Source organism: Melospiza melodia, chromosome 15, assembly GCF_035770615.1.
Source record: "Melospiza melodia melodia isolate bMelMel2 chromosome 15, bMelMel2.pri, whole genome shotgun sequence".
Taxonomy (NCBI): Eukaryota; Metazoa; Chordata; class Aves; order Passeriformes; family Passerellidae; genus Melospiza; species Melospiza melodia.
In genome coordinates this window covers 13628839-14089186 of record NC_086208.1, presented here as the reverse complement: position 1 = coordinate 14089186, position 460348 = coordinate 13628839, and the positions used below count along the sequence as shown (strand labels likewise).

The following is a 460348-nucleotide window of genomic DNA, read 5'->3' as shown; positions in this document are numbered from 1 at the left end:
CACACATTGCTGGGATGAACTGGGGAGGATTAGTCTTACCATTTGCATAAAGCACTTATCAATGAAGGTTCATCATCTGAAAACAGTCCTTGGCCAAGACTGGAGTGTTTTATTCTTCATTTGACTGCTTCTTAGAAGATTAGGGTTTTATACTGACATCAGCAAAGGAAAGTGCGTGCACATTGCGTGTCTGCCATGTCTTTGTGTGGCACTGAGTTCTGTATGCATCTGCCTGGTGCCCAGCGACCCAGGTTTATGTTACTGCTCCAAAAATCCTTATTCTTTCAAAAGGGATGAATTAAAAAGAACTCCACCAGAATAAAGTTATTCTAGAGGTGAAAAGACTGAAGTTAGTGCCCCAAAATTGTAAAGATAAGAGTTAACCTTTGTCTTCTTCATATCCAGTAATTATCCCAACTGACAGACTTCTAACCATCCTGGAGTGTTATATCTCAAGACCAAAAATTTCATTCTGATGTTGAGAAAGCAGGAAAAAATACCTGTTGTGGGACCAACTGACCTTTTCACATTGAAAATATTTTGCTGGAAAATCCTCATCTAACTCTCCACTCAACTTCTTTATCTGCTCCTTCTTGTTTACCAAGCCCTTTGATATCGCTGGGCCGAAGCTAAAAGTGGACTCGGTGCCCTCCTAGGAATTCAAGCTACAACTACAACTGTACTACAGCGTGCCTTGTGCACCAGGGAGCCAACCAGGCTCTGCGGTGCTGTGTTTATAGGCAGATATAGGTATGTGTGGATCAATCTAGGGGCCCTTGGAGCAAACTCTCCCCCAAACCATGTCTTGGAGATGTGGCTTTCCATGAGATGTCCCTCTGCGGTCACTCCCTGCCCTGCAGGGCACTGCCTGTGGCCGCAGCAGCTGCCACTTGGGACAATCATCAGGCTTGGAAGCCAGGAGCCCTGCCGAGCCCCGCTCCACCTGTCCCTCATGCCGGGTGTATCTTCCGTTCGTTGTCAGCGCTCGTTAAGAGCGAGGGCATCTCTCCCGCTCGCTCTGCCTTCCCCGGGGCTCCGGTTTCACTGGAACGGAGTCAAACGGAGAGCAGGCCACAGGCAGGGTCTGGAACGGATCAGCAGGTCAGCTGGGAATGCCTGTCAGGCAGCCAGCGCTGCTCCCTCCCTTCTCCCTGGCTTTCTTTGAGGTTTGTAGCTCTTCTGCTTTCTTGTTGCTATTGCCACCCTCCCCACGCTCCCCCTAGCACACACCAAGCACCCAGACCTTTCCTGGGCACTTTACTTAATCCCCGGGATTCTTTATATAGGAATTAATCTTCTCGTCACAGAGGGAGAGCTGGGAGGGAGAGGGTACATTTATCTCTCCTGCTGAGGTCTAGAGTTGCATTGCTGTGATTATTGGTGGTAGCAGTGTGCGTGTGCCTGGGGATCTGTGTTTAGTCCTTCGTTTCTTAAACGACGCAGGGGCAGCAGCAAGGCAAGTTGGCAGCTTGGCTTTCGAGCTGCTTTGTGTCTGCTGCCACAAGGAGGGAGTGTGAGTGGGGAGCAGCATGGCAGAACAAGAAGCCAGTGGCTTGCAAGTCCTTCTCTCCACCCTCCAGGTAAGAACAGCTTGAACTAACAAGAGAGGCGCTGGGGCTTGTTTTCCTCTTTAATCCCCCATCAGGGACCTGTTGGGCTGAGGCTGCTGGTACGAGCTCCTGGCTGGCTTGGCTCTGGAAGCATCAGCGTGCGGGAGCCCTGACCTGCACCTCCCACCCTGAAAAGCCTTTATGCATTGAAGTTTCACTGCTCAGTGATGAGTGCTGGCGATTACTGCTGTGCCTCAGTCTCAGGGCCCAGCTGAGGGCAGAGGCTGCTCTGCTGAGCTCTCGCTGTGTTCAGCAGGGCAGCGGGGAGGTGTGAGCCACGGGCTGCTGTGAAATGAATGGGACCTGACAGCGCTGTCAGCCTGAGCTCGGTGTGTCCGAGGGCTGAGGGGCATGAGGAAACAGATCTGCCTGTGAGGAGCAAGTTCCTCCCTGTCAAATTGTCTGCCCAGGACCCTCAAGCACTCTGGGGAAGTGACAAAAACTCTTGAGACTGGTGAGGTGCTGCTGTTGGGTGTGCCCTGTGACAGGTCCCAAGGACCAGAGGGAAGTGTCCCAGACCAGGATCATACCTGGCGGACAAGATTGGCCATAGGATGAAGGAGAGGCATCTCTGGCTCTCTTTTCCCACTGCAAGGATGTGTTCCTCCTGGCAGGGGAAGATGCCCGGGTTGTGGCATGAGCTACCCTGTGAAAGAGGGAGCGTGTTTTGGGAGGGAATCCGTGCTTTTATAAGCCTCATTTTGTCCTGAGGGATGGGTGGGAACTGCTCTGCCTAGACAAGCTACTTGCATATAAAGCAGCTTTTAGAGAGTCACGGTGAAGTGCCACTTGTGTGCACTCCTCAGGTGCCCTGAGCCCTCCTTGTGTGCAGCTGTGCTGACGTGGCCCAGAGCCCTGTGGGGACAGGAGTTTTGTGCCTGAGGCAGCAGCAGCATCCTCTGACTGCTCCACGTGCCATCAAAGCCTCACACACTGCAGGCACAGAAAATGAGGGAGAGGGTGTGCAAAAACACTGACCCGCCTGGGTCAGCCCAAGGATTCATGTGTCCCAGCCCTGTGTCTCAGGAGGTCTCTGTGACCGGCTCCAACATGCAGAGGAGGTTATAAAACCCGATGATAGCAATTGGCTTTAAAACTATAATTGTGGGGGCTGATCAACCCTGATGTATTTATCCAAGCTTATGTAACTGTCAACAACTTTTACTTCTCATTTCAAACACTGGTTTGCCCTCTGTAGTCCCTTGTGTCAGTGAGTTCTGCAGGTAAACTGGCATGCTGAAGAAAATTATCCTGCTGTCCTTTCATGTTTTGGCAGTGTAACTTGTTTGCCCTATGTTGTTACAGCCTATTTAATTCGTATTTTGTAGTAGATCATGTTTGTGCTGCATCCAGGCTATAGTCCTCTCCCTCTTTGGCTAATTGAGAGCTGAGTGCACATCTGTTTTTCTTATGCTCTCTAACATAACAGTCCTGGTGTTTGCATAACCTGGGAACAGAACTGAAGATCCAGACCTAAACTGGAACCTATAGTTTAAAATCACAAGTGCAGTTCATTGACAAAGCTATATGTGGAGGTCTAAGCTAGAAATAGTTAGGAATACTGCAAGCATGGAATTGGTAAAACCACAAGGCAGCACAGCATTCATCCCTGGTGCCACAAAATCCCACCTTGGTACAAGATTTATTCCCAAAAATTCTATATTCACTTGAAGGATATAAAAAATATTTCTTGTTATATCTTCAATTTGATGTGAGGGTTTGAGTGCCGAAGGGCAGAAAGTGAGGGGTTGATGACAATTATTTGTTCTGATTCACCTCTTTCCTCTGCCTTCAGCCAAAAAATTACCAGCTTAACTTTGTAATACCATTACCTATCTCTGCTAAAAAATCAGGTGATAAAAAAGACCTTTACTTGACACAATTGGAAAGTATTGGCCTGGGAAATAATAACTTTGGATGATGTTTGCCTTTGCTGATAACATCTCTCCACACTTTTTTATTTTCTGCAACAGCTGTCCAAAACATGGTTGCTTTGTTTTTGTGCCCTGCTGGACTGTCAGTGCTGGTTCATATTCTTTTATTGGGCATGAAGAACATATCTGCTGCTTACAACAGGCTATTCTGCAGGGTATTACTGGGCATTATCCATTTCTGTTAGCACATAATATTGCTTTGAATGCAGAAAGCTTTCAGGTGAAGAATGAGGGAACGTTTATAAACTGAGAATAAAATCATCCGTTCTCCATCAGTCACTCACACAGGACTAAATTTCTACCTCCCTTCCAAGCACTGGGACAGATTTTTATTCCAGCTGGAGGAACGTCCAGGCTTGAGACAGAGTCTGTCACCTTCTCCCCCATTTCTTCCTGGCACAGACACTTTCACTCCTAGACCCACAGCCTGGCTTTGGTAAGGGCAGTATCAAGCAGAACAAATCCAGAACACAGTGCACTTTGTAACTGAGCAGTCAAGGAAAGAAACACATTTTTTAGTTCTTCAAAACTGTTCCCAGTGCTATGAGGGAACGTGATCCTCCAAAGACAGCTCAAACCCCTGGAAGTGCAACGTGCTATGGATGTTCTGCAAAGTGACAAGGTGAATAGCAAAAACTCCTTTCAAAGTGCAGCTGCATTTTGTCACCAAAATGTCACTGCAGGGAAGACGTGACATTTCAGATCTCTAGGTAAAAAGTGCTTCGCTGCTTACAGTGTGCAGCTTTAAAAATGTGAAATTCAGATTTAAGAAAACCTTCTCCCCATCTCACAGGTTTTGTGTCAGCATGGCAGAGCCAAGCTCTGAGGATTTTGCTGTCATTTCTCATTTTCTTTCTAACCCTGGTATGTTCCTCCTTGCCCTCTCTTCTTGACTGTCCCTCTCCAGTGATCCTGCAGTTAGCACCTCCATCCCTCTGGCCTGGATAGTGTTACCTGGTTCTGTTCACACCTCTCACTGCATGACATTGAGCTCCTCAGCCCCTGCCCAGCCCCACTCTGTCTCTCACACACAGATAATGCAGTTCCTCAGTCAAGGCTGGGCTGGTTGCCACTCTCACAGCGTGGCAGAAGTAAACACCCTCCCCATGTATGGCTTTTGACCAGGATGAAAAGTCTGACGTCCCATCTTTACAGGCAGCCTCCTCAATGCAAAATCCCAGGAGATTTGGGATTAGATCTCTTGGTTATTTTAGTGCTAGGAGGAGGTATCTGGGTGTTAGTTAAAAACAGGTGGTACTTGCTAAGATGGGCAATAGAAAACTGGAGCCAACATCTTGCCTTGTGACCCTGAATCCCTTGAGACTGTAGCGTATTTTAGTTCCTCCTCCTCATTGCCCTGGCCTTCATCTCACCCCACCCTCTGATCATTTAGACAAATAAGAAACATTTTTATTTTTCCCTTTCCTTCTCCCTGCTCTCCTCCTCACTGCCCATGCCTTGGTTGCCCCTGAGAACATCTTATTCCATGGCAGGATACATCGTGTTGCCTGAGGAGTCCCAGATTTCCTGTTGGCTCTCAGAGTGGTTTTCACATGTTTCCCAAAGCCACAGTCCCTGCTCACATACTCTGCAAAGCTGGCAGCCCCTGGGGCCGTTGGCAGATCTTTGGCTCAAACTCTGTCTTGCTGTGTTGGACTTCACAGGTTCCCAAATGCTACGGTTTGACAGGGAAAAGATGCGAATCTTATGGATCAGTGGTGGGTGTTGGTTTTGCAGAGGGATTTATCTGTGAGTGGCTGCAGTGTCCAGCAGAACAGACACAGGACCTGCTGTTTGCTAACTTGGAGCTCTCAGTTTTTTGTGCTGCCCCTTCTGAGCTGTCATGCTGGCTGGCTGACAAGGCACAGCTATTGTTATCCTAAGGACAAGCGGGAAGGTATCTGTGCTGCTCCACTGACAATGAATAGAAATGCATTTTGCAAAATGCTTTTCTCTGCTCTGCATCCTTGCATTTACTCTGTCAGCAGAACTGCTGAGATTCCTGGCTTTGAGAGAAATAGATGCAAAAAAAATCCCAGGAACTGCTCAGGTAGCAGAATGGCTGCTCATTTGGGGATGGAGCAGCTCAGAGTTTGGATCTGTGTTTTTGGGAGCCAGCCTGGCAGGCTGGGTTTAGTGGAATAGCCTTAGAGGGAACAAAAATCAACTCAAAACCAGATGGCCATTTTTATGTGGTTCATTAACTGAGTTTTACTGTGATTGTTGTACTTAAAGTGAGCAGCAGTGGACTTACTTGTGCTATTCCTTGTAGAAACTGTTTTAGCTTTGGAACAGCAGAAGAGCAGTTAGGGAAACACTTGGCTTGTAGGGTTCAAAGAGAAACAGTGGGTGCAACTTTTTCATGTCTCTACTGCCAATGCCACTTGGGCTGCATGAGCCTGGTTTGGCTTTAACCATGGAAGAAAAGGCATAATCCTCCATAAAAAATCCTACAGAGATAGTGCAGGTCTCAACGTCAGCTTTCAGGGTTGCTGCTTTTCCTTCCCTCCTCCACTGTCATCTCCTCCCTGCCCAAGGAGAACCTGAAGGTAACCCAGAGCTTTTCCCTACACCCCTTGGCTCACCACCATGGGGCACTGCTATGCAACAAAGAAGAAAGGAGGCTGATATCCATACATTAATCTCAAATTCCTGCCAGGCCACAGAAGAAACAATGAGGTTTTTCACTCCTGTGAACCTGCACAGAGCACTAAAAGCCCTCAGAGGAAGCTGTGACAGGTCTTGGACTCTGCTGAAATCCTTCCACAGCCTGAGCTGGGACCAGAATTGCTCTCTGTCCCTGGGCTGGTCACAGCTGTTTCTCTGAGCACACTGCCAGCTCCTCTAAAAATGCCCACAGATGGGCTATCCAGAATTTTCTGTGGCTGAATTAATGGGAATTGAGGACCTCAGGGTGCAAAATGTACCCAGAGAGTGATTGGAGACGCAGCAGCGGTGGCTGAGCTGAGCACAGGAGTGTGTCACAGTGTGAGCTCAGCAGAACTTCGTGTGTCAGATGAGGAAAGTGGAGCTCTGCTCATCTTCTGCTGTCCCTCATCCTCATCTAGGAGGGTTTGTGCTTTGGGGCTGTGTCATGAATGGTTGAGGAGAGCCCTTTCTCTTCTCCTGCAGCAATGAAAATGTGACAGGATGCCCATGTTGCTGGATCAGCTTTTCCAGCCTGGAAAAATGGTGTATAAACCTCTGCTTCTGAGTTAATCATGTGTAACATGGCAAATAATCCCACCATGCCTCACATCAGCGTTTGAGAAACCAGGTGATGAGCATTGGGGGGAAAAAAAAAAAGCCCTGGAGTTTGGTAACAACACACTTAAAAAAAAAAATTGAGAAGCAAATTAATAATTTGTTTTCATGCAGGGCTTGGATCCTGCACAATAAATAATGCACAGAACCACATGCTAAATGATGAAGACAAAATGCTGCATGGGGTGATTTTTCCAGGCAACAGGCACTGCTCATCCTGAAGCAGAGGTTTTGTGAAATAAAACAAGTTGTCATGTGGAAATTAAAAAATGCAGTTACTCCAGGGGACCAAATTAAATATCAGGAATGCTTTAAAACTGATGCTTTTTAGCCATTGAGGGGCTGACTTTATGCTTATGGCCAAGCTGTTTAACTTAGACTATTTGGATGTAATATAATGGTACATTATGCCATGTCATGCAACTCAATATTGTGTATTTTGGTACTGCATTATAGACACAAAAAATTAATAGAATAAACCACATTATGGAAGGAGGTATATGGATTTGTTTAAACTATTTATCTTTCACATACAGTATGCAAATATATTTTAAAAACACCTGTTCATCTATCTCTAAGTTGAGGATAATTATTGGTAGTTTTCTAGCCTCCCTAGCTGTTTTTTATGCCTACAGATGTGTTTATACATTACATCAATATTTTTATGACAATGGAAAATTTCCACCCTGTCTTTTTCTCAGGTTTCAATAATTTCCCTCTTTGAAATAGAAGAAGAGATGTTTTCATACAGAGAAATGTTTGCCTGAATAGGTCTTGCTAGTGTTCCTTTGTGTAGCATAATCTTATTTTCAGTATATTATGCTGCATTTGTTGTGATGGCTTAGACACATTTTTCTGTCCTATGCATTGGTCCAGTCCTCTTGGTTTTATCTATAATAGGAAAAAGTGTCTGTAGTAGAAAATGTGTTCATGGGCATTTTGAATTAAAGTTTATTATATTGTGTTCAGCAAATCAGGCACAAAACATTGCTTGTATTGAAAAACATATGGGCTAATAATGGTTGGCTCCAGCAGTGTCTACTGGCACCAGCAGAGATTTTACTGATGTGTGTTAACAGAAAGAAAATAATTTCATAATACACATACTGGGAGTTTAAGAGATGGGGAGGGATTTTTGTGTTGCTTGGTCTGGGACAGCAGGGCTGGAAATTGCTCCTGGAGTTGTTGTTATCATGGACATGCTGCCTCTGTGTGATCACTCCTGTTTGTGCCAGGATAGATGACACAACTCGTACCATCATTACTTGTGACCGTGTTCACAGGGGTCTGAGGATGAGGGAAGAGACGAGGATCTGACTCCATGTTTCAGAAGGCTTGATTTATTATTTTATGATATATATTACGTTAAAACTATACTAAAAGAATAGAAGAAAGGATTTCATCAGAAGGCTGGCTAAGAATAGAATAGGAAAGAATGATCACAAAGGCTTGTGGCTCGGGCTCTCTGTCTGAGCCAGCTGTGATTGGCCATTAATTAGAAACAACCAACATGGGCCAATCACAGATGCACCTGTTGCATTCCACAGCAGCAGATAATCAATGTATACATTTTGTTCCTGAGGCCTTTCAGCTTCTCAGGAGGAAAAATCCTAAGGAAAGGATTTTTCATAAAAGATGTCTGTGACAATTACTCTTGCAGTGAAATCTGGGGGGATTTAAGCCTCTGGCAGTGCAGGTGAAAGCCTCTCATTCCTCAGGGCTCCAAGAGCAGTCAGTGGGCATGCAGAATAAGGCAGTGTGTGGCAGCAGCTGCTCATGACCTGGCTGTGATGCTGGGCAGAGGTGTCCCTCTCCTGTGCCTGTTGGATTGGTGTGTGCACACCTGGATCCTCAGGCTCTGAGATCCCAAATCCACTCACAGTGCCCACAGGTGCCACTGGGCTCTCCTGACTCCCATCTCCTGACTATGCTCTTCTCACCAGATCAGCACAGAAATAACTCCCTCCTGCCTTCCCTAGTTCTTTTAATAAGCTATTGTCTCACAGACAGTGTATTTGCACCTGTTTGCCCCCGAGGACAGAGGCGCTGATCCAGCACTGGGAATCTCTGCAGGGAAGGATGGGGAGCTGGGATTCCCAGGAAAAGCTGGCTGATCGCTGTCCCCAGGGAACTGGGAGGTCAGAATGCTCCTGGGAGTTGGGGAGACATTCTGTGAGAGAGAGTAACAACCTTCTCCAAAGAGACCAGGAGCAGTAGCTCAGCTCCCCTTCTGCCCTGGACAAACCCAGGTGTGATGCAGGAGGTGAGGAGGCAGTGTTAGGGGTAAGCAGTGTGATAGGTTCTTGAAAAAATGCATTAATCCAAATCAATAAAATATTTGTAGACATTTTCTGTTATTAAAAATCTGGGTTTATTCCCCTGATTGTTCCATTTTATGAAAAGCTGACCTAAATATAATCTAGGTGGATTCTTTGGGTGGAGATTCGAATCTCCAAGAACTGGATGAACTTTTTCCTTTTCATACAGGCAAAACAATTTATCTTAGTACAGTTTTGGGAAGAAAAGTCTAATGCGATGAAGATCATCTCTTAAAATAAGGGAAACTTGGTCATTCTCCTCCAGAGGCTGATGGAGACAAAGTCCATTCATATCCATGACTTAGCATTTCCTTTTGATGTGTGTGCTGTTATGACTTTTGTTTTACTGAGTGGGGACCAAACACATACAGAAATCAAGGTCTCAGAAATCAAGAATTCATCATTGATTTCATAAGATGTCTTCTAGAGAGGACAAAGATAACATAGCAGACATTCTTCTGCCTGCAGGCACTACTAAGGTACAAAAAAGAGAATTTGTGCTTTAGACCAACTATTGATTAATAGAATAACATTTGCTTGATAAGAAATTACACGAGCAAAGCTGAATCTCCTTTCCTTTGGGGGTTTAGAGAACAAGGATGGGTTTTTCTTCTCATGGTCTCTTCTCATGGAAGAACACAGCCTTATTTTCAAAAGGTTGAGGTGGAATTAATGACAACTGCAAAGCTTTCATGATGATTCTTATTAGAAAATTGAGTAATTCTGACACAGAATTCCTGTGGGAGAAATCACTACTCTACCAAAGAAATCTTGGCTTTTTTCCCCTCTGCCTTTCAACAAGGGATTCTTTGAAAACAAAACATATGGGGTTTTTTTTCTGACATGGAAACACCACAGCATTGTGTTTTACTGCAATCAACTTCTGAGAAGCCCTTTATGCACATTAATTTTTGGTGTAATTTACAGGCAAAGGCTTTCCCAGTGGGTCTAATGGGAATTTGATCCCTGTAGTAAACTGAGACAGACTCTTCTCCCCATGGCCCATCATCTCAGTGCACCCTCTGGTACTTATTCCTTTCCTTTCAAAGGAGGGAGTAATGCTGTATTGATGGATCAAGCAGGAGTGCTGGGCTTTATTTCAGAACTGTTACAAACCCCATCAAACTCATTCAATGTCTGTCCCTTCTGCTTTCTTCATTTGGACAGTAGATGGAGATAAGACTCATCTGTCAAGTTAGGGCAAAGGGAATCTTAGCCCACATTGTTTCCCAAATCAAAGGATGGAACAACTCACAGCCTGAGCACATGACACTCATGCAGCCTGGGTGAAATCAGTGCAGTGCCTGTCATCCTCTGCCGTCTTCTGTGGTTTTTATGGGATTCCTGATGAAAGGCCAAAGCTGCAGATTTACAGTGAAGATAAAGCTGACCCTCCGTTTCATTCAGGATTAACCTGGCAAGCAGGAGATTGACAGGGAGAGAGATATCCTCCCATAAGCAGTTTACTTGGCATGGTGAATGCCCACCTGTCTCACATCAAAGGAGGGGAGGAGGGAGAATGGACCACCTGACCTTTCCCTATGATTAAAATGCTGATCTGATGAAGTCAGAGGAACAAACTGAACTGCCTCTTTCAACCCTCAATTCTTCCAGGAATAAACCAGCACCATCCATATGGAGAGAGTTTCTGGAGAGGCTGGGGGAAAGCAGCATTATTGATCTTCTCTTTGGGACAATCTTCTGCAATTTGAACTACCTCTGGCTCCATGTTGAAGTTCTGCAAGTGAGGGAGAGAGCTAGAGGTGACAAAGGAGAATGAGAATGTGTGCCTGGCTCTGTTTCTTTGACAATTTCTCTTCCCATATGGCTAAGGTCATTTGATCTCCCCGCGATGCACAGGGACTTCAAGGGGACAGCTGGATGCAGAGATGCATTAAAACGACTTCTCTTTGAGATGAAAACCATGATTATTAACAGCTTGGTTCAAAAGCTCTCACAGCAGCAGCTGTACCTCGCTGACTGAAAACTCTGGAGGGTTTGTCTGAAAGGTCTGCATGGCTGGGTGATCAAACAGTTGGAAATCTCCCTAGCTGAGAGGCCCCTGCTATGTCTACAAAGCCTGTGAGCACTATTACACCAGTAGGGCTCCTTGGGAACATGCAAAAACAAAACAGGACACAATAGCAACTTTTTGGTGATCTCTCCTTGCTGGCAATGGATGCAGAGGTAGATTTTGACATAGATAAAATATCCTGCTGGGTATTCACTGAAGAATTCACCATTCTCTGAGAGATCAGCCCACTGTGCCATGGCATGTTCAGCTCATTCTCATGTGAGAGAGTCTCAGAAGACAGCCCAAGGGGTTTGGTTGGGTGAATTCCACAGGACATCCTAGCAGAATGTGTAGAGATGGGTATTTTTAAATATAACTCCTGTCCCTTTTCCTGGAGCAGTAACACAGACATGGGCTCATTCATGGAGCTAATAAAATGCCTTTTAGCTGGACTGACCAAATCAAAACACCTTTTAACTTTACTTAGTTTTCAGGTGCTTCTGAGCTACTGGATGAAGTAACAAGGGTGGAATAAGCCCCAAACATGCCTGGTTTTGGTATTGTGGCATTGGCTTGCTGCTGTTGGGTGTTTAGCATGGGGTATAGACTGAAGATAAAGGAGATAAAAGTCTTTGTTACCTTCTAGATGGAAAATGACATACCCCTATCATGCCTCTTAAAAACTTGGCAACCTTTTCAGAGAACTGAGGGCTTTGCTGCTGAGAGATTGCTGTTTAAATCTAGACGGATGGGTCTCAGCAATGCAGTTACACTGAAGTTCTCCTTTATATTACTGGCAATATTACTTTAAATCATTAGAATTTCAAAGCACAGTTTGCTATTCATTACGGATGCCGAGTTTCGTTTGTTGTTTGATTTTTCACTTAGACTAGATGGCAAAAATAGGTTCATCATTTTCACTTTCAGGTTCCATCTCTGAAGAAAATAAGCTGTGACTAACAATAGTTATTAGTGGCTTGTCTCCACTGCCCATGCCTCAATCATTGTTATTAAATGTGATTGATTAAAAGCATTTGCATGGCTGTTCCAGAAGGTGCTTTTGGAAGTGGGGCAGATTGACACATAAGGACACTTGGCAAGAGAAAGGACTGGTGTTTTTCTAAACCAGAGTGTACCTTATAGTGATCCTCATCTTCAGCCTGTACAAGAATAATGTGCAAAAAGTGGGATTGTTGGCACAGGAATACAGAGAGAAGCCTGCACTGAACACAGGCAAGTGTTAGGGCAGACTGAGATGAGACCCAGGGGTTCTTGGGCTTTATCATTATTTTCTTGGGCTTTATTTTTGTTCCAAGCAGGAACATCCCAGAGAAGGCAAGCATAGAAGCACCTTCATTATGGCCATTTATTTCCACATCCACATACTCGCATTTGCTGCAGCATTCAAAAATCTGTGGTTTCATTAAAAAGCGAGTACATCTGGAAATTTTCCAAGATTCTCCAGACTCATTTGTACTTTGTGAAATGCCATTGCTTGTAAAACAAAGTTTGTCAACTCCCAAATGTGCCTCATCTTTGAAAGACAAAGTGTTCTCTGGACTGACACCCATCAAATCTCACAGAAAAGAAAGGGAGTAGCATGTTGGATGCTGCTTTTTCATCGTTGGTGGGGAAAATAAAACTAAAACTGAATGGAGAAAACAGATCCCTCCCTATAAAATTTGGGTGGCAGTGGTGTTAAATATCTGTAACAGAATGGCATTTGAATGAAACATTAATATTTTGAATTAGTTCAGTAACAGCAAAAGTAATATAAAATATAGGAATAAATCCAAGAAACAGCAATAAACAGTAGGTGCTGGCATGCATATAGAATTCATTGTACAAGAATGGTTAATGCCTTACAGAAACTTAATAAGAGAGTGTGAAAGGCATATGCTAGGATAATCTTGGCATTAAAATAAAAATAGATTAAAAAGAGCAAAAAGGAGAATAATATAACATTAAATCCAGTCAAAATCTTTAGGTGTCATAGGTAACTTATTGTGAAATAAGAGATAAAACCTGGGAGAATTTATCTGCAGTAGAAATTACAGAAAGAACATTAGAAATATTCAAAAGAAAGTCTAAAAGCCTTTTGCAGAGTGTCACGTGTTTTGATTTATCTCAAAGTTTCCTCATTCTTTTAACACTTCCAATTTGACAGAAGCATTTGAGGGTTATATAATAATGTTTTACCACCGTTTCTGCATAATAAAGTAATTGCTCTATTAGAGAAGCATTAGTGAGAGGAACAAGTGACACAAAGGAACTTTGTATCAGGAGGAACTTCTGCACAAGGACAAGCTTTTTTTGAGAAAACTGAGAGAACTTTGGTGCGGAAAAAGAAAGAGAGAAAAAAAAAGCAGTTTACTTTGCCAAGAGTATCCAAGATATTGCAGTCTGTCAGGGCACAATTCCTGCAGATATCTGGGCGTGAATATATTTTATTGGAGTGACACACTAATAGCGTGGCACTGACATGAACAACCTTGCTCTGAAGTTAGGGGAAACACCTTTGAGTCCTTTGGACACAGCAGGTAAAACATCCTTTGGAAAAAGATCAGGCCATGCTCTATGTGCTTCCTGATTCCTGCATGGATTTATTATTTATCCTCCTCATCCCTTGGCACAAGGATGAATCTCTCTTCAAACAGCTCTGAGACCCACTGGTGGGGAATTTTTCTTTCTTCTCCCAGTCTGGCATCAGTATTCCTTGCAGGGCATAGAGTTTTCTGCTGCATTTACTTCTGGGAGGTTGGGAGGAGAAGACTGATCTCAGGGAAGGGAAATTTTGAACTCCTCACAAATAGATGGAAGTCAGTGTGTGATTGAGGGCTACAGTACTCCTGTGCATGCAGTGTTTCTGCTTCATTTTGTTGTCATAGCTATCCTGGCTCTGCCAGCTGTCCTCTTAGGTATTGGCTAAGTGAATTTCCCACAACAGGGTGGTATTTCCCACCAGGAAAATAAGAAACAATCTGATCTTGATGAGGATGCTATTAGGCAGGTGTTAGCTAATATTTATGTAGAGGTCTGTGATCCTCTGATACAAGGTGTTATGTTAGTGCAATTTATTGCATTAAATTTTGTAAGATTCCTTGGCACTGACAATTTTCACCATGCTACTCACCAAGTTATTTTGGCTAGAGATCAGCTTAAGCCAAGCTGTTTCATCTCAACACCTTCAGTGTTTTGAAGACATTACGATGCAAGTTTGGAATTTTCCTATCCCTACCTTGAGGCAGTTCAGTCCTGCAGAGTGTAGCCTGTATCCTTTGAGAAGAAATCCTGAAGCTCAATGAAGAGGAGCAAAGCCCTGTCCATTTGCATGTCAGAAATTTGCTTTGAGGCACTATTCCTGCTCACCTGGATGAGCTGCCACTCACTGTGAAGGGTTGGAATCATAGCATCCAGCCATGATGGGTGTTTTCATGTGTTACTGAAAAAGATGGTGCAGGTTATCACACCCAAGTGCAAACCAGAAGAAAACCAGACCTTCAGGTCATTGCAAGCCATGAAGAAAGCCACCACACCTGTTGCTATAGGACACGAAAAAACACAAGCTCACACTGCTGTTCTCAAGGTGAAGGAAAAAAGGGAAGTTTATTTTCTGACTCCAACATTTATAGTTTTCCAAGAGTGACAGTGGATTGGAGGGTGACAGTGACACCTCTCCAGTGACACTGGTCAAAGTAACAGCTTATCAACTTTCTCCTCCTCCATAAAGGAATGCGAAACAATGAGTTACTTACAGAAAGCGTGTGAGAAAGTTCACTACAAGAATGTCAACATCAGAAGGCTTAGAAAATCTTAAAAAAACAGGGTGACACCCACCTGATTGCAGCAGGCCAGGAGGGAAGAACATTTTTAATGAGTCTTTGCCATATTTTCTGATCTAAACCCCCATAATTTCTGCTTTGGGCTTGGTGTGGTGTGAAGCATCAGCAGGAAAAGAAATGCCTGGCGCTTGGCTCAGTGGGGTGCTTGCCATGCCTCACAGGGCCAGCAAGAGGGACCTGTCCCAAGGCTTGGGAACAGGAGCAAGAGGTGGCCTGGCCACGTGTGCTGTCCCTGGAGGCCCCTTGGCTGCCCCGGGTACAGTTTGAGGGCTACGTGATCCCCCACAGCTGCGGACGCCTTTCTCCCAGGATTAAAGAGGTCACTTAGGACACTCCCAGAGCAGCAGGGTCCTCCTTTCTGAGGCTTTAAATAGCCCCTTCTCCTTCCATGTCTCCTCTGAGCTCCCTGCCTTGCTCAGGCCTATCTGGCTCTTCAGAGGAGGAAATGCACATTTGGACAAAGAAATGCACGTACGGTTTACCATAGAGGATGGTGGCTCCTGTGGTGATGCTGAGGATGTTTGGATGGTTATTTTGGGAGCAGGGGCCACTTGACCTTAATTTCTTGGGATCCTTCTAAACCTGGATAATGGTACTATTGTTAAGAAGGTGCTCCACTTATGCCAAAATTCGAGCTACGATCACTTTAATTGCAATCTTCCCTTACTCTGTGGTTGCCTACTGATATTTCAAAGGTCTCTGAACCCCTTTTTACCCCCCTCAGAAATAATGATTTTTAAACCTCCATGTAACAAATACTGTGGACCTTCCAACAAGAAGAAATCACGCTTTGCTGGCTGAATATTGAGGCTGAGGATGGGAGCATTCAGACAAGAAACTCTCCAGGGTATTTTGCTCTCTTAGTTAAGTGCGAATTTTTAGCTCCTCTTAAATTAGAAAAAGCAATTTACTCTGACAAAGCACAGAACATAAGGCACCAAACCTGGCTTCACAGTTACTCTAAGGCTGGATAGTCAGCTGTGGGAAGGAGATATCCAGCTGGCAAATCCATAATGCCAGTGGTGAGTGGCTGTGCCCAGCACTTTGGGCTGGTAGGCACCTCTGCCTTGCTGGCCAAGAACTCTCTGATTTAAGCATTGAGAGAGTAATTAGAACCCAATATTTTCTCGAGGTCTCAGGAGACAGTGAGGACTAATGCTGCTCAACCTCTAACCTGCTCTTGATTTTAGCCACTATTAATTTTGCACCAGAATTTCTCTTCAATAGGCTTCAAGCACAGAGAGTGAGAAATCTGACTTGCAGATGTAAGTCTCATTACACAGGCAGTTGGGCTGCTGACTGCTATTTGTGTGAGCAAATTTATTAAGGGAAAGAGAAGAGGATATATTTTGGACAGGTCAAACCCTGCTTCCGTATTTAGAAACAGGCTATTTTAAAACAAACAAACAAACAAATAAACAAACAAACCCTGGAGCTGGATATCCTATTCCTTAGTCTCACTAAAAAAGACCCAAACAAACAGGTCTGGAAGTTTTTTAGCCCAGTGAAGCAGTGCCTTTTCTTTAAAATTAGACTGTTTTGTTTTGTTGTTTGTTTGGGAGATTTTTCCTAAGCAGTCACACAGCTTTGTGAGACAATTCTACAGTTAATTTAAAAGATGTATTGGTAGGACCCATGTTATGCATTGTCTTGCAAGAGCGACTTCTTTCATTTTGCATTCATTATTTTTGTGATTGGAATAACTGCTTTGTATTTCTTCCCTCAAATAAAATATTTATTAGTAAATCTTGCACTGCACAAATTAATGCTGTTTGATTTCTTTCTGGGCGCTCTCCTTTTTCAGTATTAATGTTTAGACTCCCAACAAACCCTCTCAGTAGGTTGTGTGTCTCACTCAGGGAAATACCTGCTTTGGGCAAAAGAGAAAAAGCCCAAAAGACTGAGCTTGTGGGAGGTTTTTGTTTGAATGCAGTGCTGGGAGGGGATGCACTGATGGCTGCTATCCTGCAGGTGGTACAAGAAAAATCCCTCCTCTGCTGGGTTTCTGAGTCTTGTGGGAAACATCCCCAGAGACTTCCCTGAGGTTACCTGGTACAGTGGCTTAGTGGCAATTTTATAATCTTGTCTTGAGTAAATAACAGCTGGTCTTGGCATGTTCCCAGGAGCAGAACAAGGAGACAGGAGCTGTTGCCTGCCTGACTGTGGGTCAGTGCAATAACCCCAGCTGCCAGTCAGAAATGCTGGGATCGAGCTGCTGTCCTCCAAGCCCAATGTCACCAATTAATCACTTGCTGCCTGTAACCTATCAATGACGATGTGCTGGGGTATTTTTTTATTCCTGGCTTTCTCCATCCTTCTGCTGTTTATCTCTGAGGAGCTTCTGCCAAGCTAACCCCAGTGTTTCAGGGATTAATTCTCAGGAAAAGCTCAGAGAGGAGCTCTCAGCCAGGAGCTGATTAAATGCATCTGAGCTCAGCCCTGTGATACTCCTGGCTGGGTGAGGAAGACAGGATGCTTTGCTGGAGTAAGGCTAAGAAAGATGAGGGGCTCTGACCAGAAAGAACAGCCATGCTTGATATTTAAAGTGATGTTTTTGCTGCTTTAGCCTTCGTCCAGCCACAAGCTGTGAAAGGCAACTACAGGCTGTTGTTAACAGGTAACAATTTGGCTCTAACTTTAAATCCTTTTAGTGAAATTCTGCAGGAGGTCAGTAATTTTGTAATCTAATTTGAGCTTCTGGGAACTTTTCTGTCCTCTTATTCCACCCATATACAACAAATGCATCTTCATTAGTCTGTGCACATGTGGATGCTGTATCTAACATTTGTAAGTACTGGCAGGAATGGAAAATACTTAGCAAGAGGAGTTTTACTTTTCTCGTTTCTTTGGTTATGGTTTGTTCTTTAACCATCAAACATCTCTTTCAATAAAAATAACTAATGTGTTTATTTTTACCAGAGCAGGGTAAGAAATTTGCATTAAAGAAATTACTCTATTCATCTTTTTTAGATCAGGCACAACTTGTGATTTTCTCATTTGTATTTACTGTTGAAAAAGATTTACTGAATATTTTTTATGAATGAATATGTTGGCAATTCATCCACAAGGAGTTTGTTATGTGTATTAATTTAAACAATCAATTCTAATGGATTTCAATGTCCAAATATCGTTGATGGCTTTTAAAACCTGAAGCTAATTAGTCAAAACTGAGCTGTTTCTTTTCAAGAGGCAAGTTGTCATCTAGCAAGACAATAGCAGCTTTAGGGTGTTTTTTTCTGTGTTGTCTTGCTATTATAAATGGGAGCTGTGCTCTTCTGCAGAAGTCTCTGTTATTCAGTGTTATTTGCCACTAAAGTTAGTAGGAAATTGTAATGGGACTGGGGTTTTATCCATTGTTTCAGCCAACACATGAATCATCCAACTCCTTCAGTGGTGTGCAGCAGGAAGGGGAGCAATGAGGCACCAACACAGAATTTCAGTGTTAAAACATCAAGAGTAAACACTCAGGTAAAATATTTGGCAATATCACCCAGCTTTAATTTTCACATTTTAAAGGTTGATCTTTCACATTCCCTCAAGTTCTTTGTTTGCCTGAGTCCCTGGATAAAGTGCATGGAAAGTCAGAGGATATCTTATGTCATCACTATTTGTGTTAATGGCTTAGGAACCCACAATCCAATCAGTTAAAATAAACAACCCAGTGTAATAGGAGCATAAATCAATGAAGACTTCATTACTGAAACCTTAATGTGTAATCCATCCACCTACAGAGGAAAGGGATACTGAGAGGCAGCAAGACAAAACCAGAGGACAGTCTGATTTAGGCAACCCTGGTATTTAAAAAGGTGTTGAGAACAGTAAGTCTTCCTGGAGTCAGTAAATTTGATGGATACTCATCACTCCTGACAGCCTGCCCCTGGCTATTAAGTCCTCATGCTAAAAATGCCAAGAAACTCTTGGGAGGAGAGCTCTGAATGTTCTTTGTTTAGTCTGGGAGACTTGAGCCAGCTCAAATGAACAAAGACATGAATTAGGAAGATTAACACAGGACTAAAATGGTATATTTTACCCAAGAGTAATGCTGCTCAGAACTGCTCTGACCCTGCTTGAGCCAGTGGCACAAATCTGGACTCCTCTAAGGTGAGGGTGGCAATACTTGGTGAAAAATGAGTTACTGGATTTCATTAAAGCCACATCTTCTGTTTGTCTTGGCTCTGAAAGGAGCAGCAATCCCATCACACTGAGCCTTTTGATTTCAACAGGGATCATAAAAGGGCTGAACTTTTATGTTCAGCGCTGAGATCTCTGCTTGTTGGGTTAACAACAAAGAGAAACAGCAGGCTCTCCCTCTGGGCATGGGCCAGCTCTGATGGGATGAGACAGGCACTTTGCCTGTGGATTTTAGCTAACAGCAAAAGCAAGTTGAGCCTTGGGAAAGCCATCAGTGCTCACAGACCCTCTCCACTGAGTCCCCATTTCAGAAGCGATTCTCCAATCTCATCCTCATCTGACTCCTCTTTCTTTCCTTCCTTCCCCTTCCCTGACCTCATCTTGCTCTTTTCTCTCATTCCCCTGCTGATACTTCTTGTCCCTGTGGCTCACTTGGAATGTATATTGAGCAGGGAATGGTTGGTAGCTCTGCTAACTGACCAAAACGAGTATGATGGGAAACCTCATTTTTCAGAGATTTGGAGTTTGTTTTTGTTAATAATTATGACCAAAAAAAAAAAAAAAAGAAATCTAGGAACACGCTCCCAGGTTTAGAATACAGAAGCTAGGAAACATTGGCATTAATGTAGTTATTCCATGCAGAAAAAGGCATGTACAGTTTGCCAGTACAGAAGGAGATTTGGTTGCAGGGAGCTGCCAAGCATCCTACAGGACTTCTGTGATGGGTGGAAATCTGTTTCTGCAGGCTGGCAGTCACCTGCTCTGGCTGCAGACTGATCACTTTCCTGCTTCATCCCAGGTCTCACCCAGTGCATACCCTCCCCAGTTGTAACTAAGGAGGAGATATGGGCTGCAGTTCCCTAATTAGCTAAATAATCCCCAGCACCCTGTCAGCCTGTGCTGTGACTTTCTCAGGGATCCATTGGGAAAAAAGGATCCATTTGTATTAACAGTCATTATGACAGATCTGAATTAGACTTTCCCTAATATTCTTTCTAGAGTTACCTTTTGATAGGTGTTACTTTTCGACTCCTTGTCTTAAATATACAGTTGCATAATGTTAAATATGTCAGAGAATGGTTGAATCAATTTGGCTGGTAAAATGATCACATATACCTTGAATAAATACCAGGTTAATTTAAGTTACAAGGTAGGTTAAGTTTCTGAAGCAGTTCAACATTCAGAAATATAGGAGCCATATATTTGTGAGTTTTTATCTTATTGTCATCATCTAATTGAAAATAAAGTGATTCCATTATAGTTTGTGTGATCCTAAGGTTCTTTGGGATCAAGGCTATTCAAATGCAAGTTTTGTATTATATTAGAAATTTGTGTGGTGTTGTATCTGTTCAGAAATAAAGACATCCAAATCTTAACCCAAGTCCCTCTAATTGGAATACAGACCAATGATTAATTCTTGAATCAGAGCAGTGAAATCTGTTTGGAGCAGGATTAAAGAAGGGGTCTAGCGTATCACACAGATGGATGGTAGATATCATGTGTTTCCTTCTCCTCAAGTGCATTATATCTTATTTCCTCTAAAGCAAAATTTAAAGTGACTCTGAAGCAGAATGTGTCATGTCAAAGCGTGGTGGTAACTTGGTCTTAAAATTAAAATATATTAGTTTAAAAATAACCTTAGGAATTTTTCTTCTCAAATTCAAGGCTTCCACGTGGTTGTGGCTGCAAAGACAGGGGGATTTTCTTGTAGATGGGATTAATATAATTTAAATATATTGTTCTTCAACACCAGTAATCAGAGATGCTGTCATGGAAAAGCACCTCACATTTAGCATTTCTGTGTGATACAGAATTTCCTCAACTTTGAGGTAGCCAAATCAAATCAAAAAAGAGAGCTTTAGTTTAGAATTTAGATGTCAGTTCTACAGAAATTCTACTGTGTATTAATACTGTGTAGTATGATATGTTAAAGGCTTTTAAAATGTGTCATCAATATGTTTCCACATATTCACTGTCCAGATGAGACAGAAGTGCTCAGTATCCAAACCAGGATCTCAGTGCCCCTGCACTGCATGATGCACTGCAGCCCAGTGCAGCACAAAGTGTCCTGCTCTGAACTGATCTGTAAATTTGGTGTGTTTCCATTCCAGAGCTCCTGTGACAAGGATGTCATCCTGAACATTCTCAGTGTCCTCACTGATTTGCTGTCTTTGGGTAAGGAAGCAAAGATTTGGGGCTGTGGGCTAGGACAGAAAGGGGGTCCAAAAGTAAATCAGGGGATTCATACTTACATTTAAACTTGATCAGGTGTTTGCAAGGTGAAAAAAATGTATCTATAGATCAGCAGTCCTTACTCCTGTGTTTGGAAAACTGAACTTATTCAATGTGTTAAAGAAAAGAAAAAGAGACTCAGAGATAAGTTTCAATTTTTTCTTTTTAGTTTCGAAGATGATAATGGATTGCAAAGTATTTCATAATCCCTGGCAGTCAACCCCTGGAAATGTTCACCAGTGCCATTGGAGAGAGGACTGTGAGACAGGGAAAGGAACCTGGCTTTTTAGAGCCCAGGGACCCTCTAAAGCAGAGGGCTCAGCCTCTCTCCAAAAGGCACTTCTGCCTTGGGGCTGCAGGGAATGGATGTCACTTTATGTGCTCAAAGCTGCAAGAAAAAATAAGTGTATTGCCAAAAGAACTAAAAAAAACAGTCAAGTTCCTTTTTCTTTCTGCTCCACCACAAAAATATAATCTACTAAACAATTCCCAACCCAGCTAAGCTGCCAGGCTGTGGGGGCTGCATTGGTGAGTGCTGGATCCTCCTGGGTCCCCCAGTCCTGAAGCCCCACCAGAGACATCACCTGTCCACCTGGGCCTCTCTTTTGGAGCCCTGTTCCTCAGCTGGGTGCAAGGATGGCCTCCATGGGGAACAGGGGATCCTGCTCTCCCCTAGGAACTGAAGGAGCAGCATCCCCCAACCACAGAGCTGGATCAATGTTTGTTAACACAGTAAGGCTCCCAGGGTTAGAGCGTGGTTCCTTTGGAGACCCACATTTATTTGAAAGCTGTCCCCAAGGCTTCCCTAGGATTCCTTTTCATTTGGCAGAAGCCCAGTGCAGCTTTAGTTCTTTCCTTGTTTAATTTCCAGTATCTAAGAAAAGATCACTGAGCCTTTTGCTGCTTTGAAACCTGTCGGTGTCTAGGCTCGTTCCTCCCTGCCACATTTCAGTGCACACTGAAAAACTTCTGCAGCACGTGGGTTTGGGGAGACAAGGACTGTTGTGGTAACAGCTTGTCGCTCTTGTGCTGAGACTGAGGCAGGATTGTAGAAAAGGGAAAGAAGGCTTTATTCAAAAGAACCACGCAGTTTTAAAGAATGGTACAATAGATTCTATTCTACTGGCTAACTAACAAAAACATCTTCCTCACACACTGTCCTTGAGAGGAACAGAAAAACAAAGTAAAAAAACACCACCTGCAAATTATTTATACTCAACGAGTTATAACATCCTTACAACTCCCTAAAATTTCTCACAGGCCGCTGTGAGAAACGCTTGCTGTTCCTCTCCCTCTGTCCCACGGCATCCACAACAGGTAGCAGAGCACAGAGGTGTACCATGCAGCTCCATCCATGTCCCCAGGCTGGGGACACCAGGGATTCATGGCCAGTTCTCCAAACACTCATGGCACTCAAATATTGCCTGAAGGCCACAGAAGCTCCACGTGCTCCTTGCAGACTGAGGCCTTGTGACAGCTGTTGTGGGGGGATATAGTATGGGCAAATGAAGGTGGTACAGAATGTAATCTTATCCCCTAAAGAGTTGCAGCTGAACCAATTATCAAAGATTAGGAGCAGGCCTGATGTTAATAGGCCACACCTGTACCAAATAAGAATGGTGTTATAAAAGAGTGGATTGGTGGGAACTGGAGTTAGATGACTATTGCAAGGACCAGGAAGAGTTAGTGCTTAGAGGAGCTGCCTACGAGAAACATCAAGGAGGTATGAAACTCTGGTGATATGGAATCCTTGCACTATAATGGTACTAGAACTCTTGATAAATGAGACAACAAGCTGTGGCTCAGGGAAGGGATGCTCTGAGTTGTCTCTGCTCTCTTCCCCAGGCACTGGACGGAGGATTCACTACGTGGTCAGCAAAGGGGGCAGTGAGGCTCTGCTGCAGGCCCTGGCCACGGCTGCCCAGACAGAACCACCCGACCATGGCACCCTCCTGCCCCTGCTGCGCCTGCTGGCCAGGGTGGGCCAACGAGGTACTGCTGGGGGGCTTCTGCAGGGGGTTAGAAAGGAGGTACTGAGGGTGCTGGGGGGCTTCTGGAGGGGAGTCAAATATCAGGATCATCTCATTGTAGCCTTCCAGCAGCTCGAGGAGGCAGATATTGTAGTAGGGCCTGTTGGTAGGACAAGGACTGATGGTTTTAAAGTGAAAGAGGATAGGTTTAGGTAAGAGGTAAGGAAGAAATGTTTCATGATAAGGATGGTGAGGCACTGGCATGGGTTGCCCAGAGAGGTGGTGGATGTTCCATCCCTGGAAACATTCAGGGTCAGGTTGGACAGGGCTCTGAGCAACCTTCTCTAGCACAATTCATTGCAGAGGCTTTGGACTAGGTGGCCTTTAAAGATCTTTTTCAATCCAGGCTATTCTATGTTTCATATATGGTGCCTCAAAGTGAAACCCATGTTTTTCCATTTTCAGTGAGATTATTATTGGTTTAACTCATTGATACATTTGAATGCCTTTCTTATTAGATTTTGAGTTAGAAGGCTTAACAAACACATGTTTAGCAGCACAGCTGCAATGACCTGGCCTTTGCAGTGGTTTAATTCTCATTTTCTTTTCACAGATAGGAAGTTCGGGCTTAAAGTGCAGAAGGCAGAAGCCACTGATATAATACTGAGCTTGACAAGAAGACACCTGGGCCACCACCTGCACCTCACCCACTGCCTCTGGGTCCTGAGGGTTTGTGCTTCTAATGGTGAGTGCCAGGATTTTCCTCTTTTCTTCTGTGTGACAGCCACCAGGGTTCTTTGCGACTCATTTCAATGCAAAGAAACATTATTCCTGGTAGGGTTAGTGCCTGCATGCACCATTAATATATAGAAAAACACAAAAGCCAGAACAACCTTAGAAAAAGGTGTTCCTCAAGGGACCTATGCAGCCTTTACAGTGCATTTCATCTGTGAGCTATGGAAATAAAAGTGCTGTAGTGAAAAATATTCATGGCAAAGATCTCCTATTCTTGAATATAGGCAGTCAATTCTTTTGCTCTGAGACTTGTACCTGAAGTCTCTATACAGTTGCCATTACCATAACAGCCAAATGTCTCACTATTGTTGATTGTATTGGTCCTTAGAGCAGCTCCACGAGGGTGAGAGAAATCTGTTACTTATTCAAGGTCCCCCAGGAAGCAGATATTAGATCCTCATCTTCTGGGTAGTATCCCCTCAGATGTTCCCTCTCCCAGCTTTTCTTGCTTGACAATGCCCTCATGTTAAATGATTCAAGCAGAGGGATTTCCAATATTCTCTCTCGGGATCATTACAGATTCATACAGACTATAAAGCACTGAGCTCGTCAGCACAAATTTCCCTTTGCTCACTCTAACCCTTTCCTCTCCTTCCCTACATCCCTCACCCAGCAGATAATTCTTGATGGCCATCCTGTCTGCAGTCTGCATCCTGAGATTTAGCTCTCCTGGCAGCCAGCCCTGCAGGTCCCCTCTGCCTGCACAGGAGCTGGCTTCATGCTTTGGGCTTCCTCAGGCAAGCAGCCAAGCCTCAACACTCAACCCCTCTCCCCGTGATAAGCAGTGTTTGAAAGTCTCTGAGTGTGGCTGAAAATGCAGCCAAAGCCAGAAGATGAAATGTGCCTTTATTAGGGTTTCACAGCTGTGCAGTGACCCTGTGCTGCCTCTCACTCAAAATTGATTTGCCTCCTTCCCTGCTCCCTGCTTCAGTGCACCTGCACTCAGCTCAGCTGCTGTTTCTGCAGAGGTTTTAGGATGCACACTGCAGCCTGCCCTCCTTTCTGTTAGTGTCAGAGCCCAGAACCCCAGCTCTGCACCTTTGCTGGAGCATCTCTGTTACTCTCCAGTATCTCCAGCACTCTCCATTAAAAATTTTGAATTTGTGGCTTCTGTGGCCCAGCTGGGAAGCCTCAGGGGAGGTTAGGTGAAAATCTGTATGGGTGTGATATTAAACCAGGGGATTACATGATCCCAGCCTTAAAAATTATGGAGTGGAACTTAAGGGAAGCCAGAACCATACAAAACTCTTGAGAGTGCTTAGGTATGAAAACAATGAAGATGAATCCTTGCCTCACCTCATGCCCTGCTCTGGGCTGCTCACTCCACTGCCACCAGATGTTTGTGGCTGCTCCGGAGCAGATGAGTTTGAGCAGCCTTGTCCACCACCCTGGCTCTAATGAATTGCCAGCCAGTGTGAGTGTAGCTGGCAGGCCTGGGAGGCTTTCCATCACAGGACAGCTTGGCAGGGACACCATAGGACAGCAGGGGATGATGATGAGCCCTCTGGCAGCTCTCTGATGACCACTGGGAGATATCTACAAAACAGCCAAAACCCAGCGGTGGGCAGGCAGCCAGGGCTCCTTCTGGCTGCTGTTGATTTACTGATCCTTTCACCTTGGTCGCATCCATTTAATATTGCAGGGCTGGATTTCTTCCTTCATTACACAGAGATATCCTGTCTCATAGTGGGGAGGTCTGGCTAAACACCTAGGCTATGCATTAGGTATTGAAACTGATGGAAAAAATCTATCTAAAAAAGTTACTAGCCTGTTAAAAAGGATTAAAGGGAAAATTGGCCTAGATGAAATTAAACTGCGTTCAGAAGCCTCCCAAACCCACTTCCACTCTGCTGAATAACAGCACAGAAAGCAAACCCTGCCCTTTAAGCCCCTATGAAATGAACTGTCCTCACTGAGTTGCATGTAGGAAATGTGGGATGAATTTGAGCTCTGTCACTTTTTTCTGGGAGAAGACCCTTTTTTAATTATAATCTGTTTTCTGGAGAAGACAATGTCTACAGGAGAAGGGGCTTTGGGGAAGTTGAGAAAGAACTGCTGGACTGGTTTTGCACCTGATTTTAGCTCAGGTTGTGTCCACAGACAGCTTTGTGCTTCACTTCCAGTGTTTGTAAGGGGACCTGTAGAGTCCAGATGGGAGCCCAGAGATCTCATAGCCCCAGGGGCAGCTACTCTTCCCCACATCTCTTCTAAGCAATGTTTGCCAGCTGCCTCCTTCAGAGCTGACTGCTTTTTTCCTTTTATTGCCATAGTTACCACAGGAACTATGCTGGGCATCAATGGAGCCATGGAGCTGCTTTTCAAAGTCATCACTCCCTACAGCAAGAGACACGTCAGGACGGTCAGGTAGGCAGTAGCCCCAAGGGAACTCATCTTTCCAGGCCAGCAAGAAATAAAATTCTGGTTCCAGTTGAAGAGGCAAAGAAATCAGAAGTGTATGCAGTTTCCACTCACTTTAAACCTGCAGGGTTTTTTAAGAGGCAGAAATAGTTCCCTGAAGGACACGTTAATGCTGTGATTCATCATATGATTCATGCTGGTGGCCCTTTATTTGTAGTGTGCCCCAGACAGCGATGGCAGTTTGATTGCAAGGTACCCTCCTTCATTTCCCAGACACAACTGGCTTTGGAGAAGCATGTGCTGGCAGCAGACAAGCCTCTCCTGCCTCCCACTCAGCCAGAACTGCCTGCCACCATCAGCCTGGGGGGAGATGGAGTGGAATGGAGGCAGTGCTGCCTCATCCTCCATTTGCAGAGGGTCATGACCTGGTCATCATGATATTTTTGAAGTATGACAGTTCCTACTAGTATTAATTTGTATCTGCTTTCAAGCCATGCCACATATTTCAAGTAGTTCTTTTATGAAGACATCAAGTCCATTTTGTATCTTCATCTCAGTGCTGAATGTTAGTCCCCAAGCTGTCTGTCCTGACCACTTCCTCAGATGCCTTTCAAGGCAAACTTTATGAGAGCAAAACACATATCTCTGGCTTGCTCTTTAAAAGCAGGAGGGAGAATTTGCTGCTGTGAGTTGTGCCCACACAATCCCATTTGCCTAAGCCATGCAGAACCTGCCAGTTCTCCTGCTGGGACATGCAATGGCTTGTGGGACACAGTCCCTACTTGCTCAGGCACGTGTCTGCAAGGACAGGGCAGCATTCAGCCAGCTCTGGCTTCTGCATGGACCTGACATGGGTGAGGTCTGTGGCTGGTGATTACTGAGGAAGCAGCTTCAGGTAGAGCACGAGGTGGGAAGGATGGACAGACACAGCACAACAGTTTGCTTAGCTGTGATTGAAATGGGGGCCAGTCACCCTGAATGTGTTAAATAATGTCCATCCTGCTGTTACCATCAAAGACTGATACCAGCTCTCTCAATACCATGACTTGCACAATAACTGGGAAGGAATTTGAATTAATTTCCACCAGCCACCAGTGCTGAAGCTGCACATCAACACACAGCACTGTTGTTTGCTAAGTGCACCTTTCTTCTCGTTCCTCTGCCTACATGTCTGGAGATACACAACTTTTTGGACAGTTTGCTTTTCTAAATAAGATACTGAGGGGGCCCAGCTGATGCACAACTTCCTGCAGCTGCCTTGTTGGTGGGAGCCAACTCACTTTTGCCTGTGCTTTTGGATTTCTAGCACAGTGCCAAGTACCTGGAACTGCTCCACAGCTTCAGTTCTCTCTTAGACAAAGTACCTGAGATTCCTCTACATGGGGATACCAGGATGTTTCTTACACAGATGTTTGGATGCTACCCAATCCAAAGAATATTACCACTAAGATATTATCCCTAGGATATCTGAGCATCCTTCAACATTCCCATCAGGCCTCATGTAATAGCTTTAAGATTTAGGCAGCCTGTGGACATGTTCTGGGTATGATAGGGGTGTCCAGAATGAGTTAGACACTGGGCTTGGCTTCTGAGGCAACCAAAAGTGATTGATGGGTCCAAGTCCATGCTTAACTAAACAAATTCCACTCAGTTCCCTGTTTTCCTTCCTGTGGAAGTGTTGGCTGTGATTAGACCAGTTTATGTGATAGGCCAGGATCTGTTTGTGATGGGATTTGGGTCTGTATCAGTTTTCTGTTGAGCAATGGGACTGGCTGACTAAAGGCTTTTAAAATGAATTTTGTGCAGAAGTGCTTTATTTTCCATTGACTGTTTCCCATAGAGGAAGTGGAAACCTTGGTATCTGTCACACCTTTCTAGCCTGGCTTCTTGCTGAGATACATTTGGAGATGCAGGGAGTGTTGCTGAGGGTTGCTGTAAATGTAGTCTGTAAAGTGCTCTAAAATACTTACTTTTAAGGGAAACAATCAGAGAAACATGCTGCTTTTGATTTAAATGATTCCACATTGTCAATATGCAATATTTAGCTTTAACTTCCTTTTGTTCTGGTGTACAAGGATTCTTTTGAATTCTTCTGTGGACATTTTTTTTTCCATTTGGAACACAAACACCAGAGAAGCAAATTCAAAATTGCCCTCAGTAAATCCCATTTTATAGATAATAAGCCTTTTTTACTATTACTGAAAATCTTTAATTTATTTTTCATTTGGAAAAAGGTGTCTTGTGCATTATTTTTGTCTACCTGAGCTTTCTCACTGCTAGTTCAGTTTCCTACTTTTATTTTTATTTCCTAAAATATTAGTTCTCTTCTTAAAACATATTTTTCATGAGTGTGCAAACAGTGCATACAATCTTTACACAATCTTTTCACATGAAAAGATGATTTGGCTCCCACCTGCTCTTGGTCTAATGAACAAGAACCATGAATCAGCTGAAGCCTGGTGGCCACTCAGCTGGCCTGCCCAGGGCTCAGAGCTGAGCCTTTTGTTTCATAACTAGGGGCAGCTGAGAAACTCAGTGTCACAGTGGAGACAGCCTGTTTCACATCAGAAGAACCACACAAGCCTGTTCTGTGTTAAAACACAATTGCAACCCATTAAAAGGCACTAGTTTCTCATTAGTCAGTTGAGGCTCTGTTTGTTTGCAGTTGACTTGGAAGTGCTGCTTTCATTGTGGAAAGTGGCTTTAGGAGATATTTTTGGCAAGAATTTAGGTCTTGAGGCCAGAAGAACAGACTGTAGAGTGGGTTCTCTCCCAGCATTAGCAAATGCCTGGAATAGCTGCAGTCTGAAAGCCCATCTGAAAACATCTTGCAGCTCATCAGAAAATGGAGGTAGGTACATGTGGAGAAAATGTCCTTCCATGATTTGACTTGCTCTAGCTAAAGCTCTGTGAGGTGAGGAGCTCATGGATGGGTTTTCTGAGCTGGGAGAAAGAACATTTTATCCTTTGTCTAGCTCAGCATGTGCTCCCATCTGTCTGACCCTGGTCCAGCTCTTCCCAAAGTGGCTGTGGCTATGCTGAAATTGGGACTGTGGTATTTTGGTGTGGCTCTTGGTCACAAAAGCATCTGTTTCTTTTTGCCTATAAGTTGTAGAGAGCACCAACCTCCAGCCTACTGACAGAGGAAAACTCCAATGTTGTCTCAGCAATCCTTTGCCCCTCGCTTTGTATTTGCTCTTGATACCTTCTCTCCACCTCATAACTATGTGCCACCATGGCTTGCCTTTTTGCTGTGAAGGAACAGCCGGCAACTGTGGGAGCTGAGATTAGCCTGGCCCTCTGATCAGCTGCCAGGAATGCAGCACTGAAAATGCACCACTGCTCTGGTGGGTGCACCCGCCTTCCCCTGCCCTGGGCAGCAGCAGGGCCAAGGTCACTTTAAGAATCTGCCCTGGAGAGTGCCCTATAGTGAGAGCTATTTATTTAGCCCGCTAAGATGTGGAAACAAGATCCATAGTTCTATTTATTTTTCCCAGTGGCAAAGCTCTGGGGTATTTAGAAATAGTCTCCCCATGCTCCAATTGACCTTCTCTGGGTATGTGCCAAGTAGCTCTGATTCCCCTGAGACTGTGACTCATGGGCTTTATTGGCTTTAGTTAGGCATTTGAGGTCTTCAGCTTGCTGGTGCCATGGCTGTGGATCTCTCCAGAACTATCCATAACTGAGGTAAAAGGTACATGTAAAAACATGGAACTCTGCTTTGTTGAGGTCTCTTGAGTTAACCACTGTGAAATCCAAGACTTAAGGCTGTCTTTCCCATCTCTCATGATGCTGTGCTGCAGAGAAGGCTTTCTGATACCTTTTACAGGGACTGTTTAAAATAAAGCCAGATGATGTTCTGCTTTTCTCAGCTCTGTTTATGTCGGTAGCTGGGATATCTGATAGGAGTCTGTGTGGGATGCTCAAATCTTCACTCCATCAACACCTTCTCTAATGTAGCATCTCTGATGCCTCACACAGTGCAATGATCACTGCTCTTTTCACCTTTCATCCTTATTATTCCCTTTATGTTCCACAGCTTCCACCCTGCTCCTACTTTCCAGTGTCCCTTTCAACACTGTTGCTTGTTTTCCCGTATTGTTCTCTGTTTGGATGTCTTGTGGGATGTGACAGTGGGAGATGTTTGCTCTCTGGCCAGCCAGGAGCTGCTCCCTTCTGCATGAATCTGTCCAGGTTGTCAGGTATCCTCACCAGTGCTTTGGAGGCCATGAGTTATCTGTGGCTGCATGTTGTGCAGGCTCTTCTAAGACTCCTCATGTTGAAAATAGAGTATCAAAGAGGCCGAAACCAAAACCCTCAGAGTTCATTCTCCTTTCAGAAGAGGAAGACCTGTGTCATTTAGAAAATGGCAAATGGACTGGTGCATTGGTCGTTCCCTCCATTATGTTTTCCTTTTCTGCTGTTAAAAGGCTGGTGCACAGTTTTATTGAAGCAATTTGGATAGTCTGTTAAAATGTCTTTGTTTTTCAAACCTCTATGAGTACATCTATTTATCATACTGAGCAGAGCTGGCTCGTGCTAAGTGTTCGCATAAACCTCGTATGAAAGATTACAACAAGAGTGAGTATTCATCAGAAATAAAAACTTTCTCTGGGTATTCAGAGTACTTGGCTTTCTACATTGGGCTATTCCAGTAAAGTTTGACTACTTAATTAAAAGTGGAAAGTGAATAAAAAGGGTCTGGGAATGGTGCCAAATTAATTCACTAGAAAATGTGATATGCAGAAATTATCTGCCTTTGCTCATGTCCAGCATTACCCACTTCTGACATTTGATCACAATTCTTCTCATGTTTGGTGCTTATTGGATAGTTCCAGAGCCTCAAATGCTTGCTGATAATCTCCCTTTTCATTAAAGGGAGGAAATCCTCCCATGTAACTCTATTTCAGCTGAGGTGGATATCTGGATTCCTCACATATTGAAGGGAAAAAGAAGCAAGTTCTCTTCACCTGTGGCAAATATTTGCCTCTAGAAACTTGGGGTCTTGCAAATGTTTATTTCTCTCTGTGCAGTGGAAGATGAGTCTGCAGTGGGCAACCTGGAAGTGGCATAATGGACATTTAAAGCTGGGTCAGGTAGGAGTTGTTGAAAGAGATTTGTCAAGTGGAGTCAGAGCCGTCTGGTGTCAGGGCTCAAAACCCAGGAGGAGTGAGAATACCACAGGTGTCTTTTCTTTGCTGATAAGTGCTCAGGGGTGATTTGAGATGGGGAGGGATGAGCTTGAAACATGCAGCAATATTGATGGCACTGTTGCCATGGCCGTGAAGTGATTCCTGTATCACATATTTCTCTCGTAGTGGGAGCTGAGGAGATTTTTACTGGCTATGGGAAGCAGAGCTCATGCAAGTGAAAAGAGAAATGCCGAGGTGATCAAAGAGCACGTGTAAAGCTTAAAGCTATATTTAATATATTTAATCAGATATTATGTCAGATTGACCAAGGAGAATATGAAGACCCTGGAAATGCTGAAGACATGAGGCTGTACATTACATAACTTCAAATTAGGCTTTGCTGATAGGGTTATATATATATATGCATTACTCTGCTGTTTAGACAAAAAGAGGAGATGTATTCAGGTCATCCCCAGTACTGGACTTGCCTCTTGTGCTGACAATGATGGACAGGCATATGGAAGAGATACAACTGCAAATGTGCCCTAGACCCCAGTGCAGGCAGTTTGATTGCTTTTTCCCTATCCCTAATCCTGGATATTGTCTTCCTGGTAGGACCACCATAAACATTTACTGCAATTCCCTCTCCTGGGTTGGTCTAAACTTCCAGCTGCTCTCTTCTTGAACAGAATATGTGGTATATCTGGCCACTGAAGACTGTATTTTGAGAAAGAGCAGAAACTCAAGGCACTTGAGTTTCACAAACTTGGTGATTAGTTCAGGTTCTCAGGTTCTTCTTCAACCTGATGGAGAAGCTGTTGTGATGGGTTCTTTTTGAGGAATGCTCTATGTACAGGTTTATGCCTTTGTTTATTTGGCAATGGTTCCTGATAGAAGATCAAAAGCAAATCATTCTTAATTCATCTTGTTAGTCTGTGTTTTGTCATTAATCATGTTGAGCAGTCTGGATATTTAATTGGAAAGTAACACATGATTCTATTGGAATGTGGTCAGAATTAATCAATGCTTAGCATTTTGAGAATAAACAGAGACTATTTGGTTCACTTCATTCGCGTAGAAAATTCATAGGAAGGGAAAAACCATTTCTGTTGAGCTATATCACAGCTAAATGACTTTCTTCCCATCTGGCCTTGATCTACATGGGGTTTATCCTAGAAGTCCTGTTAAATAAAACTAGAAAATACTGTTCTGAATGAGACTATGCCAGCAACAAAGGAACGAGTGTTGTCTTGAAAAATTTTCTTTTTAGTCAATTTGTAGATACACTTTATATAATCTCAGATAACATGAAGCAGGGATGGTTGCATCACTAAGATAAGTAAACAAACCCTACTGTGCAAATTTATTGCAATGAGCTATTGTAATAAAGGTAATGATCTTGGAGCCAGAGGTGTCCCAGTTTCATGCAGTTCCTTCTCTTTCATTATTTTTACGGTCTGTGTGGTTTCTCTCAAAGAATGACCTGTTCTAATATCAATAATCAGTTACAAAATCTCATTTCAGACTGGTGGTATGTCAGTGCTGCTTTGCAGAACAAATAGAGTTGCATTTCAGAGTTACACTTTACTGGCATTGTGCTGTTAATAGCAGTAGATGAGAGAAATTGAAAAATTAAAAGGTAGAGACAAGGGAAAAAGAGATGTTTTCTGCTGAGATTTGAAAATAGATGAGGAATTGATGAGGCGGAGAGGAGCAGCATCTCCCAAGGTTGTTCCAGAGGTCCGGGCGAACACGGGGCACTCAGAAATCCTGGTGCCATCTCTTGGTAGCCTTTGGAATGGCACGTTTCACCACAGATGCCCCCACCTCCGAGGCATTAAAAATTGGTGAATGAGCATTATATGGAAAGAAATTTATGTCTGAACTATGTCGTGGGAAGGGAGGAACTGATTTATAAATGGAGCAAGTTGGTGAGACTGTTATTTTGAAAGAGATGCTTGCCTTTCTCTTTTAGGTCTAGCTTATGTTGTACATCTATTTCAGGGCAGAATTTGAAAGAGAAACAATGCCTTCAGCTGAAGGCATTTTCTTTGTCTGCCCATTATTTCTCCCCTTTGGTGAGCTAGAGTTCTATATTTGGAAAGATGCTGTGAGGGCAAGTCCCTGCTGTTCTCAAGCTGGCTTTTCACAGCCGTGAAAATGGCCGTGGCAATGCAGTTCATGGCTGGGCTCATGGGATGGCTTTGGGTATGTCCATACTGCAGGCAGCTCTGGGTCTGTTGGGCAGGAGATTCCCTGAGCTTTAATCTTCCTCCTTCTCCTAACAAATGCTCAGGGCCTCCAGTGTGGGCTGCCTAAGCTTCTTAGGACAAGTTATCCTGTCTGGAAGTATTGCTCATGTTGGTGTGTCTGTCTTGCTGTTGGTCTTTGTTCTAACTGGATTATAACTAACACCTGAATGCAATCCCTCTGCCTCCTAGGACCTCTCTGAGGTGTAAATCCCACGTAACCATCCCATGGAATACATCCCATGGAATCTACTGCTACTCCCATCCAAATGGGAGGTGTGACTTGATTTCATATATCAGTTGCACCTCTGAGTGTTCCCCAAAGTTAGATGAATTGTTAATATTAGTAATGCTGTCTTGCAGCTAAATATGATAGTCCCCCCACAGGAAGTTAGGTCCAGACTAGTGTGAAAATGCCAAGCATTTTGTAAGTAGCATGTCAAAATCAGAGTGGAATTATTATTTTTTTTTTTTTTTAATTAGAACAGCTAGAAGGATTATAAAAGATTTCACAATTTAGGAAGAAATGAGGGGTTGGGATGACTTCTGGAAGTTGGTGGGTTATCTGTGAGATGTGGAGTGTGCAGGGAGGTCTTTCACCAGCGGTGGTGGGGCTATAAGAGTAAAGAAGGCAAAAAGTCTAATATTAGGAGACAAAGGATCTCTCATGTCTGAGGTGTTAAACTGAAACACTCTGTTGCTGTGGGCAAATCACTTGAGATCAGACTTTTCATATGCTTAAACCCTTTTTAACCTTTCCCATGCCTTACTAAGGCTAGTGAGAGTACTCTCAGCTCTGTCTGAGGCATTCAGTGAGATTATAGATAGGGGAAATGAGAAAGGGGAGAGAAGAACAGTAGTGAATTAGTGAGAGGTTTTATGTTCAGGTGGGATGTGGCTGAAGTGGACTGTGGATGGAGTGAATGTGGAGCTGGTACAGAGAGGAGAGGGTTGAGCAATGTGCTTGTGTGACCTTGTAATCATGTTTGGGGTGGTTGTGACGTGCCAAGCCTTCAGAAAACCTCAGCCAGGCAGCCCTGGAGGGAAGGGATTTCCAAACAAAGCCTATCTGAATGTGCATGTAGAGATGATGAAGGGGTGCCCACTCTGCCAGTTTGCCTACATTGGTTTTCCTGTGTCAAGGAGACAAAGAAAGAATTCCCCTCGGGAATCACTGGGCTGGGTAATGACGTGAATCCCTGACAGAGGCCAGAGAGGGAGCAGATAAAGCTGAGGGCACTCACTTGTGTGTCAGCACATGTGAGAACCCAGCAATCTCCTCTTCTTTGCCTTTCCCTTGATTTATTGCCATTTCTCCTCCCACCCAGAAGCCTCTTGCCCTTATGAAGAGGGTAGAAAGCAGCTGTGAAATCCTCCCCACAAAAGCTTTCAGTCCAAAGATAGACAAAGGAAATTTGGAAGAAACAGTGAAAATAAGTCTCAATGCAGAACTTCTACAAAATCAATTTGCACAATGCTGTCCCTACAAGGAAATCAGCCCCAAGAATTTCTTGTGGTTGCTGAGGCTTTTCCCCAGCTCCAGCAGTGCTGGCAATGCTGGCAGGCGGAGTGTGAGCCAGTCTCTAGAATTATCAGTGGTTTTAAAGCACAGCAGTGATTAGACCTGCCCTGAGCAGAGTTCTATGACACACTGTCAAAGCCTTAGCAACAGCCTTTCTGCTGCAGGGTTCCCTGTCCTGATAGCCTTGCTGGAGCCTCACCAGCTGTAGCAGCAGCAGGGCAACTGGATTTAGAGATGGAGGCAACACAGGGGACTCATTTCCAGTGGGTGAAAAAGAGCTCCAAAATCTTCAGTCTTTCAGGCTCTTTTGAATGGTTACTAAACAATTATAACAGAGGATGAAATAGAGAGAATAAATAATAGAGTGTTTGCCAATGAAGGTGAAATGAGTTTTTAGGGAGAGAAAGTTCTGTAACAGCAGTGGCACAGATTCAGCACAGGGCTCTGGCTCGCTAAGGCTGGCACAGCTCTTCTCAATCTCTTTATTTGCAGGGCAACACTTGGAATTGCAGCAATGCCAGTAAAATCTGTAAATAAACCCAGGGCTGAGCTGCTGTGGGGGGTGTTTGGAGGCAGGGCTTGAATGTGGAGGGGAGAACCTGAAGACTTGAGGAAGAACAGGGCTGCTGATTGCCAGCACGGATGGCTGCAGCTCTGGGGATGGGAACGGGAACTCCCCCTGAAGTGCAAACCTTGGAAAGGTCGTGGCTCTGAGACAGCAAAGGACAGATTATTGCAGAATAGAAAAGAGAGCATCATCCTATAACTTCAGCACACCAAACCCATGTGTTTCTTTCCTGTGTTGGAGGGATACAGTTCAGGCTTTGTGAGGACCAGAGGGCATATGCTGCAATGGCACAACAGCTGTCACTGTCTAGTCAAAAGCTTAATTTCCTCCTTGTTTTTCATTATTTAAAATTGCACTTTAAATTTTGTGGTCATCCCAGTTTTAATCACCTTCCAAATTTTACATGTGGAAAAAAACAGGCATGTGGAAGAACCATCCCAATAATGCTCAGAATTTTTCCTATTAATTTTAATTCTTTATCCCTGTTGCTTCATTATTATATTTACACCTTAAGTTCTACCAGCCTTGGCTTTGATATGGGGTCTGTTTTCAGATCCCAGAGTTTGGCTGAATAATATAAAATGGAACATTTCCAATGGAGAGGAAGGGGGAAAAAAACCCAAACCCAACACTTACCTTTCATTATTTAGGGTTCTACAAATTACTGCTTCAAAAAGCCCCTGCAGTTATGCCAGTGTGACACTGAAGCTTTCAAACAGCAAATATCAAGAGAATTTGACCCAGACCATGCTGCATTTTGACATTTACTGCCTTTATCTTCCTTTTAAACATTCTAGCTACATGTTGTGAAGAACAGGCATTATGAGGTGACGAGGTTATTGCTTAATAAGGAGGTAGACATGTGCAACTGAAAAAAATTAAGTAGCCTAGATCAGGGTTAGGGTTAGGCTGGGTCTAACCTCAGCAGCCAGATGTTGCCTTAGCACCAGCCTCAAGTGCTCCATGGTGCTGGAGAACTGAGGGTGGTGTGAGCTGCCTGCTCTCAAATCCCCTCATTTGTAGATGAGGAAGAGAAGCTGAGGCTGCCCCTGGCAGTCTTCCTGCCCATCCTCTCAGTGTCTGACTCAAAGTCTTTTCCTGCATGCTGAACCTCAGGCACCAGCTGGGCCAAGCGCTGTGTGGATGATCTAGCAGTTTTTCTAAACCCATTTCTCTGGCTCTTGTGCATTCTAGGGAAATGAATAAACCAACATCTCATTCCTTCTCAGGACCCTACCTCTGCTGTTGCCACTGCTGTCTCATGCAGGCTGCTCTTTGAGGAGCTGTGGATGCAGAGAGCCTCATCTCTGACCTGCAGCCTGCCTTCCCTGCAGTCAGATGTCCTGCTTGTGTCCTGCAGAGCCGTGGGGAGGAGGACAGGACAAGGACAGGGTCACAGCAGGCGTTGGGGTGCTGCTGTTGGTGGTGGTGGCTCAGCCTGCTTGCAGGGACAGCTTCTGCAGAAAATGCATCCTCACTTGCAGCATCTGCCCTGTTTTGGGTGAGCCTGATCAGTTCTCGGGTGATTCTGTCTCCCCTATCACAGCCTGGCAGTCTTAGGTGCAAAAAGCTGCTGCAGGGCAGTGGGAAAGCTGTCTGCTTTCCACACCTTGGCTGCTTTTCCTGCAGATCCATCTCTGGATATACTGCACGATACAGCAGCATCCCCACCCTCACTATCCAGCAACACAAACCACAGAATGACAGAGAGGTGAGGAGCAGGATGGCTTTTTATGCTAAATCCTTATTGAAAATCCCGGGCAAATTAATAAGCTTTTCTCCCTGCTCTGCATTTGCAACATGTTTTCCCCCTGAAACTTCATGCTTACCTGTGGCAAAACTAGTCAGTGTTATACATTTCTAGCAGCATTCTGCACATGTTTTGCAGCCCTCTGTTTTGGCGCACATGGTGGGTAAAATGAGCATTTTTCACAGCGCAAAGATATATTTGAAAAATTTCTTAAAACTGGCTATTGGCACTGACTGAAGGTACCTAGGTGAGATCTAATTTTTTGAATGAATGTCCAGATTTTCAGAGATATTTAAATGTGTGATGATGAAAGGGAATGCAACCTTTAAAGAAAGCCTCTCAGCAGGTTAATGGATTAACTTGTACAGTTAAAAGGTAGTTCTGACCTTAGTATACAAAGGAGCTTTGAAAAACCCTGCTGAGTGCTACCTGCATGTTTAGCCATAGAAATGCCTTTTAAATTCAGGTCAAGATGCCTATTGTGAATCTGTAGGAGAATGTTACTTTGTGATTCTCGAGCATGTTTATGAATTGTTCCCAATTTGAGGCTGATTTAATAATGCCAATTAAGCTCAGTATTGTGTGCACGTGTGGCATACAAATGAATACCCTAGTATTTCCAAGCATGTTCCTTTTTGGCAGCATCAATTAGGACCAACAAATTGTAAAGTCCCCAGTTCAAACTGCATTTGTGCTGGGGGGATGTACTTAGGGACCACAATCATCAGAGAGGTTGAAAAGTGGGAATAGCTGGATAACAGGAAAGATTTGGTGACCTATTCTGCACATTTTTTTCTGCATATTTTTGTTGATATTCCACTTGCATATGAGCTTTTCAGGCAGGTCTAGCTCTCTCCACCATCCTTTGGTGTTTGGTAATGGATAGAAACAGCCTGACCTGTGTGCACAACAGGGGAAGTGATACCTCCTTGGGAAGCCCATGGGGATTGATAAATGCATTGCATGCAAGGAGATTCATTTCATAGGTTTCTTTTTGCACTTGCACCTGCTGCATGAAACAGCTTCCAGCTTTGGCACATTCAAAAAAACCTTTGCAATCCAGCCCCCTTCCCTAGAGATTTTAAGCTTTGAGTTTCCTTTGGCTGGACCTTATGGATGTGCTTCATCTGAATAGGGCCAGAGGGGTGAAGTGCAATATAAAAGTCAAACTGATGGATCTATTTCTAGGGCTTTGTAACATTGAAACACCACCATCAGATTAAAAAGAACAGAGTTTTTTATCTTGTGTTCAAAATAAGTCATTCCTTCTTTTATTCCTAAACATCTGACTTTTGCGTAAAGAGAAGGCTTCTGTACAAGTCAGCCCCCTTTCTTGGAAGAGATCAAGGAAGATGATGCTTTCTCAGTCCTTCAGCTTCATAATTCATGTCCTTTTCAAGTCTCTTATGTTGTACACATTTTTTTTTTTTTAAATTGGCTTCTCTGAAAGGTGTTTGTTTCTTTGGTTAAAAAGACCAACTAACCAAAAACCCTCAGACAAAACAGACCTCAAAACTCTGAAAACCATGGGAAAAGTTGAAATGAGAACTCAGGTTTCCCATCCATTGCAGCAGCCCAGCGCCATGCAGGAAAGGTGACTCTTTAAAACACAGCTCAAGGGAACCTTTCACTACAAAGTGCTTTTTAAAGATGTTGTACCCTGAGATTACTGTTGCCTTAGAGATGGTTTGAACTAACCAGCAGGCAGGAAGAGCTATGGCTCTTAGCCTTGATTGCATTGAAGCCAGCCTCCCTTTTATGCCCTCAAAGAGCTCTGGGCACAAGCAGTGACATGTTAGATACTTCTCTACCTGGGCTGTCAGCAGCACAAGCTGCCCTTGGATATTTCACTGCCAGTAATTGAGAGTATTCATAAAATGAAAATCTTGCAGTGGTTTGCCAGCAATATGGTGTGTGTGCAGCCTTATTTTCGGGCATCATAAACCCCTGGGTATCCCTAAACTCTCCCTCAATCATTCACCATCAGAGACAAAGCACCTGCAATTCAATTTCTCTTAAAGAAAGAAGTTCCAGTTGTCCTGCTGAGATTTGAGCCAAGGGTTCCTGGGTATGTCACCAAGAAGTGTCATTTGACTTCACCATGCCCCAAGCAGGGTGCAGAGGTTGTGTCCCTCTCCCTGCCCTTACTCTGGGTGTACACAGCACTCAGAACAGTTTAAGGCTGAATGATCCAGAAGTAAAAAAAAAAAAATAAAAAAAATGAGGCTGGGTGTCTTCCCCCATGTGTGGAGCACACACTCTCCTGTCAGCAGAGTCTTCATGTCAATCCCTGTGGTTTCCAGAGCAGAAAGCTGCTGGGAATGGAAGAGATACAAATGAAATGACAGCCCAGGAGTGAGCCAAGAGAACACCAGGCTCTTTTGAACTGAGTAGTGACTGGATGGGGAATGGAGACAGCTGCCTTGGAGGAAGGAGGGGGATTTAACCACATTCCCTGACACACTTTAACTGTGTATGAGATGTTCTAAAGGGCTCTGCTGGTGCTTGTTAGCAGATGTGGCCTCGATGAGTGTCCTCATCACTCCTCTTAATCAATCAAGGGTATATTGACCCCCTTTCCCAGTCCCCTTCCTTGTGTCCCTGGGGTGGGAGAGCTGGGTTCTCACACTGTCAGCCTGGAACTGCCTGGGTGATGAATTTGTTAAGAATTCTGTCTGATTGTGAACCTTCCAGCCTCTTTATCTTGATGTGAATGACAAGCTGTCACAGCCTCAGCCATGTTGGTGACATCTGACCCTGGGGAGGGAGCTGGCACCATCTTCTGAGGTATGGCTTCTGCCTGGAGAGGCAGTGCCAGCCCTGCACTGCACTGGGAGGAATGCCTGGGCATTCTTTTGGCAAGCTTTTAAGTGCATTTCATGTACCTTGTTCTTCTTTGTTACTACTTTGAAGCTAATTTAATTTAGAGCTGTAAGGACTAGCTTGACTTTCTAGGATACAGCTGTCTCCACTTCTGTACCTGTACACAAGAAAAAGTAGGATACTTGTAAGGATGCCTGGAGGATAAGCCTGGAGTCACTCTTCTTTCTGAGAGGCAGAGATGAAACAGGCAGGAAGGCTGTGCCTTTTCTCTGATTTTAACCTGACAGAGCAGGCAGAGATGTTTGGAAGGTGCTGCAGTGAAGGCTTTGAGCTGAACCTGGGACATGCTGGCCACTGGAATGGATGTATTCATTAGAACATGATTGTGTGGGTTTTTTTGCTCTCATCTTTTAGCATTACACTGAAAGCACATCTGTACACAACAGCTGGATCTCCCAACTCCACCTGTTGGCAGGGTGTGGGACATTGCAGACTGTAAGCAAACTTTGCCTTCAGTGTAAGTTTTAGTGCCTTGCTAACAAGCTGGAATTAAAGAGCACAAGATGATGGGTGCTTTTGCATAAATCCTAGACTAGCACTGCTATGAAAATATCAGCAGCATAAGCAGCTTTTCCCCACCCATATTCCCAAGACTTGTGAAACTGCTGGTTTTAAGTCTTTAAAACAAATCACTGTGCAAGTGCCTGAATATTTCAGATCTGTGTTCTGGGCCATGGGGAAATGACTTTCAAGGCATCTGCTTCAGATGAGATCTTCCTTCTGGTGGGATTTATAAAGCACCTATTGCTATGGTGCCTGTGTGTTGTTCCTGAATGTCTTAGTTGTCAAATGTGCAATCATCTTTACAGTCAGTGGTTCTGTGACTGGATAAATTCCAGTAGTTGAGTACAAGTCCCAGGGGTTTGAGGGAAAATGCACCCAGGTTGTGTGTACACTTCAGGACACTTAATTCTGCCTGGTGAGAGGGGCTGTAGAAGCTTAGAGGTTTTGAGCTCTGAGTCAGGGGTCCATGGGTGCTGTACAAATACATTCTGCAGGGTTCCTTCCCCATACTGCTTGTGGTATAGAGAATCATGACAGCAATAAGGGAGTATATGAAAATAGCAGGGTGAAGGACAGGAGTTGACCAACATGGGTTCAGCCAGGGCAGAACTTTTTTTTTCATTTCTATAAAAATAGTGCTTTATGTGTTTGTCATCCAGGTGTGATTGCTGTAAGGTATTAGGCATCAGGTTGGAGAAGTTAATAATAAAGCACCAAGTCATTAGCTTTCAGTCAATAATTTGAAGAGGGTGTTCTGTGTTTTAGCATGTAGAAAGCACAATTTCACAGAAGAAAGGATGGTTAAGCTGATCTGCAGAGCCCTTTTGGTTAATTTCTTTGTCCAGTCTTTGGCTTCTGTGCTGTCCCCTGTCCATAGTTCCAGGCTAGTCCTGGGTGGTTGTGCCCCATCAATGTGTGAGTATTTAAATCCTTCCATGCAGTCAACCCTGCATCTATTCTGGAGAGGGGTTTTGTATTTTCAGGAGTCCTTCTGTTTGCTTCAAGAGACAGAAACAGGCCCAGGATTGTCCACAATGCTGCCTTGTGCTGTGAGCTAAGATTAGAGTGCAGAAGAAAACAGAAGGGATCTTGGTTTTCAGACTCCTCTGCCTGCAGTGATTTCCAGCAAAAAATATCCTGGCAGCTCAGATCTGAGAGGGTGACCTAGGCACAGGGCTCCTTTGTCCAGCTCTTTAACAGCCTGGTTTTACTGGCTAATCCAATTGTGCCTTGGCTTGGGACATGGAGTTTTTCTTTGTTGTTGCTCCTGGTTCCTAAGCAAAGGATCTGGAAGTTGCATTTGTCTATCTGTCTGCTAGTTGTACTCTTGCCCAGATATCCAAGCTGCTGACTTGGAAACACTTCAAAGTTTTCCATTCTGCAGAGTGGCTGTCTCGACTGCTACTACAGGGAGTTTTTAATGTTTTCTGATTATGGAGCAGCATTTATTATTATGCTTTATAAGACAGTGCAACTTTATTTATGCCTCTTTTTTGGTTAATATATAAATGAGTCTCCTTTGGGATACACTGGACATGATGAAACAGCTAAAACTTTGCTAATGTATTACCACAGAAATCAGACAATCAGAGGAAGGCATCTGGACAGATTTGGCAAGTTTTTAAAATGATTTAATCCCTTTTTCCTCTCCTCATCTCCCCTCCATCCCTTCTTGAGACAAATACAGAGATTTGCTCTGGGCACGCTATCAATTTCTCTGGTCTGGCATATGGCTCATCAAGTCATCTTTCTTGTGCTCTCAAACTTTTCCTCCTGTTCTCATCTCCCTCCTGCCCTGTCCTTGCTCTTGTACACAATTTATGAACTCCTTTCTCAGCTTTCCTGTCCCAGGCTTACTCATCTTATTATATCTCCTGATGCCAGCAAAAATGCTGTTGGTTTTCCATGTGGTAGTAAGAGGTGCTAGTATTATCACAAACACCATTACCTGGCTTGCTGTAGCCTCACTGATGCTTCAGTGGTCTTGCTGCTGCTTTCAATGAAAGCCTATTCTGCTTCTATTCCTCTTCTATGATTTATTGTTCTGCATAAGGTGTTTTGTTTGTTTGGCTTTGTTCAGCATCAAAGACAGGTAATATTCTGGAGGTGGCTAACACCTGACTTAATGTGCAAATTACAATGCTGATTGAAAGTCTAAACTTAAAACAAATGTAGGTGTGAAGTCCTTTTCCAGGATAATTATGACTGCTAAGAGTTTACACAAGTTCAAAAGTTCTCAGGCAAATATGTGGAAGCAAAATCAGCTGAGAGCTGAAACCTCTCCCAAAGGCACTATTTATGAGATCTCTGGGCTGAAAACTGCTGGAGTTTGAATCTGTTCTGCAAGTCCTAGCCCTGTGTGTCTGCTGTGGCCTTGCATGCTTTCCTTGGCACTGCTGGCCACAGGACACTGGACTCTTTGGACTTCCATCTTAAGCTGATGCAGCTGCTCTTCTCTGGGCTGTCTGATTAACTCTGCACTTAGAATACATATTTCTCATTTCATTCCCATTATATCTATGTTTAAAACGTAAGGCTATAGGGGTACAGTCATTCCTGGGTCACTTTTCTTAGACCCCTTCCTCATTGGCAACTGGTGGCAGTCTCATTATAAGCAATCCATGCTGCCTTTTCAAAGTCATTAGGTTGTTTGTCCCACTGCTGCCAAGAGGATGTTTCATGCCTTCATTTTTCAGTGCTTAAAACCCATCCTTTCAATTCCAGCTAAATTTATTCATGGCCATTTTATATCCATTTGTCCTGGGGCCAAATTTTTTCCTCAGCTCTAAGTATCTCTCTGCCTTCCTCAGTGTTTACTTCTCTGCCACCCAGTGTGTCTGAGGGGAACAATCCAGTCATCTCTTGGCTATCATTTTGTTAAGGTGACTAAACTCTGATCTTTAAGACTCCTAATGAGTTATGTCTCTGGTACCATAATGATTTCCTTGGCAGGTTTCTGCACGGCTCCTTCTGAGTTCTGCACACAGCTGTTCAGGTGAAGCCTTCTATGAGAATGTCCATGCTCCCTTCTCCACTGGTTTTCTGAGACCTGATCTGTCCTTTTCATGGTTGTCACCCTGCTGGTTATGCTTGTCCTTATCCCTTAATGGGCTCATATATCCAGGGTGTCCTTCTACTCATTTCCAAATTATGAGCCCCTGGTCATAACAGTAATCCTTATTAAACCCTAAATGCTTAACCTTGCACTCTGACTATTATATTTCATCACATTTCTATTCCTTCAGAACTCAAGAACATCTTGTTACTCCTGAAAGATATTCTGAACTCCCTGCTATTGGCAGCAGTTCCTGACTTCACACGGTCAGCAGATTTTGTTAGTATACTCTGACTTTTTGTGCCAAGGTCATTAATGAAAATCTGAAATAAGATCAGTCTGAAAAGATCCTTCAGGACTTCCACACATAAGTTCCCTCTAGACTAATAATTCCTTCTCCAGCACAACTCCTGTCATTGAGTCTTTAACCTATTCCTTTCCCACCTTGTAATTCTTACACTAATTCCATGTTCTCCAGCTTGGCTGATAATTTTCCTTGTGGCATCATATCAAATGTTTTACTGAAGTACAGATAAATTGATCTACCATGCTTCCCTTGTATAGAAGAAGTTGGTTTTCTTATCAAAGAAAAATACCAAGTTAGGCTGGCTTGACCTGCTCTTGGTAAGTCTGTTTAATCCCTTAAAATTATTTTACCTGTTTTGCAGTTTATCCTCATGTCTTTTGTGTTTTTTTTCTCTCAAAATCTATTCCAAAGCAATGCATATCATTGGAGTCTAGGCCTGTCCAGGCCTAGTCCCAGGCCTGGACAGTTGGGACTGGAGATTAGACTGAGAACATGCTCTGGGAATTCTGGGATCCTTTGAGGATGAATGAAGTTGTCTGTGTACAATGTGGTTCACAGACTTCCCCCAAAAGTATTGGAAGATCCAGATTTGCTGATTTATTGTCTGAAGGGAGGTTTGCTGGCAGTGTTTTCTTCTTTATGACAGCAGTGCAGCTCTGCTGGAACTCTTAGCAATGCTCATAAGCACCTACAACATAAAACAGATGCCTGGAGGAAATACTGAGAACTCTTCTGCTTGGAGCCAGAGATATTCTGGTCATTTCTCCATTGCTCTGCTGCTCCAGCAGGTGATTGAGACATCACATTAGGCCTGTAAAATATAGTTATGCAGAGCAGTCCCTCTTTAAAGACATAGTGGAGTGTGAGCTTTGGGAGATGCTCTGGGTGGAATTTTTAAAGACATACTCGAGTGTGAGCTTTGGGAGATGCTCTGGGTGGAATTTTAACTTGCTTAGAGTTGTTTACTCTGTCCCAGGCTTAGAACTTCTGGAGAGGCTGAGTGATCAGTGGCTGTGGAGTGTTCCTTTTCTGAGCAGGCTGAATAGCTGGGGGATGACATTACTCCTCCACCATCTGAATGATTGCTGTTTAGTTGGTGCTAAAGAAGTAATGAAAGCATGGCTGTGCTTCCACTGGTGAGATTTTTAGCTACTGATTCCCTGTCCTATCTGTATTTGAGTGTGTTTTCTTTGCAGTTTGTAAAGCTGTTGTTGAGCTCTGACAGATTCATTATGAAAAAATTACTTTAGATGGAGATGTTGACCCAGCATCAGCAAGAACCAGCTCTTGAATCTTAGTCTGAGCTGCTGTTAGGACACACAAAAAAAAACCAAAAAAAAAACCCCAAAAAAACAGGAGTTGGTGACAAAAAAATATTTATTTGCTGCAAGATGATAATTGGCTCAGTATGGAATTTAATAAAATTTTATTTGGGGATTGGTTTGTAAAGAGATTACATTTTAAGGAATCCTTGCACACGGAGGTTTTTGTAGCTGTACTTATTTAAGCAGCTCTGGGCTTCACAGCAGTAAGCCATGTTAGAACAGGGATCTTGCTCCAGCAGAACATGACTGGAAAAGAAGATTTCCTGTGAGAGAAGTGGGATGGAGATTTTACCACATGAGGAAGAAACTTGCTTTCACAAGTTGGGGAGAAATGACACAGAAGGTCCTCAGAAATGTCTGTCCCTGCCCTTACTCACTGCAAGCCACTTTACTACAGATCTTTAGCACATTTTCTACCAGTCCTCCTCTGAGTGGGGCCCTCTACACACAATGCAAGGTGTGGTTTCAATTAAAAGAAATTCAGTTTTGTTTTTTGTTAAAACTGGGAAGGAGGATAGGGGTGAAGCTTGTTTTGGGAAAACAGAAAAAGGAGTTGGATTTTGCTGGAAATATTGACATTGATGTCCCAGCTTGTATCTGCTGATGCAGATAGAAGTACTTGTGTCTGGAATGGGCAAGTGCTACAAAGAAAAAGTTATGGGGCAGCAGTTTAAAGACTTGTTAGATCACTTTGTGGGTGTTGCTTTAAATTTTAATGGTCACTACAAATCAGTGTAACAGTAAAGCTAGAGGGCTAATGGTCTTTTAGAATAACCAAGTCAGCTGCAGAGGCTGGAACCTCTGTTGGTGTAAAACATTGCAGTTCTGTCAAAGTCCATCATAAACTGTCAGTTCAGACCATCTGGGAAGCCTGGCCCAGAAGACTGTGAAGATGAAGGTTACAAAAATTATTGAAGAAAATTGACATTATTTCTCCATCTCTCTTCTTTCCCCAGGGCAGCCATTGGGGCTCTGGCAGCTCTGCTGAAATCAAGTAAGCTTTTTTCCTTCATATTCTTTCTGACTTTCCTTTCTGTGCTGTGCTGCTGGACAGAGTGATCCTGTTAAACCTCATTCTCCCTTGGTGTTCCCTCATCCCTTGGTCCCAAAGAGCAATGCACTGGAAAGAGGCAGTACTGCAGCAGTTTCCTATACCAGCTCTGATCCTTGGAGTGCTCCAGCCCTGTGAGTGCCCAGGGAGCCAGGCTGGACCCTTATTTTGAGTAGTTAGAGTGCATTGCTTGTTCTGGGCTTGGTATAATGGGAGAAATGGGGAATTTCTCCAGCCAGTGACAAGTAAGTATTTCCCTTCCCAATTTGTTGTTTCTCCCATGGAAGGGGAGAGAAAATGATGTAAATAATAGCAATGTTGTTTGGGTGTGAATGGTAAAATGATCTTAGGAAAAGACATTGTCTATTTTCTTTTTTTTTTTTTTTTAGAGGTACTGGAGATGTAGTTTAAGAAATGGTGCTGATACTGCAAAATCAAATAGAGCATCACACACCAGAAGTCAGCCTGACTGGTGTTTTTTGGATGATTTCTGCTGTTCTGAGTGGCCAAGAATGTATTCTGGTTTTCTCCTTGTCCTGTGGTTCAGGGCATGAGAAGCTCCAGGCTTTTGGAGCAGTCTGCTCTGGCAGCTGCATACAAATGAGCAGGTTGTGTCTTTTGGGAAGTGTGGGTCAGGAGATGTGAGAAACATCTCTGGTTCCTTGAGATAAATTCACCATGCTTGGTAGAGCGATGATTTCTTTTCCAGGATTGCACCAGGACATCTTTCTTTGTCACAGTTAACATATTTGTGACCCTGGCCTCAGTGCAGGGGTTCTTGGAAAGGTAGGAATCAAATCTGGTGAATGCTATAGCACTTGAAAATTGCTTATGAAAACAGGGGCTAAAGCTGCACACAGCAAAGCACCCAAAGGGACCTGAGCATGCTTTAGTTGGGATGCAAACTAAACAGAAGGCAGGAATCCTGGAAAGTGCTACAGCAGTGGAGTGATTATTGTGAGGTTTTTTAGAGAAAACCTTGGTGGAAAATGATGGGGAGATTGTGTTTTGATGTTGCTGAAGGCTGTAAGAAAGACAGGACAAGAACATGGCCATTCTGGGGTGCCCCTTTAGGCCAGTCCTTGAGTGTTCCAGCCCAAAGAGATCCAGGGGATTGTGGTTATACACGGGGCTGTGCTGGAGGTTGCGTTCCTCTTGCTTTTTTATTTTCTCTGCACTGAGACAGCAGTTTTAAAGGGAGCAGGCAGATGGCAGTGTGTCTCCCTGATGGAGCCAGGAACATCCATCTTCATCTCAGGCTTCCACCTGAGACTCTGTCCACCTGCAGAGCCATGGGCTGGCTGGAAACTGTTTGGCTTCTGTCTCCTTCCTAACAGAAGCTGATGCTAAATGCTCACTTATCAGGTGCATAACTGCAAGAAGCAAGATATGCCTGGGAAAGAGACATCAGTGCAAGAAAGAATTACCAACCCAGATGGACATGGGGAATTGTTGCTGTTGTGTTTCAGAGGGGGAAGTACAAGATGGCCTGAAGAAATAAGTGATGGAGCACAACAAACTTGTGCTTCATCCACAGCAGGGAATAAATGCTTGGGAATCCAGTGAGAGATGAGACACCTTGGTTATGCTGTGTTCCTGTGCTCAGTGATTGCCACGTGGTGATAATCAAAGAGATGGTGAATAATGGAGGGGTTGAAGTCCTTTCTGATGGCAGTGCTGCTCCTTCCTATCAGTGGAAACTCAGATTACTGATATGGAGAAGGCATTTCTTGTCTGATCATCAGCTAGTCTCTCACTCCTGACTTATCTCTTTGCACACATCCCAGCCCTTGCATGCTGCTCACCACCTGCCATGGCCACATGCATTCAAACAGCACACAGCAAATTCTTCCTCCATTGCCTGGCTGCCTTTTAAAAATCTGCTGTCTCTCCACTATGTGAACTCTGACTTTATAATAAGGCTGGACATTCTGATTGGTAAATATCTATAGTGCTCAATTGCTGTGTGAACATCAGGACATTTTTTTGTTTTTCTCTTTGATGTTACAGTCAAACTTTCCAGTATTGCTCATGTCCATTCTTCCTAGATGCTCACTCCAGGCCAGGGTGGGAAGGACTAGGCTGATCCTGATATAGATAAACTGAAATGGAATGAGGCACAGAAACTTTCCCAAAGTCTCTTGTCTCTGTCCCAGAGTGAACATGGTAATTTTTCCAGCCTACTTTGGCTTTGCTCTACTTCTTCTCTGTACCTGTGTCTTCATATCTTGATCCAGCTGTATTAAGGCCTGAGGAGCTCATTGTGGAGCACTCCTGTGTCCTCAAGATCAAGGTGTGGAGGGGCTGGAGCCTGTTTGAGCAGATATGGGCTGCCCTCCAGGGCACTCCTAGCCATGGGGTCTATTGCTTTTAGTGACCCCAAACCCTGGAATAAACCAGGCAAACCATTCCCAGTTTGGGGGCAGTGGAATTAAACTGGGCACCTGCTACCCAAGCACAGAGAAACCCAAGCCAGGGGTGCTGAGGCTGGAGGGGATGTGAGGGAGCAGGAGCCACACGGTGGCGATGTGATTATAGGGATCCCCACCGTGCCTAATCCAATGTGTATTTTGGGTGAGTAATTTGTTTATCAGCAGGTTATTTTAATCTAATTTTGGTCGTGTTTGTTATTCCCGACTATCTGTGCTTCCCAGAATCGCTGGCTTGCATGTCTGTGAGGAAATTAGCTGGAGCTGCTCTCGGAGGCATTGGCTGAGCGGATATTGAGGGAGAGGGCTGGGGAAACGGGCAGGGCCCTCGGCGCAAGGCTTGCCTGGGAAAATTGTAATGAGCAATTTAAAAAGACAGATTGTGGTGACCTCCTGATGGCGTTGATTTCATCAAGACTATTCTGTGTGCTAACAGCAGTTACTGCTGATGCCTTTCCCTTCTCTCTTTCTAAATCTCCCTTCTTTTACTATCTTGATCTTCTTGCACAGCTTTTCACCTCTCATTTTCTACTCTTTCCTCCCCATCTTCCATCAACTAACCTTTATTTAACCTTTTACCCACTTTTTTAAAAAATCAAACCATAAAAATACTTTGTGTCTGCTGGGATAAGATAATCATTGTCATTATTTTCCTTTTATGTTGGCATCAAGGAGGGGCAAGTAACTCTGAGGAGGAGAAAGTGATGTTCTAGCACAGAAGCAGATTAGGGAGTGTGAAAGGCCTGCTACTGAATTCATAATGCTTGACAAAGATCTAGTGAGGCAGCTCTTTGATCTCGAGTGGAAAGACCCCATTGTTAAACCATCCCAACAGCACAATGTCTGGGATTTGCCTCATACTGCACCAGGTACCCATCTCTCATCATCCATTGAAATCCTTATTATCCACCTCTGGATTTGAGCTCCAGTGTCAGCCTGGCTCCAAATCCATGATCACGTCTTGTTGGGTATTGTGATCAGAGTTGAATTTTGCAGTTCCTTTCATGATAACATAAACCAAGCACTGTGTCTGTCTTTTTTTTCTTCCTGAATTTCAGAATGCAAACAATCTTGATTCTATACTTTTATCTCTTTGAGAAGAGCCACTTTGTGGGAAAGAAAATAATTTTTCTATGTCCTTTATATTCCTTTGCCCAAGACTCTTCATTCATAGACATATTCCAAACTGATGTAACTCAGTGCTCCAGAGAAAAGTGTTGGCTTTTTCTCCTAGGGCATGGCAACTTCCTGATGTTTTGCCTCTCAGGGTAGGTGTAATAAAAACTAAGTACTGAGGAGCTGCATTATTCCCTGTTGACATCCTTAATGATGCTTGTTTACCTCCTTGTCTTGGCATGGGCAGTGTTTGTCCCTCCAGTGATGATCTGGCTTCTGTAAATTCAGTGCCTGAATTTGAGGAAGTCTTCCAAATTCTGGTGTCCTTATTAAAAAAAACTCTTTCAAACCACTTCAGTCAGAAAAAAAAATCAAACTGTAGATTTTGTGCTACTGTATTTTTATTTTTAATTTTATTTCTGGTTTTCTGAAAAGCAAAGAAGGAAAGGGAAACTGTTTAGGGCAAAACTACAGGGCAGTTTTCTGGCTTCCAACACAAGTTGAGTTAATGCCACCTTCTTGCTAAGAGCCCACTGGGTCAGAAGTGATCCCAGCACTTCATGTGTGACTTTGTTTCTTCATGGGGACAATTAACTTTATGTCTATAGAGAGCCCTTGTGTTTTTCTCTGCAAAAAATGACCTCTCAATGACCAAATAAAACAGCTGTGTTCTCTTTGCTCTAGGAGATATCTTGTATTTTTTATTCCTAAGAGGCAATCACTAGACCAGAGTGGGGAAGTTGGAGTTTTTCTTATTCCTTTCACTGCTTTAGGGGCCATAGGGTTAATTTAGCAGAGTATTCTTATCTCCACGCTGTAGCGATGTATGTTCTTGGCATAATGAATCAGCTGAGTGGCATCAACAAAGAGATTTAAGCAGATAGACAGTAAGATAAATATCTCTTTGTTCTGCCTGGTAAGCAGTGCATTGCTCATCATATTTCAGGTTGACTGTAATTCAGTTTTTGATTAAATGCGCTGCATGTTTTCCAGTGGTACCCGTGTTCTTGGCAAACACTTCAAAGCAGACAGGATTGCAAGGAGGGCTTCAGAAGTGTCCACAGCAGCCCTGGTGCTCATGAGGCTTTCATCTCCTAGACTGAAAACCTGAATTTAGGCCCCCACCACAGAATGAGAATTCTGTCAACACTGGGAATGTCTTTCTAGTGAGATCCCCTTGGTAATTTAGGTGTAACTTTAACCTTTTGAGGCTTCTGCCTGTTGGCTGGAGACTCGTGTCAGAGGTTTCTTGTGAGCTGCATAGGTGATTCAGGTCCCATGTTTTGAGCTGCAGAGCTCAAACTTTCCCTGGTGAGCAGCACTGCCCTGGAAGCCACAAACAGAGGGGCAGGTCTTGAAATGTGAGAAACTAAGAAAGCATTGGATGTTTTCCTTTCACCCCAGTCTCATCAGGGAGAAGTGAAACTCCTGCAAAGAAAAGGGACATGTTTGGGGTGGTGTGAAGGCAATGCTCCCCTGTCAGAGATGGCAGAATAAGATTAGGAAGACTGTCACAGGGGAGGAGTCAGAGATGGTTCAGACAGATCTGATCTAGTAGTTAGTTTAATCAATAGATTTGGATATGTAAAATATTTAATGAGTACAGATGGATTGAAGGGCAATACTCTATTTACTATATTTAAGGTTAGAATGGGATACAAAGATGAGCACATAAAGTCACTCTATGTCTTGAATGTCATATGCATGCAAAGAAATGTCATTTACCAACATATCTCTGTCTGGTGTCAAGCAAGGGATCCCTCAGCCTTGAGGGGTAACCCTGGGAGCTGTTCCTATCAGTGCCACACATCCAGCTGCTGCAGAGGGAGAGTCCATCCAATGGCTGCAGATATGAATAGCTTAAAGTGTTTGATGGATATCACATTTTTGCTGTTAGTGCAGCTTTGGCTACTGATCAGCCCAGTCTTTAGCCAAAACAGTTTTTTTTTTTGTGTGTGTGTTTGGTGCTGAATTCCCAATGATGGCCTCACAAGAAAGGAATCCCTTCAGTTCACTCAAAACAAGAGGAACCATCCCTGGGCACCTCTGAAAGTTGCATGGCAGGAAAACTTCCATTGCCACTGGCCACTGACCATACCCAGGGGGAGGGAAAGGGCCTAACTAAAGAATGTCAGGAAGAGGGTCAAAAGACAGGACATGTTGCCATTTACCACACAGATTGTATGCACTCGCTCCAGGAGGGGTGGTTCTTGCTGCCTACAAATCTGTGCAGAGCTGCTTGTACCTGTATGATTCATTTCCACCATCTGTATTTGTGCCAAAATATACATAGATACCCATGCTGGTGCATCCCTAGATGGAGAGACCAACAGACACAGACAGGTGGGGAGGCCTCCTTTTTCCATTCTGCCTTCTGGAGATCTTGGCATACTTCCTCTTTCATTTATTCACTGCTTTATTGACTATAGAACTGAAAAAATGGAAAAAAAATAAAGAAAAAACACTGACAGCACAGGAGAGCAGAGGAGAATCAATGAAATCAGACAGGAGAAACAAAATTAATGTGTTTTTTGCCCCTTCAGCAATTAATTCTCATTGCTTCTGATCAAAGGGTTCAGGGAAATCTAGTCCTGCCTCTCCATCTCTTTCTCACAGAACAGAATATCTCAGCTTCATTTTGAAAAGGGACTATTTTGATCCTGAAGGGGGTGAGTACTACAGAAAACATGTGAGGAAAAAGCAAAATTATTCTGCTCACCTTCCTCCATGCTTTTCAATGAGTATGAAAACTAAAGCATAGGACAGTTGTGTGCTTTGGTCCCTGTGGAACTGAGATTCAAATGTGGAAATCTGTCTTAAAAGATCACAGACACACTTTGAGAGAGAATTTTGTTTTTCAACAAATTCCCCAAGAAGCTCTACACACAGTGCTTCCCAGTTTTTCCCTTCTTCCTATTGACATTGACACAGACAGCTTAGACTTCAAGCTCTGTGTGCTAGAGGCTATAAAAGCCTAGATCTAGTCCAATTTCATCTGTCCCTGAACAGCTCAGGGAAGCTCTGAGTCTGATCTAAATTGTCCCTACCTTATGCTCTCCAACTCTGTTCTTCTTGTCATGTTTTATACACTTATTGACTTTTACAGAGCTTCCTGAGTCATTCTTCAAGGAAGATTGACTGATTTAAGGGGTTAGTCATCCTGCAGGTTAGTAAACATGACAGCTGGTTGAGGATTAACAGGAAATCATGAATAAAATCATTGGGATTGATAAGGGATTCTCAAGCAATTAAAGTTTTCTCACAGAGAGTCATATAGAAATACAGAGTGAAGGTCAGAGGAGGAGGGTGACCTTCTCCTTGCTGACAGCCACTGAGGCTCAGAATGCAGAGTTAATGTGGGTGGTTACCAGCAAAGGGAGGCAATGCTGGAGAGCTGTGTGGGATCCTGGGCAGAGCTGTGTGGGACTGGAATTGCTGTGGGACCAGCAGGTCAGTGCGGGGCTATGACACCAGGGTGCTGTGAAGGTGCAGAACAGCATTAAAATAAATTGGCAGCCTGGGATGGGGATGCTGGTTGGTGCCAATGGTAGAGAAAATTGCAAGACCAGGCCAGGTAGCAGGAAAACCCTCCAATCCCTTCTTCAGGTAAGGGTTTGCTCATCTACTGCAGAGACGAGACTGAGAGAATGTCGCAGACAACTTTTATAAAAAATCCTTTCCTTAGGACTTTTTCCTCCTGAGAAGCTGAGAGGCCTCAGGAACAAAATGTAAACATTGATTATCTGCTGCTGTGGAATGAACAGGTAGATCTGTGATTGGTCTCATGTTGGATATTTGTAATTAATGGCCAATCACAGCCCAGCTAACTCGGCTCTCTGTCTGAGCCACAAACCTTTGTTACTCATTCCTTTCTATTCTATTCTTAGCCAGCCTTCTGAGATGAAACTTTTTCTTCTATTCTTTTAGTATAGTTTTGATGTAATATATATCATAAAATAATAAATCACACCTTCTGAAATATGGAGTCAAATCCTCATCTCTTCCCTCATTCTGGGACCCCAGTGAACACTGTCACAACAGAAGACTTCAATTTAGGTGACTTCTTTCACCTTTCCAATGTCTCCATCTTCTTCATCACTGGGATTAAGGTTTGCTGCTCCTTCCTGTTTATTCCTTCCATGGCTTCTCTTCTTGCTGATTTTCTTCAGGCAGCATCTTCCCATTCTCTCACTTAACCTCTAGCTGCTTCTTCTGTCCTGTGAATCCCCACTGATGGATTTAAAGCTCCAGGTGTGAGAGGCTCTGGCACTTTGTTCAATGAAGTGGAAATGGATTGGAGCCCACCAGCTCTGGTACCAGGAGCCATCTGCTGTGAGCTGCAAGTGCTGATTGCTATTCAGAGAGCTGAGCTCCTGCCTTGCATATGCTACCTGCCCCCCAGTTGATTACTGAGCTCCTGACAGCTTTTAATGCCTGTCACAGCAAGGAATGTCAGGACCAGTCAGGAAAATTTAGGCTGGGTTGGTTTAAAGGGAGGGAGCCTGGGGTCTGGTGTGCCTTCATGTTTGCCCTGAGGGCCAGGGCAAGGAATGCAGGAGGTGAAGGGATGTGTTTTAGAAACTCAGCAGACTTTGTATTATATCACAAGCTCTCATAAACCTTACTTTTTTAAAATATTTTTTGTAATTTTCTTCCCCATGCAGTAAAGCCTTTAAACATTACCTGAATGTGACCTTTAAAATCTTGGAGCAACAGAAAAGAAGCCCCAACTGCTATTGCTCATGTTGGTGTTTTGCTAATTTTTAAATACTGTGGGTTTCCAGAATCACTTGATTCATGGCTTTCATTATACAGGTGTTTGTGGGAATACATTTAGAATTTAAAAGTAATTTCTCTGGCTGTGGCAGGACTGTACAGCCACAAGGTTTTGAGTTGGTTGATCTCAGCAAGGTGTTCTCTCAGGACTGAAGTGCAGCACTGTGGTGAAGATTTTATGCTGTTGACTACTCTTACTTTATTCATCTTTTCTCATTCCTCAGGAGCTTTGGTAGTTTCAGGAAATCTTGTGGTGCTGCAACTGGAATTAGGTTTATTAGCACTTGGAAGGAGATACAGGCTTATGGTTTGGTTCATCTGGAGGGTTCCTGTTTCCAGACAGGACACTGTTGTGGGTTTTGTTTTGTTGTTTTTTTTTTTTTTTTTTTTTTTTTTCAGATATTGTTTCAAGAACATAAGTCATGTTTAGCAAATAACATTTTAAATAATAAAAAAAGGAAAAAATTTATATTTTTTGAAACTGAGACCGTTAAGCCAGAATGAGCAGGTGTTGAAATCTGAGCTCAATCACTGAGTAGCCCCAGTTACCAAACAGAAGGACTTTAATTGAGCATTTCTCTCCTTTTCAGAGTCCAACAGCCGCCGGGCAGTGAACAGAGGCTACCTGGGGGAATTGCTGAGGCTCTACCAGGACTGGCACCGCAATGATGTCTCCAACAACTACATTTACATCCGTAGGGGTCTCCTGCTCTGCCTGAAGTACATCACCAACATCCAGCTGGGCAGGGAGACTTTCCTTGGTTCCCGGGGAATGGAGATTCTCTTTACAAGTGTGCAGGTAAATGGTGCTTTTTGTGTTTAAATGAGGTGATTTAGTGGTTAGGGCTGGGTTCTGCATCCCACTGCAGGAAATTCCATTGTTATATAAATTCAGGATAGGACATATAAATGAAAAAAATGATTACATGAAGAACTATTGACTTTTACACAGTTAGTACTTTAGAAAAGCTGAAATGTTTCAGTTTTAAACAAATCTTAATTCCTATGGGAATTCTAGTTCATGCTTTTAGTGCTTCTTTTCTCTTTCCCTGTGCATCCTGCTGCCTGCTTGGACTTCTCCTGAAGAATAATGCAATATCTCTATAGAGGAATTGCTTAGGTCTTTTGTGAGATTTTCCTTTACAATAACCAGATAATTCCACTCAATTAGCCTTTTAAACAAAATGCTCATTTAGCCAAGCCTTTCCTAATGAGAAACATCCATCAACAGTTTTTCGGGAGGTTAAATTTTAATCTTGTGAAACGTTATTGAGAGAGAAAGATGCCCATGGTCCTGTGGATGGGATGCCTATAAGGTACAGAAAAGGCAGGCAAAAAACAGTGAGAGTTTCCTCAGTCTCTCAGCTTCTTTTGCTTGCTTTAAACTTAGAGAAAATCACCTGTGTGATTCCCTAGGAGTGTTTCCATTGTCATTCTTACTGGCTATGCATTATCTCACTCTAGAACCATCAGAAAGAAAACCTGTCTCCATCCCCCTTAAAAAAAACATCCATTGCCTTATGATTCAGTGTGTTTTTCTTCCCCTTCTCCATCACTGTCACGAAGGATCCTTCTGTGAGTCATTTCTTGCCAGCAGCCTATGGGAGAATTCTGGAATTTTCCCTTCACTTTCTTCATGAAGAATTGACCTTTTCCTCTAGGTAGGGTGAGGTGGCCAGAGCCAGCAGACCTCCCAAGGGATTGGCCTCAGTCAATGAGAAGTCCCTGCTCTGAAGAAACATGAATAGGGTGGATGGAAAGAGCTGCTGAGGGTGGATGCTCCCTCTCAAGAGCCTCCCACAGCCCATGAAGCTTTCTGAGCTAACACCTCCTGATAGCTCAGCCTGGAGCAGCTCCATGGCAAATGCAACCGTGGGGTCACCTTGGGTGCACAAACAGGACATGGCATCCTAAGGCTCCAGTAAACGCTGAAAATGCTAATCCTTCCAAAGGTCAGAAGTGGAGCAGAAATGACAGCTTCAGGGGCCTCCAGTTTGCTTTTTTTTTCCCAGTGTGTGCTATTAGGGAGACCTTGGACAAGAAATAACCAAGGTTAATAGATTCAAAGCTCAATATTCTCTCACTGCTTCTTTGGGATATTGTCAGTCTTGCAGTGTCTCTCCAAGACATGAAGTGTTGGCAGGAGTCTGGCAGCCCTAGGAGATCTCACTCATGCTCCTCCCTATCTAACCTGAGGTAGAGGCTGCTGCTGCCACAAAAATCTTCATAATTTTCATGAGAGAAAGATGGGAAATCTTGTCTCCTGAGACAGACAACAGGCTGTAGCAAGAGGGAAAGAGACAGGACAAGACAACTCCTGATTTGGGAAGCAATGACTCTGTGTATGGACACTATTTTAGTGCCTTTAGGGAATGCACTGGCTCTGGTGATTAACCTGGACCAGACTCTGAGCAGCTAATGAGATTTTTAAGGTGTTAAAATCTGGGTAGAAAAGTTCTGCTGAAACTTGTTAAGTTTTGTTTGTTTGGTTGGTTTTTTGTTTTTCTTATATGCACACATCTGTTGAAATGAAAATAATTTTGCCAAGATGGGTTTGTTTTAAACTCCAGTGGAAATTCTATTTACAAGGCTAGTTTTCAATTGAAACCTCTCTGGCTGTCTATTGTCCGGGCTGATGGACAGATGAAATACCTGAGCTTTTAATAGCCCTTAAGCTTATTTCTTTACAGGAGGAGCCAATAGTTCAAAAACTGTCACCTCACATAGATTAGAAGTGACTGCTACTCAATTTGCAGAGAGTTTAGAGATATTTTAGGGGAATTTAGAGGTATTTTGAATTCTACTCCTACCCGGAATAAAAAATAATTATAGATAATGAAATCATTCATGGAAAGGAAGTACTTTCTGTTCCCATTCCCTTTTCCTAGCTGCACTTTGATTTTCCTGACAGTTAAATGGTATATTCACATTAGCATTGTCTGGTTTTGTGTGCAGTGACAGAGCTGCCTACTCTGAGACAAGAAAACAGGTTTCTGTGTGCTTTAGGAGATACTGCTGCATGGAACGTTATCTTGATAGTTTATCACTTTTCCATCTGGTTTTTAAGCTTGCCTTGTTCCTCTTCAGCCTCCCCTACTACTGTAGGATAATATTATCCTATATTCCACTCTGTTTGCCAGTAGGAGGATCAATCAGCATCACTATCTTTTGTCTTACTGTCATATTGAAACCTCCTTTTTTTTCCCCCCTATATATCACATGCCATAATATCTGTGCTATTTCAGATTCAGTGGAGAAAAGATTGTGTGGAGATTAAAAAGCAGATCTGAATCCAGGTTAGCCTCACATGAGTTTTTCTGAGCTAAGGATTTACTCTTCCCTCATTCACATTATCCCACCACAAAACAAATGGGATAGCTTACAGAGCAGTCTCCTGTCTGCCTCCCAGGTGTCAGCAAAAAGGGCTTTTCCAATACACTGATGTAATCATTTCCAGCCATTTGTAAACAGTGTTACCTCAGAATCTGAGAGCACTTTATGAGCAGTAATGAAAACAGTCCCACAAATTCCCTCTAAGGTATCTGAAGGCTTGTTTGCACTTGTGAGCTAATTTGCTGCACAGAAAAATGACTTCCAAATAGCATCGCTGAGCAACTCCATCACTGAGTAACTCCACGTGTTGAAGTTCATTGTCTGGATGAACATGCCTTGGTCTTGACTATTTAAATTCACTTGGCAATGAATTAAGGAGGTTGTCCCAAGGCAGGCAATTAAACAGTCCTGCATTCACTGTTTGAGCAAAAACAGATCAGTTTTAGTAAACTAAACTAGTAGACTGTTGAGAATATTAGCTTGTTCCCACATGTAGACAAACTTTCCTAATCTTTCCCTTAATAACAAGCAAACAAAGGCAACTATATGAAGGAGTGAATAAATTGAAACAGAAATAGAAACCAGTTCTCCTTGGTGTTTGCTCTACCCATAATAAAACTTTCCTCGGAGATGCTTTCATAATTTTCTTTTCTCTCCCCCTAGTTCCAAACAGCCAGAGAACCAGAAATACATATTAAAATTCTTGTAGTGAGTCTTGTAAGCATGTCAGCTTTAGATGATTTTTTCTAGCCTCCCTACAGGAATCCTGGTTAATCCCACTGAATCTTATAATGCCATTCAATCATACATGAGAAAACAGTAAAATCCTCCCCAACCAAAAGAACCCCAGTACAGCCATTTTCCTATTCCTGGTTATAATAAAGTACTTTATCACAGAATCATTTAGATTGGAAAAGGCCTTTAAGATTGGATCCAGTCATTAACCCCGCATTCTCAAGTCCACCACTAAACAGTGTCACCTTTTGCTAGAAGGAGATGAGGTTAGTCAGGCAGAACCTGTGATCCAATGGTCATTTTATGGGTTTTTTTTTTACATTGTTTTGGCCCTCTGCTTGGTTCTGCTGAATGCTTGGATTGTCTGTTAGGTTTTTTTTTTTTTGTCCAGCCCAAATGCTGACTATGGGCTGTCAGGCAATGACATGAAGCATCTGTTCTCCCCTCTTGGATGTTCCATTTTATCTCTACCTCAGGGATGAGAAATCATGAAATGGTAGTAGAAGGTATTGCAATAGTTCTCTTTTGCCTTGTAGCATATTCATGATGCTTATTTAAGTTGCATTCCCGTTCTGATGAGCTCAGTCTTAGTTCCAAACCACTGAAGAAAACATGCTGAGAGGCAGAGTGAAAATTGTGAATTTGGGTAGAATTCTGCACTTATGACTCACTCTGATGGAGGCTGTGCTTTGGGTGTGCTGCATTTGGGCAAATCCAAGGGCTGGGTTTTCTGAGAATCGCACCCATTGGTTTTAATCAACTTTACCTTTGTGCAGCATTATAATTCCTTTATCCAAACTCCCTAACTCTGTTCTACTGAAGACATACACTGTGGTGTATGAAGACATACATCATTTCTATGATGTCTCAGGGGGTCTTTCTTTAGTTCTGTGGGGATTTTGGTTTGTTTTCTTTGCAACAAAAGTCTGAGGAGCTCACTTGCACAACAGTACAACAAAAATACAAACTATTCTGTGTCTTCGAAGTCCACCTGGGCTCTAAAAATTCTTTACATGTCTATTTCCTCCTCTGGATTATAGCAAAAGAAATTCTGGCATACTGCAGTTGTTAATCATTTTATGATTAGGTAATAAATAGTGATCTTTCAGAATAGCTCTCGGGCCTAGTGATTTAACCACAGAGAACAGAGTACAGTGAGGGAGTGTATTCTCTCTGAGAAGACATTGTGTACCCTGAATACACTGAAATAGTGGTGTTAACTCTGTTAGTTTATCTCTGTGAGTTTTGGCATGATTCTGGGTGTAGTTGTGCTGAAGCTGCAGACGCACAGATTTTGGCATGTTTTGGCAGCCAAGACATACACATGACAAGACTTTTTCAAGAGTAAACCTGTAAGTTTTATAGGACTGGAAAACCAAGATTATGATGTTTTGTTGCAGTTTATGGGTGTGAATCCTGGGTGGTGAAGGGAATTATGTTCACACCAGAAGAGGGGCTGTTGTAAAAGACTATTCTTAATGTAATTCTCCTTTGTTTCCTAGGACTGTTTATCTTGTAAAAATTTGGATCCTATCATAACTACTGCGACTCACATTCTGAGGAAGTGCTATCCCAAGGAGCATCTGCCTGTGGTGACTGTAAGGAGTTCCTATTCCTTCCCTCTTCCTGGGAATGCCAGTGCTGAACCTCCATGTGAGGGATTTGAAGGTAAATAACTAAAGGGTGGAGTTCAGAAGGAGGAAGAGGAGCACGACATGAGAATTAAGTGTGGGATCTGGGAAAGGGAGACTTGGCATAATCCTGAGGTTTACAGTTAAAATTAATGTGATAACCTACGGTGTCACTCAGTAGGGAAAAAATACTCCTAGATCTTCTTGAAGCTGCAGGGGTCTGTTTGGAGAATAAATGAGAGAAGATGTAAAAGAGCAAAGAAAAGGGAAAAAATTATTCTATTATTCAAAAAATAAAGGAGCAGAGTGGGTATAGCAGAGGCTGGAATGCCATTGCTCCTCAGTAGCAGATAGAGATGTAATTGTGCCTGTGCATTGGCTGCTTGGGGGGTAAAAACTGCGCTGCAGCTTTTTCAGTAAAGAATGGCAAGAATTATTATCCTTTTCCCTTTCTAAAGTAAAAGCGGGCAGCAGTCAGGCTGCATGAGTAAAAGATGGGAGCTCTTGCTGGAAAGCAGCGCTCAAGCACAGGCAGCACAGCCACTCTGCAGAAAAGGCTCCATGACACACAGAAGCAATTTTTGCTACGTTCAATTTTGTGTGGAAGATGCTGAAATACTGTAACAATCATAGCAGTAAAACACCCTAATCTAGATAATACAGATTAAGAGCATCCTGTAATATCATTGCAGCCAAGCAGAAAATCTCTGTATTGCTTTGTAAAATGAGTTGGATCCATATCATGGGGACATTTGTCATGGTTTTGAAAGGCAGCGCTTGAGTCCAAGAGAACAGAGCTTTAAAACCTGGGTGAATTAGTGCCAAATTCATTTATATGAGATTAACAAATGGGATTTGCTTTAATCAGGGTTGTGGTGGGTTGTGGACTGTGTGGCACACATAGAAGAATTTACATGTATTTCTCTTTGGGGTATGGGAGGGATATTGGGTTGAACACCTTTGTCTCCTTCCTACTTCTGCAGGTGACAGTGAAAGTGAAGGAGAGGAAGAGGATGAAAAAGACTGGGATAATGAGGATGTGGAGAGTAAAGAGGAAGTAGGTATACAAGCCATAGCTCCCATAATTATCTGCATACTGGAAAATAAAACTTATTGTTGTCACCCTTTGACACCCTGAAAGACTGTCTAAGCAGAGAATGTAGATGTTCATGTGGTCCCACGTGAACCCACTACATGGATAATGGGAGGATACTTGAAAAAAGGAAAGGAGAATGCACTGACTTTCACTGAAAAGTGCCCTGCATTTATTCTATTCATCGTCATGCTTGTCACCCAGGGTGGAGGGGGTTTGATGACTCCTCTGCACAGACTCTGCCCAGAATCACATCCACAGTCAGGGATAAATGGTGGATCTTTGATCCGCCCGGCATATGCCAGGAAAATAGCACTTAGGGGAAATTGATTTATCATCCAGGAAAGGCTAACCCTCTCTTTATTCCCATATCAGAGCATATTTGGGCTGTGCAGCTACCCTGAGGAAAAGGCTAGTTCTTTTAAGCCACAGCTGGTGCATTTGAACCTATATTCCTTCTTTATTTGCTGCTGCACACAGACAAATAATACAATGAATTATTCAATACTTCTCTGAATTCTCCCTTAGCACTCTCCCTTCAGTGGCCTAACTGGCAAAAAAAAAAAACCCTTCTACCAGCTGATGATGAGGGTGCAAACTTTTCTGTTGTGAAAATACAAACTAGCTCATATGCAAATGTGAAGTAGTGGATGCTGCTAATAAGTCTTATCCACATAAAGTAGCTTGGGAAAGCAAATTAAAGAAATGAAGTTGCAAATATGGTCTAATTAGAAATGATTGAGACTTCTGTGAAAGGGAGTTCTCATTTCTTGCCCTGTCTTTTTCTCCTCAAATATTAAACTGATGTCACCCAGTAAAAAAAGGAAGTTAAACCCCCCACACATTATCTGAGTGTCCTAACTTGCCCCTGTCTGGATGTTTTTATCTGACTATTAGAGCTCGTCAAGATGCTCATTAGGAATAAGGCTCATAATGGATTTATCTCCTTCTTTAATTAGTTATTCATTCAGTAACAGCTCCTCTATGCTTCTGAACTATTTCATTATTCATAAGGATTTACCAAGTAGATGTAAGCAGTTTTGGGGTTGCCTTTTTTTTTTTTTTTTGCCCAAGAGCTTATTCTGCATATGAGTTTTAAATACTGTTTGTCTGGTTTGCTGGTCATATATCTCCTGTAAAAAACCTTGCTAAAGGGAAAGCAAGCAGGGAATGGATAATGAACTTTCAGCTTATCCTTTTTTTTTTTTTTTTTGGTTTAAGATCTTTTGCACAATGTTTGCTGGTATTGATGTGACTTGTAAACATTTTCACAGCAACATAACACATATCCATGCATGCTAGCAGCACCAACCAAACTGAAACTTGGCTCTACCCTTCCATCAGGAGCTGTTTAGAGCTCTGTGAAAATAAAAATCACCACATCAACCATCTATTCTTTTCCATCCAAAATTTGAAGCTTCTTATGCATCAGTATGCTCTCAGTGGCAAATCCTTTTCAACTGAGCTCATGTTTCTGGCAGGTCCTCACTGCCTTTTCATCTCTGCCCAAAAACTCTTCAGAGTCTGCTTTGTGACCCAAGTGTGGCTCAGGGTTTGAAACGCCATGGGCACTGGTGCATTCAGGCAATTTTACATTTTTTTTCTTTTTATAACAGCTTTGGAAATGAATCTATTTGTCAGGAGCAAATAATTTCTTTGATGGCATTTGGTGGGACACAGACTTGTTGAATTATTTGAATAATGCTGTAATGTAATGCCCAGTCATCAAGGCCATGTCTCCATCCTTTCCTCTTGCTCCAACTTTTCCTGGTGTTTTTGTTTGTTTGTTTGTTTGCTTGTTTTATTTTGGAGGGTTTTGGGGTTTTTATAATGTAATAGCTGAATGCTTGACACAGTTTGGCTTTGGTTCTCACCTCTGATATGGGTGAGGCTGCACATTAATGCACAGCAGCCTTTGACTGTGAAAGTTCCAGACACTGTTTTTATCCTCAATTCACTGATGGCTGAGATCATCTCATGGGGCAGGTGTAATACACGTGCTTTTCTAATTCTGCTTTTGTAGGATTGTGACTTGGAGACAGATGTGAATAAATTGAGGTCAAGGCCTGTCCTTGACAGGCCAGAACAAGAGCTTGAAAAATATGAAGCTCTGTGTGCAGAACTTTTCCAGAATTTTCAGGTATGGTTGTAGTGCAGTTTTCTTTATTTGTGAATATTCCATAATTTAAGAAATACTTGAAAGGGACCATTGACAAGAGCTAGACAAGGCTATTTCAAAAGTGAACCTGTAAGTCTTACAGGACTAGAAAGCCAAAGATTATGACTTTTTGCAGGAGTTCATTGGTGTGAATCATGAGTGAAAAAGGAATGATGTTTGATGCACATTTGTCTGGGTGTAGATTAAGTAAGCACTGTTGAATCAATTGCCACATGAGAAATCTGTCAGATAATTTGTATCCTTGCTGGCAATTTCAACAGCAATATCAAAATCAGAATGAGATGTGAAAAGTAAATACTGTCAACTAGTGGTTTGAAGGAAGAGGAGATTGCACTGCCACTGAATGAAATGAACAGTTCAAATAATTTTTTTTCCAGTGATGCTTGGGACAAAAAAAAAAAAAAAAAGGAATATTGCACTTATTACAAGCTTTGGAATTTAGAAGATTTGAAAACCCTGTTTCAAATATGAATCTGAAAAAGATCTCTGTGTTAATCTCTGTATCTCCTGTACACAGAGTATTGTGATACTGATTGTGACCATAAGTAGCCAAATGGGATTAAATCATACTCCTGCATGAAGGTGGGGGTGGAATTTTGCATGACAGATTGGCCACCTTAACCCTCCTGTAATATTTATAGTTTAAAAAAATGCCTTGCAAAATATCTTCCCTCCTTTGTTTGAATGATTTTTTTTGGTTGAGTCATCTGGGCAAATCATTTCCAATCAGATCCTTTTGGTTTCTGAGGATTTCTGTAGAAACAGCTTTGTGGATAGAGAAATGCTGGCAGGTGGTCCATGCACTGATTTTGCTCTGGCTGTTTTATTGGTTGAGTACAGTTTTGGGAGATGTGTAAATATTTCCTCTTTTCCCCCTTGAAAGGTTTCCTCTGGAAGGAGGCACAATCTGTCTGTAGTTTCTTTCAATTTCTTCTGCTTTTTAAATTTAAAGGAGCTTGAATTTGAGTCTGAGGAAAAGAAGAGCTTGGAGGACAGGACTGAGAGTCTTCCCTCTGCTCCCTCTCATTTCATTCCAAGTGCTACTTCTGTGAAGCATCCAAACTGCAGATGGAGAAACCAAAGTGTCACAGAGATGGGACCAGATCCAGGAGAACAGGATTTCAAAGTCCCATTGCAGAGCTGGAGAAAGAAGGAGGAATGCATATGGGATAAGAACGATGAAAACAGAGACATTGCTGAAAAAGCCCGGGATAAAGAATTCTGTGAGGAGGGAGATCCAGCCAGGAGTCATGTGTTTGCTTTGTGCTCTCTCCTAGAAGATTCTGCTTGGTACAAAAAGGTGTTTTACCCTCACTGTGAGGCCTCGCTCGATCCTAGTCCTGAAGGGAGGCTGGAGAGCTCCGATCTGGTTAGAAACCTTCTGGAGAAACACCGAATGGATATCCCACTCCACAGCCCTTGTTTCTATGCAGCCAGGGCCCAATGTGTGAAGTCCATCCCAGGCTACAGAGAGCTGGCATTCCCGGATTTCTGGGGTCACCAGCCACCTCCTTACAGCAAGCCCGTGCTGGAGCGCAAGCATGGGCTCCAAAGGTGATGGTGCTTTAAAGTGGGGACCAAGCTTGAGAGCTCCTGGGCTCAAAACTGGCTTATGTAGGTTCTGAACAGCTCTGAATGCCTTAGGAATTTATTGAACTAATTATTTTGCTACTCAATTATGTGCCTCAACTGATAGATAAATTCATCAATAATGGGAAGCTTAGATGGGAATCTAAGCTGGGTTGTGAATCTATGACCTTGTTAGGACACAAATGAGAACAAGTCCATTTTAGAGATGGAGAAGCCTCTGTGTCCTTGTGAGATATGTTTTTACCTTCAATCTTACTCTTTATTCAGCCACTTTACTGCTTGCACCCTGATTCTTCCAGGGAAAGTCCTATCTGTCCTTTCAGAAAGGATGTTTCATTATTTAGGTGCTCAGATGAGTGGGGAGCTGTGTTTTGAAAATGTGCTGAGAGATAAAGCTCTTAATTACAGTTTTTTGCCTTGACCTAGGCCTATATGCAATGACTTTATATTTCTTTTTAGTGGTGTAGGGGATTATTAACAGGCAGCAAAGATGGTGGGTTCTATGCTAAACTTTAGAGTTGATCAACTAATGTAATTTGTTAAAATCACTGATTTCTGACTGCTAGGAGAATTACTCTTTCTGCAGTAAATATATGAGCTAGAAATCTTTTTTAGAGCGAAAATCACTCTACCATCTTCTTGCACTGTTGCTCGAAATGCTCTGCTTTTATGGCTACAACAACATGTGTAACTGTATGGCTGAAGTGGGACTAATCATATCATGCTTCAAGGCACAACATGATTGCTTCAAAGGTTAGGAAGAAAATCTGGTATTCTACATTTGATCATCTTCAGGGATCAGAGAAGCTCTGTTTAATAATGAGTAGAAATCAGCTTGACTTGCAGTCAATATTCACTTTGAGTCAGACTAGTAGGTTTGTAAGTAATGGTAGATATTTCCTCACAGGGTAAGACTGGCTGCTTGGGGGTTGGCATTGACTGGGAAGAACTGAGGATAAATCAAATTTGACACAATCCAGTAGTGAATAAATAATCTTCCAGAATCAGTCATTTAACCCAAAAGGCAACTGGTAATGGGGATGGAGCAGAAGTGTTCTCACGATGGGAAAAAAAAAGTTCACCTGGAATTACCACATGGAAGCCCTTTCCAGTCCTTAAAAAGAATTTCCTATAAGAAATTCTCTATATTTCTTCTTTCTCTATATTGATACTCTATATCAATATTTCTCACACTGTCACTACAATTTTCTGATTTGCTGCTTTCTTTTTCCCAGAGACAAAGTCCTTGATGATGTTCGCCGCCTAATCCAGCCAGGGGATGTGATAAGAAGAACTGTGTTTGATTTAGATGATCCCAGGTGGGTCCCTTAAATTGAGTGCTGTAACCAGGGGCACTGTCAGTGCTGTCACTGAGCTCAGTTTACTTGATCAGCTCTGATAAAGGCAAAGTAGCAGGAGGTAAAGGCTTAACAGAGAAAATATCAGGAGGGGTAGATTGTTTCGAGGTGACTCCAGGGAAAGGATTTGTTGTGGAAACCACTGGAGCAGGAAATCATCAGAACTTTTAGACAGAACAAGAAAATCCATACATCAAAGGGACTGTGGGTTGTCCCTGGATCTGTCTGCATTGCATGCAGTGATTTGGAACAGAGGTGAAGATCAGTGCTGAGAACTGTAGTGACAAATCCATCTTCTCCACCCCCTGTGGCAGAATTTCCCATGGAGTGTCTGCACAGCCAGTGCCACAGGCTGTAGATGTACCCTATTTCATGAGTGTGACACACACACACAGCACTTCAAAAGCACCCCTCAAACATCTGGCCTTGTGAAAGCTTTAAGCACTCAGCTATGGTCTGTGAGAAGGTGTAGCACTGGGCAGTGGAGAGGGTCCCAAATTTAAAGAAATTGCATTCAGAGGAAGGATAGGTGACTTGGAGAACATTCTTTGGAGCAGTAAAGAGGTGAGAGTTTGAGGTAGGAGAAAGTTATGAAGTTGCTTAGGATTAATTTAAGGGTTTCTAAGCAGTTGGAGAAAGAAACTCTACAGATGGAGGAGCAAATATAGAATAATTGTATAAAGTGGCCTTCTGCAATTAATTAAATAATAGGAATAGTCCAGTGGGAAAGTAACTGGAATAAAGAAAGCAAACAGGAACAGTGACAAAAGAGAGTATTGGGAAAAGGGAAGATATGATTTAGAATTACTAAGCAAGAGTAGAGGAAAGCTGCATTGGATAGGAAGGTTATGGATTTGCTCACCTCCTCTCTCTTTGCAGGGTCTTGCTTATTAAAACAATATTAAAGCAAATTTTAGCATATAGAAGGTGCTGGGGCAGGCTTGTCTTTGAAGCAATCAGCTACAGGTGTCCTTGCTCTGCTTTCCAGCAGTCTGTCAAGCCCAGCTGCTCCTGGCTGTCTGACGTTTTTCTCCAAGTTTGAGTCGGGAAACCTTCGGAAGGCGATCCAAGTGCGTGAGTAAGTAGCCCTGCACAGAGTGTCCCAGCGCAGGATGGTGGCCTTCTCCTGGCTCTGCAAAGGGTCAGCCAGGGAAGCAGGCTAGAATGATGTGGAGCTTGTTATGCCTTCTAACACTTGGATGTCACAGAAGGAACATGATTAAGAAAACAGAGCTCAAAATGTTTTGACTATTATACTGTGAGTATTTAATGGTGTTTGATGGTGGTGCTCACAAGGTATCAATCAATTTGACTGCATAGCCTGCTGTCAGCGTGTTCAGTGGCAGACAGGGGGTGTTCACGGCCACTGCTTTTATTATTTTCCTTCACAGGTTTGAGTATGACCTCATGATGAATGCAGATGTGAACAGCAGCCAGCACCACCAGTGGTTCTACTTCGAGGTCCGTGACATGAAGCCGGCGGTTCCCTATCGCTTCAACATCATCAATTGTGAGAAGCTCAACAGCCAGTTTAATTATGGTATGAGCCTTTGGGGAATTGGGGCAGCCTTCTCTTCACAAGAATATCTTTTTAGTGCCATAAAGGTTTCAGACTCTCTGTGTCTATAAGGGAGACTGTAAATTCAATCTGCCCAGAAGTCCACTGAAAAAGTCACTTTAGATTTGTCAAGGAGACTTTGTCTATCCTCAGGAGGTCTGAGGAGGAAACTGAATATTGAGACCTGGGAGAGGATTTGCTGGGGAAAATAAACATCACTGTTGTGTTTATAGACCAGAACTGAAGAAGAATGGCACTAGGGTTGGGAGAGCTGGGGGGGAAAGGCAATCTGTTGGAACTGAATGAGCAGCACAGGATTCAAAAGTACTTCTAAGATTTAAATAAATGTGATAATCCTCAAACAAACATTCACAATTCTTTGGTTTTATCTAGTAAGACATCTTTGGACCTACTGAAATTTCTGTTAATATTAATGATGATAAAAAATTCTGCTCCTTGCTGTCCTGTCATGGTTCAGGAGGAAGGCAGAATTGTTCAGAAACAGGCTGGGCAAATCCCATCTTTCAATGCCCATTTTAGAAAGAAATTATTTCTTGTGCAAGGAGACTGTGGATTGAATTCTTAGCTGGCATGGGCTGGGGGTTTTCTTCTTTCTTGGTTTGTTTCCATGGAGCTCTGTTAATTTACACCAGCTCAAGACCTGGCTCAGAATGTTTAATAAGTTCATAACATTAGACTTTGCATTCCTCTGAAGCCCTGTGGCTACAGCCTCTAGCATCACCAGGACAACTCTCTGAGGATCAATGTACCTATAACAAACAGCCTGAGGAGCTGGGATCACTTGTGTGTGTGAAACTGGCTGGGTGAGTGCCATGATAAATTAAAAGGCATTCACTCTTTAACCCAAAGGGCTGAAGTTCAAGTATTCATACAGACCCCAATTGAATGTTTTTGGTCATCTTATACTGCTTACCCGAATTATCAGACAATTCAGTGTGGTCTGTGTGGTAGGAGCCTGAAAATGAAGGATGTTGATGTCCTATTTTAAACCACAATGCAATTGTTGATGTAGCCCCTATCCCTTCACTCCTGTAGCCAGAGATTCTGGCTATTATTGGTGGAAGGTTGTCATCTGCTCGTTTGGCTGTTGTCAGCATTTATAATCTAATTTTGTGTACCTGAAACTGCACATGACTCACATGTTCAAGCATGCAATGAATAATATATTTGGAAGAGAAATGTGAAAATACCATCTGGACTAAGGAGGGAGGCTAAGCCATGGCTTGCTTTTGGATGGCTTGTTTGTGGGGTTGGCTATCAGCAATTCCTCTGTGGGTTCTTTCTGCTGCTCCGAGCAGGCAGTGAAACTCCAGCTTTTCTGGCTTGGCTGAGCAAGGCTCACTGCCCCAGCCAGCACATGCAGAGCATTTGCACAGAGCAGTGGTAAGAGATGCTGTTTATTTGTCACATTCCCTCTGCACCTTCCTGGGCTAATGCCCGCACTCTGAGACAAAAAGCCTGCAGTTGTGATGTAGTGCCAAAGTGCCCTGGGTGGCAACTCTTTGCAGCTCCTGGTTACTTGTCTGGTTTGATTTTTCCCATTTGCTCTTGGTTAGATGGCACTGTGTGACTTTCAAATCAGCAGAAAGGATTTTTTAATGAAATAGTTGTGGCCAGGAGCAGAGCGAGACAGGAGGCACAACCTCCACCTCTCTCCTTCCCCCTCTTTCACTAACTCACTCTGCTTTGGGAGATTTCATCAGAACCCTGATTTCAGTTTGTTTTCTAAAACTGAACATTTCCACAGGGGAAGTAAAAAGGAAAAACTGATTTTTTTTTTTTTTTCCATTAGAATGAGATGGCAGATTAGTAGCAGCCATTGCTCTGAGACAGTTTTGTGTGTGAGTCTGTGACGGTGTTCACAGGGGTCTTAGGATGAGAGAAGAGATGTAGATCTGACTCCATATTTCAGAAGGCTTGATTTATTGTTCAAAGATATATATTACATTAAAACTACACTAAAAGAATAGGAGAAAAGGTTTCATCTTATAAGGCTAGCTAAGCTAAGAATAGAAAAGAATGATTCAACAAAGGTTTGTGGCTCGGACAGAGAGAGAGCCAGCTGACTGTGATTGGCCATTAATTCCAAACATCCACATGAGACCAATCACAGATGCACCTGTTGCATTCCACAGCAGCAGATAACCATGATTTACATTTTGTCCCTGAGGCTTCTCAAGTTCTCAGGAAGAAAAAATCCTAAGGAAAGATTTTTAATGAAAATATGTCTGCGACATGAGTCCTTTGGACTCAGAAGGGCAGGAGAGGAGCTGGCATTCAGGATATCAAGAGCCCTGCAGACACTGAGCCCCACATCCCTTCCCTGATCACCTGGACAGGGCTGTGTCTCTCAGAATTTGTGGTGACCATGTCCTGGTACCAAATACAGAATTGCCTCTTGTACATAACTCACAGCACTGGTTCAGAAAACATCATTATAGAGGCTGCTCCAGGCTGTGGTGAATTAGTGCTGCCCCACAGCACAGCCCAAGGGGAGCTGGAAAGGCATTGCTGATGATACTTCTGGGCTCCAACAGTGCTGGAGAATTTAACAGAGAAACCCAAAGCAAGAAGGGAACTGAATAGCTGTTAATGGAAATGTGTCATCAGTATTAATGATTTTCAAGCATCACCTCCCCTCAGCACAAGAACAGCCAAGAGAAGGCTCAGGGGGCAACTTATCAACATGCAAAAATACTGGGGGGGGGGGGGGGCATTTTTCTCTTTTTTAAATGTGCTGTCGCAGAAGTGGTGCCAGCATCATTGCTGGGCTCAGCTGTGGCTGTGCTGGGTCCTCTGGAGCTGCTGACAGGAGCCTCCCCTGCAGCCCCTGGCCAGGGACCCCTGTGCAGAGAGCTCTGCTGGCGAGGGCAGCATCCTCACCCTGCCCTAAAGAGCAGGCAGGTGTGTGCAGCCAAGGAAATTGATACCAAAACTCCCTGCAGGTGGGCTGGCTTCATGGAGCTGTGAGTAATGGATGTGCAACTCAGATCAGAGAAAGCCTTGCCCCTCAGGGCATGGTAATATTTGGGAGGTCAGGAAGATGTCATCATCTGGGGTAATGCAAAATAAAGATGGGTGCTATTGTTATCAGCATTTATGATGCTTAGGTGTTATTTAGCACTAACAGTAAGTTTAAAACCTTGTAGTTTTGCTTGCTGATTTTGGAGGGCAGGGTTCCTGATGCACCACAGATCTCTGATGCTATGGTAGGATTAAGAGTTCAATAATAGTGCAGCCAAGCATAAAATATTAGACTAACCAAATTACTGATCTTGTTGATGCCTTGATTCATATTATTTTCTTTCCCTTCCTCTGTTTGTAAACAAAATGGTTTGCAAAGGCCAGAAGAATAATTTATTTTTTAATAAACTCCATTCAGCTCATTTCTTCTGGAGGGACTTTTTGTACAGACATGGCTGTCTCCGAACAACACACAGGGCTTTGGGGGAATGTATTTACTGTGCATAAACTATCAGCAGAGAGAGCACAGACAAAATAATGATGCTGCTTCTTTAGCTTTTTCCTTCCCACTCCTGTGTTTTCCAGCCAGGGATGTCACATCACCTGAACCTGTCCTGTTTTTCTGTAGGTATGCAGCTGGTCATGTACTCTGTGAGGGAAGCTCTCCAGGGCAGGCCCCGCTGGACTCGGGCAGGCCAGGAGATCTGCTACTACAAGTAAGTGCACCTTTGGTGGGTCATTTGTGCCTTCCTTTTGGTGCATCATTTGTACCTTCCTTTCCCTGCTGTTTGGCTCCTGTTAACTGCACTGATGCCATGAGCCTCTTGCCACCAGTGCCCCCTGTTTCAGATGTCTGTAAATTGGTGCTGGCTCAATGTGTTGTGTGCTTCCACCCTCAGACAACAGCCACGAGTTTTTTTTTTTGCTATTTTTTTTTGCTATTTGCTATTAGATGCCAGGGAATGCTATTAGATGCCAGGGAATGTGCAGAATTCCCTTGTCCAGAAGGAAAGGAGAAGTGGAATAGTTGTTTTTTCCCCAGGCTGGGAAGGGAAGAGCTGGATAGGATCCTTGTTTTTCTGTTGCACACTCAGACTTGTGTAAGAGATGTAGGAGCTGAGGAGACAAAGAATGGGTCAAATATACAACAGTGTAAAGAAATCCTGACTAGCTCAGAGCTGATATTTGTTCAAGTTGCCCATTTCAGGCTGCTTTTGCAGTGTGCCAGAGCCTCAGAAGTTGTCCCAATTTCTCTTGGAATTTTTTTTTTCAGGGGAGGACATTATCACAGATTATCCTCTCTCAGCCTAGCATCTGCCTACAGCAATTTGAGTAGCTATTTTCTTTTGTTTCAAGTACTCTTTGCTGGCCTTCATGCACCTGACCTTAATCTTTTCTACCTCAAGAGCTCACATATGTGGTTCAGTGGTTTCCCTTTCCATGCCTGTAATCTCTGGCTGCTCTGAGTATGGGCAGACTTTTCATGCTGGATACCATTGCAGTGGCTTCCCATATCATTAGCAAGGCAGCTATTGTGCAGTGATTAAACAGCAGCTGACTTCCAAGATTAAGCCATGATTGTGCAATTAAGCCTGTAATCAGATTCTTGTTCAGAATATATGAGAGAATTGTTTTATTGATTTGGAATATTCTGTGTTTTCTAGCTGTACATTGAATTATATGTCAACATAATCATCTAGGATAAGTACTTGTTGTCTCCCATTTACTTTGTGTTCCTGGTTCTCTCATATTTTCGTACACACAAGAATGTGCGTCCACACATAAATACATTTTCACCTCTACTGAAACGTTAATCTTTTCTTTCAGTGATTATAAAAGAGATTCTCAGTCATTAGAAGTCATAGGAGGGAGGGAATGTGAAACTAGTGTAGTTGGGGCTGCTCAGGCTTTGTCTCAGAAGCGGAGTTGGGATTGCTACAGTGCTATCACACTGGCAGTATTCTGGGGAAAGAGCTCACTTCAGTTCCATTCAGGATATCCTAAGGTGGGGCTGCATATTTTGAAGGGAATCTCATCCAATTATTTTTACCAGGAGTTTTAAATAAATATGGGAAAATAGTGATACACTTTCAAAAATACAGAGGAACCCAGGCATGCCTTTAACAGCAAGGCCTTTACAGAGAGGCACCTCTGAGCTGAAGGACAGGGGGAGGAAAAGCTCGTTGGTGAGATGTCTCTGTGAAGCAGGTTGGCTGATCTTTGGCATTCATCTTCCCCGTGGATGGGGTAGTTTACTCATAAAGATGAATGTTGTGGCACTGCTGTGTCACTGTGTTCCTTCCTCACAGGTCTCACAAGAGTTTTTATGTTGTGGGGAATATTAGTGCAGAGCTCTTGTCAGAAAATAGCTGAGTGACGCTTCTGCTCTATTTTATTGTCTCTCTGTGAAGTGACAGGATACACCCATGATAAACAGTTGCAGTTACAATAAGATCATCTAATTCTCTTGCTGTCGTGGCAGCTTTTGTGCACTGAATAATATTCCTTTCTGGCAAATTATTTAAGGAATAATGGCAGCTGAGTGTTGAATTGGTGACAATGTGCTTGTGCCTTTGGTTTCATGGCTCATTCTAAGCATATTATCTAACCTCCAGCTTTTTCAGACAGTAGCCAGGTCAGATAGTTATGAGGTACATGGAGTGTTTTGTTCTCACATCAGCACTAAAAACTTGGCTGTTTAGTGATTACAGCAATGTCAGAATTAGGTCTTCTCTTTTCAGCATCTTTATAATCACATTAGATGAAATAAACACCATAACATTAGCAGGTCACTTCTCTGCTCTAATGATGTCTGTGAGAGGGTGAGACATCAGCCTCTCTCTGAGAGCACCTGGCCTTTGCAGTGTGACTGAACACCTCAATGGCACAATGGGAATATTCTATTTCAGCTGGGATTCTGCCTGAAATATTGGCAACAAAAATACCTTATCGTGGTTTTGCCCTTTGGAAAGGAAACTGTGTTGTGCATTTTCTGCTTTCCAGTGCAGCAGACCCCAAAATAACAGCCATGCCCAGTAAATTGTTGGATACTGCTTTTTATGGTGTGGATCAGGGTGTTACTAAAGTGCCTTGCACTTAATAACGACACTCAGAGATGTAAAGAAGTCCAGATATCAAAAATGAGGACACCAAACTCCAGGTGGGGGAGTATTTTGGACCAAGGAAGTACATCAACAGATTAGAAGGGAGAAACGTTTTACTTTCCATTTGAGCTCTGTTTTGAAGTGGCCCAGAAGTCTGATATGTTGATACTTTCTTTGGTGATTTTAGTCTAAGCTGAAAATGGCATATTCCATCATCCAACAGTACTAAAATACATTTAGTATTCTACAGTACTAAATGCTGCAGACAGGAAGCCTAAAGATCAGATGTCCAAGAGATATTGTTCCTGAATCACTTGCTGCTTTTGAATTACAGCCCAGCTCCTTTCCTGCCTGCATCTTTGTCCAGGCTGCTTCACCTGTCTGTTTCCCCGCTTACAAAGGGTGGAAAATTAGAGTTACTTATCTGCCACCTAAAGAATGGAATAGATAAATGGGGAAGCATGTTTTAATCAGATAGTGTTTGCAAAGATTTTTTTTTAAGCTCAAAAAATTATCTTGCAGAGTAAGAGATAAGTAGTATTATAATTATTATTAATTAACTCTTCATCACTGCTGTGCTGGAAATGCAATACTTGTGCATTTTTTTCTGAAGGAGAGCAGCAAACAAAGCGATTTCACTACTATAAAGTGACTGAAAGGCACAGTAGATACAGCTTACATGTTCATTGAGAAAACTACACTTGGGTCTCTTTTTTTCTCTCCAATAACCAGTGTGTTGGCTTCTAGAAAGCATGAGAGACTTTCAACATGTTTTTGAAAGAGAAGACAAATAAGTTAGTGGGGACCAGATGTTGCCAGAGCCCTTTATTCCTTTCCTTTTCCTTGCTTGTTACTTTAGGCTCCATGCTGATATTGTAGGGTGTTGTGATGAAAAAGTGGTGAGGAACTAAAAGGCATCAATCTGGTGGAAGAGAAAGGAAGCAATAGAGTTATTTTGGCTTGACAGCAGTAGGAGGAGAGGGAGGCACAGAGGAAAATGTTATTTTTTAGGTCTCTTTCAAAAATATTCAGAGCTATACTGCTTTGTATGATGGATTGTGAGGAGATCAGATTATATACAGCAAAAGTACATGATCATTTACACTGCTTACACACAGGGGCTTTTCTTTTCAGTGCAAGACTGAAGAATACTGAAGCCAAAGCCACCTGTAAACTTGCTGTTACTGCCAGATAGCTTGCTATGGATTGAAGCAGGTGTCAGCAAGTGATTCAAAAGTCTGGAAATGTCTTTTCTGGGTGGGTAGTTGGGTGGAACAGCAGATAAACTGGGGACAAGGATGAAATGTGCTGCTGAGCAGTGCTGTGAGAGCATCCCTGCCCTGGGCATCGTGTCTGAGCAGGCAGGAGTGAACAATACTGAGCTATCAGTGTGGCATCAAGGCCAGAGGTGTCTCTTGCTGCAAAACCCCTGGGTTAAAGTGGCTGTTTGAGGTAGGAGAGGACACTTGTCTGCAGAATTACAGACTACAGAGGGAGAAGCCTTTACTCAGGACTGTTAGGGACAGGTGGGAATAATGTCTAGGTCAGATATTCAGGCAGTATCTGCCTGCAAAGACCTGCTTCCTCCCACACCTCTAACTACAAGTGTCAACTTGGAGGGGAGGAATTGGAAGAATTCAGCACTTTTGTGACCACACTTTATGAATAAGGTGATCTAACCTTCCAAGTGGCCTCGAGTATAATAGAGGCTATGAAGGTGAGCATTTTCCTTCTGCATCATGCAGGAAATGGTTCTTAATTATCCTTCATTGTCAAAATTAACAGGAATTATATTAAATGTCATTATTCTGACTTCAAAAAGACACCAGACTTTAACCCTTGGTCCAGTGAAATACATATATAAATGCTAAGTTCATGTTTCTACGTTTGTGGGTTTATTGGATTTTTTTTTTTCTCTTTTAGTCTTTGTCCAATATTAAGGTGCTTTATTTTCAAAAGAAATGTTGGGGTAAAGGGTTCAACTGAGAATAAAATCATAGCCTTTTCAGGTTGCCACTGTGACTCAGTGTTCCTGCACTATCTATTGATCCAGTTGGTATCACTCACCCCACATGTTCCTAACTATTGAATTCAAGTGAAAACCCAGCAGCATTGTATTGTCTCTCCCTTATGAAAAAGAGCTGATTATTTTGGAGAATTTGACAAGAGTAATTATCTTTTCTCTCCACCCCTTTGAATAAAAATGAACAGCAACAAAATAAACTAGTATTGTAAAATTCAGGAGTTGAAATTGCATCTTTTGGTTGCCTCTTCTATTTTGCATTTTAATGCAACATTGATGATAACATTTGTCAAAGAAACCTCACAGTCCTTCAGAATCAGAAGGTTTGGCAACAGCATAATTGGTGCAATGTGGGAAAAATATTGTTTGAAATGTACTTATGGATGCAATTTGCTCTGAGGCTTCTCCCGAAAGTGCATGATTTGTCACTTCATCTCTGCTGAAAGAAAACTTTCCTGCTCAGCCTGAAGTCATCTCTTCATCAGAGTAAGTCAGCAAGAGATCAGCCCCTGACACTAGACTGAGGAGCTTGTTAGGAGATTTGCAGTTTTACTGAAGGCAGTGTCAGGGATTTGTGTGCTCTCTCAGACCCTGTTAGTGCTGACCAGCCTTGCCCAGAGCTCTGCTGTGGCGAGGCTCCAGCTCAGTCACTGCCGTGTCCCTGCTTTGCTGCACATCCTGATCTGGGTCCTGACCCACGAAGGGACCTGATGGATGGTCCCAGACCTGCCTCGCCACCACAACCCTGTCTGATGATCTGAATTTGTGGTTGAGCTCCTCTGCGGTCCCAAGCATGCCCTGATCAGGAGCTGTGGGAGATGACCCTGCCTCAAGAGTTCTCTTCTCTTCTGGCTTCCATGTCAAGCTCATCTCCCTGTTTTTTAGGGAGCAGCTAGTCCTCACTGTTGCCTGAGAGGGAGAGGGTCAAATCTTCAAAAAAAGAAGATTGTAAAGAAGAATTTTTGGGTTGGTCACAACTGGAAAATCTGCATGAAGTTGCTTCTCTTTCATGCCCAGTCTCTACCCAAACCCACTCTGTTCTTTCTTCTCAGCCTTTGATGGCATTTGAAACATATTTATGCATGTCCTATTTATTATTTATTTTTATTCCTGAAATATCATTTTTTTTCCTGTGGTGGAGCTGAATAGTTGGTTTGGTAGGGCATTCATATTTTCTAAATCTCCAGGCTTTTTGCAGAGTATTTTCTTATGGCATTGTTCAGGGCTGTGAATAGGAACCTGCCTCTCTGAGCAAGATAATGTGGATATCTGAAGAAATACAGCAATTTTAGCTGAATGCATAGTTTAAATATGTCTGGACTCTGCTATATGAGCTACTATTAGCTGACTGCTTCTTTATTTGCATCTTAACAAAATGAAGCATTAATGGATTTTATTTGCCGAGGAGAATGCTCCCATCCCTCAGCAGCACGTGACTGGCAGTGCCCTGCACTTCCACGTGCAGTTCTGCCTCCCAACTCCCTGCTGGGCTTTGTGTCCTGTTGTGTGGATGCTTCTCTGAATGCTTATTTTTCCCATGGCTGCTTCAAATGCATATCTAGAGGTGAAAAGCATTTACTTTCCTCTTCTTTCTCTCCTTGCAGAAACCATTACCGCTGCAGGAGTGCAGCTGCAGGAGGAGGAGGTGTGAGAAGAAGGTTCTACTACACCCTCACCTTCAGCATCAAGTTCCCTCACAAAGATGATGTCTGCTACCTGGCCTACCACTACCCCTACACCTACTCCACCATGATGGTAATGTGGCACTCCCACCAGTGCTGTCAGTACAGAAATTAAAAGAATACAACTCCACAGTATAAATTTAGTTTTTGAGTTGTACCAAGTTTTTTTGCTGGGCACAGGTTTGTTTTCCACAGCCTCTTCTGTGAAAAGGGGTGGATGGTAAGGGAATTTTCTGGGAAATGCATGCAATGTGCTTCCTCTATAATTGATGTTGGGGAGACAGGATGAAAGAAGTGAAATGAATAGTTCTGGGAGTAGCTTTGCTTCGATGCTAAAGATGAGAATAATGCTACTGCAAATGAAACCACACAGTTCCAGTAAATCAGTTTCCCTCCCTTCTCACTTCAGTTTCCATTGTCAACACATTTTGGGCAATACGTGCTGGTGTGGGCTGGTGGAGTTTGAGGTCACTGTGGTTTTATAATGACATCAGTTTGCCATAAGCAGATTTTGGAGGCTGTGTTTCCCAGGGGACAGTGTCCTCCCCAGGACTCACTGTGCTGCCTGTCACCAGCAGAGTGGGGCTTGGATTGATTCCCACTCAAGAAAGCCTCTTGTCAACTGTTTTGCATCCCATTATACACATTCAAAGAAACTGCTTCCAATATCTGGGGGAAGGCCAGTCCAGCCTTCAGTCCAAAATATGTCTGTCAGCTTAAACTTCTCATCAGTTCCTCGCCAGTTGCTCCTAAAGTTCCTCACCAGTTTTTCCTAAAGTTCCATGGGGAAGAGTGTATTCTCCAGTGGTGGGGTCTGACCTTTAGCCCTGAAGGCACAAATATCTACAGTCTGCAGGGTAAAAAAAGAGATGCAATACTGAAGAATTGGTTGGGCTTATTCACCACCACACATTTCACATAAATGCAGTGCTTCATCATTATTTTACTGTTATTGATTTCTATCTTTTGCTGGCACAAAGCAAGAGAGACTTGGAGAGTTTGTGTGCTCTGGAATGACTGAATATCTCACCTGCTCCTGAATGAATAGACTAGAGATGAAAAAGATGTTATTCCTGGGCTTCCAGGACCAGGTCTTTAAGTATTTCACTTTCTCTTCAAATAAAATGCTCATTGAAGTTAAAGGGAATTTTGCCCCAGGAAAAGTTTAAATGAACTCGGACACAATAAAGACCATAAAGTTTGGTAAATGGGAATTATGGGTGGAAGAGGCTGATAGATTGTCATGTCCAGCTCTAGCTAAAGCAAAATCACTACTTCTAATAATTCTGAAAGGCTTTTTTGCTTGGGCTAATTTAAAATGTCAAGTGGCCCACTATACACATCTTCATTTTACTTTTATTTCCACAGTAAATAAACTAAATCAGGTTTGTGCATCAGTAGATTGCATTTTAAAGCATTTGTCCACTGGTGAAATGTGTTGGTTTTACATATCAATAATAAATTAAAACTGTTATAAACCCAAGGGCTCAATTAAAGACATAGTGCTTTGGGGGAGAAGATAAACTTGTATATAGAGTTCGTAATTTGAAGATGTTTTTAAATATCATATATATTTAATGGTTATAGGAATATTTGCAGGAAATATTACAGAATGCTATTTGAACTGGATGCACTCTGCAGTTCATTACTTCTTGTCCATTAGTAATTACATTTCTTTTATGAACAGTAATTTATCTATTTTTACATCACAGTATTAATTGTTTTGATATCTAGCCGAAATCTCTGTGGTAGCTATACCCAATTAAGTTTCACTGGTTACCAGGAACATAAGTAAATGATGATATTGAGTTCTCAGTATCTACGTGAGACTGTAAAATGCATTTAATAATTGAATTTACTTTATAGAGCAGTATTTTAATTGTTTCATAACATAGCTAACTATAAATTTCAGTTCTGCGTTTACATGGCTCTATTTGAATGCTGAGAAAGCAGTCTGAAACATGGTGAGCTCCAAGATTTGATAAAACAGGAACGTGGTGTCCCGTAAACGTAGATTAAAATTGAACCCTGACTCCTAGGGACAAACCCTCACCCTGTGAGCGTCGCTGAGTGAAATGAAATGTTTTAATTATTGTTAGCACAAGTGTGCTCACTGCACCTATTCCCACCAACTGGGGGACAACTGGTGTTGCCCAGCACTCAGCAGCAGCCCACAGGGGCAGAGCTGACCCTCCTCAGCTGCACTGCAGACAGACAGACAGACAGACAGAGCCACACTGCATCTGCTGTGTGGGTGACAAGTGGCTCCGTGTCTAATGAGCCGATCGGAATTTGTTCCAAAAACTCTTTCTTCTCAGCTGCCAGTTCTTTTCCTCGAATTTCTCAAGAAGCTGTTGGTCTTTAGAATTACTTAGAGCTGTCATAAACTTTGGGGGGGGGGGGGGGGGGGGTGGTGAGGAGAAAAATCTCCCTTTTTTAAATAACTTCTTGGAAAGGCACTCTTCAAATTTCCCACTACTGATTGTACAAAATGTTGTTTCGATAGAAACTTTTTGGCTGCCTCTGATATGGATTTGTCACTGAGTTTCACTGGCATGTGCTTGACAGCTAGGCAATCAATTCTGTAAATGTTCAAAAGTGGTGAGTTTTCTCACATTTCTACAAAACCCTTATTAAAATATAAAGAGTAAATGCTTCTCTTTTGGATTTCATGCATGCACAGAAATTTCATTATGCTAACAAAAGCACCTAGGAACTGTTCAGGCAAAATCACAGGATAGTTTGGGCTGGAAGGGACATTTAAAGGTCATTTGGTCCAACCTCTCTTCAATAAAAAGAGACTTCCTCAAGTAGATAATGATATAAGAATAAATATTCTGTGCAGCTTCAGTGATGCATTGTGAATGGCTTGTGCATATTTGTGGGATGTAAAAGGTGCTGATATTAACTGGCAAAAGAGAGCAGCTGGGAAGTTAGCAAGATATGAAATTAGTATCAAAAATAATATACAGCTACTGGAATAAAATCAGGTTTTATAGACTGTGAACTCCTTTATAAATCTGCCTCCTTGCTTCTTTTTCAGTCCCATCTTGATATCCTGGAACAAAATAGGAACCCTAGGAAGGTTTACTGGAGGCAGCAGACACTCTGCCAGACTCTGGGAGGAAATCCATGCCCACTGCTCACAATCACTGCCATGCCTGAGTCTAAAAACAGAGATGACCTGGAGCAGTTCTGTAAGTAGCCCAATGAAGCATTAAAAAAGATGCTGGTGAATTGTGCTCATGTCAGCAGTGACAATAACAACCTCTTTTGTGAGCATGCTGATTTTCTTGTCTTTCTCATTTTGGAAAAAGGGTATATAAATATGAGGAATAGCCAATTGTGATGCTCTTTAAAAATTACAGGTTTGCATGGAAGAGGGAGGAGAACTGATACCATTTTGTACTTCTAATTTCTCTTCAATGATGTAAAACATTTGAAAAGTTCAAAATAAAATATTTCCTAGAGCAAAAGAACCTGTGAAATAGCTAATTCAACAAGATTTTAAAAACATTTTATGTTTTCAACTAAAATTTTTATGTATTTTGAAGTCTTAAATTAAGAAAAAGTAAAACCAAGATAACTCATTCCAAGCTGGACCAGCAATTGAAGTCTTCTGGTGAGATTCCAGTTCCTGCAGTGTGCCCAGTACATCCATCTGGACACAATATATCTCTTTGCATTCTGTCTGAGACCATACTGATTATATTCTGTTTAATAGTAAATATTATAATTGCCATTTTATATCTACAGCTGATTATTTCTCATTGTGAGAGCCAAAGATTTAGACCTTCAGTGGCCGTGATGAACAAGATTAAGATTTGCATGTTTCTGTAACTCAACAGCAAGTGTTAAGATTTTGATTAGCATTGCATTAGGTTAGCTTTGATTTTAGAGCCCAAATCATTAACTATTTATATGTAGGTTGATTTTTCTTTTCTAAAAGCAGAAACAAGGTGTACAGTGATTTATTTATTTTTTTTTTATCTCTTCAAACATAACACAGGTTGAGACCTTTGAGGCTTGTGGATATTTAAATTATCTTAAAATCTTTTTAGATATTAGCTGAATACTTTTCATTGCCTCACTTAAGTACTAGGCTAGAAGATTCCAAAGGGATTCTGTGACATGAACCACAGTTCTCATTGCAGATTTCTTCTAAGCTAAAAGGGAGCTGAAATATGAGTTGGTGAAAGTTATTGCTACCTTTTTGTTCAAGTTTTAGAGCAGAGTGACTGCAGCTATGCTGATATTACAGTGTAATCATCCACAGCTCTTACCTTTTTACTGTAATAACTTGATTGTGAATTCAGCTTTTACCTTGGATTAGCAAATTTGTATCATGAACATGCTTTTCTTGGTTGAAATACTAAAGCAAAATAGCCAAGTACAGGCTACATGGGGAGTTTATAATCTGCATGCACAGCTTTAATTGGGGCTGTCCATGCCTGGCTTGAAGAGAGAATTCCTGCCCTTAAGCCCTTTTTTTCCATGATAATGATGACACAGAAAACCAGTGGGTGGGAATTGGGGAGGGGTAGGTTGGTGACCTAAAGCAGCCTTTGGCACACGGCAGTGATCACCTGGTCAGGTGTTATTTGCTGACACCTCATGGCTGAAGGTCTCAAGGGGGCACCTGAGAGTAAGTTGGAATATTCTATTTGATGATTGGAGCCATCTGGAAGAGGCATGCAGTGAACAAGATTTTCTGCCCAAGTGAGAAGCCCTTTCCAATGGTGGTACAAAGCAAAAACTGAGCTAACATTTGGGTTTATCTAAGCAAGGGCTTGTAGTGAGTCAGTCACATGAGGAGTTAATATCCTAAACACTGGATTTTTGCTCTTTTGGTTTTGAAAGGACTTTCTGAAAGGAGTGTTTTGTGGTAGGAAAGCAAAAAAAGGAAAAAAACATCAAGAAAGTGTTGAGATATAAATGTGACCATGTTGGAAGGCAAGGCCATTTTCTGTAGCACTGTATTCTCAGAGTATATTAGATTCCTTCTTGCGGTGTTAGAAGAGAGCCTGGCAGGTTTTCAAAGGTTGTTAACCTGTCTGCATAGACAAGGCTTGGCTTGCTTATTCAGCCCAGGTTTGCTGAAAGATTCATAAGGCATCAATGAATAATTTGGACAGATTCTTTTTCCAAATGTTTCAGTCTGTTTAATATACTGCACCTAGGTTCAAATCCCAATTATGTGGCTGAAGTCCTCTTTATTTTCAATAGAAATAAATATCTCATGCCTTGTGGTAGTACCTGAAGCCAGTGGGAGCTTGTAGCTCTCCCTGAAATGCCATGAAAATCATGTGCCACTAAACCCTTCCTCTGAAGCCTTGCAAAACAAAAAGATTGCAGACTTCCTATCCATGAGCCCATGGAAATCAAAACAGAACATGGAGAAACCCCAGTTGTCCAACTGAAAGAGAAGTTTTTCAGGAGGAAAGACATTGTCAAGGCAACGCAGTTTCACTCAAGTTTTCAAGACGGAAAAAGTAAACACCAATACTCTTAAGTGATGAAAATATTTATTGTTTTATCAAGTGAAAGAACAGCAAGGCAGCACACCATGTTTTATGCTGTGGGGATGCCTGTGGGCAAATCTGAATAATCGTGTATGTGCTTATTTTGTTTGAGTAGCTTGGATAATTATGGCTTTTGGGGATGCACTTAGTCTAATTTGTGCTGCTTTGTGTTGCTTTGATCAGCAGTTACTTCTCAGTTTCCTCATTTTGTATGACATACCCATCTTTCTGTGAAGTGTTTTGGCTGATGGAAGGACCTGTTTGTCAATGTTTTCCATGCTAAAAACATAACTCAAGAGCAACAACTTAGAGCTAAATATGAAGAGACCAAAGGGTGGAGGATTTCCCTGCAATAAATCCCATGGCTATGTACAGTCTCCATGGGTATTTCAGCTTGAGAAGGAATGTGGAGCTCCAGCACTGGGGAACTTGGCTCATAGATAATGAATAAAAATGGATAACTCTTGCTTTTCCTTCTGGTTCAGGCCAATGCAGAGTTTTCATGAGCTATAGTAATTTTGATTTCCTATCAAACTTATGTTGCCTTTGTTACATGTGTTAATCTGTACCTTGAGAGTTTCTTCTCAGCAATGCCAGTGGCACAAGTCTCACCAGGACTTTGTAGTTCCTGCACATGGATCATACTGAAATAGTCTAAATCTTTCTCAAGTATAGACACGTATGGATAATGAAACATCAGATAAAGAGGCACAGGGTGGATGAGGAGCACTGGAAAGAGAGCAGGATCTGCCTGGTGGGAGTGCAATGGAAATATTTTGTATTGGAAGTGCTCAGGGAGAGTGAGGGCACGGCATCCTCTGTGTCAGCTGTGCTTTGCTTCCCTTCCTCAACTCTTTCAGATTGCTCTTGTCAGGCTTTTGATTAATGTGGTCCTAGGACGGTTAAATTTGTCTGAGTTAAATTTATTAACGTACACCTTGTTAATAGGAAGCACAAGCCATGCTGCAGGGAAGAAAAATGGGCTACTTCTCTCTTTCATTATGCCTTGTTTGTGTGAGGCTTTGAAATTCACTTTAGGCTCCTTTCTCCTTCCACTCTTTATATCTGCCCTTTATATGATGGTGGTGTACTGAATAATTTTTATTAAATGTTCAGTTCTGAAATTGATATGAAGACAGAAAGGAGTGAGGTGAGAACTCTTTGGCTTCCTGTGCTTTTACTCTGGTTCATGCAACCACTCAGTTACAATCACACAACCTCCACTCAGACTTGATCCATGCCTGTAGGTACCTGGGCTGGTCAGTGGTCCCTGCTGGGCTTTGCAGCTCCATAGACTTGAACAAATAGAGACTGAGAGGCTCTATTTTGTTTTTTGTGGTTGCTTTTTAACTTTAAACTTGCCCTTCCTGCCATCAGATGGAGAAGACTCAGCATCCAGCTAGTAGAGATATCTTTAATACCCTTTCTAAGTGCAAAATCCTCCACGGTCTTGTGATAAATGTAAAATTATTCTGACTTTATTTCTGGCTATGTTAGGTCTGCCTGATGAGAGTTAAAGTGACTTTTGAAGGGAGAGCAATTCTCAATGTCTTTCAGAGCATTCTCAAATGAATGCAGAAACAAAAAGCTTCCAGATCTTGGTGCCAGCTCCTTGCTTGATGAATTAATAGGTGTTTGCAGAGCTCTGATTTTCTTGTTTGCCACATACACAGAGCCCAGTGAAGGCAGTGTTAGCAGCATGTATGTGTACTCAGTAATAGTTTGCAAACTCTTAATTCACAGTATTATTTATGCCCGTGTGCAGTGTGTAACTCCACTAAACTCCCTGGCAGACAGCTGAGCAGACCCTGAAAGCAGTAGGATACTGTTGTGACAGAGCAAATGGACAGATTAACTCTTCAAAGAAGTGTAAGGAAAATATCTAAACACTGACACACAGGCAAAGATAAAATTGTATTCTTGTTAAGAAATAAAGGACACTGATATGTTGCTAATGTTAACAGAGTGGTGGAATTTAAACCACCAAAAGCAAAATGTTTGGTCAGAAGAGAATAGTGTACACTCTACATTGCTCTGTTAGTGTTTTTTCAGGAGGTGTTTCCTGGCTGTAACCTGAGTTGGGGTGGATTTGCTCTCACCTTTGGTCAGAGGAGGGAAGGGGCAGGACACCTCTGAGAGGTGATGTAGTGTAGGTGCCATTCTGGTTAGTGCTAACACAGAGTAATGACTCAAACAGCCCCAAAGGAATTGCACAACTCTCTTCATGGCCGGTTGTACTGTTGTCATCCCCATTAATAATAGTGATTATTCAGTGTGTTATGTGTGTTCCAGAGTCAACACACCTAATGAGTATTCTTTTAGCTGTGGGTAGCATTATAGATCTGAATTTTGTGGTTTAAAGTTAACCCAAATTGTCCCAGATAATTAGCAGCAGAGGTGAGGGAAATTAAACAAAAATGACACTAGAAAAAAATGCATTTACATCTGTAATATCTGTCATTTTGAGTTGCTCTTCTGTCATCATATGTCCTCTTTATGCATGGCTGAGGAAACCATTATGAATACTGTCAAAAAGAGATAATGACACCTGCTTATCTTAAATATAGTCTCCTGGGGATTTGAAGCACATTTTTTGTCTAGGCATATTTCTGAAGAAGGATAGAGTATTGTTTTTGGGATAGATATGGTAGAATGCTCATACCATTGAATCTGCAGATGCTCCTGGAGCTGGAATGAGGGATAAAGTGAGACTAATGAGGTGGTTTTACCTGGTCTCATCTTAAGCCTACAGAATAAAAAAGACACAGTTGCTGGGAAAACTATTCTAACATTTCTCAATTTGCTTGTATAAGCTATTTAGATGGTTGTTTTGCAACTTTGATCTTTTCTTAGGAAGAAACAAGCCCTTTACCTTTAAATATAAATTGCAGCAAAGAGCAATTCCTGAGCAAAGAACAGCAGAGGATGTGAATTGCAGGGGCCACTTATGCAGGATACTGGGAAATAATGATCATGTGGAAAATGTACACAGTTTAATTAAGCACATTGATTAAATCAATATGACTCAAACAGCTTAGTGCTCCAATCAGCTTAATCTCATTAAATGTAATTCAGGCCTCAATAATTGATTAATAATGCATTATAGTTTATGAATTATTGACTCAGAGTTATTATAACTGTGCCTGCTCCCCGTGTGGCAACCAGTGTTGCATGTTAATTATGAAAGGCTCAAGCTCTCTTGAATAACTTTTTCAGACCTGGAGATGACACATCTCCTAGTGAAACAGGGACCAAATTAGTTCAACACCTTATTGGAGTCAGTCGGCCCCAAAGGAAGATGCACTCCTTAAAGGAAGCTCTCATCTAATAGTGTTAAAATAAGGAGGTAGAACGACCTGCTTTGATTGGTAATGATCTTTTCAGCAGGCAGAAGGGCTGCCTGTAGCAATTCATCTGGAGTGCTAACCTGGCATGGTGCTGGCTGGAGCACGTCTGCTCCTCGCTGTTAGCGCGTGTGGCAAACAGCACAGCCACTGCTCACGGACCCCCAGGTCACACATGTCTGCCAAAGGGGGAACAATCCACCTCCCCAGAGCTGTCTGGCTGCTGACTGCTTTCTGTGGGAAGGTCTGAAAGGCTTTTATAATGACAACTCCACATTGGTACGTCATACGAGAAGAAAGAGCCACTTCTGCTGTTGGTGGTAACCTCAGGAGAGAAAGCAAGAACTTAAGAAAGCACCTGCTCCTTGGGGGCTCCCCCATTAGGTGGCATTTCCACTGAATGGGAACAGAAGATGTTATCTCTGACAGACTGTTTTTGTAGCTTTCTAGGTACTTAATGTGGACCAAATTGCAATCTTATGCAGAAAGTGTCCACCAACATTACATTTCCTTCAAGTATTCCATTTACAGACCTGTTCTGCTTTTTTGCTTTCATCAGTTCTCTATCTCTTCTCTTTATTTGTGATTATAGTTAAAAGTGAACAGATTTTACTGTGTATAGAAATTGATTGAGATGATTATGGAACACTGGAGAAAAACATTTTTTCTTTAGGCTTGCATCTACAATAATGAGGTTTGTGTCTTTGTATTTTTTTTATTTGAAGATTTTCTCCTAATTTGCAGGGTTGCCAGACAGAGGTGCTGATTTCTCTCTCACTTTGTACCAAACACTTTGTTTTTGGTGACAGGAAGAGTCAGCTGTTGTGAAAACTGTTATCCTGTTTTAATGCAGCAGTGAAGAAAGGCTGAATAAAATTGTCATGTGTTCTACAGTGCTAAATAATTGCAGAATTGAGAATATGTGTTTTTTTCCACTTGAATAGACAGTTTCTCAAGTTTCTGAAGCCAAAGCAAAGCTGTCCAGTCATGCAACACTGATGGTCTGTGCTGAAATTTTTCTCAAGATTGCCTTTCAATTTCAATCATCTCTTCTACTTTTTCTTTCTGGTATCCCAGTCACAACAGCGTTGGCAGCTCCTTGCAAAAAGAGCAGACAAATTTCTGCAAAACTATGCTCCTGTTTGAGTTATCCAGCTTGCTGCCATAAAGATGGAAGCTGGTTGAATGGAATATGAAATTTGAGAGACAGACACATGGTTGTCTGCAGGCTGAGGCCAGTATTTTTCATGGTGTATCAAATGCTCTTTGAATCCCAGCGTTTGGTGGAGCCTGCACAGTTTTGACACTGTGGTCAGCCTTCTGTGAGCTTGGCAAAATACATATTAATATATTGAATTCCAGTAGTCAAGGCAGCAAGGAATGGACAGAAAACACTGAACGAGGATGCTGAAACTGGGCTTTGAAGCAGAGGCAATCACAGTGTTTTTAGCGAAGAGTAAATATTAGGGTAATCTCTCATTCTGTCCCACCCTCTGCCTAATGCAGCATGATGGCAGAATATGCACCTCAAATGAGATTATTTGTAGTGTTCTTCATTCAGCTGCCATGTTCTGCATTTTTTAAATATGAAATTCCTTCTGAAATTTGGATTTTTTTCCTAAGCCGTCCTCTGCTTAGGGGATAGAGCAGAAAATTCTGTAGCACTTTTTTCAGCACTTGTTCAGCTGCCTTTCCATCTTTGATTTAGAACAGTCTTATTTCTGCCCCAAGAGATATATAACCTTTATAACATTTGCATGTCCTTTCTAGAGAAAAAAAAAAATCTGATTAAAGGCAGAACTTTCTGGAACATAAGTTATCAATATCTTCTTGGTTGGTATGGACTTGGGCTTGAATATCAGGAGTTGGACTTGATGATCCTTGTGGGTCCCTTCCTTCCAACCCAAGATATTCTATGATTCTCTCAGTAGAGCTTAAGGCTGGCAATCCTCCAGACTTCCAAAACATAACAGCCTTTTCTGATATACTAATGAATTAAACATCTTGAAAATCTAAGTTAGCATATCTTAGTCATAATTATTTTATTTCTTGATTGGTTTGTCAAGTGCCTCAGAAGAGTCTTCTCACAGGAGTGTGGTAGTGTGGTACTAGTATTTTTGCTACAAGGCATTGAAAATTATCAATGAAACTGAAAATGGTTTGGTTGTAAGTATTTCTTATATAGCTTTGGAAATTTATAGGCAGCTGCTTGGAACTTGCCTGTCTTCCAACACCCCAGGACCATTTCTCGTTGCAGTTGACATGCAAGCTTCTACAGGAGTTCTAGGTTGCCCAAATTCTTGCCTTAACAGAAAGGCAAAAAAATAATCTTCTCTCCCTTAGGTGGAAATAGTTTGTGAGAATCCTGCAGGTGTTTCCAATGGCCAATCAAGATATTGAAACACAGCCCAGGAGAGCCCCCAGGCAGCTCTTTCTGCCTAAAATGGTGAAAAAGCATTAAATTGCTACTGGGTTTCTATTATTAGCTCCAAATTATGGCGTGGCAAAAAAAACCCCAAATCAGCGTGTTCCTGTGAGTGGCACACTTCCCATGCCTGGCCATAAATTCTAGTCCTGTGGGCCATGGGCTGAAAGCTCACTGTGGTACTGTGTAAGTCAGCCAGAGAAGCTTTTGAATTGAGGTAAATCTCTCCTCAATGTGGCAGAGATAGGCTGTGAGAGGCAGGACATAATTTTAGGGTCAGACTGTCACTGGAGATTGAACGTTGATAGGAGCAATGTGCTTACCAGGGTGGGAAAAGTCAATGCTTGCGTCTCAAGATAAAAACCAAAGTCAGGAAGGGGTTCCTTCATCTGGCCACAATATTGCCCAGCTGGTCAGGTGTCATATTACACAGGGTGGCTGTTTTTGCTCAGATCAGAAGGGCTGGAGCACCTGCTGATGTGTGAAGTGGGTTGTCTTGAAGGCAGTTGGGTTTGGACCCCTGTGTTAAATAAAGCAGGTGTTTCTGGTCAGTAGTGATGAAGGTGTGGCTAGCGGGGCAGTCTGTGAATCACTCTTGCTCACAGAATTAAAAGGTCAGTAAGAAGCTCCTCACGTTCAAGCCTTCTGTAAGGTAAGAAATTATCATTTTCTAGCAGTAGAAATGTGACCAGTTGTTCTCCTTTCTGTTTGGTTGTACCTCCTCATTGATAACTGCTAGGCAAGCTGTGATCAGAGAGTTGGGAGCTGGACAGCTGGCAGGGTGGCCTTGTGGAAGAGTAATGTGTGGCTGGAAATCCCAGGGGGTGTAGCACATGTACCAGCTGCTGTCAGACCCACACAACCGCTCCTGCCATCTCAGAGAGCAGTTTTTGTTTCTGGTTCAACATTTTTTTTCCTTTTCTGTTCCAGAAAAGCTGTGCTGGTACACAGATTGAGGTAGATACACATTGCTTTCTGATGCCTGACGATCTTGTGGGAACAAAACTATTTTGGATGGCAAGATTGGGCATGGTTGGCAAAAAATGGGGTCTGCCACTCTTGTAGCAAACCCTTGCTTTCAGTTTGGGAACTCAGCTCGGGGACAGTTTGTCAAGTCTTGCACAGTTTGTGTTAAAGAACTGCTAGGCTGTGACAGAACCCAGAGTGTGTCCTGCTAACGGGGAACTCTGCTACTCTGAGGTAGATTTTTCACGCTCCTGCGACTCTTGAATTTCTCACTCTAACAATAGGCTTCAGCTTGCACAGGCAAACCCTTCCTCAACACCCAGAACTAACAGACTGTTGGGAAACAGTGTGGGTGGTGTTATAACTTTCATGTTGCTTTCACCTTTATCCTTCTAAACTGGGAATTTACTTGGTGCTTTCAAATCTTGGCTGGCTGGTTGGAGAGGCTGTCTGCTGCCTCTGACTTGAAAATACAAAAGTCATTCAGCTGATACCTCAAGGCTTTGAAAACTTTCTGGAAAACAACAATCTAATTTCTGGATTTAATGTTCCAAGCTATGCATTTCTGCCTGATAAAGGCTGACCTAGCTAGCCGTGCATTACGAATGCCTGGAGTTGTTTGGATTGTATGGAATAGCTTTAGTGCATGTTTGCCAGAGCTGCAAGCAGATAGTTTGTTCAGCTACTCTGCCCACATCCATGTGAGGGGCTCCACACTCTTGTGAAATGTGGCAAACACTATTTCTATGTGCTGATCTTAATCAAATGCTATTTCTATGTGCTGATTTTAATATTAATCTATCCAAGAGCGTAACTGAGTGAGGAGGCGTATTTGCAATACATGGTGTGCATTTGTTTTTCTCCTGGTTTTGTATCTGGAATTCTGAACACCTGCTATTTCTAATTCCCACCTGTAAGTTGATTTTGCTGGGAGGGTCTATGCAGATTTCTGCCTGACCTGTTTAACTGAGTTTAATTTCTGTAATTGGAGAATGAGTTCCATTCCTGTGTGACTGATGCAGCCAATCTTATCCCAGTAAAATAATCAGCAATATGTTGAAAGTAGTAGTTTGCAGATGCCACACGCTGCAACTACTTGTTGCCTATAACTGACAGATTCTAGAAACAAGCATTTGTGATTAATGGGCTGCAATTATACAGAAATACTGAAATGAAATGGGGCTAAAAATACCCCATAATGATTTTTAAAAGGCCATTCTGTTAATGAGAGGATTTGTCCATCTCTACATCAAAAAGAAACTTGTTAGCTCTCTGAGCTTGCCCACCTGTTTCTAATGCAGAAATAGAAATAAAAACCAAGTGGGGACAGCTGCTCTGCTCAGACTGCAAATGTGCTGATAAGATCAACGAGCTGACGAGTGACATGGTGGATACTGCAAAGTGCACCAGTGTTCCCAGACAGCTAAACTTGGACTTCTGTATCATTTCAGGGCACTTATTATGTGGCTCTAACACTTAGAAAATGATATCTATCAAATCACCAATGCACTTAGAATTTAATTTGCTCTATCAGTTTTAATTGTTGGGCTTCTTAGCTGGGGGGGTGGGGGGGGGAAAGAAAGTTATTTTCCTTGCCACTTGGCAATTCTTATTTAAAAGCTTTTATTCTTTTTTTTTTTAATTGGATTTGTTTAACAAACTCTTTTGAAAATATTTCTAGCTTAACCTGGGTGCTTTGAAATAGTTAGGTTAAATTAAATATGTTGTAATTTTTATTAAAACATGATGAGGGCATGAGGTGACGAGTAAATGAAGAAGTCAGAATGGGGTTGGAGATATGTCTTGGCCCACAGATAAGGAAGGACTTCTGGACAACTTAGAAACTTTATTTTTTTATTTTACTTTTTTAAGAACCAACATTCTATTTTAGTTCCTTATTCTTCCCTTATCACCTTCCTATAATCTTTTGCTTTTTCCCCTAGTCTGAAAACATGACATGATAATGATGGATAAAGGAATACCATAGCACTCTGCGAATGTGCGTGTGCTTGATAATTTTGGGAAGGATGGGTGGGTTCCAGAATGAAGATGACAGCTGATCTTGATATAGGACAAATAACATGACTGAGAGGGCTCTATTGATTATGTCTAAGTGCCCAATTCAATTCATTTTCATAGCTAATGTAAAGAGGAGGAAGTGATTTGAAGTAATGGATTATGTAGAAAATCACTTCTAGGGTGAATGTGGATGGCACAGAACTCTTTGACTGGAGTTGGGAAACAGCTGTTGAGCTTCCAGCTCTGATTAATTTGTATTTTATCCTTGATCAACTTACTTGATTTTTCTGTAAATCCTTACCTTCATAACTTGGAACACACTTGAAACATGTAATTTTCAGTCTATGAAGTGCTTCAAGACAAGATGAGTGAGATGGAATTTATTATCACTGGCATCAAAGTGACTTTGACAGGTCTCCCAGAGGATGTTTAGGTCCCATGGTGAGCACCTAACAGAAGGCTGTAACTAGTGATTGAAGTAGAGATGAAGAAAATAGGTAGATGGATGGGAGGACAGAAAGTCCTTAAATTCCTTGCTGATCAGGCTGTGCCTGCTGGAAATAAAAATGCAGAGAGGCTTTTATTGTAAAAATGAGGTTGTAGTGGATAATGCAGCAGAAACTATCTCTTGCTTAATTTTTTTTTTTTCCTTTGTGCTTGCTGTGCTGAGGAAATTCTGAAAAAATTTCTGAAAAAAAAAAAAAACTTTTAAATTTTTTTTCTTTAAGTCCTTCCTACCCCTACAGCCATGTGCAAAAGGTGCAGCCAGAGCTGAGGTCATTCCTTTCCTGTCCTGAGTAGCAGTGGACAGCGCAGGCTGTAACCAGATTAGTGTCTTGTCTGCTTTGTTGCTTTGCAGTGTTCAGGTCACCCTCACAACTTGGGAATTGTTTTGTGTGCAGCAGGGAAGTGCATTTAGCAGAGCAGGCGTTGAAGGCCGTTTTTAAGCTCAGTCCTGCAAATCCTGGCCTCTGGCAGGCCAAGCTGTTTAGCTGTGTTTTATGAATCAGGTCATACCGTGCCTGCCACAGCCTCCAGATGCCAAGCTCCTTCTGTGACAGTTCTGTCAAGCGTTTTGAAAGGGCACAAAAACAACAGCCAGAGGGTTACCATGAGGCACAGCTCAGCTCGTGGGAATTGTGCTTCAAAAAGAGCTGCTGGCCAGAGGCTGAAAGAGCAAGCAAGAGACAGATGAAGGCCCCTGGGCATGTCATTAAGGGCTGTGGTGTCCCCATTATCCCTATTTTTCCCCATTTTTAGCCATTACTAACTATTGAATGAGCAATAAACATGTAGTGAGGTGCTTATAGTCTCTGTGTTGGCACAGGTGATGGCCTTGCCAGCTATGGAGAATGCTGTCAATAGACTTGAAACAGCTCATCACTGATGGCATGCTCCTTAATTTTGTATCCTAGATCATACTCTTTAAATCACAACACTCCCAGGATCCTCCTTCTTGCTTATCAAAAGTCTCCCCCACCAGCTAAAAGGCATCATTTACCACACAGACATCATGGCCATGACCTTGTTTTCCAGACTGTCAAAATGTAATGTGAAATTAGGCTCAGCCCTGATAAAATGGATGCTTGCACAAAGGGTAGTGCTCCCCAAGAGGCCATATAACCTGCATCAAATGTAATTTAATAAGCAGAAATCAAAATATATCAAATTTAAACATGCAGGTAATGCATGCAAACCCTGAAATGAATTTGGATTATAGGCAGGCAGTGAGACTGAATGGTTGGTTTCTTCATCCATGAGGGAATCACCCTAAGCAATACAGAGGAAGGAAATAATTCAAGGAGATCCTTTGATTTTGAGAGTTGATGGGAGTGTTAGGTGGCAGGGGAAGGTTATTTTCTGATGTAAGGTGTTTTTCATTAGCCGCAGTTAGAAAGCATCAGTTAGAAGTCTCTTCATATTTTGAAAACAAGGTATTAACATAAGAAGCTTTGTTAGATACAGCAAGAAGATAAATCATCTTTGCAATGCTAGCCATTAGCTTGTCATGACCATGATTTACAGGGATTTTCTTTTATATAAATAAGTGTTTCTTTTAAAAGCACTCAGAGTTTACAGAGCAGGAGATGAAGTGGCTGTGAATGCTCTGCAATATAATGGTTTTGATATGAGTGTTTCTTATGGCACGTTGAGAGAGGAGCTCATGCTGTGGATTTTACAGGCTGTATAGAGAGAATCAGCTATAAGTGGAAGGATTCTGGGGCAGGATGAGTTGGAAAAGTTCAGAGTTCTGCTGTGAAAGTGTTGGGGTGAAAGTGCAGGAAGGCACTGGGATTGAGGAAATATCACAGTTATCAGCTTTATGAAGTCAGAAACTACACATCAGAAATTCAAACTGATTAAGAACTACCAATTGTGCTCTTAAATTATTTGCCTGAAAGAACCTTCTGGAGAATGCTTTTTAAATAAATTTAATATTACTTAGGAAACTATGAAGAACTAAAAGCTCTCCTGTGTGAAAGCTCCCACTTTTGCAGGGATACACGGAGTGCCAAGGAAGGACATCTCATCTTCCACTTCTGTTTCTTCTGAGGATGCCAGGACTGGTCTGCAGCCTGACTCCTTTACTCATGAGAACCTTTTTCTGTGCTTTGTAGCAACTTGTGGGGATAAAAAGAACCTTTTTCCTCACCCTAACCTCCCTACCATCTTATTTCCTCGAACAGATGACTCTTCCTAACTTGAACTCTGCTCCCTGCAGTGATTGATGCAGAAAGACATCATCCATTAGCCATCACTTTGCTGGCATCTGAAGGGAAGAACTTACTGACCTGAGACAGGGACTGCTTAGTGTGCTTTTCCACAGACTGAAATTTCTGCATGTTATCTGCTTTATGCAGTGGCAAATTTTGTTCCTCCTAGTTTTGTCAAGTACTCTGGGGCTCAGATTGTGCCATGTGAGCCTGATTCCTTCTTCATCTTTAGGATATCTCAATAGTAGAACTGCTTGGAAAAAAACACAGTATGAACTTGGTTGGGAGCTTCAGGGCTCATCTGTGCTGTTTCTTCTGGAAAACTCATGTTCTGCTCATGGTCTGTCACACAACACATTGTACAGTTTTGGAGATGGTGCTGCTTATGTCATGATACAAGATCTTGGGGCCAGCATCAGTTTTTCTCTCTTGATGATCTGACTGAAAGACCTTTTACGTTGACCCCTTATTTGTGTTCTTTTGCTCAGGTATTTGGGGAGTTCGTCTGAGACCTTGCCATGAAGACAAGAATCATTATTCAAAATTTGGAGACAGTTTAACCTCATTGATCTTTTGTTTGTGGAAAGCAAGAATTTCCTTTGGGATCAGCTATGGACAGTGCAGTTCCAAGATTTAGGATAGACTTAGACAGCAATAATGTAAAAGTCAATTTAGTGATGCCACAAATGAGGTTAACCTGCAGAAGGTCCTTTACTGTGAAGCTGTTGACATAGTGAAGTGGTAGAAGGTTTTTTGTAGACTTTCTGTTTATTTTCTCCTTCTTATGAGTTTTTTAAATGTCAGAAAACACACAATTTAAAATTCTTACAGTTTGCTTACTCCAGGAGAAATACAAAATTATATTATTTTTAAAAAACATTCCCTGCTTGACTGATTCTGGAGCAATGAGCAATAAATACCAAATCAAGTGAAGACCAAGAATTTAATTTTTACCATCAGAGGTAATCTGTGATGCTTTTTATCTTAACAAAAAATGATATTTTATCAATTTGACAATGAGAGGCTCTGATTGTACTTTCTTTTAATATATTTTGCTACTTTCAAGCCATTCCCTGAGGAAGACTTCAAGTCAGGGAGAGATGGATCTGTGCCACTTAAAAGCACAACACATATTTAAGAATAAACATTACTTTACGCTGTAGGTGGTAATAGGTGGGTTTTAAATATGTACTGCATAAAGAGTAAAGAGCTTTTTTAGAATAAACTATAGAGTTTGTCTTCTGTAGAGCAGAACAGCTTGAAGTACTACACAACTTAAATTTTGTTAAACTGTTGAACTTGGCTGTTATTTCCAGCAGTGAAAAAAACACAGGCAGGTGTTTTTCATGCCCATTTTAGGGCTCACAGGCAGGTTCTAAGTTCATCTCAGAATGGGCAAAATACTGAGATCATCACCCAATTTTTTACCACTTCTTTCATGCTTGGATTTCCCAGAAGGAGAAATTAGGAAAACTTGGGCTTCTTAGCTGGATCCATTGAAGTTAGCAAAGAAAACAAATTCCTGTTGGGTTATTTCTGTCCCCAGCCACTTCAGGATTGTTGTATACAAAATGACTTGTGCTCTGGGCAATGTGGTTTTAATGTTAACTTCCACCTCTCCACAGGGGAGACTTTTTAGTGTAACTCTCTGATATTCAGCCTAAATGTTCCTTAGTGGAGTTTCATGCCATTAGCCCCGGATTCACCCGGGTCTGGCTCTCTGAGCAATTCCTCCTGCCCTGGGAGCCGTGGCAGTGAAGGGCACGGGGTGTTGTGCTGGGGGTGGAGGCTGTGTCCCCCACAGGCAGGAGATGGGGGCTGAGGCTTTACTCACTGGGTGTGAAAGCCATTTATTTATTCCTGCAGCGTGTTCCGCGGGCGTCCCCTCTGCCAGCAGCTCCTGCTCCATCTGCTGCCCTTAAATTCCACACAGAAGCTGTTAGTGCCATGCACAGAGCAGGGGACGTGGCCAGAGGGCAGCTCATGCCTCAGAGTTCACAGCTCAGTGATGCTCTGCCCTGTAGGTGCAAAGGCAGCTTGATCCCTGTAGGGATCAGATGCTCAGAAGCCTCTCTGGCAGGGGATCCAACCAGAAAGAGCAGTTGTTGCTCCTGCAGTGTTGAAATGTGCCTTGCAAATGGCAAAGATGAGCTGTGAGTGAGCAGTGGGTATGTAGAATGAAATGTAAAAGCAAGGGGGGAAAATATTGCTGGTTCGGAGCTGAAGCCTTATTAAAGTCCTGTCTGTCCTATTTGGGCAAATTCTTTCTAAAGTATCCAATGTCACCAAAATCCCATTAAACTGTCACATAAATTATCAGGGTTTCCTTTTTCCATCACTGTGGATTACCCAGGGAGATATTTTTATGACAATGGAAGCTTTTTCAGTCTGCTCCTCCTGCCTGATTTCATTTCAGATGAAATCCTTCTCTCGGAAAAGAGCCCACGGATTTTATAGCTCCATGGATCTCTGCACTCTGCCTGTTACTGCAGCTGTCCTTCAGGTCTCTGTGCACTCATCTCCTGCCTTCACCTTCTTTTAGGCATGGGACAGTTTAGGGCAATGTTCTAGTTCTTCTCTCAGTTCAGCTCTTTTGTCTTTGTGCAGAAACCCCAGAAGGTGAAAGTCACATATATGCCTAACTTGAAAATACTGCTTTTTACTGCTTGCCAGTTCTCAGAAGCCTTGCATCTCTGCAAGACAGTCTACATTTCTCCCATGCCGACTGAAAAACGCATGGATTGATGGCCTGGCCATGGCAGTACAAAATACTTGAGTATCTGAAATTGCCTGCTGCCACAGAACAAATTAAAGCCATAATGTGTGTGTTATAGAAGCAGGGGGTGATAGATCCTTGCCTGCCTTCTGACAGATAATCTGGAGCTCCCTACATCAGCTACCTAGATCATGTGTTGGACCTCATCTTAGCGAGTGCTCACATCTTGCAAGGCATACATAAGCAGAACCTGAGAAATGGTAATATTACGGGTAATAGAGAGGCTTTGGAAGATCAGTAGTAATGAGAGAAATCCCAGAAATTATATTACTCCAATTTTGAAGTGGCAAGACTGTCACTAAATGAGCAGGTAAGACAGAATTTTCCATAAATAATTCTGTTCTGTATGTGCAAAGAAGCCCTAATGATGTCAAAATACGACGATGTAATATTTCTGAAATTTCTGATTAGCCACTAATTAGTGGCTAATGGCTAACATGGCTTAACATGGCTAACACTAAGTAGTAAAGCAGACACCTTGCATCAAAGAGAACACAGGAGGTGGCGGAGTGGACTGGAATAGTAATTCCAGCAGAACACAGAGCTAGTTCCAGAGGAATAGCTGGAACTATGGACAAGTTTCTAAAGCAGCTATTATGACTTATGTGGCTGCAGGCCTCTGCTGGCTCTGTTTTGGGTACTGTAGAGGAGGCACAGGACTTTATGAGCAAGGACCCATCAGGAGGGAGGGCCAACATTCAGGTCACCACAGGTTGGCTTAGCTGATAGTAACTTGTGTTTCTCCTTATGCAGCCTAGTCCCAGTGGACAGTGAGGACAAGTGATTGCAATCTTTTTATAGCAGCCTTTTGCAATTTAAAGATTCCTTCTCCTTCCTCTCTGTTCACCTTTCCTTTCCGTGTCTGAAACCCATTCTCTCCAATTTTTCAGCCTAAGACTTCTAAACATTTGATGATTTTCAATGACCTCTTCAGTTTTCATCAGTTTTTTTTTTAACCTGTGGTGGGCAGCAGTGGGCACAGCACTGCAGCTCTTTGGTTTTGCTCACTGGGTTGAGCAGAGGGAAGTAGCAGAGTGTTCCCTGCCTGGTGTGGATCCCATGAGAGCTGCCATTTTTGCAACTGCTTTGCATCACTATCTCACCTGCTGTAATCTCCTGATCCTTCTTAGCAGAACTTTTTCCTAGCTGTCCCCCATGTTGGTGTCATGCCCTGGGAATGTGGCTGAGGGGAGCAGAGATGGATGGCAGCACTGAGCACAGGTGTGGGAGCTGCGCCCAGGCAGAGGAATTCCTCTGCTAGCCCTAGGAGGAGATACATGCAGGTTACTTGCTTGACAGCAGCTTAATACAGTGCTGCATGGTTTCTCTTTTGAAGTCTGATGATATCTGAGCAGCTCAGAGGGTGTGCAGAGCTGGATATGCCAGTGAATGCTGAGTGGGTGTACCCAGGACTGGAAATTTCTGCCACACTAATGCAGGTGCACACACTTGGGATGAGATGTTCCTCATCATCTGAGGCACTTTGCAAAGGGTTACAGTAGGCTTTCCATGGGTGTTAGTCCTGGAAATAAGGTTCAGTTGTTCCCCAGCTTTCCACAAAAGGGAATGCTTGGATTTGAACTGGAATTAGTTTGTGTGGGTTTCCTTTGCCTTCAGTCACACTGAAGGTGCTGCTAAATAATGATGGTGGTTCCTGCTGCTTTAAGAGCTTGGGGTTTTGGAAACTTCTCCAAAACAGCCTTGACAACTTGCTTACCAATTTCCTGGAGTTCAAACCCAGGATTGGTGGGAGGTCAAGCTGAGGCTGAGCAGTCTGTGCCCATATTCAGCTCCTGATCATCTCTGATTCAGAGGTGAATGAATTCATAAAGCATGTACACAAAAGAAGGTTGCCAAGCAACTTGGAGGCTGAAACTCTCCCATCAAGCTGTGAAGGTAGGGAACAGGCAGCTGAGATTATTTGTTATGTTCACTTCTTTGCCATAGGTAACAGTAATAATACATATAATAAAGAAATATTTAAGAAAGGAATAGCTCATTGATAATTCTGGAAAACAGCAGCTGATCCTGCTAGACTGTGTTTTACCTCTGTATTAAGATGTATCTGCTTTTGGAGCATCTAGCCAAAAACAGGCACAGCAAGGAGACGGCAGTCTGGTGTAGGGGGAGATGGGCAGGGAAGAATTATTCTGTCTTAAGGCAACTGAAAGTCTGACAACTGGTGGAAAAGTTTTAGGAGAGGAGAAAAGTATCTGACACAGATTCTGCCTCAGATCAGGCTCATTGTTTTCTGTGATTTCAGTATTTGATGTTTTTTACAAATATACTTTAATATATTCATTGTACATCACACCATATCCCCTCTTCTCTCTGGCTTTGCATAACTCTGCAGCCTTAGGCATGTCAGGAGGACCCAGGACATGAAGCAGCTCTGACATGCATGGAAGAGCTATGTGATGGTTCTCCTGTTTACCCATCATTTACTCACAGAACAGCCCGTAGTGGGAACAGCTAATTAAGTTGGAAGGAAAAGTTTTGCTTTCTTGGTTTTTCTCTGCTATATCCTGGGGTAAACTTGGCCCTTTGATCTGTGTAATGCTCATGGTAGACGTGCTGTACTTAGACATAAAGCAGAAAAACAAGCCTGTGTCTTAATGGCCCTGGGCTTGTGCAAAGGAAAGAGAAGTTTGCAGAGGCACAGCCAGAAAGTTCCAGCCCAAGACCCAGATCTAGACTGAATTTTTCACATGCTGTGTACATAATTCCCTTTGGCTCCTTAAAAAATCCCACCCCTGCATCATTTCAATGCCCTGTCCCTTTACAAATGGCATGGCTCAAACCTCAGCTTGAAATAATTTAGAGCAGCAGCCCAGGTCAGGGCATCTGGAGCTGCTTTTCATTTCCTTTCTGTGCTCCCCTTGATGAGGGACACTGCTGTGTTAATGGGGTTTTGTTCTTTTCTTTCAGGCTTCTCTTTCCCCAGTTGATGTCACGATTAGTGACATCAAAGTCACCTCTTAGTGAACCCTGGTGATGACACCACTAGGGGAGGACCCTTAGAGGCAGGAGATTAAGCAGCAAGTTAGCACTACTGGAAGAACAAAGCTCTCATTTTCATTCATATATACACAATCAAAAATGAGTGAAGAGAAGGAGAGATGGGAATTAGGTGATGCATTAGTAAAATTATCATTCAAAGGTTCTTTGCTCGAAGTTTTGCAAGAGGAATCAGTGGTTCTTTAATCTCCCACCTTGGGTATTGTTGATGCCATGTTATATTCTGGGCATGTTGAAATGTAGCACAGTGTAAGGAGACATGATTTGTTGGATAAGGCTTTACGTGGCACAAAAAGTCTCCCCTGCTTTCCCTTTTTATTATTTACATTCCCAGAGAAAGTTATGTGTCATGTGGGCTTTGCAGAGATAAATGGCCAACCTGAGCTTTCTGGCAGCTTCCTCTGAACCTGGAAAGGAGCTGCCTAGGAGTTGGCCTGAGGATTCTGAAGACTTAAACTCAGTTCCGGTCCTGGGAGGAGATATTTGAGAGAACCTGAGGTTGTGAGTCCTTAAGAGAGGTTTAGCAGGGAAATTGTACCGTGGAGCTCTGAAAGAGCAGAGAGAGAAGGGCAGCTGGGCATCAGTATAAACCAGTAAGCTGGTCTGGTCAGGACTGTAGTTATGGGGGTGCTGGAAGTCAGGAATGAAGGGAATCAGCTGAACTGAGTGCAGAGATCTCCCCTGGTGCTGCCAGCTGAGTGTAGAGCATGGCTGGCCAGTGCTCTGTCTGCTCCTTTCATGAGCTCTGTTAATAGCAGTCAGCGCAGCAATTCCAAAGTAACTGGATATGCTGAAAACCATAGGTTTGGGCCACTCCTGCTGTTTTCCAGGTGTTTCAAGAGTAGCAAGTTTTATGGCCATGTCATCAGCTCTTTGCTCTATTTGCTGCTTCATTAGTTTTCATGCTGGGAGCACTCTGGGGGAGCAGCATTTGGAGGTGGGATTTGGCTCCTGTGAAGGGAACAGGCAGTTAACAAGCTCTGTGGTTTCCTTGCTTGTACAAACCTCCTTTATGACTCTCCTGTGGGTGGGATGTCAGAGCTGAGGATGTGCTTGGCAGGAGGGGATCTTTCAAAGGAAACTTTCCCTGGAATACAGAGATTTCCTTGGCTGGACCTGCAGGCAGTGGGGCCCTCCTGTTGTCGCCCACATGAGAACAGTGTAGGTGATCTCTGGTCTCTTTCCCTTCCCTCATCTTTCCTGGGGTTTAAGATCTGGAGACTCCAGGAGCTTTTACACCACTGAGTCTAAGACAAGCTTGACTTTGATGAGCCTTGAGAGAAACAGCAGAAATCAGATCTCTGCCAGCCCCATGCAATTGCAATTATGAATTATGGCAAATTGTCCTGGGTTTCTGACATGAGAAAGCTGTTGCTTAGAGGTTTTTTTATTTTTCTTAATTTGATTGAGGAATGAACCTCTCATTTAAGAAGCTGAACTCTGTATCAATATCCAGAAGGGGTAAGAGTTGTTAAAGCTGTATTCATCAATTGCAAAAGAGAGCACATTTTATTTTGCTCTGTGCTATTTACAGCTGTTGTCCATTACAAGTCCTCAGGAGCCTCATTCCCAGCTATAACTGCACAGCCCCATAAGTTTAGCTCAGCAATGAGCCTGCAAAACAGCAGTAAATCATGGTGATGGGAGAAAGGAGAAAATGTTTGAAAATGGCAAAATGCAGCTGATGTCTTTGTGAAATCTGGCTTTTGTTTGTTGCTATTATAAGGCATTACTAAAGTAGATAGTAATGTACAATTAACTGGAAAAGAAGAGAAATAGTGTCTTCTAATTTTGGGGGAAAAAATCAGAATGGCTGGTTCTGCAGGAGCTAAAGGAGTCTTTGACAATCCATAAGTGCCTAAGTACATGTTGATGAAAATGTACCAACCCCCCCAGTATGATGAGGTGTATAAATGACAAAAATCTAATATGTGGCTATTGAGAAACAGAGCCCCAGTTGCTTTACTGGACCAGAACATGATTGCTGTGTATGAGCTCTTTGAGCTGGCAGTGCAGTTCACTCTTCTAGTGCTCAAGAGGGAAGTGTGGATGTGGGGTTATTTCCAAATCTGAGTGTGTCCCTGTATGATGTAAATAAATTGTGCTGTGAAGGATATACTGTGCAGAATATATAGGTAAGGAGACAAATTAATGCTTATTCCTTGTTTGAATGTGAAATGAGAAATTTCACATGTATTCCCAGCTCTGGTACAGCCTTTTCTTGGTCAGACAAACAGCTGAACATCCTTTATTACCCTCTGTATTTTTGGGGATGGTGTTCTACCTCCCTGTTTTACTATGATGGATTAATGATTTGTAACACATTTGGAAAAGAAGGATGGCTTTGGGAGCTAAGGACAGAGGCTTGTAAGGTGCTAATTCAGCACTTGTTTACAAGGGCACTCAGCTGATGCCTTCTGCATTCTGTCCTGTTGCCTCTCCCAGTCCATGAAGGGAACAGAGCCTGAGCTCTGTCTGTCCTGATGGAGCAGGGCAAACCTGCCCTGGCATGGCTGTGATGCCCTGAGAGATAAAGCTTTCCACTGAATAAATCTGTCAGCTTGACTTGTGATAGTGAATGCTCACAAAAGGATCGTTTGAAGACAGATAATTGCTTTCTCCTTTCCTTTCATTTTCTGTGCCTGGCAGGTGTCTCCTTCTGCCTTCTCCTGTTTCCTTGGCCCATCCCTGAAGTGTGCTCAGCACAGATGGGATCTTCAAAGAGTCTGCTGTCAAACTTGGTCTTTTCTAAGCATATGTATGCTGAGAGTTTTTGGAGGCTTGTACCCAGACCAAATGTGTTTAGCGGCTTTTTCACAGGAACAGCAAATAACAGATCTGATAACAAGGAAACTTTTGCTGTTAAGTTGCAAGTCTGTTTTGAAATAGGTTCAGTAGAGATTATCAATGAACTGTTCAGTAAAAATTTAATCTACTCTTTGGGTTTTTTTTAAAAAAAGCAACCCCCCCAAATCCCCTCCCCTACCTCAAATTGCCACAGCTTATGTTTGCCATGCATGAAAGTAGTGCCACAAACAGATGAACTCTTCTAGTTGCAACTTCTGAAAATCAGTCTTTCTAATCTGAGTGAGCATTTATTTTATATAAAACTGGAGAAGTCTTTCCACCAAAAGCAACAGCTTGCCTTAGCCATGTGCATTGTTATTTCTAGCTTTTGTTGTATTGTTATGAAATAATGGTTAGGTTTGTGTACTCAACCTCTGCAGCTCTGGTGAACATATTGGTGCATTTTCTTTAATTATATCAATTTAGTCCAATTAATTATGATTTTGACCTTACAACACAAATTATTTCCAGAGATCAGGCATCTTTCATGTCTTTGGAGCCCCTTATGGGTGGGGAAAATCTGCTTAGATATTTAGAAAGTTCTGAATTGTTAATGGTGAAATACTGAAAGTGGAGCAGGACTTCAGACAATTAAATAACTTCTTGCTGCCTTTTAAACCTTAATGAAATTTGATGGGATCAAATTTCAATAATTGCTAGAAAGTATGGTAAAGCTGTTTGGAGGCAGTAACCTGCACCTGCAGAATGCTTTCTAATGGTACATGTAAATATCTAAAAATTATCACAGAATAAAAAGGGAGATTGGCTCTGTGCTGGTTCTGAGGACCAAATCTGTGATCAGTTTATAAATAGCACCTTGAGAAAATATCTGGAATGTACAGAGATGTGTTTTCCTTAGAATTCATTTTGGGTTGTTATCTAAATTCAAAATAAAATCCACTTGCAAAGATCTCGTTCCAAGAAAAGCCCTGTTTAGTTTGGGGTGTTTTTGCTTTGCTTTTTGCAGGCAGCCGCCCTTACGTGTTCCTGACAGCCCGTGTTCACCCAGGGGAGAGCAACGCCAGCTGGGTGATGAAGGGCACCCTGGAGTTCCTGGTGAGCAGCGATCCCATTGCTGAGCTCCTCAGGAAGTGTTTCATCTTCAAGATTGTGCCCATGCTCAATCCTGATGGAGTCATCAATGGCAAGTGAGTTGTGACGTGTGATTACCCTGGGTTTTGTCTGTGCACCCAGCAGATCTCATCTTCAGTGTTTGTGCTGAGAATTCACTTTTTCCCTGTGTTTTATTCATCCTGTTATCAGTCCTGTATGGAAAACGTGAATCTGAGACATGGCCTGGGTGCTGTCCTGCCTTTGTGAGGTGCATGTGGCTCTGTACTGTCTGTGCTCAGGAGATCTCTCAGTTCCCTGGAAGGAGTGTAAGTGGTGCTGGAGAAACAGAACCTTTACTGACAAATGGAGGTTTATCCATTCTGCTAAAGCAGCAGGGCAGAATACAGCTACAAAGCAGATATGCTTGGGAAAAACTGGCTGTAATTAATGCTTTGTATAACCTGGTGGGGGAGAATGAATAAGGATTTCTTAAATTTTCACCGAAATATTTCTGTATAGTGAACCTTCCTCCTTCTCCCACCTTCTTTTCAATCTTCCTTCCCACATGTTTCCTAAGAGATGCTGAATCTGATCTTGGAAAAATATTGATTCCTTTTTGCATTCTTTGCCTTATACCCTCCCTATCCACCCACACTAACTTCCCTCTCCCTGTACATGACTAGAAAAGGTACAACTCTGCTCCTAATATTTTGAGCTGAAATAAATACTGGTGTGTGACACCTTGAAGAGGGCACTAAGCTAAGGTAGGCTTGTCCTTTCCTGGAAAACAAATCTTCTCTCTCCAGTTTGCAGAGGAATTTGATGGAATTTGTTAACTTTGGGTGTTTGTGGAGTGGCAGTGAGTTAATAATTGTTGGTCCTGCCCAATGCAAGGGCAGGACATCATGATCACATCCCACCAGTGGCTGCTGTCTTGACCTGCTGATGGTGATGGGGTCTTGTAGGGTTTGCAGCAACTGTACCCCCGGGCTTATTGAAGAGGAGCACACAAATATCAAAGCAGAAAGATGGGCTTAAATAAGCACTGGAACACAGCAAAGTGTAGAGGAATAACTTTTCTTAAGCTACAGTCCCACACCTGCTTTGGGGTTGGTTTGTGATGATCGGGTGTTACAGGAACAGAAAAGCAAATCCTGAGCAACAACTACATTGAGCTGGGTTTAAAACTCAAATGAGTTTGGGGTGAGTGGCTCACCAGGGAGCACCTTGGGCTTTTCTGACAGTCTCTAGCATGTGCAGTCACAGATTTTGGGCTGCTGTGCTCCCCAGGGCCTGGGTCTGCCAGAAGTCTGGGAGCACAGTTCAGAATAGCTGGGTACTGCCCCAGGGTATTTGAGGCCTCTGCTGGCACCAAATGCTTTCTAGATCCTCACAGACAGAAGGAACAAGAAAAACAATTGTGGCGTTTCCCCTTTATTTTTTTCCTCTCGCTACACTTAAACTTTCCATCAGAGGTAGGACTGGAGGGAATGGCTGACCTTTTCCTCCAGCTGTCAGGAACCAGCACAGCAGGGAAGGGACCTTCAGGAGAGAGAATGTGGCTCTTGGTGACACCAGAATGAAGGGTATGTGTCACACAGGAGATGTGTGTTTTGTGTTCCATGGTGCAGGTGAGCTTGAACTGTAATTAAATCTGGTGATGAAGAAGAGTTTAGTAAACCTTCAATGGATAGGACCAGGAGAACAGGGACTTGGCCACGTCTCCTTTATTGATCATGAGGCCTGGGGAGGGGAATAAAAAATTTCTTTATGCTTTAAATTAAATACATCTGTCTTGTGAATCCTCCTGTGGATTCTCTCTCCTCCCCTATTCTTCTTGTTTCTTTATATGTATGCTTTTTAGTAGCCATGGTTCCTCCTATATTAAGTGCAATATTTTTGTGCTGGGGCTCAGGTCTACTGGTAGCATGTAAGAGTGTGTGTGGGTGTGTAAGAGTTGGCATCAACTTCTTCTTCCTTTACCTGATTTTAATGTTTCCTTTTTATTTTAATCTGCTTCCCTTTTCTCACTCTTCCCTCCTGTTGAATCAAGGAGGCTTTTCATTGAAAAGAACTTGATGAATTTTGTAAAATAATGAACCAATGAGTGGAGATGGGAGCTGGGGAGTCTTTTTTAGATGAAGGAAATTTATTGGAAGCCACATCATTTCTTCAAAGGCGTGGGGTAACCATAGTAGCAGCTAGGTAAGGAAATCCTGGTTTTTCTTTTGGAATATAGCCATGGACTATTCTTTATCTGTTTTAAAAACATCTTGTTTTCTCTGGCACCTGCCCTCCCCCAGCACAGGCTGAGTAAGCTCTGCATCTCCAGGGTAAGGCAGGTGAAGTGCTGGGATTTCTGTCTCTCCCTTGATGCTCCCTCCCCTTTAATTAACTCTCTGTTCCTTGTTTACTCAGGGGCTTTGTTCATTACCTCCTCAAGCCTATCAGAGAAAAGCTTCAGTTATTTGATAATTACTGACATAAAGAGAGAGAAATGCCCACTAAAATCCCTCCTAGAACAGCTTTCCTCTGCACGGTCTCAAAAAGAACAAAGGGAAAAAAAGGAGTGTGGTCCCACTTAACCTTAGGAGCCATCTGTTTGGAAGGACAGTCGTAGGAGGGGGAGAAGCATCACATTTGTCTCTATACCCAAAGACACTATTTGTATAAATAACCTTTTTCTGCCTTGTATGAATGCTTACTCTCCTGAATGGACACATTGTGTTCTCTGGGCAATAAGAGGCAGAAAGGATCAGGGATAGGGGAAAAAAGCTAATGGCTGGTCTGAGGAGTCAGTTTATGATGCAGAACTGCATCCTTAAGGACTCAGTCTCGAGGTGATGTCACACAAAGCTGTACAAGTGCAGACATCCCTCCTTCTCTTTATTGCTTCTCTGTGGTCAGAGGGTTGAAGGAGAAGTTTAGTTCTAAATTGGTGCCATGCACTCTGCAAACACACTCCAAAGGCTCTCCCCAGACTGGTTAATCTATGATGTGTTTGTTTCTCCAAGGACAGAGCAGAGATGTGAGAAGGCTTGGAAAAGAATGGTATTGAATTAATGGAGTTTCTCTCTAGGAGAGAGTTGCTACAGGAGTTGTGTGCCGCTCTTTGACAGATGCTCTATGAGTCTGTCCCCGTGTTTTCTTCAGAAATTCCGCGTCCAAATTGTCACCGGCTTGCCAAAAGTAGTTGGGAAGGCATATGTGGAAGGCAAAGCATACCTGGAAAAAAGAGCATTTTTAAATTGCTAAACACTCAACCCTCACATATCCTGGCTGTGCTCTGAGATGCACATTGTGAGGTGGCAAGAGCATGTGCACTGGTTCTTTCCTTAAGACCTCAGAGGTGACAAAGATGCAAATTCTGTGACTATCTGTACTGGGATACTTGGTGGCTCTGGGACGTGCATGTGAAGTGTGCGTCAATTTTCCTCAAGTGTAGCAGAAATTTTTACAGCTCTTTGCTGCTTTGGTGCCTCAGGTGCTGCTTCTGTTGCCTTTCACTGAGAGGGCAGTGATGGATTTGAGAGCTTAGGGTACCAAACGTGGCTAGTGCCTGCACGGCGCGAGATAAAATATGAGCTGCAGTATTCCTTAGCTCTCACTTCTGTGAATTGTTCCTTGGTGGAACAACCAGAAATGGTGTCTGGCCCTGCACCACACACTCGTCTGAGTTTCCTCTCTGCTGTGGGAGGTGCCCCAGTTTCATCCAAGGCCCTTATTGTGCTGTGCTGATGTGACAGCCCATCCTTGGCTCTCCTTCTGTGATAAACATCCCCCTGCAGACAGCTGCACCCCAGGACTCTCCCTTCTGACAGCACTTCCAGTGCAGAGTTGTTTATTCCTTCCTTTATCAGCCAGGGCTGCTGGGCCCCCTGAGTTATTAGCTCTATTCACTCATTGTCAGTGTTTCCTCCTTCGTAAATATGCCCCCATATGTCTCTGCTCCCAAGGAATATGCTTTCTTTTCTATTTACTGCTTTTCCCAGGCCCCCACCTCCTCATTGCTCTCTCCACCCAATGGCCCAATAACAGCCAAGGAGATAAATAAGCTCCATAACTCTTCCCAGCTATTATTTTTTGTTGTTGTTGTTGTTGCCCTGCATGGTAATATATATAATAACAAGGAAACAAATCTTATTACTAAAGTAATTACAATAAATAAAAAGCTGAGAGGGGAGATGAAGGAAGGGTCTGTCAGGGGAGTGATTGCAGTAGGATTTTTTAAAATTTAATTTACTTGAGATGTTCTCTGCCACTTTGCTGATACCCTGCTGAGGGGGGCTGTGACTAATTAGCAGCCAGCTGTTGTTTTAACACCCTCACCTAATTTATAGTGTGCCTGAGCCTCTAAAACAGGAGCCTGTGTGTGATATCATTGTTTGTGGGACTCGGCACCAGCCTTGTGTCAGTAGTTGGCTTTATTGCTTGGTGCTTTTGTTTCTCAGGAGCTGTGTAGCTGAAATTTTGGGTGCTTTGCTGCAATTCCTTTTATCTTCAGCATATCTCATGTGTTTTCAGGAGTTTGACCCAGTGAGCGAACACAATTTGCTGCTTATAACTGCTTGTCCCAGCGTCCACCCTAATAACTGAGCATCACAACTAAAAAGTGTGGTGTGGACAGGACCTAGGGTTCCTTTAAATTCTGGGCCCTCATTCTCCTGTTGGCAGGTAAATTTTTGTTTAAATTCTGAGGTCTCATTCTCCTGTTGGCAGGTTTCTCATGGAGGTACCATATTGTTCTTGCTAATAGAATGGAGATTGCGATATCATCCGTCTTCTAAATGGTCGTGAAATCTAATTAGTTAATGGCCATATTAAAACCTGGAAGGATCCAAGGCATTGTTCCATGTTTCATCAGTCTCCTAGCTGCCAACTGCCAAAGCATGTGCAGTCTTTGTGGGCTCTGACACGCTGAAGGTGCCCAGTGAGTTGTGTGTGTGTCCCTGTGCTCTTCCCTGTATAATTTATACTGGCCATGCAAGGTCACCTGGAAATTTTACGACAAAAATCACTGGGTGTGGGCTCAGAGATGTTACAGCCTTGGACTACTAACATTTCAGCTTCTAGCCTTGGGAATTATTTCATTTTGGATAGGTTCTACCTTGCGTTTTCAAGTTAGCACGAATATTAGATGTGAGCAGGTTGTTCCACAGGCTCAGAAAGGAATCCCTTTGTTCTGCATTCGTGTCTGTTTTCCTAACTGATGATGTGAGTTGGTAATCAGATGTGTGCACTCCTTTGAAGACATTTTCAGGAGCCAGGAGACTGGTGTACAAAGCTGGCTTTTAGTAAAGTTAATGAGATGATTGAATTATATTATAATTCTTGTTAGCTTGATTGTGTGTCATTATCCCTTTTGTTTGTTATTATGCTTATTTGAGTCCCATTTGTGGGACGTTATTCCCATCACAATTGTGCCCGTGCTGGGCTCTGTAGAGAGACAGGAAAGGAGCAGCTGGTGCCTTGTTAGGGCCTGGTGCATTAGTGCCACAGGCTGTGCAGTGGGGTTGGAGGGAATGAAAAGGATGCTGAGCGCTTGGCTGCCATGCAGCCTGATCAGCATCTCAGCCCTGGCTGCACGAGGCATTTCATGGAGCTCTGAGCTTTGTAGAGGCAGCTCTTCCTCAGGATTACACCCTGGCACAGGGAAATCATCCTGCTGCAATGACTGCCACAACCACCTGATGAGAGTTTGTGGAGGATACCTCACTATCACCAGCGCAGGAATTGGGGAAATGTATTAAAAATCAGGAATCTATACCTTCTTAGGATTTGTAGACATATATGCAAACCCTGGCCCAACTGGCTGCATAAGCAAATTTACACTGAGATGTAATTGCTGCTGAGCTTGGATGGTACCTTGTGGGTGATTGTGGTAGATATCAAACACTGATTCAAAGCTGAATATTTGGGAGTTGAGCTAATACCACAAGTAAAGGGGCTCTTTTGGCCACCCATCTCAAGATCTAGTCTGTTTACATGAGTTAAAGCCTGTTGGAAGCTACAGATGCAGAGATGGAGTTGTTATTCATAGGATGGGAAAATAGAAGTCCACAAAATGAAATTGTAAAAACTTCACTTTTATAGATGCAATGAAGAATGTCCGGTACTTTACTGCAATATCCACACTACCTGGAAAGCTGAAATTGCCTGGGAATGAAGGTTATTGTCTCTTGTAATATACCTTCATATATTACCCTGTGTAATAAATCAGGCAGTATTTCTTTCACCATGAAAACTGGACATCCCTGGAGTTCCAAGTGACATTTCTCATTTTATGTTGCTATTTGGCCCTTTTAAGTATTAAAAACCATAATTTTTTGTGAAATATGCACTGAAATTTTTGAAAGCTTATGGACAAAAAAAAACAGGAGGTTAGTTTCGCAAGTGTAAAGCTTATTTTCCATAAGTTTGCTTTTTAAAAATTCTATGCTGGGTTAGCTTTGTGTTTTGGCTAATGTTGTTCTTTAACATTTTTATTTATTTATGTATTTCTCTCTCACTTTTTCCCTTCCCTCTCTTTGGAATCTGTTATTCAAATGTAGCATTAAAAGCTGGTGAAGTACTGTGATGGGAGAGGGGATGTAAAATGACCTTGGGGTGGGGAAACAGACTGGCAAGTGGAAATGGTGTTTGTAGAAAAGCGATGAAGAGCCTTATCTACAAAAATAAGCTTCATTTGAGAGCTTATGTTTTCAAAATTGCTGTGCAAAAACGTACCTACAGAGGTCCAGCTGAAGTTGAATTGTTTACCTGTGCACATGGCTCGTGTGATTGCACATGCAATTGGGTAATTACACGGGCAAAATTTGCTCCAGTGCTTTCAGCAAATTGCCATCCTAATTTCATAAACCCAGCTGAATGTCCCACGGAAGCATCAAGAAAATAAAGACCAGAAAATTGAGTCAATATTGCAATGAGAGGGTGAGAAATCAAAACCTTTTCTGCAGCTAAATGGGCAGCACTGCTGGGAAAGGTGCAGGGAAAGGTGCAGCACAGTTTTAATGCTGCAAAGCAGCTCTGAGTGTTGAAGGGGTAGAAAACTGAAAGGCTCTTGGTGTTGTGTAGCTCAGGTTTGAGCTGAGGGGAGGAAATAGAGAAGCAGGGGTGACGCTGGCAGGGAAAAGGCTCCAGTGATGTCTGTGCACACTGCATGCCTCTGAAGGCAGTGTTGAATACATCCTACCTCCACGATGCCATAACCTTGATGTGGTTGGGACTCCCAGGTAACTGTGCTGGTGTTTTTCTGCATGGAAATAGGGGTGATTTATGATGTGAAATTCTTAGGAAATCATGCTACATTCAGAGCTGTGCAAAAGTGAGAAACTTTGCCATAGTGTTTTAGAACTGGCTTATTGCATTTCACCGGTGGATGTGTCTTATGTAAAATTGTTACATATTGCATTATATCTCATAGGATTCTTCAGTGTCTGGGGAAGCAGAACACAGAGGAGAAGTGGTAGTGAGCAATGTATTCTAGGTTCTAATTCACCTTTTTGATTGCTTTTGTTTGCCACAAATAGCAAAGACTTAAGGACTCATCAGTTGGAGAAGAGCTGTCATATTCTACTCTGCATGAATATATGCGTATTTCATGGAATGACAATAGGAAAAAGGATTTATTGCAAAACATTACACACATAACAATCCACAATCAAGTCGGTATCTTCATGTAATGCTGTTTATTTGTTTTAATTTTTTTACATTACCAGGCAGTAACAAGGTGTGAGTGCATAAATTCTTTCCAGGTGCATCCCATGACAGCATCTCTAATAGTAGTTTTCTTCTCTGTTTGTTTATGCCCCATTTTTCTCCTAAAATGCTCATAAGCTCAGTTTTTGAAGGAGAGAGAAGCATCAGTCCTCCCAGGGACCCTGGCTCTCATGGAGCACTGCCTAAAGCAGAAGTTTGGTTCTCAGTTCTAGCTCTGGTCTGTGGTGTCTTCTGCCAGCAGTAAGAGGAATGATATTAATGAAGACTTACTTTTTGAGGAATATTTCCTGTATTCATTGTTTGTTAGATAACAAAAGGCCATTAGCATAAAAACAAAAGGCAAAGATTAAAAAAGTGATGATTTTTCTATCTTCCCTCTAACAGTTATGGCACATAAGAGAGTGTAAAGTGCAAAGCAGCTGAACACTCAAACTATTTTAATACCATTCAGAAATGAGAAGAACCAGTGGAAGAGGCTTTATGTAGCCATGTAGTTTATTGCACTAATCAGTCACTTCTACAGTGCTCTATCATGGCTTGAAGTCCTTGCTCCAGTGATGTGAAAAAAAAATTGGTGATCTCCCATCCAATTTTCTAATAGATCTTGGTCTACATAATTGAAATCTCTAGCTCCTCGTTTGAGTAGCAGTGAATTCTGTATTTAGATGGATAAAATGTTGGCCAAAGCAGGTCTGGATTATATCTGTGACAGCAGAGAGGTGACACAAGGTCTGAACACTAAGTAGAAGCAGCTGTGGGGAGATTAGGCTCTATTTCTCATTGATATTTTTAGATGACAAAAATAGCATCTTTGGGGTTAGATTGAAACCTCTGGAAAAGCAACTGACACTTTGTGGGTTGAACCATCTGCATGGAATAGCCAAACCAAAGGCTGCAAATTTACCTGTCAAGTGTCCTATGGTAAACCCATGTAGGGGCTGAATGTGGCAATCCAAAGACAGGGGGAGAGCAGTTGTTTTCCCTTCCAGAACATGCATGTTACACAACTGAGAGTTTGCTTTTGAATAGCTTTGTTGTCTGGTCTTGTATACATGCTGGATTTCAGGTGGAGAACAGCTAAGTGTTTGAAGTCACAATAATTTCTGTTGCTATCCCTGACATGCAGGTGAGGGCACCCTTGAACTGTGCTACTTCTCTGTCTATCTTTAGACAGCTTTGAATGGGATGTAATCCCATCCAGTATGTTTCCTGTTCAAAAATCAAATAGTGTCCATATCAATGGCTGTGAGCTTTCAGGCTCATAACAGTAATACAGCTGGGAATGTAAATAAAGAGGAGAATATTAAGAAAAAGGTTCTGTTGCTGTAAACACTAGAAATACTTCACATCAAGTGTATCTTTTCATTACACAATTTCTTATCAAAACAAAAGCCCAGCTCAGGGTTGTTTTTTATCACAGAATAACAGAATATGCCAAGTACAAAGGGACCCATAAGGATCATCAAGTCCAGCTCCTGTCCCTGCACAGGTCACCTCAAGAGTCACAGCATGTGCCAGAGAATATTGTCCAAATGCTTCTTGAACTCTGTCAGGCTGGTGCTGTGACCACTGCCCTGGGGAGCCTGTTCTGGTCCCCAGCAACTCTCTGGGTGAAGAACTTTTTCCTAATATCTGACCCAAACCTGTGACACTGATAGATCTGTAGTTTCTGGGGTCCTCCTTGAAAACTGGGACAATGCTTGCCAGCTTCCAGTCATCTGGAATCTCTCTGGACTCCCAAGACTGCTCAAAAATCATTAACAAAGGGTTTCCAATATCAGTAGCTCTTTGAAGATCTTTGGATGAATCTCATCAAGTCCCATAGATTGTAGGGATCCAGCTGGAGCAGCAGATCCCACACAATTTTGGATTCCACCTGGAGTGGATCATTCTCTGATGAACTGGCTTTGCCAGTGTTCACAGCTCTTCCTGTGTTTCAACTGATTTCTGTTCTGACAGTGTGGACTGATGAAAGAAGTTTATTTGTTATATCTTTGGTCTCAAAGTGCCATAACAAAGTACCTGCTTTACAGGCATTGCTTACTGTCCCTCTTTTGGACTTTTTTCCTTTCATAACCAATGGCCCCATTGCTTTGTGAATGTTGTGGGTTTCTGCTTTCAGGCCATTGGGTAGAAATTGTGGCAACCAGCTCTGCAGCAGATGTTGCAAAGCACAGAAAAGAAATCACTTAGGTGCAATCAACCCCCTTCTGTTTTTTGTTTTTCCCTGAGTATTTTATTAATCTCTGAGAAACATGTGGCAGCTCTGAAACCATTATTTTACATTCAGTCTCAGATGGATTGGTCCCCGAAGAGCACATATCTAATTCTCCACAAACTAGCTATGGTGCAGGTATGACTCTGTCATTGCTAATTCTTGCTTAAACCTCATGGAAACCTAAATAAGGAGTAAGCTTTGAGGTTTGCCAAAAACTCTGAGGTCCAAATGATACAGTATTCTATGCATGTAAATGCAGATATAATGTTAATAGAAACCATTTTGATCTAGATTGCCAGGACTGAAAGGATGCAGTTGTGCTTGAAAAACAGATATGTGTGTGCATGCAAAATTACTCAAGCTGTAGTTTAGGCATTTAAGTGGCCATTTGTGCTCTCATTTTCAATTATGATGTTCATCCTAGGGGAATGGGTTTGTGCAAATCAGCAACACAAATATGCATATGTTTTGGTGTGTGCTACCCTAAAAACATGTTGCATTACTTGGACATAAACTTGGATTGATTTATCTTCTTTTCCCTTTGAAATTTCTCTTTTAATCTGAGGAATGTGAGCTGTGGTGGCTGAATGGCAGTTCTTCAGCAGCATGATTTCCTTTTCCAAATGGTTAACTCTTGTAATTGTTTCTGTAATGTAAGATAATATTTCCTGCTAACAGTTATTTAGGATACTGTCATGGCAAGCCATAATTCAACCCCATTGCCTAGTGGCCCAAATAATGACCAAGGCTTGCCCCTAGCTGAATTATCATTCTTGTGCTTCCTACTTTCCCTACATGCACATAAACAAGTCTGTCTTTATGCCAAACTCTGAAAGACAAAGGATAGGAGACTCAATATTGTTGATTCAGAGCTCCATCCTGCAGCTTCAGGGAGAGAGCTGCCTACAGGACTACAAAGGCCTTTAAAGGGGCTTTTAGTGACTTAGTTCATAGGCTTTCTGAAAGCTCAATAGGCTCTTATTTTTTCCCATTTTAAATATATCTATATAGAGCATCTACTGCAAATATTCAAGAGAGGATGAAGATGTCCAATCTGACACAGAAATGGAAGGCTGTTTGGGCTGAAGCTAAACTGCTCAAAGATTTTCAGCACACTGAAATTTGCACCAAAAATAGGAACTTTTGAGTCATCTGACTTATGACTGGTAGAAATACTGCTTTGAAAGAAGATTGAGTTTATTATCCCTTCTGTGATTCTTTAATAAAGAGTAGATGTTGGGAAAGGACAGTAGCAATGTGAATGTCACAGAAGGATGAGGTTTTGTCAGTAAACAGTTCCTGGGGAAAAAATTGTGCTTAAGTTCCTTCATATTAGTAATGCTATTAAGATTTAGCATAATAAAGGTTCATTGATTAATTTTCAAGCTGTAGCTTGCCTGTGATCCTTTTGGAAGGAAACTATATCAAATGGAAATATGTTAGGACTATATGAAAATGACCCAAGGAAGTGGGAAACCATATATTTTAAGTCACTTATTGTGATCCAAAATAACATCTTAATTCTTGGAGCTTAACACCATTCATGCTGGGGGAGTCTATGAATCACTGGAAGTAAAATGCAAATTTATCTAACCTGGGAAATGGGTCTATGATTCATATCAGTTTGGGCCAGGAATGTTAGCTTTGTAAGCCGCTACAAGAATGCGAAAAGGAAGTTTGTAACTTAGGTTTTCTAAATGGTGATTCACAGACAGGGGTGGGTGGTAGAACAATTTGCCTGGCTCGATGTGGGAGCTGTGCTCAGTCATGGGTCACTCAAGGAACTAAAACTGAGCCTGTTCTGGACTCATCTGGAGAGCCATGGATGCCCTGGGTGTGCTGGGGGTGCTGTGCAGAGACCGGGCTATGAGCAGGGCAGGAGGAGGGAGGTTTCTTAGAGCAAGCTGAGAAAAGGGATCTTGCCCTGTTGCAGGAGCGTTTTTGGATTAGAAATGAAGAATGATGGCCTTGACAATTTCACACTGGAGAGGGGAAGATAGCTCCATATGTTATATGCACATTTATATGTTATATGGTGTGAGTGCTCCAGGCAGCCCAAACTCGATATTACACTTAATTAACCTGAGCCAGGCTGCATCCCTTCAGGCTCCTGGAGAAGTGTGGGTGGCTCATGTTTCCTCTGCCATCTGTGCTAAAGCTCACGAGTCTGCACAGAGACTCCTGGGTTTGTGTCAGGACAGAGAGGAGCAGAGGCTCCAGCCTCCTCTTGTTTGTGTTCTCAGGTGTCCCCTGGGAACTGACTTGCTGAAATCTTGCACTGCTGGGTGAGCTCTGATTAATTGAGGTATCCCAATTCAGGACCTGCTGGATAACCTCAAGGTGCTTTCCTGGAAGCCTTCAGTGCATTTTGTACCCTTCAAGTGGCAGAAGATATGAGATGGATGTCCATTAGGCAGCCAAGTTCAGGAACTTATCTGCATTGCTTTAAGCTTGCTACATTCACACCAGCCCATTAGAGAACCTCTCAGCCCCTTAGAGAACTTCTTTCCTTGAGTGGGAAGAAGGAAGAATTCTTACTAATTCCCTAATACATATTGGACATAGGCTGCCTTTTTCCACTTCAAAATGTCACGTTGGATTCCTGATGGAATTAGAGATCTTTATCTTCCTTCCCTCTGCTAGACCTTTGACTTTTTCTGGTTTTCTTCCACACTGAAGACTTAATTTCTCACATATGTGAGACAGTGAAAATTAAACAAACAAGCTGGCAGATAGACAGAATGGTTCTTCATGTCTGGAAAGCTGCAATGAGCTGTGACTTAGGAATTACAGTGCTTCATATTCAAACTTTTCTTTTTGATGCATTGAGGTGGCACAGAAGCTGACAGTGACATATGGAGAAGGCCACCTTAGCAGGATTGAGGCTGTTATGTGATAAATGACATGGTATGTCAAAGGACTCCTGTTATCCATCATGCTGGCTTCCTCTCAGCACACCCTCCAAAACAAGAGGCAGCTACACAAACAGCTGGGGGAAGCTGCAGGTAGGGTCAATGGTGTGCTCAAAAGAGGAAATAAGAAAGCTGGAAGTGCATGTTCTCGTGGGCATAATAGCCTCTGAGTCTTGTGCTGAGAATTTTAAAGTCTTTTTCTGTTGAAACTTCCGAAGTACCCCAGTTTTACATCTTTGTCAAGATTAAACCTTTTTCAACAGTTGTCTCACAAATCATGAAGACAAAAGGTTTCAAAAAGCCACCAAGTTTTGTTCTAAACATCTAAGCTTTCTCTAAAGGAAGCCTGTTTAGCACCATGTTTTGCACTTGGAAGCATGGTTCTGTGCACTGTTACGTCCCCAGACTTTCCCTCTTTCCTCAGATTTCCTCTCTTTCTCCCTTTCATCTCTGTTTGATAGTTTGAGCCCGAAATGCGGTGGAATGAAAGTCCTGATCTGTAATTTCCTACATGTATGAGACATGGGAAGCACAGGCAAAGTGGTACAAGTGTTCTTTTAAAGGTAAGGGTGATAAAAGAGTCTTGAGGAAAGGAGCAGGGCTTTGACCCTCAACTCACCTGACACAGGAACCTGGTCTGTAGGACACCTCCTACTTATTTTGACCACTCAATTTAAACAGTAATGGGGCAAGCTTTCTCAGCTCTGTCTCCCACTGTTGGAAAGTGTGTGACTTGATCTCAGACTTCTTTTCTCTGTGTCGCATTTGACTCAACAGTAGCTCCTTATTTTTTAAAATTCATTTCAGATTGATACATGCACCAGTGGCTGTTCAGGAGCATCAACGATTGTGTGGCACAACTGGCACCTGTCCATTTCAACCTCCTTGAGTCCATCTCTCTTTTTCATTAGCCATAATGTCTTTCTTTCCTCTACATGATAAATGGACTCTCAATAGCTATGCAGTCTATAAACCTAGACAAGACAAGTAGTCTGTCTCTCTTGATCCCTGAGCTCCTAAAAGCCTGAGTCTGACTCTGCTTAAATGGTGCTAATGTGCCCACATGCACAGCAGTAATTGGTGCAAAATATCAAATGTCACTATGCGGCGTTTCATTCATAACAGTCACATTCAAAGTAAAGGCTTTAATTTGATGATTCACCAATGGCCAGAGTCAAATTATCTGGGATGGTTTTCATGTTGCAAGTGTCAATCAACAAATTAATTAGCCTGGAGATAATTTAATCAGAGCCCATCAGTGAGCTGGCTTAAGGAAATCCCTTTGTTTCCAGATTATTCCTGCAGCCTGATTGCAGGAATGAGTGTGCAGCCTTGGAGAAGGATGGGTGCTTACAGCTTCTCTTGCCCCTGTGGCAAATCCATTTCTGGGAGGATGGAGCTGCCGGTCCCTCAGGTGCATCTGTTCTGCAGTTCAGTGCAGGACTTCAGGTTCTGCAGTTCCTGGAAGCTCCTTCCTAGAATAAAATTTGCCAAACACAAACCAACCCAAATATACAGATAAATCAGGACCCTGCAGCTCCCAGTGCTGCTGTGCTCCACTTCATTTGACAGTGCAGATTTTCTTCACAAACTCCTCATGTGATGAGACACTTATTTCAGCTGTTGACCCCTGTCCATGACCCCTCACTGGGAGATCAGGTGTAAAGAACCAGGCTATTATCTGCCTTCCACTCACACATTTCTAATCAAAGCAGCCAATTTTGCTAACTCCTACGGCTGAAGTCACAGTGAGGCAGACCTGGCTGAGTACAGAGAAAAGAAGTGCTTGGAATGGCATAGCCAGGGGTAAGAAATCCTGAGGGTAAGGCTGAAAAAGAAAGGTTAAGCTGGGGGAATAGATGAACAAGCAAAGCAGGGAGGAATTCTAAATTCCAGTTTCATTTAATGTAAGAGGTCATAAGAAACAATAGAGTGAAGAAAAGCATCTCTATACCCTCCATGCATCTCTCCATGATCCTTTAGCTCTCTGCAGTGAGCTCTGGTAGAATGCTGTAGTGTATTCTGCTTTCAGTGTGCATTCTTAACACATAATAGGTGAAAAAAAAAAACCCAAACCACAACAATTAAATAATATCCAGAGCAGCTATGACAAGAAGATATCTTTTCAGATATTTTAAAGGTTAATGTTTACTCCAGTTATGACACCTTTTAAATAATTCTGTTCTGTATGTTGAATTCTCTCTAAACTCGGACAGCCCTTGCAAGTGTGAGCCCTGTGTACTGCCTTCAGAGGAGGAGCAAGGCCATGTGGCATCTTCTGCTTTGGTCTGCAAAATCTATAGCCCAGGCTATGAGCCATCACTTTTTGTCATTAACTGTCATCAGAGGAATCTTGTTAAATAGGGCAGTAATCCTTGATGATGTGTCAAACACTTGCGCTGTTCCCTCCCTTGGAGCACTAATTTTGGTTGATAGCTGTTTCTTGCGTACCTTCCAACATGATGTGGAGGTGTCACTTTATTATATTTGAATGTTTTAGCTGCGTTTCAGTAACAGACAAATGATGTCAGTATCTTGTAACCTGATGGAGCAATCTGTCAATAGCTTAGAGGCACAAATGATGGACTGGCAGCTCATGCTGGATAGTGAAACTCAGCCTTTGACTTTGATTTTTACTTTTTTTTTTTTTCTGTTTTAAAGGTCCTGTAGGCTGTAATTGCTTTTTGGGACTGATAATATATTCTTAGCTCTGCATTGGAGAACAGCTGTTGTCTTCAGTGTCTTCATGTTTCACTGTCTGGTTTATAATTGTCTATAAATTGTGTTAGGATTTTTGGTAACAAGGAGTGTACTGAAAATTAGATTCTTTCCAGTATTTGCAGGAAACAGGGAAGGAAAAGCAACATTGTCAAATGGTAAGAGTGTTGTTTTTCTCATCTTTCTGGGTTTTTGATGCAAGAGTTTGGCATTTTTTCCAGGAATCCAATCCGATGTTTGCCCAGTGCTATTTGGATTTGCAGCATGAACTTTCAGCCAAAACCTCCACAGTGCAGAAGCTTATTAACCATGGGAGACTGATAGTAGCATCATTTCCAGAGAATGATCTGGTTTCTCATTTGTAATTCTGCTCTGTAGAGCTAATGGAAGATGCTCTAAGCAAAGTCCTGGGTTTCTGTGTATAAACAAAACAATACTGAGAAACCCCCAGAGTACCAAGCTGGTTTTTCTTATGATTTATACCTTTTCAGTTATGTGAAAAGAAATGTAAATATTTTGCTTGCTTTTCCTTGTTATCCCAACATATGGTGTTTTTTTCCCTTGCTTTACTCCCACAGGGAGTTATATCCCAACTTCTTCTCGGTTCAGAATCTGTCTCTCTCCGTCTTAAACTTTTGCCCTTTCCTTCTCTGTGAATGTCTCTCTCCCCATGCAGTTCTCCTTCTGGCTTTTGCCTCCCAGCCTTCCACTTTTCATCTTTATTTATTTTTGCTTTGGTAATCCACTAGGATTTTTTTCAGTTCCTCTTTAACATGATGTGGACCAAGGACCTTTGAAGCTCCATGGTCTTTGCTTATCATTACTGGTGGAGACTGCTCAGAGAAATGTTTGCTGCTGTTTGCTGATAGTAGAGAGACTCTTTGAAGATAGTTCATTATGGTCAGGTGGGTTCAAAGGAGGACATTGACCAGGGCAAGCTTGAGCAGTGGCCCATGGAAAATCAATGAGGTTTAACAAGAACAAGTGCTGGTGGCTGAGAGGCTGGACATGACCCAGCCATGTGCTCTGGCAGCCCCAAACACATCCTGGCCTGCATCCAGAGGAGCGTGGGCAGCAGGAAAAGGGAGGGAATTCTGCCCCTCTGCTCCACTCAGGTGAAACCTTACATGCAGAGCTGTGACCGTGTTCAGAGGGGTTTTCGGATTGGGAAAGAGATGAGGATCTGACTCCATGTTTCAGAAGGCTTGATTTATTATTTTATGATAGATATTACATTAAAACTATACTAAAAGAATAGAAGAAAAAAGTTTTCATCAGAAGGCTGGCTAAGAATAGAATAGAAAAGAATGATAGCAAAGGTTTGTGGCTTGGGCTCTGTGTCTGAGCCAGCTGACTGTGATTGGCAATTAATTACAAATATCCAATATGAGCCAATCACAGATGCACCTGTTGCATTCCACAGCAGCAGATAACCATTGTTTACATTCTGTTCCTGAAGCCTCTCAGTTTCTCAGGAGGAAAAATCCTAAAAAAAAGATTTTTCATGAAAGATGTCTGCGACACAAAGCTGCCCCCTTCCCCAGCCCAGGAAGATCAGCCTGCTGGAGCAAGCCCAGAGGAGCCCACCAAGATGTTTAGAGGGTTGGAACACCTCTGCTATGAGGAAAGGTTGTGAGAAATGGGAAAGAAAAGGCTTTGGGATGACCTAATTGTGGCCTTTCAGTACTTGAAGGAAGCCAACAGGAAAGAGACTATTTACAAGGCCTGGAGTGACAGGACAAAAGGGAATGGCTTCAAACTAAAAGAAAGTAAGTTTAGATTAGATGTTACGGGAAAAAAAATCTATATTTTGAGGGTGCTGAGATGCTGGAACACACAGCATATAGAAACTGTGGATGCTCCATCCCTGGAAATGTTCAAGGCCAGGTTGGATGGGGCTTGGAGCAACCTGGTCCAGTGGAATGTGTCCCTGTCCATGGCAGAGGGATTGAGCAAGATGACCTTGAAGGTGCCTTCCAACCCAAACCTCTCTGTGATCACAAAATACTGTAGTTCAGAGAGGGCGCCTTTCATACAGCATATAGGAAGGTTTATCCAGCTGTTCTCAAGCAGACTAATTATTACCTAGATTTGGTACCCAAGATTCCAGGAGTTATTGAGGGTACTATGTATTTAGTAATTGTTGGAAAAGTGTGTGCTTTATGTCAAATATTCTCAATTTACCCTGTTCTGATGGGTGTTATGCCTTGTTCCCCTTTCTGGCCTCCCTCTGCTGCTCTGAAAATATTCTTCAATCTGGGGAAACTCTGGCCTAGTAGTTCTCCTGCATTTGTAAAATAATTCTTCCTTTTCGTTTCATTAGGTAGCTTTGCTCCCTGTTGGCCTGTGCTATTACAATATTTCCCCCTATTACGTATATAGACTGTCTTATATTAAATAAGAGAGAGTGTTATATGGTCCAATTAATAGCATTCAGAATCTTTAGTGTACATTAAACTTTCCTCAGATCTGGAACAAGCTCAAATGCCAGGAAAAAGATTCCTGGGCTTATATCTTCCAAACCATAGCTTTCATTTCTATGGCATTTTCCCTTAATCTCCAAGAAATAATAGGTGGTGCTTGTAAATTCTCTGAGTAGCAATTCAGTAATTATGATATTAATGACAAGTATGAAACAGGTGGTGGTGGGGAAGAATTTACAAGAGAAGAGCAGCCATCAAACCTGAAAATGGCAGCAGATTTCTTTCTTTCTCCTCCTTGAAATTCTTTTGGCTAAGTGAAAGGAAATTGTCTTTGACTTGTTTTAAAAACTGTGTTAGGAATAATCCATTTATCTTAGTATCTATTGAAAGGCCCCAGGATTCCATGACCTACTGTAAACATCTCTGGGGTTTCCCTCTCTGAATCTGCATTTGGTGTCACTCATCCCAAACAATTAAAAAATGCCTCAGCAGGTTGAGAAAAGAATTTTAAATAATTTCAAAGCTGCATTGTGATTTTTATTTAGATAAAATTAGCTAGCGTGTATATATATTTTTTTTTGTTGTTGTGAGGTAAGAATAAAACATTTGTCTGTGTGGAGCTGATCATAATGTAATATTCCTTTTGCTTCCAGTAGGGATTTGGGAAAGGTGTTGCTTTTATAAGCTGTCTTACCTGGAGGTAAAAAAAGATAAGTGTCTAGAGGAAACAAATGAATATTGTGTGTTATTTCTGGATTTTTTAAAAAATATTTTGTTGGACTTGCTAGTGGTACATTTGGAAGGAAGATCACCTTATTTATTCAAAATGATCTGTGAGATATCTGCAGTGCATCTGCATACAGAAAGGTCATGTTAAAATATATATATTGATGCATCAATTCACTAAAGAGAAGGGTTCACTTTTTCCTCTTTTTATTTGTTTTCAGCAATATTTTTCATCATTTGTAATTATTTCCCCCCTGCTACTTTGAAGTGCAATGAAGAGTTTATAGGCAAAAGAAAAAAAACATCTTTTCTTCTTCACCATGCGATGTAGTAGCAGATGAAAGGAAGGTAAAAAAGCATAGTAAAGAAGTGGCAGGCATCAGATGGCAGCCTGGTCCAAGAGGACAAAGCCTGACATTTGTAGTCCTCATCAGATTAAATAGGGGACACCAAGTGTCAATACTGAATCCTGAGCAGGCCATTCTAATGGTGATAGGATGGGAAGGAAAAACTTTCTGTTTGCTGAGGTGATCTTATGCCCAAGAGCAGAAGGAATAAGAATTGTTATTGTCTATTCTAAAGAGCTTATTTTCATGTGTAGCATAATGCCCTGCATTCTAACAGGGATATCTTTGGCATTGGTGAATGTTCTGAAAATACATATTCTGCTGGCCAGTCATACAAAATAGGTGAACAGTGGTTTGATTAATTTTCTTGTTTCAGGAAATGGTAAATAGCTGTCTGGATGGTCTTCTGAGTAACTTTGTGTGAAGCATTTCTGTAGCCTTTAGCTTGAAGGGCATGCAGGTCAACATAGGTACCTTATGACTGGATCTTGTTTTCCTGCACCCCACTGGAAATTCACAATTGCTCTGCTGGTCACTGCAAGTGTAACCCAATTGTGCTGTGTAAATGTCTCCTGTTGGTTTTTTTGGGTTCTTTTGTTTTTGTTTTTTTTCTTTTTTAAATCCTGTTTTAAGAACAAACTGTCTGCTCTGAACCAATCAGAAGCTGTCAGTGAAACATCTGGCTTGAACATCTGCTGGCAGATGGGATGTAACAAGCAGCAAACACTGTGTGTAAGGATTGTGACGGCAAGGAAACCTCTCTTTTGGGAACAGCAAAAGGAAGATATGTGCTGGTGCTCCCTTGCCATTGCAACTCTTGCCGGGATGTTAGATGTGCACACACAATCTCTTGGAGAATATCTATTTACTGTGTAGGAAACCTGGACAGCTTCTCATTAAGAATGGAACCCACGATTTAGCCATAAAATGCAGGACGTGGCCTCCCCAAGTGTTGCAGAGATATTTCCTGTGTGGACATTCTGGGCCGAGTTTGAAACACAGATATGTGATCAGGTTAATGGAGCAGCAAAGACTTACTTGCAGTTGGAAGCAGACAGCTAAATAATAATAATAAATCAGTAAGTAAATAAATAAAATTCAAGCAGCTCTCTTTTCTGAATGCAATTAAGGAGCTGTGTCCATTCAATCAGCATAGTCACTTTGCATTTGATGAAATCCTGAGAAGTGGATGTAAATAATACTTTGAGAACATAGTTGACTCAAATGTCCCTTTGTAATGATGGGAAACATGTTTTGGAATGATTTTCAACTTAGCTCACTGAATCAGAATACCCAAGGAAGTGATTCTTTCCTTCAAGGCTCTTGAGTTACTTTACACATATGAAAGCAAAAAAATATATCCAGCCATTTGTCCTAAGCTTTATTCTTGACACTTCCCCTGCTTCAGGAGGATTTAATAGCCTGTAAGAAAAGGGATTTTTCTGAGTTTATTCCTATCATTATTTTATTCAAGTGGTATCTCCCAAACTGCTGCTGCAGCAAGATTACTTTGGCTTCTTAAGGGAGAGATTAGGTCAATAATAAACCACTGGGGTCTTTGAGCCTCCACTCTCTTTAAAAGTTTTCTATCCCAGAGATTTTTTTGTGGGATGCAAGCATAGTTTATAGCAGAATTTGTAACAGATGCAAACTAATTTACCTTGGAACCTGTTCCAAAAACTTTGTCATTGCTTCAAATAACATCGCTGCTGAGATGGTAGATGTGAGTGGAAGCTGGCAAAGGGGAAAGCAAGGAGGAGGAGACCCCCTGAGGCACTCCAGGAGAAACAATGATGTAACCTGTCACTGAATTATGTGAGGAACTGTTAGGCAACTTGCTGTGGGCTGTGACAAATCATCCCTGGAGGACCCCACAGCATGAGCAGCAGTAGCTGTGAAGGAGCACCATGAAAGCCCAAAGCTGCTGCTGTCTGCAAGGCTGAGTGGCTTTGGGCATTCATCTTCCTGACCCTGTTAGAGGAGGAGGACCTGGTGATTATTCGTCCTCTGGAGTAAGGCAAGAGCATAAGGATTTATTAGAGTAAACAAGGTTCTTGGAATAAATGGTGACAGTAAATCAGTCTCTGACTACTGAATGATCCTGTTCCTTTTGTAGGCCAACAGCAGAGATCTTTAAATTAGGTTAAGTCCTGCTTGTACCATTTCTCTTCCAAAGGGGAAATTTAAACTCTATATTGGAGAATCTCCATAGCACAGGTAAAAAAAATAAATCACCTATTTCCTTTCAATGTCCATTAGTTGTTCTTTGTGACAGATTGAAGAATCATTTGGGGAGAGAAGGATTGAGCTCTGAGGTGTTTCTGCCAATCCAAGGTAGTGAGCTCTACCCAAGGAGCAGTGCCAGTAGCATCAGTTAGGACAGCCCTGTGGCATCCCTTTTCCTTCCCACTGCCAGCCCAAACATCCCCTTTTGGCAGTGCTGGCCCCAAGTCCTCCCATTCCAGCAGCTTTCTGGTGTCAGTGATAAACAGTCTGCTCCCAGTGATGGGGCTGGCATTGCTTCCCAACTACTGCAGCACTGCCAGCACTGTCAGAACAGGAAAACCCTTTCCAAGGGGAATTTTCCTTGGTGCTTTGCCCATTCGGCAGGTAAAGGGACAGACCTGTAAGAGGCAGGAAGGGATCTGGCAGCTCCTCAGCTACATCTCCTCATCTTTATCTACAAAAGACCTCCTGGCCTAGTTAATGTCTTTATGTTATTTAGACAACAGTTTATAGTAGAGCAGCTCCTCTTCTTCTGGAGCTCTACACTTGGAACAAACTGAAAGAGAGGAGGTGTGTTTGCAGAGGATGGTTGGTAGAATATTTTTTGTCTTGTCTTTGATGTGACAGCTCTCAACATTTTGGGTACTGTTGGTTTGTTTTTTTCTTTTCTTTCAAGGCTTGCTTAGCTCTTTGAGAGGTGAAGAGATGGTTTTCTCTACATAAGAATGAAATGTGAAATTTCTGAGCAGCATTGAAAGCTTGAAATGAAGATCTGCAGTAGAGAGATATGTGCTGTGTCAGTGTGTTGCTGCTCATGAGATCTATTTTGAATCTCTACATCTTTTTCATCTCTAAAAGAAAGAGAAGAGAAAGAATTAAGGGGATCCTTCCTGGATCCCTTTATTGGGGGAAGCAACAAAAACGAAAGAATCGAAACGGAAGAAACAAAAATGAAGCAATAAATGATTGTTGGAGTGGATGTTACTTTTAATTTTGTCAGTGTCTTCTACTGGTGCAATTCTCTTAGGTTTGCACCAGTTAAATGAGAGATTAACTTGTACCCTTTAGAGGCTGGGCTCAGAAGGATTCACCAAAATGGATCATTTGGGGTCAACTTGAATATTGAGGGAGGAATGAATATGTGGGTTTGGATGTAAACTATCATTCTGTTAATTCATCCCTAGCATCTGTGAACCATTTGATGCAGTATTTTTTCTTAAGAGTTGCAGAAGACACGAGAATCCTCTCAGACAAATGTGAGAACAGGGCACCATCCTAATCTTTAATCTTTGGAGAATGGCTCACAACTGGAATGATGAGGTTTTTTGGTTTTTTTTTTTTTTTTTTTGGCTCTAAAGTGATTTTACTTTGAAATTCAGTGATTATGTATTTGGCTGTTTGAGCACTTCGCACTCACTTCATCCCCCTCCCTCTGATGGTGTAAAACCCCGTTCTGTGACTTCTCCCAGGGAAGTCGTATTCACCTGCCTGAAGTGCTGGGCTGAAACCACCCTCAGCCCATTCCCACACCTGTGAAATTGATGTTTTACTGCTGTTTACACACAACTGCAGTCGCTGCCTGGCTGCTGAGCAGCAGCTGGGGCTGGTGGCAGGCCAGCTGCAGGAGAGGAGCAGTGATGGAAGATCCAGCCCTACAGCTCCCTAATTGCAGCTGGGATTTTGCAGCTGTGCAGGCGCACCACGAGAAATACATTCAAAGCTGCAATTCAGTGAGCATGGCTTTTCAGGCCAACAAATTTGCCTTGTGAGCTGGAGAGAAATGAGCTCTATAGACCAAATTCTTTTTTTTTTTTTCCCCACTTTTTTTTTATTATTATTTTCCTGGTTGCAATCCCTTTTTGCTGTCACTGGTAATTTTCAGTGCTCAGGAATAGAGATAAGCATCCTTCATGGCATCCTTTGAGGACCACTAAGTAATTGCTTTTCAGGCTGTGAACAGCTTTAAAAAAACCTATGAATGTTTTGCACTCTTTGAATCATCATTTTTTCATTTTTCTCAAATGTTTACTGTGCAATCTCAGGCAAGTCATTAAACTGTTTTGTAGTTACTTTAGCCATCTATACAGTGATGGCAGTAATACCTTAAAGAAGCTTTTTGGGCTTAATTTAATGATTATATAATTGTTTGAAATGTCCCAGTGTTAGTCTGAAAAGAGATGGTCCTATTGAAATGGAGATTTCACACTGAAAGTGCATTCACTGCACTCTGAGAGAGGATAGAGATGCTTAATTTTTTTTAAAGAGGGTAGATGTTTATTTTGGCCATTCAAAACTGGCAAAAATATTACTGGTTTGGTGTACTTTTCTCCCCTTTTTTCAGTAGCAAATTTTGTGATCAAACTTGCCAACTGCTCAGAAAAATCAACTTTTTGGAAAACTATTTATATTTTTCTCTGGTTGTACACATTGTTACAACTTAATATAAATTACAAGTATTAAAATTATTAAAAATTGTCAATTGCTGTGCAAAAGCAGCTTAAATTTTTTTGCTCCCATGAGTATATATGAATCACTTCCATGCATTTGTTCCTATCAACTGTATGGCATTATTAATTGCACAATGTGGTTGGAATGAAGCTCGTCAAAAAGGGTAGAAGAGTGGTCAAAGTTTTAGCTAGATCCTTTCTTGTAGGCAGCAAGTGAATTCCCTTGCTGACAAATATTCCAGAAATACAAGAGAAGCCAAAATAATTGGCAACCTTGTACAACCTTTATTCCACCTGATCAGAATGGCCTGCTTGAATTTGCACATTGATTTTTGCAGGGGATATTTCTGTGAGCTTATCTGTATTGACTAAATGTTATGCAGCTGAGTCTTTATTCTCTCTTGGGTCTGAGTGGTAGAATTAGCTCAAAGAACAAGGAATGCTGAAGAAATTAAAAAAGGAAAAGCACTATTGGGTGTAATCAGAATTATTCTAGGGACTTTATTAGCATTTTGTTGTTATTTTAAGCAAGCACCACGCTTGTTTCTCTTTCAACTCCATCTTGAAATTGAGAAAATTTTATTCCTCTGCTTTTTTAATGTGATTCTACTGAGAGAGACACTATAGTTGCATCTGCATGGAAAACAGTATCTTGAAGTTATCTAGCAGTGACAGAATATTGTCTTTTTTGGCAGAGAATTTTGAAAGCCTCTTGGTTCCAAGTTGGATCTTAGCATTGTTTCTCCTTAGGGGCAAATGTTGTGCTGCCCTGTAAATGCAGTATATCAGTGCTGTCATCCACCTGTTGGGCCTAAATCTGTATTAACAGTGAAGATGGGTTCAGCTCTTCTACACAGTTATGCAAAATATTTTTTTCTCTATGAGAAGGTTAAAATGAGTTTTCTTATATACGCAGAGAAAAGCTGTAGCTCTTGGTTGTTGATTTCCATAAAGGTAAACAAAGTGGATCTATTCTTTGGTTGCTATTTGAGTGTGCTGAGTTGGACCAGCCAGGAGATATGAATTGCTTTTAGTGACATTGTGTCAATTTTTATCCATGGACCTTCTAACTAGGAGAGCTATAGCTGTAGATTACCCTTCTCTGTGTCTTATAATAAGTGATATAGAGGTTGCATTACAGCTCTCTTCTCTTTTCTCGCTGTCTAAATAAGGGGCTCTGTCAGCCTGGTACTTTGTCATCTATTTTCCAATGAAATATTTCAATTTTTGATCAGGACCTGATATTCTTAACTCACTGAAAAAGGGCAGTGCCACTTATCTGAAAGATTTTTAAACATTTTGCTACCAAAATGGGAGGCTGATCATCTGTTTTCTTCATGGGTGTCTTCATTATTATCCATCCATCCCCATATATTCACATCCACACAATTTGTACCCCTTTAAAAGATGATTCTTCTATTATGTTACATTAAAAACAAGTGTGTAGAGAGGTTGGCAGGGAAGAGCTAAGGGAAAAAAGCCCAAAATGTTTAGATAAGCACTGTATCCTCCATTCTAGAAAATTCTGCTGATATCTTCTGATGCTTTGAGCTTCCTGATTCATATTAAGGAAAGAGTTAAAAATGAATGCTAAGGACCATAAATTAATTGACCCAAGCTATTTATTTATTTTTTTCAGGAAGCTAGTTAAGAATTTCCTGACTTTGGAAGATGTTGTGTGCTTGCAACTCTATTGAACTTCAATAGGCTATGATGAATAGCTCCATATTTTGAAAAATCAGGTCATTTATTTCAGTATTCAAGTAACTTCACTTTACAAATCTGTTTCAAGAGGGAATTTTTTGATCGTACCAGTCCCCAATTAAAATTTGTCAATTGCTATGCAAAAGCAGCTTAGATTTTTTTTCTCACATGAGTATATATGAACCACTTCCATGCATTTGTTCCTATCTAGTGCCCTAGTTTTTCTTTGCTAGAAACTTCCAGCAAGACTGGGACTGTTGATATGTTCAGCAAGGTACCCATTGCAAGTCTCCCAGCTCCCCTGAGATTGTGATAGCACCTCTTAGGAATTTTAAATCTTTCTGTGCATCCTGAATTCTCAGTGCCAGCTTTTCTTGGCACTTGAATGAGCTATCTTAAAACTTTGTCCAAGTCTTGCTAGGGTTTTTGAAGCTTTCTGGAGAATTTGGTTGGTTTTTTTCCCCCTCTCTGACAGGAATTCTATCTGCTGCTGCTTGTTATATGTGTACATTAAATTATTTTTTTTTCCTGACTGTTTTGCAGTGCTCTGCAAGCCCATCAGGTTTCTCTAGTGGATACTTTATTTTAATAAGTGTATTGAATGCTTCGTTTAACTTTACTGTTTTGAAGTGCCCAGAGACACCATGGTTGGATGAGCAGTTATGTAAGTGCAATTTGTTGTGGTTTTTTTAGCATCAGAATTAGGATTCAGCAGAGGTTTGAAGGCTCACAGTGCATGTGTGTGGGGGAAAGTAAACAAATAAAGGAGAGTTTAGTGCATCCACACACAGAACCCTGAACTGCTTTTCCTCCCTGTGACTGCTCTGCTCGCTGCTGATCAGAGCCCCAAATGCCCTCCCAGCTCTGCTGCCTGGTGTCTGAGGATGCACTGGAGGATGAGATTGATGCTAGCAGAGGGCTGGATTTGTTTTGCAGAGAATTCCAGATGCAGAACTGTTATCTCGCTGTGTCTCCTCGCCGTTATCATTATTCAGTGATTATTGCTGGTGTGCCCACCCTGGTGAATGGATGTTTCATTAGTGACACTTTGTTGTCTCCCGGCTGGATGTGTGGCCCTTGTGGCTGCCAGATTTCATACAGGGGCAGTTTAAATTCATCATTTATCTGGCATTCCTAAAATACATTATTTCATTGCCTGGCCACTGGAGGAGCTCAATCGTTCTTCTGTTACTCTTTACTCAAGACACTTACAGAAGGAGGGGAGATGGTGCACACATTGTTGAGGAGGAAACTCCACAAAGCAATGAGCTTTACTTGGTGATTTTCTTTATTGTTATTATTATTTTAATTTTTTTATTTTAATTTTTTTTATTTTAATTTTTTTCCAGTAGCTGCAATGACTTATCAAGCCATTTTCTATGCATCACTTTCCAGCTCCTGCATGAAGCAGTCTCCAGTTATGGTTGTGATGGTATTTTTAACTCACAGCTCAAGTCCCTCAAAGCCTTAATGGTCTCCAGGAATATGTGAGGGAATCAGGCGCAGTGTTAGCCAAGAGTTCACAACACTGGAGAGAAGTATTATATAGGAGTAGAACATCAACAAGGAAGATGCAATGTGCTGGCAAAGAAAGAATTTGATGATATATATGCCAGGTAAAATGGAAAATAAACACATCCTTTCAAGGGCAGGTGGAATGTATAACAAAAAAAAATAGGAGAGGGTGTTTCCATTAGGTTTTTAGGAGGTTGATTTTTTTTCCTGGTGGTGTGATGTATGTTGGTTGTTTTGGATTTTTTTCTGTTTTCATAGAATGGCTTATGTTGGAAGGGACCTTAAAGATCATCTATTTCCAGCTTGCCTTTTCTGAAATGGAACTTGGATTGCAAATGGGTCTGATCCATAAATATTGTTCATCTGCACAGAGGGGAACATTTATTGCAAAGAAAGCAAACAGTGTTTTATAGGAGCTCCTGGCTCCTCAAGGGAATTCACAGGCAGAGTTAGAAATCCCACGTCACAAAGGAGATATATAAAAAGCCTGGCTTCATGTGTATCATTGCTGAGTAACCTGTGAGGAAATATTATTATATTGCAGAGAGATGATATTTGCTGTGCAAGTAGTCTGTGAGGTTGGTAGAGGTCAAGTCCCAAAATGCTGTAGCCCTATAGTGGGAATTTCCAGTGATGATGAAGATATAGCTGTAATGTCTTCATAATCATATAGAGTTTAAAACAACTGGAAAAAGATGGGGTGGAGGTGGGAAAAAGAGGGGGAGTCCTTCTAGGATGAGCAACAAACACAAGTGTTATCTTCCTGGTCTCACTGCCTTGCAAAGGAAAGAGTTAGCAAAATTTGTACTTGGGTTTGTGTTATTTTGTAAGCTACAAATCAGCACATTTCAGTTAATTCTGCTTTTCCAGAACTATAATTTACTAATGGAGGAATTATGTCAGCCTGTGGCCAATTCACCATAAATCACAGGAGATTCTTGTGCTTTGAAGTCCCTTTTTGTGCTCCTACACTGACATGAGTGACTGGGTGACACAGGAAACCCATCCTGTGCCAGATCTTTCTTAGACAAGAGAAACAATCTTTTTTTGACCAATGGAGTTTAATACTGAAGGGTTAATATGTGATCCTACTTAGCAATACAGGGCACAACCAACACAGCCTAATAATCTAGATCAGCCACATTTTAAACACTTTTTTGTAAAGTTTATTATTAACCTCTCTTCAGAAATCAACAGAACAAATTTGGCAAAACAACTTTTCAGCCTCCTACGGGGCCAAAAATATATGTGCTCAAAAGCATCTTCTTTTGGAACACCACCACCTCATTGTCATGCAGGTGTGACTTGCAGAGATTTATCCTGCTGCTTGTTTTTATTGGAGGTGACGGAGAATGGGACATAATGCACCTCAGCTGGGGAGGAGTGGCTTCAGTCTTCCTCACCTTCATCTCTCTGAGGTCTTCTTGGCTTCTTTCTCTTTTTTCCTTTTTTCTTTCTTCCTTGCCAGCTGACAGGCCACTGTCCTGCTTTGCTGGGAAGTGTCAGGTGGCTGAAACAAGCCTGATCCCATACAAAGCTTTGCAGGTGCCAGGGTTCCACCTCCTGGACTACTTGGTTAAGGATGGATTGTAGAAAAAAATATTGAACATCTGAAGTCACTGGAGTACATTCTTTTTCATTATTTTTTCTTTTTCTGGGCCTCCACATACCTAGCTTGTGATTATCACTTAATTCTGTGATGTCACACTTTGCCCTTCTGCATTGTTTATTTTTGTTTAAGTTTTACAACAATCATCTGCAAATTGCAATTCTTAGTGCTCATTTATATGCAGAGATTGCACTGATTTAACTAACAGATTTTTAAATCCACTCAGTTAATTCTATGCAACCCATATGTGTGCAATTAGCTGAAGTCAGTTAAGAATCCTCCCCAGCTCTATGGATACAAGCCACATTTAAAATAGGAAAGGATATAAGAATTAGAAACAGGCTAAAGGACATAAATTTAAAAGCAAAGTTTTAGTTAATGTGATGTGCTTTCATCAGCTGTCAGGTTCTATTCCTAGTTTTTCATTGATTTACTGCTTTGCTGCATGAGTGGCTCCACTTCTCAATGTCCCTGCCTGCAAAATTAGGATTTGCTGACAATGCTCGTAGGAGGATATAAGTGGGGCTGTTTGGGAAAATATTTTTCAGGATTATTTTTTTGCTTATTTTTTTTCACCCCATGGAAACCTTAAGCTTTTCTATGAATAATGGATAATCAAACCTGGAGACAAATCTTCCTATTTAAAAACAGAACTTGAATTTGGAACTGTCATCGCTGTGCCATTTGGGAGTTGTTTGGCTGTTTTTGTACAGGCTCCTCCAGCCAAACTACAACTCCCATGCTGCATCATGATTCTGCATCTCACTGAGTTGCTGTCACAGTGTCCTGATGCTGCATTTAGGGAAAATGTGCCCCCCTCAAGGAGATGCTCTGAAAGAGAGGAAGAGGTTCCTAAGAAACATCAAGTTCATATTTTCTGAGACATGTCCTTAACCAGTTCTGATGTTTTGGGTAGTAAAATTTGGAGTTTTGACAGAAAATTCAGAGTTTTCTGGGGAATTGGTGTTGGATGGGTGAGGAAAAGTCAACATTTCTGCAAAAAGTCAATGTTTATAAGAGCTGAAAAGTGAAATTTCCACCCAAAACCAATGTCTTAAGAATGCTGTTCTAAGGCTTTTGTATTGAATAAAGTATTTGAAGAGCCTCACAACAGACTCTTGAGATGACTCTATGTTGTGGATGAGAACTCAGTTTTTATTTGTTCCCTGAATCCTTATTTGCTCCTTCATGAAATAGCACAAAACTTTTATTACTTGAACTTTTCTCATAGATGACAGTGCAAGTGTGGGCAACCGCAGGTGAATTAACTATCTAAATATTATTTAATGATTACTGCTGTTATAAACAGAAGTAAAATAGAAATTATTTGGGCATCCTTTGGAACTGGGAGGGAGGTTGGCCCACCCCTGACAGTGCTGTTTGCTCACCTTTCCAGCAGATCAGGTGAACCCCTTGTCTTTTTTTGATTATGACATTGGCAGCATTAGCTGGGGTGAGGCAGGTCTTGTTCTGCATCTCCAAGTGATTTGTGACCAAGTGTGGCTTAATGAAATGTGTCCACAGAGAGGAAAGGAGCCCTTCCATCAGAGGCAGAGGATAGAGATACAGTACATGCACGGACCAGGGAGAGCACAGATTGCATCATTTATCTTGGGAAGCAAGGAATTGTCCATTGTGACAAAACCAGTCAGACACAGCGAGTAAAACGCCGAAGGTTCATTACCCTAATTAGTATCAGTGCTCAGCTGAAGGGAGGCAGGAAAAAACTGGCAGAGTGATGGCTCAGGGTAGCGTTTGTCCAAGAGGAAGAATTGTGCATCATGGATTTAGCAGTGCTGGGAGGGGAGGGTGGTGCGGCAGAAATGAGACAGGTGATTTCATTGGCACCCAGGTAGCACAAAGTGTCACTCAGGACGTGAGTCTGGCATTGTGTGTGGGTAAGGTGCCACAAAAAAAAAAAAAAAAAAAAGAGAGAAGAGAGTAATAAAAAATTTCCTCTTAAAGGCTTGATGATAAAATAAATAGGCAGCATTTCACAGCGCAGTTGGAAAAACACCATTGTTTGGTACTATATGGGGATCTCTTAGGAGAAGCTGACTTTTTGGCCTTGTTTTTTATCATCTGGCCAGTTAAACAGGGCCAGCCTGCTTTGGTGCTCCAATGCTCTAATCCTGATAAAAACCTGTTTGTTTTTTTAAAAACCAGATGTGGTACAAATCTGTTTGAGGACAATCAGCATGACAGTAGGTCACGCATAAGTAAGGATGGGAGTGTGATTAGGACATAAGAATGAAATACACACTTGAAGAAAAGAGATAAAGAATAGGGATTGCAGCTCCTGGGCTCCCAGCTGTTTTGGTTATGTTGGGAAGGTAAAGTGCTCTTGAGCCTGGTTCTATTGTACACACTTTAGCATTCATGTAACAGTGAGAAGGAAAGAGAAGGATGGGAAATAAATTAACTGCAGTAATGCTGATGACAACTGTTTCATTGTAAAGCCTCCAAAATTTACATTGTTCTGGTGATGTTCCATTTCTGGAATAATCATTGGCATCACAGGGCCATGCCAGGATGCAATGTAGCCATTATGATTTCAGCCCATGGGCTTGAGCAAAGCCAGAGTCCAAGCCAGAAAATAATGGTTATATTTCGGACCCTCTTCATTACAATATGAAGGAGAGCTTTACTGCTGCTACTGCTTCCTCCCATCACCAGCCTTGATCTCTGGAAAGATTTCAAATTAAGAGAAACAAAAGATTTTCTATCCATTTTATATTTTTTTCCCCTCCATGTTGCTCTCAGTTTTCTGAATGGCAGGACCATAACATCTTAATAAAAACATTTCAGTTATCATCCTAGGCTGCTGTTATTTATAAAGTCCAGCATGGTGTGTCTGGTTGAAGCTGCCTCATGCTGCTCAATGGCATCTTGATGTTTACTTGTGCCTGCTGCCTTTTATACAGACACTCTCATCCTACTCTGGTACTGCTGTCTGCTTTTAAGATGCACAGTGAATGGTGATGCTTCTCTCTACATATCAAACATGATGCATCCCTTTAGATTTTATATTTCCCTGTGCCCCAGGTGCTGTTATTATCAGTCCTGACATCATTCATTCAATATGATGGCTCCTGTCTTTGCTTTTATCTGTTATGGACAGGAGACTGGGAAGTATTTTATCTTCCAAGCACAGCAACATATTTTCTTTCAAAAGTGACTTTTCTCTCTCTCTATTTCACCCTTTCTTGTCTAATATCTTGCGTATTATTCTTATCCCCAATCTCTTTGCTACACAACCCTGTTCAGTTTTGTTTTTCCTGTGTTTCTCATCCCCTGCCATTTTTGTATCTGTGTGGGACACAGGCTTATTGCAGTACACTGAAATGTTCCACTGACCTTATCAAGGCTCATGTTAGGACCAGGTAGGATCTCTCCATCCATACACGTGGCTTGTGCAGAGTTTTGTGCAATTTCTGAGGTTACTTTGCCCTCAAAGCCAAAATGTCTTGGCAATATAAAAGTAGAGGGGGAGGGAGTACTGTAACAAACAGATCAGGCTTTTGAACAAGAGAATCACAGTTTAATTATTTGAGATATCTCTGGGTAGTACTCTTGAAAATTAGAAGAATTTCAGGTACTTTATATAGAGCCACTGAAGTGGTGTTTTTTACTGGAATTTTTTCTGGCAATTGTTTTGTAAGCTGCCACCAGTCCCATCCAAGGTGGCATGTAGTCTTCCATGTGCTTTAAAAGAGAAAAGACATGTAAAGCATTTAAAGCAAATATAATAGCTTGGAAGTGTGTTGTAGGAAAGGCCTTTGATTTGAGTAGTGAATTTCATTAAATCCTGCCAAACATTCAAAGCCAGTCTCAGCTCTCCAGTCCCTTTATTTGCCATCAGCATTTGAAATCAGCTTAATATTTTACCTTCACCCTTGGCTGCAGAGCATAACGGGCAAACCCATTATCTGTGCATGTCATCACTATTAGGAAAGAGAGAGAAGGAATGAAGGGATAAGGAGAAACAGGACTGGCAGGGAATTGGCATGTTCAAAAGTAAACAGATTTTAGCAGAATGAAGGAAGGACAGAGCAGGGTGGGAAAAATCAGCCTCTTGTAATTAAATTTGAGTTCTGCATGTTCCTAAGAGCTGTGGATACAGCCAAGCTGATGGCTAATATTTAAAGCTTTAAATGAGCAGAAATGTTAATCTTTGAAGGGACAAAGCTGAACTTTGTCTCTAAGCTCTTGGCTTTATGTAGAGATGATACCTCCTTTCCAAACAGCTCATAAGAACTTCCAAATTATTGTTTTAGAGTTGGATTACACTTCTTAAACTAATACTAAGCACAGCAGCACCTGTGAACTGCAGAGCTGGGGATTGTCTTGTCATAGTCACCTCTGAAAAAAGTCACATTTTGTGTCAGAGCAACAGAATTGGTAGACTGTATTATGGACTTAATTAGGAGTTTTTCTTATGTGACATATCCTGGGATTTCTTTATAATTGCTGAAGGAATAATCAGCATTTTTAGGAGCTTTTAGTTTAGTCTAAAAAATGAAAATTGAGTTTGGCAGTGGCTTAAAATTAATCTCTGTATTTACTGAATCCTTTCAGCAGTTTCTATTTCCCTGCTTTTTTCCTCCCTTTATGTTGGACTCATCCAGTGGGTACCAAGGCATTTTAGCAGAGGGAAGTGTGGATGGTTTGAGGAGGGACAAACTAATGTCAATTCCCACAGGAAAGGGGGATATAGTAGGTTTGGGGTGTGACCAATGACAATGATGAGAAACTCTTTCTGTAGGTCTGAAACAACAAGACTCCCTTCTGGTTTTTTTCCTTGATATTCAACTAAAACACGGGAATACAAGTCCAACTATCATTTCCCCCTTCAGAATAAAAATTCTGCTGTTATTCTCACTTAGTTTTGCTCTCTGTGTAACTGTGATGGAGGAAGATGTCACAACTTTATGCCAAGGAAGTTATTTGCTTTTTTTTGGGTTTTTTGCTGGTCGCATTGGAGAAAGAGGTGTTTTTTATGCAGCCCAGTGACTCTCTCTGTGGCATTGTACCTATAAAAGGGAAGCTCTGTAGCCACACAAATCCTTGGCAGAAATACAGCTGCTAATCTCAGCTGAGCAGCTGCTGTCCTGAAGATCAGGAGAGGTGAGCCTAAAGGTAACTTTATCCGAAGAGCCCTTAGAAAACACAACGGAAGCTGTCATGTTTTCATGCAGAATTTTTGGCAGAAGCCTCGCAGCAACGTTTGCTGACTTCCCAAGTGTTAGCTATTGCTAGCGTTTTCTGATTTGCTGAGTGAGTAACATGGGAAGTATGGATTGTGAGGAAATAAGGGAATTCAGATAACTAAAAGTGGAGTAAATTCGGAATGGATATTGTGGTGTTGCCAGAAACTCCAAGACGTCATTAAAGATATATGAAATATCCTTAGTGACTCATTATTTCTTTGTCTTCCATTTTTAACCAGTTCTCCATTATTCCTACTTACTAAAAATTAAAAAAAAAAAACAAACAAATCATTCCTGCTTTACAACCCTTTTTTTCCAAGCATTTTGCAAGGCATTGATGATGCCCAAGATGCCACATGCAGCACACCCTGACCTCTATCGATACCCCAGCAGAACCCATTTCTATTAGTACATTTATATTTTAATTTCAGCAAAGCTGGATGCTACTCCATAGCTAGAAATTCATCCAACATTTAGGATATTGTAGCTTTTTTGAACAAGAAGCACCCCAATTTTGCAGTGCAAATGGAAGCATTCTAGAGGATAGTTTGGAGATGATGAGGACCTACCACAATATCTCATATGCTGGAGGGTGGATTCCTGAATTTTATCACTGCACTGTGATTTGGAAATTATCAACCAAATTACAGCAAATCCTTTGAAGAGTGTTAGGCTCTGATCTACACAGTCACTAACAAGGGAGATGAGTTGAATTTTTCAGAATTGCACAGTGCTGTACTGCTCCACATGGTCAAGTATCCTGACAATCTTCCACTGATCATTGAGTCAGAAACAGAATATGTTGTAACTAACTAAGGGAAATGCTTCCTCAGTGCAAATCTGGGATTCTTATTTAGCTTTTTATCCAGCCTTTGCAGTGAACCTGGGTAATTGTTCTACATAATGCTCTAGCAGGTATCATGATCTCCTTGACGGGCTTTAGATAGAGACATCTCTTGTGAGAAGAGAAGCTTAAATGAGACACCCAGCTCATCTCATTGAAGTACATTCATGTTTCAGACTGGTCAATGAGATTTGAGTACCTGTCTTCAATTAGAATGAGTAGAAGTTGGATGTGCTTGTTTGCTCTGGGGGTTTTGAGAAGCCTGTGCTCTATGCAAGCAGCATGAATTTCATAGCACAGAATTTAGAATGTTTCAGAAGGCTTCTTTCTAAATGGCCTTTTGATTTGTGCCTTCTTAGGTAAGTGAAAAACTGCATGTATTTGCAGGATGTCAATTAAGTGAACCTTAAAAGGAAAGGAAATTAAATTAGTAAAATTTAACTAGTAAAATTAGTACACTATAAGAAGCTGAAAAATAGAATATGGATTATTGAGTCATTCCAGCCCAATGTTCAAAACCATTATATCTATGTTCTATTGACATTCCTTGTGCCATGGCTTGCCAGGATTGGAAATGCTTTGGAACCAGCTTTTGTTTTGCCAGTTTGTGATGTGCTGCTTCCTGATTTCAGCCTTCGTTGTTCACTGAGTGGAGATGATCTCAACAGGCAGTGGCTGACACCCAGCTCCCAGCTGCATCCCACAATTTACCACGCCAAAGGTCTCCTCTACTACCTGAGCAGCATTGGCCGGGCTCCTCTGGTGAGTCTCTTCCAGTTCTCTTGTGTGATTCTGCCAATGGATTGATTATTGTGCTTGTGTGAACAGCTCTGTTAGGGAGCTGGAGTGATTTGGGAGCATCATGTCCTGTTGCACTTTCATCTTGTGGGATTGTTTTGGAAGTTTTGAATATTTATCACTTATTGAATCTTCTAACAAGCATCTCTCTTGTAGCAAGCACCTTCTAACAAGAATCTCTATATACCTGGAATAAAAATGAGAAAATTAATTTCTGAAAGCTCTTTATATCCTCAAAGTGCTCCAACTAAGCTCAATATTATGAGCAAGTTATTGCTATCTTCATGAAAGCATTAGGAGAAATTCCAAAAAGATTTCGTCTAAATGGACTGTGCTAAACCCCATGCAATCACAACCCTCAAAGTGTGTGAGCCTCCCTGCTTGCTTTGGAAATGGGGAAAGGATTGTGTTTGGGGGCTGCCAGAAATTCATGAGATGGGTCTGGGATCCATCCCATCTGCTCAGTTGCCCAGTAGAAGGAAAAAGTGGTTCTGAGACTCCAGGAGGAAAACCACAAGGAGCTTCAAATGTTGATAAACAGATGTGGATCCAGGGACTGGCAGGTTTGTTGGTGATAGCTACGGCCAGGCAGGAAATGTCCAAGTGCACCAGAGTCCCTCTGGGTTTGCTGAGAAAAGCCCCAAACAAGGTGAAAATGTCTATGATCTTCTCTATGAGAATTCTTGTATAATTTAGTTTTTGTCTAAGCTGACAGCCCTGAAATATATCTCTGTAGGCTGAGGAGTATTGTTGAAACTCAGAGTTGCAAACTGAGTCACCAACGTTTTCCTTTGGTTCAGAGCAGTGTGGGATGAGTCTTGTTTTACCCCGTAATTTGCTGTCTGGCCTCTTTTAGTACATGACCCTCCTTCTTGTCATATTCAGGTGCATAAAGTTGAATACTCAGTACAAGTTTTCATCATTGTTGAGTGAAGGGAGGCTATTGATCCTACCATCTCCCTCACTCACAGACTGCATGTCAGATTTCATAAACTGATTTTTCTTTGCCTTTGAAGAATGCATTGATTTTAGTTTATACATCCTCAAAAATGCCTTTTCCCTCCTTCAAAAGAGAGTTTGGGGGTGGGGTTTTTTTTGGTTTGTTTTTATTGGGTTTTCTTTTAACCTATAAGATCTCATGGAGCTAAGTTCACTGGTAGCCAAATGATTTCTGTGAGCTGATTTGGTTTAATTTATCCTAGGGATGTGCAAGCAGTTTCTTCAAAGCAAAGCAAAGCTGCTTGAAGGAGAAAAGCAAAGAACTTTAGCAGCCCTTCAAACCAAGGCCACTTTAATTCTTTAGTTAACAAGAAAACAGCCTGTTAAATGTTTTTTTTTTTTTATTTACCTTGTTGCCTGTGGGAACCCTAATGGGACCAAGAGACTGAGTGCACTGGGACATTGCAGAGTCTCATTTCTAGTGAAGAGCAGGATGCTCTAAAAGGGAAAAGGAATTTCCAGTGGACCAGAAGGCTCTGAGCAGAGTTTGCTGCCTCTCAAAGTCATTATATGAAGCTTGGAAACAAGCACAGCCTGCAATAATGTACTCATTGGGAGGAAAAAAACCTCTAAGCATGCCTGCCTCAAAACTGGCATTTAATGTTCTGTCACAATGTTATTAAGAAAGAGACTTGACACAAAAAAAGAGAAGTCATTTCAAAAAGTTCAGTTTTCCAACAGCTTTTTTTACTTTCCACTTTATACACTGCTTTTCTTTTATTTTAAAAGGTACCTGGTTCTGTGACTCATAAGGAGTGTTGTTTTTGAGCTAGAAGGCAGTCCTTACCTTTAGGATGATCAGTATGATCAGTGCTGGCAAATAACTTCAAATAGATTAAAAAATTGTGCATGTCTTTGAGTCATATCCCAGTGAGTGCAGGCTTGGGAGCCTGACTGGTTTGTGTGTCTCAGTGTCCCAGCCATATGGAAGGACAGGCTGAAGAAAAAGCACTGGGAGGTGCCAAATCTGCTCAGTGCTTGCCCAGACATATCCCACGAAAATTTCTGTGTTGGGCGCTCAGACTCCAAAATATCTCTTAGCCTTGGCTGAATGGTGAGACATAAGCTACCCTGTGGTGTGAAAATCAGGCAGAAGGATGTGCTGTAGAGAATAATTGAGTACAAACATTGGGACTGGCTGCAGTATCCAGTCAAATTAATTAAAATGTTGTGCTATGCAAGTATTTTCAGTGTTTTCAGTGGCACTGACGCTTCTCCTGTGGAAGCTGGTGACACTCAGGGAAAGATTCCATGGCCTGAACCAGCTGCCATATTACAGAACCTGGCTTTAGTACACTTTCACCAGCAAAGAAGTCTCAATCCAGATCTGTCACTATAAGGACCTGCCTGCAGGCTTCTTGAGGTGCAGAATTATAGACCTGCTACTTATCAGGCAGCTCCACTCTCTGATCATCCCTGCATGGCTTCTGATAAATAATATTTTAAGCAGATAATATATTGTCTTTTTGTGTGCTGTAATTCTGTAAATTGTCAGGTAATTGATAGGCAATTGAGCTGAGTTTTTCTACCTTGAAATCAGACAAAAGCTGTAAAATTCTCTTTGATATTCATAGAAGTACATTCTAGGTGGTAACTGTGGTTAACCTAAGCTATGACTGTGCATTGCTGGTAGCTTAGATGAAGCACTAGCTGGAAAAATGTCTGTCATTAAGAGAATTAATAAATGCAGCTCTTTGGAAGGAGGCAGTCCAGGATAATTGTGTGTGGATCAGAGCTGTTGCTGGGTAGGTGGCTGTTCACATGCTCCAGGTGTGGAACCTGCAGGCCCTCAGCCCCACAAAAAGATCTGGAGGTGATGATGGTGTGGGAAGGAAGGTTGACAGGATAGAAACCAAAGGAAACAGCAGCCTGTAAGTTATGGGACGTGTATAATTGTCCATCTGACTGGTTATTATGTGTGCCTCAGCACCTCCAGTGTCAGTGTCAGAAAGAATGTACGTGCTCAATTTCCAGATAAGTAAACTGACATGCTTTAGCTAAACTTAGTCGCTGTGGGGCTGGTAAATAAGCAAATGAGGGTAAGTCTTGCCCTAGCAGTTGGTGGAAGAATCTCATGTTCTCCATCTGTTTCTCCCCTCTTGAGCATGTATTTAGGTAGGAATATGGGTGGGAGTGTTGATGTGCTGGAGGGTGGGGAGGCTCTGCAGAGGGACCTGGACAGGCTGACAGTGAGTGCGTGTCACCCTCTCCTCCCAAGCTGACAGGACAAGAGGAAAATGGCCTCAAGTTGTGCCAGGGGAGGTTTGGGTTGGATATGAGAAAGAAATTCCTTCTCTGAAGGGTTATCAAGCATTAGAAAGGGCTGCCCAGAGCAGTGGTGGAGCCACCATCCTGGAGGTATTGGATGGATGTGCAGTTGGCACTTGGGGATTGAGTTTAGTGGTGGATTTGGCAGTGCTGGGTTAATGATTGGACCTGATGATTTTTGAGATATTTTCCAACATAAGCAATTCTAGTTTTTGCACCCCATATTTCTCCCCCATCTCCCTGTGGGTCCAGAATTTTTCTCTGCCTTCCTACACACCTTTGTTTGTCTCCAACATAAGTCCTGGGAAACTGTTTCAATGAAATCTTGAAGCTCCTTTCTACTCTACAGTGAATGCTGTTGGTTTGAAATGAAATAATTCCTTCTCTTTAGAGATTCTTATATTTTCATTGACAGATTTCTGAATATTCCTGATTAAGACATGGAGAATATATGTAACAGCCATGTGTACATCGACTTCATATCTCAGAGGGCACTGAGATTGATTATTCTTTAAGACCTGGGTCAATATTTACCTCTTGGGTCATTAAATTGTGATTTTCATTTCCATGGGAATCAATATCTGCCTATACAGGCAATCAAAACTTCCGCTAAATTGGGAATGTGCCTTGTGCCTCGTTTATATGACAGCTGACATGAGAGATGGATTGGACAGACAGATAAATTAGTGTGGAATGAGATTATTTGCCTTGAACATGGGTCATTTTCTGTGCTTGACTTGCAGGAATCCATGCAAAGGTCTGGCAATACAATTGCACAATTATATTTTCCTGAAAATTATGTAGCATGGGTTTTTAATTTAAAGAAGACAAAGCAATGATTAATCATTTGGGGAGGCATGGATTTCAAGTCCCGTGAGGATAAAGCCGGAGTTTAGGAGTTTAGAAGTAGAAAGAGCCTGACAAATTGCTCCGTTGTGGTATCAGGAGTTCTCATGAACCCTCAGGTTCCTGAGTTGCCATGGATTCTCGCCCAGGTGTCATGTTTATTTCTGCTGCAGACAGAAGTGCACTAGGCTTGACTCCGGACCCCTGAGATCATGTCAGATCAAATAAATAAAGCAAGATACAAGTGACTAATGAAGTCTGACACAGGTCAAAGGCACGCCCAGAGTCCAAGCTACTCTGAAGAGACCTTAAAAAAAAAATTAACACCTCCCTGCCATAGTCTAGCAGTGAATATTATGAAGAACCAAGAAACCTTTCCAATGTTCAACATTTCGCCTTATTTTTTCCTCTCTCTAGGTCTTCTGTGACTACCATGGGCACTCCCAGAAAAAGAATGTGTTTCTCTATGGCTGCAGCATTAAAGAGACCTTGTGGCAAGCAGGCTGCATGGTTGACACAGCAGTTGTCACAGAGGATGTTGGCTACAGGGTAGGTCCTCTTGGTTCCTTCCTTAATTACCAGCCTGCATGTGCTTCCATATTTAAAATATTTAAGATAAGGCCACCTCAGAAATTTTAGCAATAGGTTGCAAACTTTCCTTGCTCCAGAGGAATAATAGTCCAGAGAATTTTGAGTCACATATTATATCTTCATTCACCAGATATTAGGGACACATTTACTGATGGTGTATTTGCTATTTATTTTATTTCAGTAAAATGATGCACTATAACATTTGGCTACATGCTAATAGAACGGAGATATTTTTGTGTGTTTTATAATTTCTAAATATACATACAGTTTTGTCCTCACCATCCTACCCATTATATGAAAATAAATCGGAATTATGTAATTTTAACTGAGAAGATCATGGTGTCCCACAGTCCTCCTAAACTGAATTTCTTCATCACAAAATGCTGCTAGTCCCACTGAAAACATGAGATAATTCAATGCATGCCAAACAAATCTATCATAGTGAAGCTATTTCCAGAACAAATGTTTGGTGTCACACCCAAGATTTTTTTTTTCCTTTTGGAATCAGAAAAAATTCTAAAATCTATTTTATTTCTGCTTCATGGGAGTGTTGTGTTCATCAAACTCTCCTTTGAATTTCCTGCCCATCTCTCTCTTCTTTTTTCTTTCTTTTTATTTTTTCTTTTTTTATTACCCTTTTTTTTTGTATCTATTATAATGATATTTTCCTATTCAATAAGTTTTTTCAGGAAAAAGAAATATAAAGTCCAATTCTGGTCTTAAAAAATGTTAATTTCACAAAACATTAATTGTGGCCTTAAACTGATTACAGCTAGAGCTTGGATCACTAAAATCTGAAAGCGGTTGAAGAGTCTTTGTCAGTTTATACCTCTGTATAATTTTTGCTACTTCAGCATAAATACTCAACATCCTTCCATGAGATTTTCATGTTTTCCATGCTTATCTTATGGAGTTGCATGTAAAAAAGCTGCAACTTTACTGGTGGAAAGTACCCCAGTGCTGGCTGTGAGGGGTCCCTGTGGCAAACATTGATTCCTGAGGAACGCAGGGAGGATTCCCACATCCAGGGCATTTTTGGCTGTGTTTGAATTCTGGGGGCTTGCAAAGAGCTGAAGAGGGCTCGCTGCTGCACAGACAGAATTCAAATGTTACTGTCAGCATGTGGAGCCTGACCTGAATCTGCAATGAGCCCAGGGCTGTCCAAGAGCACTCTGCAGTGGCCCATGAGAAGGTTTTTATGGCTCAAATCTTTGTTTTTGGATGAAATGGGAGCTGGGTGCCTGCTGCAGACCCAGCCTATGGATCACCCTCTCCAGCTTAGGCTGGGGGAGCTGGGTCTGTACAGGGACACATCTGCAATTCCAGCTGGCCTCAGAGCTGCTGCCTTGCCCTGTTTGCACAGCCTTCTTCCCTGCCTCCTCTGGGTAATGGGAATTAATCTGGCCTCCGTGATTGATTTTCCTCCACAGGAACAGAAACCAAATACCTCAAGAAAGTTATGGGTTTTGGGAGAGCCTTTGCCTCATACGTTATAGATTCAGCTGTAGCCCTTGGCAATGTACAGTCAGAGTCCTCCCTGCCTTTAATATTTGGTGGCCTTGGGTGACTTGCACAGCATTGGCACCATAATCCCAACCTTTTGATAAACATTCCAGGCCCCTTTGACAGCAATCTCTGCTGGGACATTAGTAAAGAAATATAGCTGGATTTTTTTTGGAATGGGATTGGAGGTTTATGGACAGGGTCCAGTGTTAGTGGAGCAGCTTCCTTTGCTGCCACACATGATAAATCCAGCTGCTGAGAGACAAGGAGCACAGTCACACTGCTGCACTATCATAAAAGCATCCTTTAAAGGAATGTGTTTTCACACAACATATATTATTGAAAGATAATTAATGAGAAGAATCAATGGAGAAGAAAGAGCCATTAGTGTGAAATCCAGCGAATGCTGGTAAAATGAAAAGAATATTAAATTTAGGTTTGCTAATGCTTCTAAATGAGTCCTGTGTACAGAGACATTACTGTTACCTGCCAGTATTTTTATTTAATTAAAAGTAAAAGATTGATTATGCATATAATTTGAATTGGTCTAAAAAACTAAACTGGATTAGGGTTCTGATTATTGCATTTGATGTGATAAGTTTACAAAATTTTGTGTGTGGGTTCAGATAAGGGCACATAAAATTCACATACAGTTTAACTGGGTCTCATGGTTGTGCTATGCTTCTGCTGCATATTTTTGATTCCTTCTCAGTCAAAATCCAGGAAAACCTGGAAGCTGTGCATGAAGCCATACCATTTTGTGATCTCTGTGCAGCAAGTAGCAGGCTAAAGGCAGTGCAGAAATGTTGGATGCTTTATCAAAGGCAAGAAGTGAATTTTCAAGGTTTCTCTGTTCAGTCACAGGAAAGAGAGTGCTGCAGCTCTTAGTAACTCACTGGAGATCTTGACTCAAGATTGAGGCTTGAGGTGGTCTCAGACTTAAAGTGAAGTTTCTTGCTTTGTTCTAGTTTTCTCTGCCGCAGTTTTTTGTGTGAAAAATGGACTTAATGGAACTGGAGGAGACCAGTGATAGCTGCAGCCAAAATACACTGAAAAATGATAAATGTATAAATGAAAGATATGTATGGTTAAGTAGTTTGCAAGAGATTTTGTAAAGCAGTTTAGACCAAATATGTATCACTCGTATCAAGCATGTTTTAGGAAAGAGCATTGTTCAGTCACTTTCAAATCAAATATTTCCATACAGTGATGTGAAGTAAAGCCCAAAAGAACAGAACTACAATTCCTCAGAATTAATTGGGGAAGCTGAAGGTTACTGGAAAGTGAAATTAGCTGGTTAGTTTTCACTATCCAACCTGAAAGAAATTCAAGAGTAAATGCCACTAGCAATATGTGGGAACTCCTTCTGTAGGATTCCTTACAGTTCAGGTGTTTGAGAAAACTGTCATAAAAGAAAGAATGAACATTCTAATTTTGCTTGGTCTCCTCTAGGTGGATCAAATGGTGTTTTGCACATGTTGTGGTTGGTGTAGCAGCACTGAAGTTCAGACACACGTAGACATAACCCACAGGCATGTGTGTGTATCTAATGGTCCAGTCTATTCATTAGCACTAGGTGTGCTCCATGTAGCTGTTATCTATTTTTATGAAGTATAAAAATAACACATTTAGCCCTCTGTAATGACTAAGTAATTGTTGCCACTTCACTGATGGAATATTTGATACTTCAGGTGTGTTTATAGACTTTGTTGAGAAATATGATTTTAAGAGTAAGAAAATCACTCAGGGCTAAAATGTAATTTTCTGGCTTTATTATTACTTTTTATTGTGATTCTTTAAGTGAACTGTATGCAATGCATTGTTTGGACCTGGAAGAGAATATTTTGGTTTGTTTCACAATGCAAGTTATTTAAACGCCGAGCTTTATTTTCACATTATTATGTGTGATGTTCTATGAGGAAACAGATCCCCTTTCTCTGCTCTGTACCAGCTTCAGACAAAATTCCTCCCATGGCTCAATCCCTTGTCTGACCCTGGAATTATGGTGGGAGGAGATATAATAGAGCTGTAGAGGGGAGAATAGGGATGTCAGGTACTGAGCTGTGACTCTTGGCAGCTCAACAAGAAGGTGTGGGTTGGTTGAAACAGCTTGAGAACAAAACTGACTTCAGCACTTCACCCAAAGTGTTTGGTGCACAAATGTTTGATTTGGAGTGAGATATGTTAAGTCTACAGAAATTTTAGTCTTTGGAATGAAACAAATGTTATAATCTGGGGGTTTGACATGAGATGGAGGTAATGCACCGGTTGGAGCTCTCGGTACCTATGGCTAGATTTGATTATGGACACACTGAAAGACAGTCTCAGTATGTCTCTCTGTATGTGTGTGTGTATAATATCAACACGTGCGCATCTGTACAATTCATTTTCTCACAGACTCTTCCCAAAATCCTGGACAAAGTGGCCCCTGCATTTGTCATGAACAGCTGCAGCTTCCTGGTGGAGAAATCGCGAGCATCGACGGCCCGTGTGGTGGTGTGGAAGGAAATGGGGGTGCTCAGGAGCTACACCATGGAAAGCACCTACTGCAGCTGCAGCCACGGGCTCTACAGAGTGAGTAAACCTTTCAAAAAAACCCTCTGCCACTGTAAGAGCCTAAATGAGGGATGCGGGACTCCAGGGGCTCTCCAAAATGCAGTTTATTGCATCCAATACATTACAGCAGCCCAGGGTGGTGGGTGACAGAGCCTGAGCCTACAGCTGTCAGCTCCAGCTGCAGGCTGGCCTGGAGACCCTTTAGTTTAGGTTACATTGCATTATATACTTTTCTTTGCTGAGCATCTTAATACAGTAGAACCAATCTATACCTTAACTTTTATCTATAGCCTATCATAACTACTGTAATTACCATATTCATGTTACTGTTCTCCAATCACTAAAAGTTAGTACATTACAGTTTAAGCTAGAAGTTGTTATTCAGTTTTCTTGCTGTGGAAAATTCTGAGACCTTTTTTCTACTTGCCACATTTGCTGATTTGTTTGCCTGTGCTCTCTTTCTGCTTGGTAAAAACATCTTCTTGTTTGAGTTGGGTTTATCCTTTGCTCTAAGTCATAAAAACCCGTTCTAACTAACTCACCCTTTGCTTCCTTGGTTATCCAGTAAGACTGGCTCAGCAGTTCTTTTCTTCTGTATCAAAACTTGCTACCAACTCTATTCCTTCATCAGACTCTACATTTAAAAATCTTTCTGCCAAGCATACATATCTGTGAGACTTTCTTGTCAAACTTTCATCCTTCCCAACATGCCACCCTCCTAATGCGCATCTCATGAGTTTGGATGGAGGAGATGGCCATTGTGCTGATCTCTCTCCAGATCCCATGTAGCCAGAATTTCTTTTCTGGGATATCTCGTTCTTTTACCTCTCATTCTTTTACCTTCTGTGCCAAGAAAGTAGAGGTTTGAATGAAACCTCTCTGAGGTTTCATTCAGCAGGGAAATAAAAGGAAACTCCAGTCTGCAGCCAAAAGCACTGAGCTGAAGAAAGGAGTGTTTTAGGGATGATATAGGGACTTATCCTTTACAAGGGCTTTCACAGTCTTGTAATAAAAGTTCTGGCAGATCATATGGACATTTTTGAGCCTAATTCTAAGGTAATTAACTGGAACATTTGTTGGTGCATGCTCACTGCCTGAGCATTCTCCTAAATGGCTAAATTTAAGTGCCTCCATGAAAATCCTACCTGTTCCTGGCAGGCAGAGCTAGCCAGTCTAAGGCTACTTTTGACAGAAGCCAATGAATTCAAGTTATGCCTGAGACTGTCATCTAGGCAGACCAGAATTCCACATTAAATGAGGTTGGTAGGACGGGCTGTACTTGTACCAAATGCATCAGGCATCAGTCTGGGAGATCTCCTGGCAGTTTTTAAGCATACAGGATAAAGTCGGGTAATTGTATTTGAGTGATCATAATTCTCCATTCCTTCAAATGATTTTTTTTTTGCTTTTTCTTATTCCAAACCTGTTGCTTTCATTTGAAAGGCTTCTACATTTCACCTCATTTCTTCCACTAGGGAGCAATCCTTATCTGTACAACATTAATAAGCAGTTAAGGATCCTGATAGACCCTTAAGGAAAGAGCCATTATTACAAATAACAATTAATTAATAAGACATTCAAATTATTATCTTTGTAAGCTCTATACTAATCCTTTTACCTCTCTGTAGAATGTAGCAGGAAGTATTCAGCTGCTGTTTTAACTATGCTCTACTATACACACATCAATTCCAGGAGAGGAAATGCAGAATTAAAAAATGGCAGACAGTTAAAATCAAGAGAGTGCAATGCCCAGGGCAATTATATCTAACACTCCCTGCTCCTGAGAAGTGCTAATGGCTTTTTAATAGGCACCACAGGTCAAGAGAGTGGGTTTGACTCTTTTTAGACAGTGGGGGAAATCTACTTTGACTGAAATCAATGACAAAGCTCCAAATGATCTCTGTAAAGTAGGATTTCACTGATTTCTTAGATAACCACAGTAAGATCTAAAACCAGTGACACGTCAGATTTTATCAATATCTAGTGACTTGTTCTCCATCAGCATCTGTGAGGCCTTTAACCAAAGTTGCTTCATGTGTGTAATTAAATGCTTAAAATAGTAGGAAGAGAAATCTCTTAAAATGTATGAAATTATTTTTTATGTTCCTTCTTGTCCTCTTTGTTGACACTGATCAGGGCCACAACCAACCACTGAGGACAAGAGTAAGTTCACATATGAGGGTTGTGACTGGTGAGAGAATCCAGTGTTCCCATGGCTCTCAAGGAAGTCTGAAAGCTGTAAAGCAGTTCTGAAATTTCCATTATGAATGCCTTGAAAAGCTGAATCCTAATTGAATCACTGGGTTGTGCTTATGAGGTCACATATTCGTTTCTGATTTATAGAGTTGGTGGGGTTTTTTTTGTTTGGGTTTTGTTTGTTTGTTTAGGGTTGTGATTTATCTCAAAGATGGAGGATACATCAATATTTCCATTATGAATAATTCCTTCACCATTTCTCTATTATAAGGAAAATACAAACACTTATTGCAGCTTCTATGATTCAGGCAGATTTCCACGATTTTTTCCTAATGCATTAAGTAGCCAACTTGTTAGTATCAAAATAGAATATAATTTCTTATGTTGATTATACTGGAGCTGCATATAAATACATACAGTATTTCTTCCAGAAAGTGGATACTTATAAGCTATTTCCTCTTCTTTTTAGTGGTCTTTAGAGTTGGTCCTATTTACTTGCTCTTACAAATGGATTAGTAAGAGTGTGGAATTGACAGACTGAACTGAAGATTTTGTTGCATAAATACCATTTAATCCTCAGCTTCCATCTGTCAAGCCAAAGCTACTTCATCAGTATCTTGGAGCCCTAAAATCATTCTTGTAAACTGGAAATTAATTACATAAGAGGTCATGCTTTTCTAGTGGCTAGAACACAAGTTTCTCACTCTTGGACCATGAAGCTGGATGTGCGTCCGAGCAATAGAATGACACTAATTCTCAGGCAGAAGATGTCAACATCCTATACTTAAGGCTTTCTGACATTTGGTTTGGAAGATCTGTTTAACTGTGGATCATTGAGTCAGTTTTCCAATGGCATATGACTGATCTCCCTGTAGGGATATATCCAGAATTTCCACTGGACAAGCACACCCCTATGTTTTGTTACTTTTACACCTCGAAGTACAAACAGCAGGTAGGATTTAAAAAATCTTGTTAAATGCAGCAGAGGCTCCCAAGTCCAGCATCATTCAGTGAATCAGTGGTCAGACTTCTATTAGAGAGCACCAGACCTGGTCTTTAGTTTTTTTTTCCATCTTTCAAGCTCTTTTTCTCTTTTCAATTCAAGAAATGAATTCATTGAAACAGCTGCTTTGCGGGCTGTGAGCATAGGTTCAGCACTTGGAGCTGTACAGACATCTGATGGGGATGGCCCAAAGGATTTAGGAAGAACAAGAAAGCTGTAGAGAGGCTTCAAGAGGTTAAAATATTAATTGCACAAGGGTGGTGAGTGTACCTCACTCATCTCAGGTCAAGGAAGGGCTAAGGTAAACCAGAACTTAGTTTTCCTCATAAAAAAGCTGTGAGTTTTTCCCCTGGAATGTGTGTCCCCTCTCTTGGACTGAAATTTTAAAATACTTTAGTGACAGAGAGGCAGGAATTGGGTACTATTGATATGTAAATGAGAAACAATACTGACCCCAGCTTTCTTTAAAAGTCATTTGATTTCAAATGGAGAGGAAAATGGAAATGAAAGGAGAAAAGAGATGGTTTGTCTGACGAATCTCCCTGTCTGTGTGATCAATGGAAATGCAATAAGCCAACTACCCTTAAGGAACCGAAACATAAAACTAAAGAAACTATTGATCTTATCTAAGGTTTTGTTCAACCTAGGAACAAGAAAAGAAGATGGTAAAATATCCAAACTCTTTTTCATCTTGTCTGCATTGCCCAAATCAATCTTCGAGGAGCCCTATCTCCATTTGAAAGTTGCTAAAAACAAAGTAACAAAGTTTCACAGGGAATTTTGCCTCCTTTTTCTGCAAACCAGAAAATATTAATAATAGAATGATAAACCCCTTATCATTTCTTTGCTCACGTGATGACTGTCTGCACAGGTCCCTCATTGGAGGTTTTACCCCTCCAGCTTACCTTGATTTCAATTTCTGCCTCCATTTTATGGGATACAGAGCCCCCTTCTCATCTTTGGTTCTGAAAAGTCTGAATGCAAGGCTGTGAGGAGCTCTGAGTGCAGGTACAGCCATGACCCAGGAAGATTTGCTGTTCTGTCATGTCACACTCCTTCACCATTCTTCCTGATTCCTCGTTACCTCACCTGCTAATTAGGGCCCTTCCATAGCATATTCCGCTGTGCTGTTCCATTCATTATTGCATCCGTCATCCTCCAAGTTAATGCCTTTAGTGCCAGGGTGTACAGCTGAGTTCCAAACCATATGTCTTGGTCATAGAGCTAATCTAAAAAATCGAGTTTCATGCTCTTTGTGTACATGTTATGTTGGAAAAGTGGTTTCCTTGGCACGGTGTGCCTGATGGAGGAGTTGGGGAACTAATGGAAATAGATTTTAGCTTTTTGCTTCAAATGGATTATAAACAACAAGGGGTAACAAATTAGTTTTAAAATTATTGCAGGTATCTTGACAGTATCCTGTAAAGGAGATTTTACTGTTGGTATGGGGCTCTCTTTGAAGAAAGCTTTTGGGAGAGCTGAGAAATAAGATATTTTTTGTTTTTTCCTGTCCATTTTAATTCTTCTGAGAGGAATTGAATAAACCCAAATTTTCTCATAGGACTTGATTAGAGGAAGAAGCCATCCCTTTGGATGGAACTGGAGATTCAGCACTGAGCAGTGTGGTCATAAGTTCATAAGACACTCTTGATATTAATTCAAAAAATCTTTGCTGGACAGAAGTGGTGAGAGTTAAGTTTAATTAGAAGATCTAATATTATCCAGCCCCTTTAGCCTGACCAGCATGGGCTGACATATTTAAATGAGTGATGAAGTATTTGCCATGGAAGATTGGCTGAACTAAAGGAATATGCCAAGATGAAAGCCTCCCCTCTTTCTCATCCTTCTCATCCTGGTTTATCTCTTTCTGCCCACATGAGCCAAATTGTTACCCATGTATGATGGACCACTGAATTGCAGCACTATTTTTTCATAATTATCAGTACACAATTAAATATTTTCTTTATCTCTCTTTACTTTTGAAGATTACTTACCAAATTTCTGTGAGGAATTTTTACGTATCTTTTATTCATAAGCAGTTTATTACAGTTAATAGTCAGAAATTGAGTTGTTTTGATGGAGTTTGCAGGTCACATGGTGCTGCTTCTGTTCTCCAATAAGATGTATATTGTTGTTGTAATTGAAAGTCTGGTACAGAAACTTGCAAATAATTTTAATTTGGCCTGTTGCCAGTATTCAGCCACAAACAAAAATTATTTCAGCAATATTCTTGCCATAAATCATGTTTGATAAGTAGCTGTAGACAGAAAAAATAAAGAAATGGGATGGATATATTCTATGCTTTCTGGTGTACATTTCTGGAAAATGATTACATCATCTTTAGAAGTTTTACAGGCTCTTTGCCATTTCTGATTTCTTTTGTGCCCCAGAGCTTATACTTTTCCTGAGTATGAGTAAGTCTCAAAAGCATTCAAAAGCTTCTTTTATAAAAAAAAATAATCTCTAAAACGTGTGTTTTTTAGCTGACCCTCAGTGCTCTAGAGATCTCATTCTAAAGCAGATGCTGAGAAAAAGAAAGAATAATTTTTCTTTCTGATAAGTCTGCTTCCAGTTCTGGTCCAAAGTGGCTCAAATTGGGAGCAGCTGTAACAGCAAGAAAAGTATAGAAAAAAACAGTTATCTAATATTAATCTAAGGACTGATGTTTCCAATTAGGTGTGTTGTTTTTCCCTTTTCTTAAGTTGTTACCCAAGGCAAAACTTTGCATCCTATTTGATTTATCTTCCTGCCTCTGTTATTTCCGCCCACCCTTTGCACTAATTGATTGCTGATTCATTTTGTGAGATATTCTAATTGTACCTTTTAGGCACTTCGTGGAGCTTTGTAGAGACTAATGGTATTTAAGAAGTGGGGGAAGAAGAGAGAAGAGGGTTCTGAGCAAACAAATCAGGGGATGGTGGGTGTTTGTCCTTCCTGTAGACACTTAAATCTATAAAGTTCTTATATGAAATTCTTACATGAACTGCAGGCGTATTTCCCCTTGTTAAGTGCTTTTTATTGGTTTGTTTGTTTTATTATTTGTCAGGATGCTAAGTAAGAAATCACAACTGCACTCAGACGTGTTTGGAGATGTGTTGATTTTAGCTCTCTGTTTGGAAAAACAAATTACAGAACATTGTAAGGATTCTTTGGGCCTTATATCTACATGAAAACATGTCTCTAGGAACAACCACCCCAACAGTTCTCATCTTTCTTGATGGGGAATGAGACAGTTGTATTAAGGCAGGTGTGACCAATACTACATGAGGTGTAAATACCATCTTTGTTTCCAAAAGTCATGGATGATTTTGCCATCTGCTAATTTTTGTTGAGGGTGCTCAATGTTGGCATATGGGAGAGCTATTTATATGCATTTAAGTTAGTCTGTAAAGTTTGCAAGAAGGTAATGCTGGTCTCCATACTCTGTTTTCCCATTTCCTTATCCATCCCAGAGTCAGTTTAACCTGGCTGTTTTGGAAAAGATCAGTTATTGAGCTGGGTCATTTTTCTTATAATTACATCTGAAGAAAGCTTAATTCTGTTTGTTTGTTTTCTGTGAGGATTTTTTTTGTTGTTGTTGTTTTTGTTTGTTTGCTTGTGGTTTTTGTTTGGTTTTGTTTTTTCTGACAGAGGAATTGTTTTGGGGATTTCCAACCCTATACAGAGTTAAAACCCATTTTCTGGCATTAGTATAACTGCATTACAGTTTTTGCTGAGAACACTCAGCCCCTCTTTCCACATTTGCCAAGTGTTGGTGCTTTGTGAATGATTCTGGAAAAGCCCTGGGCCCTCAGTCCAGCAGCAGGCAGAGTTTGCTGCTGTACAAACAAACAAATGTTTTCCTTGCACGACTGAACGATTCGTTAACTCTTTCAAGAAGGCACTACAGGGGTGGCTGCCTGCTCTGGCCCATCTGCTGAGGTGTCCCACGGATGCTGCATTGAAAGACATTTTGGAAAAAGTCCTTCCCAGCACCTGCTGCAGTGGGTTTCAGCTGCTGCTCAGGCCATCTGCTTTGCTGCTGCTGGGCTGCAAGATCTGAGTGTTGGGAAATGGAGGAATGTTCCATTGTGCCTGAACTCACACTGCTGCTCGAAACAGGGGAGAAAGACTCTGGAGAAGAACAACACAGGATTTTCTTTAGCCTCCCTGTCCCCGAAGCACTAAAGCCCAATGAAAGAATTATCAGGAACACTGGGAAATAGTATTTTATCTCTTCTCAGTATTGCTGAGCACCCAAGGAAGGATATATTGGAATTAATTTATTTTTGTATATATGACACATGATGGTCACCAGTGATAACTGGATCATTAATGAAGATACTTAATTAATTTTTCACATCTTATTTTGATAATTGTTCCTCCTGAGATGTTGAGCCAGCTGTATTCCTAATTTGCTATGACCTTGAGAAGACGTCCCATGCCATATGGTTAAATTACAGCACAATAAAGTATGACAACAGAGGTGAGATCATAATAGATTTGACTCTGCAAAGCTGGGAGGTGTCCAGCCCTGTTGAGATTCAGTGGACATGGCCGGCATGTAGAATAGCAAAGCAGAGCTGTCATGCACCTCTTTTTTGGCCCACCCTTTTCCACTGTCATGCACTTGTATTAGCTCTGCTGTTTACCCCTTCTGCTTGTGACTCACCCTTGGAGGGCTTATTCCAACAAATCCTGGAAATCTCCTGCATTCCTTTCACTTCCCTATGATGTTTGCAATGTTATTGGTGTGTCCTAGCTGGTAGTTGGCTTTTTGTTAAACCTAGGGACAAAGCAAGCTCCATGGGGCTGGGGAGTGAAAAACAGGCATCATCTTGCATAATGCTTGTCTTGAATGTTGATCTTTAGATTTCTTTTTTTTTCCCCCAAGTGTGTTGTAAACAACTGATGTTTCTGGGGTTTTTATGGGATTTTTCCCCCTCGGCTGCTTTTGCACTTCCCCAGATACTTGGTTGCAAGCCAGTCCTCCCAGATTCCAAAGCTGTACTCCAGAAAGGTTGATAGGTACTGACAGGGGCTATCAAACTGTTTCTTTATAAAGTGGATGAGCAACAAGACTGCACAGAATCAGAAGTGCAAGTGTCCTGTCATATCCATCTTCCAGAATTTGAGAGAACAGGACTTGATGGAAAAATCCCAGGTTTTGACATTACCAATCTGGGCAGCCCAGGCACTTGAAGCAAAAAAAAAAAAGCTATTTGCTATTGCGGTTGGGGTTGCATGGAGAAGAAATTGCATTTTGTGAGGGAACAGGACATGAATCAATGGCTCACCTCCATATTTTCACCCTGCTGTCAAGTGACTGCTATTGTGTCCCCATTTGAAAATGAACAAAACCAGTGTACTCATGTGGAGACATAAAAACAACAAATGCTGTCACCTTGTGATTGAGGGAGTAGGTTTGGCCATGTGCTGCAAGGAGGAACAAGCTCTCCTGGTATTAAAATCAGTGCTGTCATGCTCAGAAGTCAAACAGTCTTTTGTAGTGCCAGAAGGCTGAAAAATGCCTAGCAATTTATGGTCAGGCTAATCTCTGAATTGTGTTTATTCAGTTTATGGGCATAGCTGAGGACCTGGTTTGACTTCAGATGTCAGAGCCTTAACTACATTCACAGTAAAAATTATTACAGCAAACAGAAAAAGTATGAAAATAAAGCAAACTCAATGTTTAAAGATTATTTTTCATTTTCTATTTAAAATATTATTCTGACAAATCAGACAGCTGCAGTCCCACACACACATGTGATTTTTCAGGATGAAATGTTACTGTCTTATTTGAAGTCCACTAAGAAATCAGGAATGGCATGACCTTGAATGTCCATGGGATCTCACTCTTCTAAAGACAAACCTCTTGGGAAGGATAAGGAATAGGAAAGCAACATTCCTAATGAAAACTAACTGCAGCATTTCAATGGTGCCCCTTTAAAAGCCCAAATATCATTGCACATCATCCTTTCATGTTTTCTGGGGAATTACAGCAGCTAGCTTTTTGATTTCTGATGTCTCTGTTGCTTGTTAATCTGGCCCCGTGTGGATTTATTGTACAAATCTATTTGGCAGCTGAAAATTGCCCTTTGATGAAGCTCCTAGTCTAATCATGAACTCCTCAGGCATGGAAAATAAGAATGGGTAGGTGGAAAAGCACAGGCTAAAAGAGCCATGTATGCCTTTGACTATGCATGGAATTTTAGAGGCATCTAAAGTTCAAAGTTTTTGATTACAGGATTTTCTGTAAAGATGAATTTCTTTCCTCTTAGGATCATAACATTTGCCATGCTGGATCAGATCACTGGTCCACATAATCAGGTATCCTGCCTTATGCAGACACTGTTTCCTCATGGCTCTGAAGAAAACAAAACCTGCCTGTAAGGCAACTGATTCAATTGCACTAAGACACAGAAAGGAAATAATCCTGCCAGCCTGACCTGCCTCTCCTCTGCTTCACACACTACAACATGAGCCCTGATTATCATTTTCAAAACCTGGAATAATGAGCTACAGTCTCTGTAAATAATTATGTGACTTTTTCATTCTCTTCTGTAATCTTTTATCAGACAGGGCTTCCTGCAGCAGTGCATTCTACCAGTTGATGCCCATAATGTGTACATGCCCTCTGTAGTTAAGCATAAACTATATTTTGAAATCTAATCTTCCTTTTGCTGGGTCCTGTATCCTTGTAAAATGTGCTTCCCACAGCTGCAGGAGTTCCCAGTTTGCTTGTCTGTCAGCTCTGTATCCACACTCACTGCCATCCTTGTGCCTCTGATATCTTCTGTGTTATCCAGGTCCCCTGCTCTGGTTTCTCCTAAAATCACACTGGATTTCATTCTCTTTGCTCTCCAAATCTGCAGATACAGCCTGGTTCCATCCAGCTCTTGTCTGTTTGGTTCATTTCCTTGTTTTGTTTCCAATTCAGATTTATTTATTTTTCAGGTGTGCTGAACTCTTTAACTAATTATTATCTTTTCTCTGTTTTTCTTGTACCACAAAAATGGTTTCCATTTTCCCAGTATAGCAGATCTGATTATTATTTCTCTGCATCGACAGTACTAAATTCCTTCCTTACTGACCAAGTGCTGATATATTTTTTTTGTTTAAATTAGAGCATGTGCCCTTGCCTGGTACTTGAAACATCATACATAAATAATACCTGTGTGCAAACTGTGCTGGGTGGTGGGCTTGTCCTTGATTAAGAGTCAGCTCTGCCAGCTAGAGAAGGTGGGAATTGCAGGAGTCCACATCTGGAAATTCTGCTCCTACTGCAGCTCCTGGGGTATAATAACAGTGTTCTCTGCAGCACAGCTCCACAGCCTCTCTGCTTTTCTGTAATTCTGTCTCAAAGTTGGACTGAACACTTCAAAAATATTCCAGTTGTAGCAAGAGCAAAGGGAGCTCTGTGCTCCTGCCCTCCTTTGCCATATCCAGGTGCAGCCTGTCCTGTAGCAGGCTGCTGGGAAGGGTATTAAGCGCTGAAAACAGAATTTTATTAACAAATTCATGAAGCTTTGATGCTTAGATGAGACTGTTAGTTCTTCTGGTTTGACCTCTTGTACATGATAAGCCTTTGGGCTTCACCCAGGCGGCTTTGTACAAAGCCTGTTAACTTGTGTTTGTGTAAACAGAAAAATATCCAGGCTGGATTTGAGAATATCACAGGATTGGAAATCTATCTGGTCCCTTGGCACTTTCTAGGTGTCAGTAACTGTTAAATATGATTGCCTTATTCTCATTTGAATTCATCTGCCTGATGTTTTAGCTGCATTTGTGCTGTTTTTCTCTGCTAGTTTAGAGAGACCTTTAGTAACTTAGAGTTTGTTCTCTTGAAGGTATTTACACAATGCAACCTAAGCGACCTTTCAGTCTTTTGTGATAATTAATTAAACATGCTTAATTCTTTAATAGTTTGTCTATATCAGAGCATGCAGGAAAGTGCCTCTGAATTAGCTAAAGGTGCAAGTGGAAATTCTTGTGCTAAACCACATTAAGCTCCATGTCAACACTCTGAAGCAGAATTAAGGTGGCCTTAATTAAATTTGGCTTAACTCATTTCTAAAGTAAATTAAGCCAAACTAAATTGTAAACACTTTAGTTTTGAATACCAGAGTAGAAATGTGTTCTTCTGTGTGTGATAAACTTGTAAAGTGGGGGTGTGCTTATGCCAGATGAACTCTGAGACAGAAATTGATAAGCCTAGCAGGAGAGTTTGGGATGGAATTTGAAGTTTTATGGCTTATCTTTGGGTAAGACCCTGCATTGCATACTGCATATGCATGATGAAATAAAACCCCAAAAACCTGCTGTGATCTGCCTTGGATGTGTTATATTCTAATTTTCGTCTGAGGAATACGTGTGCTGCCAGATGGTGGGAGATCCACAAGTGAAGATATGTGGTCTAGAAAGAGACATTTTGGCACAGCATGCAACGTGCAGGGATGCAGATATTGGGGACAATTCAGAAATCATTTGCATACTTGTCATAAGCAGGGAAGGCTCAGACAAGGCTGAAGATAGTAGAAATAATAATAATAATAAAAAAAATTGATTACTGGCAACCAACAGAAGAAAGAGAATTTAGAGACGTTCAGTGCTGATGTTGTGTGATACTCTTCCCTATAGAGAATTAGAAAGATATCTCTGAATGTCTTTTGCTGCAAAACAACCAACCACTGGGATATTTTCAGCCAAGTGGTTGTCATAAATGAGCCTCACTTAGCAAGAATGGACAGAGGAATAAACACAGGCACAATGTGACACTGCATTGTCTGTCTAGACCAGAAGTGTGAGATGCAAAGGCATGTTTGGATGATGCATTTTGGGAGCATATGGCAGAGAAATAGGTGGAGTTCTATATGATAGGATTCTTCAGAGCTTTTGGTGAAAAGGGAAGACAAAAATCTTGGTGATTTTACCAGAGAGCTTTTAAGAGGTTTTTTAATCAAGGGAGGAATGAAAGATGATTGTTGGTTGCATAAACTGATCTGAAGCAGAACACCTTTTTGGAGAGGTGAGCCATGTTCCAGTGCTCAAGGAGATCATTTGGATGAGGGTCCCTTGCATTCTGGAGGAAGAGAACCAACCTTTCATAAAGTTGTAGGGGGGCAAGCCATATGAAAACGAATGCAGCTCAAACTCTTTGTCATAAGTAAAATGAACCAGTGCAGGAAAAACTGCAGATGCAATAATTGTTTAAATGTCTCCACACTACTGCTAAAAAATAATGAGCAAGACTAATGGAAATATCATCTCTGTTGATAAGCTGTAATTTAACTGGCTGCTCTGGAACCTGCTAGGAAAAGTTTTGGAAATTCTTGAATTGAAACACCTCAAGTTTCTGGTGTGTTCCATGCTTGGGGACGACAGAAGAGGCAGCAGCATGTCTGGCTGGGATGAAGGGAGTGGCATCTTCATTTACTGATAATTTAGGTCTACAAACTGCAGGTAGGATGGCAAAGGCTAGGAAATGATCCTCCTTGGCACACTGAATTAAACCAGAAAATGGGATAAGCTACCTCAGAAGCACTTTTATTCCATGCAGAAAAAGTAAATGTGTAGCCATGGGTTTCAGTTTGGGTGAGATCTACTTGAGATTTCTTGTGGCAGCAGTAAATACTATTAAAGATTCCAAACATTACAGATGACTAATTTGTACCACAAAAGATGTAGTATCTACTGCAGTTCTATTTTGGACTACTTTGTAACAGGAAATGATGAATTAATCTTTGTTGTGGGAGTTTGTGGTTACCTAGACACCAGTGATCATGACCCAATTACATTTAATGTGGGCAGGGGACAGTGTTCCTATTAACACGTTTTCTTGTATATTTTTTTTCTTAATAAGGGTGATTTTTCAGAGCTGAAGATATATTAGAGTTAAAGCAGACCACAAGAGGAAAAAAAATTGAAGTATTATGAATAGAAATTTAGTCCTTTTCTAAAAAAGCATTTTGTTACATATCCAAACAGGCACAGTTCTCTATATAGAGAATTAAGGATATGTTTGGTTAAAAATGATGCTGGTTGAGTAGCAAAAAGAAAGTATTAATTAGTGTAGAGGACAGTGACTCATAATACTGGTGAAAAATCTACATGATTGATTGTAGTGAGGCACATTTCTGTTATTTCAGTCTCAGTTTCTTGTTTGTTAGCACTAATTTGCTAGTATTTCTGAATGTAATGAGTAAACAAGAGTAGAGGTCATTTCCCTAAATGTGGCTCATGAAAATAATCTTGTGAAAAATGATAGCATAGATTTATTGTCCCTGAACAAAGAGAATGGGGAAAATAGACGCAAGCCATCGTAATGTTGGAAATGGATATAAGAATATAAAGAATAAAAATTCATGGCAGTCCTTAGAACAATATTTGAGACCATCACCAGAAAATAAGTTGTGGAACATTACCATAGAAACTATTGCATGGATAAGATTTTTTAAACAGATGCCTTTATTAAAGAAGTGCCTATCATTTGTAAGAGGCATTTCTTTTTCCACCCATTACCATGTTAATCTTTTCAAAGGTTATGGTTCTTGTCCGGGTGTTTTCAATAATGATGATACTAAATGCTGATTATCTTTGTCCTCAGCATTTCTTCCTCTGGGATTTACTAGGTCACTGGACCGAGAGCAAAGGGAACAAACTGTTTCTTCTCACAGCCTTTTCTATCTTCCACGGATTGGCATTTATAAGACAGTTATTCAGTTTGTTTTTTCTGACCCAGAAATAGGAAACTTTCTACTCTGCTGGCTGTATACTTAGTCCTAGTACATAATTTTTGTTTTAGGTATTGGATTTAAAGAAACCAAATTCGTACTAGGCTGGTGCTAGGACTTACACCTCTGAAGATGCTTTGCCTTTTTTTCCATTGTCGTCATCATCACCGCAGTCAACACTTTCTCAGCACCTTTTGCCACAGAAGATAAAAATATTGATATGTACTTGGGGAAAGCAGGTGTTGTCTTTGAAATCTTCTGATATTTCAAGCCAATGTTCCCATTTTGCACTGGGGTGAAAACACAGCCTTTTAAAATAACTTGCAAAAATTGAAAACAGCTGATCACACAGCAGGTCACTACCCTCTTTTGGCTGGAGAAAACTCAGATTCCAGTCTGCCTGCTTCAAAGCAAGGATTTAGATTGCTAGAAGGTCTTTTGTTGAACTCGTCCCTGCTCCTCATGTAAGAGTTGTAATATTTTGTGTAAATAATGAGATGTTCCTTGAGCCAGAAAGAGACTTAATTGCACAACCCAGGAGCAGTGGTACTCACCTAAAATAGAACAGCCTTCATCCCTTGTAGGGAAGGAGGGATCTCAGCTTGCAAGGATATTTTTCTTGTGGGGTCTGATCAAAAATATCCCCCAAGAGCTGAGCAGCCCTTCCTGAAAAAAAGGTCACCTGTATCCTGTCATACTCCCATGAAGAAGTTTTGTCTTAGACAAAGCATCTTTCTCAAAACATTTCTCACCAAATCTCTTTCTGTTTCCCCACCTCTTAGCTTTATGGATAAAGCAGAAAATTTTCCTTTGGGGGTGCTGGAAGTAATGACTGAATTCCACAATGAAATTGAATCAGAGATTCATACAAAGCAACAATGAAAAAGATGTTTTATAATGAGTTCGAGGAAGATACTGTAAATGATTTTGGGAGAGAAATACAGCTGTGTACTACCAGGGCTAAAAAAGGCCTAGAAATTTTGTCCAGATTACAGTAGCTTAGTCCTGCTGGAGATCACTTATTTGATAAAATACAATTTAGAACAGATGTATAGATTTTCTTTTGCCACAGGATCCATGAGGCAGTTTGCATTTGTTCATAGGTACTTTTTTTAAAAAAAAATTAATAATTTGTTTAAAAGATACTGCTCAGCAGATTGTGCAGAGACTTGTTCTGGTTTGGAGGGGAAGCTGCTAGTTGATCAAATGATTTTATCTTGCAAGATAATTGAAAGTCAAGTGAGATTATTTGGTTTGAATTGCTATCTCTACATGAAAACAATGGAGTATGAATCTAGCATTTCTGATGGTGTTTACTTTAGCCCTCTCTTTTTTTTACATTACATTATACTTCCAGTTCTATTTTTACTGCCTTTCTCATATTTTTCTTTCTAGCCTTGAGGAGGAGCAGGCTTGGATCTGTTGTGTGAGTTAGGGAGAAGGGCTGCACAACCCTGATGGCCCAGAGCATGTTGTATGCCTGGCTGGCTGGCAGTGATGGGAGGAAGGGAGACAACCCTGGAACACAACACAACACAAACAAACAATACCAAGTTACTTGGTGACTCCTTCCCAACCTTCAGCTCTGCTACTCCAGGTGAATTGGCACCTGGAGTCACCCCTGTGGCCTGTGCCACCAGACAGAGCCACTGCACCCAAGATGAGAGCTGTGAGTGTGCAGCAGGCAGCTGGACACCAATTTTGTAATGACCTTTTAAGAGCAGCCCTTCTGTCTCTTCCAGTGAGGGAGAATGAAATAAATGGGATCTGAAAGTGGAGCTCAGGCTGGCTTGGAAAGAGCGACAGAAAGGTCACTTTTCTGATCAAGCCAGTGTGTTCAGTGATTGGAAGGACTCTCAGGGGTCAGAGCATTGAAGATTTTTCTGGGTCAGGAACGGCCCTGCTAACCTCCACGTAGACAGAAATGACTTGGATTTCTCATCTGATTGATCAGCTCTAGGTAAAGGTGTTGCACAGGCTGGGTACCTGCAACAAGCCACCAAAACTGCTTCTGTGGTTCACACATTTGCTTCTCACCAAATCCATTGATTTTTTTACCCTGAAGTATAATTTGTACTGGGGGCTGGTATTAAATGTCAGCTTTGAAAATAGGCCTTGTCAGGACTAATGCAAAATTCACTCTCGTGGCTAATTTAACGAGATACATCGGCAGACATTGTACATTTATTAAACAACCATAATTCTATTTATATTAATGCCAGTCTCTGCCCAGGAGAGATTCAGGCCTGGCATAATAGGATTTGTTTTTAATGCAGAATTGAGATCTCTGAATATAGGTAGTGGCAAACTCAGGGCTATGTTGTGGGCTGACTTTGACTAGCTCAGAGATGTCTGAGTGCTGGTTCTGCAGGTGAGGCTGTGGCAGAGGTGCTTGGTTAGAGCTCATGTCAGACTCTGGGAATACTGTCAGATTTTTGGTTATTCTGTATATCTATATATAGATTATGGTTATTCTGTATATCTATTCTGGATGCTCCAAAGTTGGTTGAAATCCATTGGTGGAGGTATTGACTGCTTTCAGGTGCACTGCATTAGCATGTTCATTCTCTTTAAAAGGTCAGCAAAGCGTCCTGACAGTTCTGAGTGTGGCCTGCTGTGCCTGAAGTGTGTTTAGTTTCACTCTGTCTCCTCTGTATGATATGGCATCAAATCATTTTGGTATGATATTGATAATGTAGCACATTTTTATGTGGGTAAGGTCATTGGAAACCTTTGGAAAATTCTTTCTGAATTTTCCTATGTACAGCTATGTTATTTCTGGAAAATGGCCTGTGGTTATTGTCCTGTTATGTTCTGCATTGATGTCCTGGGAATAAAGCAGGAGATTTCTGGGACAGTGGCAGCTCTGCTCAGTTGCTTGCAGAAGGCAAGAGCAACCTCAGCTGGATTCAGCAGTGTCCTCCTGCTTTTTATGCTGACACAGTGCCCACCTCCCCTCCTCTGCATACTGATGTCCTGCATCTTTACTCTGCTTGTCTGTCACTGCAAACAGGGGAGAACAAACTTGACAGTGGTGGATTGAAGGGCTGTAAATGGTTATTGATTCCCAGACCTCTTGCATTCCTAGAGGTGGGGGTCAGGCAGGGTGTGTGCTTGGGGACAGAGCATGCAGGTTTGTAGGGATTGCAGCATGGCTGAGTGACAGGAGGTACATAATTATGATTTTCCTGTATATTTTCTTGTTCTGACTGTGTGCAAATGAGAGATTGTGCTTGGAAGAAGGTGTGCACAAGGTTGTGTGCACATGTGTGAGTGCACATTTACCTCTGCTTATAGGCAGAACATGAACCACAGGTAATTGGCATCAGCATTGCCTGAACCTAACACAAAGATTGAGCCTGACCTTGGAGGTCTTCCCCAGCCTAAATGATTTTATGATTCTGCTACATGAGTGCAGGTACTTTGTGTGGGTATGTGGAATGCACATAGATGTTCCCTGTGGGTCTATACTGGGAAAGGTGCTACAACTAAACTAAAATGATGATGGACTCCGTGTCATTCTGCTGCCAGGTGACACTGAGTGCAGGTAGGGTAGGAAGAAGGCAGAGGTGCATAACCTCAGCCTTCCTGTTAAATCTTGCCTGCCATAGCACATTTGGGAGTCTGTAGTAACTTGTGAAAGGGAAAGGAAGCTCAGTTCTAAAGGAAGACTGAAAAGAAGCTGCATGCAGCAGTGACTGAGTTCAGATTTCATTAGCTTCTGATATCTGTTCGCAGGAAAAAAAAAAATCACATTTCCTTGGTGACCTTTTAATAAATGCAAAGCTGGGGGGAATTCTGTCTCTCAGTTCCTTTCCATTTGTAACTAATTGGAGTGGAGGTGTGCAGAGCACAGGGCTGCAGCAGAGCTCTGAAGGACACAATGCTCACAACACTGCCATTGGTGCAGTTCTTGCTTGCCTGTGGGAGCAAGGGCAGCAAAGGAGAGGAATGCCCTGTGAGGTTCTGTCCCATCCCTTCCTCCAGCTAGGATGGGAGAAGAAGGCTGCTGGGACAGCTCCTCACACTGAGCACTTCTGTGTTCAATGACAACTTTATTGATGTGAGGGGTGGTGGAAAGCAAACCAGCACAGGCAGTGCCTGTCACAGCTGCTGCTTTGAGTTGTTTCCTGCTGATTGTGGGGCCAGGGAGAACAGCTCATCCCTTGTAATGTTTCCTCCTTGCTGCTCATATGCTGTTTATTAAAAGGTGGAAAGGAGCTTTCATATCTTCTTAACTCTCCTTACCTTTCTTTAGGGTCTTCTACAGCTTTTCAGGCATGTCTTTCTCAGCACAAACATTTTGGATTTAAAATTAGGTGGATGGATTTAATGGCAGAGGAGCAAAGCAAGACCATTTCAGCTGGAGATGGAGATGTGGAGTCAGAGCCTATTGAAGAGCCCTCAGCCTGCTGATAGAGAGATGCTCAGCATCCCACAGATGTGTAAATGGTGCCTGGTTCATGCTCTTGATCCTAATTACAAGGCTAGACCTTGCTTTCAGGGAATCGAGGTAACAGTTGAGTGAGTGTGCTGTTGACTCAGTGCTGTCACTGGTGGAGCATGAATGGCTCCATTGCTAGAAAGGAGAAATCTTGTCAGGATTTCTCACATATTTTTTTGAAAAAATCTTTTGTTGCATTCTCTGGGAAAGAAAAAGCTTTGGTAGATTTATGAATTCACGCGAAAATGTTCTTAAAAGTGGCACAGCCTGAAGAGGAATCAAATTATTGTGGTAGAGATTTGGCTTATTATCTTCTCATATAGCCCAAGAATGAGAAGGATGTGGCTCTTCTCGGTGTGTTTGGAATACATAAGTACAGTCCAGATGGCATTTAAGGTCAGGCTGGCTTTGCTGGAGATCCTGACTGGTTGAAATAAGGGAATGTAAAATTCTGAAGAGAGGTTTATTTCATGAAGACTGAATAACAGATATTTCAAGCCCCAAGGTGCTTCATTAAATATCCTCTCTTTCCAGTCAGTTCCACTGATTTCGTTTGAGAGTGTACAGCTATGATAAACTGAATTAAACGTGAGCTCTCATAACTCCTCACCCAGAATCTAAACCTTAAAGAGATTCCAAAAAGGCAGAATCAGTAATTGAAGGCCTTCTCCTTTAAGACAGCCAGAATGCTCCCAAGACAACCAGAAATGTTTTACCCATATTTGTGTGTCAATACTACTGAGGCTTGGCATAATCCCAAAATACATCTCATTCAAGTATATGTTCTTGAATTTAAAAGGAAAGGAGAAAAAAATAAAAAGAAAAAATAAAACCTTAAGATTTTTTTCCTCTGTTGCCCGTAGCATGTAATTTTGTATAGGAGCACAAAATTATTTGTTATGTATACAGAGCTCAGTCTCTCTATATAGGGATTGTTGAGAATTTGCTTTCCACTTGAAGGAAAAATCAGTAGTAGGGTACATGGAGAGAATAATTCCATGTGTAACCCATGTAATGAGCTGATGATTTTTGTGTGAGTGGGTGATTAGTCCCTGTGAATGACTGTGCCCACAGCAAACCTGGTACAAGAACACTCAGGGACTGAATAAAGACTTTGTCTTCGCTGATTGCACGTTATCCTAAGTGGGTTTGGACGCACAGCAAGGTTAGTGGCACCAGACACAGCACAAGTTTATGATTATGCATGATAAAAGCTGCATCATCCATTGCTTGCTGACAAATGTACTGTCTCCACACCCAGACAAAGAAGTGAAAAAGAACAGGTTATATTTTTCCTAAATCATTTGCCAATCATTTTTGATTTTCATTAGGAGTCTGGAAGAGTCTGGGTAATTGTACTGCTCAGCATGGCTTTGTGGGAAAGGGCTTAATTTTTATGTTTCCTTTAAGTGAATTTTATTGTCTTGTTTCTTAGCTCATTGATGAATAAATCCTAGTTACACTGAAGCAAATGCCTGGGAAATAGAAAAACAAGTCTGTGTTACTCCTTTGTATGTATTGGGGGTGACAGGTATTGCTGAGTGTAATTAATTCACTTGTAAAGGACCGAGATCTGCATTATCGTGTTTTCCCATTTTAACACTAATTAACAGAAATTATTAGCATGGTGTTAATAAATGAGTGAAGACTTTCTGCACAATTTACAAGAGAAATAGATATGAATCTCTGAGTGCTTCTATTTAGCTCCTGCCTGTATTTTCCTGACTCACAAGAGGTGAGTGTTTGTACTGGTGGAGTGTTTGTGTGCAGGAAATATTTTTGAGCGCAAATCATCTTTGCTGAAGACTATGACTGAATGTGGGCACATACATGAGTGAACTAGTTCAAAACACTTTCTGTCACACCTCCAAGTATGCAAATGTGCACTGGTGTGTCTGTACATGGTGAACATGTTACTTTAATTGTGTAGTTGTGCATGGGTGTGTTTGCTATGGTACCTGTGTCTCAGAGATGTGTCCTTGAACATTGGTGATTGCCAGTCTGAGACAGAGCTTTCCATATGTGCCCTTTTCTCTCATTCATCCTCACAGATGTGTCCTCTAGTAGTAGCAGTTAATAAAGCCTTTTGGTTTTCTGTTGTTTTGGGGTTTGGTGCTGGGGTTTTTTTCCCAGTGAAATAGTGCATAAAGAGCTTGGCAGAAAGTGGTGTTTTCTTGAAAACCATGTCTAGCGCTTTTTCCCCCACTGTCAGCCAATTACTTCCTTTAGTGTCTGAACATAAGACTTGCCAATAAAAGTCCCAAAATAGCTTCTCTCACTATTACTAATGTTTGCCAACAATAGCTAGGGAAGAGCAAAGGAAATCTATTTTTGTAGCTGGGTTCTAACATGAGGTAACCCTGCAGGCTTTAATGAAAATTAATTCGGCACCTGAAGTTAAAGGCTTACTTGTACTAGAAAATTTTTTTTGACCAAATTCAAATATGACAGTTGAGAGGTGACAGGTGTTGGCTCCTTGTGGACAAGAAGGTGCCAGACAAGTGAGTGCAGTGTAATGCAGTGAAGTTTGTGTGTTGTTTGGGATGTTGTAACCTCTAAATGGAGGAGCATGGAACAAAGCTGAGTATGTGCCAGTCTAGGCTCCATCCATACCAGACATCTTTTTGTTTGAGCTTTCTGCAGCATCAGGACTAAATGTGAAGGACTGTAGAGCTGATATGGAAGGGACAGGAAGGTTCAGCTCAGTTAGGGATGGACTGACATGTTGAAGGAACAATTTTTCTTGTCTAAGCTGTACCCTCTGCACTATTGCTCATCTGGAGAGGAGAGAATTTGGAGCCTGTACTGAGTTAAGTGCAGTGCAAGCAATGGGAGAAATCGAGTTAATTCCAGATGTCTCTCCTTGCCAGCCAAGCCTGCAGCAGGGCAGGCCTGTGAAGGATGGGCAGATCTCACCCAGAGCACTGAGCAGGTCCATGGTGATGGAGCAGAACCACATCAATCCAGGAGCACAAGCAAGTGAATCAGGATCAGGTCCAGTGGTGGTGACTGGGGTCAGCCTAGGAATCACTGGAGGATCTGCAGTGACAAGGAGGGCCCAAGTGAAGCCAGGAATTCAGTCTGGACTGATGCAGTCTGTGGGCAAGATCAGTGGGCTGATGTGGCTGCTGCTTTTGCTTGGGAAGCAAAACAAATCCAGGCTCCCAGTCACTGTAAAAACATCTGTTCTGATAGCAGGAGGCACCTTCCAATTCTGCATCCATCCTTGAGCATCACCACTCTCTCCTCAACTCATGTGGCTTTTTGGTCCCCTGATTGCCTCTGATAAACTGTGGTTGCTTATTGTCTTCTTGAGCCTTGACAGATTCCACTCCTGTCCATCCCTGCTGTGTGGGACAGCCCCAGCTCTTTATCCTGCCTGGTGTCCTGCCATCCAGCTGCACCTGTGGGCTCTGGAGATGCTTTGTCAGGGTGGCAGGAGCTCAGGGGATGGGCAGCTCACCTGCCTGAGGGAAGGACTTGGTCTCAGTGGGAAGGGGAGAAGTAGGATGTGACTGAAGACCAGCCTGCTGTCCTGGTCTCAGTAGTATCTCTCATTTTGTCCAGGTTTCATGTATTGCTGACAATTTATTACAGAATATAAACGATACAAGTTCTTTTTAAACCAGACTCTTTACTGTGGTTTTGCAGTGGGTTTTTTTTTTTTGAAACCTAATCTTTATTTCTTGTTAGTCTCTGATTTATTTTTTTAATAATGTATGGCAGAATTCCAGATTAATACCTTCAAAGAGCTTTGTTCCTGTGGTGAAGTGTGAGAGGTAAAGAGAATTGTGGGTTCTCTCCCTAGCTCTGCCAATGCCCTTGATGAGGTGCCTTTGGCTGGGTTGCTCCTCCTCTGATTCAGCATCCCTGCTTGAATCTCACAGTGCTGCTCTCCAGTGTCCCAGAGGGTATCCTGAGATTAATTGAGGGATGTATCTAAATGGCTTCAGCATGCAGGCTGGAAGCCACCAGGGACAAAGCTCTTACTAGGGCAGGAATAAAGGTCAGGCCCTTGCTGACATCGTTGTCTCAATTAATTAATACACTAATCTCTATAACTCCTCTTCAGCAAATATAATTTGCCCTCAACCCTTATTTTGTTCATTTTTCTCTGACTTAGCTTTGAGAGAACTAATGAAGAGACCTTGATGGAAAAACCCTGCTTTTCACCATATACCTTCCCCTTGACCAGCCCTATAAGTTGTTCCCTCCTTGTTGCCTTTTGCTCTTGTTTGTCTGAGGGCTTTGCAGGAAAGTCTCCTGGCCAGTTAAATTGCATAGCAAAAGAGACTTAGCCCTCAGTTCAGGTTTTGAGGAGTGATAGCTGATTGCTTCAATTACTAGGAAAACAGTGTGTGGAATTGATTGAAGGGGGACAGTTGATATTTGATTCTATTTTCTATGGATATTTCCTATGGGGAAGTGCAAGACCAATTCTGGAAAGCATCAGAAGGAAGTGTTTGTTCCCCAGCTGAAAGGCTGAGTTGAGTGCAGGAAGGAGGTGTCAGCAGTTTGGATTCTGTGACCCCATAGCCCCCAGGCTCAGCATTCTGGGACAGCTGCTTTTGAGCACAGAATCTGCCCAGGATCTCTTAGGGATCGCTATCAGTGGTGAAGTGATAGCGAACTGAGCCATCCTTGGATGGGCAGGAAGGAATGTTCCCTCCAGTGCTACCCACTGGGAAATCAAAGAAATGAAGAAAATCTCTCCTTGTCTTCTGCACATCTCTTAGTTCTGGTTTGTTGTACTTTCCACTCCTTGGTGATTACATCCATGTCTCAGTCAGGTATTGTTTTCTGCTTGAGTTGGGAACATTCCCTAAAGCTGTTCTGAGTGCACAACAGTCTTGTTCTCTTTCTTAGGCCAGTTTTAGACTGAAATTTGGCAGATTACACAAGTGTGGCATGTTTGCTGTCCTGTCTTACATCATCATTTATCCTGTATCATTTATTTTTCCTTTAACAGATTCTTAGCACTGTCAGTCTAATATGCATCAGAGGCTGAAATGTATTACCATAATGCAGTGCATTGTGGGTAATCCCATGCAAATTATTCTGTGGAAAGTCGTGCTAAATTATGTTCTTGAGAAAAAAAAAAGGCTGAAAAACAATGGCTTTTTTTTTTTTTTTCCCCTTTTTCTTAACTGTTTGTTCTGTGGATTTCTGAGCAGCTGCCAGAGGCACAGGTTTAAGTGAGTTGTTTGACATTCAGCACCATGTGCAGTGATGCTCCTCCCCACAGGACACTGCTGAAAGGATGGAGTTGAAAACTGCTCTGGGTTTTCTATATGTCTCTGTGATGTTGAGTTTTAAAACATTAATAGCTTGTCAAAGGAAAAACCTGAGAGAATGTTGGAATAGCACAGTACAGAGGAATGTCTTGATGCTTTTTTTTGTCTCCATTGTCTCCATCTCCTCATCTGTAGGAATATCAGGTTTTGTGGACTCAAAGAGCTTCAGATGCCTCTTGGAAGAGGAAGTTCTGATCATATGTAGTGTTGTTTTTAAATCTTTGTCTTCTTTGTTCTCTATTACCAAGGTCATTTTCTTGGGAAAATTTCCTTAGCTCCTCTGAAAGTCCCTACACTTTCCAAACTGAAGCAGTAATCCTCCTTTAGGACAGAACACTTGATTGTAATAGAAATGATTGCAATGTCACAAACAGAGGATTATCATTTTCAGTAGAAATCATAAAAGGGCTCCTAAGAAAAAGGCAGTGTGTTCTTATGCAAATTTTCTCAGGTGGTACATCTGCAAGATGAAAAATCCTGAGAGCCTGTAATCTGGAGCCAGCCTCTCCTCTGCTGATAAATGTTTGTCTGCTTTGCTGGGCAGTAGATTTTCAAAGACTCAGAAACTTGTTTTTACAAGTCCTGTGTGTTTCTCATCTGATGCTCTCTCTGGGTGAAACATTTGTCAGCTGCCCTCCATTTGCTTGTTTCTGGTGTCCATCTCTGGAAAAGTCAATGTGGACATGTTAATGGCAGAATGAGGGGAAACATGTGCTTTTGTTGGTGAGGGTCACATCAGTTACCCCACTTGAGAGAGCTGCCTCTCCTCACCATAGCTCTGTGTCTCTGAACTTGTCTGCCTTTCTTCAGTCTGTTCCTCACAGTCTTCAAAGACTTTTTGTCTTTGTCTCTCCTAAAACACAGAGTATGCAGGCATTAAACTGACCCTGTGCTGGTAGGATTATAGAAGGGAAAATACTGGTTTGCAAAAGTTTGCATCCAGCTGCCGATTCTGACCCATGTTCTCCTTGGTAAATGTGTCCAAATGTCTAAAATCATCTGCATGCTCCAGGTCAGCTCCTCATGGACAAGCGCCACAAGTTCCTATCTCCTGTAATAAAATTAGAAGCTTTTTTTTGGTCCTCATTTTTTGCTTTCCTTCTAGTCATATTTTTTTCTGACGAAATTTAAGGTATAAATATCCAACATATGTATCTTAATGGCTCTCAGTTTAGTTTGTGCCACTGGACAAGTGGGCTCTGATGAAATGAACCTTTGGATGAACCTTTGGGCTCTGCAGGCCTGCAAACCCTTGTTAGTGGTTAATGGCAGCTGGTTCACCTGAAAGGACCTCCTTGATCTCTGATTTCTGACTGTGGATATCACATCCCTGGGACTCATTGCAGGATGTCCTTCCTAACCCAGCCTCTGAATTAAATGATTAGTAGCTTGCCCTTGGGCTGTCTGGTGAAATCTGCCTCTGACCCAGCTTTCTCATGTATTCTGTAACTTTCTGTGGTGTTATTGTATTCCATGTTCATTTTGTGAGCCTATATTAAATCAGAGCCGACCTCACAGAGGGTCCTGCAGTATTTTTGCCTGAATTACCCTCAGTGTTATCAGCCATTCTCCAGGTGACTCATATAGAGTATTCAAAAGAAAGAAAGAAAAAAAAAAAGGGTCATATTTTCCCTGTTATTGTCCATTTCTGTGTTAAATGTGACAAGCAGCAAGAAGGGTCCTGTGTCAGAATGATTACACTGACACCTGTAAGAGAACAGCCAGCCAGCTCCTTGCTTGTACTTCCATCCTCCCTCTTCAAAGGGAGCAGGCACCAGGCTGAGGGAAGCCCTCTCCTCTGCAGTGTCTCTTTCCTCTGATCTGAGCTGGGCAGAGAGGCTTTTTGTGCTTTCCCATGTGCCTTTGGCTTGGGAAAATCAATGCCTCCTTTGTTGTTTTAGAAGTGCTAATACAATAAATTGTAGAATCATAGTTGCTTCCTGTCACTGATGCTGAGGTTGTAGGGAGGGATAGGTGGGAAGGCTGGCTTTGATGGTGTTTGCTGAAGTTGACCAAAGAGAATTTGTGATATGGAAAAAAGAAATTAGCCTGGGGGAGCCATTTATAATTTAGGAAAAAAGTCTCAGGTAGCTCTTGACATGTATCAGAATAAGGGGATGGATATAGAAGGCATGAAAGGTTACAGTAATGAAAGCTGAAATGGGAGAGGAAGGTGCAGGGCTGTGGATTGCTCTGTGTCCTTACCTTTCACCTGTGAAGGCCTATTTAAAGCAAGTTTTTAAGGAGACCAACACACAGAGGGCCTCAAGATAATCTCTTCTGGACATGTGCATGTAATTATCCCACCATGGAAGCTGCTGAGTGCCATCTGATGTGCCCAGAAAAGCCACCCCCAGGTGGAAGCTCTGCTCTGAGGCCATTGGCAGAAGGATTTGAGAGATTTTGTGGAAAGCAGACTTTGGGAAACAATAAGGATCTGGAACAATAAGAGTTTGTGTAGGCTGAGATTTGGATGCATTCTGGAGCCACAATTCCCTGGCAGAATTTGCAGGCAGCCAGGATGGGAACAGAGCAGGATGCTGAGGGACCATGCTGGCTGCTTTGTACACATATCAGTGCTTGCACATTGTCTGCTCTGTTATTTGATATTTGATTAAGGTTGTAACTCACAGAATTAAGTGAAGCCCAGGTTTTTTTCCTGTAGGAGTTGTAAGGAAATTAAGAAATTGAACTACTAAAAAGAAATCTTTAAAACTGGCCAGCAGACTCAGCAGTTGACTGTCTAAACCAGGTTCAACAAGATAAATAATCATAATTATGATTCCTTATGTTTAAAACTTTATCTGATGTCATGGGAGAACCACCATTAACACAACCACAGGATCTGGACTAACACCAGGATAAGGAAACCCAATGATTGAGAGTATCAATAGAATGGATAGGGCCTTGATTATATGATTTTTATTTTTTCAAAGAAGTACAGGAGCTAGAGGACAAATGAGAAATTAGTACATAAAATTTCATTCATGGCCTTCAAGGGTGAACCTAGGCTAATTTTCATGCAATGGTATCAGTGGGCATCCCAGCTGAGTCACAGCTGATGAAAGGAGAGCCTCCCACAAAAAGAAAAAAAAATCAAGAAATTTTGGGAGTTGTGGAGTGAGAAATAAAAGGGTCTGTGTTTGGTCAAAACCTAGTTAAAAGGCTGGGAAAAGTGGGTAGGATAAGGCAACTCTGGGATGGAAAGAAATGTAAGGTGAATCCATTTACCTCTCTGTGAATTGGTGCTGGTCAGTATTTCTAATTTGAACGACTGGAAGGCAAGGAGATAATAAGATAATAAGATCTGCTGCTAGCAGCTGATGCAAATTATACCGTGGGAAGAAGGGCTGAAAGATTGTGGGTACTAGAATGGAAGATGAAACATAGGCAGTGGCAGGGTGCAGCATATTTGAAGGAATAGTTTAAAGCATTCAGACACATGGCTGGGCTCTGAATTAGCTCTCACCATTCAGGAAAACATAAGTAGCTATTACAAAAGACAGCTTGATAAAGATGTCTGTGCCATGTGAAGCAGCGGCAATAAAAAAAAAAAAAAAAAGTGAGTAAGATGCCTGTGTGTGTTCAGAAACAGGGAGCCTTGTTCTAATATCCCTGTAGAGCAGCGTGGTAACACCTCCTGTGGAGTAGTGCTTGTGTTATGGGTCATTCCTTTGTGAGAGGCAAAGCAGTGATACACACAGGCTGGAGGGAGCAGATGAAAGTGTGTTTAGTGGCCTGGAAGGCAGCGAGGCAGAGTGGAAATTTTCCAGGATAGAAATCCATTTTGATTTAGGTGAAATGTACATTTTTGGGTTGAGTCTGTGGTTAGAAACCATAGTTATTTAGCCTGACTGCAAGGCCTAGGCTCAGTGAAGTTACTTCAGTGAAGGACAGAGATAAGGTGAGGGAGACAGAGGATGATAGAGACAGACAGGGACTGCTGTAAGGGCAAGTCAACCTGACCTAGGAATTCTTTCGGATAAAGAAGAATTGTGGCAAATGTCACACGAAATTCGTAAAAATGAATATGTATGAACCTATTGTGAAACTGTGTGCAAATGTATTTGAGAGGGAGATAAAAAGGGACCTGAAGTTCCCAGAGGTACGCATGCCTTTTAAGGAGAATAATCTCCGCATGCGTCCAGCGCTGTAATAAACATACCAGCTTTGCGACTTTCACAAAGTTGTGGAGTTTTTGCCTCTCTCCGCAGAACAGCAGCTTCAGCACAGGGAAAGCTTTGGGGATCCTGGAGATGCTGGATTACAGAGGGAAGGAGCAAAGCTCAGCGGTGCAGAGAGCTCAGGCTGGGGTTTCTGCTGTGCTGGGGATGTTTGGAGGCAGCAAACAGGGAGCAGAACCCACCTCTCAGGGCTCTCCTCCACCTGACATTGCCAGGCCAAGACACAGTTTCAGTGATGTGTTAGACTCTAGTGTGGCAGCAGAGGGATGGAGATAATGTGGGGTGTCACACTGAGCAGCTGGGCTGTTGCCTGAGTCGTGCTGTGAATTTCACTAAACCTGTCCTAGTGCCCCTGTCCCTGTGTTGGTGCAAAGGTGAAAGGTTCCATGGTCCTGATGTCTTGTTTTGGATGGGGAATTAAAGCACACTAACCTTGCTGGGTCGTTTTGGTCAAGAAATATTTTTATCTGGGAAAGAACAGAATGCGCTATAGAAAACCATGTGGATAAACAACAAAGTGTTGTGTAGTATAATAAAAAAGTGCATCACCATTCCATGAAATTAAGATGCAAAAATTGACTCTTTGTATAACACATAATTAACCTGGGGATCCCCACTGTGAATGGCATTATGAAGACAAATACCTTACTGAGATTTTTTAAAGTGGGTTTGACACTTGCAGTAGCATCTACATTTACATTAGCCAGGATAAGTATCATAAATCATTTTTTCCAAGGCATGTGATGATCACCAGCCAGGATTAGAAAATTATTTTACACCCATGGTAAAATATGGCCAAACTGGGTAAATTCATAGCTGATGAAAAGGATTGGGTGGGCCAAGAGTCTGCTTACTTTTCTGTACATCAGAATTATTTATAGAGGCAAACTTTTAAGTGGAATAAGAGGGGAAGAAAAGTCAGCCAGGGATTAGGCTGCCAATTTAGGACTTGAAAAATTTCAGCTTCCTGCTTTCCTGAACTGCTTTTAACAGCTAATTCATTTGACACAGATTCTGAGACAGAGCCCCACCTCACATTTAATCTCCAGATACCTCAGGCTATAACCTGTCTGTGACTTGTTCCATGCTCCACAGATAGCAGGGAAAGGAACATATGTGAGAGGAGTTCATGGTGAGACTACTGATGAATTTTCAAGGCACCATGAGATACCAGTTAGCCTGTTGGAAATACTGGGGCATGGGGAAGAAATGTGCTTTCTGGAACAAAGCTCTTGATAGCCTCCAGCAACTGGTAATTGCTTTATTTCCTTACATTGCCTCAGAATTCCTATGTGACTTGAACAGTCTCTAGTTCTGTTTCTTGGCAGCTTAAGTGTTATGGAGCAGAAATTATTTTTCTTTAGAAATTAGTATGTTGGGGTGTTTGGCTTTTTTTTGTGGTTTATTTTTTTTGGGTTTTCTTGGTTTTTTGTTTTTTTTTTGTTTGTGGGGTTTATGTTTTTTGTTTTTGTTTGTTTTTTTTGGTGTTTTTTTTTTTTTGTTTGTTTGGTTTTTTGTTTGGTTTTTTCTTTTAATTATTATTCTTATTTAAAATAATGGCATCGCCTATGGCATTGGTTAGGTATGCAGTCAAAATATTGCTCTCTGGACTGTCACATCTTCATTGGATGGTACAGGGAGACTTCTCCTCCCCAAAACTGTCTGCAGCCCTCAGAGAGGAACTTGAGGCACTCCTGATCCTGTTACTGTGAAACAGTGCAGATTCCACTAAAATGTGCAGCTCTGACCTGGCCTTCACTCAGCCTCTTCAGCTCCGTTTGAAAAGACATTGTGGGACAAGGAGAAAGATTGGTCAGTGTCTGCAGAGAGGGATAAGCTTAGTCCAGGCTCATCCAGGGCCTAAAATAGGTCCCCAGCATGTCACAAGGAAATGAATGAGACAGAAAACCGATGTACCACTCAATTTTATTGGAAAGCAAGAACTCTGCAAAAAATAGCATCTTTCTACATGGTTTGTCTGCATAGGTGGAAAATATCCTCATTTGTCATTCTCTTTTTTGTTCCTGACATGACCACCTGTCACAATTATGGCCGACATAAAAAAACAAACAAAAAACAAACCAGAAAAACAACCAAGCGAAATAACACCTAAATGAACAAACAAAACCCCAAACCAAAAAAGTTATTGTGCTATTCCCTGTCCAACTACTACCTCTGTGTGTATGCAGTCTTTGAGGAGATGGGAAGTTAAATCCACCCATCTCCATCCTGTGTCGTTTGCAAATTGTTGGCTTAAAACATTAGTAGCAGTGTTGCAGCAGAGTGGGCAAGAAAAAAGAGAGCTCAGGTGCAACACTAATAAAATTTGGCTCCTCCAACACATGATGAACTTGCCATATACTGAGTCATTCATGGGAGATGGTTAAGGAAGGGACAAAGGAGGCTGAGGAAGGAACAGAGAAGGAGAAGAAATTTGGAAGGGAGAAAAGAGTGGAGGGAAACAGCTGTGGAAATACTGTGAGGGAAAGGTGGAAATGTATGGAAATGCCAGACAAATAGCTAGTCAATGGAAAGAAGGAAAGTACCTTTCCCCACAATGGAACTGGAGACTTCATAACCTAAATAACTGTTTTTCTAGAGGAATTGGCAACAAGTTCTGTTTGCTAAATCCCCAGTTCTTCTATGAGCAGCTTGTCCAGGACTCTTTCTCCAGCAGATTGGAAGGAGAAGATATTTCATCTTACCTTTCAGTCTGGTCCTTGAGCAGTGCTGCCTGTGACATATATATTATTTTAATAGTAAAAGAGCCCATTTGAATGATTAAAACAATAATTACTTCTGTGCTGTTGAAGTTTGCTCAGCTGAAACACCAGCTGAGATCAGCAGAAGTTTTGTGAGGAGGTTCAAAGCAAGTCAGGACTTTTCTCCTCACCGTGTGGGCAGAGCACCAGATGTAATGAGGACAGATGTGCAGAGCAAGGCGACTTCCCCAAGGGTGCCAAGGTGGTCAAGGTTGCCATCAGCTTTTTTCTTGTTACCTTTCCTCTGTATCAGCATCCATTGACCTCAACAACCCTTTCTTCTTTCTCATCCTTTTATCTCCCCCACCCTTTTATCTGTCTCTAACTCCAGTCCCTCTCATCTTTCTAGAAATTCTTGCTAGCCTGTTTTATTTTTTTCCCTTGCATCTTCAGCCTTTTCCACTTGCTTAATCCTCTTGATATGTTTTGGCCCAAATTCCCATCCCCTCCACTTCCTCTGTTTTGCATACCATTCCTGCTGCTGAGGGATCTCTGGGGTATGAGAAAACCTGGGTTATTCCCTGCTGTCCTGGCTGTCCAAATAGCCAGGTCCCCAGCAGGTGTCTGTGTATTTTCATTCACAGGGGTTGAAAGTACAGTAACCTTCAGGGCTGGCTCGAGCTAAAATTAAGGCTGCAGACACCAGGCACCAAATGCTTCATTCAGCTCCCTCAGTTTGTCCTCTAGAGCTTCCAAATTGTTTTGATTAGTATTCCGAGGGAGAGCTCACTGATGGAATTAGTGAGAAACCAGACTGTCAATTTATTTATACCCGGCCTGAGGGCATAGCCATTGTGCATGTGTAAAGCTGTTGAGATGCAGGGAATATTCTGTAAGTGTGTGTGTATATGTGTTGACTGGAAGTGGGTTTGCAGGGAAAAGCTGATGCCCCGAGGACTGAGCAGTGACCTAAAGCAGGAGAGGCCACTGATGTGGCTGTGCTGAATGTCAAAAATCCCTTTTAGGAAAAAATCGATCCCTCTGAAATTTTCTGTGCACTTGTATTTATTAGAATCTCCCAGCTCTAATTTTACTGTAATTCTCATTACCCTTGTGGAGAAATCTCTGATTTAACTCCTGGAGTCTTTCCACCTCCTTCAACAATATCTGTGATACAAAACTCTCACTGTCTTTGTCTCCTGGAGTATTTAAAGCACATGAGTAATGAATAATAAAGTTTTTCCATTACATTGTCATTTAGCCTGGGAAGAATTTTGAGGGCAAGCTGAGAGATATTGGAAACATTCAGTTGTGGGTATTCATTTGATGCATCAGTGCTGAGCATGAATGAACTGCTTTTCCAATACAATTTGATCCATTTTGTTTAGGAAAATTTGTATTGACAGTGTTGAGGCCAAATGATAAGTCTTTTATTTTTGTTCCCCTGTTTTGTATTACAGTGGAAAATAAATATAATCTGAACTTGGGCTGTTATTTGGCATCACCTCCTCCCATTCTGTCTGTTGCAGTGAAAAGGGTTTAAGAAAAGTTTTTCAGCTCCATTACTCTCAATAATAGCCAGGAAACAATTAACCTGTTATCCCTTAACATGATGTCTGCAGAAGATTATTGCATGACAGAGCCCAAGGGACCAATTTGCATTGTGCGGAGGAATCTGGTGCATCAAGCTGACGCTGGTCCAGACTGGTGCTTTGATGTAATGGAGAGCAAAACCTGTGTGGAGCTTTGAGCTGATCATTAAAGTAGGGTGGATTAGTTAGCATGTTTCTGAGGCTGCACTAATTAGGACTGATGAGCTTGTCTGCAGCTTTCTGGTGCAGGGGTGCTGCTTCCTCCTTCAGAATTCACCTGGACCCTTCTGGCATGGGAGGCTTTGCACCATGCTCCGCTGGCCACACAGATGTGACCAGAGGAGGGGACAGAGCCCTGTGCCCGAGAGGAAGATGGGGTCAGTGAGAATCCAGGCTGGCAGGACACTGCAGGGGAGGTGCTGGCAGGCAGAGCAGCTTCCTCCTGTACAGCTGTGACAAACAGACCGTGTCTTGTCACTTGGTAACAGCCAGACAGCTTCCCTGCCATGGAGCTGTGCTTCCTACCAGCTCCTCGACCCAACCAGACCGCATCATTTCTACCTTTCTACCTTCTTTCTTTTAGGATGTTTTTATAAGTCTGAGTTGTAAGCACAATCTCAAAATTTTTGCAGCTGGCTGTGCCCCATGGCTGCAAGGGAAATGCCTGGAGGTCAGGCTTCCCTTTCAGTACTGCAGGTGGGACTGATTATTAACCACTACACCAGGTCCTGGCATTGCTGGCAGATGCCATCAATAACATTAGCTCAACATGTCAGCTCTGTCCCCAGCTTCAGTTTAATGGCAGTGCTGCTCTGCACCTCCAGCTCCTTCCTCCCTCTGCTGAGGGAGGGAGAAAGGAGACAGAAAATTGGCTGAGTTAAAACAAATAGATGTCCATGTTTGAGGTGAATAAAGTATGCTAACAGGCAATTCTCTGCCTGAGTCTCTAGCTGCTACTCCTGAGCTGTCTAACATCAAAGCAATATGGGTGCATCATCCAGCAGCTGACTTCAGTGCATGAACAGCTACTGTCTTAGGCTTCTGAGGTGTGTTATAGTGTTAATATCATTATTATTATTGTTTTGCTCATAGTTTCCTAAGGCCTTTCCATATCTTGAGTAAAGCTCTAGGGAGTCATAAAGCCACAGGCTGAGTTTCAGCTCAGGCACTGTTTGCATCTCCTTGATAGCTGTTTTGTATGTTGCCTTAATCTTGGAAGCAAGACCCTGAGATGCACCCCAGGGAAAGCCTCGAGATTTTCTTTGTATTTTTTGCCCCTGAGAAAATAACTCCCTTGCTGTGGAAATGACATCTTTTTTTCTCTGAAATGTCACCACTTGTGCCTGCTGGTTGTAACTCTGCCACACTACAATATCTTCAGTCTTTTAAAGTAAAATAATAAAACATTTAGGAATCTGTTTAGAGCTGCTGAGCGTTCTTATTGTTTTGTGTTAATGACCCTCAGTTCCCATAAACTTCTCCCTACATTTTTGTTTTTCTTATAAATTATTACTAAACTTTTTTATACCCATATCTTGCTTGGCAAAACTTGCAGTAGAGGTGAATAAGAGGAGAGTAGAAATTATGTTAGACATTTAACCACTGTGATAAACATGCTTAAGAGAATAAAAGTCAGTTTTCTGGGGCCCTAGACCTTGCCTAGCACTGAGGCTGTTCCCTCAGATTGAGTGCTCTTCTGAGCAGGTCCTTCCTTGTCCAGCCACTCAGAACATATTTGAGTTCTGCATTATGTTCATCATAACTATGGATTTCATGCTTTGCCCATAGGGCCTCAGAAAAGAAACTGAATTAGAATATTTTGTCCATAGGGCAATGTGATCAGAGAGGGAGGTTTTTATGCCAGATGATATTTGCATGTGCTGGACCTGCTAGAGAGGAAGTTGTGGTGGTGCTGTGCAAATGGTTTCTGTCCTCTAACAAAAATGCACTGAAAAACTCCTCAGGAGAGCTGCAGACATTTATGTGTGAAATCTCTTCTTTCTTCCATCCACCTATGTGTTTTTGGCTCAGAAATCATCTTCTAGCTATGCAGAGGTGCTCAGACCCCAGGATCCCAAAGCATTTTACAAAAAATAACTTTATCTAGGAAAAGAGCAGAGCTCTGTCCCCTGTCACGGATTACTGAACACATTCTGTTTTATAATATAAATTATAATATGTTCAGTACCCATGAGGTGCTCACTAACAAATATCTGCTGGAGAGTGATGTGCAGCTCACACCATGCTTAGGGCCAGGGCTTATTCTGGACTCCTGAGAGTTGCTAAGGAAACAGCCTGGGATGGAGCTGGAGGTCTCTCAGAAGCTTGGCTGCAGAGATGCTTTTTGCTGCAGCACCACACAGGGCTGTTGTTGGCAGAGGCAGCAGCTGGTCCAGCCCCTGGTGGGTGATGCAGTCTCTGAGTGCCAAAGATGAGGGACTCTGCAGTTTTAGTTCCTTTCTGGTTTATCTGAGCTCTGTTTGTCTCCTGCCCTCCTCTCACCAGAAGCATGAAACTGCCATCAATTACACTGACTTACTCAGATGCAGGCCCTTGGTGTAAAACCAAACACAGACTATTCACAACCAGCAAGGATCCACAGCTTGGAGAATTCCTCTTGTGAAAGATGAACTTGATGGAGTTGATAATACAAATCCTGTTTGTGCCACCAGCTTTTAACAGACTGAGAAATTCCTTGGAGGTGTCTGTTATTTTGCAATTACTTTGCAATTGATTTTCTTAGAAAAACAATTCATAACTTGTTAAAGATCTCTTCCCCTCTTTTCTCCCCTTGTCCAGTTCCCTTTTCCATCTTTGCCACTGCCTAATGTTTATAATCACAGGATTTATTTTTTCCCGCATTACTTAGATAGACAACTCCTCTAGAGAGAAAAAGAAAAACTGGATGATTTCTAAAAGTGGATTTACAGTCAGATTCTCCTGGGGTCCAATTCTTAAGTCTAATTCTTACAACGACTTCTGAGAATTTATTTGAGACATTTAAACTATTTGCCTCTGTTTTCCCCTGCTGTAAAACAGAGGCTATTTTAGGATAGCTTCTGTAGACCATGTGCTGTTAATTAATTTACAAATGATTCTGTAGGGGAAACTTCCATATGTAGGAATCATGAAACCTGTGCTTCTCTCCACAGGGCCTGCAGCTGGGAACACAGGAGCTGGAGGAGATGGGAAGCAAGTTCTGCCTTGGTTTGCTGATTCTGCACCTCAAATCCCTGCCCTGCAGCAAGGAGCTGATGGCTCAGGCAGCACTCCTGCTGGATCTGGAGGAGGAGATCACAGACAGGGCACAAAGGTCAGTGACTGTCGTATCCACAGGGCTCTGCTGTGGGAATGGAGTTGGTGGGGCATGTTCTGGGTTTAAATCTGCAGAAATGGGCTCTCCTTGTGGCTGAGATTTGTATCTTGGAAGCTGCAGTTTATGGAGAGCAATTAGAATTGAGATGTAATTGACTCCCAAAGAAACTACTGAAACAGTGGGTCCATGCCCTGCAGCCATTCATGGGGAGAAGAAAAGGTGAAAGAGAAGCGCCTGTTCTCTGTTTTCCAGTGATTTTCCATTTTCCTCTCAAAACTGCTCGCTGGCACATGGGGATGGTACTGCCCCAGAAAAATTCATCAGCAGGAAACATTTTCCTGCTCACTGTCACATGGGGTTCTGTCCAGCTCAGAGCCTCCATGGAGAGGATCTCTTATCAGAAAGGCATTATCTAAGTGCTGCGCTGTAGGGAACAAGTATTGCAGATTATAAAAGGACATTGATAGCAAGATTTAGAAATTGTGGACCTCATACTGCAAGAATATTCCTATAAATTCTTTTCCTCACTGCATGGAGTCCTTTAGTCATTTAGAGCATAGATTTGTGACTTTTTGATGGACAGAAAGAAGTTTTTATCCTGCTGCTTATTTAGGACATGTTTTTTCCAAATTGCAAAATTAATTTACTTGCTTCCTATGTTCAGTGGTAGGTATTTAAGTGAGTTTGCCCCATTACAAATACAAGAGGAATTTGACCTGGAAAAGTGTCTGAGTATGAGACTATTCAGCTTGAATTTGTGATGAAGCAGAAACACATAATTTGTCTAGGCCATCATCACTTGTTAGTGCTATGTGCATCACATATGTTTGCAAGAATGTTTTTCCAAGACACATGGAGAAAGAAGACTTAGTGATGTGACATGATTTGAAGCTCCCCGATGGCTTTGTCATCAAAGAGTTCTCTCAGCTTCATCAATGAACATCAAGTTTTTCAGTTGCAGAAATACCCCTGTAATTTATAGCAGACTTCCAGTCTCTCCCCTGCAGGAACATTTACCCAACATTAGCACCACCTGTTCCTCATGCCAAAACCCATTCTTGCAAGCTTGTTCACAGTTTTAAATGTTTATGAGGGACGGTTTAAAAAGAGGGATAAAACGTGGAGACATTCCTTTGGATTAGATGTGCTCACTTGTGGTGTGAACATATAAATGAAGCAGTTAAGGTGGGTGCTAAACACCATCCATGTTGTGGACAGCCGTCCAAAAATTCATTGCTATGTCATTAGAGGGAGCTGCTGGAGCCTGGCTGGGTGGATGGTTTTGGGATATAAATCAAACTTTTGAACTGGAGCTAGAAGAGCCTTTGCATGAAAATAATGTAGGGGAAGGAAAACATCAAACCCTGACTTCTCTCAAACATTGACAAAAAGCCATCTGGTCACAGTAACTCAGTGAGCATTTTCTCTGATCTTTGTAGCCTTCTGTTACTTTTTTCCTTTAGCTGACTTTATATTAATTGGAATTCATTCTGTTTATCCAATGCTGTGTGGTAGTTGATCAGTACAGAAGGAAGGAGTGACAAATATTTTTAAAGAAGTTAGCAAAAAATAAAAGTTCTCTTACTTTGTAAAACTCCCATGAGTCCTCAGCAGCTGAAAGCAAAGTCTTCTACCTCTTCAAGTTTGCCCAGCAGTAGTGAGAACCTCCGTGGCCTCCAGGAATGAATGTCATTGCTAACAGGCAATTGATAGGCAGGTGTTAATTTTCACTTCACTGGGTGCAATTGCAAGTTTGTGAAATTTTACTAGCTTGGATGTAATTTGTTACCATTTGCAGACCAGGTAAGCAGCTGAATTGATAATCCCACCCAGAGGTGTCACATTGCAGGAGCTGGTTGCAAAAGGCTTTGTGAAGGAAGATGCAGGGACCGAAGTGTCTGCTAGCATATTCTCTTTAAGAATAAATAATTCATGAAAAATGATTGTGCAGCATATTGATTCTGATTCAGAAAATTAGTACTTCCCTCCCATGTTTCTCTGAGCCTAGCCAAGAGAATTCCATGGTTTGATTTTATTGGGAATATTGGAACCAATGGAAGAATGCAAAATACAGAGGGCTCACTGATACAGACAGGAGGGCAACTATTTCTACACCCTCTCTCTACTCACAGGTTTGGAAAAAGAAAAATTATTCTTTATCAAAACATTTCTCTGGAGGAAGCTGAGGGGTGACACTCAGTCTAATACTAATCTGTAAATATTAAGTCTAATCTAGTTCTTCGAGGTAGCACCAAAACCTTGCAGCTTTACTGCTGGTATATCATGACATCAATGGAAATTATACCCTGCTGCTTCCTAGGATAGACCCTCCTCTGTGGGTTTGAGTGAAATGTTTGTAGTTTAAAATTAGCTCTGTTTTCCTGTGTGCTTTCCAGAAAAATGCGCAGTATCCTTACATGCTTTCTATACTTTGCCTCGGAAAGTGTGAGTAGGTGTGAATAAAAATACCCACATTTCTGTGTACCTTTGCCAAAGCAAAATCAGATTTAGGGATCCTTCAGGTATAACACAGGAGAAGTTCTGAGTGGTCACTTGGTGATTTTATTTTCTTAAATGCTTTAAATAGTTAACAGCAGTGTGTTTTGAACAGCTTACAAGCTATCCCTGTTCCAGAAGTCTGCAGTGTCCTGGTCCCAGGAAATGATATGCATGACAGATATTTAAGTGGGAGGCAATAGCTTTTACTGTAGCTAATGTTTTCTGGCAAAGGAAAATGTATCCCAAAGACTGTCCTGCTGATGAGTCTAGAAAGAGATAAAATATGGGTGAGGCTTCCCATAGCAGTATTCACCAAAATCAAAAGAAAAGATTAGTATTGTTCAGCCTGGATGAAAACACGAGCTTTTCTTAGTTGTTACGGTTTTGTTTTGTGGAAATCAAGCTGAAATTAAGCTGTGAGCAGTGTGATGTATTGCACAGTGCTGATGTTAAATACATCTATCTCAATCTAATGTGTTTTCTGTGTATGGGCTTCTGAGTGCCCATCTCTGTAATACTCTGGGTGACAGGTCAAGCTGTGGAACAAGAAGTTAATCCAGCACTGGATAAAGCTGACTCCCAGATGAAATGTCTCATTGCAAAGGTACAGAGATCAAAAGCTGTGGAGCCAGAGATCTCTTCTGTTGTGAAATCCCTGCAGTTCATGTCCTGCATTTGTCTCTCTTTGCCCTGGTGTCTGCTGTGCGTGGCATTGACTTGGCATCTCAGCATCTCCCTCCGACAGCAAACATTTTCACCTGTCAAGGTTCATAACTGTTTGTGTCCTTTAATTTTCCTCTCCAGGCTCTGTGTGCTCTGGGTGTGCTACAGCCTGATTCTCTCACCACTGCTGTGAGGGGGATAAAGGAGCAGGCTGGACCCTGCTTCCCTGGGATAAACTATTTGCTGTGCACTTTATAGAGCTCTGTCAGAGCCATGGTCAGTAAATTGGAGGCAGGTAATAGCTGTCAGGGAAGTGCCTGCTCTGAAGGAGGCACCCTGTGAGAATGGGGATTTCTCACACCACATCAAGTCCATTGTGCTCAGTGTGCTGTCTCTAATGAGCCAAAGAAAGGTGGAAGAAGCCTTTAGCAGACCTAACTAAGCACAGTTGGGTGCACAGACAAGAATTTCTTCCTGTCCCCACTTCACAGTCTCTCTTTCCTCTAAATTGTCAACTGCAAAAGATATCATTCACAAGCATGAGTGGGGCCACACTTGGAATAAATTCCCAGCAGAGGCAGTGAATTTATTTATTACTCTTTATTCTCAGGTAGCTCTGAGAATAACAAAGAGGGGCTGAACTTCCACCAGTGGGGCTGTGTGGCTAATGGGACAGTGGAATATTTCCCCTAAACACATGGTGTCCCAGGATACCATGAAGTTGGTCTAACAGCTCTGTTCTCAACACGTGGCAGCTGTCTCAGGAACATGCCAAAAATGGAGGAAGTACAAGATGCAGCACAGGAGATGCATTAGAGCTACAATGTGTGATGTGAGGAAGAAAGGTTAAATTGCTCCAGGCATTAGTTGGTCTTTTAATTATCAATCTGTGCTTCTGGGACAGATATTGACTCTCATATTCAGGCACCCTCATGTTACACAAGAACTCTGTAGGGACTTAGTTGTTGTGGTTTTTCTTTTCCCTAATGATATTTCCACCAGGTTTGATCTTATGGACCCCTCTGACAAAATCAAAGGCCAAAAATGTGGAGAATTTTCTGAGCTTTGCAACCACTTTCAACAAACAAAGCCATGTGCCAGGTGCTCATACAAGCAATTTATTCTGCTCTTTCTCAAACTTGGCCTCATAAGGCAGTATTGCCATGCCCTAGGAAGAATTGCTGATGTTTCCAGCATCCCACCATGCTTTACAGTCAATTCTGGCATTCAGAACCTTTCTGTGGGGAAATGCAGCTTGTACTTTGGACGTCGTGGTTGTTTTATAATAGTTTTCATGCCTCGTTTCCTATAAAAGTAAATAAGTTTACTGTCCAGGTAGCTTCACATTTTTCATGACCGCACGGAGGATGGGAAGTGGCTGTTCACATAAAGCTGGTTGGAGAGAGACAAGGAGGGATCCCCTCTCTCTCCAATATCATCCCCTTCTTCTGGCTTAAACTGATGGCACATTCCTTAATTTTCCTTTTTTCCCAGCTCTCCAGGTTGTGCTAGGAAATGTTTTGCATACACTGCAGCAATTGCAGCCATTTGTTCATGAGACACCTCAGGTATTGAGATAGACTTTTGTGAAGTCATTTTCTGCTGACTCAGACATTATTTATCTCCTGTGTTTCTTAATCATTTCTTACCTTTCTTGAACACAGCCAAATCTCTTTCCACCCCAGATGGTAAATACATCTAGCTCTGCTATTAATCAAAAAAACAGAAGGCTTAATAATTTCTCTGTTTCTTTGTCCAGATGTAATCTCTTCATCTTCCATGCAGTGAGCAGAGTTAGACTGGTCAGTGCATGGATGGCAAAGCCAGAACTGACAAGAGGGATTTGCAGGTCATTTGGAAATGTGTGTGCTGTTCCTCTATACCACATTGATGCACCATCATGATCCTGGATAGTATTGAACTGTTGAATCTCCCATCTTTTCACTATAATGCACCTTCCCCTGATTATAGCTGTGCAAGCAATTTCACTCCTCTTTTAAACTGTGTGGCCAAAAGGTGATTCAGATCAAATGAAAGTGATTTTGTGGAAATGAAGCAAACAAAAAAAAGGAAAGTTCAAACAACAAGAAATCCAGCTGGAGCAAAGCATGCTCACTTCATTTGAGGCATCCTTAGTGCATCTTTGAATAGCAGAAATGTTGTGTTTTATCTGCATGCAGTAATGGGAAATGGTTGTGATAGGTCTTCCTATTCTTACAGGTGAATGTGGGTGTCAGTGTTACATTGTTTTGGTTTTACATCCTGAAGCAAATTGCAACTGAAAGGTTTAGGTGCAAGACAGGAGTTCACCCGGCACAGCACCCCATCCCCTCCCAGCTCCTGAAGATGAGAGTGCTCCTTCATCCCTTAGAGAATCCAACCACAGCGGGAATTACTTGACCAGATTTGATTCAGGTTTTTATTTGACTGGAGTTCCATTTTTCTCTAAGTAAAGATTTGGTGCATTTTTAACCTTGATCATCTGTAGACATTAAATACCTTGTGGCAGCTTTCAGAAGAGGAGGGTGTTTATTGATTCTATTTTTTCGCTTAGTCACAAACTTTATTGCTGGTAAAGGAATCTGAAATTTCTGCTGTTATATGAGCATCTCTGCATGAGGTATTTCTGTATTTGGATGCTGGAGAGAAAAGTGCTGTGGGAATGCCTTTACCTAAGTAAGCCACACCACTTTGTCACTTTGGTGCAGAGCATGGGGCAAAAGGGGTTTCTATAATGCATTTCATAAAACACTTGTGAGAGCACAGTCTAACATTAATTCAGTGTGACAGGTGTGAGAGTGGCTGAAGCTGGGCTTTGGCTTCAGAGCAGTCTTATGTTGCTGTAACCATTTAGGATCAGTTCAGGAACTGCTTTAACTCCCGACTCTTTTATAACATTCTCCAGCAATCTTTCACACTGATCTTGCAATAGAGTGGTACCTGCTTGCACCCCCAGGGTCTGACCTAAAGAGTTGCTGCCTCTGCTATTGAGAGGAAAAACACCTCAGATTTTCAAGTTTGAATCTATTACAGATTTTAGATTTTATTGATTTTATATGCCTCGATAATCTTATTTTCAAAATAAAAATGTGAACCTTCTTCTGTCCACCCCTCCATCTCTCTTATCCTGCTCTCTTCTGTGCCTCTCCTTTGTTATTGTGAGAATACAAACCCAGAGAATCCTTTGGAGGCTCAGCCAAGCAATGCAGCCTATAATGAGTATATTTGGTATTCAGAAGGCTTTCATGTAGCTGTTCACAGGTGAGCCGCTGAAATTCAGCAACTTTTCATTAACACTTTCTAGAGCTGTCCTTATTTTCCTCCTATTGATTTTTATTATTGCTCTGAAATGCCTTGCAAGCTGCTCAGCTTCTGTTGACTGCTATCAAATGCCAGCTCCAGCTATGCCAGGCTGGGTATAAGTATTCATGCTCATTTCAGAGGTAATTAATTTATCCTTTTTTAGCTAATAATAGCAATTTAAATAGATGCAGAAAGAAAGGAGAGGAAAAGAGCAAATGGGAAGAGAAAGAGATCATAGGAGGAACTTCAAACATGCACAGAAGCAGTGCTTGCTATTGTGTCTGTCTGAGGTTATTCAAATTACCATACTCACGCAGATCTGACTGGACTACAGATAATGAACTTGTATATACCCAGCAGAACAAATGGGCTCTGCAGTGCCCTTTCTGTGAGGCATATTGCTATGGTGCTGTCTGCCATTAGACATTTTGGTATTGATTAGGAGCATCTGTATTTCTGTGCTGCAGTCTTTCTCCCTGAAGATCTAACTTGAAATATGAAAGCCACTGGGGCCCTTCACATGCTGAGATAGAAAAATAAAGCAGAGAGCCATCAGGGGTTCAGAAGTTCCCATTTATGGAGCATTCCCCAAAGCAATGCATTGTGAGGGGTGCACTCTTTTCTCTGAAGTGGCCTTTATACAGGCCAGGACACTGCTGCCACCAGAACAGAACAAATGCTTGGATTTTTTTTTTCCTGAGAGGATGCAAAGGGTAATGGGAGAGTCAGTCTGTTTGGACTATTGATCATTTTGAATGCAGGCAGAGGTGGGATTTCAGATTGAACCTGTCACAGGTCTGGTGCTGAAGAGGCAGGTTCAGAGCACTATGTATAGCCCTATGCAGGCTATATCCATGCTGCAGCAGCAGCTGAACACCTGTTGCATTAGATTTAGATCAGGAGGAGAAGACTTTGTCAGTGCAACTCTGCTGGTGATCCCTGTTCCTTGTTTTCAGTTGTTTGACATTATTCAGAGGATATGGATGCACAAATGTATCCCTGTGCACTCCCTGTAGTGGGAGTCCTTGTGTGGGGGGGAACCATAAATAAACACAAAGGTTGTTTCAAGGATCTTGGCTGTTTAGTGTTTCCTTGTGGAACTTTTCCAAATGGTATTCCCAGAGTCCCAAAAATAACTTGAGATTTATGGAAACCAGAGAACAGTCAGATATTTCATACCATACCAGTAGATGCTACAGTAGCTTCTTTCAGGCAGGCAAAGCAATGGAAGGAGTGAGTAGGATGGTACTTAGATGAAATGTCCAACCTTTAGAAGTAAACATGTTTTTTGCAATGTTGTGTATTTTTCCCCTCTTCATTGCAGTTGTCACTTCAGTTGACCTCTAAATCTGTCTAAATCTAGAGCTTTTTGAAGAACACAATCATGCAGGTGAAAATTGGACTGGCTGAGGATCAAAATAGACCTTTCTATCCCATGTGTTGGGGAGTTAATCATGTGGCACAGAACACAGGAACAAGAGACTTAGATCTGGATTACCTGGATTATCAAAGGCTTCACCATGTGGCATTCCACACCCCCTGAATCCAGCACAGAGGCTCAGATGTCCAAGAATCACAGAACTCAGAGGCAAAGCAGAATGAGTGCCAGTACTCTGTGAGCTTCTAGAGAGCAGAATGTCTCCCCACCTACCCAGCATCAGAGGCTCCAGTCCTGCAGAGCAGGATGTGGTGCTGAGAGTAGTAGTGCATATATTGCCACTGTCTGAAATAGGTTTTGCTGTCATGGGTGAAATATGGGGCTAGAAGGAACAAAATCCCCTGTAAAACCACCAGCGGGGATCCAGTTTTTCACCAGAAGTTTGTACCTGTATAAAATATTCAAACAATAAGAGGTAAAGAGTCCCAAATGGATTTAGTTTAACAACCCTAATGGTCTCATTGTGTCCCCATTGCTGCCTCCTCTCTCTGCAAAGAGAAAACAAGAGCAGGGATTTCTGCTTTTGAGGTAAATGCAGTGTTGTGAGTCCTTTTGGTCTGGTGCCAGGTCTGAAAATGAGAGTCTGACCAGCTCTCCTCTGCTGTGTGAGCTGCTGTCTTTGGATCATATCAAAAACTTAGCCAGACAAATCAGAGACTCAATGGTTAAGGGGGTAGAGAAGGCAGAGAAATTTATAATTAAAGCTGTCAAGTTGCGGTTAGAGGAGCACATAGCCTGGAAGGAAAGCGGGTGGGCGAGCAAAGTGTCATATTTGCAGGTGAAAGTTGGCACTTGAACAGCATTTTAAAGCACTCCAAAGCCACCTCCACTGACATCTCAGCTGCATTGTATATTCTGTCAGGGGCTCTGGCTGTTCAGTGTATTGTGGCTGTGACTCACACACAGACCCTGCCTCTTGCTGCCTCACTGGGTGCTGCACAGGGAGACAGGCAGAGGAGCTGTGTGACACAGGAGATAAACCCGTGCAGGTTGCGGTTCAGGCCCCAGCACGCACACGCGCACCAGAGTGGATGAGTGCTCATGCACAGAGGTGCAAACGTGAAAGGCAATCCCTGCAGCCCCTGAGAATTCATTGTATTCTCTCAGAAACCATATGGATTTATTGGGATGTGTATGCTTAATGTGCTGTAAAAAAATGTACTTATGGGAATTAGGCTGGAGTTGAGAGTAGAAGGATGTGAGGGGGAAGATGCAAATGAAATTAATACTTAGCTTTTTTCTTTTTTTTTTGTCTGCAGAGCAAAAATGTACTCAAGCTTAACATCCCAGATCCTACTCTTATGAATGTAGGGAGAATTCTCTTTCAAGTACAGCAATTCTCTTTCAATGCTGGTGGAGCCCCATCTGTCTCTGGCCCTGGCCACTCTGTAGCACTTAGCAATGCAGCCCAGGTGAAGGGATCTTCTCCACCAGTCCAGAACAGAGCGCTGCCACTTTCTTACTGATGGCACAGTGTAATGTGAGAGGTGTGGGGCTGATTCCAGGCTGGAACAGTGCAGATGGAGCTGTGATGTGCTGGAAGGGCTCAGTGTGCCCAGGGGATGGGGATAGTGGGAAAAGAAGCAAAGATTCACCAGCGGAACTCTATGGAAAATTGTGGCTCTGCTAGAATTGGATTGGGATACAAATGGACACAAAAATGGCCAAAACAAATGGAAAACCACACGTGTTTCTTGTGAGCTTTCCTTCCCCAAGGAAAGATTGTCTCTTCCTGCTGCTCTTGTGTCTCTGGGAAGATGCTGAAGGTGGAGGCTGCTGATGCTGCCTGGACCATTAGTGCTAAAGGCAGTCATCATGCCAGGGCAAGGGCTGCTGTCAGAGCAGCAAGGAGAGGGAGTCTCAGAACAGTGTAAGAGGAAAGAAAACACATTCTCTTTGTCTCCGTTTCAGGGTATTTTTCTCCATTTCCTCCCCCTGGGCCATCTCCCATTCCTATTTCTATTTGTTCTTGTTAAAACTTGTTTTTAACTGGAGGAAAATTTAAATTTCTGGAAGGTCAGATTTCATTTTTAAGGCAACAATAGCATGCTTTCTGGTTAGACTTTCAAATATACCTCTAACCATTTAAAAATACTTAATCAGCAGCTTTATCTATGGCCCATTATTCACCATTTAATCTATAATGGCTTCCTTTTAAGCTTTAACAGTTACTTACTACCTTAAATCCCTATTTAAACATGAATTTGAGGATTTGGACTTGTAAGGGAGAATAAGCAATAAAAGCAGCTGAATGCCTGAACAAGATTCTGCTATCAGGCCAGTATGATCAGAAATTAGGAATAACTTGAAGAATAGAAAGCATCTGTTCCCTATTTCTCTGTCTAATCTGTTTGTTCTGTCTAGCCTACCCAACACGCTTTTACATCACACTCTGTACTTGAGAATTATTTTCTGAAGATGCCATTTTACAGCACCCTCCAAAAAGCACCAGCGTCTCGTTAGAAGATAAAAGTCCCATGCAATTCAAAGAGAAAGCAAATACCCATTCCAAGGAATAAAGCTGCGCCTCATCTTCCATTGAACTGCAGGGGGCAGCCAAGAATTTGGGGAAAGTGTTGCTGCCCGGATTTAGCTCGTCAGGCTTTTCCTGGAATTAATAATTATTTTTTTTGTTCTAGCACACAACTTGTGTTTTCATCTGTGAGAAAGTGAATCATGAGAGAGGATGTGCTGTAGTGCTTTAGTACAGTCAAGTGTCCTTCCTGGCAATGGAGATTTCATAGAGGGTTGCAACCACTTGCCATAGTGGGCGACTGCAGAATGCCCCTATCCCCTGGGGAAATGATTTTCTATCTTCAGAAAGTGATTTATTTATACCTGGGAACACGAGAATTTGTAACATTTCTGAATAATTATAATAACAATAATTCAGTCTAATGAAATGTTCCAGTGCTCTCATTTTCTGTATAACTTACTAGTGCTTTTTGAGTCTTGCGTTGCTCCTCACTGCACCCTGCTATCTTGTGAGTTTTATAGATTAGCTGCATGTTGTGAGGAATGAAAATATTTCCTTTCATCCACTGCTCTTTCACCTTTGCAAATGCATCTTTATCCTCCACTGTAACAGAATAATTGAGAGTGCCTAAATTGCCAGGCATTTTGTAAACAGCTATCACCTCCCTTCTCATGCATCTAGTCATGAAAGAGGAGAATTTTTTTAAATTTCATGCCTCTAACTACTTTTGTCACCTACTTTGGACCCTGCTTATTTATGTGGTATATTTGAGATACAGGAAACCGAGAATTCAGAATGGGTTTTCTAGGGAAAGTGTGGCATATTTTAAAGTAAGTTTTGTAGTATTTTTAGTGTTGTTGGTGGCCTTGCAATTGAGGTTTATTATTTTCAAGAAGGGTGGCGTTTTCCTGGATTAATCAGCTCTATCCTCATCTGGTTTGATGAACTATATTGGAGAAACCCTTTTACCTTGAAGCAGTTTTCTTGGAGGATTACTGGCCACAAATGGGGTTGGTGAAGGACACCAGAGTCTCTCGTGTGCATGCCCATAAAAATTGATGCCTTTTTTAGACCTTTTAGATTTCAGTGTTAATGTGTCTGTCCTGGAGAAAGTGCTTATTCTTACCTAAATATCCCAGAAAGGACTGAGCGGAAAATAGAGAAACAAGTGGATGAGGATGTGATGCTGGTAGTTTGTGAGAGGTACAGAACAGAGAGAAAAAGATGGACAGGCCCTGTCAGAGGTGGATTTGGAAGGGTAAGGGCAGGACAAGACTTAAACCCTCTCCCTGCCTTCCCCTCAGCTCATGGGAGTGATTCTCAATATTACAGAACCTAATTTCAAGAACTCAGGATTAAAAAAAGGGTTGAGTGGAAATATAAATAATGGATTAGGCTGAAAAATTGGTTTAGGCACTTTGACAGTGTCTCTGAGGTGTCTTTGCCCCTTTCAAGGAGAAACAGATTGGAGACATGAGATGCAGAAACATGGCTTTTGTTCACTTTGCTCCCTCACGTTTTAAAATCATATCCAAGCTCTTTTTGTGCAAATGTGCTGCTCATGATCAAAGACTTAGAGCAGAGAAGGTCCCTGGAGAGCAAGGCCTGAAGGCTAAGCCTGCAGTGCATCTGGCTCTATCCCAGTCTGTTTGGGAAGTCTGGTGGTGCATGACCCAGCATTTACTGATGCACTGAAGTGGGGAGCAGTGCACCCCATGCCCTTCCCTGATTTTTGGTCCTTGCTCCCTTTGCCAGCCCAGCTCCCTGTGTAGGCCATGGTCCATCAGGAGTTTGCCCTCACCAGTGTCAGGTTGTCTGTAAGGCTCTTCTGTAACACAGCATCCACTAATTTCCTGAATTTTCTCAGGAATTGAATACTCTGGCTTGGAGGCTGGAATTTACCTGAGAAGGGATAATGGCCAGGAACAGCTGAGCTCTTTGCCCTTTTCAGTATATTTTTCCTTGTATCTCCTTTGTGGCCTTTCCATCCCCTCTCAGAGTTGACTCTAACAGCAGCCAGCTATTGGGGAAGGAGCAGCAGAAAAAATGTTCAGTGAAACTTCAGAGCTGGTGCCCTGCAGGTGTGACAGGAACAGCCATGGAAGCAGCATTGCTGTTTGCATGGAGATCTCTCCTGCCTTGTGATGCCTTCCTGCCCTTAGTGCCTCCCTTGTGGGACCCTGGATTTGTGTGCCAGGAAGGCTGCTGTTAACACAGCCCAAACACCTCACAGAGAGCAGTGCCCTTGGTCTGTCATTAAAAACGTCCTTGACACGCTGTGGCATCAGGAGGGAGGCTTGTGATGCTAATTGCTGGCAGCACTGTTCTACCATGGATGTCACACAGAAAGCCCTAGTACATTTTGTTTTAATTTTGAGAGAGGGAGGCTGGCTTGGTTTTGCTACCATTTTTTTTTTTTTTTTTTTAAAGAAAAAATATGCCCCAAAGGCATATGACAGCTTGATCCCAGGAAGGTGACCTTTCCATCCCTGTAGTTTCTGGTGGGCTTTTTTATTATTTTGTTTGGGGTTTTTTGTTGTTTAGTTTGGGGGAGTTTTGTCACTGAATGTGCACAAATGATGTTCCTGTGCACTCTGCAGCCTTGCAGGACTCAGATTTGTGGGTAATGTAATCAGGCAGGGTTTTCAACTACTTCACAGCCTTTACACCTTCTGAATGCCCAGACTACCTCCATCTTCTCTATAGTAGTTGCAAAAACTGGAGAGTTTCCCTTGTCTGCACCTTCTTTTTCTAGAACTTACCTGTGCTCTGTAATGATTAAGAAAATCAAGACGTGGGGAGATATGCCCTTGTTTAGTCCCTGATGATGGGTCAAAAGTGGAAATTAATAAGACAGGAAATTTGTTTCTACTCTGCAGTCAGTAAAGGAAATTCACTGGAACAAAATTAATCATGAAACAGGCACAAAGAAGAGAACAGATTATCAGGGAATTAACTCATTAATGAGGTTCATACCAAAATTCAGAAAAGGGTTTTCTTCAAGATAACCACCGACTTCAAAGTTCAGCAAGAGCTGGTCTTGGGGTACAGAAAATTTTATACCAGAACTCTGGCAAGTTTTATTTTAGCCCAGCATTTGGCTGGTTATAATGGTGTATCAGAAAAGCTGCAGGAAGACATTCAGCAGCTGGCATCATCTAACCACAAAGTGCGAGGACAGAAGCTATTATCAGCCCGTTCACATCACTAAACTCTGGTTCCTGGTGTTAACAGCAGTGTGGGAGCCCTCTCTGTTATGGCACCTTGCTAAATTTAGAGCTTGATTGCAAATCCTCCAGTCAATAGCAGCTGCTTGCTGGTGAGATTTTTCTCCCTAGCATGAGGGTGAGCAGAAACCACATGCAGATTTAAGTGAGGTAAAGTGCTAAAACACCATCCTCCATGTGGCACTTCTCAGGACCCCCAGCACGCCCTCTGTGTTCCAGTTCTCAGCAGCAGGGGAGGATGGAGGTAAATTCCAGTGTGTTTCCAAGTAGATGGGCTTTGGCTGGAGTCTAATGGGAAGCTTCTCTCCATGAATCTTTCTTAGGCTGTAGCTTGAACTCGGGGTTAATTTAGGACCCACACAGCCCTATTCTTGTTAAATCAAGATTTATGCTGCCTGTCTTGCTCGCTGCACTTCAGCACGAGCCTGCTTGTAGTGCAGGTGAAATGTCTCCTTTAGTGCTGCCAAGTAGGGATACCCTGGTGAGGGGAATGGAGGAGGAAGGAAAAGAAAAGAACTCTGTTGTTTCTCTTTGTTCTGAGCTGTAAAATCCTGCCAGGTCCCTGCACAGCCTTGGTGGTGAGTCCTGCTGCTGCCAGGTGCCACAAGATCCCTGTCCCTGGGCCAGGCTGGAACAGCAGATTAGTGCTGAGCTTGGTTTCTGTAGCACCATCTTAATGAACTAACAAAGCAGAGCTAAACACTGGTTGGAATGAGAGTGGATCCATGTGAGAAAGGCCCCCTGCTTCCTCACTTACCCTTTCCTGGCTCCTGCTTTCGCTGAGTCTCAGCAGGAACGCAATCAAACCACGCTGGGGAACATCTGAGCTGCCTATTTGCCACTTAGGACTTCCTGGGTAGTGAAGTTTCCACGTTGTTTATTTAGAGCTAAGTGTTCTGCTGGGTCTCTTCTCACCTTCTGTAAATAACAACTGTCCTCAAAATTCTTCGGGCTGGTTACTGAGGCTGGCAATCTGTTTGTTGTGAGTTGCTGAGCCGTATTAATCTATAATATACTCTGGCCTATGGATGGGAAAAGTAATGCACTGAGGATGTCACCAGAGGTAAAAGCCAAAGGACATAGTCTTCCTGGACACCTGAAATAAAGTACTCTGCTTGGGATGTGAATAAATCTCCCAGCAGCAGCAGCAGTGCATAAAGTGTTAGAGGAGTTTGCCTTTGAAATCAACATGATGGAGATTTTATAGCACCAAAACAAATTCAATTTTGGAAGACATGAGGCACAGGTTTGTTTTTTATTTTGCCTACCTATAGCTTGTCATGGTAAAGTTTATTCCACTTAATACAGGAATTGATGGCAGAGGGGCAAACACATATACAAAAAGAAAAATTATACCCAAGTCCTTCCCAAGGCCCACCAAATGCATTCACCAACTTTATTACCATCTAAAAGTTTTGTATCTGGCAATGCCATTTTTCAAGCACTTTCTTTACAGTCATTGAGAGCAATTCATCCCATCTGTTTTACACACCCTTCATAGGTTCCACTAGTCGTAGGGTAAGTAACTGGGGAGGACAGGAAAAAAACATAAAAGGAGAACAGAAGGCATAGTCTAGGGCTGAAATCTCTTCTCTTTCTCTTTTGGAGTTTAAACCTCTTCATATCAGAGTGTGAAAGCTGGAAATGCATCTCCTCAGACCCAATCTAAAAACTCTCAAGCAGCCTTTGCTAAAATGCCGATGGGAAAGTAAATATAAGGTTCATGGATTATACAGTTATACAGAATTCAATCCAGAGTTTACACTGTGATAATTCGGTCCTGTGTAATCCACACCTGGCTGATAAAATATCAGCTTGTCCTGTGGATGTGACACAAGGCAATTGAAGACTTCTCTGTGCTTTGGAACAGAGCAGTTGAGAATGCAGAGTTTACATTCAAGGAGGAAAATATTTCTTCTTTGTGCTTTTAATACAGCAAAATGCTTTGCTGCTTCTTTGGTTTCCTTCTTTCAGTCACAACAAAGGAATGTTGGAAGTGGCTCCAGAGAAACAAAGCCTAGAAAAGAAAAGGGATTTAGAGAGAAGAGATTAGATGAGATTTGTAAGAAAAAGAATTCCCAGTGCCATGTTCCCATCTCAGCCTTCTGAAGGGGAGCCCTTTGCTCATGATTCACTTGGCAGCTCTGCCCAGAGTGGCCTCTCTCCTTCATCTCTGCTGCTGTAAATTAATACCCAGCCAGAACAGCCCTGCCAAGCTTGCTTGCTGCTGATGTATTGTACACAGCTTTCATTAAAGCATTTGTGCCCAGCAGCTCATCAGTGAAAGCTCCTGCTAATTCCCTTCCTTCTGATCAGCTGTGGACTTCTAAAGAGCAGGAGTGAGTTTGCAAGAGTGAAATGACTTGTGATGCTGTCATGGTGTAGCTTGAACAAGTTTTATTCAAGCTTTCCTTTAACACTGCACAGTTTAATCAGGACATGTTGATATAGACCTGTACCTCCTCATCTCCCTGTCTTTTGACCTTACAGTGATTGGCTTTTAATGCTGTTGTCTCCAGCAGAGACTGATTTTTGTACTTTGGGAGCCATGTGCAGGCTTTTTCCTGCCTCTGATTTGTGATATGCAGCAATTCCTGCTATGGTTGGTGGGAAAGGATGGCAGCCACCCTGCAGTGCTCTGGCCAGCCTGAGCTCTTACAGCCCTGCTCTGACAGTTGGTATGGAAATTATTCCTCCTCTGTTATCACTGTGGGGAATGAACTTTAAACTTCATTTGTGTTTGCATAAAATTGGAGGAGTTAAGGGCTGGCAGGGATCTCCAGAGGTCATCAGCTTCCTGCAGTGAGGATCAACTTCACCTGTACCACTCTTGCTATGTTAATCTAATCTTTTCTAGGAGAGCTTTAATAATGGAATTACCAGACTTTCTCCAAATAATCTATTTTAGTTCCTACTAGCTTTATATTTTCCAGGTATCTGTCTTGCTACAGGAAGTCCTGGACAGTCATTTTCTTACCTATCCAGCCTAGATATAGAATTAATTACTTCAATGTGTCTTCTGCACTTTTTTCAGTTGAACCAAGTCCTCCCTGAATTGCTTTTCCAAAGCTGGAAACAGATCTGTAGCAGAGATCATAATAATACTGGATCAAGAAAGAACAGATTAATTTATATGTCATCTTAAATTCTCTATACCCACACAGTGTTGTATTTGCATTTTTGTAAAAGAAAGGAATGGGTGGCTCATGTTCAGCTTGCAGTTTTCAATAAGGCAAATCAGTATATTTTCCCAGTAGAAATACTATCTTGTCATTGCTCCTCATTTTCTGTGTTTGTACCATTGATTATTCCTGTCCTGTCTAATTGAAGTAACTTGTACTTGACCCTATTGAATTGCAACTTTTTTTTTCAGGTTACATCTCTAGTTTGTCAAAATTATTTTGAATTCTAATGCAATTTTTGTCTTACTTTGGTTTCATCTGCAAATTGAATTAACATACTTTGCATTTTGTCTAAATCTTTAATGAAAATATTGAATTGTACCAAATCCACGTCCAAGTCCTGCAGAAGCTCATTCAACACATTTGTTTTGACAGTGAAATGCTGAGAACTGCTCTGGGTACAATTTTCTAAACAGTTTATATAATTACTCTGCTATGGTTCACCTAGATGCTGCTGCTTATTTGCTGCAAGAACTTGAAATGGCTTCAAAAAACTTTCCTGTATAACATCTTGTCCACGGGGTATTCCCCTGGTACCTTCTCAGAGAAGCAAATTAGAACGGGCCATTGTAATTTGTTCCTGACAATGCTGTGTTGACTGATTCCCACTTCTTTCCTCCTAAGTGCTTCCAAATTGTTTCTTTGCTCTGAGGAACTGGAGTTAACCTGACAGGTCTATCCTTGGCTGTCTTCTCCTTTCTCCTGTCTTCAAAAGACAGTCACTCTATTGTGTCACTTATCTGGTTCATCACCAGTCCTTCCTAAGCTCAAAAAAAAAATAATCATTAACAGCTTTGAGTTTGATTGAGTCGGAGCTGCAGAAGGAATACAGTAGATTCGGAACGTTTGGAAAATCTGAGCAATTTAACTTCTCTAACCAATCCCTTTTGTCTTCTGGGCCTCCTTTGTTAGTTCTTAACAACGTTAATTCATCACAGCTGACCTTTTATGAAAACTTATGCAAAAATCACTCTTCTCAGTCTTGTTGTCAATAAGTTTTCCTTCTATGAAAAGTAGACTGACAAATTATGCTGCATTTTATTAGTAATAAACTTAAAGAATGATATCATTTGCTGTGGGATATTTTTGCCAGTCTCACCTCACTTTGTACTTTGGTTTTTCATGCTTTCCTTAGCTGTTCTTTTTGTACATTTGCACTCATTAGGCTATTCTAATTTTTATTTTTTTTATTCCTTTGTACTTTCACCATATATTTGAAGTCAGTTAAGACCTTTTGGTATGACCAAGCTGGTCTGGCTACATTATTTTGTAGTAAAATAGCTCAACTTTGCCATTTTTCTCAGAAATGCAGCAGCTTTTTTTAAAAGTCTCTTATAGAAAGAAAATTCTCAAGGATCCTCCCCCCCACTTCCACCCACCTCCATTGAATTCTTGGCTGTGGAAGATTTACATAAAACCTTGGCTGCTTGATCTTACTCTTTCACTAAGCTTTGGTGGAGTTCTTTCATGGAAGCACCTTTCATGGTTCTGGGGCTTTTGTTGTCTTTCTCTTATGGCACTGCTTGCAAGGAAAATCAGAGTTTGTGCTTTAATGCTAGAGAAGTTCATGTTTTATGCTGGGTTGACAAGGCCTTTAAGAGTGAGAAAATCTGCTCAATATCAGGGTTCATTGCTTATGAAGGAAACTGTTCAGGGGCACCTTTGCTTGGAAACCATATTTGTAGTCAGACAAAGTTACAAGATGAATAAAGCCACATTATTCTGTTAAAGTGTGTCTCAAACAAAGATTGCAAATTTCATCACACGCTTGTTGCTGCAAAATGACACACAAAACCTTTGCTCATTTTATCTAAAGACCTTGGCTTTATCTCCTATTCTGCAAGTTCTGTTTCCCAAAGTCTCTCCATTCTTTGAAGGGATTGTCAGGGGTTTTTGATCGATTGAAGATGTTAAAAGTAGATTGGAGTTAGACTCCAGTGTATTGCTGCTCCTTTAGTCTGGGTGATGCTCTATAATAGCTCAGAACTGGCCTACAAATCATCTGATTATATTGGCTGGGTGCCTGATGAATTTAAACCCAGGGAGATTTGCTTTCAGCTCTCTTGCTGGGTACCCTTGGGCTACCTTGTGGAATGAGGGGAAAACCAGTAAATTTAATAGCCTTGACACTGGTCAGGGTCAGCATTTTTAATTTTTTTTCCTTTCTGACTTAAGTGTATGTAATTGTGTATTTAATTTGTTACTGGCCATCCTGTGCCTTGTGCTGGAGTGAGGTTTCTGGGAGGCCACAATTAAGTTTCCCTGAACCCTTTTCCCTGAACATCCCCAACCATCTCAGCCTGTTTTGATAGGACAGTCTTCATGTCCATGAAGCAGGTTTGTTCTCTCCAGTAAAGGCTCCTTGACTCCCTGTGATAATTCCCTGTTTCACAGAGCACTCCAGAATATTAAACTTTTACAACTTCTTTTACAAAGGCTGTAGTCTTTCTGGGATAGAACAGACAGCATTTCTGAGTGGACATACAGGGGTGGGTGGGTTTGGGTGCTGGAATGTGCTTCCCTCAGTGTTTTAGAGTGTATTATCAATTTTCCCCAGTGCTTATTATCTGAAGATTGAAATATGTGGCTGCACTCTGTTGGGTTTGTGTCCCCTCTAATTGCAGTGTCTTCTAGCTCATCCTGATTTATAGCTTGCTGAAAAGCATGTATCCCATAGGATGGAAAGCATGATGTGCAGTTTTATACGGCAGGACAGATACCAATGAAAAATGAAGACCAACTTTATCTGAGCTGGAAAAAATACTGAGGAACCAAAGGGAGAAATTGAAAAGAAAAGGAAATGTGACAATAAATGTTGACCATACCCCTTTCCCTTTGCTCTGAAGCCTTTTGGCCTTTTAGACCACAGGTTTTCAGAGGAGGATTTAAAGGACCAACTGCTTGTCAAATGACCTTCATTTAGAGGGTATGGAGTGTTGGCACTCAGGGAATTGTGAGTTTACCTGTGTTCAGTGGAACTGTATCTCACCTGCAGTGGTGAAAGGAAGGAAAACATGAGCTTCCATCATTTCTAAATGCCATTATGCTTCTGAAGAGATGAAAACTGTTCTCTGAGTATGGCCTTAGTCTGATGTGGACCTGAGGTGAAAGAGGCTGAATCAGAGCTCCATGCATATAGTATGAGTTTTTCTATGTATGAGAATTCAGTGCGCTTTAAATTAGACCCCAAATTCACAGTGTATGAGAGAATGCAGTCTTCAGCAAGAAAATTTCAATACTTTCATTTCTTTTTTCATCACATTTGTTTCTAATAATGTTTTTGTTTGTTTGTTTGTTTTGGGGTATTTTTAGTGAAAGATGCTCTGGTGTCCTGCCTGCAATCTTGAGAATAATAATTATTCTTGATATGCAGTCTTTTAGCTGAATGTTAAAAGGGGAGAAAAGATAAAAAAAAGAGGGGAAAAGAAGACAAAAAAATTTCTTGGGTTCTTATTCTTTACACCTTCAGGGAAGGAGTAGACACATTTGCAAGTTCAGTGTTATGAAAGAAAGAACAAATCCAGCACTGCTGAGAGACAAGGCATTAATTGTGCTGAATTACTGTGTACGTGAGAACCTGCCTTTGCCCAGCACATGTGTTTTTGGAGGGTGACAACTTTGAAAAACTCTGAAACAAAAATTTTTTTTAAACCCTGGAGAATGTTGCTTAGAAATTCCTAGACCATTTGTTTCTGTTTTCCCTTGCTTGCTTTATCCCATATCAACAACTTCGTATTTCTAATGGTTTCTTCATTTCTGGTTTTGGCCTTTGCTTTTCTCTCTGTTCCAGCCACATTATGTGAAGCCAAGGCTTCCTAATCTGCATTTGTAACACATATCCAAGAGGAGATTAGTTTCAAAATGAGGCTAGAAAATAGTACCTGGCTCCCTCAGATAAGCCTGAGACGGAGCCAGAACAGTGCTGAACTCTTTGGAGTCCTGGTTATTCCATTGACTTCTGCTTCCCTTTCACTCCAGCACTGAAATGCAGTTGTAGTTCAGAAAAGTGGCAGCAAGGAGTAGCTTGTGGGGTGTCATATTCAGTCTCTGTCAGTGATGTCCAAGTCCAATCAAAGGACATTTTCTCCCCACCCCCATCACTCTGGCACCAGATTTACTACCTGAGATCTCTCAGACCCTCTGGCTGCTGCACTGACACAGAACAGGGAAACAAAAACCTCTTAAGCAGAATTGTCTGTTTTTGTGAAGTAGCTGTTTTATTTATATAACAATATTGTGGTAGCTCCAACAAAATTCAATGTTTAATTAGCTTTTTCCTTCTTCTGTACTGCATGACACAAAGGAAACAGAATATGCCTTCGAGCTTTTGGTGTAAAGAACTACAACCAAAGAATATTTTCCACAGAATATAAATATTTCCAAAGAATATTTTGATGCTGTTAATGTCATCATGCCTGGTATTTATTTGCCCAGTGTCCAGGGCTTTGTGTCATGAGAGAAAAGACAATAATAATAATAACAAAAAATGTCTCCAGCAAATTTGAGGTTTTGCGCTTGTTTTGATCACAGTTGCATTCCTTCTGTGCTGTTTTCTGCCAGCATCCTGGGGCTAGGGGTGATCTGGGACAGGGGGAGGTGGAAGAACAGATTATAAAACAGTCATAGAAAGGACATGCAGAATTTGCAATGGTGCACATTGCTGATTTGAAAGCTGAGCTTTTCCAGCAACAAAACAGAAACACAGTCCATGACTTTAGTGCATATGGCAAAACACTGGAGAAAAATCATAGTCTTATAATCATAGTCTTCTGTCCAGATTTTCACAAATGGAAGAGAGGCAAAGGTTGCAAAATAAACTTACTCATTGTAATTTTTCCAGGTATAGAAATAATTGTTTCAGAAGGAATGATTTAAGTGTTGAATGATGATGGGACTTGATAGCAGCCTGCGCCCAATAGCCTGAGAAGTGGTGTATTAATGCCTTGTTCCCATTTCTGAGTCACAAAGGAAACTATTATGTTCTTCCTTTTCCGAGGTTCTGAAAGTGCTATTTAATGACCTAAAATTATTTTATTTATCTTAACCTGTCATAAAGTTTAGTTACATCTTTGTAGGAGTATTACATCTTTGTAGGAGTATGTCTATGCTGTAAGTCAGAAGTTTAAAAAAAAACCCAAAAAAAGAGACCCTTGGTTTATAGCCCTTTTGGGGATTTTGGCACAATTTAGATTCTTCAATAGCAATAATGCAAATTAAATTAGCTAAAATTTATTGATTCTCCAATTTAGCTGAATCAGATTTTAGTCCAATAGAGTGTTTTCACATACAAGTGCACTGAAATAACTCAGCACATCTTAGGCAGCAGACTCGGTTGTGTTTTCATGGCTGGGCTTGACATCTCTCCTGGAGAATGCCAGGGAGGGACATCCTCTCTTGTGCAGATGGGCTGGGAGGAATGAAGATCAGCAATGTTTCTAGCCTGATCTTCACAGGTGAAAGATTAGTGCAATTGGGAGGAGCAGACTAATGAGAAGGGAACTTCCCCTACATCCATCTGCCATCATCTTTATTGTCTTTTCTTTCAGCAAAGAATTAGATCCAGAAGCATTAAAAATGTGTATTTTTCTAGGAAAAGACTGTGGAGGGAAATAATTTCTAAAGATATTCTGAATACCTCTCTGAAGTGGCAAGCACTTGACACCTCCTAGTCAGCCGTCCTAGAGCTGTCTTGTTCCCACCACGTGGAACTTCACTGAAGTAAAATCCAAGTACAGTAAAAAGCCTTTTTTTTCCCCCTTACTGCCATTCTTTTTCACTGATGGTGGAGGGGGGAGGCATTTGCTGCTCTGAGATAACCAAACTGTGAAAACAGAAACAAAGACATGGGAACTGCTTGCCTTCACCCTGCACAGCATTGCCCTGCACTGATGGAGGCTTTCTCTGGCTCTGCATTTTGCCCTCACTCTGAGCACCCTGATGTGAGATGTGGTCATGGTAGCTTGGCTTCTAACTAGATGCAAGCTGGAATGCAAAACACCTCCTTTGGAGTCCTCTTAGGAGAAGAAAAAAGGAAAGCATCACATCAGAGAAGGGAAGAGATAATCAGGGAGTTCAGAGAAGGATGGCTGCAGAAAAGCAGGAGTGAAGTCTGGCCCTTCCAGGAATATGTTCTTCTTCCTGCAGTGTTTTTCCAACTTCTGATTCTTCCAGGCTGTCAAGGAGAAAGGACAACTATCCATTTTCAGGAACACATCAAAATCTGATGATTCCTGTATTTTATCACCGTCGAGGGCAATTTTCCAATCATGCTGCTGCTATATTTACTCACGATGGCTGAATCTAGAGAGCAGAGAAATAGTGCAGCACTCATCCACAATTTGAACCAAGCTCAATTCAATGCCTGGGAACTTTATTTTATGGAGGCAGTTGGGATTTATTACTTCAGTGTCAAAGGTAATGATTTGACCAAGTACATAAGTGGAATAATGCCCTTTGTGGAATGAGAATTTGGTCCTGTTTGCATCCCACTCTATATGGATATGTCTGAATTTCGGGACCCTGGCAAAGTACCAGTTCAGTGCTTGCATGTACCACAGTCTTTTGTTTCCATAAATCCAGGAGGCCAGAAAGGAGCCATGTCCCTGAAATGTGATGGATGGACTACAGGCAGTGCACCAGCCATGCAGCTCCCTACTACTTATGCTGTTAAGGCTTGAAGGAGAATCTCAATAATCTGAACTGATTTTAGTTCTGCTTTTGGGATAGCTGCTTTATTGTGCATGGCAAAGACATGACTGAGTGTGGGAAGTCATCTTTCCAAGTGCCAGGGAGCTCTTTTGTCACATAGCCTGTAAAAATGAATGATTTGGCCACCAAGAATGTAGCTTAGACAAGATTTTGGAAGTGGGAAAATAACCACTGAAAAGACACAAATATTTTTATTTCCATTTGAAAATTTTATGACTGTAAACTCTGCTTCTTTGTCCCTTCTGCAAGAGGAAACAGAGTCAGCCACATGGCAAAGCTGAGACATTTCCTTATGCAGTAACACAGAGCTTTTGATTGGGGCCATAAAAGTTCTCACTCTTTTAACCCTACAGTTTCCCCATCCTAGAAAGGATGTGCACTATAAAGACTGATGCAAAAAATCTGCTTGTCAGAGGAAAAGTTGACACACTTGTGGCTTTTAGTGCAGTTGTGTCAAAGTGGAAGTAGGGATGGTGGAAATAGCCTTGACAAAGAAGGAGTACCAGGCAAAGTGCAGGTGACAGTGCAATTTATCACATGGCTGTGAAATGTATTAGCTGCCTATCACCCTCAGTTATGTAAAACAAAAAGAGGGAGAATTGATTAAACTATGACCTCTTCCATCTACTGGCTGTCATTTTAGTACCTGCGATAGAAGCTGGTGTCTAGTCATTAAATGCACAGACTTCTCCATTTCAGTTCTGAGCAGTAGATTAATAGTTCATATTGTGTGATTTTTTTCCCTCTGTCTGGCTCAGTACACACAGAGGAAGCTTCTCTCTGTGTACATCACCCCTCTGGGGCCAGCTGCCCACCCACCACAGAATCATCTTTGTGCCAAGGCTCCCTTCTCTTTCTCTTTGAGCCCACATTCTCTTACTCTTTTGTCTGGATCTAGATCTCCACCTAATCCTGGCAGCACAACTCCTGATTTCTCCAGAACAGCTTTATATAAATCCTACAGGGAAGAGGGATGCAATGGGCCCTTCTTGCCTCCCAGTCTTAAGGGAAGATATCTTCAAAAATTTAGTTATACAAAGAATTATGGTTGACTCTATGACAAAAGGAATTTAAGCAGCAAATAATTTATCACCACACTTAAGGGAAAGTTTTACACAGGTCTTTTAGAGTCTGTTTCCACCTGGTTGGTCCAGATAAGGTTTTAAAAGATCCCCTATTCCATAGAAGCTTGATACCTCCACCTCTCATTATCTGTTTAGGGAGATGCATAGCCATAAAGTTAAACTTTAAAAAGGTAGCTGCTAATTATGAAAATTAATTAGTGAACTTGCACAGACTCTTTAATCAATATGGGTAACTACCTGAGCTGAGTCAGTAACTGAGCTGCAGGCAGACTCTGCAGAGTAAGAGCTGCAATATGAGTGTTCTGCTTCTGTGGCAGGGATTTATGAAACACTATAAGCCTTTTTAGTGCAGGGGGCTACCAGGCCTTTGAGAATCATTCTGGCATTTCAGTGGTCCAAAGTGTGCTCATAATGAATACACAAGGGCATCTCCATCCATCCCCATGCCAGGTAACCTAAGCATCTAACACAGAAGGGCAGGGCATCCATGGATTATTAACATGCACCTTTGGATTACCAAAAGATGCTAGAAGGAGTCTCTGCAGACCCAGGATCAGTCAGCAAGGATTTTTATTCAGGAATTAGGAATGTGTTTATTGAATTATCATTTAATGGAAAGATTATTTTCATTAGAAGTTCACCTTGTGACTGTGCCACAGGTACCCTGATGTGAGAGCATCTCTCCTGAGCAGCTGCTCTTAGATCCTTTCCCATTGGGTTAGAATATACTTCCTCCTGCCTGGAAGAGTCCAAGTTCCCTGTTATTGTAGTTCAGTTACATCCTGCTGCATCAGTGAAAGGAGTATAGTGGGGATATGAAAGAGTGTGGGAAGGTGATTACCCAGGGCTGGCAGCAGGCCAGTGTTGAATCTCCAAAAATCTGATCCTGCTACATAAATTCCTTCTGGTTCTGGTTTTAGAATGCTCCTATTGTAGGCTTTTCTAGGACGAGGTGTGAGAAATGGTGTGAACATGCGTGAGTTGTGCTGCTGTCAGATCCCCTCCTGAAGTATTAAGCAGGAGGATTGTGTTCATTTGCCTCTGGATGATGTCAAAGATCGAAACTTCTGCAGCTAGACCTGGGCCATTTGTGCTTTCATTTTGCACTGGCTTTCATTTGAGTAATAGAGCCAGGGAGAGGGGTAAGCCCAGTAAAATATAAATAAAACACCAGCAGAATGAATAATGGATCCAGCAAGTTCCCAGTGTAAAGAAAAGCAGCGTCAAGCTGCTCATATTTGTGCCAGCTCAGTAGCCATGTAGGACCTTTCTGGTAGCTAAGCAACAGAGGCCATAAAGACATCCAGGCCACATCAGCTATATCTTCAGGCTTTTTTCCCTATGGGAAAGCTGTGAGAGTGGGCAGACAGGTAGGAGAGAATCCAGCAGTGGATGGTTTCTTCCTGTATTTCAAAGTAAGGACTAGGATCTAGTTCTGTGGATGTGTTACAGAAGAAGAAAAGTTTCATGAATTCATATAAGTCCGGGGAACCTTACAAAAGCCCAGTATGCATTTTTGGAAAGTTCACAGAACCTTTGTGTCCCTGGGACTCACCAGTCACCACCTAATAAATACAAGTCTCCTTATGTTGATTATGGAGTTCTGCCTGCTTTAGTTGCCTGGGTCTATTAGTCACCAAATTAAATTTTGTATAAGTAATAGTGAACCACTTTCAGGTAGTTCTGTTCAGGAAATAATGAAGAGCAGCCTGAAAATCAACTTACCTATCCATTTATTCCATGGATAAATGCTGGAGAAAGTCATAATAGCAATAACTGAGATTTATTTAACTCCTTTCATTTGAAAGAATCCCGGAGGGCTTTTCTCACAGCATACAAAGAGATTGCTCACTCCCTGCTGAAATGCAACACTTCTGGGGTGGAACACAGCAACTGCTCTACTCCATCAAGAACTACATAAAATTTGTTAACAGGTAAAGAGAGGAACAATGGTAGTATTTTTTGCAGACAGAATGTAATCTTCTTAACTGGAATTTGTCCAGAATCTTGATTTTAAAATTTTGTGCTTGCAAAAAAAAAAAAAAAAGGATGGGTTATCTGGACCTTGATTTTTGTATCTTATCCAAAAGACAGCTATATTTTGGGCACTAGTTCAATACAGAAAAACAAGAAAGGCCATCTTGTATTAATTACTAGATCTTTACAGCATCTGGGTTTTCCTTTGAGGCCATTCCATCATCCAGGTTCAGACTTTCCTGATTAATAAGCAATCATGAAATCATGCTCTTAAGGAGTTCCAGGTACTCTTAATGGCATCTGGATTACCTTTGCCTTTTTTTTCCCTTGCCAAAAACGGAACTTGGTGCATGGAGCTCAGAAGATGTCTTTGGGAGCTTGAGGAGAGAACCCGTGGTGTGTTATTACTTGACAAGAGCCCAGCACAGATGGCTGCAGCACACCTGCTGTTCCAGGATCACCTCAGTGTCATGTTAGTGCAGGTGAGATCATGTGAGAACCTGCTGGAGGGTGAAAGGGGCTGTATCCTGTTGGTACCATCGAGTGGAAATCGTGTGCATGTACACAGAACACAGGAGTATTTCCCTACAGAATGCTGCTCTTGAGTCAAGCTCTGCAGGTTTGCGCATGATTTACCCTAGGGGTCTTCATTGCTTTCTCAGGCTGCTAAGAATTACAAAATAATACGAAAAATGCTATTACTTATCTGTCTATCTGTGTGTGTCTCTACCCAGAAAAAAGTAACTGAGATTTAGGTTGGCTTTCCCTTTGAGCAGTAGGAGAACTGAGAGCTGATACACAGCGAAAGCCAGTAGAAAAATTCCCTTTCTAAGTGACCTTCCTGACTAATGAGCAGTTCAGGGTCACAATCACAGAACAAATAAATGAGAAAAACTAAGCTGTAAATTATGGTAGAACACAAGAACATCAATCATTCTGCTTTGGCTTTAATATCTCAAACTGTAAATGTGGGCTGGATTGAGACAGGAAAACCAAGTACAAGATCTAAAAGCAGTAAGGCCTTGGGCTGGCTGTGTGGTGGTAAGAAGGTAGCTGTAAGCATCAGGTCATCATCTTCATTCCACTTCATCCTGTGTTTTTTATTGTGTTTTTCTCAGGATCTCTTTTCTTGCCATATTTAATCAGACATATTCTCCTGCATAAATGAAGCAGTGATTTGGAGATGTGTGTTTCTGTAAACTAAAGGAATTGTTGATAAATTTATGGTTGAACAAGTGTTAACCAAAGCAGAGGTTGAAGACAGCAAAACCTAATTTCCTGATGCATAAAAGAGGCACATCAGGACAGCACCATCTTTTTTATCTTTAGATCAGATTCCTATTACCCAGCTTCAGAAATCAGAATGCAGCTGGACCTTTGTTATACATTGACTCTCCAGTAGCCAGCAGGGCTACTGGTGAGCAAATGCCAGCAGTATTGCTGATGGTTTGCTTAAAAAATATCTTAATTATGGTTTGTCTTCTCTGATAACATTTGAATGTGTTACTCAATTGCAAACAAATATGGAAGAGGGAGTAAAAATCTTAGCAAGGGTATAAATGTAGATTGAAAATGGGTTAAAATGGAGCAGAGAGAGCCCTGGTTGCACCCCCACTGGTGAGGGCAGGCAGAATTTGACTGGTAGAACTTCCTGGCCACAGAAGACAGCCTGGCTAGTTGGCATATCCAGTATTATGGATATCCTGTATTATTATCACCCTGTTAATTGACACGGACTTGTTCCAGTGCTTTGGTGTTCATGGAGGACTTTGCTGGGGAACTTGAGATGCTGCAGACTGGAGGAGTGGTTTGGTTGAATCAATAGGAACTTGGGCTTCTTTGGAAACTTCTTTTTTAAATCTTATCCATTCTGAAAATGCTGCTGAAACCACTCAACAAGGACCATTTGTGAAAGTAATGGGCTGTTCTGGGCTGAATGTCCCCCACATCCAGTGGCTGGGAGCCAGCTGCTCCAGCATTTTTCATAAAGTGCCCAAAGTACTGTCTCTTACACTTTGTGCTCTGGTTTTGTTGTCTGTGGAAATGGGAGCAATAAATCCTGGTCTCCACAGCGAAGTCTTTTAAAACTTCCCTCCAAAGTGATAGCAGCACAGTGCCCAGTTTGCATCTGCTCAGCTCCTGCCACACCTGGCTTTGCTCCCTGCTGCACAGAGCTGCTCTGACACATTCCCAGGAGCCAAGTGATTCAGGAGTGCTGTGCTGAGATAAAGGAGGAGAGAGGGGAGAAGAAAGAGCTGTTCCACAGGTAATGGTTGTGAGAGAAATAGGCCACACAGAGTGACTGTGCTGGAGAGCCTGGCTGTCAGAGCATCACTCACCAGGCCAGCAGCAGCCTGCTGACTGCTAAAAAGATATTTCATACCCTTGGAAGGCACACACAGATGGAAAGGCAGCGGCCACTTGTGAATATGGTGTTTGCTGAAACCTTGGTAATTGGCATTATCACAGAGTTTTGTGGAAATCTTGACCAATAATCTGCAATCTGGATGTTTTGCAGGCTTTTATCTGTATAACCCTGGGCTGCAAGAGCACCTGGTACACAGGCAAACAGCTCTGCATATTCTGTAAACTGACATCCATGAACAATTTATGAGAACAATAGCACAATCTTTCTTTTTCTACGATGTGAAGGATATATGACTATAAAATACTTTCCAAGGACATGTTGGAAATCTTAGATCAGAATTTACATCGAGCCTGTTACTTTTTCTTTTCCCTTTAATAGAATTGATATTTGTCATCTTTGTCAAGGGAGATTTCCTGGTTTACAAATTAGCCCTGTGGTTTTAGTGATTACTGCCAACCCTGTGCATCAGGTCAGGGAAGCAATGCAGCCAGGTGATTGAAATGCATCCTAGAAAGATGCTGGGTGTGAGCACAGAGTAGCTCTCATTTGTCATTTGTCAGCTGTCTAGGCCCCATCACTCTGTATCTAGAGAATGAAATCAAAATATTTCTCACCATAATGGAGTAGCTATAAATGATGCCATAAATATCTAAGCAAACATGGGAATCACTACTGCTCAGCTGTAACTTGCATATGGGATGTGACATATTGCTGTTCAGGAAAACTTAATTGAAGCCATTTTCCATGAGAAAACACAGCTTTAGCAAAATGGATCTTTTTCAGAAATCAACGTTTCCAAGAATCTGCCTGTAGCATATTTTCTTGACATAAATCCTTTTTGAAATTGCCTCTTTTTTTTTTGTTTTGCTTTGTCTTTTGGGGAAAAAAGAGTTAATTTCATTATCTATTACTTTTAGTATTTGTCTCAATTTTTCATACTATTTTAGTATTACTAATACAAAATATGCCATTTGTTATAAAATACGTTTTTTTAAGGGGAAAAAAAATCATAGTAGTTGTATGTTCCAGTTTGGTGCAATTCTATAAATTTGGAGTTTTCACTGACTCTCTTAAGCCTTCCCATAATTATACATGCCAAAGTATAGTTTCCTTACTTGCTTTCCCTGTGACATTTTTCTGGTGCAAATCATTCTCCTGCTATTTGACCTGTCACTTGTAAATAATCTGAATTGTGGGCTTGTGCCATTCTGTGTCAGAACTGTTTCACCTGTCTTGTACAGACTGTAAATCCAAAAATTGCATTTTCTGGGCAACAGGGTAAAAAGCACAGAAGAGAATACAAACCCTATATTTATGGCATTGCCCAAAGACTGAACTGTCAACAGGGAAATAATACTTCTTTCTTATAAACACTGTTATGCTGTAAGTGAAGTCAACAAGAGCTCTGCTGCTGGCCTCAGTGAGACCAAGACTGGGTCCAGGCAAGTAGATCATGCATTTCCCCATTTTACCTTTGCACACAGCCTGGTGGCAGAGAGCTGAGGAGACTTTTGAATGACTTGCACTGATGTATGTTATTTGCAGCAACTTAAATAGCTGCTTTTATTATTATGATGATGATGATAGGGCCTGCAGACCCCAATTAAGACTTGGGGACATCATAGCTTGACATTGTGTAATTACAAAGGGAAATGTGTTTCTCTGAACTCACGATTCCCTGAAGCTGTGTGCGTACTCTGTAGGAAGCACGAGCCTTTTTGTTAAAGAGCAGTTTTGCACCTTTTATTCCAGTGCATAATTACTAATGGAATTAGTATCTTCATGCAAAACAGTTTCTTTGTTGCCTTCCTTCTAGAAATTTTCAGCTCTCCTTCAATGCCAAGATGACCTCTTGGTCAATGTGAATTTTTGATCTCCAGGGAAATCTATCTGTGTCCTTTCTTTTGTTTAAACCATCCTCCCTCCTCCACACTTATCCACTCTTTTCTCTCGGATTTCAATCTGCTGTAGCATATTCTCAGTGCACAAGTCAGGGAGAATGAGATGGACAAACGCCTTTGAGATCTTTGATTTATCAAAATATTTTCATTCCAAAATGATGGCAGGGGAAATTGCATCATCCGTATATCTGTCTGGGGAAGAGGAAGCAGCAGAATGATGAACTCTGGTGTCAGTGTCTGTTCCAGGGAAATAAAAAATGTGTGTGTGGAGAGTTAGAAGAAATAAAAAACGTATGTAGGTATAGATGACTACTCATTGGCATCCATAATTGAGGAGATAGCCTGGCCAAATTTGTTTCTCTTGCTTTTGAAAACCCAAATCGACAATCTCCAGAGGGAAATCAGAAGAAGAGTTGAACTCTTGTCTTCTTGAATCTTGGTTTTCAATTACAGCTCTGTATTGATCTTATGAAATTATTGGTCTCATGTCTGGTTTGAATAGATGCAGCTCCATGGGTTTTCATGGAATTCCCCGATTCCTTCCTGTTGATGATCTGCTTCATTGCTGTAGCTGTGGTAGCTGAAGCCCTGTCCAAGATGAAGTCATTGTGCTGGCTGTAATCCAGATACAAAGGCTTTCTCCAAGAGACCAGGAGGCTTAGGAGAAAAGTCCTCAGCTGGCACAGTCCTCACTGTTGTTGGGCTTCTGGTCAAATCTAACAGAGACTCAGCTTGATCCTGGAGCTTTGCTTGTGTGTGAGCGCTGATTTTTTTTTTTTTTTTTTTTTTGTTATACTGGAATGCAACAAAAAGCTTGATTGGTTTCTGAAGACTTTTTGCTTTCAGATCCTACAGGGTGAAAAATCCATCTCTTTAAATGAGTGTCAGGAAATCAGAGTCCAGCTTTGGGCACAGCAGTTTCTTGGGACAGGAGGTTGCTGGGGAAAAGCTGGCTCAGCCTTTGTGCTCCTTGCAGTGTGAGGGAAGCTGAGATTTCAGCAGCCAAGGAAGGACTTGGGATGTGCCTTGCCCTCACAGAAGCCAGGAAAAGCCTGTCCCTTGTGTCTTCTTGGCACCAATGAGTGCAGCCAGCACAACTTTGCAGTCCATGCTGTCACCAGCTCTGCCTCTGATCCCTCCTCAGGTACTGCAGTTGAATTTTACACCAATTTCTGAGGACCCTGCCATCAGCTCTTGTCAGAAGCCCATCATACCAATAACGTAGTACAGAGTCCAAACCAACTTGACTGCAGTAGCAATAGAGGGTCCTAAGCAAAATGCATCTTTCACTTTTGGGGAATACTTTTTCACTATCAATTATGCAGCAACGCCTTTAAAATTTTCACATAGTGAACAGAAAGATTTGCATAAGAATTCTCAGGCTGCACATATAACTTCTATCATTTGTATGAAAATTGCACTGATTTAGGAAGGAGTTTAAATAATCCCTTTTATTTTTAGTGCAAACCAAGCCTGCCAGTGATGGAAGTAGAGGGAAAAAAATCAGCAAGACAGGATAAATAATCTTTTACTAAAGGCACTATCTTGTATTTCCCTCTAAAATGCTTGTCTGATTGGTGTCAGAGATAGGAAATGTATGGGTTTGATCTGGTATGTCATTTCCTGCATTCCTGAGACATTATAACTCCTACCTAGATACTTTCCAATCTAAACTGCAGCCCAATCCTGGCTGCACATCTCCGACTCTGCTCCTTTGCTGCCTCTGGATTTTGTCTTGCTGTCACAACCACTTCAGCTTGTCAGGCCAGCAGAAAACCCACCCAGACAAAGGAAGGAGAAAAGTCATCTACCAGCTGAGTGCACTGACATGTCCAAGTGCTGGATTCACTGAGGCCAGCAGGAGGACCCAGTCTGGGATGGGATCAAGCTTCCTGTTTAAAATACGGGATGCCAAACTGGCTAGCTTAGATTAAACATCTGGCTTTTAGGTGCCAAATGGAGCAAATAGCATCTGGACTGCTGCACCCTCTTTGCTAATGCATTGATAGTTTCTCCCAGAGGGTTGAAACTCATTCATGGCTTCTTTTTTAAGAATTCTCGTCCCCCAGCCTGGAATTGCAGGGTGATTCCAGTGTTGGTTGGCTGCAGCTTTTCCCCCACTTGCTCATAAACAATGATACAGCCTCCTGTGCAAAGGGTATCTCACATTTCTTCACCTCCTCCTCTTCCAAAGATCACAGCTAACTAGGTAGAGTGTCCTGCCCTTGCACTTCTTGTTCTAGAATTGAGCCTACTGGTGAAAAATACGAATGAAAAATACGAATAATACATAATATTATGTCAGAATCATAAGAATAAATAAGGCAAATTCCCCCTTTCCTCTCTGCTTAGTTTTTCACGAAATGTTGTGAATCTTTTACTGGAAAGGACCTAGCAGCAGGCAGGGCTGTATTAGAGAAAAATGAGGTGAAGAACTATTTTTAAACCCACTAAAATAGTACCAGACAAATTCCATTTATAGGAACTTGTACTTGTCTTCTTCTGTGCCTTGAAAAGGATAATTATTTCTGTGAAGTAATGATCTTCATCATAAACAGGAACCTGAGTGCTGAACCTGGTGCCCTCCTTGATATTTCTATTAGGTTTGTTGGACTAACTTTCCTCACTTCCTTTCCCCTCACCTTTAAGCAAAGACACTGCAATATTGTTTTTTTCTTTTATTCATCCCGTTTCCTTCTTCATTATAAGAAAATTAGAAGCTTGGGAAAGCCTCTCATGGTGCTAAATTGTTACTGGCTAATAAAACTGCAGGAGCCATAGATGGTGGGGCTTTTTCCATAAATCAGCAGTGGAGGGAATTAGGTGGCAAGAGATGGAAGTGCAATGTTTAATCAGCTCTTGTAGGAAATCATTAGCTGCACACCCTCATTCCTTCTCTGGCTCATTCTTCATTCCCAATGGCTGCTTTGCCACCAGACCATTAACATTTTTCAATGACTTTCTAAATGCAGTGAAAACCCACAGAAGTGGTGAAATACCAGTGGATGCTATGAAAACAAAAGGCTGAAGAATGTGCCTGTCTTTTGTTTGTTTTCTTTTTTTCCCCTTTCCTTTCTTCATGCCTGTACTCTTTTTTTTCCTCACAATTAGAAATGAACCAAGGTAAATGACAAGTGACCTCTAGCTTGGAAGACTTCTGTACCCTCCACCAAATAAACACAGGCAGAAGATTTAGAGGTAACATGGACAAGAATAAGATTTTTTAATTTGATTTCCTGTATGTTCCCATTTATGGTTTTGTCGATTTCATGGCCTTTCACACAATCTTCCATTGTGATCCAATTTCTGCAAAACTGATCAGAGATTAGGCTTTTCACTTAAGTGGCACAGGAAAAAAAAAATGGGTCACATTTATTTGCTAAAAATTCAGGTCAAACAAAGCTGGTGCTGCTCAGCCTCATAGAATGGCTCATAAGGGTCCCATAACTCAAGTGAGTGTCTCACTGGCAAAGGCTAAGGCAAAATTTCATCTTCCTCTGCCAGTCCTTTATTTGATCTGAAAGAAACTCGCTCACAGCCTCAAGTGAGAGGAAAACCTCACCCTAAGGAGTCAGTGGGATTTTAATTTTTTTTTTCCTTCCCTGAGACTGCAGAGATGCCACATTTTCTGCTCTGGGTTACTAATCCATTTGCATTAATTGATGTATTGGTGTGGTCTCCTTCACAGACTCACAGCCAGGGAGATTGGGCACTTCTGTGGATGTGTGCTGTCCATGTGATAACCTGCAGAGCTCTGTGATGATGAACCTCCCAGCATTTCTCACCTCATCAGTTGTCCCTTGCCCACCAGCCCACAGAGGCTCTGTATAATCCAAGCTCCTGCACAGATTCCCACTGTTGCTATGGCTTGAAAAGCAAGAGCAAACTTCAAAAATTAGTTCCAGTGCATTTGCCAGAATTATATGTAATGTCTTTTTAATTAATTTTGGGGTTTATTATTTTTATGTAACTTCTGGGGTAACTGTAGAACAAGTTATAGGTCAGTGGGGTATTTTTTATTTCTCTTATACTCACAGGAGCTGCTCACAAGTGTATTTGCAGCTTGTAAGAGATGTTCCCATGCCAAGCTTCTGTTGATTTTTAGACATAACATCTGTCACTTGCTGCCTGTACAGTTAATCACATTAACTGGTGGTCAGCATGACTACCTCTGGCATGGGATTTCCCACAGAAAACTGTAGTAGGGGAAAGAAGTGTCTGTAAAATTGTGAGCTATGCTCTGATCAAGGTGGAAGTGATGTGGGTTTCCGTGAAATAACATAGGTTTAGCTCAAGATAAAATCATATGTTCTCGAAAGACAGCAAGTCCCAGTTCTGTGTTTTGCTGGAAATGTCCTTGAGCACTCTGATCCCATGTAGAGGGACCAGCTCAGTCCCTGCTCTGTCCTTCTGAAAACCTGGAAGCATCATTAGTTCAAACTGCTGGATAATGGGTCCAGTCCACATTTGACAAGAAGAGTGTGTCCAGCTCCTTGTCATCCATCCTTGTGAGTTTTCTTTGCCACTTTCCGATCCTGATCTGGGATGGTTTCAACAAGGGATGGTTTAAGGGAGCCTCTGCAGGGAGAAGGCAGTGAAAATGTGGAGAGTTGGCTCAAAGTACCAACTTTGAGAGTTGGCTCAAAGTTGGCACAAATTTCCCTTGTTTCCGTGTATGTGACCCAATGCCTGTAGAGAAAAGATGGAGCAGCAACTCCTTCCTCTTGTGAGGAGCACGGATTGAAGATTTGTTCAAATGGATTCTGGCTGCTTCCCAGAAGGAAGTGTGCCACTTTGAGAATAAAGTTAGACATATCTCTACAAGACATATCTTTCTTTCTCTCCATTTCATCTTTACAATTCAGAAACTGTTTTATTCAGGCCTTAGCTGGCACTCCATCATACTCTGACTCCTTAGGTACAGTGTCTGCAAAACCCAGTGTGAAACAAGAGCCCAGGCTGATAAGTAGAGAATATACTTGAAGTAACAACTCATTTGTCAGACAGTGAAAGAAATACAGAAGTGAATGATCAAAATGTGTCTCTGTGTTAGTCCTGGTGCTATTTTGCTTTGGTGAACTGAAAAGAGTTTTTTGAGCAAGAGAAGGTAATGACAGCCTACACCTGACTTTTATCAGCTGTTGCAAGAATTGCTTCTGTCCTCAGGAACCTCTTGCCCAATTATCCATGTCCTGGTCCTGTGCTGGAAATGTGGGATTCTGGAGTAAAAGTGGCTGTAAGTCCCTGCTGCACTTTTGGGTCTCCAACAGACCAGTTTACCTCAAGATTTGCCCTATTTTTTTTTACCTATCTTGAGCTGTAGGAAGCAAAGCACTGATCTTGTGCATCAGGGTCTGTATGAGACTTTTAACCTTCTGCCCCTTTCTCCTGACAGGGCCATATGGGGCCATGCAAAGAAGAGCAGAAATGCTTCTTACAGGTTTAGAATTCCTGGGGAATGCTAGAGAGGGTGCCAGAATGAGAAATAGAGGCAGAAAGAGTCTTGAGGAAATCTGTGTGAGGCTGTGCACTCTACAGCTTGCTCTGCATTGTTCTGTTGGTTCTGTTCTGGCCCTTAATGTGCTCTCACCAAATTGTGAATATGAGGTCATTTATGTGCTGGAAGAATGGGATGTGACATTATTTTTGAGTATAGTACAAACCTCCCATTTCATAGGATTTAGTTTCTTTGGCTAAACTACACCTTGGCAGACGTGCTCTTGAAAATGTGCTGGGTGGATGGGAAATGATGGAAAGTACAGAAGAACTGGTGTTTATAAAATTAAGGTAGCAGTGTAATCTGTGCAGAGATAACAGGAGAATGAAAGTGTCTCTAGCCAGACATTGTTTGCAGAGATGGTCCTGGCGGGTATGTGGGGTCATGTAGAAAAATTCTTCTGTTGCAATTTACAGATCATAAATGACAGGCAGAAAAGCCCCATGGTGTGAATTTAAATGTTGCTCCATTGAGCAAAATACAAAGGAGGAAATCATTGGTGTACCATTGATTAAAAAGCTGGTGGTAACAAAGACTTGGAGAGCTCCAGGCTATAGCACATAAATGAGGAAATCATAAATGGGAGAGTAAAAAGTCATTCTAAGACAAGAAGATTTAAGTGCTTTTGTAAGAAGAAATTACTTTGCCAACCCAAATCTGGCCAGGAGAACAGGAGATATACCTGCAAAAATCCAAATTCAGAGACATTAATTAAGATAGAACATTAAATATTACAAAATTTTGCTCAGCAGCAATACTCCAGACAATAAGTTTATTTGGAGGATCAGAAGAAAATTAAAGCAACAACATTCTTAATAATTGATGAAAGTGAATTGGGGTTTCTACTCTGCAACATGTAACTCGTATGTGTTTGAAAGTGAAATGTAACTGATGTCAGATCTGTGCTGCCACAGCAAGAGCTATAGTGCTGTGCATGGAAATGGGTCTGGATAAAAACAGAGAGTCTAAAACACCTAATTCTGAAGGCAGATTGGTACAGGAGTTTAGGCATGTGGTATAATGATTTCTTCTTTTAGGCCATTGCTTTAAATTCAGCCCCTGTCATCTGTGACTGGGACGTGTTCTCCTGCAGTGGCTCTTTGACCTACTTGAGGTTAATTGGTGGTTTCAATCCATCCCTCTTTATGTGATTGCTCATATTCCAACTGCCCTATTTCTAGCTGGCCCCAGAGAATCACTGTTGTCTTAACCTGGCTTTTTTTAGTGCCCTTATTTTACAGAGGCATTATAGTTGCCAGCTGGCATCAGACCAGGGGCACATCTGGTGAGGAGCAGCTGGGGTCTGCTGCTGTGGGGAAATGGGCAGGGAGCAGAGAGATCTCATGTCTGCAGATGAGATGTGACTCTTGCCCTAGGATTCCTGTGAAATGAGATTTAGACAAACATGCCAGCTATGTGCTCAGTCCAGATTCAAGTGGGCAGGGGCAGAGATGGGTGGTGTTTGCTGTTGCTGTTGTTTGCAGTTGCATCTGCAGCATCTTGGAGCTGTGAACTGGGGCCCTGCTGTGTTAGGCAATGTGCAAACTTGAAACAGAAGGGCTGTTTCTTCCCCAAGGAGCTCACAACTTATGGGTACAGCACAAGAGCCCAGATGGGGGGGGTGCATCCAAAGAGAAGAGAGAGGAGATTTGCCAATACTAATCAGTAAAATTCTCATAAACTATGGCCTGTCATTTCCATATTCTTACAGGCATCAGACAAAAGAGAAGGTTAATGAGGAATTTGAAGGATATCTGTAATATCCTTGTGAGTCTGAGATGAGTCTCAGAGAGGTTTGCTTGAAAATCCAGCAAGCCTGTGACGGAGCTGGTGTTGTGTGAGAAAACAACTGACCTATAACCTCTAAATAAGAAATGTCTGATTGTACAGAGGCAGATAATAAAATGCCCTGGGATAAATGGGAAGAACTGGAAGCCATAAAGAGATGGTTGCTTTGACGCCTAAAACATAATAGATCAGTCTGATAAAGATGTTAGGTCTGTGTTGTTGGCATGTGAACTTATAGCAGCATGTTGATAGGTGCTATACCATTTTTAAAAAATGTATTTAAAGATGGCTATTCTGACGATTTGTTATTATTTGGGGTTTTTTCCCTGCAGTGAGACCTTGCTGAGGGCACTCCCCAGGCCATCAAGGGGTGTGACCAGCACTGTGCACAGGGTGTCCCTTTCCATGTCAGCCTGCACTGTGTGTGCTGCAGCGCCCAAGCCCCCTGCCTGTTAATATTCACATTCAGTTGATTCTCACTTGAAGCCTTGAGTTGTTTGAAATGTCCTGCTTGGGAAAAGAGAGGCTCTGAGCTCTGCTCGGTGGAGGCATCTGAGCTTCTGTGGGAAGCCTTGTCTGCTCAGGGTGCAGGAATTCCCACCGTGGCCCAGAGTAGCTGGGATCATGGCGCAGGGAAAGGCACAGAGCACATCTGCTTGCGTGGATGGACAGAGTTTGCTCACACAACAACTCTCGTGTTTTGCTTGGAGGACCCTTCTGGCTCTTGGGATATGCTGCTGTTCTATTTTTGTTATGATAACTGGAGTCAAGGGCAACCAGGGTCTGTTTTTTTTGTTTGCTGTTTTTTTTTTTTAATTGGAGAAATCCAAATAAAACTCAATAAATGAACCCCAGATGTGGGCTACATTGTAGAAAGTCTAAAGAAGGGGAAGAGGCCACTGAGAGGATGAACATGGTTTCTGGGAATTTTCTACATGACTCAGGGCAAGGAATCAGAACACTTGAGATTTGTAAAGCCTAAATCTGATAACGCTTGAAATGACTGTCACTGACAAGAATTTTCACCTTTGTTTTGGTGAGCCCAAAGTCTTTTTTAAACCCAGATTTGCCCTGACTTGCCTTGTCATGGAGGTCATTGCAGCTTATAGAAGCCAGATATTTCTACTGTCCTAAAAAAACCCAATGTTTTTAGACTCAAAAAAATCCCATTTGTTCAGGCTGATGGAGAGATGACCATGGAACAGATTATAATAAGTACTGAGATCTGTTGAAACTGCACTCAACAGCATTAAAGGCAATGTTCTGCTCCCACTGGAGGTCAGTAGTGAAATGTTTTATCTGTTAAAGACAGTGGGGACATCTCTGCTGAATGTGACAAGCAGCTGAGCTTACCATTTTCCTGTCAGCTTCTGATTAAAGTTAAATTAGCTCAAAGTTGAATTAACAAAATAATTTTGTCTTCCCTCTCCCTATCTCTTTCATTTTAAATTTTGAGTTTTATTTTATTCAAAGCCGTATTATATTTCTTCACTAGCATGTATAATTAATTAGGAGTCTCAGGAAAGCAACCAACTCCCAAGGGAATTGCTGTGAAATTGCTTGGTGTTTCCTCTGTAGAAATCTCAGATTTTCTGTTTGGCTTCTTGGGGGGTTTTCTGTGTTTTTATTTTTTTCCTAAAAAATACGTTCCTCTATATGAAATAATTTTTTTTTATTACTCCTTCTTTCCCTTCTTGCAATTCTTTAGGTGCATGTTCCACTTCATCTCAGCAGGACTTTCATGATTCCAATCACAATGTATTTTTAATAGTTATGGGGTTTTTTTTAATGGCAGCCTTAAAATACCTGCTCACTTCATCTTTCTCGTCACCTTAGTCAGCCACCTCCAGCAGACAAGTACAGAGTTTTAAAAGAATAAAATCCAACAGTTTTATGGAAAAAAAAAAAAAAAAAAAAAAACCAAACCAAAACAAAACCAAAACAAGTTGTACGTAAAACTCAATCAACCACTAACCAAGCAATCAAAATTTTAAGAAAATCCAAAACCAAACCAGCCAAAAAACCCCAAAGGCTAAACCCAAGCTCTTACTCTAAATTCAAAAGTCCTTTTTGCCCCTTTTTGTAACTGCTGGAGCATATCTGCTTGCTGGATATGCTCACCAGGGACAGAGACTTTGTTATTGCCAAGGCTGCAGGACCAGGCAGCTGCCAGCTCCTGCTCACCTCTAATCACCCCAGAGAGGATTTAAAGTGCTCACTGAATTTACAAACAATCACAAAATTTGGGGCTTTTCCTTCTCTGCTGATGGGAACACAGATTTTTCTCTAGCAAATGTAAGGTATTGTGTGTGCATGTGAAATCCCCTGGCTCAGGGTAATTAGTGCACCTTTTTAATTGACAGCTGTAGATCTCAGCCTACTCCTCACGGCCAATGAGAGTTTTCTTTTATTTGGTGCAGTAGTTTTCCTGATGGCCTGACTGTGGATATGTTTAAGCCTTGAGGACTTTTTAGGTCTGTTGCTGCCTGATCAAGGTCTCTGACAGTAGTGAATGAAAGAAGGGACTCAGGGATTAGAAAAACAAGAATATGAACAACAACATGACAGAGGCTGGCAGAAAAAAAGAAAGTGATGCTGTCAAGAGTGGGTGTTGTTTGGCACTGGAATGTGGAAGCTAGCCAGAATAAAAATTGTCTCTCTTAAACAAGAGCTGCACCAGTAGAAACATAAAGCAGACACCTCAAGCCACCCCAAGGCCTCATCACAACCTGGTGAAGAATTGCGTTTTCAAGGCAAAAGCCAAATCTTTCCTTGCTTCATGACATATTGCTGAAGTAAAGGTTCTGCTGGCTGACACACGTGGAAACTGAGAAAGTCTAAATCAGCGTTGAGCTCTTTAGCTGGGTCAGAGCAGAGGCAGCCCCTGAGTTACCAGGACAAACATGCTCTGGGGCTGAGTGCTGTGGCTGGATGGGAGGGAGAGAGCAGAGCCAGAAACAAAGGTCACTATGGAAAGAAAAGCTGCTTCTTCCCAGCCTCTGTCACTCCGTGGCAGAAGGTGACACTCATTTTCCTACACCAGCTCTTGGTTTATAGAGGTCCTGTATTGCAAGACATGAGTGCACCAGCAGGAGCTTTACAGGGCAAAAAATAAATGGCATGAGGAAAAGCGTAAGAAAATAGCTTTTTCTCTTCAGGAAAGTGAGAGTAATGAAATGGAGGCTTCCTACTTCAAGGGAGTTACAAAAAGCAAATATCAGGGAATGTTTCAGCAATTCCAGCTCTACTTTTCAATTGCTGGCTGATCACTTTGAAGCAATTCAGAGGGAGCCAAGCATTTTCCCTGCTTAGTATTTAATGAGATTTTGTAGAGTATTCCATAGTAGAACACAAACAGGTGATTTCAAATCGACCAGACTCGGGCAGTTTTTCCTTCTTGCACAATTCTGGGTAGGAAGCAAGCAATGAGCCATTAAATTACACATCTTCAGATGTGCCTTTACACTATGCAAAACTGTAATCAGACCTCAGTCGGTCTTAATGGCTCCTGTGCCTGTGTTGGCAGCCTCCAACAATCCATCACCCCACAGTTCCCTCTCAAAAATGTGTGTTTTAGGCATTCTCCTGATAACCTCACCATGTCTGCCTAGGAGCAGGAAGCGCTGGTGTGACAAGATAATCACCACTCAGCGATGAGCAGCTGCTGTTATGCTAAAGCACTGCTCTGCAGAGCCTGTGGTGAGCCTCTTGCAGTCATTAGTTACAGGACTGGGTCTGTGGACGTGGGTGAAGAGCCTGTAATGAAGGCAGAAGCTGTTCTCAAACTCGGGGGTACTTTGTCCCTATTAAGCTGAGGTTCTGCCCAGCAAATCACAATGACTTTTCAGCAGAGATCATCTGCTATTCTGAGAGCAATGAAGGAGCAGGACTCATTCACAGCATCTCTTGGTGCTAATGTCTCAGACCTGCCACATGCCAGTGAGAGCACTTTAGCCTGCATTTTGTCATTGAAAGTAATTTCAAATCTCAGTGTACACCGACAGTAGATAAAGAGTTTTTATTGCTTCCAGAAGCCTGGTTGATAGTGTAATTGTGGAAAAAGCAAAGGAGATATGGTTTGTCAATACCACCAACTGTGTAGACAGAGAATCAGTGCTTTCCTGATTTATTACTGTTATTTTGAAGAGATTTCTTCTCACTTTTCCTTTTGTCCCATTGTTCTGTCCACCCTTGCAGTTCTCCTGTGTTCTGCACCTTACTTTGAGTCTGACTCTTGGAAGCTCAAGGAGGTATGACAGTTAATGCTTTCCAATGGCTGAACAAGTAATTTGTGAGTCTACACCGAGAATTGTGGGAGGTTTCATGGTTGGAAGCATTAGAGCTAAAGCTGGGATCCTTGTTCTTCAAGACAGCTGTCCCAGCTGCAGCCCAGACTCTCATTAATGCAGAATTGATGCTGTTGTACAGCTCTTGGGTGGGCTGTGAGAAATGGTCTGCTGTCTTCTGATCACTTCGAGCAGTTTACATTCACTACTAATTGACATCTGGGTTTAAGAAGTATCAGGGCTGAGCTGTTTTGGGACCTCAGGCTTGATTCTCAGCTGTGCTGAACCTCTGTCTGTGGTAGGAACGGATCCTGGGGTCAGCCAGGGTCTGGGCAGAGCTCCTCTCAGTCAGCTGAAGTGTACCCTGAAGGGACATTTAGGCAGAGCAGCTGGAGCACACTTTCAGAGTCTCTTCTCCTCCCCTGTAAGCAGATCCTTACTGCAAACCTGCCTCCTGGAGATTATCTGATGTCCTCTTTGACTCCAGGGAGAAGATGTTTGTGTGGAGGATGGATGCTGAGAGTAGGCAAAAGTGACAACTGTAAATGCCCTCTTCAAGTGCAGGATAAATTTCAAGAGCTTTTTGCAAACAAGATTGGAAAGGGAAGCTGCAGAATCAATGAAGGATTTCACACATTTGGTCCTGTGGGCTTTGAAAAGGAGGTGAGATCCCTGATTATATCAGCAAACAAAAAAACTCCTGCCATCTTGTTAATTCTTTAAAGCTTTAGCTGTTTGCTGTACAAAAAAGAGTTTCTGATTTGTGGTCCAGTTGTAACAGAGAAAGGAGGAGAGGGAGCTGCTGAAAGGCAGGAGGAATTCGGCACAAAAAGAATTTTAATTGATTTCTACTGCTCCCTCAGGCCAAGGGTGCTCCACGTAAGCTCCATGCAAGGGCACATCTATTGGCAGCTGGAATATTTGTCTCTCCTCTGATGATAGCCAGGATCCAGCGCTGTCAGCTCAGCTGATATTAGACTTGCTGGGTCTGTAGATCCACGTGTCACATTGTCGATGGTCATTGACTTGCAATGTCCAGTTGTTGGCTATAAATAAAGGAGGTGGAAGCGGGGGCAGTTCTCAGGCTTAGCTGAGATTGACTTGGAATATCCCGCTCCAGTTTCCTCAAGTCTGTACACAGGAGACTCTATGGAAACAGAGATGAAATTACCTCCAAGAATGTCACAGACATCTTTTTATGAAAAAATCCTTTCTTTAGGATTTTTCCTCCTGAGAAGCTGAGAGGCCTAAAGAACAAAATGTAAACAATGATTATCTGCTGCTGTGGAATCAACAGGTGGATTTGTGATTGGCTCATGTTAGTTTGTTTGTAATTAATGGCCAATCACAGTCAGCTGGCTCGGACTCTCTGTCCGAGATAGAAGCTTTGTTATCATTTCTTTCTATTCTTAGCTTAGCTAGCCTTCTAGTGAAACCTTTTCTTCTATTCTTTTAGTATAGTTTTACTGTAATATATATCATAAAATAATAAATCAAGCCTTCCGAAACATGGAGTCAGATTCTCTCCTCTTCCCTCATCCAAGAACCCCTGTGAACACCACCACACAAGAACTCAAAGGTTGTGTGTTAGCACTAACAACATCACCCTAAATGATTCCCAGTGGCCTCATTGGGGCTGAGACAGTTCATGCTGAGCTTGTCTGAGCCTGGGTTAGTTGAGTCAGGGCACAGTGGAGCCAAACTTCTCCAGCTGGGTGGAGGAGCGGAGAGGCGGAGAGCTGCAGCTGGGATGTAGGATGTGCCTACTGCTTCCTTTCATGGCTGAGCTCTTGCAGCCCCGAGTGAAGTGAGGACTACAAGTAAAGTGCCCTTCAGGGTGAGGGCTGGCTCGGATCAGCAGTACCAGCAGGGAGGTGTTCCAGTGAGAAAGAACAGTAACGGCTCGTGTGAGAATAATGCTGCTATCTGGCTCTTTTAAAAAATTCACCCTGCCTCTCTCCTTTAGAATGGTGCCTGGAGCTGAGCTGAACGCTGATGCATTCCAAAACTGGAAGCAATTATGCCTCAGGAAGCTGCTAAAACCAGTGGACCAAAACCAACTGGGATAGAACATACAGCTAGAACCCTCTTTTAAAAATCTGCATTTGCTGTAAGGTGTTTTGTTTAATTATTGAAACATATTGAGTATGTTTCCTGATTTTTGTGAAGTTTTAGTGTTGCTGTTCAGAGGCCCCACAGCATTTTGCCTCTGCCATTCTAGATGGCAACTTGTGCTAGTCCCAAATCGCCACAGAGCTCTCCTCAGCTCTTCTTCTGAACTTGGATATTTCCAGCCATTCTCATCATAGCCTTTTCATGCAGCTCTGCTGATGCATCCAAGTCTTTAATTTATATCTGTTTTCTCTAGTTTTGCCCCTCGAGCAATTTTCATTTCTACTAAATCCTGGCCTGTGACATTGCCATGACTTTTGATCATGAAATCTCCTTTGGTTGGAGAAAGCGAGCATAGATGTCCAAAGCAAATGGAAATCCACACAGAAATACCCTGGAACTGTCAGATTTTTTCCACCTCTAACCCCAGAGATGAAGGAGAGATGCATTGGCCTGCTGTGCCACCCAGGCTCTGATATGAATCTGATGTTCCTGCAGTGATGTGTGGTGCACACATGCTCATGGGCCTCCAGGCTGTGACAGCAGCAATGACAGGGAAAAGGGATCCGTGTTCCAACACGAACAGTCTTTTCTCCCTTTGTCCATAGGTCTTCCCATGCCAGAGATTGCTTATTCCCCAGGCATCCTGACTTGCCCAGTGCCATAACAAACAGATGTGCCAGGCAGTTCCAGCAGTGTTAATCACTCTCGTGATCTGTGCCTCTAATCACAGCTGTGGTACTTAGAAAAAAGGGCCCTGGCTGGGCTCAAAGGCCTGGAATGGTGAAGTATAAAGTACACTGGACTCTGTTTTCACAGCAGTAGTGGAGATGTCAGTGGGTGAAGCCTTCCATGAGCTGCCCTTTACTGTCCTGTGTGGATGCTCCTCACTGCACTGAGATGAGTGACCTGCTGGAGAACAGCTTCCCAGAGACCTGGAAATCCTGGAAGGGCTCTACAAACAGCACATTGCAGTTCCTACAGGGCTACACATTGGAAGGAGTCATTCTGAAATATTTTTAGGGTGTCACAATGAGTTACGGGTATTAAAAGTGGCAGTTTGGCTCAGGTATCCTTGACTGACTGGACACTGTCTGATGTTCAAGTCATGCTCAAATGTACCCCTACTGTTCCCTTCCTGTTTCTTTTCACCAGAGCACTAAGAGATCCTTTTTGGTTGCTGTTGGCCTAAAGTTTGAACAAAGATGTTCTCATTTCAAACACAGATAGATTATGTTTAGCCCTGGAGGCCTGGAATAAATAGCTGGAGCTGGGTGACATTAGCTGAATGGAAAAACTTGTGTTGCAAAATGGCCTTTTTAGAAAATGAATGTTTTTATTAAGCTGAAAAAGGTTATTTGCTTTTTTTTAATATATTTTTGGGGCTTAATTATTTTGTGGAGATTTTAAATTAATTTCTTGCCTCTAATTTTTGTTTGGTTTCTATGTGTTGCCTTGGAAATCCATCTGTGGTTGGGGTTATTTTTCTTCATCCGTATGTTCTGTCATTGGACATGTCTTTTTTCCTCTCTGTGTCTAAGACTTTGTTGTCTTTGTGCTGCTTCTTTCTCTTTTGCCCTTTCTTTTACCTGCCATGAAAGCTCTCTCCCTTTTTCCTTTCTGGTTTTTTAACTTTTCAACATTTTCGTGTTGGCTTGGTAGACAGCTGCTGTATTTTTCCTTCCTCCTTTGTGTTCAGCTTTGTACTTCATTGGGCTTTGTGTCACACCTTTAGCCATTTGACACACCTTTCTAGTTCTGCTTCTTTGACTCACTTTCCCTTCTGGGTGTCTGAGGTGGGACCCATTCTTTTCTTTTTCAAGTATTAAACTCTCCCAAGCATCAACTCTATTTGAAAATCTCTGATGAAAAAGGCGATTAGGATCCTGTAGGGAAAAAAAAAAAAAAAAAGAAAAAAAGGAAACAAACCCCAGAAATCCCAGCCTCTGCTCAAAATGACAATTATGACAATTCACAGTTATGTCTTAAATGCTTGTGACTGTTAAATGTAGACTGCCCTGGGAATCCCAAAGCTGACTGGGAAAAATGAAAGGCAGAGACTGAGTGAACAGGATTGTGTAAAATCTCTGCAGAAAATGGAGGAGAAAACCCCAGCAAATCTGAAAAGAAAATGTTTCTTTTCCCCTGTTGATCAATAAAGGATCTTCATATGCTTAAACTGTATTTGTGTTAATGAGACACATTGAGAAGTGACTCTGACTGAATTTAATGAGTTCAGGTCTGTTAATTTCTCAGACTTTCTCAAGATATTAGTGGGGTGTGTTTTGAAGTCAGATTCTCTCCCACTTACTGCCTTGTAGGTCACACCTCCTTACTGATTACTGTTGTGTTTTACCTGGATAGAAAAGCTAAGTTAGTGCTGATGGAACAGCTCATGTTAGCTAAAAAATAATCCAGCTGGAGGCAGAAATCCTTCCATTGGCACAGCTGGTTCTAGAAGGGATCTCTGTCTTAGGTTACTGCTTTAGATTTGGTTCCAAATTTAGGGTTAGGCATTTGTAACTACAGGCACCTACAGATGTGATTTAGCAAGCTATTCAAATTACTGATATTCTTAATTTACACTGGCCAGAAAAAGAGGGAGAATAAACTTTAAAAGTGTTAAAACTGCAAAGAGGGAAAAAGTGTGAGAGCAGTAGAAATTTCACTTCTCTACCATCCTGTAAATTATTCACACGTGCTGCCTGGTAATTACTTATAATGAACATCTATAAAGCATTTTGATATGCTCAGATGAGCAGTGCTATGGAAAGTGTGTCCAGTGTTTAGATCTGAGGGATAAGACACTAGTAGGAAGGAGAGAACTACCCATATCATTATCCTCCTGTGCTATGTTGGCTCACTGCTGCCCTGCCTCGACGCCTTATTAGAGAACCAAATTACTTTTCAGAGTGGGAACTTCAGAGCCAATAATCTAATGATGCTTCAGATTAAGGAATAATGTGGAGCACTGACAATTTCTGGCAGTCTTTCTGAACATGGAATTTGAGTCCTTCCTTTCCTCAAAGGGGCAATGTCATCATTATCCCTGCATCCCTCTGTCCAGCTGCGTGACTCAGCTTTGCATCATCTTGAGCCCATCAAGCCAATGATCAAGGAATCTCTGACTTGCACTTGCCTGTGATCTCCCTGTGATGTGAGTGGTGAAATGTGCTTGATTAGATTTTTGATCTACTGATTCATAACAAGATCCCATTAAGGAAGCAATTTTCTACTGATCTTTGTCAGGTACAGCCTGAGTTTCATCCTTGAATGTTTGATGCTTCCCTTATTGAAGAGCATCCCAATTGCCTGCATTACTTGACTTTGGAAGGGGGGCCCATGGAAATCTACTGTGCAATGAAGATTTATCATTATCAGGGGACATACAATTAAAGTGACAGAGATTTTTGGTTTATGGTAACACTTAAGCATAGAGCTGCAGGTTGGAACAGGTGACATTAAATCTTTCCTAATCTTTGTGATCATCCACTTTTCCCTTCCCATCCCGTGTCTTTGTATTTCTGAAGATGCACCTTCCTCACCTTTGCAGGGTGCTCTTGGCATCTCTTTGGGATCCCTATCCAGCTCAGAAAGGCTGGCTGTTGCCCTGGTGAAGTAGAACAACCTCTTAAAAGGCAAATTTAGCTAAAAATTTTGTGCTAAGTCAGAGTAAGGAAAAATGTGTTAATTTAAAGGGGGCTTAGACAAATTAGGAATAGTTTTAGTTTATATAATTTATAGCTTCTCCCTTGCCCCTTTTTCTTTTTTTTTTTGTATTAGAACTCAAAATCAAAGCAGAAATGTGGTGGCAGAATAAAAGATAGAAAGAAAGGAGGGAAAGAAAAAAGGCAGAGAGGAAGGAAGAAAGAATGAGACTTGGTTAAAATAGAGCTCTTTTATAGATATGTAAGTTAGGTCTTTTCACAGCACCAGTTGAAAGCTGGTGACATTTGAGAGTTCAAGATAAGTCAAAGACCAGTTGGAGATGAGTATCAAGGAACATTTTTTAACAAGTGTTCCACTGCAGGCCAAAGCGAAAAGAAAAGTCTTTCCTTCATACATGCTTATCACTTGTGAAGGAAATAAAACTTTTATGGTTAGTGTGTCTTTATGTTTTATTCTGAAAATGACCTGTGCATTCATTGTATCACTGAATCAGCTTCAAATGGGACTTTTTTCTCCAGTAAGGATTGTGGTGGACCTTTACATTTCCACCTCAGGGCAAAGCTGCTCCAGGAAAAGAAAAGGTTAAAGAGTAAGAGAGAAAAGAAAAGAAATAGGAATGTTAAAGGAGTGCTGTAGTTATCATTAGAGAATGACTGATAAATCACTCTGTTAAGTATATTAAAATATATGATAATATTAAAACAATTATACAGAGTGCATATGCATAGCCATTTGTAAAAAAACCCGAAAAACAAAAAGTGGCCCGTTTCCACATGGACGAAAGCCCTGTTTTCTGTACATCTATCCCTTTAAAAGTTTGGTAGATTGTGCAACCCATGGGAGTGGTTGCATTGGACTGACTGGCACTGCTTGGGTAAATAAAACATGCAGCAGCTTCGTGGCCTGACCCTGAGTGGGCTGCATGCACTAAACCCCTATGGGTGCATCAACAGGAGGGAAATATTGCATGCTGAGCCACTGTGCCTTCCAGCACAGCTGGAATTCATCCCAAAGGACAAACCAGCTACTGAGCTAGTGCTGTGTGTCAGCAAGGTCAGAGGCACCTGAGGAGTCCCTGGAGCTGTGGTCATGGTTTGGCTGATATAGATATTGTGTGGATTGTGCTAGGGATGCTGTTTAATTAAATTGCTGCTGTGCTTAGTGTTGGGACACCTGTGTTTGACAGAGGACTGGAAATGGAGCTCTGTCTCCTTTCAGCCTAGGAGCTCTTTGGTGTGCCTTGCTGGAGGGTCCAGTGATGAGGATGGATGCAGGGAGCAGCACAGTGTTCTGCTCCTCTCTTCTGTGTGACCTCCAGCATGTCCCTAACCTTTTTGTTCACAGTCTGTACAATAGGGAAAAAAGTTCTTCTGTGCCTTCTCAGGCTATTGTGATGATGAATATGTTACTGATTGTAATGAACTTATACCGGAGCTGTAGGAGCCATATAAGCATCTGAGATAAGTGACAAGCAGCACACAGGAAAGGGCTGTGCACTAAAGCTTTCACTGGCAGAACTGCATCTTTCACATCCTGCTGAGCTTTACCTGCTGCTGATCACAATGAACAACTTAGGCCCTGAAGCTGGAGGATTGATATTCTTTGTACTTTATTTTTATCCAGCTGGTGGAATGGGAAATGCTATCTTACCACTTCTTAGTAGTGTCTAATCCTTCCTGGGCTCTGAGTTCTTTGTCCCCAGAATGCCATGTGGGACTGAGTTCCACAGGTTAATTACACACTAAGTAGTGTTTCATTTTGGTATGTTTTCAATGGGTGGCCCTTAATTGCATGTTGCCCTCCAGGTCTTGTGTTATGGGAAAGAGTGGAGAGAAAGGGAACCAGTAATTGCCCTTCTAGACATTATCTGCAGTGCTCTCTCATATGTCTACTCTCCCTCTTTTACCCCTCATCATCCTGAAGCTTTTCATTTTCCTTCTAATGGATTACTTTCTTCCCCCTCTATAATAACGCATAATAATCCAACCTACTTTTGCTGCCTCCGCTGTCTCTGCTTGGCCTTTTTAGTGACTAAGCCTGAGCACATTATTCCAGCAGAGGATGAAACCTACTTTTACACAGAATGGCAGAATTTTATCTGCATCACTGACTTGTCTCATTTTGATATTCTTCTGTTTTGGGCTTGTTTGGTGTTTCAAACTTCAGGAGATGCTGAAAACCAGGAGTGTTTTCTCAGAAAAGGAGAGAGGTGTAGAGACATTCTCAGGGAAGCTGGGAAAGTGATGTCTGGGTCATCAGGTATCATGGGTCTTCAGGAAACACTATGGGTACACTTTCAGGTGACTACAAAGGCACTGGAGCTCATTGGTGGTCTTTATGGCAAAATGAAATGCTTTCAGAGCAGGGTCAGAATCTGGTCAGTTTATGCAGAAGATGCCAAACTCCAAAAATACACTGAAGTTTAAGGGTGTTATTGAATATAGGAAAGAATTATATTTTATCTTCTTTGGTGATTAAACACCTCTTTATCCTGTATAAATAAAAATGGAAAGCATTTCTGGTGATGGGAGGGGACTGAAGTTTGTTGTTTTCTTCTATGAGGAAAAGCACATGCAGCTGAGGACTGGAATGGGCAATGATTGGGAATTGGTGGTCCGTGACAGCACTGTCCCACCTGAATGTCTGCCTGGCTTCCCAGGATGGCCTTTCATGGAGGGCTGCCAGCAAAGTCATGAAGTAGTGCTGTTTTCATGGATCCATCTTTGAGTTTATCAGGTGAAGGAGCTGACAGATCTCGCTCATGATGGCCTGTGTGACTCAGCATTGCAAGGGGATGGCTCTGCATGATTTCTGGTAGAAATCACGTTGCTGTGAACACTCTAATCCCATTTTGCAGTGTTATGCTACTCTGTGAAAATGCAGACTCAAACACACTGACTCCATTATACTTCAGAGCATTTCTTTTTCCCTGGGAGAAAAATCTAGATTGGATTTTCCCATTCTTCTGTCTGTCCTCTCTACCTTAATTTATAAATACGACAGTGTCATTCTTCATAAATTTCTCCTCCCAATCCTTAGCAAAGCATAGGACAACATTTTGTGAGGGTGTATAAAGATGTATTTATGACAAGATTTTCTGCTGATGTATATCAAGACAGTTTCATGTTTGTGGGGCGTGCTGTTTTATATCACAGGAACACCTTGTGTTTTGTAACTCAGACTACCACAAACACAGGCACTGTTAGCACTGCTACTTTACTCTCCTTTGTAGCACTTTGTGGTAGTGCGTGATTCTTATCCTCCACATGTAACTCCATGCCTTGGAGGGATAGGAGAAACAGAGGGAGGAGAGATGTGAGGAACCAAAGCTCTGCAGTGTAGTAAAGAAATAGCTTGGGGGAGATTTCATCGATGTCTATAAACATCTTCAGAAAACAATGCAAGTGTTATTTGGAGAATGGAATTATTTTCCCTTTAAATGTAGTAGCACCAGCAGCAATGGTTTGGATGAGTGAAGGAAATGTTTGAGTTAGTCTGAGAAGTTTTTCAGTAATGAGAATTAGGATGGTAGCCCTGTGAAGTGGGTGTATGCACAGCACATACACATAGCACATACACATAGTGGTGTGGTGTCTGCTGGGAGGGGATGCTGACAGTCTTGAACTCAATGAAAAAACTTTGGTTACTCAATTTTAAATGTAAAGGTGACATGACTCTCATATTAATACATTTGAAAATTAAAACCTTAATAAAGAGTTCAAATATGAGTTGCTGGGCCTGCCTATAGGAACTCTTTGTCTGAAATCTTGACTCCAGTGGAGCTCTATCAGTTGCCAACAAGCAGACTGGAAGACTGAGAAATGGCAAGATCAGTTGGTTTCTAAAGACAAAAGTTGATTTCCTCTTGGGATCTGAAGGTAGAAAGTTCTATTTCCCCCATGCTAATTTAGTACACCTTTTTCCACAAACTCATGATTTTCCAAATCTGACTACACGGAGCAAAATATTTGGAATTGCAGCCATAGGAAAGCCTTTTGGAAAACTTGATGTGTTGACCTTTAGGAAAAAAAAAGAACTTTGGATGTGATCCTGGCTTCACCTCATCAAGGCACTCAGTCTGTGCTCATTTTTGAGCCATGTTTGACATGCAATAAGCAGAACTCTTGACCAAAACATCCATCAGGAGCTGTGCAGAGAGTGATGTTTTACAGGAGCCAGGCAGGCATTAGAGCATGACCCTGAAAGAGTAACACTCCAGTCTGGGAAGCACGGGGTCACCTTCAGCAGAAACACAGTGCTGGGAAACAAAACATAAATCAATAAACATGGCCAAGGTCTTGAGAAGAAAAGTGAAAGGCAGTGTAAACATATCCCAGCATGATCTCTGGGGGACCTGCAGGAGTGTTGGAGGTTTCAGAAAGACTGGTGAGGTCACCTGGAAGGGAACAGCAGAGTCTGGAGACTCTAAAAAGGGATCTTGGCATTGGCTGTCTCCTAAATACGTTGATTTTCCAGGATCCTAAAATAGTGGAACCAGGGAGACTCCAGGGTGTGTAAATGGTGTGGAAGCCCCAGAGCCCTATCTCAGCACTATAATTTCATATTAAGTGCTCAATATGCCCAGATATCTTAGAATCATCCCACTGCCTGTCCAATATCACCACTCCCTTGACTTGTACCCCTTGTGATCTGGCTATGTGACAAGGTTTTGGCAAGTGAATGGGACACTGGATTTTCAGCTCAAGTCTGTCAAATATTGCCTGTGTGCATCCCTGTATCCTTGACGAACACAAGGTAGCTTGTTCCCAGCTACTCTTGTACTGCTGGAAAAATGAAGGCTTGAAATGGGTTCCTGTGCAGCAGTGCGGTCAGATGAATTTGGTGGCATAGAAGGCTGTTGGGAGGGAGCTTGCTTTGAGAATCCTGTTGGTGTTATTCAGTAAAACAGGACTAACAATTCAGAGAACACCTTGAAAATATGGCATCTCAAGGCAGGCTGGAGGCAGGGAGCTTTCCACTCTGTTAAGTGCCAAGAAGACTATTTCCACTATTTCCAGATGGAAATAAGTGAACTTTTTTACTTTTTTTTTATTTTTTTTTTCTCCCATCTGGTTCTCCAGGAAGCATTGTTGTGTCCAGAATGTGATTTGCTCAATGCAGCTCTTCATTTCTCTATGGCAAAGGAAATCATTCACCCTCCTTTCATGCTAAAAGCACCCATTCCTCTAAACTGTCCCTGGAGCTTCTAAAACTTCTGAACTCCCACACTGCTCCCACAACTTAGAAGCTGTAGCCTTTAAATCAAGTTAAAGAGATATTTTTTTATCTCTCTTGACATGGGTTAGTTGACAGGCAAGTCTTCATTTGGATCATTAGTGGCAAAATAAGCTAATAATAAATTAATAATGGATTTTTACATATTAAGAGCAAGATTTGGAAGTTGCAGCTAGCTTCCAAAATAAATTAAAAAAAAAAAAAAAAAGGAAAGGGAGCAAGCCAGTCTATTAAAGCATCACTTAATTCAAGGCTGCATTTATTTGCTCTTTAAGTGGTGTGGGTGGCAGTTGTTTGGTAAGTCTCCAATGAGTTCAAAAAAGCTTTGCAAACAGCTCAGATCTTGCTTGTTTGTATGTAGCTGCATTTCTGTTGCCTGCAATAATTTGTGAGAGACAGAAAATCTACCTGTAACCAATCCCTGCAGCTCTCACATCTGAAATAAAGAGCAGTCTTCTGATTGGAAACATATTTTGGAGGGAATAATGAATTTGATTAGTGCCAAAGAGAAGGTGAAAATCCTCTGTCCTTCTTTCAGCTTCTACTTTTCTCATGTCTTCTACTTTATTCCTTAAGCAAAGACCCAGTCCTTGAAAAGGCTCTTGCAGACCATGAGATGTGCAGTTTTGCCTTTTCCTTCCCGAAGTTGTCGGAGTTCTTTTGCTTCTGAGAGCACAAGAGCTTCAATGAGTCAGGATTTCCAGAAATCTCACCCCCAGAGACACTGAGCCCTGTTCTGGATAGCTCAGTGGGAATTGGGCCGTGCTCTGGAGGCTGGAGCACATGACTTAATAGGCTTTTTTCTTTGCAGAGCTTCAATGGTGCTCCAATTAATTAAGCTTTGCTTCTCCAGGGCTCTCCAGGGGAAGAATCTGTTGAGCTGAGAGGAGCTTTCGCTCATTCTCACCCTATTTCTTCACATTCCTTCTTCCCAGCAGAAATATTTTCATGTCCCTGGTTTGAACCTTCCTTGCTTGTAAAATAGCCACTTAGTGGTGCCATTGATAATTGCAAAATCTGTAGACATCATTGGAATTTTAAGTTAAATGGTATCCAACCCATCAGGAAATATTACACACCAAAAAAATCAACTACCAAAATGAAGTGACATCCAGTTTTTTTCCTCTTCTGCTAATTTCCATTCTGGTTTGGCATGAATGCAGTGGTGCCTTCTTATCATGCTCTGTATTTAATTTCCTGGTCGGTTTTATGTGCAGTGTACACTTGGTACAATGCAGGATTTTTAGACCTCTTCTGACCCTCTGTGTCACCACCCACTTCCCTTTATCATCCTGTCAGCTCTCACTCCAGCCTGGCTGACACTTTGAGCAGCTTAGGGGACACCCCAGTCTAACCCTTCCCTTCAGAGAGAGGGTATAGAGGAGCCAGCCAAGGCAAAAACCTGGGCTGACAAAACACAGGGTGAGGGACTTTGCTGACCTCTTGAGCTTCATCATGGTGCCTTAATCTTGAAAGAGTAGCAGGAGAGAAATAAGTTGGGTTAAAGTTTAGGTGATGAAAAGTCATGGCGTGACTCGTCCGAGCTGGGGAGTTATCTCCGAAAGCTTAGATAAAAATAATGCCTTTGATTAAAATAAGGTTTTGTTTGAGGGGAAGTGGGGTTGGTTTTACTGGTCCCCTCTGCTTTGGCACCATCTGCAGCAGCTGGGAAGCAGCAGAGGGTGTGGATGGTGGATGGTGGAGGTGTGGAGCTGCCTGGCCTCCCCTCTCCTGAGCTCCTGCTCTGGGAGCAGCACCAGCAGCTGGTCAGCACAATGGGGATGAGGCCAAGGCACCTGCAGTGGAGGGCTGGGAAAGAGAAAAAAGTAAGAGGAATATGTTAGAAACTCATTAAATTAAAGGTGAAATGACTTTGAGTATGATTTGAGTGTTCACTGCATCATTGGCACTCAGGCTGAGTGATGTAAACAACTGAGAGCTAAGTAATCAAGAACAAGAATAAAATACTCCTAAACTTTTTTTTTAATACTCTTTTATTGTCTAGGGAAGGTTGTTCTTTTCCTCTCGTCAGTCATGGAACCACACAATTTTCTGTCAGGATGCTCCTTTTCCAGTTTGTGTTATCCCTTTATTCCTACAATCCCTTTTGTTGGCAACTCATCCGAGCACAGTCTTGAAAAGAGAGAATGTTGCCATCTCTGTGATTAATGGTTTCATCCATTGAATTGCAATTACAAGTTTTAATCAGTTCATTATTCCACCTAGTTTTTTGGATCTTGACAGTTTTGCCGTGGAAATTAATTGAATTGGCTTCACCTCAAGGCTTTCCTGCAAAAAAGATCTTGTCTTGCCTTTGGGGACTGTGGGGGCTAATTGGCCAACTCAGATTTAATTTCCTCTTTTCCAATATGGAAAAAAAAAAAGTTTGAGAATGTTTTTATTTCCCTTTCCTTGTGGACCACAGATTCCCATTTTCTATTTAATTTTCCAAACTCCATTTCATTTACAGTGTAAGATGGGTGCACTGCTAAAAGTTCTGCTTGAGATAATGGTTGAGAATTCATCTTTTTAGTCAAAATTGTTAATACAGTTTTCTCTTCCTCAGAGAGTGGTTACTTCTCAGAGACTGCAATTTTTTGTCCCTGACTGCTTTTTCATTTCATCTGGTCTAATGGATCCTGTTTATAAGGAGAAGTCCTGTGACCAGCAAAATTCTTGTTATAAGTCATCCCTGGATTTTGTTTTTGTTTGTGCCATATTACTGGAACTCAGAGATGAGCAAGCAGTAAATTCCCTAAAGATGTATACTCTCAGACAAGAAATCAAATTAGCGGAGACTTAGTAGTCTATAGAGCTGCCAAAAAGCTCACAATTGGACTCCATCATACAACACAGATATGATCCAAAAGAAATTTCAGCAACAACTGGAGTAAGGCTGAGTTGTTAACACCGTGTGAGGAGATGTGCAACCAGTGGCTGCAAAATCCCTCCCAGGCAGAACCAACCTGCTCAGCTTCGAGGTCATTGAAGGGCTGCCATTCACTTTTCCAGTACCTTGGAATTATTATTATTATACAGTATTTGCTTAGGTAAAATAGATTTTCAGAAGCATGCTCTGAGTGCTCATTCCTTTAATTTCATTTCTTTGGGACCCTCCTTGGGATCTATTGTGAACTTTTAACTGGAAAGGGGGGGTTACAGAACAGCCACTGAAGAAGGTAAAAGAGAACAGCTCCTAGTGATGGCAACCACATACCATGTGGGATTTTCAGAGCCCTGAGCCTTGTGCATTTGGGCTCATGGGTTTAATTTCTCATAAATCTATGGGTTTACTTGGTGTGTATTTTGGGATTCTGTATCCAGCTGGAAGTTGGAGCCAATCCTATTTCATGCCTATAGGCAAGACAGGATCCCTCTCTGCCAGGAATTTCAGATTTCTTTTTTGTTCAAGGCAGAATAATCCAGTCCTGGGCTGGGATGCTTTTGATGGGGGTAAAAACAAATCATGGAAAGTTGAATAATGTTTTCCTGTCAGGTTTGGAAACCGAGATTTTTAAAGAAGCAAATGTATTAGGGAGCAAAAATCTGTCACCTTAGAGTTTTTATCTTTTTTTTTTTTTTACATTTTTTCTTTAATGAATCAAAGCATTTCTGAACCAGATTTTTCATCGCAGCAGGAGTCACCAGCCAATACAAGTATTAGAGAAGAGGGCACAATGGCATCCTAGGTTTCATTTTCCATTGGTGCTTTGCTGTAATTAGAAGACTTTCTGCCCTGATGGGAAAGCCATAGGCTATGAGGCCAGCACAGAAATGGGGCAGGACCATATGATTCACCTCAGATTCAGGTTCCTTTTATGAAATGATAAAACCCTAAGTTTCCATTTCACAGCACGAGTTTAAGGTTTCAGTCAGAAGTGTGAAAAGGTGCATCATGCTGGAAAGCTGATTAAAAATACATGCTGCATATTAACAGAGCCCAAATGGAATATTTTTTTTCCCCAAATTCTTTTGGTTATTATGGTACATCAAAGGGTACATACTTTTTAAATGATGAAAGAACATCCTGTCCTTTTAGTCAAGGTGATTAGTGATATTTGTATCAATAATATCAATTAGTATCAGATCCTTTTGGTATAGTTAAGAGGGAATAACATTTCTCTGGCAACTCATAGTGCAGTATCCAGAAGGGAGCTTGTTAAAATATGACTCTTCCCCTTTCCATACAACTCTTTGGTTTAATTACCTCATTAATAATAATACAGGATCCACAAAGTAACTCCCTCCTAGGTGCTCCAAGATGTGTTGTGGAATTACAGAGCCCAGCAAGACTGAGAGATATTTATATGTTCTGTCCTCTCAAGAGAAGGTGGGAGGTGAAACTGGGGACCCATGGGAGTGCAGAGGAATCTGGGAAGTGCAGCCTGGTTTGTGACTGCGGCCACATCTGAGCACGCTTTGTGAGCTTAAAAGAAACAAACAATAACAGTTCCTTTAATGTGCAGAAATAAAGATCTGTTGTTTAAAGAGCACACAACTGTATCTGCCACCTCCTGATGCCTTTGACAGGAATCACAGAAGGAGCAGATTGGATCAGCAAAACTTCACTCAGCCCTGACAGTTTGATTGCACTGCTGTGGAGGATATGACAGATGTTGGAACAGCACGAGCAACTTAAACAAAATGCAGCCAGCACAAAGCTGGGGCTCAACCTCTCCTCCACTTAAAATGATTTGTAATCTCTGAGTGGTCAGCATACAGGGGCAATGGCTTTGCATGTATGAGGGGAAAGGGAAGATTGAGACAAGTGGGAAAAAATTTCCTCCAGATGATGAAGTGCCCAGTAATATCAGACAAGTGTGTGGGTCTGGAAACATGCTATTTGCCTTTCATGAATTCGTTCAGAAATGAATCATAGCTGAGGCACAGGAGGCTTTGGAGATTCATTGGGCAAGAAGCAAACAGATAAACAGGCTTTACAGCACGTGCATACATAAAAATAAGAAACAAAATATTCAAAGGAGTCAAGGAGCTGATGTTTGGCGGCTCATTCCTGCCTGAGATATTTACCTCCCTGTGGCATTGTTTTCAAATTTGCTGAGAATTCCTTGCTCTTGCTGATTTTTCACACTGTGCTCAGCATTTCTGAGACAAACAAGAAGGGAAATATTTGAGTCAGGTACCAGTGGGTACCTGAAAAACACAGGGGTCAGTGCAGTGCTGGTGTTCAGGTGACAGAACTTCAGAACCAGAACTGAACACAACTGCAGGTGATGGATTTTACCTGTAGGTTCAGTGAGTTCTTGAAAGCCACACCAGGCTGCTTTCCACATCATGAGTGAGCTCCCCATTTTCTCCCTATGTTCAATTATTTTAGTGTGGATAGAATGCTGTCAGAAGGGAAGTAGTGGTAGCAGCAGAGAGATATAATGAGAATGTGGCCTGTGAGTATGGTGACTGTTCACACGACTGTGAGAGAACTGACATCCTCCCCCAACACTCCTCTTCCTCTTCAGGTTTTGGGCATGGGCACAAAATGACCAAGTGTGCAAGAGGGTCTTGGTCAACAAGCTGGCTGGAGAGCTTTAAACTAGATTTATAATGGGAAGGGGCTAGAGTTTTGTTTAACAGGGAAAAGCCAGGTACCAATAGAGCTGCTACAATCTAATTTTTTTTTTTTTTGAAGCAGTTTTCAAAACCTTTTTGCATCCCCCACATTCTAATGCACTTTCTTTTATACTGGTTGTAGAAAAGATGCCCTAATTCCTTGCCCTTTCCTTTCTCAGATCCCTCCTGTAAATAGTTTCCTGTGGGTGTCTGGGTGTCTCCAAGACAAGAATCAAGTTAAAGAATAAGGTTTTTATGATATCATAAGCTCCTGCAACGTTTATCTTTCTCCCTCCTTTCAAATGCATCCCAAGCAGGTGGCAGCCTTCTGGTTCCATTTATTCACAAAACAAACTCAAAGCCCCAGCCCACACCTTCCACTGGAACTGTGTTTATCCCAGGTGTCCTCCTCAAGGACTGCTCAACCTGGCTCTGGATCATCTCCTTATATTCAGATGGGACAACAAAAATCCTACAAGGCTGAGCCAGCAAACCACATACTATGGTTCTTGGTAAGACCATAATTTACTAACAGTATGAAATTTTCAGGATAACACTATATTGCCCCTTAATATATGATCATGCTGCTTTTATATTCCAGCCCACTCCTGTGCAAGGTTTTGGGAGAAGAATTGCTCTCACTCTGCATTGTGGGTGATGCACTCATTGTTCTTGCCAAGAAAAGCCAATAAACACCTAAGCAAAACACAGGTTTTTTCTACTTATCTTTTGCCTGTCCTAGACCTTCCCTATTTCAGTGATATATATCCAAAATTCAGGATGCTCAGACAGCCCTGGAGTTGAACTTTGCAGGAATATATGGATTTAATAGTTTAGGCTCATCTCTTTCTTCATTGACCATTTTAATGTCCTTCATCTATCTCTTCTCAAACTTCTCCTTGGGGCATGTTTTCTCAGCAGCACAAACCTTTGCAAAATATAGCCTTTGGCTGTAAAATCTGAGTGTCTAAATAGAGCTGGTTACCTACCTTCCTCTGTAGTTCATGAAGAGAGTAAGAGGTGGCTGAAAGATGATCAAATTATTAACTTTATTTACCTATGGTTGCAATGTATCATTTGTCTCCCTTCATAGATTTGAGGAGCAGCCACAAAATTTAGTTTAAACCAGATGCCACTGTAGTGGCTGAGACTAATTCCCCTCTCATAGTGTTTAATACTTCATTTTGAACATTTCTCCTTGGATGTCACCCACAGTAATTAACAAATTGAAGGCCAAGAACCAGAGATAGAAATAGGAAAGAAATAAAAAAAAAAAGAGAGCTCAGCTAAATTTTTGTGACCTTAATTTCCCTAGGAGGAGCTAATTTTGATTTGTAGCTGGGAAGGGGACAAATGTTTGGAGATTCTTCTCTTTTTTCCTTCCAAAAGGTCTTGCCCATTCCTAGAAATCTCATGTAAATTAGAAATACTGCAGATTTTCTGCTGGGACTCCTTCCTTGTGTAGGTACCAGTGGAGTTAGGAGCAGCAAAGCAAGAGCAGGATGACATATGGAAACAGCAGTACACAAATACACCCTGTGCAAGAGAATCCAAATCACAGTCCTGGGCATGCACTGACTCAGGAAGGTTTGGCAAGCAGGACAGGGATTTGTTAAAATAAGGCTGTGCCTCTCAGTGCTTTTCTGCTGATTTTATGCTAAAAGAAGCCTCAGGATCAGAGCAATGAGACGTGCAAGGGTAAAGTCTCTGAAATCCCTGCAGGCCTTATTATGTGTATAAGGAGACAGGCAGCGTGCATTTCAGGGCTGGGGAAGCTATTGCACTTGATTTAGGGGTAATTAAAGTGTGTGAGTGGCAGCAGAGATGGCATGTGATGCCTCAGACACCTTTTCTCCATATTGCTTCCTGCCTGGCAAACTCATCTGCATGCTGAATGAAGGATAATGTCTCACAGCATTCTGCCTCTACCTTTTGAGGTTTTCTCTTCTGCTTTTCCCCCTCCTCTCGCTGCTTTCCTCTCTGAGATTTCAGACTGAATATCTGGATTTTGCTCAAAATTAGATCCTTCTTCCTTCCATGGCTAAATCAGCAAAACATTTTTTGCTCGGACTGGGAATGTCAATCATGCTGTGGTGTGTAAAAATGACCAGTTTAGGGCACCATTGAGAGGAAAATAGCCCCTGCATTGAAACAGCTCTGTTAGTGCTGCCTACAAATAATCCACAAGGGAAGGGATGCTGATCTCATTTTTAATCATGGTCTGTTTTGATTCCAGTAAATCAGCCAAAGTGAGGATTCGTGGTGAGTGTTCAGCTGTGGAAGTGACTGAGTGTGCACTCAGCAGGGGCAGCCCAGCCTGGATCCAGTGGCTGGTGGATGGGACAGGCAGGCACAGGTGGAAATGAGATTTTCTCTTAAAAACCTCTGTCCATGCTGGGTTGAAGAGACCACTGTGGGTGATCTGTGGATCATACACCTCCCTGCTAAAGCAGGGTCGGGCTGGAGCACATTGCAAAGGATTGCATCCAGATGGTTCTAGAAAATCTCCACTGAGCCCCAAATGTTCAGGAGACTCTTGTCTAAGCCTCCTTTCTAAAAGATCTGTCTTAGGTCTCTTTTAAAGGGGTTGAAGGCCATCCGTGATTGCAAATAGATCTATTTACATCAAAAGAGAAACAGAGAATGCACACAGAGGTGATAATTGTTCACATTATTCCATCTGTCTAATAGCAGAACAAAATTGCTGGCAGATTGGAGTTCACTGTAAGTGAAAACAAAAAGCCTGAGGCAGTCACAAAGCCATTAAAGAGAAAGGAAGGTTTGGGCTTTGACCTATGACAGTCATTTTCCTCCTTTGACTGCACCTATAAGTTGAGCTGAATCAAACTGAAAGTCGTCATGTACTCGATGGTTTGTGCACAGCATTTTGCCAAAGGGAAAGGGCAGCAGTTCGTGTACCCTTAAAATGGTGGCATTTCTTTCCCTGGCTCCTGATTAAAAAAGATGCTGTGTGGGGAAACTGTGGGTGATGACAGCCTTGGGGGTTTCCTCCCATTTTGATTTAGAAAGTGGAAAGGATACCATTAAGATCAGACTGTTTATGAGTGAAAGATATTGTTGACAAACCAATAAATAAACAATGATTCCAGAGTGAGTCTGCAGGGAAAGTAATGTCCAATCATTCTTCTGATAAATATCACTCCAGCAGCATTGCTTTTGTCTCCTATTTATGAGAGTAGAACTGAGGTTATAGATTAAAGAAAGGTTTGAAAAGACAGTCCCAGAGTTGGGATCTATATTCTTTGACGTGACAGATTACTCCAGATCAGGCTGACTATTGGTCACATCAGAAAATCAAGCTTGAGATGCTTGTTCTGGTTTTTCTTTTCACCCAAGACTGCCATAAGGACCTTCCTGAGACCAGTTAATCAGAGAGAAAACAGAAATGTCTGAAGGAAGAGAGGAGTGAAAGAGTGTGACACAGCAGTCACACGGAAATTGTCAATAACGAAATAGATTTGTTTAACTAATTTTGGATAACAATTAATATTTTTTTTATTGTATACATTGCACCCACATGCACTTCTAGATATTGTACATTTGTACATATAGATTCTCCCATTTGCTGTGTGTCTTTTGAAGCAACATGTCCAGAATGCAGTCTCTGCCCCACCAGCTGCCCTTTCCCTGCCAGCAGTGATTTCCATGATGATAAGGGCTCCATGGCTCACCTCCCTGGAGCACCAGGAGCCCATTGAGGATCTCCTTGGAGGTGTTTAAGTGAGGGCTGGGGCTCTGCTGGGAGGAGGGGTGCCCATAGCCTGCTGTAATGACTACCTGTCAGGGAGATGCATGGTGTCCTTTCAGCGACTGAGCACAAACAGATGAGGGTGACGGTGGTATTTCTCCAGCCCCTTAATTAGAGCTTCGTGAGAGCAAAGGCACAAATGGAGATGTTTTCCATCATCTCTGATGAGGAGGGAGGTAAGGCAGAGAAACCAGTTTGCTTTCGTTAGCCCTGGGCATTCTTCCTGCTGTGATATGTTCACCTCCTCATTTTTATCACTCTCCCTTCAGCTGTTTATTTCTTCTTTTGTTTCTCCTTTCCTTACTGCCTTCAGGTTCCTGACAGGAACTAGCTTTCATTTCAAATAGCTAGAACCTCCTGTTTTTCCATAACAGACTTTCCTAACCCAATTGTTGAGAACTGCAGTAAACTTTAAAGACCATCTGTAGGGTTGTTACATGTGGGGAGCTCAGAGCAGCAAATAAAGGAAACTGAGACACAGTTAGACTCAGTGAATACTCCTAAAAAGCTTAAAACAGAGCTCAAGAGTTGTATTCTGAGGTCTGGACTCTCACCTGCAGCTGTGTAGGTAAGTGAGCTCTTTTCCTCCAGATAATGTAAAAGAATGCACAAACTTGATGCTGTAAACAGATTTGGGGCCTTAGGAAAGAAACTCATAACAATGGTGCTCTGAAGAAGGCAAGGAGGATACTTTCACTTCTAGCCCAAATGTGAAGAAGTTTCAAAGAGGTGAAAATGTGTCTCTTTTCCCGTTCCTCTGAGAGGAAAAGAGGTATTTACTTCCTTTCATTCATACCTTTGCCCCTCTCAACATTTTCCTCAGGTCTCATTTATCACAGCATCAGCTGCACCATTCTTCCAACACAGCTTGAAAACAGAAGTTCCTTTTAGCTTCTTGTGGGGGAGCCTCAAACCTTTCCCCCCACAAGATCTCCTCCAGGAAGTCCAAGGAAATGTAAAATCCCTCATGATAATTCAGAGGCTTTGGCAGGTAGACAGCAACAACAGGAGGTGGAAACAGACAGCTGTGCAGGGGAGGAAATGGTGATATAAATACATGTTTAATTGCAGTTTAATTACAATTACTTACTAGGCAAAATTTATTTAAATGCAGTGTAATTAAAGTGAGACCTTGATTTAATCACAGTCTTATCAGACACAGTTACTACTATTTTCCCTCACTTCCTCCTCCTCCACCACCTCCTTTTACATTCCCTCTCCTAAACTTGCCCAAAGAAATTAAAAACCAAGGCTTGAAACAAGCAGAAGGTATCCATCTTGGAAAGCTTTCAGTTTCCTGAAAATTCAATAGCCAGGTGGCTACCAGCCCAGAATATTCTCCCTGGAAACTGTGAAACCCCCACTCTGTCTTGGCAAGCCGTTACTCTTCCTTAGCAGATAATGATAATGGATCCTCATTAGCTGGGAATGACTTATCATGAGTATAATTCATCACTGATGGCAGACCTCATAACCCATCTGCTCACAATAAGTAAATTAGACAAGTCAGGCAAGATGGATTGTTCTTTCTGATCTACCTTTGGAGCGCCTCCACATCCTGTTCCAGTGGTTCATACTGGGTCTTCCCACCATGGTAAGGGTGAACATGAGGAGAGACACAAAACCTCCTGAGCAGCTGAGCCCTGACCTCAACATTCTCCATTTTCTCTCTTCCTTGCCTCTTGCTCTGCTCCTGGCTGTAGGTCTGGGCATGGAAGAAGCTTCTTTCTCTACGAGACAAGCACATCACACCTGTTGGTATGTTCATGGGCTGCTCCTGTGTAGAAGCTTTGCCCACTCACAGCTTGTGTCTCCTTCATGGATGTTGCATGTTTAAAACACTATTAGGCAGTCCCAATCAATATAGGGGAAAGGAGTGGTGGGTTTTTCTTCTGCCTCCTCCTCTGAAAGCTGTATTGACTCCTCTTCTCTAAGAGTTAGTCATCATTTGGCAGATTGCCACTGCTGGGAGCACAGTTATTCCCATCCTTTGCTGTGAAGGAACTAAGGCACAGGCTAGCTATCCTATAGCTCACACAGGCATGGCAGACTGTGGTGGGAGGGGAAATATCTTTACTCTTCAAATTAAATCTGGGTCCCCTCTGAAGTCCGTAAGCTATCAGCAAATTTGCTCACTTCAGTGAAAATAGTATTTTCTCCTTCCATGTTGATACCAGTTAATTCATGTTGTTGTGCTTTGCATCTGTCTCAGTCTTTTCCAGCAGCTCTAAATAAGGGAGAGTTAAATCTATCCATAAAACTGTGAACCTATTAATTAATTATTGCATGTTTTATTCTGCTGTTGAACCATACTGGCCCTGCCTGAAGAAAAATTATGAAATGCTGGGCTCTTTGCACAGGGAACCAAAACCAGAGACATGGAAGCTTTTCTCTCCCTCCTTTCATAGAGTTTTCTCTGCTTTCTTTCTTTTTCTTTCCTTTTTTTTTTTTCCTTTCCTCTCCTGTCCAGTAATTTCCATGAGACCTGATAACTTTTTGTACAGTTTTTGTGTCAATTTTTCTGTAAGAGAAAAAAAGTAGGAAAAAAAAAATAAAAAGAGGTTTTAGTTTTTACATTCTTCCTCTCCTGCCCTACCCATCTCATTCAGGCTGATGGTGAGGAGGGAATCTGTCCCCATCATGGGGTTTCTAAGAGCTGGGGGTCACCAAGTCCTTCGTGTCCCTGTGAAGTGGGTAAACCTGGGTCTTGTGTTGCAGATGATAAATCACACAGAGCCAACTGGATTTTCCTGCCTGCTTTAATATTTATTTGACAGTGAATTTTTAATAGGGAGGGACTTTCACTTGTCGTCCTCGGAATACCAAGCAGACAAAAGAAGGGAAGGGAAAAGCTTGAAGTAGTGGATGCGAAGTACTGGGGAGAGGGAAGAGAGGAAACATGGGAGGAGAAAAAGGGAATAGGAGAAAAAGGGAATTGGAAAGGGAAAAGAGGAAGAGAACAGGGAGGCAGTAGTCACTGCAGCATCTTTGTTTGAAGATGAGTTTCTCAGATAACAGCAGCTCTCACAGCAGTGAACAGTTCACACACAGCAGGGAAGCAAAAAAGCCTGGGAAAGAGGCTTTGACCCAAAGGCACTTGTACCCTTCTGGAGTTCATTTCTCACATCCAGCCTTTGCATAAAAACAAATAAATTAACCGGTGATTTGTGAGCCCAATTTGGGGAGGAAATAAAAAAAAAAGGAAAAACCTCTTGCGGTCCAAAATCCATAATTATACCCTGGTGAGTGACTGAGAGGAAGGGATAGAGAATCACAACAGAGAGACAGATACCATAGCCTAGATAAAGAGATGGTGAGAGGAGAGAGAGAGAGCAAGTGCTTCAGAGAGATGACGAGCATTAGATGGATATATGGTTGGAATTAAAGAGATGGATGCTGTGAGTACCCATGGGAAGATACCTTGCACAGATATTCTGTGAATAGATGTTGCAGGGAGAGGGATATTGTGAGATAGACAGGCAGTGTCTGGGAAAAATGGGTAAGGCAAGAAGTAATGTTGCATCTGGGAACGTGAAGATTGATTCTGTTGATAAATAAAGTCTATAAATAAATACTAAAGAAAAATATTTCAGTAGCCTGCCATCTATGAATATTTGACACACACATCTAAGGAACTTCATAGCACCTCATCCAAAATAAACATAACCAAGCAGCTACTAGAGATGTGTGTGATTATACTGTTTAAACATTTACGAGATGTGAGCAGCTGCAGCAAAAACAACAATTTATCACCCAGTTCAGAGCTCGTTTCACCCTGATAGGCACATCAGTGATGGTCTGACACCAGTATGGCAGAAAAGGCCAGGCCAGCAGGTAGATAATTAAGCACTGAAGCAACACTGGATAAGGAAACCAGAATATATAATGTTTGGATTTCAGAACTGGAAAAAGGCCACAATCTGGATATGAGCTCCCCATTTTGTATCCAGCCTTACCAAGGAATAACACATTTCAAAATTATTTCCACCATTGTGTTGTACTGGACAAAGCCTGACCTTAGGGGTGTGTCTGTCCCACGTTGCTGCTGCACCCCACAAGGCCCTGTGGTAACCCCACTCCCAACTGTCCTCAGCTGCTTTATTGACCTTGGTGAGCTACTGAGTGTCCTGGTATGGAATATCCTGTTCTCCTGCAAAAGGCTTTGGGCAAGAGCCCTGTTCCTGCTAGGCTCTCAGCTTATTCCTACACTTGGCAGATGCTGATCAAACTGAGAGCCTTTCCAAGGAGGCAAATATTATTGTAGCTCCTGTGATCAGCAGTCCTGGGCACTGCTGGAGTCCAGCATCTGAGCAGTGCAGGTGCTTTAATACTTTACATCTTTCCACCTTCTCTGTGTCTCCTTCCTTACTTCACACCTCTGCTGAGCTTCACAGGGAGCTCATTTCCTTGCTGTGTTCTAGACTGAGGTTTTTTGTATCCCCATTGAAATTCTGCACCAGCTGCCGTTTTGTTCACCTCCATAACTAATTTTCTAATCTGTGCTTTGGCAGGATGTCTCCTTTTGTTGGTTGCTCAGCTCTGTGCCAGGGATGCTCATTTTGAGGCTCTCAGTCTCAGCACTGCCCTTAAAGCAGACAGGTCCATTCTCAGGGGTCTGCTGCTTGTCCAGCACCGTCTGCTTGTGCTCTGAACTCTCTGAGGATTCATGATGCACCCCAAAGTCCTTCTGGAATACGCCACAGTTGGTTTGCTCGGTTTTTTCCATCTTGACTTGAACATTCAGGTCCACAGCATTGGCAAGAAGAGCAGAGCACATTAACCCTCTGTTCCTCTCCTACAGCACCTCCTCCCCACTACAGTTATTGCTTTAAAACAGCCCTAATCACACAATGTTTGATTTCAGTTCTTCCTAATAGAGGCCTCATGTATGTATTTTATAAATCGTTGCATCCCATGCACACTTGTTAATTCTCACAGAAAGAGCTTCACATACTGTCTTTTAGTTTACTATGGATGCTGCCTTCAGGGCCCAAATGCTGGTTTGTGGGAAGAGGCAATTACATATATATTTAATGGTTTCAAATTAAATTTGAAATTAGCTTTGAACTGTATCATCCATTTCTAGTAATGATGCTTAATGTTATCGTGAGAAAATCAAGTGCTTTACATTATAGGTGTCAATTGAGTCTTGTTCAGGAGGTTGTCCAAGGACTCTTGATATGTCATGCTGGGAAGGTGATTAAATCCCTGTCAGGGTAAGTGGAAACAGTATTTTTATTTTTCTCCTCTTCCCTTCATTTCAGTCTTTCCTAGCAGCCAGTTTCTATCTCTAAGGATGTATCTCATAATAATAATTGCTTGTTATCAGTGGATATTTTCCAGTAGAGCAAAGATATCTAAATCCAAAGTCTCCAGCAGAGGAAATTGACAGGTCTGTGTTTAAGGAGTTTTAGTTTAATCCATCTTAAAGGAGACCCTCTGTAAGGAGAGAAATATTGGGCATTTCCTGACTATAGGGAGTAGTGTGGGACAAGGATATGTGAAACTTCTGGGATGGGGAGACCTTGAAAGCAGCAAGGGAGTAGACAGCTCAGGAAATTTTATTTTCTCTTGATTGTCTCCTCATGGACCTCTCTTGTGTGGGGAATGTCTATAATAGCATGAAGGAGTGGGAGGAAACACCTCCAGAGGTTAAAGCTATTGGTTTGGGGTGCTTGGCTGGGCTCCTGCATAGTCACAGATCTTTGGACACATAATTTACACATTTTGCTTGTGGAATTCACCCTTAGCAGCTTAGGTTAATACAACCTTAATTGTGTATTTAATTCTGAGCCTTTTCCTACTAAACTCACAGCAGACAGTTCCAGCAAACGTGTGTGTGTCAGAGAAATGCAACTGGCAGTGACTGCAGTTTGCACCCTGCCTTGCCACAGGACCCATCTCTGGAGTGAGGGTGTGAGGCTGGCATGAAAGGTTCCACAGGCTCTCACTGCTGTTGTAATCATCAACCAATGATCCCCATCCCTGGAAGTGTTCAAGGTCAGGTTGGATGAGGCTTTGAGCAACCGGATCTAGTGGAAAATGTTCCTGGCAATGAAAGGAGGATTGGAACAAGATTATCTTTAAGGTCCCTTCCAACCCAGATCATTAAGTGATTCCATGGAAGGATTGTCCTTGCACAGCAATCTTTATTCACTTGCAAACCAAGAAATACTCTGAGTATTAAGAATTGGGGATCTAGGGCTTTCATCTTTGCCAAGTTTTGACACAGGGCATATTTCTCTTTTCTACAGTTCCTTAAAATTTTTGCACCGGTTGTTGACTGACTTTAGAATTCTTTGCCTTCTGTTCTAAAAAATGACAAGATTTAAAGTAAAGTGTCATTGCCTGCCTCAGAAATGGCTACAAAATTAGTGGTGAATGATGCTGTTCAGGAGCTCAGCTGCTCAGCTGGGACATGCTGCTGCAGCTTCCTGCACATCAACAGCCCTGTTCCTGATAAATCTTCAGGCTTCTTCCCTTTTCAGAAAGCAGTATGGGGTGTTTCAGGCTGCAAAGTTTGTATGTAAAGCAAATGCATTGTTATTTAAAAGTGATTCATACTGTTGGGAAGCCCAGTAAGGTGAGCTGATTGGTGGGTAAGCAATGGAGTGTAATAGCCCTTGGAAAACTGCTGTGTAATAACAGCTTTGATTCCTTGCAGGATAAAACTGTATAATGTTGCCATCTTTCCTGTACTTTTCATGTGCACAGCACTTGATATACACTAAGTGTATTACTTTGTCATCTGGACTGATAGCTGGTCTGATCCTTCTGGGCTTTGCCAGTCTGCTTGTGAGAAGTATGAAATTTCCAAACAAAGTTTCAGGCTTAAGGTAACACCTAAATTATAGATTTCTGAAGTCTCCTTGGCAGTGTTTCTTGATGGGTTGCTTTTTGAGCTGGGCTGATAACCCATCTTGCCTCAGAAATGCTTTCTTTCCCGCCTCTCCTTGATACTGAATTGCCTGTATCATGCACCATTAAATCTGACACAGTTTATCTCTGGGTTGGCTGTGCAGAAAAGGAGAAAGTCCAGTGTGAGCCTGGGAAACTCAGGGTAAAGTCAGCAGCAGCCTGGCTTGGCTGCAGCTACTCCACATTCCATTATCTCCATCATTCCAAGAGCCTGGGCCCCTCCGCATCATGCAAGGGTATTTTAAGGGTTTGTGTTACTTGAAATGTTCCTGTGGGGGTACCTCATTATTGCTGGTGCAGCAGAAATATCTGTAGAGAAAATGAGGCCGTGATGATCTGGTGGGGAAGGAAGAGATTCTATCACAGAACACATCAATCAAGAACCCTGTATGTATCCATGAAAATAACCTTCCTAAATGCATCCCCTCTGTGAAGTGTGTTTGTATATTCTAGCACTTGGATCTGTGCTGTTTGCGCTGGAAAATGTAATTTCTGTGGGCTCTTTCCACAACTTAGTGACAACTTATGAGCCAGAACAACTCAGGACCTGCTCTTCAGCTGGTGTTTCAGTTCCTGGAAGACAGAATCCACCATGAGAAGAGCAGATGCCACTTAATTTTGGTGCAATAAGCAGATTTCTGAAGCAGAGACAAAATGAGGAGCTAGGAAAAGATAACTACAAAGGCAAATGCCAAGAAATACAAGATTTTGTGACTAATGAGGTTTTCAGGTCCAGTGGAACCATTGTGCACAAGTCCTCAACCTTTGCTTGCTTGAGCTGGATCTGGCAGCCAGGATTGCTGGGCACTTTAAAATCACACTGGGTACAGAAAATCTGGCAGCTTTTGGCTGTTTCTTTCCCTTCTAAACAATCTCCACTTTTCTGACGTTACTTGTTTTCAGAACTGCAAGAATTACAGCATTTCTCTTTCAAAATATGATCTGGCAGCTAATCCTTGGTGTCACCGAGCATCTCTCCCCGCTCTTGATGTCAACAGGAGTCCTGCATCCTCATCATTCCTCCAGCTAAACTCTTCATTCCTGTCTGGCAAAATCAAGAACACTGACTTCTGTCCCTAATGGATCTGGAAGCTTGCTACTTTGCTGAAGCCACTTGTTGAGAGGAGTTTTTGCACCAAACTCAGTGAGGTTTAGCACCTCTTCGGACCTTGCTCAGCAAGGTTAAGCACTCTTTTTGTCACTGCTTTCAGAGGAGAGAAGGGCACACGCATAGAAGATGCAATTAAAGAGCTCTGCACCCTCATTTGGACTAGGCAGGTGTTGGAAGGCTTCAGACACACCTTGGCTCTGCAGTGATGGAGCCTTATGTGTCCCCATTACTGGGGAATTGGGGAAAAGAGAGAAAAGCAGTTTGCTCACAGTGACTGCAAGCCCAATGAATACAGAACCTGTATCTTTGAAAACCAAGTGTTTTAACCTCATGATTTAATTTTCTTTTGATGTACAGCCTGACATATTTTTTCAGTCACTTACACTGTGCACAAGAACTGACCTTTTATCATTTTTAGTTGTAAGTCAGAGAGTGACGTTAAATGCTCAGGGTGGTTCTCTATAAAGTGATTGTTTCACTGCTCTGCAAGCTGTGCTATAATTTGCCCCATCCATCCAAATACATGTCTCACCATAATTAAATGAATACTTTTGTCAGTTTATGTTGCTTCAGCTTTCACTCAGGATATGCTTGCTTCCATGGTGGGTTAGTGTTCTTTTTAGAATTTATGTAAGCATATATAAATATAGACATATATATTCACATACAGAAAAAAGAAAGAAAATATAATTGCAACTTTCAGGTAAAACACATAGAATATTTTGGCAGGCATTTGAAATTTGGTTTTTATAAAATATTCAGAAAATAGTCATGTTAACAGCGATTTTAAAAAATGTTCCCTGCTGGGAGTTGATAGATGCTACTAGCTACAAATGGATTCATTTGGAAACTGCATCTGCCTGTTATATAGGTGAAACATTATTAAATACCTACAACAGGAACACAGAAGAGAATTTGGAGATCTCTTGTACAACAAACAGCAATGGCAACTTTTATATGTGCTTTACTCTGTTCTTTTTGCAAGGCAATGCTGTCTCCTTAGATCAGAGCAAATGGTTGTTTTCCTCTTTCCTCTCTTTACTGGGAGTCATATTTTCCTGGCTGGAAGGTCCTCCTGGCACACAGAATCCCTTTAGAACCCCATTTGAGCTCTGAAATAGGTTGAAACTGATGCTTCATGTTTTTGTCAGCTCTCCATGCCTGTTGTTTTTCTTGTTCATCCTTGCAGTTCCTGACAGACAAATTTTAGGAAGCAGGGAGAACATAATGAAATATTTGCTATTCTTCATGAAACATCTGGCAGGGCTTTGGCAAGATCAGGGAATTAGCAAGTGTTGCCACTTTTATATGCAATAGATGACATTTTTTGTTGTCCTTAATGGAGTCCAAAGCATATGCAAATCAGCTGTGTAATGAGCGAGGTTAAGCAAGGTTTTGGAGTTGGGTCCATATGGTGTTAAAAACATAATTGATCAGAATGTTTTGAAAGATATTGAACACGAGTATTCAGATTTGTTTTATCTGAATCTCATTATGTCTGAGAAGAGATTTAGGATGAGGGCAGAGGCTGAAGTTTTAAGCTGCATCTATTGTTGATTATTTATGATCAGACATACTTCATCAGATGTTTCTGCTATAAACTCCACTTCAATCTGCTTTAAAGGCACAATAGATTTCTTTGACCTTGCCCTTGCTGTCTTTCATTCTTATGGGTACACACAGGGTCTCTCTCTTCCCCCCCAACTATAATATTGATTAAATATATTTGTTCTCCTCAGGAAAGGATGAGAGACCAAAAGTTCCATATCAGTGTCAGAACTTTTTACAATACAGGAGGTTTCTCAGATCAGTTATGATGAGCACCCCTGAATGAGATGTGTAACTTTTAGGAGGATTGTGACTTTGCAGATTTGTGTTGGATCCATTCCAAGAAATCTGTGATAACACTAGACCTTGGTAAAGGACCATAGGCAAAGTCACTTTGAGAGGTGGCCGTGTTAAATGATGTTCATCACCTGGAAGCTCTGAGGCTTCAGGGCTTTGCCATCATGTTGGCCTTAACTGCCTTCAGTGCACTCCAAGAATTATTTTCTGTGGCACTTAAGCTGAGATTTGTCTGAAGCCTTTCCTCAAAAGCAGAATTCAGTGGAAGAACAGCTGTTGAACCTCCATGCATTGCCATACCCCGTCCCTTCTCTGGGTGCTTCAGAACAAGAATCATTCTCTTTACCCGAGTTGAGTATTTTTGGTCCCACCTGTTCTTTACGCATTTGAAGCACAAGATTGTGGAAAAAATTAGAGTGGTTTCTAAAAATGTGTGTTCCTTACTTTAAGAGGTACAAGAACGAGTCAGGTCCATGTGGAATAGGAAAATGTCCTGATTTCCTTACTGAGAATCCAAGATCTTAACTTTAGCCACAGTCTTGCTTTAAGCTCCCAAACAGCTGATAACACTGGATGTTTTACTCAACCATTTCTGCCTGCCTCTTGACCATCCTAACATATCTCAAGCCACAGAACCACAAGGTTGGAAGAGACCTTCAAGATCATCAAGTCCAACCCAGCCCCAACACCTCAACTAAACCCTGGCACCCAGTGCCACATCCAGTCTCTTTTTAGACACATCCAAGGATGGTGACTCCACCACCTCCCCAGGCAGCCATTCCAGAACTTTATCACCCTTTCTGTAAAAAACTTTAATAATAATACCAACCTATAACATCCAACCTATATTTCCCTTGGCACAGCTTAGGACTGTGCCCTCTCATTCTGTCAGTCGCTGCCAGTCCTACACAGATGGTCTAATTTCCCTTTCAGGTGAACTCCTGCTTTGTCAACACTCACCTGGGGACTGGAGTCAAAGAATTGCTTTGCTCTGGTCACAAGCAGCTCTTTCCCTCAGGTTGCTTCCACTTGAATGCAGCAGCATCAAGGTTCAGTGATCACCTATTGTTATTTCTCAGGGAGCTGTGGGAGCATCTCCTGAGACCTCCCATGTCTTGTAATGAAAACTGTGCTCTGAATACAGAGCAAACCACATAACTGAGTGCATGTGTGGGTGTCTGGGTGTGTGTATAATGTGCATATATCTGTTATTTATCTGTCTTTAAGGAGAGGTAGATAAGTGATGGTGCTGTATTTACGTGCTTGTTTAAGCTTATTTACATACGTGGACACATATAAATTATAATAATTTAACCTCATAATTTGTCCTCTGCTATAGATTCTCTGAAACATCAGAGTGGGTATCAGCTAAAAATACATTTTCATGAAGAAAAACTAGCAACCAAGAGGTTTTTTTTTCTTCTTCACGGGGTGTAGTGGTTGGAAATTAGTAATTTACAGCAATTATTAGTTCAGTCAAGTAATTAGATATCTATCTGTCATCTTCTGTGCAAACAGATATTTGCATGTGTATTTATCTGACCCAAAAACACCTTGCACATAGGACAGATATGTAACTAAGGCACAGGCTAGACGTGTCTTGGTCATCTTATAACATTTTGCTTTCAAAATCCCAAATCCTTTAAGTTGCCCAGAGAGAACTAAGGGATATATACATATAAAACTTGGACTTTTGAAATTAAATATATAGAACCACTTATACAGCTTGGATAGAGTCAGTGGAATTATGTGAAAGAGCACCAAGGGAAAAAAGGTCTCAGGAGAACCTGCCTGCCTTTACATTCTTTATCCTCAGCAGTACAATTTTTTAGCATCTAAGCCAAAATCTTTCTACATTTCTTTCCCCACGCACAGTGCCAATATCTCAACTACTGGAAGCATCTAAAAGCAATTACAAGGATTCCAATAATCTTCCTGTATTACTTTTGGCTGGACTGCTAAGTATCATCAATAACATGATTATCTTTTTGAGAAGAAATTGCTTGAGATAGAGACACTGTGAGAAAAGCTCTCAAACACTTTCAAAATCATATTTTCAGCAACTCTTTCATTATTTAGTATCCTAATGAGTTCTGGTAGTCTCACTAAATATCTTCCCATACAAGGAGCCTTGACTGCTCATATTTCCATAGGAAGCTTAAGCTGTAGAAAGCCAAAATTTACCTGGTTTGGAAGCATTTCCTCTGATCCTTAAACTCTTAATCCAAGCCATTACTTGTGCTGCCTGGTAGATGGGTATTATTCCATCTATTTTACATCAGCCATCTTCTGTTCCCTGTGAGTATATCTCATTTTTAAGGAATATAACAAGATCACAGTGGACCTGGTATTAAGCCATCCCTTAAATAAACACCAAGTTGCAGTGTAATATGGATCTAAAAAGCAACATATGGCCTGTGCTTTCCCAAAACACTCTAAGGTTTTTTTTTTTCCCAACAATGCCTGAATATATCACAAAAAATGTATCACATATGATTCTAATAAAAGTCTTCAACTTGCTTAAAATTTGTATCCCAGGGCTTGAGCCCTGGTGCTTGGGATTTTGGCCCAAATGTCAGGAATATGGTGCTGTACAGACATGGGCAGTCAGGTCTCGATATTTCTTCAGGCATATCTCATATTGCCAAGGAATTAACACAAAAGCTGGTGCTGGATGCCAGTTTTGGGTGAATGAGCTGTTCCCCCAGCTTGGGTGGAGTGGCTGAACTTGCTTGGTGTGACTGAAATTTAACAGGTTGCCTGGAATGTCTGTGGAGGTGAAGTCAGAGTTTTCCACGCTTAGGTTCTTTTAAAATTAACGCCACACCATAATAAGTGGAAATTGTACCCTGGTTTAGCCTGTCAGTGGTGGTGGGGATGCAGCTGTTCTGTTCATATCTGCCCTTGCAAGCAGCAGATTAATGGAATTATTAATGGTTTGTCCAAGCCAGGTATTGTACCATGTGAAAGAAAACATCATCACAAACCAAAATGAATATGCCAGTTCACAAATCTTTCATAAAATACCCACAGGATGGTGCTTTCCTGTGCTGAAATGTGAATGTATTTAAAGAAAAAAAACATATATACAAGATCTAAGAACAGTCTAAGGGTGAGAGAAGAAAAACTCATTATGTTTGCGGTCTGCAGCAACTGCCAGAGCTTAATTTCGTGGCTGACTTGTATCTGTTCAAGTCACTGGGTTTTATTAATGCTTACAAGCCTACAGCTATAAGAATGCTAAAGATGCAGTGTTTGCCCTGCTCTGATATATAGATTGGTCTTCCATTAGGAGGAAATTAATGATTGTTCATAAGACTGAATCCACAGCCTCTGGCCCCTCAGCAGCTTTTCCATCCTGCAAGTCTGAAGACCAGCTATATGTGAATTTTATTGGTTAGCATTGGAAGCACACCTGGATCTTGAGCTGAGATACCTGGAACCCAGGAATGTGATGCAATGTCAGCTACCCTTCAAATGAGAGAAAAATGCCTTCTTGTCCTGTCTGCAAGCTCATCTTTCACAGAAAGATCAAAGCTGTCCCAATGGCGTGGTGTAATTCAATTAAATGCAGTTCTCTGCCTTCATTGAAGGCTTTTCCATTTCCTAAGATGGAAATGGAAAACTGTGATGAGAGGTGTGTGCCCAGCACCTCCCCTGCCCCTACACCATCATCAGCCACATTCTCACTGCTGTTGGAGGCAGCCATTCCTGGGAACAAGAACAGTTTATGGTAGATGCAAGTGAATTGCTGACCCAGGGCTAAATTGTTGCAAGCCCGAATGAACATTAGGGGACAGTATTGGCCAGGAGTCAGCCTGTTTCTTCCTCTTTGTGCTCTCCTTTTATTTACAAGCTGTCTTCTTTTCTAAATAAAACCCATTTGCCCTTTACTTATCTAACTGGTGCACCAGACACCCATTTCTAATCTGGCCAAATCAATTAGAAATATTGCCGTCTACAATTAGCCTGGGAACTTCTGAAAAACTAATTAGTTCGAGCCTTAGCGATGAATTGCACCTTTCTCTTGGCTATTTGCAGCAGGGAGAAAAAAGGAAAAAAAAACCAAAAACATCAACCTACACTCAGAACAAGTCCAAACATGTCTCAGGCACAGCAAACAGGATTCAAGACCATGTTTAATTACGTTTATATTGCTGGTGAAAGGATGGGCTGTGGTGGGCTGAGAGCCAGGGTGCCTGGCACTGCCTTGGGCTGAGCACACACTTTCTCAGGAGATGTGTGATGCAAAAGTCCTTGTCAAAGGGTCTTTGGGAAGGGAAGTCCCTTGGGAGTCTACAAAATTATCATTAGTGTTTGCTGTGCAGCAACAATAGGGTAAAGCAATAGCTCCCAAAGCTGGAGTCATCTTGCATCAGGACAGAGCTGGTCCCCTCCCTCGGTGAGGTCAGGGACTAAACAGATCCTTGTCTGGCATTCCTCAGGCAGGAGGGTGCTAGGCTGCTGTCTGGGGAGCTGCTCAGCAGCCAAGGAGAAATTAGAAAGTCATTACAAGGTGTGCAAGGCATCTTGTAGCAACCGAATCCAGACACAAAGGGCAAATTAAAGCCCTTCCTTGCTGGCATCTTGTTGCTGTAGCGTATTTCTTACAGGTGTAATTACCTGCAAGCATCATAGTTGTTTCATTTATGTCCTAAAATACTACTTTATTGAAGCAATTAAAGGCAGAATTGTACTCTGGGATTACTGCAAATGTGTCTGCTTAAGGTTCATTTTAGATTCATTACAAGCCTTCAGAAGCAGTGTTCCTGCTTTTAATAAAACATATGGTTTCCTCAAAAGCAAAACAGTGCAGGACCACACATCCCTTTTAGATTTGGTGATGTAGATGGAATTTTAATGTCAGAAAGCCAGAAGGGCAAGGCAATTCCAAATCACTATGGAGAGGGCAGCATATCTTTAAAGCTTCAGGACACATTATTTACCAGCACTGGTAACTGTTCATACAATAGGTAAAACTTCTTTGGAAAATAATGGGCAATTCCCCTTCTGCACAGGTGATAATTGTGGTCAGGAAACATCCTGGGCTCTCCACTCCCTGCCTGAGTGGGGGAAAACCACACCTTTCATGTGAATGCTGTAACTGTGGAGAACTTGGCCTGTTAAATCACATAAAAATCTTTTTTTCTGTTTTCTGTTCACACACAAGAATGCCTCATCTCTTGAAAAATTTCAGTAAAGCTATTTCCTGCCTTATTCAGTCTATGAGCTGTATCAGAGATGTGCTTGGATCATTATATACAGCCACATCCCTGCTTTGGGCAGCTTCCAAAGAACTGGGACATGCCCCATGATGGAGAGAAGGTTTAACACAAGGAGAAAATAGGGTTACAGGCAGGGTGGTTATGCTGGGAGGTTATTTTTCATTGCAGAGAGAGGCTGAGGACATGTTTGCTTGTTTGTTGATACATCCTTCAGAGAGAATCATTGGTATGACCATGACCAGCAGTGGTCTCCAGCTTCAGCTTTTTTCTCCTTTTTATGTGATGCATTTGAACCCTCCCACTTCCAGTTTCTCTCTGCAACGAAATTCAACAGTGAGAGGAGCAATATGAAAGAAAAGTAAATGCTCCACTTCCTTCTGTAATGCATTGCAACTGTGAGGGCTGTCAAGTGAAGGTCAAGCAGAAACCCTGAGCATCAGCCACAGATTCCCTAAGAGGGACAGTTGTCAGTGCCCATTCTTTCCAGCAGAAATAAATGAAAGGTTCTATTTTGAGCCAGCCAGCAGAATACACAGAGAGTGAGTGACCTGCCACAAATGCAAAACGTGAGTGAAAAATCGCTAGAAATTACTCAGGGGTTCTCTAGTTTTTTCCATGTACGAGTCGATGAAAATTAAGTATGGAGGAGAGATGCCACTCATGCCCATGTGCAGTGTGCAGCTCTGGTTTATCACCACAGCTGCAGAGTGTGTGTTCTGAGGTGTGGCTCAGCAGGACAGCTGACATGAGAGCTTTCTCCCCAGCTGTGTCCTAGCAGGCTGACTCAGAATGAGGGGTTGGCAGCAGGCACCTAAAAGAGGTGTTTCCCAGTCATACCACAAAGTTCCATTTGTGCAAGGAGGCACTGGGCTCCCTTCTCCTTCTCCTCCCATTAAGCCAGCAAAAAACCCAGAATTATTTTACAGGGAACCAAATCTTGCTTGCTTTCCAAAACTGAGCAAACAAAAAAACACACCCACATAGAAGAGGAGAACTAATTAAGATTAAGTCATATCTGAGTAAATATGCAAATTAAAAATCAAAACAAAGAAATTCTATTTATCACATCATGAAGCTGCAAATTGCTGCTGTGGTTCCCATCAGCTGGAATAGATGGGGGCTATGAGGCCATAGGTTTTGAAGATCAACCAAATGTGTCCATGTTTTATTGTGAAAGCTGGGGGACTGATGGCTGTAGAATATATTTATCAGCCTTCCCCCCTCTCCTCTGCATTGTGTTCATGTTCAGTGGTATTCATACTCTACATTTGTCTTGAATTTCTATAATGTAGTGTCATTGGTTTTCCTCTTTGTTTACCTTCTGCAAGACAACATCATTATTCTTTGATAAATATGTTTCATGTCTCCTGGGTAGGTTTTTTGTTGCTGTTTCGCTTTTGGTTTTTTGTTTCCTTTTTTGTCGCGCTAATTCTTTTTCAGCTTTTAAAGATCAGATCAAAAACAAACAAACAAACCCCCAAAACTCTGTTGGGGAAGAACGCAATAGTCAATAGATGTTGGCGGTCCTGTTCCTTACCATGTTTCACCATTTGCATGGAAGGTCTCTGTGATGTGGGGAAGCAATGCAAGTAGTGGCCCTTGGTTGGTGGAACTGGCTGGCTCCTCCACGTGCCACATGCCGCCACTTTCTCTCTTTCAGAAGAACCTGCTGCTAGGAACCAGCCCATTTGTGTTGCTCTGTAAAATGTGTAAAACACATTTTAATGTGTTTTAAATCTCTCTGCGGCAGAAAGTGAGTTATTGGGATGTAAAGTTCCATACAGTGCAGTGGTTTGTAGAGTTTGTTAATGTGATGAAGATTCTCTCAACTTTGAAGTCAGCAGTGTGACTGCAGCCTGTGCTGGCAGCAGGGGGAGGCTGGTGCCATCCCTTTGCTGTTTGGTAGCTCACTGTGAGACCTGTGATGGTGGCAAATGTTTTATGAATAAGTGCTTGCTTCCTAAATAATATCCCTTCAGTCTTCAATGTAAAGAAATGGTAGTTTTGTACTTTTTGCCTTTCATTCTCTGTTTGTTGTCTTCCAGACTTCCCTTCATTAGCAAAATGTTTTTGTGGTAGGAGGCGTTTTCCATTTTTTGTCAGAAACACAGCCCTAAAATCACTTTAATTACTGAAAAATTCAGAAGATCCTGTTATTTGGCTTCCCAGATTTAAGTAATAATAGGGACCTTTTCCCCCCTCAATTATCCTGTTAATGCAAATGTTTGACCTTCAGTTCCTGGGTTGCAAGCGTCTCCATCTGTAAAATATCAGTGAGTTGCGTAACAGCTATGTTCCGTCCCAATGGCATTAGCAGCTCCTTAAAAATGTACAAGTGCAATATTGAAGGTAGGTATGCTTTGGTTCTTTTTGATTGCAAATCGGCAAGAGCAGGGCTTATAAATGAAAATTCTGGTTCCCCTGGGTTTAGTCAGCTTTGAACATTATCATAGGTACTCAGTATCATGGTAATTCATGCAATGCCTGCATATGGAAATTAAAAGAAGAAATCAAACCCACTGGTCAGACTCTGCTGGGACCATCACTGTTGCTGTTTGTGCTGGGAGGATTGTCCTGGTTTGTTTGTTTTGTTTCATGTCACATCCTCATTTTCAGTATGAGTTCTTCCTGACCCAGATTTCTGAGCAGACTGAAGTAGAGCCAGAAACTGTAAAAGTGCATAATTATTCTTTTATTTATTTTTAAGCTGTACAGCTCTATTAAGCTTTCAAAAAATCCTTTATACCCAGCCTTTGAAGTAAACTAAGCCAGAGATCAGCCTGAGAAGGAGATGTGGGTTGACACTGCCTGTTTCTGCTGCAGAATTCTCTGCAGTTAAGATCTGGAGTCTCAAAACTAGGAAAATCTTACACCTTTCTTGGAGTGCAGAAGAGGGGAGGGATCAATACACCCAAAAGCAATACTTTACACCTTTGGTATGTTCTGAAACATCACTTGCTGGCCGTGCTGTGTAACAGCTGAAAGCTGGAAGATTATTCTGGTTACTGGCATGTAAGTGAGCAGAGCACACATTAAAGCTGTGTATGCTCCATCTGCCAAGCCATTCACTCTTCCAGCTCGGGACAAATGAAAAAACTCTGGCCCAGAGGTGGAATATTATTATTCCTTTCCCTGTCCCCCAAAGCAATACATCCCCCTGCTCTGAGTCTGATTGAAAACATTGACCTGGAGGTGAAAAATGCAGTATCTCTTCTTCCCCTGATTCATCCTGACTGTGACCCAGACAGCACTGAAATCACACAGGCTTCTTTCTGGTCTCAAAAAATTGCCCAGTTGCCCTGATGGGCTGAGAGCCAGATGGGATGCAGACAGCCTGGGAGGAGAAGGACCCCCAGAGCCATCTAGTCTGGTGGTCACTTTTCTGCCATAAATATTGCATCAGGCAAACCTCATGCACTGTGCATTGAAAGGGGGCATGCAAGGAAAGCCCCTGTGGCCATTCCTTTGGGTAAATGGCAGGAGGCCAAGGTGGGGAAACCTGCCTTTCTGAGAGGCAGATGATGTGGCTGTGGCATCCACTTAGAGTTTTTCCTCAGCCATTCAGGCTTGACTCTGAATTTGGCCCTTTCCCAGGAAGTCAAGCTATCAAAGCCTTTCCATGTTCTTCACAAAACACAGCCTCTCCTGGTGTTTCTGCCCTCCCTGCAGCCAGTGTGCTTGAAGATCCAAGAGGCTCAGTTTTGTGTTTGTGCTGCCTCTTGTTAGCAGTGCTCTGAGCATCCACAGAGCAGGAGGAAAAGATGCCAAAGCACTTCAACCACCTGGATTAATTAGGTCTTACACTAAATGTGGAACTACAGCGAGGGGGATGATGATTAAACCAGCAACCTTCTGGAAACTGAATACCTTCTTCTCTGCTGTATTGCAGCTTCTGCAACCTTTGTTAGTGCAAGAATGGTATTGTCTGTATGTAAAGCAGTCTGTTTCTGTATTAGCAATAACCGTAATAGTGATGGGAATGATAATGCTTTACTCCTGAGAGGTCAGTGAGTATCACTCTTCATTTTATCACTTTCATAGGTGAGACAGACACAAAACCACACCAGAGCTTGTTTAGTACCACCTCATCCCTTATTAACAGAGCCAAGGTTGAGCCCAGAAAAAGCATTTCCCTGTTGCTTGCTCTTCCCCCTGAGAACAGCTCCTCCTTTGGTGACATCCAGTCTCTCTTGTGGTTTTTCTGCAGAAGGTGCAGTAACAGCAGCCTGGAGTCTGATGATGAACCTCCTTGTGCAGAAGAGATTGATTATGACACTGCCTGTAGCTCTGATGGTGAAGAGGAATTCTTGGAGCTAGACCAGGAGATCCAGGAGTGCCTCTCGTGTGTGGAAGGCAAGACAGAAGATGAAGGAGTGACCACAGGACAGACATGCAGCTCCAGGGCTCTGAGGGGGCTCTACATTTCCAGCCAGCCAGCACCCAACAGCACAGCTCTTCCTCTGGGCTCATCAGCGCTTGGGCTGTGCCGTGGGTTTGAGAGCAGCCCTGTGTGAGCGAGGCTGCGACCTGCGGAGCAGCAAGAAAATGGGTCACTGCTCGTGTTTGCCTGTTTGCCAGCTTCAGCACCCTTCCCAGATGTGTTGCTCCTGGTTCTGAATGGAGAGCTGACTGTCTGTTTGTGTAATTTGTATCCATACATCTGCTGAGAACGACTCCTTACACTTTGTACCCGAGGCAGAGCGAGGGGCCACCAGCCCAGGTGGTACCATGTGAGATCATCCATTCCTAAACATAACCCCAGTTTCATGGCTGCCTCATGGTTTCATACAGATTGACCTAAGGAACAGTATTCTGAGACCAAGGAATCAGAGATGATTCTCTTTTTCTGATTTTAGGCAGCCTTTGCCTGGAGAAGTGACAGTTATTGATGCCTTTCAGCAGAGCTCTCTGTTGCCATTCTCTCTTGAGCTGTAGAGCATGTCTCTGATTTCTGTCTGATCAGAAGTTTTACACTGCATTCAACAGGTTGGGTCAGGCTGTGCATATTTCTGAGATGGTTGTGTCTCAGCAACAGCATGGGAAATCCAATGTGCCACAGTAAGGACAGCAGCAGTGACAATTCATAGTGATCCTCTGGAAACCTGAGCTAAATCCACCAATAGACTAGTGATGGCGGCAAAACCCAGGAGTGAATTTAGCCCAAGCATCAATCAGAACAGTTTCTTTAATCTCCAAATGGAGAAAAATTAGATTTCTCCTAAAATTGCCTCCCAGTTCCTGAGAATCCAGCACAGACAGAGAACTCACTCATGTGTTCTGTATCTCTAAAGCATGAAGCCATGTCACTTCATCTCACACTTCACATTGCCTGATCTTGCCAAGTGTCTTAGACTCTGCTGCTGCAAATGAGGAATTACCCTGAATCCAGATGGAGATAATTTTAGGATGCAAGAGGCTCCCAACTCTGTCACTGCTTTGTGAAGCTCAAGGACAAGGATGAATGTGCTGAGTGTGTGTAGCATTACAGCCTGCAAGGACTCCAGTGATTACCAGTGATGATTAGTATTAATATTGATGCATTATTAAAAGCACTGTGTCATCTTCCTGGTTTTATGCTGGTTTTTAAGAGAATTCCTAGTGCAGAACATGAAATGCTCGGATGTGTTTCTGAGCACCTTTCTTCAGACCACCTAGATAATATTTTCCAGCAGGAGGTTGCTCTTTAGATAAAAAGCTTCTTCGTGTTCTGCTTGGTTTTCAGTATCCACGGATCTTAAAATCTTCCCTAGCACATAAGAGCTCCCTGTGTCTCTATCTCTCTAGGATGCTGCTCAAAAGGCAGGCAGCTTGGGTCCTTAGAAGCTGAGCTTCTTAGCCCAGACTAATTCATTAGGTGTGGTGTGTGCCTCTGTACAGATGTCCTGTTCTGCTTGGTTTAGCATGCAGCTTGTTGCACACCATACTGAATTTTAATAAAAGGGTGGCTCACGGGAAGGGACACAAAAGAGGTGAAACAGGTGTTCCCATTATAATAGTTTGTATAATACTGCTTCAAAGCTTATTAATAAAGAAATAATGTATGTGTATAATTAACTTAAAAATCCGGTGTTTGTTGGCATGACAAAAGCTTGACACTGTGCTGGGTACTGATGGCAGCATACAAAAGCCATGCTCTGGGGTGTTCAGCACACAGCACATCCCCAGAACACAGGGTAAAAATGCTGTTGTACATATCTGTGTCATGCATGTTTGCACCCACTTTGCTTTCTGTACCAACACTGCCACCAGAGTAGCTGAAGGGTGCCTACCAGGGCTTGCCAGTGGTAAACCGTATTGCAAAGAAATCTTTCTAAAATCAGCATTTTCCTTAATGAGATGCAAATATTTGGGCTATAATATTTGGCTTTCTAGCTGTTTTGTTCTGAGTTTTTTTAACTTAGGGGAAATTCAGTTCAGTGGGGAAATTCTGTGCTGGTGACTAAACTGTGCAGGAGTAGTTGTGATATAATAAAAGATGTATCTTCCATGTGTGTTTGGAGCCAAAAGTGTATGAGCAGTAGCACCATTTCAGAGATCCCTGTGCTAGGAGCTGCAGGAGAAGGGGAGATGGCAGAGGTCCTCTATTGTAAATCAAAGGCGACTCTGAAGGAGGGGAGAGAATGATGAGGAGGGCTCCATGGATATCAGAAGGCTAATTAATTACTTTATTATACTATACTATATACATTTCATCTAAACTGAACCTGCCAAGCACTCACTCTGCTCACAAGTGCTCACACTGTCCAGAATCTTGTGACTGTCATCCAACAGTCCCAACATACACACACAGTTGACCCTGATAGGCCAAGGAAACAAAACATCATCACTTTGGATAAACAATCTCCATATTGCATTCTACCCCAGCACAACACAGGCACAGCAAGTGATAAGAGTTGTGTTTTCCCTTTCTCCGAGGTTCAGAGAATGTGAATCTCAGAAATCCTTGGGAAGAATTGTGCCTTGCTTTTCTCTGTGAACAGAAATGTGGCAACAGTCCTTGGGGTGTTTTCAGTGTCTGCTATCCAAATGCAGCAGCTGAGCTGGGAGCAGTGTCCCTGTACATCAACCACACCTGCATAAATGCTGCTGTGTGGTGTCAAAAACCTGGTCACTCTTTTCTCCCTGCCAGCATCCCATGCCTGTGCCCAATAACTTGTCAGCAAGTGAGGGTGCTGCAGAAGGCAGCGGGCAGGAGAAACCCCCTGCCCAAGGGTGGGGAAGTGCAGCGGGACACATGGGTGACCAACCATTTGGAATGGCACCTGGATAACTCCAGGAAAAGCAGTTTTGTGGGCTGCCTCCTTTTTTTTTTCTCCCAGGAACTTGGGAGAGAGGGAGCAGACGCTCCTCTTCTTTTGACAGACCTCTAGAGGTCAGGAGAATGCCTCCGTGCGCGCTGCGCGCTCCGCGCTATTAAAATTCTCCCTGAGTCATGGTAATTAAGCAGAGCTAGGCTCTGCACAGAGGAACGGAAGTGCATTGACTTTAATAAAACAAAGTGTAAAACAACTTTAGATTAACTCCGGCCTTGTTTATTCTTGCACACTTGTCATTCTGGTTCGGTATCCCGCAGTGAATGGAGCCCTTGTCCCCTGCGCCGGGGCCGTCACCTCACTGCAGCCCGCGGAGCGCCGAGAGCAGCGCCCTTCCCTGCTGCCGCTAGCTAATCCCAGAGAACTCGGAAACAGCCCACCGAGACAGCGAGGGAGAGAGCGAGGAGAGGGCAGCCGCCCTGCTCCCCAGCGTTTTCTCCTTCCTCGAGAGTCAGCAAGGCTGTCAGGTTGAGACTCAAGCCAAATATTCCCATCGTGGCCAGAAGAGATGGTGTCTTGGAGGCGCTGCCCGGTCCCCAGTGCTGCAGCAGCTTTGGGCTCCTGCCAGGCACATTGACTTTTTTTTACTGACGCTTTTTGTCTCACGCTGGCTCTCTTGGAGGCTGTGAATGGCTGTGCTCTCCTTCCTCCCCCCTGCAGTTGACATGACGTGGGTGGAAGATGCTGAGCTGAGCCCTGCACTACACTGCACCCTCTGTCTCAGCCCCTCACCAGCTCTTGGGTCTCCCGGCCACAATAGCCCTTTCCTGCCAGAGATGATCCCAAGGATGCCTTGCCAGTGCCTAGTGAAATACATGTGTGTGTGTGTAAACCTCTGGGCTGAAAAATAAATAATTAAACAATAAAAAGAAAAAAAAAGAATCAAGTCAGCAAACTGAAGGAAGAACAAAATCTAATTAGTTTTATCTGCTGTTTGTTATGAGGCTGTCAGAGTGCTCTATCCCCTAGTTTTACAGCACTCTGGAAAATAACAGTGATAATAATAATAAACAACCGTGCACTGGGTTGTTTTTGAAGCAGGCAGGAAGCAGATTAAGGAGGGGGAAAGACAGCAGCCCTGCTCCTCCACTGCTTCTCTGCTGCTGCCAAACAGCAGAGATGTGGGTGATAGAGCTATCTCCTGTCTTATCTGTCCTTGGACAAGATCCACTGCCCCTATCCATCCCTTAGAGATGCAAAGCCTGAGTCAGAGACTGTTTGGCAGCAATCTGGGACACTCGTATTTCTTTCTTCGCCACAGATCTCTTATGTGCTCTTGACCAATTTGTTTGTTCTCCCAGTTTCTGTTCCATTGTGAGATAAAGATGGCAAATATAGTAGTAGTGAAAGTGGGTGAATGTTTTTGGAATAAGGAGGGGGAAATAAGGATATAAAACTGCCCAGGTGTTTGCTCTATGCTGATTTCAGCTCATGAGAGGGGAGCTGGAATTACTCTGTGCAGGGGTGTGGTGGAAGTTGCCATCACTGGTTTCCACTTCAGTGATGAGCAGCGATGATTTGTTTGGACATTTCTCTTTAAGCTGTACTGGATAATTTTAAAAGCCTCTTCTATCAGGTTTTACCAGCCCGTCCTGTCCCATGGCCTGTTCCTTACAGTGTGGCAACTTTCACTCCTGTTTTAGTGAGAGCAGGATTTGACCCTCTGTTTGAAAACACTTGTATGGTTTTCCAGGCAGAGGGGCTGGACATAAGGCTCCAGTTGAAGATAATATGCAAAATCTTGGAGAACTAAAAACCCTGTCCATGTAATTGCATTGGGAAAAGATGAAGGACAAGGTTAAAGAAATAAGGTATAAATCAGAGAGGAAGGAGAGGACTCAGTGCAAGGAAAGGAATGAAGAGAACAGGAGGAAATAGGAGTAGGGGGCATTTGGGGGAGACACAGGCAGAGAAATGGGAGAATTGTTCCTATTTGTGCATCCTCTTCCGTCCCCAGATAATGTGTCAGTATTAGTGCTACCAAGACACAACCCTCTTTACTGTAGAATAAATCTGCCACTGTATTCCCCACTCCATAAACGGCAGCCAAGTCCGTATCCTCAGCGCTGCATTGTGCTCTGGGGTCTGTGAGTGCTTTTCATGAGGCTTGAGCCTCTATCATCCCTGGCCTTGGGCTTTCTCTCCAGGGAATCACATCCTCAGGCAGGTCCTGGAAGATCCATGGTATATTATTGTTGATGGAGCAGTTTGTGGCTACTTTCTTCATATTTTATTTTTCCTGCTTCTTTTATTTCACTTTTAAAAAGTGAGGGAACAGGAGGGAGTGAGAGAGAAAGGAGAAGGCAGAAAGAAGTGCCCTGCTACGAGTCTAGCACCATCTCCAGAAAGATGGCAAGGCAGCTATTTTAGCACCAGGGGCTTTTTTAGCCTTTAATTAAGCTGCTTGTAGCTCATGCATGGAGCAGTGAGAGGGAAGACAAATCTACCACTAAAAACAATCATCAGTTGGATGCTCTGGCAATAACTCCAGTGTCAGCAAGCTGCCATAGCCTTTGGCTAACTGAGCTCTGGGCACCGAGGGGCTGGCTCCTCACCAGCTGATGTAATTGCAATCACAACCCTGTTTTCTGCCCCCTTGCTCCTCAAGGCCTGACTGACGGCCCTCCCTGAATGGTTTCCATGCTTGCTCTGGCAGCTCCTGCCTCTGCCTCGGCATTTCCATAAAAAGCCATTTAGCTTCGCTGTGTTTGTTTCCCCGTCTGTGAAGTGGGGTTATTAATATTTATTTTCAGTGAAAGGGGTCACAAAGAGGTTTAAATCTCCAGTGTTTACTACACAATTTGATATCCTTAGAGAAGGCAAACAGGAAGGATTAATTGTTGCTTCCTTCATATATCTGCCATCGCTGAAATAAAAATCCTGCCCATTGCTGGGATCGCTGCTAACTCCTGTCCAGGGGGCTGCTGTGTTTCCTTTGGTCTCTGTGGAAGGTGCCACAGGTGGGCCAGACAAATCCTTGAGGTGAAAGCATGGACAGCGTCGACAAAAAATTTGGGTTTTTTTTTTTTTTTTTACAGCGCAGCAGTCTTCCAAGAACCAAGGCAGCATGCTGGTTAGTGAGTTAGGAAAATGGGAAATTTAATAGAGGTGAAAATGAGGCACTTGGGAGAAGAATGGAGCAATCTGGTAAACATCTGAAATGTCTCTGCCCAAGGGCTAGGAGTGTGAGGGCTAAACAGGAAGAATATAAAGCCTTAGTACATATACCAAGCTATGAGTTAATCAGCTTCCCAGACACATGGAAAAGAGAAAGTAGGAACAGCAGAAGAAGGATTAATTGGCTGTGAAACAACGGGGAATTGGTAGGTTGAGTCAAGGAAAAAGGAATACAGGCCAGCAAGCACTGACTTAGAGATTAGAACAGAGGTGCAATGACGAGATCTCCTAAGGCAGAAAGAAGAATAGAACAAAAGAAAAACACCAAAAGTGTGTGAGGACCTCATTAATGTCTTGAAATGAAAAAATTAATTGTTTTTTGAAAGTTCAAGCAGCAGCAGACGAGGAATGAGATGAGAATGACACCAAAGCACGTGTGGATGAAATCAGAAGGGTCCTGGCAAAGAATAAACTAGAAGTGGCTACAAGGGGAAAAAAAGAAATCCTATAAATATGCTACAAAAATGCTAGAAGGAATAAAACTGGAAAACCATGTACCACAGAAGGAGAGCAAAGGGTTGGAGTCATCATTGCCTATTTGACTCTTATCATCAAAACAGTCAGTGCTAGATAAATATAACAAAAGTCACACTGATTGGGGTATGGGGATGGGCCAGAGCCAAGGGGTGTGAATTAAAGAACTCTTACACTGAGTGAGTGAATTCAAACTGCTTGACCTGAGGGAATTCCCCTTCAGGCTGTCCAGAGAAAACAGTCTGGGAACACTTAGGAATAGACTTCAAGAACTTCTCCTATATCAAGAGGGTTCTTTAGAGTTGAAAAGGGCAAATAGGGTATTTGTTTGTGTGGATAGAAAAGAAAAAAAGAAAAGACAGGAAATTTAAATCAGCCAGCTAAGCTGAGTCACTACAGAGAAACCTCAACAAATTATGAAACAAACAATTCATTAGCTGCTATAGGATAAGAAGGTGGTAAAAGAGAATCAACATGGATTTGTCAAGCTGATCTAATTCCTTTCTTTTATTGGCTAATTGGCTTAGAGGATAACATATGTCTTTGCTTTAGGAAAGCTTTGAATACTTTCTTTTTATAAAGAATTAAAGTAATATGGTTTATGTGAAGTATTTGTAAGGAAGGTGCACATTAGCTGAGGAATTACTTATGAGAGACAGGTTTCATCTCCAAGGACTTCAGCTTTCTAGAAGTTAGGCATGTGGAGAAGAGATGAATGAGAAAAAACCTTGTCAATGTCTATCAGTATTGAAGGGAGGGTGTCACAGAGATGGAGCCAGGCTCTTCTTCCTGGTGCCAAGAAATAGCGTGAAAGGCAATGGGCAGAACTGGAACACAGGAAGTTCCACCTGAACAGGGGGAAGAATTCATTTCCTGTGAGGGTGCCTGAGCAATGGAACAGTTTGTCCAGAGAGGTTGTGACTTCTCCTTCCCTGGAGATATTCAAAAGCCATCTGGGCACAGTCCTGAGTGCTTTGGAGGTTGGACCAGATGATCTCCAGTGGTCCCTTCCAACCTTACCCATCCTGTGATTCTGTGATTTAGTTTAAATTATTCTGTGCAGGGTAAACGTAGAGAAGCAGGTGCCCCCACAGGATCTACATCCTGAGATATTGGGAAAGGATCATTTGTTGAGCTAATTCCTTGCCTTGTTAACTTCTGAGTGAAGTTAAACTACCAGATCAGACAGGACTCCTAGCTTTAAACCCACCCCAAGAAGAAATCCCTCAGTCATGCTTGAAGGGCATTATTTTACTTAAATAAGAAAATACAATGGAAAATCCATTTGATTTTTTTTTTCAGAAAATCCCATATATCTTTGTTGAAGTGCAGCTCCATGTTCATATACCCTCATTTATGTGATCACATCTGCCAACCTCACCTTCAGCCTTTCCAGCACAGGGCTCTGCTTCAGAGCTGCCCACACCCATCCCTGTAACCCCATCCTTTGCCCTGACAGTCTCACTCCCCCAGAGCTGAATACAGAGAATTCTGGCGGCCTGGGGGGCTGCATCCCAGAGGGAACTGGGATCAGACTGGGCTCTCTCTCTGGTGGCTGATGTCCAGGTAGATGCCAAGAGCCCTGGAGCAGGGAGCTCACACTGAAGCCACTGTGCCAGATGGCCTGAGTGCTCTCAGTTGTAAGAGCTGCTTTGTACTTTTTAGCTTTACTGATGCAGAGAGAACATTTTGAACTGTCTAAGCCTTCTAACCTTGTATCATTGGCACACGAACAGCAGCAGCACACTGTTGAACATAATAACAAGGGGGAAAGAGCTGTGGAATTAAATAAGAATTTAAATCTTAGGGTTTGCAGCTCAGAGCTAGAAGCTTTAGCTGTGTTATTTCCAGGAATTGGTTGAGTCATGTTTGAGAATAATGGATAAGATTAATTCCTTCGTGACAGTGGCTGAATAAATTATTTGCCAATAATGATTTGACTTCTTCTAGCTGCTTTTTCTAATGTGTATGATGCAAAAAAATATTTGCTGTATCCTGGGTGTGTGTGCCGGGTATGGTGCACTGGTCCTTGGTATCTGACAGCGAATTTATTCCCCAAAGACAATTTTCAATGGGATTTTACCCCAGAGCAACCGACTGCAGGATTTGATCCTGCATTCCTGTCATATTCAGAATGATTAATTTTTCACCTCATCAAGTAGGAAGATAGAAGAGAGAGGGAAAGTTATTTCACTCTGCACAACAACCCCTTTTCTTCAAAGAGTGATGTGCCACAGAGCCAAGAGCAGGGCCCGTGGAGGGACAGGACAAATGTTGCTTGGCAACTCCACGCCACTGATGGGAAGAGCTCTGCAGGCTGAGCATCCAGAGGGACCGAGGCAGAGGGAGACAGAGGCACACCTGAGTGATTGTTTGTGTCTGGCCCTGTTAGAATTGACACCCCTCGTGCCCTGGTAATTGCTGTAGACAATGACAACAAAGTCTATTCTGTTGGGTGGGAGAGTAATTGCAGGTCATAAATGCTGAAGCATCCCCTGCCCACTCCCCAGGCACAGAGGGGCTTTGGATCTATTTATATCCTGAAGGTCACTGAATTCTTCCCGGTTTAGCTAGCTGTGAGCAAACCTTAAAATGGCTCACAGAGGTGCTGCTGCTTGGTTAAACACCTACAGGGAACCAAAAAAAGCCTATTGTCCTCTGCAGCATCACACAGCTGCCTTGCCACTTGTCACAAGTGTCAGGGGATAGTGCTGGTGCAGCCCTGACAGTCTGAGGGTGACAGAGAACCCAAATTTGCAACGAGGCTGGTTGTTAAAACTGGGCAGCAGAGTTTTCAGGCACAGCATTCCTTCATCAAGTTTTGTCACTCTCATGAATTAAATGGAACTAGATTGGTCCTGCAAAGCAAACCCCCTGTGGCTCGTATGTTAGCACACTCTGCCAAAATCAGCTTTCAGCTGCAGCTCCAGAAACACCTCCCTTTGTGTACCTACACTGAGAGCAGTGTTTGGTTTATCAGGCCTAATGCTGGCACGAGGATCAAAAGATCCTCAGCACACTTCATAGGGAATTTAGTAGAAATGGGATTTTGGGTGCAAAGGAATATTCTGTTTGAAGCTTGAAGTTCTGCTTCCCACAGTATGATTCTGGGGAGAATAAAGTGCTCACTTTACTCTGATTTCATGCAGTATTAGACTTTTCAGCAAGCCCTAAAATCTTGGACTGAGAAGGGGTGTTTGCAGAGAGCTGGCTTTTCCTAACAGCCTGCAATTGCAACAATCCAAGAGTTTTGTTTATGGAATGTGCCCAGACTGTAGTAACACTGCAGGTGTTATCAAAAATCACTACAAGCCTTTGAAGGTTTTGAACAACCTGTGTAGACAACACATGTGAAATATCCTCTGTTGTTCAGCACTAGAGGGGGTTTTTTGAGTAACATACTGTCTTGGCTGTTTCTAAGTAAAAGAAGCTAACAATTTCTAATGTGTATTAAAAATTTGATTTTTCTTTTTCAAACTGTCTACTGCACCTTGCCATCTGCTGGAATAGGTGGAATAGCCCTTCATTTTTGGAAGGGCTGTTTATTTTTTTTCCCCAAGTTGCAGCTCCACTACCCAAATATGATGTCTCCTCATTGCCTTGCTACCTGGGCACAAGCTTTAGTAGGTTGAGCAGTTTAATCCAGGTGTGGCTCCTTCTGGCCTTCATTTTTTTCATGCTGTTATGGAAATTTCACTGAATCCCAGACTATTGATACTTGTGGCTACATATGGCACTGCCTTAAAATTCCATGGAAAAATGTCAGCTTCTGACTACAACTAAATACACCATTGTTTGACTTCATTTTATGTAAATAAGTGAGTGTTACATGAAATATTCTTTCTGGGGTTTTTTTGGTTGGTTTTTCTGGGGATTTTTTGGTTTTTTTTTTTTCATTTGGTTGGGTTTTTTTTAGCGTAATTGAGGCTTTGTCTTTGTAAACCTTTCTCAATTTTTTTCTCACTGCCTCTTCTTTCAGACTAATGGAAACAATTATATGTTGTTTTCTGATGAGAGTTTATTCACCCTATGGCACACTCAGCCTTATTCTGGTTTTCCTTCCTCAGGTTTTGTGCTGCTCTACTTCCTTTCCCATTTTCCATTTTCCCCTTTCCTTCACAAAGATGTCCCAGGGAACAAAGACCCCAATGCCTGCATCCCAGAAAAGCTTTGGTTTGGTCTCTTGTGCAGAACACTTACCCCACTGATTGAAGGGCAGCCTTTGGTCCTGCCTGAGGAGAGCAGACAAGGATGTCTCTGTTGCAGGGAGGGTAGGGATTATAGAAAAGCATCTTTCTCGGGCATTTGAGATGTCTGTATCTCTATAGATGAGGCTCTCCATGACGTCCATCCCTGATAGCTCCACTCAGATCTGCCCAGGCAGTGCCAGCGGCTGCCCCAGTGCCCGGTGGTGCCATCCTGCTGCTGCTTCAGCTGGCTCCCAGCTCACATCCTGCATGCAGCGTTCATAGGCACCAGCCAGAGGAAGCTGGGATTTAGATTTCAGTCATGTTTCTAATTCCTTTGGTTTCCTGTAGCTTCTCCCCTCGAGGCATCTCTCCTGAAGGCCCTGCTCACTCTCGCTTTGCTTTCACAGATGCTCAAAGGCAGTGCAGAAAGGAGGCAGCTGAGGAAGACACAGCTTCTTCTGGCCAGCCTGCCTTGCCAACACCTCTGGGGGCAGGGTGCCAGCTCCTGCATGGCAGAGTTATTATACCTTTTTAAAAAAAAAATTGCCTTTGATTAAAATGTAAGGGTCCCATCTTTTTGTTGTCATTAATGTGGGCTGCAGGCTATGGGCCTTTGAAGTGTTTCCTCTTGGCTCATCTCCATGTTCTTTCTTTTTCCCCCTCATTTTTCCTTTTCTTTTTTTTTTTTTTTTTTTTTTTTTTCCTCTCTCCTAATTTCAATTTTCTCAATTATCTGCCCTTTCCAGCTCAGGGTGAAATTTGTTAATTTTCACATGCTTGCGAAAACCTGGCTGGCACACGCCAGCTCCCTGCCAGCTCCTGCATGGGCAGCCAGTCACAGGAGCAAGCAAACAGGCTGCACATCTCTCTCCTGGGCTGCCCTGACCCTGCCTGGCTGCTCCAGGGGCAGGAGGAGGGAATTGCACATCTCCCTTGCCAGAAGGGCTCATCCTCTTTGCTTGAGCACCACTTAGCAAGGCGCGACTGAATGCTCTGCTGTGTTTAGTTAAGGAGATCCAGAAGCATTTTATTTGTTATCCCAGGCCTTTATAGGCAGATGGAATCCTTCCCATCCCCTAAGCCCAAGGTCAGTATTTTGGTTCCTAGCCTGAGTGGAATAAAAGGACAACAGGGTGAACCTTAATGTCCTCTCAGGTATTTCCACCTGTATTAAGAGCTGATTGATAATTTGGGCGTGTCCAAAGAGGAGATAATAAACTTTCAAGCTAATTCCTCTTTCCTCTGTTCACAGTTGAGGTCTGGGCAGTGGAAATGGCAGGAATGTTCATCTCAATGACAGCAATGTTCATCTCTTGGTTGCCCAAAGTTTCTTAAAGTTGAGAAAAGGTGTAAAATGGCCAGATGCCTTGAGCAAGGTGGTGCTGCAGATCAGCTGGAGAAAATGCAGCTCCCCTGGATGAAATCCCATGGGACTCTAGTGAGCACTTTCCTACAGGCTGTCCTTGGTAGGTGTCATGAACAGGCCAAAATTTTATTACATTCCTGCAACCATCTGCCTTAACCTTTGTCATACTTTTAATGCCTAGTTTCTTCTCCCATAAAAGCACAAATGAATGCCTATAAGTAGCTTCTCTTCATCGTTCTCATGAAAGGCTGCCTGCATGAGGTTTCTGTCTGTCTTTAAGGAGGAAGAATTTGCTCCAGATATGGGCAATCTCTTAGCCAAGGTGACAGGTATAAATCTCGCCTGAACCCTTCACTGCTGGGCCAGCAAAACTGCTCAGGGAGGGAAAACAAAATAAAATAAAAATAAAATTGGTGGTTAAAACTAAGGATTAATAGCAAGTTAACAAATTTTTTGGATTTCAGTGTTGTTTAGATATATCCTGCCCCTGAGCATCCATTTCCCCTGATCTGCATTGACTTAGGATACTAAACCATCCAAACATTGCACCTCCCTGGAGTTTGGCTTCAGCATTGGGGTGCAGAGAATCTGGAGTGCCCCAACCTCTTCCTGCCTTACCCAAGCACTCTATAGAATGCTGTCATCCTCTTCCTAGTTACCCTTCCCCTTTTCCTCTCAAGCACAAGCATAATTTCCTTTTACAGGAAGATGCTTTCTCCCAAACATAATTTTTGGAGTCTTCCTTTTGTGTTCTTCAAGCTGGAAGTTCCTCTTAATTTTTTTCTCCATAGAAAAGAACTACTAATTGGTGGAACTGATTTTAAAGTGAATGAAGAGAATCCTCCAGCCTTACATCTTCTCATGACTCGAGCAAGAACGCATCAGAGAGCTCCAAAACTGTCCAGTGATGCATCTCTAGTATATTTGTCTTAGAACCAGAAGGTGAAATTTCCTTGTACAGATCTATGTGGCAATGCTTTAATTGCTGCCCTGTAGAAGCTCATACAGTTAATGGGGATGTTGGATCCCAGATGGATCTGATTTCTGGGGCACAGATATCAGCATGGGACAATGAGATGGTGGCAGCTCACCCAGTCCAGTAGGGGAATGGATGCACACAAAGATCTCTGCTCTCTTGGAGGAGCAATTCCAAATTCAGCCATCTTCTTAAATCACTGAGCAAAGACAACTGATAAGGACCTTCATCCCCAGGTCATGTCAAACGGGAGATAGGATGGCTGGAGCTGAAACCTCTCCTGCTCACACCTAGTGACTTCTATAGCTGTGGTAAGTGGGTTGTGCATGCCTAGCTTCAAAGTGACACAGAGCAGACAAGACATGAACTGTCTATATCTGGCTGGGTGATTTGAATCCCATTTATCCTCCTGCTCAAACCCATGGGCCATCACAGGGCTGGGTGCTGCCCTTCCTAGCAGGCCTGGGGTGAGTGGTGCCAGCAATGACATGAAAAATCTGCCCAAGCTCAGCACAGCCCATTGGGACTCTTGGATTTTTCCTCATCAGACCTATGTCTTTTTTCCTTCCAGAAATGAGAGGGTGATGAACGTGACACTTGGGTTGCCATGGGAACACAGCATGATGTTTGTGTTAGCTGTGCTCCTTCCTGCAGCCAGAGCTGCTGGCTCCAGAGGTGGCTATACCAGCCCTGGTGGCCAGGTCTGCCCCAGGCTCTCCCAGCAGTCTGGGTTTGGGGGGTCAGACCCCCTGTGCTGTGAGAGCAAGATCTGAAGTGACAAGTCACTGGAAATGAGGAAGATCTGTCTGACTGTTGGGTGGGAAAATGACGAGTCCTGGTTGAAACTTCTGCTGTAAAATCTTGCTGAAAATCATGAGGAGGGGTCCACAGGGACCTAAAAACCACTTGGCTGCTTCTGCATAGGGAATAGCTTGAAGTTTTTAGTGTTGGGGGGCAATGGAGCCCTGAGTTCCCCTCGAAACTCTGCTGCAGGGGCAGTTCTGACATCCCAGGGAGCGTGTGAGGGGCCACAGTATTTCTACACACCCCTTCTCCCTGCAGGATTTTATATATTCCTTCCCCCTCTCCTGTCCACCCTGAGGGCTTTCCTGAGTCTCAGCCTGGCAATAATCAGGAAGCACATTCATGCTGTTACAAAGCCATTTGGAGCTTTCAGAAAGACAATTTGGGAGAGACGACGCATTGTCACTGCTATTTTTCTCCTTTCACAGACCTCCCCTTATATTCTTACCTAATACCATTTTATCAAGGACAGGAATATATTTGTAAAGCTCTCGCAGAAGAAAGTTTTACTGAAGCTAAGGGAGAGGTAGAGGATGCAATCCTGCTTAAGTGACAGGTGAAAACCATAGTCAGCCTGTCTCACTAATGTGATCATTTGAATGGGAATCAGGAAGGGTGGGAGCTCTCAGGAGGAGATAAAGGGAGCCCAGTTAAAAACAGCTGAGATAGTGCTAGAGGGAAGGAAAAAGCTGAAGATGAAGGCTGTGGTGCAGGCAATATGGATACTTTTAGGGTCTATGAGAAAGAGTGAAAAATACCACCAAGGGAATCCAGCCAGGTGGTTATAAACAATGATAAAATAGACTTTAGAGGAGCAGCTTGCAGCATGGTAAGTGTTAGTCTTTAAGACCTGTCAGAAGTTTGGTAGAGAGTAGCAAAATCTGCAGAAATAGATTAGGAATGTGAAGCTTGTTGCTAGAAAAGAAAATTTCTTTTCTGACTGTCATAAATCTTTGCCTCTTCACCACTTTAGCTGCTTCCTGCATTCCCTAAGCAGGCTTAGTGTTCATACGTGGCCAGAGGGTTTCAATTTGAGCTCCAAATAATAATAATAAATTCCATAAAGTGATTCCATGTGGAGAGGGGAGATAATAGCGCCTTGTGTTTACACAGCAGGTTCCATGAGCCTTTGGGCTGGGCAGGCTGAGGAGCAGCTCCTCACCTGCTGCTGAAGGGCTGGGGTGACAGGGTGGGGAAAACTGCCCTGCATGAAGCTGCTGGGGTAAAGAAAGGAAGTGCATTTCTCCATGCTGGATTTTAGCCAGGATGCTGAAGTGAAACACCTGGTTAATTAATGAAAAGAGCTGCAACAGCACCATGCCCCCCAGATTTCCACACTGGAATCTGTGCTGTTTTGTGAAGATGAGCGTGGCTCTTCCATTTCAGCTTCATGGCCACGAGTCCCAGGACTTTGCAGAAATTGGCTCTGTTGAGTCTTGAAGGGCAGCTGCTGTTTCTCCTGATGAAAAGTCTTTCCCAGCTGCAAGCCAGCCCAGCCTGCCTCTACAGAGAGCTCAGTGCCTGTCCTACCCAGATCAAGGTATGTCATTTTGTTTCATCTGGTGCAGGAGAGCAGGAGCTGCATAACAGCTCCACTGAGAGAGAGAGATCTCATCCTTCATGTGAGCAGGAGAACCAAGGCTTTGGGAAGGGCAGAGAGAGGAGCATGTCTGCTCTCACCTCTTTCCCTGTGCTTGACTTGGGATGCCTCATTCCTGACTCCATGTGGAAAGGTCATCACAGCTTCTCTGTCCTGGGATAGGCTCCTAAGCAAGGAGCACTTGGACTTGGTTCTTGTGGATGATGAGAATCTCTCTGTTGAGAGCCAGCTCTGTTGGGGTGGGAGGACCTTGTGATGGCTGACCAGTGTGATTTTTGGTCAGCCATCTGGTGGGAAATTATGTTCTGGCAGGAATAATATTCTTAAAAGCATCTTTTAAAGGTTTTGGCTTACTGGAAACAAAGTCTGTTTTTGAGTTTGCATGCTGGAATCCCTGGTAAACATCCCCTCTGCCGCCTCTGTCCACAGAAGTTCTTCTTTACTCTGCTTTACCTGACTCGCACAGGGATTGTCTCTGTACTGAGGTTTTTATTTGTGGTGTTCTGAGTGTGAAGGGCCATGCTTAGCAATGTGTTGGCTTTCTGCAGGGACAGACAGAAGTGTGGCTTTTCCCTTACAGTACTATTGTCCAGCTGAGCTGTTCCACCCCACCAACTGCTCTGACCTCTGGCTGTTCCATTTGCTCCCCTTTTTCAGTTGTTAGAGAAATATACAATCATAAAATCTCACTGTAGTCAAATATCTTCTCTTTTAATTTTCATCTACAAAAGCACAATGTTACTAGAATTAGCTCTGCTTGCCAAGAGAGTTCCCTCACAGGCATGGGGTTTTATCCCTGCAAACCTCTGCTAGGGACATGGAGTACTCTGAAAACATAAGCTGAGGCTTTGACTTCCCATCAAACTTTGAATTAAATCCAGGGTAAAGGGAAGGACCTTGACATGCTTCCCATATCAGGACTTGTGGGAATTCCTTCTGCCTGGTTTACACAAGATTGCACAAGGGAGAGGTTTAACACTTGAAATGCATTTCTTAAGGAAGGACTCAGAGTTTTTCCTTGCACTACCTTGGACCCATTCTCAGGCTAAATAGCCAAGTGTGTGCACAGGGGCCTCAGTGCCATAGCCCTAGGAAAATAAAAGTCAAAGTTTGCCCCTCCTGTGCTGGCAGGAGGAGGCACTGCTGCCTGTGACTCGATAGCAATTGATCTGCATGTCCTGGCTGGAATCCAGCTGAACTGGGTGTAGAACAAAACCTTCAATTACGTGCCCTTGGAGGTCATCTCTGGATTGTCCTTCTGCTTGTTCACAGACGAGTGTGCTGGTGTGGAGCAGGAGAGGGCTTGAAATTATGTACTGGGGTCATGTCTGTGGGGTCCTCCCTGTGTGAAAGTGGAAGGCAAGTGGGATTTTTGTTTTCCTGGAAGAGGAATTGGCTACATTTAGTTCCTGATTTTTTGAGGTGCTGAAGGAACACTTGTGTGCTTTGCATCAGAAACTGAGCTGTGGAATGCACTACGTTCTCCCCTGTCTCCTTTGGACGTGGTTAAGCCAACAATGGTTGAATTAAGATGCAATAATATGATGCTTTTGTGTTCCATCTTGATCTTCCAGGTTTTCCACCATCATCTTTTTGAATGGTTAACAAACCCAAAGCCTTCTGCTTCGCAGGGACCATCTGGCTGGGCTCTATCTATAAAGTCCTGAAGCTCTACCAAGTTCAGGGTCATTAAATTATTCCAAACAAACCTTTCTCTTGTGATTTCAATTGGATACAAAACCGACCTTTACTTCCTGCCTGAAGCTCTCTAATTGACAGTGTTGGTGGGACACCTGTTGTCCACTGAGGCTCCTGTTGGTCTCCCAGCATCAAGGCACAGCTCTTTCCTTTAGTTCTGCAAGCAACAAAGCACTCCTGCAGTCCTCCCATATGTCTCATATACTGAGTTTTCCACCTCTGAGAAAATCTCCACATCCCCAGTGTGGGGGATGTGGATATATATTTTCATGAGGACTTTGGTTTGTGTAGCCTTCAGTTGAATTTTTGCTCTGTGAGGTTTTTTTATTTCATTTTGTTTTAGGTTTTTTTTTTTTTTTCCTTTTCTGATTCCATCCCTTTGCTCCTAATCCCACCACCTGGTATGGCTCACACTGCAGAATCTCTCTGCCTCCTCAGTGTATACGCCCTTCAAATATTTGTAGACATTTATCACTTCCCCCTCTCTGCTTAGTCATCTCTCTGCCAAGCTAGACATATTTAGTTCTTCTAATCTTTCCTTGCAAGTGAGTCCCTCCAGCACTCATAATTCATTTCTCCTTGCTCTTCTTGGTATATTTTCCAGTTTGTCAGTACTTTAAGAATTTCTTATTTCGTGGTGGTTTAATATGAGCAGACGTAAGGAAAAAAAATGGAGAAGAAAAGCTTCCTGAGGACAGAAGGGGTTTTTTTGGCTCCAAGTCACTGGGAATAGATAAGAGTGGGTAGTTCTGGGAATTCCTGCTGCAAGTTCTGGGTGGGTGTCTGGGACACAGAATGGGTCCCCTCTCCTCTTCTGAATTTCTCTGTTCCCCATCCCTGAAACATGTAACAAATTATATCAGCTAATATTTTGGCTGGTCTGTTTCTGGATTTCTCCTGTTAAAAGATACTTGGCTCAGCTTTCCATTCCCTGTGTCTCTGTCAGGCTAAAGGCTTTGCCTAGGAGTGATTTTTTTTCTAGGGGGCTGCAGGGTACAAGTGCTTCAGAGGTAGTGGGTGCATCTTAGCAGTGCTGAATTTCTATTTCTCAGCTTTGTTCTTCTCAAATACTGGCAGGCATGGTGCCAAAGGATCAGCAGAGATCAGCCAGCTCCTTTTTATCTCAGGAAGATTTTTTTTTCCCTTCTGGACATTTGTTTCTGCTGCGTCCAAGCTATATAAAAAGAAATATAATTTCAAATGGGTCTTAGGAGCCCAGATGGACTTTTTTTCCTTTAAATAACCAACTCAACGAATTCTTTATTAGAACCTTGTTAATTAAAGCTATACCCCGTGAGGATAGGCTGGAGATGCTGTTCAGTCTCCACCTCTCATACTGAACTCCACAGTGGTTTTGGAGGCATTCCTGGTATCTCACACTGATGGCAATTTGTGCTGTCTGAGATTACATGACGTGAGCAGAATTGAAAGGAATGATGGGGAGCAGCAAGTGTTCCTTCTCTCATTAACTACAGCAAGGTCTGCAGATTTGCTGTCGGTATTAAAGGTTTTTTTAATATTCCCCATCACCACCTAGTGACCTGCAAGGGAGCAGCAGTTATCTATCCAAGAGATTCTGTCAAATTTGCTACACTGAGATAGGTGTCAGTATCAAAATGCTTCCAAAACCAGGATAAAATCCATAGCAAACTTGCACTGTCTGCCTACCTTTATGTGCTGCAATCTAGATTTCAACTGCAAATGTAAAACCAATGTGTTTTTTACACAAGAAAAATGAAAAGATTGTGCTTTCCTTCCTTATATATCACCCTCTTCCACCCAGACTAGATACTTATCCAGCATCTGTCTTCAGTTTTGATTGTGTCCTGAGAACATTGAGTTTAAGTAGAAATGTGTTGGCTGGGCAGGAAATGTTTCTCCATTGGGCATGAAGGCTTTTTGGGTCTCTTAAGCCAAACTACAGAAGAAAGGGGAAAGCAGAGCAAACAAAAATAGTGTTGGTTGGATATGGGAATGCAAGTCGTTCTTTGCATCCAGCCCATGTCAGTCCATGCCACCAGCTAGATGTGGCTTTTGTATCATCCTAAAATGTAGAAACAAGGAACCCCAAACTTCTTGAGCAAAGAGCAAAAGCTGCTGTTGCTTTGACAATGAATTGACTTTCCCAGCTGCTTGTGGGAGCAGCCTTGGAGAGTCACACTGAGCAGTACATTACAGATATACACACTGGATATCAAATCAGAGAGAGAGAGAGGGCATTTGCTGTCACTTGCAGCGTGCCTTTCCCTCTCCTCGTTGTCAGAGCATTCAGAAGAATTAAACAATGGGTTCTGAATGCTCTTTGTGTGGAAAAAGAAAACACTGCCTCTATCAGAAGCTTAGGCAGGAGTGGCAAAATCATTGTGAAGAACGGCTAGAAAGAACAGCAAGAGGCATTTTCACCAGCCCATCCTCGGATAAACTTGTCATGGGCCCCGATTCTTGAAGCAGCACCATGTCATCTACTTTAGCACCTTCAAACTGCTGATTAGCATCATCATCCCACTGCAGGCTGCGCTGGCCAGCTGCTGCCTTTGATGCAGTTGCAAAGGAGCTTGTCTTTCCCAGAGGAATTGGCTTCACTTTGTCGTGTTTGTCTGCTGTCATTCCCATTTAGAAAGAGGGTGGGGTGTTTTGTTTTTTTTCTGTTTGTGTTTCTGCTTTATAAGAATATTCAGTTGCTTAAGATCCATTTGGTTGACAAAGTGTTTTGCAAACAAACTGTACATGGGAATCGCTTTGTTCGCTGAAATGCAAAGCAATAATTTTTACTGTGGAATCTCGGGAGACAGATGTGGTTCAGCACAGCATGACTTTAAGGATTTGGCTGACTAGAGGTGGGATTACTACCATATTTAAAGCAAAGCATACATTCAAAAGCTTTGAGCTGAGGTTTATTCTATGCAAATATTTGACAAGTGGCCTCTCATTTAAGCACAAATAAAAGTATTGAAGCTTGCACCATTTATAGCTGTTGGCAAAAGAAAATTGTTTCTAAACAAGTGTCTGTGAAGTATAATGGCTATTTTTCCCCATCATAAGTTCCTTTGTTATCCTGCTTGCCCCATTGACTCTTAAAAGAAAAGTGTGTGGGAATTTTATTTATTCAGTCCCTCTTTTAATGTTTTCTGAACTTCTGATCTTTAGTGAGAATTTTTGTCTTTCTGCCTGAAATCAGCTCTGTAGCAGTTAAAGTTCTTTGAGCTTAAATAACTAATACAAGGGCAGATCAGGTTTTTCCTTGCTCCTGCTCCCCAGGTGTTCCTGAGCAGAGATGTTCAACCCCTGGCCTCATTTCCATTCATTGTAATGGAGTGATAACAGAACGCATGGCCGACTTCTCTAATTAGTCTCGTGTTCCTCAAGGTCTTTTCTTGTTTCCGATATTATTTCTTATAGTTTAGCTTTTTGGGCTTTGTTGGTATTTCCCTAAACACCCCTAATAGTTCTCCCCATCTTCCAAATTATCTCTTTGGGCATGAACTGATATATTGCAAACAAAGCAATGCAATATTCATCATTAATTGATCATGATCTCTCCTGGTTTTGTTGTTGCTGTTGGGTTTTATTTTAATTCCCACTCTGTTTAGGGGAAATTGTTTAATTTTATTCAATACCCTAAGTTTTAAATTTTTATTAAACTATCATGCAGATATATATTCAGTGTAGCTTTCATGAGTTTACTTTCTTGCGGATTGTTGATCTCATTTTAATTAAAATAGGGAAAGCATAGAAAGGAAATTAAAATAAGAATAAAAATAAACTGTTGGTTGCCCCACAGTTCTGCTGGGAGGAAAAGGTAGAGGACAGGGATTTAAATGTAGTGTATCATTCTTCTGCTCTCCCATAACCATTAGAAAAGTGAAGAAAAAGGACCTGTCTCTGTAGAGGATGGAAATGTGCAGCTCTTCTCACACTGAGAATCAGCCTCCCAGGAGACTCTGTCTCCGACCAGGTTTGTTCAAGGGAAGCCTTATTATGTGGAATTGTGTCAAATGGTGAGGAGGGGTGTAAAGAGATAATCAGAGTCCTCCAGCACTAATTACCTGTGCTCTATAGAAATCCCTATCTCCATTCAGATCCTTTCTACAGGAACATGTCAGGGGAAACAAATGAAGCCTGGTTCTGCAAGAGCCAATTGAGATGGCAGAGAACAGGGAAGTCGTGGATTAAAGCGAGCGACTTTTCGGGACCTACCATAATGTTGGGCTTGGTTCTCCCCGCCCTCTCTTCTTCTTTTTGCATTCATGCATTGAAACATAACAAGAAATCTCTGCATTTCTCATGCCTCCTTTATTCTGAAATCTCTAGGCTCTTTGCAAATATTAACTGTAAAATTTCACAGTTATCTACCCATCTATCCAATCTCTCTGAAAGCATTTAAGTGTTCCCAGCACAATTCAGAGGGATAGCGATGAACAGAGTACAATAAATATCAAAACAGTTTTCAGCAAAAGCAAATAATTTAATCTATTAGAAAATAATTAAGGACTCATGATTTAGCATTGAAAGGAAGTCAGGACAGCAGCTGTCAGAAGAAGGGTAATTGCTGTTTGACCAACGTCCAGTGATAATGTTCAGGATCAAAATCATTGGTATTTTTTTTATCAAAGGCATTAAAGTTTGCAATTAATCACGTTTGTAATTTGTTCCTGCAAATTTGGAGGGAGAGAATGAGGAAATCTTGGGGGTAAAGTAGTGAGATCTCAAAAGAGAACCTTCCGGAAGAGTAAAGCTAAAGAACATTTTCCTACCCAGCAGGAGGGAAGAATAAAAGCAATTTGAATCAGTGTTAACCTTTAAATCAGAAATATCACTTGGTGCATGTTTGTACTTGAGGATTCTCTATCACTGTTGCTGAATATAGGACCCAACTACACTAGAGATACACATACAAAGTACTCAATTTAAGTGAGCACAGATAAGAGGCGGGTCTTGCCACTTTGATTCATGCCACCAATAATTTCAAGCAGAGAACACCCAGAGCACAGTGCTTCTGAGCACAGAGAGGTACAGCCTGTTCCCATAGTCATGGAGAAGTGCTAATGCTTTGCAGAAAATCTCTCAGTCATTAGAGACACCTGTCAGTGGTTTTGAAATGGAGTTTGTCTTACACTCAATGTCATCTCTTAGTGTGGAGTGAATAGAAGAACTTCCCTCATGGAAGGGACCAGGAGGACAACAGGTCCTTATTCCAAAGCTTGACTCTCTCGATTTTCAATTTCTGTCATTGAATCTTGAGTATTATTTACCACAAAAGTCAAATTAGGAGAGTTTTACTCCAAACATTTTCTGATATTTTCAACCAGGAGACTGGTCTAACCCATGGATGTTAGCACATTAATTTGCTTTGCATGCCATGACTTCTGTCTTAACTGACCCAGGATATTTTCTTTTGGCATATGGCTCAGCCAAGAGGGCTTGGTATTTACAATATTAATATGTAGTCAGATCCAGCTGTTTGGAAATTCACTCATGAATGAAGTCTGATCAAATGGCACTGACACAACACCATTGCCTGCTGTACTTTGATTCTCTGTTCTTCTTTCTTGCATTTCCTTCAAACTGAAAGTGCATTGCATTCAACGGCTACCAACCAAAATCCTCATCACCAGAGCAAATTCAGATATCTGTCAGAGGTCAAGCATTAAATGAGGAATCATCCCAACAAAATTAAGGCAAAGAATTAAAAAGTATTAAGAGACATTCAATAAATCTGCAAAATAATTTGCATTTCAAATCTTAGACAAGCAGAGGAGCAGTGTAATTTCTGTCCGTAGATTCACCACTGTGATGTTCATTATCTGATTATCTCTATCTACAACCTTCCTAGTGCTAATGCACATTGTCTTCCTGAGTCCTGAATTAGTGAAATGTGTCTGACACTGGATTTGAAGGTAATTGCTATGGCTCCCCTCAATGAAATGTCTCTTAGGACACTTGGAAATTAAATGTTCCTTCTCGAGCCATTATTTGCTGACTCCATCCCTATCTTGTTAAATAATTATCAAATAAAAATGTGTAATTTGAAATATGCATGTCATGTTTAGGTAATGAAAGAACCAGGCATTCTCAGTGGATTAATGACAGCAAAATATTGCCTTATATTCTCTCAAATAAGCCACTTCCCAAGGTCCTGCCAGGACCTAATGAGAGCTGACCAACCATCCTTGCACGTGATGCTTTGAGGTATCTGTCTTGAATCCTTACAGCTCCCATGGAGGAAACTGGGGGTTAAGTGATGCCCTTGGAGTGTTATGAGCCTTGACTGATGGGTTTGAACTTTGATCATCCTCGTGGGTCTCTTCCAACTCAAGATATTCCATGGCTCTGGTTTGGATTTGTGTCACACTGGGAAGTTTTGTTCACGGTGGTAAATTGAAGGCCTGCATATAGTGCTTGAAAGTACAAAGCCCACATTTCCAATATTTAAAATATCTTGTGCTCTGTAAAGTTCATCCCACTACAATTCTCAAAATGTTTACAATGAACTGTAAATATTCATAGCAGTGTGATTTCAGTGGAGTTACCAGAGATTTACACGGCCATGAGCAAGACCATAATCTAGTCCTTTGTCCTTTCACTAAGGGATTTTATGAGGTAAATCTGAAGATCTTTATTCAGTGATAATTAAATCAGACAAATTAGAAATTCTTCTACTGCAGTCAGACTTTGGCACAAGTTGAATATGAACTATATTAATTCTCTTCTTAAAATAAATTCCCTTATTTTTGATCATAATTTGTTTGTTTTAACTTCAGCTTCTTCTCCTTCCTCAGCTCAATGACACATTGATAGCTCAGTCTTCATTTTAATAGTCATAGCTTGAAGAAATTGAATATGACTAAGGAAGAAATAGAGGTGTCTGTTTCTCATATCTCTCCTTGGGAAGGGCTGTGCCTTATATCAGCTATATGCCTCTTAAAGTAGGATGTTTTTTATTCTCCAGCAGCTCTGTCTTCTAGAAATAAATACTTATTTGTATAAGCTGAAACAAAACCTATATTTCAGCACCTTATCTATGTTTGTAAATTCAAGGAAACAGATTTCCAGTTGTCACTTAGATGTTTGGAGTTTTTTGTTCCCTCAACCAAAACCTTCCCTGATTTGTTTTGTTGCTTATGGAAGTGCTTGTTTCTAGCAAAGAAGTTATTTTGTCTGCTTGGATTATGCCATAAATACAAAGGCAAAAGTTGTTATCATCTGCAGAAGCAAATGTGAAGTGGAAATCCATTATTGTGGTAGCCTGGCACGCCTCCATGGGAAACACATTCAGCAAGAAAGCATGTCATCTTCCATGTTTGGGTTCTCTAGCTTGTTGGGAAAATAAAAGCCATGGAAAGTGCAAATGGGAAACTTGATCTCCATTTCAGCTGGCATTATTTCTTACAAGAGCAAGGGAAAAGCTTTTTTCTTAGTATACTGTTGGCTGTTCTTTAATGTGGTTTTCTTTTCTTTTGCTTTTTGTGTTTTTCACACTTGCTCATGTTGTGAGAGCTGTTCCTCTGTGGCTGTACTGCTCTAGCAGTCAGAGCAATTTTTTTTATTCCTGCCTTATGCTGGTAGCTTCGTGTTGTGAAAAAGGTTAGTAAAAGTCACCACCTTCAACCAAATATTCTGGAATTTCCATATTCATATGTGGGGTCCTGTCACAGACATCACCAAAGTTGGGGGTCTTAGTCATGAATAGGTTTTTGCAATGAACATTTCCATTGTTTATCTACAAATAAAACCATAACAGAGTAAGTTACTTAAGAGATGATGTGCATGCTCATACCTCATATTTCCCTTCACGGTGGATATTTTGCAAATAAAAGCTCAGGTTCACTTGTCTTCTGGAATATATATATTTACATATGTATACAAGTGTGTGTGTAGGTATGGAGAGGGGGAAAATATAGAAATCAAAGGATATAAACACTTGCCTTCTAAATTAAACTGTCACTTCCTCCAGGGATTATGAAGTGCATTCATTTTGTGGAATAGTTTGTTTTGAAGAATTCACTGAGGGAATCCACTGGGAAAAAAGCCTAGTCCTCATTAATGCAAGGGGGAAGAGAGTCTACAGTGGAAAGAATAAAGGCTGTATCTCAAAATTTACATGGAGCTTTGAGCTAGGAATGACCTGCCCACTGCAAAACTTGATCTCTCCATGGTCTGAAGGATTGCAGTAAATGAGTGTTTGTCTGGGTTAGTTAGTGACAGGAGGAAAATTTGTTCTTGTACAGCATGGAGTGATCTACTGTTTGTAAGCAGATTGTAAGTGAGGAGCTGTAGAACAGCATTTCTGGCTTTTTGCTTCACTTAATCATGGAACAGAGCAGACCCTGAGGCCCTGTGCAAATTTTAGGACCCATGAAAACTAAACAGTGAGTGAACGTAAATTAACTGCTCCTCTCGGGGATTAAAAAGACAGGCTCATTATTTTGGTTTTCATTCTGCTAAAAGGGCCAGTTTCCAGCAAGAATTGTAATAAAAAGAAATTATAGCTCTGTCTGAGGTAATTTTCTACCAGTTGCAATACCTGATAGGTCTCCAAATGTTAGGAAGCATCATTCAGCCTGGGGCACAAGGTATTCCAAGGATTACCCCACGGATCTATCACCCTTGAGTCTTTTACTAACAGCATTAGTCTGGCTGGTATAAGAAGGTGGATAATAGAAAGACCAGAGGAAGGTTTTCTACATGTTTGATATGCATTATACTTCAGAAAATGTGTTGAACATCTGTGTACAATATATGTGGCAATAGAAAAGCCCTCTTTTCTAAAATATTTCAAAATTGGCCATTTTCCCTGTTACTTTAAATAAATAGTATGTACTTGTATGTTTGACACAACATTCTGAATATGTTCTCCTATATTCAAAGTGTAATGAGTAAGATTCATCACAGGAAAAGAAACATTTTCCACATTAGCAATGCTAATGAATAAATTATATGGCATTCCTGCATTGCTTGCTATTATTATTTGATCTTTGCAGTTTAACTAGCAAGCAGAATTGCTTCTTACTGAATTTTTGTGCTTGCAGCTGAGGTTCCTGGGCTACCTAATAGCTGTTTGGAGACCAATCTTGAAAGAGCTGGAATATTGCTGTGGCTCAGAATGGGCAGGTGCCTGTGCTAGCAGCCCTGTGACAGCACTGCAATCAGCTTGACTGGTTCCTGCAATGTTCTTTTCACTGGAATTCGCTGAGGGTCAATGGGGTGAGACAGTGGATTGTTCTGCATTTGTAAATAGCATGAGCCACAGAACAATACAGCTGTGGCTGATGATTCTGTGTCCACACGGTGTATGTTTCAAGGGGTTTTCCTGAGGTAGCTTTAGTGTGGCTTTACAGAGTGAATGCTTGTCAGTGGTCACAGCATTTAAATGGTCCTGGAGCATATCTTCAAGTAAGGCATTATCCAAAAGGAATCTGGTTAACACACCCCAAAGAAACCCAGCTATGATCACTCGAAAATACAGTAAAGTGGGAACAGTCTGGAGATTCAAGATCAGTTGGGTGGGGATCTGAGCAGCCTGATCTAGTTCATGTCCCTGCTCACTGCAACAGGGGTTGGACTGGATAACTTTTAAAGGTCCTTTCCAACCCAAGCCATTCCATGATTCCATGCTCTTTAAAAGGACAGTCCTGATGGAAAAAAAAGGCACGAAGGCAGATGGATCAACTGTCTAATAGGAGAATTGTTTAATGAATTTCTTTATTTATTTAAAGAGGTAAAAGATTACTACCACCACCTTAAAAGTAGTCAGTGCATTGGCTGGTGAGCAGGGAAGTGGAGCGTGCTGAGAGCACTCCTGTTTTGACACTCAGCATTGCTTGTTTCCCTCATCCTTGTTTGTGTGGACAAGGGGATGTTCCCAAAAGCAGGGTGGTCAATTAAACACGTCCCAGTTACAGTAAATGCAAAAAGGTTCTTTGTTTAATTATTGCCTTCTTAAATTAAAAAGTGCAGGCACTTATTCATCTGGGTGGGCACAATAGGAGGTAATGGCACTTTGCAACAATTGTCCTAATGAGGGATGATGAGTTTCATTCAAGGTAGTGGGATTTACTATGGACATTGAGATCTCTGCCAGCACGTCCTATTACAGGATCAGGACCCTCAACAATAAATGGTTCACATTCTTGGAACTAATGTCTCTAATGGGAATAACAGAAGTGGAGATAATAATAATATATTACCTCGACCACAGGAGTGCATTGAAGGATTAATTGAATAATGGGCTAAATTTATCTCTGATGCAACTGTGCTGATCTGATCAGTAGGATTTTACCTTCGTGTTAGTAAAACACATGAAAAAATAATCTTTGCAAGTCTCATTTTGCTATTATTATTGTTATTAATGATTGCCTTATAAAACCAGAATGCAATTTAGCAGTCTGGTTTGCTTCAGATAAAAAATTTGAAGTCTTAGTTGGAAGCTGCCCCAAACTTTTGTCTAAAATGCTGATTAACAACCTCAAGGGAATGAGCTTCCTTGCAAGATTTCAACACTGCTGCTTAGTTTTGGGCAAGGCAGAAACCGTGTAGGACAAGACTTTCCTAAGGATTTATTTTCTCTATGTTGTGTCAGCTAAAATGTAATACAGGGAACTTAACAAAAATGTGTTTTCTGCAGCAATCATGTAAATGTCTTATAAGCATATATTGTCACCTTTCTTCCTATTGAATTGTGCCCAAATCCATCCAGTTTCTCATTTCTCTTTGGTTATTCACAGAAACATGTTACTTGAAATTTATTCCTAATGCTATGAGGAAGTTGTTTTAGGAATAAGCTGGTGAAGGAACACAGAATCTGCCATCTCTTTGACCAATGTTGGGAATGACTGGTTGGCATTCAATGACTCTTCTAGAGATATGGAAGGGCAGACAAATTTTGGTCTTTTGAATCTTCAGAGTGGTATTTTGGAGTTGAAGAGCAGTTTAAGCTCACTTGCTATTTTCTTTCTTTGGTTTGGAGTGTCTTGATGCTTTTCCATAAATGTCTGCAGAATTCCTGCTTTTTCTCTTAGGTTGTCAGCTGTCACCATTTGAGCCCTACTGACAGTTTTCAATGCACAGGTTAAGCTGAGGTGTTAGTGCACTGCAATCTGTACATTGGCAGGAAGAGGAGAATAACAACACAGGCAGAAATTACAGGATCTTGTTTCAGAGAATGGCTGATGACTGCTGAGGGCCACAGAGAGTTTCTCTTGGAAGATTTCTGCAGCAGAGTCTGATACGGTCTAGAAAAGTGAATGTTGCTGGCACTGTCACCCTATGGTTTCCTGTTGTACTTACAAGTGAAAGTGCTGAGAAAAATATCTGTTGCTTAAACATCTTCTGGAATAAGAACAAGACCTCATATCCTTCAGCACTCCAGTGCCTGGCTTTTGCTTTAATTGGGCAGGCCAAAGGAAGCATGGCCAGTGCACCTTGGTGGATTGGGGAAGCAGCCACACAATGTGAGTGTCCCACAGTGAGGATGGATATGCCCAGGAGGTGGCAAATTAAAATGTTTTAATCCAATTTATCCAGAAACCATCTGCAAAACTCAAGCTATCAAGGTCACGTATGTTGGCATTGTGTCCATCTACGCCTGACCTAGAACTGACCCTCTAGTTTATGTAAGGAATGAAAGAGAGGAGGAGCTGGAACAGGGGAGAAAGGAAGAGTTCTGTGATTGGAAACAGTGGCCACTGAGTGAAGGGAAGGTAAATCCTGTTTCCCCAGCTATATCCATTCATTAGAGATCAGTAATGGAAACTTTATCAGCTGTCGGTTCAGAACTACTGCAGTAAATAGACTTGAAATCTCCATGGGATGCTCCAGAGAAACAAACAATAATAGCCAACACTTTCCTTTGAGCCTTCCCCATCACAAGGCAGGAGTGGGAAGATGCAGTTAAATTCTTATGCTCACTGCCCAACAAACAAGGTCACAGAGAAATAGTGTGAAAATGACAATTGCACGCAGGGAACATTGCCTTGGTTTGAATCAGGCTCCTCATGCAGAAATTACACCATGTCAAATCCAGGTCTTGCACAGCCTGAAACACCTTGCTAACAGCTACATTTCCCAGATCATTGTATTTTAATGCGCAGAAATATCTAAATTTCTAAATTCAGGCATTATTAGCAAAGCTTTTCTAAAAATTAGTTTCACTGACACTTGGCATGCAAATATGTGTGCTAGACTAGTGACTATTTTTTTAGGTTTTTTGTTTGTTTGTTTGTTTTTGCTTAGAGGGGTTTTTTTTGAGTTTATTTTTTACAAATTTCCCAGACCCTTGGGATTTCCATTGCCTTTTTGCAGTCTTCTGCTGGGAACAGTGACATTCCTTAAACCACAGTGCAATGGGCACTAGTCCTGCTACCTGGGCAAAAGTGTCCCACAGTCAGGATATTGGAAGGAACTGCTAGATTATGTATTTAAATTTGCTCTGGGCTAACTGCAGGGAGGAGACTTTGGCATGAATAAGGCTTTAAGCTGACAGAGGGTGGGATCTCCTTCAATATCTTTGAAGGTATTGTTGAAAATAGTGAAAATTTCAGCCCTGACCATGCTACTACAATTTACTCTGTGTCCTTCACCCTGTGCCAGGCGTGAGCAGAAAGGCTTTGAGTGTGTCTTCCTTGTGAGACTGCTCTGTATAATGCTGAAGTCAAATAGGAGCAAGTGGGAATGATGTGCGTGTCTCAACACCACTTTAAAGTGATTTAAGCCATTATGCATGATCCATAAACCCTTGGGCATATCATCCTCTTTTAAAATTCCTGCTTACCTTTTTTACAAGGGCTTCTACAGAACAGGAGCTCTTTAGGCCCTATTTTGCCCGTTTGTAGGACGTGTATTTACAGAAAACACAACAATTAACACTTTCCCTGGGCATTTTGCTGCTCATTCCAGCGCCTAAGGTCAGCCTGCCAAGGCACTTCCTCTGTGCCTGCCTGTGTCTGTATGCATTTAACAAGCTGACTCAGGGTATTCCCGACCATTTCAGGCTCAGCAGGTCAAGAATCTGCCCTGAAAAACCACGTTTTTCTCACTTAGACATATGTATCTGGGCTGCTGTGCTTGGTTTAGCAGCTGCCGCTTGTTGGTTTTGCTGGAAGCTGGCTGGGTCACGCAGTGCCATCACCCTGGACAGAAATGGGGCCAGGGGCTGCTGGCAAAGGGTTTGGTGACAGCAGGTTCTTTCATGGTCCCAAAGCTGGAGAAGACAGAAACTTTGGCCCTGGTGGCCGTGCTGTTGCACCTGTGGCACCTGGTGGAGGGAACAGGCGTGCTGTTGTGCATCATGCATTGTTGTGGTTTAAAGGTGAAGCTTGCGAGTTTATTTTCCCTGGCAGGAGAAAATATCACCAGCAGAGAGGAGCAGAAAATATTTTATTGCATTATTACCTTGGCTTTCTAGCAGGCCCCAGCCAGAATTTTGCCACCTATGGCTGAGCATTACATTCTCAGCTTTTTCTTCTTTTCAATCTCCTGCCAATATAAGCAGGGAATGAACTGTAAATAGAGTATTTAATTGCCATCAAAGGTGTGCTCATTTCTCTGTATGCCACACGCTTCCACCACAACCTCTGTCAAATCACTGAGTTTCTCTGGTTTCTACACTGAGGCTGCTAAAGTTTTTTTGAGTTACCAAGTGTCTGTTTAATATAAACATGTCTGGGCCTCAAAATTAGAGGAACTCATCTTGAAGAGAGCCTTGAGGCACAACTGATACATACATCAATAACAGATACGTATTTTTACAAGCAATCTGGACATTAGGGTTTATTATATGCCAACAATGTATCAATGACTATAACTAACTGTTTATAAGGCAGTGAAAAGCCGCAGGATATTTCAGATTTGGCTTTGAGCCATAGTTTGTCTCCTACCAGAAAATAAAATGTAAAATAAATAAAAACTGGGAAGGAAATCAGCCTGTAAATATTTTCTGAGCAGCCTGAGCAAGATGAACCAGACAATTTTGTTTTATCCACTGGCTAAGCCTTGGAATATGGTGATGCTGCCACAGATCTTGTAGCTACTTTTATGCTAGCAGTTGTTTATTGTATATAGTGGTGTTATTAATTTGTTGTTGCATTCATGAGGGTTTAGCAGCGCAGCAGTGGCAGTGTAGGATGCTATAAAAGATCTCCAGGGCCCTGTGAAAGAAAAGGGGTAGGCAGCAGTGGTGGTGTTGTTAGAAAGGATAAAACGATTGTTCTTCCCTGGGTCTCCCTCGAGGACTCCAGCAGGGACACAGCCAGCCAATAACAAAATTTAAAAAGGCTTCTTTAAGCACTCAATATGTTCAGAAGTCCACACACACTAATGCAGTTAGGAAGTCTCATATGATCAATGCAATGTGTGTGCAGATGGTGACAGTAAATGTACAGGAGAGCTGTGGAAAAAGATTAAATAAATGCTATCAATGTGATTCCAGTGGTGATAATGGGAAATGAGACCAAAAGAAATATTACGAAGAAACAGTGACGTGAAATCATTTGGGGAGGGGAGTGATTACAAAGGAAACAGTGCTAATTTAGAGAACTAATTATCATATAGGCTTCACAGCATCCAAGAAGGAACCTGGAAGCCATTAGCAATACACCCCATGGTTTTGCTCAAGTAGGGGATTAATGGCACTGGGTCCATAAAGGCAGCAGCAGTAATGAATCTCCAGTCCTTAAACAGTTGTAATGATCTCCATGACAGATATTTCAGAGAACTGCATTGTCAACCCTCCTATGACTGTCTTTTGCTTCGTTTCTAATATTGTCTTGAAGGAAAAATAGATGTTTCCTTTGCAGCTCTTTATGTAGCTTTTCCCTATCAAGGCTAAATGAGGAAATGTTTTATGGATAGTTAGGATGGATCCAAGACCTCTCATCATGGGAATGAGGTAATGCTGCTTAAGAGTCCTTGAAATTCTGTGTAACGATGCTTTGGAGCACAGAACAGTCCTTTTCTGATAGGGACTGGGCAAAAATCTGCCCTGTTCCTGTGGCAGAATATTTTGTATATCCCAGGGTTTCACTTTTTTATCACAATATTTTAGAAGAGAATGCAACAACAAGGTTTGGGCTTGTCCATGTCTTGCAAAGCACTGGGTGAGTGTGGAGGTGCCTGTGGAAGGTTCTTCCTAAGGTTCTTTACTAAATTTACCATATGTGGGTGCCACTCATGATAAACAGACTCCCTGATTTAATCTGCTTTGAATTCCATTTGCTTATGGTTACCTGAGCAGCCCCTGTTTATGCTGGCTTTCTCAGCCTGTTATTCACAGATGTCTCTGAATAGACGAATTTCCTTTCCAGTCTAATGTGATTAAATTTTATAAATAAACTTTTCAGGGAACTGGTTACTTACTGTTCTTGTTCCCGTACCAAAGTGTGTTGCTCTTCCTTTGTAATGTACTCCTACACCCTTTGAAACCTCCTTTCTGCAGTTTTTAAACCAACCTTTTAAACCCAAGCTGACTTGTGGGGTTGGAAACAAGCTCGTGGGAACAAAACAGAGGCAGTGAATAGTTTAATCCACAATGAACCTTCCTGTCACATTTTTGTGTGATTTAGAGGAAAACGTTTTGGTTGAAAAGGGCTGTGTTGTTTGTGCTGTAATAGTCTAAGGATCTAGATAAGACATTTATTAGACAAACTGATACAGAGAAGAACAGAGACACAAGTGCCAGACTGGAGAGCTAAGTATAATTTGAGAAATCATCAGAGTTTTGTTAGAGGGATGAGTAATACCATCTCTGTGGGAAAATGCAGTTGGCAGAGGAGAGAGTGTTAGCAGAGGAAGAGAAAGGTGAAGAGGTAATTATCTCCTAGGAGAATGGCACAGAGAGAGACACGTTTGGCTCAGGCAGCCTGGGAAGAGAGAGAGAATATCACACACTGTAAAACCAACACCACAACGGGTATTTTGGGGTTCTGGAGGATACGAAGAACTGCTGTCTCTAAGGAAAACATGACTAAAAAAAACCAACCTAAAAACATACCAAAAATTACTAAATAGGGCTTTTAGCTAAAGAGGAGACTCTTCTATTGAAGGAAGTTTCTTTTTAAAATAGATTTCAGACCTAAATGATGTGAAAAAAACAGTTTGGATTGATGAAGAAAACCTCCTGTGACTGTCATGTACTGTGCTGCTCTGCAGCTCATGTGGAAATTCATTGAGCAATTGCAAGTGGAAATAGATCTTGCCTTGCTGTAAAAAAGCCATTCTTCTTGATCCCAAAATTAAATTGGTCAGGAAAAGGCCAGAAAACTACCCACAGACTGTCCTCATCTCAGCAGTGCTACTTAATGACATTTTAAGCACTTCAAGCTACATTATCCCGTGTGGAAGAACAGCTCTGTGTCTCAAATCTCAGTTTAGGACATGAGAACAAGTTTAAATCTTTCTCGTTCCAGGCTTCCTGTCTGGCATTCGGATGGGATTTGTTCTTCTCTCATTGTAGCTGTCAGGTCTGAGCTCTGAGGTGGGTGGGATGAATCTCTCTCTGGAGAGCCTGATTTCTGCCTGTTGACAGCAGGAGGAGGTTGTAAAAGAGAAATTCAGCCTGGTTTTTTAAGCTGTTATTTGGCTAGATTGACAAGAGAAATCCCAACCTTTGTTGATTGTCCACATTTATTTATTTTTTCTTTCTGCCTTTTTTTTTTCCTTGTAAAGGAAGTGCAATACAGAATTTCCTTATGGTAAAGAAATAAATGCCTTGAAGTTTGTAGTGTAACAAGATGCTATCCTAACATGTGCAGCATATGTAACTTAGAAAGATGGATCTCTGTTTATGGTGGGAGTGTTTCTGTTTCAGAGTGATTTCTCTTTCTTGAATCGCTTTTTCTGCTGTTGCTCACAAAAGCACAAAATCTTACACTGCAAATGATGCAGAAATCATCCCCCTTTTCCCCTTCTCTCTTAATTGTTATGTTCACGCTTTAGATGAAGTGTCTGAGTGGAGGGTTTAATTTAGATTTAATAGGATAATTATTGCATGACAAATTAATGCCAAACAATTATTAAGTACATCTCTACTGAGGCTTCTGGAGTTTGTAATAGGATAGCTATCAGCTACCTGGTGGTTCAACTTCAAGAAGTCTGCTCCTAATAATCACAGCATTTATTTAACATACAATTTAAATACTGCTTTAGGTATAGTATTGTCAGAAAATAACTCAATTCTCCTGACACCTGAAAACTGGTAATGCCATTTTTTTACCGAGGGGTTTTAGGATGGCCCTAAGGGATAGAGATGGGATTATTGCTGGTGTTATCAGCACTGTCTGCACTACATCTTTGGAAACAATTATTAAAGCCCCAGATCCTCACTTGTGCATTCCACATCATCTGCAGTCAACGGAATTGCTCCGGGGTAAAATTGATTGTGAAGACTGAAGAATTAGGTCCTGCTTTGTTAATATGGTCTTTGTTGGACTAGGTCTGCAATTAATTCGGGGTGCTGCAAGGTATTCCTTTAAACAAAATTACTTGGAACTGTGTGAAATTATTCTAACACCGAGGGTCAACTTCTATCTAAACTATGATTAAACTAACTAAACTTCCATTAAACTGTCCCCTCAGAGCTTTATAATAGAGGTAGAAATGGAGGGGATGTCCGTGAGTGTCCCGGGTATTGGAGTCCTGGAGTCTTGCACTATCAGGTTGTATCTCCTACAACTGCCGCAAATAAATTGTGCTTTCCTCTCCACTCTGCTGGGGATGAGAAGATAAGAGTTGTCCTTCCCGTGGATACAGCTCTCCTCCTCCATGGCTGGAAGAAGAAATTCTTATTCCCATGGAATGTTCCCAAGGAGTCATCCTGGGAAGGTTGTAGGTGCTCTGGTGTACCTAAAGCAGATGTTTGCAGCAAATCAGCAGTGCTTGCTGATCATTAGCTCATGAAACCACTGCTGGAGGAGATGGGGCTGGGGGACACTGCAGAAATTGCAGGTATCCTCTACTGGTCTTATGCTAAAAATTCATTCCATGCTTGATCAAATCTGTGTCATAACTTCTCAACCTTCAGAACATTCTGCAGAGTTCTTGTTTGGGTGGTTGGGGACTTGTTTTTTGCCTTTTCCAAAGGGTTGGGACAGGGTGAGTGATAGGAGGATAGTTTTGTTTGCTGCTGTGATGTTAATTTTGTGGCTGCAAACCTTAGCTGGTTATCAGCAGTCTGGATAGTGAAGCTGGCTGCCAGCCTGTCATTACATTTCGATTAGTGCTTTTAAAGACAGCTCCAAAAAAAGTGCCCAGAGCTGCTATTTATTTATTTACAATGGGCTTACATTTGTAAAGGAATAAATAACATGCCTTCCCATGAGCTGAGAAAAGGAGTTTATTGCAAGGCATTCAGGGTAAACACAACAGGAAGATATTTGGACCAAAATTACCTCTTTCCCTGCAATGCAATGTGAATATATTGCTCTGTATGTCTTTGCATGCATATATGTGTACAACAAACTGAACAAAAAGTTGGTTTGAGAGCTTGCCATATTTCCTGCTTGTTGCCACAGGTTGTATTTAAAAACAGCAGGAGAACATTTCCTCTCTTGTCACACTGGGTGGCTTCTGATATGGCACTTGAGATTGATCAGATATTTGGAATGAAAACCCCAATAGAAGCTTGAAGTCTTGTTTTTGTGATGAGGGCAGTGTTTGTGTCCTCTGGGGCTGCTTGAAGAACTCATAGGACATGAACTGGATTTGAACTTGGCTGTTTGCAGATTAATCTGTCCCTATAAAGATTCCTTTTTAGATCCCATTATTTATGAGAGAAGATTGTTCTTCCCCTCCTCCTTCCTCCCCACCCCTCTCCCAGGCTTCAAATCTTATTGCTGTGCCATCTAGTTTAATCTAACCCACAGCAATTAATGTCCTTGAATGGCAGTGTTTAAACAGCAAACAATTTCATCCTGCAAATGGAAGTTTGCTGTCTGGAATATGAACAGATCTTTAACAGTTACAGCAGACTAGATTTCCCCATGGCAGTTGTAAAAACCTGCTATATTTTGCTGCTACCTGTGACACAAGCATCATTCACACGGTTGTTTAAGGAATTGCCAAAATCGCGTTTTCCGGTGTCGGGTGCTCGGCTTTGTGTTCCCGTGTCTGGTGTGGCTTCCTCAGCACAGTGTGGGGGGGATTCCTAATCCCTCACTGCCAAGAAGGTGGGGGTCATGTCAAGGGAAGTCTGAGCTGCTGGGGAGCGCATGGGATTATGCACCTGTTGCCTTTTGCCTTGGTGCTTTGGGTGGATGGGGAGGAGGAGGAGGAAGGTCGGTGCTTCCAGTCTTTGCTGTGTCAGCAGAGCTCCCCAGTCCAGCATCGCTGCCATTTGGGGGTTTTTGGTTTTGAGCACCTGCCTGAGGTGGTGCTGGGCTGTGCTCCCTGGCAGCTCTTCAATCACAGCAGGAATCATTCTGTCAGATCTAATCAAGCACAGCCCGCTTGGAGCCAGCACTCCCTTTTATTGTGTTGTACCTGCAGCTCCCAAGCCTCTTCCCTCCGGTAACTTCTAGGAATGAATCTTTAAAAACTCATAGCACCTTGCCTTCAGATGTTAATCCTTCAGCTGGTGCAAACATGGGGAAAAGGATGATTTGGAAGAATGAGTCTCCAGCTGCTTCTGCTGGCAGAAGGGATTGAGAGCGATTACAGACAGTGCTGTTCTGGGCAAAACTGATGGAAGAAACAGTAGTGTTTCCTGGTGTGTCTTAAAGCACAGGATCTGAATCCCAAGATGGTAAATGCAGTTGAGGAGTACTAATTATCCACCCCAAGCAAATGAATCTATTTAGTGTGAGGCTGTGATTTCCTCTGAGAAAGCCCTTGAGAAATGCTGATGCCTTCAGAAGCTTGATTCCAGTGAAAAGTCAAAGCTGAAGCTCTGAGAGAGAGATTGCCTGGAGTTCATGGGTAGGGGATCTTAGGACATGAAGCCTCCATTATCCAGATTAACAGTTAACATTTTCCTACATCAGATTAAAAAATATAGGCTCATTTATTATTTATTATCTTACTCAGCTGCTATTTCAACTGCTGCCACATCTGATAAGAACAGCAGAGCCTCCCAGGGGGCTTTTATCACAGAAGCAGATGATACCCATATTGCTGTAGATAGATAGGAAGGCAGATGAATAATCTTTCATGGTCTGTCATTCAGGAGAGTGAAACTATGGCTGATATCTTGAGGTAGTCTCCTCAACAAAAAAAAGTTCTTTTTCTATCCTCTGGTATCACCTTTTACTACTGCTGAAACAAAATAGACACAAAAGCAAAATGTTTTAACACTCCATAAAATCTTTTCCATATTTTCAATCTAACCAATCATCTGAAATTGGAAAGCTGAGTTACTTTATTGAATAAATACACAGATGAAGCAAATCATCTGATTTGAAGTCATACCCCATGCTTGTAGCATGTTCAGCTTCAGAATTAAAAAAGAAAAACCCAGTAGAATGCTCCTTTAAAAATTATTGATGATATCCTTTCTGTGACACATAAGGCCAAAGGTATTTTTACACTCTTTTTTATTTGCTCCCTTGTATGACTCATCTTCACAGAAATCTACATTCACCCATGAATATCTATGAAAATGTCTGGGAAGATTTTTCTCTTAGGGTATTGAATGGCCAGTAAGGTATAGGATCTTGTGTGCTGCTGTTAATTTCTTGACAAATTGTCATGTTACAACAGCTAAGCTATTTTTTATTTAATCTGTGTGGGCCAACCACATTGCATTGCATCCTTTAAAATCATTTTTAAAGTTGTAAATTTTAAAAATTGTAAAATCTGTAATTCTGAAGGGTTGTACAATATTATATGAGCAGTCAAGGGAATTCCTGTGCTGGTTCCAGTTTCCTAATGCAAATGCTAGAAGGACCAAGCTTGACTAAATACTCACAAGAAGGGAGGAACACTGGTAAAACTCTCCAGCAAACAGATTGCTGTGAGGAGCATATTAAAAACATGCACAGGAGATGGAGCTTTGGCAAGTGAACATCCAGTGCTTAGCCTCATTTTTATATGGTTATAAATAATTAACACTGCAGAATGTTGGTAACACTGCAAAAGCCAGTCAACAGCATTTTCTTTTCCAAAAGGTCAGGTGAATCAAAAAATAAAAAGGGAGGAAAACGTCATTAAGGCAACGCTTCTGGGTTCTTACAAATGAGTTGGTGAGGAAGGGGCTGGTTTTGCATTGCTGCTTTGCCTAAATTGGGGTGTGGGCTTGAATCCCTGTGGAACACCACAGAGCTGGATGTCTGATAGCGCATTGTGCCCCAGGGTTTTCCTGTGTTGGGACCACGTGTGATTCCCTGGGTAGGGGTGGAGGGGCTGAACGAGGCTGTGCTGTCCTGGCCACTCTCTCTTCTGGCTCCTCATCTCTTCCCAGGGCCACCTGGCTCTGCAGCAGCTCTGGATCCTCTCTGCTGGGCCGCAGTGGGAAGCCAGGGTTCTGCCAGTCCTAAAAGCTGCTGAGCTTTGAAACCTGGCAGCACGTACCTGCTCGTGGTGCCAGGAGCTCAACAGCCTAATGCCTCTCCACATGGCTGAGCACCATAATTCCCGTCCTAATTATGACCTGGTCATTGTGCAGAGAAAGAAAGCACGGCCAGGCACAGTCCAGTTGTAATCCCTTAACTGCTGCTCAAATGAGCTGTCCTTGTGCTGTCTAATGACGCCAGATTACAGTAGGCTGGGAAAAAACACAGAAAATTATCAATCTCTGTGTGACCTACAGGAAAGTGCTGGATGCTGAAACCCCCCCAAGGGGTAACTTGGCTCACTCTGGATGGATCAGTCCCATCACTTTTAAAGAGTGGACAGGGCAGTTTTGGGATGTGCTCCTCTCCTGCTGTGACCCACAGGTCTTTAAGCTCCAGCAGCATGTGTATGAATGGCATGGGGGGGAAAAGCTGATGTTCCTGCTGTGCCAAGGAGTTTTGAGAACAGGGAAGATGCAGCACAGTAACATTGCTTTCAGGGAAAGCTGGCTGGTGCACTGGACCATCAGCACCCAGGACCTGAGTGTAATCACAGAGGGACAACTTAAATGGTGACCTCCACAGCAGTACTCTTACAGCTTCCTCAGGGTGAGCAAAGTAAAGCCTTTTTGAGAAAAGTGGAGCAGGACATGATTTTTATACCCAAGAATAACACATCTTATATTTTCTTTGAGAATATGAACATTTCTACCCTCCAGAAAGTACTTTCTCTCTCCCAAACTCCCTCAGCTCACATGATAGTTGGCAAAATAGGTTAAGAAGCCTAAATTTCTCTGACAGTTAAAATACAAGAACCTGAATAATTGATATACAGCTTCACCCCAAGTTAAGAGGCAAACATCAGCCAGTGTGCTGCAGCCAGAGTTCCTTGAAATCCTACCTCAGCTTTGGGTATTTTAGGTTTATTTTATTCAAGAAATATGGAAAGAGAAGTGGAGGCATATGAGCAAGCATACCCAAAATCTCTTCTAATTGAAGGTGACACGAGCTGAAATAATAATAGCCCCAGCACCTGTGTTAGATGCATTAGTCCTCTGTGTGCCTAAGGTGTTGTGCACACACACTAAACTCCTGCTAAAGCACTTCAGCCTATGCTGCTGTACCAGAGGAGCAAAAATCTCCATTGCGCCTCGCAAATTATTCCCCAGTGGAATCTTAAATATTAATCTCTTTCAGGTTATTAATCATGTAGAAGGCAAGGAATCTATTTAGGCCATGGAGTACCATGGGGACTCTCCTTTGTCATTGTGACAGAGGCAGGACAAGGTGTCAGAGTGGTGGCAGTGGGCACCATCCCTCCTTGGCATCATCTCTGCTTTGCACCTCCCTGCCTGCAGCAAGAGCAGCTTTCAGAGTGCTGTGTATGGAATAGCTGGGGGCAGAGCCAGTGCCAGAGTCAGGGTGTGAGGACAGATTTCAGAATTTGCTCCTGGGGCACAGTGAGAAGCCCCATCAGGCCTGCACTGAGGTGTGAGCCTCAGGAGCCCCTCAGAGATGCTGCTTTCCCCTTCCCACCTCTGCAGCGAGCTACAAGCCACATCCATGTCAGACATGGGATGAGCTTGCATCATGTTCTACACGCAGCATCCCTGGAAATCTCAAAGATTAAAAATGTAGCAAACCATAAATATTTGAAATCCCCTGGAGCTGGCATATGTACTGTCTTTAAGCAGAGATTTTTGATCTGGTATCTATTTTTTCTGCAACAGCAACATGCCTCTTGCAAAGCTGATTTTTTTAGGTTTTTTTTTTTTTTTCCTATTCTCTGGCAATGGAAAATTTCACATTGCTCTGGCACAGCAGAAGCAGAACATCACAAATTCCATTTGCCCAGCTGCACAGACAAGCAGGGGAACTTCAGCCTCTCCTGACCCCTGTGACACCTATTTCTGCTTTTCTCCTTGTCTGGATTTTGCCAAAGTGTGTGGTGATCTGATGGCATGAGGGGTGGCTCTGCAGCTGCACAGGAACAGGTCTAAAATGGGAATATTTCTTTTTGCTGGGCGCACAGGAGGTGCAGGACAGCTCTGCCCTCTTGATCTGCTTTAAACAGAGCCTGCAGCCCCTGCGCTGCTGGGCTGGCCTGTCCTTATGAAGGATGGGGGAATCTCTTCCCAGTGTTTAATCCAAGGGATTCTGGTGGTGGTGTGCTGGAAGAGGCAGTGCTTAGCTCTGCCATTCCTCAGATTAATGGAGACAAATGGTGTGTTTTGCAGCATCTCTCAAGGCACTGTTTGAGTTTAAGTTGTTCTTCAACAGCCTGGTCAGACTGGCAAACCTTCCAGGGCAGGGTGGACAGTAATTTTCTTGAATATTCTCTAACTAAGGCTGGGAATGTAATCAGGCTATCTCCTATGTTCTGTGCATCTGCTCTAATAAGCACTCTCCTGTCTGTCGAAGAGAGGAGCCAGGAACAGCACCAAAAGAAATTCCCACTTGCATCCAAATGAGTGTTGCCTGGGGGAAGGAAGAACATATTCCTTCCCTTGACTTATAATGAGAGGGAAGAGACAAATCAGAGTTTTGCAATGAAGTAATACAATTTTTATAGCCCAGGATTCATCCAGTTACCCTGTATGATTATATCCAGCATTACCCCAGGGTGTCACAGCATTGTCCTGCAGTGATTCTCCCTCAGGACCTGAACTCTGCAGACTTTGCTATGCAGGATATCTCTCTGGAGCTGGAGATTGGCAGCTGTAGTAATTCTCATTAGCAGGCTCATTAGCCTTGGATATGGATCACCCTGTAGGGGGAGACAGTGGTTCTCCCTGGTAAAACATCTTTTGTGATCAAAGACAGGGAATATCTCACCCTCGTTTCCTTACACTTAAGCTGAAATGCAATTATGTTCTTCCTGAGGCTGGGGAATAGGGAGATAATAGCAAGCACTGAATTCCCCCTGATGAACTTCTTTTCCAAGCAATTTTTCAGAAGGATTTCCCCACCACCTTTGCTCTGCTGGTGCTGCAGACCCACCTCTTTGGGGCATCTCAGGGTTTGGTTCTTCCTCAGTCTATTGCTATTTTTAGCCTGGTTTCCCAAGCTAAGAATCCATAATCGTGTGCTCCCTCACCTTTGGTAGTCGTAGTCCTCAGACCTCCTCTAATGGTCTCTGAATTAATTGACCAATTTCAGCCATTCTGGACAGCAAAAAATATGTTTCTTTGAGTAGAACAGGCAAAGGAGAGAGATTTGCATGTTTCTGTTAATGAAGGTTGCCATGAACATTACCTGTCCTGCTTTGGTCTAGATGGCTGCTCTGCACATACACAGGCCTGACACAGACTGGTTTTTTCTTGCTATGGACAGGTGACATGTGAAAGAAAAGGATGGGAAAGCTTCAGGGCTGAGAAAGGAATATTGTGAGAGGTGCTTGTGAAGAACTGGGCTCCTTAAGGCCAGCAGGGATGTGGGACACTGACCCACTGCAGAAGGAATTTTGTCTCCAAAATCCACTGCACTGCTGATGGTGGTAGAAAGGATATTTGCTATCAGAAGATGTCCTAACGACCTTGTTCAATGTCATACTGGGCACCAAAGACACCAGATGTGCTCCCCATTTAACTCTTCCTTGGAAGAACCTAACTAGGAGAAAGAAAGACCTCAGTGCTCTACAACAGCTGAGCTCCCTTGGAGACTTACCTAAACCTCATCTCGTAGAAATCCCTAACTTTCCTTGCAGACATCTATTGAGAAGATCTTCAAATACTTCCTTTAGCCCATACAGCCCTGCACTGAAAACATGATTTTCTGGCCCTGCAGGTGAGAAAATTGCAATGACCCACTTGCCAATGACCAATGAATTCCCTGTCCTGTCTCTCCTTAGAAAGCCACAGTTGTACCTTCGAATAGTCATTTGTTCAAATCACATGTTTCTTAACCTTCTAACAGCTTTGTAATCACAATCCAGTTTTGGCTCAGGGCTTACTTGAAGTTGCAAGCCTTTTTTGGGTGTGTGGGGAAGTTGTAGTGCTTCAAAGGGGACAAGTGTTGCTGTTTCTTTGGCCTTTTGAAATGCTGCTAATAGAAGAGGCTATGTGACTCCATCACATGGGGAGGTAATTGAAACCCTGGCTGTCTGCTCTTGGCCATTATGCCAGGCTGAATTGCATGTCATTCATCCAGAGCATCCTGAGCCCTCCCCTGATGCTTCTTACCCCCATCAATTTGGATTTCCAAGACAGCAGTTGGAGGGAAGGCAAAATTTTCATGTCACTGGGCAGCGAAGGGGATATTCACTTTGCACAGATTTATTATGTGCCTGGAAAATGCACCATTCCTAGGTCCACTACATAACAAAGCTGGCCAGTGTGGATGGTGCCTTGCTGTACTCTGCCCTGGTGGCTGTCACTGGGAGCAGGACTGCCAGATGTCCTGGCAGAACCTCAGCCGTCCCCTGGAAGTGCCCAAATGCTCTGACTCACCCTCTGTATTGCAGGGAGAGGGGGTGACTGGGTAACCACAGCAGCATCAGTGGCCCTCGTGTCCCTGCTGACCAGGAGCTGCTGAAATCACGGCATTGAAATTCTAGATGGTGGTTCATAACAATGAGCTTTATCGATCCTGTCCACGCTGGGGACCTGATCCAGCTCAGGCATCTGAGCAGGAATGCTGCTCTGAGGCAGCAAGTGTGTGCTTTCACTTCTCTTTGCTCCAATTTTAAATGAAAAGCACTTCCTCAGAACAAATCTCAGTGGTTTGTGTGGAAGGGGAATCATATTCTCAGAGTGCCCAGTTGCAGCAACACCATGTCAGAGTGATAGAGCATCACCCTGAGAGAAGAGACCTGAGCCAGCACTGAAGGGATTGAGGAGCACCTGCACAATCCATGGACACATTTCAGCCAAAGGGAGCTGGGAGAGGGGAAGCAGACATGGGTGGTGATGATATTCAGCTCTGGGTGATCATTTCTGATCTGCAGGACCTGCTGGAGGCAACCCCAGACTGTCCTGATTCAAGTAAATTGTGGTATCCAACAAACATGATTTCTGCCAGGCTTGGAGCATGATACAGTTGGAAGTGGGACTGGCACTGTCCTCAACCTGTTTCTCACCTCATATGCAGCAGTGGATCATCAGAAGTTCTCTCCCTCATTTTTTTCTCATTTACTGCCCTTTGGGGGATAGCTGTAGATCATTTTGGAGCACACTACAAGCCAGGAACCTTGCCTGCAAGTGTGAGAAAATATTCAATTTACAGCTGTGTAGTATATTTATAAGTCTGCATGGAGCTTTTGAATGTTACTTCAGTGGGTGTTTTAATTAGGTTAAATCCATCAGGGAACCTTGTGCTGGTGGTGAACCCAACTCCTGTCACTGCAGGTTAGGGTAGCTGAGAAAGGAGGAGATTCACTGCTCAGAAAATTCCTTCATTTTAGGAAGATAGTATTTGCCAGTACCCGGGAGGTCACAGGGGCACAGATGCATCCACACCTCCCTTTGTGTCCCAGCCCAATGCAGTACTGGGCAGGTGGCTCTGTGCTGGCATCACCTGCAGAAGTGGATGTGTTTTGGTGATCTCTGATCTGAGGCGCCACAGGACAGCAGAATCTACAACACTGACAAGTGCATTTCATTCTGCTTTTCATCCCAGGCTGGTTTTATTAATTGCAATTGTGTTTTACGGGATCTGTGTGTTGTGTTGTGACCATTTCACATGTAAAACTTGCAGATCTAATTTAAGGAATCTGAGGAAGCTGTCTATTTCCCTGGCTTCTATTTCACTCCTTGTCACTCCTGCTTTGATGTATTAAGCCATCACTTGTTGTGTGCGTGCTGTTTAATCCTTTTAATTCCTTTGATTGCTAGATGTTGAAAGACAAAAGGAATAAATAACTGGAAAAAAGACTGAAATGTGCACTTGAAGCATGCTTCCTCCTCCTGAAGTTGGGATTGGTTTGCTTTTACACATAGCATTAGTCCAGTTCACTTAATCATCTTTTTCTAATGGGAGATGCACAAAAGGAGGGATTCTCTTAGGTGAGGTTCAGCAGTTGAGGTGTCCAGGGAACCAGAGTGAGACTCTTCCCTGCCCTTAAGCTTCTTAATTTGCTTGCTAATTGAAAAAAAAATTCAAAGCACTCCCCCCAAAATGAAATCAGGCTTTTGTCTTTATACCCATGGGAAAGCTGTTTTTCCTTTGGTGAGGGAAAACACTCTGGGCAGCTCTTGCTTTTAATAACTTCTCCCCTAAAAAGGTGGAGGGATCTATGGTCCAATTAAAAAGCATCTGCAGCAATGCACTCAGCAGAGGCAATAAACAGGAGGAACTGGAAGCAGTTGTGTGTCTGGAAAACTATGACACAGTTGGAAACATTATGGGATGACTGGGACAAGTGGAGTGCAGCAGTGGATGGCCATAAACTCTGCAGAAGGGATGGGCAAGGAAGGAGAGACACTGGGGTAGCCCTGGTTGGTTTTATTTTTGTTTTGTGGGGTTTTTTTTGGTTTTTTGTTTTGTTTTGTTTTGTTTTTTTTGGGGTAGCCTCTCTCTGTTTTTATTGTCTGGAGCCTAGTGGTGGGACAAGAGGATAGAGTGGGGAATGCCAACAAGGCAGGAATCCTGATGGGAGTCTGTTATAGGTCATCCAACCAGGAAAAAGAGAGAGATTAAATATTCTATAAGCAGCTAGAAGAAAGGTTTGCCCACAGAAATGGTTATCTTGCCATCCCTGGAGGTGTTCAAAAGATGTACAGGTGTGGCACCTGGGGATGTGGGTTAGTGGTGGATTTGGATTAGAGCTTGTTAATGGTTGGACTTGCTGACCTGAAGGTTTTTTCCACCCTAAATGAGGATGATTCCATGAATACTAGACTAGAGACACTGTCTTGCCCAAGTGTCAGAGGCATTTACAATTCAGCCTGCAGCTGGGAGGTGACCATGCTCTGACACTTGCCCTCACAAACATTTGCAGAGAATTTCTGGCCAGCCCAGGCTGGAATAACATGGTGTAATTAAAGTGAATTTGTGCTGTGCCATACAGATTGAGGGGCTGAGGCCAGAATAGGCTCAAAACCCAGAAAGATGAATGAAGTTTTCTCATCCCAGGGGCCCTGTTGATCAGCAAGATTTACTGTTTGTAAGAATCTGGAGTCAATAGTCATCAGACAATAACACATTGGTAAAGAAGCACTTGCTGCCTGCATGTGCCTTGTGCTGGTTTTCCCCTTTCTGTTCTGCAAAGCCCCAGGTACCCTGGCAGGGCCATGTGCACTGCTGCAGCTCCCTGAATTTCTGTCCTGAAAATGGAAAGGGATTATTTTTGTATGCTTTTGAATGTGTGAACATTTCTAATTTTCTTGCCTGCTCCTGGGGCTTAAGCTTTGTTAACATTTTGGTAATGAAGCTGTGCCTTAAAAAACCTTTTCACAAAAAAAAAGCATTTAAGCAATCAGTTCAGAGCAACCAGAGTCCTGTAGCTTCAGAGTAACTACGTCGCCTTGTTCATTTTTTCCATTTAATGGCATTGCCTCCCCTGCTCACCTCACATGCTTACTTCAGTGGGAATAGACAAGTGGGAGCTCCAAAATTCAAATTACATTGGATGTGTTCTTTTGTTCCTTTTGAAGAGAGGTACAAAAGGCCAGGCTGTGAAAATTCAAGATTGCATTTTTGTTGTACTTAGGAATGTATTTATTACCTCATGTCTCAATCTCTCTGTTGCCTTACTTAGTGCCCACCTGTGGAAAGGATCATAGTCTGTCACAGCAGGGAGAGGAGGGAATCCATTTTCTCCCCTGTGCTTTGAGAAGGATAAGTGTCAGACCACCTCTGGAAGAGGAACAGCTGTAATCCAAGATCCATGGAGTCAGGGGCAGGATGGTCTGGGGGATGCTCCTAGCTCCTCCCAGGAACAGCAATTACCTCCCACCTTTGCATGTGGCTGTCCTGGATCATTACAACAAAAACAGCACCCAGCAGCACCCCTGTCACACACATCTTTTATGAAAAATCCTTTCTTTAAGATTTTTCCTCCTGAGAAGCTGAGAAGCCTCAGGAACAAAATGTAAACATTGATTATCTGCTGCTGTGGAATGCAACAGATGCATCTGTGATTTTCCCATGTTGGTTATTTCTAATTAATGGCCAATCACAGTCAGCTGGCTCAGAGAGCCTGAGCCACAAGCCTTTGTTATCATTCTTTGCTATTCTATTCTTAGCCAGCCTTCTGATGAAATCCTATCTTCTATTCTTTTAGTATAGTTTTAATGTAATATATATCATAAAATAATAAATCAAGCCTTCTGAAACATGGAGTCAGATCCTCATCTCTTCCCTCATCCAAGAACCCCTGTGAACACGGTCACACACCTCTGAGACACAGAGCAGAATATTCCCATCAGGGGCACACCCATCCTCTGACCCCATCTTGGCACAGCACTGCCATGTGGCTGGCCATGGCAAACATTGGGATTGTGTCCAGGAGGTTAAAACTGAGGCCCTTTCAGCTGAGCTTGCCATTTTGTATTCTAGCTGATCTCACAGTCCTGCTCATGCATCATCCATCCCTCCAATATAACCCCGTCCAAACAGTGGGAAACAGGATTTTTTTTTTCCAAATTTGCACAATCAAAAACTATATTTGCAAGTTCTTCTCAATGAGAGCCAGGACCCTTCTCAGATACATGCACAACCCAGAATGCTGCTAGATAAACCCATCTCCCTGATTCTCGTGGTATTTTTGCTTTTCTCATGCTGGTATTTTAATTCGAGCCAAAAGATACAACTAATGCAAAGTATTGTTCCTGCAAAGGATTCAAAAACCTGGATGTCAGACATGGAGAACTGGTCCATGTATTATTCTATAGGCTAAGTTTGACTCTAGGGGTAAATATTTAATCTTTTTCCATTTGTTTAGTGATAATTTAATAGACAAATGACAACTCCAGAGAAATAGCATCATCTTTGGTATTAGAAAGAGTTGTTGCAATCTGTTTAGTAAAGACATAAACATTTTTAATTAATAAAGTGTTCTTCAAAAATGCATTATTTACTGGTTTGAATAGTAATGAGAAAACAATTTATCCTATTTAATGAACCATTTTAAAACATTTTTTTGACAGAGAGAGCAACAGACTGCTCCCTTTGGCATTTTTCTTCTTCTCCTGTTGGTACTTGCTCATAAAACCGAACGCAGTAATTTGGTGAAACAGAGTGAGACGTTCCAGAATCTGGGCCATGAAGTCAGGTTTAGCTCACCCCAGCTATCTGGGGAATGCATGACTCTGTCCCAGACCAGGCTCTATTGAAACACATTACTGAAGGAATAAGAACAGTTGACATTGTTGAAATGTCACCTCTTGCTCACCTCAGTTTATTCAGGGAACAAAATGATCTCTCAGTACAAACCTGTCCTGATAATCTCTGGAGAAATCCCTCCATAAGACTATTTAAAGGTTATCTGCAATTTGGCTGGAAAATAGAGTCAAAGCTGTTAACATGTCTTTGTACAATCCTGGAAAGTTCAATGTGCTTCTGAGTTGTCAAGTGCAGAGATTTTGGCCTGCTCAGAGCTATTGCAAATACCCCTGAGGATTCTTGTCAGAATTTAGAAATGTATTGATCCGGATGAGTAAGAGGAAAAGAATAAAAAGTCAACATGAAACATCCTGAAACCAAAATGCAAGGATCTGGCAGCAAAACATAATCAAAACTTATCAAAGACCTTTTCTGACACTAAGAATATGTTAATTAGTTTATGTTAATTCTATCAAGAGTTCCTTCACACTGTGGAGGAAAAGGTTAGATTGTTGCTGAATTGGAACTCATTATTGGCTTTACAGGTCTTGTTTTTGACAAAACATATGCTTGCACAGTGGAACAAAAGAGTAAAATGGGGAAAAATGAGGCTTTCCTTGATGCTTACAGAACAATCAGCCCCACCTGAGTGTTCAGATGGGGACAGGGGAGCTACAGGGACAATTTCCCTTATCTGGACACCTGTGTTGATGGTTTAGTAAGATCTGTTTCCTGGATTTTTCCTTCTCCTGCTTGATGGGCTTGTTCAGTCTGATTGTGATGTGATGTGTGGAATGAGCCATCTCAGGCAAAGCAAAGGGGAAAACTGGGCAGAAGACAAGAGCAGGATGAGGTACCTGAGGAGGAGAGGGCTCAGTGGATAACACATGTGAGGCTGGGAGATCCTTGCTTCTCCACAGTGACCCGCTCATGAGTGAGAGGACTTTTGGAGGAGATATTACAGCAAAGACAGAGCCAAACTCTCCCCAGAGGTGCACAATCTATGGACAAGAGCCAGTGGGCACAAGCTGCAGCAAAAAGAATTTCTGGCTGTATATATATATATAAAATAAATTTATTTGAGTTTTTTGAAATCCTGAAACAGGGGCCCCAGAGAGGTGTGGCTCTGCATCCTTGGGGCTTCCAAGATTTGACTACAAAAGACCCTCAGCAGCCTGATCTTGCTTTGAAGTTAACTCTGCATGCAGTCACACGAGGTGACCTACAGAGATCCCTTCCAACATAAATTATTCTGCAATTCTAAGAAAATAAGGCTTATGTTTTATGAATAGGCACCGTATGGTACAGCAAACAAACGCAAGAAAGGAATGAAAAATTATTTTTCTTTTAAAAATTAAGCGTTTCTTTTCCCTTGCCAAGATTTTGGGTGAAAGATTTCCTTAGCAACACCAGAATGTATTTTTTGGCAGAGAAGGGGGGGTGCAAAAAGTACTGTTCCAGCACAGTGTAGGTGCTTGGCCCATCAGCAGGTGCAGTGTGAAAAGACAGCTCTCTGAACCCTAAGTTTGGCAGGTTTAAGTTTAGGGAAAAAAGAAAATGAAACCATCTGTACCTCGAGCTCTGCTGAAACAGAGTTAAGCAGTGGAAGACAAAGTATCTTTAAAGCAGTCACCTGAGCTTTTTCTTTTCATTTGAATATTGCCAAAGGACTGAGAATAATGTTATACCAAATGTTCTTGCAAAAATGGAGAAAATAGCTGTGGTCGAGCTCTATAAAGCACCTGACTAGCATTTCAAATCCCCCTTCCTCCCTTGGTCAGCAGTCTCTAGGAAATGAGAAACAATCACTTTGGTGGTGTTTTCCCCAGTGGGCAGCCTTGCCTGTAAGCGATTTGTCATTTAGCACAGTTAAATGAGAGATCATGTTTTTGTTTTTCCCCTGTTAGCCAAGCTGTGATCCTGCTGCTGCTGCTGCAGCAGAGTGTGCTCCCCTCCCTCTCCTCTCCCCACCTGCCAAACACACACAAAAATATCCAGATCTGTCTGGCCTGGGGTCCTGCTGTACTTTACAGCTTGGAATAGCCGGGGAAACATCCAGCCCCGGGAACAGCTCCAATATCAGCTGAGGAAAATGATAGGAGGCAGGGAAAATGATGTGAGGCTAAGCCCAGCAGCGCTGGTGCTCTGCAGTCCTGTGCCACATCTCCTGTGAAATTCCTCTTCCTCTCTTCCATTGGGTGGGGAGGGGTCTCTCCAGCCCCTCTCCCTTTGGAAGGTCGGTGCAGTGCTGTGAGCTGGTTGTACAAGGAGCAATTAGGTCAGATTTGCAACTGAGGGACACCTTTATTGAGCCTCTCAGGAGGAGTTAGTAAGCCAAACTATCCCTAAATTTGGGATAGTCCCTGCAGTGGTGTCTGTGACCAAGAGATAAGTGCCCAGCGCTTGCTGGTGGCTTTTGGCTGGAATGAGAAGCAAAGCTGACTGGGGCTTATTCTCCTTTGACATATGGTCCAGGAGAGGTTCTGCATGTGGGGATAACAGAGCATACCTGAAGCAGTTTCATGTAGCGCAGGGCCTGAATTAATCTTGGAAATATGAAGGTCTCTAAACCTGTATGATCCTATTCTCCATTGCAAAAGGATTATTGTTACTGTGAAGGTCTACCTGCAGACAGATACTACAGCTCTTTACCAGCTGCTTTAGACAAATCATAAACCTGTTCTCCCTATTTTCTCTTTCTGTCACCATATGCCTGCAAACGTACAATAAATAAACAAATAAAAGAAGAATATGGCTGTTAGTCAAAAGCAAGCATCAAGGAGGTGAGAACATCTCTCTCCAGAACGACTAGTGCCTGGAAAATGAGCCTTGAGGGGAAAAAAAATGAAGGAAAGTCATGGAAATGAACAACAGGAGAATGCTACAAAATGTTGTTGCTTCTCAGTAGAATTTTACCCATCAGCTTTGACATAAGTACCATATTCCGGCTGTAAAACATAATTAGAGCAGTGAATCAGAAAGGAGCTGTCCATCGAACAGCACAGTGTGTTCTCAGCCAAGGAGAGGGATGTGAAACTCATGCAAATAAGGCTGAGTTCCCCTGCTTCCTCCTTAGGAAACTGAGTGTGACACAATCAGCAAAAAAAGCGTTTGCAGCGAGCTGCAAATTTCACAATGCTGCTGGGAGCCGGAATTCGCCTCCGAGCCCTGCATGGAGTGGAGGGAGCTGAGCTGAGCTGCCTCCCTCCATCAGCTGCTGCTCTCTGAGCTCCCCTTACAGAATGCAACTGCTGCACTGTGCTGCTCCACACCCCTGTTTGAGGGGAAAGCCATGGCCAAACTCAACAGATTTGGATGCGAGCTCAAAGCCCGTTCCAGGACACAGCAGAAAAATTCTTCCAGCTCAGTGGTGTGGGTTCCTCTGATGTTTGCCAGGCTTGATCCAGGCATCCATCATTTTATCAACTAAGCTGGCTTTGTGCACAGAGGACTCAAAAGCTGGGTCTGTGACGGTGGTCATAGGGGTCTTATGTTGAAGGGAGAGGTGAGGATTTGACTCCGTATTTCAGAAGGCTTGATTTATTATTTTATGATATATATTACATTAAAACTATACTAAAAGAATAGAAGAAAAGGTTTCATCTCAGAAGGCTGCTAAGAATAGAATGGAATGAATAACAAAGTTTTTTTGGCTTGGACAGAGAGTCTGAGCCAGCTGAGTGTGATTGGCCATTAATTCCAAACATCCACATGAGACCAATCACAGATGCACCTGTTGCATTCCACAGCAGTAATCATTGTTTACATTTTGTTCCTGAGGCCTCTCAGCTTCTCAGGAGGAAAAAATCCTAAGGAAAGGATTTTCATGAAAAGATGTTTGTGACACTGGGTCTTTTAAAGTGCCTGTTCAGAAATGAAAAAGCAGACTCTCTCTCATTTTGGTTTCCTCAGGGTTTTATCTGTCCTTTGTTTTTTCTATAGCTTGGTAGTCTATGTCTACAGCATTATAAGCAATAATGTTATTTAGATATTTAGTGTTGAATTCCTGATCCTCAGAGTTGCATTTGTATTGTGTCTCTCTCTCTACCTGTCTTTACCTACCAATTCTGCTTTCAGGCTGGGAAGTTCAGCCACTGTGGGGTACACATGGCTTATTCCCAAACACTGCCCCTCCAGAGAATTAGACACAAATGGCCTAAGTTGTATTCTTCTGCAAGCCAAGCCTTCATCTGATCCTGGTTATTGGGAACAGGGCAGACCTGACCATAAATCTGAGTACATTACACATCCAGCTAACAGACTGAGTTTTATAATGGCTTTTGACTGCTTAATGTTGCGCTGATTTTGGAGACACAGCAGCAGCACAAGTAGCACAGGCAATCAATGCTGAATGGGTGGAATTTCACTGCTTGCACATTCCCTACAACTAGGACTTTGTCCCTGAGGAGCTTCTGGAATCCAACAAAAATTGCTTACGCTGGTTAATATTTGAAATGAAACACATCCTCCGTGCCCCGAGCTGACCCAGAATCTGTGATGAGGAACATCTCCTGCCTTGTGGCCAAGCTCACAGGGATGCCTGTCCCTGAGGAATCCCTTTCAAAATCCCTTTCATTTGTGCAAGGGAAATTAATTGTGTGCTAAATGTAAATTCCTCTTAGAGAAGCACAGCTGGTAGCAGTGGCCTCCTCAGATGCATTCAGCTCTCCAAAGGCTGCTGATTCTGAGCTACACGTGCTGGCTCCTCTCTTGTACTCTGAGGATATTTTCCCCTTAGGTACTTGCAGCGTGTGTGGGCAGCACTCAGCTGTGGTGTATAACAAGCAGGATTTGTCTATCAGCACTGTGTCATTTTGGCAGCACAGGAAGGATCATTCTTTGATATGGAGCAGCCAAGGTTTTGCTGAGTGGTGATAACCAACCTGAGCTGGGCACTTGTGGAAAGCTCCTGTGCACTTCAACTGTGCCTCATCAGAGCATTTGTCTTCGAGTTTCTTGCCTCACAGATTGAATTTTCCTCTTGAAAGTTTCCCCCTTACATAACTGATAGAAAACCACTGGGATTTTGAGACAAAACCAGGTACCTGAATATAAGTTCAGCATTCCAGATGCCCAAGGGCAGCAGAGACTGGCAAATATACTCAGGGCCCAGTGGGGATTTTAGACCTATAGCAAGCATTAGCTGAATACCAGGCAGCATGTCCTACAGGTGTCTGAAGGCATTTTGGACACAGTATTTTGCAGCTGGATAGTCCTCTTTTTACCTCATGACCCTCCTCAGAAAGTATTGGGGTCCCTGTGAAAGGACTTCTTGATTTTTCACTAATTTGCTTCAGCCAAGAAGGAGCAAAGGCAAGGAAGGGCAAAATGGCAGTACAAGAAATAAATAACAGCAGATCTCTGTGAAGGACCCAAACCTTTGTGGATCTGCAATTGCTATTAATATTAAAGCCAATCTGAGTTACTAGGCACCAGAAAGAACAAAAACACTTTCTTGCCAGACTAAATACATATCAGAGAGATGGAGAGACACCACTGAAAGTAACAGCAGTTACTGTTGGGCTCCACATGCCCAGGAACCCTTCCCAAAACCTGTCCTTGCCTGAACTGAGCTCACTGTGAAAAGCACATTTCACCAAGTGAGCTTGTCAGTGATTTGATCATGCATCTGTCTTCTGTTTATGGTGGCCTCCTTCCCTGTCTCAAGTTAAAGATCACACACTTCCCTTTCTTTCCCAAGTCCCTTTTGCTCTCTGTTGGCCATGGTGGCTGAGCACTAACAGCTCTGGATGGCTGTTGTGTTGCCCTTCCAGATTTACTGGATGGCATCAGGCTGCTGGCTTAACAGTCAGTCGTTAGAGCCCATGGTGATGAGTTGCCTTTTCCACACTTCTTTTTGAGTCTGAGAATGCAGGGAGACTGTTGCAGCCCAGTGGAATATGGCTGAGCCTCACTGGCTGGATGAAATGAAGAAATGAACACAAGAAATTTCTAGGTTTTAGCACCAAATGTATCATTTTCGGTGTAATGGCATCCCTGCTATTTACTTAGCAAGAGAAGAGGAACCCGCTGGGACTCATTTTTCCTTTTTTGTTTTAATCAAGAAATCAGTAAATTAATATTAGCTCTATGAAAACAGCATGGCCTTTTTGTTTTCCCTGTTAAGTATTTATTCAGGTTTTTGAACAAGCTCTCATCATTCACTTCTTATGTTTTCCGCAAATTCTGAGTATTTCTGCAGTAAGGCCCAAGTAAGATCTTTGCTTGAATTCCAGCTCATGGATATCTGCCACAGGAGTCAGAAATATCTGATTTATGCTGGGGATGATCCAGCTGAAGGGCACTGGTCAAACTCCATCATGCTCAGGGGAGAGGAAGGAAGCACACCTGAGTGTGTGGTTAGGTCAGGCAGAACCCTGGTGGAGCAAAAAGGGCTCTCACAGGAGGTGGAAGGCTATATGGAGTATATGATTTTGCCCTATTTCTGACAGGTTAAGGTGTCCAAGAATTCACCTGCTCTTTTCTAGTCCTGAAGTCTCATTATTTACCAATTTTCTTGCTCTTTTCTCTTTCATCATGTTTTCTCATGTGGTTGATCTTATTTTGTTTTTAATAAATTGCCCTCTAAAATAAGGGCATGAATACAAACTTCACAATGCTTTTTTCTTTTCCCAAAAATACCATATATAAATACATCTAAAAGAGTGTCTAGAGGGGTCATCTTATGCTACAGAAATAAGGAATAAGAGATCTTGTAAAATGAAAGGTTTACATAATTTTCTACACTGCGAGGACTTCTAGTTGGGAACTTTATTGCGTATTTAATAAAAGAATAAAGTTATTTTAATTGTGGTTTCTTGCCACTAGAGCTTGTCATTGCTTACTAAACGCTGTAACAAAAAAAGAGAAGAAAGTCTCTGAAGTTCATTTCAAAATTTTTAGTGTTTTACTTGCTTTAACATATTATTAACTTTGATATTTCATGCCCATTTATTCCATCAAAATTAGCATAACCATTTCCTACCAATAAAATAATAATTGTTCCTTTCTATTATTTTTGTTACTACAAAAATGAAATACAGGGCTCTGTTTTCATCTTTTACTTTCCAGGTCTTTTGTAGTACAATTGCAAAATTAGGTTTTTGTCCCATCAAATGATTCAAGTCTTTTAAAATTATTTCTGTCCCACACTTTTGGAGGAATCACATCTTAATATGTTTTTTGAGACAGAGTCTTTTATTTAGTTAATTTGGAAATCTTGCAGCAGTTTGAAACATCTTCCCTTATTCAGAAAGATGATTTATTTTTTATGCTATGTAAAAATCCTTACTAACTCTTTAGCTAAGTAAGGTAAAGCAATGGTTTTTGAAAAAACAAAAAACCAAAAGAATAGAAACCCCAACCAACAAAACCAACCCCAAACTCCCTTACAGGCAAAAGATTTTCTGAAATCTTTTGAATGAAGAAATTAATTAAAGCTCAGCTTTTTCATTATTGCTTTTTTATCTTATACAGATTCTTTTCTTAAAAGAGACAGTGAACTATCTTTAAAAAATAATAAAATTACCAGCTCTAAATCTAAGTGTTAAGCACAAAAACGGGGAAGAAGAGCAGGCTTTCAGTCTGGTGCCTTCTACAACAGTCTCATTTAAAAATAAAAGCTAGGAAGAGATGCAGAGATTGGCCTGAAATCTGATCTAAATTCTTTTCCTGGCAGGGGAATAAACCAGGTAGGCTTTATCAGCCTTTCCTGTTGTGACTGCATTTCTTAGCGCTGCCTCTGACTTGACAGGTCCTGGCAGGCGTTTTGTTCTCGTCTGGGGTGAGAAGCTGCAGGGATTTAATACACGGGGCCACTGCAGCCTGCAGCACTGCCAGGTGCACCTTTACTGTGGCAGCTGGGGGATAAATGGGCAGGGGGACGCGTGTGCCAGGTGTGTGACACAGGTGCCACATCCAGGCATGGCTGCGACCTGTCTGGGATGCTCAGGGATGCCCGTGTGCTTCCTTGGCAGGGAGGATGGAAACCCACCTGTGAAATTCAGAGCTCCTCCATTAATTCATCTGAATGGAAAGCTGGGGAAGTCAGTCCTGCTTTTAGCTCTGGAGAAAAAAAAAAACAAAAAACAAAAACAAACACCAAACCAAAACCAACAAACAAAACAAGCCCTTCTAGATGTATAAAAATGCTTTTGCAAATCTCAGGCACCCCCTCCAATCTGGGGGTCACACACCCATGTCCACGTGCCTGCTGTCTGCACCTCTGACTTGTTTTACTCGCAAGGGGAGCAGAGTTTGAGCCCCTGCCGCAAATCCAGCGCCCTGAGCAGGGTGTGCACGAGCAGAGACCCCTGATACCTGTGTGAGAGCCCTGGGTTTGTGCTCTCCAGAGCTCCCCAGGATAAGCTGGGCCCTGCTGCAGTGAACTCCATCAGCACGTACCAGACTTTCAATCTCAGACTCTCAGAAACAGACCCATCTTCAAAATCTATAATGCAGTTCACAGAGTCAATTTTTCATCTAGTGCTCCACGTCTAGGGTGAGCCAAGTTTCTGAGAGTTGCAGTCTGTGTGTTTTTTGCCTTTCTGGGTTTTTTTGGGTTGTATTTTGTTTGGTTGGTTTTTTCCCCTTTCCTCTCTCAGATGATTAATGGTGAGTCATTGCCTTTTTTTCTGCTTCTCTGATGATTTGATTGGCTTTGTAAGGCCAAAATGAACCCAATACCTTGTGGAAGTATTTGAAGGCCTTTGCTAATTCAATTAACTCCAAACTAAATTCTTTGTGGGAGGAATTTAGTGAAAACTGCCTGGTGGGGAAGGAATTCTGCTCACTTAAACTTCAGTTTCCTGTGCCACTGCACTGACCTGTTTCACAAACATCCCTGAGAATGGCAGAATTATAATAATAGAAAGGAACAATTATTATTTTATTGGTACAAAATGGTTATGCTAATTTTGATGGAATAAATGGGCATGAAATATCAAATTCCTGAGAGATGCAGGTTTATTTCTGAGACCATTAAGTCACCATTTAGCTGTTTGAGGCATCGGATTAGAAGGGACCATTTTGAGTCATCAAGTCCTGTCCATTCCAACAGAGGCAGACTTACAGAAATAGGTGTCCTAGAAATATTTGCAGAATATTTGTAGCTGCTCTACCTGCCCACAAAGAACATGTCCCACTGCCCTCCACCCCACATCAGTGGCCTGGAGTGAGAGATGAAGACAAAACCCCACAGCTATCCCTCACAAGGGAAGACAGCAGGAGACACAGGATGTCTCTGTTGTCCTAGATTTTCCTAGAGGAGCGTGGCTGTTGCATAAAATTTGGGTGAGCCAGTGCACCGGACCACACAGCACACAGGAAGGGACAGGAAAGTTTAGTTGACATCACGGAAAAAATTCTCAGAGTCTCACACAAAGCAAAATAACCAAATGCAAGCACCTGGCAAAATAGCCAATGTCCCTGCAGAGCAGAAAGAAACCTGGGCCCTCCCCATGGGGCTCCAAAGCTGTCTGCACACAAATGCCTGACTGCTCTGGTGTGTTATTCACCTCAGGGAGCTGAGCAGAGAGATCTGGATGTCATCACTCCATTTCCAGAAGGAAACCCCTCATTTCAAGGTTTCACTCCCTGTCTGAGGGAAGATGAGGGGCTGGGAGGCAGTGCCTGCCACTTTCACTGTTTGTTGAACTGGGGAGATGGGCAGCACAGGGGTAAGTTCCCAGATCAGGTAACCCATTTTACTTGACCTGAATTGAAAAATTTGCATTTCATTTTTAACTTTGCCTTAACCTTTAAAAGAAAAACCTGTCAGCCTCCAAAACAGGACCTCAAAAGGTTTTGTTTAAAAGAAAAGATGAATCAATACATTGAGAAACTCCTAGATTTCTTCATACCACCTCTCCAGGAAAAGCTGTTTTGCACCTCACAGATTTTAGGTGCTCACACAATCCTTTTTTTCCCACCTTTGAGCATGAAATCCTCAAGAGTCACTGCTGAGCACTGCAGTGAGCTTCTGTCCCTCTTCTCCAGCTGAACCTCAAAAATGCAGGGACCTCAAAAAAACATCTCTTTGGTTTAAATACCTTGCATCAAACCAGTGTGTCCTCTCCTGATCACTGGGATGCCTTTGCTCTCCAAGATCATTGTCTATTCACTTTCCATGTGGTTCTTCTCTGCCATCAGACAACCCAGGAGATCTGAGTTTCAACCAGAATCATTTATGAAGCAGCAGCAAAAGTGCTGGTGGATTAAAAGATGCCATGCTGTTTGTTGTTGTTTTAAATCTGATGTCTTTACAAAGGGAAAACATTTTCAGGGATGGGTTTGTAGTGTTAATAGAAATCTGAAGCAAGTGAGCAGAAGAAGGAAGTAGGAGGAAGATTCTGAAAACACTTTGGGGGGGGTTGGGGATAAGCCAACATGGAAATGGAAGTTAAAATGAGAGGTGCAATCATAGGAGAAAAGACACTCAGCTCCTTCCCTCTTCCCTTGCTCTGCCTTTCTTCCCTGATAAACATATGGATGGGAGAGCTGGAACAGATTTAGGCTAGGAATGCAAATGAGGTTTACATGAAGCAGCATCTTGTTGGTGGTTGCTGGAGGAGCCTGGATGTGTCCCAGGCTCCCAGGCAGCTCAGGTTTGCTCAGGTACAGCAGGAGCAGCAGGCGCCTCCAGGCTGCACTCGTGGAGCATCCGCTCGCGCAGCAAGCGCTTGGCTGTGCCAGGTGCAGAGGATTACAAAGTGGGGAAATGGGCCCGATCCAAACTCGTGCTTGGTGTGATTTGGATTCTGGATAGCTCAGTGGCCCTCGAGGGTGTGTGGCTGCTCACACATAGTGCTCAGCATCTCGCAGGAAAAGGCTAATGTTGGCTAAGGCTTTGATGTTGTTCCATTAGCCTGTGCCTCGCCTCGGACAGTCTGTCACACAAGCCAGGCATCCAAAATATGGGTCAAAGAGCTTCTTGTTGTGATGCTCCACACCTAAAAACTTCTCCTGCATGAATTTCAGTAGAATAACTGCAGTGCCTGAGGATTTTTAATAGTCTGAATGGCATTTTCCTCCAATCTGCATGCAATTTCAAAATCCCCTCGCCTGATATTTGGTGTCTACATTGGGCTAACAGCCCCAAGTACACAGAAGAGGGCAGGAAGGATTATCCTGGTGTTACTGTACTGTCTCATATGGGAGCGAGGATTGCATTGATAAATATTAAATGCCCAGAATCTTCCTTCCCAACCCCTGGAAATCCATGGCACCGGCCAAGGTGCTCAACCACCCTGGACTCACTACCTGAGAGAGCCCAGCACCTCCAGAGGGAAGCACAACAATCTGCTCCCTGGAAATACTTCTGCTGACTCTACAGGAGGTTGCAGTTAATTTGGTTATATTTAAATAAGTCTGGGCTGATCTTTCCTCAAAACCTGCTCTTGGCAACAACTTTTCCTTTCTGGGATGCTATACACCCATCACCAATGTTCCTCTATCTCTATCCACGCTTTTGAGTGAAGGAGACCAAAGAATGGGTGGGGAGGAAATAAGACTTGACTACTGAAACCTTTTATTTTAAGGGCTGGAAAATGGTCACATAAGCCTGGCTGTGTTCCCCCAAGTTGGAAATGTTGTGAGCTGGAGTTTGGCACAATGCTCTCTTCTTAGTGACTAAATATCTCATTAGTTTGAGATGTAGGATGTGAGGGGGATGGCTCTTGTCAAAATGAAGCATTATGAAAAAGGTAGATCTCAGAATGTGCTCTTAAAACTTCCGTGTAACTACTTGGCATTTCTTCTTAACTCCCAAAAGGACTGGATTTAATGATACACTTATCTATTGTGTGCTTGACCTTGTGTCTGGTCTCCCCAGGATGGCCCAAAAAATCAATGGTAAGACTTTAATCAGCTATAATAAGTTCATGGAAGAGAATCATTTACTAAGGCCACTCTGTCATATGCATTTGCACCCTGGTTCCAACTGATATTTTATGCCAATTATTAAGTATGAATCAGGATTGGAGGGAAAATAATCTGTGCTTTGTCAACCTTGTGCTTTCTGAGATTTTCAGATGATAAAACCAGCAGCCCTTTCTGCCCCTTATTCTTCTATTGCAACATTTAATGGATATGTTTCCCTCCTAAATTATCTGTGGTGAATTTTTTTTCTCTACTTTTTATAAAGTAGAGCAAAATCATACGGTGGTTGGAGAAAACAAAAACCAGCTTATTCATTAGGAATAAGCAACTTAAAGCAACTTCAACCGAAGCTTGGGGGCTAGAAAGTAACTTGGAAGATTTGTGCACAGATTAGATGCAGCTTTCATACACAGTCATACATTTCTGTAGTAAACAATTTAAAACCAAAATCTTTTTAAAAAGCCCACAGTATCACACCATTCTGGGAATTATTATTTTTACATAAAAAGGTCTATCTGGGCTCTGCTAAAAGCTAGCAATTAGCTTGTACTGCAAGGAGTGGAAGGCAGACAGCGAGTGGCACCTCAGTGGTTTTCTTTGCTGTTTCAGTGCTGTTGGGTCCATCAGAGAGATGGCATCACCATGACAGTGAGGAAAAAAAAATATCAAACCCTTTCTGAGGAATAGCATGCTCAGCTCTTCAGCTGTGTGCTTAGCAGAGAGCAAGCTTGGTAGCACCACACAGTTAATTAAATCTTACTTTGTCTCTTTTTAACATTGTAATTACACCAATTATAAGTCAGATCATGATGTTTTTCAAGGGGTTTGTGAGAGTTCAGCTCCTTGAGTCTGACATTATGAGACACATAAGGTGGAAGAGATGGGTTTGTTTTGGGGTGGTCCCTGGCTTGCAAAAACACCTTTTCCTGTGGGTTTCTGGTGTACAGACAATGGACACCCAAGTAGAGTGGGAAATCAGAGGGTTTATACACAATTTTGGTCTGTCAATGGTCTTGCATCTTAATGCTGTGGAAGGCAAACCTAAAACTGGCTCCTGCAAATCCTTTCCTTGTAGGAACCTCTGTGACTCAATGGTAGGCTCTGTCCTGTGCAGGTCTCCTAAAAAGCTGTATTTTAGGGAGGCAATACTAATAATAAATTTTGCTAATAATAAGCCTTAGCTCTGCTGCTCCTGGGAGTATCTGGGAGGCAGCAAAGCATGCTCAGCCCATGGGAGGATTACTGGCAGTCTGAAAAGTAAAAGTCACACAGTGATCTCAGTCCTCCTAATGCTGTTACAGCAAGTGTGAAAAAAGGGCTTGTGTGTGTTTCCACCCTACACAAGGACCTTGTGCTCAAATGAAAAAAAAAAGTACTGCTCAGGCAAGGGATTAGGCCACTGCCAATTTTCCTAGGCTGACAGCACTGCTGAAATAGAAAAAAAAAAAAAAAGACCCAAACATTATTTCTCCTGCAGCTTCCCATAGTATTGCTTTGGAGCTCTCTCTAGCAGTGCCAGCAGAGGCAAGGCTCCTCCTTCCCCCTGCTCCCCTGGTAGCATCACTGAGAGCTCTTCACTGAATGACAAACAGGCTGTGAGAACACAGGGCCTGGACATTACAGCTTATTGGTAAGCTGAGTATTCCCAGACAGCTCAAAAACAGGAGCTGCACTGCCAGACTCCAGCCCCTGACAGTGCTTAGAGACACAGACTGCACCTCTGAGAGCTTCCAGGTACCATCACTGCCATGGCCATCTGGAGCCATGAGGGATGATGGTGATTCCAGACCAGCAGAGAGAGCTCTTGATATGCACTCATGGCTGAGGACATTGAGAAAGCACATCACAGCTATTTCCATGGCAACTGGCTTTGATGGACTTCAGGGCAGTAGGAAACTAAAGAATAAGTTGACTTAGGGCAAGGGAAGAAAAACTGTGGTTATGAGTGTTGTGTAAGTGCTGGGTGTGGGTGGGGAGGTGTTCACCTTCGTGAGGGTGGAACTTAACCTAAGAAAGGTTATTCATCTCAGTTGGGGCCCAGATTTTGCCTGCTGCCAAACATGTGAAGTTTCATTTCCATTGGTGGCTTCTGCTTCAGTGTTTCTATCACTTTGGGAAAATAATCACTTAAAATCCATAAAAGACCTCTGCGTGGCACGGGTTTCCCCTGGCAGCAATCTCAGTGTGACCTTGGAGTCTTCTGAGAGTCCTGGACTTTGGGTTCAATGGGGCAATTCTGCTTTGGAGAGTAAAGCTCAGGGATGCACCATCAGTGGGCTTGGAAAACCAAGCCCCAAATAAAGCATTTTTGTGAATCTGTGGCAAAAATCTATGTATTAGCAGTGCATGTTTGGGCAAACTGAGTGAGTCAGGTGCTAGGAGAGGATTGCATTAATTTATTTTCCTGTGAATGTCAAATTGATGAGAGAGAAGCTGTGCTGCATGGCAAAAACCAGCATGGATGAAGCACAACTTCTATTATGTTCCTGAAAACAGCTCTGGGTATACTGGTAGTCTAAGGCTAATTGGAGAGGGCTTGTGATGGTCCCATCAGAGAGAGAGGGATGATTCAGTCAGTCCTGCTGAGCAGAGTCAAATACTTCCAGCTTTTGGGTTACACTCCAAGGGACAGGATGCTTGGCCAGGCTTACTTGCTCTGGTGTGAGCATGAGGGAGTGAAGACAAACAGAGAAGCTTATTCCTCAAATAAACTGAGTTTCTCACATGCAGAGGTTTGCAAAACAGCTGTTCAGGACAGAGCAGAGCCCAGACTAGAGTTTTTTCTTGCCTTGTCTTCCCCAACGATATAAACCTAAACCCCAAAATCTTGAACATAAAAGCGCTGAGCCATGTGATGCTGTGGGCCAAATCTGTGTGCACCGACCTAGAGGCTTAGAGTTACCCTTTGGTGTGAAGAGAGAGGTATTTTCCTAACAAAGCATTTAGAAATGAGAAAGTGGGCCAGAGACATGGGAGCTGTGAACCCACAGAGCACCTTGGACACCTGGTTTCCATCAGGCAGGACATGCTGCCAGCACAGCCTGCTGGAGGGGCTCATTAGCACCCCTAAATCACAGCCTCTGGCTCAGAAGTTATCATTCCCATGCCCACCCCTTTCTGCTTGGCATTCTGCAGTTATTTATTTATATCGGGAGAGACAATGGCAGTGTTTCACAGGTGGTCGCAGTGGAATGCTAAGCAGGCAGGCCGGGTCCCGCAGGTACCGCGGGATGTGGAGCTGATTTGTCCAATCCTACGTGACTAATATTAAATATCACCATATGGAGCTGGAGTCTTCCCCAGGAGTTTATCACTAATTCATCTAAGGGTGACTTTTGTTGTCAGTGTTAAAGTAATGCTGGACTTTTCTTTCTTTTTTCTGTGTTGCTACACTGCCTTCTTTTTTTTTTTTTTTCTTTTTTTTTCCCCTTGTTTCTGAGAACTACTCAAGGCAAACGGAAATATTAATTAAAGTGTTTAAAAAATCATCTCTGCAGAAAGGTTGTTCTTGCACCTAGATATCTGAATGGAAAGTGTGTAATTTGGTCACAGGGGGAAAAAATAGCTCACTTCCCACCTGTCTCTTGTGAAATCAGTTGCTTAGCTGTGAACCTTATTCTCAGCAGAGAAGCAGAATTTATTCCATGTAAACAGTATCATCTATCAACTGATTTTTTTTTTTTTTTGTCTGTTTGCACAAGTATTTTGTGAGTTTATATTTGCCAGCTGGACTATTTAGCTGGCAGTTTTAAGGGAATCAATTCAAGCCTTCAACACATGGTGAAAGTTGTTCACCTTGACTCTTCACTTCTTACAAACAATTACTGCATTCTCAGAATTGGGTACACACACTTCAGATCTCTGATCAAATGGCTGGCATGCCTGGCCAGTTATAATTAACCAAACCTCTTTCTCAAGGCAGGACCCTCTGATGTGCATGGAAATAAAGCCTATCCCTCTACTCTTCCCAATGAGCTCCTTCTCTTGCTCCTTTCTCAAACCAATCTCTTTTAGTGCTGTTTATTTCCAGAATCCCATTGTGCTGGGCACTGTGAAAACACAGAAGCACAGCAGATCTTTGAATCCTTACAGCCAAAACATATCCCTGATGCATCAAATTAGCCTTTTCAATCAAGAGCTGCCTACTGCTTGGAAACTCACAGTTGTTTCTGCTTTCTCCGCTGCCTTCACAGAGATATTTTTGTTTTCTCATGCCCAGACCAGAATCCTCTTTTCTCTTTTGACCGTTCCACTGGGTTTTGCCCACTGAGTGAGTGATGCTCTCTCCAAATTCCTTTTCCAAGCATCAGAGAGGCAGCTCAGGGTTGGGAATTACAGCCGGGGCAAGCAGCTCTGCTCTCATGCTGGTTCCTGGGGATTGCTGCATAACGCGCGCGAGTGATGAGGGGAAGATTGATGGAGTGGTGAGCACAGTTCAGGTTGCAGCCGCTGGCTCCCTGAGAGCCCATTAAAGGGAAGATTTAGATGCAGCAGTAGTTGTTGGGGTGGCTGGAGAGTTAATTCCACATGGAGGACAATTAACAGCTCCTAGTGAGGCAGAACGTGCTGCACGGTGCGCGCTGTCATGCTCGGGGCTGAGCTTCCTTCCCTGCCCTGAGGAAGCTTTTACCTCACCTGAGATTTTACCTCACCTGAGCCACATCAGTACCTCCTGCCGAACCAGGGGGTGAATGTCAGTCAGGGAAATGCATGTGGGGCGGTGCACCCCCTTGGATCCAGCCTGCAAAATTCCCAATGTTTTGCATTGAATAAAGGCAGGATATTTTTAGGTGGTCGTGTCTTGTCCACCATCTAACTTGGAGGAAAGGTATGAAGGGAAATGGCCTGCATTTTGGCCACAATAACCCAGCAGTGTTATAGACTGGAGATGGTGTGGCTGGACTGTGCTCAGGCAGAAAGGGACCTGGGGGTGCTGGTGACAGCTGACTGAACATGAGCCAGCAGTGTGCCCTGGTGGCCAAGAAGGCCATGGGCTCCTGGCTGTATCAGGAATAGTGTGGCCAGCAGGAGCAGGGAGGTCATTTTTCCCCTGTGCTCAACACTGGTGAGGCCACACCTTGAGTGGTGTGTCAATTTCTGGCCCCTCAGTTTGGGAAGGAGGTTGAGATGCTTGAGCACATCCAGAGGAGACAACAAGGCTGGAGAGGGGCTGGGAACACAAACCCTGTGAGGAACCACTGAGGGAGCTGGGGGTCCTCAGCCTGGAGAAAAGGAGACTCAGGGGTGACCTTATCACGCTCTACAACTGGTGATGGTTGTAGTCAGGTGGGGTTGGTCTCTTTCTCCAGGCAGCACTGACAGAACCAGAGGACACAGTCTCAAACCGCACCAAGGGAAATATAAGTTGGATATTAGGAAAAAGATTTTTATGGAAAGAGTGATAAAGTTCTGGAATGGCTGCCCAGGGACGTGGTGGAGTCACCATCCCTGGATGCGTTCAATAAAAGACTGGGTATGGCATACAGTGCCATGGTTTAGTTGAGGTGTTGGGGCTGGGTTGGACTCAATGATCTTGAAGGTCTCTTCCAACCTTGTGGTTCTGTGATTCTGTGAATGGATTCAATGGAGAAATATACCAGCCCAAAGTTGATCCTCCTTTAGCTGTGTTCCTGGCACCGTCATGGACAAAGACTTATTTCTCCAGTTCTCAGAAGACACATGAGGAAGCACAGAGCCATCCCAGCCTGGCCATTGTCACCACGCCATGAAATAAGGAGGTGGTTACACTTACAGATATTCAGTATAATCAGCTTCTAAGTGATGGTCTTTAAAGACCCATTCAATTGTTTCACACATTTTCACTAAAGTATCAGCACTGCAGTGAGAGTAGAGATCACTTATCACCTTTCCTGTTCCTACCTGAATGTAAAATTACTTGGGTTTTTTTGTTTCCCAGTAGAATAATTCTAAAGCAGGTTTTTCAAGATTTGGGCTGGGGACCATTTGCAGTCACTTTCAAAAAGTTTCACCTGTACATTAAACACATGATGCAATTTAAACTCCATTTTAACTTAATTTTTCTCTAAGAACAGCTTTAATTTCTTTTTTTTCATTTTCCCTTAACTATCAGAAATGTCATACAAAACTGGTAAAGAAACCCAAGGAGACTGTTATTAGATAATAGTGCTACAGATTAGCAGTCATACAGAGTCTGCCTTACATTGCATGTTTTTAAATTCATTTTAAAGGCAGATTTTCACATTGAATTTCAGTCTTTTCAAGGCCACAAACTTCCTAATGAAACTAAAAACCTCTTAATAATTCACATTGTAAGAAGTTGCTTGCTTTGCTTGTTTTTTGGGGACACAACTGGTGCAGAGACTTTGCTGCTTGTGAACCAGTGCCCCAGGAGACCAGCCAGAAAACACCAGCTGGTAATTCCTACCTGAGTCACCCTGTCCCATCCTTCACCATTTCCCTCCTAGCCCAAAACTGGGTTTCCCGTGGTTGTGGAGCAGAAGAGAGTTGGTAACCTCCACACAATTACACAAACTCTAATACAGCAATCAGCGTAATTTATTCAAATAAGCCCATACTGCAATTTCTTGATTTACATGAGTTTGTATTTGCAGTCCTTTCAAATCATTTGGGACAAAGAAGGAATTGCCTTAGATGCTGCTCTTCTTTGAAGGGACTGAATTTATGATTAATGTTATTTCACAAACAAATTAATTGATTTACTTGTACGTCTTCAAAAACTTCGTTGCATACTCAAAGTGTAAGAGTTATGATTTTAAGGATGAAAAGCTATGTCCTTCATATGACTTTAAGAAATTGAATCCTTGTTAGGCACAGAACAGAATGATGAACTTGTGATTCTTGTCTGAGACTGATAACATTACTGAAAATTACTGAATTTCCATGCTTCAATTAATTTCTTGCCTTTGGCCAGTGCTCAGTGATATTTGGCGTCTGTGATAACCTATTTTCAGGTACACGACCCTACTTTTTGTACTAAGTAATATTTTGTACCCATCCAACTGCACACCAGTAGCCAAACATCTACATAGTTTTTGAGTTGTTCCTTTCATCTCTTAAATTCTCCAGCTCTTACTCCAAATGCCATTATTTTGAAATGTTCATCTCTTTTCTGCCTGAAGCTACATGGTGGCTGGTCCATACTCAGGGACAGTACATTTGTAGGAGTGTATTCCTATAAAATTTAACGTTACAGGATTTACATCTCTGCATTGTTCTTTGCCTCATCTTCTAAGGTGCATTATTATAAAGAGCCATAATTATGATTAATACTAAAGCAGCAAATGAATTTTAGAAAGTCTTGAAAGTAATCTGCCAGCCAGAAGTTCATTCAAATATTACCCAAACAACGCTTGCCTTAAGATGTCCAAGAGTAGCTCTGCACAGAAGAGACATTGTCTTAATTAACTGACTTCTGGGTTATTTTTGAGACCATTTTTTTCCTCTCCTTGTGACTAGGGTTAATATTCAGCTGAAATGTTCTGTTGCTTAGGAACCATCTCGTAATGCTGAATTCATTAAGGCTTTTTCCAGCTTGCTCCCAGGAACCTTGTTAGATAGTGTTTCCTACTTTTATCCTAATTAACAGGTACCTAGGAAAAAAAAAAAAAAGAAAAGAAAGCTTATTTCAGTAGAGAGCATTTCTGTTTATCTTTTGCCAGTCTTTTTTTTCCCACCTATAAAGAAGCTGTAGTATTTCTGACCTCAAGCTCCTAATTCTTTTTTAATCAATTACAATATCCTTTGAGCAATGCAAGTAGAGTTCTCAGGCTGGTCCTGGTGTTGCTGGCTGTCAAGAGGATTGGGTGGGCTCTTCCCCTGGGCTTGGGTGAGCTCAGCAGCTGATTTCAGTCCAGGCTGCTGTTTCAGTCCAGTCAATGTCAGTGATATTTTGATTTAAATGGGGTATCAGGCCGGGGCTCGTGACATCAGCATGGCCAGAAAGGTGAGTGGTGCATGCACAGAGCCAGAGGAACCCAACAGCTGTCCATCAGTGACACCCAGGGGACAAGAGCCCCAGCTGAAAACTGGACAAATGGTTCTGTCATTTTCTCCATCCCTGACCTCCCCTGAAGTTACTCATTAGGGCCTCATCTCCTGCCACATCTTTTATCTGTTTCACACTGCAGGGTGCTTGGCTCGTGGCTCTGGTTTTCCTCTGCTCATGGGTGCCCAAAAGCCAAAGGGGAGCATAGCCAAGTGTTTTTGTTCAGAAATTGGGAATTCTCCCACAATTTGGAATCTCAGTTACATCAACAAGGCCAAATAGGACAAACTCTACTCATGTCATTAAACCACCTGCATACTATGGACAAAGAATGAGAGTTCTGGAGTCTTTCTGATGAAGAGAAGGCTCTTCTTTCAATAGGTTTATTTCTGTAAATGTTGTCAATCAAAACTATATATATATATTTTTTTTTTGCCTGTGCTGCCCCTGCAGCCATATTTGCCCCAGTCAAACTCTAGGCCTCAATGTCAGGGAAAGGATAAGTTATGAATCTCCTTAGGTTTGTTTTTTCCACCAGTGCTTTTATGTAACTTCAGAAAGCAAGAACCTTTTCAGATCCAAAAAGAGGGGCGGAGGGGAGTATGGATAACCTAAAATATATGTGTTGATTGCTGCTGTGCCTCCCACTCCCATTCTGCATGCAGAGCCTGGAAATGCCAAGGCAAAGGTGTTTCCATGGTGTTTACTGTTTAGACCTCTGCAGTCAATATTCTGCCCTGATAATAGCAAGGAGCATGTTAACATGTGATTTTCGGCCAAGATCTGCAAATTCAGAAGTGCTGAGAATATTAGCCATGGATATGAATAAAGAACTGGATTTCTGGATGCTTGTGCAAGCTTTCCATGCCCCCATGACAACAATTTCTCCATACTGATAATAAAGAGACTTGCTTTCTCCATGCTGAGTTCCCAGGCAGAACTGCTGATGCCACAAACATTTTATTTATTGCCAACCCTGATTAGATTTACCAATATTTAGCAGCCAGACACAGAATTAAGTGATTTTAAGTGATCACATCCTATTAAACATTTGTCTTTGACATGGCCATGTTAATTGCTTTGCTCTGCTTTAAGAAGCCAATTCAGATTCTTTTAAAGGCCTGTTAAATAAGGAAGACAATATGCTGCCTGTTTTGTAAAAGCTGACAGCAGTGTTCAGGTAAAATAAAGATGAATTCAAGGAAGTTATTTGTTTCCCAAAGTAAATTTGAGTTAATTTTGGATAATGATTCACCTTAGTTATTTTAATAGCAAGCTGAATAAAATGAGAAAAGTGAAATGGCATCAGGAAGGGTTTTTTTCCTGACAGGGCTGAATTTCAGAATGAAAGGGTTTTATTTTGCTTTGTTTCAATGGAGTTTAGTTGGTTTAATCCAGACATTTCACTAATGTAGATCAATTCAATCAGTTTTAACTCAAGAAAGTGAACATTCTGGAAGGGGAAAGAAAAAGTCACAGTAATTTTTGAATATATATATCAACAAAAAATCAAAAGCTAAAAGAAACTTAGTTTTTAGTTCACCAAAAATCTTTCTATTGAATGACCGCAATTTCCAAGTTTTCATTTTGTTTGCTGAGGGTGTTTTTTAAAAATATGTGCTTTGGATTACCCTGAAATCAATCTCTTTTCTGATCTTTCAGAACTGCAAGCAAAATAAACAACAAAAAAAATCCCTTATTCATGCACCTCTGCTCATGAGGGAGTCTGTCTGTGAAAGCATTCCAGCACTTTCACAGCTGTTAGAACTTCAGATTGCTCTGATATGATCCAGGGAGATGTCCAGACAGCGAGATCTTCCCTGATACCTTCTGACACTCACTATCAATAACATTTCTCCCCAGATATCCTCTTCATCATATCAGCATGCCCAGAGCTATGACTGGCAAAATCACACACAGGCAGACACAAAAAAGAAAAAAAGAGCTCACAGGTGAGATATGCCTAATATTTATCTTCATGTCTCTTTTCATGTCCTCAAAACAAGATTTGCAAATGAGAGAGACAGGAAAGACAGAAGTGGCAGCCCTGTGAATTTGTATTGGCTCAAAAGATCACTTCTATCCCTGTTTCAGGAAAGGTCAGTGAGTCACGGTGATGGGTGACTCTGCTCTGATTCTGGTTGGACTGCAGGAGACAGCTCAGATCTGTCAGGCACCAGGCTCTGAGGACAAGCTCAGTCTCAGTGCAAGGGGAAGGTAAAACACCTTGTCCTTGTGCTGCTTTTCTCATCTGAGGGAAAATGAGAACGTGGAAAAGAGTGTGACAGGAAAGAAGGACAGAAAGACTGAGAGCAGATCTGCTCCTTGGCGTGGAAGGGGAGGATGTGAGCGTGTCTGACTAAGCCATCCCTGTGGAGGGAGGCTTGGAAGCACTGGCATGGAGCTGCTGCCATGTGTGACTCACACTGAGAGCCAGCATTAAGTGAAGTGTGGCTGATTTGTGCGGTTCATGTGGAAGGTCGCTGTTTAGGTGAAGTGGAAGACGAACCTCAGGGATTCATTGCCAGGTTTTTTCCAGGGGTTCCCTGAGTCTCCAGCTTGCTGAAGGTATTTCTGTCTGAGCAGCACTGGGAGTCTCATGAGAAATGCTGCTCCTCTGAGCTGGCCAGTCTGCTCTGCACAACAGCTGAGCACTGACTGAGTGTTTGTACAGGGAAAAAAGCTGGAGGGAGCTGCTTTTGTGGCTTAAATGTTTCAAGAGGCCCTGGTAGATGCAGATTTAGGTCCAATTTCTGTGGCAGACTCACTAAAGAGGTGTGAGCTGCTTGCCTCAGCTGCCTAACACTGGAAGAACACTACTTCCCATTGCTGCTTTCCTGTCCTATTCAGATCTTATTCCTTCCTGTGGGGGAAATCTATCTCAGTTGGCAGTGGCACAATGCCAAAACCAAGGACTCCAGTCACAAGCAATGCCTCTGCATATTTGTATTATTGCATTCCTGGTTTTAAACCTCTGCCTGCTTTACAACATCCCCCTTGCCAACTTGAGGGGCTGAGTTAGCAAAGTCAGCAGATGATACAGTTTGTACATCTCCTTTGTCATTTTATATTTTCTACCTGATTTCAAACTTCTGCCTCCCTCTGAAGCAGCAGCACTGCTCCAGCTGAGACTGTTGAATGACTTGTGCTTGTCCCTCGGCTCATGGCACTGGGGGATCTGCTGACCCAGATCAAATGTGAGCTGCAGAGCTCTTGCACTTTCTAGGCACAGGCCATTGTGGGCAGTGCCAGGAGATCCAAGGTCCCTTAGAGGATGGGCTCCTCTTCAGGGTTCAGTTTTCCCCCTGCCCAATAATCCTCAAGTTCTTACTTTCTTAAATAAGTCCAGTGAGGAGAAAGAAACAGCTTGAAGAGAGACTGCAGAGGCAGAAGTGGGTCTAGGGGACAGAGGAAAGTCACCTCTCTGTAAATCTGAACTTCCTATGACATCGCACAGGGCACACTGATCCATGGCAAGCAGGTGCAACAGTGAATATACTTATCAATCCTGCTGCTCACTCTCCCACTCCCCCTGCAGCTCAGGCAATGAAAAAATTAGATCACTGAAATTGCAATGTGGGAGCAAATACCTCAGTAAAAGGAATTTTTGGACTCAGGGTTTGAGTCCGGTAATATGAATACCCATAAATGGGGTGAGCAGTTTTTAATTATTGGTTGATTCATGTTTGTTCTTCCATTGGAGAGAACTTAAGGGCACACCTGCCCAGAGGCCCTGAGTCTGCCACACACACTGCATTTCCATCAGCATCTCCCAGCCAGCCCTCTTGCACAGCACTCTGCTCACAGGACAATACAATAAGTCCTTCTGATTAAATATTCCCCAGGCCTTTCATTTATACCTTGTTCTATAGATCTGCTGGACATTAGTGTATGTATGTGTAGACAAATATTTTTGATTTATGGAAACTATAATGACCTGCAATGAGATAATCTCACCTGTCCCCAGAGTGTTAATCTTCATTTCCCACAGTCACTTACTCCTAAATCTGACTAAAGGCTACTGGGTCTGGCAGGAGAGCTATAGCAGCCTTCTCCTGCTCTGAGATAACAGGAGTGGAGCCCAGAAAACAAGAACGATGCTGACAAGCCAAAGAATCCTGTATAAATTACACAGCCGTCCTCTAGATTTCATGGCGGCTAATCCTATTTGTGTTTTGCTCTGTGTTTCCCACTAGTCAGGTTCCTGCCATTATTACACCTGCATCCTTCTCTTTCTTAAGCTTCTTTTTTAGCATTCAAGCCCAAGGTCACGCTGCAGAGCTCCAGGCTGACCAGGCAGTGCCTTGAGATTGTAAGTGCAACAGGTCTCATGCTTTTCTGTACATGAGTGCCCTGGAATTATTATTTGAATGTATTTGCAAGCAATACAGTATCATGGCTGAGTGTTCTGATAAGACTGAAAGAAAACCTTTTCAAAAATATTTTGGTTCATGAAAAAAGAATAATTAAACGTTTTTAACGCGTTGTCCTGGTTCATGGCTAAATCAGCCAGAGAAACCTTGTTCTTTCCCACAGAATGGAATTTTCATTTTCTGTCAAGCCTGGGGGATATTTCCCCACTCTCAGGGTGCTGTGTGGACCAGAGCAGCATTCCTGGCACAGTGCAGCCCCGTGTCAGGTTCTGAGATGAGCACAGGCTCATTAGAGCACAAATCAGTACACCCGTGGTCCTTTCCCAGACACAGCCTTGGCTTTATTAAATCCCCTCTGCACCTTAGTGACACCAGATGGACACTGCCTTAGTGAAAGCTTGTCTTGGGTAATAACAGTCCTGACATATTTATGGAATAACGTGTGAAACATGTTTTTAATTAGTGGCTGCAAAGGTGCTCTTTAAGCTCGTCAATGCGTGCGTATTTTTATGTAAGCGAAATAGGGGAGCAGTAAAAAGGAACCTCATTGATCCCAGGAATAATTTGTCATCATGAATAAGAGAACCTGAGAGTCCTTGTGTTAGAACTGTTGATTGTAAAATAAACAGCACTTTTTATTGAGTAGCCCTGCCTGTTCCCCAGAGTCTGCAGCTCCATTACTTGCGCTGCTCTGCTCTCACCATGAAGCCAGTCAGTCAGCAGTGTGAATCTTTCTTCTCCTCAGGTCATCACAGAACACTTCAGCTGTGGGATTCTTCTTCTTTTTCTTTTGCATTGTTTATAAACCTGCCAAGGTCTGAAGAAGGAACTTGTGTTTGTCCCAGAGGTCACGTATTATCCAGCTCATTTGCTGGTTCAGTTACAGACACCACAAGCTGTCTTCCCTTCACTTTGCAAGCTGGAACCATTTTCCATGTGTAATTGAACCAGCTCTTCCCCATGTGTGTGGTGAGACCTGTTGGACACTGCATCTGTGTCTGATCCTGTTCAAGCTGTGCTAAAACTATTCAAGATATCTGGAAAAGAGGTTTGGGTTGTTGGCCAGATCCCAGGATCTCCTTTTATTCTGGAATTTCAACACTTAGCAAAGGTTTTAGTGGTGATGTTCAGTAGGAAAAGAGGGAGCTACAGAATGTGAGTATCTTTGCTTTTCACAAGGACTGATGAAGGCAAAGTGAGATCATGAACTGTGCTGAGTTTCCCAAGAAAGCTGCCTTTGTTAAAAAAAAAAAAAAAAAAGAAAAGAGAGAGAGAGGGAGAAGAAAATTCCCCACAGAACCTCTGGATCAGAGCAGGGCACACAGCCATTGAAGCATGGAGTCCTGGTTAGTGTCTTCAGCCTGGTGCACAGCAATGCACGTGGGGATGGTTGTCATGAAACACCAGAATGAGTTGCTGATGGATACAGGATGAAAGACCCAGAGTGGATAAGGAGCTTAACACAGGCCTGGGAAGGGTTTCTGGCCTTTGTGCTACCTCAGGGACAAGTGCTGAACCTAAAGAGGACTGTGAAAGAAAAGAGAAAAGAGGGAAGGTGGTGTACAAGAGCTTCAAAGTGCAAGAAAATATGAGACTGGCCCTTTCTCAAGAGCTTAGAAGCAAAATTGGCTTCCTGGAGAGAGAACATAAGAAATCTGGCAACCTAAATATATTTAAAGGGCTTACAGCTCTCCAGGGAAAATTTTGAGGCTATTGAAGTGGAAAAACCCATTTGCTAAAATTAAACAGGCTTTTTTTTTCCCAGAAAAAGAAAAAAATAAAAAACTGACAAAGCAGACAAATGTTTGGCAAGAGACCCAGAAAAGAAAAAAAAAAAAACCAAACATCACAACCTGGCAATAGCAACAACATGATGTGGGAAATCTGGGTGGGGGAGAGGTCCAGCCTGCTTCCCCTTTGTCTTCCACAAAATCTGCAAGGGGAAAGTGAGATATTGGTCCGTGTAGAGTTCCCTACAGAGCCAACTTTGCAAAAAGAAAACTCAAGAAAAAAAAGTTCTTCAAAAGCCAGAAAAGAGGCTTTCCAAGCAGAAATTTGAAAATGTAAGGCCAGTGAGAACTTTTGCAGAGCAAATGTTGAACAAGCCCTAATAGCTGGTGTGTGATAGGGAATGGTGACTGCTGCTCCACCTTGGGCTCCAGCCCAGTGCTGAGAACAGGCATGGTCACAGTGAGTGGCTCATGGGATGGAATGGCAGGTGCTGAATGATTTTGCCTAATTTGATTGCACATTTTAAAGAAATTGGCTGTGAAAATGTTAGTGTGAAACAGTTCCTGGTCCGGGCCTCTATCCCTCCACGCCTGAAGCAAGGCACACAGTGCTGAGATGGATTTATTCATCTTGGGTTCTCAGCATCTGCATCCCTGCAGCCCAGCATGTGCCAGCTCTTGCTGTGGCAGCAAGCTGTTGGCCTGGAATTGGAGGTTTGCCCCAGGGAGGAGAGGAATCAGGGGAAGAGCAAAGCTCCTGTTGAAACAGCCCATAAATAAATCTTGGTGGTGTTGGTGAAGAGGGTGGCAGGTCATGGAGAACATCTCTGTGCTTGCAGGAGGTAAAGGTGAAAACCCTCCACTCACAGCAGCGCTGCTGCTGCTGAATCCAAAGGGATAATGGGGCTTGTGGGAGAGATGCCCTCGTGTTTCCATGGCCAGCTGGGTGTGAAGGGCCCCAGCAGAAGGTCAGCATTAACCTGCCTCGTTAACACTGCGAGCCAAGATGTCGAGCTGATCACCCCTTCCCTCCCTCAAGTATGCAAGATGGATGTAGATCCTCACAGAGCGTATTCCCCTAAGATCAATGACCTGGTTAAGGCTAATTACCACATGCTCTCACTCTAAATTAAAAGGACCTTAGTAACTGAGAGCCCTGTATGATTAAGTGGCTCCAAATATTAACTGTGATAAGAGTGGTGTGGAGTTTCAAGGTTTCCTCAGTTCTGTGTATTTGTCACTCTCTGAGCCCACCACAGGGACCTTGGAGCTCTGCTTCTAAAGGTTTGCAAATAGAACTTGGGGTCACTTATCAATTGGGAGTGGACAAACCAAAGAATGCTTTTGAGCAACAGCTTTGTCTGAGCAGCCAAAGTTTGATCCCTGGGGAATTGACTGGGATTGTGAGCCTGGTGCTCTTCCACCAGCATCCACCCTGCTCCTCTTGCCCTTGCTGTCACCCATGGGCAGCTTTAGGAGAATTTTCTCCCTGATTTCTTGTGAGTGCTGAAGGTGCTGGTGGCTCCTGAGCAAGTGCAAAATGCAGCACCAGTGAGACATCCCTCTGAAACCTTGTGTGCTTGGGACTTGGCTGATGCAGGAGCTCTGCTGTAGAGGCAGCAGCTTTCCCTCTCTATTTCAAGGGGAGAAAGGAAGAAATCTTGGAGGAGCAAGGCTGAGGGTTAATGGAAATCATTCCTGTATATTCCCGACAACCAGGGAGACAACAGCCAGGGAGCAATCCTCCAGTGTCAGAGCAAATGTCCAGCTGGAGCAGAACAGTCCCTCTGTCCACGGCTAGTAGTGGGTGCTCAGATATGAGTGAGAAAAAAACAGGGAAAGAAAACTCCCTGTCAACACCTCTCCTCATTTTTCAGTAATATGCAGCTTAAAGAGTCCCAAATTGCAGCTTGGATCCACTTCACTGTGTTTAATAAGCCCTTGATGTACTTTTCTTCCATGAATTTGTCTAATTGCTTTTTGAACCCATTTATACTTTGGGCAATGAGCTCTACAGTTTGATTGTGCTTTGTGTATGAAAAAAGGGCTTTCTTTTCTCTGCTTAAATCTGTGGCCTGATCGGTTTATTCGGCGCCTCTTGTTTCTGCCTCAGAAGAAAGAGTGAAAAATTGTTTGTAGTCCCTTCTGTGCTATTTATGGTTTTATATAACCCCTCATGCACCCTTCACTCATCAAACTGATGAGCCCCAGCCTTTGGATTTCTGTGCCCAGGATTGCTCCATACCCACCTGGTTGTACTTCCAGCCATCTCAGTGCCCCTTCTATTGCTACAGATTTTTTTCTCTGAGATGCCACAGCCAGAATAATCAAGATGTGAGTAATTCTAGCTGTGCCTTTTATTCTTTTGTACTCTAGATATTTCCTAACTGTTACTAACATACTCTTGACCTCCACTGAGTGCTGAACTGACTTTTTCAGAGAAATTCCTAGTGATTCCAAGATAACCCCTGAGAGACCCCAGCTAATCTGGAACCATTTCTATGTATTTACAATTAAAATCGATTTTCCTCATGTGCAACATTTTGTATTTATCTGGTCTGGAAGGGTTTTTTATCATTCACTTTGTAAAAAAATATTCTGAAAGTTGTTCTACCTGCATTTCAAATAGCCAATTCTTCAGATTCATCCCTTGTAAACTACTGACCTTCTCCCTGGTCAACTCTGATAGAAGAATTTATTAGGCTTTTCCACTTCAGCTTTTCCTTTTTGAGGGCCCATTACACACTAATCATGAACTGCCGGTATAAAATATCTGACAGATTTCTTGTTTCTGATGTGCTTGGATTGTGACTTCAATTGCCTCTCAGGACGTTTCTGGAAACGTTTTTGCCCTGCCATATGACAGATTAACATTGAACTTGGCCAAGCTCTTTTCTTTTTTCCTCTTTTTGGCCCAATTTGTGCTCTTTGGTGGATAACTTCTACTTCGAGTATATTTTAATTTTTTTTCTCTCTTTTTTAAATCTATGGCTAAACCAAACATAGCCCTTTTCCCTGTATTCACTCTTTCTGCAATTTTTGATGCTATAAATTTTAGTGAGCAGCTAATGTGATCCTTTCAACAATTTCTATGCCACAGGAAAAGTTTTTTACCCTCTTAGCTGTTGATTTTCTGCTTCATTTTATATGAGGCTGACTTTCCTCAACATAAATTCTAATGCTACTGAAGTGAAGGGTTTGTTTATTTGTTTCTGAATCCTACAAGGCTGTTGCATTGAATTAAATTGTGCCTGTTATTATTGATGTATTCTTAAATAGCTGTGTCTGAAATCCAGTCCTGGTCAGAAGTGCATGAGGAGTTGTCTTTTCCTCCTGCAGCAGCTCAGAGCTGTGTATCCAGACTTTCTATATTCATCAAGCTCAATACACAGACATGTATTAATAGGGACTGCAGAATTATGCCTGCCTGGGACATGGATTCCTTTCAGGCTCAAACAGCTCATGATAAATAAGTGGGTTAGCATATAGACAGTCTGAGATCTTTGGAGTTTGTTTTGGGTTTGGTTTTTTTTTTTTTGTCTTTTTTGGGGTTTTGAAATTTTGTGTGTGTGTGTTTTTTGTTTTGTGGTGTTTTTTTGTTACTTTTGTTTATTAATAATTCACAAGTCTAGGTTTCCAGAAGTAGATTCATATATTGCATCTGTCTGTGCTGTGCTCCTGCCACTGTTCACATGGAAAAAGAACAGATTTTCAGTGTGATAAAGGTGTGCCCACCTTTGCTTTTCTTCAGATGCTCAGAAAATCACTGGCCACTTCTGAAAGTCTGTAATTACATCATCCTTTCTGCTTTTTTGAAGATTTTCTCCAAATTCTTCCACTTTATAAATAGTATTTTAAAAAAATCCCAAAATGTACAAGGCTTGTGTCATCTGTACCAGCATTTCCTGAAAGCTGGCTCTACTATCTGATGCAATAAATATTGCTTAGAACATCCAAGGCTATAAATCAGCAGGAGAATAACCTGAACCCAGTAGCAAATTATCACAGGCAAACTGACAAATCTGTAGAGAATTGCAAACTTTGCTTGAACCCAAACTGAAATGTTTAATACGTGGGACCTGTACATGGGATCAGCTGGACTGCAGACCCTTTCTCTGTAACCCTTTAATAAATCTGTGCCTTTATTTTTAGTAGCAGCTTTAACTGCCAAGTTATCTGTCATGTCTGGCCTGTCTGGTCTTCTTCACTGTCATATCAGAGTGCTCATATTAAATAATATACTGGCACCATGTTTTTGTAAGAGGATTGTGATAAGCAATAAAGGGAGAGTCTGATAGCATTGCTATGAAACTCCTGAAGGAGAACTGAATCTCCCATTCTGTTCTCAAATTATTTCTTCCAGTGCCTTTCCCAGAACGGCTTTGCTGGCTGTCCCAGCCCTACATTTCTGAAGCATTCAGCAAAATTCAGGACAAGTCCTCACACAGTGACCCACAGCACTGCCCACCTCTGTATTCCTGCAATTCCTCTGTGCCTGGAGTGCCAGGTGAGAGAACAGTGGGATATTCCTTGCTCTTGATAAATGGAGACAGGATTCAGGTGGCCAAGCTCATTTCCACTGTAGCCTTGAGCAGATTTGAAAGTTGAAAGTTTCAACATCTCATCTGCTGCCCTTTGCTACCAGCTCCAAGGTCAGACCTACTAAAGAAGGGATCTGCATTCCTTGTCATGGAAAAGAGGAGTTTTCAAGGTAACTGTCATGAAATGGGAAGGCTGGAAACACAGGGCAGGTAAATGAGGCTATTTTCACCTCCCCACTCAGTTTCTCTCTATTGCCCATGTGCTGGAGGAGGATTCCTGGGCTGTGCCTTCCCCATCCCGGGGCTCTGAAAGGCCAGGGGGAGTGGTGAACAGAAGCACACAAAAACATAATTGCTTTCAATTTTCTCTTTTGCAGTGAAATTTTATGATCAGGATGCAGGGTGATCTGCAAGGCAAGTTGGCAGAGGTTTTGGGCCAAACATAATTTGGGATTGCTGCCCCAGAAATTCTGGAACTAGATAGAGACAAAAATGCTCTGAAAGCAGGTTGAGGACTAAGTACAGTGTTTGTTATTCTGTCTGTCTTAGTCTGGCAAGAGACTGGAATAATAAGAGGTGGGGAAGCATTGTTTCTGCTATGGATACAGAGTGATTACTTTTTCTTGGAATGTGTCTCTTTAGAGGAGATGTATAAAACTGACCAAGGCAATCTGCACATTGCCAGCAAAGGTCTGCAAAATTACAGGCTGCAATCTCAAAGGTGGCGTGGCAGAAATGCTCCAGCAGTGACTTATAATTTCCCACCAGCTGAATTCTGATGGTGGGGAGTGAGTAGGACAGGAGTGATGCAGTGCCTTGGAGGAGAGAGTTGTTATTTATGCACAAATACATTCATAATCAACAATGATGGGGAATGAAAGAAAAAATTCACATGGCAATTTAATAGGATTTTGGAAACTTCTGATATACTTTGACGTTTTGCATGAATTTAAAAAGGGACTCCAACTAATTCCTTTTCCCCATTTTTAATGGGGGTTAAATAGATTTTATAAAATATGAGGGCAAATTTATTAAATATTATGTAGAGTTTTAAAAACCCACTGGAAATTTAATATAAATTATTTTTAACTTAGCAAATCTTTCCTTGTGCTTGTTAGACATCTTGGTAGATTAAACAAGGAGCCAGGTCTAGCAAATGTCGAAATTTAATATTTAGAGTCAGTCTGAATAAACCATGGGTGGATTTTGCAATGACGTTTTCAAGATTTAACAAATATTGTCTCATCTCAAGAAAATAAATGTTAAATAAGGAGGAAGCTAATAAGGTTCAGCAAGAGAAGAGCTCCATTTACAACTCCTTTATGTATTTAATAAATACATTTATTAAATGAAGTACAGTGCTCATTGGAGATTGTATCAATGTAAGAAATTCATCTCTGGTATGACTTAATCAGACTAATTCCACATTTATTAAATGTTCTGGAGATTTAAAGAGTCCACATCAAGCTTAATGTGCATCTGGAAGGCTCTGTAAAGGGTTATAAGGAATGGTAGCGGTGGCAGCCTTGTGTTAGGAAGTATCTTCCTTTATTCTTGTGCTTCACCCCAGGAAAAGGACATCTGAAGGAAGGAGTAGGAAGTAATGTTGAAATGAAAGTGTTTCTAATATTAAATTTGTGTAGGAGGGAAGCTTCTGGACGTGGTCATGGGAGACAGAGAAGCTCATACGCAGAAGTAGGAGGACAATGAGTTAATGGGGTTGTAGCTGTGAGATTATAGACTTGACACACTGGGACAGGCACCAAGAATCTGGAACACTGAATATTCAGCATTTTTAGCATTAGGGAAAATATATATCCTGCAGATTGCAGTGGGCTGACCCTTTAGCCACAGTCCAGGTGGAATAGCAGGGCAAGCATCTGTTAGTCATTGGTCTTTCTGCTCTCTACCTGTGATTTCTGTTCTTGGCCAGCTCAGCTCTTGGCTGCCTTGCTGAGACAAACAGAGAGGTGATGAGCTGATCTGGCCATTTCATGGATGTCTGTCCCCTGGGAGCTGGAGAGGCTCTCAGGTCATGCCTGGGACCCCTGGTCAGCTCCTAGATGGTCTCAGGGCTCAGCAGCTGCTGCTCTGGACAATGGTGTGCTGAGAACCTGAAGTACAAGCATAAATTTGAGCCCACTTTTATCCCCAAGTGTGGTTTGGTGGCTCAAAATTCTCACTGTCCAATGTCCCCATGCTCTTCCCAATGACAACACAGCAGCATGCTCACTGTTCCCAGAGCATTACTGTTTCCATGAACTCCTACTGCACATGGTGCCCTCAAGGATTGGCCATTGCTGTGAACACAGCAAAATTCAGGGTGTGACTTGATAGGCCTGGGACAAATGTATTTGACTTGTTTTCACATCTAGCAAAAGTTCTTGAGAGACCAGTTCTTAGTGATGACATTTGCAAAGTGAAAATCTCAACTTTGGCTTGGCTTAGTTAGGTCAAAAGATGGTGTAAATGAAATGTGGATCCTTGCTACCTGCAGCTTATTTTTAGAGTCTCCCACTATCTCTGATAGAGGGAGACAAAGCAGGGCACCCTCAACAAGGCAGGGGAGGCCAGCAGGAGTGCACAGTTAATACAAACAGCACTATTTACTGCTCTCTGCTGCTGTTCCAGAGCAGATTTCCCAACAGCACAGAAAACATCTCTGAGAAGAGATAATAATCATAATTGAAACCAGAAAACCCTCAAGTATCTTTGTGTGTGCAGTAATCACAGTGGGATTAATAACAGGGGGCAATGTTCTGACACTTGTGGTGTGTTTTGTTTGGGGCAGGGGGATGAGCTGTGCTGCACAATTCCCAGGGATGTGTCTCTTGAAAGATTTCTGCCCCTTAACCCCACTGGAAGTGGGATGGCATCTGGTTTGCCACCCAGTGGAAGAATGACCAGAGCTCAAGATGAATCTGGCATGATGGAACTGAAGCTATTTAACATTCTGGCCCTCCACACAGGAAGAAAAGAGAAGCACAGGAAATCTAAGCTGATGTTCAGCTCACACCGAATTTTGCAGGAACAATTATCAAATGCAAATACTCTGGGCACTTGCTTAACAAAGCAAATCTAGCCATTACCTGCCTCTGTTCTTTTATCAAACATCCATTAAAAGAGAAAATTCTCTTCTATTTTTTTTCCTCTCCCAAGGTCTATGATGTTAATGCAAGCTGTCCATCAGAATCCTCTCTGTACCACCGTGCCAGAGGAAGCTGGCTCCTGCTAAATGCTTCTTGTGTCACATCTGATAACGATGATAACTCTGCTGGGCATCTCCTTGTGCTGAGCAGCTTTTTACAGCAGGAAGGTTTATGGCAGGTGAGAACTCCTCATTTTACAGCAGGAACACAGAGAAAACCACACTTTTTGCCAGAGCAACTCCCACATGTTGGCAGGAAGCCACCAACCAGATTAACCCACACGAGCAGGCAAGATGTGCTAAAAAAACAGCCATTGCCTGAGCTGGTCACTTTTATTTCTAAACCAACCTTGACCTGAATCTCTATCAGCTCTGACTACATCATCACCTGCTGCTGATCCCTTCTCTTCTGGCCAGAGTCCAAGGGCAGCTCAGTCCTGTCCATTTCAGAAGCTGAGATTGTGAAAAAAAAACCCCTCAGGTTATAAAGATGTCAAGAAATATTGAAAACCAGGCAAAAGACATGAATGCCGAAAAAAAATTAAATAAAATAATTTTAAAAAGCAGTATACAGCTGGAGAAAGCCTCTCCTCCCCTAACTGGACAGCTGGGTTTCTCTCTTGCTGTTCAACCTGCTTCATTCCCCCCAGTGTGGACAGACTGCCCCTCCTGCTGTGGGAGTTGGGGTTCCCTGGCCAGGCTGGAGGAGCCAGCCCTGTGGGAGCTTGTTGGAACCCAGGAAATTCCTCTGGCTGCCCTGGAGGACTTGAGACCCTGCCTGGGGGGCTCAGAGACCTTGGCCCAAGGCCCCTGTGCCTTTGATCTTGACCCATGGAAAAAACAATTACCAACCTTTATATGAAGAATTACAAGTCAAGAAAGCTTAAGTAGAATGATAGTGAATTTACCACAGGGTGAAAATGTAGAATTTTGGGGGTTTTAGAATGGGGGTTCAGGAGGCAAGATGGAGGAATCTGGGTGTGTCCAGTCTTTCTCCTTCTTCTTCTTGGCCTCCATCTTCTAGGTACTGTTGGCATTTTTAGATTGTTTTTTGAAAGTAGATCATCTGAAATTAAGGTCACTTTTCTCCCTTTTCTGATTAGCATTGAGCTGCTTCCATATCTCAGGGGTAGGGAATAAAATTGAAATGAGTTTCAACGATTATTAGGAAATTTTCTTCAAGATGCCATTAGGTTCTTTGCTTCTGAGATCTATTTCTTCCCGGTAATCAGTTTTAAGAGTCACTATTTAATTTAGGCGACAGGTCTGGGGGAGTAAGACATGGGCAAATCTGAGGCTTAAAGTTAGAATAAAAGAAATCGAATGGAATTGGGTTTTACACTCTGTCTTTCACACTGGGCACATTGTTATTCACATTTATCACCATCTATAAAAGATGCAAGAAGAGGAGGAAAAAAAGCAGGAAATGAAATGCCAAAAAAATAACTGTCTTTAAATGATGAGCAGCTGAAGAAAGCCAGAGAATTCAGACTGGAAAGGACACCCTGAGATAAGGCCCTGAATGCTGGATTTGTTAAAGGGAGAGATGAGCTGGAAGACATAAAGATTGATGTGGGAATTTACAAAACTCTTCACGGTGAGAAGTCAACTAATTCTTAACTCCCTTAATCTGCAGACCCAATTATCTTCACCCCATCAAAATTTGTTCCACAACAAGCAAAAAAAGCCCAGAAAGCAGCCCACCATAACATTACCTTTCCATTCCTACCAGTGTTTAATAGCAGAGTGCTCTGCTGAGATTTCCCAGCACTAAGAATCTATTACTTTTAACTCAATATGCCACAGTACTTTATGAGCACACTAACTAGCACTGTAAATAATTGAAAATAAGTGATACTTGTTAAAATAAATGAATAAAGTGTATTTTGTAATGCAGTACCTTTGATTTTTTTATTGTGTTTGATTGCTAATTTGCAGAATTCTCCACTCCCAAATACATCTCTTAGTCATTAGTGGAACTTGTTCTGATCTGTTTCATGAATAGAAATGACTCCATGGTTTTGATACCAGTAAAATAGGGGATTTCTCATCTATGGAATATGTCAATTAAATAAGAGGAAAGCTGCTGCTGTTATATAGTTTAGGAATTTATCCTGCTTGTTCCCCATCCTACTGAAGCTGGAGTGCTCTGTAAGTGGAGGCAACAGGAGAAAAAGAGGGTTGGAAAAATTGAAAGTCAAAGATATTTCTTTTATATGAAGTATAAATTTAATACAAACCAATTTTTTTCTGGGTTTATTTTTCACAGGGGTTGAATGAACGAACCATGACATTAGTTCCTTTTTTTTTTCCCGAATAGAGGAGTAAGAGGCTGGGCTGTTCCTTCTCTGTGGCAGTGGCTCCATCACTGTCATTCCAAGAGGCACCAGGGTGAATGCCACCAGCCTGGTCCCACAATCCACACTGGCCAAATGATCACAGATCACATCACATCTAGCAAATTATATCAGGGACCATTTTATGCCTGTAACACCTTGCTGGGACAAAGCTTCTGCGTGTAGTGACTTAGTTGCTTCACAAGGGTGACATTTCCTTTTTGGTGGCTGCATTTACATCCAATGTTGATTGCTGCTCACCTTCTATATGCTCGTGTCTTCCTTCTGTTTCAAAACCTGCTCATTATTTTAGAGCCTTATCCTGCTTGCTGATATCAAACAGCAATGCTTTGCCCTACACAGTTATGGGAATCACATCTGAAAGGGACTTCAGCAGAGCAGGAGATCCATTTCCCTGCCCCAAGGCAGGGTGAACTCTCCTTCTGTCATCCCTCACAGATGTTTGTCCCATTTGAAACTACCAGAGGCAGGGACTCTACTGAGTTCCTGGTGCTCTGCTCTCTTCATCATTTGGAAGGTTTTCCTAATCTCTCTTCTGAGACTTTCCTGCAATTTATTCTCGCTTCTACTTACCCCACTAACTGAAAGCAGAGGACAGATTACCGCCTTTCTGAGTGTCTTTTTAATGTTATTCAAAATTCAAGATCCCCACTGAATTTTCTCTTCTCTTAGCTGAACGATCCCAGGCTGTTCAGTCTTTGCTTGCAGGTCGTGTTTCAGTCATTTGATCTTCCTGCTTTCCTTTGGTCTCTCTCCAACAACTCTGCCTGTCCCTTGAAGTGTGCATTAAAACCTCACAACGATTGCCTAGGAAAGCCTCCAACACACCAGGTTTCATTGCTGCTTAAAAGAGACTGAGCTCATACCTCACGGCCCAGGATTTCTATTTTCCTAGGATTTTCATTCCCACATTTCCAGCAAGCAGGTACGATGAAAGTCTTTACAGCACTTGGTCTGGCCACTTTGAATTGCCTGTTGTTCAGTCTGAATAAAACTTAGCTACACTCACGCCAAATTCCCAACTTGATGGAGAAGAATTTATTGAGGACATCAGGATTTGATCCTCTGTCCCAGATCACGTGCATGACCTCAAGATGTACCAGAAAACAGTTTGTTAGATAAACCACCTCTGCATTTTTTTAAATAAGGGACTATTCCAAAGTGAAAGAAGTCTAGCAGTGTGTCAAATTTTTCCCTGTGCATGAATTTGTATCAGCCATATGGAAAGGAAGAGGCGTAGGGCACCAAATTTCCATATAAAGCCATTTCACCATGATAACAAGGATTCAAAATTCCCTTTGCAGGCAGAATCTAAAAGGTTAAACGTGCCAGTAGAGCTGCCACTGTCACCCTCCCCAGTTTTCCCACCAAAACAACTCATTTTTTTCGACAAAGCCAATTATCTGAAAATGACAGGAAATGATTAGTCATGTTAATTAAAAATAATTTTCTTTTCCACTCCTAAAAAGGTCAGAACGTCAGCTGTATGGAAAATTGAGCCTTCATGCACTTTCATTTGATTTCCCATTCAAAGTCTAATTAGTTACAATTTGTTGTTAAAAGAGATCATTTTTTTGATAAAGCCGACATTTTTTCTCCTCTCCCTAGTCATTATGAGGTTGATATTATTATTGTACTATATGTGTATATGATTTCATCACACAGGCTTATCAAAACAGCCTTATATAATGGGCACAGAGGGAAAAGACAGGGTGGAACTTGTGAGCAGTTTGCAGTTATTTCTACCCAACAAGAACTTGAGCAATGCAGGGCAGCTACACTGGAAGGTTTTGTTTCACCATCTTTAACTAAAAAAAAAATTTAAAAAAATAGTTTGGAAACACCATTAAGGGTGTCCCTGATGTTGGGTTTCAATGTTCCAGAGTGCAGAGCAAGACAAGAGACAGAGAGGATAAAGCAGCAGCAGAGGAGGGTGGGAAAAGTTCATTTTGATTTCTCTGATAGAAGGGCCAGGGAATTTCCTGGGCTGACTGATCAGCTCTCCCATTTGCACATCCCGTCCTAACCTCACTCACCCCAAGCTGGGTGGGCTGACTTTACCTCCTGCACGTAGTTCACACAACCCGCCTGTTCCCAAATTTTATGTGATGATGAGATGAATTCAGGGGAAAAAAATGTTCTTCTGTCTTTCATGGAGAGCTTCCTTAAGATGTTTCTTCCTGTATTTTTTCCCCCTTTCAAGGAAAATAAGTCACATGACTTGTGACAAATACACAGAAAATAATGCTGAAGGATGAGCACTCACGAGTTGTTTATGTACAAACTCTACATGAAGAGACAATGCTGACAGGAGTGAACAATTACAACATCATCCATAACATATTGGCACACTCCCTGGACTCACAGAGTCTTCCTGACAGGCTCTGAGTGATAAATACCAATTTGGGAAAGCCCTCAATAGGAGAATTGATTAATTTAAAGATTTCCAGTCTCAGCTTGGCTCATACTGGAACCAGTGCTCTGACCCTTTCTGGTCCCCTTGAGGTAAATTATTCCCAAAGAAAATTGTTTTTTCTTTTAATGAAAATTTGTGCTTCCACGTCTCCTCCCACCTCCTGTGGGCGTGGTGAACCTGGGGAAGAAATAGAAGTGTTATTACTGAAAATAACAGCTTAGAACAGTTTCAGACTAACTCCCAGTGACTTAATAGAGCCCATCAACATGGAAAGACCATGGAGCAGCACAAGTCAAATGAGAAACCACTGAGCAGCCCAGCAGTGTGGGAGATTAAAATGCTTCTCTGCAGAACATAAAGGTCAGTGAGGCAGTAAATTCCTTAAAGGGGAAGACAAAACATTTCATGCATGAAGGACCAGGATGCGTTTCAGCCACACGTGTCAATAATACCTTCAGAAGGAAAATATATTAATAATTTTAATTTGGGGACTTGATGGCACATGGAGGCAGCAGCAGCGCTGTGGTCAGTCACAGGCTTCCCAGATGGGATGGGAACCCTCAGAGACAGAGCCTGGTTTTCTAAACTCTGTTATAAACTCACTTCTGACACCTGAGAGAGCAGCTCATGCCATGAGACACCAACCCACCCTGCCCCACTCTCATTCCCACTTCTCCCTGCCATCCAGGCTCAGCCTCCTAATGGGATTGCTCATGCAGTGGGCACACAACTGTCTGTGTGTGCTGACATCCCTCCTAAAGAGTTTTAAATTGCACTTGTCATCCAGATATTTGAGTGAATCTGTGCAGCTCACAAGCACCAGTGCCCTTGTCAGCCTGTATGAGTCCACTTAGCTAACTGACGTGCTGTCCAAAGACTCCCTTCTCCTGATCATCACTGTTACCCTTCTGTGCTATGCAAATGGGAAAAAAATAATGGCAAAAGCCACAAATGAAGCATTAAGGGGTTTTAGTTTTGATGTCATGCCAGGCAGTGGAGGCATGTGAATGAAGCCACCAGAGTGGAAGAGTGAACTGAGAGCACTGATGTACTCATAGGTAGAAATACAGAGAGAGGTGGGCAGTATTTTGTAGAGGTGAAGTCTCCTCTCCTTTGGACCTCTGTGAATTCAAAGCCATAGCACTAGTGGGCATAGAAAGCTGTAGCAGAATCTATCCTCTAGCCTCTGTTTTCCAGCTCCATTTCCTCTGCATATTATTGATGATAATAATAACAATAATAATACCCAGCTCTTAAAGCTTTTCCAGAAAAAGCTGATGTCTCTAAGCCTGCTGCCAGCAGGGGATATGGAACAGCTTTCTATGAGGAAATGCTGATTCTGAGAATCTGAGTGTTTCAAGGGACAGTATCAATTTCATCTGACTTTTATTTAACATTCTGCTTGGGTAAGGTGGAAGCACTTTGTTTCAGCCTCATTGTGTTGGCTCTAATATGAATTATATTATTCACAAAAAAAATTGTTGCAATGGGGCAATTTACAAAAGTAGCTTAGGAAGGGAAATTTCATTTAATAAGAAATTTCAAAATACTGTGGTCCTTCTTCAGAAATCACTCCTTTTTTTGCTGAATTTTCTTTGTAAAGAACAGGAACTGAAAAGTTTGGGGAGCACTGGCTGGCAACCAGAAGCTCCATAAAGACAGTGATTTTGAGAGTGAATTCAGCTTATTCTAAAGGCCACAAAAATGAGGGTGGGGAAAGTAGACTGAAATTCCTGTAAAACACAGGACCTAACTACAACTGTGATTTTTTTGAAAATCTTTTTTCACGAGTCCAGGAGCCTTTTAGAACTGGCTCAAGGTTTCTCAGCAGCTTGGGCAGGACTGAGCAGTGCCATTCCACAGACAGGACACTGGGACATCAGAAGGAATACAGAGGAGAAAGTGTGATCAAAAATGATGCCCAGAGCAGGGCTCTGGATCTCTCTCAGCATGGGAGATGCAGTCCTACAAACTTCCTGGAGTTGTGCAGCTGGGAAAACAAACCACTTTCCTCCCTGGAAAACACACACAGTGTCATCCCTGAAGGCACTGCCACCAGGACACAGTTATTAAACTTACATCTGTACCACTGGCCTGCCCTGCATCCCTTGAAGCATCACTTCATCTCTGCCTTCTCATCACCTTCTGGTTTTGTCCAATTTAGCTCTTCCTGAGGGCAAGAACTCCAGGTGCCTCTTTAGTGTCTAACACAGCCCTGGTTAGCGCTTTTAGGCAGGAATATGTTACAGATAATAAACCTGAGAGCCTGGATGATGAAAATAGCCTGGGGTTTTCATTCAGCACTACACTCAACATGAGCATATATGAAATCAGATCTTGCATTATCTTAATCTTTGCAATGGTTTTTGTGGCACCAGGAGCTCAATGAAAGCCATAAAAGCAAAGCCATGCAGTGCTGCTGCCTGCATTCACCTGATTTTGACTTGGATGTTAAACCACATGGAAACTGCACACTCACTGTAAATACATTAGGGAGGCAAAAGAGGAAAAGAAAAAAACATTTCAAGGAAATGGTAAATGGGAAAAAGGCTTCTGAATTTTTTAATAACACATGCTCTGATTGAAGGGTTTGCTGGGGATCCTGTTTATAGTCCTGCAGGAAATAAAGTACTCTGGAATAAAAGCTGTTTGGTCCTTTCAAGCTAACAGCCCTTTGTTCACTGCACATTACTGGAACAATTTTTAAATAATGACTTAATTATTTTTTTATTCCTTGAAAGATGCTTTATTGCAGTCAGAATCTGGTTCTTTGTTTTCCTGGTCTGCACTCTGATTCATTAGTGCTACTTGCATCTAACTTGTAGAGGTTTATTTGTTCAGCTAGAAATGGAACATTAACATTTTAAGAGAATGATGTATAGCTTTTAGAGATAATATTCTTTCTGTCCTATTCTGCTGTTTCCCTGTTAGAAAATGTAGAAGGCCACATTCTCTCACTCCAAAAAGATGAGTTTATTATTAAGAGCCATCACTTGGGACATGAATTTCTATTTTTTCCCCCCAGCTTTTTCTGATAAAAACACATTTTTCTGCATGCACTTACCGGACTGAGAAGCAAAGACTGGCAGTTTTGTCCAGGATCAAGGAAAAGGCAGGCAGGACACCAACTTTTATCACCCTGGAGCCTTTCTAAAGGCAAGTCAGGCTCCCCCTGCCTCTCACGCCTGTGAACGTGTTCATGACCTGGGGCACTCACCTCTGCCCAGGTCTGATCTCCCACACCTGAGTGCCAACAGTCACTGCTACTCTGGAACACCTGAGTAGGAGTTAAGCATCAAATCCCTCTAAGATATTGCCCCACTGAGGGACAATTATTATGTGTATCATCTGTATTATCTGCAAAGTGCTCCATTGAAGGGGTGTTAGGGCTGTAAAATCAGGTACTTGTAAATCAAACCAAGTCATAGTTACAATTTCCTACAATTCTGCACTGTGACATTCCACCTGCTTCTCTTTCCCTTCTTGGCTAGAAGAAGTTTGGTGAAATATAGGGAAAACCTTACATTTCTCATAAGGAGAATCTCCCCACCACCATAGTACATTCCTGTAACTGTTTGCAGAGCATGTGGACATAGAATTTTCCCATAAAATTCTTGCTGGAACGTCTTAAAATCAGTAAAACAAAGAATTTCTATCTCTTCAGGTATTAGTAAATGACTGGATGATGTACAAAGTAAAACTTCAAAAATAAATTAATAAATTACACAACCAAAATTAAAAAGGCAAACTCATCTGGCATGAAATGAAGAAACTAAATGGTTTATCATAAAACAATGGTTTAGGAGGCTATTGCAGTACCTACTTTTACCTTTTTAGCTTCAAAATTTACCAAAATCAAGTATTTCTATATCCTCTCCTAGGAACACATTTCCATTTTGCTCATCCCAGACAGCCCTCAAACCTGGGAAATCTACTGGCAGTGGCAAAAAAATCATCTCCTGCCCACACCTGTGCATAGTTGTGCTGCCCTAATGCAAGTTGTGTGGTCCAAAGGTGTTCTCTTCCATCTTCCATCTTGGGTAAACCACATGTATTTTTTTTCTGGGAAATCTCTCCCTTAGCCCTTAGATCATGGGGTATTTTCCTTCTGGCATTGGATCTGGAAGAAATGTGGCTGTGTTTCCTAATATAATGGGCATAAATATATATTGGCTATTCTGTGACTGCACTTCACATCCTGCAAAATATGATCATATTTTTAAACAAAACAATATGAGGGTCCTGATCTAGATTTGAGAATGATCTGGAGTAGGAGGAGGAGCAGGGCATCATTTGTGTGAGCAAATGCAGTATTTACATATGTGCTCATTCAGAGTGGTCCAACAGCAAACTAAATTGTCTGCACCATCTACATGACCACAAAGGGACACTGAAGCTTTTCTGAGACCAAATTTGTCAGACTGGACAGGTTCAGGCAGAGTAACAGGAATAAAAATGTGATTCTCATGAATTTCCTGGTTTTTATCAGCTCATGTCATGCATAGTAATGGTATCAAGTGAATCTACATTTGTATTTATTATCATCTATTTGGGTGACCGAGACTAGAAATTAATAATAACAGCAACAGGAATAGCACAGCTTTCTGAGCTGGAAAATATCTGACACTGATTAAACTGCAAATCTAAATAATTGATATTAATTACATGAAGTTTTTAGCAATAATCTGCACAAAAGAACTCTGAAATTAGAGGATTAGAAACTAGAGATAATACTGAGCAGCTGGTTCAGAGGCATTATGCAAGCACATAGTTGACATAAACCCAAGGAGTATGATTCATAGAGCTCTTCATCTTCCTTTGCTCATCTTAAACTGGCATTTGTAGAAGTAAGATGCCCAAGCTGGCAGAAAAGAGATTACTTGGTCCCTAGCATGTTAAAAATAAAATAATTTTAACTTTCTGTCTTTGAACAAGCAAACATTCATGGAAGGTTTTTAGTAACAAGATCTTATTTAAATATTTTGGACCCTCCTTTCAGCTCCCAGCTTGTAATCTCAGGGCAGTGTATGGCACAATGACACAGCATTCCATGGAGATGTGGGCAGCCAGGGAATTCACATGTCAGGGACATAGCTTGGATCTCAAAATCAGCAACAATATATATATATATATATATCCTCCCTGTAAAGACAGTGAATTATGCTAAAGCTGTGGCAGTGAGAACCTGGTGGATAGATGTCAGGCACCAGCTGAGCATCTGGCCCCTTATTGTATTTTAAATGATGCACATTTATAACTGTAAAGCAGACAGACAAGCGATACTGTCTAACATCACCATCACTAATAGCTCTAATAGCTCATGTATCCACAGCCTGCCTCATCCTGTCCTAGCTCAAAGCAATTTTGAGACAATGGGCCCAGCTCTTTTCAGATAGATATAAATGAGATGTATGGAAAAGGCCCAATTCCCCCTGTAACAGTCCAACAATGCTGAATGGTTTGGGTTAAAAGTCATCCTAGAGGTCGTTTAATCCAACCCACAGTGAACAGGGACATCCTCAACTAGAAGGGCTCATCCAACCTGGCTTTGAATGCTTCCAGGGATGGGGCATCCACCAGCTCTGGGCACCCTGTGCCAGTGTTTCACCACCCTCATTGTAAGCAATTTTTTTCCTTATCTATTTTGTGAACAAATTTTTCCTTATCTATTATCTATTTTTTTTTCCTTATCTCTCTTTTAATGTAAAACAATGATTCCCAGTTCTTTCACAACAGGCCCTGCTAAAAGCCTGTCCCTCTTCCTGTAGGGAAAGTCCCAGAGTAAGGCAGTAAGAACATTTCTTTACCAAGTACCTGGGAAGGCAGCCTTGACACTTTTGATTTTGAAAGTCACATTGCAGCTTATAAAGGGAGATGTGAAGGCCATGGGTTTGCCAGCTGCTATAAAACTTGTGTTTTTCCAGCATCCAGCTCAGTACCTTTTGAGCTCCAGAAAGGGATATACCAGTGCATCCTTTTCTCCTTGGACTGTGAGGGATGGGATGCTGGATTTGGCCTCCTCCCAGTGAAACAAAGGCCTAGAAATGCTCCCCTGGAAGGGAAAGGGAGGAAAGACAAAAGGGGCTGAAGTAATAAGCACTGGGAACCCATGATATGACATGTTTTGGCTCTTTCCAAACCTAATGCAGTTTTTATATGTGGACATAAAAGACCACATTTTCTGACTCCCCTCAAATAATTACCTGATAAACCCCCGCGTTTGGAGTTGGTCCGAGCCATCCATTACACCACTGCCATGAACTTTATTTCATACCACACCAGGGAGGAGACAGAGCAGTTGGAGTGCTCAGACACTGCGTGTAATAACTGGCCATAAAAATCAATGTAAAATTTAATGCAAAAGGTCTGTGGGCACCCAACCATTGGAGTCCAGTGATAAGGCAGATGGAGAGCACCACTGTGCTTTCCAGCAAGTGCTATGTTTTCTTTAATGTTCCTGAATTATAAATGCTGTTGCTGTTTTGTCCATCTACATACTATTAAAATGTGCTGCAACCACTACATTTATGTCTCTGGGTGGTTTTTGGTTGCAGTTTCCTGGACTCAGGATGTGTTTTGTATTCTGGATGGGTCCCATGCAGGACCTGGGAGGGAGAGCAGGAATATCTTCCCACTGTTTCCTCTGGAGCAGCCTGATTGATATTCAGCCAGCAGTCCTGCTGTGCCCTGTTCTTCATGGGAGGGACTGGGAACAGAGATGCTGCTCTCTGTGTGTGCCTGACCCAGCCAGTCCTAAAGAACAAAGGTTGCATTTACATGCAAGCTCGGTGTCATGGGTGTCACTCAGCCGGTCTTCAATGAACTTTCGGTGCTCAGATGAATAATTTTGCTTTAAAAAACAGCTCTCGTCAGCCAGAGGATCCTTCCCAACTCACCGGCTCCTTCACAGCATTCAGGGGAGAAAGGAGCACAGGATCTACCTGAAATATTAGAAAAGGAAAAATAATAGAAAATAGTAGAGGGTCATTGACCTTTGCTTCCAGTCTGACACGAGCAGGCAGTGGGATGTTGGAGTCCCAACAAAAGGATGTCCCTTTGTTTCTCCAGTTCCTATCTGTCCTTGTCACTCAGCACACAGCTTTTCACGTGCATTCCCTCAGGGATGAAGAAAGGAAGAAGGATATTGTTTGGCTGTTATCAATTTTAGCATGCACAGGTGCTCAGACATTAAGAACTGAGACCAGAGAAATCATTGCTGCTCTGATGTACCTGTAAGGGCACAGAAGCACGAGCCCTACTTTGGTTGTAATGTTAAAATACATTGTTCCTAACGATTTTAGCAATGGATTATTTCAAACACCAGTAGCCTGTAGAATGAGCCACTCTATTAGCTTCCTTTTGGATATACAGCTGCAGTGGCTGTTCATGGAGTATATTAATTCTGGGGCATTTTCTCTTTATTCTGGGAGCTGTTATTGATTTTACCCTAATAGATACTTGGGTCCAACACATGATGAAAAGTCATTTAGAAGAGAAAGAGAAAAGAATTCTTAACTCCTCACACTTGTGATTCAAAACGTCTCTGTTTAAGTATCACTGCAAAATTCCAAGGGAAAAAACATGGCCAGAAGAATGGAGAACATCACAGGTAGGCTGGAAGAAGCTGAAAAGAGATTTTGTGAGGCCATTTTACAATGCTGGTAAAGTGTTCTGAAGTATTTATTAAAGCAAACAATTATGCTATTCAGTACTGTTTAAGGTTATTATAGAACTTGTATTAGAGGAGTAATTGCCTCTGGATGAGCATATGGCTTCCTCTGCTGAAAAAACCAGAGTATTTCCACAGGCTAATGATTTCTGTATAAGAACTGGGCAAAAGTGATTCAGAGAATGCAACAGCTGATTCTTCAGGCACAATCTGAAAATGATGAGATATAAGTTTGTCTTAAATGAAAATGTGTGAGATGCACACGAGCATTTGCTCTTGGATGCAGCACAGGAGAGTATGAGACATGAACTAATGCACATGTGTATCAATGTGCATTGGTGGAGAGCACTTTTCCTGCAGGAGCACACACCTACCAGGCTTTGCCCATTTTACCCCAGCAAAATGATAAATTCTGGACCATCTGCTCACCTTAGTGCATCCTGCTGTTTCTGCTTGGAAAAAAAAAAAAAAGGAGAAAGTTTCAGTAAATTTTGCCTTGCTGTAATATTGTTTTGCACTCAGAGATGGGCTGAGGCCTCTTTGAAGATTCCCCTGAAATCACAAGATTAGCTCAGACCAACTCATTTGACTTATGTAGAGCTCAGAGGAGATATTTGATATTGTCCCAAATGCTCGTTCCATCAATTGGAAATCTTTGGAGTGCCAGGATTGTTTATATTGAATCAAGCTGCCACAGTTCTGTTTGAAACAGAATGTGATTTCCTTCTGTTGCTTCATGATTTATTAACAGGTGAAGAATTGGTTAAGCTGGAAAACCAGTTGAGTGGTGAGGAAGGGGTGGATAAAGGCCAGCATCTGGTTCAAGTGGTGTTGGAACTCCCTTTGTGTGGTTTTAAACAGGATTTAACAGCTGGAGACACTGAGCCTGGAGCTATGTGGCAGGATAAGCAAATGCCATTCCCATTTCACAGAGTGGTAAGGGATCTGACTGGGTTGCTGGTTATCACACTTACAAGGTAGTAGTAGGGTTAGAGAAGTGTGTGGAGAGCAACCCGCAGCCTCATCCAAGAGCTCCCTGGATGGGTTAGCAGAGAGAGAAGAAGGAACCAGCAAGGATGAGCAGAGAATGACAAAGAAAGTGAAGCTCTGCCTAAGTTCCTAAATTGTGCCTGTCTCTGGGACACATTGCCAAGTGCCATGGCTATCTGCAGAACACCATGTGACAGGTACATCGGGGTCACTGCCTTGGAAGAGGCTGGAGTGATGAAAACTTGCTGGAGGGCTGCAGATAGAGGGAAGAGCTGGGAAGGGAGCCAGCACCTCAGGCACTGGGAAGCTGGAGGCTGTCCAAGTGACGTGGACAGCCAGAGCCAGAGGGTGTCCTGCTCATGGGGCTATTTGTCACACCAAACTAGATTATCAGGAAATAAAAGTCCAGCCTACGTGTTTATAAATCCTTCCACATCGCAGACACAGGGCTGTGGATGTGATGCGCAGGTAGCTGGCTATGAGGTTTGAGTCATGACAGATGGGGCTCCATTCCCCAGATGGGAAAGGCAAAGCTGTGTGGGGGTCAGGCTCTCCTTGCAGCTGAGCTCCTCCTTTTGCATCCCTCCCCTTCTTCCCCCCACTTGGCTGCAGTGTTTCATTTACAGGAACCTGCAGGAGCCAAGGCTGTTCATCTCTGCCACTGAGTCTTCCTCCCACTGCAGGCGCTGCCACACACGTAGGCAAAGCACCATTGTGGCCATCAGATACTGCTGGTAGCACGAAGAACAGGCTGCACTGAGTACAACCATCTCAAGTGATGCTGAACTTGCCCTTTCCAATGTTAAATCATCATGGAAACACCCAGTCCTGTTTTCATTTGCACAGTGAGAGTTTGAAGGTGGAATGGAGAGGGTCAGGTAATTCTGGTGGTCTGGTGCTCTAGAGTTACTGCTGAGGATGTTCCTCTGCAGATATCTCTGGAGAGCACTCCAAGGACCCAGAGCAAAAACAACCCTGCAAGACAAACCCATCTTTGTGTCTGTGGCTCTGTTCCTCTGATAAAACTAGGACTGGGAGAAAAAAAATACAAAAAACACAGGCTTGGCCAGGAAACAACAGAAAAATGGTCATCAGTCAGGGAAAAGCACTTTTTGCTGATGGGTGAGGGCTTTGCTCTTGTTGCTGTGTCCTACCAATGGCCTCTTGCATCTGCTGAAAAAAACTTAAATTTGGTGTAAAATCCAACTTAGGTCTGCCAGACCTCAGCGAGCAGGAAGTGACAGGCTGGTGTGAGCAGAGGGACTGTGCATCTCGAGTAATGAACTTAACTCATTACTCTGCAAAACAGCCTTCAGAGTCACATGGGGATAGAAAACTCAGTGATGAATCAGGCCCAGCATTTGCTGCAGATTCAGACTGCTGTCTAGTTGGCAAATAGCTCTGAATGCAGTCCTCATGCTGCCTAAGTACCTTCATTACTCTTAAGTGCTATATTTATTCAATAATTTGGACCAATTATTTTCGGGTTCATTAGTCCCAATTGTTCCTTTTCCTCATGGTTTGATTGGTTTCTGAAACCTCATGGTTTTAGTTTTCCTTCAAAACTTAGAGTAGTAAGTAGAAGAGTGCTAATAACAAGAAATGCACCTTCTGGAAAGTTGGGGTTTTTTGTTCTTTTTAACTGAATAATGATGTGAACGAAAGCAGATTAAACTCTAGGGGTTTTGGAACATTTTCTGGATGCACCAGAGCAATCTGAGTATTTGGAGAAAGCAGAACTAGAAATCTAAGATCAACTGAAGGTAATTCATCCTCTGAAGGCTTCTTTAGATTATATTTGGCAGTCTTGAAATTTAACTCTCAGCTGCACTTGTTAAACATGGATGTCAATAACTCCTGAGGCCACAGTCTTGCCCTCCACTGGTTTTCCATGTTTCCAAACTCTTCACTGGTTTTCCATGTTTCATCCAGCTAGGTTCACTTGCAAACCCGGACTTGAGGCACCACTGATAGATTGATCAAGGCAAGGGAGAACCAAGATGACAGAGAACCAGCTCAGAGTGGCAAAATGGGTAGAAAATTATCAGAAGGAAGAAAAGATTGAAATGAAGCTGCCAGTGATGCAGTTTCCATGACAACTGCCCTTCCACCTACAGTTTTAATCCACTTTTCCAGGCAGCCATTCCAGGAAGTGCAGGAAACCACACAACAGCTGCACATATCCTATTTCTAACACATCTCCTGATTAAAATAATTATTCTGTATATAGAGATTGCTCTGAATGGCAGTGACTGAAGGTTTTGGATAGCCTGGGGGAGGTGATTTTTCCCAGTGCTAGATTCTTTCTGAAATAGCACGTGTGGATGCAAAGCCTAGCATTTGCTGGAGGTAGAGTGAAGAAAGCACATCCCAAAGGCATTGCAATGGGATGTGTCCTGTTGTCCCTACAGAACTCTATGTGCTGTGTGTGTTACCCTGTTGGATGTATTCAAAACTGCTCTTGTTTGTTCCAGAGCCTCCAAACTGCACATGCTGAGACCTTATTTTATCATAAGTAGCAAGGACCAGGTTTAAAGCCAGAGCACACAACTTGCCTGTCACATCCCATGTCCAACATTTGTGGAGATCAACAGCAGCCCCAGAGCCACCCTCACCTTCAAATCACCTTCTCACAAGTGTGAATTGATGAAGTGTTTTGTGGGTGAATCATCCCAGCAGGACCACATGGGGATTGCAGCACTGTGTGGATCCTGTCTGGGGATTGTGTGGGCTGACATCAGAAGGCAGGGAGCCACCTTTGTAGTCCTGAGGATGTTATCTCCCATTGTGATCTCTGTTATTGTTACCTCTGCTCTGCTTTCTAAAGGCCCCTGCAAAGATCCACCTTCCCTTCTGCTAAATAACAAGGATGGGACGGAGATTATACCTAAGAGCTTGTAATTTACACCAACACACTGGAAAAAGAGGGAAAGTAAAGTCTTTGACAGGTAAAGAAGTAAGGAATGGGGAAATGAAATGGTTTTCTTGATGTCACACACCAAGTTTGTGGCCAGAGTGAGTCCAGATCCCTGAGTCTTTTATCAGCATGATGGCTCTTCCTTTCCTGCACTCCCAGGCTGTCACTCTCATTGGTCCTACAGAAATATTGAGATAGCTCTGGCAGGTGCATTACCTAAAGGGGAACCTGTCTGAAATGATCCTTTCTTCCCTCCAAGGAGTCCCAAGGGAAATCTACATTTCCACACAGTAACTATGTTAACTGCTTAATTCCAAAGGAAGCAGATAACAGGAGCGTAATAGTTTGGGAATGGGCAAGTAAATAAAAGAATATGTCTCTCCAATAAACCTCAGTTCTCTGGGAATTATTTTTTAAAGACTTACAAAGAAGTCTGCCAGAAGAGGTAATGACTGTACTGAAGGGAGAGTCCCTAAAAAACTTCATGTACTATAATTACAGTGCTAGAAAAAAGGATTTAGCCGATATGGGGGGATCTCTGGGTGACAGCATCTCTACCAAGGACTTCAGAACAAACTCTGGCACTTCTTAGCATTTAATATCTAAATGGGAAGGGGCAGATTATCAGTTCTTGAATTTTCTCTCTTAACACAAGCTCACACAGTTCCAATGTCTTCGAGAGTCCAGGGGGACTGAGAAACCTGACTCTAAAATCCAGCTGAATGATTTTGAAATAAAGCATCTCCCTTTCTCAGAGATCACTTGTGTTGGTACTTAGTGTGTAGTGATAGTGGATATTAGGATAACACCACGTTCCCAGGTGGGTTGGTCCAAGTTCATGGGTGTCCCTGCCTTCACAGGGATGAGCAGGGCTGTGTGAGGAGTGTTGTGTTTGACTGAAATGAGTAATGAACAAGAGGAGGGTTGTGAGGAGAGGATGCCAGAAATAGGACATTGCTTTTTGTAAGATCACGGATAAGGGAAATTCTGGGCGCATTTTTGTTCAGCCGTGTCTGAGACAGAGGTGTGGAGGACAATTTCTGGGTGAATGTCACTCCACCAAGTGTTATTTGCCAAGTACAACGCAGCGAGAAGGAAAACTTATCTTGCACTTTCCAGTGTCCCCATTTCATAAATATGGTACATTAATATTCATTATACCACATACATTATCATTTTGGAAGGAGATTACTGAGGATTCACTATTTTCTCTCCATCATATTTTCCAATTAGGATCCCCTCTTTTGCAAATAATAAGCTTTTTGTTGCCAGAGGCTTTGCAGCAAAGTTCCAGTCACAGCATTGGCATTCTCTTCAGCCTCCATTTCAGAAAGCAGTGCAAATTGAAGAACAATTATATTTTTAATGACAGGTTAATCTTGCTGTACTAAATGTGATTAGAGGATCACCTGGCTAGTGTCAGGGAATATAAGAGCTGGTAGGAATTGGTTCCAAAACACTCTAGGGAGATGGGTAAGGAAGACTTCTCACAAATTCACCACTGAGCTTTTTGTTTCCAAAATACTCTAGAGATGTGGATAAGGAAGACTTCTCACAAATTCACCAACAGGGCTGATCAGACAAACTGACAGAGACTTCAGAATTCTTGGAGGAGTGACAAGAGGATAAGAGTAGAACAGCAAAGAAAAAGGAGTAGCCTGAGTCCTTGTTCCCCTCAAAATGGAAAAACATTTTGCCTCTGTGGTTGTCTCGTGCACAAAAGCAAACAAGGCAGTTCTCTTTTAGCACTAGCAAGGAAGGTGGTTGTGGGTGGGTCTCTGCTGAGCTGTGCCAGGCAGGGGGAGACCAGGACTTCACTTTTTGACCTCAGTTGCTTTAGTGCTTTCTCTGTACTTGCAGTCCTTCCTTTAGGCTCATTTGTGGAGTAGAGACAAACCCAAACACCATCCTTCTTCAAAGGAGGAAGAAATGGGGAGGAAAAATGCAAAATGCAAAAAAAGACTATCAATCAGATGCTTAAGTGCCAGGAGGCTGAACACTAAATAATGCTTGGGATAAACACTGAGATCCCACACACAAACACTGTGTGGCTGTATCTGTGCAGCCAGCAGCACATCACTTTTCTGGAGAGTGCATTGCAAGCAAAGAGAACAAGGGGAGAATAAAAACTCTACTCAAAATAAACAGGAATGTCAGCAAACCTTTCCCCATTCCCGGTCCTCCACTGCCTCTCCTCTCTGTCCAACACCACAAGACTTTTTGCCTCATTCCTGTGTGGCAGGAGGTGTTTCCAGGTGAATTTGCTTTGAGGCCAAGCAGGCAGGTGATGCCTACAGTTCTGCATGTCCACCAGACCAGATGCAAAGTGCTCCAACCTTCTCATCTGCAACTGGCCTGACTGTGGATTTCATCTTCCATTAGTACAAATTCATAAAGGAAAAAAATATTAAAGAAGAAAAAACCACAACAAAACACAAGAAATACCAATTTAGCCAGCTCTGTGAGTATTCTGTAAGTATTCCCTACACACACATACACATGCTAGTAAAACAGCCCTTTAAAGTTGTTGGTGTTGTCAGTTACAAGAGCAGCATTTAACATTTAATGGTTGCTTTTGGTCAGAGCTGTTACGTTTCATTGTTTGCTAGATTTGTTCCTTAAATTTGCTTGGCTCTGCACCATGCAATTCCTACAGTTTTGTTTTATATTGTGCTTGGGGTTGAAAGATTTTTATATTTTTTCCCCCTCTTTGAAGACACATTATGAAAGGATTTTCATTTTTCTGGCCCAGTGCATTGTCTTGTCATGTCTGATATTTATCTAGAGGGCACAGATGTCCCCTTACAAACTCTGTTGGAGCTCGAGCTTGTTCTCAGTCTCCTCCTAGTTGAGTCACCAATTGAAGCAGGCATGAGAAAGTTTTTGGGTTAATCATATTGGGAAGAAGTTTTTAGAAAAAGTAATAACCTGGTCTGCTGATGCTGTAACTCTTATAGAAGTCTAAAAGTAAAGAGACAGAAATAAGATGATGCCTGTACTTATTTTCTGTTATTATAGGCTGGATTAGCTATTCAATTAAAACAAATACAAAGCAAGGAAATCCTGCTGTGCATCTTGACCTTTTTTACAAACTGCTGCTCATTCCTGTGAATTGACCTGTTATTTGGCATGTCTATTTTAATCAAAAATTCAGGAATGAGAGTTTTCACAAGTGTTTGCCAGACTCCTTGCAATTCAGAAATTGTGATTGGTCATCAAAGCCACATGGTCCTGTGGTCTCCATGGCTCTTATTCCTGATTCCTGGGGGATCAAAATCTTTACGGCATGGTTTTAAAGGCAGGGCAATGTGATTTAGCTGTTGGGGTTCATTTCCAGCTGAGATAATGAAAAACCTGTTCCCATCCCAAGAGAATGCAGTGGGCACCCAGCAAAATGACCCTGCCCACAAACTTCACCTCCCTGTACATTGAATGTCTTTTCTCCACCTAGCCAGATACTTTTTCAGCTAAACAGTATTGACCTATAGGGTTTTGAGCTCAATTTCCACTCCTATTACATTTCCTGGCATGTTGATAGAACTTCTAATTAATTATTTCTAATTGCCTGTGTTTTTCTCCCCCTCCCCTTTTTTTTCAGTGCCTTTGTTTCTTGTTTCTCTCCCAGCCTTGGTAACAAGATGTTATATCTCTTGAGGCTACGAGGGTAAAAGTCTATTAATAAATAATTAAGTGATGAGGCTCCAGCAGTGTGGAGTCACATCTTGCCAGCACATGGCTGTAGTCTCCATGGAGACTCACCAGTGCGGACTGAAGGGATCTCTTTGAGAGAAGGCAAGAAGAGGTGATACAGGGCAAAAATACGAGAAGTTAAATTATATCTTAAAATATTAAAGGCACCGTTACACCAGCTAGTTCCCTAAATAACCTGGAAAGATGGAAATCTATTACCCTTGTTCTAGCAGCATCCCTTCTTTCCTTCTGCCACTGTCTCATGGGTTTTTTCTGGCCCAGAGCCTCCAGCACTGAGGCTTTCCACTCTGTAGATGGTCCTATGTGCCCAGCAGCATTTTCCCTGTCCCCATTACCCCTCTGACCTTGCAGACACACAGCACTCCTGTTCCTGAAATGTTCAGTCTCCATCCATGAGGAGGGTGACTGATCTCTCAGAATGATGAGCCCTGAATAGTTTCTCATGTGTCAACAAGTCAAACCTTAAGGCCTGAATCCCAGAGGCTGCCACTTCTGCACTCCTCTGTGTACTCCTTCCCCTTCACAACAGCCTGTCACCTTTCCCTGGAGCTGCCCTGCAACCTGCCTTTTTGCAAAATTCACACCTGCTCCTCATTAGAGCAAGATTTTTGAGGAGCTTTTTCTGAGCTTTTCTCCTTTTCTGGCAAGACTTGGAGGCAGCTTCATATGCTGGCACATGAAGTAGCCCTTCTATTTTTTCCCATCACATAATCCACCTCTAAGTATAGCAAAGACATTTCTTGCCCACTCAAAGCAGTCGTTTTCAAAGGAAAAAAAAATTGTTAGCTCAGCAGTTCCAGCATCTGTAAAAGTGTGTCCTTGTGCAGCAGCAGGATCTGAAACCCCCCTGGTCTGTTATCAGCTTTCCATCTGTGTGAGCAGCTCCACTCTCCACCAGCATCCTGATCCATGCATTTCAGCCAACGTCATTTTCCCAAACCCCCACCTCTGCAACAGCATTTCATGGGAACACGAGAAATGTTAAGCTTCCTGTAATGCCAAGGATGTAAATCACACTAATTATCTCCCAGACTTCAGAAACATCCTGGGCTTTCATTTCCTCTGCAAACTTCTGGAGCATTTACATTAACTTTTGGCAGGTAAACTGTAGGGGGCCCAAGCCATCCATCACATAAAACTGCATTGAAAACACATCAAATTCAGAGTCTGACAGGCAGATAGGTCTGTGCTCTGAAGGAATGAAAGTTTTGATGCCACAGATCCCTTTTCCTCGCAGGAGGACGTGATGTTTAATCCCAGGATCCTCCTGCTTCCCACACACTGACAGCGACCGCGATTTGCCGACTGCTCGGTGTCCACAGCCCCACGTGGACACAAGCCTGTGACAGCCCTGTCAGCCTGGTGTTGCTTTTGGTCTTTTTTGAGCTTCTAGGACTGGATCTGCTTGACAAAAGGTGGTTCTGGCCTTGTAGAACTGAAATCTGCTGCAAATTGGGTCTTGATGAAGCGAACAGCCCCCGACTCACCTTGGGAGTGAGTCTGTTCCATTTGGTTACCACCGAGTGAAAGAGAAAAATCTTTTCCATCCCCCTTCACTGGCCTGTTTTCTCCCTTTCTTTTTCTGGTGGCAGATGCTAAAATGGAGGTGAAAGATGGTTTGAGTGAGGTTATCAGAGGGATAAAACAATACTCGAAGCAGCTTCAGGCCTGTTTTCCTGCTGTTCTCCCATAGCCATTGCACAGGTTTTCAGAAATTGTTTCCCTGCCCTTTTCACCTTCTCATTCCTCTCCTCACAACAGATTGAGGCCAGAGTAGAAGAGCAAAGTGGATTTTTTTTTTCCTTCAGAAATCTGGCATCCTATCTTTGATTTCACCCTTCATGATATTCACCATCAACAGTGGAAAAGGATGTAATCTGAAATTCAAAGCTTGGTAGGTAAAATAAAGCATAACAAGAATAACTATGACAATTATGCTGATTCTGAGGATAAATGTTTTCATCTTCCTTTTTTCTTTTTTTCTTTTTTTTATAGGACTGCCTGTGGATTCTAACACTGACTAGGGATTTAAAATCCTTCATCTCTTCTTAAGTGATGTTGGCAACCTAATTTTGACTCAATATTTCCACAATGCTGAAGAAAAAAGAGAAAAAGAATAATTACAAAAAACAAAATAAGCAGAAATTCTTTCAGTGAGGTGTTTTGATCACCCCCATGAGCTGTTTTCTTGCTGTGTTGTGCGTGACTGAAAATCAGAAAGTGAATCTGCCTATTACTGAATGGGAAGCTGACCAAACTCGTTTCATCAGACTTCAGCAAAAATCGCAAACAAGGGAAAAATAAATGTAGGTGATTAGAATTATTTCCATTCTGACAAAGAGAACTTCATTAATGATACAGGAAAAGCTTCCTGGAAAAGAAATTTAAAACCCAAATTAAAGTTCTGTGAATGGTGGGAGTTGAACAGGAGTTGACAACTGTGGTGTCACTATCAGTGAACGAATGACCTTTGGATCTGCTCCCTGGAAAGGGGCTCCATCTCTCCCCTGAACCACAACCTGGACCCTCTGTATGCTGCTGATTGCTTTTGGAGTAAATTTCAACCCTGAACAAGGAGTTGAATAAACAAATTACTGCCTGTGCGTGTGTGCTTATTAGGAAAATAAAAAAACACACTGATTACTTGGCAGCCTGATATTTCATAATATCACAAAGGTTTTTGAGAGATGAACAGCTAAAGCTAACCCTCCATGAAAACCAATATCTCCACCTGTGGGAAATGCAAAGATAACAGGCAATTGTGACTAAAAATGCAATTACTACAAGAGAAAAAGGTTCACTTTCCTTCATATGCATAAAAATCATGAAAAGATGTTTTCATCCCAAGCAAAGAAGGCCTGAAGCTGGGTTTTATTCTGCGTTTAGAACCAATAATAATCTTCTTCCACCTATTACATATCTTCCTGAAAAAAAAAATTATTCTTCTTCATCTCACCTGGAAGGTTCTCCACTTCTAGTCAATTATTTAGGCAGATGCAAAGAAATAAGATAAAGTAAATATTTGACTTTGAGCCTTTATAAATCCTGTTTTCTCTCTTTTCTTTCTGCCATTCAAGATCAGATTTCTATTTCAACCTGAGTGTGTACAAGACAGTCTTCCTAGTTTTTTGAAGAAATATTCTATTTTTTAACCACTAGCAAAATTTAAGAGAAGCACAAGATCATCCAGTGCAAAAAGAAGGAAGACTCATCCTGCACATTGTAGGATGGTTGGAGCTGGTAAAACCCTATATAAAGCTTAAAAAACTCTCACACTGCATTTGTGATTTCATCCCTTGACCTGGCTGCTGATTGCTCTTACTTTGAGTAGAGAAGTTCAGCCTTGTCTCAGAGGGCCAATTTTCTGATTTTCCCAATGAATGACCAAAATATTCACATGCAGGACCCCCACACGTGGAGTGAGGAGAGCTTTGGGAGTGATGTGCAGTGATTGCTGCTCTGCTGGGTTCCTCTGCTGCAGGGTGAGGGGCTGCCCCTCAAAAAGAAGCCACAGAAGACAAATTTGTGATCCACAAGCAGCTGAAGAGCCAGAGTGTGGCTGTGGTCACTTTAGCCACACTCACTCCTGTGTATTACCCTCTCCATTTCAGCCTCTCACTGGTAGCTCCAAACCCTTGGATTGAATTTAGGATCATTGGCAGCAAATCCAAATTCACCTCTGCTTCACCCAATCTCCATTCACACCCAGCCTTTGGAACTGCAGAGTTATCCTTGGGAAGGAGGCCCAGATCTACTACAGAGATGATCCAAAGAAGCATGCAGGAGTCAAATTGCAGGATTGTCTACTAATTTTGGGTTGGTGACTGTGTAAAACATGAAAACAAATCCTAAAATTTTGCAGTCAGATCTCTGCAGATAGATCCACTGCAATGTCCACATTCCCAATGGCTCAGAGGGAAATTGCATGGGAATCATCAAGGAGCCATCTCCACGACCCCAGGTCCCACATGGAAGCCTGGGGGCTCTCTTGCATTATTTTTTTTGCTTCATTTCCTCCAAATTCTACAGTCTGACCTCCAAATACAGCATTCTGGCCTTCTGTCTGCAAGCCAAAGGACAGTGCTGACCTCCTGTGACTGTTCCATGAGTGGGGGCAGCTGAGGAACATCTCCTTAAGGTCAAGTGGGTAGAGGACATGATTTGGCAGGAGGGAAGAGGAGCCAGTGCAGCACAGACATTGTCACAGAGAGCATTGCTCCCGCACAAGAGAGACAGAGAGTGCTTCAGAATTCCTGAAAAGCCTCTTTGTTAGCGAGAAAATGGCTTAAGAATGGAGACTGTTGCTCAAATCTGTCACTGAAACAAATGAGAGAGAATGAAACTATTGAAAACTGTGTCGAGTCCTTCCACTTGGGGTTGTCAGTGTGAGGCTTAGCTCCACCAGAGGTGAGGAGAAATGCCAGTGTGTGAATGATCCAGTGGCTGGGATCAGCTCTCCAGGACTTCCTCAGGATGTTCCAGGGTCAGAAGCTGACACAGCCAAGACTTCAGCGAGATCAGGTGAATTAAAAGAATAAATTTTCTAGCCTACTTTCAAGGCATTGTGTTAGCTTGGGCAGCAGGTACAGCTCATCAAAAACCCTGCGGCCACACCTCTGGTGGGTTGTGAATAACAGATTATCATCATTTTACAGCAACTACAAATCATGGCCGTGCCACTGCATCTAGTGGGAAAACACAGCTGCTTTCTGAGGAAATAACAGCCCATTGATAGGCAGCCCTCTGACTCAGGAGAGCTTTGACAGTGGATAAAGCCTTTCAGCGAGGAAACCGCTGTAAATCTTTCCCAGGCAGGCTGACGTATCTGAAGAAATACTTACACCTCGCTGATCACTGAACCTCAGATTTGTGATAAGGCAGAAATCACTGCTGTCTGATCCACTAACCTGTGAGATATGAATCACAGAGTCTATGCCCTGTCCAGAGTTGACAAGATGTATCAACATAACAAAAAACATCATCGGTCTGACACCTCTGCTGTCAGCCTCAGGAGGAAAAAAGAAACAGTGGTGGAGTCCAGACTGTCATCTGGTTCCTCCAAAGCTGGGCCTTGCTGGCAAGATAAGGAAACCCTTGCTAGTAATTCCCCACAGGGCTGGAGATCTTTCATGACAATGCTGAAAGAAAATTACATACTTAGCTGATTTTAGTACCTGGTCCCCATCAGAGAAGTGCTTTGCACAAAATCAGTGAAACTGTTTCTTCCTTTGCCACCATCAGCCCCAGCTGGTGAAGTTGTAAAGCTTGAAGAATACACATAATAAAAGATACAAAAACCTCCCCAGGATAAGATCTTTAAATACACTGCAGCTTTCAGTCCACCTTTCACATCTGAAACAGTGTGTGCAACTACACAAAGCAAACTCAGCCATTTCTGGTGTGTTTTGAGAGAAATTTTCCCCCACACTCAAAGATGCTGCACAGTCCCATGTTTCCCAGGGTCCCTGATGTTGTCACTGCCCTGACAGGCGCTGACCCTTCCCAAATGACAGCTGCTCTGACCTCATGCACACTGACACAGAAACACTTCCCAGACAAAGCTTCATCCCAGAGGTGCTGCACATCCACACATGCACACAGACACACAGAATTATATCACCCATTTAAGTAATCTTTGCCCAGCTGTCTTTTAAAATGCCTCTTTTGTCTTTTTGTAACCAAAGGCTTTAATATTCAAATGTTCGCGAGAACCAGCTTTATTAAAATTAGGGCTCGGGGAAACGGTTTCGGAAAGGAGCAACGAATATTACCCAACCATTTAAAAGATGCTAATTAATGGAGTTCTGCAGCCCAGGGAGGCCATTTGAGGGAGCAGAGATTCTTCTACCAGGCAGATTTGTAACTTTCAGCGCTTCGAGTGGCAGAGGCGCAGAGAAGAGCCGAGCGAAATAAAATGCAAGTAGGTTAAGAAGAACAATCCTCCAGGTATTATGAGGACTCCAGAGTTTAGTTCTGTGCCAGCAGTTTGAGTTGTCTGCCCACGAGCTCTGTGCATTGAAGACTTTTTTTTCCTGGCCCTGGCACAGAACAGAGTTTGTGGCTCTTCCCTGCTGGATGTGCCTTGTGCTGGGAACAAGCAAGCGTGACCCACGCTGCTGCCAGCTGGGGCTGTGCTGCAGGAGCCACTGAGGAATGCATTTCCAGATAAATCTAATCTCGAGCTGGATGGGCATGTTCACACGCAAGTGCACAAGGAAAGGGTTTTCTATTGGGATAACAGAGAGACAGCAGAATGGTCAGAGCTTTCTGTGTAGGCTTTTTATGATTGTTTCACCTGAGTGTGTAATAGCAGGGGCATCTCAGCAGAGCCCCACTTTCACACTCCCCTAGATCCTGGCAATCACTCCTCTCAGCAGAATAAATCTGTATTTATATCCGTTCCACAGAGCATATGTACTAACGTCCTAATTTTTTCTCTTTGTCTCCTGCTTCCCACTCCCTCCTTGTTCTTGTCTCTTGTGCACAGATATAACCCTGGGTCAAGAACTGAAAATATCCCATGGACTAGAGGAATAGGTTTTTTGGTGGGCCTTGTATATATATATCTATTCCAGCTCCACTGTAGAAAATACATCTCTGCAGTCTGACAGTGATTTGTAGCTGGATCTCTTCCACTGATGCAGTTCTTGACAGGTCACTTGCTGTAAAAGAGCCAGGGTGGACTGGTGATTTGAAACCTGTGATCCAAGAAGGAAACTAAAAGGCAGCAAGAGGGACAGATGCTGGGAAAAGCCTCCTCTCCATCCTACTCCAGCATGCAGGTGTCTGGGGAGGGAGGAGCATTGCATCCCAGAAGCACAACTGCCCTCCACAGCTGTTGCTGAACTGGATGAAGAAGGAAGAATTTGCTGACCCTGTTCTGTTTTAATTCTTCTGTATTTAATCCATCACTAGGACCTCAAAGCTCCAAGTCAGGCCTATTCAGCAAGTAGATGAGAGAAGTTACCTGTATTCAGTTTCTTCCATATGGGAGCTCTGTCCCTGTCCTCATTACCTACTTATTTTCTGCCACTATTCTGCTTTTGTGCAGAGCCCCTGGAATAGGTGGCTTTACAGGTACACAATAAATAAAGCCTTCTTTGTCACTTCCTGTACTCAACCAATGCTCAGGTTCCCTTCTTGCATGGCTTAGCTCTCCAGGGTGACATTAATCTCGCTGTGTATCTGGTGTGCATGACAATTTCTGTAATGGACTGTAGACAGACATGCTACCCTGTCTACAGGAAGACTCCAGCCTCTGGTATCCAACCCAAATTTTTGGAGAAAATTAGGACAACAGCCACCAGCACAGAACAATCCAGTCAAAATCTAGTGGAAGGTGTCCCTGCCCATGGAAGAGGGATTAGAACAACATGTTTAAGGAACCCTTCCAATCCAAATTGTCCTGGTTCCATGAATCCATAGCAACCCACAAATAGAGCTCAGAGATGCTCATCCCTCACAGCTGAGACTGTCACTGCCCTAATGAACTCATTGATTTTCCATTTTCAAGCTCTCATGTTCTCTCTTTTTTAATCCTCAAACCAAATACTGCTGGTTCAAGCTAAGTTCCCTACATTCCCTACAAGGTAAGTTTCCCTACGTTTTCCTTCCTTTGGAAGCCTCCAGAGTGCCCTTTGCTGGGAAGGACACCCCAAACAAGTGCAGGGCAAAGGCTCTTTAAAAGTCTGTAATAATCCCTTAACATTTATGAAGAGGCTGAAATCTGACATTTCAATTGTGGTGCAGCTGAGGCCTCTTTCAGTAAGGGGCTATGTTTCAACTGTCTTGTGTTTGGATTAAGGTTGAGACACTTGACCTCAGCCTGAACATGAGTCTGTCCTGTGGCTTGTTGTCTCCTTGTGCTGGTGGAACCAAGGCTGCAGATCAACCCTGAACTCAGTGCAATCTGTTTGCACCCCATTAATCTGCACCCACAGGGGGTGGTGAGCCACTGCTGCCTTCCCGTGACAAACCTGGGCTAGAGAATCCCTTCTGGCTAATACAGTAAAAGCTTAAGATATTTGGAGCCAGAAGATCTGAGGTTTTGGGTAAAACACCGGGTCATGGAGGCTTAATATGTTCTTTCACATCAGCAGAGCGAAGGTACCTGTCCGTACATATGCTCTTTGCCTGGAGCTAATGCAAAATAATATGATGTAACTTCACTTTGTTTCACTGTCAGCAAAGTTAAATTGCATTATTATATCTTTGTCACCAGCCAGGAATGTGTGCCCAGACTGCTACCTCAGCTCTTCTGATGTTTGGTGACTTGTTAAGTCACTCTCGCTTGATCATATGCTAGAGCTTGGAGTCCTTCACAGCTGTCACAAAGTCCTTGGGAGTCCTAGCTTAGTTACTCTGGGACATATTCTTATTTGCAAGGACTTTGGCTGTATATAGCACAGAAATTTTACCCAGAATATTTTTTTCTTTTTTTTTTCTTTTTTTTTTTTTGCATGGGGTGTGGCAGATCGGATGCTTTTTATCCATCATGAAAACCATCTCCCAAGAGAACATCACTTTCTGACTCAAAACTTTTCAAGCCCTTTAATGAGAATTAAAAACAAAAAAAAAAAAAAAAAAAAAGACTGGAACTGGAATCTTTAAAGAAGAAAGATTCCGTCAAATATCTGGTATCTGCAAGGCTATAAATAAGAGAGATACTTTTTAAGTTCATGGAACTTCATTGTTTTTAGAGAGCTATTGGGAGGAAGAGCATAAAAAAATGGAGTCTGCTTCTCCAGTAATATATAGATTGACCCTCCTAAATGAAGACTGTTGGCAAGAATGATATGATCTGAGACAGAAAAGCAGCAGAAATTCAGACTTTATATAAATGTATCTATTTAATTTATGTCTCAACTCCAGCAGCCTGCCATAAAGAAAATGAAATGCAAGCTGGAAACACAGGCTTGTTCTAATAGATGCAGGGGGAAGAATAAAGCTAACAAATATATTTGTTTTCCTAGTAATCCCTCTTCATTATAGGGCATAGCTGTTTTGCTTAATGGTCATAAATGAATCCAATATGAACTCAAACAAAAGGAGGTTTCTTTTCTGTTTGTAGATTAAATCATTTGTAAAAATATTTCAAGTGCATTCAGCATCAGTGAAGTCAAATAGAGTCTCTGATTCACATGAGCAAAAATTTACCATAGCTGGTGTCTTTCTATGACAAGTGGCAAGAGGTAATTTTTCCCTGGAGCCAACTTCCATTGGATCAGTGTTGTTCCAGTCTAAAGCAGAAGGAGTTTGTTTGAATCTGTGTACCAGCACGCATAATAATGAATCACACCCTACATTGATTTAGTAAACCAATAGGTTTTATTAACTCAACAATGAGATTAAAATGGATTAAAACAGGAGAGGGGCTCTATCATTGCTCTAGTAATTTACCCCAATTCTACAGCAAGTGCAATTCACTTTGCTTTTAATACCTGATTAGACTCCTCTCAGTACTGCTGAAATGTTTTGTCCAGGGGGAAAAGTGCAGCAGATATAGGTGAATCCTATACTCACATGTAACTACAGAGAGGGCAAGCAAACAAGACAACTTTAATCAGAGTTGGGACCTTCCAGTGTTATCCCAGACAAAGAAGTCAATGATTTCTCTTGGCAGGGAGTTCTGCAGCCTCCTGGGCTAGAACACACAGAAAAGCACTAATAGAGCACCAGTCCTATGAGGAGCAGCTGAGGGAGCTGGGGGTGTTTATTCTGGAGAAAGGAGGCTCAGGGGAGACCTTATCACTCTTTATCACCCAGGTGGGGCTCAAGCTCCCATCCCCAGTGACTGGATGAGAGGAAATGCTGCTCTGTGCCTTCCCTGCCCTCCTCACCCCACACCCAGCACCCTCAGCCCAGCAAGGACACGAGGTGGCTTTGGACTGGAAGTTCCGGCAGCATCCTGGTGCTGAGCAGCAGCCTGGAGCTGTAAGATCTGCCTGAGAGCAAAGCAAACCAGGTCAAGCAGAGCTGTGTTGCTCCTGGTACCTGGAGTGGGCAGTTTCAGAGCCCTGAGCACTTCTCCCCTCCATTATCTCCAGCTGAGATTCACGCCTGCCCCATTAGTTTCAGCACATCCAGGACTCAGCACCATCCTTCTGCAGGATTATTTTGGGGGTCCCCTGGTGCAAACCAGTGGTTTTCAACCCCTGAGGATGCCTGGGGACCTGGGGGCTGTGTCTAATGGCTCTGCAGTGCATAAATCTTGCAAAAGGGTAAAGCTTTTCACAGTAGGCTTGGGCTTGCTGGACAGTGCTTACATGCGGAGAACATGCAATTTGAGAGGACAACAAAGTGAAAAAGGTTGAGAAACACTTGCATAAAACTTGTCCTGGAGTCTAGGCAGAGTATAGGAGAGCCTCCCTTTTTGCCTGGTTTAACCACCAACCCAAATGCTCTTTGGACTTCAAACGGGTCTGTAGGGACATTCCTGACAGAGCCCAGGTGTCTCTGAGCCCAGCCCAGTAAAGGCCAGCTTTGGAAAGATTGGCCTATGGGGTATGGAAGCATAGGAGACAGGGCTGGAGGAGAGCCCAAGGAAAAATCTAGTCCTCCTCCTGAGCCAGGGAAACTAACATAATGAGTATTTAATTGCTTTAGTATGGGCTTTTTGTATAAATTGTGTGTAATCATCAAGTTATGCTGTACATATGCAATAAAATTAAGCAAATATTCAATGTTTTTTCACAGATAAAGATAAAATAAATCCAGCTCTCCCTTCCTGAGTTAATCCACCATGAACAACTCGATCAATAATCATCCTTTTAAGCCATCATCCACCCACCTCGCTCCTTCCCACTTTCCCCTGTTTTCTGGGAGCAGTTTGATTTAAATTGCCAATAACTATCCTCATGGCCACTGTAATTATGACATTCATTATGATTGCTATTTGTTATTATACCAGTAAAGGAAATACTTTCTCTCTCTGTGGGAATTTGCAAGATTTTGTAATCATATTCCCTATTCTGGATTTATGTGTTTGTGAACCAATAATTTTAAAAAAGTGCATATCAGATAATTTACAGTTCATTTAGATACTTTGAAAGTATTTCATTTAGATGGTGGTGAGATTTCTGAAATAAAAAAAAATCTATTCATTTAGTTACTGAAAATTAAGAAACAGGATGTTTTGCCATTTAAAAAAAATTAAGATTTCTTCAAATGAGGAAATTCATTTAAACCAAGTTCTTCTGCAAACAGCTTGTTTTGACCTACATTCACCAAGAGAAAAAACATTTAATCTAAAAATTGTCAGCTTGCCATTTACTATCAAAAGTTTATATGACACATCCAAAGCTGCATAAAAAGTTGCTGCTGTTGTTGGTGTTCTCAGAAAGAAAAACAGAATGGCCTAAAGGAGTTAAGCACAGTCAGGGATTTCAAGTTTGAAACTTCTTAGATATTTTTGATACCATCTTAGCCTCCAGGTCACGCAGAAATGACCTCTAATTCTGCAGCTCTGTGAGAGCTTTGTAGGGCTCTCAGAATTTAATTGCAGGATGTATAAGTTTGGGCTTTATGCAGTTATTACATAATCACCAAACCCTTATCCATCCCTTTAACTTGGAAAGTATTTATTTAGAATACATCTGATGCTGTTACCTTCACCCCAGTTTTGACAGTTGTAGTCAAGGGCTGTTCATCTCTGATATTCCAAATCCAGCATGGGCAGCTGATACAGACTCAAATTGTCACGGACTTCAGTCTGTGAACTTGGCAACTACATGAGCAAGTGACTCATGCCCCTGTTAATGTTTGTCTGTTAGTTCAGACACATTTGTCTGGAGAAGAGCTGCGGAAATAATTGGGTTTGGGGGGGTAGTGGCAATTCACATTGCATGAGGATACTATAAATCACATTCAAACCTGATGCCAGCTTCCTTTACCATCCTGCTTTAAAAAGGTTACATCTAAAGAGGTTTTCTTCCCATTTCTGGCATCTTGAACTTCTCTGACCCTTTGTCTTTGTCTCTTTGCCCTAAAACACTGGGGCATTTAAAGTCTTTATCTATTAAGTGCTGTTCCTGCACTGTGCTGCATTTGCCTGCTCTGGCTCCAGCCAGGTTTTGTCTGTACAAATCACTGATGCAGAAGCTCAGTAGCTCCTTACTGTGACCCTCAGCAGTTCTGGGAGGAGAAGCTGCAGACCACCTGGTTAACCCTTGAGGGAATCAGTGATGGCTTCAGCAGCACCTCCAAGGGACAGCAGAAAGTCCTTTGTCCTGAAGAGCATTTATGAGCTGTGGAGATTTATGGATGCCTGTGACAAACTGCCTCAGTTCCTACCTTTGTAAAAAAGGGCTGATCCCTGGCAGAGGGAGAAGGTGGTGATCAGCTGATATGTTCTGCTGGAGGCACTGGGAACAGTGACTTCACTGTCACTATGGCTGTACTGTCTCCGGCACGTGATGGAGCTGGGCAGAGCGCAGGAGCTCCGTGTGGCCGTGTGAGAAATCCAGAGTACAAAGGACACATCATGGAATGGTTTGAAAGGCACCTCAAAGATGATCTCATTCCAACCCCTCACCGTGAGCAGGGACACCTCCCACCTCTTAGGCTGCTTGGAGATCCATCCAACCTGGCCTTGAATACTTCCAATAATGAGGCATCTTTTCTGACAAAGGAAAAAGCAAGGCTGAAATTCATACAATTCAAGGAAAAGCTGGATACCAAAGGGGAAAAAAAAGTAAACTCATAAAATATGGTTCCCAAAGAAATGATGTAATCTGAGTAAAGAAAAGTGACGTGAGACTCCAGCCTGACCATTTCCTTACCCTGGTACTCTGCTGCCATATTAACGCAGGGGTTCAATACAGCCACAGCAGGAACCTTTGCCTCCGGTGAAGAACAGCAATTAGAGTATTTCCAATGCATCATCCATTTCTTCTTAAGCTATCTGAATTGTCCTCTTTTGAATAAAGAGGGTCAATCACACAAAGAGGTCTTTAACCCTGCTCCAAGCAGTGGGAGGAAAGGGGAATATATCTGAACATGCACACAAAGTTTGTGGGAACAGCCCGGGGAAAATCGTTCCAACAAATGTCTGGTTCATAGCTAGGTTTTCCAGATGGCATCAATATATCATGAAGAGTCAGAGAGAGCCTTTCAGAATGCAAATTGCTATTCACATTTTACCTAATTTATGCAAATTAGCTCATTCAGTCTTCTACCTAATCCTCCCTGGAGTTCCTCCAAGGTTTGAAAGGAAAGATATTCTTCTTGCAAAATATATATAATCCATATTAATTGCTTCTGATGGAGATGAGTGGGATGGACAGCTATTCCAGCAGTTAATATTTTAATCACTTCAGCCCAGCAGTAGCCCTGCCTCAGGTGAACAACCCCTGGATCTCTCCACATTGCTGACATAAACCATAAATGGCTGCATATTGGGATGCTCCCAGTGGGACTGGCAGGAAAGCAGATTTTGGGAGGAACCGATCAGCATTGAACTGTTGAGGACAGGGCTGGTGTGTGGGCAGATCTGATAGGCACAGACCAAAATATTTTGGCTACCCAAGCTGGGAAGAGGGCTGCAAGAGAGGGATGAGGCTCAGTGATGGAGCCACAAGGGTTCCCCTGGGGCTGCTGGGTTTTGTGTAGGCAGAGCTGTGAGGTGAGTCACACTGAACCCAGATGAGAAATGTTGACATTCAGCTTCCCACCCCTCTGAGGAAGGTGAAGATGCAGGGATGGCAGAGGAGAAGAGAAGGGGTCAACACAGCTCTATTAGTCTAAGCCAGAGGTATGGGAATACTCTGGGATCCATCTGCTCAATGGACATCAACACATCCTGAGTCCAGCCAGCACCTTGCCCCTCTCTGTCCTAAACAGAAGAGGATTTGTAAAAGAATAAATGGAAAAAGCAGAAGATGATTGAGTTGGGAAGTCTCAAAATTATCCACTTATTAAGAAGCAATTAAAATATGTTCAAGCATATTGACTTCAGCCTATCCTTGCTTTAATGTCTGTGTGTTATTTGGAAGAGCTATTCTTTAACCACACATTGGTGCTTATGGATTTCTTATCCCTGTCCTTTGTGTCTGGATGGCTGGGATCAGATACTGAGATAAAAGAGTAAGACTAATTCTGAAATCAATGAATTAGAGATTTAATGCATTGATATTTCACGGCTTATCTTTGTAGAAAGGCAAGACAGTGAAATGGTGTGTGCCACTTGTGGTACTGACAGACCTCAGAACTCCCTTGTGTGATGGGTTTTGTCAGGACCCATCATGGGAACCTATTACACCTGCACCAAAACCCACCCAAATCCCCAAAGCAGATTCCAGGTGCAACAGGTGAGAATTGGGTCTGGTTTAGATGTACTTTATTGATATTGCCCAAGCCTGTAACACGCTTGGCCCAAGGGTGGACCTGCATAAAATTACACAATCTTTTTGCATTTTCTGCTTTCCAGACCATGGCAAAGGCACTGGCTGATGTGTTTCAGCAGGTATTTTTTTCCTGTAGCGCTGTCAGTAACAAGTCTCCTTCTGCCAGTCAGGAAAACTCGCCTGTGAAGAATTTTGAATTGACATTTCAAATACATTTTTTTTTGTGTCAGGTTTGCAGGAAAAGACTGAAGCAATTGATTGGTGACTTTCAAGAAATACATATTTTTTACTCTTCTGTAGGGAAGACATGGGATTTTCTGACAATGCCTAGGGACAGATACATCACTGCACTGCACTGCACAGCTGTTATTTATAAAACATGATCGATGCTGTCTGCTACATTTCAGAGGGATCCATAAGATGACAAAGTGCAAGGAGGTGGGAAGAACCTTCTTTGCCCTCCACCTACACCTAATAGTGGCGGGGGTTTTAATGTAAATAATAGCAGAGCAGAGTACATTACAGTAATTTACAGGTTATAACGCCTGAAATGGAGCCTTGAACAAAACAGGTTGATCACTTTGATGTTAAAAGTGGCTATAAATATGTAATTTGTATAAAAACTGAGCAAGTTGAGTTTACTTGTTTTCAGCAAGGCGATTACTTATGGGTGTCCAGAGACAGATCTCACACTTCTCAGCAAAAGCAACTTCTCATTGCAGGTGTCTAGAGGAGCTCAGCAAATCATTCACGAGCTGAGCCTGGTCAGTCAGAGCAAGCCCTGCTCTCATCCTGCTTGGAGAGCACATCTCATAAAATCAGCTTTAGAGAGGAGCCTTGGATGGGAGCTGCTTAAAGGGATCTTCATCAATTTCTAACCTGATTTACTCAAATCAATACGACGGCTGGCCATTGCCAAGCCACACTGCTGTAAAGCTGAGGATGCTTCCACGGAATGGCTCTCAGCACCTCCCCTTCCAGGGCTCAGGACTCTGTCCAACAAATCACTTAAGCTTGGGCTTAACTTTTAAGTACATGGATACCTCATTAACATCAAGGAGACTGCGTTAACTACAGAATGTGTGTAAAGTGCTTTGCTGGATGGGGGCCGTGGGTGCTGCAGTCATCTTTTGCTAGGTAGAAAAAATAGCCAGACAAGGAGTTTCAGCAAGTATGATCTGGAGAATTACTCAACAACACAAAACTCTGAAGAGCAGGATGATGATTGACTGATTACTGTTCTGATTCATGGGGACCCATGGGAGCATCTAAATCAACTCCTTTTAGATCCTGCAGGGTGACTTCAGTCCGGCGATTAGAGCTGAGTGAAATGTTTTGATTGAGAATAAATTAATTCAAAAGTACTGTTTTGGCTAAATAGAAATCTTTCCCTGACCTATTTTGATTTTTTTCTAATTTTCCATTTCCAGAGAAAAATCCCACATGGAATTTTTTAACTTTTATGGATGTTTTTAGTCTAATGTGTGTATTTTTTTGTGTGGGAAAAGCATCTTGCTTAAATGAAAACAGTGTGGCAAAAAATCCAAAGGGAAGAACACATGCTTTCATTTTTAGCAGTGTCCCACTAGGAAAAAATATTTTAAAAAACATGGGGTTTAGCTGAAAGATTTGTGTGCTTTTTTCCTCTTGGGGAATAAAACGACATTTAAAAAAAAAACCACTTTGTTTTAAGCATGGCAAGTTTTCATCAAGGAAAAAACCTAGAAACTAAGTGAAATGAAGGACAAAGTGCCTCTGTCCTACATCTACACAAAACAAACTTTTTTATTCCCCAATATCTCTCAATAACTCACAGTTATGTAAAGCTATTGAACTGGGAGCTCACCTTCAAAGAATGGCAAGGAGACAACAATTTGCAAATGAAGGGTTTCTTCCTGTCCCATATCCAAAGGGAGTTTTTTTCACAGATTCAAATAGTTTTATGATCAAACATTTTTTTTTTTTCTGAAATCACAGGGTAACCAGTTCCTGTTATCAAGATGTATTTTATGCTACAAAGAAATAAAAAAAAAATATATAAGTTGACATCACTGCAAGTGTGTCTTAGGGATGTTCTTTCCTTTCAAGCATTATTCCCCTATAAATTCAATGAACCAAAAATAGTCTTACCCCACAGTATTCCTGTTTTAAGATTAACAGTAACAATATTCCCCTCCCTTGCCATGTGCTCATATTTCTGAGCTCACAGCTCATGGTGACACCCTCATTTCCTAACATGCAAAGCCCCAAAGATGGGGCACATCTTTGCCCCAGTGGACACCTCCTAGCTCCAAGTACCCCAGCACTATTCAACCTACCAGGTTTGTGTCTTGTTGCTCGTAATTGAATCATATTGATTTTTAATGAGTTTAATTGATTGTGGTTGTCTCAGGGGCTGTGCTGACAGCTTCTTCTCAGAGGCTTGATTGTGTGGTAGAGAGGGAGGGCACATAAGGGGTTAATGAAAGGCCACACAAGTTAATGGGGAACTGGAAAACCAAAGGGAGAGCTAGATTGAATACCTATGGAAGAAGCCAAGGAGGAATAAAGGCAAACAATTTATTTGACTTGAAACAGGTTATAAAAGACAATAATTGTTTTAAATAGAAAGCTGTTGAATTATAATTGGAAGTAATTGAAACTCACCGAAATATTGAATAAAACATTAGATAATTTAAATGGTGTTATCTTTACAATTATCATTGGAAATAATTGCAGTGAAGCCCATGAACTGTTGTGAGTGGAGGAGAGTCACCTGGGGCACGTTGTTTTCCACAAGTATTATGCAGTGTGTTTGATGGGGAAGTATTTATAAATAGGTGGCAGCATTTGTTTCTGATCTGGCATTTCACAAGTGGAAGCCAGCCCCACGATGATGGGTGAGAAGGCAGGTGAGCAACAGTGAAGCATCTGCCATTTTCAGAGACATTGCTTTAAAAAACAGTCAAGAAGATGCCTCCCCTGGAAGACTTCCTGCCTTGTTGATCGGATTTGGAGGCTAAAGACACATTTTCATGGCTGCACATTATCATTCTGTAATGTTTTCCCAGAATATTTTCAGGAAAACGTGCACATTGTCCTTTGTCAACTAGGAAAGCTACTTAAAAACAAGGAGTGCTTTTTAGCAAAAAAAAAACCAAAAAATTATTAATTCATCACAGCACTCAAAGATTGTCTCATCAACATATGTAGCTATTTTTAGTTTGGTGTCTAAAGATGTAACTGCTTTAACTTCAAATACAATCATTCCACTGCAGAATTCATGGAAAATATTACACAGGTTCTCAGCTCTGACCTGAACATCTCCCTGGGAAAGGCCACGTAGAGTCCTCCAGAGGGGGAAAATTTGAATAATTACTTTATATCAGGCTATGGCTTCATAATGCGTGACATCCTGCCAGAGTTTCTGGGTGATTAATATAATTACTACAATGGGCTTGATGAATTTTGAGACAGCAACTGTGATAGGAGCAAAGCAGCATTCCACCTACAAAAACATCTCCACAGATTCTAATCAGCTCCTGCATGGAAATCAGTTTGTTGAGTTCTCTTCCTAGTTGCCATGGGCCATATTTTTCCAGGCAGATGTAAAGCAAGCAAGGAATTGAATTGCAATGATTTCAGGTTATTTTTGGTCACATGGAAATAAGCCATTTTCCATCCCCTTGATATAGAACCGGATATACAGATATTAGCCTATTAATGCTGCATTTCCTATGGACTGAGCTGAGGAAAGAAGAGGAGTATCATTGAAGCATCAGTTGGGGAAAATTGCTGAAATTGAGTGGCAGATGAAGAGGATTGCATGATGCCTTTATCTATGAGGAGAGAAGGAGAAGGGTGAATATGGAACACATACAGAGGAAAAAGCAGCTGAGCTTTGAAAGACTAACATAAGCTATAGCAATCTGCTAATATTCCTGAAGGCTCTATTAGCAACAGGATGATTTTTCCACAGATGATCATCTGTTCTGTCTTAGATTAATATCTACCAAAGTCATATGCTGGGCATCTGGCTCCTTTGTGCTTCTTTTCTAGAAGGACAAGTTAGAAGGGAGATTTTGCTTTCTAATACAGCTTGCAAAAGCTTTCGTGTTCCACATGGGCAGAGGAAAAAAATGAGACAGCTGAATGAGAGAGGATTGATCCTGGGATAGCCCAGTTCTGATTCATCTTCCTGGGGAAACTGGGAGGCATGGAGAAGAATCTGATGCAAGGAGCCCAAGATGATGCAAGTGATGCAAAACTGGTGGAAGGATCTGTCAGTGATGGGAGAAGCTGGGACATCATGGCTTTAAATTCTTATGATACAGTTTAAAACTCCATCAAGCTTGCCTCTATCCTTTTTTTTTTTGATCTTTAAGTGCTGTGTGGTATATCTTTCCAAAGATTGTGCAGGATGAATGGGGGAGCACGCAAATGTAGACTATAAGCACTAGTAAAAAAGGAAAGAATCACTTTGCTAAAGATGTCTAGACATCACAAAAAGTAATTAGTCAGGTTTAAGATTCTGCCAGCAAATATACACGGCAGGAAACACAAACATAAGGAGAGCAAGAGGCACCAGGCTTCACTTGGCTCCAGACACTTCATCAGGGCTAATTAAAGTGTTCTTCCAAGTCCTTAAAGAGATTGACTATGACAGCAAACAATTTCAAATAAGATGCATTAGGCCAAAGAGGTGGTGGTGGAAGCTGCTCTGCATTGTCAAATCCCATTCCGATGAGTTCAGTGAAGAACATCCAAAATCAAGGGAAGCAAGGCCAAAGCCAAGGCCAATGGATGTTCTCTAGCTAATTTGTCTTACCACATAATTTGGTGGAAAGGTCTCATCTGTCTGCAAGGTTCCCCCTGTGCTCCTCGTGCCCAGGTCACTGCTCATGCCCCAGAGTTTTGGTGCCACGTGGTACAGCCACGAAGGAGCACAGGTGACTTGGAAGCTACAGTTGTGAACATACCATGAAAAATTATATACAATTCCAGTTCCATAAAAGAGGCAAATTAAGTTTATGCAGGCAATCCTACGCTTTCTGAAGTTTCAGCTTTGAAGCCAATAAATGCAAATATGTATGTGTATAATACAGATAGATCAACACTACAGTCACAGGTTGGGCCAAAATCAGGTTGGCAGCTTCCCTTTAAACAGTTTTATGGATCATTAAGTACCCCACAGGAGGCTGACTACAACAACTATGCTTTATTGATAGTCGAAAGTTTCTTGCCTGAAACAAAACAATTATTCACGTTAACGAGAGGCTGGAACAAACTGCCCCAGACCAATGTCCCCTCCAAACACATGCAGACTCAAAATTCAGTCTCACATTTATTTATTGATGCATTTTGCTGTTCACCCAGGATTATAATATTCTCTTGGATGCTTTCTTTAAACAGGTTAGCACGACTGTTTTCCTGGGAAGGTCTTTGGCAGGCAAAGAGACAGGATTTTTTACATGTGCTCCAACAAAATGTCAGCATATTCATGTAAGTAATATATATATCCTTCTAAGAAAATCAATGAAAATGAGCCTATCTCACTAGAATAACCAGCCTTCAGAGTGTGTCAGTGTATCACACTTTCACGTGAAGTTCTAAGTTCAGGGGCAAGGTGAATAATACATGATTTTTTTTATTTACTGTCCTCCATCTCAGACAACTAACATACCAGTAAAACTTTGCAGATTCAATGCTACAAATCCCCAAAAAGTCCTTTAAGTATTGCAAATACTTTCAGTGGAAACAAAGATGAGGTAGAGTATATAAAAAGTGGTAATTGACTTGGTCCTTAGCTCATCACTGAATACAGAGGAGGTAGCTGAAACAGGGCCTGCCAAAATCATGATCATTAGACCAGCAGATGACCAAACAATTTTAACACTCACTGCAGCACTAGCTCATTCTAAAAATCTGATCTTGTCAATTAGCCAGTGCTAATCTGTTAACAACAAAATGAAAATGGTCATCCAGCCCTAAAAGTTTCAGTGAAATATATGTGAGATTTTCTCACATCACTATGACATTCCTCACAACCCAGGGCAAAATCAGAAAAAAACCCCGAACACGTAAGTGGAATGTACAAAATATTTTTCTCCTTGTATGGAAGCCTTCATGCAAAGAAGCTAAATCTGAGACACTTCTAAAGTGATAAATCAGTTATGAAATGGGAACCTTCATTACAGGCTGTCCACTTAATTATTTGACAAGTTAATTAATCTCCCAAGCAACTGTAGAACTGCTGTTTCCTCATTAAGCGATGGAAACAAACTTTGGCAGATCCCACAGGTCTTGGCAGTAGAGTATCAATAGGACTCTACAAAGTTGTGTATAATAGACATTAAGTGAGGTCAAATTGCTTCTGTAGGAGTAGCTGGAATTGCTTATTGCCTGAAGGTGTTTATGTTGCTAATTATTTCATTGCAGATAATTACGGTTTGCCAGTTTAGTTGCGGCTCAGCTTTCAAGAGATGCCTCTTTTCCCCTCAGAAAGCCATCGTGTCATGGTAGGAAAGGACAGAGCCTCCTGCCTCCTTAGAACAATGCCACTGCCTGCCTCTCCTCGAGAGACAACACAATTACAGCTGACACAATAATTGATGATGAAGTTTTCTAGTGAGAAAGATGGACACACATTATTATCCCATCAATCTCGTTCCACACGGAGCCTTGTGATGCTGGTTTTTCTTACCGTGGCAGCAAATTGAGTGAAGGATGCTGAGCAGTCTGTTTGTGCTCCCAGGGGTACCCTGTGATGAGTGAGGGCAACGTGCAGGGCACAGGGAGAAAGGTGAGACCAGAGGAAAGATCACTCCGTCTGAATTTAAGTCAAATTTACTTCCACCATGTTCTTTACTTGCTCGTATCTCCATTACACAGTATCAACTCCCAAGGAAGCAGGACCTCATCCAACATTCACTCATTGGCTTACCTGAGTTCAATCACAGGTCTGTCACTACATGGAAAATCCAATGGAAATGTGTTATGTATATATTATAGAACTTTCCAGTCATCAAAACTAATTTTAGATTTTCAGAGAAAAGGAGGCTCAGGGAAGACCTTACCACTCTCTACAACTCCCTGGCAGAAGGTGGTGACCAGGAGAAGGTCAGGTTCTTCTCCCAGGCAGCAAGTGGCAGGACAAGAGAACTGTGCCAGGGTAGGTTCAGGTTGAAGATCAGGAAGAATTTCTTCGCTGAAAGGGTGGCCAGGCCTTGGAACACACTAGCTAGGGACTGGTGGAGTCACCTGCTCTGGAGGTGTTCAAGCAATGACTGGATGTGGATTTTTGTTCTGTGTTTTATTTGGAATGGAGATGTTTATTCAAAGGCTGGACTCAACCTTAACTCAACCTTTGACCTTTGACTGTGGTTTATTTGGAATGGAGATGTTTAATCAAAGGCTGGATTCAATGTCTTGGAGGTCCTTTTCAACCTTAATGATTCCATGAGTCTTAAAATCTGCTCTCCTCAGAGATACATGAAAGACACTGGATTTCTACCTGTCCACTGCTTTTCTGAATACCTAAGCAGAAAATTATTTTCTTTAGTTGATGACAACAATACGATTAGTCAACAAATATAATTGCATCTTTTGTTAAAAAAAATAAAAATAAATAAAGCCACTAAAATATAGTGTGTGGCACAGCTGTATTATTCCTGTAATGAATAATCACTAAAGATATTATTGTGGATGCAGTTACCATGCAGCAATGTGAATAAAATTCTTTAGAGGGAAAATTGTACTTCAAGAAAATGTATGCAATAGTACAACTGTATTATTGCCCATTAATATGTATTAGTTCAATGAAAAATGCCTGACTGAGCTGGTTTACATAGATTAGGATGGCAGGCAGTGAAAGGAAGCACTTGGGCTTGGTTAAATGGGCTGTGAAGATAGGAGGAACTCTAATCCAAAGCAGAGGAGCAAACCACCAAGATAGGCTGTCCAGTTCCGTTGGTATGATTTGTTCCCTCTCTCATTCACATCAGTGTTTTTATTATGACAAATAATCAGCATTCTCTGCTCCTGATGCATTAGCTCTACTCAGTCCTCTTGAATCCGTATTTAAAAGCTTTCTATTTAAAAATAATAAAATAAGGTAATTCTTCCCAAGGTGGCTATTTAGCGGGAATCATCTCATTTGCTTTAGTGTCTCCAGGAGGCAGAATTGGAGCTCCTGACAGGCTTGTCATTGTCAAGACAAGCTTATTTGAGCCTAAAATACTCAAATAATTCACTCCTCACTCTAACTTCTGCACATGACATGCAGGCTTTTTTCCAGCTCCCCAAACTGCACTGAGTGGGGCATTCCCACAGCCCTTGGGGGAGCTTTCACTGAGACACATCCAGTGTTCCAAATAACGCCAAATGCATCCTCCTGTCCAGGCATGCTTAGTTACACATATAAAAACCAACAATTTTGCTTTCCCTTCTGGCTAACAGCCTTGTTATGAGGCAAACTATTATGGCAGTCATATGCTCTGCATAAGATGCAGTTTTCCCTGAGTTTATTTAAAAACACTCAGTTCGGTGACTCACTCAGCCTCAGCCTCTACACAAAGTCCCAATTCTAGTGTGGGCTTGGCTGACACCTTCCTTTTCCCCTGCCTGTGCAAAAAGGGAGGCAATATTGGTGAGGGTTTAAGTGAGGAAAAGCAGAACACTCACTCCAGAGGTAGCCTTGGCTGGAGGGCAAGGTGACCTGCTGCAGATTGAGTCACCAGGGATGGGGTGTGAGGGAGGAAGAAGAACCAAAAGAACTTAGGGGGCCTTTGGACTCAACTTTACTGTAATACCAATAAACAGTAGACATCTGGGAGCAAAATATGATGTTTTGTGGAGATAGACGTGTATCCTGTGTGATTTTGACCCTAAGAACTTGCTGCATAATGCTTTCATATTGGGACACCAGGATGTAAACATGCCTTAAAGATACAAAGATAAAAAAGAGATCCTCATGTTCAGAAAAAGATATTTATATATGACCTGGTAGGTCACAAAAGTTATCCAAATCAGTGAAAAATTATATTATAAATGACTACAAGAGATTTAGTGTCTTCATTCCCCAAAAAGCCTCATAAATTTTATGTCTAATCCTCTGTCTTGACCACATCCCTATCCAATTTCATCTGCCTTGCATAAAACTTAGTAACCTCTCAACAAACACAGCTGACCAACAAGAGTGGGGTTCATGTAAGATGTTAAACCCCTTCTCTCCAATAAAATGTGATGGGATCTTTAATGACCACTCCTCATCTAGGAATGTTTAAAATTATGGGACTGGGTTGATTCTTTCCACCATGTTTTTATGCACTTTGTTCCCATGGCTCTAGTGACATTCTAATAACTGTATTGAATTTTGAGCTATTCAAGGGATTTTGCTATTATTTATGAGAAAGGATTGATTTGTCTCCCATGTGAAAGAATATATGTAAAATTGAGTTTGGTTGTGGTTGTTTCTTTGTTCAATGTCTCTGATATGATCATGGCTTCATAACAACTTCAATATATTATTGCCAGAGGTATCATAAAATAGGGAGACATTATCTTTCATGTCATAATTCTTCCTCTGCTGAATAAACTCAAAAGCTTATTTTTGTTTGTTTGTTTATCGATCCTTACTTTGGAACACAGTAAATTAATGCTGTTAAACAAGAGGCCAATTTCCCTTGTAGTTTCACTGAAATGGACTTCAATTAGCTATGCTTCTATGGCTGTGTTATGATGCTTTCATAAGTGGGTTATGACATTGACAACAAATCAGTGAAACTTAAGCTCCTGTTATTATCAACTCTGAGGTAAAAATTGTACATGCCTTTATTCCTACATAATGGGAGCTTCAGCCAGTGTGGTCAGAAATAACACTGACATGAAATACCTGCAAGTTATGTCAGCATTGTAAGACATACCAGTCACAAAATAAGTCTGGAAAATGGAGGAAAGAAAGAAAAAAAAAAAAAAAAAAAAGATAAAAGCAGAAAATGCAGGGTCTTTGAGATGTCCTAATTTCTGCCTTCCCATTGTTCCAGCTGTGCAGCAACAGGATATTTGCGACCCACAGTCTGACATGTCCTCAAAGCCAGTCTGCCGTGGTCAAAATTAGACACTCACGGACACATGAGGAGATTGTTTCCTTCTGCTATTATTTCACAATAGAAAATATGAACAGGGAACTATCACACACTAACTCTTTCCATAAGAACGCGAGGGGCTATGGAATAAATTTAGTTGATGGCAAGTTCAAAACGTTCATCGGGAGATTACTCTGCATTGCCACGAGACGTTGTGGATGCTAATTTTTTGTATGTGTTTTAAAAGCGGCTGGACAAATAAGGAGAGAAAATTCTGTAAGGAATTATTAAATATAAGAATGGCAGCTCTGGTTGGGAAAGTCCCTCACCTGTAAGCTGCCTGTCAGAATGAAAGGTGCTCTGACACTATTCACAGCCAATTTGCTGCTAATGGCCAGGCTTAGAGGGTGCTTGATAGAAATAACATCTCAGCTAATCTTTAAATGACTTCTCACTTCCATAGCAGGGACTGTGGGCAGAGAGTGCCTTCCCTGGTGAAAGGCTGAAGTTGCTGTAAAATGCAGCAGCATTATTGAAATGTCTTCCTCTTGGAGATGGCAGGGACAGAGCTCTGCGTGCTGGGGAAGCCCTGTCCCAGTCTGCTGTTCTTGAACTCGCAGCAGATCGTCCTGATTTAAATTTACTTGGGTTTGTTCTATTTTTATATTTACACTGCTCAGACTGCATTAGCCTCATGTCTACTAAGTGGATGCCCAGTTCAGGGTGTCAAATTCATATTTTATGGAGTAGAATAGAGGATGTATTCTCTGTGCCTGTATAACCACCTCTATTTACCTCGCTGATGCCAATCTCACATCTTGTCCCCTACCACTCAAAAAAGGCACCCCTTAAAGCCTTTTTTTACTCTATTTTGAAATATTTTGTTGCTATTCGAAGATTATTCCTTTGTCTTGTCTTATTTATTTTTCTTTCTCTTTTTTTTTTCTACTAACGGCTAAACAGCTGCAGCAGCATGCAACTTCGGAGCTCCCTGCTGCTGTTCTCAGAAACGAAACAATCTGTACTTAAACCAATTTGCTTGTAAATTCCTGCTTCCCTGCCTCCAGCCTGCTAAACTGTTCATGCCCATCATGGCAATCTGTTTTTCCAATGCAGAGATCACTCTATCAGTGCCAGAGAACCCCCTGCAAACTAATGCTGCAGGCTATGCCCAGGGAAGGAGAAATGATGTCTCTGAGCTCATCAGCTAACTACATTTTATTGGAGCAACACAATTTAGATTGACCACTGAGGTCTGGATGAAAGGCAAGGTCATTTTAAAGGGGGAATAATATGTCCCTGTTGTTGGGGTGCAGGATTTACCTCTGGAGTCCATATTAAAGGGAATGTCATGGCACTAAGGGAGTTGTGAATATTGTATTTCAGTCTGAGAGCAATGTACCTAAACTGCAATGCAAAAATATGTGCTGGAAATCAACTTGAACTGGTAAGATATGAGACACTGGGAATGAACATAAATAATTCTAAGCCAAGGCACCAGCAGGGGACTGACAAAACATATAACCAAGAGACTGGCTGTTTGCTTCCTTTTTCATACTGTTTTATGATTTCATTTCTCTGTGCTGATTAAAAAGGGACTAAAAAACAATGCTGGAGACTGAATATTTTGGGCATGTGCTGTTCCAGTTTCCCCCAAACAACTCTGCCACAACCAATCCCTTTCCATCTTTAAATTAGCAGGTTTTTAGAATACATTTCCCCTAACTGACATTCAATATTCTGCTGGAATGAGATTGTCCTCTGAAATCTAAGCTGATTATGTTTATGAGTGTCTTTTACCAATAGGTATCTTCTTTAGGTTAAAGTGCTCTTGCTTTTTCCTGGTGTTTACAACACCACATAATTCAATTTCTAGGCTTTGTAAGCCAGGTCCTCCTACTTCTGACAGTAGTAATCTCCATTCTTTTCAGCCACATTGTCCTGTCCTCCAACTGCTCCATATTAAATCCCCCCTTCCTGATCTGCACATCAGGAAATCTGACCTTGCTCAGCAGCATCCGTACTTTTTCAAGTAGAAGCAGCTGCTATACTCAAATCCCACATTGACTTTTTAAGGGTGACACCTTATTGATAGCTCATCAATTGTTATACCTATGTTTTTCTTCTCACACATCATTGCCAAGTGATAGATCACAGTAAAGAACATTACTACTCTTACCTAAATATATGGCACAGCAGTCTGTACTAGTAGGTCCCACCCTGTTTCTGTTATTCCAGCTCTCAAAATCATCTGTCTTCTTACAGTGTTCCAACACTTCTTCCCATTTGTAAAGTTTTCCAGGTTTGTACCCACAGGTACAAATGTTAAATGCACTTTTATAATAACAAAGAGTACTCAGGGAATAATAACAAAGAGTATTCATGAGAGCTTACACCAGGTTAGACACCTGGAAGTCCTTTTAGGACTGGCATTCCTTCATTGCTTTCAACCTGATGCTTCTCCCTTTAAACAAACCTATTGTTGCTTCCCCTTCAGCTGTTTCTTTGTTTGCCTTACAGTTCCTGTGCTAAACCCCAGATCTGCCAACAAAACGAATCATTTCTCATGCAGCACCATATCGAATGCTTTACTGAAATCCAGATAGATTAAATCTACTGCTTTTCCTTTGTCTAGAAAATCAATTATCTTATCAAAGAATGATATCGAGTTAGTCTGGCACTCTCTGAGTCTTTGTTAAACCTATCTAACATTTTATCCCATTTTGTGTTTACCTCCATGTCTCTAATTATTCTCTCCTTAAGAATTTTCTTGAAAGCCTTTGTGTGAGCATCTCTATTAGTGATCCAAGTGGTTTTGACCTTGGTTTGCAGGGACCCTACTCAATGTGGTTCATCATTCAAATTCAAGATGCAGGTGCCTGTACAGTATCAGGATTTGCCCTCAAAAGTATCTGTGCAGGAGTGCAGAAGGAGAGCTAGAGTAATGAAGGGATAAAATCATCAGGAATTCACAAAGATGTAAGGGAAGCCTCATAAATTTTTGGACTGTTCTTATGCTGGGTTTTTTTTTATGTCACTGCCAAAACAGCTTCCTCTGTGCAGATATTTTAATAGTTTCCTGATGAGGATGTTCTGAGCTTACTCTGCTTCCACCAAAGTGTACATTGCCTAACAGAAAAGGGTCTCAGAGGGTGAAGGTTCTGCCACAAATAAGCATCTGCAAATCTACTGCAATTGACTAAATTATGTCCTTTCATCTGCTCTGTCTTTGGTGTCCTATCCAAGTCCCACAGGGAAATTTAGGTGTGACAACAGCATCTTCACACCCTTCAGAAGAACAGGACCAGTAATTGGTTTTGCTGGGGGAGCACCTCAAAGAGAAATATTGTTGGTTCTTTACCTCTCTTCTCTTGTCACTCTTCTGTCCCGTGAAATATATTATCATACCGTATGGAGGCTGCTATAAATGAAACTCTTTCACTGCTGCCATTATAAGCCATACTTTTAAACAGTTCATCATTCAAAGGCAAAGATTCATTTTCTCCCCTCATCACAATTGATGCTGGGTGTAAAAGTTCAGGCACAGGCTACTGTCAAAAATAAACCTCTTCTGAATTTGAAACACAGCCACGAGCACTCTTGAGCAGAAATGGGCCCAAAAGACTCGAGTATAAAGAAACCAGTATTTCAGCCTATGAAGTCAGGAGCAGTGCTAGAGTGCAAATCTGAGTCAAAAATACTGAATATTGTAATGATCCTTTATCCTGCAAACAGTCTTAGCTGAATTCTCACAGTCAGGCTCCTTCAGAGTTTGGAAGATACATGAACCAGATCTGTTTTTGTAATCTGTGCTCATAGAAAAAGAAATTATCTCAGCTCTTCCTAAAGCAGGCAGATATACAAAGATTTCCAGGAACCACAAGGAGACAAAGAGAAGAACACCATGTCAATAACTCCACATAAATTTAAATCTCTGCACAAGCCTTTGGATTCTATGGGAATGAACAGGGAAGAGAGAGAAATCCAGGAATGAAAGGGAGAAATTTGACCAGCATAGTAAATACATGATCTGGTGGTCAAAGAGTAAATGTGGGATAGTCCAGCAGCAGTTAACCTCCCTGTGTCTGGATTTCCTATCCCTAAAATGATGCTAATGGTACTTGCCTTTGGGAAGTACTTTGAGATCTGTGGTGGAAAAGCAATGTACAAAGACAGACATTGTTATTTCAAAGGGACAGGGAATAGCAGGTGTCATAGATCTGGAATTACATAACAGACAAATATTGGAAGGGGAACAGTGGGAATCAGCTGTACCTACAGTTTGTTGCAGCTTAAATAACATTGGTGGCTTTCCTGTCCAAGTGCAGTATTTCAGGTAATTACTCCGTTGCTCGCTTATCAGGGAGAGGATTAGAAATAATTTATTTTGCTGGAAGGATATAATTAGAGCCAAACAAAATAACTTGGTGTAGAACAATTAGCAAATTCACTTATTGTGTGCAGTATTCCTAGAGAAATTCTCAAACACTTTTGTTCATTTGGAAGATTTACCAAATTTTTCAGGCATCGGTGCCTTTCTGTAACACCAACACAAGTCACCCTATGGGATAAACACTATTCTTTCCCTCACATATCTATATATTTCCATGATGAGGATGGTGCCTTTCATGTGACTCCTCATCAGGTGAGCACACCCATATCTGCCTCTCATATCTGCCATTTCCAGTCTGTCCCAGGAACCTCTCTTGGAGCAGCCTCATCCTTGCTGCATCCCTGCTGCTCCCAGGGATTGTGCCTGGCTTTCCATGATGCCTCCTTCCATCTTCCTCTGTGCTCCAGACCACTGCTTGCTGATGGAAACCAGAATGAAGTGCAGCTGAGCAGATTCATATCCCTCATGAAGGGATGTGGGGAATATGCCATTGTACAGACTGGATGCTGTGTGATAAGAGACAAAAATCAAAGTGAAAGGCACATGCATCAGAGGGACAGCAGCCAGGGCCCTTTGATTACTCTGTACAGAGTATGCCTGGGAAAAATCAGAGGGAATTTTGTCCGCACAGCGGCACTGAGGTCAGCCCACAGCTCACACCAGTGACAAGCCCAAGCAGAGCACATCACAGAGCAAAGCTCATGGAAGCAGGCTGATGGCCTGCGGGAGGTGTAGGGCAGGCAAAAACCACTGCAACTGCTGTGTTTTAAATCCAGAATGACTTCACCAGTGCTAACACACGGTCTACTTTGCGTCCCTGACCTCATGGCCATGGCTCAAGAAGTCTTTCAGATGTCTAGACATCTAAAGGCAGGCAAAAATTTCAGCCTTGGGAGATGCTGGGAACAGCAGTGAGCAGGCAGGGGAGAAAGCCACCATCCCTGCTGTCCCCTGCTGTCCTGCTGGCTGCAGCACCAAGCTCCAGCTGGCAAATTGCCACCTAACGCCTGCACAATCACGGGCATTTCGAGTGGCTTTCCAAATCCCTCTCTGGATAATGATGGAGCGGGCACATCAGGCCAGGCCTCCCTGCTGAGCTAAGTACAGCTCTGAGGAACAGTGGGGGAGATGAGGCAGCTGGGAAAAGCCATTCCAGTGGTGCTGATGCAGACCTTCCCTCCATGTGCTCCCAAATCCTGAGCCAGGCAAGGCACTGTGAGGTGTCCATGGTTAGAGGACATGGAGAGATTGGCGTCTTCATCTCCAGGCTTTTCTCATCCATACACACCCAGGAAAGGGATTGCTGCTGGCTGATAGCCACTGGTGCTCCCTCCACCCTGCAGACTGGGATTTCAGCATCTGCCCTGCCTTTCTAACTCATCCCAACCCTCCTCTGCAAAGCCCGTGTGCCTCCTCCATCTGCACAATTGTGCTACTCTGGGAAAGCACTTTCCCCCCACCCATCCGCTTCTTTCACTTATATTTCGCATAAGGAAGTAAGAAACACTTGGGATAAAGTACAAAACATTCTCATAAAATTTGTATTACTCCCTTCAGCCCTTCTCCCCAGATTGAAACTAAATATAGCAAGAGCCAGTCTGCTGGTTGGAACAAAAACAAATAGCTGAAATAAAGGTATGACAAATCAAGGCCAGGTTGCTCTCATCCTGCCTTCTGGATGAGGTGACTGTTGTCTGTCTGTGATGACACTAGCAGGATTTTTATGTTCTAAATTGCAAGGGATTCATGATCACTGAACAGAGACATTACTGCAAAGCCTAAGGGTGGTTTGCTGAAACTTTAGCTGAAACAGCTCTGCACTGTGTCCAAGAAACAGCTGCCTGATCTCTTGCATTTGTAGAATCATTTTTAGATCAGAAAGACATTTTGGGATTATTTTCTTTCAGTGGGCAATGCAGATTTGGTAACAGCAACTTTTTTTGCCAAATTTATATCTGCTTCATTGAATCCTTCTCAGAGGCTAAAAGGGGAATTTTGAAACTTCATTTTGACATTGAATATGTTACTCAGATCCAAATGTTTCATTTTGCCACTTTCAAAGAAAATGTTTTGATCTTCCCTTTGCAAATTTAGTTTGGTTAGAATTTCCCTTACATTTTGTTTTGAGAAGTGTGCTCATAATCCAGCTGTTACTTCTGCTAAAGAGACAAAAGAAATGTTTTGCCCAAACCAAGATTCTGCTATCTTTGCTTTACTTTTGGCAGAGAAAAAAAAAACAGTCAAAAACAATAGAGAAAAGAAGTGTTCTTGCAAGTGAACCAAAATTTCAATTATTCTCATTTCAGTAAAGGTGTTGTCTGCAGAGGGAGGTGAGTGCTCAGCACACATTTACAACCCAACCTCGTGCATAATACTTCCCCCAGATGGATCCCCTCCCCTGAGGACAACATTAAAACATCAGAAGTTGAGTTTTCCCAATCAAAGGCAGATTGAGGCTTGGATTCAGTCCACTTCCCTTACCTCACCCAAGATCTCAGCTGCCGTCTGCACATGTCTGTCTGTCTTCACTGGGTACCCAGGGATTCTGGGCCAACCTTACATCAATCAGGCACTTTGGTGAAGAACCAGAAAAAAGGAATCCCAGCCTTTGGTGCCCACAAAGAAAGCCCTCCAGGGCTGGGTGACTACATGACTGCATTTTGGACCAATTGTTAAAGCTTCAGCGATACTGCAAAACAAAACCAAAATACAGTCTGCAGATTTTGGCACAACACTCTTCCTATGAGGTTAGGCTGCCTCAGGAAGGTTATGGAATAGTTCCTCATGGGCTTCTCCTTCAACACTTAAACCAAACCGGGGGGGATAGAGGAAATGGAGAAGGTTCAAACAAATTTCCATATATCAAGGCCTTTATCTGAGTTGGGTTTGCTGCATTACAGCAGACTGAGAAAGGTCACTTAGGAAAATGCTCCTGACTGACAGGCTACTATCATGAACAGGGTAATTCTGTGAGCCCAAATAATGATCCTAGAATTGCCTTTGGGGTGTAACATCTGCAGTAGGAAAAATATAATATTGCACTTCAGAATTTAAGAATCCCAGAAAATGAGGGATTTTTTTTAAAACTACTAATCTATTTCCCAGTCTAAACCACTCTTGTTTATGCCTGAAACCTTCCTGCTTCTGACTCATCTCCCTGCATGCTCCACCTTGTGCATGGGGTGAAACCTTAGCCCCATCATGTCCTGTCATGCAGAATGCAGCCTGACAGTGGCTGCCAAACCTCCCGGGGAGGCTGTGAGTGCAAGCAGCTGCTAACGCTGCACAAAGGGACTGCATGGAAATCCATACTCTGACCTGCACACTGTCAACACATCACCCTTTTCCAACACACAAGAGATGCTCTTTTGTTGGTCTGGCTGAGGCAACAGCAGTGCCCCTCCCTGGCAGAGCTGAGAGTGCAGGGAGGCAGATGCAGAGCTGCTTTCCTCCTGGCCGTGGCCCCATCCACGTCCTGTTTTCCCATCCACAGCAGAGGCAAGGGTGGAGGCTCTCTGCATCGTCCCCATCGGGCTCAGATGTCAGCAAGTCACAAGGCACTCCTCATAGTGACTTTTTTCCAGTAGCTCACTCTGCTTTATCCATGGAAATCGCAGCAAGTGCTCTGTGCCAAGTCCTGATCCCACTGGAGTCAGAGATGGAGCTCCAGTTGACCCCAGTGGGGCTGGGGTTTGAGTAGCACCATGTAATCCTGTGCAGTTTGTGAAGCATATGTGCATTCTCTCCCTGCACGGTTATTTGACTTTCACACTCTTGATGGAAATGTGTCTTTATAAATTTACAAATAGCACAGCAGCTGTGTGTTTATGTAACCTCATTTGAGGGCCACATGTATTCTCACCCTTGTGCTATTAATATTTATACTGCCACAACCACATACACACAAATACCTCACATAAATACACATGCATGCAGTGGAACAATAAAGAAAATAGATTAAAACCCCTTCTTGAGTCAACCATGCCTTTGTAAAATTCCATGGGAAGGCAGATCTGTGTTCTTGAAAGAGATTATGAGGAAAGTTCTTGCTAGATCCTGATGGCCCTGTGGAAAGTTCTGTTCTTTTGCACCATTCGTTTCTGCACAGCAACACCTCTCCCTGATTTGAAGTGACCTGAGTCCAAAAGATTTTGTGGAGCAAAGTCAGACACTTCAGCCAGTTGGGAGAAAGACAATTTATAGGGCAGCCAGGACTCCAAGAGCTGCAAGCCATTGATGGCAGGGCAAGGGACTCCAGCTGCTGCTGCTGCTGCTTCTCAGCCAGGGTAATAGCATTGTTCAGAAGGCCACAATGGAGCTGGGGAACAGCTTTTCAGGAAAATTACTTTTTTTTTTCCTTTTTTTTTCCAGGCAAAAAATGCTGCTTTAGTCAATCTGCAAATTACCCAACTTGCTTCAAATGCAAACACGGAAAAAACCTGCAAAACATACAGCCTAGACATTTTATTTTGACAACTCAGATGAAACATTTTGATTTCCTCATGCTGAGAAGCTTAGCATTCTTGAATTTACCTCCATTTAATCTTGTCTGTACCAAAAGATAAAACCTAGTTGTCCTATCTGAAATATTAATTTTTAAAGTTTCTACTATGCTGGAAAAATTGGTTTAAATTATGGTTTAAGGTTGGCAAAGTGCAATTTCTTCTCTTCCCTCTTCCAGATTGATTTCCCAGCTCAGTTAAGGGACCAGCTCCCTTTAAGTGGCCCAGTCCATCCCAGATTTTGAGAGCAAATGTGAAGGTGTGAGAGGACAGGCTCCGTGCACCCATAGCAGCCTTGCTAACTCTTCTCCTTCCCTTTCTCAAGGAAACTTTGCTGCGAGCCCGCATGGCTGTTCTGATGCCAGCAAGTTCCCTGCAGATGGAGAGAGCAAATAAAAATGTGCATATTTACATTATACATGCAGATTAGATAGTGTGCATTCCTCACAGCCTGTCCCTGAAACACCCTCCAAAAGGAGTGTGGGGGAGAATGCAAAGAAGTCGAGTCCAACTCTGATCTCCCATTGTCTCACTCCCACACTATGGGAATCAGACAACGTGTACCCCCAGCTGATTAACCCTTTCTAGTGACCTGCAGCATGGACAAAGCTCTCAGTCTCTGGCAGTCTCAGTGCAAAAAGAGGAAATATTTTCTTACAGAATGGTACTAAATCAAAAGCTCAGCAAAATTATCTGCAGGGTAGCAGTGGTAATAATAGGGAAATTAATTACTGCATTTCTGAGCCTTTGCATGGTCTGGTGGAAGAAGAAAGTGGGAGTGTGGGTACCTTTGTGTGCACACAAGGAGTTACCCTGACACAGAGAAAAATAATTTAAATATTGGACTGAAGTCTTGATGTATTTACAAAGAACTTTTGCAGTCAGGCTGACTTCCTTAGACCACTCCTCTCTGAACATCCTTCCTCCTCACAGGTAAGCCTGCTCCCTCTCAAAGCTCATTGCAGGCTCGGTGTTTGCTTTCCTCCATCTTCACACCTCTCCCAGACTCACCTTCCTACTGTGAGGTCAGTTTGGGGAGAAGAGAGAAGTGAGAAGCCAGTGATGCAGACCCAAAGTCTGCTCCTGGGGATGGTCAAATAAAACAGTAGCAGGACAAATGGGAGAGCAGTGCCAGACCCATCTCTCTCCAGACCAGGTTGGAAGATTTTTGGACCCAAATCTCTTTCCTTCAGCTGAGCTGGGTTTTGGATACCTGCCTAGGACTGAGCTGTTCAATCCCATCTGCACTGAGAGCACCAAGACCAGAGCTTGGATTCATGTAGAACACTCACCTTGCTGCAGGTGTGCCCTTCTGAAACGCCTTGAGTTAGACTCTTACGCATGCAAAAAACTTCCATCCTGCATGGGAAGAAGTCTGGGGTGGTGGTTTGCTGACAGACCCAGGCTGGGAGAAGCCTGCAGCAATCAGAGGCCATTTCCTGGGCCACAAGGAGCCACCTGCTGGGCCCACTGCCCCCCATCTCCTCTCCTACGTGTCTGCCCTCTCAAACGTGCTTCCTCAGGGCACTTGTTCTGTTTCTTCATTGAGCAAGAAGCACTCCCACTCACACCTGCTCCCCTCACCCTCCCACTCAGCTCAGCATTGCAACAAAATTAGGAAACTATGCCCATTTCTCCCCAGAAAATCCTCGCAGGGCTCTGCCAGCTGCCACCCCTCTGACAGATGTTCTGCTCAAGCACTCACTATCGTTCTTACACAGTGGCAGCCTGGGTAAATATTTCACGCCTCATGCCAAACTTTCAGAGCTCTCAGTCGGAGGGAATGGCATCACCAAATTCAGCCTGGGCCATCCACAACTTTGGGGTGCTGATTTCTTGGTCTTGCTGGTAGGTAAGTTATAGGGTTTTTGTGCTGTTTTCCTTGAAGTCAGGTTAATTCCAACCTTTTGAGCTGCAAGGAGAGGAGCATGCACAGTGCCAGCTGCAGGAAAGGACTTGGCTGAATATAAGATATGGAGGAATGAGAGATTCATGGCATTTTCCAGGCAGATGAATACATTATACTTTTTGATATCTTTTTAAAAATGCACTTTTCCAATTTATATCCATGAGGTATAAATCGCCTTTGACTTTTTCCATATAGAGTTTGTTTCTGACACTGATAAGCTCATGTGGCTGTATGAGATCAAAGCTGTAGATTAAAAAAAAAAAAAAAAGCACCTGTTTTAGGTCCCAAATCAACCCCCAAATATATGTGCAGACTTAAAATTAGGAAATTGCTCTTGAATTTTTAAAGAAGCTGTTTGAACATTCAGCCCTCATTCACTTAGCATACACAATATTGCCCATTCAGAGCCTTGGAGCCCAGTTTATTTTAGTGTTATATCAATTTGGTGTTCCAGCAGTGTAATTCTCTGCTAGGTCAATGCCAATCCTGTTGAGTTCTTTCGAGGTGCAGGGTCTCAGTTCACAGAAGGGCAGGTGCAGAGTTAAGCAATTAGCCCATTGCCATCCTAGACCATAGGAAAATGTAACGATGACCCGAGATTTTACTGCAGAAAGGGAGCCCCAGATGCAGTGTGTGATTGAAGCTGACACATCAACGCATTTACAGCAACTTAAATGCAGGTCTGGAGCAATTTTCTGTAAAATTGAAGGAAAATAGTAAAGTCAATGTGTCACAAAGTACCATGCAAATGTTGTGAATAAAAGCTTCAAAGGGTACTAAAGTGCCATTGATTACCTCTGAGAGGTTCTTTAAGATCTCAAGCCCAAGAAAAAGAAGTTCCATATACGCTGTAATGTTAAACCATCATCTCCATTTCTAGTAATCACCTCTTCTCCAGATGAATCCAGCCATTAGCTCCCTGTCAGGGGTTCTCACTAAAGATACACAAGGAAATCGCTCCATCCCCGCTAAGATCAACAGCATTATGCCCTTCAAAAGCCACCGTGGTCACCTCTGCTTTGGCAGCTAAGATTTAAAGAGGGATTAACGTGTTTATTCTGAATGATGGCTTAATGCCTTCTGTATCCTTAAAGCCAGTCAGAATTCAGAGGTGGTAGCAAGATGCCTCATCACCTTTCTTTATATTTTCATTGTGCCTCCTACCATGGCTTGTTTTATAGATATAGAATCTAATAAACTAAGATCATATACTTTTGGGGAGAGGAGAAGAGGAGAAAATTACATGCTTGGTTGGTAATGATAACAAGATTGCCATGGGAAGCGTGTCATTTTGGGGAGGAATTTAGAACAAAGCAGTGCTCACATGGCATGGGTGAGGAGGGCTTGAATCTGACAGTGCAAAATGGAGATGGGGAATGAAAAGGGAAAGCACTGAGTGTTTCCATGTGTAACCTACAAGGACTGGTATTTCCAGCTCTCAGAAACACGTGTCCATGAGCAATGTCAGGCTGGCACATGTTCTTAGCCCTTTTCAGCCCTTTTCTGAGGCAACAGGCTGAAGACAGAGAAGAAGAGTAGGAAAATGACTGATACTTACCACAGGCAGGTATCCACTCTAGAAAGCTGTGCCATGTCCTGGTTTTTACAGTTCAAGAAAGCTGTTGGCAAATGAAAAGTGTTTTGGGAAAAAAAAAAAAAAAAAAAAGAAAAAAAGGCAAGCAAATAAAAAGTTTAATAATTGTTTTAAAGACAAGAGATGTCACCTTAGACTCAAATCTCCACCCAGGTACCTTACCAAGGGCCAGTTGATTGGCTGAGTTGGATATAATTTGGAAATTCTTGCATGAGAAGCATTATGGCAATAAACTCCTGCTGGAAGACAGAAACAGCCTGAGATAAGAGCTAGACAGTGAATTTTTAGTGCATTTAGCATAAAACATCCTTCCATCAAAACTGCTTATCTCGTCCTTCTTCACTAGCACCTTTGTTGCTGTTTCAACCCTCGAGTGGTTTCTCTCACTTGTTTTTGACACTCTGGGCTTGTCCTAGGCCTGCTGAGTGATGACATTCTCTGAGCTGCTTTACTGGGAGGTGGAGCGAGAAGGAATGACAGCAAGGCATGTTGTGGGAGCACCATTCTCTGCTTGCCAGTCTCCCATGAACATTTTTAGGGTCAGGCTACCTTGTGAGGAGGGAAGTGAGCACCAGAGGTCCGTTCTCTCTCTGCCTGTGTGGCCAGAGTAGCTCTGTGCTGTTAGCACACGGGCTGCCTGCACTGGGACAGGGAGCAGCTTGTGTTTGCAGGGACCTCCGAGGAGAACAGCCTGGAAACGTCACAACTCCTTTCCCTTCACGGGCCCGCTCTTGGGAAGTGCAGCAAGAAGCTCAGTCCAGCCGCAGACTGCAGCAAGGAGGGTGCTGTCATGCAGAAAATCTTGGCAGAGGCCTTCGAGTGCTGAGCCCTCTCCCAGCGCCACCAACCAAGGCAGACAAGCGAGCGACAGCTACTAACAGGCCATCTCCAGCCTGGCCCAGATCCGAGTGCCTGCCTGAGCCAATGCTCACTAGCACTGTGCTCTACCTAGGCACAGCCAGCCAGGTGGCATTGGCAAGCGACCAAGGCAAGCAGCTCACTCCTGGGGAGCAGTCTTCCATCCGAGGTGGAACGTGACAGGAGATGCGGTGCCCATTGGCAGCGAGATCAGATGTGCCTTATAACAGTTTCTGAAGCTCTGGAACTAGTTCAGGCCTGAAATTTAGAGAAATTTGGTTAACTTGTTCTGTTTTGTCTGAATAGCACTTCTCTCTTTTTTTTGTGCGTGTGGGATCTGGCTTCAGCTCCTGTTGGGAGTGCTGAAATTCCATCACAAAAGCTGCCTCGTCACTTAGCTTTTTATTATAGTCTTTCAGCACCACATGACTGTTAGTGAATCTCCAGCCATGCTGGAAATGGGGAAAAAAACAACAAATAGCTTTTTAGATAGTGCAAAAAAGACCATGTGTTTCTGCCAACAGCCACCCCCATTTACATTTCCCCTCTCCCCCAAGTACCACAAGATGGGATTAACTGGAGGTCCCCATTACCTTCAGGATGATTATTTGCAGTGGGAGGTATTTTTCAAAGTGAGTGACAGCACTGTGGTGGGAGGAAGAGAGATCCCTTGAGGGGCCTCTAATACCCCTCTTTGCATTTTCCATTCCTTAGTAATCACTCCTCTGCAGGTCTGTCCTACAGGGCTGGCCTGCCTAGCCGGTAATTGCCGAAGAAATCAAAATACAAAGTATGGCAGCTGCAGGCATCCACTGGAAAAGCATCCCTGCATGCACAGGCACAAGACTGAGGGAGAGAGAGAGGAGAGAGGAAGCACATTAAAGGAAAGGCAACACTTCTAGCAGGCTGGAGTGTCCTTGACCAAAGGAGACATCAAAGACAGCTCCAGTGATTTACTCTTTGACAGGCTGGCATCTCTGTGATTCACAGAGCTAATCAATTAGGTGATACATTCCCCCTCCCTGCCACCCCTTTATTTTTAACAGCTTCTTGCCAAGAGTGGAAATGCTCCACAACTGAATGGGTAACCACATCTAGACCATGCTGCAGGACCTGACAAATATCATCCCAGTGGATTACAAGGGGGTCAGAGCTCTGCTAAAGGGGATTTGTCACTGGGCAAGGCAGCTTAGCCCCATCAACAATGCATGAAACATATTCCTGGGTCACACAAGACAGCCAGCATTGCAAAGTGGCCCAATCCCTCTATTTAACTGGATTTAGGTCTATCCCTACCTGACCCCTTCTGTGCCACATGCAGGCTTTACAAGACATGCAGCACTTCAGACCTTCAGGCCTGGGCAAGCAAAGTGGCCTTAAGAAGCACCCCTCCCTCTGAACATATATTTCTACATATCTGAACATACATATCTACACTTCTGAACATAAATTTGTACCCCTGGAGGCAGCAATAGTGACCCTTTCTTAAACCCAAAGGGACTCTCCATCATTCCTCCCCTCCTTTTTTGGGTGCACATACTTACACATGCACAGGACTAACACAGCAAGTTGGAGGCACTTCGGGGACACCCACACACAGGTATGTCCCACAATCTTTTTCATATTTATGATCTTTCACCTGAATCACAGTTCAAGAACTTACATATGCAAGCACTGACCCTGAGTTCACACAGGCTGTGCCATGTGTGAAGAGAGAGAATGGGAGAAATTAGTAAAAAAAGCAGCATTCTCCTTGTCTGCTTCCTCCAGCTTGTTCCAGGTGGGATGTAGGGAAGCAGAGCATGGCTTTACATCTCAAACCAACAGCATCTGCAATAACAAAACCCTTTAGTGTTCAGTGTTGAGTCCTTGACATCTAATGATCAAAAATAAACCACAGCAATCCTGCATTTTCCGAGCAGTGTGTCGAGGGACAGCACTCTCCATATAAAAACATCATGTTGGCAATCCTATTGTGAAATGAGAGCCACTGTCACAGCACAGCAATTCCTAGTCCTGGGAGGCACAGAGGCTGGGGAATACATCACTACAGGCTTCTGGGACTGAGAGCTGCAGCCAGCCTGGTGCTGCAGGAAGAACCCTGCATTTAATGCTTGTGCTTCCTCTCTCCTAATCAGAAGCCACAGAAATCTGGTCATGGTTTAGTACAGGCAGGGAGAGAGCAATTTCAGGGTTTGGGGAAAAAAACCCTTCACACATGGGATTTTCTGAAGATCATGCTCATGCCAGGACAGAAAACTTCGGGACTCAACCATTTGGAGGCAGTGCCAGAGGCTGAATGAGTTAATCAGAACTTGGGTGCTGAGCCAGCCATATCAGCATTTGCAGTGTTTAACATTTCATTGAAGATAATATCAGAAATCTCTAGTCTTTGTGGCTGCAAGACATCTTTAGAGCATGGCCACTGTAATGCTCCCCATATGAATATGCTTATGCACAACTCAAATAAACAGTGACAAATTGATGAAAAGGCCTCAGAAAAAAACCACAGTAACTCTTGAAAAGTTACTCCTGAAAGAAAGATTTCTCCCCACTTATCGCAAAACCCAAGACCTGACAGGAATTATCTCAGGGTAATTCTTGGAGAATGTTTACTACTGATCTTTCCAGGAGAAACAAGATGCTAACAAAGAGAAGAGGACAGTGCTGTGCACTGGCAGAGCTCTCTTGAGAAGGTGGGAGCTCACACAGGTTTTATCCCTGCTTCTCAGCCTCATGAGACATTACATAATAGCATGGTGAAGAAATCCTCCCCTCTGGGTTCAGGCTGGAGGTCTCTCACTCTGGCTCATTGAGTTCAGAGAGTGTAGGCAAAAAGCTGACAGTCTTACCCCATTCACTTCCCTGCACAGCACAGACTGCCCTGGGCACCCTGGGGTGCACCCAGCTGAGCCCTGGCTCCCTCTTGCTGCTTGGAAGTCTCCTGTGAAAACAAAGACATTGTTGAATGTTCTTTGATTTGATATAGATGAAACCTCCCATCAGGTCCTGCTGCTCTTCGCGACAAAATACCCACAGGCAACAGAGTCCAATTTTTACCCATTCAGCTTCAGGCATAAATTTGCTGTTTTCAAAGTGGAGCATCAGATGGCAGAGTGAAGGGGGAAAAAAAGTCCTTCACCAGCTGTGCAAACTGCCCTTTTAATTTTCATGAAAAGATATGAGGCAAGAACAAAAGAAATGTTCTGCTGGCTGTTTCGTTCCTTACTGGTGTTGTCGACAGTGAGCATTTCCTTTCACCATTCAACTCTTAGAAGTCATTAGCTGCTGGATCTCTTTTTAGCTCCACTCCTTTCTCCTTGGTGAATTACATCCTTCTAGATACCACCTCTTGAATTCATATTTGATTTGTGTGGGGCAAGTTTTATCTGCTCTGCCTGTGACATGAAAACTGTTGTTTCCTCTTCTCCCACCCAGGATTCTCTGTTGAGGTAAACCCTTTACCTATTTCTGTTACTGCACTTTGAGGTCTGACTTCACATGTAAGACTTTCTGGTTTACATCTACACTGGATCTCATTAAAACTGTGCATCAGTCCAGATTTCTCCTCATTATAGCAGTCAGAGCTTATGGGAGCACAGTTATAATGAGGCCAAAGAGTATGGCTCAAAAACAATTTCTAATAGCTCATTAGCAAGAGAAGATAAGTCAGATACCTCTGTTGTTCCCTTTAAAGATGAGAGCCATCCCCTTCCCAGCCCATGGAGCTTAGCAACATTTAGTCTTCAAAATCAAGGCAAAGCTGTCTCTCCACTGAGGTCTGTCTCACAGCCTTAGAAGTGCCCTGGACTCCTGTGCGCTGTGATAATATCTGCAGATGTTCAGGAATCACTTAATGAGCTCAAGGTTCATTCCCTGCTTTCTTGGTGTTCCCACTACCTGGAAAAGCAGCTGAACACACTGGAAACTCAACTGCTGATGCTCTTTCCTTCTCTACTTCAAGGTGGATCCACTCCTGCCTGATTGTGTGCTTGTGGTGTTCTGCTTCCTCTCCCTCAGAATTGGTGGGGTTTGTACATCAGCATGACATAGATTTATTCCAAATATTCACCAGAATCTTGGTGGTGGGAACCCTGTCTGAGCTGGTGATGTATTGCACACCTGGAGGATTTCAGAATTCCCCCTTTCTTACACAAATAGACAAAACCAGAGAGAAGTGTTCAAGCTTGCAAAAAGGCTTTAAGAGAGCTTACCTTGTCTTTTTTCTTCTTCCCCTTCTGGGTAACATCCAGCAGGGGCTACTATAGACTTGTTATCAAGAGCTACCGAGACTTTCAGCTGCATAGGAGCTGACCAAAAGCCACTGTCCAGGCTTTTATCCAGGCAAGGTGGCTAAACACTGTGGAAAATCTGTGAAAACCACCAAGCAAGGACCTTAGAATTCATGCACTCATATTATTGCATTGCTGGGACATTTCTCAGGATGAAGTGATTCACATTGTGAAATATCAGTGCACTAAAAAGCTCAGGAGGAGCCTCATTGCATTGACTGTGTGGCTCATGTGTTCTTATCAGCTACTCACAGCACCTATCAGAGAAAAAGTCTGTCATCAGTGGTGTTTAATGCTGAACTTTTGGCTCAGTTCTGTGCAGGCTCAAGATGTTATATTTTGACAGCCTCACAAGATGCTGTGTGTCCTTCTGCAGCCGACATCATGGGTGCCTCTTTTGAATGGGTCATGTCTGGCCGTGGAAGGATGCAGAGTGATGATGCCACAATTCTGGAGTGTCCCGTCCTCAGGAAGAGCCTGGCTGCCACCATCCATCAGGCTCAAGGTCCAGAGCTGCAGCTGCAGGACAGTGTGGGGGCTGCTGGCTTTGGGTCTCTGTGTGTGGCTGACAGAGCTGCCCAGATGAATGGGGAAGGTGTCATCTCCCCTGGAGGAATGTGCTCCTCACTCAGAAGCAGGAACACAACTATATTTGAAAGCATTTTATTTTTAGCATATCATTCATAATTCTGCTTGTGCACGTCACAGTGACTCATGCTTTGTTCCTTCCTCCTTGAGCTGGTGGTTGCAGAAACACAATTCTTTGTTTACTGCATGGTCTCTCTATTTGAGAGCTTGTTGTTGTACTGAAGTTTGGCTATAGCAAGGGCTTCTTCTCAACCAAACACTATCTTGCCATTAGAGGTTGGATAAATATCTTCTTTTCCACCTGAGAAATGTGGGATTTGGTAAAATGCAGATGCAGTAAATGCAGATGCAGTGGTCACAGCTGTCTGAAACAGAAAAGGCCTCCAAATGAAAAAGGAGCTATTAACACAATAGAGAGGAGTATCAAATCCTGTTCCTCACACCACTGCCAAGCCCTCAGCAGATGTTCAGTCCAGATGATTCCCTAGAACATCTGTGCCATATCCTCTACCTGCTGCAAGCTACAAAATGTCGCCCAGCAAGACCTCACAATAAACTTAGACCTCGTGCAGAAAAGACAAAACCTTTCAAACTGTGGAGAAAAATGAGAAACCAGAGGGAAATAAAGGAGCAAACAGCTCCTAATAGTTACCCCACAGGTTCTACATTCTCTGATACTGACTTTTCCTAATGTAAAGCCATGGCACTGTGCTAACAACTAGCACTTTTTGTACCCTGAAGCTCATGGCTCACCTAAGCTTTCTCTGATCCCTCCAGTGAGCCATTAGTGCACCAACTGTTGTGAGGTTGTTTTAGCAACAGTTTGAAAAGTGATTTTTATGAGCTGTTTATTACCTTCTCAGATTTATTGTGTTCCATTCAGACTGATTATGTGGGGGGAAGAAAATCTCTTAAAAAAACATGAACTAAACCAAACCAAACCAAAAAGTCTATATATCTTTTCTTCCTTTATTTTTCTCTTTCACCTAACATTTGGAATAAGTGTCAGAATTAATTTAAGTCAACATTGTGAAATTGGTCCTGCATATTTCAAAGTTTGAGTATTTAAATTAAGGTTCTTGTGAGTGAATTTAGGAGGTGATTTGTGCATTCATTCCCAGTGATTACAAAGTGATTACCTGCTCCTTCCTGTCTCAGGAATCTGTGTCTGGGGCTTGACATGTAAAGGTGGATATACCTTTCATTTTTGGAGCTTGATGATGCTGATGAGAACTTCTCCAACAGCCCAGACCTAAAAGGCTGCCAGGTGTTGCAGCAACAGAGGAAAGAATTTCTTCTCCAAGGATGTGAGACTATGCAAATTAACATCAAATTGCTCAGAATTATCTCAGCTAAATGGCAAAGGAGAGTTCTGCCATAGAACCAGTGTCTATGGTTGAGCTTTGGATAAAAGCTGGTATGATGACCGGGGTCTTTTAAGGGTCTTTTCTCTCCACTTATTCTGTATTTCATATGATGGCTCCAGCCACAAATTTCAGCAAATTTACAATGTTTGCTGTGGTTAGGAAGCGATTGTTGAAGCAAGTACATGTGCAAAATAGGTACCTGGCCTGCCAGTCCCTCAACACAGCTCCAACAAATCCAGCACTCATTTATCCCAGCTTCAGTGGCAAGGGATTTATCCCACTCCACATGATGCCTGTGGGAGCCAGTCTACTGATTGCAAAAAAAGCTCTGGGAATTGCAAGACGAAGTCCTAGGAAATCCAGAGAGACTGAAAGTCGGACACACAGCTGAATGTTTTCCCTTTCCCCTGGCAGGTAATGAGAGGAAAGCCCTGGAGGATTCTTTGCCAGTTGTGGAGTAGGATGGGAATGTGGTTCCTGTGCAGTGATGAACAGAGCACATGGGAGCAGCCTCCTGCAAGGAGGAGGCAGACAGACTCCATGGGATTAAACAGATCCCCTGGCTGTGTGAGGCCCCACTCTGTCACTCTGTTTCTGACTCATCGCTCCTCTTGTGGATTTTTCCTTCTTTTTTAATTTATTTTTCTGGTCTGTCCATCGACTGAAGAGGCCACAGACAATGAACTTCCCATCAGCCCTAAAAAATGGGTTTTCTTAGGTGCAGTTGTGACATCAAGACAGAAATTAAGATCTTTGGTCTTCACAGTAATTAATATCTATCCATCAGCTTTAAAATCAGCTGTGTATAATAAATGCAAGAAGCTAAACATCTTGCTGCTGAGTTAGTTGTCACCCAGGCACAACAAGCCTCCTGTTGAGGGCTCGTTCATGTAATTCCTCTAAAGGCCAGAGGCAGCCTTAAGAATCTGAGAATTCAGAAATTTGCCCTGCTGCCTTGTTACCCTGCATGATCATTTCTGATAAGTGTTCTCGTTTAATAATTTCCCTGCACAAAGCCCAGGGTTCTCTTATGTTTGCCTGTGTCATGTTAATAAAAGTCCATTTGGGAGGATGCTGGGGGTGGAAATGATTTGGCCGAGGTTAAGTAACAATTGTACAAAATTGTTTTGACATTATGTTAATATCTGCTCGTGTATTATCCTCAATTTAATCACCAAAATTACCATTGTAGTTCCAAAAAATCTAATGAAATAAGATTTGTTGAGGTGTGAATAATGCAGAAATTGAGAAGCTTACAGTCACTATAAAAAAAAATATAACCGAAATAAACTGCTGGCTTTAACTCTCTCAGTGCTCATATAAACTGAGGTGAGTTCACAAATTATATCAGCACTTTGAAATTGTGGCAGGGGCTGAGCAGGGTCTGGAGCAGTGTGTCCTGCCCTTGGGCTTGTGTTAGCACACAGGACTCAGCACAGGGTCCTGGGGCATGGCTGGACATTTCAAGCTAATAAATATGAATTGGTGCTTTAACAGTCAGTGGGCTTCACCACGACTTGGCTGTACTAGGATGAACATATCTGACCTGGGAAGATGAAGACAGACCACTGCTATCATGAAAAAGCTTTTTAAAAACAAAATTATTACCATAAATTCTAATAAAAAACACAGTGGAGAAATACCAGCACAAGGAATGAAAAGCGATGGAGGAATCTGTTTGCCTCTTGTGTTACACCTGAATGAATATGGAGAAAATGAAGGAAGAAACATTAATGCTGTATATGACAGCTCACTGCTCCACAGCTCACTGTTAGCTGATTTAGATAAAACAAATACAAAAAACACTTTTAAAAATAAGTTAAATCCATACTCACACAGAAACTTGTTGCAGAAAGGATTCAAAGATAAATTATGTGCTACTGGGAGAAAGTAATAACAGCTATTTTTGTAAAATTGGAAATTGTGGTGGATTTGAACCGGGATTTCAACTACAGCAAGAAAATATATAATAGTTCTGAGGAATGGCATCCCAACAGCACACCTAGAGCTTGCAGCCTGAGATGTGTGAGTGGGCTCCAAGGGGAAGGGTGGGACAGGCTTGGCTGGAAGGGAGTCAGAGCCAGACTGTGAGCATGGATGGGCGGCTCAGGGTGCGCTTGCAGGGACAGTGATGCTCTCTGCCTCACCTCTGCCCTTTCCACTCCCCAGGGAACAGGCACAGAAAGGAGGAAACAGGTGAAATGTGGGGGGAAATAAGAGAAGATAAAGACAAAAATAAAAGGACCAAAGAAATGAATGGAGGAGAAACCAAACCCAGATAATTGCAGCATCTTTCTGCAGATTTGCCACAGACATAATTAAAGTTGTCATGGATTACAGAGCAGTAACATTTTCTTATGTCCAGATTGAAGTACAGGAAAGACAATAAAGAAGAAGGAAGAAGCAGCCACAGATGATCCATTTTTTGATCCTCACTTCACACTCCAAACTGGCTAACTTAGTGGGAGAGGCAGTAAGAATCACAATTTTTGATAGAAAACTGCAATTTTCATGTGCAAAATGAATCAGTCTGCATTTGCATTTGGTTTTCCTAAGGCTGAGTGTACAGAGATCTAGTCAGTCACGGCCCAACCTGTTCTGGCACAGTAATTGCAGCCAGTTTTGTGGATAACAAGTACAATTTCAAGTGAGGAAACAAGCTTGAAGGAGACTGAAGACCTGATCCTCTGTTTGCCTCAAAAAGCTACAGAATAGCTGCATTGTTGGCTTTAATAAATTCCCCATGGAGATTTCATATCCTCTCTAAAGTGGTTCCACAAAATCCTGTTTTCAGCTTCTTCACCTACCATTATCTGTAAAATGATCCTTGTTCTTCTGGTTTTGGGGCTTTGCTGTGACATTCGAATGAGAATGTTTTGATTCATAGAGGTGAAGAATTAAAGATGCTTTTCTCTTGACTTTTTTTTTTTTTGTTGTACAATGGAGCTAAAAATGTATCAGGACAAAATTGATAGCTGCTGCCAGAAATAAGAGTAAAGTGCCCAGGCATAACATACTTAGTTTGTGGATGTAGCTGTATTTCAAAACGAAAACTAACAGATTGAATTATCCCACAAGTTACTGGAATTTGAAATAAAACCATTGCCACAATGGTCAAGAAGAAGGAGGTGAATTTTAGAAGCGCTGGCACAACAGAGAACCTTCCTTCTGAAACCTGCAACTTCCTAAGCACCACGAGAAAATTGAGCGGGGGGGACAGGTCCTCTTCTGGCACGCTGTCATTAATGCCGAGCTGTGTGTGACAATGTCACCCTCTTGTAGCTAGGAAAATAACTGCAAGTGTGAGCCTTGTAGTGGCACAACCACCTCTGGCCACATCAAACTGCCTGCAGCCATCCCAGAGCTTGGAGGACAATCCCAGGCTGGGCTGAGGCTGGAGTGCAGGAAAGGGTTGCGGACTCTGAGGGGTCAAGCTAAAACCTGGGATCGCAAAGTAAATATTCAACCACAGAACAATAAATCAAATAAAAGTAAAAGTAAAAATAAATAACAGTCTTTCTATCAATGGCTGTTACAGGCAGGGATCAAAAAGAAAGAGCCCCACAGTGCTTAGCAGGGACTGAATGAGCCAAGGAGCTGGGTATGTTAGAAGGAGCAGCTTCAGAAAAAAAAAAAAAAAAAGTTAAAACTGTTCTGGTGACCTTAACCCAAAAATAAGACCACAAAACAGACATCAGGAATGGTTTAGTAGATTTATTATTTAAACTACCCTCAACTGAAGTGTCACACTTTACCTGTCCCAATGCAACTGAATATGTTCCATGGGTTGATACCTAATTCCAGCAGGGAAGAGTTAGGCTCTTCCAGACTGAGCTATTAATGTAATTATGTGCTTCTATTGCACGATCTCTTGGAATAAATTCAATTTCTAATATGGTTTTGTTAGTGTACAGCTTTCCAAACTCCTCCAAATCACAATGCCCACTGGTTCTTAGCAGTTGCTAATTAGACAAGATCAAACACCATGGGAACCTCTGCTTTATCCTTGACATGACCATCTTGCTTTTAATTGGCAAAAGCTTTGTGGACAGACTGGTGGCTGCTCAGACATAGTTGTTTGTCCTTTTCTGATTAACAATCTGCATTTCTGTTCTCTGGCAGAGGCTTATGGAAGATTACTATCAAATTTGATATTTTTGTAAGACTGCTTTACAATACTATCTGACATAAGATTATTTAATGCTTTATTTAGTATGCTTGTAACTAAAATTTCAAGCTTTACTTTCCATGCAGAGGTGATTGCTTTTAAAGATTGTCAACAGCCAGTGACAGCATTTCCTGAGCAATCCCAAACTTTCTCATGCCTTTGGGCACTGACAGGCTGTTCCAGCTCTACCTTCAACCATCCTGCACTCTGTGTGGATGAGTCTGGCTTAGCCTCTTCCCACAGAAAACACATCATCTGCACGCTGAACTCAGGCCAGACTCACAGAATGGTTCACAAAGTGTTCACTTGGCCTGGAGCTGGGATTTGTGTTCTCTGAGCCAAATTTCAGAGGAGCAGGGAGGGTTTGCAGCACTGGGGGGGTGCCAGGCAGGTTTGGAAGTTACGAGCGAGCGTTGAAGCCTGATTCAGACACCATTTTCAGAGATGCACACTTTGCAAAGTGAAAGCCCTGAGAACTGAAATTCTCGTGTAGGTGCCCAAGAACTGAAATTACAGCTCTCTCTCACTGCTCTTTCCTCTGGGATCTGGCTGTTAGCTGGGGCTCATTTGCACATACCCTCAGGTTTGCAGGTACCTCCTGGACTTCTGAGTCACAAGTCACTTCATTTCAGCTTGTGGTGATGATGCTTTAGAAACAAGGAGTAACTCCTGCTCAAAGCTCTCCTTAGCCATCTCTCCAAGTTACTTAGTAAGCTTTATGGCTTCTCCAGAGACCCTGTGCTGCTTTGCTAATAGTTTCCATTCCATTTCCTGAACCACCATCCAGTGCCCTGCATAGAAGGATTAAATGGTGCCTTAAAGCCCTGGGCTCTGGTGTGTGTGCTCTGCCCAAACACTCCCATGCTTCCTTGGGCTTTTCTCTCTCTTTTCTGCCTTTTCATCATCCCTCCTTGAAGTTTCTCAAGTTTCACCTGCAGGATCAAGGTCCTTCCAGTCTGAGAACATAAGGCATTGAGATGCTTAAAGCCACAGAAACACACTGGCCAAGGGAATTTACAGGTTCAGCCCCTACACATTGAGCCTGAGATTTCATCATGGCAGAGACAGACAAATTAGATGGGAAAAGGAGCTTGAAGCATTCTGAGTCTAAAGGTGAGTCCTGCTCTGTGTCATTAGCCTGGTATACTCTGCTCAGGGGAAAAAACAGATTATTCCCAATATAAATCTGGGATCAACAGTAACAGACTTTTCATGTTGGATTTATTAATCCATTTTCTTTTGGTTGTCTGGTTTGAGGCTTTCTAAACAAGAGAGCTGTGTAGCTTGGCTGGCTGTGGAGACAAAGGTTAACACTGAAGACTACACAAGTTCCTGCAATTAGACAATTTCTTTGTAGCATAATGTAGACATCAAGATGACCTCAGAGGCCTTTTTTGCTGTTGCTGAAGCATACTGGACAAGTTTTTCAGCAGCTGTGCATTAGTGTTCTGTATTAAATGGGCTGATTATACATTACAGCAGCTTCCCTAAGATCTTCCCATCACTTTGGATTTTTTCATGGCAATTTTCTTTCTCTCCTCCTTTTCTCTTGCCTCCAAGGGGTGCTTTGTAAATACGTGCCATCCAGTGGGAAAGCAGGTGGGGGGGATCATAGAAGTCGTGCTTTAGGGATTTATAGGAAGATTGTTCTGTCCTATTTCTCAACAAAAAAAAAAAAAAAAAAAAAAAAAAGGGGACTTGCTTCATATTCTCATATTTCTTTACAGGAAAAGAGGTTTCAGGCTCTGGCAGTGTGGGACTCACAGCCATGGGAAAGATCTAAGTGTGCACACATCACAGTATCTGAAGAGAGAAAGGAGAGATTTTAAGACGTTATGATACAGGTCCATTTTAATTCCAATTGTTTTGGTGCACCATTTATTTATATTCTCCTCCCGCCTGTACTCTCCCCTTCCCCAGAACAGCAAGTTCAACATGTGGTGTATTTCTGGTTACTGAAGGAAAGAGCTCAGTGAATACATTTGTGGAGAAGGGGCAGCTGCCCAGCTGAGGGCAGGGACTGGCAGACCAGCAAAGTGTCCCAGCTTGCTGGGATCACCCCATCCCTCCCCTCCGCTCCCTCTGCTCACTGAAAAGCCCTGTGCAGGAGGATCTGTGGTTCAGAGTTGCTGGGGTAAACAGAGGGGGTTTTTTGATTGGGTGTTGGGGTAGATTTCCCCCCAAACTCTATCTCACTTTAAGATGTGTTGCTGACTTCAATCTCCTTCAAATAATTTCCTCTGTATTGCCTGTAATACATTTTCTTTCTCTTTCGTGCTATTTCTGGGGGGAGTTACATGTGAGGACTGGTGTGAGCAACTAGCAAGGGCTGCATTCTGATGAGCCACATTTAGTTTTCCAATTGCTTTCTGGGGATGGCTGGAGTGCCTGTGCTTTCTTAACTGCGGTGTGATGTTTTTTGTCATGGAGGAAAAGGAGCCCAAGCTCCTCTTCAGCTTGTTACACCCTTACCCTGTAATCAGTAGCTTTCATCCCCACTTGCTACATGGGCCCCAAAAGTTTTTGAGTGGCATGTCGAATTTTCTTGCAAGAATTTATGGCTTTGTTGCTCTCATAGCTACCTGTTGAGAGCCCTTAGAAGTGGTCTGTGAATCCCAGGAGTCCTCAGGCAGCGGATTGAAAACTTGCTCTGCAGTTGTTTGTGAGCCAGTCTCACAGCCTGAGTATTTAGGCCGACTTCTGAGCTTTGTCTCTTTCTCTTTTTTCCTCTTCTCCCCAAAGCATGCGCCCATCCCAAGGGGCCTGGAGATTCACAGTCTAATTTTAAGCAGCTAAACTGAACCGTATGTTGCACGCTTTTTGGAGGCTGGAACACAGCAGGAGGGTTAAGCTCATACAACCCAAAAGCACATTTGTTAACCTGGCCCTCATGTTTAATGTGAGCAAAGGAGATTTTAGGAGGAGGTGAGGGGAATGTAGCACCTCTGAGTTGGCTGAGATGTGGGGGCATGAAAGAAGCCCCTCTGATCTTAGGGACAGGCATGGGAATGGGGCTCTCCAAGCAGAAAATCACTCAGAAGCCAAGCTGCTCAGGCTGAGGCTGCTGCTGATGTATTTTAAAGCTGCTGTGTATCCAGTACGTGTACTCTGCTCTGAAGCAGGCACACTGCAGATTCTAGGAACAACTTGTTCCCAATTTGAGGGGGGAAAAACCACAACAATACTGAGTGTTAGAGGCTTTTTAGAATAGTGGTGAAAGTGATGTAACAAGATCCAATGTCTCTGTTTGTCTAACATTGATTTCCAATTGTAAAATGAGCTGGATGTTTTTAACAATGGGATGATGAACCCCTGGAGCAGTTGCCTGAGGGATGAGGCAAGCTCTCTGTTACTTAAATCCAATATATCAAGTTCATATCACTTTTCTGAAAGTGACATTCCAGCTCAACTACAAGTTCCTGAGCTCAGTATAGGACCACCAGGTGAATTTTTACACCCAGAGCTAAGTGGGAGGTCAGATTAGAAGATCATAACAGTCTTTTTTACCTTCAGAGTTGAAATCCTTGAGTGCGTAAAAGTGAAATCAAAGAGATGAGAAAGGTCTCAGGGCCAAATATTGCCTGCCAAACCCAATTATCAGAACTGCAGTTCAGAGGGATCTGTGCCTTGCTGGGCCAGAAGCATTTGACCACTGATTATGGCAAAGGATATAAGTGTTAGGAGAAGTGACAAGGCTGCAAGAGAACAGCTTCAAGTTCAGGAAACCTGCACTTTCCCCATGAAGAGAAGACTGGAGAGAGTCATGAATTGCCTTAGGCTAAGCTAGGTCTGTGTGTCAGAAGGGAACCTCCCCAGGACTTGCAGGACTCTGTGTTCATGGTCCCAAGAATGTCACAAGGATGAACTCTGAGCAAGAGTGAGGATGAAATGAGATATGGGCAGCTAATGCCAAAATTCTGATGTGGCTTGGAGCCCCTGTTTCCCCTCCTACCACTGCAGAGGTGGCACAGAGCAGGTAAACTCACACCTTCAGTGTTTTCTGTGATTTTTGTAGGACAGAGCCAAAGCCCCAGTCACAGACATCTTTTACGAAAAATCCTTTCCTTAAGATTTTTCCTCCTGAAAAGCTGAAAGGCCTCAGGAACAAAATGTAAACATTGATTATCTGCTGCTGTAGAATGCAACAGGTAAATCTTTGATTAGCTTTGATAACTTTGTTAGTTGCTTTTAATTAATGGCCAATCACAGAGTCCGAGCCACAAACCTTCGTTATCATTCCTTCCTATTCTATTCTTAGCCAGCCTTCTGATGAAATCCTTTCTTTTCTCTCAGTATAGTTTTTAATGTAATAAATATCAGAAAATAATAAATCAAGCCTTCTGAAACATGGAGTCAGATCCTCGTCTCTTCCCTGTAAGCACCATCACAAGCCCCCAGTGCCCAGGGCAGACGAGAGGGAGCTGGCAGCTCCATGAATGAGTGCTTGCAGCCCAGCCTGCCTTGCATGCAATGCACTGCATGCACACAGGTTGTGAATGACTTCTCCCCTAAGAAATGAGCCCAGGTTAAAAATAGCTGTGTGCTGCCTCCTTCCTGCTCGCCGAAGCCGGAGATCGCTTGAAGTGCTGGCAGTCATCTTTAATGTGGAAATGTTTTGAAGCCAAAATTGTCTGGCATCTCCTGCCAGCATGGGGAGCTCTGGGGACAGCTGGAGGGCAGACAGTGGAGTCTGGTTTTCTCTTCACCCTGCCCTGGAAGGAGAGGGTAAGAAGTTCACTCTGGAGACAACTTCTTCATTCTCAGCTCCAGCCTTGACTCTCTGCTGAGCTTGTTAATGAAGGGCTAATTAACACTGGGTAGTTTTGTAACCTGGCACCTGGAGCTGGATCAAGATAAAATATTTTCAAGCTGCTACACTACAGGCAAATTGAGCCTGATAGTCTGCCTGGTGTAGGGGACAGCCTCCTGCTTGTGTCACCGACTCCCTGTTACCTGGTGAACTTGTACAACAAATTATGTGTTTGGAGGGTCATATGGCACCTCTCTGTCCATCCTTGCTTCTCTCCTGTGGGATTATATCTGCAAAGAGCATGCAAAGCTGGAAGGGTTGAAAATTTAGGACCTAAATTACTACTCAGATGCTTTCTCATTAATTCTCAGCTCAGGGCTTGCAGGAGTTTGCCACCATTTGAGAAGCAGGGGCACAGAGAGCTGCTACCACATGATGATTCCCTCATCACCTGCTGACCTGACAGACTGACTCAAGCCTAGAATGGCACTGTAAGTAATGATATGTTCTTGCAGTTTGCAAGGAAATAATCAGGATTAAACCCAAAGGCATGATTAAAACTATGCAGCTCATACTGTGGTGTGAAAAGGATGAAAACAATCAGGTATTTACTTACTGAACAGTTAATGCAGTGGTTTTTACTCTGACTAATCAAAGCTCTTGGGGTGGGCAATGTTTGTCAGATCTTGCCTGAAAGAGATGGAGATTTCTGGTTTTTGTGCTTGCAAGGAGAGAAGGAAAGGGGAATACAAGAACAGAAACTATCTCCTGCACCCCAGATGTCAAAAACTCTGTGAGGGATGTGCTGCTTGAGTTTCTGGCCTACAGATCTCCACACAGACATGATCAATCACTGATGGATGGTGCTAGGAAGGTGAGAAACTTGTTTTATACACTGACTCCAGCAGAGCCTGATCTAGGAGATGGTTATTGGGACAGTTTATTGGAGCCTGCAGGGAACTGAGAAGCTATGACCTTCTACCATATTATCAAAGCCATTGCCATGACAAGACAGGAGTTGTCACCAAGCAAACTCCTTCCTCTTCCTCCAACAGCTTGAAAATGAGCCACAGTTTTCTTGATTTCAGACCTCTTGAGCATGGTTTTTCTGCCCCCAACACAAACCTGAGTGTCATTCCCTGCTCTTCAAATGGAGCTGTGCCTTTGCTGTGCTGGCACCTGGAGCATCCTTTCCACAGTGCTTTCAAGGCCTCTCTCATTTCTTCCCTTCCTCAGAGCAGTGTGTGCCCTCAGGTCTCTGACTTAGCCCTTCTCCCTTTTCTGCTCCCAGCCTCAGAGATTCATTATAGAAAACGATCCAGTTTCCAGAAGTCACAAGGTTCTGTGTCTCCCACTTAATTATTGTTTTATTTTAATAAGCAATTATGTTTTGAAGGCACGTCAGGGCTCCAGGCATTAACCACTTATCAACTGCTGAGTGATTTAAAACTAGTGAAGCACATCCCATTTACAGGTTGGAATAAGGCCTGAATCCTATCAGCAGACAAATGAGTTCAGGAATACTCCATGTTTGTAACTCCTTGCTGATGGTTTCATCTCCTGGGCCTCAGAGAGGGGCTGGTTATGTGCTGGAGGGATGTCTGTTCCCCTCCTGTTCTGATAAGGAGCAAAGGGCTCATTAGGGGCTGTGAAAGGGAGAAGACTATATCTGTTGGCTGCTTTGTGCAAATTACTTTGCCAAGTGTCTTCCCCAAGTCTCTCTTCACTACACCCCACAAAATTCCAGCTACTAAATGGACCCACAGGTTGGGTATCCCTCGTGTGAGATGCAAATCTGCTCCACTGTGAGAGGTAAGAGCAGGATCCCTGTGAGTCTCAGCTCCAGGGCTGGTACAGAAAATAGATACAGCCTCACAGGGCTGAGGTGTGAGGTGCAGTTGTTGGTTTGCCTTCAGGAATTGCTACTCCCTACCAAAAGGCAATGTGTTGAGCCCAGTCCAAGAGCAGGAAAACAGAAGATATGGAAATTCAGAGGAATAAACCCTGAGCATTCCCATAGATTGGAAGATGCCCTCAGAAGCATCACCTTGAAGAACAGAGACCTGTCTTATCAATGCTATCTGGCTTTCTCTTGAAGTTTTTGTAACCTAATGGCTTGGGTTTTGTCCTCCTACATCCCCTTGACTTCCAGGTGGCACAGCTGGCAGCTTGTTTGAAAACAGAAACCCATTATATCTTTATTTTTATGTTACACATTAAAAACACAACCCAGGCCTGCGCTGATCTGCTGACTGGAGCTGCGGCCTGGCTCCTGTGTGCTGTGGAGCATCCTTCCTGCCATTACCCACAGTGCTAGTCAGCACATGGGCCATCTGCCCCAAGGTGTGCATTCTCCAGACTGCATGAGCCATTTAAACACCCTGGGGAGCTTTTAAATGGGTTTGAACGCCAGGGGTGATTTAAAGGCACTGTAACCCACAGCAGCCCTCAGCTGCCAGGAGGTGCAGCCCGCTGCCAGCACAATCCATAGAGGAATGCTCTTACATAGATCACAGGGGCTTCCTGGGCTGGGAGCCCCAGGGAGCAGAGAGACCCTCTGGGAGCTGCTAGTGGATGTGACAGGGGCTGAGGGCATAAAACAAGACCTTGGGGAGGAAGGAGAAATGGGAATGAGCTGAGGTGAAAGTGAAGGTGGTGTCCTTACTATAAAGAAATATTTCCTTCCCATTTGCTCTCTGACGTATCCTTGGGGATTCACTTCCATGCTGAAGATGCTTATTTAAAGCTGTAGTTTCCTTGAATGAAGGAGTAGAAGATCGTGGTGAGATGTGCAGTTCCCCACAAGTGTGTTCCATGAGCTGTTTCTTCTTTTGTTTCAAAGCTCCAACCTCTTGGCCCATGTAGGTGATGCGTTCTGGCCACTTTCTTTTCCACAGCCAGAAATGAGGACAGTAGACTTTCTCTTTTTGGAGAAACACAGCCATTTCTAAACAACAGTCATCCTGAATTACATGTCAGAGCAGCTCTTGTTATGTTCCTACCTGTGCATCATCAGAACAGGCCCAATAAAAAGCATCATTTCTCTTTATTTCCTTGCGATTCTACCTCCCCTGTCCATTTGACCTTCTGTTGTCATCCTCTATTTCTCTCTGGCCCAATGTCTGCTCCGATTTAGAAACTGATGGCTCCAGCACATCCCTCAAAGGGAGGGCAGGACATCCCGAAGAGTTTCTCTATCAGTGTCTGGAAATATGGAAAATTGCAGGGGCTGATCCTTCACCGCTTCCCCCTGCAAAGTCTGGGCCTTACTTGCTGTGTTCCTGATTCATCAAATTCCCTGGAGCTGGGCTAGGAAGCCTCAGCTCTTTTCTGCAGTCCTTTTGGTGTCCTTAGCTTGGATTTGGAGCACAGCTCAGCAATGCTTGCTTGTCACGTCCCCACCAGGCTGGGGACAGCAACACAACAAATTCAGCAGAGCTTGGGGATAGGATTTGACCCCAATCACAGAGGGGGAAAAGAAGCAGCTCTGTAAAAACAGAAATTCCTCCAGATGATAAATTCTATTAGAGGCAAATAAATACAAAAGCCAGGCATGAAAGGGGCATATTCTGATTTTTCTCTTGTCTTAGTGTGATTTGAGCATAATTTGATGGGGCTCAGCTAAGCAAGCAGTGCAGAGACCCTGAGGAATGAAGCTCTGTTTGCTGAAAAGTCAACATCATGCCTCCTCAGCAGCAGGAGGAGAGGTGTGAATGAGATTGCATAGAATCAGATCCCTTTCTCCCTGTTGGAAGCTTAAAGAGATTGGAAATGTACTTGAAACCAAATAGACAGAGCTGGACTTGCAGACTGTGCAGGCATTTTGATTTTTCTTACCCTTCTCTGGGGCAGAGCTCAATGAAGACATCAAAGAAGATGCCCTCAGACATATTTCTGAAGATGGGACTGGGCTCTAAACCAGCATGCAGACCTGCTGGGTGGAGATGGTTTGAGGCAAAATTAAGGCAAAAAAAACCAGGCAAACTAACTCAGGTAAAGTTGAGAAGTACCAAGAGTTCCTTAGGTAAAGATTTCCAGCTGCTCATTACCAGTACTCAGCATATGATCTATCAATATTTATGAGCACAAGCCTGCTTGATGTAGGGTCTATGCATTCTCTCCAGTCTAGTTAGTTTGTTTTCCTGCAACTAGAAAGCAAAATTTCATAGAAATAAGACATTTTTCAGACAGCTGAAGGATTCCCTGGCTACACAGACTTGATGGGAGAGTGAAATGCTAATAATTCTATTGAACAGGATTTTAGGGCTGAATTAAGGAGCAGCAACCACCACCCAAGTGTGGAACAATTATGTCAGTTTATGCCTGAAAAGGCTGAATTTGCACATGTAAGATAGACAGAGATACAGAGCTTTATCTAGTGATGGCAAAAGCTGCATTTCTGAGTTGCACCAGGGCATGGCTCAAAGGCCACTGAAGGATTTGTCTCTTTAGAGTTATAAAACACAGATATTGGAACTGGAGGTGAGGTCTGGGGATGGTGAATCCATCCTCCTTGCACTTGTCCCATTGAGGCAATACAAATTTATTTCCTGGAACATTTCCTCAAGTGTTTTCTTCCCTGTTGCTGCTGGAGTGAGGTGACATTTTTCATGCACAGTCTGGGGGATGTGCCTGAGGCAATGCTGGAACATAAGTCCTCCATCTCATCTGTTTCCCCTCTTCCTATGCAAGTCTTGGGCTGGGGGATGAGCAATAACTCAGCAGCATTTCCAAGCCACAGGGGAATGGCTGGAAATTAGAGGGACACCTTGATAGAAGAGCCATTTGAAGGAATATTAATTAACAGGCAGCAAGTTCTGGACAATTGAGTCACAACTCCAGATGTTCCCATTCTGACTAAATGCTTTAGCAAAAATGTTTAATTGATTGCTATCTTGTGAGCTCTGTGTGTGTGTGATAAAACCCAAGACTGCTGAGCTGGAGGGATTGTCTGATGATAGCAACAGAGTGCACTGAGTGTTTCTTCACCTTTTTAAACTTGTGCTTTTTTATCATAGGGAATCGAGGCCGGGTTCAAAAATATTCTTTAATTTATGATCTTTATTGTAGTGCCATGGTGCTGATTGAAGTCACTGGGCCCCACTGTACATGGATGCCTTTAAATAAAGAGACATCTGTGTTTGGTCTGAAAGGCCTCTGAGTCTTGTTTAATGAGGGACTGCAGATTCAAGGCCTTCTTGATTTCTGTATAACTGTAGAAAAGGTGCAAGGACAGGAGGGCAGCTGAAAGAAGAAATAAGCCATTGAGATAAAATAAAACCAACCTGAGCTTTTACCCCAGGCTGTAATTGTACCACAGCTGAATCTCAAATAAGAAATTATTTTCCTCTTTTTTTTTTTCTCCCCAGCCTTTAATCTCCAACCAAATTCAGAAATGTCAGCCAAGTATAAGGATGTTCTACCTGACATTTTGGGGGCTGGGGGGCCTCAAAGCACCACAAGGGAAGGGAAGATGTGTAATAGGTAAAGTGTCACTTTGCAATGAAATTATAAAGTCCCAAAGATTTTATTTGTGTTCCTGCAGCTGGATGGGAAGAGCTTTTTGTTGCAGACCAGATCCAAATTCTCATGATATCACAGGTATCTTTTCATTTAAGTGAAAGCTGGCATGACCCTAATGGAGATGCTTCTCACCAAAATGTTCTTTTTGTGACGACTAATAGATCGGTTGTGACTTGATCCAAGGTATCACTGGGGCAAACACATTGAAGTCAGTGAAAACATCCTTGACTTTTAGGTCCCATTCCTTTTCCATATTATGAAAGCTAAACTGAAAGTAGCAGAGGAAGTAAATTAGTCCCATGCTTCTAAAAACAGGAATGCTTCTGCTAAAAGTATGAGAAGTACTTAATGGACAAGGTTTCTGTGAAAGGAAAAAAAAAGGGGGGAAAAAAAAGCCATATTGTCAGGCAATACTAGTGTGTTGTCATGAGAACAATTTTATGTTTTATTCCTGCCTTTCCCCTCCAGATTTTCAGTGCATGAAATTCTGTTGTGTTTTAAGCTGTTACAAAGACCTCAGTGCTGCCCATGACAATGGGAAAAAGACAGATCTAACAAGGGGAAGAGGCATGAATGTGATGTGCTGAAATACCCAACAATTTATTCCTTGGGGCTTGGTTATGCTGAATGCTTTTGTTCCAGCTGGGGTCGCTCGTCTGTGAGCCACAAACTGATGGCACAAAGTGCCTGCTCACAACCTTTGTGTTCCTCTGCCTGTGGCTTCAGAAGGTTCACAGCTCACTTGACTTGCAGGCACTGTCTGGGTGTGCCAGTCCCTGCCAAAACTGAGGTGTGTGGAAACAGGTAAATGAAGGGGAAAAGCCAATTTGAGTGCAGCTGTTAAGTAGAGGCTTAATTGTTTTAATATGCAGAAATTTAGGGGTTATTAATTTGCTGTTTTTAAAAATAGCATCTATTTTTAGCTCCCAAAGGTGGTTGTTTCCTAGGGATCAGTGACAGGCCCTTCTGCCAAGGTGTGTAGGCTGATTTTGGAGAAGCTTCCAGCCAGCCTGGATGGAGGCTGATGTCTTGCAGACTCCTCAGAGCAGCCTGGCAAGGGGACACTTCCTATTATTCTTGGCCTATAAATCCCATAGACGAACTGTTGCTTTTTCAAGACTGTCCTAATCCTGCCAGCTCAAAGGGAACAGCAGCTCTGGAGGAATCCAAGATGCTTTGGCACCCCTGCTAAAGGACAAACTGATTATGCTTCCTTCTGAGAGCAGTGCTGCAGGCCTTCCTGGCAGCAGGGTTTATGGAACAGGGGCTATTTATGCATAAAGCAAAAGAAAGGAATGTGGGATTGGTTTTGTCTGCATGCAGTTACCTGATCCCATTTGAAAAGCCACTGATCCCTGGCAGAATTGTAACCTTCCAGGCCATGAACTGACTGATTCACAAGGAACCAGAACCCAAACACCCAGAATGTCATGGTCTCTGCTCTGGGCATCAAAATCTGAGCTTCTGGCAGGCAGAAATCAAACCCTGGGTTGAACATCTTTGAGTTTTTTAGTTGCCAGGCTGAAAACAACAGACGGTTCCTGCAGCTAACAACCTGCTGCTCCAAGAGAAGGAATCAGTGGGAGCAGTTGGGCACTGATGAGCAGAGGCTGAGAGTCTGCTCCACACTGTTTAGAGCTTTGTCATCATAATTAGATCTCAAAATGTGTCAGTTCTGCATGAGACAATTCATCAGCGTGGCCCAGGAGCACGTTTGCTTGGGAGTGTGAGTGTCTGTGACTGGCACCAGAGCTATTTAATGCAGCTGGGACAATGCATTGCCACGTCCCAGTTTGTGGGCTGTAGGAGCAGGGTGGGAATGATGAGAGAAGGAAGGACTCTTGCTACCTGCTAATTTTCACTGCCTTCATCACTTCTGAGTTTAACAAAACCTTTCCCCACGGAGCAGCAACCAGCAAAGGCAGTGAGCATAAGGCATTCAAATAAGAGCTTTCATTTCTCATCATAAAAGCTGGCTATAAATTGTTATTTGGGTGTTTTTAGAGAGAAAATTTTTATGTCTGTATTATTTTTTGTTTCTGCAACTTCCCTTCTCTCAAAGGTTTTCACACTGAGGAGACAGGAGGCTGTTCCCCCTTGGGAAGAGGAAATGCAGAAGTGACCAGGATGATTGCAGAAGCAGGGAAAGAGGAATGGTGGCATGAAGTGGATCTTCTGCTCTGAAGTCTTGCCCTCACCATATATCCATGTCATCCAGGGATGCCACTTCTGGAGGACTCCATCCTCAGAGAGACAAGTACTTTGTCACTATATTAAATCAAGGCTCCTACACTGCCAGTGTGTGATAGCTTGCAAATTGTAGAGTTTTGCAAGATAGGAGTCAAACGAGAAGGATCTTAGGAGCTATTAATTTTATTTGTTGCCTTTAAAATATATTTTTCCACCCCTATGGAGAAAGACAACATGCGCAGAGCTTATGGAGCCTGGAGGCTGCTGAATTTCACATGGATTTGAATGCCATCCTCATAACTGTGACTTGGGAAGTCATCAAGCCTCAGGACACAAGAAAAATATTGATACTCAGTGCTGGAAAAGTCAACTGTGACAATGAGCCTCCCCCAGAACAAGTTATATCTTACCTGGCCACTGCCACAGGACTGTCAGGACCTCACTTCACTGTGACCCAGAGTTACAATCCATGGAGGGAACCTAGCAAGCCAGAGAGGGGCTGTGTTTGTCTTGGCTGGATTGTAAACAGATAATCCCATTCTGTTTTACAAAATTCCCACTTCATTTATTTTATCTGTGATGGAAACAGTCTTCCTTTCTGGCTCTGGGGGCTGTGCTGGTCCCTACTGACCATCCATTTCTAATAATGGTGAGGTCTGCATTTCAAGGATGAAACCAAGTAATTCCTCTGTCAGCTCATTGTGATATGTCCCTGGCTAAAAGCCTGGGAAACAATTTTCTTATGACCTACTCTTTGATGATAGTGGACTGTTTTATGCTGCTGCAGTCTCCCCCATATGCTTGGCTTTGACTGATAAAGCTCAGCTGAGAGAGAAAAAATAAAAAAAAAAAAACTGCTGATGTGCATTGCTGCTGCTGGCAAAGGCCAGAGCCCTGCATGGGGCCCCCAAAGAGGAACAAGAATCTATCTGTTGAGATTGGGCCTGATTTAATTCTTCTTATAAAGCATCTTGGCAACTGTCTGGATCTGACAGGTTGATAATAAGACTTTCCCTCAATGCAAAAAGGAAAGTAATTTACATTGGCTTCACACCTCTGGCAAGCAGGAGAGATCCTGCCCTACGTTAGCACAAACGGGAGCAGACGTGAGAGCGAGAGCAGGCAAGGGGGGAAGGATTGCTCCACGCCTGAGCAAGCACAAGAATATACCATTTGGAAAACGTCAATGGCTCAGAGCTGGGCTTGGAATCAGCATTCTGTCCATGGCAGCAGTTTGGAACAGCTTTCCAGCCAAATCCTGAAGGATCACTCTTAGGAGGAGCAGCAGCTCCACCTGATTTCATTTTGCTCCCTTCAGCCCAGCGCTCCTGCTGACACACTGCTCACTCTCCCTTATTGCAGCACCAGCTCCCAGCTGCACTAAAGTTATGGTTTTTGTTTTGTCATTTCATTGATAAGCATCTGACAGCCTCCAGGGAAGGACAGTGACTCTCACTGAGTGGAGAAGATCTCTCCAAGAGGTGCAAGGATGCAATTACCCAGCCTCCATCTCCCCCAATTCCCCAGCACAGAGCTATTCCCAAAAGATCTAACAACCTGTATTGTGTCTCACCCTAAACCTGCTGCCACACTTGTTCTGGTTCTGATTAGGGCCTTGTGAGCTGGGATCTCAGCAGCTTTCTGCTGGTCTCATGTCTCCAAATCATGAGGCAGCCTCTCCATGCCTCATGCACAGCCTGGATTGCCCCCCAGCACAGTGTCATGGGAGGTAACAGTTCTGTGACTGAAATCCTCAGGTGAAAGCATGCCAGGACAGTGCCATGTCCTCCAGGGAAATGGCATCTAGAAAGTTTTGCCCTTCACAACTTAGCAACTTTAAAGTCCCTCCTGTCAAAACTGAGCTGGGAGGTGGTAGGGAAGGGAGCACTGGGTTTATGTAAAGCAAACAAAAGTGGGTGGGTGGTGAGAGCATTTACTTTATTTGATCCCTGACCACAGGGATCATGCAGAGGTTTTTTCCTGTGATTATTTTGGAGGAATTAATATCTAAAGATCAGGAGTGAGAAAAGCTTACTCAATATTAGTAACAATAATATTGGAAGGGCAATGTAACTAGCTGTGGAGATTGCATCCATATCTTGGCTGAGCTGTGCTGGAAGGGCAGGGTGCCTCGTTCAGGGGTCTTAAACACTGCCTGTCATTGTGCCAGGTAAATACAGGACCCTGAGAGGGAGGCTCAGCCCTTACAACAATCCTTACAAATGAGAGATCCTGCCTGAAAGCAAAAGAGATGAAATTAAGACAAGTGCAAAGCACTCCTCTGGGGCAGGCAAAGCAGAATACACAAACACAAAACAGGGAATACACAATGAGGCATCTGGAGAGGGCTGGGGTTGCTCTGGTTCACAAGTAGAATATGAATCAACCCTGCAAGGCTGCTGCAAAACACCTCATTGTATCCAAGATTGTATTAACAAGAGTGCTCTTTGCCAGACTCGTGAGGCAATGATTACAACCTGCTTGGGGCTGACAGGGCTTCAGTCAAGTGTGGGTGTCCAGAACTGATGTGGAACTTTATCTACACCCATTAAGGAATTTGGAGAGCCCGGGAGGAAGGAAAGCCTAACAACAAATTGAGTGAATGATAAGAGGTCAGGCAAACAAGTCCTGTGGACAAAGATTGAAGGCGCCACATCATTTTAAGACAGAAGCCATGGAAATGGGATGCAGTCAGTCTTCCTCACAGGAGGAGGACTTATAAAAAGGCTGATGATGAGTCATTTTCCATGGTCACTGGTGTAAGAAAAAGAAGGTGATTGGATTCATGGTGAAGATTTAAGATGTTTATAAGGAAAACCCTTCTAATCCCTGCAGAGGTTAAACACTAAAACAGGCTGTCTAGGAAAGATGTGGCATCTCCTTTCCTAGTGAGTTTTAGGAGCAGGCTAGACAAACAACTGTTATTTAAGTATATTTGACAAACAAGTATTTTTAAGTTATTTAAATATGTTTGATCCTCCCTCTGATGATCCCACAGAATGCCTTTCTGCCATATGTATCTATAATTAAGCACAATATAAAAACAGACGTTTCCTCGAGGAGTTAAAAACCCATCTATAAATTGATAAAGTCTTCATCTTTTAGTGGTAAAACTAGGTTGAACGTGCCTTATGTGACAGCTCTTTTCATATATCATTGTGGAGCAAACATCAGGAGGAGAAGGAACTCTTTAAACCAAAGAACAGCACTGCTGTAACAACATGAGTATAAAACTGGCCAGGCATAAATTAGGCAGGAAATTGAAAGAAAGTTTCGAACTGTCAGAACAGCAATGTTCTGAAACAGCCTTTCATAATGGGAATGCTAGAGGCAAAAATCAGAACTTGTTTTTAAAATAGAGCTTGCTAAATTAATTCAAAGGATATGGAGAACTACTGCCTGTCACAGCACAGTGCAGGACTAGGAGATCCCTTTTGTTGCTGGATTTTAGGAGCTGAGAGGAAGAGAAGTATTTTTTGTGCCAGTGGGACTGTTTTCTGCTCTTTATTGACACAAATGTGCCTCTTTCATCCCTCTGCTTTTTCATGTGTGAGGCAGTTACTGACATTCCTTTCAAGATCTGAAGGTCAAATCTCTGTTTAAAACTACATAATTGCATTAAGGTGAAGGAGGGAATTCCAAGTTTCGGAAGACCTTCTGGGAGAGAACTGCAAATCCGCAGTTGCTGGGTGTCCTCCTGACTTTTCCTAGGCTGCACCTTGTGCTGATTGGGTCAGTGCCACTCGGGGTTAATGTGAGCAGCTTGGAGAGCTGCCTCAGTGAAGAGCTGAGCCACTGCAGTCCGATAAACTGGAGCCAAACCTCATGGCCCAGGGGGTCACAGCTTGGCAGCTCAGGTGGGGCAAGGTGAGGTCTCAAAGAGGGACAAGAAACTGCTGCAAAGGGATGCAGTGTGCCAAAGGCAGCTAACAGGACAGCACAGGCCCTGTGCCAGCAGAGGAACTTAATTTCCTCGCTGACAAATGAAACAAAGATGTGATTGGAAGTGCCACGTTTTGGAGGTATGAGCAATTTCCCTGTAATCAATCATCCAAACCAAATTGTTTTCATTTCTTTGCATTATTTAGCAGCTTTTTGATGGCAGACAATATGGGCAGGGTTTTGTTTTTCACCCGTCCCTAACGCTGATGTGATTTGTGGGCTTTGGCAGAGGGATGCTGGGGTGAAGGGAGGCTGAACTGGGCTTCTCTATTCAAAACACTTGGCAAAGACAATGTCTGTGATTATCAGCTAATCATTCAGACAGAGACGTTGTTTGTCTGCTCCCATTAGGTCTGTGAAGTCTCTGGCTTGGGTAAGCTGACAGTGAAACACCTCCAGGAGAGGATGTCAGAAGCAGGAGGGAGGCAGTGGGGAGGTGATAAGGTAGAGCTGAGCTTGATAAGAGCCCCTGCCTCCTCCAGTAATTGCAGGAAAGGTGAGGCTGATTATTAGACCTATCAGCTCTCCTGGGTATTCCCAGTTATGTGAAGCTTTTGATGTGGTTTGAGGCTGTGGAAGGAGGGCTGGCTCATGTGTCCTGGGTTGAACTTTATGCAAGGGCTCTCTTTCTTTTCCTGGTGGGAAATGTACCTCCAAGATCTCAAGGGCTCTTTTACTGTCCCTTGAACAATGTGAGGATATGGGAGAGGAAGGAATTAGCTGCAAGTATCAGCACAGATGAACCCAGTGACAGATTTGTTTCCTTACGTGGGTTCTGCAGCTGAGACTTTTGAGGGAGAGATGCTTGGTGCAAATGTAATGAAATGGAAGGTTGTGAGGAGACATATCAAGAATAAATCTACTACAGAGGAAATGCTTTTCATCCCTTTTAAGTCTGATGACTTTGGCCCCATTTCAAGCCATGGCTAAAGAGCCTGTTTGCACCACACAACATGTCAGCCAGAGCCTGATTTATAGGAGGGCACTCTGAAAAGGTCAAGTAGCTCCTTGTGTCCTTACATGAGAGAGGAGAGGCTTTTTCCTTCAAGCAGGTTGAGCAGGACATTCTCATGCAGTAAATTCGAAGTTGCCCTTAAGCTGCTTTGTGCCAGGATGTCTCTGGAGGCAGCATCACAGTTCATGGACAAGATGCAGATCTCTGTCTGTGTGTGACCTGTGGTGCAAAAACACCCTGAAACGTGCAAATAGAGCCTGTCCCACTCTGTGGTGCTCCCCAAGAGATGCTTAGACTGGGAAAATGTGATCCCCTGCTGGATAAATGGTAGGTGACTGCTGGAAAATCTCTGCTCAGCACATCCCAGAACAGCCCAGCTTTACTCCCCATCAGGGCAGCAGGAGCTGTCTTTCAGAGAGAATTTTAAGATGGAGAGAGTTGGAGATCAATTTAAGGATTCATTTCTGCTCTGAGTACAAAGGATTGTATATTTGTTTAGATGTCACTGGTGTGTTTCAATTCTGATTTATCAGGCTTTCTAACAGTTTGTCACTTGTGGTGTGGCAACCGTGTGAGTGTGGGGGTGTTGGGGCTGCTGCTTGCTGTTAAATGTGAACAAACACAACCCTGGCAGCCTGTGCAGTTAACCCTGGGAATTACAAAGGCGTCAGCACCTCCTAGCATGTACAGGTAAACAAGGAAGGCGTGTTGGACGTATCACTGACACAGCACACGAGCTCCAGGCACTCACTCACCTCTCTGCGGCTCAGCTCCTTGTTCAAGAAATAGGGATCACGATGCTTTTCCTGCTGCCTTTGTCTGCCCTGCCTGTTTGGCTGGCTGCTGGTGAGCAAGGAGTGCTCCTTGTGGAGTTTTTGTACAAAGCTTTGTGCACCTGCCCCTGATCCCAGCGGGGGCTCTGCAGTGCTGCTGGGTTCGAGCGAGCAGAGGCTCTGAACCCTGCTGGAAGCAGCAGCCTGTGCAGCACCAAGGTGGTGGATCAGGCTTGTGCTTGTCAGACTCCGGTGTAGTCACCGTAATAAATGGTGCTTGCAGCAAACCACCAGTTTGCAGGCACCCCAATGCTGATTTTTCCACTGCTAATTAGTTCTTGATGGGGCAAATGCTTACATCAAGTGGAATGGATGCAAAAATCTTTGTTTTCCTGCTTTTTTTTTCCCCTAAGGGTACTTCTTCCCTTCTCCTTCATGTCTTTATTTTCTTTTTAAACTGCCATTTAAATGTTGAGAAGTGCAAAGCCTCCAAGCATAGGGTATTTATGGACAATTCAAATTGAGTGTTGTTCCTCATTATTCTGGGATGGTGAATTCCTTTTCCTTTTTATAGTTACTACCAAGGTATAATGAAAATTTAGTTGGGTCTCTTGATGGCCACTTTGTTCAATACCAAAAGCCTTTATCTCTTCCTTTACTTTCTCCATCCTCTTTCTCCTAATCTTTAGAAAAGAATAAATCTCACCTTCTGATCATGATGCTTGATATTTCTAAGTTCATTTAATTAAGCCTGTTTTCCCTGCATTCTCCTCAGCCTCACTTGCCACTGGTCTCTCAGGTCAGATTTCAGGAGAAGCTTCAAACTTCAGAATTTATTCAGGTGAAACCAACAGAAAATATGGGCTCTTCAGAAACATGATTGTTTGCTTGTGAGGATTTGGAGGGCAGGAAGAAGAGCAAAAGCCATTTAATTCATCTAAGCAGAGGAAAAGTCAATCTTCCACACACAGACAAAAGATGCAACTAGCTAAATGCTTAAATAATGTTTGAGGTAAGGCAATGTGTTTGTCTGGGGAATACTCTGCAGTAATGAAAGGAACATTTCCCTGGTCTCTGAGCTGTTGGTGAGGGTTGGCACTTGGGTGCAGGTAACAAACTGAGAAACAGATTTTGCTTTGCCAGGCTGGTGAAATAAACCATGCTGCTAATGCTTTACCATGAAACCTTATGTGGAATTACACAGGCAACAAGTCTTTAGTGTTATTGGGATGTGGAGAGGTTTAACCACTGCTTTGGCTCAGATTTCATTAATTCCCTGTTGCCTCAGTTCAGAGTTTGCTTTCTTTTATTGGGAAGCACATGGTAGGGACTGGAAATGGGAAGGGGTTTTGCTGTGTCCCATCCCTACTGGGGATCTTTCTTTGCCCACACTGCCCTATGTGCTTGGCTGGCCTTTGCTGGCAAAAGTACAGCAGTGCTTAAATACCATACTCAGGTCACTTTTATGGTCTCAGAATTAAACTTGGATAGGGATGTGCTGGCAGAAGTGGAATCAGCATGTGCTGGACACTTAACTGCTTGTTCATGTGTGCCCAGGGATGTCAGTGTGCATGTGAGCAGAATGAAATTACTGGCTTTGCTCTTTTCTGTCCCCTCTCCTGTTCCAGTGATCAATCCTTAGCAACCACCAGAGCCAAAACACACACACACAGGTCCTTGAGAATCACCTCCCTTAGATGAAGGGCCAAAAAAACCCCACCAGCTCCTGCTGGCAGAGTCATTAAAATCTGCTTTGCTGGGCTTTCAGCAGCGGAGAAACCCATCCTAAGATGCTCTGTGAGAAAAGTTCAAGTCACAATGGCAGCCACAGTCTGAGCAGCTTCACCTCCTGGTGGGAGCTCGTGATTACACGGCACTGATGGAAGGCTTAGTCATAGCAGAGGTCTCCAGGAAACCTCGTGTGGGGGAATGCTGCCTTCAGGCAGCAGACAGTGCTATCAGAAGCCTACCAGGGACATATGCAAAAAAACCGGGAGCTTAATTGCCAAATTTCCCCTTTATCTTAATATAATTAACAAGCTGGTGTCTCTGCGGCTCTGGTTTAAGGGAATGCTCAGAAATGTGTCACGGATGTGTTAAGGAGGATGGGGGTTTTGTTACTGTGGCTCCTTTCATAAAATATCAGATACCTAAAATATTGCTGAATTATTATGGTTTCTTATAAAACATGCCAACAAAACAGAAGCTTTGCTATCAGCTTTCTTGTGTTAAACTCCTCTCTCCTCCAGCACTTGATATGCAATGAGGTTTAGTTGATCATTCTCTTGCAGCGAGAAATAGGCTTCATCTTTTTGGATGAGATGCTCCTTGCAGTTGGAGCTGGCAGCTCTGTGAATGGTGACTCACAGACTCATTGGACAGGCATCCACACAAATAAAAAATTCAGCAGGCTGGTCACAGCGCAAGGTGCAATGAATGGGATGACTCAACACTGCTGTCCTGCAGCATTGCATGCAAACTACCCAGGAGATGGTGCCTGCCACCACCCAAGGGTGAAGAATGAGGTAAAATGACGCAGCTCAGTGTCAGGTGGAGATGCACCAGCTCTGACAACCTCTGCCTTTGCATCCTGAGGTCACAAAAGCCTGCTTGGCGCGAGACCCAGGAGGCATTTTGCTGTAGGGGCTCTCCCTCTTCCCTGTTCAGACATCCTTGCTTTGCAGACAAGATTCTTTGTTGAGCCACAGCAGAGAGAGGCAGAGCTCTGCAGTGTGAAGGCGAGCTTGGCTGAGCCTGGGTGCAAGTCAGGTTCAAGCAGGACTTATCTCAGGAGGCACTGGCAATGTTTTTGAAGGCAATACACTCCCAGCCCCTTTGAAGCCTTATCAGGGATCTGGCTGTTTTATCTATAATGACTTTTCATGCAGGATGGCTCCTCTATGTTACTCATGCATCGAGTATGCACAAATCATCCTGGTTCATGGAGTGATAGGTGGAATTGCAAAACTGCACTTAATGACTGAGTGACAGCCATCTGTGGTACGTGCTTTCAATGTGATATCATGAAGGATAATTTTTTCTCCTGCCTCTGATGCTGAAACAAACAGGGTGGGGGGGGAGACGATCTCTTGGGTTTATTTGCTTTGCTTTTAATTGATTTTGGAGATTAAAGCTAGAGTGAAAGTATCAGCTTGAAAGCCCTGGGTACTGATTGCTTCTGTTTTTGTCAAAGGATGTGCATGGGAAGCATATTGCCAGCCTGCCTGGGCCCTGACCAGAGGCTGTCAGGACAGTGTTGACTAGTCCAAGTGATGTTGTTGTGGGGGATGTGACATTGCTTTTTCAAGCTGAATGGACTGTAGAAGCTAAATGCTTGAGATAGAAAGCACTGAAGACAAGAAAGACTTCATAAAGTTTGGATGTGTCCCTCACAGACAGATGCAGGCAGAGCAGAGACCCTGGTGTCCTGGTGTTGCTGTAACTCAGTCTGCAGTGGAGCCTCTGCTGTGTTAGAGAGATCTGATGTTTTGGAGAAGCAGAAATCATTCTTGTGGCAGGTGTTTATCCATTTCTTCAGTGTTCACCCATCTGAATGCTTGGGTGAACACAGTGATGGCTTTACAGGCACATGTGGTGACTGGATAAGTTTTTCCCTTGCCACTCAAAAAAACTCTGTAGAAAATCTGCTCTCCCCTCTGCCCCAGCAAGCAGTACCTGCCCAATGCTCCACCAGCCCTGTGCTGGGGGTGATGAGACTTTAGAAACACTGCTGAGCGTTTGTCTATGAAATACAGGCATGGAGATAAAGCCCCAGCCCTTGAGCTGTCCCTCAGGGCACATCAGGATTTTGGGAGACCCCCAGCCCTAACCTGAACCCAGCCACAACTGTAGCAGTGGTCTGCTAATAGACATGGGGGAACTACATTTTGGGGCAGGGTATCACAATTTAAGCTTAATTCTTAGAGAACTGGTCTCTCATTTTCATTTTGCTGTTATCATGGATACCTATTCTTGAATGACTTTGAAAGCTGGCTGGTGTTTTACACTCTCAATTTACTTTACACCTGTTGTAGCATCCTCCCTCAGTCTACCATGTGTTTAATAAATGAACACTGCAGCCAATTTGCTGGGGAGCTGACTTTTTACACCCTCTGAAAACACACACATACTCAGAATGCACTTTTCCTGATCTGTTGATTATTTTTAAATAGAAGGTTATGCAATAACCAAAGCAAAATATTTGTCCTTTGCAATTTACCCCTAAAACTTCCCTCCCATCTGTCCTGACTCCATTCCTAACCTCTCTGTTTTTCTACCAACTTCTTTGGGCCTCTAAAAGTTATTACCACCAATTAGAACACCTTTGAAGGGTTTTCTCATAGCTATCAAAGTGTTACTTGCAATAGCATCAACAAAGGCTTCCCAGAGAGAGGATGAAACGGCTGTTGGGCTTTTTTCCTGGGCAAACTGGGCCCTGGCTCAGCTTCCCTTTCAGTGGCATTTCTGTCACACAGGAGCTCCGTGTTTCTGTGCCTTCCTCCAGATGCTGCTTTTGCAGAAGTGAAAGCCTGCATCTGCACACCCTGAGCTCTGCCTAGGCACTGAGATAAAGTGCTTTGAAGATCAGAGGGGATGAGTCTTTGTAGCTCTGATTAGGACAGATCCCACGGCAGGGAGCATTCCTGGGCACTGGGAAGGGCTGGGAATCCTTGGATGACCAGTGTTTAGAGACACCATGGAAAAATCAGGCTGGAGGGCCATAAGTGAACCCATCTGTCACAATAATAGCACAATTTCCCCAGCAATGTGTGTTTTGTCTGTGTTGTGCTGTGGCCTGGAGCTGGTCTGGAAAGGATCCAGGAGCACAGCAGTCAGCAGGTGAGGCTGGAGTCTGCTGACTGATGTGTGTGTGGTGTTTGGAGCTGCTTGGAGAGTTAGGTCAGGGCTGGCATAAAGAAAAGAGCGCAGTCTTTATTACAGGGCTGATCATTTGTTGCAGGCTGTATGACAATTTTGTGCCAGGAAGGTGAGGGCACGTGCCCTGCCAATGACTGTCCAACCCATGACCTGTGTGAGCAGGCATCTCCTTGTGAGAGCAGCAATTTGTGCTCTCTCATCCTGCTCTTGCTCGGTTGTTTTGGTGTTTTCCCTCTTGGCCATTCACTCAAAATCTCTCTCCTACCTAATACCTCTTTCAGAATGTGTCTGGCAGGGCACACCTGGTGAGCAAAGCAGGTTTCTGGGATGGGCAAGACACCAGAGTGGTTCCAGGGTAGAGGAAACAGCCTTAAATGATATTGCTGCTGGGAGGTTAGCACTGTGATGGTAATGGCTATAATGACATTCATTTTCTCTCAGGAGGGTGATGTGATGCTCCCCCTCAAGAATTTGATGAGTCAAAAAGAAGGAAGGAAAAAAAAATAAAAGAGTATTTTTGCTTGTGACACATGACCCTTGCTCTGCAGGAAAGAAAGGATGTTTTCTCATTGGTGTCTGTTGCTGCCATACTGGCAACAAGCTCCACACAAGATCTCAATTTAGCATCCCCTGTGTCTTTCACAAGGCTTTAGAGCAGCAGAAGTCCTTTCCCTGAGCTGCTGGCAGGCCAAGCATTCAGGCTGGTGGCTGTGCAGTTAATGTGAGATGTGGAGGGACATGCAAGCAGTCTTCCCTTGATCTGTGCCATTTCCAGCCTGTGCTGGGACTTTGATTAGGCTAATTTCTTTGGGAATCTTTAAAAAGCCATGGGTGATGCTATGTTTCTCTGAAGGCCCTCTGGAAACCCATTTGCATGATTAGCAAAAGTTGCACATGCAAATGAAAATCCTGTGCTTGCAGGACCACTGATCCCATGGCTGCAAGCATCATTCCCCCCAGTGCTCTAAACACAATCCATGAACTCACAGCCCTTCCCACCTGGAATTCACTCTCAACTGCTCCTGTGCAATGCATTTCTCTTCCCTGCATATCTCTCAGCTGTGACACTGCAGCAGTTTTGGTGGATTGCTTCTTGTAATCTTTCTTCTTTCTCAAATGGTAAACTTGTTCCTGATGTAATTACCCTGATAAAGTTCTGTGGCATGAGGGATCATCCTTAATGGCACTGCTGCTCTTGGATGCAGACAAGAGGATATTTTATTTCAAACTTTTGTGGGAAGAGCAGTAAACAGTAAATAGTTTTGTTTTCCCCAGCCTCATCTTCCTCTGCATTGCCTGGCAGAGATGGTCCCTGCATCCATCTTACAGTGCTGAGGTTCCCCTAGGACTTCTCTGCAGCCTGCAATAACAGCAGTGAAGTGCTGAAAAGTGATTGTTCTGTAGGGGATTGAGGTGTTGTCATGGTCCAGCCAGCCCTGAGGAGCAGTGGCTCTGCAATAACAGGGGCAGTGCCCTGGTGAGGGTCATTCCCTGCTGTAAGCAGAGCAAATCAAAGCACACTTGCAGTGAATGCAGGAGGAGTTTTGTGTGTTCCTCCTTGTCTGAATCCTGTGTGTCCAAGTGTGGGAAGGTATAAGGACTGTATGATTCCATGCATTTCTGAGTAAGAGGGAGGTTGGGATGGTAGGAAAAGAGGTTTGGGGCCAGTCTGGCACCTTCTGTCTTTTTACTAATATCTGTGACCTAGCTTGTCTTTTCCATGTAAAAAACCCCACACAACTACTCACTCTCTGAAGCTCACTTTTACTATTTCTTTTCACAAATGTTTTTTTCACCTGACAATCAGAAGCTGCCACAACTGCAGCTTCCCAGGCTCTATTGTACTGCATGCTGCTTGCAGTGCTGCCTCAGAACCACTCACAATAAACCCAGAATCCATGGGAAAGAGGGACAGAAACAGTTGGGTTTCTGCCATGATAGAGGAGCAAGGAGTATTCTGGGGTCCTGAAGGATCTTCGCTGCACTATATTCCTGAGCAAAGGGGAAAATGGGATGGAAAAAACATCAAATAGTGACAACCTCGTGATGCATTAGGAAATTACCAGTTTGAAGGAAGGATATGGAGGGTGTCAGTTTTTTGGGAGTTTAGTGGGGTCCATAGGGATTATGCCACTTTGCATGAGTGTGAGATCAAGGACTGCAGGTCATTGTGGGGTCAGCAGAAGAGTTTTCAGCACCTTTTCCTACAACTCTACAAGCTGCACAGAATTGCTTACCTTTCCATGCCAAGTCCTTTCTTAGCCTACAAAATGTTTTTTGTTTCTAGTATATATCCCTTCTGCCTGGGGAAAAGTCGATCGATTCCTGCTCAGCAAATGTGGCTGCATCCTCTCCTCCACCAATTTGTGGGAGTGTTCTTGTCACCCTGCTGTACATTTTTAGGAGCCTGAGCAGCCTGTGAAACCCAGGGATCCTCCAGAGGCCAATTTCCATTAATTTGGTCCTCTGTGATCCTCAGGCTGACCCTGATAACTCCTACAACCCCACCTGCAGCAGGAGGAGCCAGGGGAGCTCCACGGGTTGTATTTCTTCACTGACATGGCTCTTCAGCACTCAAGGACAGTAATTGAATGTAATGTCCAAACCCCAAACCAGCCTGCAAATCCCAGCACTGTGAACAGGAAGCTTCAGCAGAGCTGTTTCCATCATCTTATCTCTCACAGACAGTTACTGTGTTCTTGATGTAATTACAGTGATAAAACAATGTGACATAACTGCTGGCTTCTATCATGGTATCACTGCTGTTGACTTAAGTGACAGGATAATAATTTTATAAGAGACCCTTCATTTTTTTTTTCCCCTGGCAGCCACTGGCAGTGTTTAAGCATGGGAGCTGATATCTCTGATAAAGCACATTATGCACGTTCCACAAGTCCTAAAACTTTTTATCAGTTTTATTTATGCACTGCTCTTCCAGGTGAAATTTCCATCTGTTCCTGCAGCATCGAGGCAGTATCTCTTCCCAGCCAGATCAGGGTCTACTGTTTGCACAAATGGAGCTGCAGTGGCAGCAGTCAGTCATGGGTGGTGTTTGGGAGGGGAGAAAGAGGAAAGGGAATTTTTCTGCACAATTCCCTCAGTTTTCCATTGTTGGTGCATTGCGGACATGCCAGTCCCCCTACTCAGCTGGAGGAGGTGTCCTTGGGATGGCTTCTGTGAGAAAGCCTGGTTAAAAATGAGCCATGTGAAGAGGATTAGAGTGCCCTCAGACACCTCCTGGTTTTAATATATCACAGCCCTGACAGCGTTGCTCCAACTGAGCTGGGGAGGTGCAGCCCAGGGCCAGACTGTGTGGGGAAAATTCCAAACCAATGGGAATCTAATCATATATATTTATGTCCCTGCACCTCCTTGTCTCAGCTGCACATTTATCGATGCAGTGTCACAGGAGAGCAGAGCCTTGCTGATCTATGCTGCTGTCTGAGGCTGCCAGCCCAACCTCCCAGGGGAGCGCAGCCCAGTGGCTCAGGAGGGACTTGTGCTGCTCCTGCTCCATCCTGCAGCCATCCACACCGCCTAAAAACACCTGGGAGGGCACAGCACAGACCTCCAGGCACGGGGGAAAAGCACTGCCCTTATCTATAAATATTTCCAGGTGGTGCAACAGGGCTGTGCACAGAGCAGGGCCCTTCCAGGAGCACGCATGGGAGCAGATGAGCTGGTGGGACTTGCTGGATGTTTCCTCAGCCAGACAGCCTGGGTGAGAAGATCCCTCTGGGGCGCCCCTGTGACTCTGCTGCAGGGACATTGGCTCCCTGTCCATTTGGTTGGACAAGCTTAGGTATGCAATGCTAAAAGCTGGAGATGCCCTCATGAGTTCTATTTCACTGTGTGCAAAACAGTGAAAATACAATTTGTTTATCTGTGCAGAGTTGTCAGGAGGGATGATGAACTCAGAAAATCCAGTTATAGGCAGATTGAGTGCTCGTTTGCAAGATTTTGGATATTCGGATTATTTTTCTACCTTCCTTTTTTTTTTTTGTTCATTACAAGACATGATAATGTCTGGAAGAACTGATATTTGCATTTGGTGACAATCAAATAGAGAAAGGAATCATCCAAGAATATTAATGGGCAGTGAACCTTACAGGGTTTATGGTTTGAGCTTGTCAAAATGACTCTGCGAGGAGTTTTGACAGTCTGCAGATTTTGAAGATGATTTTCCCTTGCTTTAAAGCATCCCAGAGTGGGATATAAGAGGAATATGTTTTTCATTTGGACAGTTCAGAATTTTCTGGTATTTTCCTCTCCATCCAAGCAGCAGAGGAGGAGAGGGGAAGCTCTAATTTGGTATAAAATAATTTTCCTGTCTTTGGTTTCTCTTGGAAAATAATACTGACAAATTGGGGTGGGGTGGGTGAACAGCTCTCTGGAGGAGTAGCGTGGACTTCAAATTTTGGCTTTATAAGCTGTAGTCAGAAGCTGAAACCATCATGTCTTTCCCAACAAGAGCAACTGGGAATGGGTGCAATTTTGGGACTGTGAGAGAAATCCCAAAGCGAGCTTATAACAGTTCCTATCCTATCTTAGACTGGGCAGCCTCCTTCTCTATGTTTTACCACCACCTCCAGAGAAGAAGGGAGGTTACCTGGCTGCTGCAGGTGTGGCTGCAGGTGTGCCCTGTGCTGCTGTGGAGGCTTTCCCTGCTGCAGCGGGAGCTGCTCTGTGCTGTGCCTGTCTGTGCTGCTCATTTGTGACACTGTCCCCCATGGCAGACCCTAATGACAGCCTGAGCAGCTGGAACAGCTACCAGGGGTAAGAGAGGGATGGAACTGCTCTTTTAATGCTTCTTTTGTAGTCCTTTCCATCTGTACTGAAGGCGTCTGTTCAATTCCAGCTGACGCCTGCCCTGACTGTCACTCCCTGAGAGATTTTGTGTTGAGGTGCCCTCCTGGGCTTTTCAGGCAATCAAGTGGTGGCACATGGCCATGATAAACAAATGTCTTTAAAAATTCCCTGCACTGCTATTGAAGTGCTGGACGTGGAGCCCATCACACAGAGGAGCAGGACAGCTTTTCACCTGGCACTGTCATCCTCCCAGCCAGCAGCTTTTGTGTGCCTCTGAGCTGTGGAAGAGCCCCAGACAATGGAGAAAAGGATATTTTGACAATAGCTCTTCCTGTGATTGACCTCTTACTGATTGGAGCCATCAGAAAGGATCCTGGGGCTTATTAGGGCTGCAAAAGGGATCCCAGGCCTTCCTGTAGCCTTCTCCTTCAAAAGGAATTCTATTAGGATGGTCCTGCTGCTGGGGGAGGTCAGGTGTACAGTTCTGTGAGGGAAGAACCAGCCTGGGTTTTAGTTATATACTGCAGGAACATTGTGTGGGATATACATATATATACACACACACACACATATATATATATATGTATGTATATGTGTGTGTATATATATGTCTCACAGGGATTTCATGCTTCCAAAAAGTGAAATTCATTCTAATTTCAAAATAACATTTTGTTCAAGTGGATACTGGAAAGTTTTGCTTCCTTCTTTTGAAGCAGCTTTCATATTTTTAGGAGAAGGGAGGAGAAAGGGGGGAGTGATGAAGTTAATCCTCTGCTCCAGCTAAGCCAAAGTAATATCTCAATCTTATAAATATTTCAGCAGCTCTCAGTCACTCTGAGAGCATTATGCTTTGGCCAGGTAGTCCAGATTTATAAGGGATGTAACATCAATTAATTTTCAGTCACAGTCATCTGTATTATGTCACCTACTCAATCACAGGCCCAGGAGAGCTGCTGACCCAGGGCTCCAGCATCTTCTTTCCAGGTCAAGCAACAAGTCACTTCTAAATCTTTCAAACCTCTTTCCCTTTCCCGATGGTTTAGGGATTAACTTTTCATCTGCCAGCCCTTTGCTTTGCTGTGAGATCTCGTTTTGGTCCCTGGCAAGTGAAGTCCAGGATGCTGAAATGCAGAATCTGTTTTGGTGCTTTTCACCAATTTTGTCTTTAAAAATAAGCAAATATAATAAAAATCAGCCTCTCTGCAGAAGCAGTTCTGGCTGGTAACAGGCAGAGGAGCCCAGCTCCTCCATCTCTGGGTGAGATGGGGCTGCCTGGAGCTGGCAGAGGGTCCTGTGCTGATGAGCACAACTCCTGGAAGACTGGCACGTGTCCTGCCAGGGAGAGCCCAGAACAAGAGCACAGTACTGTGAACTGAACCAGCTCTTCAGGCGTGCCTTCAGCACTGGGACACCACCCCAGTGCTCACCCAGGACTGGGACACCTGCTCTGAGCCACAGCTGTGGGACCTGCTGCGAGTAGAGGAGCACGTGTGAGTGAGGAGCACACTCCAGCATGTGTTCCAAAGAGATGGACCCTCCAAAAGGGCTGGGCTGCTCTGTCTGTCCATGCACGAGCACAGGAGGAGGCATTTGTTCCAGCAGGGTGTTTGGCTGGGATGTTTTTGCCTAGACCAGCTGTTCCCAGCACCCCCAGGGAAGGGCAGGGAGGGGATGGAGTCACACTGACAGGTCCAGAGAGCTCCACCTGGTCGAGGCTGCACTCTGGAGCACTGATGGGCAGTGCCTTTTATTTCCTTCCTCCTCCATTCATTGCAGGAATGTGTTTGGCTGAAATCCCTCCCAGGGATAATTCCAAGTGTCTTCCAAGTTTTAATTTAAAGGCTCTATAAAAAAAGGGGGGGGTGGGAAGAGAGAGAGGGAGAGAGAGCGTGTAGTTCCTTCTTGTTCCTCATTATTGCAAATGTATGTTTGATTTCCCATTTGGGTTCATCTGCCTTCATCTTTCAGCTGCCATTGGTTCTCACTATGCCTTTCTGTGTGTGAGCAGATACCTCTCTAATATTTGAGATCTTTCCTGCTGGAGGTTGTTATCCCCCATAACTATCTTTTTGATAAAGCGAATTGAGCTCCTCTTAGTCCCTTGCAGCCAGGCATTTCCCCCACTGTATCTGCTGGTTTTTGTAATTCTCTCCAGCACCATCTCTAAGTGCTTCTTAGCAACCTTTGAAAAATGTATTTGTGAGAGCTGTTATCAGCACACCAGCATTGGTTTCACTCAGGCAGTCTGAAGTTACAAGGCACATTCTCCATCCCTTTGCATGTGACTAAAGGCTGCACCAGACACTACTGACTGCAACCTTCTCTGGGAGCTCACAGCCAGTCACTTCTTTATTAGGAAATAGCTCCTTTTGCTGTGTGTGTGCTTTACTTTCTTTTCTTGTTCTCAGGGCACAGGCACTCCCTCACACTTCCCTACAGCTTTCCACCCACAGCTGGGACGTAGATCCTCCTGCTTTGTTTGCATATAGCTCTGTGTTTACATCCATTAAGGTGTTTGGCTTGGACAGATCCAGCATACCAGGAGGTCTGCAAAGCTCCGTGGAGCCTCCTGCTGAATTGCTCTGTGCTTCCTCCCCAGCTTTTGTGCTGTCTCTAAATCTCAATGGCAGAGATTTTAACGCTGCCTAGCTGAACAGCACTGGAAAGGCTGACTGGCACCAGGCAATACTCCTGGAATTATAGTGAAACTAGACTTTTTTGGTTGCCAATTTCCCCACACTTCCATCTGTCCAGTGTTATGATTTCAACTCTTTGACTTATTCCTTCCTCCTTTCGCAATCCAATATTGGTGACTACTTTACAGCAGCTGTGGAGAGAACCAGCAGTGGGGTGAGAAGGGCTGGGTAATGAAGGGGGTGAATGGGGAAAACTGGGTTTACAGGTACCAGGTCCATCTCTATGTGTCTGTGTACGTGTTACAATGCAGAGCAGAGAAGCCTGAAGTCTCCTTTAGCACAGCCTGTAATCCTATTAGAAGGATTACTCTGTTGTCCCAGGCTATCTGATCGTGGTAAGAACTCATTTAGGTCAGCTGTTTAGGAAATTTACACACACAAGAAAAAAAATAAAATTTAAGCCTCTTGCTCTATTTCATAGGGATCGACAAGCTCCTTTTAGACTTTCCCTGTGCTAGTGATTACATCCCTGCTCTTGTCATTTCTCTCTTAAACCCTCATGTAAATGACTTGCTTTCAGGTTTTCACTTCTGACAGCAGATGTGGATAGACAACGTGGTAGCTGGACCCCAGGTATTTCCAGACCTTGAAAGGATTAGAATTCTAAACAGTAAAGTACTTTGGATTTGCTCTCCCTCTGTGCATTTGTGCCCATTATAACTTCAAGAGCGAGGGTATGGGTAAGTCTGATTTGTGGGCAGAACTTAATGAAAGCTAAATCTGGTCTGGCAGGGCCCCAATCAGTTTAATCCCTGGTCTGCTGATTATCAGCAATGTTATAATTTAATTTGAAGCCTCTGTATTTAGAAGGTCAGTGAAGCACTCCCATGCTTTCATTTATGGAGAGAGAAAGGAGGGTGGCAGTCGGTTCAAGTGCTTGTTTCCCTCAGTGCTCCAGCAAAGACAGGTATTAAACAGAGGAGATCTTAAAACAAGCATCAAACAAAGCATCTTGGGCACAGCAGTATATTTATGCAGCCAGTCAGGACCTCTTAATGTTGGGAAAAGTGTGGTGGGAGCCTTTGCTTCCCAGACTGGAATAAAGCCATCACCATCCCAAGTTCTGCATTGTATTTCACAGCCTCCACCCAAATCCTTGCTGCAGAGCTGGGAGGGAGGTGTGGATCAAAATCCCACCTTTTTCTGCCAAAACACAGCCCACTCATGAGGGACTCCACTCCGCTCATTGGCAGGGCTGAGTCTCTGACAGGCAGCTGAGCTGCTTCTTTCCACCCAGTTGTGCTGTTTCTATCCAGAGGGAAATGTTGTCAATGTACACAGAAAGGTGTGAATCCATGTTTCTGCACAGCATTTTGGAACATTAAGCTCTCTTGGAGGATTGTGCTTGCAGACTAACAGGGAGAGCCACTATTCGTATCTGTCCAGGAGCTCCACATATCTAGCAGCCCAGCGTGGCTCAAGGTGCTGCACACACTCTAATTCCAGTCATTTCTGCAGGAAGCAACCAGATCAACTGTGCAACTTGTGTTTGTGAGGTGAGGACCCTTCCAGAAATCATCAGACATAATTTGAATGTGCTATTGTGGATTGAGCAGCTGGTCTGGGATACTACAGTTGTATCAACCCCTTTTCTCCTCAAGCATCTTTTTTTCCTCTCTGAGTCCTTTAGAGCAAAGGTCTGGTTGAGAAAGAGTTGGGTCTTTCCCAAAGTCTTCTCTTCTCCCTCACTGGGATTTGAACAGCAGCCAGGTTGAGTGAGATCTTGTCAAGGTTGCTCTTCTCTCACAGGGCCTTGGGGTAGAAGAGCGTTTGGTCAGGTGAAAGGAGGTGAAAGGATTCTGTGAGCACGGAATTCCAGGTGCTCATGTGTGTTGGAAGTCATTCTTCACTGGGAGTTGTCCATTTAGCAGGCAGGTATTTCTCATTTGTACTGACCTGCAGAGCCCTTAAGGCATGTTGGTATTCAGGGTTTGCCAGAGGAGGAGCAGCCTTCTCCATCCCACCACCTCTTTTCCTTGGCAGTTGTTAAGGTTTGTGGGCTGGTGGCCATCTGGGAGACCTTCATCATCCTTGGTCTTGCTTTTCCTTCCAAGCTAGGACAGCAATTTCCTTCCATCCTTTCCTTCACCTCCTCACCTGGATGTCTTTTGCTGGATTTATTCTGGTTCCAGAGCATGTTGGATGATCCTTGTTCATTCATGCCCAGCCAACCCTTCCTTTAGCTTACCAGAGTGCTTGCTTTAAGAGTGGAGGTTTTTACTGCCAGATACCTGCTCCCTCCTCTGTGTTTCCAGTGGAGTGCTGGTGACATCCAGTGTCTAGTTTGCCTTATCACTGGCATGCATGTGTCCTATGCTGATATCCCCAGGGGATGCTATAGATCTAAAGACTTGTTTTCCCCCTCAGCTAGTCTGCATTTGAATGAGGAATCCTGCACCATGTCGGAGGTGTTTGTGACATCTGTAATTCACACATGAAGAAAAAGGAACCTTTGAGGCTAGAGCTCCCACAAAAAGCCGCCTTGAAGAGGAGAGGCAACTGTGTACAAAGAGAAATGAGAACTGAGAAACAAATCAGAGCTTCCATTGGAGATAATGAGAATCTCAGATAGCGACACAACTTACTGAGGCCAGAGAAGTCCTGTCTCTCCACTCCCCAGGGTGAGGCTTAATGGTTTGTAATACTCACAGGGTCACTGCCTCCATTCCCTCCCTGAAAGCAACAATGGCCCTGCAGGAAAAAGGCTGGGAAGAGGTGCAGGAGAAATGCCAAGGGCCAGCAGCACAGACAGTCCTCCCCTCATCCTTTTGTCACTGCCTGGGCACATGGAAGGGGACTCTGTTCTCTCAGGCTACCGGGAAAGGAGGCCAGTGCCCATGGCATGGCTGCTGAGCTCTCAGCTGAGGTGCAGCTTGGCAAGAAGGACTTGACTGGAGCACTGATGGTGGGAGGTCTGATACAAGCCTAGCCCAAGTACCTCAAATGCACAGAACTGGCTAGAGGCAATATTTAGCCTCAAACCTAGTTTCCACCTCATTTTTTTTTAACTGAGGTAAACCCAGGTTGTGCCTCTTAAGCTTTGCTGTCATGGAGATTCCTGAAGCTGTGGAGCTGCTCCTGGGAGAGTGACTAGAAGCCCTGGTTGCTTGGGTCATTACACACAGTGCAAAGCACAGGGGAGGGATCTGTCACTGTTGGGCTAGAAAAGACAGCAAATGGACCTTTCCATCCCTAAATGCTGTGATTTTCTCCACTCCTCATTTCCTTTACGAGATCCAGCCTTGAATGTAGTTGCTGCTCCTGCAGCTGTGTGCCCAGCCCTGGGGGCAGAACATGCTGCTGCTCTCATTCCCAGCATCCTCTTTCTCATTTCACACATCCTATCAGAAAATAGTCCTTCCCCAGCAGGGTTCAAGGGTCACAGTTTGGTGTGAGTGCAGGAGAAGCCCTTGAGTCAGTTTTGCATTTCAGCATTTTGCAGATACTGAACTGCAAATGGTGGGATTGGGCTTTAAAGTAACAGAATTTTGCTGCATATTAATAAAAATGGGGTGGACTGTGCCTCTCCTTGCCTTGGAGAAAATATGAGAGGAAGGCAAGTGCTTTGATCCCTGAAGGGGTGAAGGGGCCCTGGGCTCAGCTGTCAAAACAGGACATATTCTGCAGAACATATTCTGTAACTTCTCCTCCCAGGTGGTCCTGTTCTCTCTGGCCCATTCTGGTGCAAGAAGTGCAGAGGAGCACCACATTTGCCTGCCCAAGGCCAGAGGCAGCTGACTCCCAGCAGGATGGTTTCCCTGTCATCTCACTCTGACGATCTTGGTTTATGCTGTTTGTTTTCTTTAATTGAATCTTTTATAAATTAACGTGATTTCTGCATAATGTTTATCTTCCTCTCTGCGAGCCTTTATGACCAAGACAGCCTGGAGTGGGCTAATTAAAACCCTGAGCCATGGCTGTGTCCCTGGCCAAGAAGGGAGACGACCGTGTAATGTACGTGGTGCTGATACGGATCTGGGAGCTGGCGGAGCAGAGCACCAGAGGATCTGTCTGTGGCCATCAGTCTTACTTAAGGAGCCTTTTCTATTCATCGCTGTTGAGGCCTGTCTCTTCTCTGCCTGTAAGTGGATGCTAAGATTGGGAGTGAGCATCATCATCCTTGCAGATACCTGTGCTGGCAGTGATGCAGGCAGGTACTTGTGCAGGCAGCAAGGAGAGCTCCCCGAGTGCCGAGGCAAAGCTGCACGCCCTGATCACCTGGAAGGGCTTTTCCTCTGCACTTTGTGGCTGAGCACTGCCTTGAGAAGCAGCTGGAGTTGTCCCCCTGTTCCCCTGAGACCGGGAGCTGTGAATGTGCTTATCTCCCTCAGCAGAGACACGGCTGAGCTGCAGCTTTTCCCACCCTGGGAGCACTGAGGAGCCAGGAGAGCTGTGCCAGGGGGCTGGAGGTGTAGGAGTTAAGCCTTCTGTGTTCAGCTCTGAGGAAGTCCTAAGGGGACTTTTCAGAAGGCTGCCTCCTTCCTCTACAGGCCTTTTTTCACTATTGTTCTTTCAAGATAAAGAACTTGGCTCTGTAAAGGAGTAAGCCAAGCACTGTTTTATTGCTACCAGCTGAATAGTAAAAAAGCCAAGCATAACCCATTTGCTGTTGTGCAGTGGTTAAAATCTAGCTTGGTACTTTGCATTCCAAGACATTCTGCCTCATCCTTTTTCATAGATTTCCTGCAAGCAGTAAAAATATCTTGCAAATGACTTATGCCCAACCACAAAAGCCCCCGTGTAAATATGCTGGTGCTCAGTTACAGAAGGGAAAGCATTGCACAACAGCAGCTTTAGGAATCTTTGTTTAATTTAAATGAGGTAATTGCTTTCCTCATCTGTAAAGGCACTCTCATGTTAACCTCAGAGTGCAGGGTGGTTACCTGCACAGATTCAGATCACAGATTCAGATCCTTAATGCCTTAGGTCTTAAGTGAACAAAAGCCTCCTCTGGGCATGGTATTTTAAATGTTTATGGTTACAAACTGTGTGTGCCTATATCTGGCTCCTCCACTACATGACACATACAGGGTCCAGAGCAGGCAGATATCAAAGCTTGCTTAATGAACTGCTTCACCTCCTTCCTCTCTGTGGTCACCTTTGTCTCTGTAACACATGTTCCCATGCTGAACCTCGTTGTTTGGCAGCCTTCCTCTGTGGGACAGCAAGGAGTGCTCTGTATTTACAGTGACACTGAGAAGATGGACAAATGGGGTCTGGAGGAGGAGACTGGAGACAGAAGCTCTCCAGGGAAGCAAGGAGACACTGGTAGGATAGATGCCCTGAGCCTAATTCCTGCAAAGCTGTAGGCTCTAAATGAGAGAAGCCAACCAGAGCAGTGATGGATGAATGGTTCCCAGTGAACTGGGACAGTGGGAGCTGCTCTGTTTAAACTCATTCCTTGCCCTCTATAATGTCCTTAAAGTCCCCCCTGAAGACCCTTAACATATATTGATGGGTAAAAATTCTTCTTCTCACATTACACTCTCTTCCCATTTGGCTTAATTTCCAGTACAGACCTGCCTGACTCCCTGTTTTATTTTCCATTTTATCAGGGGTGACTATAAACAAATCTTCTTGTAAGATCAGCAAATCCAGTCCACTTTTCAGCTTGTCCTTCCCCTCAACCATGTCTGCATCACAGTTTGAGCTGAGCTTTTATTACTCCTGACAGCTGGGGCTGTGGTCTCTGCAGAATGGTTTCCCCAACCTCTGTGAGCTCTGTGCCAAAACTGGAGTTAGCTGTTCTCAGATTTAACAGCCTCCAGTTTCACACACAGATTTCCAGCATCCCTGGCCCAGCACTCATTCCTGCCATAGCTCACCTTGTCAGCACTAGGAGCAACCTAACACTCATTGTTTCAACCTGACCCCACTCTCTGCCTTTAAAAATCTGCAGATAACCTTCTTTCTAATATGCCACTGGTAATGCTAGCCATGAGTGAGAATAATGGTAGGAAAATAAGTTCACCAGGCTGTTTTCTGTCTTTTTTTTGTTCCACATGAGGGACTTGAAGTGCATTTGTAGTTTTATAATTCATGTAAAGCAAAGAGTAGGAGCTGCAAGTGTGACTCTGAGCAGGTAAACAGCAGTCCTGCTCCTCACAGTCTGAACCCACCAAGATGCATTTCTGACTGTCATCCTTTTTGCAGAGACTCTGACAGCCAGCAGGACTGGGCTTCTCAGCTTGGGGTGGAGGTAGTCAGGATGTCTCCATGGTGTATATGGAGATGAAAACCACTGAACCCTTCAGAACCTGTTCTGCCCAAAGGTTTTGGCTGTAGTTGCAGCAAGCAAGGGTTAAAGCTGTTGGTGAGGTCCCAAGCTCTTCGGTGTTCACCACTTTCTTACACAGATGGGGAAAGTTTTGGCAATCTTGCTGTGGTGCTGTCATTAGGATGCATTCATTTCAAAATTAATTAAAAGAGAAGATGAGATTCCCAAACTCGTTTAACTTCCTAAGCTTTGTTCTCCAGGGATTGATAGTGGAAAAACAGCTGGAGACCCAACCTGTCCTTTAGAAAGGGATGAAATGCAGTTAATCCTGGTTATATCAAAGGCAGCAGAAATGAAAAGTAAATTCCCACTTGAGAAGAGGTTTTTTTTCCTCCTCTGTGCATTTTCCCCACTGTGTTTTTCCATACAAGAACTTTCTTGCCCAGGAAGGTTGGGAGATATTTGTAGCCCTGGTTGTTTAAATATTAATCTGTGCTTTAAGACTCGTTTGTGTGTGCGAAAGAGAGAGACAAGTGCAGTGGAAATCTGACAAATGTACATTCTCTGCACTGGATAGAGCTGCTCCAGAGTGTGCAGTGACGTTAGTCAGAGCCAGAGATGTTATGTGCTTTGACAGGACCAGTCAATTATGGGTTTCAGAAGTACTAACCTGCAGCAGCCCCACAATATTAAATGGGGTGTCTGGGACCTGAGTTGGCCTAAAATCCATTCATTACTGTCCTAACCTGGAAAAATTGCCTTCCTGAGCTGAAAGTCTTTTCAGAAGTGATATCTGTGTTACATAAGTGAGGGTGTTTCTTCTGTAAAGAGAGGAAGCAGAGATCAGGCTGGGAAGGTGGGTTCCCAAGGTGCTGGCTCTGAAGAAAGAGGCGTCTGAACACTTAACTTGGCAATTGAAATGTGTGAGTTGAGATTTATGTAAATCTAGAGTCAAACTCTGCTCTTTCCCTTGCCAAACAACACTCCATGTAGCTGGTTATTATTTGGAAGCAATTTTGCTCTCTGATGATTCAGTGGGGGAAGCTGCTGAAACAAAACAGAAGTGAACTGCAGAATAGTTAATATTGTAGAACAGCACAGGAGGCACATATCATCTTTATTTTTTGGGTCTCAGTCCTCACTCAAGGCAGCTAAGCCTCATCCTGCCAGGGGAGGGTTGCAGTATCTGTGGACTGGCTCTTCATTCATGCTCTGGCACTGAATATGGAGAATATGTATTCAACTACCTGCACCTAGTCCAAGAAGGTAAAAATCCATAATCAGCCTTGTGAAAACATTTGAATAATGAATAAATCGGAGAGAGACGACAATTTATGCCAAGAAGAAACAAGTAAATATTTTCACAATTTTTATTCATCTACCATTTATTGGCATTTTCCACTAAGGTAGAATGGGAGGCTGGAGAAGCAAAGATGACAGAGCTGAGATTTGGGATGTCCCAGCAGCAGCGATTCTGGGGCCTGGCAGAGCTGCTGTGGCAGCATCATTCTGGTGCTGTGGGATGTGGTGGAGCTGCACTGAGGCACTCACTGTATGAGGAAGTTTTCATAGCACCTGCCCACGGTCTGCTCGGCTGCATCCCACACATCTCAGGCTTTCACACGTAGCTTTTGCAGGTCTGCAGCTCTTCCGAGCAGATACGAATGATGGAGGAAAGGAGAATTTCCTCAGAGAGCAGCGAGTTAATTAATGGCTCCAAAGCACATCATTATAGCAATGAGCTGATGCATTGTAAATCACTTCCAACCAGTGGCTGAAGGTCATATCCATGTGCCATGGACCTTGCACGAATGCCCACAGTTTTCTCCATCTTCAGTGAGTGTGGTACATCGTTAACTGAATTTGGAATTCAGACCTTCAAAGTGAGTGGGCATAGGAGCCACACTCCTGAGGTGTTTGAAATAAACTCTGCATCTACTGCATGTCTGAGCTGTGGATCTAAATAGCTTCTGGTGAGCTCCCTAGAGCTTTGGAGAAGCCTTTCCAAATGGCTGTGAGTCATATACCACTTCATCATTTAGGTATGCTGATGTGATTGTTTGTTTGTGAGTTGTCCTTTTATTTCTGTAAATTTAATTGGGTTTTTTGAGGGGGAAAGGCAGGCACTGGCTTTGTTGTCAGGTGTAACTGGCCTGCAGCTGCTTGTTCAAACTGAGCTGTTCTTCCTCGTGTCTGTATCAGTGAGGAGCAGCAGCAGGCATTGCTTCCTGCCATGGAAGTGCCTCCCATTCCAGGCATGAGGTGTTATTAGGGAGGCTAGGAGAGGAGAGGAAAGGGAAAAGTAGAGAAGAAGCCTGTCCTAATTTTGACTGGATTGGTACATCTGTTTGAATGAGAGCATAAATTTGCTGAGCAGACTCATTGTTTCACTGGCTCAACCGCATCATCCTCCTGCTCAGCTGTTTCTAGTGGTTGAAGGAGTTGGGGAGGATAAAGGCTTTGCATCTCCTTTCAAAAGTTGTGTTTAATTCTGCCTCATTTATAGTATTTGGATTGGAAATAAGTTTATTTCCACAGTGTAGGCTTTGTTTGACAAATGTTAATTTTATAGTCTTTCTGAATCCTGCAGAGAATGCCAGCCCACCTAAAATCTGAGGTGACTTGAAAATGGCATTATTGAGCAGTTGCTTTCCTTTTACCACCACAAGCAGAACTTCCAGACATTTTCTGAGATCAGATGTATCACGGTGACTCTACTCAATCCAAATAAAAGTCGACTCCTTTTGTAAAGCTAAAGTGGATTTGGATGTGCTCCTGAAATGTGAGAAGGAATAGATCAAACTAAAGTATAGATTTCTGGATGGGGTAAGCTGAACTGGGAGCATGCACTGTTAGACCTTCAGGACCTCTGTACCTTTTATCTTTGATTTGAATCCATCTCATCTTTCCAGCAGTCTTTGATTTCCCACGTGAATAAAAGTTCCAAATGTCACATATCTGAGGACTGGCATATAAAAGGTCTTATTTTGGAGCAGTAGGAACCACATGCATCCAGCATTGAACAGCTCCCACATGCTGCAGCTCCATTTAATTGCTGAAATCAGAGATGTTGGGAATGGATTTCATCTGAAAGTCTGATCTCCTAAACTGAAAGGCATAGGACAACATTTGCTCATCCCCTGGAGATGCTGCCAGAAGTCTGTCTCTGATTAGCAATGTTAATGGAGTATTAACATAAGCCACGCCAGCAAGGGAAACTGTAGAACACATTATCATCAGGAGAGCCAGCTGTGTAAAGGCGTGTAAAGATGATGATAAATGTAGTTTGTGGCTTGGGGAGCTGGTTGCTGAACTGCTGCATCCCCTAATCCAGAAGGAATGGAGCGGGAATGGACACACCAGCCTGCTGCTCTCTGTGCCATGCTACCAAAGAGCAATGGAGCAGGCAAAGAGAAGAACAGATGTTACCTTCACAGGCAAAGGGAGATGAAGGGGATGCCCCAGCCAAGTCAAGACTTTTGCTGTCGCAGGTTGAATACTTTTGGCTCAGCTCTGTCTTTCAGCTGTTTAGGATTTTGCCTTTTGCAACGTCTGTGGAAGATTGATCCAGGATCTAAATATTGTGATGTCTCTGATTTCCACTCTAAAAACATCTCCAGAGATACTTTTCACTATTTGTTCTTGTTTAGTAGGTTTTTTTCCCCTTTTGACTCAGAATATGTGAATAGTCTGGTCTGAGAGTGAGGCTCAGAGATGTTGTAAACCTGCTCGTTTCCTTTATTGTCTTGGATCTTTCATTGTCAAATATTAGCCATATAAGTCCTACAAATCCTCACACACTTGCCCCACCATATCCCTCAGGATGTCAGCATTTTTTCCCTGATTTTGTACTTGAAATCCAGAACCTTCAAGGGGGAAACTCAGTACATCTGACCCATATATTGTGGTGGTTTCTGCTTTGCCATGCGGAGAGAGAAGTGAGCTCTAGATCAGCTTGGAAAGGAAATGCTTGTCCTTCAGTGTGACAGCACCAACAGGAGCTTTGCAAGACAGCACTGAATCTACTGCCATGAGCTTGTCTCCACAGTTTTCTGGTGGAGCCACACATTTCACCCAATGACCTTTTTGACATTTTCCTGGTTTCCCTCCTGCAGGAACACTTCAGCAGTGAAGTGCCATACTCTGCTGAACAAACTTGGCATCTCATCAAGCTGACTTATTTGGTATGTATTTACACTTGTAGACTTTAGTACTCTCCTGGCAATTGAGCTTCCTTCCTGCCTACATAAATATGATTTCATTATTAGCTTTGTTTAGTTGTTGTTGTGCATCTGTGTGCTTTCCTTCCCCAAACTGCCAAAGAGAATTGCAGGTGTTGATCTCAATTTGCACCCAAAGCATCCTGAACTCTCTACCCCACCTGCCAACTCTAATAATGAGCAGCACTCTTGACCTCCTGCCTAAAACAACCCATGAAAACTCACCCCTGTAATTTTTTTACGCTGAGGAGCCAGTAAGCTCTGTTAGAGCTGTGGCCTCTGCGGTTTTGTTTGTTTGCACTTAGACAAAAGTATTGGGTTTGTCTCAAAGGCGCTTTTCTGGCTTTTCCCTCTTGCTCTTGGATCTGCAGTGTTTACTCAAAACACGGGCTGAGCCAGAGAGGTTGCCTCTGCACACAGGGCCCCGAGGTGCGTGAGACTCGTCCTGTTTGAGTTCTTGTGAAGTGCAGGAGAAGGTGTTACGAGCACGGTCTGGACAGGAAATAAAGCTCTTATTCCCACCATAAATGCTGTCTAGTGGAGCAGGTCCGATGAGAGATCTCACACAATTGCTCGTAGTGTTGGGCCCTCCAAGGGTGTTGGCAGCCTCAGCTCCCACTGATGGGAGTGGTTGGCCGCGCTGATCAGGCTTTGTGGAGGCAGGTGACGACTTCCAAAATACCTCCTTGCATGTCAGGCTGACTCCTGCTTAGGGGAAAATGGTTGGGTTTCCACTTTCTTTTGCAGTCTAGGCACTGCCTGGCTGTTTGTGGCCCAGGCACTGCCAAGGCAGCTGGCTTTGGCACCTCAACAAAGAGGCAGATGAGCTGCAAGCACACAACTTTCCACAGTTCTGAGTTAAACCAGCTGCTGTGCCTTTAGAAAGGAATGAGGCAGTTTCTGCACAACCTCTGGACAATTCCTCTTTGCTGAAACTAACCATAAGGCTCCTCTAAGCTCCTACATCACTTTCATTCTGTGAAACCTTTGTTGGTTGGAAAAAGATGTATTTGTATGCACTGAAATGAGGACGCACTGAAACTGTGCTAATGCCAGAGGTTTGTACATACATTATCTTCTCTGTGATCTCACATCCCATGTTCCTGTAGTTCTCTCCAGGGAATCTCAGAGTCAAAGGAGAACTGTAGGAAGTGTGGCATTCACTTCATGTTCAGTCTTTTATAGGAAAAAATACTGCAGGTGACCATCACTTGAATGACTATCCTAGATTTTCTGCAAGGTTTTGCAATGATCTTGCAGAGAAAAGTATTTCCTGCATATTTCTTGAAATTAATTTCTGCTCTGAGTCCCAGGACTATGTTTGAATTAAAGTAATTTTTATTCTTCTAGAAAAAAAACCCACAATCTCACTTTACCAGGTGGGACCTGGCACTGTAGGGAATGGAGAAGCTGGTGGAATGAGGGTAGATTTGTTTTTTGCCTGTGAAGAGACGAACAGGAGAGGTTTTATGAGATGAAGGAGACACAAAGAAAGAAAGTGAAACCAAGCAGTCAACTTGGTAGCTGCAATCTTTGATCTGTGGCTGTCTGCAAGCAGCATCACAGCTCTTTGATTAGATGTACATGCTCATTATGTGTTGTACTCTCCAAGCAGGCATTGTAAATACAGCACAACAGATTCTGCTTCCTTCTGCCCAAATATCTTTTTTCATCTATATTGCATTAAGACCTTGAGGCCTATCATCAGGGAGAGAAAAAATACAATTTTCTTATTGCACAATGCATTTCATTCCCAGCTGCTGTATTAAATTTATTCCTATTTGAAGTGGTGTCTGTGAGTATAAATCATTTAAGTTTATATGTTTTTGTTGCTGTGGCAACTGTTTGACTAATTGAATTCCAAAGTGTCTCTCTGTATTCCAGAGCTACGATAAAGGGCACACAAATTCTTAGCAGCAGGAGTCTGAAATGAGGAGGGGGGACAGGCAGCCCTGACAATGTGACATGTCCTCAATCTCCTGGGCACAGGCTTGGCAGTGGTACCTTTGGCAATGGGCAAGGAGGGCAAGGGCTGGGGAGGAGCCAGAGCTACCTGTGAGCTCTCACTGTGGGTTCCATGCTCAGAAATGGTGTTCATGCCCTCAGGAGGATGGATAAGGCATGGAGAGCCTGTAACTTGGCATTGGGAAGATCATGTTTTACCTCTGTGTCTATTTTCCCCATAATTCATCAGTTCTCAGAGGACAGGAAGTGCTGGTGTGCTTCGTGGTTAAAACAAGCCCAGGTTGTAGCAGGCTCCATCTTCTTTCCATGGGGACTTTGAACAGCTCCTGGGGTTTATCTGCTGTCTGGGATCATGCATGTGTTCCTAAAGGATTTCTTTCCCTGTCAGTTTTCAGTAGGGAAAGCTCCTCAGAGCTATGCCAAAGGACTAGGGAATACTGGAGTATCCTGAATCTCTCCAGGGACAATTTCTACCCTGTTCTCTCACTTTCTATTTTTTCCCAGCTGCAAAGCAGAGGTACATGTCCTCCTAGACTAAAGCAGGAGGACAGAAGCATCCCCTTTGCAAGGGAATTGTCCTAGGTGGGGGTAAAGAGCAATTCCTTTGCAAGCAAAATGTTCTAGACAGGAACTGACCCACCTGTGGCATTCCCAGCTTGTTGTGGCAACTGGAATAGGCTCCTTTTTTTTGTGTGTTAATTATGTAGGTGTTTATTATGGCCACAAAACGTTAATAGAAA

The 460348-nt window shown here is 42.6% G+C and overlaps 1 protein-coding gene across 1 annotated transcript; it reads left to right on the top strand.

The window, feature by feature from the left end:
• Positions 1 to 1078: 1078 nt before the first annotated feature.
• On the top strand, positions 1079 to 268612 carry AGBL1 (AGBL carboxypeptidase 1). Its single transcript, XM_063169871.1, has 23 exons — positions 1079 to 1166; positions 21225 to 21288; positions 23191 to 23337; positions 23929 to 24060; positions 26381 to 26474; positions 46720 to 46757; positions 55726 to 55934; positions 60706 to 60871; positions 61818 to 61891; positions 63951 to 64067; positions 65059 to 65660; positions 66932 to 67015; positions 68046 to 68132; positions 68446 to 68594; positions 72226 to 72313; positions 78329 to 78479; positions 81450 to 81603; positions 105005 to 105185; positions 140341 to 140470; positions 145037 to 145168; positions 149111 to 149287; positions 184549 to 184709; positions 266770 to 268612. Exons 1-23 carry the CDS (start codon positions 1113 to 1115, stop codon positions 267074 to 267076), a joined length of 3498 nt encoding a protein of 1165 aa, XP_063025941.1. The 5' UTR covers positions 1079 to 1112; the 3' UTR covers positions 267077 to 268612.
• Positions 268613 to 460348: the final 191736 nt, after the last annotated feature.

Bases quoted from the DNA above. Each gene is read 5' to 3' on its own strand.
- AGBL1 (XM_063169871.1), top strand. From the start codon at position 1,113: ATGCCTGTCAGGCAGCCAGCGCTGCTCCCTCCCTTCTCCCTGGCTTTC. The intron at 105,186-140,340 runs GTGAGTTGTGAC...TCCTGATTTCAG, and splicing joins GATGGAGTCATCAATGGCAA to CCTTCGTTGTTCACTGAGTG. The intron at 145,169-149,110 runs GTAGGTCCTCTT...ATTTTCTCACAG, and splicing joins CAGAGGATGTTGGCTACAGG to ACTCTTCCCAAAATCCTGGA.